This window comes from Hemicordylus capensis, chromosome 6 (genome assembly GCF_027244095.1).
Source record: "Hemicordylus capensis ecotype Gifberg chromosome 6, rHemCap1.1.pri, whole genome shotgun sequence".
Classification (NCBI taxonomy): Eukaryota; Metazoa; Chordata; class Lepidosauria; order Squamata; family Cordylidae; genus Hemicordylus; species Hemicordylus capensis.
In genome coordinates, this window is record NC_069662.1 from 74,663,985 (window position 1) to 75,139,262 (window position 475,278).

General features: G+C 43.1%; 4 protein-coding genes and 1 long non-coding RNA gene across 26 annotated transcripts; 3 read left to right on the top strand and 2 right to left on the bottom strand.

Moving 5' to 3' along the window:
* Nucleotides 1-4,745: 4,745 nt before the first annotated feature.
* NR4A3 (nuclear receptor subfamily 4 group A member 3) lies at nucleotides 4,746-34,900 on the top strand. Its single transcript, XM_053261257.1, is given in 11 exon segments — nucleotides 4,746-4,909; nucleotides 4,911-5,055; nucleotides 5,057-5,197; nucleotides 5,199-5,259; nucleotides 9,013-9,171; nucleotides 11,176-12,089; nucleotides 15,765-15,894; nucleotides 17,406-17,578; nucleotides 22,451-22,650; nucleotides 24,719-24,897; nucleotides 32,738-34,900. Coding segments are annotated over 11 exon segments (2,442 nt in total). The 5' UTR covers nucleotides 4,746-4,832; the 3' UTR covers nucleotides 33,001-34,900.
* A 16,406-nt stretch (nucleotides 34,901-51,306) lies between these two features.
* Nucleotides 51,307-71,065, top strand: LOC128329688 (uncharacterized). 2 transcript variants are annotated; one of them, XR_008309759.1, is made up of 3 exons: nucleotides 51,307-51,513; nucleotides 64,590-64,767; nucleotides 68,549-71,065. It is a non-coding gene; the product is annotated as an uncharacterized LOC128329688 (long non-coding RNA). The 2 variants fall into 2 exon arrangements; XR_008309758.1 differs by lacking the exon at nucleotides 51,307-51,513 and adding an exon at nucleotides 59,205-62,642.
* Nucleotides 71,066-131,175: 60,110 nt separating this feature from the next.
* On the bottom strand, nucleotides 131,176-204,306 carry ERP44 (endoplasmic reticulum protein 44). 5 transcript variants are annotated; one of them, XM_053262840.1, is made up of 14 exons: nucleotides 204,066-204,306; nucleotides 182,722-182,843; nucleotides 165,694-165,766; nucleotides 165,327-165,434; nucleotides 163,817-163,856; nucleotides 160,834-160,949; nucleotides 147,552-147,736; nucleotides 147,027-147,142; nucleotides 146,077-146,134; nucleotides 144,550-144,666; nucleotides 138,958-139,069; nucleotides 137,393-137,534; nucleotides 133,794-133,896; nucleotides 131,176-131,707 (listed from the first exon to the last, which is right to left on the bottom strand). In XM_053262840.1, exons 2-14 carry the CDS (start codon nucleotides 182,731-182,733, stop codon nucleotides 131,606-131,608), a joined length of 1,284 nt encoding a protein of 427 aa, XP_053118815.1. In that variant the 5' UTR covers nucleotides 182,734-182,843; nucleotides 204,066-204,306; the 3' UTR covers nucleotides 131,176-131,605. The 5 variants fall into 5 exon arrangements, with proteins under 5 accessions (XP_053118815.1, XP_053118814.1, XP_053118819.1 ...); XM_053262839.1 differs by lacking the exon at nucleotides 182,722-182,843; XM_053262844.1 differs by lacking the exons at nucleotides 165,327-165,434; nucleotides 182,722-182,843 and adding an exon at nucleotides 203,659-203,921 and having other exon boundaries at nucleotides 204,066-204,300.
* A 3-nt stretch (nucleotides 204,307-204,309) lies between these two features.
* On the top strand, nucleotides 204,310-414,763 carry INVS (inversin). 16 transcript variants are annotated; one of them, XM_053262830.1, is made up of 18 exons: nucleotides 204,310-204,615; nucleotides 208,809-208,943; nucleotides 225,094-225,260; nucleotides 294,677-294,850; nucleotides 308,350-308,517; nucleotides 309,948-310,128; nucleotides 311,654-311,763; nucleotides 322,344-322,515; nucleotides 326,678-326,833; nucleotides 327,467-327,696; nucleotides 335,463-335,569; nucleotides 347,575-347,787; nucleotides 373,648-373,949; nucleotides 374,664-374,827; nucleotides 375,668-376,473; nucleotides 393,933-394,168; nucleotides 407,828-407,908; nucleotides 414,597-414,763. In XM_053262830.1, exons 2-18 carry the CDS (start codon nucleotides 208,838-208,840, stop codon nucleotides 414,722-414,724), a joined length of 3,501 nt encoding a protein of 1,166 aa, XP_053118805.1. In that variant the 5' UTR covers nucleotides 204,310-204,615; nucleotides 208,809-208,837; the 3' UTR covers nucleotides 414,725-414,763. The 16 variants fall into 16 exon arrangements, with proteins under 16 accessions (XP_053118805.1, XP_053118808.1, XP_053118806.1 ...); XM_053262833.1 differs by lacking the exon at nucleotides 374,664-374,827 and having other exon boundaries at nucleotides 375,666-376,473; XM_053262831.1 differs by lacking the exons at nucleotides 407,828-407,908; nucleotides 414,597-414,763 and adding an exon at nucleotides 404,866-404,965.
* Nucleotides 414,764-415,929: 1,166 nt separating this feature from the next.
* On the bottom strand, nucleotides 415,930-470,963 carry TEX10 (testis expressed 10). Of its 2 annotated transcripts, none has more exons than XM_053262837.1 (15): nucleotides 470,683-470,963; nucleotides 469,980-470,166; nucleotides 463,996-464,708; nucleotides 460,349-460,595; nucleotides 452,322-452,434; nucleotides 450,968-451,206; nucleotides 448,501-448,636; nucleotides 445,593-445,768; nucleotides 444,686-444,863; nucleotides 436,741-436,829; nucleotides 426,215-426,348; nucleotides 421,234-421,314; nucleotides 419,512-419,693; nucleotides 418,324-418,534; nucleotides 415,930-416,112 (listed from the first exon to the last, which is right to left on the bottom strand). In XM_053262837.1, the coding sequence occupies exons 2-15, from the start codon at nucleotides 470,157-470,159 to the stop codon at nucleotides 415,999-416,001; spliced, it is 2,793 nt and encodes a 930-aa protein (XP_053118812.1). In that variant the 5' UTR covers nucleotides 470,160-470,166; nucleotides 470,683-470,963; the 3' UTR covers nucleotides 415,930-415,998. The 2 variants fall into 2 exon arrangements, with proteins under 2 accessions (XP_053118812.1, XP_053118813.1); XM_053262838.1 differs by lacking the exon at nucleotides 470,683-470,963 and adding an exon at nucleotides 470,485-470,671.
* Between the last annotated feature and the right edge of the window lie 4,315 nt (nucleotides 470,964-475,278).

Below are 475,278 nucleotides of genomic sequence, written 5' to 3' on the forward strand. Positions count from 1 at the left end.
TTAGACACTTCATAATAAATTACTGCACTTATTGGTGTTGTTAAAAACTTTCGCTTTGCAGTACACTGAAGGGCTGTTGTGCCTGGGAGAGTTTTTGAGGGGTGGCAGGTGTCAGCTGGCTGCTGTTCTCTCCATCAGCTGAACACTGATGGATGTTCATTGAAAGCGATTCAGAAGTCACGTTTCCCGTAGGACAAAATCTACTGATAAAAAATAATAATAACCCAGCGCTTCTGCTAGTTTCCCCCATCTACTACTGCTTCATAGGTAAACCACCTCTCTGGTGCCAAAGTCAAATTATTTCATTTTCTTGATTTTTATTTTTCATCATTCCTTCTAAACAGCCATCTTGGTTGGCCCTTGCTGACCAGCTGGGCAGTGAAGTGGAGCCACCTACAGACAAGGCTAGGTTCTGGAGACTCAAGAGACTTCCCAGGAATTTGGAGGTGGGGAGATATTACTTTGCTGAGTGAGAGACAAAAAAACCTGCCAATGAGGATCATGCATGCAAGCTCTTCCACAGGCAGAAAACATAAACTGTGACACACTGGCCCAGGATAGGCAAGTTTTTCCACTCACATCCCAAAAAAAGACAGCAAGGGGGGGGGGGGAATTGGCTCCATGGAACTGGCATTCGTTCCTCCTCCTTTCATCAAGTGGGGGATGGGAGGGGACACGGGGAACCTCTCCCAGAAAGCACAAAGGGGGTAAATCCCACTTATACCACTGTACTGCTCAGGCTGGGGGCTGGCTGTGCACCATGCTGCACATCTAGCCCCAAATCTTCAAATAAGAGTGTAGGGGGAGGGGAGGAGGTTAAGTCTACCCTACCCATGCTAAACAACTTCCCCTAAAGTGCTAAGGTTGAGGGCCAGTGAGGAGATGCACACGGTTAACATTCCCTGCTCTGTACCACTCAGGTTGGGGACCACCCCCACCATTCCTCAAGCTCTATTTTCCTTTTCCCAACAATTGCTTTGGAGAAAGGAGACCGATTCCTCTCACAGCTCCCAAACTCACCTTTACCCCATTTTAGTATTAGTTTATACCTCACATTTTTAACAAAGATAAGTCCTGAGCTCCATTATCCAAAGTGTGGAAAATGAAGTGCAAGAACTGGGGACTGTTAGGCAGGAAAGGGTCCCTCCTCTTTTGAACTTGCCAAAAGATAATGAAAAAATCAAACTGCCCACCTTCCCACTCCAAATAAACCCCAAAGTACAGGGATCCAAGAGAAGTGCAGCCATTCTTCCCTGCTGCCACCACTGAAGGGTCCTCAGTCATGGAGGACAATGCAGAGACCCTAGCATTGAACCCATCCCAGAAAGAAGCACTGTTGGCTGAGGGGAAACACATGGTCTCCCCCTCTGCAAAATGGTAATGTTCTTCTTTACAGGACTATAAATAAGAATTGCAGAAATATCAGTCCAACTACAAATAGTGGCATATTTTGCACCATCTCTGATAGAACTTATTTATTCAGCCTACCACAATAATTTAGGCAGGTACCTTTATATATTTTTCTACCGTTAAAATAAGAACACCAACACATATTTATATACCACTTTTAAACAAAAGTTTTCAAGCAGTTTACATAGAAAGATAAGTAAGATTATTATCTGTCTAAAAAGGGCTCACAATCTAAAAAGAAACAGAAAGCAACTCTGGCAATAGCCTAAGTCACTGGAAAAATTCTGTATTGGGACTGGATGTGAACAGTTACTCTCCCCTGAGGGTTACCACTTTTAAAGGTGCCTCAAGGGTATCCCTACAACCCCTAAAAGGTTGTCATCTACAGGAGCAAGAACCCCATCCCCTCTACCTGACTTCATCCTCCCCCACCATATACTGTAAGAAGGGATGTGATTATATGGAGGGGGGTGGTCTCTGAAAGTGCTGGAAAAGGAGGGGAAAGCCATCCATTTGGAACTGAATTCTTTTAAAAGTTGAGGCTCACCCCACTCCTAGAATCTATGGACTGTAACCTCAAACAACATTTCCCCAGATTTATCAGTCCCTATTTGTTTTGTCCCCATCTCCCCCCCATGTTAAGAGTTAGGATAGGATGTATAGCTAAGTTGATTTTGTTCAGAGCCCTCAACAAGGAATAAGCATAGTACTGAAAGACACGACTCCCGCTTTGTTTTCAATATAAATACTCTGGAGTAAAAATAACTAAGGCTACAGCCCTATGTACACTTACCTGAGAGTACCCCTGAAATCACTGTAACTTACTTTAGAGAAAAAATAGACAAGGTCGGGCTATAATCCTACGCGCATTTACTAAGGAGTAAACCCAACTGAGTGCATTCAATGAGTAAACATGCACACATCATTTCAGAACTGCAGCCTAAATTCTCACTTCAGGGCCTCTGACGATTCCAGATCAGCAGCTCCAGAGCTGCGACGGATTATCCCCAAAAGCGAAATCCGCAAACAGCGGAGCTTAGAAGGGGCTGCGTACAATTCCAAGGATCTATTGTGCCACGCTCCAAATGTTTACACTGCACGCCTAGCCTTACTCCGGAGTGAGTCCCGTTTACATTTGTTCCCAACAGCAGCCTCGCCGCGGCTCGTATGAGTTTTATGAGATCTCAGCAAACCCGACGAATATTTTAGAAGGGTAATAAGTCCAGGGAAGAGGAAATCTGGCTGGAATGGTTTGCTGTGCTGGAGATGCCTTTCCTTTGTAGGACCAACCTGCGGTTGTTGTAAGCGAGAGGGCAGCGGCCCCCTCCGGGCAACAAGCGACAGCAGTACTGTTACGAGCAGGAATCCCCGCCCCGCCAGGGATATCCCCGTCTACCCGCCCCCAGCTCTCTCCATTGCGTCAGGCCAGGCCCGGCCTGGGGCAGCCCCTGCTGTCTCCACCCTGCCCCCACCCAGGCAACGCCGGGGAAACCCCCGCCCCGCTCAGATGCCCCCTTGGCCGAACAGATTCCTGGTTGCAAAGATTCCTAAGTTGGGACTTAGCCTTGCCCTCCCCGCGAAAGCCGCAGGAGCCGCCTGGCAGCAGCGGATGTGCAAACGCTATAAATATCTTCCGCTTGCACTATATTTGGCTCGTCCGGCCGTACTCCTCTCCCGAAATAGCTTCTCTTGTCCGCGCGCGCACGCGCTCTCGAGACCGAGAGATCGCTCGCTCGCGCGCGCCCACCCAGACTAACCCGGACCAACCACTTAATGGGCTTCTTAGGGCCCGCCTCGCGCACCACCGCCTCCGTCACCCGCCTTTTGCCCATGGGGCCTAAATTTAGCAACACCGCTTGCGTCAATCACGCGCCTTCTGTGCGTCAAGCTTCCCTTGCCCCGCCCCTCTCGGAATAAAGCCCGCCGCATCTCGTGCTTGGATTGGCTAGAATGTCACGAGGGTCGGCGTTCTATGGAGACGTCCCCGCTCTGATTGGTTCTGAAAGGGGGCTCCTTCGGTGTAATAGAATAGTGAAAACAGGGAAGCGCTTGTATGGGGCTTGGTCTAGCGAGGTTTGGCCTGTATGTTCCAATGTACAATAGGAAGATGCACGTTGACTATAGGGCAGTTGTCCGAGAAAGGGAATTAGCATGCTTCCGGGCTTCATGCGTCTCCTTTTAACATATACACAAAACTATGCACACATGCGTAAACATACAGCCCGATCCTATGCAAATTTACTTTGGAAATAAGTCGCACTTATACATTCAATGAGACTTACCCCTGTAAAGATGTACAGGATTGCATCTATACAGATTCCCACACATAGATGGATTTTTCAGTGTCACATTCCCTCCACACCTCAGATACGCTCTCCTACAACATTCAGGCATACTTTATTGATAAGGTAAATCATGCTGTCCTTTTGGCCCTCGAAAAAAACATATGTGTGGTCCATGAAGGATCTTTAATTCTCTTCTGTGATTGGAACACGTTTCTTTCTCTCTGCTGCTGTAAAAATCTGGCAGGCTGGAACCCATCCAGGCTAAGTAAGCTTAAAAGTGTTGATCAGTCTCTTCCCAAAGAGTGTGTGGAGGAAGCAACTTCATGGCCTGCATTGCCTTTCAATTACACCCATATCGTTCTTGATGGTTCCAGCCTCTTTGTTTGCTTGGCTTTTAAAACATGAATTACTGTATTGTTTCCGGGATCATGACAGGGATAAAGGGGACCACGTCCCCCTTTGCAGAAATTAGAGGCATAATCAAATCAAACAAGTCACTGAATCCACTGACTAGATTTGGAGTTTTGCCATTCTGGAGCCAAACCATTATACAGGGAGAAAGTTACCCCAATTACCAGAAGGCGTGCTGTCCAACTAGCAAACAAATTCTCCCGGAAGGCAGGAGAGTTCCCCTGAGCTTGTTCTGTCATATCCACAGTTAAAATGCATATATTTTTATAGAGAGACGTAGACTATCTTCCTGAGCTCTGCCCGTTTAACAACCCGTGAAGCAACAGCGGCCGTTTGCCACCGAGATTCAGCAAGCAGCGGCAGTTTGCAGGAGACACAATGAAGCCCTGAAGCGAGAGTCCCAAATTCCGAGCTCCGCTTCAAATCTGTTGCCTCGAGCTGCAGTGTCGCTTCTTCTCTTTTGGCTTTCCCTCATAATGGCCTGGGGTGGTTATTTTGCAAGTGTGAGCACCGCCAGTCATTTCCTTCGGTGTGCAAAAACAGAGGCTGGGGCTGTTGTATGTGTCACTCACACATAAGCGCGCGCGCGCGCACACACACACACATACACACACAAACCCAGACAGCGGGCAGGGGGCGGGGGTCACCAGCGTCCCATGGCGTCACCATTGACGTCTCGCATTCCAGCCGCTGTATGAAGAGGCCGCTAGGGCTCCTCTCGCATAAATGACGTGCGGCGAGAAGGGAGAGGGAGAGCAAGCGGGCACTCAGGAGCCTCCTTCCTCCCTCTCCCTCAGTTACAATACAGGGACGGGCTCTGAGCGCTACTCAGCCAGCCAGCCCGCCCGCCGGCGTATATAAACAAAGGCACATTGCGCCGGCTTCGGCTCCTCACTCAGCCCCAGCTTTTACAGCAGCAACAAGCAGGAGAAGCGGCTGCCATCCTCTCCTGCCATCTCTCATCCCTCTTCTTTCCCCCCACCCTCCCTGTCTTCCTCCAATGCCTCAGGACAGCGCATCCCCCAGGACTGAAGCTTCCCCGGAGCCTTTCTTCTCAGCTGCGCTTCAAGACAGCGCTCTCCTGCTGCCGTTTTTGAGGGGAATAAAGCGTTTTTCAAACTACATGTAAAGACGGAACCGCCACAGCAACCGAGTATGTATCGCGTGGGATGAGGTGCTGCTGCGAGGGGAGAGGGCGGAGGGCGGATACTTGGACAAAGTTTGGGTCACTTTCTGTCAAGGCAAAGCGCTATGGCGCTTGATCAAAGCGGGGGTTGATGGGTCAGGCTGCAACACGCAGCTTAGGGTGCGCACCAGCCTTGGGGGGCTGTGGGGTTTGTGTGCAGCCTCGAGGGGAGGGGAGGTTCTTCTCTCTCTCGGTCAGCGTCGCTTGCCTTCCCCACAGCTTGCAGTTGTCATGGGGATGATGCTAGCGGGCTTGCCCGTCCGGGCTTGATAAATGGCAACAATTTGTCCTCTGCTGTCGCTGAGCTTTCTCTCAGAAAAGATGTGCTTGTGACCCTTTGCTGCGGGGTTTTTGTTGGTTTGTTTTTGTTTGTTTTGCGCGAGCGTGGCTCTGGCCAAAGGCTGAGTTGTATGGGAGGCGGTGGCGGGAGGAGAAATACAAGAGCTGACGGGACAGCTTGGAGCTGGGGGTGGTGGCTCAGGTGGTGGTTTTGTTAAGGAGCTGGTACCGAAGGCTGCTGGTTGTTTGGTGCATGGAAGGAGAGGGCGAAGTTGCAGGGTTTGCACCTGGCTCGTCTTCGGGACTTTTCAGCAAGGAGCGCACCGCAAGCTCGCACGTGGAACTAGGCGAGGAGATGCACGCGGGGCGCGACGCTGCTCTGTTGTACAAGCCGCGCCGAAATTGTTTCAAACTTCTCGGGTCGCGACGTGAGCTTTCTTTGATAACTAGGCTGACTCGGGAGACAGGATCAGCGTGCCCTTTGTGGAGGAGGAGGAGGAGGAGAAAGAGGAAGCAGATCCTCTTGATCTGCAGATGGAGTTTGAATCTGCTCTCTCCATACACTTCAGGCTTCAGTCCTCCTGTCCTGTAACCTGTTTTCAGAGTTAGGACTGAGCCTTGGAGACCTGAAGAAATAGTAAGAGAAGTGGTCGTGACCATACGTAGAGTGCGTTTTTCCTAATTACTTCGCAACCACCCGCAAACAGGGATCAGAGGCAAAGGGTCACTTTTCAATGTCACACGGGGCTTGACTGATACCGAGGCATAAAATTATGCTCTGGCATCTGTTTCCAGCCAGGGCTCAACCCTGCAACCTGTGGTATAAGAATATTTGAAAGTGCGCCTGAGCAGGTACAGAGTTATTTGCCTTGACCCAGAGGAACTACAGAGTTCCAAGGCATCAGGAATTAGGGAAGAAGTCTCCCAGGTCTGAGAGCAATGATATCTCTTCAAGAAATTAAACACTTCTAGAAGTGGCTCCAGATAGACAAGAGAACCCTAGAGAGATGAGCGCGGCTAGGGGCGGGGGGTGTCATTCAAAAAGGCCATCTCTCTTTGAGGAGGATCGGTTTTGTCTGCGTCCCTGGAACGGGGATCTACGGATCTACGGTGCAGCCCCGGAATCTCTTTTCCATACTGCTGAGACAGTGAAAGTCATACTAAAGATTAAAGGCAGGGAGTTTAGGCGGATTCCCTTTTTTCCGAGTACCCCTCGTAGTCTCCAGCAGCAGCCACATATCCGGGGAGAGTCTCCACAGCCGTGACTTCCAGGCAGACCCCTGGCAGACCCACCTGCAGTTTTAGAAATTAGACGTTGCAGAAGGATAAGGACTGAGATTTAGCATTTCTGGACCCAAACTAAACCTGATTGCTTCGCATTTCAAACTCTTTTTAGGAACCAAAGTAATAGAGACTGGGCGGTTCTCTATCGCAAGTGCCGGTGCGCCCACAAAAGTCCTTGGACTTTTTGCCTCTTCCTCTCGAGTATGAGTGACTGCTTCCTCCTTGCTGACCCATCCCGCTCCCATTTTTTGTGACTAATAGGGAAAGAGAGGAGAATTTGGGGGAAGCCCCGCTGGAACAGGTTGTTCCGAGTTCCATCCCATCGATGCCTTGCCCACTTGTGAACCCCTCGAATGACTCGCAGGCATGGGAGCAAGGAGCGAGGCGAGCATCCTGATATGTTTCTGAGGAGGCAAGATTTCAAAGCAAGCACATCCCCCGCCTGATGCGGGACGAAAAGAAGGGGCAGAGGGAACACCTCTGAATACAAAACATCCCTGGGGGAAAGGGGCTTTGACGAAGCTATTTTCCTGCCTTGCTTCACAGGCCTGGAAAGAACGCAGAGGGTGTCTTTAGTTAGGGTACCTGCGGCTGGGAATTCGGGAAGAGAAGGGAGAGGCAGAAAGAACGGCCACTCAGTTCTCCTGGAAGGAGGCCTGGAGGATGCCCAGGAGAACCAGGGGTGGGGGGAGGCTGCGGCGGAAGAGAGTTATTCAGGCTGCCTCTTGGGCAAATAAGTTGCGGTGTGCTAGGAACAGTACTAAACTCAAACCAGTGCAGCAAGAAGAGGGCCAAGAGTGGAATAAGATATAGCCACCTGCTTTTGCCCCAGGAGGACATAGAGGCCATATGGCCCTTGATGATAAGAGACCCCCAGATATGGTGGAGGGGCGTGATCCCCCCCGCCCCGCACAGCTTGAGGTCCTCAGGGTGCTCCACCCACCGCTCAAAGGCTGGGCATTAGGAGGAGGAACTGTGCGTGGGTCTGTGTGCATCTGAAACTCCAGCCTTTCTGAAACCTCCATTAGCTGAAAGTTGGTGCTTGGCAAATAGCAAAAAGCGGGAGGCAAGTGGGTCTCTCTAGAGCCCCTGTGCAGTTGTGCTCCCTGTCTATGCAGCAGCACTCTGGTGGCTTTGCAGGCGGGTTATGGGACCCGACTTTTCCTTTGGAGAACTTGCGCCTGGGCAGCTGGGCTGGATTGCCTCAAGGTGTAGGCAGGAGTGTCGCTTTGTAGCATCCCTCTGCGGGTTAGGAATGGGGGGTCCCTGGTCCAGGTCCTACAGATTCCCATTGCCTCTCCTGTAGGAGACTTGGGATAGGATGAAATCCTTTGCGGGGGTGGCGGGTGGGGGTTAAACTCTTTGAGCACCGTCCCTGGGTCGTGGTCGGATGATGCGTCCTTTTTGGCCTCTTGGGCTTGAAGCCGGGATTCAACACGAGAGGACACAGTGGAACCTCCAGAAAGTTTGAAACAAGGCAGGGGCTCTACTCCTAAACACATCTGCTTACCTTGGGATTGTCATCTGCTTCATGGGGTGGGGAACGTACTTGTTCGTTCACTTTCAAACAAGGTACTGACTTGGCAGGCCCGTGTTTAGACGTTTTATGACACTCGGAGAGTGTGTGGTTGGGAGCGGGGAGTGAATCAGAGAAGCGCCAGAAGCCCAGTGCAGGTAGCCTACCATGTCTGGGGGAACGACATCGTTTTACTAATAAAACAAAATGCCCTTCTGCAATCTGCACAAATATAAAAACAAGTGCTTAGTGCCTGTTGCCCATCATCCCAGTGTCTGTGTACATATTTTATTTTTGACTAACACTAGAAGGCAGAAGAACGTTTCCTTCTTGGTGAGCAAATAGGTAGAGTAGTCAAAGCCGCTTCCACAAGCGTGTTTTCCAGTGAAAGCTGAAAAGTGTGGCATATCAGAGGTCCAGCCCCAATCCCAGTGACTTCCTGACTTGTTGCAAGTAAATGTGTTTAGAAGATCTAGGGAAACTCGACTGGTTCGGGGTCCTGCTGGGGAAGTGGACTTGTCCAGGGATTCTTCCTGGATCATTGACACCTTACTCGACGCAGGGGGAGGGGCCCCTGCTAGCCCACAGTGGCGAGCCCTTGCCAACCAACCCACCTTCCGACTTCCCTTTCTCTGTGTTAGAGCCCAGGTCGGAAGAGCCCTCTCTTGTGAGCCCCGGCTCCACGTCCGAGCTCGCAGAGGAAGGATCGCCGCCACCGCCTCCGCTTGCCCCAGCAACAGCCTCCGCATCCGCCGTCCAGCCAGCAGCCCCCACCATTCAGCGAGCAAGCCACCCTCCAGGTAAACAGCGCTGCTCACACGCACCCACACAATCCGGTGCGCCTCCTGCTTCCCCCTTCGCTCTGACGCGTTCCTGTAAGGCTTCTGAAAGGGAGGTGACTCCGAATTCACATCAGCGTGGAAGTGCCCAGCAAAGGCTGAGAAGGCTTTTTTTTCTCTGCCCAGCGAAGGCTGTGTAGGCTTTTTTCCCTCAGAAATACTTTGTGTTTCTTGCTAAGTATTCTTGCTGGGTAGAAAGGGGAGGGGGCAGAAACCTCCCAAGGATTCATGTTCCCTTTTTAAGTCCAATATGAAAATCCTGCTCCCCATCAGTTTCTGTGTCCAAATGTCAAACTGTGACATTTACTTTCTTGTTAAACCACACTTCTCCCTGAATTGTTGCTGGAGGTGGGTGGCAGGAGGGTTCGTTTCTAACCAATATGGGAACCACGTGGTTCAGCAACATTGCTCAGGAAACTACTCACTGAAATTCTCCTCTAACATTTGTAGGTGTCAGGAAAATATAATATCTTCCAGGAGTTTCTTTTAAACTTTAACTCTCAGTTTGTGTCTAGAGGTTAGAGAGAGAGTATTTTCCAAATAAATACTTGGAGGAGAATGATGTGAACCTACTGATTTGTTTTATAAGCTTAAAAATGTGAATGCACTACATTAAAAACAAGAGATTCCTTTCATAAAGTTTCCAGAGCTGTCTGAAAGAAGCCTAATGCTCTTTCTTTGGAAATCCCAGTTTAAAATCTGTTGATGTAAAATATATCTTGATATAACACAAATATTGAAGACTAAAATGTTGTTTATAGGACATCCAGATGTTTTATGGATTTATTTATGGGTTTTAGTGATGGAAATGAAAGTAGAGTTGTTCTACACTTATTAATGAAGAGAAGTTGTTTGGAGGGGAATCAAGTTTTTAAAAAATAAATGTAAAAGAAATTACCAAGTGGGTCTGGACATTTGTGAAATTCTCTGTCATATACACTCTCCCTGCTTCCTTGTTAAAAATATTTAACATTAAACCTCCAAAGCTGAAACTAAAACTTACTTATTGCCTTCAGATTTTTAATGCAAATATTTAATCATTCTCAGATCCTTTTCAGTTCCATTATAGTAATCAAGGAAAAGAAAAGAAAGTAAAATGTTACTTGATTAGATTTTGGGGAAATCATCTTCTTGTACTGATATTTGCAGTGCTATGAAATCATTGTTGATAATAACAACAAACCCTGCAGTATTATAAGATTGGAATCATAGCATGCAGATCCAACAGTTAAAAGCATTTATTTACCTCTCGTGGTACGTACAGACATCTCTGTTCCTCCTTTGAGTTATATTGTAGACAACCAACCTTTTAGTTTCTTTTTTTGTAATGTCTGTGATAGCCTGGTTTTAATTCCCTCCATCAAGATGTTATGGCATAACTACCACACATTCAGAAGCTATAATCTTTTACTTTTGTTTCTTTGAGTTCCATTGACTTTTCTATATATTAACCAGCAGATCAAGAACAGCTGAGGAAGGAACTGGATTCTGTCTGTTATATCAGTGTGAAACTCTTAGTAACTCTGCTGACCTCATCCAGTGTAAATGAAAGCAGGCTCTGACTCTTGCACATTGAGAGATGTGCAATTCCCACATTCTTTCCAAAAGCTGTTTCTGTGAGAAATTCCCTACATGGAAAGCCCTTCACTGTCACAAAAAGCATGCAAACCACAAGTAAATTGCAATGTATGGGAACTGCACATAAGTACATGCTGGGTACATGAACTAAAAACATGCACATGTGATCATCTATACATTGTTAGCATGTTTTGTTCTGTTCTGTTTTCTCATATAAGAAATGTGTCACATTTTGAAGTGTCTCCAAGACAGAAATGAGATGGGATATCTTATTTGCTTCGTGAAATGCAAGAACCTTCAACAGAAGGATATGAGAAAAGTTATGGATAAGCAAGCTGAGACTACAGCAATTGCTAATGGGCCCTTTCTTTACCTTTGCTCTTACAGATATGCCCTGCGTGCAAGCCCAGTACAGCCCTTCGCCTCCTGGCTCAAGTTATGCAGCTCAGACTTTCGCCTATGGCTCAGAATATAATCCTGAGATCATGAACCCTGACTACACCAAGCTGACTATGGAGCTGAGCAATGCCGAGATTAGTGCCACTGCCACCACCTCTCTGCCCAGCTTCAGCACTTTTATGGAGGGCTACTCTGGGAGCTATGAGCTCAAGCCCTCCTGCATATACCAAATGCAGTCTGCCTCCTCTTCTTCTTCACCTTCCTCCTCAACTAGCCAGAGGCCCCTCATCAAGATGGAAGACAATCGGATGCACAGTTACCATCCTTCACTGCCTCCTTCTGCGGATGAGGGCCTGGCCAACACTTCCATGTACTTCAAGCAGTCCCCTCCCTCCACCCCAACCACCCCCGGGTTTCCTCCCCACCAGTCTCCCTGGGATGAGCCACCACACCCTCTTCCACCAGCACAGACTTGCATGGCCCCCAGTCACCTGATGGACACTGCCCCTATGAAAACTGTGCCTGGCCGCTTTCCCCTCTTCCATTTCAAGCACTCACCACCCCACACGCCTGCACCCAGTGCCCACATGTGCTATGACACCACTGCCTTGAGTCTACCTATAGGATCGGATAGGCCCACTGCTAGCCAGGCTGCTATGGAAAACCATCCCTATGGGCTACCATTAGCAAAGAGAGCAGCCAACTTAGCCTTCTCACCACTGGGCCTCAGTGCAGCCACTTCCAGCCTTCTGGGTGAGAGCAGCAGTAGTAGCAGTGGCCTCCCATCTCCACCTAGCAGAAGCTCTTCATCAGGAGAGGGCACTTGTGCTGTGTGTGGGGATAATGCCGCCTGCCAGCACTATGGAGTGCGGACATGTGAGGGCTGCAAGGGCTTCTTTAAGGTAAGAACTACAGATTATTTCATCCACATGTCTATGGCTTTGTTCCACTCTGCTTCTGCATTTCGGCACTCCAGTCCAGTTAATCATTAAGTCCCAATGAAACCAATGGAAGTTTTGATTAAAAACAGTTCCATTGCTTTCAGTTGGACTTAATCACAACCAATTGTAGCCGTATTGTCCCGTGTCTACTTCCAACATTCCCATTATTCATTGGTGATAAATAGTTTTGTTCTTTCACTATACAAAGAACTGGTTAAGTCAACGCAGCATCATTTTCTAATATAATGAACTTAATGTGATATGTTGTCTTTATTTGTATTAATTTTCATTATCTCTGAAAACTGTTGGTATAGCTTTCCAGAGAACCACCATTCCTTTATCTTATTATTTATTTATACAGCACCATCGTTGTGCATGGTGCTTTACATAAGCCAAAACCAAAAGACTCCAGCTCCAATAAGCTTACTATCTAAATTTTGGCAGTAAGGGAAACAAGAAGGGGAGAAACAGGAAGGGAGAGACCAGAATGACAAGATATTAATGTGAGAAAAATTATAATTTCCAACTCTGTGACTTGGTTTCTCCTTCCTGCCTTTTCTTTATTTTTAATATAGGATCAGACATCCCCTTCATACAAATATATCCACCTGTTTTTATTACATTTCTGTCCTGCTCTCTTTCTGAGGAATTTAGTCTGGAGAGTTTAGCTGGGTTTATCTCTTTTTACCTCCATAACAACTCAAGAATGGCAGCTATGGTAAGACTTAAAAGCAGCCAGTGAGCTCCATGGTTTGACAGGAATCTGAGCCTAGTATCAGTAATCTGATTAAATGAATCCAGGAGAGGTTAGTTATGGATCTAGCCCATTAAAGAAACACTTAACCTGCTTGGTTTCCATCCCATTGATGGACCATTTATATTTTGGGGGTCACTTAGCAAAAACCAATACCTTGGTTTTTGGGTAGTTGATTTGGAGCTCGTTTTCATTGCTCCATTGTGATTAGCACACATGGCCCTCCTCAACCCAATGGGGGTTCTCGAACAGATTGCCACATCATCTGCAAAAAAAGGAGTCACTATGGTTTTGTTAGCTGTTTTGGGCGAGTTAAAATCTGGGCCAATACAACTGAGCTACTATGGAATTTATATAAAAGTTGAACAACAGGGGAGCTAAGATTGTGTATGGTTGTGATGATCTGTAGATTGGTTAGATGGTAGGATTGTTATACCTAGTGTCTGTTTTCTTTTTGTTTCTGGTCATTGACTGAAATAAAGATTGATTGACTGACTGATTGATTGATCGATCGATCTGGCCCAGGACCTGTTCCAACAGCTTATTGAGAACAAATCAGTGTATTTTTTTCTACCTTTTGTAAATAGGAGCACTAGTCACTCACATTATTAGTATATCTAAAATAAGGCATGCAATTAAAAAACCCTAGCAGCTGCTTTGTGATTTAAACTGATAAACATAAAAGGACAAGCTGTGATCTAGTGCTTCTGTGCTGGTACAGGGGCATGCAACAACCAGGACGAATCTAAAACACTGTTTTGATATTAAATAAAACACATGTTAATTCCCCAAGGAAAAATGTTTAGAACTCAGTAAGTTCTCATCTGTTAGACAGCAAGTACCAAATAATGTGGAAACTCATTATTGTCCAGTGTCTCTCAGACCTTGCATCTTACGGAATAAGCTCTAGCCCTGGAAAGCTTATGCCCCAGATAAATGTGTTAATCTTTCCAGTACCCAACATGAGCACCAGGGCAGGTTTCAGGCTAAGCTAGTCATGGCTAAGCACCACTGAAATAAATGAGACAAGTTAGTCATGACTGATGTACATCCCATTACTTTTAATGGGACATAGTCATGACTAACTTAGTTTGGATGCTGTCTTTTTTAAATTTTTAAATTTTTGCTTCAATAGATTAATATAGCTACTCCACTGAAATGTTGTAATCTTGCAGTTTACTGAATGAGTGCTATGGATAGGCCATCCCACCAATAATGGCTAATGCTTTTAACATGGGGAAACATGTATACATTAAATATTGGTGCATTTTATTATTATTCTTTTTCTCCTTTTGGTAACCAAAGTGGCCTTAAGCAAACCACTGGCATTCAGTCTTCCTACAAAATGGGTATAGAAATACAGATCTACTTTAATGGGACTGTTGTGCTGAGATATATCTGTGAACCACTGCAAACACTTGAAATATGCACACACACGTGTGTGCACACATGCACACACACAATATTAATTAAATTATTTCTATTACATTTTCATAAGTCTATTGGTTTGTTTTACAGATTGTATGCTTAATATTTGAGATTGGTAGATACAATGTTGTTTTTGATAAACTATTATTGATACTGAAATGTCTATATACTCAATGTTTCCCTGAAAAAAAGACCAAGGATACAAACCAACAGGAAATTACCTTGTACATGCCCCAATGAAATTATCAGAAGCTATGCATACTTCATTTCAGTGGAGCTTGCACAAGGGACCTTCCCCATGGCTTGAGCTTTAAGACATAGATCCTGCTCCTACTGAAAGGATATTTTTCTATAGCTTTTAGTGAAAGCAAAAATAATGACTGAACTTTAAACATTATGTTATTTTTACCATTGGTATTATATGTGTCTAGTTTTTGAATGTAAAAGACATTCTAAAATTATTTGACTCAGGTAGTCTGCAGAAATCTTCCTGTGATCTTGGTTAATATTAGGATTGGATCATATATAATTTCAGGAGTTTTTAAAAAACTAACATGTAGAATATTATTTATGTTAGTTTCCCCTCCAAATTTATATTAAAACTTAAATATTTTTCAGCTCACAATGAAATAAATTTGTGTGTGTCTGTGTCTGTGTGTGTGTGTGTGTGTGTAAACATCCCTTTTATAGATAAGCTTCTGATTTTAGATGTATTACAATATCTGTTTTTCTGACATTTAACCTTTAACACAGTTCAAAATAATTGCATGCAAAATATTATATAAATCTTTGCATGTAAAAGCAAATAAAGAAACAAAACCTTGGTATGATCCAGTCAAAGCTAAGCATTTTGAAAGCCTATTTATTTAAAAGAGAAAAATTTGGTTCTGTACTTAACTCTCCCACTGAAATTAATTGGACTGGAAAGTGCTTAATTTTGCCTGGATCATACTCCCTGTTTTTTCTGCTTTGTTGCTTTTCTTAATTTTTATTTCCTCTTTGTTGATTGTAATGATGAATCAGATCAGTTTATTTTGAAATCTAATAATAGTGATAGCAAGAAAAATCAATCTTCAGATAATTTTGATTTTATTTTAATAAGGTCAGTAATAATCAGAAGAATGAACCGAGTAGAAAATTGTTCCCAAAGGAATATTAAAAGCCAAGTTAATCTAATCCCCAAAGGTATGACGCGATGACCTGGTAATTTCAGATATGATTTTATCATTTAGGAGTTGGCTGTCTCATGAGCCTAGCTTTTGAACCATCCTCGATGATTTTCATTGTCAGTAGCTAACACTAATAAAATTGTTTTTCCTGGAGGCTAGTGTGTTAGGAAATTAATTTTATCTAATTATATGAATTGCACTGTCGCTTTTCACGTTGTAATTAAAATGCAACTTGTCAGGTCCCAGCTCATTCAGTTGACTCTTTCTTGCATTATGTTTTCTTAGAGGACAGTTCAGAAAAATGCAAAATATGTTTGCCTGGCTAATAAAAACTGCCCAGTGGATAAGCGCCGTCGAAACAGATGTCAATACTGCCGATTTCAGAAGTGTCTCAGTGTGGGGATGGTAAAAGAAGGTAAAGAGTTTACTATTATTAGCCCACACACCACACTACTAAAATGGCTTGAGTTTGAAAGGAGTGACTGAATTTTAACCTGAAAGGTTAATGCTGAATATTAGAAATAACAATGAATGCCTTTGTTCTTACTTGCTCTGTAATGTAATTGTGCCTTTACTGCAAATGTAGGGTCTCTTTATTCCAGATGTCAAACAGATTCTTTAGATATCCTAGCTGGGAAGTAGAACTTCTTAAAGGGAAGCTTTCGATAGTGCTCCTTTAGTCTACTATCCTTGCTGTCATGTAAGCTTTCACAAAATATTCTCATTTCAGATCTTCCATCTGAAAAGGGATGTTTACATTTCACTTTATCTGGTATTTGTTTTTTAAAGTTTTTCTCCTATCTCATACAATTACATGTAAATATTCCCATTTCTTTCTCCTCAAAGTGCACCTTGCACACTTTTAGGCACTATACACATATATATTATTATTTAGGGCTGGAAACTTTTATCTATTTAACATGTAGATTAGTCAGCTAAAGCTTTAGGTAATTAATCAGTAGGGGCAAATTTGAACTGATGAGATTAAATTTTAATCAGTAAAGTTATGAGTTAATGGCACACATTTTAAAAGCAATTCTTTTAAAGGTTATTTTAGTTATTGTGTTTTACTGTAATAAGGAATGACAAATAAAATATTAAAGATGGTCTTTCCTTCTATCAATAAATTGTAGTGTTATTTTTTAAAATAATAGTTTATTGCACTCTTTCTTCAATATCTCAAAATTTTACCTATATTAAAGGCTTGGTGACATACAGATTTATTTAAATGTAATTGAATATTTAATCACTTAAAGCAAATGATTAATCAACAGTGTTTAATTAGCTGACAGTTCTCTTGTTGTTTATTTAAAATGTAATCATTTGAGCAGTTCGCTTGATTTTAAAGGAAACATATTATCACATTACTAATATTTTCAAATAGACACAAGATGATTTTCATAGATTAGCATATCACAGACTTTTCAGTAAGCATTTGTCAACACTATATTTCATTTAAAAATATATATGTTTATTATACATGTGGAAACTGTGAATGCAAGGGTTTTTTAATCAGGGCAATGATATATGTATGAAATTAAAAAATATAAAAGCTTAATTATGCATGAGTCATATAAAATATCTATAGAACTATATTTACACAAAAAGTATAGCAAATTATATGTAACTTAGGCAGGATGGTTCTCCAGGCATTAGTGAATGACTGAGTATCATGAGAAATCTTTCTCATAATACCCATCTATATCCTTGAAATGGAAACTCCTGTCTATTGGCCTATCTTACCCCCCCAAAAAACATGCATACAGCATGTATAAAAATAGGCCAATAGACAGCCCAAATCTCTTGCATTAATCAGAACTGAAACTTGACTCTTTAGTGTTCATGTGTATCTTGTAGGAATTTGCCATGGTGTCTTTGAAGACTGATTGTTTTCTTCTATTTGTTTGTTTTTGCCTCCTTGATCAGTTGTCCGTACTGACAGTTTGAAAGGGAGAAGAGGCCGGCTGCCTTCCAAACCAAAGAGCCCTTTACAGCAGGAACCTTCTCAGCCCTCCCCACCTTCTCCTCCAGTCAGTATGATGAATGCTCTTGTGCGAGCTTTATCCGATTCTGCACCCAGAGAACTTGATTATTCCAGAGTATGTTTCATCCTTTTCTGCCCAGAATTCTTTACCAAGTCATATGTGTTTAGTTAATCAGTTAGGAGGATGTTACAGACAGATTAAATGGTCAATTTTTACTAGAGTATTGGGTGGAGGAGCTATTTCGCTGTGATTATGGTGACTGAATAGCATTTTGCTGTCAATTATTTTTAGTTACATAGTGTTTTAACGCATTACATTTTAGTTTTAGAAGTTGGGTCAAATATGAAAGGATTTCATCCATGCTTCTTTAATACAGTATAGAGAGTACAGAAGTATTAAAAACCTCATCAAATTCAGCTGATCTTTAATGCAATGGTGGTTACACCTTCCAAACTCAATCCAATGTTGTGCATTCTTACTTGGAAGCAAGTCCCATTAAAACCAGTTCATACATATGGTTAGAAGTGGAGTCTGTCTTCAGTTCCTTCCTTAAACCAGCCAGTGCTTTTGATCCAGTCTTTCAGTATTTCACAAAGTTGAGATGTCTATTATTTAAATGAGATCAGGGCTGACACCAGAAAAGCTGTGGAATGCTGTTTTGTTTTGTTTTCTGAAGTGCTCACTTCAAAATTAAGATAGTCCACTTCTTAGCAAACCACTCATATATTTTACATGTTCATGATTATGTGTTTTCATTCAGTGTGTTTATTGTATTTAAAATGCAGAAAGAATATGTTGTAACCTGGAGCATTAGCATCAAATATGCACACAAATATTTATTAAAGCTGCATGGGGCGGGGGACGACGACCCTAATTCTAAACATGTTTCCTAAATGTAATAAATTCCAATAGGACCTACTTCCAAATAAGTTTCTGTGGTAAGAGATGCACCAGATATATATCTGTGTGAATTTTACTAATTATATTAGTGTCAGCTGTTCATGTGTAACTGCCATTTATTTCAACTATGTTTGTGCATGAAGATTTCCTAGCAGATAGTGCACTTATTCTGGAATAATTTAAGAGCAAGCACTTTATATTTTAATTGGACCTCAGGAGCCCTGTTCCAGAGTAAGTGGCTTTTGTTGATTTCAGCTTAAGAGTGTGTGTGTGTGTGTGTGTATTCAGGCAAATTAACCAATATGAATAGTTGCTAACATCCTGACTAAATTTCTTCAAGGAAGGCTCATTAAAATTAAAAGGACAACTCCATGAGTACATTTAGTCAGGATGTCAGACAGTGGTGCCAGATAAAATTTACTGCATAGGGATGTTTTTAATAATAAATTGCAAATCTATAAAGTTTATGCAAAATGTTTTGAAAGTAATGAAATTAAGAAAATGTTTTTTACAAGTGGTGAATCTTACTGGTAAACTGTACAAAAGGCATGTGAAACAGTTGATACTATTTTAGATTTTAACCTGCAATATTCAGTTTCAAGTCTGATTGCTTGTTGCTGGGTTCAGCACTTTAGGTTTGCTTCAGTGTATACGTTTTACTAGTCATTACTGTTTAGTACCATTGAAGACACTTTTGTTAACTAGAAACTATACAAATAATGAAAATAAATGAAAGAATTTAAATTTAATATTACTTTGATGAAATATAAAGTAAAATATCTGTATGCTTTCCCTAATTTTACAGCTGTGCTACATAAATATGTTTGCTTGATCACACTCAGCAGTTTCAATATATCTTACTTATAGTTTTGCCTGTATCAAATACACTTCAGATTTGGGCCTCCTAACAAACAGCAGTCTAGAGTAGTAAGAAAATACTAACCATTATTTTTGACCTAGAGCCATCTTAAATAACTGAACAACAATTAGAACCATCAGCTCAAATCCCACTTGGATTATTTTGACTTGTTGGTACTCTATGTTTTAGGGCTGATATTAATTGACCAGCCCATAGTAACAGTATATTTAGAAACTTGCTTTCAAAAAGCGGTCACTAGGAGGAGACTCTTTAAAGGGCATAGGCCTAATTTGGGTCCCCCATCTGTTTTTTGCATGGGTGCGATTCCACTTCAGATTTTAGCTGTGTAAGGGAGATAAGAATTTGTCCCCAGACTTCAGAGTCTTTGTTCAGGTAAAACCCTTATTTGCTTCATGGATAATTTTGCCCCATTTCATGACTTAAAGAGTTATGAATTAAGCAAACAGCACCCTTCAGAGTGAAACTCAGTGTTATGAGATAAATATACCATTTTCAACTTCATTTTTCCATTATATTACTAACATGGGGGCAAGGGGCATTTGTAGGGTAAAACAGTCAGGAGGAGAATGCTTAACCTCCCCTTCTTCCCACCTGTTGTTTCTCTCCAGTTTTGATTTTGAATTAAAAGCTCCAGAACCAAAATGAGCTGAGGTAAATGGCATAGGGGTGGCATTTGGCAGGAAGAAAAATTGGGTGCAGGAGTGATTAGGCATCCTCTCCTTGTTGTTGATTCTCCCATATCAGAAAACATATGGTTGGGACCAAATGTTTGCTGAGATAATGTCTACTTTGGCAAACAGTTGTATACAGAATCAAGGAAATGGTAGCTCATTTCCTAAAGGAAGTCTCCAGGCAGGCAGGAGCAAGGGGCACCTTTTTTACTGTATGAGGCTATAGTTGCCATCCTTTCCCCCACAGAGGCATCTGTACAACAGAGGCACACAATAGCTGGGTGGAGGACCTCCAACATAGGTAACAGGCCTCTCTGGAGGCCTGGTAGAAAATTTGTACTTAGCCTCTTTCTCTTCCCTCCCCACTTATACTGCTTTGAGCTCTTGGAAGAACTCTAAGCTCTCTTCCTTAGCAGCATGAGTGCTGGATGACCCAGAGAATAGAAGCAGGAGGGTGCTGCATGCTTGCAGGGACTCAAAGCATGCACGCTTCATTAGTCAGGATGCCAGCCAGCTGAATAAGCACTAACTAAAAATGTAGTTGATTGACTTAAGATAGCAAATCAAACAAACCTGAACAGCTAGTATCAGATTCATAATAGCATGGTGGGATTGGCATAACCCTACTGATCCAATTTAGCTGACTAAATTCAGAGGTTTTTGTGTTAATTTTCTGATAGTTAAACAGTTTACCATTGCAAGGCATTAAATATATAATAAGCAAAAATAACTTAGGTATGTAGCACTACTAATTTCAGAGGAGTTGCATTATTACTGAGTTTTTAGTAAGTTTATCTTTCTCTAATATGGTTGCCTAATTTTATGGCCTTCCTCTTGTGATTTTTTTTAACAGCAGCCTGGAATGCAAAAATTAAGCAGGATAAAGCTTTTCCCATAACTTGCTTTGCCAGAAAATGTTTCATCTCCTTGTGTGCCAGGCTGCTATTAAAGGAAGAACAAGCCCAGTTAAAAGTTGACAACCCTATGTATAATCCCCATTGATTCCCTTACAGTCCCAGCTGTAAATGCATGGGATGAGGGTGGGGGGGATGATGCATGCACCCTGCAGTTAGGGTTGCATAAGGTGTGCCTCTGACTCCCCAGAAGTCTCTCTGGAGATGCATGCGTGATTAGAATCTCTGGTGAACAGTCATGAAATGCTTAGTATAGAATGTTGCTATGTTTACAAATGGATAATTGCACTTCTAGTTATCACCCAAGCCCTATTCCTATGTCTCCAGTACCAAACATTAGTAGGTGCATGCCATGAAGTTTCATCTATTAGTCTCTGCAGATGAGGCTACTATGAACAGACTGTTCTTCCTCTTCTTTTCAGTTGACAACTATAAATGGAAAAGGATGAAACCTTTTAATGGTGCTATGTCTGTTGTTGAGAGAGGGAAAAGAGCAAACTAGGTTTGCCAGCTTGCAAACCAGAGATTACCTTTACCCAAGGGTAGTTTCAGGGGCAGCAGTGGTTGGCGAGCATTTGCTCAGAAAAGTACCTGCCCCCTCCCCCATTTCTGTTTCAGAAATCTAATGTGTGGGACACAGTTTGCCCACCCAGAAATTCACTATGCCCCGTCTTGCCCCCCTCAAAAAAAATTACTGGTGCCACCACTGCCTTTACTATATGCAATGCATATGCAATGGGAGTGACTGTCACCCACTCTATTCCTTCTGGGATGCTGTTGCTCCCCCTTCTCTTCCATCTGCTGTGGAGCAAGACTGGTGCCATTTACTTCAGTAGACAGAAGAGGAGGATGAGCAGTGGGACCCATGAAGGAATGTGGGGGTAACCCTTCCCACTGCACATGCATTGTTAAAGATAAAGATGAGATCTTCAGATTCCAGCCTGGCAACTCAGTTCAGAAGCTTGGGCATATTCACCATTAGAAACTGTTCTGATAAAAAGTATCGCTTATCTTCTTTGGATGCCTTATCCTAGGATAATAGTTTTATACTATTGCTTTTGGGAATTCCTTCAGGTTGAATTATATTAAAAATTTCTTTAAAAACATTTTCCCCATCCACCTTTTCCTCATTACAACTATCATAGGTCATTATATATTGCTTGCTTAATTTGTATGGTCAAAGAGTCTTGTTTGGAAAATCATCAGGATTGGCTGAGATTACAAAGGTCTGCATATAGGGAATGCTGTGCTTCATATTTGACAACTATTTGCCTAACTCTACTTTTCCTGTATCAGCAAGAATGACAACATAGTCATAGAGCAGGAACCAAAAACCAGACCATGCTGTCCCCAAGCTGAATAGCTTGAGTAACCTCTGCCTTACATTATGTGTGCTAAGAATGTATGTGTATACAACTTGCTCTGACATCCTCTTTGGCTGTATTAGGTGTATCTGAAGTAAAATTTTCTTTCCTGGGTGAACTGCAGGAAGGGAAAGCAGCATCTTTTTGCTATTAAAGAACTGACAGGAAAAATAAGATTGAGAAGATAGCTATGTCTGCATTGTGATTTTTCTCAAATATGTATTTCTCTTTTCTGTTTTTAATTGCTTCCCTTATAGTACTGTTCCACTGAGCAGGCTGCTGCAGGTACAGATGCAGAACATGTTCAACAATTCTACAATCTTCTCACTGCCTCCATTGACATATCCAGGAGCTGGGCAGAAAAAATTCCAGGATTTACAGACCATCCAAAGGAAGATCAAACTTTACTCATAGAATCAGCTTTTTTGGAGCTTTTTGTATTAAGACTGTCCATCAGGTAAATCTCAGAAACAATTCAATTTGTTGTGTTCTTATTTGTAGAAATAATTTGGTTTGTGAAAAAGGATCGTGTTTCTTAGAATTTTTAAATAAAGTGGTAAGGCTACTAACTGCAATTTCTAGAACAATAACAAGGAGCTAAAAAAACTCTAATTTTATTGGGTTTCCTACTTTGAGGATAGATGGGATCTCTGGATTGACAACTGTGTACACAATCAAGGGTAGTAAATTATGCAGTGAGAAATGCAATATGCTTAAGTTACGTGAGGAAAAGATTTCTCTGGATAAGACTTCTGTTCCTCCTCCTTTAAAAAAAAAAGTCAGCATAGGAAGTTGCCAAAGTTGCCGTATACTGAGTAAGGACCCTGCTTAACTAGGAGGACAAGTCATGCTTGCTACCACAAGACCAGCATATATTAGTTATGATGAATATGCAGGGATGGGTGAAGCCAAGAATTCACTGCAAAAAAAATAGTGGTTGCAAGCAAATTTGTATGACATTGGCTAGTCTGTACAAATAGCATATCACACTGTGAAAAATGTTCTAAACTGTATAATGTTGGTATGCAGATCTGAATCATATGACTAAAAACTTTACCCCATATAAAAAAGCTCTCTGCATATATAAAATTAGATGTGAGGAAGAAGGGTTCTGTAGTCTATTTTTCTCTGTTGACATGCTAGCTTTCTAGGTGCAGAAATTTGCTTTCATAATTGAAGACGTGTGTGGGGGAGACAAATGTCCCTGTGCCCATGAAGGACTCTTTGCTCTTCGCTCTGTGGCAATCTTCTGGCTCCTGGCTGGAGTGTGATGTTATCTGCATAGGAGCAAGAGAGAGTGCATGCCAAGAATGTGTTGTTTTTCACTATATCCTCCTTCTGCACTAAAGACTGGGGTGGGGTGGAGGAGAAGTCAAGGGGCCTGGAGGCCCATCTTCACTTTTTGTCCCAGGGCCCACTTCAACCTTGCTATGCCCTTGTTCATGGGGGAGCACTGAACATAGGATCCTCCCACCTGCAGTCTGAGGTGATACAGCCCAGAAGCCATTTTGCTGTGTAAACTACTGTGTTGTAGGAAGACCTACAGGTTGATATTCTTTGTGTAATTACAGGTATATAATCCCATTTAATTCAATGGGACTTATTTCCAAGTAAATATGTTTAGGATCAGGCTGCCAGATGCCCTGGCATTCATTGCCAGTGGAAACTATATATATTCTCTTAGATGTACCCATCACTAATCTCATGTGTGGCAGCTCTCACGAGAGTTCGCAAGCGAGGGGAGGGGGATTGGAAAGCGACGGCAGTGGGGAACATAAGACCAACGGACAGGCCAGAGAACGGGCAGGCAGGCAAGCAGGTGGGTGGGGAGAGAAAGCACCGGCAGTGGAGGGGGGAGCAAAAGCAGCTGTGGCGGAGGGAAGAGAAAGCAAAAGTGATAGCGCTGGGGAGGAGAAAGCAGCAGCGGCCGGCCGGGGCAGGGAGAAAGCGGCGGGCAGCCGGAAAAAGCAGCTGGCCTGGCAGCCGGCCAGAAAAAGAAAAAATTGGAGGAGGGAAGAGGAGTGGGGAAGAAGAGGAGGGAAGAGAGAAAGGGAGGGGGGCCAAGAACAAGGGAGAACTAGAGGCACAGATGCTCTGCGCCCGGGCCAGCTAGTTTTTTAAAAACTGGAATAACAGCCCTGAATCACTAATTCATGAAAAAAACCTTGGGTACCCCAACTGTGTAAGCAAGTCCTGATAAAGTATAGGTTTATAGCTTACACCTTCATTAGGTTCAAAAGCAAATGTCTCTTGCTTTTTTTGTGTTGGGGCAGCAACCCTAACAAATTAGATTCTCTTCAACAACATGCTATATTTAACTTTAGGTGTTCCACTGTGCAAACTATAGACACTTGTTTGTTTTATTTTTTGCCCCAGGACAGGTTATACTTTCAAATTTAGATGCACATACATAGACATGTATTAATGCATGCTGGAATTTAGACTATAAGGATATATGTGCTGTATATACACACATGTTACTCTAAACATATTCATAACATAGGCCCTCTTTTTTAACATTCAAGGTCTGACACTGCTGAAGATAAATTTGTTTTCTGCAATGGACTTGTGCTTCACAGACTTCAGTGCCTTCGTGGATTTGGGGAGTGGCTCGACTCAATTAAAGACTTTTCTTTAAATTTACAGAGCCTTAACCTTGATATCCCAGCCTTAGCATGCTTATCAGCTCTAAGTATGATCACAGGTAAGTCCTGTTTTGATTTTTAAAAAATCCATGCAAATGTTTTACATGAATACATATGTCCATCCATATGTACTAAATTCCAAAGAGAATGTAGCCTTATTGATATGTAGCTTATAAAAGGCAGTACTCACATACAGCAGCAAAATATGGGGCTAGAAATCCTATCCCAGGCTGTCATTCACCGCCTCCTCTGCACAGCTCATGGATATGCCGACATTCATTTGAAGAGGCAAACACTGTATTCGTGATGGCAGGTGCTTCTGTAATTGGGAGTGTCCCAGCCTCCCAATCACAGGAGTACCCACCGTTCGCCTCTTCAAATGAATGCCAGCATATCCATGAGTTGTGCAGAGGAGGCAGTGAGTGACAGGCCGGGGCAGATTTCCAGCCCCGTTCTTTTGAGTGCTGAACATTAATACAGCCTTTTACAAGAGAGGAGAACTTTTCTATGGGAGGAGAGCTGATCTTGTGGTAGCAAGCATGACGTGTCTCCTTAGCTAAGCAGGGCCCACCCTGGTTGCATATGAATGGGAGACTACATGTGTGAGCACTGAAAGATATTCCCCTTAAGGGATACAGCCACTCTGGGAAGAGCATCTAGATTCCAGTTTCCCTCCCTGGCATCTCCAAGATAGGGCTGAGAGATCTGCAACCTTGGAGAAGCCGCTGCCAGTCTGTGTAGACAATACTGAGCTAGATGGGCCAATGTTCTGACTCAGTATATGGCAGCTTCCTATGTTCCTATGTACAAAGTACATCCAAACAGGGCTCATGTATCATTCTTAAATGCTTGTGTTTCCACATTGAAAAAAGAAGTAGCAATACTGAATGTTCTAAATTTATAGAAGCTTAAGCTGGATTCTAACTACAGGATGACCTCAATATTCGCGGGGGTTCCATTCCCAGCTGCAGCTGCGGATATGGAAACCTTGAATATCGTGTTATTGGGGGCTATGGGATTGTGGGGCTTAGGTTCCCAGTTGTTGGGGAAATGATCAAAAATTACAAAAAATCAGCCACATTTTGGGAGGAAATGTGGGGGGGAGCTCCATACCATGCTTTGCGGCTCCCCCTGAGCCATGCTATGCCCCAGAATGCCCCCCCAAATCAGCCAAATATTGGCTGAAAATCACAGAGGTTTTTTCCTTTTTAAAAAAAAAAACACCACAAAGCTATTTTTAGGCTCCAAAACACAAAATATCAGCTGGAAATGACCTCTGCAATCATTTCTGGCTACCCCCGACTGTGGATACACGAGGTTGACATCTTCCCCTCTTTTTTCCATTTATGCTGAGGTCAGGTGTCTTTTACCTGACCACAGATACGCAAATCCATGGATAACGAATTTGTGGATATCAAGGCCCTCCTGTATTGCATTTTTCCTTTGCACATTTCACCTATAATTTGAAATTGATAATGCCTAAGAATTTCATCACATCACTTCAGCCCTAAACTTCCATGTTGTTGGATTACTGCTGAGTTAACTATCCTGGAGTTCTATTCAGACTACACAACAGTGGTCCTTTTATGAGGTAAGGTGAGGTGGTTGCCACAGGGAACAGATTATTGGGATGCTAGCAGGGCAGCAGGATGCTCCCGATGCTGCCCTTGGAGCATCAGTCCCAAAGAGCTGCTCCAAGGGCAGCATCGGGGGCATCTTGCTGCCCCTCGAGCAGCTCTTTGGGACTCATCTGATCCTTGCAAACTTTGCATGGAGTGCCTCTCCTCATATTCCTTGTAATGCTTACAAGAAACATATGAAGAGCAGGTAACTGGCAAGCTTCCTTCCTCTGTGCCCCCTGTGCCACTTTCAAAACTTGCAAGGATTTTGAAAGAGAGGTGACCCTCACTTGGGCCATGGGGCAAGACAGCATTTGGCACCCACCTTGCCTCAGCTACAGTACCTTAGGCCACCCTGTTTGGTGATAAATAAAAGACTATGGAAGACATTTCACCGAAGCAAAGCCTTTCTTGTTAAAAGTAATCTGACTTTAGTTGCAATATTGAACAAAATATTGCAATGTTGAACAAAATAGGAAGCTGCCATATACTGAGTCAGACCATAGGTCCATTTAGCTCAGTATTGTCTACACAGACTAGCAGCAGCTTCTCCAAGGTTGCAGGCAGGAATCTCTCTCAGTCCTATCTTGGAGATGCCAGGGACGGAACTTGGAACCTTCTGCTCTTCCCAGAATGGCTTCATCCCCTGAGGGGAATATCTTACAGTGCTCACAGTTCTAGTCTCCCATTCATATGCAACCAGTGGACCCTGCTTAGCTAAAGGGACAAGTCATGCTTGCTACCACAAGACCAGCTCTCCTCTTAGATTCCAGCGTAGATTCCATCTGTGGGATTATGTACACAGTTCTCTATCAGATTGTGTGACCTGAGCCTTTAGTAGCTACAGGTGCCATAAATCTAATCAGCTACTTTTGGCAAACCAAACTTTCTAATGAAGAAGATTATTATCATATGCAATGACCAACTGTGATGAGCAGAAATTGACTTGTAAACAGGAAACAGGCTGTGTTGCTAGACTCCCTTGCAATATGGAGACTCCAGCTACTGTCTAGTACCTCTTGCCACTTTTATTTGGCATTTCACAGTAGACTGTTAACATCTGGCCCATACAGTTAGTTAATACCAGGCCCATACAGTTAGTTAACTAAGCCTTCAGCCTACTTATTTCAGTGGGCATACATGAATCTAATTAGCCAATTTTGGCAAACTGACCTGTTTAATGAAGATTATTATTATATGCAGTGACCAACTGTGAGGGCCAAAAACCAGATCTGCAAATGGGAGACAGGAAGGCTCTCCACATGAGCAGTATGGAGAGCCGGAAGGGATTTGGTGGGGAGAGCGGGCTTGACTCACTCTCCCTGCACACAAGCATCCAGCCCGCCCTGGGTGGCTGGATCAGCCACCCACACGATTACCGGCTCCATCACGGAGCTGGTTGGGGCAGAGGGGATTGGGGGCCACCTGGCCCCCGAAAGTCCCAGTATGCCTTGCATGAGTGTGCGGGGCATGTTGGGGAGCCCCCTGATGCTGGGAGGATTGTTGGAGCCTCCCGGTCAGGGGTCTCCACGTGGCGGCAAGATGGCACATGGTCCAGTAAATGGGGTTAGCAGAGCTGTTTACAGTTAGCCTTACGTTCACTAGTTGTGAAGTACTCTATGGATAGAGAGAACCCTTTCTGGAAGCTTTACTGCAGTAGGGAAAAATTATTAAAAATCAGCGAATTGACCAATCCATTTCAATTTCAATATTCAGAGCCCTCCCACTCTGCCCTATATCTGTGCTCAATATCAAAACCCAATGCCAAGTCATTCCAGGTGATCTAAAGGGTGGGGCAAAAAGTGGAGTGCTTTTACCCATTTTTATGAAGGCAAAGGGCAGATTCCTCCACATGGGGGTTGAATGATGGTCTGGAGGCGTGGGGGGCTTCAGTTTCAGAACTTTTTGTAGTTTTCTGCCATGAAAATTATTCTGCCATAATATTTTAAGATTTTTTTTTTTAAAAAAATTAAGTAAACAATTTGTCCAAACCATTTAAATTTCAATATTCAAAGCCCTCCCACTCTGCCCTATATCTGTGCCTGATATCAAAGCCCTATAGGAAGCCATTCCATAAATACACAAGGGCAGGGGGTGTTATGAAAAAAGGGGAATCTCATGCCTTCCATTGCTGGCTCTGAGAAAGAGGAGGAAGGCACAGGCTCTCAGCACAGCCCGGGGCTGCAGGGAAGGGAGGGCAGAGGGTGTGCACAGCTCTCTAGTGGGCAGCCAGCACCGGCCACTCTGCCTCCTCCTGGCTGGAGAGCTTCACGGTCAGGGAGTAGGGAAAGCTTCAGGGAACTGGGGAGAGCTTCAGAGAGGCCTGCTCCCGCAGAGAAGCCTTTGGAAGCCACATCCACCCACTGAACAGCTGAGAGTCGGGGAAAGGGAGCTGTAGCAGCATCTCTTCTCCTTCAGGGAACCTTTGGATAGCAGGCAAGCCTGCATGCGGCTCCTGCAGGCTGCAGCTCTACAGGTCGGCTGAGCTGGGGAGGGAAGGAAGTTCAATTTTTGCAGGGCAGGCTGCTCCCCTGCAAGTTCTGTCCCAGTGTAGGGCCCGGGGCGATCGCCCTGGCTGCAGCTGTGACCCTAAATTTGACATGAAAGGATACATACTTTGTACCTACCCTTGCATTTTCATTTACTTCATGAAAGATAAGCCTCAGACCAAGAGACTCACATCAACCCAAGCACTGTCTTATCTCCCAAGAAATGCTGTCTTCTGCAGCACCCTGACATTGATTGAGCCCCGCACATATACTATTCCTATGATACGTGCACAAGACCGTCACATATGGCTGCTCCCCCTCACGATTAAAACGTTAAAGGTGTAGCTTTCCCACTTCCAAAGCACTGATTCATGCCCTTTACCCTTTGCATGTTCACTCTTCTAAAACAATAGTAGCTTTCTAAAACAGGGCTTACCTTTCTTTCCATTTGGTTTCTGAGATTCTTGTACCGATCACCTGCCAAAATTTACAGAAGAAAGGAACAGTTAGTGATGTGTTTGCCTGGCATTATTATAAACCTGTCTGGTGACTGGACACTTGAACAGCTGCAGAAGCAGCAAGGAAAAAAATCCTGCTGCAGCAGCCTACTGATCTATCAATTTCTTCCTAAAACAGGTGGTTGTCATGAGCTTGCAGCAATGACAGGGTAGTAGAAGTTTGTTTAATCCTTACCTTGTAATATTAATTCTTGAGGAAGGGGGGAAAGGAGAATGACATTTCTCGATGTTTGGGTTTCAGTATCATCTGAAAATCACTTACTCCCTAGAATATATGTTCACTATAAACTTATATTGCTTTTATACCTATTTAGTTATCATAGCTTCCCTCAAAAGAATCCCGAGATTAATTAGAATTTGGTAAAGACTATGAGGATTCTGTGTATCTTCCCCTCCCACTTCCCCCATCTCATAGAATTACAGTTTTCAGGGTGCCCTTGAGAGAGGGAATGCCTGCTATACTAATTTAAGTCATGTAGCCACCTAATCACGCAGCGGGGAAATGACTTTATTTAGAAGCCAGAGGTTGTTGGTTCAAATCCCTGCCAGGGGCAGAGCCACCATTGGGCAAATGGGATCAAAGAACCCGGGCTACTGCCCCCAGGGGCCATGCCTCCTGGCCCCAGACATGCCCCTCGCGTCTGACACAGGAGGCGTTATTTCACTCCCAAACAGGACCAAAATCAGCCTGCTCTCTGTTGGCAGCACGGCCAGAGGCTGGAGTGACTCTCCCTGCCTTTTAAAGGTCTTTTAAATATTCTGGGAAACATACCAGTGGGTATCAGGCGCAGAGGCTGGCGGCAGCCTGTGTTCGACTGCCACAGTGGCTCCCTGGCCCCGCCCCCCACATCTGACATCAGGTGCAGGGGGCTGGCTAGCCACACCCCTGCATCTGACATCAGGTGCGGGGTGTGGTCTCCCTCTCAAATGGGGCCGCGCATTGGCAAAGTGGCCGGACTGGCTTTCCCTGCCTTTAAAGGCAGGGAGAGTCACTCCGGCCCAATCTCCCTTCCAAACGGGGCCACACGCCCCCTGTGTCTGACATCATACATGGGGGGGGCAGTGGGCCATCACAGTGGCCAAACACGAGCCGTCGCCAGCCTCCCTCCGTGCCTGATCCTCGCTGGTATGTTTCCCAGACTATATTGGGCAGCAGCAATATAGGAAGATGCTGAAAGGCATCATCTCGTACTGCACGGGAGATGGCAATGGTAAACCCTTTCGGTATTCTATCAAAGACAACTGCAGGTCTCTGTGGTTGCCAGGAGTTGACACCAACTCGACAGCACACCTTACCTTTAGATTATCCCCATTGTATCATGAAACACAATATAACAAAGTTGCTCACATTGGCTACAGAAATAAGTCTAGATTCCTTTGTGTCTCAGCAAAGCACAATTCAAGACATGTTTCTGGAAACATGGCCTTTTTCAGTATGTACATTGACTGAATGCTTTGAAAGGGAGCTGGATCATGCCCACTGCCCTCAATTTAATATGTGTTCAACAGAAATATAAAAGGTGCTCTATGCATACAGCTGTACTCTCATATGCTCATGTGCAATCAAGAACCCTGTATAATCAGGATTCCTGATCATATGAAAGAGCCTGTGTGGGTACAGATGTGTGCACCTGACATCCCTTTTGACCAAAGGTTAGAGGTCTGGACAAAGATGTGATCCTGTCGTCCATCTGTCCGTCTGCCTTGCTGCCATGCATTCAGTCAATGCATGTGGAAAGGGATATATTTGGGTTCTTTGCCATTAGGTTTTTTTTTCTCAGCAGGCTTGAAATGGTGCAAAAAAGAGCAAACAAAATTATCAAAGGATTGGAGCACCTTCCCTACAAGGAAAGGCTATATAGCATTTGGAGCTTTTTTAATTTTGAAAACAACTACTAAGGAGGAATATAATAAAGTTTTATAAAACTGTGGATGGTGTGGATAGAAAGGACTCTTTCTGCATCTCCCATAACATTAGCACTGGAAGTCATCCAGGCTATAAAACCTGTCATGCAATATATAATTAAATTGTAGAATTCACTACCACAAGATGTAGTAATAGCCCTTGGCTGAGATAGCTTTAAAAGGAGAATAGACAAATTCATGGAGGAGAGGTCTATCAATAGCTATCAGCCATGATGGTTAAACAGAGCCTCCATGTTCAGAGGCAGCAGCTGACATACGTGCACTTTGCAACGTAACATTTGTGCAGTTTCACAAGAGCACTGTTGTGCTAAATACAAGAATTGCATGGACACAGTTGTGCAACTAATGGCCACTGGAAATAATCATAGCTGTCAATCAAAAAATGTGTTTGTCCAATTCTTGCGTTTAATGCAACAGCACGAATGCTACATTACAAAGCACATTGCACAGTATGTCAGATGGTACGTCACTGTATACCAATTATGGGGGTTATTTTTATTTATATTTATGTATATATATATTTATTTTATTTTATTTTATTTACTTATCTTTTTGGCTTCCTGGAGTTATCTGACTGGCTTCAGTGGAAAACAGGATGCTGGACTAGATGGACCTTTGATCCAGCAGAGCTCCTTTTATGTTCTTTTTTCTTTAATTGTTGGGATTTTAAGGACATTCTTATTTGGGCAACATCCTACTGTTTTTACTACTTTATAGAACACACATTAATCTAAGGCCTAAAATAGCTGACTTTGAGATTACTTTTATCCCCAGCCCTTTAGAGGTAAATAAACTGCAAAAAGTAGAAGATAATCAAAAATAGCAAAGGTCGGTTGAGGTGCTTTTGGTTTCTTAGAAGAGTATCTGTGAATTCCTGGTGGAATTCCAGGCCTAGCACTGATGGAGCTAGCAATGGATATTGATCTCCACTTGAATTCACTGAATAAATAATGGTTGCCATAGTTATTGAGCATTCACAACTGGTAGGGAAGCTGGGAAATCTCCAAAACACCTTCTGTGACAGTTCTGCCATCAAATCATCCAATGAAAGGATGGCACTAAAATACTGCATTAAAACAATGCACATTGTCCAGGTTAATTTATGTTCAGCTATTTCTAAGTGGAAAAGAAATTATAGAACAGAAATGGTATTGTAAGAGCCAAGGTCATCTGACACTGTATGTTCCACACTGACACACAGATACACATGCCATTGTATCTCACATTAAATGTCTGTAATTACTACTTTAGTACTGCCCATATTTACAAGGCTGTTACTATTTAATCATCAGCAGGCTTGTTCACATAATATGGCTGCTTACTTAGTTTTCCTCAATTTCTTTGCAGAACGACATGGATTAAAAGAACCAAAGAAAGTGCATGAGCTATGCAACAAAATTATGAGCAGCTTGAAAGATCACTTAGCCTTCAGTTGCCAGAGCAAAGGACAACCATTTGAGCCTACAGAGTCTAAGGTACTTGGGGTCCTTGCTGACTTGCGTTCCCTCTGCACATTAGGACTGCAGCGGATCTTTTACCTGAAATTGGAAGATTTGGTGCCACCCCCTTCCATTATTGACAAGCTGTTTCTGGACACCTTACCATTCTGAAGTTCAAATTATCCTTTTGAAAGGCAACTGTCTACCAGAGCAGGCAAAAGGATTGGAATTTACTGCTAATAATGCTGCTCTCATTTAACTGTGGGGTGGGGGGAAGCATTTCCAGCCCTAAGAAGTGGACTTTTCCTAATGCATTTCCTTGCAAACTGTGGCCTAAAACATAACTTACAGTTTTGGGAATAAGGAATTTGAGGTGGGGAGGAGTTGAGTGAAGTTTTTGTTTTGTTTCTTAATTGTTAATGTGGCACTTTTGAACGATGCTACCCCAGCAGGAAAAAAAGAAGAGATGTTAATATGACTGTTTAAAATCTATTGCATAGCACCTCATCTTAGGTGGCGAATAGAAAATTGTAGATGTTGTGTGTTTGAAAACAGGAGCAATGACAAATTGTTCATCCGGGTAGTATGTATTTTACAGTTTATACTTTTAGCATACTTCCCATATCAAGGGCACATTATTCTGGCACAAATTAAAATGTTCTTTCTCTCTCTCTCTCTCTCTCCCTGTTTTTTTTCTCCTAACAATGTTCATTCGATATTTCGTATAAATCAGATATAGCAAAATGACAATGGCTGTTAGCTCCCATGGTCAAGTGCAATTTTTAAAGTGCTGTCTTACTGAGTCCTGTTTATTAACTATAATTTATTTTAATATGAAAATTAAATGAAAGGAAAAGGTGAGGGGGAAAAAGTTTTTACATGCACTAACTTCCATGACAAAGTTTTCCAAACTTTGGATCAATGTAGCATGACTTACTGACAAGCATATGTGGAAGGCAAGATGAAGGGAAATTTGTGATGGAATCACACGCTTATTATTTGGCTGATTAAGTAAATAACAATGCATAGAGACCAGGGGCGTAACATGGCTGGAGTGGGCCCAGAGACAAAATTTCAAAATGGGCCCCTCGCTGATACAAACACACACACACTTCACAATATATAGTCATGTGACTTGCATCGGGGGGGCCTCGAGGCATGGGGGCCCCAAGGCAGCCGCCTCCCCTTGCCTAATAGTAGTTACGCCCCTGATAGAGACTAAAACAGACAGGGTCAGCATCAGGCATAGTTAAGTTTTAGAGCTGAATCTAGCAAATTGGTTAGTAGATACAAGGCAGCTGGGAAGAACATGTCTTGTAAGAATAGTCTGAATGTAAATGCTAGGAAGGGTTTGGTGGGCTGTGTTTTAAACATTCCGTGTACGTACTCCCTTTTTGGTATGTTTATACTGTTGATGCCATATTAATATGAGACAATTTGTTGCATAGTGTCTTTATTTGTATAAATATTTGTATGCATGATATATTGTAAAGCTTTGCTTGTATTTATTGCAATGACTGCCAGCTCATGGGAGCCGTGTTACACAGAGCAACTAAATAGTGTGTTCACACTGACTCAGTTATATAATGAGTGTGTGGGTGTGGGTGTGCGTCACACACATACACATCTATGTGTGTGTTTTTATTAACCAGTTGTATACAAAATCTGTCCTTTCACAAGCAACCTTATCTTACTGTTATTTGCATTGACTTCTAAGGCAGTACGATTTAGCACTTTGATATTAAAAATCTTGCTCATGTTTTGCTAACTTAAATAATATTTAAATATTCTTTACAAAAAATTTATATGCACTGTATTAAGTCAAGATTTCATTGGTCATTTTGCTAAGAAGAAGAAAAACCTTTTTGAATGTCAATCTGATGTCCCTGTATCTTTTGTTAGCTTTAAACAGCCTATAGTACTTTTGTCTTTTTTTTAACTATGCTGTTTATATGGAAATTAAATTATACAATCAAACAGATGCCAAATTAACTGCCTAATAGCTGCAACGATTAACCCAGATATCAAGTTGTTATCTGGTTTTCAAATAGATGCTTGGTATTTTATCATTTATGATGTTTGGATGTGCTTTTTTTGGAAAAATTATTCTTCTATCAATATTGGTAATAATGTTAATAGGGAAACATACTTCTAATCATTATAGCTAATATTTTCAGTTTACCTGCAAATAATATTTGAAAATGTATTGCTTTTTTCCCCTTGGTATTAACTTTATGTGCAAACATAATAGCATAATTAAATATCAGAGAAAACTGATTTCTCTTGTAGGTTGATCTCTCTTGCCTGACCTGCAAGGCAAACATATTTTGATTTTTAATTTGAAATTTTTGTACAAGATATGTACACAATCACAACAGAATTTTAAAAGGTAGGCTAACATTTTTGCTACATGTGCAAAATATATAATTAATACCCTACTGGAGTTAATAGGACCTTTTTATGTTAATTTCATTGGGGTTCATGTTTTGCTGTCATTCTGTTGAGATGTCATTCTCATCGGAGAGAAATCCTATAAGGGACATAAAAACCCCAGTTCTCACTGAAGTGAATGGAAGGTGAAGATTCATAACTCTTCACAGGGTTGGATCCTCAGGCAGAAATCTGTGGTGTTACATAGAACAATTCTTCTTTTTTAAGCCAAAAATGTATGTTAGAATTTGTTTTATTGTTGCAAGTTTCCAGAACCCTGTGCTAGACTTCATTTAATTATCATGCTTCAGTCTTCCATAGATATTCTTCAATGTGATTTTGGGCAGTATCACTGCTACCTATGGGATCTTCTTCATATCATTTAAATTCACAAAATTTATTCATGCGGTATGATCACAGACAAATCTCAAGTGCAAAAAAGACATTTAAAGCTGATGAACCTATTTGTTCTCTTTAGCACTCTCTCAGTGTGAACATGCCTTGTTTCGTAGGCTAAAATCAGGAATATTACAGCTGTTAAAGGAGAGTGCCTTGCCTTTATTTCAGACAGAGTACTTCAGAAGTTCCTCTGCTCCTCTAACAGCAATGCTTGTGTGTGTGTGTGTGTGTGCGCGTGCGCATGCGCGTTAAACTGTGAGGTTGAAAGAAATGCTCTTGTACATATCCAATGTAAATTAAAATGATTAAATTGAATAACGTTTTTCCCAGAGGCCCCATGTGTGTTGAATAAGTATGCTTAATTCTGTTACCGTCTGATGTGAATTTTTTATCTCTTAGAAAACATTAAAAATGTATCTGCTCCAGTATTAAAAGCAGGGACATGCTTAGGAACACTGAAAAATTAATGGCAGAAACTTGGATTGTATAGCTTGAAAAATAAAATAAGAAATTACTGCAGTGCCTGCTTACAAAAATATCCTCTCAGATAGCAATCACGATTAAAGACTCTAGTGGAAGCATACAATCAGTCCCAGGGCCATGTAGAGTTGCCATTTGTTAGACCCTGTTCTTGCCTGTAGTTTCAAGATATATTCAAGAAAATGCCTGTAACTTTAAGAGAGAACGCTCTCATTCAGGAAGTCAAGACTGGAAGATGCAGGATAGATGGCTGTGTAGTTTGGTTCAATGAACTTTGAAGCAACTAAAGATGCCTTTCTTTACAAGCAACAGTTTATGGCATGACAGGGAAATTTGATTGATCTGTTAGACTAGTGTTTCCCAACTAGTGTGCTGGTGTTCCACGCTGACTTTCTTAAAATAATTTCCAAAAGCCTGGAGTTTCTTTCCTGGTGCATAAGGGAACAAGTTTAAGTTCCTTGCTATTGCTATTTAAGTGGGAGGTGAATCAACTCCAGGAGGAACACACAGGACAGCTACAAATAAGAACAAAAATTACATAAGAATAAAAAGGAAGCTTAAATAAATAAATAAATAAATAAATATTGCGTGGCAGCTTTGCCACCACACACACAAAAGGTATGTCTGTTGGTGGGGGCAGTATGCCCCAATATATTTGTTTTTTTAATGCAAGTCTGTCTCAGAATGAAAAGAAGCTGGGAAACACTGAGTTAGACCATAAATTTTTATCTCTCTAAAGGAATATGTTATTAGCACTTCTACACAGGTTCAGCCTGTCTAATATTTCATCTCCAGTTGTAGATTCTTTCAAACAAAGCAGGCAAAACGTCAGATTCATTTTTCATTACCAAAATAAGCATTTCGAGACATGAACTCTTCCAAGGCATCAGTTTAATACTCACAATTTCATACCATTTCTAAAGCAAACTGGTGTAAACCAAAAACCTGGTGACATGGTGTCAATGCCTCCATACAGGGCCATAGCAAGCCCATGGCAGTCTGTGTCCCACCCATCACTCCCCCAATGCTTGTAAGTGGGGGCTGGTGCTAATCCCTCCACACTACCCCTTGCCTTTGCCTTGCCATGCCATCTCCTGCCTCCTCTAATCACCGCTGCCATTACACTCCCCCCTGCCTCCATTAGAGTGAAAGTTTTTGACCCAGTACAAACGAACAACAGTTGTTTGTTTCAGCAGGAGGGTATATTAATAATCCTTGTATTAAGTAAATCATAGACTGCAGTTGACTATTTCAGTTCTCTGCCACAAGATGTGGCGACAACCACCACCCTGGATGGATTTAAAGGGGCTTAGATAAATTCATGGAGGACAAGCTTATCAACTGCTACTAGTCTGAGGGCTATAGGCCACCTCTAGCCAGAGGCAAGGGGCCTCTAAATACCAGTTGCAGGGAAGAGACAGCAAGAGAGAGAGCATGCCTGTGGGCTTCCCAGAGGCATCTGGTGGACCACTGTGCAAAACAGGAGGCTGGACTAGATAGGCCTTGGGCCTGATCCAGCGGGGCTGTTCTTGTGTTCTTACATTCTTAATATTTAATTAAAGCAAAAACCCTTTGGTTTACAGGGATAGTTTGGATTTGGCATGTTCAACTGAGCTCCAAAAAGTGAGGAAATTTGATGGCTCATGTTGTTCACTCCATGGAAGCATGAGATCTTATGTCTGAGATATTGTACTGTCCTACAAAAACATAACCATGAAAACACAATTTGGTTGGTGGTCCAATCTGGCTGTAGGCTTGTGGCAGCAGCAAAATCTGGGGATGAATATTGTAGCAATGTTTAAGAAAAAATTGGTAACGTGCTTCTGAACATATGAAGAGTGCTATTATCTCAGCAGACAACAACTATAATCACCACAATTAGCAAAAGAGAACTAATGGAGGACCTATCCAAATTACGTTTCCATGGGTATGATTTTGTAGGGCAATACAATATCTCAGAACACAAGAACAGCCCTGCTGGATCAAGCCCAAGGCCCATCCAGCAATCTGTTTCACACAGTGGCCCACCAGATGCCGCTGGAAGCCACAGGCAGGAGTTGAGGGCATGACCTCCCTCCTGTTGTTACTCCCCTGCAACTGGTACTTAGAGGCATCCTGCCTTTGAGGCTGGAGGTGGCCTATGGCCCTCCGACTAGTAGCCGTTGATAGACCTCTCCTCCATGAAGTTATCCAAACCCCTCTTAAAGCCTTCCATGTTGTTCGCTGTCACCATATCTTGTGGCAGAGAATTCCACAAGTTGATTATGCATTGTGTGAAAAAATACTTCCGTTTGCTGGCCCTAAATTTCCCGGAAATTAATGTCATGGGAATACCCCTGGTTCTAGTGTTATGTGAGAGGAAGAAGAATTTCTCTCTAACCACTTTCTCCACACCGTGCATGATTTTATAGACTCTATCATGTCTCCCCCCACCCCCGTCATCTTTTTTCTAAACTAAATAGCCCCAGGTGTTGTAGCCTTGCCTCATAAGAAAAGTGCTCTAGGCCCCTGATCATCTTGGTTGCCCTCCTCTGCACCCTTACCAGTTCTACAATGTCCTTTTAAAGATGTGGTGACCAGATTTGTCTGCAGTACTCTAGGGATGGCCGCACCATCGTTTTGTATAAGGGCATTATAATATTAGCAGTTTTATTTCCATTCCCCTTCCTAATGATCCCTAGCATGGAATTGGCCTTTTTTCACAGCTGCCGCACAATGAGCTGACACTTTCAATGAGCTGTCCACCACAACCCCAAGATCCCTCTCCTGGTCAGTAACTGACAGCTCAGATCCCATCAACGTATACTTGAAGTTGGGGTTTTTTGTCCCAATGTGCATCACTTTACACTTGCCAATACTGAACCGCATTTGCCATTTTGTTGCCCACTCACCCGGTTTGGAGAGATCCTTTTGGAGCTCCTCACAATCTGTTTTGGATTTCACTACGCGAAAGAGTTTGGTATCATCTGCAAATTTGGCCACCTCGTTGCTTGCCCCTACTTCTAGATCATTTATGAATCAATTAAAAAGCCCCAGTCCCGGTACAGATCCCTGGGGGACCCCATTTCTTACTTACTCCCATTGTGAAAACTCTCCATTTATACCTACCCTCTGTTTCCTGTCCTTCAACCAGTTAACAATCCACACGTACTTGTCCCCTTATCCCATGACTGCTATGTTTTCTCAGGAGTCTTTGATGAGGAACTTTGTAAAAAGCTTTTTGGAAGTCCAGGTATACTGTGTCAACTGGATCACCTTGATCCACACACTTGTTGACACTCTCAAAGAACTCCAAAAGGTTTGTGAGGCAAGATTTCCCTTTACAGAAGCCATGCTGGTTCTCTCCCAGCAGGTCCTCTTCTTCTATGTGCTTTAAAATTTTATCCTTGAGGAGACTTCCCATCAATTTACTTAGAATGGACATTAAGCTAACTGGCCTGTAATTTCCCAGATTGCCCCTGGATCCCTTTTTGAATATCAGTGTTACATTTGCTACTTTCCAGTCCTCCAGTACAGAGCCTGATTACAGGGTTAATTTTAGCAAGGAGGTCGGCAATTTCACATTTGAGTTCTTTGAGGATTCTTGGATGGATGCCATCCGGCCCTGGCAATTTGCTAGTTTTCAGTTTTTCCAATCAGTTTAGAACATCATCTCTTGTCACTTCTATCTGACTCAGTTCTTTAGCCTCATCCCCGAAAAGCCTGTTACAGGAACAGGTATATGCTCAGCAGGCTCGGACTGGCCCACAGGGCAACGGGGCATATTGCCAGTGCGCCCCACCCACGGGGCGCCCCTGCACCCCAACTCCCACTCTTAATTACCCTTTCTGCTCAAAACCCGGCGCCCTCCCCACATACATTCCACCGCCCTCTCAATGCCCCCAGTCCGGCCCTGATGCTCAGTATCTTCTGCCATGAAGACAGACGCAAAGAACTCATTTAGCTTCTCTGCAACCTCCATATTCTCCTTAATAATCCGTTTTACTCCATCATTATCTAACGGTCCAACCACCTCCCTGGCAGGTTTCCTGCTTCTGATGTATTTAAAGAAGTTTTTGTTATTCCCCTTGATGCTTTTTAGCTAAACGTTCCTCAAACTCTCTTTTTTGCCTCCCTTACTGTCACCTTGCATTTCTTTTGCCAGAGTTTCTGTTCCTTTCTGTTCTCCTCATTTCGGCAGGCCTTCCAGTTTTGGAAGTCTTCTTCTCTTTTATGGCTTCCTTGACATTACCTGTTAGCCATGCTGGCATCCTCCTGGACTTAGTAGTACCTTTCCTCCTTTTGGGTATACAGTCTAACTGGGCATCTAGTATTGTGGTTTTGAGTAAACTCCATGCATTCTTGAGCAAAGTGACTCTCCTGATTTTCCCTTTCAGCTTTCTTTTCACCATACTCCTCATTTTGGAGAAGTTTCCTCTTCTGATATGCAAAGTGTCTGCCTTAGACTTCCTTGCTGATTCTTTCCCCACATGTATGCTGAATTTGATCACACTATGGTCACTGTTCCCTAAAGGGCCGATGACACTGACATCACGCACCAGGTCCTGGGTGCCACTCAGGATTAAGTCCAAGTTCACCTTCTCTCTGGTTGGTTCCAAGACCAACTGTTCTAGGACACAGTCATTCGGCGTATCTAGAAATTTGACCTCTTTGACCTGACTGTGAATTTAGCCAGTCTAAGTGTGGGTAATTGAAGTCACCCATTATTACAGCCCGGCCTCTCCTTGAAGCCTCCCTGATCAACATTTTGATCTGGAGGGTGATAGCACGTCCCCAGTAGCACATTTCCTTTCAGGCCTTGTATTGTCACCCACAGGGTTTCTGTGGAGGACTCCAGTCCACCTAGGTTTTCTACTTTGTTAGCTTCTATATATTCTTTAACATACAGTGCTACTCCACCTCCAAGGCGCCCCTCCCTGTCCTTTCTATAGAGTTTATATCCAGGGATAACAGTGTCCTACTGGTTCTCACTGTTCCACCCTGTTATGCCCACTATATCTATTTCTGTGTTAGAAACAAAGCACTCCAGCTCACCCATCTTGGCTCGGAGGCTTCTGCTATTGGCATATAAGCACCTATATGCTGAATCTTTTCCCTGGTGTATTCTAACATTCTTTGGACTCTGACCAGCTGGCACAGCCTTCTGTCTGCTCTTTATGTGGTTCTGCTCTGTCCCCTTATGTTTTATCTGAATCCTTTGCACCCTCGCACTTTAAAGGGTGGCATTTGCTGAACCGGATACTGCCCAGCTCCTGTCAGCTATTCCCCAGGCGTCATTTTAAAAGCTGCTCTGCAATCTTTTTGTTTTTAAGTGTCAGCAGTCTGGTTCCATCTTGGTTCAAGTGCAGCCCATCCCTTTTGTACAGGCCTTGCTTGCCCCAAAATGTATCCCAGTGCCTAACAAATCTAAACCCCTTCTCCCAGCACCAATGTCTCATCCACGCATTCAAATCCCTCAACTCTGCCTGTCTCATTGTACCTGCATGTGGAACAGTTAGCATTTCTGAGAATGCTACCTTGGGGGTCCTGGATTTCAATATGCGACCTATCAGCCTAAATTTGGCTTCCAGGACCTCCCAACTACATTTCCCCACATTGTTGGTGCCGACGTGCACCACAACAGCTGTCTCCTCCCCAGAACTGCCTAACAGCCTATCTAGATGCTGTGTGATGTCCGCGACCTTCGCACCAGGCAGGCAAGTCACCGTGAGGTCAACACGCGGTTCACATCAGACATCAGATCTCATGCCCCTATAGTGTGAACATCATGGGCCATGTAATTTCTTCAATTTTTGTAGTTCAGTTGGAGCTGCCACACCCATAACTATCCCTGTAAACCAAAGGTTTCTTGCTCCATACTTAATACATGTGTTTTCAGTACAAGGGAAGTAAAAATACTGTTTTAGCATTCCCAGGCATAATAAATAGGCAGACATGAGGTTCTGGGTTTAAAATAAGCCATAACTTTATTTGGCAAACTGGTGTGGATGCCCAGCAAAAAAAAGCCCAGTGGAACATTTCCCCTGAACCTGATGTTAATCAGACATACATTTGTTTGTTTGTTTGTTTGTTTGTTTGTTTGTTTGTTTACATTTACAGTATATCCCACTCTTCATTCAAGGAACCCAGAGCAGTGTACATGGTTATGTTTATCCTTACAACAACCCTGTGAGGTAGGATAGACTGAGAGATAATTGGCTGTCCCAGAGTCACCCAGTTAGCTTCATGGCTGAATGGGAATTTCAACTTGGGTCTTCCCAGTCCTAGTCTACCACTCCACCCACTATGCTGGCTCTATGACATAAACTAGCATAAAGGAAGGTAAGCATGGGTACCAGGTTGTTACCTTACCACTTTCAGCAGTAGCCAATCCCGCCAGGCAAAGGCACATCAATGATGCAGAGTGATGACCAATCATTGCTTGTCTACAGGCAAACATATGTGGTATACAATGTATTATAGTTCCATTCTCTGGTGAGAGAATAGGGCCAGAGGGCCCAAGACGTTTAAGAGCTTCATGACAGGCAGACACTCAATGGGTTTAACTTCACCTAGCATATGAGCATGAAAACAGCACCTATTGATATTCTGCCTGTTCTTCCGCTACTTGACAGCCAGAACTTCAATAACTGTAATTCCCATCTCCAAATGCTGGGGGAAAGTCCACCAGCTGAGTTTCTGCTTGTCATTCAGCTGTTAGAAACAGAACTCTGGTCATGGTAGAAGCATGATAGTTTTTATAGCTGAAGCATTACTTGCTTCCACTATGCCTGTGTCTGAATGACAAGCAGAAACTTGGCCGATGGAGTTTCCACCAGCATTTGGAGATTAGAACTCCACCCGCTGAAGTTCTTACTGTAAAGCAACTGAAGCAAAGGCAGAATATCCACAGGTGCTGCTTGCTGGCGTACAACTCCCATCATTCCTGACTCCTGGCCACTGTGACTGGTGATGCTGGGAGCTGTAGTCCAAAAATAGCTGGAGGGCTGAAGCTGAGTAACCCCATGCTCTGCAAAGTTGCACCTGTTGAATTTCTGCCTGCCATGCAACTGAAAAATCCTGGGCCCTCTGGCCCTTTCAAGGAACTCAGCAGTCTTATGAGATATAAGGTTGGAGGGTGATAAAAGCCTAACAGGAGCACTGAAGCCAAGCAGTTCTGAGGTAAAATGAATCAAAATAAAGGAGGAGGTCACTGTCAGATAGAAGCAGCAACATTACCACTGCTAAGCAGCTGAGGCCTGTATGTTACAGGGTAGCAGGCCCCATCTACCTCAGAGATATGGGTTAAACCAAGGGTTCCCAACAGGGGATACTAATACCCCTAGGAGTACCTGAAGAGCTCCCAGGGAATACTCAGAGCTCTCCTGTCTCCCCATGCTGCAGCCGCAGTGCTCATAAGCCAGCGTGGTGTAGTGGTTAGAGTGCTGGACTAGGACCGGGGAGACCCGAGTTCAAATCCCCATTCAGCCATGAGACTTGCTGGGTGACTCTGGACCAGTCACTTCTCTCTCAGCCTAACCTACTTCACAGGGTTGTTGTGAAAGAGAAACTCAAGTATGTAGCACACCGCTCTGGGCTCCTTGGAGGAAGAGCGGGATATAAATGTAATAAATAAATAAATAAACAAACAAACAAACAAACAGTCTTATTGAAATTAATGGGACAAATTTACTTCAAATGGAAGCACTGTAACTTCAAAAAGGTTATTTCAGAGGGAGTACTCATGAGTAGCTTAGTCTAGATGCAAGCAAGTGGGTAGAGTAGCCTGTCTCATAATTGTAACATTTAAATGTGTGTGGCTCCATTGTGCATGCACACATGCACGCACACACAATCTCTGTGGGGTACTTGACCTGAAGGTTTGCAACAGAAGGGGTACACTTGTTTTAAAAGGCTAGGAACCCCTGAGTTAAACCATTCAAGTATGATGGTTGCCCTTTGCTTTCAAACACTTCTCATTCTCAGGGTGGGTGGAGTTGAGCCAGATTAACCAGCCCTGACAGTAGAGGTGCTCTTACCTCCAGACCTTGGGGCCTCAGTCTGTGGCCTCCTAAATCTGGGGGGGGGGACTCCAGATATCCTGGGGGGCCACCACTGCTGCCTGTGACTGTCGCTGCCCCAGCCACTGTGCTGCTTCTTGTCATTTTCGGGGCCTTTTCACAACTGCCATGTGTACGGCCGGGGGGTAAGCTGAGCAGGCCTCAGCCTCCGCTGTAGTGGTGGCGGTCGGTGGCGGGTCTAGCAGCTGGTGTGCCCGTCCAGATTTAGCGCTGCACAGTGGGAGTATCAAGCTGTCGCAAGCCCATGATGTCACAGGCTTGGGTCACTCAGAGGTCACGCAGAGGCCTATTGCAGGCACGGTTTGATCCGGGGGGGCGGGTCACGGACAATCTCTCTCTCTCTCTCTCTCTCTTTATATATATATATGATGTCAATGTGCCTGCAATAGGCCTCTGCATGACCCAGGCCACACAGAGGCCAATTGTGCAGGCACGGTGGCCTCCAAAATGATCACCACGCCGGAGGGGGGCCAAAGAGCCGACCGCTCCTTGGGTAGGAGGTTTTCTTGTTCCCCCAGTCGCTTAGTTTTCAATACAAGTGTCTGGCATAGCGCTTGCTGATTGTGCTGAACAGGCTGATGGGTCTATAGTTTGCTGGGTCATCCCTCCTACTGTTTTTGAAGATAGGAGCAATAACTCCTAGCCCCCCAGTCCCTAGGGATGCAACCGTGCTTGTCAATAAATGTAAACAGCAAGACCAAAATGGGAGCCCACCACATTGAGTTCTTTTTGTTTAGTTCAGAATAGATTAGATCATCTCCAGGAGCCTTCCCAGGTCTTAGCTGAGATATCAGATCCTTGACTTCTGCAGGCGTCACCAGAAGCAGGCGTCACCGGAAGCCAGGCAGACAGGTCCTCTGTGTCGCACCAAGGGCATCCGTGGTCCCCTACTACATATCTGGACAGTTTGCTAAAGTGTCTTTCCCAGACCTCTAGTGGAATGCACTTGCAGCTGTCCAATTTATCAGGCTGTTGCTGGGATGAACAACAGTGACGCGCCAGAATAGAGCCGAGTCTGACTGCTTGGATGAGATGTGACCAGGTGTCTTTCATGGCTTCTCTTTTCTTGTGTTTGATGTTATTAGTATTACCTCTTCTGCTTAAGGAGATCCTGCACAGACTAAGGTCCTGCATTGGCTCTTTAGCCAATGAGCATTTTTGTAGTTGTAGTGGCAATGAGCTCCCCTCCCCCCCCTTTTTAAAATTTAATGTATTCAGAATCAAATAATGGTTTGGAGAGGCACAGTTGCTATTTGAGGCAAGGAGTGTTTCGTGGTTTTGTAATTCCTGCACTAGGTAGCTATAACTCTCTAGGATTGAGATGGAGGGTTCTGCTGAGAATGGGGAAAGGAGGATGCATTAGAAGTGTTCTGAGGTGAGTTATGTTATTACTTTGTCCAGTTGAGGGGACCTTTTGATGCGACAGGCACTTCCCTAGAATTTGTGGTTGGTATAGAGCCTCAGCATGGGGCTGCTGAACAAAGGGTTTTAGTAGTAGGGAGACTGGGAAGTGGTCACTGTCAAATTGGGGGATGACAAAGTGGTCTGTGAATTAGACACCGTTTCCAGAGACTATTATGTAATCAATGACACTCATTTTGTTCCCAGCCCAGAAGATATATTCGGCAGGGTGGTCATTTTTGAGGGAGCCACTTAAGATGTAGCATTTAAATCTATTGCCCATTTGGGCAAGGCAGAGTCCTGAATAGCTTGGCTTCCTATTCTTCAAGTGGCATGTGAAGGGGAGTATATCTACTTCCAGGTTAGGTGGGTAGCACTGATAGCATACATATACAGTATCATTGTCAGGGCCTAGTCTAGTTTTAAGATCGCTGCCTGCTACACATCAGGGAAGGTAGAGAGAAAGTCAGTCCGGTAGCTTTCCAGATCAGACCACAGTTTCTTGATCTGGGATTTCCACTGCAGCAGAGGTAAGTAGATGTTGATTATTAGCAAGGTACAGTGTCTGGAGTTGATTGTCACAGCTGTAGTGTGAGAAAAGTCTCACTGACATTGCATGCAGGGTAGTAGAGACTAATACTCCCCAGTCCACCTTTAGGTATGTCCCTTCTCACACAAGTTTCTGCTCCCAATGACTACAAGCTGAAGCCGTTGAGTGTGAGGTCCTCGGATACCCAGGTTTCCTGCACCATATGACATCATATCCGGAGAGGTATATAAAGGAGACATCCCTGCAGCTGGAGTGCCAGCCTGCCACATTCCAGGCCAGGAGGGAGACCTTATGCTGGTCTTTTGAGCATTGGTCTGTGGTTACATTAGCAGGGATCTGTGCAGAGGTTCCCAGTGGGGTGTCTTGAGGAATGGTAGGCTGAATGCATGGGGCCACAGAGTAAAGAGTGAGAAGTCTCTCGGGAGGTTTCTGGTGTGGTTGGTTTCAATGATTCTTTGAGGGACGCACTGGCCAGCGGCTGCTCTTGTAGTTCTGATGAAATTCCAGAGGTGCATTGGGCAGCAGCTGCTCTTGTGGCAACAAGGATGATAGTGGACATGTAGACAACTCCATAGGGCCCTCAGAAGATACATGTGATTTTTGGAGCTCTTGAGATTGAATGGGTGATATAGGGGTCCCTGTCTTTGGAGTTGCTGTTTCTGTGTCTTGAGGCAGTGAAGTTGACAGTGGGTGTGCATCCCCATTCCTCAGATCCTCGGGGCTAGTATGAGGCAACTGCAGCTCTTGTGGTATTGCAGGTGATGTGAGCACCCCTTCATTTGGATATGCTTTCTCGGTATGGTCTGTCTGGGGCTCTTCAGCATCAAAAGGAAGCATGCATGAAAGTGTTGTAAGCTGGGGCTGGGCAAGGTCAGAGATAAGCCCACTCCTCAGGATGACTGACATTGAGGGAGGGGCTCAGTAATGTATGTTTTGTTGTCATCGACATCTGAGTCAGTGTTGGAATCAGAATTAAAGTCAGAGAAGTGAACTAACAGTTTCCTCCTTGATCTGTATGAGGTTGCAGTCTTTGTGATTGTATTGGTTAGGGCAGGTGTGCTATTGAGCCCTTCTGGTGTGGCCTGAAAAGGATAAGTATCCATTTCATTATCACTGTGAATTCAGAATCTGAGCAGGAGAAGAGTGATGTCAGTGGCTGCATTTGGGCTTGAACAGTCATGAGTAGTTTTTTTCAGATCGGCAAGACCTAAGTCTATGGACTTACGACTTTCACTCTCTCCAAGCATTAAAGGTTTAGTCTGCTGAGTCTGGTCAAGTTCAGCAGAATCATTTGTAGGTTGTTTACTGAAGTCTAAGCTCATTCCCCTGGAGACGTTAGGGATATGCACAGAACCGGTTCGGCATTCCCTTCCTGGAGCACTAAACCGGTTCCATCCACTGGCATTCAAACCAGTTCGGATGGTGGGAGGTTTGCTTTAAATGACAGGGAAGGTGCTGCCTACCTGTCAGCCCCTACCCTACTGTTTCTCCACTGCTGGAGCTCTCCAGAAAAGTGGATGCTCTGGGCTGCAGCATTCCTGATTGCAGCCCCAGCAGCATCGCCATGCTCATGGCCAGCATGCATGTGAACGTCACAATGGGCTGACCAAGCCATTACCAAGAGACCAGTTCTAGATTCTTCAAGAGAAGATGGGAGTTGTGGATTGGTGCACAAGAAAATGAGAAAGGGTGTTGGAGATGCAGCTCCTGATGGCATTGACTCTTAGCACCAGCAGCCTTATTGACCACTAGGGGTAGAGATAATGAGCAAGGGAATCCCCTCTCTGACTAAGCTTTCTCTACTCTACCCTTTGTTAGACTGATAGTCTCAAGTTTCATTCTCTCACCAGGAGAGACAGACTTCCTTCTTCTCCCTTCCCCCCTTCCTGTATGCAGTTAGCAGCAAGGAATGTAGGCCTCATTTTTCTCCCTCATTTGTAGGCCTCATTTGTTCTCAACAAAAATCTGTTGAGAACAATAACCATTGAAATGATGGTTATGTTCAGAATCATGGGCATAATTATGATCGGGCAAGGGGAGACAGTTGTCTGGGGGCTCCACTGCCTTGAGGGCCCCCCAGAGACATGTCACATGACTCCCCATTGCCCACCCGGCCAGCCCCAAGGCCCCTCACTCAGCCAGTCCCCCTTACCCTGTTTACCCTCTCTCCTGCTTGCCCTGGCCGGCAATCTAAGCAGCATGCAAGCTGCTAGAGCTCTTTCTCTCCCCACCTCTCAGCTGATCAGAGAGTGGGTGGGGCTTCCAGAGAGGCCTCCATGCAGGCCTCCCTGAAGCCTGAACTTGAGTGCCGGCAGGCCCCAAGGAAGGAAGGAGGCTGGCAAAATGGCCAGCTCTGGCTGCCCTCACTCACCACAGTTCTTTGCAGACCCTCTGCCCAGGCCAGCCAGCCCAGCCTTTGCCAGTAATGGAGGTAAAATGTGAATTCCTTTTTTGTGGTTACCCCCCCACACACATATAGGGATCTGCTTGCTTGCTTGCTTGCTTGCTTGCTTGCTTGCTTGCTTGCTTGCTTGCTGTAGGGCTTTGATGGGGTGTGTGTGGAGAGACTGAATATTTAATTTGAAACAAATTGGAAAATTTGCTGGCTTAAAAAAAAAACTATCTAAAAAGTCCTATAAGTGGCTTGTTTCATGGCAGAAAATTACAAAAACTTCTGGAACAAACAATATTATATTTATTCATTCATTCATTTATAAATGCACTTATGTTCAAGTTGTTTTGCAACCTAGAAGGTCTGAGTGAGAACTGTGAAGCATGTGTTGTGCTTTTATTTTATTTTATTTTTCTTTAGAAATGCCAAGCCGGTTGGACATGTCCAAAAACCTCACTCACACGATTTACACTGTATGTCATCAGTCAGCATGATTCTGTAATGATATGAAATGTTAAGGAGGCCCTGCACATGCTGATTCCACCCACCCCCCCGCCAGCCCACTAGGGATGACCCTGCTTCTGAGCACCTGCAGAGAGTGGTTTTTATCTCAGTACAATGAGAGACCACAACCAGCCCTACTTCCACACTGGGGAGCAGGGAGAATGACTTTTAGGACAGAAGGGGTAACTTCAGGAGCTCCTTGAGCCCCGGCATGTCTCATCTATCTTAAAATTTTACCAAGAAGAGGCAGATTCTTCATTCTCTCTCCCCACCCTCTGTTTCTCCTGAGGAATGGTGCTAATTCTGGCTCTTTTCCCTATTTCTCCCCACCTGTCTTTCTTGCTTCAGTGGGACTTACTGTCTCCTCTAGGGAGCAAACTATGCTGGGAGAACAAATTAGTTTGGTTTGGTTTACATCCCTGAGCATGTGCAATCCTATATGCACTTACCAGGGAAGGATCTCAGACAGTTGAATGCAATGGATTTTATTTTTAAGTAGACATGCTTTCCTTGCTAGTAAGAGCTTTAGATTTCAATGAAATGTACTTCCAGTGAAATGTGGTTAGATTTACTGCCTGAGGCTGCAATTCTCCACACACTTACCTGGGACTTTTACACAGAGCAAGCTTTACTGCAAGTTTACTGGGAGGCTTTACTGCAAAATTGAAGTTGTCCCAAAGAACCAACACAAAATAGTGTGGGCTTTTTTACTCCAGATATAAATCAGGCTACACTCTAACGAGCAGTGAAAAAACTGAATTGCATGTGAACTGTTCCCCAATAACTCGCAGGGACTTCAGGGTAAAACTGGCCAACATGTGAATGCAACACCTCCATTCCAGAGGAGATGTGTGTTAAAGGGCTTTAAAAGCCCCGTGTGAAAAACCTCCTGGAATCAAACTTTGTTCAGAATTCTGAGAAAATATACATAGGCTCACACTGCATAGTTAGAAGTCTCCTTTGCTAATCTGCAGTGAAGGGCCCATTTTAATAATTAGTGTTTCTAGTGTGTTCTAGGCATTAAAAGTAGCACAAATATATAGTACTCGATGTATATCACTATATACTGTGAAGTGTGCATGTGTGTATTCAGTGAAATGTATTTCTAGGCAGCATACTTATTTTGACATATCAGACTTAAATCCTTGGGGGCCTGGGGTGTGCGGAGGCCCTGGACTTTGCGGTGGGGGGTGTACATTTTAAAATCTCTGGGCCAAATCTAACCTTGCTATGCCCCTGTTCAGAAGTACTTCTTAAATAAAATTTTAAAAAACAATCCAGAGCACATTCTGGTGACTGGGAAGAATGATATTCAGAATTCCTTCCAAAAACTACCAAAGAATTAATTAAATTTTTCCTGAGCAAATTCCGGTATAAAATTTAGCTAATTTAAGTGGCAGGGCAAGAGAGGGGGGAAGAAAGGGAATAAGAGAAAGAGATGGGGGGAGGAGGAAGAGAGAAGGTGGCACAAGGTGGGTGTGGTAACAGAAGGCAGCGAAAGAATATGTGCTGTCCCCCAGAGGTGTATTGGAATCCAAACCAGCATACCACCAGATTTGATTTTGACACCCCTGGCATAATTCATAGAGGCTTTCTATAGCAACATAGAGCCTTGATATGTCTCCCTCCTCCCACAGCCATAACAGAGCACCTCACTCTCTCTTTTTTAATAATATGGTTTTTGAATCTCTTTTTTCTCCCATGTAGGAGATTCATTGCTTTTATTCACTGGTTTCTTAGTGTATGTTGAGTAATTGGGTCTTCTATTTACCTCAGGTTTGTGGTCCGACAAGGGGACTCTTCTCTATTTAAAACCAATTGATCAGCAAACTCTGCCACTTTCATGACAGTTTCTGGAGCCAAGTATTTCACTTTAATTTTGATCTCCCTTGGTAACTGATAATAGAACTGATCTAAACTCACCAGCTCCATAACCTTCTGCACTGAATCAGCTTTCACCTCTTCAACCCATTTCCTCATGAACTGTAATAATTGTGAGGCAAACTCAATGTAGGATTTTCCAGGTTTAGGTTGTAAAGTTCTGGACTTCTTTCTGAAAAATGCTGGTCCCATATGGAATCTCTTATAAACCACCTGTTTAAAGGTTTCATAAGAACTAGCTGGGCTGGGCGCAGAGCATCTGCGCCTCTAGTTTCTCACGCCATCACCAATTTTTCCACCCACCCACCACCGCCACCGTTTTCTTCCCCACCTGCTCGCCATTGTCATTTTCTTCCCCTGCCCTCTGCTGCCATTTTCTCTCCCCACCACTTGCCTGCCTGCCACCCCACCCACCACTGCCACCGTTTTCTCTGCCCCCCACCACTGTTTTGTTTCCCGCCTGTCTGCTGACGCCGGCGCTTTCCTCTTCCCCTGCCGGCAGCTTGCAGCTTGCTCGTAAACTCTCATGAGAGCTGCTCCGCATGGGATTAGAGAAATATATATAGAGAGATCTGCCATTTCCTCAGGTAAGCCTTAAAGATCTCTGCCAGATCTTCCCTGACAAGATTGGGTATTATATTTAATGCAACCTTCCTCCACCACCTGCCATGTTTTAGCTGCTCTTTCAAAATTTGAGAGAGAGAGATAGGGATCTTCCCCTAAAGAATACATGACAAAATATTCTGGCGTTGTTTTATTCTGATGTTGGGCCTTAAATTGAGCTACTTTTCTGTCATGCTTAAGCCTTGCTTCTTCCAACTGAAGCCTCCTTTCCTCAGCTTCTTTCTTGGCATCTCTATTTTTCTCCTCAAATTGTCTCTGTGCCATTCTATCTTTCTTCTCAAATTCTCTCTGAGCTTCCTTATCTCTCAATTCAGCTATCAGCTTTTCTTGTTCCATAGACATTTTTTCTTTTAAATATTTCAAGTGTTTATCATTTGGTGATCTGGGTATACTTGGTTCCACCACAGCCTTTTCTTGACTTGTGACATAAGTTATTGAGCACTTTCATCTCCTCTACACTTGCACCACCATAGTCCAAACCTAGCTCTTCACATTCTTTGATCAGAGCTGCTTTGTTCATAGATGTATACGTAGTAGCCATATCTATGACTTTTCTCCTCACAAAAGTGTTTATATCGTTGTTATCTTACTTTCCAGCTGATGTTTTACTTATATCAAGCAACTTTTACCTCAGGATTTCACTTATTCACCTTTGTCTCATTACCCTGACTAATCCTATTGAATTCTAATCCCACCAACTGCTTGCCACCACTCTGTCAGGGTCCCTCCCTCACACCCCTCTCAATTCCAGGGAGGTGATTTGTGTTTTTTAAATATTGTTCTATGACAATTTAGTCTTCTGGAAATTTATTCAGGTGTGGTTTTTTAACTTTCCCTCACTGCACCATATACATTTTTGTTATCTTGCTCTTGGTTCTTAACACCTTTGGCTATGTAGCTTTGCAAGCACAGGATAGGCATATGTTTAGGATATAAATGAAACAAAACTTGAGGTATAAAATTAAAACAAGAATAAGTTTATTATTTAGTGATTAGAATTAAGGTATCTGCAAAGCAGGGCACACAAGCTTCTCTACCAAGTTACTAGGTACATCCAATGTTCAGCTTTCTGAGTGTTTCTTTTCCTTTGGATAAAATGTAACACATAGTGGGGTGAGATAACTGGGACAGAGGTAATTAAAACTGGGTTTGTAAACTTTGTGAATTCTTCCAGACCTTCTTGTCTGTTACTAGGAGCTGCTCAGTACACTGCTGGTTCTCCAGCCTCCACACAGTCATTCAACCTGCTCCCGCAATAATCTTTTCTGTTCAAAACACACCAACCAATCTCTCAACCCTCGGCTCAAACTATCTCCTACTCCAATGCAACTAACTCCAACACTCTTCCTCCTCCCTGTCTCAACCGCCTTTATTTTAAATCCCTCCCCCTCTGAACTTTCCATGCCTGGTTACTAGGGTAACCCACACAAATTCATGCACTCATTCACCAGCTCCTATATACATCCCATCTTGTCAATATGAACAAGAAATATGGCGGGGGGTGAGGGATCCTGTGGCACACCCTGTAATTTCCTGATGGGTCTGCCTCTATCTGGCTACTCAGGTCTGTCAGATCTAGAGGGCTTTTCTGAGGGGCTGGGGTGTACCCCTCCTCTTTCAGGATATATTCTGTGTGGGTCCTGACATTCACACTGGTGGCCACAAACCCACAGACAAGGATCCCTTAGCACACCTTATGGTGTGGTCCCATGTATTTGAGCCAGCATGGTGTAGTGGTTAGAGTACTGGACTAGGATGGGGGAAACCTGAGTTCAAATCCCATTCAGCCATGATACTAGCTGGGTGACTCTGGGCCAGTCACTTCTCTCTCAGCCTAACCTACTTCACAGGGTTGTTGTGAGGAGAAACCTAAGCATGTAGTACACCACTCTGGGCTCCTTGGAGGAAGAGCAGGATATAAATGTTAAAAAAAATAATGTATTTCTATGTTCTGATGCACTGCACTCATATCTCATCCATTATAATGATGGACATTTGCTAGTTTGAAATATAACTGAGAGTTGCTGTTTGGGTATTTTTGTTTTGTTTTGTTTTTTGCTTTTTTAATAGCCATCACTAAGAACCAGCCAAAAGCAGCTTTATATTTGGGCTTTTAAAATAATACACACCAAAATTCAGATTGCTGTGCCCTGTTTTACATTAATCTCTCTCGCTTTTTAATTGCAGGGGTGTAAAAATAAGTTGTGGCAAAGATGCAGTCAGGGCGGATTAAGCTTTTTGCCACCCATAGGCAAAAAGGCTTTTGCCACCCTTCTACCTTAAAAAAATAAAGGTTTGCCTTTTTAATATATAAGGTAAGGGGGGACTTTCTCATTACCCACTCCACCCCTGTTGCAGCTGCCGCTGTCCACAGAGAGGGGTGGCAAAATTTGAGGAGGGGCAAAATTTGCTGCTCCTCAAATTTTGCCGCCATAGGCAAATGCCTACTCTACCTTTAGCTCTACATTTAATACTATTCTTCCATATAGATTGGTGCCCAAATTATTAGATCTGGGGCTTCCACCGTGTTTATGTAGGTGGATATTAGACTTTTTATCAGATCGTTCTCAACGGGTTAAGATGGGTTCCCATGTCTCGGCGGATCTCAGTATAAATACGGGGACGCCGCAGGGGTGCGTGTTGAGCCCACTTTTGTACACGCTTTACACATATGACTGTGTTCCCAACTACCCCAGCAATAAGATCATTAAGTTTGCAGACGACACAACTGTGATTGGTCTGATTACTGCTGGAGAAGGGGAGTCGGCCTACAGGAAGGAAGTGGAGCGGCTGACAGAGTGGTGTGGGGAGAATAACTTATTCCTCAATTTAAAAAAAACAAAGGAGATCATTGTGGATTTTAGGAAATGCAATTCGAACATTCAGCCACTCATTATTGAAGGGATTTGTGTGGAATGGGTTTCGGTGTTTAGATTTCTGGGAATGGAGTTGAGAGATGATCTGACATGGGGAGCAAACACCAAAGATTTGGTGAAGAGAGCACAGCGGAGATTATACTTCTTGAGGGCTCTCAGGAAGAATAGTCTTTCAAATAATCTACTGCTGATGTTCTACCGCTGTACCATAGAGAGTGTGTTAACCTATGGAATCTGTGTGTGGTTTGGGAGTTGCACAGTCAGGGAAAGAGCATTGCTGTCCAAGGTTGTTAAGACTGCGGAGAGAATAATTGGGTGTACTCTTCCCACCTTAGACCAAATTTATACCACCAGGAGTTTTAACAAAGCGGTAGAGATAGTGCAGGATCCCACGCACCCTGGAAATGATCTCTTTCAGCTTCTGCCTTCGAGAAGGAGGTACAGGGTCATAAAAGCCAGGACCAGCCACTTGAGAAATAGTTTCTATCCAAAAGCGGTGTTAGCTCTGAACGCAGCAAAATACAGTTTCTGATGGGGTTTTTGTTTTTAGTTTTTTAGAGTTTTTTAGAGCAATGGGTATATGGGGGGGGCGTATATTGGGATATATTTAGTTATTTCTTGTTAGGTCCTGTAGAGGTTGCTGTAGATTCTTTCAATCTTGTTGTTCTGTACAGGACAATGACAATAAAGATTTATCGTACCTCTCTGTTAATCCACCACTTGATGCAGTGCTAGTAGGATTTTGCTTGTTGTGTTTAGGCACCTTGTCACAAAAATCTCTTGCTCCTTTCCAGTCAATGCCATTGCTGCTTTCTAAATACAGGTATAACTTCATCTGGACATATACCTTGCCCATAATTCTGACTGAAGCCATAATGTCTTCATCTGGTCATATTCCCTGCCTCAAATCCACTTTACCTGACATTATGTGACACTACATTAGGAACACAAGAAACAACTTTATATCATTATGTAGCAGAAACCCCCCTGGGTTCTCATAGACTGAGACTGGCACCAGCAGTTTGAGAGAAAACAGATTTTATTGCTAGCAATTGACTCAGCAGAATAGTTTCCAAAGTCTGAGCCCCGGTTACACTGTGGCTTCAGCTTTTGTATACATAGCAATTTACATATTGTAGATACAATTCTCATTAATAAGCACCGTCATCTTACACTTATTACCAATCACCTACTAAGCTATAATTAAGCATCTTCCCCCTCCTCCACCCTCCATACAGCCAAACTATTTCACTCCCCTTCCAGATGTGGCCTTGAAAGTACCGTTGGTCAGTGCCTCGTTATCTAGAGATATCAGAGGGCCCCCTTTGCCTGCATTCCAACAGGCTGTCAGATTTATTGTGCTGTTAGCAAGTTGCAATTAGTGCAGGTTGGTAATACAGACCCTTTTAACCATTTCTTAACCACCACAAACCTGAGTCTGCCTCAATTAGATCATTGAGCCATTCCAGTATAATCCCTCTTCCAATTCCTTCCTGTATCAGGAGAGCAGGAGGGAAGAGTATGAAGTCTTTTGTCAGTCCATGAAGTAAGAACAGTGTGGCACAAGATGATCTAGTTCCAGCACTTACTTGCTTAAGGAGTTCATTCCAGCTTTACTTTTATGGTGAAACTTTGGTTATGGTGGTTTGCTAAATAACAAAGTAGTTTGTTCCACACTCTACTGAGGCATTGTTACATCTTCTGTGTGTTTCCATTTTAATACAAAATACCTAGATGTACTAATATTTAAGGGTTGACCACCCAGCTCTTGCTGTTCAAAAAAGACCCATTGAACCACAGGTGCCTATCATTAAGCATGCCAGCTTAGACTAGGAATCTTGACTTGAACCTGCAAAAGCACTGTTATTAATTATACTAATTAAATTTAAGCATGTAATTTCATCTTTAGTTTACAGTGTTGCCATTACTGAAAAGGGTTTCTTTGAGGGGGATTGCTTTTAACCTCAAAGCAGCTGTTTGGGGTAAAATTGATGTAGAGGATTAAAAAAAATAGAATGAGTGTCAGGGAATCTCCCTTTTTTTAATTTGCTTTTCCATACATCAAAGGTTTTCAGAATTCTGTGTGAACATTCTTCAGTATAAAATATAAAACCTAAGGGTACAGTTCAACCAAAATTAGGGGGCTGAAAGGGAAGGACTGAAGTGGCTCAAAAACATGGAGATAGCCTCACAGAATAGCAAGAGATGCTCTGTCTGGGAGAGAGAATGCGTTCAAATTTTCGGAATCCTAACAGAAGCACAGTTGCAAGGAAAGATGTACAGACTAATGCAAAATAAATATCTTTACTCTGCCCCTCCCCCCCCAAAAAACTAAGCTAGAAATGACCTCCGAAGCCTCTCTAGGCCTTTGCTATTGGATGTACTTATTATAAATGTAAGATTTGGAAGATAAGAACGTTTGAACATGTCTGACATAAAACACAGGCATTTACTTTTCAAATAGTTTCACTATTTATTCAGCTTGCTTTCCTAATCAATACATTATTTGTGTTTGAATAAAGATTGGTACTTTTACAGCCTTATTTCTGTTTGATCCTGCAGAAGAATCAGAGAGTGCTGAATTTGTGGTATCATGTTAACTTCCATGGCAACAGCAAATGATGTCACAAATGCTGCATTGTGAGGAATGGCAGGGACAGCTTAAAGAAGGGTTGAGTTTGGTTTATCTGATCCTGAGAATGTCTTCAATGCATCTGATCCCAGGAGTGTCCCTGATCCAGTTCCATACAATTATTTCCCCTTTTAAATATTCCAAATGCCAGCCCTGTGCTAGAGTTTGTTTCCTGGTGACCTCAAGCCTCCTCTGTACCAGCTTAATACTTTAACTTTCTCTTGTCTCCAAGCATTCTCTCCCTGCCCACCACACACGTTCCTCTGAAAGCAGAACAGCAGGGCCAAACTCTTTGTGTTGAAACTCCAGCACGTCTTGGAATTCTTGGCTTTGACCCCAGGCTTACAAAGCTTATAAAATACCAAGCAGAGGATGTGGTCAGGCCCTCAGAAAGTGAAGAATATGAGAACAAAGCAGAACCATTAAACAAAATGCCAGCTGCTGCTTGGTTAGGAGTCTCATATTATTAAATCTTTCTGGTAGCAACTGATGCACTGCATTTAAGTACCTCCCTACAATGGTTCACAGGACTTGGACAGAGCAATTACAAGCAGACTGATACTATTAGGCTAGTAGGAAAGGGGGCCGGAACTTGACCCATCGTGGCTGCAGTCCTAAACACACTTCTCCCTGAGCAAGGGCCATTGAATTCAATGGAATTTACTGCTCCTATTTGTCATGTATATGGCATCATCAAGGTACATGGCAGTTTCCAGCACTAAGAGCCAGATTCTGACTCCAAACTACTTCTTCATGGGTAAGTTCATTCAGGTTACACTTGCTTGCCTATGAAATGAAACAGATCTGCATGTACTTTGGGTACAGGTGCTTATTTTTTAACATATGTAAAATACTTTGGGCAACATTTGCTAAATGTTCTTTTTATAAATTTATTAATACGGTATCCTAGGTCAGAAGAGGCTCAGGCATGACTGCTGTGAAAACATCTAGAATTGTATTAAAAAGAATGCTTTGAACTTGCAGAATATGTTTTACCTTGTAGTAGGTAATTCCAGGGGCTGACTTTTATACTCAGGGTATTTTGCAAAATCTGTATATAGTTACAAATATACATTAGATATGAGTGAACAGGTCAGGCAGTCACCCAGACAAGCTAGTCCTAAAAGGATCATCATCAGTTCCCAAAAGCTAAAAAAAAATCTGATCTGGAAGACTACCCACTCCTGATCCACCCCACGTTTCTCCTTGCATTGCAGCAGCAAAACTCAGACTTCAGGTGCCTTCAGTTACTAAATACAGAATACTCAAGCTAACTCTTTTCTTCAGCCCCTTCCAGATAGTGGCAACAGCGGGGGTGGGTGGGTAGGTGGGGTGGAATTGGGGGGCGGGGGGCAGAATGGGCAAAGTGAATTTCTGAGGGCATCACATGAATGCTCTTATCATTAACATAAATATGTACTAAACACATGATGGCAATCCAGAACCAAGTTGAATTGTATATTGGCACCCCACCACTCATTGCATGTTATCAACATCCCTGCTCTGAGTTTGAAAATAACGAAAAGAAAGAAACATTAGTCAGATGGCACACTCAGAGCTATCACATCTATATATATTTTCGTGTGTGTGTGATTTGGGCCCGGGGTATTTGAGGGACCGCCTGCTCCCAAGGGTTGCTGCCCGCTTGACAAGGACATCTGAGGGGGCCCTGCTCCGGGTGCCGACAATGAGGGAGGCCCGGCTGTTGTGCACTCGGGACAGGGCCTTCTCTGTTGCTGCCCCCAGACTCTGGAATGCTCTCCCAGTGGCCATTCGTTCCTCGGACTCCATCACGGCTTTTAGAAAGCTTTTAAAGACTTGGCTTTTTACCCAGGCTTTTACATGATCGTTTTCTACTGCAGCTTCTCTGTGTTTTTATTTGTTGTATTTGTTGTATTGTTTTTATGCCTGTTTTTATATGTTTTTATATTTTTAACATGATGTTTTTATTGTCTTTTTATTATATGTTTTTAACTTTTGTAAACCGCCTTGGGGTTATCTTTTTAACGAAAGGATATAAATGCATATAAATGCAATATAAATGCAAAATATAAATGCAAAATATAAATAAATATTATTTTTGCATATAAATGCAAAAATAAATAAATAAATAAATTTCCTGATCTTAAAATTGATGGAAACAATCTTAAATACAAACTTTCTATAATCTACTATAATCATTTAGATCATTTAGATGGGCCTATAAACCTAACCAAATTGTATGTAGCAGAACATGGAGCCCTTTCTCATGATCCCGTGAGCAAGCTTGAGGGCAGGTGGAGGGGAAGGCTACAAGCAGCTTACCTACCCCGCAGGTGATCAAGAAGACTTGCTGGGTACATGGATCGGGTGCCCAGATCCTGCTTCCTAGGTGGGTTTGCTGCTGAGGCGCAACTGGGAGCCCTGCAGCAGCCAGTAGTTCTCACGGGCAGCCAAGCCCAGTAGACCTTTATTCCTTTTTTCACAATACATAACTGGCTCAAACTGGATCCACCTTTGGTTATGTAAGTCAAGACTCATTAAGGAGGAGGAACTGGAGGGAAAGCCTTAAATCCAGATGGACCAGAGACAATTGTTACATCAGGAATACTCTGGCTCTTTTCATTGGATCCAAGAGCTGTCTATCCTTGGAAGAGTGGGGAAGCCTTTCTCCTCTTTGGGGAAATAAATATTGGGACCCAAAGCCTAGCAATTTTCCATCTGCTACTGGTATCCATAAAGGGAGACTCTGCCACTCTTGCAGCCAGGGACCCACCTAATTGCTGAACTAAGGTTAAAACTTCAGTGTTAATGTTTTTAATATTTTCTTTCTTAATTCCTGTGTATGTTCCATTTTCCTTTATTTTCCTCCATTTCCTTATTGTGTGCAACTCTTATTTTTCTCAATACATTTTCATATATTTAGAAGTGGCTTCAGTCCGGTTTCAAAAGGTTCTGAAGGGTTACTTGCAAAGCTCTTTGCCATGTGTCTTGTAACTACTGAATGCTTTGGTTTTTAGAATAATCTCTTGTTTTTATCTAAAGCTAGGTTCTGTGGACTCTAGGTTCTAGTCCGTGTTGAGCTGTGTTTGAGTCAGTCACTCTAGATCAGCTTTCAGCTGGCGGTAGCCTACCTCGAAGGAGCAGCATGCACCTCAAGTGGCATTAGAGCAATCTCTCTACTGAGGATAGAGGATAGCTCCCAGGAGAATGTTGTACTCAAGCATCACAGTTTGTCACTGCTTGTTGTTCCATACTTGGCATGTTCCTTCTTTTTTGCCCTGTTAAGTCACTTCATTAGTTTAATTACTTCACAATGGTACCCTGCTATCTATGTGAAGTGGTGACTTCTTTTCTTTTCCCTTACAAACATATACCTAAACTTTGCAGTCCAATATCTTCACAACAATGTCTTTGAAAGTAATGAACAAATGGAAAGAGAAATTAGATCCAGGTGTTGCTTGCTTGCTTGCTTGCTTCATGCATCATAACAGCTTTTATAAGGAATTGATGTGTACCCAATTTTGAGCCTAGATGCAAAAGAAAATGTACAGGTTAATTGATATTTTAAATAATGGGGAAACCCTGCTTACAGCTCAACTGAAAGAGAAGATATCCCCATACACTGTGCAACGTGCAGAATAATGAGTCATGACTACGTACCATTAAGAGCCACCTAATGGTGCAGCGGGGAAGTAACTTGTCTAGGGAGCAAGAGGTCTGCTGGTATGTTTCCCAGACTATGGGAAACACCTATATTGTGCAGTAGCAATACAGGAAGATGCTGAAAGGCGTCATCTCAGACTGCATGGGAGATGGCAATGGTAAACCCCTCCTGTATTCTACCAAAGAAAACCACAGGGCTCTGTGGTCGCCAGGAGTCGACACCGACTCGACCTCACAACTTTACTTTACTTACATACCATTAAAATGAATGAGACAAGTTAGTCATGACTTATTTAAATCCCATTAATTTCAATGGGAATTAATCTGGATTCTGCTCACAGGTTCACATTTGCAAATATGGATTCTTTTAAGTCAGAAGGGCCTTAAAGATGTGGAAGTAACCATCAACTTGCTGAATCAGGGACTCTAACTTAGCCCATCAAAATGTGCATTGGAATGTAGATTTGGTCTGTCTGCTCATTGCCTTCGAGGAATGTACAGCTGAATGTGAATCTAAACACACATCCTTCTGTGAATGGAGATGTATATTTGGACATTTCTCCTCATATTTTGGACATCTGACATATATGGACATTTTAAATGATCCTGTAGGAGGCAGGAACTGGAGTCAGAGAGTGAGCATGAGGAAGCATTATCTCCAACATCAGTTCTTCCTCCCACTGCAGTTCATTAAACTGCAAGGAGGTGTTCCCCTTCACAGTTTATTATATCCTTTGGTGATTGAGAAACTAAGCTCAGATCCCCCTCTAAGGCCAATCCTTCTTTTGATATGATGGGGCAATTTCTCTCGCAGGTGAAATTGTTGTTTGAGAGAAACAATGGGCTTGGAGAATGTGCATCTATCTAAGGGCTTGGATTATCTGTGCACAATTCTCCCCCACTCCAGACTCCACATTGAAATTATGTCCTTTCAGCTTCATTCCAAGCTCCAACAGGTGGAGGATCATAAGCCACTCCCTGTTGTCAGTGTTACCAGTGCATAAGAGCACTGTGCATATTTATTTATTTTATTTATTTATTTGATTTCTATACCGCCTTTCCAAAAATGGCTCAGGGCAGTTTACACAGAGAAATAATAAATAAATAAGATGGATCCCTGTCCCCAAAGGGCTCACAATCTAAAAAGAAACATAAGACAGACACCAGCAACAGTCACTGGAGGTATTGTGCTGGGGGTGGATAGGGCCAATTACTCTCCCCCTGCTAAATAAAGAGAATCACCATGTTAAAAAGTGCCTCTTTGCCAAGTTAGCAGGGGTTAAAATGTCCATATACAGTCCTTGGTCTGCAAAACTGGTCACCACCAGTTTGAGGGAACTGGGGCAGGAGTTTTATCCTTGGGGGTTCCTCCTGTCTGCAGAGATTTTCTCCAACCCTCTCCCCATATTGTTGCCCAAAAAGTCTTCACAAGAGAACCTGCTTGATGATGATGCACCAAATGGCCCCTCCAATCTCATGAGGGCAAAATGAGGGACCATTTCTTCAACTGCTGTGGGTAGTAGCAAAATTGGGGATGAAACTTACTGCTGGTGGTGGTGGTCTTTCCAATAGTCACCCGCTGGCAGCAACCTTTTTTCTTCACAGAAGCCCCCATAACTATGCTATATCATACATAGCATCATTCTCCAGAGCTTCTGAGGGGAAACTGCAGCCACCAATTGGCCCCTCCAATCTCATGAGGGCAAAATGAGGGACCATTTCTTCAACTGCTGTGGGTAGTAGCAAAATTGGGGATGAAACTTACTGCTGGTGGTGGTGGTCACCCGTTGGCAGCAACCTTTTTTCTTCACAGAAGCCCCCATAACTATGCTATATCATACATAGCATCATTCTCCAGAGCTTCTGAGGGGAAACTGCAGCCACCAATTGCTGGGAGAAGCAATGCTGCTACTACTGGAAAACAGGCAGTGGGGGAACGGTAAGCTAGAGGACCAGTTTTGACTCTTATTTTGTCCCCCAGGATTCTAAAAGTTTGTGCCTTTTGGTTCAGCCTTAGTACTAGTGTAAAGTGGTAGTATGTTTATTGCGGTCACAGACCAGATTAACAAAAAATAACAATTAATAGCAATAATTTAAAAAATTCAACAATTTCAAAAGTTTACAAAATCACAAACTGTTCAAATTGCTAATGTAGTCTTTACAGAGCTTCGCTGCCACAAAACAGAACTTTGCCACATTATCTGAAATTACAGGCTACTTTAAAGTGAATTCAGGGAGTTTGGAAGCAGATTAAAGAGTTGGGGAATTGATGAGGTCATAGGGCAGGACCCAAGACAGGTTGGAGCTCCCTTAGTCCCACAATCACTGAACTCCCACCTGACACAGCAGCTGCCACTGAGTTTCGCAGAGGTTAGGTGCATCATTGTCCTTACTGAGATATGTGTGAGGTCTCACTTCTAGGTGATAGTGGTGACTGACAGTTGACCCACAACCTACTATTTGCTCTTAATAATGTTTTTCCTACAAAAATCTCAACAAAACTCTCTTTGGATAAGGCCATCATTTAAAACATGCCAAACCCCAACCTATACGGGTGGAATTTGGAAAATATGAACAAGTGGAAATCATGAGACCCATGGCAGAACACATAACATGCACCTACATCACAGTCCTTTCCCAGCTAAAGTAAGTTGGAAGTAAATCCCATTGAAACCAATGGAACAAGTTAATTGCAACTATCTTAATAACTGAGCCATTGCTTTCTGTTGGGTCACTGCTAAAATGACTAGCTGGATCAGAGTGAACATGTTTAAAGACCATGATACAACAGGTTGTGCAGTGAGCAACAACCCAGAAGTTGGTTGGTTGGTTCCAAATGTAGGAGACTTTGGAAGTGCATAGCATGTGGCAGAGGAGCAGCTGTGGGGGGTGGGTGGGTGGGACACACCTAGATCCCTCCTTGTGCACCTAAGAGGAGCACTATCCTTGGAATTCAAAAAGTTTGTATCAGAGATTTCTGTGGCACTTCAGTATGGAAAAAGTGTTAGTGGAAGGCCTCTTTATGAATTAAGATCAATCTCTCTAGTGTATGGCACAACCATCTTAGTTGCAGTCTTGAGAAATGCAAAGTCCCCACACGCAGAAAGAACACCAACAAATTAAGATGCCACAGTTGGCAAGCAGCAATACTTCATGTGAGCCGCTTATAAATACATTCCAACCAGAGTACAACCAAAGTAGCTGGAGAATACTTAAAAAATCAATCCATTCTTAGGAATGAGGATCCATTTCTGGATGCTTTGTGCAGAGAAGAGGAGGCTAAATATATCTGTTAATTTATTCACAAATGAATAATTCAGCCAGTTTGGCTAACACCCATGCTGAGATTGCTTACAGCTTCCTCTCTGTTTCTAACACAGTCTGTCAGCTATAATGCATGGATGAACCAACAGGACACTTCTTCCCATTGCACCCTGGTAAATACCAAGGGACAGATTCTCAGGAGCAGCAGATTGATATAGCTTTCAATAATAATAATATTTAGCAATTGCATCATGCAGGACAACAATGATCTCTCAATTCTCCAAATTATCCTGTAGGACAGAATTACCATGAGTAAGGTGCTCTAGTGTCTACAACACAGATGTGTATACACCACAGATAAAGTCCCCCAACATCCACAGACATCCCAAATTGCCCATTTTGTATGACAACATCATGCACACTCGATAGAAGCTAAAAGCTTTCTGAACACATACTGCTCTGAAATGCAATAACACTATTTTAACAGTGACTTTCTATTTGGAATACATCAGAATACCAGCAGGAACATCACTGTTGTGCAAATGTAGCACACATTTTAACCTTGTCTGTACAGCCTCACTTTGATATTTCCCATCTACCCATCAATGTACATATCCAACAGGTACACAAACAAAGGGCATTAACCTAAAAGCCAAGAGATTATCAGAAATGGGCTGACAGCAGACCACCAGGAGTTCCTGTTTAAAAATGTCTGTCTCCAACAATGAATGAAGATGATGGGAAAATACTTCTGCTTTCAATAAAGAAACAGCCTGAGAGTACATGTTCTCAGTTGAACAGTGAGTATTATATAGGTAAATATTTTCAGAGTCAGGGTCACAGAATCTCAATAGCAGGTGAATCTTGCAATGGTGTACAGCATTATCTCCCTGATTTATGGCCACTGGGCAGGATAAAACTAATCTCAAATCCCTGTGCACTGGTGGAGCACAATGCTAGGCTGCAGGATAAAATTTGCAGCACTGCAGCAACACCCCAGCACTGGCAGGACTCCACTAGTGCAAGAGGGCAGAAACTGGTTGAAGTCCATAGTAAGGAAGAAGTGGATGTTAGTTGGAATCCCATGTTTGCTCAGGGATTGGTCCTTCCCCTAGAATGATGGCATAAATTTATTCTTATGCAGTTCTGTGTCAAAGAAGTAACTGAGAGACCCCAGAGAAATGAAACTTGGCACATATCGTTTCCTCCAAAAAGGGGGTGAAATCAAATTTCACAAATTACCATCACATCTTTCTATACCTCTAAGATGATCAACTGCTATCCTGTTACACCTCCAGGATAGCTCTCCAGGACTGGAGCCTCAGGACCCCAGACTCCACAGCTGGAGGATATCGTACTTTCGCCTGACTAATCTTTATCTCAGTCACCCTATCTGTGCGTGATTTGATTCATGACCACCACTGCCATTTTAAGAGTCACACAGTAGCTGCTGTAGGTATGAACTGGGCAAATTAGTTTTACAGCTTCTCCTCATTCTATAGCCTGGAGTGGTTTTAGCAGGGGCAGCTCCCCAATGAGGCCAGGTGAGGCAATGGCCTCAGCTGGTGATTGCATCAGGGGGGTGGTGAGTGTGGGCACACATTGCCCTACCCCAATATCATCTCACCTGTCTGCCACCCCTGCCCCTGCCTCAATTCTGCTGCCGCCACCCCTTTCCTCTCACACTACCCCCTGCCCCACCTCACTGGCCCTGCCCTTCATGGACCCAACTCACCTTCTTCACCAGCCCATGTGCCAGCCACTACTCTTTCCCATCATACCAGTCTCAGCTTCTGGCACACACTGCTTACACAGCACAGCACAGCACAGCACAGCATGCAGCATGCCTTAGGCTGTGTCCACTGGTCTCTACTCTCCATTAAGAGCAGCTCGCTCTCTCATCTCTCCTTTCTTTTCCCTCCAGCACCAAACTTGTCCAGAGATAAAGCAGCGACCAAGTTGGATGCAGGGAGGTGGAGGCAGGCAGGGGGAGAGTGAGAACTGGTGCCAGCTTCTCTTCACTAGCTCATGAACATAGGAAACTGCCATATACTGAGTCAGACCATTGGTCTATCTAGCTCAATATTGTCTTCACAGACTGGCAGCGGCTTCTCCAAGGTTGCAGGAAGGAATCTCTCTCAGCCCTATCTTGGAGAAGCCAGGGAGAGAACTTCTGCTCTTCCCAGAGTGGCTTCATCCCCTGAGGGGAATATCTTGCAGTGCTCACACATCAAGTCTCCCATTTATATGCAACCAGGGCAGATCCTGCTTAGCTAAGGGGACAAGTCATGCTTGCTACCACAAGACCAGCTCTCCTCTCTGTGTTCCTAAGACCAGCTTAGGAACACAGCAGCAAGAATGAGAAGCCATCACTAGCTCTCTCACTCTTTCTTCCATTCCAAGCATCCAACTTGTCCATGTTGTCTCTGGACAAGTTTAGTGCTGGAGCAAAGAGGCAGGGGAGAGATGGAGACAGTGCTGCTCTTAATGCAGAGTGGAGGCCAAGGCTCATGTGTTGCCCAAGGGACATTCCACACTCCATCGTGCTGTGTAAACAGTGATTAGTGGTGGTGTACCCCAGCAACTGAGGCTGATGTGAGAAAGAAGAGAGGTGGCTGAATTGCTGATGGTGTCAGCAGGAGGGTAGAACACCCAGGGGCAGATTAACACATAGGCAAGATAGTCACTTGCCTATGGCGGGAAATTCTTAAGAGGCGGCAGATTCAAGGGGTCGGGAGCAAGTTAAATATATATTTAAACTTTTTCAGTTGCTGCTATGCAGCCAGAATGGTAGCACAGGCAGGGGGCGGCCAGTGGGGGGCTGGCATGGAGGTGAGGGAAGACCAAGGCAGGGGAGGTGGAGGTGGTGGGAAGAGCTCCTTCCCTGAGCCCACCTGCCTCCCAAATGACACTCACACATGCATGCGCAGAGCCCCAAAATGGGCTGAAAGTTGGCCAACATATCATTTAGGTGGCAGGCGGGCTTTTTTCAAAATTAGAGTTAACTTGTACCAACTGCCCCACCACCACCACCACCAAGCCCTACTGGAGGCAAAAAGCTCAATCCACCCTTGAGAACAGTGTTAGTGCTGCCTGCTGCCTGGGGCAAGACTGGTGCGGAGGTGAAGGAAGGCCACTTGCCACTAGCCTAAAGGCCCATTGCAGTCATTAAGGAAACCATTAAGTCTTGTTACAACTAAAAGTAATTGTGACTAAGTCCCACTGAAATGACGGAAGAAGTTAGTTGGAACGAACTAGTTCCATTGGTTTTAATGGGTAGCTGTACTGGATTCTGTTCACCATAACTGAGCAGGCCTAGGCACAGAAGGTTTTATCCAGAAAAATATTAGCCATGACTAAGGACCATTGAAATCAATGAGGCAAGTTAGTTTTAAGTCTCATTAATTCCAGTAGGACATAAAGTAAAATAATGTGTGCCGCCAAGTTGGTGTTGACTCATGGCAACCACAGAGTCCTGTGGTTGTCTTTACCAGTAGGACATACTCATGCCTAATTGTTATCCCTATCCCTATCCCTATCCCTACCCCTACCTAGACCTATATCTATACCTATACCTATACCTATACCTATCTATCTATAAAACCTGCAGTATTATCTCCTTGGTGCAACTGAACAGCATGGCTGTAAGAATATAAAGTAACCCCAAAGAGGACATAATATAACTTTTGGCTATAAAAGTAGTTTATAAGTTCATGAACTGTGAGGAGAAAGTTAAAAAAAGAGAAATCCTCTCAAAACACCAGAATTCTGGGTGATATACAGAAACTGCCTGTTATTTCTTCACAAAGTCCATAATTAAGGTACAGAATTATCTGTCAAAAGGTGCCTCTGGCTTAGATTCCTTGGTTTCCCAGAAAAGTGCAATGACCATGAGAGAGGGAGCATTGGCTATGTGCAGCAATGTTTTTGCTAACTCTTTGCGACATATGTAAAAGATGTGAATCCAGATCCAAAGATCCATGTGTGCTCCAATGAGCACAGAACACTCTTGCATTTGGTGGGGGGATTCATTTCAATGCAGAAAATTCAGTTCAATGAAAGACATAAATGTGGATGCTATTGTGGGTGAGAACTCCATCAGAGCGCCAACAGCCAGAATACATTTTTGGATGTGGGTGGAATTACTATCAACTCTTAAAAGACAGATAACACAAATCCTGTCTATCTGGGATCAAAATAAAACAAAGACGTTATAAAATATGTCAAGTTAGCTCAAATGATATTTATTCTTTTTTAAATATTTAAACTATTTTATATATCTTTTTTTAAAAAAGAAATGAGGCTTTAATTCAGTGTTTTCCATTTCTTTTTTGCTGAGAAAAAAAGTACTTCTTCAATTGGTTAAGTTACTCTAGATTTGATCTTGCATTATACTAGGATACCATTATTTCCAGTTTTGCTATTTGCACTTTGATAGATTTTGAAAATAAGTAAAAATGAAAATGTAAAAGCTATGGAACATCTTTCATAAACCTTTAGAAAAGTTTTATTTTATTTTATTTTTTGCTATAGAAGCTTCAACATTTTAATGCAAAAATGCTCTTTGACCACTTGCTGCAGGGTAGAAGTAAATTATTCAGAGGCACAGAAGAAATCATCTTTCCCAAGTTTGATTGCTAGTATGAAGATTATCAGGAAGTTTCTCTGAAGTCATGAACATCAAGTGTAATTGGATAAATGGAAAATCATAATGGAAATGTTTGAAATGGGATATAAAATATAATAAAGTGGAAAAAAATTAGTCATCGTGTGAATATTTGACTACATGCATTCCTTTTTCATACATGTGGAGCCATTATGTAATTCGAGAACTTCAATCCCATTTTCAGTTAGATATGTATTATGCAGGGATAGGTAGACAGATAATCCATGTAATGTACTGGTAGTTTCTGTATTTGTTTTGAATGTCAAACATAGTGTTATAATAGAAAAGTTTCTTAAGCAAAAAAAAAAAAAGTCAAAAAGAAAATAGGAGACCAAATTATTACCCTTGACTTGGTTGTACAATTACTGTCTAGCCATGATAAGACATAGAAGCATTTTCAAATTAACCACAACATATTTTAAAACTCCAGACAGTCTTGGAGGAAAATGATTATTTAGGCCAATCAATCAATGTTTATTTTGATCAAAGACCAAATACAAAGTTTAAAACAAACAAACAATAAAATAAAAATATTACAACCAACCGGATCATGACTGTCTCAATTGTTGTTGTGTTTTCACTGCTACTACACAGAATTTTGGGTAGCATGCAGGTTGTGGTTTGATTTGTATCAAGGAGTAGTAGCTTAATATAGAACCCCTCCAGTCTGTCTGGATGCCTCTGCAGTAGAGGGGAAATCTATTTTGTGCGGGAGTCCTTGTAAAAGGCAGTATACATCAAGACATGTTCGACAGTTTCTAACTCCTCTGCCCCGCATGGGTAGGTTCTCTCAGCCAATGGCACTTTTGAGTATCTCCACTGCAGGAGTCCAGAATGGATAACATTATGTCTTACCCTGAAGAATTCTTTTGCAGCCTGGGGAAGGAAAGTATTGTTAAGTAGCTTGCAGGTTTCCATACAATGTTTACTACCCAGCCCCTCATGTACTGAGGCATTCTGTTAACATCATTTTGATATTCTATATTGTCTACCCACTGGGAAGATATCTATATGGCTTGCTTGTAACCTAGAGAAGTAAGGAGTTCTATTGAAAGATTCAATGATAGTAATTTCTTTGTATTTTCCTATTTCCATTTGGACCAGAGGTGCACTTTGCCATGGATCTTGGGGATCTGCTCTGTGGCCTTCTGTCTCTGGGGCACCCACCAAATATTCAGGGGGGCCTCCCCAGAGCCCCACTGCTGCCCCACCCTGCCCCACCACTGCCTGCAGGATTGGGGGCAAGTTAATTTGATAAAACAACTTTTTTCTACCACCACTGCACAGCGGGGATGATATCAGAGACAGGGGCCGGCCGGCAGTGTGCAGACCGAGGTGGGGGAGGCGGCGGCAAGAGCTCCTTCCCTGAGCCCACCTGCAGCTCATATGACAGGTCGGGCCATTTTTGGCCCATTTCATGGGCATGCAACCAGAAGTGTACCTAGGTAATATTAGAGCCTGGACCTAAAGGCCTTTGGAGGCTCCTCTGCCTGCTGGAGCCCCCACCACTACCAGTGCAAGTTAAGCATCATCCCCCTACACACACACATACACCATGACACACGTGTGTGTCCCCACTCCCCCTTCTGTCTCTAAAGCACCCAGCACAGGTCATAATCACATAATCAATTCGGTTGCCCGGTGCAGTGTGGGCCAGCAGTGACCACACCACCTGGGACAGAATAAAGAGGATTTGGGGGGCCTCGGGGTGTGGAGGCCCTGGACTTCAGTCCTGAAGCCCAGGGGTAAGAGCGCCACTGCGTGTGATGCTCCATATTCAAACGATGCAGGTGCACCTGCTGCATAGGCCCACCAGCCACTGCAGCTGCCACCACCACAGGGTGGCGCCTGCTCCACTCAGCTCACCCCCCTCCCCCATTAGTGAATATGGCAAATATCAATACAGCAGGGCAGCCACCCACCCACCCGAGACAGAAGGCCATGGACCTGATCCCCAAGGTCCGTGACTAAGTGCGCCTCTGGGTATACTGGAAAGACCATATTACGCCTGTTTTAAAACAATTGCATTGACTGCTATTATGTTTCTGGGTGACATGCAAAATGCTGATAATTACCTTTAAGCGCTAAACCTCACTGCCAATTCAGCAGATGAACCTCACCACCTATTAAAGTCATTTGAAGAAGTCTGTCTCCAGCTGCCATCAGTTCATCTGGTGGTGACTCGGAGTCAGACCTTCTCTGCAATTTGAGGCTTAACATAGTTAATGGCCATCAAGAGTGCCCTAAAGACTCATTTTTAATCTATAGGTTAGAGATCTTTAAATGTTTTGAATTGTTTCTTCTTTTAATTGTTTAATTGTTACTTAATTGTTTTTCCATTTATTTTTATTGGCTGTAAACCTCCTAAGACTATGGGATTGGACAGTATAATCATGTCATGATAAATAAATATGAGCATGTGTCCAGACTTATGTATGCCTACTCAGAAGTAAATCTCATTGCATGCAGCAGGACTAACTCCCTAGTAAGTGTATTTGTGTACACAGTGAGGACTGAAGCAAGGAAATGGGGCAGGGAAGACTGGCTGACACACGTGTGGGTAACAAAATACTGCACCTGTATATCCCATTACAGCTTTCAGAGCCAAAACACAAATTGGCATGTGTGCGGATAGGGACCCCAGACAATTTAATGTCCAAAGAAGCTCACTCCCAGGAGCTTTCCCAGAGAGCAGGTTCTATCATGGGTTTACTGAGAAGCTTTACTGTGAACTCGAAGTTGCTGCCCCCAAAAACCAATGCAAAAAGTGGGTTGTATATAAATTGGTCTGCACTGTAATGCACAATTTTAAAAAACCCGGATTGTGTGTGAAATGCTCCCAAATAGCTCACAGGGACTTTGGGGTAAATTTGGCCAACACGTGAACGCACCCCCTCCATTCCGGAGGAGATGCAAACTAAAAGTTGGGTGAATGTGAACTACCGCCTTAAAATACTAATTCCCAAGGAAACCAGTTGATTCTCTAATCATAGTAAACAGAGCAATAGTTCTATTAACATATCACCAGGAAAATCCACTACTCATGCCTATCTTGGGCAAAAAGCACAACTTAATTAATGGCATATATGATTTACTGATAACACATAGCACAATTTCTATGCTGTGTACAGTGTAACCAGAATTCATAGAAACTGTGTGTCAATGCACAATGGGGCAGATCTTCTGTAGCCAGATTTAAGATTAGAAAACATCTCTTCCAGTCACAGCTGGTCTTGGGCTGAGTTTTGTAGCTATATCTCTCATTTAACCCTGCCCCCTTAAAAAAAAACAGATATAAATAATATAGCATAAATAGCAAGTTGTTCTAGCAAGAACTAATCAACCTACTTTCCTTTCACTGTCTCTACAACTGGACTACATTTGGGTCAAATTGAGGTTCACAAGTTAGATCTCTTGCACCTCAAATATTCATGTATCCGCCATCTTGGATCAGGGTGGATGGCATTATTACAAACTATACCATTGAGGTTTCCCTGTGTGTCACTCAAACTGTATCAAATTTGTTAAAATCAGTTAGACAGTCCTCAAGTTAGTGCACTTGTGCCTCAAAAGTTCACACATCCACAATCTTGGATCAAGGTGGATGACATTATTACCAACGACACCATTGGGACATCTCTATGTGTCCATACAGCTGTAGCAAATTTGGTTCCAATCAGTTAGACTGTCCACAAGTTAGTGCACTTGCACCTCAAAGGTTTATGTATCCACCATCTTGAATTGGGTTGGATGACATTATCACAATTTATGCTGAGGTGTCCCTATGTGTCACTTACTGCAACTGTACGCAATTTGGTTTAAATCAGTTAGACAGTCCACAAATTAGCCCACTTGCGCCTCGGATGTTCATGCGATCGCCATCTTGAATTGGAGTGGATCACATCATCATACATCATGCCATTTGGGCATCCCTATGTGTCCCAACAGCTGCAGCAAATTTCAAATCTATTAAGTGGTTCACAAGTTAGCCCATTTGTACCTCAAAAGTATATGTGTCTGCCATCTTGGATTGGGGGAGATTACATCATCACAAACTATGCCGTTGAGGTGTCCCTATGTGTCCCTACAGCTGTAGCGAATTTGGTTCAAATCAGTTAAGCAGTTCACAAGTTAGCCCACTTGCGCCTCCAAAGTTTATGCGTCCGCCATCTTGAATCAGGGTGGATGACATCATCACAAACTATGCCATTGAGGTGTCCCTATGTGTCACTTACTGCAACTGTATCCAATTTGGTTAAAATGGGTTAGACAGTCCACAAATTAGCCAGCTTGCACCCAGGGGCATATCTAGGGCACGTGTCCCAGGCGCCACTTGAAGGGGAGCGCCATTTTGTAAAATTGATTTTTTTAAAAAATGGCTGCTGAAAACAAAATGGCCACCATGCATGGTCAAATGGCCTCTGTGAGGCCCTCGGCCATGCCAGGCCTTGCAGAGGCCATCTGAGCATGCACAGTGGCCATTTTGTTTTCAGCGGCCATTTTTTTAAAAAAAGATTGTTTTTTAAAATGGCCACCGCACATGCTCACATGGTCCCTGTTAGGCCCTAGAGGCCAGCGCGGGGAGGGGGAACCTTTGCAGACACCCCCCCATCCTTTAGGAAGCCCCCTGAAGGGGCTACAGGTAAATTTTTTAAATATATATATATATAAGACACTGGACACATATTCAGATTGGCACTATGTACAGGGAATCAGGGCTTGTGAATACTGAGCTGAAGCTTATTAGCTAGGATTGTTTTCATTTGCTCTTACTTTGCTTCTTGTGATAAGTGAGTTAAATATGATGTCATAATAATATGGCTATTAATTGTGAGTTTGTCTTTGAATCAGTGTGAAATCCTTAGTATTAATGCCCACTGGGAGTTTCTTGCTCTCTTTCTCTCATTTTAACTGTCTTTCTGAAAGACTAGAATATATTCCAAGCAGTGACACAGTTTACTCTGCATATCCTTTAATTATTTTCCAGAGTATCTGGGCAAAGTCCAATTCTCCATTTATTTTTAAAACTTGTGTAATAGTGATGCTACAATGCATAGTAGAGAATTAGACAGGCACTTCTGTTTAGTTTTCCAAGTACACCTCCACATAGTATTTGGGTATTTCATGAGCCCCAGCATACTGAAATTTGTAGTTTTCCAGCCCTTCTTGGTCTGGCTACGTCCACTGCTAAATAGTTTTTGAAATATTAAAAGATAAACGAGCTTGACTTGTATTTTTCAGCTGATATTATGGTAAAGTTATCTGAAAGATAGGTGTCATGTTTGGACAGGGGGCGCAATTTCAGTGTTTGCCCTAGGCACTATTTTCCCTAGATACGCCTCTGCTTGCACGTCAGATGTTCACGCGACTAGAGTGGATGACATCATCACACACCACACCATTTGGGCATCCCTATGTGTCCCTATAGCTGTAGCAAATTTGGTTCAAATCAGGCGGTTCACAAGTTAGCCCACTTGCACCTCAAAAGTTCATGCATCCGTCATCCTGGATTGGGTGGATGACATCATCACAAACTATGCTGTTGAAGTGTCCCTATGTGTCCCTACAACTGTACCCGATTTGGTTCATATTGGTCCAGGCATTGCGAAGTTGATAGTGGGGGACACACAGACACACACACAGAGAATGCCGGGTGATCTCATAAGCCTACTGGAAAGTGGCTAAAAACAACTGCAGAACATGTACTTTCTCCACGGAGGAGCTGCAGCCTGTGCACAACACTATTCATTTGTGTGTTGTGGACAGGCTGCAATTCCTCAACATTTCTTAATTCTGTTTCATAAATTAAGCACTGTTCTTTCATTCTTCCTTGACACAATTCCGGCAACAGTTCATTTTTGGAAAATGTTTAAAATTCATAGCTCATGATGGTACTCCATACCACAGCTAAACTTCATGTCACTATGCTGTGCCGGACTGTGGCAGATTCTCACTTTCATCACTGCAAACACAAAGTCTGACTTGAAGCAGGACTTCTCTGAACCAACTTATCTCATACTATATTGTGATATGCAGAGTTTGAAAGCACAGAGATATGGATACATTTCATATAACTAGTCTGCTAAGGCACTTTTTGAAACCAGATTTCTTAACAATCTGAAATGTGGTAAGAATGATTTCTGAATACGTTTAGATTGAGTTGAATATTTTATTTTGAGAATTTTTACCTGCACTTTTTAAGGCTCCCAGATGGGGCTACATTAAAATAAAATAAAATAAAATAATAAAATAAAATAAATCTTCTGCTTAATATGTGAGTGCACAACTTTTAAATCTGGTTGACTCATTCACTCTTTTGAAAATCCCACCTCATTTATGACATCTTCTACCCGAATATCAGTCCAAAGCCTGCTCCACCCAAAGCGTTGGATGGAGCCTGCTGGAATTCAACAGGACTGTTTTAAACCAAAAACTTATTATGGTACCTTCAGTATAAAGCAGCTTGATCCCAAACTCTGCCTGAGAAGTGCTGCTGGGGAGAGAGCCAACATTGACTTCAAGAACCATTTTTGAACTATTCCTCAAGCTTTACCATCTGAATAAGCCCTACACATATTTCATATGTAGCAACTACAATCACCTTTACACTATAGAATTTTAAAGAGCATCCAATCGCTCCTTGATATAATAGACTAATGTATACTGCCATATGTACTGTGTGATGATATCATGGGAACTCCATAAGGGGTGTGGCAACTCTCCACACTCCAAAGGCTCCAGGAAGTATGTCTGTTGACTCGCTGTATTATGATTATGGAAAAAACTGAGATCTAGCATCAATTGGATCATCAGTAAAACCAGCATCATAAGCAAATAAAAAGTGCAAATATTTATATTGGTCAGTGGTGCAAATAACAGCTGCCACACAGGCAGAAGAGTCTATTTGTGGGGAAATGTTTCAGAGCATGGTGGCTGATTACATTTGAAAAGCATGCTGTAATTTTTTTAAATATCACATACAGTACTCACTGTATGAAGAACTAAAAGGGGGACAAGCAGCCTTCACCAATAAACAGAAAATATCTCAGACAGCTTGCAAATGGAAACAAAAATGCCTAGAAGGAGGCTGGGATAAGTCAGGTAACCGTATTTGAATCTGTACAGTGAATCAATTAAACTGAACATTAGGCATATGCTCTCTGCTGTCATATAGATGTTTTGTGCACAGGTAACTGTTGATGCTCTGCTTCTACAAGATGTATTAGAAAGGAGACAGTTTGTCATAACATGAAGGCGTTGACTTTCTCCCCGTACACATTGCAATGGTGCAATATGCTCATTTTCATCTTGTAACTCTCAGGTCCACAAAAGTAATGCTGCATTCTGATAATTTATGAGAATAAGTACATTTATTTATCAAATAAAATCCAATCTTTAAATTCTGGTTTTAGAAGTGGCACTAGAACCAATCTAGTGTGTGTTTGGTATCACTGGTAGTTTCTTCTTCAAACCTGAAGGTGGAACTCTTGCCCATTCTTTGGCATTACCACCAGTGTAGACATTTCTGCAAGTCTCTAGCGGATTTCTCCCAGAAGTCCTGAAGATGGAATTTGGATCTGTGTTTCAGTCAAGGACTAAAGCTGAGATGCACAGGAAATATTAACTGCCTGTCTCTCACCTGTTATAGCATCAACACCTTTGAAGGTTTCTTTGTACCTACTGAAGTTCTGCATTGACTCAGCTTTAAAAATTCTGCCTTCCCTAACTTGAGCAAAATACTCAACTTGACTGATTACTTAGTCTATAGGGACCATGAAACAAGAGCTTGGAAACAAGAGCCTAGGAAACTGAGAACTACCCCTTATTCAAGGCTACTGGACAATTTCCTGCTGACCTGAATTATCCTTTTCCTTCACTGCACTTATCTCTAATCAGTTTAAGACAGATGTATCCACAGCTCTGAAACCACTTACTTGTACGTAAACTCAGTTAAGACTTCCATCCATCAATGCTCTCAGGTTCATATTAGTGTTATTCCTTCATTGTTTTTGATGTGCAATGTATCCCAAATGTGTAAAAGAACTACATCTCTTTAGCTCAGCAAAGCTGAGGAAAATTCCTATGGATCTAATTTAATTTCTGCTCTGAAAAATGGAATTCCTTTCATGGAGTTGAATAAGAGTTCACATAACAGCACTCATAGCTGGACTAAGAAGAGGGGAAGTTGTCTAGATACAAATGGGAAAACTTGATTAAAAATACTGGTGCAGTATTTCACACAGCCAGCAACAGGTTCATGTGGGCTGTGCAGTTCTCACAGACCTGTTCCTGGCAGCTAAAATGGCTTTCCGGCAGAGAGGAAAGAGAAGCAAAAATCATGCCCTACCTCCTCTGCTGACACTGGAATACAGAACAAAGCCTTTTTGAGGAACTACAGGACTACCTCCATAGATGTTTTCCTGCATATCGTGTCAGCCAACAATAACAAGTGTGTTCCAGTTATGGTATATTACAACCCTTGTATCGATGCTATGTATCAGTTTGGGATATCTTTAAGAATGTTCTACCCCCTAGAATTTTTGTATTGTCTTCATTTATTTTTTAATGATAAATTTAAAATTGAAGGAAATATTTTAATTGGAAGAGACATAGTCTAACTTCATTCACTGAGGTGATGCAAGGTGCAAATTCCTTGCATATTATGGAAAGAAATAATCACAAAACTGAATAGGGATATTATGGCTCCAGTAGTTTCAATTTTAAAAATTATTGAACGAAATAGGAGGCTAAATCAGATGAGAACAAGTCTGTCCTCTTTTGAGCTGCTGGTTAATGTAAAATGTTTGAAATGTCTACTGTCTCAGATATGATCATTGTTGGTGCCTATCGATGAAGAAATGTTTTATTAATGTTAGATGTGATAAAGGTCTGAGCAATCTGATTTTTGATGTGATGTAGGCAAAGCTTTTTATACAAGGTCCATCCTCCTCCATGTGTAACAAGGAGAATCATCATATATTGATCTGCCAGTAGAAAAGATCTCTCCAAACTGGGGGACTGGGCGACAAAATGGCAAATGCAATTCAATGTAAGCAAGTATAAAGTGATGCACATTGGGGCAAAAGACACCAACTTCACATATATACTGATGGGATCTGAGCTGTCGGTGAGTGACTGGAAGAGAGATCTTGGGGTTGTGGTGGGCAGCTCATTAAAAGTGTCATCTCAGTGCATGGCAGCTGTGAAAAAAGCTAATTCCATGTTAGGAATCATTAGGAGGGGGATTGAAAATAAAAATGCTAATATTATAATGCCCTTATACAAATCCATGGTGCAGCCACATCTGGAGTACTGCATACAGGTTTGGTTACCATATCTTAAGAAGGATATTGTAGAACTGGGAAAGGTGCAGAAGAGGGCAACCAAAATGATCAGGGGCCTGGAGCACCTTCCTTATGAGGCTAGGCTACAGCATCTGGGGCTTTTGAGCATCTTGGAAAAGAGGTGACTAAGGGGAGACATGATCAAACTGTATAAAATTATGCATGGAGTGGAGGGTAGACGGAGAGAAATTTTTCTCCCTCTCTCACAACACTAGAACAAGGGGTTACCCCATGAAACTGAAGGTCGGGAAATTTAGGACCGACAAGCAGTAGTACTTTTTCACATAACACATACTGTAATTAATCTATGGAATTCCTTGCCATGGGATGTGGTGATGGCCACCAGCTTGGATGGCTTTAAAAGTGGCTTAGACAGATTCATGGTGGACAGGTCTATCAATGGCTACTAGTCTGATGGCTGTGGGCCATCTCCAGCCTCAGAGGCACAATGCCTCCCAATACCAGTTGCAGGGGAGCAACAGCAGGAGAGAGGACATGCACATAGCTCTTGCCTGTGGGCTCCCCAGAAGCATCTGGTGAAACAGGATGCTGGACTAGATGGGCCTTGTGCCTGATCCAGCAGGGCTGTTCCTATGTTCTTATGAATAAGATCTCTGGCAAAAAGTTGATTGTATACACAGCTAATGGGATTTTCCTATAATTAAGCTTTTCTGGAGGAAAATGATGTGTGTTATTTTTATGATAACTTCTGACTTTAAACCCTTAAATGATATTATTATGAACAGGTTGACTTGGATGAGAGAGAGTTAATCTGGAATCGCATTACAGCACCTAAGATTGTGATGGTGGAGAAAAATTTTAGCTACTATTAGCAAAACGTTTAATCAAGGTGTGAAAGACAGCAGAAGCTGGTTAAAGATATCCACTTGAGAGAAAGTAAGCAGTAGTAATGAGTTTCTATAACAAATGGTATCAATTTCAAGAAGCTGTGAGCATTAGATATAAGTTAGACATATATCAAAATCATAAAACTTGGTTAATGAATTAGCTTACGTAAACCATTAATTTTAGCTGCCAAGTGCATTATCTTGATTGACAAGTAAAAATTTTAGTATGTGATGAATAGGCCTGTGTTCAAAGATCTTTTGACCTTTCCCTGGCTTGGATGATTATTATATGCTTTCACTGATGCATATATGTTTTCATTAATATATATTGGAACATTTTTTATTAGCCATTATATTCTAATGATGTATTAAGTTGTTTACAATAAAATTGGCTGCTGATATCTTTCCAGGCAAAATACAAAGTGCTGGTAATTACCTATAAACCCCTCAATGGCTTGGGTCCAGGATATTTAAGAGAATGCCTTCTTCTTCATGGGCCCCACCAACAGTGTACCCTCTAACAGGGATTTCCAGATGTTGTTCACTACAACTCCCAGCATCCTCAGCTGCAACAGCCTTTGGATGGAATTATGGGAGTTGTGGTCAATAACATTTGGAAATCCCTCTTAGAGGGAATACTGCCCACCACTTATTAACATCATCTGGGAAGACCTGTCTTGCAATTGCCACCAAATTGTCTGGTGACCACTTAGGGCCGGGCCTTCTCTACAGCCACTCCGAGACTTTGGAACATGCTCCCTGTAAGGATAAGATTTACAACAACTCTGACTGCTTTTTAAAAAGTCTTAAAGAAACATCTATTTAAACAGGCCTTTGGGTAATTTTGAAGTGTTTAAAATGTTTTAATTGCTTTGTCTGTTTTAATTTTTGTGATTTGGATTTTAATTGAATAAAACTGCCCAGAGGCATATGTCTTTGGTGGCATACAAATGTGTTAAATAAATCTATAAATTAAAAAAAAACTACCTGCTCTTTTTGTTTTAAAATGAAATGAAGAACAATTTCAAAAGTGACTTTCCCATTGCCTACATAGATGTCTGCAAGGACTGCATATCTTACCCCAAAGAAGTGGCAGACATATTTGAACCTAGTGACCTATATAATTAGCTTTGTCTGTTTCCCCCCTTCCCTCAAGTGTGGAGTGATCATGGGGACATCCGACTGTTGGAGTGGAGGTGTAGCTATAACACTTGGTAATGAAAATATTTTTGGTATGTATTACTTTGGCACAGAAACATTGTATGTTTATGTTTTCAATTCAAGCTTTATTATGGTCATAGACCAGCATAAAGTATAAGGAGTGATTACATATTACATATTAAAAGTAAAAGTAGATATTAAAAGCCTAGGGGTGCACAATATACTGAAAGACTATTATAAAAGACTATAAAAATCAGCAATAGAAGTAAAATTTAAAATAAAACTATGGCTTTCTAAAACAAAGCACGTTTGCAAATTAAATGACTCTTAATGTCCGAGTCCTGAAAATTCCAGTTAACAAAAATGGGTACAAATATTAATAAAAGGCATCATAAAAAAAATTTTTAAAAAAAAAAAGGCATAAAAGAGAGAAGCAAGAATGAATTAAATAGTTATATGAAAAACGTGGAGGAATAAAAGGACATATAAAATCATACAAGGGCAACTATATACATAGTAAGAGTTTTATCAATTTATGGCAAGATAAAAAGCCAAGAAGCCTATGTTTATGTAATATAAGATCTCCTGCTAACTAGAATCAGTTAAGTCTAGCTAATTTCACATTTTATTTAAAAAGCATTTTCCTAGATAATTGAGCAGGGCAGTGGATTCCTGAAGCTTGTTTTTGCACGTAATCACTTTAAGTGCAATTATGTTCCATTTTGTTGCTGGAGGATTAATTTATTGCTGGAGGTTTTCCAAATGGTGATTTATTCCTGCTTCACAACACTTGTTCATACAAGGGAGGTATCTACAGCACCTTCAGTTTGGTGGTGTTCATACAGCCAGTGGCATTATTCAGCCTTTTTCATGATGATTGACCCTTAGTGCATAAGTGTCTTTGAAAAGGTTGCACTTTGCTGGAGTGTTAAAAATTGTTGTGTGTTATACTCCAGCATTTTTGCAGTATCTTTATAGCAGTGGCATAAGGAAGTCAGTGGTGGCCCCGGTTCAGCCCGCCACCAACGGCCCTCTAGCCATGCCCCCTGCGTCTGACGTCAGATGCACAGAGTGTGGTTTTGCTTGCAAGTGGGGCCACAAGCCCATTTGCGAGCAAATTCCGACCAGTGCCACGTTCGCAGTGCAGCCAGGAGCAGCTCTCCCTGCTTTAAAAGGTAGGGAGATGCGTTCTCGGCCAGTCTGGGAAGCCGGCACTGGCTAAGCTTCTCAAAAACGGAGCTTTGCGGTGACTCTTACATAAGCAGAAAAACTGAGAGTGGGTATATTTATCAGAAAGCCCAGACAGTGTTTGCTGCAAGAATGTCTAACAATGCTACTGCTTAAATAATTTTGCAAATTATTTTCAGTAAATAAAAAGTTACCTATTTCAAAAACCTGAATACAACTTGAACCAGCTATCTAGAAATTTATTAAAGGTGCAATTCTAACATATCTGGACAGCTTAAGAGACTATAAAAAAATATTGAAAAAGCCTTTTTCATTAATCATAAAAAGTTATATATTTCTGCACTGAAACTTGTTGTGCTGATACCGATCACATTAAAGCAAACTTGAAAGGTTTTGATTAATATCTTGTCCTGTATCAGAATATATAACTTACTGGTTTGTAGAGTCCACACACAGTTTAATACTAGCCATATTTATTTGAAAGTAAGTCATTTTTTCCCCAGTTTATAGTGAAGGTGGGGGTTGAAAACAGTGTGCCCGTCATCATTGGGGCACAATGGCACAAGGCAATAAGTGCCTATGACACTCACACAATCTCATTCCATAGACCACTTGCACTTGAAAAAGAAATGCTAATTGAAGTGGCAATCAAATTTATCTGCCTTGTAGTTTGGTGCTGGGCAAAGGTAACCTCTGTGCAACCAAAGTACTCACTAGGAGAGAAATTGTGGCAGCGGGGGTTGTGGGAGAAAACACCGGACGGAGTAAATGGCAATGGTGGCAGGGGATGGGCAAGAAAACGGTGGTGGCTGGATGGCAGGGGGGGAAGAAAGTGGTGAGGGGGGGGGAACTAGAAGCACAGATGCTCTGTGCCCGGCCCAGCTAGTAAATATTTCACTTCTGGGGAGTGCAGCAATGACCCCTACACCCCAAGCATGGTGCCCTGTGTGATTGCACAACTCACTGAGAAAGTGAGTTATTAGTGAAGACAAGTTGTTCTGGTAACAATCAATCAGTCTACTTTCCTTTCACTGTCTATACAACTGGACTATATTTGGTTAAAATAGAGGTCCACGAGTTAGATCTCTTGCACGTCAAATGTTCATGCATCCGCCATCATGGATCGGGGTGGATGACACCATTGCAAACTACACCATTGAGGTGTCCCTGTGTGTCACTCACTACAACTATATCAAATTTGGTTCAAATTGGTTAGACAGTCCTAACGTTGGTGCACTTGTGCCTCAAAAGTTCACACATCCACCATCTTGGATCAGGGTGGATGACATCATCACAAACTACACCATTGGGGCATCCCTATGTGTCCATACAGCTGTAGCGTTTGGTTCAAATAAGTTAGACTGTCCACAAGTTAGTGCACTTGCAGCTCAAAAGTGTATGGTTCCACCATCTTGAATCAGGGTGTATGATGTCATCACAAACTACACCACTGAGGTATCCCTGTGGGTCACTCACTACAACTGTACTTACGGTAATTTGGTTTAAATCAGTTAGATAGTCCACAAGTTGGCCAACCTATACCTCAAACATTCACACAACCACCATCTTGGACTGGGGTGGATGACATTATCACAGACTAAGCCATTGAGGTGTCTCTATGTGTCCATACAATTGTACTAAATCAGGCAGTTCACAAGTTAACGCACTTTGGCCTCAAAGGTTTATGTGTCTGCCATCTTGAATCGGGGTGGATGACATCATCACAAACTATGCCACTGAGGTGTCCCTATGTGTCCCTACAGTTGCAGCAAGTTTGGTTCAAATTGGTTAAGTGGTTCACAAGTTATCCCACTTGTGCCTCAAAACTTTATGTGTCCGCCATCTTGAAACGGTGTGGATGTCATCACCACAAACTATGCTGTTGAGGTGTCCCTGTATGTCACTCACTGCAACTGTACCCAATTTGGTTTAAATGGGTTAGACAGTCCACAAATTAGCCGGCTTGCATCTCAGACATTCATGTGACCACCATCATGGATTGGGGTGAATTACATCATCACAAACTATGCCGTTGAGGTGTCCCTATGTGTCCCTGCAGCTGTAACAGATTTGGTTCAAATTGGTTAAGCGGTTTACAAGTTAGCCCACCTAATTTGTGCATCAAAGGTTTACGTGTCTGCCATCCTGAATCAGGGTGGATGACATCATCACAAGCTATGCCATTGAGTGTCCCTTTGTGTCACTCACAGAAACTATACCTAATTTGGTTCAAATTGGTTAGACAATCCAAAAATTAGCCCGCATGTGCCTCAGATGTTCACCCAGCCACCATCTTGAATTGGTGTGGGTGACTTTATCACACACCACACCATTAGGGCATCCCTAAGTGTCCCTACAACTGTAGAACATTTGGTTCAAATCAGTTAGGTGGTTCACAAGTTAGCACACTTGCACCTCAAAGGTTTATGCGTCAGCCATCTTGGATCGGGGTAGATGACATCATCACAAATTACACCATTGAGGTGTCCCTATGTGTCCCTACAGCTGTACCCAATTTGTTTCATATTGGTCCAGGCATTGTGACCAATGGACCAATGGGGCACACATAGACGGACACACACACACACACACACACACACACACACAATGCCAGGTGATCTCATACTCCTACTGGAGAGTAGGCTAAAAATGAACATTTCATACAGTGAGTCACTACAATAATGAGGGTCCATACTTCAGCATTTCAGCTGAAAAGACACACAGTGACTGACCTAAAAGCAATCATCACAGGTTTGGGAGCTGGCCAGGTACCTTCTACAGAATAGATGATTGTCACATCTTTTGTTTGGTTCCTTGTCAGTTGTCCTTGGGTGCACACTTCTTGCCTACATTCAGAACCAATGTATTCTTTCAGTTCAAGCCAATCACAGAAGACAAGAGTTCTCTTTGTGAATGTGGTTGCATCCCTGGGGATATGTCTTGCTTGTTGTGTCTCATAGTGCCTACACAGGTCACCTCCTTGCTCAGGAGAGCCTCTGCCAGCTATAAATTAGGGGGAAGGTTATTGCCCACCACAATCCTCTGAGAGCAGGTTTAGATGAACACAGCCCTGCACATGTGATAACATCAGGACATCAGCATCTGCCCTGATGTCACTGGTGGATGTGCCCATGAGCTCTTGGTGCATCTTTTAATCGTGTGTTGGGTGCTCATCTGTATCACATCTCTATATGTGCTGTAACAAGATTTTGAAGTGCATGCAGAGGGCAATTCATTTGAAGTGGCCTCAAGCATTATTCCCTAGCTGTATACGAGGGATGTGCCCGGACCGGTCCAGAGGCCATTCTACAGGCCTCCAGAACGGTCCGGACATGGGCAGTTCAGATCCGGATGATCCGGTGGGGGGGGGTTGCTTTAAGAGTGGGGGGAGGGTTTACTTACCCCTCCCGCCGCTTTCCACCTCTGGTGCCCATAGTTCTATTAATAATTGGGGCGGCAGGATACCTCCCTGCCGCCCCTTTCCCCGCTTGGCTGATTGCTGGCGCTGCGGCTGCGCGGTAAAAGGCTTCAATGTCGCACGTGCTTCACATCTCTAGGCAATTTACCTAGCTTAGGCAGCAGTAGTAAAATATTTCTGCCCATTATTTACAAGAACATTCATTATTCCTCCATATGCAAATGTAAAAGGCTTCAATAAGCCTTTTGCGCGTGCGTGCGCGCTTCACGCCTCCTCCGAGAAGGAGGTCATCGGCAGACTCTGCAGGTGGGTGGGTGTCCAACGGCCCCGGCCCCGGAACGGGGAGGCGAGGGGGCTGCTGTAACTGCGGCTGCAGCTGCAGTGGCGGCGGCGAGTCTTTCGCGCTGGGCCCCGCGTGCGCTCCGCTGGCGGAGGGCAAGGACAAGGTGCCGCTTGCGGAGGGAAAGGGGCGCACTCGGGGCTCGGGCCATGGGGGGCTGCGTGCTCCCTTCTCCCCCGAGGCGGCTGGAGGGACGGCAGCTGGCGGCAACAGTGGGAGCACGTGGGTCTGTTTGTAGGCACGCACGGTGCGGAGACGCAAAAGGCTTATTGAAGCCTTTTACATATGCGTATGGAGGAATAACGAATGTTCTTATAAATAATGGGCAGAAATCTTTTACTACTGCTGCCTAAGCTAGGTAAATTGCCTAGAGACGTGAAGCGCGCGTGACATTGAAGCCTTTTGCTGCGCAGCCGCAGCGCCAGCAGCCAGCCAAGCGGGGAAAGGGGCGGCAGGGAGGCATCCTGCCGCCCCAATTATTAATGGAACTACGGGCGCCAGAGGTGGAAAGCGGCGGGAGGAGTAAGTAAACCCTCCCCCCGCTCTTAAAGCAACCCCCCACCCCAGTGCCGGACCGCAGTTCCGCAGTTCCGTGCACACCCCTACTGTATACATTGCTGCACAACATGCAGGCCTACTTGTCTTTGTTGGAGTCCTCCAGCTTGCTTCCCAAGGTAAATGTTGCCTGTCAGTGGTTAGGATGGTTCTGCATCACAGAACCACCATATTTTCAAATCACATTTCTTTGGTTTGCTTGTTATGTGTTGCCAGAAGGGGCAGCATCACAGAAACCTTTCAGCTACTCATAAACTGTAAGGAATGTAGCACTGCTGCAGCTACTGCAAAAACACGTTCCAGATTGCTCTTAATGTTTGCCACCTTGGCAATCACTTTTCTCTTTGGTCATGTGGCTTTGTCATCAAACCTTAAATTACTTGTGATGTCCTCAAACCATCTCAGCTACATCATAGCACAGAAGTAGGAAGGCCCCAAATGTACAGTTGTCTCTTGCAGGTTTCCCAATTGTGGATTTGAGTATCTGTGACTAAAATACAGATCTTGCCAACGGCGACCTGAGTACCCACAGTTTGGTGAGATTTTTTGGAAATTTTGAGGTTGGGGGAGAATTGGAGGTGAGGAGGTCATTTCTGGGAGTTAGGGGCAATTTTTTCTATTTTAAACTTTTTCCTGTCTTTTGGCAACCACAATTCCCCTAACCCCTTCTTTCCCAATTATTAAAATGCCTTGTCATCCATGAATTCACCAACTGTGAGGTTTTCCAGGAACAGATTTTAACATATTTTTAAAAGGGCCCCTCGCTGCCTTCCTCTCCTTCTCCTGGACCCATGTCTCTGCTGCAGAAAAACAATAAGGACACGTGTAATATAGTGTAGCAGATTAACGGAGGACAGGAGACTACAGTTAACAACAAATATTTATATACCACTTTTCAACAAAAGTTTCCAAAGCAGTTTACATAGAGAAATAATAAATAAATAGAGATGGCAATCTGTCCCCAAAGGGCTCACAATCTAAAAAGAAACACAAGATAGACCCCATCAACAGCCACTGGAGGGATGCTGTCCTATGGATGGATAGGGCCAGTTACTCTCCCCCTGCTAAATAAAGAGAATCACCATGTTTAAAAGGTGCCTCTTTGCCTTGTTAGCAGGGGAGTTATGTGCACAAATCCATGTTAACAAGAAGAACACTTACAAGGTGAGCTGGTCTTGTGGCAGCAAGCACGACTTGTCCCCTTAGCTAAGCAGGGTCTGCCCTGGTTGTATATGAAAGGGAGACTGGAAGTGTGAGCACTATAAGATATTCCCCTTGGGGATGGAGCCACTCTGGGAAGAGCAGAAGATTCCAAGCTCCCTCCCTGGCAGCATCTCCAAGATAGGGCTAAGAGAGATTCCTGCCTGCAACCTTGGAGAAGCTGCTGCCAGTCTGTGAAGACAATACTGAGCTAGATAGACCAATGGCCTGACTCAGTAGAAGGCAGCTTCCTATGTTCCTAAGGTGTAAACAACAGCAGAACCAAATAATACAACAGTCTCAGCTTTGTGAAATACAAGAGGGCAATTCATGCGTGCTACCACAAGACCAGCTCCCCTCCCCCTCTGTGGGTTCCAAAAGAAGCTTCTGTTCCAAGCTTAACAGTTTTTGTCAGGGCTGTAGCATGGCGGGATTTAAAACAAAAACAAAAACACACCAATATTTTTCATTTGGAAAAAGCAGGTGAAGGGATATCCAGGCCAACCACAGTTTAAAATGAGCAAACAACCCAGGATGCTAGGCTAGCTCCACTCTTCCCCTTCCCTAACCCTCAAGTATTGCAGCCACTCTCCTCCCGACTGACAAAAGAGAAATTGGGAGTCACAGAGAACTTGCTTGGGGGGACTGCAGCTGAGTTGGGGCGGGGTAGGGGAGAGATAAACTTTTGAGGTGGCAAGACCTGCTATTGCCCACATTCCTGGCTATGCGACTAGAGAGACGTGGGGGCAGACTGGGGGCACTGAGAGGGCGGTGGAATGTATGTGGGGAGGGCGCTGGGTTTTGAGCAACATGGGTGGGAGTATTTTTGTTTGTTTGTTTGTTTTCATTGCTTTTTACATTAAAAAAAACTTCAAAGAAGTGGCTTGTTTCATGGCACAAAATTACAAACACTTCTGGAATTAAAGCCCCACCCCACCCCTTGGACCATCACTCCACCCCAATGTGAAGGAATCAGCCCTTTGCCTTCATAAAAAGTGCAACATCCCCCCCCCCGGAATTTTATTTTATTATTATTATTTCTTGTTTACACAGTCAGGCAGGTGTTATTGACTGGTTTGTTTTATCCAGACATCGAGTCCCTTCCAAGAACCTGGGATGTCAGAATTTTGTTATCAATATTGTTCATGTTGTTATTATAGATATTGTCACAGCATATAGGCTGTTCCCAGTAAAGTTGCTTTTTGTAATTGGCTGATGGTGATTTCTGTGGCCCCTTTGGTGTTGAGGTGCTCTTCAAGTTGTTTTTGAATTCCACTGGGATTATTTTGGTCTTTTTCTGCCACAGCCTTTCAATTTCAATTTGTAGATCTTTGTATTTGGTGATTTTTTCTATTTCTTTTTCTTCTATTCTGCTATCCCCTGGTATTGCTATGTCGATTATTTTGACTTGTTTTTTTTCTTCTCGACTACAGTTATATCTGGTGTATTGTGTGGCAGATGTTTGTCTGTTTGTAGTCGGAAGTCTCATAATATTTTTGCATCTTCATTTTCTACAACTTTTTCAATTTTATGGTCCCACCAATTTTTGGCTACAGGTAGCTTGTATTTTTTGCAGATGTTCCAGTGTATCATCCCTGCTACCTTGTCATGCCTTTGTTTGTTGTCAGTCTGTGCGATCTTTTTATAACAGCTGATTAGGTGGTCCACTGTTTCATCTGCTTCTTTACAAAGGCGGCACTTGCTGTGTGTTGTATTTTTTGACTTTTGCTCTTATTGCATTTGTTCTTAGTGCCTGTTCTTGCACAGTCAGTATTAAACCCTCAGTTTCTTTCTTCAAGTTCCCATTCTTAAGCCATGCCAGGTCTTGGTGATGTCTGATTTTCCACTTATATTGTGCAAATATTGACCATGCAGGGGCTTATTTTTCCATTTTTCTGCTCGGTTCTTGACTTGTTCTTTCTTGTAGTCCTGCTTTCTTTCATTGGTGTTGAATAGTTTCATGTTATTGACCATCTGAAGTGCATCTTCTTCACTGTCCTTGATATATTCTTCAAGTCCTCTTTTCTCCTCCTCTACTGTTTGATGGACTTGCAGCATTCCTCTTCCACCTGAGCTATGAGGGAGGTATAGCCTATCGACATCACTGTGGGGGTGCAGAGCATGATTGATGGTCATTATTTGCTTGTCTTACAATCCAGCATCTCTAGCTCTGCTTGGGTCCAGTCTATTATTCCTGCAGTGTATCTGATAACAGGTATAGCCCAGGTGTTTGTGGCTTGTATGGTGTTCCCGCCATTGAGTTTGGACTTGAGGATTTTTCTAACTCTCCTGATGTATTCACTTCCAATTTTGCTTTTAACTTCAGCGTGTGCAATGTTATCAGCCTGGAGAATGCCCAAGTATTTGTAATGTTCTTTCTCTTCCAGGTTCTTGATCTTGCTTCCATTGGGCAGTTCTATTCCTTCTGTTTATGTTATTTTTCCTCTGTTCATTATTAATGCAGCACCCTTGTCTAGTCCAAACTCCATTGCTATATCGCTACTGAATATACAGACAGTGTTTAGCAGTGATTCAATTTCTGACTGGGACTTTCCATACAACTTCAGATCATCCATGAACAGCAGATGGTTGATTTTACTTGATGTTTTAGATGTTTGGTATCCAAGGCCTGTTTTGTTTAGTATTTGTGAAAGTGGGGTCATGGCGATTACAAACAACAGAGGGGATAGTGAGTTATTATTATTATTATTATTTCTATACCGCCCTTCCAAAAATGGCTCAGGGCGGTTTACACAGAGAAATAAACAAATAAAATGGAACTCAGTCCCCAAAGGGCTCACATTCTAAAAAGAAACGAAATATAGACACCAGCAACAGTCACTGGAGGTACTGTGCTGGCGGTGAAAAGGGCCAGTTATTCTCCCCCTGCTAAATAAAGAGAATCACCATGTTAAAAGCTGCTTCTTTGCCAACTTAGCAGGGGTTAGGAGGATCCACTGATGCCAGCCTTGCTGAAGCTGACATGTTATGATTGCTGCTGTTGTAATTCTTTTTGCTTGTTCTAGTGGCTAAAACCCCTAAAATTCTGCAAGGTCAGATGCTTCTGAATGATTTACTTGCTTCTAACATTATGGTCTGACATTATGGAAGGAGCTGGTTTCATCCTCCCTTAACTAGGGAGCACAGAATGACACAGTACCTCAGACTATTTTTAAGACACTATCATCTTTCAAGGTCTACAATCTCACCATATCTTAAGAAGGACCATTTAGAACTGGAAAAGATGCAGAAGAGGGCAACCAAGGTGATCAGGGGCCTGGAGCAGGGCCTGGACCTGAAACTGATGGCCAGACAATTTAGGACCAAAGGACGTATTCATTCACATAGTGCAGAATTAATCTATGGAATTCTCTACCACTGGATGTGCTGATGGCCACTAGCATGGATAGCCTTAAAAGGAGCTTAGACAAATTCATGGCGGACAGCTCAATCAATGGCTTCTAGTCGGATGGCTATAGGCCACCCACAGCCTTAGAGGCAAGCTGTCTCTAAATACCAGTTGCAGGGGAGCGACAGCAAGAGAGAGGGTGTGGCCTCACCTCTTGCCTGTGGGCTTTTCATCCTGGGAAACAGAATGCTGGGAGGGCTGTTTTTATGTTCTAAGGTCAATTGAGTTTGCAAGGGGAAACAAAACTGAAGTTTCTAAAGAGAACAAGAGTGTTCTCTCCTTTCTCAAATGGCTTCTCATGGGAATGGGACAGAAATGGCCCTACCATAGAAAAACCATTTATTTCTAGAGTGTTTTTTCTCCAGATTGACTTAACATGGGCATGGGATAGAAACCACCCCGCTGTCGGTTTAAAATACAATTGAATTAAGAGGCCTGTGTTCAGACTTAAAATTGAGGTCCAACTCTACCTTTACTGACCTTGCAAATGTTCAGGGTTCTTTGGGCCATTCCAAAAGTCAGGAGTGGATTCAGGGTTGGAATTGGAATAGGGATCAGAAACGGGTCAGAGTCAGGGTGTGGGTACTCAACCATGAATACTCACTATTTGCACCTAGGGGGGAAAGTAACACAACACCAGAAATGCAGAGGAACTGTTGTAACAACAGAGAATGCGAGGGGAAGTGATGTAACATCAAAGAATCACATGAAAGACCCAGAAATTGCTTGCAGCTGATGATAGTGAGTTTGAAATCGGCTAAAAAACTTTTTAAACCCCTTTAAAAAAATTAAATATGAAGGGGGCAGGTAGGCAGGTGGGCAGAGAGGGAAGAAGATAGGGGTTTCCCCCTGCAGCCACAATGGCAAAGGTGAGGGAACCTCACCACCATTGGAGCTTTGGGGAGCCCTGGTTTTTTCTAGAAGAGGTTGAAAAGTCTGATCCGAACTGGGAAATTTAAGTTTGGTTTTGGACTCTTTCCAAACCCTTCCGATTTCGGTAAAACCAGACCATGTCCGATTTTACTAATCTAACTTTGCACAGGCCTATTTAGATGGTATAACAGCGATGAAATGTGCATCCTCCAAAGGAACACAAGCTTTCCCGCCAAGACCTCTTTAGCACACAAGTAAAATAAAACAGATGTTAAAAGTAGCAAATGTTTAAATGTCACACATCAGCTTCAGTGCTATTCAGGGGTGGCTGAAACGTGCTCTTAAATACAATAACTCAACATCATGTTTCAGCAAAATTGACAGCAATTAGCCAATCCTGTTGCAGTGTCAACTAGTTGCAAAAAACCCAATGTCTCATAAGCAAAGGGAGGGAGTAAAAATGCCCACCCTCACTTAATAGGAAAGGAGAGTAATGATGGGAGGGAAAGACTAAAAAGTCACACTAACTCAATAGCCAGTAAATTTCATCGCTCCCCTCATTTCTTCCTTAACATTTATGGTGGGACACAGCAGTTCTATAGCTTCCCTGATTTTCTGCTTCCTCACATTTGCCTCCACAGCCAAGGTGAATATCTTTGTATTTACTATGCAGTTGTATTCACAGACATATTGATTAATATCTATTATGTTACTGTATGGTGACTGGATAGCTAATTTTCCTGTATGAACTACATTTGGCTTTATAATCAGAATGGGCATCTGCATGTTTTCCAAACTTGGTGGTCATCCTCCATTCAGGAAGCCATCATTGTCTAATGGCAATGAGTTATCTACAGGCTTTCTCGTGAACTAGGCGCAACCCAGTCTGAATGTTTTATAGCCTAGTTAGTGCACAGTCACCACTGATATGTTTTACCCAAAATGTCTACGGGCAGATCCTGTACAGCAGTTTCTATAAGAAAGGGAATCAGAATGCATGGACATCAGAAGGAGCAATAACATTTTAATTACTATTTTTTTAAGTGCAGCACTCTATATCACATGACAAATTGCTTTCAGACTTCCCCCAGGTTCTGAAACCAGCATGCTTTGCTGTGGCGTGTGTTTTGAATTGGGTGTTAGAACACCCACATTAGTGAAGTGTTTCTCAACACTGATGAAGTAAAAGCCTCCCCATCTCTGACAACTTTTAAAAAGTCTTTAAAGACCCAGTTGTTCACCCAAGCTTTTTAACTAGAATTGTGACTTTAAATTGTTTTAACATTTTAATTTGTGTTTTAATTAGTGTTATGTTGTTGTAAACTGTCCAGAGACATAAGTTTGGGGTGATATACAAATACAATAAATAAATAAATAAATGTTCTGGGCATCTCTTTAAGCATCACTGCTCAGAGAACAAATCTAGTCTGGCACCCTTATTCTCAATGTATTTGTTTTGAAGTAACTCCTTTTAAAAATGTTGCTTACTTTGCACACACACACACACACACACACAGATCACTGTCATTTCTATTTCCTTTTTCCTAAACATCATTATGTAGCTACATAAGTAAATCAAAAGTGTAGAATATATATAACATTATGTTCCTAATTATAAAAAAAGTGTATTTGGGTTAATGCTGATATAATGACATTGACCCAATTTGCGAGAAGGGTTTGTGTCCCCATATGACTCTGGCTTCATGTTTGAGAGGTCCAATGTGTAGAACTAAAGCTCTAACCTCCAAGCCATCTAATAAATGAGTCTTTTTTCATGTCCATTTTTAAAATTTGTAAAAAGAAGAAATAAAATAAAATAAATTGCATTGCAAACAATTAAATGTTGCTGCTGCTGCTGCTGCTGCTGCTGCTGCTGCTGCTGCTGCTGGTTAAAACCTAATCTGATGACTGTGCTGATCTCCCAGATCCATAAGCCAAGACACATAGAAGCAATCAATTTGAACTGCAGACCTTAGTCTGAGGGTCTGCAATTCAAATTAGGAACATAGGAAGCTGCCATATACTGAGTCAGACCGTTGGTCTATCTAGCTCAGTATTGTCTTCACATACTGGCAGTGGCTTCTCCAAGGTTGCAGGCAGGAATCTCTCTCAGCCCTATCTTGGAGAAACCGGCTCCATTCCCTGAGGAGAATATGTTACAGGGCTCACACTTCTAGTCTCCCATTCATATCCAACCAGGGAGGACCCTTCTTAGCCAAGGGGACAAGTCATGGTTGCCACCACAAGATCAGCTCTTCTCTCCAGGCATCTCATCCACTGAGTTAGAGAAGTCATCACTGATATGATTTCTGGCTACCCTTCTTATAATGCTGATTTACCAACAAAGCTGGATGAACTATTGAGTGTATTTTGCTAAATGTGATGACAGAATTGTCTTTACCATTTTTAAATGTTTCCAAATGTATGCTAGCCAGTCCTATAACAATGATACTTTAGTAACTGTAATCATTCACAAGAACACAGTAGCATTTTCACTCAATCACACAAATCCAAGATTCCTTGAGGAAGAAAAAGGTAGTTCTATAAGATCTAGTCTTATTTATTCTGACTACTACTTTAAGTGGAAATCACTAATTATGTCACACAGTTGAGAGCAGAGACATTATTTACTAATGACAAAGCTGTTGTCACTAACTATTTTATCAATATTGATTTAACCTTGATTTAATATTGCCTAGTCAGGGAGGCTACTAAATCATTTATTTTAAAATCAATATATAATGAAACTTGAGCCTAATTTCTTTTTAAATAGGTGACAACCACAAAAGCACCTACTAAGGGCCATTTTACATATTATTCAGCAATAAACCTGAATGTGCTCCTAAATATGTAAAGTGTGAAGGAGTATCTAAACCTTGTTTCTGAAGAAAATGATAAACAGTGTTTGGTGCTTGGAAATTGACTTAATTAATATCTGAAGGCACAGATGGGGTGAGATTTAAGGAAGAGGTGGAGGTGGAGCTGGAGCTGGAGCTGGTGGGATTTAAGGAATTGTCAAACAACTGGTTGTTCAAGTGACCTTTTTTTTTTTTAACATGGGGTACAGTGTTGGAGTAGGACTGGGGAGACCCAAGTTCAAATCCCGTTCAGCCATGAAACTCACTGGGTAACTCTGAGTTTATCTCTCAGCCTAATCTACTTCACAAGGTTGTTGTGAGAATAAACATAACTATGTACATTGCTCTGTTTTGCCACTTTACCCCCATCCACAAGGAATCTTGTGTGAAAAGAGTGGTTTGTCCCACATTAAAATAAAGTGGATGGTGGCAGCCTACTGTGAATCCCTTACAATCAAGGATTCACCCCAGTGAACTCTGCCCCTTCTCCTCTAGCTCTGGTAGGAGCCATGACACCAGGGCTGCGGGAACCCAGCCATCATCTCTACCTAAGATTTTGCTAAACTTCAGAAATGAAAAATGATGGATCAAGGATTGGGCTTTCTCCCCGCTCCTCCCTCTTTGTAACAACTGTGTAACAGTTGTTGCGTGTAACTGTGTTAACAACTGAAAATAATATATAACAGTGAAAATAAGGAGAATGTTAACATATAACTGATTATAAGGAGAACAAGCTATATGACAAAAAGACAGATTACATGAAAAGGCCATACTGTTCAGGTAAGAAAATGGTAGCTGTAAATGAGCAGATGAACCCACACTACTGATTATTTTGACAAGAAATACTCAGCTAAAAAAAAGCATACACAAGCATCAGCACAAAGAGGTGTCTTATACAGGTTATATCCCAAGTTGTTCTGCAAACATAAATCACTTGTGTTCATTTGAGGGTGGGGATGTTTTTCTGATCCCCCTTGCTGTAGACATCTATGCTGCATGTAATCATGTTCCAGAGGGTTTCCCAGCACTCGGGAACAGATTTTCGTGGAGGAAGCTTAGAGAAAGAGGGGATTGGAAAAAATCACCCCTTCCCTTTGCAGGAATTGAATCTCTTTTATGCACTGAACTTCGGTTACAATACAATAGCACTGCTGTAAACAACCATATATATATATATATATATATATATATATATATATATATATATATATATAAATAAAAATAATATTGTCAGGCTAACATCAATGATTAAAAAATACTATGAAATGAGTATAAGCATGAATACTATCAGAGGCAGTATTCCACCGATACTCAACTAATTCTGAGTAATAGACGTACTAGTCATCCTAGATTTATGTCTGATGTGGCAAAAATATTCACGACAATAGAAAAGGTGTATTTGGGTTAATGCTGATATAATGGCATCGACCCAATTTGTGAGAAGGGTTTGTGTCCCCATATGACTCTGGCTTCATGTTTGAGAGGTCCAATGTGTAGAACTAAAGCTCTAACCTCCAAGCCATCTGATGATATGATTTCAGTTCACGTCAACAGGATGCACAGAAAATAGAAATGCATTGTTTTATCCTGTAATTTCTATCTAGGAATAGGAGGAATAATTTTGCATGGCCCAGTTCAGACATAATGGGAAACAATAGGTTCCTGCTCTGTGAATACGCCTCAGTAAGACACATGCAATATAAGAAGTAAAAGTTTTACTTTCACTTTGACATAGTATGAAACCTTGGGTAAACAAACCTGTGGTTAATCTGTGAACCTGGGAATCATTCTGTAGACGATGGTTCAACCTCAATTTCTCAAACTCTGGCTTCTGGGCAGAGGGACCTCTCCCTCTTCCTAGCCAACCCAAGCTGCATCCAGAAAAATGGCTTGTCACTTCTGGCTGTGAGGATCCCCGACTTCCCCTTGTGGAGGTCTTCTTTTAATCTCCCTGAGGAAAGACAAACTGTCTTCCCCAGTTTTGGAGGAAGGGACTTGGGGCTCCCTTCTTCCCTCCCCCAGCACGAGAGGATTGGACCCCTGTGTAATGATAGACAGCAAAAGCTTTCCCTTCACTTGTTGCCAGGTGTGCTCCTGATAAGCTTTGCTCCAGGCATGAGCCATTTAAACAGGCCAGACTTCCATCCCCGCAAGCTGGCTGCAAGATGTATTTCCACCCTGCTCTATGCTGGCAATGCTGCAGTCCTTTCAAGGACTTCTATTGGGCTAAGAGCCGTGGCGGCTCTAGCTCAGCTCTTCAAGGATGAACAGCTCAAACTTAACTACCAAAAAACAAAAGTCATGGCCTTCACTAAGAGACACAAGACTTGTTCCTGAGCATATTTATTTATTTATTTGATTTCTATACCGCCTTTCCAAAAATGGCTCAGGGTGGTTTATACAGAGAAATAATAAATAAATAAGATGGATCCCTGTCCCCAAAGAGCTCACAATCTAAAAGAAACATAAGACAGACACCTGCAACAGTCACTGGAGGTACTGTGCCTGGGGTGGATAGGGCCAGTTACTCTCCCCCTGCTAAATAAAGAGAATCACCACATTAAAAGGTGCCTCTTTGCCAAGTTAGCAGGGGTAGACAGCTACAAGGCTGAGCAGGTCATCTCTTTTAGGTACTTGGGGGTGGTTCTGCATGCCTTCTGCTCCAGAAGGTCCCACAGTGAACATGTCGCCCTTGTCGCACAAAGGAGCTCCTCTGCTATCCTGAAATTTCTCTGGGCGAAAGAAGGCCACTACATCCCTGCGGCACTCAAATTATTTGAAGCCAAATAAGCTACTTATTTGAGGCCACAGCTACTCCATGGCGCACAATTGGGTCCCCCTAATAGCTTTGCCCCCTTGGAACTGGTACAATCCAAATTTTTAAGAGCTGCCCTGCAAGTCCCACATTGCATTTTAAATGCTACTTTGAGACTAGAGACAGGAATGATGAAGCTGGAAGCTGGAGTATGGCTAGCCACCCTTACCTACAGGGTTAAACTAGCCCTCCTCCCTCATGCATTGTCCTCCCTGACTTTACAGGACTCCTTCCTATCCTCTTGGAATAGAACTATCCAGACCAAACTGTCAAACTTGGGATTCTCCCTTCCCCTTTTACTAGCTATGGGATATGACCAGGACAAATCTGTGCTTAAACAAAGGATAACGGATATAGAATGCCAAGCAGACCTAGGCAGGGTCCCAAACTTCCCCATATTGGAAAGTCTGATATACCTTCCGTCTCCTGCTGTGTATCTGGCACTGCTGGAAATCCCAGCCCATAGGAGGGCCTTCACTTTGGTGTGTTGTCATGCCCTCCCATCAGCTGTTCTAAAAGGCAGGTTCAGGAAGATTCAACCTGCAGAGAGAGACTATGTCCTTGTGACACAAGGCAGGTTGAAACTATAGTACATGTTCCCCTCTTCTGCCCCTTTTACAGAGATAGCCGCGCCAACCTCATCCTGCCAGTACTCCTCAAGCACCCTGGTCACTCAAGTAAATTCTATACCTTGCTGCTCCTCTCAGATGAAGACTCCACCATCACATAAATACTGCAGAGTTCTGTGCTTCAGCATGTAGAATCCACAGGGCCATGACAGCTCTCATCTAGAGGAATTGTGGACTGAGCCTACAATATCCAGTCTTAGCCTCAGCTCTCTCACAAGCTAGTGTAACCTCCTTTTATTTGCATATTTCAAATGTTCTTATGTATTTTTAAACACTCTTTTAATTATTTTTAATTACTCTCACACATAGAGCCCTTCTGGCCAACTGTTTATTAGGATGCAGACTTCTCTCTCGCAGACAGTCTCAGTTCTATTTTATATTTCATATTTCCCCCACACACACCTTATTTTATTGATTGATTAAGTGCTGTCAAGTCGGTATTGACTCTTAGCGACCACATAGATAGATTCTCTCCAGGATGATCTGTCTTCAACTTAGCCTTTAAGGTCTCTCAGTGGTGCATTCCTTGCTGTTGTAATCAAGTCCATCCACCTTGCTGCTGGTCATCCTCATCTTCTCTTTCCTCCAACTTTCCCCAGCATTATGGACTTCTCAAGGGAACTGGATTTTCACATAATGTGTCCAAAGTATGATAGCTTCATAACTGTCATTTTATATTTTATATTGTACCCGTTTGTACCTCACGTGTTCTACTACTCTTATGCTGGTCTAAGACCAAAATAAAGGTAATTGATTGAATCTCCTTGTGGAAAGACAAACTGTCTTCCCCAGTTTGGGAGGAAAGGACTGGGGGGGGGCTCCCTCCTCCAGGAAGAGAGGATTGTGCCCCTCTCTTCCCACTATAACTGTGTAATGATAGACTGCAAAAGCTTTCCCTTCACTTGTTGCCAGGAGTGCTCCTGATAGGTTTTGCTGCAGGCATTGGTAAAGGGCATTGGGTGCCCATGTTAACTAAGAATGGGGTATTCCTCATGGGGATCCAAAGCCAACCCTCTCAATGCCAAGAGAATAAAACCAGGAACTGGGTGTGCAGGTTAAGCCCCCTCAATAGCGAAGAAGGAGCAGTTCCTGCATTTTGAAAAAATGCCACAATAGCGCCCCCACCCCACCCCACCAGCATTCTGAAATGAAGAGCAGAGGCAGAAGAACATTTACAAGCTGTGTTTACTAACCGCTAAAAGTGGGTGAAGAACTTTTGTGTCCCTTGTTTGGAACTTACAGCAAGAGGGTTGCTTGACAAAACAACAGCATGTGCATTGGGTGCTGAAATGTGTGAGAGCAATGTTTGACAAGCACTGGGATGCAACAGAAACAGAAAGCAATGCCTTAGGTAACAGAACTGGATTTATGTACCAGAAATGGAGCTTGAACCAACGGCAGTGTTCCCTCTAACAGGGATTCCCAGATGTTGTTGATGACAACTCCCAGAATCCACAAGCAAAAGCCATCGCGGCTGGGAATTCTGGGAGTTGCAGTCAACAACATCTGGGAATCCCTGTTAGAGGGAACACTGACCAGCAGTGCAATGAATTTTGGATTGGCATCATTCCAAAAATGGGCTGCTCTGGGCGTGCCACTCATTTGAGAGGGAGAAGGGGAGCAGAAGCTGCCTTCCTTAAGGTAAAATGGGGAACTTCCTCCCCCCCCCACCATACCCCTCCCAGTTGCCCCATTCCACACAGAGGCATTTTAATGTTAAGGGGAGACTCACCTCTCATCCCCGGCGCTCCCTGCAGCCACCGCTGTGCAGCATTCACTGGCGGTGGCATTTAGAAGTAAAAAAAGGGGCTTCATCTTCGCCCCCCCTACCCTCATCGCTGCGGTGGGGGTGGAAAATCCTTGGCTGCCTATGGGCGGCAAAAGGCTTAATCCACCCCTTGGTGGCTGCAGAGGTTCTGCAGGCACAGAGAGCCCCTGTTGGTACAGAATGAGGCAGCCAGGTTGGTCTCTAGGTCATTTTGAAAAGACCATATCACTCCTGTATTAAAAGAACTACACTGGCTGCCAAAACATTTCTGGGCAAAATACAAGGTGCTGATTACAACCTATAAAGCTGTAAATGGCTTAGGGCCAGGGTATTTTAGAGAACGCCTTCTTCACTATGATCCCCATCATATTGCATGAATTAATGAATGAATATTTGTGCTCTTGTTATTACTCCTATTTTAATTTTAATAAATTTTCCAGGCAGATCAGATAATTTCTATGTCTTTCTCCTCCTGTCAGTTTCTAACATTGACATTACTGGTAAAGTTGCTAATTTTTTGTGCTATAGTATGTACCACCAAGGGACATATCGTTCAATTTTCCTGTTAACTTTAGAGAGCTTGTGGGTATTATTGTGTATCGTTCAAGATTTGGATTCAGGCTTCGGGGTAAATGTTGAGCGAAGCCGCTTCAAACTACACTCGTGGCATTGAGGGGAGCAGCCCCTACCCTCTGCTCTCGGTTTTCTTTTGAAACAAGTCCACATGCAGGCATCAGTGTTTTCCTTCTAGCCAATGGGGGCGGGGGGGGGCGGGGAGAGCTCCCTACAGAGATAGATCTGCATTTCTGAAGAGAGCATGCCTCTTATCATGCAAATGATTCTATGTCAGCACCTCTCTCTGTTTGCTCTGGTGTTTTCAGAAAAAGTAGCTTAAAACCAGCATTTTAAAAATCCAGAAATACCTCAAGATAAGCAAGAATTCGCAAAGCCCGACTTGTGTATGGAGTGGGTCCAAGGATCTCAATGGGACTTCTGAGTAGGTTTGGCTGGTGTGTGAATGCACACTCTCTCTCTCTCGAAGGAGATTCAGGGCAGAAGCCCTATGTGGAAAGCCTCCAGCCAATCTGATGCCAACCCTACCTGGCTTACTGATGAGTGACCAGCCAAAATTGCCAAATGGAGCTTTGGGCGGATAAAAATACAATGGTTCACAAGGCCACACCCACCCAGATCTCCATCCCAAGAGGCGCTCTTACCCTTGGACTTCTGAGCCAAAGTTGAGGACCTCCGCACCCCCTCAGGGCCCCCAAATCCTCTTTAGTCTGTCCTGGGTGGTATGCTCTTGGCGCCTGGCCTGCACTGCACCAGGCAGCCAAGCATGACTGTGACTGGGAACCAGGGATGACCTCTGCTTTAGAGATGGTGGGGGGGGGGTGGAGAAAGAAATATATGAGATGGGAATATGTGGTTGTGGGTTGAAATGTTTCTGCTAATGCATATTTGCACAAATATACCTGTTCCATATTCTTATATTGTTCTGAATTCAGTTGCTGCTTGTGCTCTCAAGAACCCACATGTTAAAAATACTGTGTGTGTGTGTGTGTGTGTGTGTGTGAGAGAGAGAGAGAGAGAGAGAGAGAGAGAGTGTGTGTGTGTGTGTGTGTGTCAGAGAGAGAGTGAGGGGGAAGATGTTTAACTTGCCCCGGTGGCGGGGTGGTGGTGTGCGGGGAACTCCAAAGGCCTTTAGGTCCAGGCTCCAAAAATACCTAGGTGTACCTCTGCTCCATCCAGTCCCTGATCACCAAGCACTTTGGGCTTCATTAGAGCAAGGCTGGAGGTAATCAAACCCCTCCCAAGACATGCCTAGGGAGTCTACTAGAGTGCAGGTAGCACTTTATGCAAGTAGAAGGGTCCTCTGACTTTAGGGATGCAAAGTCTAAAGGATGCAAAAAGGGACTGCAGTTGCAAGGAACAGGCAGAAAAGCCCCACTGCACTAGAGGAACTCTGCTCCTACTTCTCTGGACCCCAGTCATTGCACCTTTCTACAAGCCAAGACTATTTTCAAATGGCCAACTTCTAAACTTACAAATGAATTAATACTACTATCCTAAACATACTAATCAACAAGTAAAGTCCAAAGTAAGTTTCAGTGACATTTACATCAGTGTAAACATGTCTTGGATATGATTGCCTAAGTAGTATTGAAAGATTTTTCTAACAGACAGCTGTGGGTGATGCAGTATCATACCATATATATATATATATATATATATATATATATATATATATATATTCCTAAATGTACCTGTTGCTAATCCCATGCATGGCAGCTCTTGCAAGAATTTGCGAGCAGCTGCCTGGGGGACAGCGATGGGGACGGGGAGAAAATGGCAGCAGTGGCCAGCCAGAGGGGAGCCAGAGGGGAGGGAAAGTGCCTCTGGTGGGCAGCGAGGGAAAGCTCCCGCAGCCCAGCCCAGCCCAGCTGGCAGGGAAGGAAAGTGTTTGCCACGCCAGCCACAAGGCCAAGCGCAGAACAGACTGAGGCTGAAGGGAGGTAGGGGAAGGACAGAGAACAGACTAGGGCTGAAGGGAGGGGGCGGGAAAGGATGGCGAATGGGCTGGGGCTGAAGGGAGGGGGGAAATGACAGGGAGAACTAGGGACGCAGATGGTCTGTGCTGGATCAGCTAATTATTACTAATTCTATTGTAAAATTGATTGCCAGAGAAAGTTGCTTCCACTTGTCCATGGAAATCAGCAGAGCACATTAGTTTTAACCAACAACTTACACCCCATGGATTTCAACAGGACTTAAGTGCAATTGCATTCCTCTGGATTGGGGTCAAAGTTTATTTTTAATAACTAAAAATATTCTTATTGTTTTGTGAGAATTTAATTACTGACTTGAACAACTTTGTTCTCAAACTAGTCTCCCTATGGTTTCAGCCCATTCCACATTTTAATTTGAAAGAATTATACATTGGACAGGAATGTTTCTCTGCATTGATGTGTGTGTGTATGTGTGTGCGCACACACACACACACACGCACGCACCTGATATAATAAGTAGTTGAGTCCATGGAAGCAAGGTATAGACTAGATCTTTGTTTTAATTAAATAGTTAGGAGTCTGGGACACTTGATAATAAATTATACGACATGTAGAGTGTGTTTGCTGTAAGCTGTTTAAATGTTTACCAATGGGCTAGTGTTCTGTTTGTTTGCAAAGAAATCAGATTAATTATTTTGCTACCAAATGTTCTCTGCAGCATACACTTTGCTCTCAAAATTAGATGTTGTAAAAATACATTAGGAATTCCTAAGTCAATATTGACCAAAGGCTTCTGCCACAGGTTTTAGACAAATATATGCACAGCCACTCTATGTATAATCCATGTGCACATAATTAGCCATTTTTATGAATTTTCAGTTTACATATAATAATTACTTTTATTGTACTTTTGACCATCATTGAATGTGCAAACAAAAGGATAGGTAGATATAAATGCATTTCTCTTATTTCCAGTAAAATGAAGGGGAGATTAGCAGGCTGTTATTATGGGGACCTATTTGATCTGAGACTAGAAAAACTCCCCACAGAAAAGGTTGCTGTAGTCAGGTTGGACAGAAGGTCAAGTTGTGGTAGAGTGTAGGCTTGGAGCAGACTGGTGACAGGTCCTAGCTTGGCCTTCATCCCTGACCTTCCTTGCGGCTCTGAGGCAACAATGAACTGGGAGGTTCATTGTAGTCCCGGCCCCTACTCAAGTCTTGCACTGCTTGTTTTCTCACCCGGTGCAGATTGAGAAACTTTTGGATGTATTCACACAGAAAAACTGAAAAGACCAGTGAGGAAAAATCTGGTTTGCTCCTTTGCTCTTGTTGACACACTTTGGACAAATGTTGTGGCCCAGAAGGACAAGGGTGGAAAGTGCTCTGAACCAGCTTGGCCCGGCTGCAGGGACTTCTTGCCTAGGTGAGCTAGCCAGGTGTCCTTGGGAGTGAGGCTCAGCCAGCTTTCCCACCAAAAAGGCCTCAGTGCTGCTGCCCCCAATGCTTTTTCCGCCACTGTCAGTGCCATCTCAGTTTCACGACGAGGCAAGGGACCAAAGCATGCTTCTCTTGGAGTGACTCGGCACAGCAGTATTGACAGCAGCGGTAGTATAACCACCCACTTGCTCATCTGCCATATGCCTCAAATGATCTTTACTAGGAGAATTAAGGAGAATAGCTTTATTAATGGCAATAAAATAGGCCAGGTTCATTGTTTTAAATACTTAGGAATAACCTTCCAACCATCTGAGCTGTCAGTGACTGACCAGGAGAGGGATCTTGGGGTTGTGGTGGACAGCTCGTTGAAAGTGTTGACTCAAAGTACGGCAGCTGTGAAAAAGGCCAATTCCATGCTAGGGATCATTAGGAAGGGGACTGAAAATAAAACAGCTAATATTATAATGCCCTTATACAAAACTATGGTGCGGCCACACCTGGTGTACTGTGGACAATTCTGATCACCACATTTTTAAAAAGGACATTGTAGAACTGGAAAAGGTGCAGAAGAGGGCAACCAAGATGATCAGGAGCCTAGAGCACCTTTCTTACGAGACAAGGCTACAACACCTGAGGCTTTTTAGTTTAGAAAAAAGATGACTGTGGGGAGACATGATAGAGGTATATAAAATCATGCATGGTGTGGAGAAAGTGGATAGAGAGAAATTCTTCTCCCTCTCACATAACACTAGAACTAGGGGTCATCCCATGAAATTGATTGCCAGGAAATTTAGGACCAGCAAACAGAGGTACTTTTTCACACAACGCATAATCAACTTGTAGAATTCTTTGCCACAAGATGTGGTGACAGCCAACAACCTGGAAGGCTTTAAAAAGGGTTTGGATAACTTCATGGAGGAGAGGTCTGTCAACGGCTACTAGTCGGAGGGCTATAGGCCACCTCCAGCCTCAAAGGCAGGATGCCTCTGAGTACCAGTTGCAGGGGAGTAACAGCAGGAGGGAGGGTATGCCCTCAACTCCTGCCTGTAGGCTTCCAGTGGCATCTGGTGGGCCACTGTGTGAAACAGATTGCTGGACTAGATGGGCCTTGGGCCTGATCCAGCAGGGCTGTTCTTATGTTCTTATGCACAGTTAGACTATGCCTCACAAGTAGCTCAGAGAATTGCTTTGGCTATCCTATCTTACTATCACACCAAAGGAGGGTGATATGTCCCTGAGGCTTTGAAATTATTTGAAGCAAAAGTAGTGGCACAGTTACTATGTAATAGACAGCTGGGTCCTTACTCTAATCTTGCCTCAGTAGAGATGGTACAGTTTTTAAGATTGATCATGCAAGTCCCTAGATGCGTTTCTAATATAGTGTTACGATTGGAACTGGGAGTCACAAGTGTGAAGACCCAGATGCGGATTACCATCTGTAATTATTGGTTGAAGGTGGTATTCACTCAGATGATATTTGAAGACTGATATTTGAAGACAGCTTCCAATCACTGTGGAAGTCAGCTGTTAAAGAAAAGCTTGTTTTCTATGGCTTTTCCCCTGAAGCGCTGCGAACTATGGATTATGAATGAGCAAAAAAGGCTGTAAAGCAAAGAATATTAGATATGGAATGGCAACAGGAGAAATGGGCTCAAAAAGAACTCAAAATATGGAGATTTGCCATTAATACTAAGCCAGCTGGTTATTGTCAAGCTTTAACTATATCTAAGTATCGTAGAGCATTTGCACTGGCCCGCTTTGACATATTGCCCTCAGCGGTTGTATATGGTAGATATGGTAAGGTTCCTTACTCTGAACGCTACCATCCATGTGATGTGCAGGCCATAGAGGATGTGGGTCGTGTTTTATTATATTGTGATTTTTATAGGGACTTCCAAAAGATTTTAATTTTACCCTCAATTAAGGATATACTAGGCAGAGAAGATGAAGTATATATCTCATTTATTCTGTCAGATTATCAAGCAAACGTTACTTATAACATGGCTAAGTTCTATCTAATAGCAATGATCTGAAGTAATGGGCTAATTTACTGTGTCATTGTATATTCATAAAAACTATACTGTTGCTATTGTAATGGATATTATGTTCCTTCATGTTTCTGTACTGGTCAAAGACTGTATTAAAGTTTATCGATCTAACTGTCCAAGGCAGCTTAAGTAAACCTATGGTTTGCTTCTGTTGGAGAAAGCAGAACTTTCTGCCTCAGCAGATTAACAGACTGCTCTCCTCTTCCTGCTTCCCTGCTTCATAGGATGGATCCCCTTCCCCATGTGCCAGATTCTCCCACCTTCTTCTATGCATATACATGACAGCATTTCTAGAGTGGGGGAGACTAGACCTAGCACATATTGATTATAGGAAGTCGTAATGTGAGAAGACCAAACTCTCTGTCCAATTCAAAGAAATATCTTTTTAAAAGAAAAAGGGGGGAATCACCAATGCATCACAAATTAAATACTACGTTTCAAACAAAAAGTTAAAAAAGCATAAAGAGAACGAATCATGTGGTGCCTCGTAGCTCCAGGCAGAGACCTAGGGACAAATATAATTATAAAGCAAATCTACCAAAGTTTTGATATTAGGGGAAGAAGTGGATGGAAGTGGAGGAGTGGAGTGCTCTGGGATTCAGCTTTGTCAAATCTTGGAAGAAAGATTTCTTGATGTGTGACTAATGTCCCCATTGTCTAAAGTCCTGCCCTGTTTACTAGTGTTTCTTTCATACTCTCTCAGGGATATGCTGGCTAGTTTGGGGTGTATCTGTTCTGCTTGAAAATGTTCTGGGGTGGATGCACTGGCATCCCTGGACAAGTAATCTCTTGGTTTCAGTGTTTCACATCTGTAGAATTAGATATATATTGTCTAGATCAGCGGTTCCCAACCTGGGTTCCTCCAGATGTTGCTGGACTGCAACTCCCATCATCTCCAGCTACAATTTATTGTGGCTGGGGATGCTGGAAGTGGTAGTTCAGCAACATCTGGAGAAACCCGGGTTGGGAACCACTGGTCTAGAAGATTGACAGGAGTTTGTAGATTGCATTAGGTTGATCTGTGGAAGTCTAATATATGTGGTTACTATTGCTTTGTGGCAGGGGACTTGTAAAAACATGCCACAGTAAACATTCCTGGGATTAGGTTGTAAATTGAATGCCTGAGAACAGTTACAATGCTGGATTTATTTTTGCATAATCATTCATAAGATTGGCCTTAGGTTAATAAAGGCCTCTATAAGCCTCAGTGTTCATCATCTCTACAGTGATAGTATTAATTTGTGGCCAGATCTTTGTTAAACTCTTCTGGTGCATTTTGAAGGTTTGTTACAATCCCAGATTTTTAGGAATTTAGATATAAATTTGTACTTGTATACGCAGGTCAGCCACTGCATTGATTCACTTTTGGCATGACATGCTGTTAAGAGGGCAGGTTTTCCTGGCACCAAGTAACTGTCCATGCTCTATTTTCTTCACTTCAATAGGAAGAGAGAGTTTCCAAAAGGGAGGGAAAGGCTATTTTGTAATACCTCCCATTTAATGTGGCTCCATTAATGAGCACCCATTGGGTACAATTATTCAATGAGCTGTGGATCTACCTAACAGTCATATAATCTAACCATATGTTTCCATCTTGTCAGCAAGGATATCCGGGCCGGGGGGAGGGGGATACTTTGTTCAAATGCTTTGCTGCAGTCAAGATACACTATGCCCACAGCATTCCCATGATCCACTTAACTAGTAATTCTATCAGAAAAGGCATTAGGATTAGTCTGGCAGAATTTGTGCTTGACAAACCCATCTTGGCTTCTACTAATTACCAAATTCTCTTCTAAGTCCTCACAGTCAGATTACTTGATAATCTTATGTAAGACCTTACCAGGTATCTATGGCAGGTCTGCAGTTTCCCAGATCTTCCTCCCCCACCCTTTTTTTTCAAAGACAGGGGACAACATTTGCTATCTCCAGTCTCCAGCTACCTCATCTCTTTTCCAGGAATTCTCAAAGACTACAAACAGTAGTTCTAAATCCACACCTGCAAGTTTCTTCAATTTCTGCAGATGTAATTTATCTAGACTGGAGACTTCAACTCATCCGGATTTTGGGGAAGATTTCCATACCCAGCTGTGTAAAGGTACGTAAACAAGCAAAGCACAGCACTCTCAACTATGTTCTTCTCAAACTCTTACCTGGTGTCTGGTACATGATATATCCACAAGTATGGCCCCTCACCATTTATGATATTTATGTTATGAATAAAAATATGACACAGGGTAGAAAACTACCCCAAAATGAATGAACTTTCTATGGTGGGGTGATTTCTATCCCTTTCCCATGTTAAGTCAATTAGGAGAAAAACCATCCCAGAAATGAATGGAATCCCTATTGTGGGGTGGTTTCTATCCCATTCGCATTATAAGTCAATTGGGAGAAAAACTAACCCAGAAACAAAAGGGATTTCTATAGTGGGGTGGTTTCTACCCCATGCCCATGTTAAGCCATTTAGGATGTTTGTTAGTATATTTAAAACAAAAAATGTCAATATTCCCCCCTCTCCTGCTTTGCAGAGAATACAGCAAGAAAGAGATAGCGACTGACATAATGAGGGACATTACACAACGTAGCCACCTTAAGTGGCACAGCGAAGAAATGCTTGACTAACAAGCAGAAGGTTGCCGGTTAAAATCCCTGCTGGTATTGTATCGGGCAGAAGCGATATAAGAAGATGCTGAAAGGCATCATTCCATACTGCACGAAAGGAGGCAATGGTAAACCCCTCCTGTATTCTACCAAAGAAAACCACAGGGCTCCATGGGTGTCAGGAGTTGAAATCGACTCAATGGCACACTTTACCTTTACACAATGTTATCCTATTGAAATTAAAATAATATGTTAAGGAATGCCTATTGTCCTCCTTTTAATTTCAATGAGGCTGCTTTGAGTAAGCCATTATCCTATCAGTCATTAACCATTAAGTGGAGGCCCAAGACTTAAAGGGAAGAAATCTATTGGGTCTATGCTCAGAGGCTACGTCACTTGTGTACAACTTTTAAAATGTACTACTTTCTAGACAGAAGGAAAAGAGACAGACACTAATAAGCATCATTAAAACATGTCATAACTTTATTTTAAAAAGAGCCAGAACCATGAGAGCTCATATCAGCTCCTCAGGGCTCAACTGTAGCCAGAGACCAGGCCCTGGAAAGATGGGGGAAGGACTAGGGGTGTGCACGATTCATACACTGGGCGGTCCGGTCCAGGGGTGGAGGGTACCTTTAAGAGCGGCGGGAGGGTTTACTTACCCCTCCCGCCGCTTTCTGCTGTGGCGCCCGTAATTCCAAGAGTAATTGGTGTGGCAGGACACCTCCCTGCCGCCCCTTCCCTGACGTTACTTGAAAAAAACCCAGCAGTTCTTTGCGCGTGTGCGCACACGTCACAGAGACGAGCACGCGCACGTCTCTGTGACGTGCGCGCGCGCGCAAAGGACTGCTGGGGGTTTTGCAAGTAACGTCGGGGAAGGGGCGGCAGGGAGGTGTCCTGCCGCCCCAATTACTCTTGGAATTACGGGCGCCACAGTGGAAAGCGGCGGGAGGGGTAATTAAACCCTCCCGCCGCTCTTAAAGGTACCCCCCACCCCCGGACCGGACCGCCCAGCTCCGGACCGGTCCGGAGGCCTTTTTAATGGCCTCCGGACCGGTCTGGGCCCATCCCTAGGAAGGACTGCTGCTCAAGGCCTGTGTGTCCTGAGTGAAGGAAGGAGAAAAAGAAGACGACAGAAGGGCTCCTATAGGTTTCCATCCCTTAAAAGAGTTGGGGCTTCAAGAGGTGGCTTTTGTTCTCTAGGGGGTCATAAAGCAGAGTATGAGTCACTACATATGGTTAAAAGGTGCAATTCAGAGGGTTAAGGCCTATCATTTCAGTCAGATTGACCTAAGGTCTAACATTATTTCAGGAGACAGCTTGCTGATTATACCATCCCGAAGGAAATGAAATCAAGCAGGAGAACTGCGAGGTTTGTGGGAAATTTCTGGGAAGAGAATCTATACAGTCTAAAGCAGTTGTTGCTTTTAAATGTTGTTGTTTGTGTATTCTTTACGAAAAAGAAAAAATGAAGTACAGATTTAAAGTTAACACAACTTACAGGAGGACCTTGTTAATCACGGGTCCAGCACTTGCGGTTTCGCATATCTGTGGTAGGGTAATAGGCACCCAACCTCAGTATATACAAGAAAAAACTGGAGAGGAAGGCTTAAATCTGCATTATCCATGGGTCAGGGATGGCCAGAAGTTACCTCAGAGGTAATTTCTGGCTGTCATTTTGAGTTCAGCAGAGATCGGGAGCCATTTTATGGCTCTTTTTTTTTTTAAAGATGAAAAACCTATGATTTTCAGCTGATTTCCCCCCTCTTCAGGGGCATTGCTGGAATGTAGGGGACCAACGGAGCACGGTAGGGCACTTTATGTGGCTTTTTGGTGGTTTTTAGCCCGTTTCCCTGCCTTTTGGAACCTAACCCCCGGATCCCCATTGCCTCAATCTCTCGGTATTTGTGGTTCCAGTATCCACAGCACTAGCCGAGAATTGAACCCCCGTGAGTAGTGAGGTATTTCGGTACCTGCTTCTTGTTGTGTCCTTATTCAAACTGCTGAACAAACATGAGGTGGGGGATCACACTGCCGCTATTTCATCCACTAATCTCATTTAATTGCATGGGGGGGAGGGGTGTGTGATTTTATCTTAGTTGAAGGTGTTACAAAGAGATTTTTGGCATTCAAGTGTGCAGACTTAAAATATCCCTTAATAACTATGAGTTGTCGAAAAAGAAAAAGAGATCTGTGCTGCTAAAGTGGGAGTGGTATTCTGTGAGTTTGAAGATCAATTATTTGCTCAACCCAGTTACTGAGGCCTATATATTCTATTAGTCTGGAGAGGCAATGGGTAGTAACTTCTGCCAATCAAGGCTTAATAGATAGATACTACAGTACCCTCCAAAGAATACTGATCAAAATCAGCAGTTTTTCAATAGAGAGGAACATTTAACCTCCAGTTGCAGACAGAATACTTTACCAAAGAACCTTTCCTTATGACACAGTTATGTTAATACAATTAAGATGCAGGAATTGTTTCAGCATTCTAACATTATAGACCCTGAATATTATCTTGGTGATAAAATCTAAATTGTCTGCCTTAACTGCCTCAAAGTTTGCAGGCAACAACTAAGGGACACTACCCATTCAGATCTGGTGCAGAAAATGGCTAAGATGCAACAATTTAAAAATTGACCCTTAAACTCTAGAAAACAAGTGTTGGCTACTAGGGCTATCCGTTGGATACTGTAATCCCAATGGTGCTGCTTCCACCATGGCCACCTCTGGTGCAGTTCATTACATTCCCTGTGCTGGGAGGGCCTCTTCTGCAGGAAGCAGAGCCCATGGGGCTGAAGGTTCACACAGGGACATTGGGGAAGCTCATGGGAGACATCTGGGAAATATACTTCCTCCCTGTGCTACTTCCATAGCTGCAATGGAGTGGTGTATGAACATGTAAGGAAATATGAGGAGGTGGCAACAGGTTGTGGAAGAGAATTCAAGGTAGGGGTGAATGCCTATAAGGAAGCACAAGCTGGTGGCAAGGTAACAGGGGTCACCAGAAGCTATATGAGGCAGCAGGGGCAGGGTGACAAATGGACATGTGAAGGCATGTATTGTAGCAATTGTACTTACTAGGGAACTCAAGGCGGAGGCAAGATGACCGTGACCTTGATGTAGCATTTAAAGTGGTAGCAGAATGTATTTGGACACAGGTTTTACACCTGAGATATACTGCCTAAGAGCAGGAAGACTCCACTTAAACCAGCATAGGTTAGTTAGCTCTTCCCCATAGTGTCTAATCAGATTTTCCTGATTAGGAAAATCTTTAAGGAGAGGAGAGCTGGTCTTGTGGTAGCAAGCATGACTTGTCCCCATAGCTAAGCAGGGCCTGCCCTGGTTGCATATGAATGGGAGACTTGATGTGTGAGCACTGCAAGATATTCCCCTCAGGGGATGAAGCCACTCTGGGAAGAGCAGAAGTTCTCTCCCTGGCTTCTCCAAGATAGGGCTGAGAGAGATTCCTGCAAGCAACCTTGGAGAAGCCACTGCCAGTCTGTGAAGACAATACTGAGCTAGATAGACCAATGTTCTGACTCAGTATATTGCAGTTTCTGTTCCTATGTGTTCATTTTTAAAATGCCCCAAAAATCAGTAATCCAGAAACCTTAGGTTTAAGATGAGAGTTAAGAAGCTTTGAATTTTCACTCATGCTCTAAAAAGAACAGAAATTGCAAGTTAAGGTGCCCATCTTAACTTCCACCCTGCATATGCTGTAAAGACTTTGAACAGTCTGGTGTATTATGATGGCTTTAGAAATGAGGCTCTATGCATCCATACTTTGTCTGGTTCTTTCAGTTGGACATGGGGCTGGGGAGGGATGCATCCAGGCAGACATCTAACAGGTACAGTTTCCTTAATCACTTCCTAGAGATGCCCCTGATGAAGTTCTGCCTGATGCATCTCTGATCAAGGCAAAGTATGGATGCGTGGAGCCTCATTTCTAAAGCCATCATCATATTCCAGACTGTTCAAAGTATTTACAGCATATATGGCACAGAAGTTAAGATGGGCACCTTAACTTGGAATTTTCATTCTTTTTAGAGCATGAGTAAAAATGTAAAGCAACTTAACTCTCATCTTAAACCTATGGTTTTTTAATTGCTCTATATAAGATACAATGTAATTTACTGTCTTATTAGAATCAACACGAAAGTGTTATACTGGGGAGGGTACTGGATCGACAGCACAACTGTTACTACTATTACAAATATTTATATACAACCTTTCAACAAAAGTTCTCAAAATGGTTCAAACAGAAAAACAATAAAATGATAAACCAATAACAATAGCAATAATAAAGATGGATGCCTGTCCCAAAACGCTCATGATCTAAAAAGAAACATAAGGTAGATACCAGCAACAACCACTGGAGGGATACTGTGCTGGTTAGGGCCAGTTGCTCTCTCCCTGCTAAATATGAGAATCATCACTTTTAAACGGTGCCTCTTTTGCTCAGTTAGTAGTAACACTAACAGATTTCATTTTCACAAACTGTGGAAATTTGATAGTAAAAAAACCCCTGCCAGTTAAAGACAGAATTAAGGCTTTTTCATTTTGGTTGAAGCTCTACAAATCCTGGAAATTGCACATCTGTTACAATATGTTCATTCAGAAATGTATAACACTGGAACTGAAGGAACCTCTAAGAATTTTAGCAAGATATATCATCAGTCATCATCATCATCAATAGTCATCATCTCTTACATTTCTATACCGCCCTAGACAAAAAAAGTCTCTGGTTTCCCTCCTTGAAATTCCCCACAATCAAAATGCTGCAGAATAATGGGAAACTTTGGAAGCAAACAACAATTTGTAATCTTTGTTGTAGCACTGGATCGAACTCAGCAAATGATGCACATTTGTTATTTAAAATGCACATAGCAAGACTAGTCTCATAATATTATTTCTGAATCTTAAAGAAACAGAAAAGATCCGAATTCTGTTGCAAGTGCACACAAGAAAGCAAAAACTCCATTTCCTCCCATGAGAAGTAACACAATTTTTATTTCTCCATGAAAAAAAATGATTATACAAATCTTAGCAACAAATGCAAGGACACTTGGGGGCATTTTTCTTTTTTCTGAATACATACTTTGATTTTTGTTCACGTCTGATTAAAATTGGCTTTATACAATTTTGAATTCATAGTATGAAAATACTCTTCATTAGATCAATTTTTTCCTACCCTGAATAGTTTTCAAAGTAGATGGATTATGAAAACTAAGATAGCCTTCAGATAAAAACCTGGAAACTATCTTAGTTTTCATAATCCATCAGCTTTTAAAACCAGTCGTGGGGGTGGGGGAGCTGATGTTGTTTTTCATATCCCATAAAAACCTTGCCATACAGCTGTGAGGATGTTTTGCACAGAGCTTATAGGTTTTGCTTAGGAGTGTGAAGAATTTTGGGAGCACTGCTGAAGATACCACACCCACATGGAGAAAAAAAATTCCCTCCCGACCACCATTTCCAAGACACACACACACACACACACCAATTTCTACTACTAATATTTTGAGGTTCAGACAAAACATGCCAGTTTTGCTGTCTTGACTCTGAAATGTGTACAATGTTGTTGATGCTTCTCCTGATAAAGCAGGATTTGTTTCCTGTATGAAATCCCAGCATGACATATAATGTGTGTTTGGATTTTCCCCTTGAGGCACAAGTCCATCTATTCACGTAGCAATAGATTAAATAGTACGTTTTAGCAGCCGTTTTCTTTAACTTTTAGCAATCCTCTGCGTAATATTGCCCTATTTTATTGCCTAACAGTTAAATTCCCCACTCTATGTAATTTTGTGCTTTCAGTACAGTTTATCAGAAGCTATTAATGAACTACCATTAAGGCTGCATGGCTGTAGAGTGCAGCAGATGAAAGCTGCTGAGGGGGCCCTGATTACAGACATTAAAATGGTGTGTATTGGCTTACTGCCGCTTCCCAGCAGGAAACCTCACTCGTAATTCCTTTGCATCTAGTCCCAGCAGGAGAAGATTGACAGGATTGAAGACCATGTCAACAGTGCTGCTGTGAATGTTGAAGAGGGAACCAAAAACTTGGGGAAGGTAGGGCTCTGCTCCTGCTGGTGAATCAATGGCACTCTGCCTCCCAGCAATCTTCTGTATTAACCCCATTGATCTGCCGTCTTTACTGTGAAGGAACCAGCAATTAAGAAAATAAGGAAGAAATGACACATAGGTGGGGGGGGGAGGGGGGAGGGAAATCAATCTCTCTCATAATGTTCTGTCACATCCAAATAGCCTGAAAAGAATTTCTCTTGCCTAAAGCCTCATTATAAGGATGCTCTGTTGCTGCTTCTAATGGAGTATCTGCAGAAACCAGCAAAGGGGGAAACCAGAGCAAACCAGCAAATGACTGGCCCTCTGTGAAGTGAAAGGATGGCAGTTTTGTGCATAGAACAAAACCCAAACAGCTAACAAAATTGACTATGACTTCAACTATGACAAATATTTAGATACTGCTTTTCAACAAGTTTCTCAAAGTGGTTTCCATAGAAAAATAACAAATAAATATAAAGAAAATGGTTCCCTGTCCCCAAAGGGCTCACAAGCTAAAAAGAAAAAAGCTAGAAACCAGAAACAGCCATTTGTGGGATGTTAAACTGGGGGTTAATTGGGCCAGTTGCTCTCCACCTGCTAAATATAAGAGAATCACCACTTTAAAAGGTGCCTTGGTTATCTGGGGTTAAATCCTAACACACTTACAGAATCAGAATCAAGCTTTATTACGGTCAGAGACCAGCATAAAATTACACATTAAATGAAGGGAATACTGGAGAAAAGTTACATGTTGATAGAGGTGATTGCAAATATGATGAGAGCTATTGTGAAAAGGCTAAAACTTAAAATAATTATAATTTAAAAAGAGACAGACAAGCTACTAAAAAGAAACAAGCTACTAGATTCAGATTCTGAACACACAGTATGTGGAAGAAAGTCCCATCGGAAAAAATGGGACTTAATTCCAATCAGATCAGCTTGAGTGCCCCATTTTTGGAGATGCAAAGGCAGAGTTAACAATATTATTAGTTATTATTATTAATTTTGCCTTCTCTCTCTTTCATAATCCAAATTCCAGTAAATATAACTGACAGATATCCTGGAAAGACTCCTGTGGCCATAATGTTTCCATATGCAGCCCCGACTTTTTCCTCCTGTATGGGAGTGAGATAAAGCGTTGAAATGATTCTTATTTAAGTGTGCAAATGTTAGTGTTGAGGGATGTGAGGAGAAACATTTAAGTCCTCACACAGCAGAGTATGCTCTGATGATAAAGAAGTTTAGCCCAAGAGATTATCTGGAGACATTAGGCTGAGTTCAAAAAACCCAGATAAATTTATAATTCTCTAAGGCGTACCCGTGGCTAATCCCATGCATGGCAGCTCTCGCAAGAGTTCATGAGCAGAAGCACCGTGGTGATTGAGCAGTAGGGATTCCATATGTAGATAGGGAGGAGGAGCCTGTGGCACCATGGTGATTGGGCAGTGGGATTTCATATGCAGATAGGGAGGAGAAGCCTGTGATGGTTAAGGTCAGTTGGAATGCAACTGTTACTAGGTGGAAGATCTTCTTGATTGTAGAGGAGAGGAGAATATATATATGAATGATAGTGGGCAGGGGTCTGTGAAGAGAGGAGTCATGAGGGAGGAAAGAGCCCCTTCAGGAGAAGGAGGCTGCTATTGTGTGAATTAAGTGAGGAAACAAGATGAACAAGATATGTTTACACAGGAAGGGGGAGAGAGAGAGAAAAGAAGGGAGGGGAAGAAAGACAGGAGAAGAACAAGTGGAGGAGAGAGAAAGAGAGAAAAAGAAGGGAGGCGAAGAGAGAAAGAAGGAAGGCCAAGGGACGGGCTCAAGCCTGTCAACGGCCTGAGAGGAACGAGTGGCCATGGCGGCAGCAGCAGCAGCAGCAAGGAAGGACCCACTCAACCACTATTGCTGTTTGGGGCTACTGAGGCCATTGGCGGAGGGAGGCAGGCAGGCAGGCAAGGGACCGGCCCGAGCCTGTCAGTGGTCTGAGGGTGGACTTGGTGGTGGTGGCAGCGAGGAAGGGCCTGGTCAACCGCTGCTCCTACTGCAGTTCCTATGGGGAGGAGCAGGAGTGGGGCTTGAGTGAGGGTGGGGAGGTCTCTGGGGATAGGGGGCTGCAGCATGGCCAATAGGCATCACAACGCTGCAGCCATGACCAAGAGGGGTGAGGGGGGTGGAGTAAAGGGATGGAGGAGGAGGAGCAGGAGTGGGGCTCAGGTGAGGGTGGAGAGATCTCTGAGGTGAGGGGGGCTGTGGCAGGGGGTGAGGGGAGCAATCACGTGCTAGCGCACAGATGCTCTGTGCGTGTTAAGCTAGTATTTATTAATAAACTAAACATCACATACTGAGAGTCATAGGAAAACATCCTCAAAGAGGCACTAGCCTTCAACAATTCTGACTGACTCTAAATGACGAAGACAGACATACTAATATATCACCGTTCCTCTGGTGGCCAGAAGAGGTTGCTGCTGTGGTAAGACCAATGCTTTAGAATTCTCATTTCTGACAGCACTTCTTATGTGAAGGGTGCCAGGATACGTGAGTGTGCGATGAGATAACTGCTAGTATACCACAAGGACTTCATTTAATAAATAGTTAAAGGCTATTATAAGCCCAAAGTACCCTCTCCTACATGCACAGAAACACAGACCCACACAGAGGAGGGTACCTGCTATGTGTTTGCATGATTTACTGCTTCAGCTTTGTCTCCTTCTAAGCAGTCTGTACTGGGAATGGATCGTTCTGCTCCCTCTGCATTCAGTGTGATTGTCACCTTCAGTCATTTCTAATACAAAACCTCCTATCCATAGAAGAAGTCAGCTGTTGTGTTTTGGATGAGTTTGTTTCCAAACTAGCTCTTTTCCGTGGAATTGCCTTCATTCACTTATAATGAAGAATCCTGATCATATCATTGTCAATTTTTTGCAATCCAGTGCTTTCTGTATTGCCCTTGTGTTTTTTCAGTCCTGATTTGTAGCGTTTAAAAAAAATGTAATACCAGCCTGTCCAGTGTACTTGGCAAAACACTATTGGTACTTTTCAGGGCTTCTGTCCCTTTAATTAAGGGTTTCCTCCTTCAGGGTACTACTTCTGGATGATTACTGCTGAAGTGATGAATAATCTCTTATCTACTTCAGTGTCCATTTCTGTTTTGGGAGGAACCTTTCATTTCTGATTTTCTTTATCTCTCTCTTTTAGCCTACTTTCCAGTAGGCTTATGAGATTACCTGGCATTCTGTGTGTGTCCCCCTATCAACTTCACAATACCTAGACCAATATGAATCAAATTGGGTACAGCTGTAGGGACACGTAGGGAAGCCTCAACAGCATAGTTTGTGATGATGTCATAAACCCCAATTCAAGATGGTGGATGCATAATCATTTGAAGCACAAGTGGGCTAACGTGAACTGTCTAACCAATCTGAACCAAATTTGGTACAGTTGTAGTGTGTGACACACAGGGACATCTCAATGGCGTACTTTGTGATTATGTCATCCACCCTGATTCAAGATGGCTGTGGCAAAAACGTTTGAAGCTCAAGTGGGCTAACCTATGAACTGCCTAACCGATTTGAACCACATTTGCTATAGCTGTAGGGACACCTCAGTGGCATAGTTGGTGATGATGTCATCCACCCCAATTCAAGATGGCGGACATGTGAACATTTGAAGAGCAAGAGGGCTAACTTGAGTACCGCTTAACTGATTTGAACCAAATTTTGTACAGCTGCAGTGAGTGACGCACAAGGACACCTCAACAGCATAGTTTGTGATGATGTCATCCACCCCAGTTCAAGATGGCAGACACATGAACATTTGAGGTGCAAGTGGGCGAACTTGTGAACTAAGTAACTGATCTGAACCAAATTTGCTACAGCTGTAGGGACACATAGCAATGCCTCAATGACATCGTTTGTGATGATGTCATAGTTTGTGATGATGTCATCCCGATCCAAGATGATAGATGCATGGACGTTTGAGGTGCAAGTGGACTAACTTGTGAACAGGCGAATTGATCCGGACCAAATTTAGTCCAGTTGTAGGGATAGTGAAAGGAAAGTAGGCAGATTAGTACTTACTAGAGCAACTTGTTGATACATATATAAATACTGCTGTTCTTGCTGATTTCTGCATTTTCAGTTCTTTTAAGCTACCCATGTTAGAATATAAATTCATTTTAATTGTTAGATGGTGACACCATTTCCTGATAAACTGCTCTAAAAGGCGTGAAATGATCCCCAGTACTTGACATAATAAAAGCAGAAGTGCACACGGAGGCACTGCCAACTGCCTTGAATACTGGGTCCAATTAAGTACCTGCTAAACACTGTAATTGTATCAATAATTTCTGATGATACAATCAAGCAAATGCCAGCTTATAGGCCCATGCTTCACTCTGATCCTACATAGAAATTGTTGGGGTGATCCCCCAAAAGCTTTTCTGATAGTTTGTCAGACATGTCCCCTTTCCCACTGCCTTCTCCCCACCCCATCCCTTCTCCCACCTTCCTCTCCCCTTTACCCATTCCCCTCCCTTACCTAGACCTGAGGACAGCAGAACATGCCCTCTTCTGGAGACTGGAGTCAGCCATCTTGCCTGTTGCTTCTGTTTTAAAAGGCATATTGTTTTCCTTTGGACTCCAGCCAGAACAGTGGATTGTGGGAACTGTAGTTCTTTCATAGGAACATAGGAAGCTGCCATATACTGAGTCAGACCATTGGTCTATCTAGCTCAGTATTGTCTTCACAGACTGGCAGCGGCTTCTCCAAGGTTGCAGGCAGGAGTGTCTCTCAGCCCTATCTTGGAGAAGCCAGAGAGGGAACTTGAAAACTTCTGCGCTTCCCAGAGCAGCTCCATCCCCTGAGGGGAACATCTTACAGTGCTCACACATGACGTCTCCCATTCATATACAACCAGGGTGGACCCTGTTTAGCTATGGGGACAAATCATGCTTGCTACCACAAGACCAGCTCTCCTCTTCTCTATTTGATGCAATTGATGCAGCCATGGCTCCGCTTCTCATAATCCACCATATGGCTGGGGTCCTAATGATTTTAAAGAAAAATGTGCCTTTTAAAGCAGAAGCTGCAACAAGGGGCTTGTGGTAGCAAGCATGACTTGTCCCCTTAGCTAAGCAGGGTCTACCCTGGTTGCATATGAAAGGGAGACTAGAAGTGTGAGCACTGAAAGATATTCCCCTCAGGGGATGGAGCCGCTCTGGGAAGAGCAGAAGATTTCAAAGCTCCCTCCCTGGCTTCTCCAAGATAGGGCTGAGAGACACTCCTGCCTGCAACCTTGGAGAAGCCGCTGCCAGTCTGTGAAGACAATACTGAGCTATATAGACCAATGGTCTGACTCAGTATATGGCAGCTTCCTATGCTCCTATGCTAAGGGGCAAGCAGCCAGGTGGCTGGCTCCAGCCTCTAGAAGAGGACATTGCTCTGCTGTCTTCAGGTCTAAGTAAGGGAGAGTAACAGGGAGAGGAGCGGAAGAGAAGAAAAGACAAGATAGTAGAAGGAGGAAAAGGAACAGGGCAATGGTGGGGAGTCCAGCAAGCATATTGGGACAGGGTTCTGCAATGACAGGAGATAATTTTGTTGGCATTCTGAGTGACTGTTGGAGTTGCCTCGTATCGTTGTGAAACTCATTCCAATAATATCCAACTTAGGGCATATTGGATCCAGCATGTCTGTTGGACCAGTCCAACTGCACAGACCTACCAAGTTATTCTCACATTAGTAGTAGCAATAGTAATATTTTTCATAACTATCAGACTGCCAGTGTGGTGTAGTGGTTAGAGTGTTGGACTAGGACTGGGGGGTGACCTGAGTTTAAATCCCCATTCAGCAATGATACTAGCTGGGTGACTCTGGGCCAGTCACTTCTTTCAGACTAACCTACCTCACAGGGTTGTGTGAGGACTGGAGAGACCTAACTGTGTTCTGGGACCTTGGAAGAAGAGCGGCATATAAGTGTATAAATAAATAATGTTTGGCATATATCACAACCAAATTGGGGCAATCCAAATTCTATAACTACACAGGTTTTACTTTAAAATCTGGTTTAAGGTTTTACATACACGTGTTTGTGTGTGTGCTTGTGTATGTATGTGTATATATGAATTCCAGGCTTGTGAGAATTTCACTTTTAGCTATAACCTTTCATATAATATTGTGGCTCTTTGATCAAAATAACTGAGATACAGAAGCGTGTTACTATCACTATATGCATGCTTAGACTTCTCTAACATAATACAGTGAAGTCATTACAAGTTATCACTTTGTTTAAAATGATGTTCCAAATAAATTGGTCATTGTTTTTTTTAAATGTCCCTGGTTTTCCAACAATGTGCATCAGATTATTAAAATCTAGAGACCATGGTGGGATGTACTCTACCTGTGGAACAGATTTTTTTTTTAACCCACTAATTTATATGACTTATTTATGCACCAATAGTCAGGGCAGTATTGCCAAGTGCAATGAGGAGAAAAGCCTATCACGGCAGGAATATGCTCTTAACAGAATTTCCCTCCTCTTTCACAGGTTGCAAAATACAAGCTGGCAGCTTTGTCTGTGGCAGGTGCACTCATTGGTTGAGTCATGGGGGTCCTATTGGACTCTTCACAGGTTTCAAAAGTAGCAGGAATTGCAGCTGCACTTGGTGGTAGGATATTGGGCTTCACAGGTGGAAAACTGATATTGGGGGAAAAGAACAAAGGATGACTGAGGAACTCTTCTCCAGCTGACCAGACCCTTTTAGACAATGTGAGAGGAAGCAGCTGAAGGAAAGTTCCACAGCAGCAATTCTGCAATTACACCAACAAACCTACTACCCCCATTTTGGATTTAATTCGGATACATGTATAAACAGAAGTGAGTGGTGGTGTTTTTTCTGCATAAGAAATGAGAAACGTAACCTGAAAGACTTTATCAAATTGAGCCAGATAATGCCTGCACCTTAATTCTGGAAAGCTTTACATTTTCCAGCCAAAAAAAAGACTAGTAAGGAAAACCAGAGACTGTGAGCCAAATAAACACCCTCCTTCCCCCACCCCCATGCAAGAATAAGCATATTGCTTTCTTAGGCAAAGAGAATACTTCCTGGCATCAAAGGTAGGCCCCGGATGCATAGCCTGGGAGCAAGCCAGATAAAGTCTTTACTCCACCTCCCAACTGCATTGATCAGCCAGGAGTCACTTGTTGCCATATGGCCAGGAGGGAGGCATTCAGTCTTCTGGCTGGGCAAAGAACAGAATTTTGCAAATTCTGCAAATGGTCAGCAATACCGTGCTGACTACACAAATGGCGCCTGTGTAGACGCCATGTGTGTGCTGACTGTACTTGGGGCTTTGGAGGACATGCACCACCCCATTAGGCACCAAGAAGGGGTAGTAGAGAGCCGGTAAGCACCAACTCTCAGTTTTCTTTAAGTTCCCTTTTGCATTTCCCTCAAAGAGCCTGAACTGTGCTCCAAACTGTGGTTCAGGCACATCCAACTGTCTCTGTGATTAGATTCCAGTAAGAATACAGGAGAGTTGGATGGCAGCTGTTTCACTGTCTTGGCTTTTCTATGTAGCCTCTTTCCTATTTGGCTTAGATCAGGGTTTCTTAACCTTGGGCCCCCAGATGTTGTTGGACTACAAATCCTAGAATCCCCAGACATGGCCTTTGTGGCATGGGATTCTGGGAGTTGTAGTCCAACAACATCTGGGGGCCCAAGGTTAAGAAACCCTGGCTTAGATGACATTGGTTATAACAACCCACACCTTTCCCCAAATACTACTCTCTCTGGTTTATTTATTTTTAAAGATAAAGCAGTAGGTGTGTGTTCCTGTATTATATATGCTCTTTAAAAAAGAGGCTGAGTGCTGTTTTTAATGGCTTGGAAGCAAAAGTTCCCTTCAGTAAGCAGAAGAGGTTTTCTGCTCACAGAAGATCTGGTTCTAGCTTAACAGAAGAGTGTTGCATGAGAAAAGTGACCCTAAACTCAGAAGAGTTCCTCGGTTTATTCAAAAGGAAGTTTGTATTCAATGATACTAACTGCCTAACAAGTGTGTTCGTGTTCACAGTGTGATTGAAGCAAGGGCAGGGGGAGGAAGGACAAACAAAGGGCAAGGCTTACAAAAGGCTATAACCTTTTTGCTCATGACAGCATCAAGAGGCACACATTGGCATGTGTATAGACAGGGACCCCAGACAAAGAGCTCATGTGTTGAAAGTGTAATTCCCAGTCCAGCTGCTGGGAATGAAACTGGGGAGGTGGGTGGCACAGGAAGGCCGCTGGTATAGGCCAACCAAACTCCAAAGAAAACACTGGCTGGTGTCTGGGCCAAGCCACCATTTTCTACATCTAGTGCAGACCAGAAGGAGAGAAAGCTCCTCCTCACATCCCGTCCTCAGGTCCCACTCCCATTGCCGTGCTGTTTGGTTGGCTGATCCACAGCTGCCTAGCTGAACAAACAATGCCAGCTGCCTCCTCACTGCCTCCTGTGCAAGTTCAAAGGAGCACCCCACAACCACCCACCCCCGAGTTAGGTAGGGAGCAATACTTAGGACTGCACTGCAGCCTTAGTATCAATTATTTTGCTGTAATAATACACAGTGTGTGTGAGAGGATTTCTGAAGAAGAAGCTGAGATTCTTAAAATGCATCTGACCAGAATAGCAAAGTGCATAATAAAACAGAACACTGTTTACTATTTGGGGCTGTAATAGAGCTCCACAGTTGCATTTTATTAATTTTGGTTTCATTTTTATTTATTTAAAACATGTTTATCTTGCCTTTTATTTTAAAACATTTCCAAGACAGTTTCTGAGGAGAAACATAAAAACCATAATTAAAATACAATAAAATTACCAACTATAAACTCAATTAAAAAACAACAACCGTATAAAACCACAAAACATAGCACTAGTTTCCAAAGCAGCACTAAAACCAATTCTCTGTTATTAAAATTCATTGGGATACATCAGCCTTCTCAACCACCTTAATTGGTCCATCAGCCCTGCAGAAGGCTAGTGCCATTATTACCCCCCAAACCTCACTAGGAAGTTATCTGCACATGAGAAAAGGTGTTAAGGAACCCCACCCCCTGCTGCTGCCCCAGATCACCAAATTCATGCCCAGTTAGGAAAACTGTGACCCTATACAAGTTCAGCTGATTACATTGTGAGAGATCCATGGTTGTCAAGTTAGCCATAAAGCCCTGAGCCACTCCTGACAAAGCAAGCTCAGCATGGACATTGAAGTTCTCCCAGTACCACCACTGAGCTAGTCTCGTGGTAGCAAGCATGAATTGTCCCTTTTGTTAAGCAGGGTCCCCCTTAGTTTGCATTTGGATGGATGACTATATGTAAGCCCTGTAAGGTATTCCCCTTAGGGGATGGGGCCGAACCTTAGTGAAAGAGCATCTGCTTGCATGCTGAAGGTCCTAGGTTCACTCCCTGGCATCTCCAGGTAGGGTTGGGAGAAACTCCTCCTTGTAACCTTGGAAAGCCGCCGCCAGTCCCCAAGGATCTAAAGATCCTCAACATCAAATCAAAGATCATCAGCTCAAGCAAGGAGACTGCAAGTTGGCCCGCAGTAGTACACTAATAGCATATCTAATCTGTTCTCCTGAGTGCCCAACACCATAACAGATGCTTGATGCTGGAACTCAGTCAGACAGGTAACCTGGAAAGGAAAACAGAATCCCAATCACAGCAACATTTCCTCCCTGACCATTGAATCTATGTTGGTGCTGCACTGAGAATCCAGATGGGCAAAACTCTGTTAGGTTAATTCCCTCTGGCTCATCCAATCAGTTCTCAGTGATGCCAGCCAGACTGGCACACTTCTTCAGATTAAATTCTGGATTACAGGTGTTTTTCTGTGTAGTAATTGGAATTCTTTAAAGAACAGCACAAGATTTGATGACAAGTTTACCTTGCCTAGGTAGAGCTACTGGAAGGTAAATTGGTTCTTCTTGTCTGACCGTTCCAGCTTCCACTGCCATGGTCCTCCCAACTCTATGTGGCTCTCTGCCACATTTGCAACACACATACAAAAAGAACAACACAAGAATAATTTGGGACAAGATGGATCAAACAAGGGCTAAATATGCAGTTTGCATCAGCAGGCTGGAGTGCCTTCTCAGAAGTTGATTGTTGCCATCTGAAACAGCAGATCTGAAGGAGACAGTGTTCATTTTGATGTGTCTTATTAGGAACTTTGCTGAATGGTAAATGCTAGGCCAGTGCACAAACTAAAATTTGGGATCACGTCCAACTCGATTTGCTTCGACCCTGCAAATGTTGACCCAGAGTCCTTTGGTCCCTTTCAAAAGTTGGGGTCAGAGTTGGACAAAGCTGGAATTTATTTTTTATAAAGTAACTGTAATCCCAGAAGAAAGTTATCTCACGCCAGAGAGTCGCAGGGGAAGTGACGTAACATTAGAGAATCTAATGGGAAATGATGTAACACTAGAGAATCACAAGAGAAACACAGAAATTGATTGGCGGCAGCTGCTGGTGAGTGAGAAACAGGCCGAAAACCTTTTAAAAAATGATTTAAAACATGATTAGATTCATGAACTGGTGGGCAGGAGAAGGGATCCCCCCCCCCCCCCGACCAGCCACAATCACTGAATAAAAAAGAAAAAGGGCAGACTCATGCTGCCATTCAGAGCTCAGAGAAAGGGTTCAGAGAAGTCCAATCTGAACTGGGTTGGCCAAGTTTGGGTTTGGACACTCAGAATTCCTCCAATTTCAGTCAAATCGGACATAGTTTGATTTTACCAATCTAATTTTGCACAGGCCTAGTAAATGCTACTGTTCTGATAATGTCATTCCTTGTATAAAACCCAGACTGCAGTAGCTTTTCTTTGTACGTAAAATGGGCAGAACAGCTGATGCAAACATCCCCTTAAATCACAAACTGACATGTGTTAAGGAAATCTGCATTGGCGTGGTTGGCAATGGCGTGCTGGTGCAATTCTGCACAACCTTCTCCTCTTAAAAAGAGAGGGGCCACACAGGTTAGACCAGTGCACACATGGGCTTCCAGGTGAAGCTTCTTCACATGAGAATTTATCTGTATGGGGGACAGGGGAGGGGATTCGGCCACACAATTGGAGCTCCCACTAAGTGCCCTAGCCAGAATATTTTAGACCGCCAGCTGTAGTATGCACTACCTGCATAGAGACTGATCATTTGGCCCTATGAACAGTTAACTGAGCTTTATATATCAGTTGTAATTACTTTGTTGAAGCTCATGACTTGTTCCTTAAAGCCAGGTAAAGGCATGGATGGAACTTCTTCAGTATTTTCCTTCAGATGAAATATCCTGTAAAATGATCTATCAATGGACATTGATCTGGTAGGCACTTTACTGCTCAGATAGTCCTTAGTTAATTTTTAAACCAAGGGAGTTAAGCACATGCAAGTTCAATTGATTTCAGTGGTAGAATTAAGCATGTACTATTGAAATAAATGAGGCCTACAAGTGTTTAATTGTAGCTGGATTGTGCCCCATGGGTACCACTTAAGGCCAACCACTTGCTTTAGGGTTCTAAATGGACAAATGTCTGGCTCCTTTTTTTTAATCTACAGGGTAACTAATGGGTATAAAAGCAACTATACTGGAAAAAGTACTACCTGTTTGCACGATTAAACTTTATCACACTAATGAGTCTTTATACCATAGTTAAGTTTATAAATGACTTTAGTACACTGGCATTCTGTGTCATTCTATGACTCAAATAGATAGCTTAATAACATGGCTTATTTAGTGGACCACAAATTGAACGGTAGCAAGCAGTGTGATGCAGCTTCTAAAAAGTTAACACAATTCTTTGTTTCATTAATGAAGGCATAGAGTCCAGCCCATGAGAAGTAATTATTCTACTCTAGCCTCTGCTGGTCAGGTCTAATTTGGAATACTATATCCAGCTTCCAGCACATTTTAAGGAGGACATTGATAAACTGGAATAGGTTCGGTAGAGGACAACAAAGATGGCAGATGGTCTGGAAACCAAGTCCTAGGAGGAACAGCTGAAGGAGGTGAATAGGTTAATCTGAAGAAGTCTACAGGAGATATGATAGCCTCTTATATTTGTCACATAGAAGTAGGCTTGTTTTCTGTTACTCTTGAAGGCAGAACCAAAAGACTGAAGAAGTTACAAAGAAGTACATTTGGCACTAGACATTAGGAAAATTTCCTAACTGTAAGAGCCCTTAGTCAGTAGAACAGTTCATCTTCTGCAATGGTGGACTCTTGGTTAAGAAACAGACTGGGTGGTCATCTGTCAAGGATGCTGTAGCAGTTGCCTGCACTGAGCATTGTGGTACTAGAAGACCTCCAGGGCCCCTTACAACTCTAACCCTATTTATACACCATGTTCAGTGAACACACAGTTGTGCACAGTGTACATGCATGCAGATCTTTACATACTATATTAATGCATGTTCCGTAGTTTAGTTCCTATTTGTATTTGAGGGTGCCTGTACCCAGGTTCTTTTTAAGTGAATACTTGTACAATCATTCACTCACACACAACACACACACAATGTCTGAACAGAGCTCATGATTAATGTTTTTGACAAAGGGGAGCTATTGGTAGAGATAACGAAGGCAGATCTGGCAGTTTTAAATGGCTTGTGTGTCTGTGAATATCGCTTGTATTCGTCTCTGCTTTTATTCTTGTCTTCTGTGTTTTAATGATGGTGATGTATTATGCTGTTAGCTGCTTTGTGAACTCACTAAATGGAAAAGCAGGATACAATTATTTTAAATAATAAATGAATAAAACTGCCAGTCTTCTCCCATTTCCCATCCAAGATTTACTTTTTGAGAGCTGCAGGGTTAGGCCCGACAGCCACCATACAAACAGCCCAAAGATATACATTTGTACTGTTTGAAGGGCAGTTTTAAAAGAGTTCTTAAAATCAGCCTTTCTCCAGTTACAAACACTTGCCTAAACAAAAAGGTCTCATGGGGCCTCCAGCCAACCGTTGAGCTTTAGCAAACCTCAGGCAGAAGAGGGGATAACCAGTCATAACATAAATGACACAACTGTTATTTGTCAGCATACCCTTGTTCTAATCTAACTTATCACACGGATGGTATGTTTGGGAGGATGCCCTAGGTTGATTGGCAATTGTGGTGGGCTACAGAGAGCAATCTCAGACTTTTTTCTATCAACTGCAGTATTCAGCACCACAGAACTCAATTGGACTGGATACTGTAATAAGCAGAAAATACTCAGTTGACCTGTATTATCCAGGTTAGGCCTGATCCTTTTAGTGATAGTTTGTCCTAATAATCTATAATCCTCCTACATAATAAATCAGGGTTTCAGACACTTGTAAGATTTTATGCAGAAGCAGGAGCTTGCTTTACAGAGATTTTTAAAGCCAAAATCATTATTCTTCCTCACATGTTTGTAGAAGAATCCAAACCAATGAATTTATTTCACTATTTGCAATTGGTATATTATGCTAACACTGCAGATGGACACAGATATATTTCCTCCACCCTTGCAATTTATAAAGATGATCACGATTATACTTTATTTAAAAAAACCCTGCAAATTTTCAAGGCTCATCTTGCCAAGCAGTGAACAATGAGAGAACACTTCTTGGAGAAACACACAATTATTTAAAGTTTTGAACCACAATACAGAGCAAGTAGTGCATATGGTTTTAGCATGTGTCTAATACAGTGCACAACATGGATAAAGATTTAGATCTAATTCTAGTAGATGAAAGTTGCTGTGAAATATGCAGATTATATATGGGAGATCCTTGGATCATGGGTGCCTGTTATTGAAAGGTCATTCCCATCTTCAAGTGGTAGTCTAGAGCCCAGACTTCTAGTTTCCCACACAACTTGACTACTTCACCAATGACCAGATTCAGTTATAAAGTCATGTCACTAGCAATAAAAAACCCTTCACATTTATAGAACATGGTCAGAATTATCCATGCTTTAGTAACATCACATTTGGACTGTTGCAATGCTCTGTACATGTAGTTACCCTTGACGATAGTTAAAAAAAAAAAAAGGTGTAATTTAGCTGCCATAGTTTGTACGAACTGGGACTATGTGTACGGAGTGCATTTGCCAGTCTTCCCACAAATGTACTGGCCCCTGGCCAGTTTCGGGTCCAAATTCAAGGAGCTGATTGTAACCTTTCAAGATCAATCTTAAAGATTGCCAGAGACAATCAGGAGCTGATAATATATTTAACTGCTGCCAAAATGGTTATCACAAAAAGAAAAATATCAACTCCCAACATGGTATGAAGGTATGGGGATATTGTCAGTTTGGTGAAATTGTTGAATTACATGTGGATAAGAAAGGATCATGAAGCAGAGGATACATTTATTTGCAACCCAAGTATTTTCATATAGCATTGGAACAACACCACAGGACAAGTTACAACCTTATGAGTTATTGGGGTCAATTTGATATAGTCAACTTACTTATAAAAAACAAAAACAAAACAAAAAAACCACCTCTCTCATGGGAAATGATACCTTCCAAATTTTTTTGGGCAGTTTTCTTGGATACTTTTACAGACAAGTCCGGACTTCCATTGAATTACGAAACAATGAACAAACTATTTTTTTCAGTTCACTGCATTTCAGTCCGTGTCACAAAGCTCACTTAAGAAATTTAAAAAAAAAACAAGAAAAAGCTTAATTGCTGCAGATTAAATACATTTTTCTAGATCTTCTGTACATCAATTAGCAATGGGTGAAGAGAAAGCACATGGCCATTTTGTGGTAAAGGAGGAATGCTTGCAAACTGCAAGCCTGGTTCACTAATATGATGTAGAAAAGGCTAGATCCTAAACCTTTAACCCTTCATTTTGGAAGCCCCTTACTTCTAGTTAAAAGTTGGCAGAGGCTTGAGGTTATCTTGCTATAAGGGGCGACTCTTCAAATCTTTCAAGGTTGTGGAAAATAGGGTGCAGATTATGTAAAATGTATTGCAAAAATGGTCTGTAATCAAGCCATGCATTTCAGTACAAGTTACCTTCTTCAGGGGTACAAAGGTATATATTGGCAATGGCCCTAGTAGATCTTATGTTTGTAAAGAACTAAGCTTCTAAGGATCTCTTTTATACTATCACCACCACACCTGCACATTGCCTGCATCCTATTTTCCACAACCTTGAAAGGTCTGAAGAGTCATCTCTTATAGCTAGATAATCGCAAGGCTTTTTGTTAACTGCTTCTACCCTAAGGCCAGGATTGTGTGGACATAGTTTAACAAATCATTATTCTGTACGTAAGATAACCCATGGTCTCCACCCCTCATATCTTATATAAGTTATTCTGCTACTCTTAGGAGGTACAGAAAGCTATGCAAGGTACTGAAACTGCATGTATCACTAAAAATGTTACTGCCCTGCCAAAATTTCATCAGGCATTGCTCAGTTTCAAACTAATAAATCAACCAATGTGTTGAAGTGAACATAGAATTCTAAGAATCAAAATGTTGCACTGACAATTGTTAAACACCCCTCAAACTAATCCTTTTAACACAGAAAGGTGGCAGCTTCAAAAGTTAGTAAGAATTTGAATCATTGCCTTATAGCTGCTTAGTAGACATTCTGCACATATAAAAACAGCACTGGAAATTCAAATTTCCTTTAATGTGATTCTCAATTGTTATCATAGGTGATACAACTGTTATCTTGAGTGTTAAATTAGCTTAATTATCATTAAGACAGTGGCTGGCTGGGTTTGCATGGACTGGGTTTGCATGAAGGTGCTGTTTCTGTAAACCAGTGCTTCCATATTATTCATCCATATGCAGATATCCCAGTGGGTAGGATGGTGAGGAGTGGCACTGTTTGGGGTTGCACATGTATGCATAAGACACCATGCAGGAATCCTTGTTTGCACGTTCTGCATGGCTACTGTGAGAGTATGGATAATGTGACATCCACAAGTCCATGACAACTCAACTGCCTCAAGCTTTCTTTTCTTCTCATGTGTACCACAACATTTCTACTTTAGTATGAATCCGTGTTTCTCAAGGATTGACTTTCTACAGTCTTTTAGTTGTACACTAAATACATTCATTTTAGAAAATGGTGATAGATGAAGAAGACTCACATTTTAATACACACTATATGCTATGTTTCAAAACAAAGTTCAAGGTGGCTGATAGTTCTGAAACCACTGATGGTAGAAGCCACAACCAGAATACCACTCCTCCTCCTCCAACTGTACCACCTCAGAATACATATGGGGATCACCTGATGAATGTTTCTCCATCCACAAGAATTCCCTGTGCATGAAAAGCTAGCATGTCAGGGAGAAAGGTTCTAAGCTCTAGCTTTTCTCTAGTGAACTAGCTTTCTATCTGTAGTTTTTATGCTGAGAAGTCTTATTCCCCACCCCTCATCCAAGAAGAGTGACACCTGCTTTCAGAACATATACAGAATACCCAATTCTCCAGGCAAGTCTACCAACCACTGTGATCAAGTACTATGGAACTACTGCTGTGGAAGTCAGATTAAGAAGGCAGTTGGCAAAGTAATGATGCGAGAGTAGTTGCTGCATTACTGGTATAAAACCAGTACAAACCATAGTCTAAGGGCAAAAAATAATGTCACTTTGCTGAAACTAAGCAGGTCTTGATGCACAGGAGACCTATGTATGCCATCTTTCGAGATGGGGCTGTAGCTCAGCAGCAGAGCATCTGCTTTGCACACAGAAGGTCTCCAGTTCAATCCCTGGCATCTCATGGTAGGGCTGGGTAAAACCCCTGCCTGAAACCTTGGAGTAGCTGCTGCCAGTCAGTACAGAAAGGCCAATGGTCTGACTCTATATAAGGCAGCTTCCTATGCTCTTTATAAACTCCTTCAGAAACATGACATGGCTAATTTAATCTATGGTACAGAAAATATCTATTGGAAAGATTCTTGTTCAAAGGTAACGAATCACAGGAAGTTCTTGAGTAATTCTCTCACTCTAGTTCCTTTCATAGTCTCACTAGGATCTGAAAGTTTAAAGTCCAACTACTTTTTTGTCCTCAAACATTTTTAATTTTTTTTAACCATAGCTACTTAGTTTATAGCAATTCTGAAATTATAAGGTAGCAGATATAATTTCTAAGCCTAACATTCTCTTACTTGTAACATTTTATCTGAATACATTTACTGTCAGTATATCTGTACTAACAATATTGCTCATTTATAACAAAAAACAATGCTGAAAGGTGCAACATTAGTGTCCATCACATCCACCCCACCCCACATTTGTTCTCTTAAAAAAAAAAAATCCGAGAAACCTTATTCAAAATTTCACATCTCTAAGTCATCTCATATTTTACTTTTCACTACTCCACAACTGGGCCTATGGCTGTTCCTCTTTACCTCATAGTATAAGCCACAAGAGTGGGGAGGACAGAATATTTGAAGAGGATCACTGAACGTTTCTCCATTTCTTCTCACTTTTAAAAGCAATAAGTTGCCACCACACACATTCTGTAAAATGGTAATTTATTTCCCTCCCAAATATCCAGAATATTCCTTCAGTAACAAATTGACAAAACAATGTTCATGTGGAGGAGGAAGATAAGGCGGCCATACTACCAGATTACACTGACAAGAACCCAGAAGTCCTGTTTAATGGGATAGTGCAAGTTAACAGCGTGTCGCTGGCAATGACGACACCTCATTTGGATTAGAAAAGTTTTACAGAACAATTTGCGGCAATAGGAACTTTGGAAGGATGCTGTCCAAGATGACTCATATACTTACAAACCCCAGGGAGCAAAAACAAACAAACAAACAAAAAATTAAGTTTATTCAAAATAAAAAAACACAGAATTTATGAAAATATAGGTTTCCTATTTCCACCCCACAGGAGTCACTGTTGCTGTTTGAAAGGCTTGTGAGATGGTTTCAAGTTTTCAGAGTTCATCTTTTTCCCGCAATAAGGTGTACCTATGTTCACTGGGTGCTAGCTTCTGGAATGAGCTCTCAGGTGGGCTACTTGCTAGATCGTGAAGTGGCTGAAAAGAACAAAATCACATTCTAAATCAAGTTAAAAACATACTATGTGGGGGGGGGGAAGATTTGCTCAGTTACTGTCAGTAAGCAAAGGTTAGTGCAGCATAATCACCGCTGTCACTTTCCTCTCTCCCTCCCAGCAGCTCGCTTGCGAACTCTCACGAGAGCTGCCACACATGGGATTAGCCACGGGTACGTCTTAGTGAATTATATATAGAGATGTATATGAATGCTTGACATTCTGAAGCATTATGTAAGTTTTGTTGAAGATGACTTCTTTGGAAAATGCAATAAAGGATTTCAGCAAGTAGTTCTGATGAGTTTGTTCTGAAGAGTACTTGCCAAATATATTTTTAATGAATGCAGACCAGTCCACAGAGAAAGGTTTACTGGATTCTTCGTTTTGTTTTGAAAAACATTCAAATAGAAGCAGACTATGGGTGGCTTCACATATAACACCGCAAGTACAGCTGCCGTGAACTGTCAGTTCCTGGAAGTCGGGCACACAAGCCCGACTTCCAATGTCGGGAAGGCTATGCTGACACTGGGCGTGTGGTCTGAGCCTGCCAATGTTGGCATGTTCTTGCTGTTTTGGACTCGTTTATGGCAACTGTACTGGCCATGTTACATGTGAAATTGCCCATATAATATATCCCTATGGAAGCCAAGTACTCTCACAGCTGGTCTCAACATAATTTCTAGGGCAGCAGCTCACCAGTGCAACATGCTTAATCTGCCCCAATTGTAACAAAGGTAACAAGAGGCAGCATACCATGCTCAGCTAGCAGTACCAAAGATGCTTTTCTGCCCATTTCTGAAACCAAATTCTAAAATACTTCAGTTAGCATATGAATGTCAAATTTATTTAAATGGGCTGGGAATAGAAAAAAAGCATCTGAAAGCTGGAAGACATTAGTAGAGTTTTCTCTTGAACTAAGACCTTCACTGGACTTTTAGTGAACTTGGGTACTGATGTATCTGAGCTACCCCCTGCAAACTGAACAAAAGAAGCACCTTTTTAAAGTGGCGATTCTCTTTATTGAGCAGGGGTAGAGCAACTGGCCCTGTCCATCCCCAGCACAGCATTCCTCCAGTGGCTATTGCTGGTGTCTCTTATGTTTCTTTTTTAGATTGTGAGCCCTTTAGGGACAGGGAGCCATTTATTTTATTTATGAATGGCTTTGGTAACTTTTGTTGAAAAGCATTATATCAATATTTGTTGTATTTGCATTAATATGTAAGGATGCATTTTTTCCTTCTCCAGCAGGATTAATGGGAGAGAACCACCCTAGAAGATTCACTGCACAGACGTTGTACTTCTTTCTGATCCTGATGCATACTTCCAATTGCTCATTTGAGCATTTTTCACATTATGAGATGCAAAAGCAGCTCCAGGCTTACTAGGTGAATACAATAAAAGACCTGGGGGGTGGGGGATGTGTGTAAAAGGGCCTACAAATTAATCCCAGGTGTTGCTAAACCTTAGGAAGAAGGTCTGGAAAATATCTTTACTGGAGAGCCATATGCAGTCAGGGTAGAAATGCGACAGATTAAACCATTGGTCTGACTTGGTATAAGGCAAATTGCTCTGCCCATTGTAAAGCTCATCTTCTGTGTCTCTGCCCTCTGTTAGGTAGGTGGTGACTGGAAAGAGGGCAGATTGTGGCACCTTGTCTCTGAAATGCTCTTCCCAGAGAGACTTGCCTGGCACCTACACTTGTATCCTTTTGGCACCAAGAGAAAATGTTTTTATTTTTCCAGAACTTTTAAATATTGGTTGAGCTGGTTATAACTTTGCTTATCTTGCATTTTACTTTTCTGCTGTTTTAATATGTTATAACTTGACACTGAAATATGGGTTTTTATTATTTATTTGAATGTATTAATATTTGTGAGCCACCTTGGAGTGATAACACTGAATGGAGGAGTATATATTCCTAAATAAATGAAGGAATGTGGCGACATTCTATCTTTGAACCATCCACTCCCACCCCTTGTGAGAGCAGGTTTTCCTCCAACGGCCAGAGGAGTTGAAAGCTCAGACTCAGAGCACCAGTACAAGTTATCACAGAATGGAGGCTTTCTTACCTGACCAGGTGCTATATCTGTTGGATCTGGGCCATGATGAAATTCTCTATGCAGTTTCCCAGAGTGCAAATCTAGTACAAATTGCTTGAGTTTACCTGGAACACTAAAAGAAACAACATAATTAACCCAAAAATAAAAGTAAACAAGATCTGACATATAAAAGAAGGGTCACCCTGGACCGGTTTGCCCTTTTACCCTGGTTTGAGAATAATTCATAGGTCTCTAGGAACAATATGGCACTGGAGATTTAGTAATTCTGCTGACTGTTGATCCAACTTCCCCCTTCTCTTCTATCAACCTTTAGCTTTCATCTAACATCTCCTCAACCTCCTTACTCATTTTATGCTCATCATTTGCGTTTACAATTGTTTATATTCTCTTTTGTAATAATAAAAGGGTTTAAGGTGAGCTCAAGAGAGCAAGGGATTCTACCTCTTTAAACAGTGCAGCCTTTTTATACAATTATGATTTTTGCTTTCTTTGTACTGGTTCAAGAAGTTAATAAAAATAAGAACCCTTAAATAGAATCTAAAATAAAAGTATAATTTAGTATGCAATCGACCATACTTCACTCAGACCCAAGATTTTGTAAAACAATCAATAATGTAGGTTTGAGAGCTGGAGTACAGTCTGGGGCAAGCTACCCTACCAGCTATTTTTTTTCTTCCTTGTGAACTCCTGAGGGCACAGCAAGCATTTCTTTCCTTCATTAATTCCCACAGAGCTGGACTACCCAATAACTTCATTGTATGCTCCCTTCAGCTCCTTGCTCACTACAATACAGCAGAGAACAGCAGGTGCCAAATGCACAGTTTACAAAATACAAATGACTGTCAGGTAGCTGTATTGATAAAAATGCCTTTGAAAGCTTCTCCAGTGCCTGAGTAATTGCATAGACACCAGAGATGAACACTGAAGGGATAGCCATTTAAATTTCATCCTTGATCATCTACTGCTTCCCCACACCAGAGTGTTAGAATACAGTAGCCAGTATTTGCTATTTTGGAAGCATCAGAACTCTAAACATAAAGGAGTTTAACTAGCAGCACATCTTGGCTCAAGAGTGGCTCTTAGATAATAGTACAACTACCCCATGTAGCGCAAAATGGGGTACATCCTATGTGTGCATAAGGCAGCAATCTCTATCCCGAGGAATGTACATAAGCAAGGCAAGAGCAGGGACCCAAAGACCACAAAAGCCAATGTTCGTTTCATGTGACATAATTGTTCCATTACATATATTAGAGTAACAAAGACCTTTTGACAATCACAAGATAATCTGGCAATCCTCCATGCACCTGGTGAATGTCTGAAGTCATGGAGTTGCCTTAGTGAATATTAACTATTTATTTATTGCACTTTTGCTCTGAGAAAGGGCAAGGCATCTTACATAGGATTCTCACAGTCTTCCATTATGACTGTGATATTAGTTTCCCAGCTTGTTGGGTCTGCTTATTTTTAGCAAAACAATACCTTGTGTCTTCAGACCACTTTCTGGACAATTGGGTTATCCTCCACATACACTAGCCTACCTTCTGTGGTTTTGGACATTTATCAACTGGATATTAACATTCCAGTGCAACTGACAACCTGGACATTCAACATGGCTCAAGTCTGCTATTCTCTGAGGCAAGTCAGACAACAGACTAACTTTATAATACCGCCCTATTTCTGCAATTCCCTCACAGGAGGGCTTCAACAATGCTTGGCTGTTGCATCAAGAATACAAGAGCAGGATTGCTTAGTAGTCAAGCAACCATGGCCATATATCTACTGCATGTAGTGGTATGGGCAGCGCTTAACATTGGCTGTGGAGGATTAATGGACAGAAGAGTATGAACACTGGTTATTACTGGAGAGGTGGTCCTGAAAATTAACCTTGGAGACTCTCTGTCAAGCAAATCTCCATTTTTCACTGGGCTTCCTATAGCAGCAGCACTCCCTGCCAGAACACCTGGCCTAGCGGGGAGGACTACTGCTATGTTGTCCCCCATCCCTTTTAGCTGCCATTTAGACCTGCTGCAGAAAAGAAGAGATGGAAGCCAGGGCAACTCTTGCATCTGCAGCCTAACAGAGGCTATTGCCATCAGCTGCCAGGTTCTTCCCGGTGACCATTTTCCTGGAGATTATTTGCACTGATTTTCCTGTACTTAAACACACACCAGCAGCTGCTCCCAGAAACCTGATCACTGTGTTTTATTTTGGTATATGAAACTGCTTTGAAAAACCTTGTGCTAAAGGACAGGATACAAATTGTGATCATCAACAAATAATAAATACGGTGATGGGAGCCTACAATACAGGATTTGCTCCCCTTGCAAATTTTTGTTTCCTTTTTCTCTTTTTGAAAACACTTCAGAATCTCCTCTTCCCTTGGTGCCTTCAATAAATCCATATCTGGTTCCTTTTAGTGTAGCCTACTTTCCTCTTCTTTTTAAACATCATCAAAGAGGTTGAGATTTTTCAGTACCATCCTTCTCACTGCAACCTCTTGCACCTCCTGCAGTCACAACTAAATGCTGGGGATCCAGTGAAATGGCATCAACAAAGGACAAAAGGGATACAACAGGAAGGGTAATTGGTACAGGTGTTGAGAATGCAATATCAACAATTTGGATAGGAACATGAGGCTCTTTAGATCCCAACCAATGTATTTCAGCAAGAATCTCTTTTATACAAGTGCCTGAAACGATGATTGCATTTGCATTTTAATGGGCTTTTCTAGAACACCCTGAGCCCTAACTAGTTAAGGGTCGGAGAACATTGTCTACAGTCATCGTTTGCCAACCATGGTTTTCCCAATCGTGTTTTTGAGTATCAGTGACTGGGAAATTGTGACCAATCTCTCCAACCGCAACCCGAGCACCCATGGTTTGGTGGGATTTTTTTTAGTGATTTGGGGTGTTTTTCTACAATGGGCGGGGCGGGGGGCGCAGCTCAGAGGTTCATGCTGCTCATTTCTCTTGCTGACCCTGCCAACTCCTCATGATTTAAGGTGACTGAGTGGTCTTTTGAGGTTCAAAAGTGCCTTTGAGTGATTTTGTGGGGTTCAAAAATTTCCAGAGGTTCAATTTGCTCACTCCTCTTGCTTATTCTCAGTGATTTTTGGCAATTTTTTTGTATTTTTTCTTTGATTTTTCAGGCTCTTTGCGTCTGCAGATCCCCTAACCCCCCCCCCCATTTCCCATTTATTTCAATTGCTCACCAAACGTGAATTTGCCAACAGCGAGGTTTGCCAGAACTGAACCCTCACAGTTGGTGAGGGATGACTGTATTTACATTCTGCTAGGCAACCAACCAATCACGCAACCAGTGTTCCCTCTAAGGTGTGCACACGCTCACACATTTTTAAGTGTCTGCTCAGTTAATCTTAGATCCTGCTCAGGTTGAATTTGCAAGGCCCCACCCTGAATGCATGTGAGCACATATTGCCTTGATACTGCTGCCCAGAGAAAATCTAATTCCACACACAGATGGGAAAAAATTAGAGAGAACACTGTACGCAGCATGAACTAGAATTGTTTCCCTACCCCCACATATACCTCTCCTTGTTTCTTTTCAAGACTAAATAATCAAGATGAAAGGAAATGTGTACTCACGCCAAGTCACTGAAGTCTGAAAAGACATACATATGTCTAAAACTGTCAATAGCAATAACAGGGCAATCTGCCGGAGTTTTCTGAATATGGAGGAGTGGATGTCTGAACTTATCACAGTCAGCATGTAAAAAGTTGATTGTACCTTGAAAAGCAGAAGCAAGACTAGATTCAGTTTTGAATTTACATGTAAAAAATTAAACACAGGTAAGTCATAATAAAGCAATTTGGTTGTACAGAAGTTTTAGTCAACGTTCACAACACAGCAATTAGAGAAAATTCCCTTTTAGTAGTAGTAGTAGTAGTTCTTTTATTGCAGCCATAGGCCAAACAGAAGCAAAAGTGACAATAACACCGCCATTCAGAATTACAATAAATAGTAGTCCTTTTAGTAGCAGAGATGTATCAGATGCAATCAGCTACCCACATAGGTAGCACTTTCATAAACGAAGAAGCAAACCATCTATAGACAGTCCCACAGGACTGCATATACTCCTGTTACGTTCACTTATGTACTAGGAAGTTGCAGCAAGCAATTTAAAATGGCCAGCAGGGTAGATTTGTGCTGGCTACTTTAGTGCCACCTGTTCTAGAAATAACTTCATATTTCTTGCATGGATCACACTTAATACTGTGTCCTGTCCTAATCCATACACTCCTAGGGATTAGGTTAGATTTGCTACCTAACAGATACCATTCTTCTCCTTCTGGTTGGCAGTACCTGTTTGGTCAAGTGTTTTGATTCTTTTCATTTTAGTTATTTCAAACAAACAACACATTTCTTTCAATGTGATCATGAGGCTGCCCACTTAATCAGTATCTCCAAATACTATTTGTAGTTACAAACAGTCTGTCTCCCATGCCCTGCCCAACTTTGCACATCCATCTATTTTCCAATCTCACTGATGTCATTCAAAGTGATTCTATTCTCTCAGACCATTCAAATACAAGAAACCCTATCAAGTTAGCTAAATCCAACAGCAACATATTACATTCTTTACAAATGATCCCAAAGCTTGCCCCCAAAACACCGAGGACAGCTCATTAGGGTTGAAAATGTAACACTAATTACATGCACAGAGCCCTTCGATGCACAGGCCTGCAACCTATTTTGTTTCCAGGCTTCCCTCTCCCCCTGAAGCATTTAGTGGCTGCTTTTAAAATATGCATTAATAGTATTTCAATTTTTCATTTCAATAAGAACATATGGGGAGATAAGAGGGGTAACAGAAAGATACACAAAAAATCAAAAGTGTGTTTTCAGCAAACAATTGTGGCAAGTTCTGCAAGAGTGTGTCTTTGGTCTGAATTAAGGAAATGAAGTTGCTCAGGCAAGCATGGACATACGGGGGGGGGGGAGCTGTTTAGAAGGGCTTTCTAAAACACACATGCAATTCCAAAGACATTAATAGGTTATGTCCAAATTGGGCATGACAGCAACGTTTCAAGATCTCTCTCTCTCTCTCTCTCTCTCTCTCTCTCACACACACACACACACACACACCACATTCCAGTATGCCAATTCCTCTAGTTTTCTGAAGAAACTGACACACAGAAGGAACACCTACCTTTTTCACTTATTAACTGTCTTGCAACTTCCTGCTGGAACTTTTCTAAACTCTCCGTATCATCTTTCATATGAAAGAGTATAAGAAAAGGAAGACCCTCTTCTGTCAATTCCTATGGAGTCAGAAAAACAATCAAATTATTATATCAGTTTTCTACCAAATTCACTTGCTCATGATGTTTAGCAAAAGCTGCTGCACCTCTACATTTATCAACGTTCAGTATCTTATAAAGCAAGGATTCAGAGAAACAGTGCAGCAGACCTGTCCAGGTGCAAAAAAAGTTATTTGGATGAGTCCAGAACGCCACATCAATCAGCTCATCAGCCATCAAAATAGTCTCCAAAAAACAAAAAACCTCTCCATTTATATACTTAGTTGGGGAATTGAATTTCAGGTGCAAGTCAGAAATGAGCATATTCATGGTGCAAACATACAATCAAGTAAGGAAAGTTGTCTCCTGCCAGAAGTATATCACCACCTGTTCAAGTAGTTTAATCAAAAGTCTTTATTCAGAAGAGCACAAAGGCAATGATGAGAAGTTAGTACCGAAACCCCAGATGGAGGCAAAACATGCAGTGGCTGAAACTGCTCAACAACTTCATTTGTTGTGTATGGGTTGGGCTTGGGTAATTGTGAATTCCTCCAAAAGGCACTCATTAGTCTTGTGGCTATTGGCAAGTAGAAATTAGTACAGAGGCAAAAGAAATACTGTTAGTAACATCTTTTTAAAGAAATAGCCATGCCTAAAGTAGATTGAAGCAATGTACTCAAGCAGAGTCTCCCTATGCAATTATTACAGATAATGTTTCAGTCTACAACAAAACAAGAGCAGAGACGGAATGCCTATCAGCTGCTCAACAAACTGCACTAACAAGAGAAATAGATAGGCTGTAAGGATCAAGCAGATGAATAGTGTGAACTCTTTGGTTTTACTCAGCAAGTTTTAATACTATAGGTTCAACTGAATGCTTTCTTGTCAAAACTCAAGATAATGAGAGGAGCCTCCTTAATGCTGCTTTCTCGTTATCTCAGTAATTTCCTGTATTGTGAGGAGCTGTTCCCATCTTCGGGTCTAGTTTTGGTAAAATTCTTCCACCCTGAGTGCATGTTTTTGAACAATTTAGGTTACAACTCCATATTTCTTGCAAGTGCAACAGGAATCCATTGTTTATTATCTAGAGCAGGGGTGCACAACACAAAAGATCTGGTGGGCCGAAACCAACTGTGACCTGGTGTGTGGGGGCCGAGGTCAATTTTTAAAGGCACTGTTTATCGGATTAAAGTTACAAGTTAATAAAAAATATTTAATGTTTATTAAAGCTACACACACATACACACTGCAAGAGGGGCTCTGAGCATACAAAGTGCTTACCCCATCACAGACAATGGGGCAGTAGTCCAGTAGCAGAGCCCATGTTGTGTATGCAGACAGTCTCAGTGTAGCTAGGGGAAGATGGGCCGGGGTTTGCCCCACCCCCAGGCAGCCCCTACCCCCTCACTACTGGTGGCTCTGCCTCAGATACCACCTGGGCAACTTCCCTGGGTGGTGGAAATGTCTCTCGACACCCACCACCCCGACTCTTCCTGGCTCACCCCCTTCTTCAGCTTCCCTCCGACTGCCGCCTCTTACCATGCCGCTCCACATGCAACCAGCTCCCAAGTGATGGGAAGGAAGAAACTACTGTTTGGGGCCTTCCTCTTTTCTACCACCCAAGAGTTGCCTGGATGTGGAGTAGTGTGGAGGGAAGCCTGAATGGCAGCTTCCTCCTTCCGCCCAAGGTTTATGAAAGATGTGTATACCACCATGCACACAAAAATTTAATATCTGAAAATATTTATAGGCAAGATCAGCAACTGGCAGCTCCCAGCCCAAATCTAGTGCTAAGGGGCACAGCAGTTGCCAATTCAGTCATATCTTTTCCTCCCGCTAGCTTATTCCCGGTGGCCAGAAATAATTATTTTAGGCAGTTGGGGGTGGGGGTGGGGAGAAAGGATGACAAAGGAGTAAAAGAGGGTCCCCTCTTCACCTTATCCTTCTCTTACTGCCATGAACACACACATCACAAACCCTATTTGAGTACTATATAAACATGAACAGCCAAAGATGGAAAGCTATCTTTGGGGTGGGCTAACACTAGAGTTCCTTGTTTGCCAAAACGTGACTGTTTCTCTAGCTTTTTTTTTTTTTTAAGTTGATGGGAGGCAAAGCTTTATCTGAGACCACTTTGGAGTTATTCCCAGTACTAGATATTACCCCCTCACCAATTTTTCAAGCACTTAACAGTCTTGATTTCAGATTTTTGAATGCATCCAACCTGGAAAACCTAGCCATCACTTAGTGATACAAGCACATGTAGTTCCAGGTTCAAGTCTTGGCACTTCCAGTTAAAAAAGGAAAATCAGAGCAGAGGACTGGAAAAGACTTCTGCCCAAAACCTCTGACAGCTGCTACCAAACAGACTAAACAACAGTGCACTAGGTGGACCAATGGTTTGACTCAAATATGAAAAAATATGAAAAACAGTAAAACTTTCCAGTTCCAGAGTAAATTCAAGCTTAGAGTGGATTATCTCTTTATATGTGTAAAATTTTCTGCCATTTGAAAAAAAATAGCCTAATTCATTTAAAACGATCTTACAAATGATAGTACAAAAATGCAAAAAAAAGGTTTCAAACAGGCAGAACTATCAAACTTTAGCACTTCCAAAGTTGTATGAATACTGGAAACTCTCAGAAGAACAAATGTTGCTAAGAAGAGGGCTCATTTGGAATGACCTGGGATCGAAAACATTTGGTTAAGTAAACAGGAGCAGAGGTTAGCAAGAACAGTTACAAAACTTTACACATGCTTATAATGATAAGTGTTGGTTTCTAAGGCTCAGAATTTGACCACACTGTGGGAAAAGTACACTAAAAATCAATCATGAAGTTCTAAAAAGGCTAAATACCTGGCATCTTTCACATAGCAAAATGCAAATGACGAATAAAAAATGTGTTTAACAATGTTGACAAAAGATTGCAAAGATGACGCCATTTCCCTTATTATGCAAAACAGTTTTATATCATTTGTGCTGAAAAGTGCTAAGAGTCTCCCGTTATCATATATTTTAAATAACATGAATTATTTCTAGCATGTGCATATGGTAAGAACCATAATTGCAAGTAAGCATTAAGTTATCTGTTTTCTTCTGATTTGGCTATATTGGTTTGAATTCTAAAAAAGTAAATCCTTATAACACACCATTGAAGTCAATGAGACCAGTTTGTTGTTGTTGTTATTTTTAGGGCACAAAACCATTATTTCAAAAAGGAAATAATAAAAACCCAATGCAACACTGAAGTGTGAAGGTTTCTTAAGATTTCACAAACGGGCACTAAGGTGGATTTTCTTATTTATTCTAGCTCTTTCCCAAGTGTTCCTAACATTGGCCTTTGGAGGAATACAGCAATGGATTTAAATTAAACAGAGACTTTTGGACATTTATTTTCAAAACTCTTTCTTCTGAAAGAGGGGTTGGTTCACTATTATATTTTTGCTTACAACCTAAGGCTGTTTTGAAGCCTGTATGTGGAAGGCACAGAAAATCAGGGCTAACTGCAATCCCTTTGAAATATCCCTCTCTCATCCCTTGCTATCATGTATACCTATATGCAACTTTGTCATATCTGATAAATATCATATGCTGCTTTGTTTTCCATTCCCAGAGTGTCAAGGGACCTTTAATTTTTCCTAGACTGTACAGCTCGCTTCTTGAAACACATAAGCGACTCACACTATGTTCCCTGTGGTACTATCCAAAAGGCTGTGGTATGTGTGTAACCATCAAGTGAGGTTGACTGCATGAGTTTTCCCCATCCAATTGATAGTTATACACATGCTGCACCTAGGAGGAATTGTACGAGGGAGCAAATCCCATTTCTCCTTTAGCCATCATTCCCTTTGGGTGCCTCAGAGGGAGAGGATCGAGTCTCCCTCCATTGGTCTTGCTGGGACCAACCTTCTTTTGGCTCCACCCCCGCCCCATAACCGTTTCATGCTGCAGTGGTTACAAATTTATTTGTTTGTTTGTTTATCAAATTTGTACACCGTCCCAAGCTTTTGTCTCTGGGCGGTTTACAATAGTATAAAACCAGTTAAAAACACATACAAAAAACTTAAAACAATTTAAGAAACAAATGATGTTTCTTCCTCCCTTTTTGTCCCCTTCCCACTGTATTGTAAGCCATAGAACTGTGATAATTGTAAGCCATAATTTTAAACTGACCTTACGCAGTAAGTAAGTAAAGCAACCAAGGGTCTTCCCTAGATGTCTTTGTACCAGTTGATCACATTTCTATGCTTGTTTTTCAGTCTTCATTATCATGGCCAACTCAGATTTAAAATGCTATTTCTGGTGCAACAAATATCTTAGCTGCATTCTTTTACCCAAAAGGAGGACAATATATCACTGCAGTGCTGACTGTATATAAAGCCAAGGTTGTCACCAAACTGATGTACAGGAATTTGCACCTTAGGCTCAATTGCGTGGGCTTTGCAATTAGATTTTGGCTATATTTATATCTATCTCCAGTTGATCTTGGTCATTCATTCCCGATTGTGTCTGATAATTATGTTCCATTATGGCTGAAAACAGTGAATAACCAGTTGAATTGACCTTGTTAATAGTTTTCAGCTATAATGGAACATAATTATCAATTCACTCCACTTGGGCTGAAGAAAGCAAATATTTGTATTAAACAGAGACTTTTAGACATTTATTCTCAACACTCTTACTTCTGAAAGAGAAATCTGTTCACCATTATATTTTTGCTTACAGCCTAAGGCTGATTGACAGCCTGCATTTTACCCTTCAGTATTAAATATTTACAAATACAGAAAATCATTTTCTATGGCCAGGTTAAATGTCTTGCCATCAGCCATCATGGAAGATAGATTTAAAGGTCTACCATGGCACTTTCATATGGACAAACTCTAAAGTGGTGCTACTGAAACATTAGATCATATCCTTCGATACTGTAACTTTTATAAAGTTATCAGAATCACTTTTATTTCTTCCGTGCTCTGCCCATATCCAGGGAATTCTGAATATTCATGCACACACATACTCACTGCTGATTCGAATAAAACAGTAACTGAAAATATCGCTTTTTTCCTGTGGTAGCTATTACAACAAGGTCAGAGATTTTGGAAGAGGCCAAGTTTAATTCAGTTTTATAAAACTGAATGCATTTTCTGGAATTTGTTGTACAATTTGATTGGATTCATGATTTTTAGTTTTGTTTTTATTTTGGTATTTGATGTTTAAGTATTGTTTAATGGTTGGTAGACTGAATTTTTCTTTGCACTAATCTGGGAATTTACAGGTTAAAGAATGTATAAGCTAGAATTATAATTTATAATATAAATTATAAAATTATATTTATAATATAAGCTAGAATTTTTAATATAAGCTTGTCCAATATCCTCAGTTATATTAAGTAAATAAGAGGGTGTTTGACAACTAGTTTTGGGAGGCACTAGAAAGTTTGGCTTTTAAAACAGCTGATAACAATGTAAGATGTGGGGGGCGGGGGAAGTCAAGCACTCCTTACCTCCCCATTCTCAAATGTAATTTCACGAACAAGAGGAACACATTTATCTTGAGTCCACGCATAAGCCAAGTCAAAATTGGTCATAGAACCCAAATAGACCATATCTGGAGCATTTTCCTGTTGCAAAGAGATTTTTTCAAAAGTTATCCATATGTAACAAAGAAGAATGCATATCATTTAAAATGAGATCAAGGGTCAAGCTTGATACATAACAAGTATTCTTGTAATGGCAATGTTGCAACAACAAAAAGATACCCTGTGGTAAGCTCTCCCCATCACTGCTGTAATGTCTTGCCATGTGACAAAGCATTATCATGCTGTGAGATTCCACATATCCATATGCCTCAAAGGCATGATGCCTCTGAGTACCAGTTGCAGGGGAGTAATGGCAGGAGAGAGGACATGCCCTCAACTCCTGTCTGTGGCTTCCAGCAGCATCTGGTGGGTCACTGTGCGAAACAGGATGCTGGACTAGATGGGCCTTAGGCCTGATCCAGCAGGGCTGTTCTTATGTTCTGTCAGCAGCAGCCAATGGCATTGAGCAAGGAACAGGTAAACTCCTGTGATGAGGATGATGATCTCGACATGTAATATAGCCTTTATGGCTGGGGAATGGGGGAGAAGAGGACTTCCCATAGGGTTGTTTCAGAAGCATGGCCATGGCTACAACATAAAACCAGATCAAGTACCAGCACACTGATAAACCACGAATATTACAATAACCAAGCCAATGCAGTGTTAATTCCTCATATTTTCCAGATCTCCCCAAAGAAAAAATGGATTTGTGCACATTTTATTTGTGTCTACCCTACCCTATAGGCTTCTTGTGAGGACAAAAATGGAAGGAGAAAACCACATATGCTGCCCTGAACTCTTTCGAGAATAAACTTTAAATAAATAAAATAAAATACAGTAGTTCAAGTACTATATCAATGCATCAGATCCAAAACTGCTGCAGCAAGAAATAATATGGTTAACAGACATCTTATGGATATGAAGAAGATGGACTGCTACAGCATCGGTCATTTATCAACATTAGGTACGTAAGCAAAGTGACCAAGAGGAACAAGTTACTAAAATATACTTGTACCACCCCATTTTATAATGGCACAAAGTTTTACAACAGTCAACACCCCAAAGGTTTAGCATCACCAACTCACCTTTGGGGACGTGAGGGGAGGATTACTCAGGAATTCTAGAATTAATGTGCAACGCAAATTGTTGTGTAGGAATATTTTTTAAATGTTTTAACTGCTAGAGTTGAACTGGTAAGTTTTAGATAATTGGTGTAGCTCAGCGACTGCATGCAGAAGAAGGCCATAGGTTCAATCCCTGGCACCTCATCTCTAGCAAGTTGCTAGGAAAGGCCTCTGGCTTTAAATATTGAAAAGCTGTTGCTGGTCAGAGAACATTAAAACTGCAATTCTGTGATCAAATGCAAAGTCAGGGCTACTTTAAAGTTTAGGGCTTGGCACTTTTGATTATTGAATCAAAAAATGGGATAGAAATGTAAACAGTTGAACTCACCCCAGGTGGTTTGTAGATAACATTGTCCCCACTAAAGCGTTCTGCTTTGGAAACAGACCTAGGACAGACAGTGACTAGTTATCTTGCTATTAAAATTAAGTAATACACTTATAAAACAGGACATGTCCTAAACAAGAGAGAGCAGGTAGACAGACATGCAGCCAGTGTTTCAATCCCGCAAGTCTCAAAGTCAAAACAACCTATACTCATCTTTCCATGACAGAATACAAGTATGAGTGACAGCGTGTACCTGCAAGTCAGGAGGACTCAAAAAAGGGGGCATGGGACAGCTCAGTTGGGGCAGGAGGATAAATGTTTTTGCTTTCTCTCCCTATTATAATAATTGAGCAGCATCCAGACTTAGTCATTACTAATCATCATTGAAATCAATTAAAGAAGATTAATATTTGTTTGCTATTTCTCTGTGTAAATCACCCTGAGCCATTTTTGGAACGGCAGTATAGAAATCGAAGGAAGGAAGGAAGGAATAATCAGTTATGACAAGTCTCATTAATTTCAACTGGACATAACCATGACTTAGTCTGGATAATGCACATTATGCTGCTGTTCAACAAACATACATCCTCAAAGCAATTTACCCAGGAGGAATCAAGAAATGGTTCTCTGCCCCAAAGGGGCTCATAGTCCTGCACAGTTTTTAAACAAACCCAAGGAAGACACCAGTAACAGCCACTGGGAGGAATACTATGCTGGGCTGAATAAGGGCAGTTGCTCTCTCCCTGCTAAATGTAAAAACAGAGCCTTAAAAGGCACCTCTTTGTCCAGTTAAGTAGGGGTTTACTACAGCTCTGATAGTATAATTAGGAGGAAAGAGTATCAGATAAAGTCATCTTCTAGAATCATGCATTCACAGGTGTGTGACCTGAATCCAAGCCATTTAAGCCGTAGTACTGAGCTAACCTGTTATTTAAAAAATAAATAAATCTTACCCAAATGCAGCAAGGAAGACACAGTCATCATGCAAAATATTTGCAACCCTTTCAAAGGTCCTATAATTATCAGAGTCTTTTTGTTCAAAGTATCCAACAATATTCCTTTTACTGCGCTGTAACAAAAAAACCCGTAAGTAAGCCTAAGTTATCTATCAGAAGAAATAACCATAAATATTTTCACTTGATACAGGTATACAGAGGATGCCAAACTGTGTTCAAATGAAGTGTCACTATACTAAGGAGGCAGCTAGGGTTATGAACATATATGGGATATGTTGTAGTGCTATAGTTTCAGCATTCTTTTTGTGGGTATATGGATATGTCTCAATCTGCCATACAATCTTTGATTACACTATCAAGAAAGCCATGAAGATTAAGATGCTAATTCTACAAATACAAAATATCACTTACAATTTTTGCTAAATATGATGAACTTCCTAAGTGGCAAACAGTATGCATTGTTAGACAGAACAATTCAATATCAGTTTTTCAGTTACAGAAAAGAAAAGAAAAAAGACTCACATCAAGAGAGTTAATTTCTTCCAAGCTGAGTACTTCTCGAATAGGATTACTTTTCTGTTGTCGGATATAGTCTGCAATTGCTGTCACTGATCTCTGACCCCGATACTCTCTCTTCATCATCATTCCATTACGAAACAATTTTAGGGTTGGATATTTGCTTATCCTGTACCTTTGAGCTATTTCAGCTGAAATGCAATTGAGAAGGGTAAAATATGTAAATCCAAATGTATATAGTTAACAATCCTTTTACATACAGGTACTAGTTTGGTAATGCACCAAAGGTTCTACTTTCCCCATCTTTTAACTAAGAGCAGGAAATGACTTGACTAGCAAGCCAGAGGTTGCTGGTTTGAATCCCCACTGGTATGTTTTCCAGACTATGGTGTTTCCCAGACAATGGCAGCAGCGATACAGGAAGATGCTGAAGGCATCACCTCACACTGCTCAGGAGGAGGCAATGGTAAACCCCTCCTGTATTCTACCAAAGAAAGCCACAGGGCTCTGTGGTCGCCAGGAGTTGACACCAACTCGACGGCACACTTTACTTTTACAACAGAAATGAAAAAAAGGACTGCATTGCATTTTACAAGTGGAAGTGCCATTCATGAAAGAGGAAGGAGTGATTTTTACCATCATGCTTCTCTCTGTAGCCCCCTTCACGCCCTGCAGATCTGCTCAAGAGGGTTGAGAGACCCACCAGAACAGGAGAACATGCAGCATGGCAAGCTGCAGCAGGAAGGCAAAAATCACACTCCGAAGCACAAAAACAAACCATAGCACTTTAGGATACATACAGTCCAGAATTTCTGTACTTTATAAGTGTGAACACTTCCAGAATACAGGCCATGTAGATTCTTAATTACATTTGAACATCAATACCATTTCAGGCTCAAAATACCATTTCTGTATAGCTGTAATCCCTGTATTGTTATTTTTAAACTGACATAATTAGTGTCTGACCCAAATACCAGATTAATATGTTTTTTTCAACTGTGAGGATAGTTAAATTCACTAGCCACATCATCACACTCTTCAAAATGTCTAGTCTATTGGGTGGCTCCAGTTCAGTGTGTATACAATGCAGAATCTGACCATTACAAGCTATTCAGTAAATGAGAACCTTCTAAAACATAATACTTTTAACACACACTAGTCCTTTCGAGAGCTTCATGCTGTTAATTGGGTTTTGACTGCGGTAATTTAGCACTCACACTAATGCGACCAATTAGCTAAATTGGCTGTTAATAACTTACATTTTAAAGGGTTGACATTCCTAATTTCCATCAGTTTAAAATTATCCTTAAACCATCTGAGGTAAATTTGTACATGTGGTTTTTCAAGAAAAGCCTCCATGCAATTGTGCCCATACCCATACTACAGAGGTACTGTCAATCACAGAATTTAGAATAAGCATCATAAAGAGAATGAAACTGTATCTCCGTTATAAATGTAAGCCAGTTTAAACTATCTTCTGCTAGGAATGTGATTAATTTATTACGGTCCAAGACCACCACAAGGAATGTGATAAAATACAAGCAAGGACAGCCAGAGTCAGAAGAAGTTAAAAAACAGAAAAATGAAATCATTTGCATAACATTTATTTCCAGAAATGTAGGTGTGTTAGTCTGCTGAAGCAAACAAAGTCTTGTGACATCTTGAAGATTAACAAATTGATTGTAATTTTTAAAAAAATTGTATTAGTCTACTGCAGTAAACACAATAAGAGAAACTGACAGCATTATGTAGGATTAAATGTCAAGAGGCTTTAATGATATATTTGAGCATGAGTTTTCATAGGCAGCAGCCCACTGCAGATGCTGAACAGGCACAAGTTGAAGTACAGTAAAAATGTTGGTTGAAAGCATGCTAAAGTTCTGAGATATTATCAATCAAATATAACTTTATTAAATTTATTGCATACATTTTTTGTGGAGTACGATCTGCTTAATGAAGTGGCCAGGAAATGCAAGCGGCCCAAGCTCTGTTCCGATGCCCAGTTTCTGTGTATGTCACACCCAGGCACAGGGCAAACAACAGCGCACTGGCCAGCCATGTTTCCCCCCTGCACCCATCTGCAGAGACAAGCACCAAAAGCAGGAAGAGCCTCTCCTTGCAATTGGGAATGCTGAGTGGCCCAAGTTCCAAATACTTGGGAGAAAGTCTCCCTGGTACAGTGCATATGCCAGCAAACAAGTTCTAAACATGGGAAGAGCAAGGAATGTGGCCATGTTCCATGGCCAGATGGCACTCTTCCTACACTTGGGCATAATGCACTCAGTTTCTATACATCAGAAATGCAGGACTCCTGCATTTCTTGGCCATATGATTCCACTGTTTACAATCCTTTTATTGAAGTTCATGTGTGTTTACACACACACACACACACACACACACACACACACACACACACACACACACTTCTGTATGCAAGATAACACTTCATGCATTTGATGAAGCTAACTGTAGAACACAAAAGCTTCTGCAACAGTAAATCTGTACAGTAGTGTATTGTTTTTCTGTAAAATTAAAAAAAGCCCCCCCAAATATAAGAACTGTGGCTTGGCTCCAAAGATTCCACTGCATGAACAGAATACACTTCTAAGGGCATTCTTGCCTCCCAGTTTGCAGTCCCCACTCAAATGGCTCCAGAGGACCATGGACATAGGGTGCTGCAGCAGGTGAGAAGAGGAGAATATCTAGCACTCCTAAAAAGGAGCCAAGCAAGATCACTGTATTTATTTAAAACTAGCTGGGCCGAGTGCAGAGCATCTGCGCCTCTGCCGGCCCACTTCTCCCGCCACCCCGACTGGTTCTTCTCCCTCCGTGCCCACCTACAGTTTCTGGCTGGTGGGAGCACCCCACTTTTTCTGCCCCCACCCACCCGGCACTTTCTGGCTGCCAGAAAGCAGCCAGAAAGCTGCTCCCGCCCACCCGCCAATTCCCAGCGGCTGGCCCGGCCCACCGCCACCTCTGTTCATGGAGACCGAGCTGGCCCGCTGCCGCCTCACCCCTATTTTCATCCCCGTCACTAGTTCGGCAGCTGCTCGCAAACTCTGGCTGGGAGGGGGGGAGGGACACAAAAGGAGGGAATTTCAGAATGTATTCAAAGGGACTGGGAGGCAGAGAGCGCCTTTATGCCTCTCTTGAAGAGGATTATATCAGGAGAGGAGGAAGGTAGGTTTGATTTTATGGCTTCCTTTTCTCAGCACTGAGTGTAATATGCCATGCTACTGCTGCTATAACTATCTAGTTTTGCTGGATCTCAGATTGACAAAGGCAGAACTTGGGAGCTTACCACCGTTCCCTCTAAGGTGTGTGCACATGCTCACAAGTTAATTGTAGATCCCGCTCAGGTTGAATTAGGAAGGCCCCACTCTGAATGCAGGTGCACACTCAGTACCTTGATTCTGGCGGCAAAACTCATTCCACACAGAGATGAAACAGTGGCAGCTCTCCCTGTAAGCACGCAGTTTATAACACATATTAACCTCTCCCCAACCCCCACCCCCTAGGATCCTATGGGTTTTGAGGGAAGGATAAAATTTTGTTAAAAATTGGCTGATTATCCATTTCTTTTGTAGGTTGGGTGGAAGGTAGCACCCATCTTGCCCTACCACCTAACCCATTTTGTTATCCCTAGGAGCTACCCATGGGAAACAATGGGGCGTTTTGATTTCCCCCATTGTTCCCTATGGCTGAAACAAGCATTCGTCAAAACAGCCAGCTCAACTGCTGTTTCAGCAAAATGTTTCGGCCAGTTTGCATTCTGTTTTGAGCTTAAAACAAAATGCAAAATCTGTTTCATGCACATCCCTATAGGACATCAGATTAAAAACAGTGACATTAATATACAACATTGCAAGAAACAAAAACACAGAGGAGCAAACTTAAAGACAGCCATAGATCAGTAACATTCTAGAGAGCACAGATCAAATAAATGGGTTTTCAAAAGGTGCCAGAAACAAGGGATCAAGACAGATCTCCTGGGGCAAGAGAGTTCCATAGCCTGGGCATTGTTAATGAAAATGCCCATATCTTTGATTCAGGACCCTTTGAGTAAGGTTGAGAGAATAACACACACTCTCACTTTAAAGGTCTGTCAGAACAGCATGTCTAGAAATTGGTAGATAAGGGGCCAACTGGATTGGAGGGTGGGGTGGAATTCTAGAGCCTGGAAAGTACAGCTGAAAAGGACCAACTTGGGGAGTACCCACCAAGTTTATCTCAGATGGTGGTGGGACACAGAGCACAGGCTTTCCTATATCTGGCTCCAATACTCCAGCCACTGGTTCAAGTCCATTTGGGCAGTGGATGGTTTGTAGTGTGCCAAGCTTCCAGGCTCCTTATTGTACTTCTGCATGATACTTTGGCTATTTGCAGGCTTAAACACCAGCATCTCTTTCTCAATGGAAACTTTCCTCTACATCACTATGGAACATCCTTAGAAGATCAGGAGGTAGCTGCCTATAGCTCCAATAGCCCTGGAAGAGAAGGCTGGCTCTGAGGTGGATTTGCCCATAGGCGTAACGATAGGGGGGCAGGGGGGGCACGTGCCCCCGGTGCCACTCTGCTTGACCACGTGGGGGGCGCCAAAAAGAGCCCCTGCCTTTCCGTTTAAATTTTTTTTTTGAATTTTTTTTTTTTTTTGGCGCAGCAGGCAGTGGGACGCATTGGGCAGTCTCCCTCCCCGGGTCCCGGCGCCCCCCATTGCTCTTGGCGCCGCCACGGCGCGGGCGCCTAAAGTGCAGTGACTTGAATGCCTGCCTGCTTGCTGCCGCTTCGCTTCGGCGAATCGGCGTCCTGGGTGGGACCGTCATTCAACATCACATCATCAGTCCGCTGACGTGGCGTCCCTGCCTCATGGCGCCGCCCCCCCACCAGTCGCGCATGCGTGTCTGGCCTCACGCAGCGACCGCGAGGCAGGAGACCGCAGCGCTTTGTGCAGCAGCAGCACAGGAGTGGAGGAAGAAGAGGATTCGAGGGCCTGCCTGCCTTATCATCACCAGTGCTGTGCCACAACAAGCAACGCAATCAAGCAAGCCAGCGTTACAGACAAGGTGTGTGTGTGTGATGATCATTGATCTTTCTTATTATTTTGAAAAGTTTGCTCAATGCTATGCTCTCTCAAAGCAGAGAGTGGGTGCCAGCGTTGAAGGTCCCCCAGCGCAGCGTGCCTTCCTCAGTGGCTTGTGCTGTTGTGTCACTTTTGTTTTCGCAGCGGCGGGAGCCCGGGGCTGAGACATGGGGAAAGCAAGGCGAGGGCCGAGGGCAAGGGGTTTGTGGCTGGGAGGGGAGAAGCAGGACAGAGATCCTCTAGTCTGGATGTTACTGAAGCCCCGGGTTGCTCAGGGGCGGCGGGGGGCTCCCTCCTGCTTCCTAGCGGTGGCAGCTCAGCTGCTCGGAGAATCCAGGAGGGGAACGAGATGATGAGGATGGAGAAGAGTCACAGACAGCGCGAGCGGGCGCGCTCCTTTTCTCTTGTGTGCCGATTGCCAAAAAGTGCCCGTGTGTGTGGGGCTGTGTGTCTCCACGGGACAATGCGTCTTTTTCATTAAGGTTAAAAACTCAACTCAGTGGTGGTGCGTATCCCTGCGTTTAAAACATGCAACATTTTTTGGGTTTGGGGGAGCACGAGGTGAGCATGCGCAGATGTCGCTTCGGTTTCAAGGTGCGTGTGAGGAAGACTGTTGGATGCTGCGCAGACGCAGTCTACAGCAGACTGCTGGGCTTGGGACTGGGTAACAAAAGAAGAGCAGAAGGTGGTGTTGTAGGTCTCTCTCTGCGCAGCCAAAGCATCATGGAAGATTTGCTAAGGCGGGGTGGTGGGGATGCAGCAGGAGAGCTGGCCTCGGGGTGTGTGTGTGCGGCTTCCTCTTCCATTCCGGGGCTGAGAATCGGGAGGCTTTGCAGAACTGCAACGCTCCTGCTGCCTGGCCAGGAATGGGGCCCCTCTTTTCTCCACTGGTCTGGGCAATGGGAGACACATCTCATGCGCACAGAGGCCATCAGAATCTCTCTCTCTTAAAAAAAGCCCCCTAGCCATCTTTTCCCCCTCCCTCCTTCCCAGGCGCGTCCCCCAGAAGAGAGCGCAAGGCGGCTGCGAGCACGTTCCGGCCGGGGTATTGTTTCTGCAAGCCATCTCTGGCTGCAGCCCAGCCCACAGTCTAGAAGAATCATCCTCTGAACACCATCCCGCTTCAGAGCAGCTCAGCAGGCGTAGAAAACAGGGTGGAGATCCCTGCTATCTCCCCTGCTTATCAGGTTGCTCTATCAGCAAGGCATGCCAATGCCAGCCAGGATGGCACAGGAAGAAAGGAGCCAGGCTAAAAAGCCAGCAGCGTCGCTTGCTGCTGGCATGCCTTCCTTCTCTGGGTGAGGAGCGAGCGGGGGAAGCCGCGATCACCGCTTTCGAGCTTGCTTCGCAGCTGCTCGTCGATGCTCCTGGGCTGGGCTGAGCCGGCGTTTGGCCTCCCAGTCCGCAGACTTTAGCTAAAAACTGAAGGGAACAAGTGAACGTTGTGTGCCCCGACTCCTCCCACCACCACCGCAATGATCGCCACAAACTTCACTGGGAAGCACATCCCAGAAATTCTGAAAGATAAACCATCCCATTTAAACTGTCGCTCGGGTCAGTTCACATCCCCCTCCCTTTGCATTTCAAACAGCCATTGGCTTGTTTCTTCTTCCTCTTCTTCTTTCTTTTTGTGCCCAAGCAAACGTGTGTAGGTGGAGGGAAAAGACCCCTGTTTCTAATTCTATCCATCCCAAATAAGGCTCTCTTTCAGGTCTCAGGATGGAGGGGTGAGTTTGAGGTTTCTTTCCAGAGGTTTTCCTGCGTCACAATGTTGTTACTACTCCTCTTGATTACTCAGTTATACCAGAACTTCACAAAATTATGCTGAAGATCAACATTCTCTCTCTCTCTCTCTAACATTCTGCGGGGTGGGTTTGCTGCTACTTCTGGTCTAAGGGTAAAAAGCCAGTCTTTGCTCCTGTGCCTTTAACAACATTGATCTATAAGTGATAATGTTTATCTCTAGGTATGTATGTGTTTGTATAAATAAATAAAAATAATAAATAAAAAGAAAGAGAGAGAGACACACACACACACCGTGGTACAAACAATTAATTGCATTGCTGGTCAATGAAGGAAATATAGATATCTGTCTAACAATTAATTGCCTCCTTAAACGAAACTTTAATGGAAGATAAAAGTGTGTGTGTGTGTGTGTGTGTGTGTGTGTGTGTTATCCGGACTTTCCAGGGTCTCCTAAATGTTGCTTTTCTGTGCTATGTTCCAAATGTTATGGAGACTGAAGCTTTGATCTTATCACTTATGCTGAGATAAACCTTATAAAGCTTATTGGAAAGTTGGTAGCCCTGGTGTGGCTTGTTGTCCTATCAAGTTGGTTTTGACTCCTGGCACCCACAGAACCCTGTGGTTTTCTTTGGTAGAATACAGGAGCGGTTTACCATTGCCTCCTTCCACGTAGTATGAAATGTTGCCTTTCAGCATCTTCATATATCACTGCTGCCCGATATAGGTGTTTCCATTTGAACCCGCAACCTTTTGCTCCCTAGGCAAGTTACTTCCCTGCTGTGCCATTAGGTGTGGCTTGTATTCCTTGTAAATCTAGGAGTAGGCAGTTGTGGGGTGTGTGTGTGTGTGTGTGTGTGTGTGTGTAGGATCTTGATTATGGAAGTTGGCTGAGTGTCAGGATGGGACAGGTGTCTTGTGTGGGTGCTGCAGTAATATTTAGGAACATAGGAAGCTGCCATATACTGAGTCAGACCATTGGTCTATCTAGCTCAGTAGTCTACCCAGTCTGGCAGCGGCTTCTCCAGCAGGCAGGAGTCTCTTGCAGCCCTATCTTGGAGATGCTGCCATGGAGGGAACTTGGGACCTAGATGCTCTTCCCAGAGTGGCTCGATCTCCTGCGGGGAATATCTTCCAGTGCTCACACTTCTAGTCTCCCATTCAAATGCAAACCAGGGTGGACCCTGCTTAGCTAAGGGGCGGCGGGGCGGTGGGGGGGCACAATTTCAGTGCTTGCCCCGGGCGCCATTTTCCCTAGTTACGCCTCTGGATATGCCATAAGGCAAAGCAAAGCAGTTGCCCCAGACAGCAATTCTGGTTGCCATTAAGAGCATCAGAATGCTGAAAAGATTTCCTCACTGACACAAACAGAAAGCTGCACAAGAACATGGTAATATTATTGAGAGGCTCCTTCTCATGTGAATGAGGCTCATGTGTGGCCTGTGCCATACACACCTTGGGCCAAGTCCTTGGAAAAGTCAGTTACTTCTCTCCACCTTTGCATTCCTTGAAAAGAACATTCCTCATAGACGAATTCTTGGAGAAGTTAAACTAGACCAGAAGCTCGAGTTAAGGAAACCCTGAAAGCAAGTGTTAAGGCACAGTGCCGAGGCACTGAATATAATCATGAAAGGATGCACATCTGTGCAGATGTCTGCTTTTCTATAATCTTTGGGCTGCAAGTACTACCCCAAATATGCTAAGTTCACTGGGGGAGATCACAAATCTTAATTCAGTCAGCAGTTCAAACAATGTTTTGCTCCACATTCTGTAAGTTTCAAACATCCTAGTGCACATTCACATAGGCGAACACAAGATGCTAATGGGGCTATCACAGATAGCAACAATTTCCATGATGAAGGCAGCAGCATTTCCCATCACCCATCCACCCCACTCACACTCAAGGAAGCTCTGACCAACTGTACCTGCAAGCTTCTACTTTCCCTGTTGTATTTGTCTATGCCAATATCTTTACTATCCCCCATCATCTGGTGGGGTTTAGTTTGCCTGCTCCCCATGGCCTTTGCAGGGGTGGTGCACTGACTAGGACTGTCTGCTCTCAGAAGCTTATGGATCTACTTGGCTTCTATACAGCTAGTGGAGCCTGTTCAGCTCCTTGGTTTTCCATAAAGCTTAGGATAGCAATACCCAGATGGCTAGAGGAAGGCTCCTGATTAATCTAAATGTACCACATCCTAGAGTCCATTTTAGAGACTACTGCAAAGCAGTGAAGAGGCATTTCTTCATCACCATTACATACGCTCAGTATAGGCTAGCAGAGTGGTAGAATGGCTAAATATTTGCTTTACATCACTCCTTGCTCTCTAAATTTTTTTCATCTGTGTGCGGAATGAGTTTTGTTCTGGGTGGTAGTATCAAGGCAGTGTGTGTGCGCATGTGCATTCAGAATGTGGCTTTCCTGCTTCAACCTGAGCGGGATCTAAAATTAACTGAGCAGACATCCAAAAACCTGTGAGCATGCGCACACCTTAGAGGGAACACTGTTCATAGTGATTGTTGGCAACATCTACCCCACTAGAGTTGGAAGATAAGCAATAGCATTGTTGCATTTACAGCTCTCTCTGTTATCACCCCTTTATCCCTACCCCAAAACAATTAGGGTAAATTTGCAGTCATTTTTGCACAAGGGGAAAAGGGTTAGGGTAGCAATGAACAACTGATGTAGTCCCTTCTAAGGAATAATCTTTGGAGGACATTCCTGCCAATTTGCATTTGCATTCCCATTCATCTGACAACACTGAAAATTTTATACCGGTTTTTGTGTTTTTAATTTTTTTTAAAAGCACTACTGCACATTTGGCCACTGCAGGCCTGATGGTCAGAACAATAAAAGCATCAACACACTGAAAGCACTGCAATGCTATCGTCTATTTTCCACCTCCAGGGGTGTAGACCCTGTCCAAAATCACAATGAACATTCATCCTCCTAGATAGTACTGACCACCCCAGTGGGCTCATTGACTATTTACATGTCACTATGCAGATAAAGTCACTTACATCCTTGCTGACAAACTCCAGAATTATTGCAATAATCAGAGGCTTGCCTTGGAGACACTCTTGTCCTGTTGCAGTGGATTCATTTCAGTTAATACAACCTGAGGAAGCAGGCAATATTCTAGGAGTTTGAAAACAGCGTCATTTTGCTTTAGACCCTTGCCAATCATGGCTGATAAATGCTCCTGGAGTGGAATGGCCAAGTAGCTGGAGATAATTGTTTATTCATCCTTGAGGAAAGGAGGGTAGGATACAATCAAGCCTCAAGGAGGTGGCGGCAAGACCACTATTTTAAAAAACCCTCCCTCTAACCAAGATAATTATAGGCCAGTTTTGAATCTCCACTTTTTTTGACAAGGTGATAGACCATATGGTGGCTTCTCAGTTGCAGAGGGTCATAGATTATACAGATTATGTAGACCCATTCCATTTGGTATTTGCTCTGGCTCCATGATTGAAACTACCTTGGTAGACAACCTATGCTGGAAACTAGACAGAGGGAGTACATCCCTATTGGTTCTGCTAGGCCTCTCAGCAGTGTGATATCATCAACCACAGTATCCTTCTAGATTGTCTCATGGGGATGGAGATTGGAGGCTCTGTCCTGGACTAGCTCTGGTCTTCTCTCAAGGAGAAGGTCCAGAAAGTAGATGACCACTATTAGTCCCCTTGGCGTTTGTTCATGAGGTCTCACAGGGCTCAATTTATTGATTTATTTTTATTTCTATACCACCCTTCCAAATAGCTCAAGGCATACTGTTTTGAATATAACTGTTTTATATTCAAAACAATTTAAAACAATTAGTAGTTAGAAACAGAGGTTGTGAAACACCATAAAACAATAACAGTTAAATCATCTCTCACACTGCTTACATGAAACCACTGAGGCTCTCTGGTGATTTGGGCTAAGGTCTCACATTGCTGTCTGATCCTAGGAAGGGGGTGACTGTCCTGACCCAGAGTTTGGAGGCAGTGACGGGCTGGATGTGGGCTAGCAAACAGCAACTTAACGTAGACAAGTTGGACATGCTGCTGGTCAGGACGACAGCCATTTAGGGTGAGATGATTCAACCTGTTCTAGATGGGGGCACGCATTCTCTGAAAGAACAGGTGTACAGTTTTGGGTACTGCTGGACCCAGCCCTGCTCCTAGATGCCCACGTGACAGCCATGGACAGGAGCACTTTTGCATAAGTTTGGCTTATGTGCCAGCTTTGGCCCTTATCTTGGGAAGGCAGATCAGACCAATTAGCCATGCCATGCCTTAGTTACATAGTTGGATTATTGCAACATGCTGTAAGTGGAGCTGCCCTTGAAAAATATCTGGAAACTAGAGCTAGTGGAAGAACACAGCTGCCCAGCACTTTTCTGAACTGCCCACTGGGAGAATATCACTACCATTAAGAGAGAGAGAGAGAGCGCTGCACAGGCTGCCAATTTGTTTTTAGGTCCAGTTCAAGATGCTGGTTTTGACTTTGAAAGCCATGAACTGTTTGGACCCTAGGTATCTAAAGGGCGATCTTCTCCCAAATTGTTCTGCATACCTAACAAGGTCAGAGAGGCCCTGCTCCACAGGCCATCACTGAAGAGAGTCTCAGTTGGTGAGTCTTCCTTATATAGGCCTTCTCAGTTGTTGCCAGAAAACTTTGGAACACCACTCCTACGGTTCTTTACCTGATTCCCGAAGGTAGGAAGGGAGGGCAAAGACTACTTTGTTTGCCTGAACTTTAGAACCCTAAGGGGGTCACACTTTTTTGTGCTGCCGCCAATTCTGCTCGACTACATTTGTTTTTATTAGCATGTTTTGTTTTATGGCTTCTTAATAATTACTATTTCTCCTGAGATATGCTTTTATTTTTATGCAAGACATATTGCTATAAACAACATAAATAAATATGGGCTCAAGACATTCAAGGAAAGTGTCTCATATGAAATACATTTCCCCACATACAGTAGCTTCACAAACTGCATGTAGATTTCAAAAAGGACATCTGGTGAAGTTAAAGTTAGCATGCAGGCAGCAGGCTATCATAGCCTGCATTTGAAACTATCTTTCATCCACAAAAACATAAAAAATGCAAGGACATGCAAGACTGTTTGAACTCATTCACAAGTCAAATAGAGTACATTTTAAATAGTTTCATTAAACCCTGACACTTGATACAAGTAGAGCCAACACAATCAGAGCTACAATATACTTTTAAAATTGAAAATATAGAAGTGCAAACACAGGCTATGTTATGACTTTTATTCATCAACAACATTTGTTATAGTTCATCAAATTTAAAATATTCTCAAACACTCTCTGATCATTTCTAAATCACTACTACCTGAAATTGATAGGCCTGCACACTGAATAATGTCAACCATACACCTAGAATTTTGAGGCTAGGGAGGAAGAAGTAGAACCTTCAGCTTGAGGGGATGGGAACACAGCTCAGAGGAAGAGCAAATGATTTGTATGCAGAAGGTTCCAGGTTCGCATCTCTAAGTGATGTTGTGAAATACCTGTAAAACCCTGAAGATCCCTGTCAGCCAGTAAAGATAAAACTGAACCTGATGGACCAATGGTCTGACTCAGCATAAGATAGCCTCTTATGTAACTACTAGTCATTAAGCCCGTTCCATTAACGGGCACTAGAAGAGGCTCCGGCTGGGCCCACCACCCACCGCCGCCCGCACCCGCCGGAGACATAGAATGACATCACTCAAAAGTCACAAACCCAATGATGGGTTAGAATGACATCACTCACAAATCAGTGATGGGTTTGTACTATGGGTTTTCTGTATTATTTTCTGTATTTCTAAGAACAGCCACACTTAAAATTAGACTTATTTTTATCTGATCAAAGGTCATAATAAACTGAACTAGCTAACTAGACTTATTTTATTTAAAGGGTACCAGTTCTTCTGGTTCAGCTGCATATTCACTTCTCTTTTTTTAAAAAAAAAATGCTGGTTGGTTTTTAAAAAAACACTTCAGAACCATCTGAAGTGCTTACAAGATTTGTGTTCCTAAAGGAAGATTTGTGTGCCTGAGGGAAGGCAGGCTTGCACATTGAGCTTTGATCTCTGCCAGCCACTGGAATCTTAGATGAAAGGAGCACTGAGTACAATCTGCCTTCCTTCCCATCCTGACTGGCTAAACTATGAAAAGGGAAGGAGGGAAGACAAAAGCTACACAGAGGAGGTAAGAACACTCAGATAAATATCTTACCTGGAACAAGACAGGGCAGAACTGGGGTCCACAAGGAAGCGCTCCCCCTGACATGCACTGCACCATTTAAACACAATTGGCCCTGTCCCAGAGCAAGTGGGAGGAGCTTAACCCATTCATTGATGCACTCCTCTACTGTCCTAGAATGTGGCGGAAAATACCCAGAGATGTGCTCCTCACTGCCACATACCCCTGCCATTTGAAAAACAGTTGAATAAAAAAAGATTGACTTACAATGCTGATCACAGTCTACTCTGGCAAACACAACCTGATTCTGATCTGGAAAGTCCTCCTTAATGACATTGGAAGCTTCCTCAAAGATAGGATGCAGCATTTGACTAAAGCGACACCTGTTGAAAGGGAGGACACCAAACAAGGATCAATTACTGAAAAATATCTGAAGACTGTAAGACATTAGAATGCATCCAGATACTACAATTCTTCTTCCCACTCCCTTAATGCCCTTGCTGTGCTATATAGAGTTTAGAGAAAAGACTTGGGCTGGCAGTCAGACTACCAGAGTATTTTATTCTATAGAGGCAGAGGAGGGTAGCGATTATGGAGAGTGAGAAAGGTAAATGGTGTCATTTTTCTCCATCCTGAAACCTCCCTGTATGGTGCAGCAAAGCAAGTTCTGTTTTTGTTTTAACTCCGTGACATGTACCCCCCCCCCGACTCACAATCCTAATCCCTCCACTTCAGAATGCTACTATAAAGGTATTAGGGCAACAGGAAAATTTCTTCTCTCCCTGGCCTCATTTCCCTTTCAATTGATAACTTTAACATTCCTAACTTAATTCCTGTCAACCACAGCTGAAAAAAAAAAGATAAACTTATACAGTCCAGCTGATTTATGATTCCTCCTCCTGAAGATGTTGGCCTACAACTCCTATAATCCCTGGCTACTGGACACAGCAGCTGGGGTTTATGGGAGTTGTAGTCCAAATACAGCTGGGGGGCCTAAATTGAGCAGGCCTGCTTTAGGTCCACTGTTCTCTCTCTCACCCTGGAGATCGGGAGCTGCCCGTAAACAATAATGGAGAAATCTAGAATTTTAATGCAGTTGTGACAGGAGTGTTTGTGTGTGTGTGCAGTGTGCAGCAGTGCATATCTGCATCCCTGCAAACAAAAGACAAGAAGTTCCTTGTTCAAGGCAATGAGCGGAGTTATAGTATTTTCTTATCTCTATGCCTTCAACGTTCTGTGTGGTCCCGGAAACAATGTTGGGCTTTTTTCTTTTCTTTTTAAAGAACAAATGTAAAACTATAGAAGTTTTTAAGTATCCCGAAAGTTCTGCTAAGTATGTCGAAGCCACTACTCTATTTTTGGGTGGCCCTGTTTAGTTTCCAAATGGATAGGCACTCAAACCGTTCCCGCCTGACTATATTACTAGGGAATGGCATATAGGTTCTATTCTGGTGATACTAATATCCCAGGATTTGATCCTGGGGAAGATCAGGAGGCAGCCTCAGGCTCTAGCCCTCCACCCTGTGGAGAGAACAGAATCCAGGGAGATACCATGTTTATTTGAATACAGGGGCCTAAGTTATGAAATATGACATATAATGAAAGGAGGAAATGTATGAAAGTATTGGCAGTATAAATTGCCAATCACAGTTTAGAATTAACCAATCAATGGGAGCTGCACTCTCTCCCATTCCTTTCTCTTTATCATATATAAAGATGTGAAGGCCTGGCCTGGGGGGACTGGAGGAAAATGAATGTTTCCATTCCCCAAGGCCAGAGACTGAAGAACTGCAGATTTTGGGAAAACCTTTTATAAAACACTTCCCCCTATCTTAGAATGATGCATAAAATGCTTTACAAGGCATGATTTTATATAATCACTTCCTGTCCAATGCTTTCAAAATGTTTGCAACTGTGTAATTCAAAGATGTTTTAGGTAAGACAATGAAAAGTATTAGATAATTATAATTATAATCCTTTATATAGAAAGCTATACATAACTCTCAAATCCCAGATGTATTTCAGCCTTTGCCCATCACAGGATGCACGGTCATCTTTATTAGACACACGCACGGACCTAAGCCATTCCTAGGACCTTTATTTGCAAATTGTTGCCTACGTTCATATTTTATCTGGATATTGATATACTCTTCTCCTGATTTGGCCCCTGTTCCTCTTGGAGAAATTAACCCACCTCAAAGAACACCAACACCACCACGTTTCACCTTCCTACAGAGAAAAAGGCAGCCCAGTTCTCTGCCTGCTTGTATGGAGAGAGAAGGAAGTCGAAGGGAGGCACAGATGCGGCAAGAGGCTTATTGTGAGCAGCAAAACTGGCAGGTTAATCTCTAGCACCAGGTATAGTTGTAATTGTTTGGCATACTTATGAAGTGTAACATTTATATATGCCTTATTTTTAAAAATGGAACATCTTAAGCACTAATTAAGCTGTACAGTTCATTCTGTGTCTTTAAAAGTATAACATGTTTAAATATAAAAATAAGTACATATAATTTCTCAGAATTTGTTTTTTTTCTGGGGGGAAACCCATGGTTTCAAGATTTATGAACATTTTAGACCTCTACTAGAGTTAAAACAAGCTAGGATATCAATCCTGTTTTGATATCATGGCTTGTCCTATTTCTAGTCAGTTCAACTGCGGTTCCCCTATTTGTATGCAACACAGGACTGTGATTGTTTCAAGTAAAAGCAGAAGATTTCACTCTCCTTTCATACATAAGAGGAAAGCTTGCAAGTCTACAGCTCTCTTAGCAATCAGAGTCTAAGCCATGATTTAATGGTAAATCTGAAATAGGTCAAGATTCCCCCGACCTTGCAAGGTTAAACCACTCTGCATTTCTCTCTACATCAGGCCTACTCAACTTAGTCCCCCCAGATGTATTTGAACTACAACTCCTACTGTCCCCAGCCACAGTGGCCAACAGCCAGGGATTATGAGAATTGTAGGCCAACATCTGCAGGAGGGACAAAGCTGAGCAGCCCTGCTCTACAGTGAGGGAGCCTAAAGCTGTCTCCACCTCTCCCTTGGGGTAGAATCCAATGGCATCATAGTGTAGGGTTGACTACAAGTACTTCTAGGAAGTGAAGTGTTTAATATCAGAATTTTAGCAATTGTATTCATATGTCACACTATAATTTGCAAAGCACTAATTTATGTTATCTAATTGCGTATGGAATTGTAAATTTTACTAACAGCACATGATCCTGGTTGTAGTGTAGAAACACTTACCAATCAGCATAAAAATTCACTAAAGCAACATCTGCATGGTCTGAAAGAAAACACAATATATATTAAAGTTGCTATTTCCCCCTGTTAAAAATGCTCATATCTAAGATGTATGGCTTCAAAGCCAAGCCTCAATCAGTGCAGGAAAGAACAGAGCAAATTTCTTGCCATCTTAGCTACCAGAAGAGGAAGTTACAGAACCTTGGATTTGGCACAGCTGAACTGATGTAATGTCAGAGCTTGTTTTATTTATTTTATTTGTATACCACCCTTACAAAATGGCTCAGGGTGGTTTACAATTAAGAACAAATCACTAAAACAATAAAGAGCTAAAACAAAAATTAAACACAATATAACAACAGTTAACAATTTAAAAACATTTTAAAACAAGAATTAAACAATTGCAGTAATTAAAACCCCCGAAACCGGGTTAAAATATTAAAACCGATTTTAAAACCCTGGAAAGCCAGACTAATGAAAAAGTCAGTTTACTGACATGGATCACTGCACTGGAAAAACAGGCCCAGTGGCATCCTTTTTGTACAAATAGGGAAGGTCATCTTTAGGGTCTATGGGTGGATGGGGAAGAAAGTTAGTCCAGTAATTCAGGTACTGTAACTAAAATAGTTACAACGCTATTTACAATACATTTGTATTGTAAATGTCTCCAAATGAGTTGGAGACCGGTATTATAAATAGTATTGTAACTATTTTAGTTACAGTACCTGAATTACTGGACTAAATTTCTTCCCCATCCACCCCTAGACCCTAAACAGGACCTTCCCTATTTGTAGAAAAAGGATGCTACTGGGCCTGTTTTTCCAGTGTAGTGATCCATGCAGATAAACTGACTTTTTCATTAGTCAATGCAAGCCCCATTCACTAAAGGATGAATGCGGTCAAAGCAAGACAAGCTTGGCACATTCTCAGTTCTCCTACATCTTGCCAGTGTGGTATAGTGGTTAGAGTGTTGGACTAGGACCAGGGAGACCTGAGTTCAAAGCTCTGTTCAGCCATTAAACTCACTGTGTGACTCTGGGCCAGTCACATACCTCTCAGTCTAACCAACAGGGTTGTTGTGAGGATAAACATAAACATGTACAATGCTCTGAGCTCCCTGGAAGAAGAGTGGGATATAAATGTTTAAAAATAATAAAAAAAATGTTAAGACTTACCAATAAAACTAAATCGGCATTCCTAATTTAGTCAGTCTAATTGCTCAGTAAGCCTAAGGAATTTTGGGGTTCACTCCTCTGACCTCAAAATATTGCATTACTCCTTCAAAATTCAGTACCTTGCACAGTTGTGGCTAAGAGACTGAGCTGTGAACCAGAACTCCCTATCTCAATCACCACCTCAGCCACCTCAGATACAAAATGCACAAAGTTTTAGATATTTCATTCAAATGTGTAGTAAAGTTAGACTGTGCCGAATATGTACAATATGTACACACTTTACATTAAGTGATGTGACAGTTCCCACCAAAATAAATTGGATACCAAAATGCTCTCACCTTTAGAGTTGCAGTATGAAAGCACTCCTATGGTGTTTTTGTTTTGTTTTTTAAAAATGGTGGTATTTAGCAGCGCAGTTCCTCCAAATACTAAAAGCAGTTCTTGAGCTCCGTTAATAAAAGAAAAAAGTAAACACAGGATTGTGCCATTACTTCCTTCTCAGTGATAGACCTAAATTGATTAAACTCTAATAAGCCATGAGTAAGTGTGTTCTGGATTGCAGTTATAACTGTCAAAGATATTCATCAAGATAGTCTTAATTTATTTTTTTAAACCCACTTTAGACTCTGAATGACAACTTCAGGCTCACCCAAAATAATTGAAACCCCAATTTTTTTAAGAAACCAACAAAATTTGAGTACTTACTTAAAGTATCATCTATGTTACCACCGTCAAGGCTTGTTATTTCACTTCTTGCTGGATTAAAAAGCCAGGACACCTGCAAGAGTACAGACGTTTTAAAACCTGTTTAGTATACCTCGCTAAGTTTAACCACAATATGTAACTGTCACATTTTAGCATGACCAAGAAAAATGTACAAACCAATTCAAGGGTCCCCATTACATTCTAGATCACAAATCTAGCACAGATCTGCAAGACTGTTGGGAGGGGGACATTGTCTGTCACCCCTCTCTCATAGCCCATTAAGTCAACATATAGTTTCAACATTTTACATTTAAAATTCTTATCTGATGAAAATACAAAATACAGTCACCAAATGCAATTGAACTCACTATCGTTTCATTTAACCCTTGCCCCCCCATTCTCTATTTGAAAGTTAGTGAAGTGTCACCATTCTCCACCTGAAAATTAATTTTAGTCCATCTAATTCAGACAAAAGGCTGCATTACACACCATAGAACAAGTATTTATTTTGCCACTAAGGTACTGGTTTGGAAGCCTCAGCCTCTGTGGGGATGTGTCCCGGCAACCCAGCTGATTGGCTGGGCAGCGGAGCGGAGGGACACACCTGATTGGCTGAGGCGCGTCTCAGTGGCGGCAGGGCCGGCCCGAGCGCGGCGGGCGGCGGCGGCGGGGCCGGACCGAACCAGCTGTGACAGTGGGGGAGGGAAGCAGTGGCAGTGGGGAGGAGACGCAGCTGGGCCCAGAAACAGAGACTGGGGCAGAAGATGTGTGTGTGTGTGTGGGTGGGTGGGTGGGGTGAGATGTAACTGCCAGCCCCAAAGAACGCACAGATGCTCTGTGCGGGTCGGCTAGTATATTTTTTAATTTTATATTCAAAATATGTGCATCCTGCCTGTCCAGCCCACTGCTGCTCAGGACAGCTTACAATAAAAATACCAAAATATATAGCAACAGAACAAGCATAAAAGCAAAACAATGGAAAGAATATGGCAGACAAGGCTAAAACTGGAAACCCAACTAAAATTCTATAAAATTTCTTTTTAAAGGAGGATCGTCAGATTATTTTTAGAACTAAACAAGATGGGAGTCTTGTTTATGAAGGCTCCCTTTGGAAGAGCATCCCAAAGACTGGGGTGAGGGTACTACTGAGAGCACTCTCCCCCTGGTCTCCATCAACTGAATCTGCATCAGTGGTGAAGCCAAGAGCAGGGTCTGGAATGAAGATCTGAGGATCCTGGCAGATTCATATGGATGATTTCAGTCCAGAAGGCACACCAGTTTCAAGCCTGAGGCTTTGAAAGTCAAGATCAGCACCCTGAGTCTGGCCTGAAAGCAAACTGGCAGCCAATGAAGTTGCCACAGGATAGGTATGATAGTTGTGCAGTGAGTAGCAACTAGCACCTACAAGCATCTTTGCAGTAGCATCCTGAACCAGCTGAAGCTTCCAAATAGTCTTTAAAGGCTATTTCTTATTAAAGGAGTCCCATATAGAACACATTGCAGTAAACAAATCTGGATGTAACTGATGCATAGTAACAGAGGTCAGATCCAGTTGCTCCAGGTAGGGCTGCAGCTAGTGTATCATCCACAGCTTATAAAACTGACTCCTGGATGCTGACGCCATCTGGGTCCAGTTGTTGGTACAGAAAGTGTGCAATAAGTGTAAAATAAATACCTGACAGGGGCTTAGTAGGGAGGTGGGGAGGGAGCTCCACTTTAAAATGCTCAATTGTGTGCACATCTACTTGGAAATATCACTGGGTTCATTGGAAAGTACCCTCAAGCAAGCATGCATAGCCTTGCAGCTTTAATGTCAATTAACCTGAAGATGGCCAATAAGGCCTGAAAAAGTCAATTGAAAGAAAAAAGTGTATTAAACTTAGTAGAAAATGGGATTGAACTATATAGCATGCAAAGGTACTCCATGTGCAGAGCATAGTAACAGGAGCTAGTTGCAGAGGAAAGAGGAAAAACCAAGGAGCAAAAAAACCAGGTGGCTCACCTGTAACTATTTATCTGGTAGAGATCTATCGACATCCATAAGAATGTGGTTCTGTGCCTGTGCAGGACCCTCGCAGTAGTATGCAGCAGCTCGTTGTAGCAACTGAGCCCCGCCTCCAGTGTGCTATTTAAAGGTGGGCTGAGCACCATGTTCCTCGGTTCTTGGACGACTGCTATGGAAGACAATCATCTGTGAGTTCATAACTGAAGGAGAATAGCATGTACACTCAAAACACACATAGCAGAACACTACTGCAGAGCGATGGTTCGGGAGGGTTTTATGGATGTCGATGGATCTCTGCCAGATCAATATACAGGTGAGCAACCTATTTATCTGGACTGAGATCCGTCGAGCTCCATAAGAATGGGTATTTAGCTAGCTCCCAATGGAGGAGGGTGAAGTAGTAGCTATTGTAACACCCGCTTTAAAACGCTTCTTCCAAAGCTCGCCTCAGCAGCAGAGCGCACATCTATGGCACAATGCTTGATGAAAAGTAAGTCAGTGGACCAATTTGCTGCTTTGCAGATGTCCATGAAGGTTACCCCTGACAGGTGTGCAGCCGATGAAGCACAGGCACGGGTAGAGTGGGCCTTGATTGATTCAGGTGGTTTCACGTCCTTGTCTTGTGTAGGCCAGCATAATGAGCTCGACTAGCCACTTGAACATTCTTTGTCTGGAGATGCAGTTGTCTTTATTAGGACCTTTGCATTCTACAAAGAGGTGCTTCGTGGACCTAAATTCTTTAATATGGCCCAGGTAATATAGAAGTGCCCTGCACACATCCAAAGAGTGCATTGCACGTTCCAAAGGTGTAGAAGGATCCCTGAAGAATGTGGGGAGAACAATATCTTGAGTAAGGTGAAATTCACATACCACCTTGGGTATAAGGTCAGGATCCAAATGCATGAGCACCTTTATCAGGATAGATCCTGGTGTATGGGGAGTCAATCCTCAAAGTTGTCAGTTCACTAACCCGCTCTGCTGTAAACGGCCAGTACGAAGGCCGTTTTTAAAGTTACCAAGTTGATGGAAGTAGTACCCCTTGGTTCAACTGGGCTCTGGCTGGGTCAGTGCTGAGAGAACCAGGGATATGCTCCACGGTTACATAGGAACATAGGAAGCTGCCATATACTGAGTCAGACCATTGATCCATCTAGCTCAGTATTGTCTTCACAGACTGGCAGCGGTTTCTCCAAGGTTGCAGGCAGGAATCTCTCTCAGCCCTATCTTGGAGAAGCCAGGGAGGGAACTTGGAACGTTGATGCTCTTCCCAGACAGCTCCATCCCTTGAGGGGAATATCTCCTAGTGCTCACACTTCTAGTCTCCCATTTCTACAGGAGTACGATTAAGTTCTACAGGAGTCCTGTAGGTTCTACAGGAGTACGATTAGGTGGGTATATATTCATGAGGCCTTTTAGGAAAGCTCTACTTTCCAGGTGAGATAAGAGAGTTTTACCATCACAGCCTGGATGTTTGTAAGAAAGTGCCACCAAATGAACTTTAAGGGACACATTAGCCAAACTGTGTTTTCAAGGTAGTCAAGCAGAGGAGTACATCCTTAATGGTAGCTTGTTTAGGGTGAAAACTGTGCGCCCTGGCATAAGTTTTAAAACAAAGCCATTTGCCAAAGTAGTTACGCCTGGTGGAAGGCTTCCTACAGTTGAGTAATATGTTACTCAGAAACAGATTCGCCTAGCTGTCAGAGTATGAGAACGTATGGGTGTAGGATATGACTGTCTTGTGTGGAAAGATCTAGTTCTTGTGGCAATCTCTGGTGCTGGTTTTTCAATAGCTTGAGTACCTGTGGAAACCATGGAGCCTTGGCCACCATGGAGTCACTTGAATACAGGATGTTGGAGTAGTCATGAGACATGCCACCATGCAACTGATCAATGGGCGTGGTGGGAACATATACGGCATCACCTGTGACCAGTCCATCTGGAAGCCGTCCCAGTGATTGTGGGTCATGACCCACCCTTGAATAAGAACAGGTGCACTTTGTGTTTTCTGAAGTTGTGAACAGGTGGGGCTTATCTAGATGTTGAAGAAGGGAGCAAGATATTCCCATTCGTGTTGCTGCTGTTGCGCAAACATGTGACTCAGATCGTTCACTAGGACGTTGTCTACGCTTTTTATATGGATGGCTATCAGGTAAACCTGATGCACCAACGTCTGCGAGCGCACTGGGTCCGTGACACTGCTCCACCCTGACAGTTGATGTAAGCCAGGGCAGTGGTATTGTCCAACTGCACCTGCACAACTTTGCCTTGTAGAAGTGGTAGGAAGGCCTTCATCTCTTGGAAGAATACTAGCAACTCCAAGAAGCTGATGTAAAACTGAGTTTCTTGTGGTGTCCACTTGCCTTGAATGTGATGGTTCTCACAGTGAGCACCGCAAGTAGAAACGTGTCATCAACCAAATTGAGGGAGTCAGTGTGTGAAAAGGAACCCCCTCTAAGAGATTCTGGTCGTTTGACCACCATGAAAGGAAGTGTAGTATCTGAACTGGAATTTCCAGATACTTGTGCTGACTGTCTAAGTTTGGATGGAAAACTGATAGAAACTAAAGTTGTAGCTTTCACATTTTCAAGCGTCCATAATGTACTACTCTGTTGCTGGATGCCATGAGGCCCAAGAGCCATTGAATGAGTTGAGCTGGCTATGATGGACATTGTCTGAATTTGTGGATCAGGTCCCAGATACACTTGTACCGATCTTTCGGTAAGAAGCCTTCTTGGTCTCTGTGTTCAAGATAGCTCCAATGTAGTTGTTGATACGCACCGGTTTTAGATGGGATTTTTCCCAACTGAGCTGGATCCCCAAGTTTTGGAGGAGATTTAAAACATATTGTTTCTGAGAAATAAACTCCATTTGATCTTTTGAGGTCAGGAGTCAAGTATGGATATATAGCTATACCCTGCGTCCTCAGATGGGCCACCACCACCACAATACATTTGGTAAATACCTTTGGGGCGGTAGACAGACCGAAGGGTAAAACCTTGTATTGGTACACTTGTTCGCCTACAGTAAATCTTAAGTACTTCCTGTATTGTTCCCTTATGCCAATATGAAAATATGGGTCTTTCAGATCCAGCATTGCAAGCCAATTCTCTTGATAGAATTGATGGTAGGATCTTCAGCAAAGCTATCATGCAAAGTTTTCTTACATGGACAAGCTTGTTCAGGAAGCGTAGGCCAAGATGGGGCGGATCCCACCATCCCTCTTTGGGATCTGAAAATGACGGAAGTAAAAATCTTCCTGTCTGCATGACCACCACACAGGGGTGGTTTCACCCTTTCCCTACAACTCCTTCACTTCCTCCTGTAATGACAGGGAGAGTTGAGTGAAATTCATTCCTGAAAAGTATGAGGTCGTTTTGAACTCTATGGTGTATCCCAAGATATGATCTTCAGGATCCAGTGGTCCGATGTTAAGCAGTGCCATGCAGGGGCATGGTGTCCCAATTTGATGGAATCGTGAACTGGCGGAAGGGATGGAATTGCAAGGCTGGTGTAATTGCTCGCTTGCCAAAATGTTAATGCCTCTGGTGGCTGGAATGGGGAGGAGTGTAGAGGTGATGGTGGGCGGTTCTGTTCCTCAAAGATGATTTTGAGGCACCACTTGTTTCATGTGTTGGGACTGGGTGATTTCCCCTTTTCCTTGACAGGGGTGCTTATGATATGGGTAGTATTGTTTTTTGAAATCACAGGGCTCATGTTGTCTAAACGAGGGCTTCTGTCTGGAGTAGTAGCAATACATTTGGCATGAGGGTTTTGAAAGTGGTAGGGCTATCTGCGTTGATGTAGACACAAGGGTTGAGGCAATGGTCTGCGTAGCAACAGAAGTTAGTATAACTGGTCTGCACGGTAAAGCAAATGCATCCCCACTTGCCAAGATGTTCGTCACTAAAGAAGAAGAGAGGGGATGGTAAGATTTTGAAGGAGTACATTTCCATGGTCTTCCTTCCTGACAGTCATATGGAGTGCCAAGGGAGGAGGCTCCTAAAGCAGCCATAGCAAGAGTTGAACCTGCTGCCAAAGGGTGAGAAAAACCGCAGGAGTGCCAAACAGATTGCCCTCTCTGGAGGATGAATCTAATACTGGCAGCAATATGCATGCAGTGGAGGGGGTCCAATCCTGCAGCTCTGTTCAAATCTTCTTCTTCGTCAACACTGAATGTTGGCATCAGCATCTGACACTGAGGCGAGACCTGTCTCGATGCCGACAGCACAGGTGTATTCAGCATCAATATCTAAGCTGGAAACTGAGGAGCAGGTGTCGAAGGTGCCGAGGAATCAATCGATCAGTGTTGGAGCTGGTGACAGAGATCGAGCCCTCGATGTCGAATGTGTCTGTGTCAAAGGGCGGTCGGCGTCAAGAGAGGTTCATTTGTCTGGTGGATCAGGAGATTTCTTTCATATCAAAGGAGTTGATGCTGAAGAATAGATATCAAGGATATTTTGTTACTTTGAGGGTCATATATCCGACGTAAGCTGTTGCAGACCTGACAACAACAGTATACGGTCTTTGCTCTTTGATTAGTTTCAAACTTCTTTGGTCTTGGGGACGATGGGCTAGCCTCCGAGGCCGACTTAGAATTTTTCAAAGCCGAGCTCCGGAGCTCGCCCCCGTGTTAAGGGTGGCGCTTGCATCAATCTCCCCCTCCGACAAGGACGCCAAAATGGCGTCGGCGGCATGAGCGCGCTCCATTGGCTGGGCTGCCGGGCAAAAGAGAGGGGGGAGAAAGGGCGGGAGATTGCAAGCTGCGAGGGGGTTAGCAGAGGAGATAGGCTGTATGAGCGGAGACTGACAGAGGAAGGGAAAAAGGGCAAAAGCAAGGAAATCGAGAAGCAAAAGAACGAAGCTTTAGGGGAGCTCTCTCTCTACTGCCGATCCTGGGCTAAACTGGGGATTAGTGCTCATCCTAGCCTCCAGGAAAACTTGGCTGTGACAACTTCCTGTCGACTCTGTTTGCATAAAGGAAGAACCCTAACTGAAGGATGGGCTCCGATTACGGTGGAAAAAACCAGACATATCTGGCAAGTAGAAATGTTGTGTTCCTCTCCAAGGCAGATGAGACACAAATCATGGAGGTCTTTAGAGGAGAGTTTAGCTTTACATCCCTTGCACCTCTTAAAGCTCAGTTTCTCCTCAGCAATAGCAACAAACAGAAGCATTGTCCAAAGTCCATTCCAAGGGTCAAAAACGCCAACGCAGACCAGAAAACAAATAAACAAGTTGAATAACCAAAAGAACTGTACATTTTTTGTTTTTTTAAAGATGAACTCACAAAGCAGAAACACTTTCTGAAGAACTTTCCAACAAGGAGTAACAGACTGAGGTCCGAATGCAACAATGGTCGGAAAAGAACTGAGAAAAATGGCACCAACCCGCCTTTAAATACCACGCTATAGGCGTGGCTTGGTCACCACTATGAGCTGCGGCATTCTACTGTGAGGGTCCTGAGCAGGCGCAGAACCCCATTCTTATGTAGCTCAGTCCAGATCCAAAGGCTGATTGATATTCAAACACCAGCAGTACTATTTTTGTGCACCCAAGTGGTCTTTTTGGGACTGATATTTCAAAAACAGCAAACCTATGCACCACATAGCAAGACACTCTTGAAATAAAGGAGACTTAAAACTTATGACATGATATAGAGGTCTGGCAGTTCAAAGAAAAAAAATTAAGTACTACATCAGGTATGAATAATAATAATAATAATAATAATAATAATAATTTATTTATTTATTTATTATTATTATTCAATTTCTATACCGCCCTTCCAAAAATGGCTCAGGGCGGTTTACAAAGAGAAATAAATAATATGGCTCCCTGTCCCCAAAGGGCTCACATTCTAAAAAGAAACATAAAACACACACCAGCAACAGTCAAGGTATTTGGATTGCATCCAAAGTTTGGTAAGTGAAGCATTTAAAAGGTTTAGGTAACTTTAGAAAGAAGAATAAGCAACACACAAAAAGAACAAGTAGTTCTAAGGAAAACTAAACTTCTGTTTCTTTTAACATGAAGGACCCCCTTTCATATGCTGTCAATTTGGTTTGTATCCACCTGTCAGCACCAGTGTTCCTTCTAACAGGGATTCCCAGATGTGTTGTCCCAGAATCCCCAGCTGCAATGGCTTGTGCGTTGGAATTATGGGAGTTGTAGTAAACAACATCTGGGAATCCCTGTTCAAGGGAACACTGGTCAGCACATGGATTACAAAGGGGTGTTGCCTATACCTTAGCGGCAGCCTATCCATCCATCCATCCATCCACACTTCTATACCGCCCAAAACTCACTTCTCTGGGCAGTTTACAAGTTAAAACATTAGTTAAAATAAACAACAACAACAAAACGCACATCTTAAAACAGTAGTTAAATCAAAATAAATGACAGTGAAAGTTAAAACATTACAACAATTTAAATTTTTAAAACAACATTTTAAAACGATGATAAAACTGTTAAAACAATATTTAATTAAAAGCCTGGGTGAATAGGTGTGTCTTTAAAGGTGTGTCTTTTAAAAATTGTCAGAGATGAAAGGCTCTTATTTCAGCAGAGTGTATTCCAATTTTGCAACACAGATTGGAAAATAATAATATCCCACTGGGGTCCCCAAGGACTAATTCCCATGTACTGTGAATGTGATTTGTATCTCACCACATATAAGGGGGACACAGATGGACAAAAAGTGATCTGATAAAATTCAATTAGGAAAGTAGGCTTAATTTTTTTAAAATTTATTTTTCAATTTTGTATACCAGTGTTCCCCGCAAGGCACACACATGTGCACACGCGCACATGTTTTTTGATGTCCACTCAATGAATTTTAGATCCTGCTCAGGTTGAATTAGGAAGGACCCATTTTGAATGCACATGTGCACACACTGCCTTGATACTGCCGCTCAGAACAAAACTCATTCCACACACAGATGAAAATAATTAAGGAGAACACTGTTGTATACTGCCCTGAACTTCCATCTCTGGGCGGTTTACAACACAAATTAAAAATAAAGAATCAGACATACAATTTAAACCCACAGTCTAGTTAAAAGGGTGGGGAGAGAGTGTCAGAGATGGAGAGGCAGGGTTGATAAAAATGGAAAATTTTTTATTTAAAGATTTAAAAAAATCAGATTTTTAAATTTAAATGGGAGTTTTAAAAAATTCATAAACGACCTAGGTCAAAGATGATATAATGAATATTAAACATAACCCCTAATTATATTCTATGAACATGTTAACAGAAGTATAAGGTGATGAGAGATAACAGACTGTTGATGCAACTGCCTCGGGGATTATTGGTTGACACACCCAGTTCAGGAGAATGTGGGGAATTTAGCTCAAAAGGACAGTTCCAAGCAGTTTTAATTTGTGCAAGTGTCTGAACTCAAGAAAATCAGCTTGAGAAAGAGGTTTTAATCAACAAATGGAGTTTAAGAAGCAATAACTCTAGGTTACTAGGCAGTCCTAGCATAAAAGTACTAAAAATATGTTTAAAAACAAACTATTGTAAGGCACGTTTAGCTTAAAGTTCCAAATTATGTGTAAATTCCCAGGCAGGCAAGAGAGAGTTACTTTAAGATGGGGGGGGGGGAGGTTTCAGCAATTAGAGGGATAGATTCAGCCCTGAAGGAGCTGGGCAAGAGGCTATATCATCTGTCCTCACAAAGTTATGACTCAGGCAACTGGAGACTAGTGTCCCTCCGGGGAGGCAAAGTGGAAAGCAGGACAGTTGTAGGAATTAGTGTGGAGGGATGCAGACGAGAATGGCTTCTCGATGGACCCAGCTTCCTATGCCTGCTAGGTAAACTGGCTGGATTGGTACACGGATCAATCCAAGTAGTGATTTCAGCTCAGGTGGCCTCAATAGATAGGGGCATACCAAGGTGGTCTGCTGGAGTTCTTGTTGCAGTGGAGTCCGAAGTGTACAATACACAAGGAAGCACACTGAGTCATGGGGTTAGGGATACTTATATCCCAAAACATGCCTTGGGGGCACTTTGCTGTTGTCATGCTCTGCTGAACAGGGGAGTCCAGACAGGCTTTTTTGGAATGCATTGTGTCTGATCCTCCTTCCTGAGTAGGAAGGCGTGTGTATGATTGTAGGCTGATTGTAATGAAAACTAGGGTATGCAGGTGCATCAAAAGAGTATCGTGCGCTGGGACTGAATCTCCCAATAATTCTATCAAAAGTTTTGATGTGCACCGTTTCAAAGTTATGTCACTGACTCATCCCTATTGTGAGGGAGGCTGCTGCTGCACTCATCTCTTTCTGCTTTCCCAGAGGTGGGGGGAAGGCTGGTGGCAGCCCGTGTCCGGCCGCCCCTGTGCCCCTGGCCCTGCCTCTGTGTCTGATGTTAGACCCAGGGGGCCGGCTCCACTGCGCTGGCAGCAAGGCCAGGAAGCAGGGAGAGTCACTCTTGTTGTGCTGCCAATGTGGCACGCGCCGATTTCGGTGCAGCCCCATTTGGGAGCAAAATAACGCCGTCCCCCCACATCTGATGCCAGACATGGGTTGTGTGTCTGGTGGCCCGGGTTCTTTGAACCCGTTCGCCCAATAGTGGCTCTACCCCTGTGCTTTCCCTTCCTGGCCTAATTGCTTCATTAGCATCAGATGTTTTCTCTCTTGCAAGAGAATGCGGGGAGTTTAGATTTCATTCCAAGGCTGAAATGAGCTTTATTGCCATACAGTCACGTAGCTAGTTCTGGAGTCTGCTTAGGTAGGCCCCCATCATAGAAAGAGGGAGTATGAATCTAATCCTCTTTCCAATTTGTAGTGCTTGTAGCCAAATCTGGGGGCAGCCAGTCCACTGCCAACTAAGCGACTTGTCCCCATGTATAACAGACTGAGAGCTCACTTTGCAGTGCAGCTCTCGAGTATAAACAAAGTGCAGTCTCCAAGCCTGGAGATGCAGCTGCAACCAGGGAGGCTTCTGGGAGCAGGAAGAATAAGCTCAGCTAGAAACAAGACCTATTCTGCAAGTGGTGTACATGCTGCGTGTGCGCGCGCACACACACACACACACACACACGCCCTTGCTCTCCCCCTCAAAAGTGCAAAGACAAAGAAGGTCAATAAATAAACAGAGGATTTGGGGGGAAGGAGTAGATCTGAGCAAGTCTGGATATAAATGCATCAAATAGGAAGTGAAACAAAGTGAACAGAACATATTTATGCAGTACTGAGGAAACAGTTTGAGTGTATCCTCCACTGCTGAAGGGAAAAACCTATCATGTCAGCAGGTGGTAAAAGTTCCTGTACCTGTGGGTAAAACACACATGTGTGAGGAAGGCAAGCAGTGCAACGACAAAATGCAAGGCCTGGTTGCCCAAATGAAACAGCATTATGAGATGTTTGTACCTATTATAATGTGTACCTACCTTCTAAAAATGAAACCTACATCTCTAAATATGTATTAAGTTTACATTCGACAACAAGAATGAGAAAATGATTAGATAATATAGAAAATGATTAGATAATCTTAGTAATTTAAATTGTGATTTAAATAATTAAAATCGAGTCCTGTGAAGCGATTTGCATTGTGATTTAAATCAAATCAACCCTGTGGGGAGGCTCTTATTTCATCAGAGAACACATTCCAGTCTTAGGGCAGCAACAAAGAATGAGCTAGTGGCAACTGCAGACAAACCTCTCTGGATGATCTCAATGGGTGGAGGGGCTCGTAGTGAAGAAAACATTCTCTTCCATTCTAAACATTACTTTAGTAAAGCCATGGAAAACAGAAGCTAAAAGTCAGGAAGGAGAAACAGGCTGTGATGGTATAATGCAGTGATATTCACTATTTTCTAAGTAGGGAACACTTTGGCTCTTATACTGAAGGATTTTTGCCATGGGAAGTGGAATTGGAATCTCACTCTAGAAGTGCCAGAGTGCTCCTATACTCTCCTTATGAAGCAGCTACATTCAGAAACAAGAAGCCACTTGCCAGGACTTGCTCTTCCCAACTCTGGCTTCAGAACTCTCAGTGGGCAAAATCATCAAATGCCCTTCATTGGTTTTACCATTATTATGGGGACTTCAGAGACTAACACCACAGTAAATACTGGATCAACTTTTTGTAAACCAATAGAGGCTTATGCTAGAGCAGCGTTTCTCAACTACCAGTCCATTGACTGCTGCCAGTCCGCAAGGCATTGGGTACTGGTCCGTGAGGCATCACTAATAAAAATCACACCCCAAAAACAATTTTGGGCCAGCAAGAGCTCTCCGGAGCTCATTTCCAGGCAGCCCTTGCTATTGGCTAACATACATTTCACTTCCTTGAAATGAACATTATCCAGCAGAGAAGGCTGCCTGGAAATGAGCTCCGGAGAACTGCCCAAAATTGTTTTGGGGAGGTGCCTGGGGGTAGGGGTGAGTGGGGGCAGGGTGACACCCTTACTAACTGCTGGTCCAGGAAACTGTGCATGAATAATGCACTGGTCCATGACTCCAAGAACATTGAAAAACACTGTGCTAGAGCATAAACCTGTTTTTTTTAATTTAAAAGGGGCATTAAAAAATGAAGATGTTATCCAATTGGGAAAAAAAGGTATAGGAGACATGGAAGGTGTTTTGATTTTGGAGTAATTTAAACTGTTGTATCTTAGCCATTATTCAAGGGATCAGCACCAAATTTGGAAGGTTAGTGTTGATGTCTGCATGTGGTCAGGTAGATTTGACAGACAATTTTGCTTTTATGTCCTATAGAATGTGCTGAAACAACTCATCTTAACTATACTGCACTGCTGTGCCAATATAATATACTGGCAGAAGATCTGTTCAAATGGGCAGGGGCTGGGTCTCCGGCAGGGCACAAAGTATCCAAATTAGCTTTCTCCTTTGCATCTAGGTCATGGATTTTATTAAGGATAAAATCATCCCTTTGTTTCTGTTGTCATTTGATCTGAATCTGGCCTAGAAAATGTTACCCAGTGTTTTTCAAGATATAGTAGTTACGTAGTTCTCTGTTCCATGAAGGAACTGTATCTTCAAGAAAGGGATTATATAACTGAACTGAAGTACAATAAATCAAAAAGGAAGGAACAAAGAAGGTTATATGTGTGAACTACTTTTCTATTAGAGACTGGAATGCCAATATTTCTCCAAGTTATGGTTTTCTGCATAGTCATGAAAATTTTTAGAATAAAAGGTGTAAATTCAGATGGATGTAGTCATGATGGTATGACTTTAGGATTGAGATTAAATGTCTGACATCAAATCTATTTCACAGCTAACGGTAAACACTTGGAGTGGACAAATGTAGGATTCTACAGAATGAGAAGTGAAACTATTTTATTTATTGTTAAATTTTTATACCATCTTTCATTAAGCATCTCAAGGTGGTTTACAAAAGTTAATACTCTATGAAACGTTTGTATTTTCACTGAATACTGGTGCAGCTATAGCACCAGTTCTACAAAGCTCAATTGCACATTTCAAGCTTCAGAATCTTGCAAGTTTTCATGCTTAGTTAGAAATTTCAGTTTCTACTCAAGACAGCATGGACTACTGAAGACTGTTGGGTTTCAAGGATTTCCTTTCATTAAGCAGACCACAAGGCAGAACTATCAAATTACTAAATATATCTTAGTAACTTGCATTAGCATGTAGCAACCATAACTATTTATTGTGGTTTTGTTTTCACAAAGCAGAATTACAGTGGAATTCAGCAGTGGCTTCTCCTGTGGTTAGCTCTCTTCCACAGAAAATTGATAATCCTATTTAGAGTAAATACTGAGAACTACATGCATAGGTGTTTGTTCTACTACAATCTGGAGTCAATTTACAATGTTAGAAAATCTACTTCAGATCCTTAGCATAACCCCATGTGCCAAGTATCTATCCATACATATAATTTGCCAAAACATACCCATGGCTAATCTCATGCCTGGCCTCTAGGCGGCAAGAGGAAGCGCCGGAGGCCTGGCTGCAGGGCGAGAATGGCTGAAGGGATGTGGGGGAGAGACAGGGAGAACTAGGGGCGCAGATGCTCTGCACCAGGTCAGCTAGTAACATATTACCCTGTGTGGCAGTTCAAATTGAAGCATGTCTCTAGGGACATGTACTGTTGGTATGGAGAGACAGCATATTTTTGTACCGGTGGACTCCATCTGTGGGCTGTAATGGTCAAATAAGTTTGAAACAGCTACAGCAGTTTGACAGTTGCAAATTCTAGACTGGCACAGAGAACAGACTTCCCTAACTCCCCACAAAAATTCTGAATTCTTAGATAAGAGTGTCAAGGTTTTGTTTATCAAGGTATCACAGCAATAGAAGCAGAATGAAACTTCAAGCTTCGTTGGATATATTAATGATGCTTGCAAGGTACATGAGCTACTCTGGTATACTATTTGCAATACAGGAATAGAAGTCAATTGAGTTATAAGAAGCAGGCTAGATTGATTAAATCAGCAATTTAAATCACCAAGCACGAAAAGCCAATTTAGATCACGGACTTAAATCAAATTTTCCATCTATCAGGTATTTCCTAAATAAAAGTGCATACTAATTAGCTGATTGGTATGTAGTCATAAATATTTATAATTAGAGCATTAACTCTGGGCCTCTGGCAGAGATCAACTAGGTACTAGGCATAAACTAGGAGTAAAAGGTCATTTGGATGCAGCAGTGATGACATCTGCGATGACTTTCCAATCCCTGACCCCCAGAGTCAAGCCATAACATATTTACATGAACTGTTATGCTGTATGTCATCTAATGCAAAAGCTGCTTTTCATAAGTATTAAGAAATGATGATAAAATTTGAATTGATTGCAAACCTGTTTTAAACCAGGATATTTGTGAGACACAGACTTAAGAGTAACCAACCAACCAACCACTCACTCATTTTAGTTTCATCTCAGGAAAGTGGCTCTAGTTTGCCTGACACTGCCCTATAAATAGAAGCTCTTGCTTCTGCAAATTAGGTTTCTGTTTTTAAGCAGACTAAAGTCACATGTGCAAAGACACAGGCTGGACAGTAGGACTGTTTGTGGTGGGACTGGGTTAAGGCAGATGAGTTAGTTAAGATGAAGACACAATATAGGAAAAGAAGCTGAGTAGAAAAACAGTGGAAAGGAAAAAAAGACAGTATTCAGTACACAGCTTCCTGCATTCTTCCACACATTGTGTCTCAGGAAAACTGTCACAGTTTTTGGGCATAAGAGACCCCTTAATCTAAGAATATTTTTGGGGAAAAATCCTTCCCTGGGGGTGGGGGGAGAAAATACATGTCAAGTGTAAGTGCAACAGAGATAAAGGGTCTAGTTGCAAGAATGACATTATTTAAAAAACCTATTGGGGGAAAATTGCTGATGATTAATCTGTATGTCTGCAGATTAACAAAAACCAGGTATTATGCATGATCTTCTAGATTAGTAAAATAAGTTATAAAAAACTACACACAACATTCTAGATACTATAAATCTTAGCAGTAAATTAATGTTTGCACTCGATTTACACTATCGCTTAACAAATATACAAAGTAGTATCAGTGGGAAACTTGATTTAAATAAATGATTTAAATCAGGTTTCTCACTTGGGGATTTAAATTGATCCACACTGATAACAAGAAACCTCTCCAATTTACTTTAGCAATTCCAGTAGATGCAAGGTGTCATGACACTCAATATTCAGACAAATAGTGCAAAATTTTATTGGTGACACGTTGGGCTGGAATTCACAGAAGGGGAACAAGAGCTTTAACTGAGCCCACAGCATTATAACACAACTCAATCCCCAAAATACATGATCATATCTCAGAATGAGCAAAGGCCACTTCAATTGTTGTATCAACAGTATTTGATTTTATATGAGCCATTTTATATATAAATATGTATATTTATAAATATTATTTATAAAAGGGGCAGAAAAGGAGTACATGCTCTGTGGTTTCTACCTTCCCAGTGACACAGGGACAAAGCCTCTTTGCAATTGGGATTTTTCTTTCTTTGCCTTCCAGTACAGTGGAGGGGAGGGCATGACAACGGGCAAAGGAAAAGGCCCTTCTATGGTTTGGGGTTTCCAACTGTGACAGGTACGTGGAAGGGGAGGCAAAGTATCTATGTCTTTCTGGGGACAGAAAGGTTGGAGCCCTGCCTAGTTGGCCGGGCGCTCCGTGTCCATTATCCTTGGTTTGATTACTGCTATCGCCTGGTCACAGTCCATAGCAAGTAGGAGAGTGGGGGGGAAGGCCAGGAACGACAGTTTAGTCTAGATGGCCCGTTTCCAGGAAGACTGAAAATTGTCCTGCAGGGTCAAAGGAGCCAGGCCCTGAAGGATGAGGGATAATTTTAGCCAGAGGTTAAGAATGGTCATCCATACTCTGGCCTCAACCTTTATCATGCCTGTTTCCAAGTGTAGGGCAGCATTTGAGACACAGTGTGGCACTTGTTGGGCCGCTCTTAGAAATTTGGACTGAACCCACTCCAGTGAGGCAAAATTGGAGGGGGCCCCCAATTGGGCACCATAGAGGAGTTGCACCAATGGCTTGGCCTCAAATAATTTGAGCGCTGAGGGAACATACTGGCAACCTCTAATCCGTAGAAATTTTAGAATGGCGGTGAAATTTTAGAATGAGTGGTGAGGGCAACATGGTTGCAATGGGCCTTTCCTGAGCCCGAGGCATGTAGGACTACCCCCAGATATTTGAAACTAGTGACCTGTTTGACCTTGTTGCCTTCTATACAGGGCCAGGTCTTGGGTCTTCTGGAGAAAGCCATAACTTTAGTTTTTTGGTGACTGATTGCCAGTAGATCATTCTTGCAGTACTAAGCTAGAACCTCAATGCTCTTCTAAGATCTACTGGAGTCCTTGAGAGGATTGCTGCAGTAGCAGCATAGAGCAGGGTGGAAATGCTTCTATCCGCCAGCTTGAGGGAATGAAAGTCTGGGCTACTAAGGCAGCTCACCATATCATTAATGTAAAAGTTGAACAGGAGCGGGGTCAGGACGCAGCCTTGTTTAACTCCCTTCTGTGTCGGGTTTGTATGGTGCCCTTGAAGGTCGCACCTTACCTTGAGGATCATATCTGCATGAAGAATGTGGATCAGATAGAGCAGGTGTCAGCTGATCAAGGAAGATTCTAACTTCACCCATAGCTTGACTCGGGGGATGGAATCAAATGTAGCCACAAGATCTATGAAGGCAGCGTAAAGGGAGGCCAAGTTGCTGGAAGAATATTTTTCAATGAGTTGCTAGAGCACCAGACACTGGTCAGCTGTGAATCTACCCTCCCTAAAGCTGCTTGCTCCTCTGCAAACAGATTTTCTTGGTCTAGCCAGTCCCTACGTTTGCCATACAGATGTCTAGCAGAGAGTTTGCTGATATCAGTATCAGTTATTGAACAGACTTTAGATTTTCCACATCATCTGATTTCAGAGTAAAGGTAAAGTGTGCCATCAAGTCGATTTCGACTCCTAGCAACCACAGAGCCCTGTGGTTTCATTTGGTAGAATAAAGGAGGGGTTTGCCATTGCCTCCTCCCGTGCAGTATGAGATGATGCCTTTCAGCATCTTCCTATATTGCTGCTGCTCGATATAGTACCAGCAGGGATTCAAACAGACAACCTTCTGCTTGTTAGTCAAGCATTTCCCTGCTGTGTCAGTTACTTCCCAATTACTCTTCAGAGCTTACATAGGGTCCAAAAACACTAGCACATTCCAAGCCAGACCTCTAGACCTTTTTAGCTATAGAAGACAGTACCAAAATTTGGGAGCCAGACTACTTTCTGCTTCATCAGGGTGGGTGGGCAGACTTGCATTGTGGAGGGTTGGACTCCAGTGTTCCCCCTGATTATCCCAGATGTTGTTCTCTCCAACTCCCAGAATCCCAGTACCTCCAGTGACTGTTGTTGGTGTCTATCTTGTGTTTCTTTTTAGATTGTGAGCCCTTTGGGGCAGGGTGGATTTGATTTAAATCAAACTGATTTAAATCACGATTTAAATCACTAGCAGGGTGGATAAAAATCAATGATTTTTTTTTAAAAAATAAAAATAATCTGATTTTTTTGATTTAAATCTGATTTTTTTGATTTTTTTTTAAAAAATCATTGATTTTTATCCACCCTGCTAGTGATTTAAATCGTGATTTAAATCAGTTTGATTTAAATCAAATCCACCCTGCTTTGGGGACAGGGATCCATCTTATTTATTTGTTATTTCTCTGTGTAAACGGTCCTGAGCCATTTTTGGAAGGGTGATATAGAAATCGAATCAATCAATCAATCAATAATCCCCAGCTATAAAGGCTTTCGTTTGGGGATTCTGCGAGTTGTAGTCAATAACGCCTGGGAATCCCTGTTAGAGGGAACACTGGTGGACTCCCTGCTGCCTTCCTTGATCACTACTCCAGGCAGGTGATGGACTGATCAGGCCTGGAAGGGAAGGAGGAGGGAAAACCCTGACCCTGCTTTGCTTACTCACTGGTGAATCCTTCCACCTCCAGGCTCAACTGCCACCCCTAGATTTCCAGCTGGACATGGCAAGCTGATGCTCATGAAGTACTGAGCCCGGTTCTGAGCACTGACCTCTGTACTTCTAGGTAGCACTGCACTTTAACAATGCTTAGTGCACACCAAGACTGCTTACAAGCAATTTGATGACTACAAATATTAGCTCTCACTCAGACCTTGGTTATCTTTGTTGAGAAACTCCATTCCTTTGCAACTCTAAAACGATGACAAAGCAGCCAAGCATCAAATACACAGGACCAATTCAGACTTAATGCCAAATTGAGCATAGGTGTGTAAAGTGTGCCGTTGAGTCAGTGTTGACTCCTGGCGACCAGAGAGCCCTGTGGTTGTCTTTGGTAGAATACACGTTTACCACTGCCTCCTCCTGAGCAGTGTGAGACGATGCCTTTCAGCATCTTCCTATATCACTGCTGCCCAATATAGGTGTTTCCCATAGTCTAGGACAGTGTTTCTCAACCTTTTTGGACTCAAGGACCGCTAAATCATTTGTGCAGAGTGTCAAGGACCACTACATTCTTTGTGTGCAGTTTCCCGGACCAGCAGTTAGTAAAGGGGTTTCAAGTTTAATTTTAGGTTATATATCTAACAGATATAACATCTAACATTGCAATTAAAATAATATCATAAAATAAAATTTGTTAAACAATAAACTGTATTTTATTTACATACTATTTATATACTCATCAAAATGCACACAAGAAATTAAGTTAATGTGAACATTAAAATTTTAAAACTACATGTTTACATGCTACATGTTTACATGCTACATGTTTACTTAACCTTTTCTGATTCTTTTCATCGTGTGTGCATCATCACTTATTGTGAGAAAATCCCAGGCGCCCGATATTGTCGTGCGTGCGCGGAATCTTAAGACTTTCCCCTTCTTTCTCTGTAAAGGTGTTTGCTTGTTTTGCTGGGACGGGAAGGTTACACTGAAGAGGCGATTGCACATGCAAGGGCTGGCTCGCTGTGGCGGCCCCAAGCCAGAGGAAGCGCGAAGGGGGCGGGACTCAGCAGAAATGTCCACTCCCGTCCCTGCTGCTGTAGTAGCTGCGGCTGAGGCGGGGCTGGAGAGCGGGGGGAAGGCGGGATGGATGGCTATTGCTAAGAGACGAGGAGGGGAGCTGGGCTTGTTTGCCTTTAATACGGAGATTTTGAGGCTTAAGAAAAGGCGGGGAAAGGTGCTCCCCTCTCCTCCTGGCAGAAGAGCTCAGGGAGGTGGTGTGTGGCAGGAACCTGCATTTTGTCCAGCTTGCAAAGGGAGAGAAAGGGTGTCTTTTAAGAAGCGGCGCCTGATGCGAGCAAAGGGGCGGCACTGCCGGGTGCGCGCAGCTGCCGGATCGCTTTTATACAGCGCCACACACGCCCACCGCCTCCCCTCTCTCCTCCTCCAGGGACCTTCTTAAAAGGCACCCTTTCTCTCCCTTTGCAAGCTGGACAAAATGCAGGTTCCTGCCACACACCACCTCCCTGAGCTCTTCTGCCCCTGCTCCACCCCTATTGGCCACTGACATTCCAGGAGCCTCGGAAACTGTGTTACTCAACAATGTTGAGTAAGGGGGGCGATGGCAACCCGGACCCGACCGGGATGGCGGCATGTTTAGTGCAAGCTTTTACTGGGGATTGAAAAACAAGCCTATTCTTCGGGGAGCCCTGCCTTCCTAGTCGCGGACCAGCACTCAAGCCTCTGCGGTCCGCAGACCAGCTGTTGAGAAACACTGGTCTAGGATACATACCAGCAGGGATTTGAATCGGCAGCTTCTGGCTTAGTAGTCAAGCCATTTCCCTGCTGTGCCATTAAGTGGCTAGTAGAGAGTAGGTGTACCCAAAGTTAACAGCTGAAGCTGAGAATCGTGACACAGTCAATCCAGTCACTGTGGTTTTGTTACTCCGCCCACTAGCTAGAGTCATCCCTCCCTCTTCCTAGTCCTCCTGAGCACTACTCCCTCTAACGGGGATTCCCAGATGATATTGACTAAAACTCCTAGAATCCCCAGTCAAATGCTAGGCGTTGTAGTAAACAAAATCTGGGAATCTCAGTTATAGGGAACACTGCTCCCAAGCTCAATCCCACCACTTGCAGTGCTGCTTGCATTGCAAGACATCAATGTGTCTGAAGGAATGACTCCTTCCCATTATGTTTTCTTTAATTTGTTCTGCGTCCCCTCCAGGCTCTGAAGGGTTGAAAAGTAGCAACCTCTTACAGCCAAGTCTGAGGTAAAAGTAGTCTGCTGCAGAGTTTGGTGGGAAAGCTACATGGTGTTGTGACTGGTTGTCTCCAGGCAGAGACAGAAGTTTCTGGCTGTCTAAGAGAGGACATTCCACTACTGGTTAATGTGAAACAGGCTAAAAGGGAGCGTTGGACAGTCAAGAGGACGGCGGCTGTGGGAGAAGAATAATGTGGGAGAGGGAGTGCTGCTGAGCACTGTGTGAACCAGAAGGCTGGAACACCAGCAAGGTCGCATCAGACAGAAACTGCTAGGGAAGGTAACAGTGAGGGAGCTGGTTCTACTGGAACCTACTAGGCCTTGGGAGAGAAGGCTAGAAAGCTTCTTCCTCTATAATAAAGTGCCTGGGTGTGCGCCCATGTCCTTCGGTGTCTGCGCCCGTGTCTTCCTCGGCCGTTCTGGGCATGAGCGGAGCACATGCACAGAATGGCCGAGGGAGAAACGGCCGCAGGCACCAGGTGGCCATGTTGGGACCGGGAGGAGGAGACAGGGCCAGGAGGGAAAATCACGGGGGGACAGAGGCGGCCCGGCCCGAGACTGGGGCAGGGAACAGAGACGGCAGCGGGCCCGGCCCAGCCGCCGAGGCCACAGGAGAGCGGCGGGCCGAGAAGAAGCCAGACCGGATGGACCGGACCAAGGGAGAAACGGCCGCAGGCACCAGGCGGCCATGTTGGGGCCGGGACCGGAGGGCTGCGGGGAGGGCAGAGACGGCAGCAGCGGAACCGGGCCTGCCACGGCGGAGCAACGGGGGTGGGGCGCGATGGCAACTGGGGCCCATGGTGGCGGCGGCGGCAGGTGGTGGTTGTGGGGCCGGCTCGGCAGTGGGCAGGCAGCCCGCAGTGGGCCCCAATACCGGGGCAGAAGGTGGGAATGGGGGGAGTGTTGGCTGTCCGCCGGACTGACACCCGCGCTGCAGACTCACCCAGAAATGGTCCTTGAACAGCGTCTCCCGCATGGTGGTGGCGGCTCCTGCAAGGGCGGCGACCCTCCCCAGGTGCAAAAGCGCAGCGAGCGAAGAGGGAGCCGCGGAGGCTGCAGCGGCTCTCAAGAGGCACCGCTGGCTGCCCCAGCCAAGTTCCTCTATTCTTTTTAGTGCCTTCGGCTGCCTGCGTCCGCTGGGCCCTAAAGCCCTCCATTTTCCCGACAGCAGCCAACTTTTAAAAATGCAGGGGGAGGGGAAAGGGCAAGAGGGAGTGGGTCGGGGGGAGGGGAAAGGGCAAGAGGGAGTGGGTGGGGAAGAGGGACTGGGCAGGAGGCTGAGAGGGCGGGGAGGGCGAGAGAGAGGCAAGAGTGTGGGGCCAGAGGAGGCGGTGGGCCCGGCCGGGTGGAGGAGGACGCGGTGCGGCCGAGGCGGCGGCAGAGTCGCGGCCTCGGCCAGAGGAGGCGGTGGGCCCAGCCGGGTGGAGGCGGCGGAGGTGGTATGGAGGAGGAGGAGGCTGGCCCCAAAGGTCTACTAGCGCCCATTATTTTAACGGGCTTAAAAACACTAGTGTTTTATATTTTGTACTTTGTACTCTTGCCAATTGAACTTTTCAACAGTTCCTGAACTGTGGTGGGTTGGGTTTTTTTTTTGCAACCTTTTATAATAGTAAACCTGTTCTTGTTTTTAATACTAGTATTTTACTGATGTCCATCATTTTAGTCCCACCTCACACCTATGCCCATTTTATTTACCACACTACTGAGTTCTGAAAGACAGAGGGTTCCGTGACTGGGAGTGGAACCAGTCACACCAGCTAAAGATCTTATTTTGATGGCAGCAGATGTTAGACTGAGTGTCTTATCTGGTGGCCATCTTTGGTAGGGTAAAAACCAATAAACCCTTTCCTCCTAACTATCACATGGCTTAGCTCTAAGTTTGAAACTGTTTCCACCGTGTACAAAGCTGGAAACCAAGAAGGGCACACCAAGTGAGAGGAAAAAACCCTGGCTTCATATCTCCTCATTCCAGGGGTATGGGAAATCCAGTCCCCTACCCCGCACCACTTCCAACCAGCCCTCCCTTGGTCCTGCAAATCTACCCCACCCCCCATTCCCTCAGAACGCAACCAGACTCTGCCCACTGTGCAATACACCCAAGCTTTGTCTATGCCCCCCAAGGACCAGCACCCTGCCCACTATCACACATAATCCACATCCCTTGTCTTCCCCAATCGGCCAGCACACAAGCACCATTCCCCATTCACAGTTTAAAAGCTACAAAACACACACTCAAGTGAACAAGGTTCATTTTTTCTTTCTACTAAAAGCGACTGCAGGTGATTTCTGGTTTGTGGCATGACTGTTGCCAGGTGGTAAAAGGAAGGATTAGGTGACAAGTTGCTAGGCAGCAGAAGGCAGAGCATACACTCTGAGAAACAGCCAATAAGGGTCGTAGCTCATGCTATTCTGAGCTACTCTTAGCCGCCCTCTCTATGGTTGTGGGAGGAGCTTCACCATGAACCCCAGGTTATAGCAGGCACCTAATTAGAATGATACAATAGGGCCAGCGGACCTGAAGTTTCAGGAACCTTACCAACTTCTAACTGAAAGGTTCACATTGAGCTTTTGAGGCACTAATGAAACAGCAGTTGGGAAGGAATCCCACACTCAGATAATCAGAAACGCCAAACTCGGCTATGCTTAACTGCAGTTTAGAGTTATGTCTGAATTGGCCCATATACTCACTGAAAACAGATAATCTCTTCTCTGCTGATACAGTTTCCAACTACTAAGTAAGCTCACAACATTAACAAAACAAGCACAATGTAAAGTAAAAGATTAATAAAGTAAGAGTTAAAAAACTGGCCTAAACCACATAAGTATTTGTTGTTACAATAATGACATTTGATGCAATAAGGATGGTTTAACGGTAGAGCCTTCTCCAACATTATAATGTGTTGCAAAAATTACTGTAGATTTCATAAGAGTGTAGCTATTTCAGAATGTTTTTAAAAGTAGCACGGAGGCAATTGGGTTATGGGGTGCCCTAGATGTAGAAAATGGTTTTAATTACAGGACAGCAACAAAAGCATACAAGATTCAAATTTTGAAAAGAGTCCAAAAAGTTGGCTTCATTAATAGCAATGCTTAATATAGCACATGAAATACACTATCCCAACATTTCCAGACTTATCTCAAAACTGACGTAAATGTGGAGCATTAACTGTAGCTCTCCCAACATTAAGTGAATCAATTCCAGTTTGAAATCCTGAATATTTCAAACTGGCCAGTCTGGGCAGATGGTACAGAGGAACTGCATTCAGTATTAAACATCTTCTGAAGAAGCTTGCATAAGATCCTCAGAGTTAAGCAATTATAGGCTGTCTCCAACCTTCTACAGATGGGCAAGGTAACTGAGAGGCTGGTGGCCTACCAGCTCCAGGCAGTCTTGGAGGAAACTGATTATCTACAGGTGAAACTCGAAAAATTAGAATATCGTGCAAAAGAGTGCGGCCTTCATGATTCAACTTGAGCGGGATCTAAAATTCACTGAGTGGACATAAAAGATTTGTGAGTGCACACCCATGTGTACACCTTAGAGGGAACACTGCTAGCTAAGGGGACAAGTCATGCTTGCTACCACAAGACCAGCTATCCTCCCACCATCAGGAGAGGTTCGTCTGCAGTTGCCACCTGCTTATCTGGTGGCTATTCGGGGATGGGCCTTCTCTATTATTACCCCGAGGCTCTGGGATCCGCTCCGCATCCCCATCTCCGACAACTTTTAAAAAAGCAAGACACATTTGTTCACCCAGGCCTTTAATTAGATTTACAGTTTTAATAGTTTTTAATATTGTGTTAAATTTTAATTTATTGTAATGTTTTAACCTTTTTATTATGTTTTATTTGTATTGTTTTATTGTAAACCACCCAGAGACATCAGTTTTGGGTGCTATACAAATGTGCTAAATAAATATAAAGACAGCAATGCTTACATATGGAACTATGGGTGTGATTATAATAAAAACCTGCAAATATATAAGCTTGAATCTTTAATGCAGGAAAGAATTCCATCAGATAGTAATTACATAGTTTTAAAACTAAATCAGCTTTAAAGTGTCAATCAGAGGTAATCCCTGAGGCGCCCACATACTTGCTGAGCTGCCTTCACTAATTAATGGATCATTAGTACGAAAGAACCCCTTACTGCTTGCCCTATGCACCACATACTGTCATAATTACCTTTGTAAAACAAACCATTTTTCTTTCACTCATTTAGTGAAAAGTCCCATGGGAATTAACTAAAAACCTCCATGTAGGAAAACACATTTCAGATACGAGTTAGCAGTAAAGGCTAGGAGGACACTTTAACCCATGGTTTTCAGAACAATTTTAGAATTATGCTATAACAAACAGAAGCTTAATTAAATAAGATACTGGGCATTTAGATGACTGCAACATAGTTTAACACATTTATAATTTTTTTATAATTTTATACTGACTTATTAACCACAGAACATTCAAGAGCAAAAAAGTTGAAAAAGTCAGAGGTTTCCCTTAATGTATATTCTCTGGGAATGATAGAATCCATTAACATATTATTAGCTCTACATTTGGAACTCTGGGATAACTTTGTATAATCTGTTTATCATCTAGCACCATAGTCCTGAAAAAGAGGCCCATCCCCTCAAAGAGGCATGGTCTGTTTCTAAATGCACGGTGCCAGACAAGTCCTCTCTGTGTTCAGAAGTGCCTTATGCGTTCTCCTCCTGTTTACTGCAGTGTTAATTGATGCTGCTAATAAACCACCACTATGCATATGCATCTTTTGGGAAGGAGGTGCTTCCATATGTACTGCATTTGTGGACTTTAATGCTTGCTGTGAACCTATGGAATTCTACAGCATTTTTTGGTCCACCTGTTCCCAGACTCAAGGTAAGAAAAATGACTAAGTTGAACAGCTTGTTTATCTGATTTTTATCTAATCTTGAAGAAACTCAATGATTAAAAATTAAGATATGGCTGCTGCAATCAACTTAATACCATCCTCAGGAGTCAATCAGTGACTCCTGAGGATGTGGACAAGCTGGCTGTTTCTATCTAGCAGGGAGATTGTTGGAGGTGACCTAGTTAATATCATAAATGCATCACTGAGGGAGGGAAGGGTGCCTCCTTGTTTGAAGGAGGCAATGGTTAGATCGCTTCTTAAAAAGTCTTCCCTGGACCCCTAAGCAATGGATAGCTATAGGCCAGTCTCCAATCTCCCTTGGTTGGGCAAGGTGATTGAGAGGGTGGTGGCCCACCAGCTCCAGGCAGTTTTGGAGAAAGCTGATTATCTAGACTCATTTCAAACTGGCTTTAGAGTTGGCTATGGGGTTGAGACAGCCTTGGTTGGTGTCACGCCCTCGATCTCCGATAGCAAGGAGGAAGGGGAAGCTGTCAACTTTCCAGGCAATGCAGGCGTGTCTGAGGGGCAGAGCCGGGCTGTCAGTGTTCATGAAACAGCTGTGGATAATGACTCTTAGCAGGCACAACAACCTGAGGCAGCAGAAATCGTGAAAGACCAATCAGAAGAAGAGCTATGCAACCAACCCCCGCTGATTCCCCAACAGCGGCGTGTCACGAGACGCAGGGATCAATTGGAGACTATTAGGAAAAGCAAACGCCTCTTGCAGAGGGCTGATAAGCCTTATATCCCTGCCAGCTGGGAGCTCTCGTGGCTTGCACTATAAATCACGTCGTCAGTCAGCTACTCCCTGCTGAAAAACAACATTCATCAAACTATATGTCGACAGCGTGCAGCCAAGTCCGGTCAAGACCTTGACAGTTGGCCTGATGGATGACCTCTACTGGGGAATCAACAGAGGGTGTGTGATTCTGCTGGTTCTTCTGGAATTCTTGGTGACGTTTGATACCAACAAACATGGTATCCTTCTGGATTTCCTGGGGTGGGTGGGTTGGGGATAGGGGGCACTGCTTTGAAGTGGTTCTGCTCCTATCTCTCAGGTAGATTCCAGATGGTGGAATTTGGTGACCGCTGCTCCTCAAAATGGGAGCTGTTATATGGACTCTCTCAGGGCTCCATTCTGTCACCAATGCTTTTTAATATCTACATGAAACCGCTGGGTGAGGTCATCAGGAGTTTTGGTGCTGGGTGTTATCAGTATGCTGATGACACCCCAATCTACTTCTCCTTTTCATCTTCATCATCAGGAAATGACATCCATCCCCTAAATGCTTGCCTACAGTCAGTAATGGGCTGTATGGGGGATAACAAATTGAAATGGAATGCAAGCAAGACAGAGGTGTTCATTGTGGGGGCTCGGAATTTGAGGGATACGTTAGAGCTTCCTGTGCTGGATGGGGTTACATTCCCCTGGAAGGAGCAGGTTCGCAGCTTGGGAGTACTCCTGGACCCAGGCCTCAACCTAGTACCTCAGATGGAGGCTATGGCAAGGAGTACTTTCTATCAGCCTCGGCCGATTCGACAGCTAAGTCCATTCTTTGAAGAGGATGATCTCAAAACAGTGGTGCATCAGCTGGTAACCTCCAGGCTTGACTATTGCAATGCATTCTATGTGGGGCTGCCTTTGTACATAGTTCGGAAACTTCAGTTAGTTCAAAATGCAGCAGCCAGACTGGTCTCTGGGCCAACCCGGAGAGACCATATTATGTCTGTTTTGAAACAGTTGCACTGGCTGCCGATATGTTTCTGGGCAAAATACAAAGTGCTTGTTATTACTTTTAAAGCCCTGAATGGCTTAGGTCCAGGTTACCTTAGAAAGCGCCTTCTTCTACATGATCCCCACTGCATGTTAAGGTCATCTGGGGAGGTCCAGCTCCAGTTACCACCAGTATGTCTGGTGGTGACTCAAAGGCGGGCCTTCTCTGTAGTTGCTCCTGGGCTGTGGAATGCACTCCCTGCAGAAATCCATAATCTGAATTCATTATTGGCCTTCAGGAGAGTCCTTAAGACCTATCTGTTTGGCCTGGCCTTCCAGGGTTTTTAAACTGTAAATGCTTGGCCTGGTTTTCCAGGGTTTTAAAACAGTTTTAAATGTTTTAACTGTTAATTGGCTTTATATGTTTTTATTTTAATGAAACCACCCTGAACCATTTTCAGAAGGGTGGTATAGAAATCAAATCAATAAATAAATACACCCAATCACGTTCTAGACATAGCAAGGAGGAAAGGGCTTGAAAGCTCCAGACTTAGTCCCAATTTCCTTATCTTATAGATGTTCTGTAGTTAAATACTGTGAAGACGACTCTGAAAGCCACTTATACCAGTAACCAACCTAAGAGCCATTTATGTACTTGAACTAGAGAGATGGTGACAGGCTGGGACTCTGCAGCATCCTTATACCTTACATTGTGCAGTTTTAAAGCCATGATAACATGTGTTTCTTGAGGTCGATTTGTAACCCAATAGGATTTCCAGCTGAGCAGTGGGGGCAGGGCAGCCTCCCCAAAGGCTGCTGGGTCAGGGAGTATATTGCTGCCACCGCGGGGTCGGGGGCAGGGCAGGCTGTGAAGTGCCTATGGTGGTGAGGTGAGCAGTGCACCGCACCGCACCAAAAGGAAGAAAAGGGGTGAGCAAGGCAGTCCTTCAAAATTAGTTGAACAGTCCCGAGGAAGGGCAGCACAAGTTCTTGGTATATGTGGGCCCTATTACAGCTCTGCTCCTGGATCCATGTTACATCTCGAACAGGCAAATTTGTTTAAACTACAGAATATCTGTAGTAACACTAAGTTAAGAACTCTCCATTTCCCAACTTACTTCTTTTGCTCATCGGAATAGTTCAATATTGCATAATGTCTCAGCAAGTCCGTCAGTCATCAGCATCTAAAGGCACTGATCAGCAATGAATGAAGTGCTTTGCAAACGAAGTACCTACATTCCTCACTCCCCTCTCTTTTTGGCAAAGGAAATAACATCTGAACCTGTGTGGTGTTCTGCAACATGTAAAAGGAAACTGTTTAGGGCATCCAATGCTGTTCTTATAGGCCAGCTGACGTGCTAGACAACTAGCATTCATCCACATGTGAACATCAATCATTTATCCTAGAGTGTTCACAGAAAAACATCTTATCAGCTTTGATCTAGTCTGGATTGCTTCCAATCCAAACGGTAAATCTTGCAAAGGCAGCAGCAATATCCACCATGTTACATTAATGTGTATAGGCAGTTCTAGAGTTAAGAAGAATGGCGTTTTAGGATGTTTGCAGATGACAGATGTGGGTTTTCTAAACATTTTTAAATTGGAAAAAAAATTTCTGTAAAATTTTCCAATGCAAATTTGCCATTCAAAGTAAATTCCCCAAAATTATTATGCAGGATTTCTTGATTCCCTAGACTGTGATTTTATTTGCCATCATTTAACCTATTTATACAGTTAAAAAAGCAAGCACACCTCTACTGTATGAATTTCTCACACTTAGCCAAGAAATTGAACTTAAAATATTTGATTGGGGAAGGCAACTGAGTGGCAACCAAGATCGCTCAGACTCACACTGTCACTGAGACCAGCAGTCATAAGAACAGCCCTGCTAGATCAGGCCCAAGGCCCATCTAGTCCAGCATCTTGTTTCATACAGTGGCCCACAAGATATTGCTGGAAGCCTACAGGCAGGAGTTCAGGGCATGCCCTCTCTCCTGCTGTTACACCCCTGCAACTGGTACTTAGAGGCATCCTGCCTTTGAGGCTGGAGGTGGCCTATAGCCCTCCTACTAGTAGCCATTGACAGACCTCTCCTCCATGAAGTTATCCAACCCCCTCTTAAAGCCATCCAGTTGTTGGCTGTCACCACATCTTACAGCAGAGAATTCTACCAGTTGATTACGTGTTGTGTGAAAAGGTACCTCTGTTTGCTGGTCCTTAATTTCCTGGCAATCAATTTTATGGGATGACCCCTGGTTCAAGTGTTATGTGAGATGGAGAAGAATTTCTCTCTATCCACTTTCTCCACACCATGCATGATTTTATAGACCTCTATCACGTCTTTTAACTGAGTAGCCCCAGATGATGTAGTCTTGCCTCATAAGAAAGGTGCTCTAGGCCCCTGATCATCTTGGTTGCCTTCTTCTGCACCTTTTCCAGTTCTGCAATGTCCTGTGCGGGGTCGGAACTCGGGAGATTATTTTGATCGGCCGGTACTGGATGGGGTCATGTTCCCCTGGAAGGAACAGGTAAGCAATCTGGGGGTGCTTCTGGATCCGAACTGCTCCCTGGTGTCCCAGGTTGAGGAAGTAGCCAGAGGTGCTTTTTATTAGCTTTGGCTGATATGCCAGCTGTGTTCATTTCTTGAAACAAACAATTTCAAAACGGTGGTACATATGCTGGTAACTTCTAGGCTGGATTACTGCAATGTGCTCTATGTGGGGCTGCCTTTGTACGCAGTTTGGAAACTGCTTTTGGTCCAGAATGCAGCAGCCAGGTTGATCTCTGGGTCATCTAGGACCATATTCCTCCTGTACTGAAAGAGCTACACTGGCTACCAATAAGTTTCCAGGCAAAATATAAGGTGCTGGTTATTACCTATAAAGTCCTAAACAGCTTAGGCCCTGGATATTTCAGAGAACGTCTTCTTCACCATATGCCCTACTGTTTGTTAAGATCATCTGGAGAGGTTTGTCTGCGGTTGCCACCAACTCGTCTGGTGGGAACTGCCCCTCTATGTTGCTACCCCTGGACTTTGGAATAGGAACACAGGAACATGCCATATACTGAGTCAGACCTATTGGTCTATCTAGCTCAGCCCTGTTGAAATCAGAGTCTCCCCATCTCTGGCAACTTTTTAAAAAGGCACTGAAGACACATTTATTCACCCATGCTTTTCATTTATAGTTTTAAATTTTTTAATACTGGGTTTAAATTTTTTAAATGATTTTTAATTGTAAACTGCCCAGACATGCAAGTTTTGGGTGGTATAGAAATATGTTAAATAAATAAAAATAAATAAAAAGTGGGGTGGCTCTGACCGCAGTTACTAACACTGACTGGGGTACATATTCACCCCATATATACTATGGATATGTTGTACAGCAAAGTGTTCAGAACATTGAAAAATCACTGTTTCAAGTTATATGATTATGGGGTGCAAAATAACCCCAACAATGAAGCCAAGTGTTTTTAAGCATGTATTTCTCTTTTTTAGAGAGAGAGGTGGTGGGGCAATTCATGCAGCATTTAAGTATCATCAGTAGCCCCCTTCTACTGCTATTGACAAACATTTCTGGAGTAATTCTCCTGACCAAGCCCAAAAAGAAACTCATTCTTTCTCCAACAAGTATATATAGCCAAAGTATCACTGAAGTGCAAAGGGACAAAGTTCTAACTAAAAAGGCAAGTAAAACAAATCCAGTATTGAGTCAGACCTGGCCTTCCTTTTCAGCAAGCCTGCCATAAGTCAAGTTCATAGCACAACAGAAGAGCTAGATGCAACAGCACCAGAACAGAATCTTCAAACAGATTATCAAACTGCCGTGAAGTGCAAGTAGCAGGGCTATTTCAAGAGAATAAGTGGTGCCAAATCAGGAGGTGTCAAATCCTTCCTCTACCCACCGTTTTCCTTCCATGCGGTTTCAGAAATAAGTCCAGCTAAGCAGATCCTCCTGCCTCTTCACTTGACATTCCTCCTGCACCAGAGGTGCACTTAGGAAATTTTGGAGCCAGGACCTAAAGACCTTTGGAGGGCCCACTGCAAGTTAAGTATCATCCCCCGCCACACATACACACCCCTTACTTTTAATACCTGGGGTATATTTGTGCAAATATGAACAGAAACATTTCAACACACAACTTGACATATGCCGATCCCACACTTTTCTTTCCCCACTCCCCCCTCTGTTGTTAAATCACCCAGCACAGGTCATAATCACACTTGGCCACCCAGTGTAGTGCAGGCCGGCAGTGACCACACCACCTGGGACAGTTTAAAGAGGATTTGGGCCCCCCCATGGGGTGTGGAAGCCCTGGACATTGGCCCTGAAGTCCAGGGGTAAGAGCACCACTGTCCTGCACACTTGACAGTGGCTCAGTGAAACCCATATTCGGAAGAAACCAATCTGCAGTTATGTCTAGTTCCACCCTGAATAACAGTCTAGCTACATTTCATGGTGCACTCCTCATCCCAATGCCTTGTCAACATCATGTAATGCAAACAGATGTTGCCAAGTACAACATACTATGGCATGATTTTCAGCTAAATCCAGTGGAAGTTACATAGACCACAAAATGGCACTTGGGACAAGTTCAAATCTGTGAACCGTACTTCTAGATACCAATCATTTACTAGAGTTATTGGCATAAAATACAGTAAAAAAAACCCCACATCCTACACCATATTAATTTCCCACACTATTATCTCAAAAGTTTTTTTCAAGCAGCAGAACTAAAATATTTGAGCAGGGGGAACTCAATAAAGCCACTTTATGTGCTTTAATTGTTATACTAAAACGAATCCAAAGCATTATGTAGAGAAATTTTAATGGAATACCCAATAAGTCAACAAAATGTATGTATCTTCTCACACATTTTCTAGATATAATTACAACTTTGAAATTGCTGAACTTGCTTAATATTGCATTGGCTTCCATTAAAATTTGCCAGAGAATTTTATGCAACAATCAAGGACATCTGGAGTAGCACTGTGCACATGCAGTAGTGCAAGTTCCAGACTACCACAGTCCTACTGCTTGAAAAGTACAAGGGGTGATTTTTACTTATCTTCCCTTCAGGCCCAAGTCTTAACTTAAGAACATTAACTGTTGTGCTATTGCAATGGCCAACAAAGATGTTTACTTTACCAAAAAAAACCCCCAAATACAACCTTTTATGAGAGGAATATAAGTTCAGTTCTAAGATATGTTTGCATTAAGCTGACATTTCATTAGAAACATTTTTAGAAGAAAAGGTTTTAGCTGCTAGGAAAAAACACCCTGAAAAATCCAATCGCTGGGTGTTCTGCTCACAAGGCGGCTAATGCTAGATGTGTGGACACCAGGTACACTGTTCATTTGTATCAACTCAAATATAAAGCTGAAAGTTACTAGAGAACCCAGAATTTACTTCTTGATTTCATGTTATCCCATACTAAAGATCATTTATAAAAGGAATACTAATGTTTTAACTGAAACACTCCACCAAAAAGATAATTACTCATATTTCAGCAATATGTCGACTTTAACTCTATAGGAAGTATACAGAGAATCCATTGGCAAATGCTGCAAGAAGAGTTTCTGTGGGTATAATTATCTTATAGAAGGCAATTGATTGAGAAGTGGTAATGGGCTGGTTGTAACAGAAGATTTGTGGAGATAATGACATCTGCCAAAGGTAGCACTGGTCTGAAGTTATATACTAAAGGGACCCCTTCTGTTGTACCAATTCACAGGATTTAGCAGATTAAGAGACAAAAATTAAAGACTTAATAAACATATCACTTTCCTAACAAGTTTTCATGTCAATCTCCTATTCACCAACTTTGCTGGGCTTCACTCTTGCACATCACTTGTGGTTATATCAGGCAAGATGATAAGGATCAGAAGATGACTCCACTGAATATTTGTGGTTCACTATTGTGACCTATTTTCCCTCACTTGAGAGTAAGCAGCAGCAGCAACATTAACATACAGAAAGTTTGGATAGTCTGAAATATGTTCCTATCCTCTCTAATAAAACGCTTGGTGTCCGTCCGTGGACGGACACCAAGCGTGCGTTCGTGCCTGGCCTGTTCTGGGCATGCCCAGAACAGGGCAAGGGAGGCACGAATGGCAGGACCCGGCGGCCATGTTGGGGCCGGGAGAAGGAGAAGTGGCCGCCGCCTACGCCAGGAGGAGAGTGCGGGAGAGGCGGCGGCGCAGCCGTGGCCACGGCCAGAGGTGGCGGTGGCCGCGATGGGGCAACTGGCGGCGGGAGTGCGGGTGAGGCGGCGGCAGGGCCAGAAGCGGCCGCCGCAAATAAAGGAGAGAGGCGCCGGGGGAAGAGGCGGCGGGGAAGCTGGCCGAGGTGGTGGCGGAGCCGCCGCCGAGGCCTGGCACCGCCAGTAAAGCCAGGCGGGGGGGAAACCTTGGGGCCCGATCCCACCATTCCCGTCCCCCCGCCAAATTACTAAGGGCCAAATTGGCCCTGAAAAATGCCGCCGCCGAACCGCCCTCCCAGCTGCCCGATCCCACCATTTGTACAGGAAAGAGGAGCTCGCCAGCAGAGCTCCTCTTTCTGCAAAGGCTCTTCTCAAACTGGCGCTTTGAGCGGAAAGGGCGTCCTTTCCGCTCAAAGCGCCAGTTTGAGAAGAGCCTTTGCAGAAAGAGGAGCTCTGCTGGCGAGCTCCTCTTTCCTGTACAAATGGTGGGATCGGGCAGCTGGGAGGTTCGGCGGCGGGGGCCGAAAGCATTACTAGCGCCCGTTTTTCAACGGGCTAAAATTCACTTGTGGTCTATAAATACCATTGCCAACCTAGGAAAAGAATGGACGGGTTTCTACACAAACATACTTTACTAGTTAAAAATAATTCCTTTGACCTCTGCACACAAAAGATCAAACACATTTGAATCTGTACCTACTCTTTTTATTAACTTGAGTAGGTAAATGAAACACACAATTCCCTTGAGTAATGTAGCCACAGGAGTATAGGCAAATACTTATTTGCACAAAGCAACATATGCCTATTAAAGCATAAAAGCACACGGGTCACTTTAAGATACTCTAAACTTGACTTAACCACTGCCTTTACACTTCAGTCAATATACCAATTATTATTTACATTTTATTTACATTTATATCTCACTCTTCCTCCAAGGAGCCCAGAGCGGTGTACTACATACTTGAGTTTCTCTTTCACAACAACCCTGTGAAGTAGGTTCGGCTGAGAGAGAAGTGACTAGCCCAGAGTCACCCAGCTAGTTTCATGGCTGAATGGGGATTTGAACTCGGGTCTCCCCGATCCTAGTCCAGCACTCTAACCACTACACCACGCTGGCATTTAGAACAAGTTATTGGTGCTTTGTTCAATATTTTAAGAATAATACCCACAGAAACTCATATTTAATATGTTTTGGGAAAGTGTGTTTATGAGAGGACTACACAAGTCACAAGCACTAAATAACTTCTTCCAGTCGTGTCCTGTGATAGAGCCTAGATGCTAGTATTGAGAATATTTGTATATATACTTGTTTTAACATATTACAAAAAAAATAATTCTAACTTGGTAGAAAGTGAAATAGGAAAGATTAATAAGTTTCCTATTTTCCAGTATTCCTGTTGAATGCTCAAGAACTCCTCAAGGAATTCCCCCCCCCCAAAAAAAACAAGAACCATTGCAAAAGGCTCACAACACTTTGCAGAATCTATTCTTCACTGGGGAATAACGGACCCTGTGGTTCACTCTGTGACCCTTACTCAATAGGGATGTGCACAAAACCAGTTTGTCCGGTTCGGTTTGAATTCGAACCAGGAGGGGGTGGTTTTGTTTTGTTTTGCTCAAACCTCCCCCTGGTTCGGTTCGAATTCGAACCATTTCGAACCGGTTCGAACATCCAAAAATTGGTAGGATGGTAGCTGACACCCAGGGGTACCTGCCACCCAAACCATAATCATAATCATAATTATTTGAAAGGAATTGGGCAAAGGGCTGATTTTTAAGTGATTTTTGAAGTATATGTGTCTTTAAGGTTAGCAGATGAGAGTGGATTCATGATTTGTCATTGAAAATCTTATATGCTACCAAAGAATCTACACTTCAGAAACAACAAAACCCAGTACCCCATGGGCTAGCAACCCATGGAGGTGGTTGGCACCCTCGCTCTAGGCCACGCCAGCACCCCCCAAGTGCAGTTATGGGTGAAACCTCCATTATGCTGAAACCTCCATTCTTGGCTATGGAGAAAAACCTTAAAGCCACTTGTGGAGTGCTGGGGTGGCCCAGAGTGAGTGGTGATCTAGTGCAAAGAGGGTGCCAACCACCCCCATGGATTGCTAACCCATGGGGTACTGGGTTTTGTTGTTTCTGAAGTGTTCTGAGTGTAGATTCTTTGGCAGCATATAAGATTTTCAATGACAAACCATGCATCCACTCTCATCTGCTAACCTTAAAGATACATAAACTTCAAAAATCACTTAAAAATCAGCCCTTTGCCCAATTCCTTTCAAATAATTCTGATAGCTTCCTGGCCCCCCCTTGGGAACTACCACCCACCACACTCCACTCTAGGACACCCCTTTCTCCCCGACATGAAGCTATACATTTGCTGAAATCCTCATTATTCTCTGAGGAATTCCAAAATACTTTTAAAATTCACCAATAATCAGAGGAGTGTCCAATTGCCTTGGAACTTTGTGGATAGTAGGCACCCCTGGTTGTCTACTACCCACCCCACTTTTATGCCCCTAGGTGCTCCATTATAGGGGATATGGCCTGGTTCTGTTCCCATTATACCCTATGAGAAAAATAATTAAAAATATTTCAAATATTCTTAAAAAATCATAGGGGTGTCCAATTGCTTTGGGGTTTGCATGGTTTTTGGCACCCATGGGTGCTCCACAATAAGGAATAATGGGCTGGTTGGAGTCCCATTATACCCTATGAGAAAAAAATAAAAATAATTTTCAAAAATTCATAAAATATCGTACGAGTGTCCGATTGCTTTGGGGTTTAGGTGGCAGGTACCCCTGGGTGTCAGCTACCATCCTACCAATTTTTGGATGTCCAAACCAGTTCAAATCGAACCACCCCCTGGTTCGGTTTGAATTTGAACCTGCAGCTCGGACCTGATGGCTGGTTTGAATTCGAACCTTCGAACCACCCTGGTTCGAATTTGAACTGGTTCGCACATCCCTATTACTCAATTCATGAGGCTGAGAAGCTTGAAACCCCACAATCCCTTGCTGGAAGTGATACTCCCGAGCATGCTCAGAAGCACTTCTAACCAACAATAAACCCCATAAATTCTATTTTAGCGATCCCTCCTGCCTGCTGCTCCTACTTCACAAAAGTAAGAAGAGACTATAAAGTTACGACTGCTTGGTTTGGTAAGTGGAAATAGCACAAATTGGACCACCAAGAATTTTTACAAGATTCTATAGCTGAAGTGATCTGCTGTATACCACTTTAGTACACTTTCTGCAAATGTGGATTCTTAAACACATTTACTTGCAAGTAAATATATGATTGAAATCAATGGGACAACTGAGCACATGTGGTTAGGAGTGTAGTGTAGATTAGGGACAGTGAGCATGTGTGAGCACATGAGAGAGAACATAAATGTGAGCCTCATCTCTTACAGGCAAGTACAATCATAGCTTTATTTCTAATGAGAGAAGTTCAAGTGGGGACCACCCTTTCCCACATTCCCATTTTTACAATTTGTGCCTGTAACTTAATAAGCTACCCCATCCCATTGTTTTGAGAACTTACTAATTTTAAAGAAAGTGTCCCCAAATTTTTAGCAGAAGGAAGCCAACTATGGAATCCTACATTAATCAAGGGCCATGTTTTCATAGTCCTGAAGACAGAGGTACAAGGTTCTTAAAAAATAATAATTAAAAGATAAAAATCTACACACACCCAGGGACACCAGCTGTAAAGGTCAGACAAGACTGACATGGATATTGCAGACCTGCTTTAAGAAGGTAGATTCTACAAGATCCATGCTTCAGACTAATATCTCATTTTTCAGATGTGACAAACTCCTCATCTGTAGTGGTCTCCCACATCTCTATATTTAGGTCTTTCAAAAAGAAGAAGTACAATAATATCACAGAAACACCAGCTCACAGATGAAAAAGCAGGCAACTGAGACAACCCAGAACACCAGAAGTCACAAGAAACAGTCTGTATCAACTAGTTTCCCAAAGAAGAACCAATAGTTTAAAAGGCTAACTTTTAAAAGTCTCTTGTTATAAATGCAGAGACTCCTCAATAACATTCATATATTTTAGATATTAATTTATTCAGAATCACACAAGAAGTTTTCTCCAGAGTACATAGAACACCATTATTTAACCACATTCTTGAGCAGTTGTGGACATTCAATCCCACATCAGAGGACCATCTCCAGTTAACTTATGTTGACTCAGTGTTAACTCATGTGAAAGAGGGCCCGAAATAGAGGGTCAGAGGAAGTAAGATGATAGTACTTTCCCACCTACCAGATATCACCTGAACGTCATTACATATCGACCCCGAAGAGGCCGAATAACTTTAGGCAAGATTTGGAGAGGCTGAGTGAGAACCCTTTTATATGTACTCTTGTACTAAAACACTATAGGAGTGTTACAGAAGACAACATGCAAGCACATAAACAGCATATACACCATTAGTAGCAACACACACGCGCTTCCCTTCCACGGTTCTTCTCCGGCAGCAGGATGGAGAGGCACGATCTGTGCTTGCAGCTGGTCTGGTGGACAACGGGGGTGGGTCGGGGGGCTCTTTTCCAGAGGCCTCTTTTTCAGCCTCCACTGTTCGCAGGGGCCCAACCCGGCCGGACCCCGCCCAGTCACCGGCTACCGATTCCGGGTCCGAGAGCCTTACAGCCTATCAGGCAGAGCCACAACAGCACGGCGGTCGCCACACCCGACCTGGCTTCGGCTTCTTGGGGTGGGGAGAGGCGATAGTTACGGAGAATGTGGCAGACCCAGACAATGACCTCCTCACCCCCAGAACCACCCCGTTTCTCCCCATGGCCCCTTCGCCCGCCAGTCAGCCTTCCCGACTCTAGCCCTTCCCTCAACTCACCAGAAAGAGAAGAAGGCAGCAGCCGGGCTCGGGGAAAATGGCGGCGGCTCTCATGGTCGAGGCCGGTGGTACTGCGGAGGGGAAGGTGATTGGGGGCGGGCAACGGTTTTCCAATCTCCTCGCTCCCCCGGCCTCCGAGGAAACTGCACGGCGGTGTGCAAGTTCCACCGACAGGAGAAGGAGGAGCAGCTGAGCGAAGCCGACCTCACTTACACCCGCATCGCCCGCCCTCTCGCCAAGTTCCGGGTTCCTCGCGAGGCATTTTGGGAAATGTAGTAGTTTCAATTCCGAAGGGAGCAGGTTTGAAGTCGGACGAGCGCCCTCGCTGGCCGTAGGAGGAAATCCTTCGGGGCTGTGAAGAACATTTTTCTGGCTGTGCTCTCTGGGAAACGTAGGCAAATTCCTATGATGGAGCCAGACATAATTCTGGACTTCCCATCATGCACTCGGGAAAAGCGGGACGGAAAGTCTGTCAGGAGCCCTGGACGAGGGAGGGGCTGCTGTTGGAGGTAACTCTCTCCTTCTATGAGGGGAGCAGAAGGTGCCTGAGGTAAGTCATGCGGGAGGTGAGCAAAGGGGGAATGGGAGGGGTGGAAAGTGTCTATGTCGTGTATCCTGACGTTATGCATACTATTTTGGCAGCTGTCGCTACTGAGAACTGTAAAGACCAGGCACAACATCTTCGTATTACTTTATTGAAGAAAGCGAGGGTTTTTTTTTCTGACTGGCCTATGGTCACCCAATCCAGCTTCATGGCTGGATGGGAATTTGAACACAGATCTCTTCTCAGCATGCTATGCTACAGTAGTTTCAGTCGTCCTCCTTCTTTGTCTCTCACCCTTCCTCTAACGAGTGGTGGCACATGGATTTATTTCCTTTTATTCGCACAGGAAGCCTGTGAGGAAGGTTAGGTGGAGAGAGATATGGACTGACTTGCCAAAAATGATATGGTTATAGGGTTGGTCCCACCATGAGGTAAAGCAAAGTGGCTTCCTCACATAGCCCAAGTTGCTTTTGTTATTGTTAAACTCAAGAAGGTCACCACTAGAGTTTTCTGGTTCAGATGCTAGCGTGTCTTAGACCAGAAGTGCTCAGTGATCGTGGAGGCTCGTTGTTTTATAGTTGCTTCCCTCATAAACACGAAGTAGTCTTAACCTGGTTTAACTAAGACTTTATTCAGAACAACTGGATTTTCCCCTCCCTTCTCTCCCCTGTACACACACACTCTCTCTACAGGATCCCCACTGGGACAAATTTATAAAATCACAAAACATAAAAGACTACTAGATAGTCAGCACCCACTCCGGACCTGCATAAATCACCAGCCCTGAATAAGTCACCTCCTGTTCTAGTGAGTGGGGTAATGCCAGTGTAGGAGGGAACATTATAGCTTGTCCTTAGGCTGGTCACATCTGCCAAGATACACATACTACACCTTAGAACTTTCCTTTCTTGACCCTAAGGATGAAGACTCAAAAATTTTAATCATTGCTTCTTCCAAAACATTTTTTGTACATCTGTTTATAATTTATCTAGGCATTTGTATCTTGCCTTTCAGCCTCCAGTGGGCCCCTAAGTGAGGCAATAAGCAATTTAATAAAACCAACCAATCAAAAAATAACAGAATCAGTTGATAAATACAGAAAACAATAACTGAGCAAAGGAGTCAAAAGGCAGGAGAAAAGCTTGCCTGATTCAAAGGTGCAAAGGAACAAAAATGTTTTCACTGTGCACCAAAAAGCAACAAGGAAGGGGCCCAAAGAGGCCATGGAGAACTTCTGGAATTTGGGAGTTGTTCCCAAGAAGCCTCTGTGTTGTGTCCCTGACAGACTTTTGATGGTTGAAGAACGTGGAGCAGGGTCTCTGAGGATAATCTAATTTTGAAAGACTCTCTCTACATGAATCTGCTCAATCACTTGGGTCATCATCAGAGGTCCTGCTCCATGGTTCCAAATTTTTTATACAGTCAACTTATCTTAGAGCAACCTACTTCCAAGGGAGTGTTGCTCCCATGTTAGAAAAGTGCACATCGGTAAAGTGGGATTTTGAATGTCGAAAATCCCTGCCCCCACCACAGGAGGCATCAGAATGTGGGACATGCCCTGGGCAGCAGTGGTGGTGGTTTAACTTTAATCTTTTAACTGCCCACCCAGCACTGCTGTGAGGGTGGCTGGGCGATGCAGTGATTCTCAGGAGCATGCGGGGTGGGGCAGGGAGTGATGCAGAGCAGCCTGGGAAGCCCATGCAGCTGCTGTGAAGATGTCCAGGCATCTCATGAGAGAAGCTTTGAGTGGAACTACCACCCCCAGACACCCACATGTCCTCTCAGCAGCCACACAGGCTTCCTAAGCTGCCCTGTGTCACTCCTTGCTCACCCCCGAAGTTCCCAAGAATCACTGTACTGCCCAGCCACCCCGGCGGCAGTGCTTGGTGGGCAGTGAAAGCCATCCATCACTCACTGCACTGCCTGGGGTACTTGTCCTATGTCCTGATGCCTCCTGATGGTGGGGGCAGGGAGTTCTGCTGTTGGAAATCCCCTTTACTGAGGCACACTGTCCTATTATATAATGGTTAGTAAGAAGAAAATTGTGGCTTTACTTTATGCAGACAACATGGCTGTTACATTGACTCTTCTTATTGGGATGAGGAGGACTTTGAAGAGGCTTCTGAAATATGCAGTACAGAGAAACTGTCCATCAATTATAAAAAAAATAAAGGTCATGATCTTTGCAATGAAACCCTCAAAACATACTTGGAGACTGGATGGAATATCTTGTCAAGAGATAAAAATTCTTAGAGATTCTGTTTTGTGAGACATTCATCTGGAAATGTCACCTAGAAGCCATAAAGCTAGCTGGGTGACTCTGGGCCAGTCACTTCTCTCTCAGCCTAACCTACTTCACAGGGTTGTTGTGAAAGAGAAACTCAAGTATGTAGTACACCGCTCTGGGCTCCTTGGAGGAAGAGTGGGATATAAATGTACAATAATAATAATAAAAACTGAATGCTATTATGTCATCCCATGTGATCTTAAATTTTTCAGCAAACAGAAAGAGGGACTTTGGTTCCCCCCAGCAGTCATTAAGGCCATTATAGAGAAAGCAATGCCTCAAGTGACCTATGAGGCAGAAATCAGGGGAACTGAGTCTATTTAACGTAATTTCATTAGATATTTACTGAAGCTTCCCTCAGGCATTCCTTCTTCAAAGCTGAGAGCAGAAGTAGGTTTAATTTCAGTTCCAGCCTGGATTCACAAAACTTTGTTAAACTTTTAGTCAGGAGTGGTGACTATGAATACTAATAACCTTGCAAAACAATGTTTTTGGATCAGAAAAAGTCAGATTAAAGATAACTAAATATGATTTGATTTTAGATAGTAATAAAAACAGACAAACCAATAGTTCATATTGGTGTAATCTATTCAAGGCTAATTATGGTCAGGCTATGTACCTTCAGATCTTGACATTTGTCCCGCTTCAACTGGCATCCACAGCTCTGAGGTTCCCATCCATGCCTTCTCTTTGTTTGGAGGGCAAATATCTGTGAATTTGTACAGACTGGCATTTGTATGGCTCAATGGAAATAAAAGATATTGTTCATTGTGTTCTATATTGTTCTGCTTACAAAGATCTAAGGGGAACAGTTTTATGCCTTTTTTTAAAGTTATGGGACTGTTTCCCTGATTCTGACAAACTTTGTTTTTTGTTGAGAGTTGTAGATCCTTGTGTTACAATGTGTGTGGCAAATTTTGCTTTAGAATAAATTAAAGAGAAAGTTCTCTTGAGTGTTCTCAGAGAAACAAAAATATAACATAAATTCAGGTGACAGACAGTACTTGTTAACCTCTCTCTCCACTCTTTCTTATGTAATTGGGTGGTTTAGAATTTGATGGTGGAAATTGTTGTTTGATTTAGTCTGGATGAACTGCATACTATAATTTGTATATTGTAAACAGTATGCTATTATTTTCATTTAGTTAAGGCATATGGCCATATAACAATACAATCTTCTGAATGTGAATCATGTTATTTTAAAAAAACACATTCATGACTGTGTGCCCACATGGGTGATTTTCAGGTTCCCAGACAGACCTTTGGTTTTTAAAGTTTGAAAGCTCATGGGCTGACCTAAGATACTTTAGCTGCTTTAAGGCAGAGTGCTGTCTCATCCCACATAGTTGTACAATACCTACGCACCCATTTAGTATAAAGCCAGACAGTAGACAAATGTCTTTATTGGACTAAACAACACATTGTTTCCCATATCTTGTGTTCAGTGATGGTAGTATGCCATTTTTGCCAGGGACTCTGCTGTCCTGAGTTTCCCCCTGCCAAATCTCTAGGGATTTGGAAGCATACCACAGACATTTTTTCATAGATATATCTGGACTTATCCTTGCAGTTCATCTTATAGATAAGATAATTGAGAAATATAACCATTTGTTTCCACAAAGAATGGGAGCGAGGGGCTCTAAGGTTAGAGGTGGAATTAAATGACCAGTTGAATTCAAATTCAGCAGAAATTCTGGATTGACATCTACCTTTAAACTGAATTTCTTATTGTGTAAAGCTTGTGTAGTAAGGTTTGTCTACTCAGTCTAAATTAAAAAATTAAATGTGTATTTAAAATTTATAAGTACACTGTGTTAGCCCAATATTGAAATTTACATAAACAAAGCTGCATTTTCTTTTCTTTTTCTTTTTGTAAAACAAAACAATTTTTATAATCAATGTATTCATGCAGGGATCACTTGTGAACTCTCAGAGAAGAGTATGAATGTTTCTGAAGCCTGGCTGTTCAGTGGTTCCTCACTAGCATCTCAGGTTCATGCTGCTGCTGTTAATGGACACAAAAGTGCTCTTCTAAAGCAAATAGCAGGTAAAAAACATTCCCTTCTGTATGCATCAGGTATTTGCTTTCCTTTGTTGTATTTGTGAGAATCTGCAACCAAGAACCTATACATTATGAATTGTTGTTTTTGTTTGCTTTAATGTACTAAAAAAAAAAAAGGTAAACTGCCTAGTATTTACATACCTTAAGGTGGGATTAAAAAGATAAAATAAATTCTGGCATCGCATTTTGCTAATTGACACCTTTCAATGTGATGGTTCTCTTATATTTAGCAGAAGGAGAGCAACTGTCCCGATTCAGCCCAGTGCAGCATTGCACTGTTTGCTTGAGCCTCGCTTGTGCCTCTTTTTAGACTGTGAGCCTCTTTGGGACATGAAACCATCTTTTCATTTTATTTGCTACATACAACACTTTGAGAACTCTGTTGAAAAGTGACATATACATGTTTGTAATATAATAATAATGTTTGAAACACATTTTTTATGTTTTATGACTGCTTTCCTTATAAACACAAAGTAATCTTATGTAGATTTAAGTAAGATTTTATTCAGAAACAACTCCTTTCCCTCCTCTTCCTTTTTCCTCCCTTTTCTTTCTGATTCCACCCTCCACACTCTGTTGGATCCCCACTGGGACAAACGTCTAAATAACAAAACATGAAAGATTACTAGATAGAATACAAACAATCATCTTTATTACAGCCATAGACCAGCATAAAGAACAAAAGCAACAATAGATAATACAGTTGAGTAGGATACATTCAATAATACTTAAAGTAAAATAATAACGATTAAGGCAAAACTATCATCTGACTAAGGATGTCCACGGAGCCATGGAGGTGCTGTCTGGCACCAGCAGGGGTCTCTCTTTAAGGGCGGGGGGGTGCACTTACCCCTCCCGCTGTTTTTCCCCCGCCAGTGCTCCATTTTTTTGAAATGTTTTTGGGGCAGCAGCGTTCCTCCCTGCTACCCTTGCCCCCGTTGTTGGCTGGAAATACTGGAAGTAACGATCACACATGCGCCACCTCGCATACCACATGTTGCGTGCACACGTCACGTGCACACGTCACACACGCAATGTGCACACGCAATGTGTGACGTGCACGGAGGTTGCATGCGCAGTCGCTACTTCCGATATTTCTGGCCAACAACGGGGGCAGGGAGGAACACTGCTGCCCCAAAAACTTTTCAAAAAAATGGAGCGCCAGCGGGGGAAAATGGCAGGAGGGGTAAGTGCAACCCCTCGACCTTAAAGAACCATACACCCTCGGTGCCGGACTGGGCCACGTTCGAACCGGTTCGGAGGCCTCTATAATGGCCTCCAGACTGGTTCGTGCATGTCCCTACATCTGACACCAAAGACTAGAAGCTAAAAAGTAAAACTTAGCTACATTATAAGTAACCTGCAAGTTCTTATCTGCTAAAAGAAATGATACATGAAATATGTTAGGATAACTAGGGAATTTCAATAAAATAGGCAAAATAAAACAATTATGCAAATCAAAATAAAATCTACAACAAAGAATCACATGCGTTATCGTTTCAGGCTCTCCAGAGCTGCAAGGACACACATGTTGGGCAGTAGGGATTTAACAGTATCTGCCCTCTAGTAATGCTGAAGGAAAGGCATTAAATCAAGCCCTAGAAAAAGCCTGGCGATGTTTAGAGTATGTCAGTGAGTGCAGATAGGTTGACATTAGTGTTCCACCAACATATCTTAGCTTCCTACATAAGTTGGGAATTAAATTCAAATTAAACTGCAATTCTATGTCAAAAAAGCATTGTGTAATTATTTCTTTGGCTGCCTTGATGTTTGACGTGTTCAAAGCATCCGGAGATAGGCCACACTCCAGCAATTTTTGAACAATACATTTCTGCCAGCTAGAATGAAAATTATCTTTCAACATAAGAGGGACCAACCCCACAGGAATATGATTCAATCTATGCCAACAAACAGCAACAACCATCCATATTCTGTTCTCTACCCTAGCGAGACACGTCTCCAGCCTCAATATAGCATTGACCATCTTATATACCATTTTATTTATGTACTATATCTACAGGTATGTAAACTGTTTTTGAAATTTTTGTTGATAAGCAGTAAATAAATATTTGTCATATTCATATTTCAATAATACAGTGGTTTTCAGATTTGAGATTTGGGGAGCAGTGGTTAAAGAAATGCAACACTGTCTTAATGCATTTCCTTTAGAAAATGGCTAATTCCAAACAGTGTCAAACACCAGGACCTAGCGTATGCCATTTGCTCATTGGGTGAGAAAAGAGGGAGGACATAATAGCAAGCTATTTATGATGCAGACTGTGACATAACTTGGCAACAATGTTGTAAAATACCCCATGGTCCTCTTATACCTTTCTTATCACTACCTTTTCATATCAGGGAAAGCTGCACTTGTTGAAACTCTGCCTTTCATGTAGCTGATGTACAGAACCTCCATGAAGAACAATTAACAACCCTAGTCCTCTTAAGTATGTACTACTATCATGACTATGGCTTATGTATTTGTCACATGTAACAACTATTGGAAGGCAGCGGCCTGATGATTACTGTTGCATAACTTCATTCTCTTCTCTCTTCCTGTGCTTTCTCCAATTGGGAGGTTGGCGGCCAGCAAAAGCCATAGATTGCAGTCCCTCCTTCCTTGATCTTTTTCCTGCCAGCTTTCCTTCTAGCGTTAGTTGTGGTATTTGATATTTTACTCCTCTGAGTATATGTCTACAATACTCCAGTTTGTTTCTCCTGGCTGTATAATTTGTGTTTTTGCTTTTCGAAGTACTTCTTCATTTGTTGTCTTGCTGGTCCATTTAATCTTGAGTATTTTTCTGAGACACCACATCTCAAAGGCTTCCAGTTTTTTATGTGTTTCTTTTCTGATGGTCCAGGTTTCACACTCATACAGGAGAAGAGACCAGATGTAGCATTTCATCATTCGCTTGTCCTATGAGGTTTCAGATTTCTTTCTTTCTTTCTTTTGCTTGTTATGATAAAAGGTTTTCCCCAGATAACAGTAATTTCCTTCTTGATCTAGGTTTTTGTTAATGCATTGCATTTTGAAGGAAATTCTCATTTTACTTATGTACATTGTTTTAGTCTTTTTTTGCATTTATTTTAAGGGCCATTTCCTCACTTTTTGTTGCTGTTTCTATGACTAGGTTTTGTAGATCTTCCTGGGAAGTAGCTAAAATGACTGTGTCATCAGCATATCTTTGGTTGTTAATGTTGACACCATTTACTTTAATTCCCTCATCCCTTTTGACTAAGGTATCTTGTATTATTTTCTCCAAATAGAGCTTAAAGAGTATGGGAGAGAGGATGCATCCTTGTCTGACTCCTCTTTTAATGTCTATCCAGTCTGTTTCTTTTTCTCTAGTTTCTATTTTTGTTTTTTGGTTCCAGTATGCATCCTTTATAATGTTAACATCTTTTATATCGAGTCATATTCTATATAACATCTCTATTAGTTTGTGGTGTTTGACTCTATCAAATGCTTTTTCATAATCAATAAAGCATAGAAAAATGGGTATATTCATCTCAAGTGCTTTTTCAGCAATTTGTGATAGCAAAAAGATTGCCTCCCTTGTGCCTACCCCTGATCTGAATCCAAATTGCATTTTGCCAATTAAAATTTAAATTTTCTTGTATATTCTGTTTTGTATTATTTTAAGAAGAATCTTGCTTGTGTGGTTTAGGAGGCTGAGCGTTCTATGTTCTGAAAGTTTATGAGTGTTTGGCCTCTTGGGGATGGGTAATGTTACTGATCTGCTGAAATCTTCTGGAGCTCTACCATCTCTATAGATGTGGTTTATATAGGTTATGATTAACTTCATTAATCATATCCTAATACAGTTCAAGAAGTAGATAGTAATAGTAGAAACATATTTATTTATTTATTTTTAAATCTGTTAAACACATGTTGGAATGGGAGTCTATAGGACACAATGGGTTCGTAATGGGTATTTGGGAAAGATAATTAAAGCAGTAGAGTAAAGAACATCCTGTACTGGTAGAAGCAAAGTGCTTTGACTGGGGCAGATGATAAAGAGGAAGCCTTAACTCTATGCAATCTGGAATTTTTTAGTTCTTAGTTTTAAAAGCCTTAATTATTCCAGTTGGAATTATGTTATAAATGTAATAATTTATGATTTATGAGGATCGATTTTAATCTTTGGGATGGAAAGTTAAGAGCATGCATTCCTTTTCTGACACTATTTATGTCTTGATGTGTTGCTGTAATAGACAATGAAAAATAAAATATTAAATATGGCTTTTCCTTCAGACAATGAGAGGTAGCTTTTGTTTATTAAAAAGGCACAACTGTTTAGGTTTGAGTAATATTCATATATTTATTTAAATAAAATTGGTTAAAAGACCAAGCAGTTAAAAATACTTTATTTGGTGGATAGCCTTAGTCATCATTCTGAGTCCTAGTGGAAAATCCTTATGAAATATAGACCTCTATTATGACATAGCTATGGAGGAATTTCCAGATTTGGAGAATATGTACTTTTTTCTTGGTTGCACCAAGTCTTTAGAATTCTTTAGAATTCAAGTCTTTAGAATTCTATTATGACATAGCTATTGAGGAATTTCCAGATTTGGAGAATATGTACTTTTTTCTTGGTTGCACCAAGTCTTTAGAATTCAACTCAGGAATATAATGCTTACTTGTCATCAAAACAGGGAAGTAAGAATTTTGTGAACTTTAGGACATTTTTACTTGTATTTGATGAAAGCTGTAAATAAAGGGGGCAATCAACAATACTGGTAGTCTGATCCAATAACTTGTGATTCTACTGTTTCTGGAATAGTATAGAAGCATATGGAATAGAGGGAAGAAAACTGAGTATGTTTTGGTATGAGATTGCTGGCAAAGGAGGAAAAAGTATGCATGAGTCATAGAACAAAATACCCAAGATGTGATCAAGTGTATATTCCCCTCCTAGCTCAGTCTAGCTCAGACAAGAGCTTATGTAAGCCCAAATAGGTTGAGAGGAAGATTAGACCAGTGAAAGGAGCCACACTTAGCAAACCATTTCTTTTTCAATATAAGAGCCTGTGGGAGCTTAGGCTCTTAAAGACAAAATCAAAGTAGATTGGTTAATTGTCCACCTGAAGAGAGCTGATGCTCTAGTTCAGGGGTCAGCAACATAAGGCATGCATGCCAAAAGTGGCATGTGAGATTATTTTGAGTTGCACTCACACTACTGTTCACTTGTCCAAGAAGTGTGAATGCCACTCAAAATCATTGTGCTATTGCTGATGTGCTCGTTCGCCGCAGCAGCGACAGTGGGAGCATGAAGCCCCTGCTGTGCTCCATCCTCCCTTCCTGCCAGCTGCGGAAAGGGAGGACATTCAGAGAAAGGGCTTGGTGTTGCCTCTGCCACTGCTGTTAGGGTGTTAGAGCACATCAGCAGCAGAAACAAAAAAGGTGGAGGAGTCAATGGTGGAAGAAGTAGAGCATCGGTTCAGAAGTTGGCGGCAAGAACTGGAACCCTTCCTCCTCCTCCTCCCTTGGTGAGAGCAACAACAGCTGCTGCAACTGCCCCTTCCAGCCTTGTGTGCCCAGAATGATTAAAAAAATATATAAAGCCTCAACCCATGAGGTTCATGGCTCAAGCCCAGAGTCTTGAAAACTCAGTTATTATTGTATTGTATTGTTGGATTGTGAAACCTCCCCTGCTAACTGGGCAAAGAGGCACCTTTTACCATGTTGATTCTCTTTATTTAGCAGGGAGAGAGTAACTGGCCCTATCCACCCCCAGCACAGTACTTCCAGTGACTGTTATGTTTCTTTTTAGAATGTGAGCCCTTTTGGGACAGGGTTCCATCTTATTTGTTTGTTATCTCTGTGTAAACCGCCCTGAGCCATTTTTGGAAGGGCGGTATAGAAACCAAATTATTTATTTATTTATTTATTTACTTACTTACTTATTTAAATTAGAGTAAACACTCAGCATACCACTTCTGAAAGCTTGCTGACCCCTGCTATGGTTGTGCAGCTGCTGTGTTCCAACACACAGTCATTCGCAGAAGATGATGAAAAACGTAAGATTACTTGAAAACATAATCTATCCCATGTCTGATTACTGTACAGATCTGAGAAGCCTGCTTTGATTATCTGATTGTAAAGACTAGGAAAGCAGTCTATTTCTTTATTAATGGTAGAAGTATTACTGACTGACTTTGTCTCAGTGGGAAAGAGAAAACTTCGATAAATGTAATTATTATTACTCTGTCAAGGACATTTAAGATGTGTCTTTGGCTATTTTTTGTATGGGTAGAGGAAGGTCTTTTGTAGGGGTGTGCACAAATAAAAATCTGTGATTCAATTCAAGGTCTAATCGAATTTCAAACCCCTCAAACTGATTTGTTGAAAGCAGACAGATTGGCCAGCTGCCTCAACGTATCAGTCCTGAATCACCCAAATTGATTTGGGTGATTTGCATGCCATTTTGAGGTCCATTTTACCTGTCATCCGAGCCGGGCTGACACAAGAGCGGAGGACTGGTCTACCTACCAATCCGAATTGGTAGACCAGCTCTCCCCAGGAAAAAAACACAATTTTGAGATCCATTTTGCTGGGCCTGGGTAGACCTGTCTGAAGCAGATTAACACACCAAGTCTGGAGCAGTGGGCTGGTCTACTCGCTGATCCCAATTGGTAGACCAGCTCTCTTGGGGGAGGGGGGACGGACACCATTTTGAGGCCAATTTTTCTAGCAAAACAGGCCTCAAAATCATATTTGAATGTCCTGAATCAATTTGAGTCAAATTGGGTGATTCTCCTTGACCCCAAATTGGGCCCTCTATTTTGATAATCCCTCTCAACAAGCTGGTCCCTCAACACTCTAACTCATGAATAAATGATTGTTCTGTGGAACAATTACGTCTTATATGTAAAAATTGTTCATAAGGTAAGTTTTTTCTAAGAGGTCTAGAGTGTGAGCTGGCAAACCTTAAATAGGTATCCTTATCAGTTCGCTTTTTGTACACTGAGGTTGTCAATTGTTCCTCTCTCATTTTTAATTAATAAATCCAGGAAATTAATCTCCTCATGAACAGTTTTTATATATGATGTAATTATTACACCAAACCTTTCAGGGTTTTATAGGTACTTTATAGGCTTTATACCAGCTCTTTGTATTTGTAGCTCTTTGTATTTGGCCCAGAAACTTATTGGCAGCCAGTGTAGTTCTTTTAGAATAGTACATGTGAAGTGCTTTGAACACTTGAACACTTGAACACTAAGTGCTATACAAATGGAAAGTGTTATTAAGCATAGATTAGATAGATTCCTTTATTCTGGTCATCGACCAGATAGACAGTCATATATTAAGCATTGACATTGATGCTGTTGGTATATTTGAATAGTAATAATCAACAAATATAGTGTAGTTTACCCCAAGTTCTCAAAATATTTTACATCAATTATTTTAGTAATTAAGAACAACCCTGCTGGATAAGGCCCATCTAGTCCAACATCCTGTTTCGCATAGTGGCCCACCAGATGCCGCTGGAAGCCACAGGCAGGAGTTGAGGGCATGCCTGCTCTCCTGCTGCAGCTGGGTTGCTATTGCAGGGATAATCATTTAATTATTAACTACCAGAAGTCTAAGGTCATGGTTTTCGCTAGAAGGCCTAGAGTGATGCATTGGTCCATTGAGGGCCATCGACTCGAGCAGGTCAACATCTACAAGTATCTTGGTGTGATTCTTCATGCCAGAGGGTCTTGGAAGGCCCACATGGACCATGTAGCTCAATTGGCACAAAGGAGTTCTGCTGCCATTTTGAGATTCTTTCATACCGAGGGTGGTGAGGTTATACCAGCTGCCTTAAGGTTATTTGCAGCCAAATCTAGGAATCAGCTTCTTTATGGTGCCCAACTTGGCCCGTACTCTTCTTATAGGACGTTGGAAGTTGTGCAATCTAAATTAATCAGGGCAGTTCTTAGAGCCCCCAGATGTTCTTCTAATGCGGTGCTGAGACTCGAATTGGGGATTCAGAGAATTGAAGCCAGGGCATGGATCTTAATCTTAATTTATTGGCTTAAGATCAATTTTTCTTCTCATGGCTGGATCTCTCTGGTCCTGGCTGATAGATTTCAGTCATCTTGGATGCAAGCTGTCCAGAATAAAGTTTCAGCCCTGGGCCTCTCTCAAGATTACCTTTCCCTCTTAAGTTATGACCAGGCTGTACAGGTGTTGAAACAAAGAATTCTGGACATAGAATATCAAAATGACCTTAGTCTTATTTCTGACTCTATCAGGAGGAGACATTTTCCTATTGGAGGTTCGTCTTCTTATTTACAAACCTTAATCTACCCCCGCCATCCAAGGGCTTTTTTCAGGGCGAGACACGATGTACTGCCCTCTGCAGTGCTTTCTGGGAGATTTTTGAAGGTCCCAAGGAGTGGCAGACTTTGTCCTTGTGGTCTAGGGGATGTTGAAAATGTACAACATGTTCTGTTGCATTGCTTATTCTACAGGGACATACGACAGACTTTATTAACTCCAATTGTATTATCTTTACCTGGTTGTTCAGAAGAATTTTATGTTGCTTTTTTGCTTGCAGATAAAATTCCTTCTATTACATATAAGGTGGCTAAGTTCTGCTCTATTTTTATTAGGACTCGACAGCAACTAACTTCCTGCCCTGTCTTCTAGATTCTTGGTTCGGTTAGGATGTTGGATAACAGCTATCTTTATATGCAAATGGGATTTGCTCTCCTTCTGATTGTTATTATTGTTATTTTATGTATTCTTTTTATTTGTACTTTTCTGTAAAGTTTTAAATTATATTGCTGATCTTTGATCATTGATAGTAATAAACTAAACTAAACTCTCCTGCTGTTACTCCCCTACAACTGGTACTCAGAGGAATCCTGCCTTTGAGGCTGGAGGTGGCCTACAGCCCTCTGACTAGTAGCCGATGATAGACCTCTCCTCCATGAAGACAGACCTCTCCTCCATGAAGACCTCTCCTCCCCTCTTAAAGCCATCCAGGTTGTTGCTGTCAGCACATCTTGTGGCAGAGAATGCCACAAGTTGATTATGCGTTGTGTGAAAAAGTACTTCCGTTCGTTGCTCCTAGATCTCCTGGCAATCAATTTCATGGGATGACCCCTGGATCTAGTGTTACGTGAGAGGGAGAAGGATTTCTCTCTATCCACTTTCTCCACACCATGCATGATTTTACAGACCTCTATTATGTCTCCTTGGAGTCGTCTTTTTTCTGAACTAAAAAGCCTCAGGTGGTGTAGCCTTTTTCACAGCTGCCGTACTTTGAGTCAACACTTTCAACAAGCTGTCCACCACGACCCCAAGATCCCTCTCCTCTTCAGTCACTGACAGCTCAAATCCCATCAGCGTATATTTGAAGTTGGGGTTTTTTGTCCCAGTGTGCATCACTTTACACTTGCCAACATTGAACCGCCTTTGCCAGTTTGTCGCCCACTCTCTCAGTTTGGAGAGATCCTTTTGGAGCTCCTCACAATCAGTTTTGTGTTTCACTACCCGAAAGAGTTTGGTATCATCTGCAAACTTGGCCACCTCGCTGCTTACCCCTACATCTAGATCATTTATGAATAAATTAAAAAGCACTGGTCCCAGTACAGATCCCTGGGGAATCCCACTTCTTACTTCCCTCCATTGTGAAAACTCTCCATTTATACCTACCCTCTGTTTCCTGTCTTTCAACCAGTTAGCAAGCCACACATGTACCTGTCCCCTTATTTCCTGACCACTAATTTTCCTCAGGAGTCTTTGATGAGGAACTTTGTTGAAAGCTTTTTGGAAGTCCAGGTATACTATGTCAACTGGATCACCTTGATCCACAAACTTTTTGACACTCTCAAAGAACTCCAAAAGGTTGGTGAGTCAAGATTTACCTTTGCAGAAGCCATGCTGGTTCACTCCCAGCAGGGCCTGTTCTTCTATGTGCTTTACAATTTTATCCTTGAGGACACTTTCCATCAATTTGGCTGGAATGGATGTTAAGCTAATCAGCCTGTAATCTCCTGGATCACCCCTGGATCCCTTTTTTGAACGTTGGTGTTACATTTGCTACTTTCCAGTCCGGTACAGAGCCTGATTTCAGGGATAAGTTATATATTTTAGCAAGGAGGTCGGCAATTTCACATTTGCGTTCTTTGAGGACTCTTGGATGGATGCCATCCAGCCCTGGTGATTTCTAAGTTTTCAGTTTTTCCAGACAGTTTAGAACATCATTTCTTGTCATTTTCATCTGACTCAGTTCTTTAGCCTCCATCCGCGAAAAGCCTGTTTCAGGAACAGGTATATACTCAGTATCCTCTGCCATGAAGACGGATGCAAAGAACTCATTTAGCTTCTCTGCAACCTCCATATACTCCTTAATAACCCCTTTCACTCCCTCATTGTCTAATGGTCCAACCACCTCCCTGGCAGGTTTCCTGCTTCTGATGTATTTAAAGACATTTTTGCTGTTCCCCTTGATACTTTTAGCTAAATGTTCCTTAAACTCACTTTTTGCCTCCCTTATTGTCATCTTGCATTTCTTTTGCCAGAGTTTGTGTTCCTTTCTGTTCTCTTCATTTGGACAGGCGGCCTTCCTATTTCAGAAGGAAGTCTTCTTCCTTTTTATGGCTTCTTTGACAGTACCTGTTAGCCATGCTGGCATCCTCCTGGACTTAGTGGTACCTTTCCTCCTTTTGGGTATACAATCTAACTGGGCTTCTGGTATTGTGGTTTTGAGTGAACTCCATGCGCTCTGGAGCGAAGTGACTCTCCTAATTTTCCCTTTCAGCTGTCTTTTCACCATACTCCTCATTTTGGAGAAGTTTCCTCTTCTGAAATTCAAAATGTCTGTGTTAGACTTCATTGCTGATTCTCTCCCTGCATGTATGCTGAATTTGATCGCACTATGATCACTGTTCCCTAAAGGGTTGATGACACTGACATCACGCACCAGGTCCTGGGTGCCACTCAGATATTGGTCCGATATTGTTCTATTCTTCAATCCTTGTCTTCTTGGTTCCATGTAATATTCTAATTTTCTGGGATTGTGGATTTGGGGTTTTCATGAGCTGTACGCCATGATCATCACAATTATAACAAATTAAGGCTTGACTTATCTCGCTTTGCATGTAATGCGTCTGTCTCATATATCAGTTTCACCTTTTAATTTGCATTACTGAAATTAATGGACTTTTGCACGATATTCTAATTTTCCGAGTTTCACCTGTATGTAGAGAGTAGTCTTCCAACTAAGACACAGGATGTGAGTCAAAGGAATGTCAAAGAAATTTGGGGCCTCCCCCAGCCCTAGCTGATTCCACCGCCTCCAGCCAGGGACAAACTAAAACACTGGAGTTTGCTAGCCCTGGGAAATGCCCTGGGAAATGCTAGCCCTGGCAAATAATACACACAGTTTTGAAAAGTCAGCTAATATGGTAGCAAAGAAGGCTTGAGAGTCAGTTACTTGTTGGAGGCAACCCAGTAAACCTCTGGATGACCTGAGATGTGAAATTGGAATTTCAATCTCATATTTTTCATCATTACTCTTAACACTAACATGTACTGTCCCCTTAATGATGGGTAGCTTATGCATCCATTATTTCAGATGATATATCTGCTGCTTGTGCCTTAGATGGATTTAAAAAGGGATTTGACAAACTTATGGAGGACAAGGCTACTAGCCATAATGGCTATAAGTGACCTTATAAGCAACCTATGCCAGTTTTTGGGAAGCAACAGTGGGGAAAACAAGGGTGTAGGGAGCTTGCCAGCAGCCTGGGGACATGCTCTAGCTGGCAGCCCATTCTCCCAGTGCTATACACATACCAGCCACATCCCATCTATTGTCAGATGCAAGAGGCATGACCAGCACCCAGAAAGGGCTGTATGGCCCACTCCTTCCCAGCATGCCCTTTGCTCATTGGCTCTTCAAGCGAACAAGAGAAAGAAAGCACCTGGCTGGCCCTTCATTCATCAACTGAGAAGGAGCCAGCAAGAGACCATGCCTCGCGCTCCCACCTGGTGAGCCCTTCCCGCACAATTTTTGGAGTTGTATTTTATAAATTATAACTTTATGAATTTTTAGTTTATTATTTGGATTATAATAATTTTAATGTAATATGATTTTTGTCACTCTATCTATCTATCTATCTATCTATCTATCTATCTATCTATCTATCTATCTATCTATATTATATCCTGTGCTTCTCTTTGACTGTAATAAAGATGATTGATTGATTGATGGTGAGCCCTTCGTTCACCGGTTGGGTGCAGGAGAGGACAAGAGGGTGCCCTGGGGAGGAGGCTCTGCTATCCCCACCCCAGTGGCCCAGGGACCTTTGTCTCCCCTTTTCTAATGGTGGCTATGCCCAGTAGCGGCTGGTGGGAATTGGAGTGGGGGTGGGTGGGCGGGCAGCGGAGAAGCTGGTCACTGAGGCAGAAGCCTATCTCCCACCCCGCCCTTTCCTCCATGCCAGTGTGTTTGGGTATTTACCCAGGCCTGCCAGCATTGAGGAAAACAGAAAGAGGGGGAAATCAGAAAAACAGGGGCAAAGGTAGAGAACAAAAAAGTTTTATGGGGTGGGAGAAGAAGGCAGAAAGTGTGGGGGAAGTCAGGGCAAAATGAAGGGAGAAAGGAAGGGCAAAAGGCAGAAAGAGGGATTCTGCAGGGATAGCATTCCTCTTCCCACCAAACAAAGAAGCTAGTAAAATATTAGACATATCAGCAGTCAGGGAATCCTCCAGGTTAGGGAGCTTCCTCCAGCCCCTCCTCACCTGCCTGCAACTTCCTCTTTTGGCCTTACAGGCTAAAACAGCTGCTTCTCAAGCCATTCCAACTAATCTGATTCCTAGGGGGCTCCTCCTACACTGTCCCCAGGAAGAAGGGGAACATTTTTTAAAAATATACTCCCTGAAGCAAGTGCATTTTAACCCATTATTTTTGTTTTTACTGGGGGCAGAGCCAGGAGAAAACTATCACTTATATGACCCACTTCTGGACTTGCCAGTTGGTCACTATGGGAAACATGGTACTGGATCAGATGAGCCTTTGGTCTGATGTAGCAGGACTCTTCTTATGTTCTTTTATATATAGCCAAAATTAAAAGAGAGAGAGAGAGAGACAATGACTTGTTGGGTGTATATGGTGCTTTCTAACAAACAGATGATTTCTTACATTTTCTTCTCATGCTGAATTATATAGAAGTCAACAGATTCTGTAGTAATCTGCAGCCATGAAATACATTACAATTTAGTGTCTTTATCATTTCTAAGCAACTAGATATTGTAATTTAAATATATATTGGGCAACATCCAGACTAAGTTAGTCATAACAAAGTTTCATCAAAATGAAACTCTTTTATTTAAATGGTGCATAGTGATGACTGATTAGTCTGGATGCTGCCCACTTTTCTTCATCTTTATAAGACAAAATTTTAAAAGGAAGCTAAGGGCTACTACAGTGCATTGAACAATATTAAGTTTTCTTAAACAGTGCTTTTTCCAGGTAGTGAATTGCATGTTTGAATGCTTCCTCATTAAAACAATAACCAAAAACCTCTTGGAACATAAGACTAAAATGTAAGGATGAAGAGTTCACCCTAGCCTTATCCCTATCACGTTGTTTATATATAGGAAGGGTGTCTCTCCCCCCCTACCCCAACCCCCGGGAGAATTCTGCATTCAGATCTGCAGCCCTCCACCTGAAACAGCTACAGTCCAGGAAACGTTTTACTAGTTTATACAGTTGAATGATTAAACTGACCCTAACTAGCTTAATCTGTCATTCATAATTTAAATACCTCATGCAGATTTTCTCTGTCTACATCTTTTAAAGTGTTGCAGCAATATCTACAGCTTTTAAAAAATGACCCGCTCCCTGAATGGCCATTTGTTACAGTTGTTGAAGTTAAGAAGCTTATTGATTCCTTAAAAGTTGGCAAGGCCTTGGGCTATGACTGTATCTCTTCTGAAATGATTAAGTTTAATGCCAATTGGTGGGCCCCTGTAATGGCAGCCGTCTTTACATGCATAGATCGAGCTGGGCTCATACCTGAAAACTCGGGCATAGCCATAACAGGACCCATATTTTAAAAGGAGGATAGACGTGATCCTGCCAACTACTGCCCAATTAGCCTGTTGAGTATTGTGAGTGAGCTTTACGCAAGGCATTAAGATTGGAAGTTTCAAGACTGGATGGAGACTGAAGCTATTTTGGGTGATGAACAGGCTGATTTTAGAACAGGGCGGTCAACCATGGACCATGCCCTGGTATTATGCCATCTGATTGAGAAATATAGCAACAAAACTTGTATCTGGCCTTTGTAGATTTCAAAGCAGCCTTTGATTCAATCTTGAGGATAAGCCTAAGAGACACCAGTATCGATAGGCACCTATTCTTTCTTATTCAGAAGCTCTACAATAACACCAGTGTGAGAGTGAGATGTAACCCTCAAGGCTCACTTTCACATTTAATAACTACTAGTAAACGAGTTAAACAAGGGTGTATTTTGGTACCCTCCATGTTCAATCTTTACATAAATACCCTAGCTAATAATCTCTCTGATCCAGCACTACATTCCCCAACTATTGCGGACGCAGCTATCCCAATCCTGCTGTATGCAGATAACGCTGCTATCATTTCACGAACTCCTGTGGGTCTTAGGAAAGTGCTTAGGCTCTTGGCCACCTATTGCAAGGACAACCACTTGGTAATTAACTTCCACAAATCCAAAGTGATGGTCTTTGCCAAAAGGCCTAAAAGATTTAACTGGCATATAGAAGGCCATTGTATAGAGCAGGTCAATAGTTTTAAATATCTGGGTGTGGTTTTTCATGCCACTGGGTCATGGAGGCCCATGTGGACTACGTTATCCAACAGACACAAAGAAGTGCTTCAGCAACGTTAAGATTCTTTCACTCCAAAGGTGGAGAGGTTATCACTGCAGTGTTAAAGTTATTTGCTGCTAAATCATTGGCCCAACTTCTGTATGGTGCACAACTGGGCCCCTACCCTAACTATAGGGCACTGGAGATAATCCAATCCAAGTTTATTAGAGCAGTAAGCCTTAGTTATTGGCTTAGTATACATTTCTCCCCTCTGGGATTGATCCCTCTTATGTTGTCCGATAGGTTTCAATCCACCTGAACACGAGCACTGATAGGTACATTGTCATCACTCGGCCTCTCTACTGAACATCTGTCATTATTAGATTATAGTCAAGTCAAGGAGATCCTCAAACAGAGGGTCTTGGACATTGAACAACAGAATGATTTAATCTCCATCCTGAAGACCATAAGAGGGCGCCTTGGCAATTTTAACCGGGAACCTGCTAGCTAGTTATTGTCCCTCTCTTTACTAAGCCATCACAGGGCTTTCCTCAGAGCAAGATATGATGCCTTACCATCAGCGGTTTTATCTGGAAGGCTTCTAAAAACCCCTCTGGCCAAGTGGTTATGCCCCTGTGGCTCAGGTGAGGTTGAATCTGTCCACCATGTGCTGCTCTTTTGTCCTTTTTATAATGATAGCTGGTGCAGTCTTATATCTCCCTTGCTATCATGCTTTCCCGGCTGGACTACTGAATTTTACACCACACTACTCCTTGCAGATAAGAAACCTTCTACCATCTACAAGGTTGCCAAATTTTGTACAGCTGCTGTTAAGATCCGTCAACAGCTAACCTCCAGCCCTTCCTTTTGTTACATGAGGCTTGTTGTTACATGAGGCTTCTATGTTGATGTATTATCTATTATTTAATTATTATCTGAATGTAGTATCTGTGTGTATATATAACTGATCACTGATCATAATAAAGCTATTCATTCATTTATTCAGTATCTACTGCTATAAGCTTCTGTCCTCAGCATTTATTCTGTGCCTTTTACAATAATTTACTGGGTATACTTTACAAGGTAATAATGTTTATTTCCATGTCCTAAAGCTTCGCTTGCTGATTTCTATATGCCGAGTTGCTGTTGAAGGCACAGGAAGAATTCAGATTCCCCCTCGCCCCCTGCCCTAGCCAGTTGGCACTCCTAGCAAATAAGAAAGATGCACATTTATTTTCATCATACAGAGTTCGTAAAATGTTTTCTCAGCTGTATAGAAAATATTCACATGTAAATACATTTCTGTAAGATCAAAATTGCATTTTCCTTTGATTACAGGAAACCCTGATCTGAAAGAGAAAGAGGACCAGTTTGGGAGAACTCCGCTCATGTATTGTGTGTTGGCTGATAGACTAGACTGTGCTGAGGCTTTATTGAAGATAGGAACTGATGTTAATAAAGCTGACCGTAGTCAAAGGACAGCTCTCCATCTTGCTGCACAAAAGGTAACTAAATGGTACTTGAAGGTTCTATACTAAATTTAAATAGGTGATCAGGGACCTAGATCACCTTCCTTATGAGACAAAGCTACAACATCTGGGGCTTTTTAGTTTAGATAAAAGGCAACTAAGAGGAGACATGACAGAGATCTATAAAACTATACATGGTGTGGAGCAGGTGCGGCCCATGAACGTGCCTCCAGGGGGACAGCGGGCAGCTTCTTTAAGTGTAAACGGAGCTGGTGCTCCGTGCCACCCAGCAGCCCCCTGCGGCGGGGAATCGCCTCCGCCACTCAACTGTCCACTGGTGGGGGCTCACCTCCGTGGTAGCCAGGTGAGTGGCGGAGGCGATTCCTCTCCGTGGGGGTTGCTGGGTGGCACGGAGCACCAGCTCCATTTACACTTAAAGAAGCCACCAGCCCCGCCCCCCCCCCGCCCGAGGCACGTTCATGGGCCGTGCCTGGTGTGTATAGAGTAGACAGAGATATTTTTCTTCCTCTCTCATAGCACTAAAACTAAGGGTCATACTATGAAACTGATTGCCAGGAAACTTAGGACTAACAAAAGTAAGTACTTTTTCACACAGTGCTTAATTAGCCTATGGAATTCTCTGTCGCATGATGTGGTGATGGCCACCAGTTTGGATGGTTTTAAAAGGGTCTTGGGCAAATTCTTGGAGGACAGGTCTATTAATGACTACTGGTCTTGATAGCTATAGACTACTTCTAGGTTCAGAAGCAGGATGCCTTTGAATACCAGTTGTAGGAGAGCAACAGCAGGAGAGGGAGCATATCTTTATTTCTTGCCTGTGCGTTTCTCAGAGGCATGTGGTGTGAAACAGTGTGCTGGACTAGATGTGCTTTGGAACTGATCCAGCAGGGCTGTTCTTATGTACATAGGCCAGAATCTAAATTACCATGTAGCTAGTTCTGTGATCCAACAGAGTGTTGGATGTGTTTCTTAATCAGTTGTCTGCCTCCTCCATGCCACAGGGAAAAAACATTTTTGAATGGTTTGGGATATGTGTTGAAGAGTTTGAATAACTAAGTAAAAAACAAACATTTCACAAGTCATTGGGAATACCTAAACTAGCTCTTTGCATCCAGGCCCATTGTTCTTGGCAGTGAATGGGCAGTGAAATTTAAGTGTTTTGTACAGTCTATCCAAAATTGCAAAGGAATCTACTACTTATTGAGTTGATAATGCTAAAAGTTTTACTGATTGTTTTAAAGGCATGGTTGTACTTTTACAAGTTACACTCATTTCTGAAGATACATAAAAATGTAATGCAAGAACTATAAGTGCTCTTGTCTCCAAGAAAACATCTTTCTGTAGCATAACTCCAGAATAGATTCAAAGTCCATGAGTCTGTCTCAGAAAAGACAGTCTCCTTTTTGGTTTAATGTTCAGCAGCAGGGAAATGCTTGACTAACAAACAGAAGGTTGCTGATTTGAATCCCTGCTGGTATGTTCCCCAGACTATGGGAAACAGCTATATCGGGCAGCAGTGATATATAGGAAGATGCTGAAAGGCATAATCTCATACTGTGTGGGAGGAGGCAATGGTAAACCCTTCCTGTATTCTACCAAATAAAACCACAGGGCTCTGTGGGTGCCAAGAGTCAAAATCAACTTGACACGTTACCTTTATACTTTTCCCCAAAGTATTTTAAACATTCCAATTTCAATTTTTTTAAAAACACTGCTTTTTCAAGACCTAAAGCTTCTTCATTAGGCATGGAAACACATAATGTAAAGTATATGCACTTGTGGATATTGTGTCTTTTGGATTTTAGCTTGGCTTATACACTTACGCTTTAAGAAGCTGGAAATTAAGATTGAAAGACCGCTCTAAGCAGTAGGGATGTGCATGGAACCGGTTCAGAGGCCCTTTATGGGCCTCCGAACTGGTTTACAGAACTGGCGCTTCTGCTGGTTCGATGGTGGGAGATGTCTAGCTTTAAGAGCGAGGGAGGCTGCACTTACCCCTCCCGCTGCTTTCCCCCGGTTGGTGTCTGTATACTTGCAAGCCCATCGGGGCAGCAGCATACCTCCCTGCTGCCCCTTTGCCCCCATTGTCCGGATATGACTGGAAGTATCTGACACACCTGCTGAATTAGTCTCAAGGCCTATCTAGTCCAGCGTCCTGTTTCACACAGTGGCCCACCAGATGTCTCTGAGAAGCCCACAGGCAAAAGGTGAGGTCCTGCCTCTTGTTGTTTCTCCCCTGCAACTGGTATTTAGAGGAGTCTTTCCTCTAAGGTTGGAGGTGGCCTATAGCCCCCAGCTGGTAGCCGATAGATTATGAATTTGTCCAGGCCATCCAAGCTACTGGCCATCACCACATCCGTTGGCAGAGAATTCCATAGATTAATTATATGCGGTGTGAAGAAGTACTTCCTTCTGTCGGTCCTAAACTTCCTGGCCTTCAGTTTCATGGGATGACCCCTGGCTCTAAACCCCTGTGAGAGAGGAAGAAAATTTCTTCTCTGTCCACTCTCTCTGCTCCATGCATAATTTTATACACCTCTATCATTTTCCCCCATAGTTGCCTCTTTTCCAAACTAAAAAGCCCTAGATGCTGAAGCCTTGCCTCATAAGGAAGGTGCTCCAGGACCCTGATCATCTTGGTTGCCCTCTTCTGCACTTTTTCCAGTTCTACAATGTCCTTCTTAAGATACAGTGACCAGAACTGTATGCACTACTCCAAATGTGGCCGCACCATAGATCTGCACAATGGCATTATAATATTAGCATTCTTATTTTCAATCTCCTTCCTAATGATCCCTAGCATGGAATTTGCCTTTTTCACAGCTGTCATGCATTGAGTCGACACTTTCAACAAATTATCCACCACGATCCCAAGATCTTCTCTTGGTCCGTCACTGACAGCTCAGACCCCATCAGAGTATATGTGAAGTTGGGGGGTTTCACCCCAACATTAATCACTTTACACTTGCTTACACTGAACCACAATTGCCATTTTGTCTTCCACTCACTCATTTGGAGAGATCGTTTTGGAGCTCCTGACAAATAAGTCATTTGTGTACTGTGCTACAGGCCTGTCAGCACTAACTTGTTACTTTGGGGGGAGAGCTAATGGTCATAAAAGATTACTTCTTGACAGATTAAATTTCCGCTTATCTACAGTGTGTTTCAAAAATGAGTTTGGTTTATGTAAAGAATCAGTGAATGACTGTTTCAGCTGCATGTTAGTTGTTGTCCCCAGCCCCTATTCAAAGATGATGATAGTATGGTATCCGGATCACAAGTGATGGGAATGTGTGTGTTCAGATAGCTTTGTTTGGGAATCCTATTATTAGACACATCAGTATCTTTCCCTTCCTCCAGTGAGCTTTTTGCAGGCTAGCTGTATTGCTGATGCATAGCTATGTTGTAGTCTTGAAGTACATTCCAGTACAGGAAAGGAGTGAATGTCTTTCAGAAAAGCTAAATAATAGCTTTGGGGGATTAGATAAGTGCTCCGAGTAATACAGCAAGGAAGCATTCAGCATCTTAAAGTATCTGTTAAATAAAATGTAAAAAACAAAAAATCACACAATTGCATAGGTTATATAAGCCCATAACGTGTGTCAAGACCCCATATATATTTCAACAGTATAACAAATTAAAGTGCACATACAAATACGATGAATATTTATATCCCGCTTTTCAACAAAAGTTCCCAAAGTGGTTTACATAGAAATAAATAAATAAATAAATATTCCATAGGCACAACACATATGGAAAGATTGTAGTCTTGGTGTCGATTGATCCTACTCTGTGATAACCATTTATATTAAAAACCCTTAGCACCTAAAATTTGATAATTTAGAATAGTGTATTTAACAAAATTATGAAATGAAATATTTCAACAGCTATAAAATGTTTCATTATTTACAGCAATAGTAAATATGGAAATACATATAACAAGCAGGACTGACAATTTGCTGCTTATGCCTGACTTATGTTAAAAGAACTATAAGCCTGCTTGAGGTAGTTGTCAAATGTATTCCTCTTCAAGCTTTCTTTTATTAAATATTTAAAAGGATTATGATAATTTGAAAATAGAATTTCTTTATTTTTTCTTTAGCAAGTAGTAAGAATATTTCTAATATTACAAAGGGTTTTGTGATACTGTGACTTGTACCAGTTTAACCTGTAAGTGGTTTAAGAGCTAGTATCTAATCTGCTATTTGGATTAACTATCCTCCAGAGTTTGTTAATTAATACCACAGCTAATCAGTTGGCCTCAAGTAACAGTTGGTCTTTTATGAGTACCTGGGTGTCCTAGAATTAGGAACTAAGAGTCCCTTCCAACCAATTCTTTTGTAACATTGTTCACTCACTTTAAATTATAACTTGTACATTAAAATGGTCACACATGGGTATTTGTGTGCTTATTACAAATTGATACCATCTCCAAGTGCATTGCTATTGAGGAATCTGTTATTCATGTGAGCAATTTAATACTGTAGTTGCTCCTGCAGAACAGTAAAGTCATGTGAATTTTCCAAAACTTTTGTGTGTGTGTGTGTGTATACACACACACACACACACACACACACACACACACACACACACACTCATTCTAGCCCACCTCATCTTGAGGGCTGAGTGTGGCTAAAAGGTGTTAAAATACTCACTGTGAAATCGGTAAATATATTAAATTAGCTTAGCCCGTGCAGAGCATCTGCTCGCTGGTACTTTAATACTTTAATGGTACTACAATTTAATATTGTAGTTGCTCCTGCAAACAATAAAGTCATGTGAATTTTCCAAAACTGTGTGTGTGTGTGTGTGTGTGTGTATTCTAGCCCACCTCATCTTGAAGGCTGAATGTGGCTAAAAGGTGTTAAAATACTCACTGTGAAATCGGTAATATATTAAACTAGCTTAACCCGTGGAGAGCATCTGCTCGCTGGTACTTGATTGCTCCCCTCACCCCCTGCCACAGCCCCCCTCATCTGAGCCACACTCCTATTCCTCTTCCTCCATCCCGTTGCTTCCATCCCCCTCTCCCCTCTTGGTCACTTCTCCATCCCTTTACTCCATCTCCCTCACACCTCTTGGTCGCAGCTGCCACGTTGCTGGTGACTATTGGCCTCTCCCTTCCCTCACCCGAGCAGCAGTGGTTAACCGGGCCCTTCCTCGCTGCCGCCACTGCCATGGCCACTCGTTCCCCTCAGGTCGCTGACAGGCCTAGGCCCAAGCCCGTCCTTTGCCTGCCTGCCTCCCTCCACCAATGGCCTCGGTAGCCCCAAACAGCAGCAGTGGTTGACTGGGCCCTTCCTTGCTGCCAATAGGGTTAGGGTTAAGTGCCGCCATGAGAGCAGCAGCAGCAGTTTACTGGACCATTCCTCACTGCCACCACCACAATGGCCGCTCATTCCCCTCAGGCCACTGACAGGCTCAGACCCATCCCTCTTCCTTCCTTCTTCAATCTTCCCCTTCCTTCTTTTCCTCTCTTTCTCTCTCCTCCACTCGCTTTCCCCCTCTGTCTTTTCCCCCTCCCTCCCTCTCTCTCTCTCTCTCTCTCTCTCTCCCTTCCTGAGTTAACAGATCTTGTTTCCTCATCTAATTCACACAGCAGCAGCCTCCTTCTCCTGAAGGGACTCTTTCTTCCCTCACGACCCCTCTCTTCACAGACCCCTGCCCACTATACTTTTATATATATAGATTCCTCTCCTCTAAAATCAAGAGCATCTTACAACTATTAGCATCCTAACTGACCTTAACCATCACATGCTCCTCCTCCCTATCTGGATATGGAACCCCACTTCCCAATCACCTCGGTGCCACAGGCTCCTCCTCCCTATCTGCATATGGAATCCCAACTGCCCATTCACCATGGTGCTTCTGCTCTCACTGGCTCCTCCTTATCTGCACATGGAATCTCCACTGCCCAGTCAGGTGCTTCTGCTCTCAAACTTTCACGAGAGCTGCCACACACAGGATTAGCCATGAGTACGCCTTAGAGAATTTATATAATACATACATACATACATACATACATACATACACACACACACACACACACACACACACACACACACTAGCTGGGCTGGGTGCCGAGCATCTGCACCCCGGCCGGCCCACCCAACCCTGCTGCCTCCCCTGACACTGGAATGCCCGGCTTTCTGGCCGATCGGCCACTTCCCCCCTGCTTCTGCCCCCCTGCACTTTCTGGCTTGTGAGCCAGCTGGAAACCCGCCACCTACTCCTGCCCACTCCTGGTAGCGGTCGCTTCCTTCCAGCGGCCAGACCAGGCCAGCCTGCCACTACCTCCTCCCAGCAGCCGGGCCGGGCCAGGCCAGCCTGCCGCCATCTCCTGTTCCTGCCAGCTGGGCCGGCCTGCAGCCTCCTCCTCCAGCCAACCAGCTGCCACCGCCATTGTCTCCCCGTCGCTATCCATCAGGCAGCTTCTATCGCGAGAGATGCCATGCATGGGATTAGCGATGGGTACATCTAGGAGAAATAAATATCATGATGATGATGATAACTGATAGCTTAATTCAGGTCACCAAAAGCTGGCCCTCAGCTTTATCTCATAGTTCTTCTAAAAGCTCTGGAGTTCTATAGCTGAGCCACTATGATTTTTTTTTGGTACCCTAACTTTTGAGAGCCAGCATGGTGTAGTGGTTAGAGTGGAACCAGGAAGTTTGAATCCCCATTCAACCATGAAACTCACTGGGTGACTCTGGGCCAGTCATGTATCTCTCAGCCTAACCTACCTCACAGGGCTGTTGTGAGGATAAAAATAAGCATGTACACCACTCTGAGCTCCTCGGAGGAAGAGCAGGATATAAATGTTAATAATTAAAAAAATATCTGAACTGAGCATATTGGCTGAAGACTCTAAAACATGTTCTCTGCCATCGTATAAAAAAACATAGGGCAGAGGCACTGTCTTAAGTACACAGCATTATCTGCTTATGTATAGATAATAAGCAGTATCTTCAGTTGCATTTGGAAGACAATAGGGCATAAACATGTAAACATTACTATATGATGTCCCAACAGCCCACTGCTGCCAAATAATAGGCTGCATGCACTGAAATAATCCATCCAGACAACAAGGGAAGCCCATTGCAGCTCCTGCTGTCATCCTGCAAGTGTTCATGAGACTTTTATTATTATTTTATTTATTTATTACATTTATATACCACCCCATCCAAATTATTCTGGGCGGTTTTTAAAAAAAGTAATTATAAATACACATGAATTGTCCATGTGAATATAAATTCTATGGATATTGATAATCTTTTTTTCTCACACTATCACATTCCAACGCAATGAAACCACCAACTTTTGTTAAGTCTGTGGTTTTTGTTTCATGAAATGGTGTTTCAGCTTACGGAAAGTGTGTATATTTTATATAGTGAAAAATAGAACTGTTATCTATAGACTTCTCTTGTTGCTCGAATATCCTTGAACATCTGTTAAGTCTCTGAAAAGCTCATTATTTCTCTCTGTAATCCTATCTGCAGGTTTAACAATTTTAAACACAGTGAACTGAAATGTAGTATTCTGCATGAAAATCTGGAGACAACTTTTGTGTGTGCAGGCCTGTAGAACGACAATTTAATGATATAAATTCTCCAGTTTTTGAAAAGAAGTCAAACTGTTAGCATATTTACTTAAAGCTAAATAATTGTCATAAAATGTTGCCAGACTTTTAAGTAAATTGATCCACTAATCAGCAATAATTTTGCTACTGGTGGTTGATTAAGGCTGGATTAACCATAATGCTAAAAGTGCTGTACCATATGTCCTCTGCTTCCATGCAATATTCTGAGAGCCGCTCTTTGTGAATATTGAGTCAGTTCTGACAATGCAACAAACCAGGGTTTTTTGGACAGCAGGAAAGAGCACAACCTGTGCTCTCTCGTGCCTCCTTTTCCCCCTCCTTTCCCCTTGTACCTGGCTGTGAGGGAAGAATTCTATTTAGGGATGCGCACGAATCGGTTCGAAGGCCATTCTAAAGGCCTCCGAACCGGTTTGAACATGGCACCGGCTTGAAGTTCGAAGCTGGCAGGGGTGTTTCTTTAAGGGTGGGGGAGGGTGCATTTACCCCTCCCGCTGCTTTTCCCCTGCCGTCACTCAGGTTTTTTTGCAAAGTCCATGGGGTGGCAGTGTACCTCCCTGCCGCCCCTTCTCCCGTTCTTGGCCAGAAGTGGCTGGAAGTACCAGGCACACAGGCACCTGTCGCATGTGCGCACGTACACGGTATTTCTGGCCACTTCCGGCCAAGAATGGGGGAAGGGGTGGCAGGGAGGTATGCTGCTGCCCCATGGACTTTGCAAAAAACGGAGCACCGGGGGAGGGGGAGGCGGGGGGAGTGCACCCTCCCCCATCCTTAAAGAAGCGCCCCCTCCGGCTTTGAACCGCACCTCCACGGTTCCATGAACATCCCTAATCCTATTAGTTCATCCACAGTACTATGTGTCATCTGAACCAGGAAGTTGTGGTTTAACTCCTCTGTTTACAAACCAAGATATTAAACAGGGATCTGATTTTTTGTTTCATATCCTGAAACTGCAGTTAAACTATAGCTCCATGTTTAGATGTCATGCAGAGCTATTGTTTAAGTAACCAGGTTGCTTGTAGTTCAGCTTTGTGCTGGGGGAACATGTGTTCACAATCCAACAAACCTTGGTTTGTTGGGTTGTCTGAACCAGCCCTAAGTCTTCATCCCGTGCTTATGGTTACTTATGGCATCTTGCAGGGTTTTATACTGTGCCTCAAGACGTTTAGCATCTACATAAATCTACTGGCAGAAATTGGTGTGCAAGTCTATATCTCACTAGTACCATCCCCAACTGGAGATGTGGTGATGGTCCTGAATCAATGTCTGGAGGTAGTGATGGGCTAGATGAGAGTTAACAAGCATAAATTAACCCTCATTCAGATTTTTGGGGTAGATTTCCACCTCCAGCTTATAAAGACGTGTAAACAAGCAAAACATTGCTTTCCCAGCTATGCTCTTGTTGTCAAACTCTTACCTGCACTCTTGTACAAGATCTATCCACAAGTATGGCCCCTCATCAGTTATGATACTTATTAATAAAAATATGGCACAGGATAGAAAATCACCCCAAAATGAATGGACTCCCTATGGTAGGGTGGCTTCTATCCTATGACCATATTAAGTCAATTGGGAGGAAAACCACCCCAGAAATGGATGGGGTGGTAGGGGGTTGAGCCATTTGGGATGGGAGAGAACACCCTGTTTTTCTTTGGAAACTTGAGTTCATTTCCCCTTGCAAGCTCAATTGACATTGAAAGATTATATAGTGTCTTACAAGTAGTCTGAGCCACTGCATCGTTTTATGTTCCCAAGTTTGGGCAGATGAAACTAGTCCCTCCCACAATGTCAGACCTAGCTTTTGGAACAAGTGAAACATCCAGAAGCATCTGACTTTGCAGAAGCAGGGATTTTAGCCACCACAACAAAACCAAAAGGATAACAAAAGCAGCAACCCAAACATGTCAGCTTCAGTAAGCCTGGCACCAGTGGACCAATGTCTCTAGTCTTTTCCCATTTTTCCTAGTGGAAAACAGCCCCCACGCCCCCCAAAGCAGGGTGGATTGGAGCTTGGCTCCAGGTGAAGAGAGCAAAAAGACATAGAGATGGAATGTGTGGCACTGAGCATTCTGCTGAACCTTGCTCACCTGCCAGTGGTTTTGCTAACCTGCCAGTACTGAGATAATGGGTTACATGATGAGCAGAAATGACAATAGATGGTCTGCAATCTGTCCATCACTGGCCCAGTGCACACATAAAATGTGAGCACACAGGGATAGTGTGTGAAACAATCAGAGACACCATCAGTCCCTCATACCACACCCTCTGCCTGACTCACCTAGAAAGGTGGAAGCAGCATTGGGACACATGGAAGTAATGCAGGATCCTGACATGGTGCTCAGGCCCACCCTACAGCAGGGTGAGGCCTGGCCAGAGTGAGTGATGCTGGTCAACCAATGGGAGCAAGCTGGGCAACATCAGGGGCCATCAGACGCTGTTGCATCTGCTGGTGTGAACAATGGCAGTGGGATTCTGACACCTGAAATGACCCTGGGATATGAGTAGTTAGCCTCAGGAAAAACTGAAAGGAGGTTGGGCAAAGAGGTTCATTGGGGAAGGACAGGGGTGGAGCGAGCAAATGCAGGAGAGAGGCATTTGAAGAGATATGTGGGTGAAATAAAGATTTTAGGGTCAGTGCTGTGGTGGGGCTGGGTCGTCCAGTGAGAGACCAGACTAAGAGGAGTTTAGTCCAGGACAAGGTAGTGAGTGAAGCAACCTCTGCAATCTGGGAGGGAGGGAGAGGGGGCAGAACCATGAGGGACAAATCAAAATACTGCCTGATGCCCTGTAGCACCACTGCCGATCAGAGTAGACAGTGCTGCTCTAGATGGACCAACAGTCTGACTCAGTAGGCAGCAGCTTCCTATGTTCCAGTGGAAGCACCTTGACCTAACAGAACTGAAAGCGTATCTTGGCCTGCTAGTCCTAACTAATGTGTTTCATTCCAATCATGAAACGCTACAGAGACTGGGGCCTTCATATTTTGGTGCCACAATGCAGCTGAAATGGTTTGACTTGAGGACATCACAAGTAATTAAGCTCTGAAAAAGCCACAGGAGAGGAGTGATTGCCAGGCTGGCATCATCATTAGTATGTGGACCTTGTTTGTGCAGCAGCTGTAGCAGTGCTACATTCCTGGTTCTGACCTAACCTGGGTCTGACCTGATGAGCAGCTACTAGGTTTCCATGGTGCTGTCCCTTTTGGCAACACAAGCCAAGCAAATTAAAGAGGTACGGTTTGAAAATATGGTGGTGCTGTAATGCAGAAACGTCCTACCACCTGACAGGCAAAGGTTTCCTTGGGAAGTTAACTGGAGGACTTTAACAAAGACAAATAGGCCCACATGTTGTGCAGGTGCATTGCCCCTCTATATGCACTCCAAAATCTTGTTGCAGTGCATGTAGAGGGGTGATTCAGATGAGCACTCCCTCACACGATTAAAGGATGCGCCAAGAGCACAGGGACACTAGGGATGTGCATGAAACGGTTCGGAGGTGAGGGGATCACCGTTAAGGAGCAGGGAGGGTGCCCATCCCCCACTGCACTGACTTCAAAAACAGCCACTTCAGATACAATGCTGAACGGGGCTGCAAGGAGGTACACAGCAGCCCTGCGCTACCGTTTTTGGAAACAGCGGTGGTGAGGGGAAAGCGGAGGGGGTGGGGCGTGGGCACCCTCCCTGCACCTTAAAGGTAACCCCCTCCCGGGAGAGCATGAACCCATCCCTAATGGGTATATCCACCAGTGACATCAGGGCAGGTGCATTCTTGCTGCAGCCCTGATGTTATCATGTGTGCAGGGCTGTGTTCATCTGAACCTGCCGTCAGAGGATTGTGGTGGGGGATAACACAATGTATAGCTGGCAGGGACTCTCCTGAGCAATGAGTTGTTCTTTGTATGCACTATGAGACACATGAGCCGGACATACACCCAGACATCAATATCGTTTGTATTTGGCTTGGATGGACAGCAGACATTGGTTTTGTGTGTACCAAAGAAGTGTGTGCCCAAGGACAGCTGACATGAAACCAAGCAGAACGTATGATAATTGCGGGAGACTGGCATGTAAAATGCATTTTACCAGCTCCCAGACCTGTGCTGATTGCCTTTCGGTCAGTCACGGTGTGTCCTTTCAGCTCAAATACTAAGAACTGAGATGTTGCAGTATGGGTCCTCATTAGAATGGGGTTTGAAATGTTCATTTTTCTTAGCTAACAACTCATGTTCTCAGTGAGTCGTACAGTCACACAGGGGGCCATGCTTGGGGTGTGGGGTTTCCCACTGCAGTCCCCTGAAGTGAAGTTTCCCACTGCAGTCCCCTGAAGTGAAATATTAAACTATTATCTGTCATCTGGAAAGGTTGGGGGCATCCAATGTAACCAATAAGACTACTTGGGAGTAGGAAGTCCTACTTCTGTGTAAAAAAAATGTGACTCCAGAATATGATTGTTAAATGCAGACAAAACAGAGGCTCTCCTGGTTAGGAGATCCACAGATTTGGTAGGTTTTCAGCCTGTTCTGAATGGGGTAGCACTCCCTTTAAAGGAGCAGCTTCCACCACGGTTTGCTTCTGGATGCCCAGATAGTTACTGTGGGCAGGGCACATTTATACACTTAAGCTAGTGTGCCAGCTGCACGCCTACCTCGATCATATGGACCTTGCCGTGGTGACCCATGCCCATGTCACCTCTCATTTAGACTCCTGTAATATGCTCTACATGGAGATACCATTGATGTCTCTTCAGAAACTACAGTTGGTACAGAACAGGCAGCAAGGGTCATAAGGGTGCTTGACACACAGACCATATCACTCCACTACTGTATCAGCTGCAATGTGTACTGCTGTTTTTCTAGACATGATTCAAGGTGCTGGTTATTACCTTTAAAGCCCTAAATGACTTAGGACCTAGATACCTGAAGGCAGGGGCGTAGCTAGGGGAGAGGGGGCCCGTGTTCATCCCTCTCTTGGGCGGCCCCCCAGAGTGAGGAAGACAATGAAGAAAATAGGGAGGGATGGAGCTGGAGGGCCCTCAGGAGCTGGGGGCCCGTGTTCTTTGAACCCTTTTGTTCAATTATAGCTACGCCCCTGCCTGAAGGACTGACTACTCCCATGTGAAACTGTTTCGCCCATAAAGTCATAGAGAGAGGCTCTCCTGCATGTCCCACCACCATCTGAAATTCAGCTAGTGGTGATAAAGATAATCTCCATGATGGCCTCCTGCTTTCTGGAATTCCCCTTCCCCCTGAAATCCTGAAATGCTGTTTTTAATCAGGGTGGTGTTGTGTGTGTTCTATTAACTGTTATAAGCTGTCTTAAGTTCCTGCTTGGAAAGTAGGTGGGATATATATTCCTAAATAAAATAAATACTTTGAAAATAGTAAATTTTACTTGATTCCCTTGGAATTGCCATCTCCCGTACCCTATCTTCAAACTTTCCATCCCTTAGCTGCAAGAAACATTTGAACAGGGTAGAAACCTGGAAAAATCTGTTTTGAATAGTAATAGACGTTGTTTTTAAAGCAGTACTATTATAAGAGGAAAATGTAATACATCATAAGATGAAAGCAGTTAACAGCTGAGGGGGAAGAAAAGTCTATTGAGGTTTGGCTATCATCGGTCACATAGTGATATTACTTGGATTAAAACTGTGAACTTCTAGGTGTGGTTATATTTTGCTACTACCATTTGTTTTCAGTGGAATAGCATAAATGGGCTATTGGAAATAAGTTAAACTTTGAAGAGTAAAAACAAATTATGTTTTCTGAATTTGCTCATTAGTTGTATATAATGCTGGCTGGAATCCAAGATGCTGCTCAACTATTTCCATGAACCCAATAATGGTATTTGGGCTTGTGTGTCTCAAACAGCAACCCACCCTCTGTGCTGTTTGTCAGACAGTTTTTATACTGAGGGGATTTTCAGAAGCAGTTTGTGACAGGGCATGAGGGTTTGCTGTTTTAAACGGTGGGGGTTGTGTGAAAACAAACCCTACTATGCATGCCCAAGCACTTGAGTGTGCCTAAAATACGTTATTGTATCTCAGCCATTAAAAATACTAGCATTTAAGAGAAAAGAGCATCCTCATTAAAAAAATAATATTTAAATGGCTAATTTGTGAAACAAATTTTTAATAAAAGAAAGTACCATTTTAATAACCTTAAATATTCAAGCTATCTTTGATGTTTATCATGATAGGTTTCATTTTATCATGTTGTAAATACATAAATCCCTTTTACCTGACTTTAAAGTGAAAAAATTGGCACACATTTTACTGAGCTATGCCATAATATGCCATATTGATATGACATAAATACTACACTTCAGTGTGTGCAGCATTGTCCATTATCAGAATTCCACTTTAATATCTTTAAAAATTATGTTCTTCACAGAAAATTACTAGTCTGGGAAGTTAATTTCATCATTTCCTATTTGAGCTATTTATGAAGGGCATCAGTGCAACCTAGTGGAGAACGGAGACATCAGCATTTGCATGTATAGAATGTTTGTATTGACAAATGGGTAGTCTGTTATTGACATCTGTGTCCCTTGGTAATACTTCTATCCCAGCTTACCCTTGCTGGTCAAATGCCTTAATTGTTCTGGCCTTTAATTCAGTCAAAGTTGGAGCACGATTGGAAGAGAGAAGAGAAGAAGGTCTAACAGAGCGTCAAGCTTGAGCTGTGAAACTGCTGGCAACGATCAACCTGTCATAATGTTATGATTTGTTCATTTTTATACCATTTATTAGCCTTTACTTGTTGTGCCATTTGGCCTCCAGGGCAGATAAAGTGCTGTCTAATTTGGGAGGTTTGCTTCTGTCAGAGTGGCCTCCACAGAGAAGGTGTTAGCTGCAGTGACAAATAATCAATAGCTGTCGTTGTCATGAGGAACGTGAGTAGTTGGGCCTTTCATCTGGAGGATTAGAGGTCTAATTGGATTGAGAATAGGGAGGGTGGGCTGTTGTATAACCCTGTCAGCTATGTGAAGCTGTCAAATGTCAGCCTTATTCATACTGAAAAGGAGGTGAATGGTTGGCTTTCACAGCTTGGGAGCGAAGTCATACCGAAGCTTTTGAAAATGTAATAGATGGAGAAAAATAAAATAGGCTAATGTATGTTCTGACCTCCTTTTTTGTTTTTTTGTTTAATTATACATCCATGTAGTTAATGAAACTTTAAATGATGCTCCTTTTTGGGTGAGGGGGGAGAACTATGCTGACAACATAATACCAGTTCAGGCTAGTTATTTATGTCTTGAGTAAAAGCAATATAACTACTCAGATGGGAGTTATAAATGTGAAAGATTCCAACCTGGAAGATAGTAAATAGCCGTAAAGGAGAAAAATGTTATACGAAGAACAATAACTAAAATATTTTCTTAAAATAATCATTGTTTGCAAACTGCTAGCTGTGATAACGCACACCCTTAACAGGAATTAATTTTGATGTGTTAATATGAAGCATATACCAAACTCACTCCTGCATTGATTTGGTAGTTAAAGTTTGTTCTTGCTCCTTTTGTACTCCTTGAAGAAAGATTTATTGTGCTTTTCATGGAGTCCAATCAGTGCAAAGTTAATAAAGAAATAATCTGCTGAGAAAAATGCCCAAATAGGTTTATGATTAGAATGTTTAACTTAATAGCTCATAGGATTAGATTTTAATGAGCTTTAACTTCTTCAATTTAAAAGGTATTAAGGGTTTTCCCCCTCAATATTCATGTTTTATTTAATTTACATCTACCAAGTTCTACCCTGTCAGCCCTAAATTGTTGGCTGACAGAGAAGTAGTGACTTTCTGTGACGTTCCTTCCAGATTTTTTGTAATTAGCAATATAATGTGGGGTGGAATGCTTGTAGTACAATCCTCCCACCTTAGAACACAGTTGAGGAATAGCCTTTCTAAATGTTCCTTATTCCATTCTTCATACATATTTGTAAGAGTACAGCAGTGAACTGTTAATTGCATTAAGACTTGATGATCATGTAACAATTTCCCCATAATCTACTAATTTTATTAGCATTTTAGAATTCAGATATCTATTATCTGACAAAAACTGATGCCATTGTTCTGAGAATGCTACCATTTAATAGAACTTCTATTGAAAGGCAAGTGTTGAAGGACTTACATTTAGATCAGTTCAAGAAATTCAGAAGCAACATTCACAGGAATTAGCCCAAGGCATTTTGCCATTCTCAGTAAGTAGACAAGTTGTGGACATTCTCTCTCGCTTACACACACACTCCAAAAACAGTCCCTAGTACTGCAGACTTTGGTAGGCCCAACCTAGAATGCATGTAGAAGAGGAGGGCTTTTCTCCTTATCCTCATATGTTCAAGTCCTTTCCAGATGATAGACGACTCTTGAATTGCAGTATTCTAATTTGTTGTCTGCTCTGCTGTGTTGGCAAGTCAACTCAGAACAAACTAATACCCACTTTTGCCTCGTCGATCCAAGCTAGTTAAATTTAAGGTGGAACTGCATGTTACCTTGGCAGACGTTTTTTTCTAGTCTATATTTGCTGAAGTAATACAAATGAGGTGAGAAAGGGGATGTTTGTAGGGGAGAATCAGTGGGAGATACTTAGCTTTTCGTGTGCCTGCCAAATCTCCCCTGCAAATGTCCTGTCCAGTCTGTTTCCCCCTGAACCAAGGCCCCAGCTAGCGAAGATAACAGTTTAAAAATTAATGCAGGGAGTTTGTGTAGAATCATCAGCAGGTGAGAGAATTGCTGAACACTCTTCTTCAAGCCAACTATTTTCACCTGTAAGTATCCTACAGGGGTGTGCATGAATCAATGTTTTCATTTCTATTTGTACCCAAATCGAAACACCCCCAATTTGTTTTGGGTCCAAATCTGACCCCCCTGAATCACCTGATTCAATTTGTACCAGAACTTTCCGAATCCGAATGGATTCAATCCACTCTCATTTGCTACCAGAGAATCTACCCTCAAAACACCTCAGAAACAACAAAACCCAGTGCTCCATAGGCTTGTGGTTTTGGGGGTGGTTGGCACCCTATGTGCACTACACCACCACTCGCTCTGGGCCACCCTGGTGCCCCCCAAGTGGAGTTATTGGGCTGCTGAAATACCCATTATTCCCTAAGGGGGGGGAGCTTAAAGGCACACAACATTCAAAAATTCTTTAAAAATCACCCCTTTGCCCAATTTCTTTGAAATTTGGGTGGTAGTTTCCACCCATTGGGGACCACCATCCAACCCACTTTGGCCACAAAATGGGGGTCCGAATCTTTTTGGATCCAAATTGGTGGTGATTTGTTTTGTACCTAAATCTGGGCAATTGAGGACAGGGGTGATTTGTTATTGGGTTGTTGTTTTTTTAAATCGTATTTTTATTATCCATAATATAAACAGAAAATCAAGAAAAATAGGAATAACAAAAGAAAAGAAAGAAAAACAAGATGTGATCAAATGATACAATTACAAGGATTCTCATTACAGTCTGTTTACTTCCACCTGAGTTCTTTATACCATCATCTCCCTCTCCCCTTCTCCAATATAAAAAATAAATGGCTGCAAATTTTAAAAACGTTAACAGTAAGGTCAATAATTAGTGTGCCTGTTATCTACACAGAGCATTCAGCATTAAATTTATCTACAAAAAGAAACCAAATCTTGGGTGAGGAACCATACCCTGTGATATATTATATTGAGTAAATGGTTCCCATGTCTGAAAAAAATAATCTTCAGATTTGTTCTTAATATATGCAGTAATTTTGGCCATTGATGCATAATCCCACAGTTTAAGATATCAATCGCCTAGAGATGGAATCATATTTGTTTTCCAGCAAGAAGCATAGAAGATTCTTGCCGCTGTTATCATATATAAAGGAAGTACAGTGTATCTTGCAGAAATATATGGTTTAAAGATATTTAACATAAACATCTCCGGGGAGTGGGGGAGGAAAATCTATGTGCAAGATTTGTTGCATCTTCAAATGTATTGTTTTCCAAAAATTTTGTGCTTTTTTACATGTCCACCACATATGATAAAAATTTTAAAAGTACCTTTCTGTTCTTTACATTTCCAATAATCCCCAGAGTATTTATTGTTCATCTTTGTTATTTGGGTTGGGGTAATATACCAACGTAGGTACATTTTATACCAGTTTTCCCTCAATGTACCATTCACTGTAAATTTTATGTTCACCTTCCATTGAAATTCCCACTATTTCATCTCTATTGTTCTTTTAATATACTGCATACATTTTTATCATACAGTCTCTCACCTGTTCTGATTCTGAGTCGTATTTCAGTAGTAATTTCTATATAAGACCCAACAAATGCTCTTGAGTTCTTTGTTATTAGAGTTTCAAATTCTGTCAAGTCTCTCAACTTTCCACCTTTCTTCCATACTTCTTCTTGAATTATACTGTTAATCTGTGAATACAATAGCCAGGAAGGATGTTCATCACACTCTTGACTTAAACATTGAATGGATTTCATTTTTTATATTCCTACCATAAGACTTTGCAATTGTATGCTCTCCATTGATCAAATTGTTTTGCATGTTCTTCTCCATGGAAATACATATTCAATATCGAGGCTATAGGTGACAATGCTAGACTTATCCTTTGTTTATACTTGCCCCATACCTTTAATAGGCTGTGCCTAAGGGAATGATTTTTTATTTCTACATCAATTTTCTTTACCTCTGGAGATTAGGGGTGATTTGTTTTGTCTACAAATCACCCGAATTGGCCAGATTCGGGTACAAATCATTTTGTACCCGAATTGTTTCACACATCCCTAGTATCCAGTGCCCTTCCATTTGGGGCTGGGAGCTCTGTCTTTGCTCGTAGTATGTAGCCATGCCCTTGGAGGAAACCTCTTCAGATGATATAATTATAATTGCAACATGTATCCTGCAGTTGCCAATAACAAAGCCCAAAGTGTGTTAATCATGAGAGTTCTAACCATTTTTTGGCTTAGTATCTTCCTTATGCCTTTGCTTTGTTATCTGACTATACTAAGACTTTCAGGAATTTCAGGTGGTTGAGAGTGAATAGGATGTAATCTGGGCCCCTCTCAGACACAATCAGATCCTTCCTGCTCATGCTATGGTCTGACTTCAAAAGTTTAATTCCTCTGTCAGCTCCATATTCTATCCAAAACTTTATATGGATATCTATGAGAGATGTTTATTTTGCCCCAACCTGGTTTCTTCTGAGAGACCTCTAGGCAGCCACTATCAACATGAAATTTCCTTATGGAATAAATACTGTAGCTCACACTGGGTGCATTCCCTTGTAGGAATTTTGAAGACTCCATTTGGTATCCTTGTTGACAAAATAGTAAAATGTGGACTGATGAAACTACTGTTAGTTGTATTCATAACTGGTTGAGCAACCATACCCAATGGGAGCACATTAATGGCTCCATATCATACTGGAGGGAGGTATCAAATGGAGTGCCACAGAGTCTGACCTGGATCCTGTACTGTTCAGCATTTTAATAAATGACTTGGAGGAGCAAGTAAATTATCAGATTTTCAGATGACACAAAGCTGAATAGGATAACTAATATGAGTCAAGATTCAAGCTGATCTGGATAGGCTCAAACCTTGGGTCAAAACAATAAGATAAAGTTCAGTGAATACACATGTAGGGTCCTGCATATAGATAAGAAAAATCAAGTGCACAAGAATGGGATGGAGAGACTTGATTTGGCAGCAATTTATGTGACAAGAATCCAGATGTCCTAGTGGACCACAAGTTGTACATGAGCCAGCAGTTTGAAACAGCAACTAAAAAATCTAGTGCAATCATAGGTTACATAAACAGAGGCATAGTGTCCATATCATAAGATGTAGTAATTCCTCTCTGTTTTAACTTGGTCTGGTCTCATTTAAAAGACTGTGTTTAGTTTCGGGTACCACATTTTGAGAAGGACATTGATAAACTGGGATGAGTTCAGAGGAAGACAACAAAGATGGTGAGTTTAGGAACAAAGTCCTATGAGGAATGGTTCAGGAGCTGGATATGCTTAACATTGAGAAGAGAAGATTTCTTGAGGGGGAAATGATCATCACCTTCAAGTATCTGAAGGGTTGTCACCTGGAAGAATGTGTGGATTTGTTCTCTGTTGCTCCTGAGGACAGGACTAGAACTAATGGATTGAAAATATAAGGAAATAGATTTAGGCTAGACTAGGAGGAATTTCCTAACTGTAAGAGTTGTTCAACAAAGGAACACTGTCTTGTGCAGTGGTGGGCTCTGCTTTACTGGATGTTTTCAAACAGAAGCTGGACAGCCAGCTGTCAGGAATGCTGAAGCAGATTCCTGCACCACTGAGTAGGATGTTTGACTAGAAGAGCACCAAAGTCCCTACCAACTTTAAAATTCTATTTTAACAACTCATGATGCTGTCCTGTACCTCCATATGTCAGGGAAGTAGATGACTTCATTTGAGATAGCACATCTGCTTGAAATGTCTCAGAGACAGTAGTGCCAGAGCCATGCCCTTATCTTTCTTTGATCTTGTTGTATGGTGTCCTGCTTTTGCAGGCAAATACCTCTGGATGCTTCTAACAGCTAAACCTAAACTGCCAGCAGTAGTTAGATGTGGGCAGAAAAGCCTTCTGACTGCATGCAAAAATTGTCTATACTTTTTGCTAGCTCAAATTAGTTTTTATTCCATATATTTGATTTTGTCAAAAGATCATCCAATGTTTTGCATTCCTGTGTTCCTGCTGTCTTCTAGCTTCTGACAGAAACTGTCTGATCCAGGACAGGAGCATATGTTGCTGAGGCAGGAAAGCCAGTCTGCCCATTCATTTATCTCACATGTCTAAGCTAACCTGTCCTGCTTGCCTAGCATTCATTTGGTTTGGTGGTATGTCCTAAGGCACTGAAGTCTCCTTAATATTGCCTGACAGTAAAGTGAAATACTTGCTGCTGAATAAAACAAATGCTCAATTTTTTTTAAAAGTAAAGTGGAATATTTTGAATCTTGGATGATAGGAAAAAGTACATTGTTTCATTTGAAATAAATTATACAGTGTTCTGCATGCAAAGTCTTTAGTAAATCCTCTAGCATCCAGAGATCATTCTGAAAGAGAACATCAACTGGCTGGATTGTTGAGGAATTTCCTATCATGTGTCTGCCACATCCTTAATCTGATGCTCCAGCCAGGCATTTGAATCAATAGTAAACTGGATAGGATGTCTTCAGCCTGCAGTGCTATAAGTATAAAAGTTATTTGAAAAATAAATTATGTTTTTATGGTGCTGCCACATACTCTGGAGGTACTAATTTGTCACTTGTCTTTGCTTGTGTCTATAAACTTCTGGTTAAATGTGTGACAGAGAATCAAAGGAGTTACTGTATATGTGAGGCAGGCTAAATCTATACATAAGCAAATTTTGTAGATTGTAGGAAATAAGATATCTATTATATATTTTGAAGAGTTTGTATGTTTGTGGAAAAGACAGTCATACTTCATGATTACTTACAGATACCAAATTTTGCATACATAATTCTGCCACTGAAATTAGTGGCAGCCAGGCTGGTCTCTGGGTCATCTAGGAGAGACCATATTACTCCCGTATTGAAGGAGTTACACTGGATGCCAATATGTTTCTTCACAAAATACAAGATGTTGGTCATAACCTATAAAGCCCTAAACAGCTTGGGCCCTGAGTATTTAAGAGAACATCTTCTTCGTCATGAACCCCACCGCCCATTGAGATCATCAGGAGAGGTCCGTCTGCATTTGCCACTGGCTTATGTGGCGGCTACTCAGGGATGGGCCTTCTCCATTGCTGCCCCGAGGCTTTGGAATGCGCTCCTTAGTGAAATAAGAGCCTCTCTATCTCTGACAACTTTTTAAAAGTCTTTAAAGACACATCTGTTCACCCAGGCTTTTAACTGATATTGTTTTGATTGTTTTAATGTTCTTTTTAGAATATTGTTTTAAAATTTAATTGTTTTAAATTTTTTGTTTTGTTTTGTTTTGAACTAATGTTTTACTTTTGTTTTTATCTTGTAAACCGCCCAGAGATGTAAGTATTGGGCAGTATAAAATATGTTAAATAAACAAACAAACAAACTGCATTTTTACACTGGAATATGCTGGGGGAAAGGTTTTATTTGTTTATTTGTTTATTTATTACACTTTTATACCACCCCACACTCATGTCTCTGGGCGGTTCACAATGATAAAACAGTTAAAAACACATATAAAAACAATTAAAACTAACAATTTAAAAATCAGTCACAGAATTAAAAACCTATACATTATTAAGAAGCTGAAAAAGCCTGAGCAAAAAGATGGGTTTTTAAATATATATATATATTGTTATGGTCATTCGACCAGCAAAACACAAAGTACAAAAGCTTTACATAAAAGCGAACTTGGTCAAAAATAATAATAAACTGTTGAAACATAAAACAGAGCCATAACACCCAAGTTCATCCATTACATAAAACAGAGGGCTGTATGTATTGTGATAATCTAAAATTTAATTCAGTCCAACCCCATATCTCGCTTCTTGACATTTCTTATCCTAGTCTTATTAGCCAGAAAACAATACTTCACCACGTTATAAGATACAACATCCCAATGGTCTATCAAAAGTAATTCCAGATAGAACTGTTCAGAACAACTGGGGTATGCTGTTAAAAAAGGACTTGTATATCTCTCCCGCAAAGTTTGATAAAACTAACGATTCAAGATAACATGGGCCGTTGACTCCACTTCCCCAGAACCACAAGGGCAGACACGCTCCTTATAGGGGATCTTGCAGTATCTCCCCTCCGGGACAGCCGTTTCTAGGGCATTACATTGGGCCAGCGTCAGAGCCCTCCGGAAACTAGGTACTAATACTTTATTAAGGTATCTTGCTGGGCCAGACAGTGATGTTTGATTACCTAAATAGGTGTTAACCCCTATCGGGCTTCTGTCCATCTGTTTCTCCATATCCACAATGCGTTGGCGCAGACATGATCTCACTCTCCCATAGCCCAAGACAACCAAAGCATCGCTGGAGAAGCCATAGTAATTCAACCCCTTCTCCACATAATATTTCCACCTAGACCTATATTTATAATTCAACACTAAGGGTGCTAGTCCTACTGGCTGAAAAATCAACTTCAGCCAATATTCAAATATTACAATATTATATTACATTATAAACATTTGCCTCCACCCGAATCCAGCCTACTTCCAATCGTAGAAATGCATTGGGGACACCCCGGGGTAGTTGGAGCACACTTCTCAAAAACTTTGATTGGATTGCCTCCAGCCTGGCAAGGTTGGAATAGATACCTAGCTGCGCTCCGTAAAGGAGTAAAGGCCGGACTTTGGCCGAGAAAAGTTTAAGGGCAGCCGGAACAAACTGTGCACTTTGCCTCCTATGAAAAGAGTTAATAGCTGCTGCTGCCCTCAAGGAATTTTGCATTATATATTCCTTGTGCACATTCCTCCTAGTATTGGTCTGGAAGACTATACCCAAATACTTAAACTGTGATACCTGTTCAAGTCTCTGTCCATTCAACATCCAACACTGCTTCTTAGGTTTGTTGGCAAAAGCCATCACCTTGGTCTTTTCATAAATTATGGTGATCACCTGTGAATCACAGTAGGACACCAAAGCATTAAGGGCTCTTCTGAGGCCAATTGGGGTCCGTGATAAAATCACTGCGTCATCCGCGTATAGGAGTATATTCAAGTGTCTATTGGCCAGCTTAGGGGGGTGAAAATCCTGGTTATTCATCTGAGTAACTAATTTATTAATATAGAAATTGAATAACATTGGGGCCAAAATATACCCCTGCCTAACCCCTCTGCTTATTCTGATTTCATTTGTAAGATGCCCTTTGTTACTGCAACGCACCCTTATTCTTGAATTTTCATGCATCTTAATTATTAAGAGTAACAACCGCCTATCAATGGATGATCTTACCAATTTTCCCCACAGTATTTCCCTTGAGATTAAATCAAATGCATATTTAAAATCTACAAACACGGCGTATAATGTAGAATTTGACTTTCCTGTATATTTCTCGGCTAAATGTTAAAGTACCAAGGCTGAGTCCGCTACCGAATGACCTGCCCTGAAACCATTTTGCTCCTCTGCTAGGACCTTTTCTGAGTCAAGCCAATCTACCAACTGATTATACAAATGTCTAGTGTACAGCTTACTCACTATGCTAAGAAGACTGATAGGGCGGTAATTCCCTGGCAGCTTCCGATCACTCTTCTTATATATGGGGACCACAATAGCAACTCTCCAATCTTTTGGTACACATGCTGTCCTGTCAATATAAGAAAACAATGCTGCCAATACAGGGGTCCACCATTCTAAATTGCGAGATATTACCTCCACCGATATATAATCGGCACCAGGTGCTTTTCCTGGTTTTAATTGTTTGACAAGCGAAGCAATTTCTGCACACGATACCAATGGCCATTCAGTTAAGATTTCAGCATTTAGCTCTGGAACCTCAACAAAAAGCCTGAGTAAAAAGATGGGTTTTTAATTTTTTTTTAAAAAAAAATTGTCAGAGATGTGGAGGATCATATCTCAATAGGGAGCGCATTCTGTAGTCCCAGGGCAGCAACTGAGAAGGCCTGTCTCCGTGTGACCACCAGATGAACTGGTGGCAACTGGAGACAGACCTCCAGAGACGACCGCAATGGATGGTGGAGCTCATAATGAAGAAGACGTTCTCTCAAATACCCAGGGCCTAAGCTGTTTAGGACTTTATAAGTTATAACTAGCACTTTGTATTTTGCCCGGAAACCTATAGGCAGCCAGTGTAACTCCATCAGCAGAGGTGTAATGTGGTCTCTCCGAGATGACCCAGACCACTGTCTGCTGCATTCTGAACCAACTGACGTTTTCAGACTACTTACAAAGGCAGCCCCACGTAGAGCGCATTACAGAATTAGAGTCTGGAGGTTACCAACAAATGTACCACTGTTTTGAGGTCCTTGATCTCGAGAAATGGACGCAGCTGGCATATCAGCCAGAGCTGATAGAAAGCACCCCTGGCCACCGCCTCAACCTGAGAAACCAGGGAGAGGTATGAATCCAGAAGTACTCCCAGACTGCGAACCTGTTCCTTTTGAGGAAGTGTGACCCCCATCTAGAACAGGTAGATCAAAATAGTCTCTGGCGTTCTGACCCCGCACAATAAGTACCTCCGTCTTACCTGGATTCAGCTTCAGTTTATTCTCCCTCATCCAGCCCATTACTGCTTCCAGGCAGGCATTTAGGGAGGATATGCCAACTCCTGAAGAAGTTGACATGGAAAAGTAGATCTGGGTGTCATCAGCATACTGGTAACACCCAGCTCCAAATCCCCTCATGATCTCTCCCAGCGGTTTCATGTAGATATTGGAGTCATTGGAGCAATAATTTAAAATGGCTTTTTTTGGTGCAATCAGAGTGCTCGGACTCTGCTCCTCCGGCACCAGAACTCCCGACTTCGGTACCGGTATCGTCAATAGCAATAGCAATAGCACTTACATTTATATACCGCTCTATAGCCGAAGCTCTCTAAGTGGTTTACAATGATTTTAGCATATTGCCCCCAACATTCTGGGTACTCATTTTACTGACCTCGGAAGGATGGAAGGCTGAGTCAACCTTGAGCCCCTGGTCAGGATTGAACTTGTAACCTTCTGGTTACAGGGCGGCAGTTTTACCACTGCGCCACCAGGGGCTCAATGCCTGCCTCGGACCTATCTGTGGTTTCGGACCCTTCTGTGCCGCTGGAGGGCTTGACTAAGCGCACTTTGCCTTTGGTACTGGACCTCCCTTTGGTCCCTTTGGTACTGCTGAAGAAGAAAAAGAAGAAGCCAACGCTAGTTTCACATTTGCTGGCAGAGCAACACCTCCTGCCTATCCCCAAGATGAAGAAGAAGCCCCTGCCAGTCTCTTCTTTGGAGGCTTTGCAGCTTAAGGAGCCAAAATTGGCATCTTCGGGGCATGGTTCTGCAGTTGTTGACCTGGCCATGGTACTGGTTCCTCCAATACCAAGTTCTACTGATCCTCGCCTTCATACTAGTTCTCAGTTGGCTTTGGTGTCTCCCAGCCAGACGCCTGACCGCACCTTTGTGGGACAGGAACTCTCTGTAGCAGCCAACAAATGGGACTATGCTACGTCATACTGTGAACCCTATTCGCTGGACAAACCTGCTGCAAATGCAACGTGGCTGCCTAGACGTCGTTCGTCTCCCATGCGCCGTGTGGAACACCCCCACCCCCCGGGGATTGGAGGGCACGTTGGGACTTGGAGGAGTGCTCCTCTGAGTACAGATATGGGAGAGATTGGGATCAACGTGGAGCTTCATACGCTGATCGATACCGTGTCTCTGCACAAGGTTCCACGTATGTAGAGGACAAACTCTCCTCCTGCGGAGATTGGCGTCAGGTCGCCATCGTTTATAGACAATATCCCTCTGATTATCGTTCGGATTGTTCTGACTATGGGAAGCCCCGGTATGGATCTCAGTACTGAGAGGGATCTGCTTATGGAGACGCTGGGACTTTTCATGATTGGTGTAAGCCCCCTTCGCATTTGGAAAGGAAGCCTTGCTCTCCTCAATGAGACCTTCTTGACTGCACTAGTGGGTGCAGATCGCCTCTGGAGGTTCCAGTTCAGACATTGGTGCCACAACCTTCCTTGGTACTGTCTGCAGCGGCAGATGGGTTGGTATCAGAACCATTGGGACACCATACAGAGCTCCAAGCTGTCTCTCTAGGCTTGGCCCTGGATCCAGTGGTGCCTCCTGAGACGGAAAGTGAAAGTGAACCTGGCTCTCTGGACTTGGACATAGTCTTCCTGGGGACGTCCTCTTCGGACAATCAGTCGGACTCTAAACCTGTGTCACTGTTGGAAGATCTGAAGCAGTACTCGGCCTATGTGGCCCACATGGCCTCGGCTCTTAGTGTGAGCTTTTATTTGCAGCAAAAAGGGGAATTGGACCCTTTATTTGGTCTCATTGATGTTGAGGCTAAGGTACTGGCCTCTCTACCACTTAACACTGCCTTATTGGGAGTCATGCGTGGGCATTGGAAGAAGCCAGCAACTCTTTTGCAACCCAACAGGGTGCAGATGCAGGAGGATACGACTTTCTTGAAGAATCATCCTACGCCTAATTTGTCATGCCCTCGGTCTCAGACAGCGAGGAGGAAGGGGAAGCTGTCAACTTTTCAGCCGATGCCGGGGTGTCTGAGGGGCAGAGCCTAGCTGTCAGTTTCCAAGAAACAGCTGAGGCAGATCCAGCTGATGATTTAGAGCAGGCACAACAACCTGAGACGTCAGAAACCATAACGGACCAATCAGAAGAGGAGCTATGCAAGCAACCCCCACTGACTCCACAACAGAGGCGTATTGCAAGGCGCAGAAATCAGCTTGAAACTATCAGGAGGAGTAAACGCCTCTTGCAGAGGGCTGATAAGCCTTGAATTTCTGCCAGCTGGGAGCTCTCGGCTTATACTATAAATTACGTCACCAGCTTTCTATTCACTGCTGGAAAGCAACATTCGTCAACTTTCGTGTCGACAGCTTGCAGCCAAGCCCGATAGGGAAGAACTGTGTCCGAGCCGTATCTTGTTTCTGCAGCTCCGTTTGATACCGTGAACTTCCCTGCCAGGTGGCCAGATACTGACAGAATTCAGTTGTGGTGGAGGCATCCCTCCAAAAGTCTAAAGGCCGCAGTCACTCTTTGCCAGGTGATAAGGAGGGCAGGAAGTTGGACTCCTTTGGGAGGAGACTCTACTCAGCATCACCTCTGCATTTGCGGGTTGCCAACTACCAGGCCTATAATGCCAGGTGTAACCATTTTTTGTGGGAAAAGGTGGCTCCCTTTTTGGACCTCCTGCCCCAGGATAAGTGTGATCCGGTGAAGGCCTTCCTGCGCGAGGCTGGGCAGGTGGCAAAGCAAGAACTTTACTTGGCAAGACACTCTTTAGAGTGCGCAGCAAAGGTGATGGCTCTCGGGAAGCATGCCTAGCTGCGTTCATCCAGGCTGACCTATGAGGCCCGTGCTAGGATTGAGGATCTTCCCTTCGAAGGTACTAGCTTCTTTGTGGAACAGACTGATGACACCTTATATAAGGTATAAAAGCTGAGGAGTACAGTGAAATCTATGTTCCACTCTTCCTTTGCTCTTAAGCCGCAGAGGCAATCCAGGTGCTCACCTTACCAACAGGCTAAAGCCCCTTTGCAGCAACAATCCTCATCGGAGCGTTTTTTTTCGAGTTAACAAGTTCCAACCCTGATACAAATTCAGGTTCCAGCCCAGTAAGCCTGCCTTTCAGAAGCAGCTTTCAGAAGTGAATGCCTTTCAGAAAAGCAATGACTATTGGGCCTTTTGGACCCGCCTGGCTCCCTTTGTGGTGAATTGGGACAAGGTGACTGTGGATTAGTGAGTCCTCACAGTCGTACTCATGGGTTATGCCCTCGAGTTTCAGCAGACACCACCGTTGTCCAGGATCGTGACTACTCCGTCGACCTCAGCGATGGATCAGGAGGTCTCTGCTCTCCTCTTGAAGGATGCGATCGAGAGGGTCGCCAATGTGACGAGCCCTGGTTTTTATTCACGTTATTTTGTCATTCCAAAACTGGACGGCAGTCAGTGCCCTGTTTTGGACCTCAGAGGCCTAAACAAAGACCTTGTTTACAAGTGTTTCCGGATGTTGTCAGTACTGACTATTTTGGCCCTGTTGGGAAAGGACATGTGGATGGTCTCCTTGGACCTGAGAGATGCATACTATTGTATCTCCATACATCCTCAACACCACCGTTTCCTGGGGGGATGTGAGAGCACTGGAGGGATGTGAGAGTCTATCTGGGCCAAGCCAGATAGCCAAACCATTGTAGAAAGAGTTGGCCGTGATGTACCAGAACATGGATGAGTCCTTTGCTTTGGCTGCCTGGATAAGACATGACCAAGTGGCCCTCATGGCCTTGAATGTCAATAGGTGTTTGTATTGTCTCTTGAGATGTAAGAGGTGTGGAAGGACCTCTGTGGTGTCTGCTCCTGTACTAGATCTGTAGATGTGATAGGTTAGAGGTAAGGGCTTTCCTAGCTTCTATGAGTCCTTGTTGAACCAGGGTTTGGATGGGCAGCCAAGCAGCTTAGAGGGGGATTCAGCCTTTCTGATTAAATGTTTTTGGAGCTCATGCACTAGGTCATCATAGGTCTCCAGAGTGAGGAGAAGGAGCCATTGACGTAAGGTCTCACTTTGAAGGGGTTCCACTGCAAGAAGTTCCTTTGTTTTTTTATCAAGCTGAGGTGCCCATTTAGCATGACATCTGCCTTGACCTTCAGATAGAATGTTGGGAGTGTAGCGGGTCTCCAGGCATAACTGTTCAACAAAGGGTGCCAATTGGAGGGAGAGTAGGAAATGATCGCTATCTGGGTAGGAAAGGATCTTCAAGTTCACAACAAAAGGGAGCAAGTTCCTGGTAACAGCAATATAATCGATGGTGCTTGTTTTGGAGCCAGATAGATATGTAAATTCCTGTGGATGATTTCTTGCAACTGAGCCATTTAGAATTAGTAGGTTAAGTCTAGTAGTTGTTTGAACTAGACAGAGACCCCCATAATTTGATCTCAGATCCTTTGAAGAGCAGATAAGGGGTAGGAGCTTGCTCTCTGGGCATGGAATGGGGAGCTGATGTCGAGAGAATAAGGTGTAGTCAGGACCCATCCTAGCACTGAAGTCAACCCCCATCACCACCAGCGCTTCAGGCTTGGCCAGAAGAAGGTCATTTGTCTAATGCTCAAGCTCAGCCCATTCAGAGCAGATTTTGAGTTTCCATTGCTGTGGTGGTAGATACTCATTTATTATTAATAGCAATCTGGGACCAAAGTGGATTAACATTGCCATAGTGTAGTGTTTGAGCAAGGCAAGCGATATCAATATTACCCACAGGGAGGTGGATACTAATATTGCCAGTCCTCCTTTGAGCTTTCCATGCCCCATCCCAGGAACTGCCCCCACTGAGTATGAGTGATATCCATTGAGCATAAGATTGTCCATTGTCCAGGTTTCCTGGACCAGAATTATGTCAAATTGAGAAAGAAAGCTGTTAGAGTCTGTATCCCTGTGACAGTGCCACCCAGCCAAATTCCAGGAAGTGACCTTGCTCCTATGCTGGTCAGTGGGATGTCATAAGATCAAGACAGGAGTAGGATTTAGGTGCTCATTAGCAGGCCTGCTGGAGGGCTGCAGCTCTTGCCGAGATAGAAAGGGTGAAGCAGCACCTGTTAGCATCTGCTCTGGTGGCCAGAGGGGCACTGGTGTGGCACTCAGGGGAGTCAACGCTTCCTTCCAAGTCACCGCCTATCTTAGCTCCAGTCCTGAGAGTTCGGCAGGGGAGTCAAGGGTGCATGCTGTCTCAGAGTGGTTGCCTAATGCGCTCAGCATGCTATCAGGCTCAGACTGGGTATCGCATTTCAGGGGTGTGCCAGAGCAGCAAACCTGCAAGGCAAGGGGTATTTCCCCTAGTTCTTGTCCCTGAGTGGGACTGTCATCACTATGCTGAATGATGTGGTGGGTTGGCAGGTCCCCCTTCATGGGCAGACTGCCTTGCGCAATCAACGCAATGATGTTGTCGAAGTGGGGGTCACTGGCAAATGGCGGCCCTGAGCCAGCCGCAGGTAGGGCGTTGCTCTTTGGGGGTGAAGGGCATCATGAGGAGAGCCCAGTCTCTTTCAGGGCATGGCACGTGAGGAGGGGCTGGAGCAGCGGAAGTTCATCAGGGGTGGCCTGCTTTTGCTGTATCTCACTGGAGTGTGCAGGAATCAATACATATGTGCTCTCCCTGAGAGTAGGAATGTCCACATCTGGGAGGGGGGCGGCTGACAGAGAGAGACCCAACCCAGGTGCAGGATGGTGTGGGCAAATGTGCGGGTGGGGGGCTGTGGCGTAGTGGAGCCAGGGAACTCAGTCTCAGAATCTGTACTCTGAAAATCTTCAAAGTGCATTGACAATTTCCTTTTAGGCTTTCTAAGTGGGTTTGTAGCCCTCTGCATTCTGACCCCTGGATTAAAAAACAACAACAGTGGAGGGTTTTTAGATAGTAAGCCCTTAAGCGATGCGTCAGGTGTAGAAGGGGATGAATGCTGTTCTAAAAGTTAGGAAGGGGCGTTTACAGCCAGCTCTGCTTGGGAGAAAGTGGAAGTCTTTCAACTCTATGCTATCACGTTGACACTTTAGAATCTCCAATAGTGAGGCCAGTATGGTTTTCTGATTTGACTAAATTCAGGAATCCCTTCCAGGCAGCTCAATGAGAATCTGATGTGGCTGCAGTATTCTACAGATGTTTTGAATGCTGTCTCCATCTGGTCGATGTGGCAATCTTTGAGCCCTCATGGGGGTCCTGGCTGGAAATTACAGTCTGCATGCCTGGGAGATTTATGGACTTCATTACTCAGGAGAAGGCTCCGGCCAGGCTGCTTGGATGTTTTGGGAGAAGTTAGCTTTAGCTGCAGCTCCCCTGCAGCATGGTTCTTATTGCGGGCGGGAGGGTGCTTTCTGATTCAGTGGTGCACAAGGCTGTAAATCTGTTGTTAAGAAGGGCAGTCTCGTCAGAAGAGTTACTCACTGTTTCCCTTCGCCTTGCTGGATTGAAGCTGGGCACCGTTTTCCTTATCAGGGCTTTCTCTGTGGGAATGGGACAACTCGCCGCCAGTCTATTGGACGCGGCCAATTCGCCACAGGGACAACTCGCCACAGGGAACAACGCAACTCCCCCTGCAAGCCCGTCCTGTCACTTTGGCTTTCGATCCAGAGGGGACAAGCAGGAGGGAGGCGAGAGGAAGCTAAATTTCCACCTACCACCCACCAAAGCATGTCTTTCACATTCTGCTGTGGAAGGAAGAATCTCTCTGCATTCCTACCTGTGGGGTTGTACCTCATGAGAAGTGAAATGTCAGGTGCAAAGCATGCACCAGAGCTTTAGAGCAGGTGAGCTTCCATTTTCCTCCTCATATTGCCCCTTTGCGGGTCTCCCCAAAGCAGCAGCAGACCTTGCTGCTGAGTTCTCTTATTAAAGCAGACTACATCATGTGTATCCCAGGGATATTAACTAATTAAATTCTCTGTTGTCCCTGCTTCATTTTTCCCCTTTGATGACATGGTAGATTAGGGGGAAAGGTGCCCTGGAAGGGGTTGTGTCTGGTGGCTGTGCAAAGCCTCGGCAAGGTGCTGCTAGCTGGTCACCATCTTGGCTCCTCCCTCCAATGAATGCAAGCTTGAGAGAATCCTAGCATAGAGGGGTACTAGAGTTGCAGAAGGAAATCAAAGAGGCATCAAAGAGCGACAGAGCTGTAATAATGGGTGACTTCAATTACTCACACGTAGAATTACCCATACATTGACTGGGTAAATTCACATTCAAATAATGACAAAGAGGTCACATTTCTAGATATGCTGAATGACTGTGCCCTAGAACAGTTGGTGATGGAACCAACCAGAGAGAAGGTGACCTTGGTTTTAATCCTGAGTGGTTCACAGAACCTGTTGTGGAATCTTTAGGGAATGGTGACCATAGTGTGATCAAATTCAGCATATATGCAAGGAGAGAATCAACAAGGAAGTCTAACAGAGACACTTTGAACTTCAGAAGAAGAAACTTCTCTAAAATGAGGACTTTGGTGAAAATAAACTGAAAGGGAAAATCAAGAAAGTCCCTTCTCTCCAGAATGAATGGAGTTAATTTTAAAGCACAACAAAAGAAGTCAAGTTAGAATGCATACCAAAAAGAAGGAAAGGTACCTCCAAGTCCAGAAGGTTAAGAACATGGCTAACAAGTAAAGTCAAGAAAGCTATAAACTGAAAAAAATTCTTCAAAAATTGGAAGGACTGACCAAAAGAGAACAAAAAGTAACACAAACACCGGCAAAAGAAATGCAAGGAGATAGTAAGGGAGACAAAAAGAGAGTTTGAGGAACATTTAGCTAAAAGCATCAAGGGGAATAGCAAACATTTCTTTAAATACATCAGAAACAGGAAACCTGTCAGGGATTAGGGATGTACATAAATTGATTTTTTGGGTTCAATTTGTGCCTGAATCAAATCACCCCTGATTTGTTGTTTGTCTGAATCTGTCCCCCGAATCACCCCAGATTCAATTTTGGTTTGCTTTGATTCAATTTGGATTTGGATTGATTTTGACCACTTATAAAGGCCCTAGGGGCACCAAATTTGGGTGGTGGGTAGGTCCCTATGAATGCCACCTACCACCCAAATTTGAAGGCAGTGAACACTTGGTTGATTTTTAATATTTTTCTTTGTTTTTACTGATTTTGTATATTTCCACCATAGGAAATATACAAAAAGTTGCCCTACCCTAACCCTCACATAGATTCCCAGCTTTAATTAAAAAAAAGAAAAAGCTAAGCTTTAGCCCTTGTAGAAGTGGAGTTATGGAGCAAAATGTGCAGTCACTATTTTTCAAGTGTTTGGATTGTTTGGTGTATAATAACCTTTCCTCATAATTAATCTTATGAGGATTCATTGCAGACCTTCATTTTTTCTGTTCATTTTGACTGTCTTTGGATAGTGCCAACTGTCAACTGCCATGTGCCAACTATATCCCCCCTCCCACCTGCAAGGCAGTGGGGTACTATTCAGTTCATGTTCTAGAAATTTTTTCAAGTGTTTAGACTCTTTGGTGACTAATAGCATTTCCTCATAATGAATCCCTATGAGGATTCATTACGCACCAAAGAATCTAAACACTTCAAAAATTCCTAAAATATAAATGCAGTACCCAGTGGCTTGTGGATTGGGGGTAGTTGGCACATGGGATCCCACTAATTCCCCACCTCCACCCACAAAGCACTGGGGTCAAAATGAACAGAAGAAATGAAGCGGGGGCGTAACTAAAATAGGGCAAGGGGAGACAGTTGTCTGGGGGCCCACTGCCTTGGGCCCCCCAGAGGCATGTCACATGACTAACTCCCCCAACCACGCACCCAGCCGGGCTTCCTTCAGTTGTATTCATCCTCTGAAATTGATGTGAGTGTTAAGACCTGGCGCTACCAGAACAGCATGTCTTTCTCTAGTATCATTAAATGTCTTGCATCGTCCACAATTTACAAAACCTACAGCTTTGCTATGCCCCTGAAATGAAGGTGTGTAATGAAGACTCCAAAGAATCTAAACACTTCAGAAACCTAAAAAATAAACTGAGTACCCCAGTGTGTGTGTGTGTGTGTGTGGCGGGGGTGAGTGTAGTTGACAGATGGCAGTTGACAGTTGGCACTGTCCAATGACAGTCAAAATGAACAGAAGAAATGAAGGCATATAATGAATCCTAATAGGGATTCACTATGAGGAAAAGTTGTTAGACACCAAAGAATCTAAACACTTCACTATTCTTAAAAAATTAAACTGATTACCGCACTGTCTTGCCAGTGAGGGGGCTGTAGCTGGCACATGGCAGTTGACAGTTGGCACTGTCTAATGACAGTCTAAATGAACGGAAGAAATGAAGATGTGCAATGAATCCTCATAGGGATTCATTATGAGGAAAAGTTATTATACACCAAAGAATCTAAACTTGAAAAATAGTGACCACACATTTTACTCTGTAACTCCACTTCTATAAGGGCTAGAGCTTAGCTTATATAAAAGGAGGACTCTGAATCTTGAATTGATTTGAATCAAATCTGGCGCGATTTGATTTGGACCAGAATCTAGCCAATGGATCACAGGGGTGATTTGTTCTGTTTCCAAATTGCCCGAATCAGCTAGATTTGGGTACAAATCGATTTATACATGAATCGATTCGCACATCCCTACCAGGGATGCGGTTGGTCCATTAGATGTTGCGGGAGTGAAAGGGAATATTAAGGAGGATATGGAGATTGCAGAGAAGCTAAATGAGTTCTTTGCATCTGTCTTCACAGCAGTGAGTGCATACTTATACCTGAACCAAGCTTCTCAGGGATAGAGGTTAAAGAACTGACAGAGGTGATGATGTTCTAAGCAGATAGAAGGAGAAGATATTCTAAGCAGATAGAAGAACAGGCCCTGCTGAAGGAGAACCAGCATGGCTTGTGCAAAGGTAAATCTTGCCTCACCAACCTTTTGAAGTTCTTTGAGAGTGTCAACAGGCATGTGGATAAAGGTGATCCAGTTGACATAGTATATTTTGACTTTCAAAAAGCTTTCAACAGAGTTCCTCATCAAATATTCTTGAGGAAACTTATTAGTCATGGGATAAGGGGACAGGTTCATATGTGGATTGGTAACTGGTTGAAGGAGAGGAAACAGAGGGTAGGAAAATAAATGGACAGTTTTTACAATGGAGGGAAGTGAGAAGTGGGGTCCCCCTGGGATATGTACTGAGACTGGTGCTGCTTTTTAATTTATCATAAATGATCTAGAAGTTGGGGTAAGCAGTGAGGTGGCCAAATTTGCAGATGATACCAAACTATTTAGGGTAGTGAAATCCAAAACAGATTGTGAGGAGCTCCAGAAGGATCTTTCCATAGTGGGGGAGTGGCAAAAAAATGGCAAATGTTAACAAGTGTAAAGTGATGCATATTGGGGGGAAAACATATATGCTGATGGGGTCTGAGCTGTCAGTGACTGACGAGGAGAGGGATCTTGGGGTTGTGGTGGACAGCTCGTTGAAAGTGTCGACAACTATGAAAAAGTCCAATTCCATGCTAGGGATCATTAGGAAGGGGATTGAAAATAAAACTGCTAATTTTATAATGCCCTTATACAAAACTATGGTGCAGCCACATTTGGTTACTGCATGTAGTTGTGGTCACCATATCTAAAGAAGGACATTGTAGAACTGGAAAAGGTGCAGAAGAGGGCAACCATGATCATCAGGGGCCTAGAGCACCTTCTTCACAAAGCAAGGCTACAATACCTGGGGCTTTTTAGTTTAGAAAAAAGACAACTATGAGGAGACATGATAGAAGTTTATAAAATCATGCATGGTGTGGAGAAAGTTGACAGAGAGAAATTTTTCTCCCTTTCTCATAACACTAGAACCAGGGGTCATCCCATGAAACTGATTGCCAAGAAATTTAGGACTGACAAAAGGAAGTACTTTTTAGCATAATGCATAATCAATCTATAGAGTTCTTTGCCACAAGATGTGGTGACAGCTAATAGCATGGATGGCTTTAAGAGGGACTTAGACAAATTCATGGAGGACAGGTCTATGAATGGCTACTAATCTGGCAGCTATAGGACACCTCCAGCCTCTGAGGCAAGATGCCTCTAAATACCAATTGCAGGGGAGCAGCAGTAGGAGAGAGGGCATCTAATGAGCCACTGTGTGAAACAGGATGCTGGAATAGATAGGTCTTGGCCCTGATCCTGCAGGGCTTTTCTTGTGTTTAATAGCAGGGCAATTCTTTTTTTTACACAAATTGTGATCAGCAAGCCTAGCAGGGAAAGGTTAATTTTAAAAAGAAAATCTGCACAGAGAAGTGATATCTCTTCCCAAATATTTTTAATGTTTATGCTAGTATCCTTTCACTATACTCCATTTGATAGCTTTGTTTATTCCTATGGAAACTGAGTTAACAAAGCGAAAGTTGCAATGGGCAGTTATGGGAGAAATTTAACAAGTCAACTATGGAGCAGCTAAAGATGGTGTCTTGCTTTCAGTGAAATTGTACTTGATCACCGGAATAGGTTTCAAGTCACAGCAATGTTCTTGGCTGGTGTGCTGCCTAAGATGCTTTACCAGATGGATGAGCGTTTAGACTTGGAAACTGGCACATAAGCTTGCTATTTAGCAGAGTTCTCTTTTGTGTGAGAGTGTGCTTAGAGTTTTGTCTTTAGAGTCTTAGATATTGATAATAATGTTGCCAAAAAGGACAATTTTTGTTAAGATATAGGTTCACTGTCAAGATGAGTATTGCTGCTGTCATCATTGACTTGAAAGAGATTAGCAGTATGTGAAATGCGTACTTTTATGAAGCAGCAATTTACTATAGAGGACATGCATTATCTTTTGCCAGATTGCAAAGGGGTGTGGCTAGACACTCAGACATATGTATAAATATATTATTTTATAATTCCAACTAGCTGACCCCGCACAGAGCATCTGTGCAGTTGTGTACTGAGCCTGTGACATCCCCCACAGCTTGCTCTCCCCCCGCAGGTCTCTCGCTTGCTCTCCCCCCACCGCTCTCTCTCTCGATCGCGCTCTCCCCCGCCGCTCGCTCGCTCACTCTCCCCCGCTCGCTCGCTCTCCCCCCGCCGCTCGCTCGCTCTCCCCCCGCATCTCGCTCTCCCCCCTGCTCCCCCCTGCCGCAGCAGTGGTTACCTGGACCCTTTCTTTCTGCCAGTGCCGCCATGGCCACTCATTCCCCTGTCAGGCTGCTGACAGGCTCAGGCCCGTCCCTTGCCCTTCCTTCTGTCTCTCTTTCCCCTCCCTTCTTTTTCTCTTTCTCTCTCCTCCACTCACTCTTCTCCACTCTTTCTTCCCCCTCCCTTCATGTTTTTTCTTCCTCCCTCCCTGAGTTAACAGATTTTGTTCATTTACACAACGGCATCCTCCTTCTCCTTAAGGGGCTCTTTCCTCCCTCACGACCTGTCTTTTTACAGACCCCTGCCTGCTATCCTTTTATATCCAGAACATGTTCTGACCAGTAACAGCTGCATTCCAACTGACCTTAACCATCACAGGCCCCTCTTCCTTATCTGCATATGGAATCCCCACTGCCCAATCAGGTGCTTCTGCTTGCAAACTCAGCCAATCGCCTCCTTCCCACCACGTCGCCACGCATGGCCCGTTTTGGAGAACAGCCAATCGCCTCCTTCCTACCACGTTGCCACGCATGGCCCGTCTGAGAGAAATAATAATATAGATATCTAAATTCAGTTATATTAACTGCTAAAAATGGTGTGAATATAATGGTATGATAGTGATTTAGCTCAGAAGATTCTATATTCTATTAGTCTTTATTAATATCAATATTATTTGTTTCTTGACCATTTCAGGCATAATGTGGAACCAGGATTGAAACTTGGTTTTGCATTATGTATTCTAGGCACTTACATACCTCTCCTCCTCACATGAAAGAATTCTACTTCCAGTTCTGGCTTGGAATAAGCCAGAGTTGGAGCAAGCCAGGATCTCTTAAGTCTGAACCAAGTGATCCTGGTTTACTCTACCTAGAGTTAAAAAATAAACCAAGCTCAAAAGCTGGGTGTTCAGCTTCAGAACCTAGTGTATTTTGAAGCTGACTAGAATAAACCAGAACCACTCAGTTCAGAAAACAAGGGATCTTGGCTTGTTCTAACCCAGGATCAGAAGTAGAACCCTTCCTCCCCTTATGTGTGAACGAAGGGGGTAGCACACACAACCAAAGTCGGGACTATGTGCAAAATCGGGATTCAATCCTGACTTGGTGTAACATTGGAAATGGGCCAATATGAAGCATAGGCTCTCTAAAAACTCACAGACAGTACCTTCTCCAGATGGCTATATCCTAAACACATTTAGTCTGTAAACAAAGGTGCATCTGAAGATGCACTATAGTGCCTAGTACTGTAGTTTCTACTAAGTGTAAACCCCTTGTGTGAAGGATGTGCATGTGAGTGGATCATTGGCTTGGGTCCTAAGAACTGTAAGCGGTCTTCAGCTTCCAGAACAGGGCTTTCCCATCTGCTTCTATTCATTGCAGTCCCCAAAAGCCAGTCATCAGGATTGAGGGACTTGGACTTTCAAGAATGCTGTGGAGGCTGCAGATTGAGTGTCGAGTCAGCAATCACAGATTAGTTGAAGTGCTTTTCTGGTTGTGCTAGGCACCTTTGGATCAAAGCCACTGTCAGGAACAGACATATTGATACTATACTTCCAAAAAGAAATGGGATGACAAATGACATTTAGAGGTGATAATTTGAAAAATAAAAAAACTGATGTCCAGAACTTAAGACATTTATGACTCTTCTTATGCTGTATGTATGGGTGTGAATCATACATACCAAGAACTGCAATCATTTGTGTAGTAAAACTAATGTGCAAAATCCTCTTTAAGCCAATAGATTTGGATCATGCATACTTCCAGATACGTTTTCATTGGATTGTGGATTTTAACAAAAGAAAATTTGAATTGAAAGCTGTCCCTCTGAAATGAAGTCCTCAATTAAATTGCCTACCCAGCTGAAACTAGCATTTCTGTCCTCTCATAAGATGTTTATCCCATGATCTTAAGGCCTTTAAAAAAAAAAACAATTTCAAACAATTTAAAGGCTTTTATTGAACACTTGTCAGATACCATAACAGCATGAAATCAATATATAAAGAAAATATGGCACGCAGAAAATATATAATTGCTAACTTTGTGAGCCTGGTGGCGCAGTGGTAAAACTGCCGCCCTGTAACCAGAAGGTTACAAGTTCAATCCTGACCAGGGGCTCAAGGTTGACTCAGCCTTCCATCCTTCCGAGGTCGGTAAAATGAGTACCCAGAATGTTGGGGGCAATATGCTAAAATCATTGTAAACCGCTTAGAGAGTTCCGGCTATAGAGCGGTATATAAATGTAAGTGTTATTGCTATTGCTATTGCTATTACAGTTTTCCAGTTTGTTAATACTTCTTTGTAATACAAAATGTTCCTCCCCCTGCAGCCCTAACATTCCTGAACATTCTTTTTGACTAAGGATTTTTTAGTGTAATATATCAGAAAATTATGTGGACATGTCATATATTCTTTTTTCCTAAGCAGAGCCTTGATTATGCAGCTGTATAAATATTTATTACATTCTAACTTTATACTGTTGTTAAATGTTGCCCGAAACCGTATTGACTATCATATATTTCTGTTTCAGAGAAAGAGTAGACTAGTAGACAAGATATGGCTAGGATTTATACAATGTTATGTTTAATAAAATGTGAGAAAACATTTTTATGATTTCAGATTACATTTCCTGATCTGTTATAGTTGCAGAATGAAAGTTGAACTACCGTAACTTCAACTTTTGCATTGTAGTTATGAACTACTGATTTAATTTTGCTTCCAACTTGAATTGTAGCCTTACATCATGATCATAAATGTTTTCAGACATACATTTGCTTACAAACTCTAGCATAATTCTGATGTATGTCATGATCCCAGTTTCAAAATCCCTCCAGTTGGGGGACAAGGTGGAAGGTTCTGGGAATAAGAGAGTTTGGGAACAATATAGAATCCAGATCATGGGTGACTCCTTGCCACTGGGACCCCCCGCACTAAAAGAACCCAAGCCAGCACTTCCACCTTGACCTGTGGACGCAGCCCTGCCTTTGACTTGGAGGAGTTCTCTGAGGACCTACCAGTTGTAGCAGAGCACCCCCAGCAGCACCATAGCTAGTGCTTGAGGAATTGGGCAAGGCCCCTTTGAAGAAGAGAGCTTTTCCAAGGAAAAGGGCAGGGCAATTCACCCTACCTAGGCTGCAACTATAAGACACTGCCATTCTGCTTCAGGATCTCCCTGGGACAATATTATCTTGTGCTGCATTATACAGCCCTCTTGCTCTGCTTGGCTGTAGCTGAGGTTCTGGCCCTGGCCCTCAGAGCTGTCTGTGATTTGGTGATGCACTCATGGAGTCCCTGACTCATCCTGGAATATCCTATTTTATAACGCTGTCTGAGCATACCTATTCTTATTCCCCAGCATAAACACTTATGGGCTGCTTCAGCAAGTGATTGATTGATTACAAAGCTTAGGGCTGTGGTGAAATTTATTCTTTGTGGGGTTTCCCCCATATACAAACGGCTACTTATCAATATACAGTACCTTGAATCTTACAGTGAATTAGAAGGTAAACTTCTAGGTTTTTTAAAAGAAAGAGAATTCAGCAGGCATTTTGGAGCAGACTGCCCTCTTGAGGAAATTTGATTTATAGGCACACTTTAAATAACAGGTATTAAATTTGCACATCGTTTTTGTTTATATATTTCACAAGATATTATTTGATCTTGTGAGACTAGTTAGAAAAAGTTACATTTAAAATTGTATTCCCATTATTATTAAATGGGATTAAAAAGTAGTAGTAATAATAAAAGGCACTTTATAAATAATAGCATAACTTTCAACTTGTTTTGTGGTAAACTGAAATGCTGCCTCATTTTACCTCATCCTATCTATCAAAGAACAAACTAACAAATTTATTTCAGCAGAATCAGCTATATACCTTTCACATTTTTGCAAGGAAGCATAGTAGTTGGCAGTACTAGTGGCAGAAGGGATGGCAACGATGATCTCATATCTTACAAACCATAGATCTTACATCTTCAGGCAGGAACCTGCTGTGCCCAAAACTGGGTAGAGAGGGCTCAGCAGACCTGACAATGTTTATCTTCCACCCCTTGACTGATATCTTGTGGCATGATTGGCTTGGAGTAGGCGAGGGGGAGACTATTCCTTTTCAATCCACTGGGTTCCAAATATGAGGAGTGCTAGCAAAGGCCTCATGGTGGCTTTGTGCATCCAGACTGGGTACTACAGTGCTAGGATCCCTACTTTATTAGAAATGCAGTTGTAATCAAATTTCCCCTGATTTGCAGTGCCACTTTAAGAACATAAGAATAGCCCTGCTGGATCAGGCCCATGGCTAATCTAGTCCAGCGTCCTGTTTCACACAGTGGCCCACCAGATGCCACTGGGAGCCTACAGGCAGGAGTTGAGGGCATGCCCTCTCTCCTGCTGTTACTCCCCTGCAACTGGTATTCAGAGGAATCCTGCCTCTGAGGCAGGAGGTAGCCTATAGCCCTCTGACTAGTAGCCATTGATAGACCTCCCCTCCATAAAGTTATCCAAACCCTTCTTAAAGCCATCCAGGTTGTTGGCTGTCAGCATATCTTGTGGCAGAGAATTCCATAAGTTGATTATGTGTTGTGTGAAAAAGTACTTCCGTTTGTTGGAACTAAATTTCCTGGCAATCAATTTCAATGGATGACCCCTAGTTCTAGTGTTATGTGAAAGGTAGAAGAATTTCTCTCTATCCACATTCTCCATATCATGCATGATTTTATAGACTTCTATCATGTCTCCCCGCAGTCGTCTTTTTTTAAAAACTAAATAGCCCCAGGTGTTGTAGCCTTGTCTTATAAGAAAGGTTCTCTAGGCCCCTGATCATCCTGGTTGCCCTCTTCTGCACTTTTTTCCAGTTCTACAATGTCCTTCTTTAGATGTGGTGACCAGAATTGTACGCAGTACTCCAGTTGTGGCCTCACCATTGTTTTGTATAAGGGCATTATAATATTAGCAGTTTTATTTTCAATCCCCTTCTTGTTGTGAACTGCCCTGAGCCATTTTGGAAGGGCAGTGTATAAATCTAATACATTAATAAATAATAAATAATAATGATCCCTAGCATGGAATTGGCCTTTTTCACAGCTGCCACACATTGAGTTGACATTTTGAACAAGCTGTCCACCGTGACCCCAAGATCCCTCTCCTGATCAGTCACCGACAGCTCAGATCCCATCAGCATATACTTGAAGTTGGGGTTTCATCGCTTTACACTTGGCAACACTGAACTGCATGTGCCATTTTGTCACCCCACTCACCCAGTTTGGAGAGATCTTTTGGGAGCTCCTCACAATCTGTTTTGGATTTCACTACCTGAAAGAGTTTGGTATCATCTGCAAATTTGGCCACCTCACTGCTTACCGCTACTCCTAGATCATTTATGAATAAATAAATGCACTTGTCTGAGTACAGACCCTTGGGGGACCCCAGTTCTTACTTCCCTCCATTGTGAAAACTCTCCATTTATACCTACCGTTTCCTGTTCTTCAACCAGTTAGCAATCCACACATGTACCTGTCCCCTTATCCCATGACTGCTAAGTTTCCTCGAGTGTCTTTGATGAGGAACTTTGTTGAAAGCTTTTTGGAAGTCCAGATATACTGTGTCAACTGGATCACCTTGATCCACACACTTGTTGACACTCTCAAAGAACTCCAAAATGTTTGTGAGGCAAGATATACCTTTGCAGAAGCCATGCTGGTTCTCCTCCAGCAGGGCTTGTTATTCTATGTGCTTTACATTTTTTTCCTTGAGAATGCCTGGAACAAACGTTAAGCTAACCAGCCTGTAATTTCCTGGCTCCAGTCGTACAGAGCCGGGTACAGAGCCTGATTGTAGGGATAAGTTATATTTTTTCGCAAGGAGGTCAGCAGTTTCACATTTGAGTTCCTTCAGGACTCTTGGATGGATGCCACCTGGCCCTTGCGATTTGCTAGTCTTCAATTTTTCCAAATAGTTTAGAACAGGGATTCTCAACCTTGGGTCCCCAGTTGTTACTGGACTTCAACTCCCATAATCCCCAGCCCCAATGGCCTTTGATTGAGGATTATGGGAGTTGAAGTCCATCAACATCTGGGGACCCAAGGCTGAGAAACCCTGGTTTAGAACATCAACTCTTATCACTTCTATCTGACTCAGTTCTTTAGCCTCCATCCCCGAAAAGCTTGGTTCAATAACAGGTATATACTCAGTATTCTCTGCCATGAAGACAGATGCAAAGAACTCATTTAGCTTCTCTGCAACCTCCATATCCTCCTTAATAATCTCTTTCACTCCCCCATTGTCTAACGGTCCAACTGCCTTCCTGGCAGGTTTCCTGCTTCTGATATATTTGAAGAGGTTTTTGTTATTCCCCTTGATACTTTTAGCTAAATGTTCCTCAAACTCTCTTTTCTCCTTCCTTATTGTCACCTTGCATTTCTTTTGCCAAAGTTTTTGTTCCTTTATGTTCTCTTTATTTGGGTGGGCCTTCCAATTTTGGAAGAAAACTGTAAATCCAGTTTAAGATGTTGGGAAGCTCCATCTCACTCAAAAATTCCCATAACTAAAATGTTTGAATATTTAATCTTTCTGATGCCTGTGAATGATCAATCAACCTTTATTACGGTCATAGGCCAGCATAAAATTACAAGTTAAAAGAAAGTGATACTAAGAGAGCTAATAAAAGGTACAAATTATAAGTTACATGTTAAAAATAAAGGTAATTGCAAGTACAGTCCAAAATATCCTGAATAGGCTGAAATAAAAAAATAATTACAATTTAAAAGAAACAAGCTAAAATAGATAAAAATTACATATATTAATACTAAAAATTTAAAACCTGCTAAAAATAAAAGAATACTATATCTATTATAGAAAATGCACAGAGTAGATAGAATATAAAATGGTAACATCCGGTTTAAAAATTAAAAAGCAATAAAAACAATAAAAGCAGTAAACACAATGAGAGGAGGCATAGGCAGGCCAACATCATGGAGTTGGATGAAAGCTAAAAGGGCTCACAGCCTATCATCCTCTGATGAATGCCGATCACAGCCGCACAGTATCTGGCAACGCTATATGTGATGGAAGGCTTTGTGTTAGAGAGTAGCCAGAAGCTGTAGAATTGACTCGTACATCCCGGGAACATGTTTAACAATGGGAGAATGAGAGAATCATGAATGTTGCTATAAAATGAGCAGTATAGGAGGACATGCTCAGTAGTTTCAATCTGTCCTAAGCCACAGGGGCATAGTCGCTCAGCAAATGGGATCCTTCTATACCGGCCCTCTAGCACTGCTGAAGGGAGGCTGTGACAGCGAGCCAAGGTAAATGCCCTTCTGTGATTTAGGATCTCCAATTGGGTAAGATATGCCTGTGAGTGAAAGATAGAAGAGTTAATATGTATTGTTTGCCCCTTCCATTCTAAATAATTACACATATATTTAGTGTTAGTACAATTTAATTGACAAAAAGCAAGGAAATGCATAATTGAATGATAATTCCTGCCCTGAAAGACAAGTATAGCGGCCTTAGTTCTGCTCTTCAACTTAGTTCATGCTTGTTAAGCAGGGTTCCCTCTAAATTTGATACATGATGCAGCGTTATCACAATGTTAAGTCCTGATGTGCTGGCCACTGACAACAATAATTGCCTGAAATTCCAGTTTCCTGCTTGAGGGTGTTTACAGTTTCCTGGCCTTATCTCAGTACTTGAATATGTTTCCATTGAATGTCTGGATTTTGTTTTCAGGTGCTAATTCCTTAAGTACATTCCATATACAAGTATTGTCCTAAAATATTGCTGTGGGGGTAACATGTTTGTTCAGATTTCTGTTTTCCTGTGACTTTAGCTACAGGCCAGGCAAGTTTTCATTAAAATGCAGACTACTGGGCACAATTCCTGCCTTCCCAGGCCAGTAATGTTAACCCCTTGTTTTGAGCAATAGTCTTCCTTGCCCAAAATGGAGACTTGAAGCCAAAATGGGGCTGCTTTAGCTTTGCATACAGAAAGTCTTAGGTTCAATCTCTGGCATCTCAAGATAGGGCTGGAAAAGACCCCTGTCTAAATCCCTGGAAAGCCACAGTACTGAGCTAGATATATACATTGTCTGACTCAGAAGGCAGCTTTGTAGGTTCATATGAATATTCATGCGAATAAGTGGATATGCATACATCCTTGACTGTATTAAAGTACTTCCAGAGGGGTAGCCACATTTGTCTTTAACAGTAAAAACAGCTAAGTGTCTTGTAGCACCTTACCAACTAACCAACTTATCGCAACATAAGCTACAGTATGATTGCAATAATTTACAATCATACCGAGGTCATCAAGATAATAAGTAAACAGCATCCCTTACCACATTATCTCAAGTGTGCAGACCTTAATGCTATCTACAGCTTCAGAAACCATTCTGGCATCATAATTAAAGAACCTGACAAAGACAGAGTAATTGTCATCATTAACAAGCCTGACTACCTAAAGGAGGCCAAGAGGCAACTCTTCAGCACCACACTCTACAGGCCACTATCTGCAGATCCCACTGAGAAACACCAGAAAAAACTACAAACCTGATGAAGGCATTTCCTACTGATGTACAAGGAAAATATCTTCAGTGACTCACCCCAGGAGCCTCAGCCAGAAATCTTCTATGCAAAATGCAGAAATCAGGTCTGTTTTGTGGGGGCATTGGCACTATCACAGTATGATGTTCTGAGTAAACTGTCTGTAGATTGTAATCTCCCAGAGAATAGCATCTTGGCAACCATAAATCTAGAGGATCTTTACATCAATATCCCCCACAGGGATCAACTATAAGGTATCAAGAATATGCTCCATCTGCAACCAATGGCTCATTAGCCTCTGCTCTGCAAGTCTCAGCTTTAAAAGCCTCTCAGTGTAGCCTACTCACTGTTGGAACAACAGGTCTCACTGATCTTGTCTTCAGTTCCCTTGCTTCTGGACCCAACCAATAACAGAGACCTTCATGCCCCAACTCATGCTCATCACCTGCAGCCTCTCACCTGAAGCAGAAATTTCACCAACATGCCAGGACATCAGCAGCCAATCAAGGAGATGGATTTTTCATGCGGGTTCTTGATGGGGAGGTGGTGGCCAAGGAGCAGCACCCTTTCTTCATATATACATTTCACCACAAACCCACAAATCTGGGCCAGAGTGCATTTGGTGGAAGAGGGAGAGTGACTACAACAAGCCCCAGTGGATTCATATACAGTAGGTTCTTGACCATTTGCAAACTAACTGGAAAGAACAAGTGTCCCTTGCTCCACAGTCACAGTTCAAACTCAAAAGCAACTTGAACATATAGTCATTCATAAAGAAAAATGATTAAAACCACAATAAATGCTCCTTACTTCACAGTTCTCATGAAGACCTTTTGGACTGCAAATCAACTTGAGCATAGTGCATTCGTAAAAAGAAAAATTGTGTTTATTCAGATGTTTGCCTTTATGAAGGCAACAGGCAGATTTGTTCACATGGGGGTGGAATGATTCTGTTCCAGAAGAGTGCTTCCGTTCCAGAAGCTTTTGTAATTTTCTGCCATGAAATGAGCCACATTTTTTGAAGGTGTTTTTTTAATTAAAAAACCCACTAAAATTCACTGGATTGACCAATTCACCTCAAAATCAATACACAGAGTTCTGATAGCCTGTCCTACATCTGAGACCAATTTCAGAAGTCTAGGACAGGCCATTCTGGAAATATAAAGTGGGGTAATGTTTACCCTTTTTTATGAATGGGCAGATTCTTCCACATGGAGGCAGAATGATGGGTCCAAGGGAGGGCTTCAGTTCCAGAAGGGGTTTTTTTTGGGGGGGGGATTTTCTGCCCTTTAACAAACCACTTATAGGACTTTAAAAAAATTAAATTCTAAAAATATTTAAAATCATCTGATTGACTGATCTGCTTCAAAATCATAACAGAGTTCTGACCACCTGTTCTAAATTTCAGAACTTGTAGGCCAAGCCATTCCAGAAATATAAAAGGGAACCCCTTTTCCCATGTGGAAAATAATGGAGCCTTCTAGGAGAGTGGACACACAGACCTTGGCTCTGCCCTTAGTGCTCCTCCTACAGTGTGCAATGCTGTCTCCTGCCTGTTCTTTCCTTTCATTCCCTCCCTCAAGTTTTATCTCCTCTGTAGACTATTTCATGATTTATTTATTTCCTTTGCTGCCCCTGGACAGAGCTTCCCCTTGCTGATTGACCCTGGCTAGCTCCAGTGTGCGTGAAGGTGCTGCTGTTGACGGGGGGTGGGGGGAGAACAAGGAGGAGAAAAAGCCTATTTTGGGCTGCCTCTGCTTTGGGTTGGGGACTGTCAAGGTTATTGGGGTGGGGATGAGCAAGAAAGAGAGAAAAAACCCAGTTGCTTCTGTTTGAGGAGCAGTGAGACACCCACTGAGGAATCCTATATAATAAAAGGCTAAGTGAGTGGCCGTGGCCTTGGAACGTTGGGGATCTGCGTCCCTGCCTCCCTGGGCTGTTCTGGGCCTGCGCAAAGCGCAGGCCCAGAACAGCCCAAGGGAGACAGGACCGCCGACACCAGGCGGCCATGTTGGCGGCCGCAACATGAACGGGAAAGCCGGAGGGAGGGTAGAGGCGGCGGCAAGAGGTAACCGGCCATGCCGCGGGGAGGGTAGAGGCGGATTGGCGGCCAGCACTCTGGGCGGCGGCGGCGGGACCAGCCCAGCCGCAACGCGAACGGGAAAGCCGGGAGGAGGGTAGAGGCGGCGGCAAGAGGACCGGCCATGCCGCGGGGAGGGTAGAGGCGGATTGGCGACCAGCACTCTGGGCGGCGGCGGCGGGACCAGCCCAGCCGCAACGCGAACGGGAAAGCCGGGAGGAGGGTAGAGGTGGCGGCAAGAGGACCGGCCATGCCGCAGGAAGGGAAAGACGACGGGGGCGGGTGGCACTCTGGGCGGCGGGGGCGGCACTCTCCGCCCGCCCAGGAGGCCAGAGTCCAGAAGCGGCGATGGCAAGCCCAAACAATTGCTGCCGCCCGCCTTCCCAGCTGCCCGAGTCCCCCTCACCCGGTTAGGAAGTCCATATTTTGAGAAGCAGAGAGGAGCTCGCAAGCAGAGCTCCTCTCTGTGCAAAGGCTCTGCCCGAACTGGCGCTATGGACACAAAGGACGCAATAGGCGTCCTTTGCACCCAAAGCGCCAGCTCGGGAAGAGGCTTTGCAGAGAGAGGAGCTCTGCTTGCGAGCTCCTCTCTGCTTCTCAAAATGTGGACTTCCTAACCGGGTGAGGGGGACTCGGGCAGCTGGGAGGGCGGGCGGCAGCCGTGGCAGCATTTACATGGGCCGATTTGGCCCTTATTCATGGGGGGGGGAGAGGAGGAATCATGGGCGCATGGTGGCACACCAACAGGAACAGCGATGATTGTCTAGGGGTAAGGTAGGTCCATCCCTGCAATTCCCGCTGCTTGCCCTCTCAGTCATGAGCATAGCTTTCTGGAATAGAGCCATAGCACATTTTTGATGCTTTACATGAAAGCAATACAAGCACAGTTGATGCAGAAAATGTAAATCATTAAGTGTTTAAAGCATCCTGGGAGAAAATCCTTCATCCAGAAATCACATATTTTACAAAGCTGTGCAATTATAAATGCAATAAAGAAGGAGAAATGGGGTCCTTGGGGAAGAGTTAAGGATATGTGTTTCACCTATAAAGTTCCACTCTATGTAAAGTTTGAAAGTCTTAAGTTTAACCTTGGTTCTGATTTTTGAGCTGTTTGAATTGTATTTACTTATTTGCTAATCAAAATACTCTTGCCAAGGACTCTCACCCCTGCAATACTGATGCATACTCTAAACCTCAACTTCACCTTCAAATTAGGCAGGATTTTCTTCCTCTAAGCATTGATATTATTTCAGGGTGAGGACAAGAGAGAGGAAGAAGGAATTAAAAAAAAACAACCAGCCAAGCCCATTATAGAAAGAAAAGAGGAAAAGACAAAGAGAAGAATTTAAAAAAACGGGGGGGAAGGAGAGCGAGAAAAGGAAGGAAAGAAAAGAAAGGAACAGAAACAGAAAGAAAACAGAAACAAAAAAAGGGGGGGCAAGAGAAAGGAAGAAGGAAAAAAGGGGAAGAAAAAAACCTAGCGCCCGTTATTATAACGGGCTTAAAAATACTAGTGATCTATAATGGTGTAAGCAGTTACATTTTGGGTGGGGGTTGTTTTGGAGGGAGAACCCGAAATCTGTTTAAAGAAAGAAAAAGAGGTGAGCTTTGATGCTGCAGGTTTTTCCTTTCCCATAGGATCATGAGCATCTTGTTCATGTCTATTCGGAAGTAAGCCTAATTGTACTCAATAGAACTTAATCCAAGGTAAGTAGGTATAGGATTCTAGCCAAAATTAACAAGAAGTTGAAATGAACATTATTAAATTCAGAGATCATGGACCTCCAGAAATGCTACAACTAAAATGAGGGTCTGAATTTCCATTATCTTCTACAATCAGTACCTCATATAACTGAACACTTGAGAGGCAGTGTGATGTAGAGGTTAGAGTGTTGGGCTAGAATTGGGAATGCCTGGTTTCAGGTCCCTGCCTGCTCAGCCATGAAGCTCACTGGGTAATCTTAGGCCAGATACTCTCTCTCATCCTAACCTGCCTCATAGGATTGTTGTAGAAGCGGGTGGACTACTGCCTGACTGCCTTGACAAACCTTGAACATGGAGGCTCTGAGTATGTTTATAGGGAAGTAACAGTGTGGAGAAGCTTCCTGCCCTGCCCTGCAAACTTCTAGGGGCATCTGGCTTCTTGTTGTTGGAAAGGGAATGCTAGATTAGATAAACATATTGAGTCTGCCCTTTTGTCCATCTAGCAGTGCATTTTCTACACTGACTGGCAACATCTCTCCAAGGTTTCAGTCAGGAGTCTTTCCCAGCCTTACTTGGAGATGCTGCCAGGCCAGGGACTGAACCTGGGACTTTCTGCATGCATGGGTATGTGGTAGACACCCAGACAATCCATGTTCTTTTAACTAGTTTAACGTGGCCTGGCATGGCCTACACATGCACATGTGCGGCAGTGGCCAAAATGGCTGCCGCTCACCTTTATGGAGGCTCAAAAGGTCCAAAAATACTGCATTTACCCGGCCACAGCGGTGATGAGGGAGGTCGGCGGGGGGAGGGGGGACCCTCGCGGACACCCCCCCCAGCCTACAGCAAGCCCCCCAAAGGGGCTACAGGTATTTATCATTTTTAAAAAAAATTAAAAATTCACGGACCAAATTCGCAGACCTGTCTGGTGGTTTGGTTCCGGTCCGGACGGAACCGGGGGAGGGCGGGGCTTGGTTCGATCCCGAATCCTTCAACCTCCGGACCGAGCCACTGGACCGTGGACCACCGGACCGGTTTTGCACATCCCTAGGACAGATCAGTGGTGGGAGTTTTACTCCCACTACTTCCAGGTACCCAAATGAGACTGGGGATTAAGACCACTCATGGATCTGTGGTGGCTGAACCATCATGTGGACGTGCACAAGTTTCATATGGTGACATTGCAGAGCATCCTTCCTCTTCTCCATGGGGAGGAATGGTTTGCAACATTGGATCCCCGGGATGCATACTTCCTCACTAGAATCCAACTTAACCACAGACAATTTCTAAGGTTTACGGTGCATCACCACATCTACCAGTAGATGTCCTGCCATTTGGACTGACGATGGCACCCCGTGTATTTCCAAAATGCATGGCCGTCATCGTGGTTCACCTTTGGCTTAATCATTTTTCTGTACCTCAATGACTGGCTCCTGGAAGGAAGACCAAAAACAAACAAACACGAGTTAGCTTTGCAAGTCTAGACAGTCCTGAGTTTACTCAAGGATCTGGGCATTCACGTCAACTAGTAAAAGTCCAAACTAGAGCATGTCAATTGCATAGACTACATAGGAGCAGTCCTCAATGCACAGATGCAGCGTGCATTTCTACCCGAGGAACACTTCCTCCGCATCAAGGCATTAGTAACTAATTTCATGATACAACCCAGACAAAAAGCCCATGAAGTTCAGAAACTACTGGGCATGATGGTGCCCTGCATCTTCACTATGCACTTTGCCAATCTACGTCTCCGCTGTCCTCAACTTTGGTTTCTGTCTGTATTGCGTCCGAATGTGGACAGTGTGCAAATGCTCTTAACAGTTCCACCAGCAATACTTGTGTCCTTGCAATGGTGGACAAAACAGATCAAATTCAACTGGGGTCATAAGACCTTCCCGCCGGCCCTGCTGCAGTATGTGAAGTGACAATATGTGTTTATTTGCGGAGTAAAAAAGATACTACTTACCTTGTAGAAATGTACTCTGCTTCCATGCGATGTTTGAATTCCAATGTCAGTTCTCCAGGAACTGAGGAGAAAATGCTACCCCATCCAAACTGAGAAAACGCACCATGTGCAAGGGGCGGGGCTTAGCGCTTCAAAGAGCTAGTCAATTCTGCCTGAATGGTCCCGTGCAAGCACAGAACCCATTCTTATGACTGCAACGGATCACTACCAGATCAATAGTTACAGGTGAGCAACCTGTTTTTATGCCCCACACCTTCATTCATAGAGAATCAACACTATGCCCTTGATGCTCATGCACACGAAGATGTGAGCTTTGACAGAGCAGTTCTTCAATCACTCTTCAATTAGAACCCACTTTCAGGTAAGACAGGTTGTTATGCGCTCAGTGGTGTAAAAGACAAAGACTACTTCGAGGAACAGGTTGCTTACCTATAATTTTGGTTCTTCTAGTGGTCAACTGTGCTTTTACTTGTCCTCCCATCCTCCCCACTGGAGTGCTCCTTCAGGGCAGACTCCTTGACTGAGGGGATGAGGAGAGGTGCAGCCACATAAGGGATAGGGGGCGGGGTTCCTGCCAACAAAAGAGAGAGAAAGTTCGGAAAGTTCCCAGCGTCGTCTCTGTGCATGTACAAAGCCCAGAGGTGTAAAAGCAACAGAAGACCACTAGAAAAACCAAAGTTGGAGGTAAACAACCTGTTGTTGTCACCTATAGTTCCCAGCTAAAACCACTGCAGTCTATTATCAATTACCTAAAATCCATCTTGGACAATGATATTTTTTTTCTCACAGGCCTTGATTAGTAGACCTGTCCTTGTTTACAAATAGTCCCCTAATTTTAAAAGGCTACTAACCAGCAATTAGGGATGTACCTGAATCGCAATTTGGTTGCCAAGGGCTTGAATGAATACATATCTTTATTACAGTACTTGACCAGATTTCAGCATTATAGTACAAAATTAATGTTCAGTGCATTTGGTAAAGTCTGTCAGATATCACAGTTACATTAAGATAGAAGAATTTTATCCAAATCAGGAACACATCTTTACGTAACTGATAGGGAGAGCCTTCATCATTACTTGACAGATCTTGTGTGTAATGGCACAAAATTTAGCAACACAAGAGGTAACAAATATAGTCTTATCTGCAAGAAGATAGGTTACATAAAAATCAATTGGTTTTCCCGGTAAGTTATCTAAAAGGAGTAAAACCAGTTTGCTACATGCCGTGCTATAAAATTTACAATGGTGCTTAGTGAACAAGAGGTTGCCGGTTCAAATCCCTGCTGGTATGTTCCCAGACTACAGGAAACACCTATATTGGGCAGCAGCGATAAAGGAAGATGCTGAAAGGCATCATCTCATACTGTGTGGGAGATGGCAATGGTAAACCCTCCTTTATTCTACCAAAGACAACCACAGGGCTCTGTGGTAGCCAGGAGTTGACACCGACTCAGTGGCACACTTTAACCTTTAGAATTTGAGCCAAATTTTCAGCTTCATCTGATCCACAAGAACACTTAGGTATGTGATAAAGTATCCTTTTATAGCTCTCCTCCAACCAAGCTGATGGGATAACATTATAACAAGCTACAGTGAAGGCTCTCCAATGGATTGGACATGTCAGATTATAAAAATAGATTGCCAGAGCTAAAGTTGAGGTGACCCACCAGTTCTTAATACAATTAGGGAGTTTATTTCTCTCTTCTTTGATTCAATATCTTGAATATGTTGTCCCAGAATTGTATTAGCTTGATCAGGAGCCGAGGGCTTGCACAGAACTTTTAAAGTGGAGAAGAGCAGGTACATATCTGCTCCTCCTCTGCTTGCCACCATTGCCGACATCCCAGTGCCCCCCCCCAACTATGCCCACGTGCCAGCAGGGCATCTCCCAGCTGCCCCTGCATGATGCCAGCATGCACATGGTCTCTGAGCATGCACAGCCAGCCATTTGCATGGTCAGCAACCATACGCTGAGGCCATGTGCATGCCGGTGTTGTACAGGGGCAGCTGGGAACACTGGGCAGTGGGAACGCCAGGATGATGGCAGTGGTGGCGAGTGGAGGGGGAGCAAGTGTGGGACCTGCTCTCCTCTGCTTTCAAGATGCTGTGTAAGCCCTTGGTTTTAAAGAGATGTGCCCCATGATTTGACAGCCAAATTGCGATTTGGCACATCCCTACCATCAACAGACTATACAACAACGACAAAAACACAGGAATTAGATTTTGAAACAAACCCAGATTCCAACTCTGTCTCTAGTTCCATTCAAGCAACATTATTACAAGATCTAAGAACATTATATCAGTCATACAATCAGGGGTTCATTCACCTACTTAGACTCCAGTGTTATATATGCCATCACCTGTCAGCAGTGCTCTTTTGCTGTCTACATAGAGCAAATTCTTCAGATGCTACGCAGAGAAATAAATGGGCACAAAACTGACATTAAAATGGCAATCTTCAGAAACCAGTGAGGGAACATTTTTAATCTTTCAGGAGACTGGACTAGAAGACCTCCAAGATCCCTTCCAACTCTAAAATCTATTGCACTCTGCTGCTGACCTGAAAGTTGCCATTTTTCAACAAAGGCAAAGTACGACCTGAGATGGCTGAATTAGAATTTATCAATATTTTTGACTGTATTTGCATGAGGTTTGAATTGGTATTATGGATTACTGTCACATTATATATGAATTAACCTGAGCGATGAGGATTTTTAAAATCAATAATGCAGTTGTGAATTGTTACTGTGCTTATAAGATTGACGTGGATGGTAGCTCTTGCATTTCATGGCTATTTGGCGTCACTCCTCTCTCTCTCTCTCTCTCTCTCTCTCTCTCTCTCTCTCTCTCTCTCTCTCTCCACCTCTGCCATCAACTGAGATAACACTTCATGCATCTCATGAAATGGCCTATAATCAGTGAAAACTTGTGCTACAATAAATGGGTTAGTCCTGCAGGTGCCACAATACTCATTGTTGTGTTTACTCTCCCCCACCCCCGTTTATAGACATATTTGTATTGCTACATGTCCTTGTCTAATCAAATGGATGTAATCTGTTTTGCTGCTGCTTGACAGTGCTATGTTGCATGCCATCAGCCTTGTGGTTTACTTTGTCCACTCCAGACCTTGACCTTCATTCCTGGTCTTGCTTGTTCCTGGAACCTGCTCACTGCTGGGTTCTGTACTTCACCTTGAACTGTATCCCATCTGTCCATCTTATTTGGTCATCCCTTGGGATATGTCCCTTAGCTTCCTTTCAGGTATGATTCCCAGAATGTTCAACTGGTCCATGAAACTGTTAACCTCCGAAATCTTAGATCTCCATTGTTTACCTTGCGTACAGTCTCCTTTAAATGAGCACCAATGTAGGTGGGATCTTGTAACGGAGATGGTTGATCAGGTTAGAATCTATCCTTGTTGCAGAGCTGCTACTATTTATTTTTATTATATACATTATAGTGAATTTCATTCCTTTGGCAGGAATTTCTCTTAGATTTTTTAGACCTTAAAAATTAGCATTTAGGTATTTAGAAACCTCTTCAGGCAAGTTCTGTTCAGACTCTTAAATACGTTATCACTTTGATTTTATAAATGACTAATTTTAGCAGGTGCTGTTGTATGTCCTCTCTGACTGCAGATGGTAAATTTTATTCTCTTTGCAGCATCATATGGAATATATTCTTTTTGCCAAATAAGTGGCAGAAATATCTATGAACAATTATGCCTATACCATCTTCTTCTACAAATTAATATAGTTAGCATTCTGTTTGTCTAATATATTTTTAAAATACCTTCACTTTGCTGTTAACCCTGATGGTCATTCAGTCTTTTAGTATGAGGCACTTACTGTCTTCATATTAGATATATTAATTGTTAAAGTGTCTCTTTCAAACTTCTTTTAGATTACTGCTGGTGTCTTAATCAGTTTAGCTTATTTAAATCTTACTTTAATTATAGTCTTCTCCTCCCAAAGGCTGTGAGCGGCTTACACAATATTAAAGGTTTGACATGAGAGAAAAAGAAGAAAAGCAGGACCCCACCCCAACAAAAAAAAAAGGTATAAAATTCCATGAACACCTCCAAAACAATTCTTTCCCAACATCAGCTTTCAGTTCTATATGTTTATGCTGGGAGATGATCAGTGTGAGATTGTTCTTCTCCATCATTTCTGCAGTCCCTGGACAACTGATTGTTCAGGCAGGCTCCCAACACCTGTTGATCCAATGGCCATGGCTAGCCTGATCTTCCCCTTGCTAGGGCAGAGAAGATGCAATTTCCCTATCAGTCCACATTGATGGCTGCTGACTGGGGCCAGATTATTTTTTTTCTGTGATTCTTGGGACACCCACTTTATGGCTGTTGCAGATGGTCCTAAAGCGATAGAATAAGGTGCATCCTCCCACCCCCAAATGGCCCTCTGTTACTCCTGGGGGGGATTAATGAACTGGTTGGGCAACAAAGTTCTGAGAAGGCACCAGGCAGTGATTTTGTCCCCATTGAACTGATTAAATCTAATTTGGCATGGTGGTCTCTAGTATTATCATCACCCTTTATATCTTTTAACCAAATTGCATGTAAATCTCACTATTGGGGCTTGTCTATAATTATCCCGATGGTTAAAAAAGGAAACAAAACTGACCAAGCTAACTATAGACCAATTAGCCTTCTCTCCATAATTGGTAAACCTTATGCCATATAGGAAACTCCTTGATGGGTTTGACCAAGAAAGTGTACTGGCAGATGAGCAGACAGACTTTAGAGCTTGACCAGGGCTTGATCCTGAGGCACTTAATAAGTACAAGAACAAGCCAAGGGGTGCACTCTATGCCATCTTTGTTGCCTTTAAAGTAGCCTTTGATCACATTTCTCGTGACAGATTATGCTAGAAACTATCAAATTCTTCAGTCACCCAAAGGTTGCTTTTGTTAATAAAAAATCTTCACAAGGGCTCCTACTTAAGAGTGTATCGCAACCCACAGGGCCATTTAACAAGCCCAGTTGGTGCTGAGAGGGGGGTTAGACAGGGTTGTATATCAGCCCCACTACTGTTTAATTATTATATTGATGACATGGTGGATAGACTCTCTAATCTGGAATTTCATCCACCAAAATTGGGCAGTAGACATTTATCCATACTCCTCTATGCAGATGATGCCATGTCCCTGTCATGGTCTTTGGTGGGGATGAGGAAAATGTTGAGAGCTCTAGCTAACTATTGTTATGAAAACCTGCTTTCCATTAACCATCAGAAGACAAAGGTCATAATGTTTGCCAGAAAACCCATGATGCACAAATGGCAAATCAATGGGATTAGTGTAGCCCAGACAACTCAATAAATATCTGGGGGTCATTTTCCAGGCATCAGGTAGCTGGAAAGAGCAAACAAATTACAATGTTACAAATGCTCAGAGATCAACCAACGCAATCTTGAGATTCTTTTTTTCTTCGGGGGGGTAGATATGTCCCAGCTGCCTTCAAGGTTTTTCAAGCCAAAGTTATTCCACAGCTTCTTTATAGCTCTCAGATCTGTATATACAGTGATTTCCATCCACTTGAGAGGGTCCAATCTAAGTTCATTAGGGATATCTTTTCAACCCCCTGCTGTGTGTCAAATGCTAAGCTGCATTTGGAAGCGGGTTTGTCAAGCTTGGATCCTGTGCCTGGACTTATATTTTCAACTTTTGGTTGAAATTGATTTTTTCCCTTTCTGGCCTAGCTCCCCTAATTTTTAAGGATGAACATCCCTCTGATTGGATGCATCTAATTACTGAAAAGCTAAAGTCATATAGGTTGTCAGTGGAATATCTTCTCCCTCTAGGCTATCATAACGCTAAGGTGATCCTTAAGAGGCGTCTTATTGATATAGAACACTAGACAGATTTAAGCCAGGCGCCAAGCCTTGCAAGACTTGGAGCTACTAAGCCCTCACAAAAACCAGCTAAATATCTGTATGACCTGATATATTGAGCACACAGAAGACCCCTGGCATTGGCTCAGCTGGAGTACTACTCAGTACTGTAGTACTGGAGGGTAGGCATAGGAGAGTCCCCTACATGGAGAGACTGTGCCCTTGTGGAAAGGGGAATATTGAGACAGTTGGCCACGTGCTTCTGTATTGTTTTTCTATCATGAGCTGCGTTCCAAATATATTGCTTCTCTCATTCTTAGATACCCTGACAATTCAGATGAATTTTATATAAACTTATTTCTTTCTGATAAACACACTTATATCTTGCACTCAGTAGCCAAATTCTGTATGACTGCGACTAAAATCCAATCATGGTATGTCCGAAATGGTCAATTTTAATCGGCGCTCCTTTTTCTTTTGTTTTAAAATTTTTGTTTTATCCTATACTCTTTTATCTCAATCTTTTATGTAACAGATTCTACATGTGTATATGCATGTATATGTTTATATTGGTATCTATCCGCGTTTCTTTCATTTGATCTGGATTGTGTTTTTGATCAAAGATCTCAATAAACTGAACTGAAACAAAACAATCATTTTTATTTCTGTTATACTCATGCATTTTGTATTTTTCCCCTAATTATTTATGTATCCTCCAGATGTATCTGCATAGCTAGGCATCCATTTTCTCACAGGGTGTGTCAGGTACTCGCATGTATTGAATTTGTAACTAATATTGAAGACTGACACCCCCACCTCGACTATAGTTATTTAACTGACAGAATATCAGCTTTCTTGCTTTGGTTTTGGACCTTTGCCGCTTGGTTAATTTAAAAAAGAAACTGAAAAGTTAAAAAATCTTAGCTAGAATTAGCTAGGATCTGAAATTATTTTAAAACATCTTTTAATTGGGAGATTACCACAGTTCTGTGATGTCTAGAGGCCTTTTGCTTGGGAGAGAATGTTTAAATCGGGGTGGCTTCCCCATTAGGCAAATTGAGGCAACAGCTTCGTACAGCATGTATGCTATGAAGCAATAGGTGAGGACACCCCCACCTTGCCCCTAACATCACCCCCTTGCCTGGGATTGCTGCCCCAGCCTCATTATCACTGCCTACCCCCCTTTCCCAACCCTCTTGCTGAGTAGCTGGGTATAGGATTGCCCTGTGCATGTCTACTCAGAAGTAAGTTCCATTGAATTCAGTGGGACTTACTCCCTGGTAAGTGGGTATAGGTTTGCAGCCTGCTTTAGTTATAACTAACTTAAGTCCAGATATTTCAATGGGTCTGCTCTAAGCAGGATTAATGCTGGATGCGACCTGTTGTGTTTTGGTTTCTATTTACATACTTTGTGTATATTTGTCCATGCCCCTGGACAATGTTCTATGGATGCCCATGAATAACACTGCTGCAGAAAATCTTCGTTCAAGCATACTAACCAACCTGTACCCAAAGAAGGTAAGAATGTTTACCCAGAAATACTTGCCACATATTAAAATCTCGGAGACCATCTGGTAGCAATTAGTCCATAGAAGGATTGTCTATGAACCATACAGTATATTCAGTCGGTGGGGGGCGACTTCTCTTGAATAGTATAATAGCATACTTTGATATTAAATCTAGTTACAGGAATTTGAATAAACTGAATAAATATTCAGAGAATGAAGCAATTTTCTGAATTAACAATGGGATAATAAATCCTGTAATTAATTAAAATATTTCTTAAGAGCAAAGGAACTCTCTTCTTCCAATGTCATTACTAAAACAAAACCAAATGCAAAACATTAGCTCTGTAGATGCAAATATATATCATATGCTCAGAAGTCAATTAAGAGACTTCTACAAAATTCATAATAGGAATCTCATTGGTTTGAAGAGTTTCCATGCTTTGGAACAAGATTATATTTTAGTAGTTTTTGTGGAGAAGAAAATATAACATCTAGAGAGATAATATAAAATAGAGAAATAGTAGTATAATGTTAAAAAAAACCCTCTCAAAACTCTTTGTGTAGGTCTGTCAGTTCTCTCTTCAGGAGATTCCTGCACCAAGAAGATGAAATGAGATATTCTCCTGAGGAGATAGAGCAATCATACCATTGAGGCCAAAAGCACCTTTTTAGAAAAAATAACTTTCAGCTAGAGAATTGTCAGTGTTGCTTTTTGGAAAAGGTTATGTGTACAGTATTCTATAAAGGGTAGCAAAAAATCCCAAACCTATATAAATTTCTGTGGAATCTTCCATGCAGATTTCAGCTAAACTTATTTTCAAATAAGTTTGCTAAGGATTTTAGGTTAAGTTACTGGTTTTTGGATTTACAGCGTAAATAATGAAATAATAAAGGGTGTTGCCACACCAAAGCAACAAAAATTAGTCATGGCTTTTGCTGAAATTTTGCGGAGTCATGTATATGTGTTGCAAAGAAACTATCATTGAGGACAGGACGACGCCCTATAAAAATGAAGACCTTATTTTGAGGCTCAGAATCTTAAGAATACTGTATGCCAAAATTAGACAAATACAGTAGTAATGGGTAGCCCAACATTTAAGAAATATCCAGTTTCAGGAATTTCCATGCACATTATTTGCTGTGTGCAAATATATATATTTAATAGCTTTAGTTATGTCAGTTCACAGAAAGAGGTTCCAAAGGATCAACCACTGCATTAGAGCAATCAGAGCAACTTCTAGTTACTACAGTACTTAAATTTTTCTTCTTGTAATCAGAGCAACTTCTAGTTACTACTTAAATTTTTCCTCTTGAAGACACAGGAGCAAAAAGGCTCCAGTTAAACAATGAAGACTCACCCCTGTGCTTCCTCTGACCCCACCCACACTAAAATTCTGGTGCATTAATTTTTCTGTCTTTGTAAGCTCCTGGATTCTACTTTCTGAGAAATGCTTTTTACTCTAAGCCTTTTCTACCTGAGTTCCAGACTCTAGGCAACTTGGACTTCAGGTTTGCCACCTTGTGTTTGCTGTCCAGTAAACCCCAGAACCACTAGCCCTGCTTCTAGAACCCAGTGTGGTTTCAGAATTAGGCTTGCTGATGAGCACTAAGCCAGAAGGTTACCATGGGACTCCCAGCCAAGCATCTGCCTCTGCGCTCAGCCCTTCTGGCATGACTGATTTCTGAAAGTGGGAGTGCTGGTGGACATGTTGTAGTCCACTCTTACACCTGTGGTCTAATGGAAGAGAAATCCTCTCTCTGTTAGCTATAATTTGCTGCCAGGTTTTCCTAGTGGCATTTTTGAATGGGGGCCTATTCAAATCAGACGTGCTGCAGCATTAAGAACCTCCACCACCAGCAGTCAGAAGATTTGATTATTTTCTATTTTTAATTGTATGTGAACCACTTTGAGAGGCTTTCACCTCAAATAATCAGTCAAATTTATTTTCTCTTTGTCTCTCACACATAGCCTTTAGTCCATCTTGTTCGTTTGGATTTTTAGCCTACTTTCCAGTAGGCTTACAAGATCACCCTTGACCCAGCATTCCGTGTGTGTGTGTGTCCATTTGTCCATCCATGTGTGTTTCCCTCCTCCTCCAATCAACTTCGCAATGCCTGGACCAATATGAATCAAATCGGGTACAGTTGTAGCAATACGTAAGGACACCTCAACAGCTTAGTTTGTGTTGATGCCATCCACCCCAATTCAAGAAGATGGATGCATAAACTTTTGAGGCACAAGTTGGCTAATTTGTGAACAGCCTAACCCAGTGGTTCCCAATCTGGGAGGCTCCAGATGTTGCTGAAATACAACTCCCATCAGCCCCAGCTACAATTTATTGTGGCTGGGGATGATGGGAGCTGTAGTTCAGCAACATCTGGAGCCTCCCAGTTTGGAATGACTGACCTAACCGATTTGAACCAAATTTGCTACATCTGTAGAGACACATAGGGATACTTCAATGGCATAGTTTGTATGATGTCATAAACCCCCATCCAAGATGGTGGACACGTAAACGTTTGAGGTGCAAGTGGGCTAACTTGTGGACCACCAAACTGATTTGAACCAAATTTGTTATAGTTGGAACACCTCAACCGCATGGTTTGTGATGATGTCATCCAACCCAATTCAAGATGGCGGACATGTGAATGTTTGAGGTGCAGTTGGGCTAAGTTATGAACTGCCTAACCAATTTGAACCAACTTTGCTACAGGGTCTCATAGGAAATGATGCATTTCCCAGTTCCCTTTTGGAAAAGCTGTTTCTGCAACAGCAAAAATGATCATTCTTAAGATTTGTATCCTGCTCATCCTCCAAGAAACTGGCTCCCACTGTGTCCTCACAACAAGCCTGCAAGGGATTTAGCCTAATAGAATAGTGGCGGACATCCTAACAAAGCACTTGTGTAGAGAACAAAGGTGTGCTTGAGCAAGAAAATCATATCGTTCCATTAAAAATTGGTATTTTCTGAATTGTGCTCTTTCACAAATGAGACATTCCACAGGTTGTGCAGCTACTGCATGTTTGCAGTTCTGCAGTACTAGAATTGAACACAAGCTCCAGACCAGTGTTCCTTCTAAGGCGTGCACACATGCATGTGCTCACAAATTTTTTTAATGTCCACTCAGTTAATTTTAGACCCCACTCAGGTTGAATCAGGAAGGGGCACCTCTGAATGCACATGTGCACACACTGCCTTGATACTGCTGCCCAGAACATAACTCATTCCGCACAGAGATGGAAAAAATTAGAGGGACCACTGCTCCAGATGTACTGCTAGTAGCTAGTGCAACAACTTTGTACTAGCACATCATCCTTCTGCAAGTGATTTGTTAGCCACTGACTTTTTAAAGCAGAATACAGCTCATTCTGTGGCAGAAGGAATGAGCTCACCTTTTATGAGAAATGTGACTTTGTACAGTTAGGGTGTGTGTGAGACTGTCCTCAATAACAACAGAGTTTTAAAAATGTTGGTTGTAGATACATCTCAACATGACTCTGCTAAATTTCTCTGCTAAATGACTCTGCTAAATTTCAGCAAAATCCATGACTAAGATGCAACTCATGTTCTGAATTTTGTACATTTGGATAGATTGCCCCTAAAATATTAATTGTAAAATAATTTTAACAGTTAAAATAGCATTTTAAAGGGTGGTATTTTGGTTTTGGTTTTTTAAGAAGAATGAGTGTTCTATTTTGCTTAGTTACCTGGCCAGGAAAACGGGCTTTGTGAGATGCTCATTTTTCAGGTCTTTATTTGTAATAATGGATCTGCGCATTCTTATGTTTAGTCTGTGTTAGAAGTGAGAATTCGAAAGCATTGCTCTTAGCACCACAATAACCTCTTCTGGCCGCTACAGGCATGCTGAGATGTTAATAGGTCTGTCTTGGTCAGTTAGTTAAAACTGTTCAGTTGTTGTTGAAGGCTAGTGCCTGTTTGGATATGCTATTCATTATCTCTTCCTTAGTGTGTGATGTTTTCATTTCTTAATAAATCTTTTTTGATTTTTGAACAACCTACTCAACCTACTGTCTCCAGATAATCTCTTGGGCTAAACTTCTTTACCATCAGAGCATACTCTGCTGTGTGAGGGTTTATCTGGCCTTGGACTGTTTTTAGACCATTATCTGCCTTATTCCTTATTTGTTTCTCTGACCTTGGACCTTTTTTTTTTTTTTTTTTTTGCTATACCCTGCCTTACCCCTTCAACTTGGCTGCTAATGGACTCTTTAAAAAAAAAAAAAGCTTTAAATGCTGATCTATTTGCCCTGGGGCCCTCACCTCTTCAGACAAGCACAACCAATGTTTGTTCTGCTTCGGGGAAGATCATGACACCCATACATGCAAGATTTGTCTATCTTTTTCAAAACAGACTCCCAAAAGTAGAGAATTGCATCTTCAAGCCGCCATTTACAAACAGACCCTTTGACCGTCAATGCCAAGGTCGCACTCTCCAATATTGCCAATCATGTCAAAGCTGACTTTGGCTCCATTGACATCTGCTTCCCTGACCTCACAGGCTACTTTTAAAACGTGCCATGATGTGTCAAAGGATGACCATAAATGCTTGAAGAAGCAGAATCCTCCTCTCATTCCAAATACCACAAAGCAGGGTATTCGATGTTGCCAACATCAGTACACTTGACACCACTGAAGTCCAGCTTGCTGATGCCTATTCTGAAACTGGTACAGTCTTCAACCTTGACACCCAGCACTAGGGTGCACAAAACCAGTTTGCCCGTTTCAGTTTAAGTCTGAACCAAACTTGAACCAGACCACGCATATTCAGTTTTGGCATCCTGAACTACAACCCCTGCTCTAAAATTTTGTTTTAATTTACCACTGGGTTTGGCTGCCTCCAGGTGGGTGCTGCTGTGGTCATGAGGAGGTGTTCAGCAGTCCCCCCTCCCTCTAGTCTTCTGTGGGCTGGTTTGGCCCATTTTCAGGCCATTTTGGTTTTACCCATGGTCACAATGGCCATTTTGGAGGCTGCCACGCAAATGGCCAGGGCACATGTGTGATGGTCTCCAAAACAGCCATCGTGACCGAGGAGAGAGCCAAAGCAGCCAGAAAATGGGCTGAACTGGCCCATAAAAGACTGGGGGGAGGCCGGTGGGGGAGGGGGAACTACTGGAGACTCTGCAGCCGTGGCAGCACCCCTTGGAGGCCACCGAACCTGGTGGTGATTTAAAAAAAAAACACTTTAGAACCCCAAACTGGCCCCAAGTCAAACTGGGCCCTGTCCAACTGGAGGGCGAGCCCTTGAGATGAGCTGGTTTGATGGCAAACCAGCTCGACCTCGAGCCAGTTTGCACATCCTTACCCAGCACAATGTGGGGCCATTCTTTGTCTTTGACTTGTCCTTGGGCTGGATCGTTGACTTAGAATTAGACTGCCATTCAAATGCCTTCTCCATTGACTGTTCAATGACCAAGGTATCCTTCATACTCATTGTCCTTTTTGCCCAAGATCATCAAAGATGCTTCTACAGCACCTCCCTCACATTAGCTAGTTCCTTTTGACATCAGGGTTGATGACATTGCTTTGATGCCATCGACATCTACAGGAATTCCATCATCAACATCAGTGACTCTGCCAATCTCCACCACTCATCCTCCTGCTCCTTCAGCGACCTCTCAACACTGACCTATGGAGGTACTTTTCCTGGCCTCTTCAATAACTATACCGTTAAGGTCCACCAAGAAGCTGTTCACTCCATTGCCTTGACATAGATGAATACAATAGTTTGGGTGCCATGGAGATTCCAAAGACCCCTTCAACATCTCCATTGATAATGCTTCAACATTCTGTACCATGGCCTCCTACAGACGCTTCCTTCAAGTGTCCACTAGATCCAACTCCTGTGCCTCTATTACTTGTTCTACTGGCTGAACTGCAACCTGCTGTTCCAGTGCCAAAGATTCCCCCTGCTGAGGCACCTGTACTACCCAGGGGCTCTGAAGGCCCCACACCAGGCTTAAAGAAGCCTCCATCTGATGATGACTGTACTTCGGAATCAAGCAGTGTATCGGTTTATACTGAGAACCCTCAGATCCCTCACCATATTGACAGTATTCCAAATCATCCTTCAAACTCACCAATTGGAAACCAAATCCTATCAGATTCAGGTGGCTGAGATGGCAAAGGTCCCCGACCTCCAACTGAATTCTCCAGTCCATGCAGTCAATGATCTGGTCTATGATTTCGTAGCAGCTGCCTCCATATCCCAACATGCTGCACTCCCCATGCTGACAGTACTAATAAATTCTGCAAAATCAACATAGCAGCTCCCTTCTCCTTACCTTCAAGAGATTGGAGCATTACTACCAACTGCAGGAGGACAACTGCAAATTTCTCTTCAAGCACCCCACACCAAATTCTCTTGTCGTGAACTGTGCTATGGGCAGCCAATCTGGGCAGAAATACTCTGTTCTTACGGATAAGGAGGGCTGGAAACTTTATACCGTAGGAAGGAAAATCTACTCTTCCTCCTCCATCTCAATGAAAATCACCAGCTACTTGGCATGCATGTCAAAGTTTCATTATTCACTTTGGGAAGGTTTCAAGGACAGTTTACAAAGTGCATCTGACCCTATCCTAGCTAAAACAAAGAGCTTCTGTCAAAAGTTGGCTGACATCGCAAGTCAGCCAACTTGGTCTAAGCACAAACAAGCACCTGATGGAAACAGAGATGGAAACACATTGGCTAGTTCCATCTCCTTGAGGCATTATGCATGGTTATGCTCCTCATTTTTGCAACCTGATGTGAGGGATAAAATGGAAGGCTTCCCTTTTGATGGGGAAGGCCTGTTCAGCACCCAAATTGATGACACCATGGAGCACATGAAAAAACTGAAGTTTATAACCAAAACCTTCACTTCAACTTTGGCCCCTCAAACCTACCCTCAGTGCTTCAAATGGTATGACAGGCCCAGATACCCACTTGACCACTCTGACCGGAGAGATGATGAGACCTTTCCAGTTCTCCCATAAATGCCCTTTCCTGCAGAGAAACAAGCCTCACTCCAAGGGAAAACTCCAAGACGAACCTAAGCAGTGCCTCTGATTTCCCTGCCCACTGGACCTTCTGTACCCATAAGACTTGCACCTTTTCTTCCAGTTTGGCGTCTTATCCCCTCTGATGCCTGCGTGCTAAGTATAATTTCTACTGGCTACACCATAGAATTCCACTCCCCTCCTCCCTTCCTAGGTATAAAACCCACCCCACCAACTCCTGCATTGCTAGTGGAAGTCCAAGAGCTATTGTCCTAAGGGGCAATAGTACCTGTTTTGCAAAGAGACCAATGGGCAGGTTTTTACTCAAAGTACTTCCAAAATAACCCCTATATTGGGCAGCAGTGATAAAGGAAAAAGCTGAAAAGCATCATCTCATACTGTGTGGGCAGATGGCAATAGTAAACATCTCCTGCATTCTACCAAAGAAAACTACATGACTCTCTGGTCGCCAGGAGTCAACAACATGCTAGACCTATTTCCATGTGGGGATTTGCCCAAGGCACAGAAAGTACCTCCAATTCACTGTAGGTGACCAAGTCTACCAATATGCAGTCCTTCTATTTGACCTCTCCACAGCTCCACACGTCTTTACCAAGTGTATGAGCACCACCATCACACATCTCAGGATGCAGGGCATCTTGATATTCCCGTTCTTGGACAACTGGCTGATCACCTCCCCAGACAAATCCTTGCTAATGAGCCATATCCAGCTGGTACTCACATTGTTGAATCTCATGAAGTCTGTCCTGATGCCTCAAAAGACCCTGGTATACATTGGCTACATTGGACACTTTGTTGAAACATGCCTTCCTTCCTCAGGAAAGGCAAGACTCTGTTCTAAACATTATCCATTATTTCCATTCCAATCAACTTCAAGAAGCTCAATCCATCCAGTGCCTCTTAGGCCCGATGGCTTCTTGCATGACCACCATTCAACATCCCAGGTTTCACATGCAACCTCTCCAAATCTGGCTGCTCTCCAACTTAAGGCAAAATGTGGACAGCCAACACATGTAGCTCCTGCTACCACAATTAGTATTGGACTCCCTGTCGTGGTGGACCCTGGTAGAGAATCTCACAACAGGCATATCCTTCCATCCTCTTGTCGCCACATTATCTCTCACAACAGCCGCCTCTTTGACAGGATGGGGTGCTCACTGTGCAGGACAGCGGACCCAAGGCTCTGGAACCATCATCACTCCCTTCTCCACATAAATGTTCTACTGCTTCTGGCTGTCATTCTAACCATGAAGCTCTTCCTACCACTATTAAGAGGCCAGACAGTCCAGGTCCTGCTGGACAACAACACCATTATAGCTTATATCAGTCACCAGGGTGGCACAGTCCAAGGGCGGCACAATGTCTTTGCAACCTGACAATACAACTCTGATTCTGGTGCATAAAGCATATTTACCCACTGACCCTTCACATCAAGGGCACTGGCAGCTCTCTGGCCGACAGCCTCAGCAGAGAGATGGATCTTTCCTGCCAACATGAGTGGGAAGTCACTGACAATGTCCTTTCCACTTTTTTCCATCAATGGGGGACTCCCCAAGTGGACCTTTTTGCTACTCCCTCAACAAGAAATGTCCACTCTTTTGCTCAAGGGTGGCTGTGGGGAAGGGATCCCTAGGGGATGCCTTCCAGATCCCCTGGGATGTGCACCTGTATTACTTTTCCCCACCTTTCCCACTCCTGTCCTGTGTTGTAAGCAAAATCCTTCAACAAAAGACAAGATGCATAATACTCATGCTGTGGTGGCCGAGACAGCCATGGTTCCCCCTATTCCACCTATTTGGGGGCCTTCACCTTCCTTAGTGCCCTCAGTTCCTCTCACAGAATACTGGCAAGGTTCTTCACCACAACATTCGCACACTGAACATGACTGCCTGGAGGGTGAACATCTAGATCAGACCTTGCTGTACAAGAGAGAGCCTTCCACCAGGCGGAAGTATTTCTGCAAATGGAAAAGGTTTGTCACCTATGCAGAGGCTAAAAACTTTGAACCACCACAGCCTCCGTACGCCAGGTCCTGTTATATCTGACCTCCCTAAAAGTCTCAGGCCTTTCCATTTTGTCTATACAGGTCCACATATCGGCCCTCTCTGTGATGCACTCAGGTTTGAACTCTAAAACATTATTTCCTCATCCTGACTGCAAGAGATTCCTAAAAGGCCTTAATCCTTTTCCAGCAGTACGGAAACCTGTTCTTTCCTGGAGTCTCTCTCTTGTGCTCTCCACCCTTACTGAAGATCCCTTGCAGCCATTTTCATCAACTTCGCTTAAACTGCTCTCTCTCAAGACACCCTTCCAGATGGCAATTACCACAGCTTGCAAGGTTAGTGAATGGACTGCTTTGCTGATGCCCCCTTCACTATCTTGTGGGAGTATGCCATTATATAGAGTATACAATGAGTATAACACTATCCTGGTAAACTCCAGGCTTGACTACTGTAATACATGGGGCTGCCTTTCTACATAGTCCAGAAACTACAGTTGGTGCAGAATGTGGCAGCCAGACTGGTCTCTAGGATAGCATGAACAGACCATATAACACCAACCTTAAAAGAACTGCACTGGCTGCCAATATGTTTCCAAGCGAAATACAAAGTGCTGGTTATTACCTTTAAAGCCCTGAACGTCTTGGGTCCAGGGTATTTAAGAGAGTGCCTCCTTTGTCATGAACCCTGTCACCTATTAAGATCATCTGGGGAGGTCCAGTTACGGCTACTACTGGCTTATTTGGTGGCTACTCAGGGCTAGGCTTTCTCTGTGGCTGCCCAGACGCTCTGGAATGTACTTACAGTTAAAATCACAGTTTCTCCATCTCTGACTATTTTTTAAAGACCCTTAAGACACACCTGTTTTCTTTTGATTGATTTTAATTGATTTTATATCATAATTGTAAACCTCCCTGAGCCATTTTTGGAAGGGCGGTATATAAATCTTATGAACACCACCTAGGGATGAACATGTCAGGCAGTATAGAAATATGATAAATAAATAAAATATCTGAAAAGTAGTACTGAATTTTTTTGTGATGTAATCATGATCATGAATTCTTTTGTGATGTAATCATGGAAACTAGCTTGTTAAAAGAGCAACTGACAATATAAGTGTACAAAAGTCCACAACAAAGAGAACTGTATTCCTTTTGTGACTTGTGGGCCCATGTCGTAGCTTCAAGGACCCACTTTCAGCTCAGCTGTGCTTTTGTGATTCTTATGACTGTGATTCTTGCTCGCAAAAGGATAGTGTGCCATTGTTGGTGCTTGATGATCCTCCTTCTGTTATACAGGTCCTTCATTATTCACTGGGAACAGTGGCTCACAGATGCAAGTCCCCCTCTTGTGTTCAGGTGTTTCCTGTTCCTGACTATGAGAAAAAGCTTGATTTTGCTTACTGCCACTTACACTGAATTTGTGACTGTTAGCCATCTGGGATAAATCTTTTATCACCAAGAATAGCTCAGCCCAAGCTATGCTGTTCCAAGCAATGTAGGTGATGGTCCCTAGAGAGGATGTATAAAAGGCACATGGGACAGATAGATCTCTTAACTAAATTTCTAGCCCAGTCATCATGTATAGTTGAGTGTGACATGCATATTTACAGTGCTAGCTAAATATTGAAAACTGAAATGAAAACTGTAGCATCATGGCTTCTTTGTTGGGAATCTTTTGTAGGGGTAATTGTGTGAACATAGTGCATGCAGATTTGTTGCAAAGATAGACCAAATTTACATATAGAGATTCAAAGAGCTAGAACATGCACTGCAAGTACAGTACTCCTCACACCCTGGATTAATAAACTATAAACTATAAATGACGGCTTGTGAAACTAACAAACAATACTTTCTTAGTTTTAATCAACCTTTTTCTCCCTCTGTTAAATTATTCAGGGAAACTATCGGTTTATGAAACTTTTACTTGCTCGTAGAGCAAACTGGATGAAGAAGGATTTAGAAGAAATTACTCCTTTACACTTAACTACTCGGCACAAGAATCCAAAGTGCTTATCTTTGTTACTAAAATATATGGCACCAGGAGAAGTAGATACACAGGACAAGAACAAGGTAAAATAAAACCCAACACCTTTGCTTTTATTATCCCTGTAAAAGTTTAGTTCTTCATCATGGTCTCTGTACAATTCTACATATGAATTCTGTAACTGAGTAGAACAAACCTTGGAACATTCTATAACTAGAAATGTGATTCTCATGTCTCCCCACCTCAAGGGTAGTATGAGGTTAAATGTAGATGCTCCAAGGAGCAGTATCACCCCTCTCAGTTATTTTCTGCCACTACAGCAACACTACAAAGAACATTCTCCATGAGTTTTCTTTTCACAATAAGTGTTAGCAATTGATTTCATTTCTTCTTCCTCATTAATAGCCCCTTTTCCTCGACTTGGGCTTTGCTATTGTTTTCTTTCCTTTGGGCTAGTTGTATCAAAAAATTCTGTACTTACAGAGGCAAAGTCCTCGAGCCTGTTGGTCATGATTAGTACTTAATTGAGTGAATTTGTGTTGCCATTGCATGGAGCTTTTCAAACAGGCTCTTCAGAACTGATCATTGAGGCTTCAAGCTCTTTGTGGGAGATGGCATTCACCACCACTGTGACAGACTAACTGATGGGACTCGGAATATAGTCTGCCAGGCCTCCTCCTCTCCCATCAGTAATAGTACAGGACACAAGCTGTATCTGTATCTGACCCTATCTGTTGCTGGTGGTATCAGCCACTCTCAGCTTGGGGCCGCAAAGAGTCCACTTCTCTTAGCAGCCTAAAAACGTAGATACTAAGCAACTCAAGGATTTTCACAAGGGACCAGGGCTCTTCTCATGACAAACCTGATTCAACAGTGTACAAGATCCAGCCAGTCTTCCAGTGCTGTTTAGGTACTGGCCATTCCAGTCTTGGTTACAGGGTGGAGAAAACAGATGATTTTTAAACATCTGATTTTTTTTAAAAAAATCAGGTTTTTAATGTTAAGCGTTGAATATCTTTTTGAAAAACTGATTTAAAATGAAAACTGAAAATCAGTAATCTCTTTAAGTCTGAATTTATGTTTATTTTATAAAAGGCTGATTTTCTTTGTGAATAAAGAACTGTGGAAGAAACATTTGCATTAGTCATCATGCAGAACAATAATTCATGAATTACCAAGTACTTGCTTACCAGTACCAAATACTTGTTTTTATTTGTCCATAGCACCTTGTATCTTCAACAAATGCATGTTTTTCGAATAGCTGCCTTCCTGCTCCATGAAGTGATTCAGGTCTGTGTAGATAGCTAGCTCCAAGTAGGATTGATGACTAGTTCTCTGTGCCATGTAATTCAAGCTATGATATGCTTGCTTACGTCACTGGGCCTTTAATTAACCAGAATGAATCTCATCTTACCCCAACCCAAGCAGTCCAGTTCATAGGAGTGGTTCTAAATTCCCATACTGAGTGTACCCACTCCCACAACAATGAGCCGTCAACCTAAAACCTCTGGTTTGGGATTTCCGGAGGAACCCTTGCAAACACCACATTGCAGAGCCAGCATAGCATATTGGTTGAAGTGTTGGACTAGGACCAGGAAGACCCGAGTTTGAATCCCCATTTAATCATGAAACTTACTGGGTGACTCTGCACCATGTATATCCCAGCCTAACCTACCTCACAGGGTTGTTGTAAGGATAAACATAACCATGTACACTGCATGAAGTCTACTGCTCTGAGCTCCTTGGAGGAAAAGTGGAATATATTTGTAAATAAATAAATACAATTCAGTGCCATTTAGAATCATATCAGTGACTGGGTTCATTGAATGGTGTTTCCCATCTTCACAAGTACTTGTTGCAAATTTGGTTTTTTCAGGTGTTCCATCCTCAGTGAGGTTCCTCATTCCTCTCCCTGTTCTACATTCTCCCCTCTGGTGGCAAGATGGATTCCATTCCAGGGCTTCTTATTCAGCTCCACAGATGCTTCTCTTTGGGTCTGGGGCACTCATTGTTGGGCTGTATTGGTCAATGACCCCTGGAAAAGCCCAGAAAGGATGCACATTAACTCGTTGGAGATGCTAATTCTAATTTGTCCTGCTACTAGAGATGTGAACAAATCATTTTTTTCATTTTGATTTGTGTCCAAATCGGATCACCCTCAATTGGTTTTGAGTCCAAATCTGCCCCCGAATCACCCCAGATTCGATTTGTACCAGAATTTTCTGAATCTGAATTGATTTGGATTAAAAAGGGGTTCCGGGGCCAAAAGAGTGGGGTGGGTGGTAGTGCCCAATGGGTGGAAACTACCACCCAAATTTCAAAGAAATTGGGCAAAGGGGTTATTTTAAAAGAATGTTTGAATTTGGATGTGCGAAAAGCTTTAAGCTTTTCCTCAAAGGGAATAATGGGGATTTCAGCAACCTTATAGCTCCACCAGGGTGGCCCAGAGCAGGTTGTGGCCCCTTTGCCCAATTTCTTTGAAATTTGTGTTAGCCTCCACCCATTGGGCACTACCACCCAACCCACTTTGGCCACAAAATGGCCAAATGGTCAAATCTCCAAATTTTGGGGGTCCAAATCTGGGGTGATTTGTTTTGTACCCGAATCTGGGCAATTGAGGATAGGGGTGATTTGTTTTGTCTACAAATCGCCAGAATCGGCCAGATTCGGGTACAAATCATTTTGTTCCCGAATCGTTTCACACATCCCTTCCTGCTACTTGGGGGCAAGTTTATCTGGGTAATTGCCAACTGGGTAATTGTAGCTAGCTACCCAGTTCTACATAAACAAGCAGTGGGGATCTTAACTAAATTCAGGCGCATTTCCAACTGTATCCCTAGATCTGTGAAACTGACACAATGTCCACAATGTCAATTTCATGGGTTTCATCTGCCATGTCTCAACAATACAGTATTAGATAAATTGAGCAAAACCAGGGAAATCAACCATGAATGGTTTCTAAACACCAGACAGCTAATAGGCAACAAGGTAGGTGATACACTAACGTAATTCCGCTCCTGTCTCAGGAACTCAGTACAGGTATAGACACTCAAAACTGGCCAGCTGTTAGACTACCTAAGGGACCACAGCCAGGACTTCTTTAAGATACTGAGAGGCCCTGGTGACAGAATGTTCTCTTGAGGCCCTCTACGCTCTTTCTTTTCACTATATCCTGTGTGAATGTAATTTTTTTTCCTCATTTGGAAAAAATGCTAGATATGCATACAGTGTGTTCAAAAATCATCTATATTGACATCAAACTTAATATACCAGTACATTAAGATTTTATTATTGACAAATATATATACTGTTGATTTCACTTGCAAATTACAGGATTCCTGCAAATGGGGTCCTCATTTCCATGTTTCATAAACTAATATAAACAAATACAAAGTTTAAACATGACAATGCATTCTTCACTAGCTTACTTAAATGCCAGATGCTGAAGTTGTTTTACATCAAGTCTAAATTCTGTCACCCATCGCATCTCTCTTTTTAATGTGCTGCCTGATGAAGAATTCTGTAGAAAGCTTACATAGTTTTGTGTCTTTTTTAGTAGGTCTCAGTAAAGATATTGCCCAATTTTACTGTCACAGTAAATCTATTTGTCCTTGAGGTGCCACAGAATGGTTCAATAAATGAACTAAAGCCCACTTCAGCTGGAACTGGGTCTGGCAGACGTAACTAGAGAGTTGGTTGCAGAATTATAATCTCTCAGATTCTCTAGTCCATTTTATCTTGTACCTCACTTTAAAAGTGTGGGGCAGGGTGGGGTGGAAGGGCCAGTTATTGCTAAATTATTGGAATGATTGCGTCCATTTAGTTTGGGACAGGGAGGAGGGCAGTTATTTTTGTTGCAGGAATAACTGATTTCATTTCCAGAACATGAAGTCTAATTGGTGATGCAGCCACCACCAACCACAATTTGTGTTTCTAAATTAGTTAGTTCACGGCATAATTTAGTTAGTTCATGGCATAATGGCATTACTATTCCACAAAGGGGGTGGTTTGGTGATTTCCCCCATTGTTCAATAGTTTTTGAACATCAGTTTTGAAAGATTTTGAAACGAAAAAAGAGTTGGCATTACCGTCTATCAAGAATTTTACCAGTAAAGTATTCCTTGTTGGTAAAGTATGGGAGGTTGATTCAATTGCCCTCCAGCTAGGCTATCAGCCAAGTTAGCCCAAGCCTGCTGATCATGGAAATGCCCGCTATTAAGGTTATGGCGTTTGCTTCTTCACATAAACACTGTGGTAAATGGGAGAATGGGCAGCAGGGTGAGTGATGAACTGGGGTGGGACTTCTTGCTCACTTTGCAATGGCTGTACAGCCTTTTAAAACAAATGTCTGGATAGGTCTACTGAATAGGCTTTTTATCTATCTAGGTAAGGCTGTTGTGCCCTTTCTCAAGCACAACAGCCTTTTTTCAACTGCACTAGAGCCAGGAAAGGCTATCACATCTTTACACAGTACTTGTAGAAAGTGCTTAATTGTCTCAGCCTTTATAATCTTCATACAATATGGGATTGCAGAGAGACTATGAAGAGGAAGAAGAAGAAAGACAGACCTCAGGAAGGAACTTAATGGGGAATTTCAGAAAGCTATTAGTAGAGACAAGGAGCAGTACTACAATGACATCTATAAAGACCTCGAGGATGGAAATAGACACGGAGACACAAAGAAAGTTTTCCAAAAGATCTCTGAACTCAGAAGGAGGTTCCAACTTCAAATTGGTATGTTAAGGGATGCCAAAGGACAGAGAGTAACTGATTCAGATAAGATCAAACAGAGATGGAAGGAGTATACTGAAAATCTGTACAGCAGGGACATCAACATCCAAGATACTCTAGAAGATATTCCCTACGTGCAAGAACCCCTAGTATGGGAAGATGAAGTTAGATCAGCACTCCGGACATTACCAAGTCAGAAGGGTGCAGAAATTGATGGAATAGCTACAGAAATATGGCAGGCAACAGAAGAAGAATCAGTCAAGGCTTTAACCAAACTATGCCAGCAAATTTGGAGAATGACACAGTGGCCAATAGATTGGAAGAGGTCAGTCTAGATAGTGTTGGAATATTATTTGCAACTTGCTTCAACAGCCAAAAAGCACAATTGGTTTGAACAGCACTTAGCTAACTATGATACATGCCCTATCAATGTCACTTGCAGTTGTTGGTAGATCCCTCCATGCGATGGCACTGCTTAAAAGTATGTCTCAACAGGGAGGGGAAACCAGGCCAAGGCCACAAGCCAGATGTCTTGAGAGTGTAAGTGGGAAATATAGCACTTGGAAGCAAATCGGAACCTTTGGGGTTAAAGTAACACTTTGGGTTGTATACTATGCACAGGTGCAAAAGTTCTTTATGGCAGAGTATAAAAGATGGATGGCCTGCCAGACTGGGGGCAGCCGCACCCAAAAGCTTTTGCTAGCAATGAAATAAAGCTTTGTTTGAAACTTTTACACTGGTGTCTGGTGAAAATACCTAACCAAGAGATGAGCAATACAGGGAGTAAATCTCTCCTCGAACAATACCCATACCAAAGAAAGGAGACTTAACAGATTGAGCAAACAATTGCACAATATCCTTAATTTCACATGCTAGCAAAATAATGCTCAGGATCATTCAATGCAGATTAGAGGCCTAAGTGGAAAGGGAAATGCCAGATGTCCAAGCTGGTTTCAGAAAAGGCCGAGGAACAAGAGACATCATTGGTGATGCACACTAGATAACTGAGAAAGCCAAAGAATACCAGAAAGAAGTCAATATGTGCTTTATTGACTGCAGAAAAGCCTTTGATTGTGTTGATTGCTGTAGTGGTTAGAGTGCTGGACTAGGACCGGGAAGACCCGAGTTCAAATCCCCACTCAGCCATGATATTTTCTGGGTGACTCTGGGTCAGTCACTTCTCTCGCAGCCTAACCTACTTCACAGGTTTGTTGTGAGAAGAAACCTAAGTATGTAGTACACTGCTCTGGGCTCCTTGAAGGAAGAGCAGGATATAAAATGTATAAATCAATAAGTAAATACATAAATAAAATGTTGTGGGATATCCTTAGGAAAATGGGCATCCCAGAACATCTCATTGTTCTCTTGAGAAACCTATAGACAGGACAGGAAGCCACAGTCTAGACGGAACATGGTGAAACAGACTGGTTCCAGATTGGCAAAGGAGTAAGACAAGGCTGTCTACTTTCTCCTTATTTGTTCAATTTATATCCTGAACATATACTGAGAGAAGCTGGATTAGAAGAAGATGAGTGTGGTTTTAAAGTTGGAGGAAAAAACATCAATAACTTGCACTATGCTGATGACACCACTCTGATAGCTGAAAATGTGGATAATCTGCAAGCTCTAGTAATGAAAGTCAAGGAACACAGTCTAAAAATGGGACCACAATTAAATGTAAAGAAGACTAAACTAATGACAATGGGTATAGCAACCAGCCTCAAAATTGATAATGAAGACGTTGAAGTGGTGGATAACTTCTGCCTTTTAGGATCGACCATCAACAGTAAAGGATCCAGCAGTCAAGAAATACACCACAGATTAGCACTTGGTAGGGTTGCAATGAAGGCCTTGGAAAGGATATTTAGATGCCTTGACGTGTCTATATCTACAAAGATTAGAATCGTTCAGACAATGGTTTTCCCCATGACACTCTATGGATGTGAAAGCTGGACTTTGAAGAGGCAAGCTAGAAAAAGTATTGACACTTTTGAACTTAGGTGGTGAAGAATACTTTTGAGGATACCATGAACAGCTAGGAAAACAAACAAATGGATCGTAGAACAAATCAATCCAGAATTTTCACTCGAGGCACAAATGACCAGGCTCAAACTATCATACTTTGGACACATTATGTGAAGATCCAGCTCCCTTGAGAAGTCCATAATGCTGGGGAAAGTTGAAGGAAAGAGAAGAAGAGGACGACCAGCAGTAGGGTGGCTGGATTCGATTATGGCAGCAATGAATGCACCATTGAGAGACGTTTGGACAAATTGGACAGAATCTATCTATGTGGGTGCTAAGAGTCGACACCAACTTGACGGCACTTAATCAATCAATCAATCACTATATGAGATTGTGGAGACACTATGAAGAAGAAAAGCAGGTTGTTGCAGGTTGCTATCTGAGTGGTCATCTATAGAGTCATGCAATCCACTTCCATTGTAACATCTCTTCTTTGCTGGGCTGTCATTGTGATGATCTGAAGACATTCAGTGGGAAAGCACTTCTCATGCCCCTGTGCAGTTAGCTTCAAACTTCATTAAAGAAGAAGGGATTAGAGTCCTAGAATGTTCCAAGGTTAGTTCTGTGCAGATGTAGAAGTAAGTGTGTGTGTGTGTGTGTGTGTGTGTGTGTGTGTGTGTGTGTGTGTGTGTCTGTACAGAGGACCACTTGTGGAATATCACTTACAGAGAAGCAAATTGTTCTTCATGAAACAGATAAGATCTGGAAGTGATATGTTGTCATCATGAGAAATGGGTTACTGCGCCTTTGCAGGGACCTCTCGGATGGATTAACTAGCTCCTCTTTGGTGCCCGTCCCTGCTGTGCACGTGACCTGTGCCTTGCTTTTCTTGGCAGTCGGGTGCCATTTTGTCTTTTTCGACCGCTGATGCATTGAGACCTCTGGTTCATTGCCCCTCAGTTTATAGAAAAGAAAATGTTACTTCGGATAGATTTGTAGTGTTTGATTTTTGGACAATGACTCGACTATTCTTCGCCTTTTCCCCTTGGACTTGATTGATTACTTACATAAGAACATAAGAACAGCCCTGCTGGATCAGGCTCAAGGCCCATCTAGTCCAGCATCCTGTTTCGCACAGTGGCCCACCAGATGCCGCTGGAAGCCACAGGCAGGAGTTGAGGGCGTGCCCTGTCTCCTGCCATTACTCCCCTGCAACTGGTACTCAGAGGCACACCCTTGAGGCTGGAGGTGGCCCACAGCCCTCTGACTAGTAGCCATTGATAGACCTCTCCTCCATGAAGTCATCCAAACCCCTCTTAAAGCCATCCAGGTTGTTGGCCGTCACCACATCCTGTGGCAGAGAGTTCCACAAGTGGATCACGCGTTGTGTGAAAAAGTACTTCCGTTTGTTGGTCCTAGACCTCCTGGCAATCAATTTCATGGAGTGACCCCTGGTTCTAGTGTTGTGTGAGAGGGAAAAGAATCTCTCTCTCTCCACTTTCTCCACGCCATGCATGATTTTATAGACCTCTATCGTGTCTCCCCGCAGTCGTCTTTTTTCTAAACTAAAAAGCCCCAGGTGTTGTAGTCTTGCCTCGTAAGAAAGGTGCTCTAGGCCCCTGATCATCTTGGTTGCCCTCTTCTGTACCTTCTCCAGTTCAACAATGTGCTTTTTAAGATGTGGTGACCAGAATTGTACGCAGTACTCCAAGTGTGGTTGCACCATAGTTTTGTATAAGGGCATTATAATGTTAGCCGTTTTATTTTCAATCCCCTTCCTAATGATCCCTAGCATGGAATTTGCCTTTTTCACAGCTGCCGCACATTGAATAGACACTTTCAACGAGCTGTCAACCACGACCCCAAGATCCCTTTCCTGGTCCGTCACCGACAGCTCAGATCCCATCAGCATACACTTGAAGTTGGGGTTTTTTGTCCCAATGTGCATCACTTTACACTTGCTAACATTGAACCGCATTTGCCATTTTGTCGCCCACTCCCCCAGTTTGGAGAGATCCTTTTGGAGCTGCTCACAATCCGTTTTGGATTTCACTACCCGGAAGAGTTTGTTATCATCTGCAAATTTGGCCACATCGCTGCTTACCCCTGCTTCTAGATCATTTATGAATAAATTAAAAAGCACCGGTCCCAGTACAGATCCCTGGGGGACCCCACTTCTTACTTCCCTCCATTGTGAAAACTCTCCATTTATACCTACCCTCTGTTTCCTGTCTTTCAACCAGTTAGCAATCCACACATGTACTTGTCCCTTTATTCCATGACAGCTAAGTTTCCTCAGGAGTCTTTGATGAGGAACTTTGTCAAAAGCTTTTTGGAAGTCCAGGTAGACTATGTCAACTGGATCACCTTTATCCACATACTTGTTGACACTCTCAAAGAAGTCCAAAAGGTTGGACTTCGGACAGATTTCAGTATTCTAGACTTAGGACTGTGAGTTGACTATTTTTGGCGACTGTTTTTCCAAGGCTTTGTCATCGGAAACGTCATGGCTGAGAGAAAAAAGACAACGTCAATGCTCCAGTTTTAAATACCAGGACCGGGAAGACTATAGAAAACCTTTTAAACCCTATCATAAAAAGAGTTATGCCCAACGAAACAAAAACCAAGGCCCTCGTACTAGCAAGGACAGTACCAAGCAGTCTCTTTGATCTAGGAGACTGTCCACCACTTGCACCATTATCACTGGCCGACGCCTTCAACACCAATGCACTGACTGTCTATGACATGCCTTCGATTCCACCTCGTTTGCCACCCAACATCATCAGACTGGCCAGTCATGCCTTGGCATGGTACCAGATAACATCCGACTAGTGGGTCTTACGAATTATTAACTCTGGCTATGCCATCGAGTTCATAACTTTTTGAGGACATCAAGTCTACTCCTCCAACCCAGGCCCTGTGGCAAGAAGTGCATGCCCTGTTGGAAAAAGGTGAGATAGATCCGGTGCGGTGAACAGACTGACTGAGAAGTTTCTACTCTCGCTATTTCCTCGTCCACAAGAAGGGCAGAGAACTCAGAGATATCATGGATCTCCGCAACCTGAATCAATATGTGGATACGCAAAAATTCTGTATGACAATGTTGAAGGGAATTCTTCCGCTCCTAGCCAAGGAGGAGTGGCTTGCCATGTTATATCTCAAGGATGTGTATTTTCATATTGAGATTCAGGGTAACCATTGCAAGTTACTAAGATTTGCAATAGGAAATTTAGCGTTCCAATAAAGGGTGCTGCCCTTCAGCTTATCTACAGTGCCCAGAGTCTTCACCAAGTGTATGTCAGTGATTATCGCCTATTTAAGAACACAGGAGATCACTGTTTTTCCATAACTAGACGATTGGCTCTTAGTACACAGTAACAGAGCCAAATTGGAATCTCAGATCAAATTCACTCTCCAGCTCCTGCAAGACTTGAGAATTCAAGACAATTGGGCCAAGTCCAAGCTTCAACCGGCCAGATCAATAGACTTCATAGGAGTCATGGCTCATACTTCTGACTCAGAAAAGTCAGAACAGGAGGATTCGCCTGCTAGTGAGGGCTCAGAGGCACAGCAACAGGATTTGGCAGGGAGACCAGACTCTGGAGCTGAGGATTTGGAACAGCTGCCAGACATGATTTCTGATGTGGAGGAGCTGGGGATTTCACCTGTCTTGAGAAGACATCTCAAGAGGCTCAGTGGGAGTCACGCAGGCGCAGGAGATAACAAGAGAGGAAGCAGAAGTGCTGACTCAGGGAAGCCTGATTGGCTGCTGGTTCTCTTGAACTATATAGATTTAGTAGTCTGTCAATTGCTCAGATGCTGTTAGCAATGTCGCTGACCGCAGTCCATGTGCTATTCTGAATTCCTGACTTTTCTGAATTCCAGTTTGCCCTTATTTATGCTTTCCTGCTTTGTTCTGTTAATTCCTTGTTTCTGGTGTCCTTCACTCTTTCATTCTTCACTCTGTGTTTTCTTTTCAGTTATTACTCGGTTATTGTTAGAGGGGGGTACCTAGTTCAGTTCAGGGGGACTTAATTCATTTACTATTTTCTTTGTGAGCCTTTTATTTTTTCCTTCGTGTAGCTTCACTTCTGCTTTCTGTTACCTCACAGGGGGAGTGCTGAAGGGGGTTGTAAATCCTGTTGGGTGAGCCGAGCTAACAGATTTACGACAATAGGGGCCGTATTGGATACTCAAACAAAATGGCCTATTTACCTCTCGACAGGTACCATCAGATCTGCACCCTTGTAAGCCGCTTTGAAGATCACCCCCGACAACGAGACAACCAGATCCAGAGGCTGCTGGCATGCAAATCCACAGTTCTCCATACTCATTTGCAAATGCGTCCTCTTCAGTTGTGGTAACTGTGGTCGTTCTGCCTGAACATCAACAGGAAAGTGATGCTCCTGGACATGCCTCCACGAGTGCTAAAATCTCTAACATGGTGAGGAAAGAAAACCTTCTGAGCGGAGTTCCCTTCGATACCCCTGAGCGGAGTTCCCTTCGATACCCCTGAGCGGAGTTCCCTTCGATACCCCTGAGCGGAGTTCCCTTCGATACACTGTGAGTCACAATGGACGCCTCCCTCTTGGGTTGGGGAGCCCACTGCAGAGCCCACCAAGTACAAGGTCTGTGGACAACACAGCAATGACGCATACACATCAATTTCTTAGAATTGATGGCTGCTTACCTGGCGCTCAAGTCTTTTGCTCCCTTGATCCAGAATACGATTGTGCAGTTATTAATGGACAATACTTCGGCAATCACCTATGTAAACCGACAGGGAGGCACAGTGTCGTGCTCTGTGTGTGCCTTGAGCACCCAGTTATAGACTTGCATATCCAAGAATGTCTTCTTAATTGCTCTCCACATCAAGGGGCTGCAAAATGTCTTGGCGGACGACTTCAGCAGGACTTTCGTGAACCAACAACATCACGAATGGGAATGGAAACAGTCGTGCCTAGACCGCCTGATACAAAAATGGGGAGTTCCTCAGGTGGACGTATTTGCTTCAGCTACAGACAAGAAATTTCCGCAATATTATTCCAGATCAGGCGTTGGACATGGTTCCCTGGAGGATGCCTTCCAACACCACTGGGGGAAAACCCTTCTTTACATGTTGATCAGCCCCTGATCAACAGCAAACTGATACAAGACAATGCATGAACGACTATTGCCACCTTCCTCTGGACCCTGATCTCCTATCAAGAGACGGGGGAAAGATATTACATCCATCTCTGCGGACCTTACAACTCATGGCGTGGAAGGTCAGTTATTGAAAAGTATCCTTCTGAACTCTCGTAGAGCCTCCACCAGGAGAAGTTACACGAGTAAATGGAAGCGCTTCATTTTTTTATGCAAAAGAGCATGGGTTCCGCTTGTTCAAGGCCTCTCTGTTGTAAACCGCCCTGAGCCATTTTGGAAGGGTGGCATATAAATCAAATAAATAAATAGATAGATAAATATTACTCAGGTCTTGTTATATCTAACCAGCCTCAAGGAAGTGGGCCTAGCTAATGTGTCCCTGTGAGTCCACCTGGCCACTATTTCCTCAAAGCACGCTGGCTGGCAAGGTCATTCTGTTTTCTTGCACCTGATGTGCAAAAAGTTCTTCTGGGGCATTAATAATCTTTATCCTCGATTTGACATCCAACTGAACAATGGAGCCTATCCCTGGTCTTGGCCTCCCTGATGGAAGCCCCCCTTTGAGCCTCTTTCTGAATCTCCGCCATGGAGATAAAGCTGGCTAATCACCCATTTCTCATTATGATAACGGATCACTTCCAGATAGACAGGTTGCTTACCTGTAACGTATGATCTGGAGGTGATCCGTTGTCAGTCATGAGACACACCCGTACCTCCCTGCTGCAGCATTTTCAGAACAAGACTGACTTACCTACTTGATCAGTGAATCCCACGACATGTGGGTTGTCTATCATCAGATGGATCTCCAAGAAACTGAAACAAAATGACATCCGACTGCCAAGAAAGACCACCCAGAGCCTCTGGATGGGGCGGTTTATAAATGTAATAAATAAATAAATAATAAGAAAAGCAAGGCACAGCACACGTGCATGGCAGAGAGGGGTGCCAAAGAGGAGCTAGTTAATCCATCCGAGAGGTCACTGCGCAGGCGCAGTAACCCATTTCTCATGACTGACAATTGATCACCTCCAAATCATAAGTTACAGGTAAGCAACCTGTCTTTATTTCTATACTTAGAAATACTTAAAATTCTTAGTGAACTGGGTATTTAAGTGATGCTTCTTTCTTATGTTCCACTGTGCACTGTTCTTCTAGTCTGAATGACATGAGCAATGAAAACCACTTTCATTTCTTACTCACACCTATACAATTCCTTTTTACTGGAGGTTTGCCAGGCCTATTACTTGAACATATTTCTGGAATTGGTATGACATTTCTGTATATTGCCACAATTGAGAATATATCTGAAGTACATTTATGGGTTATTGATTTACAAGTGGCATTTTGAATCTGTTTTGTACAATTAGAGCACCATGCTGTATTTCAGCAATCACTTCCTGAGGTTACTGCTTGCTTGTCATGAATTCTGAACCTCATCTGTTTTTGAGTACAGCAGATTTATGGCCCTTCAGTTGGTTACATCCAGAGACTAAACAGAAGCAAGCCAAGATCACCTAATTAACCAGAGTCTTCCTCATTTTCTGTAATCCTTAGATGTTGTAGTTTAAAAAAGGTTTATGCCATGTGTAAATCATTTGTGTACTTACTATACTTTGTTTAAAAGCCCCAAAGAAATTTGTTTCAATATCTACTGTAAGTAGTTTATTAAATTCACAAAATAGTATGAGGTTTGTTTCATTTTCTTGTGGTGTTCAAGAACTTGTATCTCTGCTATCACCCCCAGCAAACTGCTCTTCACTGGAGCGCCTACTATAATAATCCAGAGCATGTGAAACTTCTAATCAAATATGATTCTAATATTGGAATCCCAGATATTGAAGGCAAAATTCCACTTCATTGGGCAGCTAACCACAAGGATCCCAGTGCAGTTCATACTGTCAAATGCATTTTGGTAAGACTTTCTGTTAAAAAAATAATAATTATCACACAACCTTTATCTTTAATGGAAATCATATGCTATACATTGCACAGAATGCTAAAGTATTATCCTCTTCTGTGGGTTTACAGTCCTAAGGGTAGTCTAAGTGCCTTTTGAATTTCCATCTCCACAATGACTTCATATTGAATCATATTAGGACGGTTTTGTTCACATTCTTCAAAATGCCATCCCTCCTGTTTTCTGTTTGGAGAGGCCAGGCTCTCTCTAAGAGAAGAGTATAAGTAAATGCTATGTTTCTCTACATCAAAAATGGCTATAAGCAACAGGTAATGTGCATCTTTTGACTATATCTGTTCAGAGGATCAGAAAGATAATGTAAATTAACTAGAACCCTTCCAATTCTGAATTTAAAATGGTTGTTTCTCATGGTACATACTCTCTTTCAACCACACACTGAGAGCTAGTTCCATTGAAATGATGAAATATATGTAAATTAACTAGAACCCTTCCAATTCTGAATTTTAAATGGTTGTTTCTCGTGGTACATACTCTCTTTCAACCACACACTGAGAGCTAGTTCCATTGAAGTGATTAAATATATTTTTCCCCCTCCCCATTCCACTGTATATATTTGGGATTGACTTTTTCACATTTTAAGGTCTTCTGACATGGAAGTGTGGAGGCAAAAGCTTGTCAATTTACAGATGTGGATTTGCATCACTGTCCCCTTTTCTTCTCTCCAATTAAATGGGAGAAGTTGTGGGGAACCTTGTTAGTTACACTGGTATTGGAAAAACCTCACCCATTTACTCCCTTTCTCTGCCTCTGCTCAGAGGTTGAGAAGAGAATTTTTGCTTTCCTTTAAAAGGACAGATATGCGGACCAGCTCTGGTACAGACAGTAATGCTTTTACAAACATGACAAGGCATTTGTGAAGCAGGGCTTTCCCCTGTGGAGGCTTCACTAGAGGGGTGGGGGCCGGGTTGCAATCAGGGAATTAGTGGTGGAGTGGACTAGAAGGATATATAGAAGGTTGCACGGACCATTGTGAGAAGGTAGGTGAGGAGCAGTGTTTTCTCTTACACTAGCTGAAGAGTGTGGGAATATTTAAAACAAGAAAAGCATAAGCTGTGAACAGTGGTAATCCACATTAACAGAAACAGTAGAAGATTCCAAGGAATAATTAAACCACTTAAAATATTTGCGTAATTTCATCAAAAGTGCTTTGGGGATTTAAATATTATGAATAAGTGCAGCTAAATATTATGAATAAGTGCAGCTAAACACCCTTAATAGCTGTTTAGTTGTACAAGTATTTTGTCTCCCTTATCCTGTGATTACATTGCTGAATTACACTGTCCCATTATCAGTGCCCTATAGCTAGCTGCTGCCATCTTTTAGAGCTCAGTTTAACTTATTTGCCTGGCATTTTTACAAAACAGGATGCTGCTCCCACTGAATCTCTGCTGAACTGGCAAGACTATGAAGGACGAACTCCCCTTCACTTTGCAGTTGCTGATGGGAATGTGGCTGTAGTTGATTTATTGACCTCCTATGAAGGTTGCAATGTGACCTCTTATGACAATTTATTTCGAACTCCCCTCCACTGGGCAGCTTTACTGGGTAAATACTGAATTACAGAATTTCTAAATACTTCTTAAGTGTAAGCTCATTTTCTGAAACTTTCATTTCCTAAATTGAGAGCCTGCTTCCCAAGATGCAAGAATTTTGGCCAGGAGCAAGAAAAGCATTCATGAAGGGCATAGTGCAGCTTAAGATGTGCATAGACATGGTCCCTTCTACAAGCTCTAAATTCAACAATCCTAGCAGTGGTTCATAGTGAATAATAGCGGTACATTTATGCTCAGAATTTTGAACATAATGGTATAGTGGGTCACAGAAGATTCTTCATCCCCATCTTGGGGGCCAAGCCTCTCACTAGTCAGAAAAACTCTGCTGTGCTGACCAACCCTGAGTTGATTCAGTGGTGGCAAGAAGTAAGATTTCTTTGTCACTGCCATGGAGTAGGTTCTAAAGTGAGCTCTAGCCCATGCTCTGTGATATTCATCAAGTTTACCTCCACCATCACTCTAATCTCTTACTCATTTTGAAGATCAAGGAGCTGATCGGACTCTATCCAGTAGAAGAGAGTGTTGGCCAGGGCTTTGATAGAATTGCCAGTCTTGGGAACAGAAGAATTCCCCAGAGGAAATTTATCAAGATCCATATGCTTCCATGGGCAGACCATCTTAATTGGTCCCCCACTCCTTAAGAAGTTAGAAGCCCTGGCAAACCTAGACCTGTGAGGTTGTGATCTGTCTACAATAAGGAAGTATTCACAAACTCCTTCAGCACAGATCACCACAGTCCTATTCAGAATCAAAGGTATAAGTGGCACACTACATGAGATATGAATTGAGACAGTTTTATGGTGGCTAAGAAGTCTCAAGTTGCTGCAGACAAGGGGGCCTTGGTGTGGAAGTTAAAGTCCCCTAGGACTAAAAATCTACTTGGAACATAGGAAGCTGCCATATACTGAGTCAGACCATTGGTCTATCTAGCCCAGTATTGTCTTCACAGAATGGCAGCGGCTTCTCCAAGGTTGGAGGCAGGAATCTCTCTCAGCCCTCTCTTGGAGAAGCCAGGGAGGGAACTTAGAACCTTCTGCTCTTCCCAGAGTGGATCCATCCCCTGAGGGGAATATCTTGCAGTGCTCACACTTCTAGTCTCCCATTCATATGCAACCAGGGCAGACCCTGCTTAGCTAAGGGGACAAGTCATGCTTGCTACCACAAGACCAGCTCTCCTTAGACCCAAGACCACCTCCAACAGCTTAGGTAGCGAGACAGTTGGGCAGTAGGGTGAATGGAATTCCACTCCTGTCTCATTGACCCACCACTAGGTACATAAACTCATGATTTGGTGATTGCTGGACAAAGCACCTTGATAGGAAGATGGATTCTGTGGGTCTCAGCAAAATGTTCCTGGTCTTTAATCGGGATTTCAGCCAGTAGCATTAAACATGACAGGGGATCACATAGCTTTATATATTATTTTAGGAGGTGACAGTATCAAAATGTTTGAGAACTCCTGGGATAAGGAATATGCTGTTCTTATCCTAGTATTTGCCATTCTGCTCTTTCTTTAGGTCATGCACAGATTGTCCACCTTCTTTTAGAAAGAAACAAGTTTGGGACCATTCCATCTGACAGCCAAGGGGCAACACCTTTACACTATGCAGCACAGAGCAACTTTGCTGTAAGTGAAGAAAAGACATTGGGTTAAAATGTTTTATTTATATATTTATTTGTATACCACCATCTGTCATTTAGCCTCTCAAAGTGGTCTGCATATAATTAAAAAACAAATTAATGCGGTTTCTGGCTGTGGCTGCCAGTGATTCCTAAAGCTGCAGCAGATTCAAGATTCAGGAGGAAACTAGCAGTATTTGAAAAGGGTGAGGCCTCTCTCACTGGGGTGCAAACATATGAGCAGCCCCTGTGTTGGATGCTGACTCTTTTCCGGAACAGCTCCAAGCTGAAGCAAGGGCTGGTGAGACAAGATGACAGTAGTCTGCAACTCAGTCCAGCTGTTTTGACTGCTGCTGCTGCTGCTGCTTATGCCCGGTGTATGTACAATTGAGTAGGCCTGTTCACAAAACAAGGTAGGAGAAGTGCCCAGCCTGGGTAGGAGAGCTGGGTTTGCTCCCAATCAGCAGTCATCTGTTTGCAAACATCAAGGTAGGAGGAAGGGAGCGTGATTGTGTACAAGGTGGAACTGAGTAGGACAGATTTTCCTCCTACCTCAATAAAATGTTGCTGACAGAATCTGGGTAGGACATGCTCATCCTGCCCAGTTGCTGCCTCACATACAATCACACTCCCTTGCTCCTACCCTGAAGTTTTCAAACACACAACTGCCGATTGGGAGCATGTCCAGCTCTCCTACCCAGACCGGGCGCATACCCTGCCAGCAGCCATGTGAACGAACCTAATATAAGAGCAATGTATAATGCAAACAGTTCAGGAATATTAGAGCAAAATGTCTATCTCTAGCTATTTTGATGTGTCTTAACCCTAACAGCTGGATAAAACAAAAGGCCCGAGCTATGACAGTGATTTGATCACAGTGGCCTCTGTTCTATATGCTGTAATATTGTCCATGGTGCTGAAAGAGGATATCTTTCAACAGCATGTCCATGCTGCTGAAAGAGGATATCTCATGGGTTATACTTCCCTGTTGCTCCAGAAGCAGGACCAGTGTTCCCTTTAAGGTGGTCGCACCAACCCCCAGGCCCACATGCAGCATTTTCTGACGGGTGTGCAGTCTCTGCTGTGCCCACCACCGTTGCTCAACTGCCTGGTACCCCGTTTACCACTTTCCCGGGCTGGCTCATCACTGCAAGGCCTCCTCCCTTCTCTCCCTCCCTCCCTCCTCCATGGCCAGGCCTCCTCCTCTTCCAGTTCCGGCTCGTTCCACGAGTCGAGATCTGCAGATAGAGCCAGTCAGCCAGAGGAGGAGAAGGATGGGAAGCGGCAGCTCCCCCCGACCTCGGCAGCCCAGAGAGACCAGAGCTGGGGGTGGAGGGAAGGTAAAACAATTTTTGCAAGAATCTAAGATTGGGGGTGAGGCGTTGCAGGTGAGCGATCCTGCCAGTTTCCTGTGAAATTCTGCAGATTGGGTTGTCTTGCAACCATTCTGGGGCTATAGGAGGGCAAGATCCACTGTGCAGCCACCTCAAACATTAACAAGTTTTATGTTTAGGCAGTTCTCATCCTCTCCTCTGGGGGTTTTACGTTATTTTTTTTTTAACATTCTTATTTAGCTCTTAACACTGGAGGAAACTAAGTGTCTATTAAAACATTATACTGCTATTTCACCCTCCCACCTCCCCCTCACCTTATCTTAAGCCTCAGGAATTAGAATACCTTCCAAATCATTGCAGCCAATCACTGCAGTTCATATGTCTGATCTGACAGACATATTTTGGTGTTTCAGTATTATGTAGCTGGGGAACTGGGGGTGGGGGGAAATGTAAAAAAAAGCGTAATAAGTAAATACTTATTTTCTGGTGGTGTGTGTGTGTGTGTGTGTGTGTGTATGTGTGTGTGTGTGTGTGTGAGTGAGAGAGAGAGAGAGAGAGAGAATGTTATGTGTACACACTGCCTTGATACTGCTACCCAGAACAAAACTTGTTCCACTCACTGGTGATAAAATTTAGAGTGAACACTGGACAGCACTATGCAAATTAACGTAGAAAGCTTAAAAAGCCTTGGGAAGGATAACCCCACTCAGTTCTGATAGTCCTGCATCAGCTCCAGAGGCAGCCTTTGTTCCTCTCTCCCAAAAGCCTTCTCTTGCACATTTTATTGCTACTCCTTTTAGCTCCTTTTCAATTGTTGTCTTCTTCCAGCATTCTCTGGTTGCCAAAAAGAAAAGGGAAAAGGGGAAGCTCTTTTTCTTCTCTGTATTCCTTTATTTCTTGTTCCTCCACTTATATTTTCCCTGGAGCCAACAGCTAGGATGCAGAGGATCCTCAGATCCGGAAAATCTTTGTTCCTAGAGGCAATCAGAAGTATGCAAGTTTTCATCCCAGTGGGTCCCCCCTTTTCATCTGAGGTCCCCCAGCAGCGCAGCAAGCACCATGAGGCCCTCATATTCACCTGCCATCCCAGCTACTGTGACCATTGGGGATTTGGAGGGAAAGGCTGTCGGGCTTCCCATCACCAGGCTGTGAGTCATGCCATGCTCAGGGAGGTAGGAGTCCCCAAACCTTTCCCATCCTGTCCGGGACCCAAGGAAACCACATGCATCCTGCCACAAGCACAACTGGAAATCCCTCTCCTGGTGGTGAGCTCTCTCCCAGCTCCTACCAAACCTTTAAGGCTGAAATCATCAGCCCCATCCAGAGGGCTGGATCACAGTGGCAGGGGTCAAAAGAGCCATGAAGAACCCCCATTCACCATGAGGGAAATGCGGGCCATGGCAGCAAGAAGGAAGGAGGATGCCTGGGCCCATTCGCCTGAGTTAGGCCACAGAGGCCACAACAACCAGGCTCAAGAAGTGTGCGAAAGCAGAGTGGGCCAATGGGATAGTGTGGGGGCGGGGCCACAGACACCTGTAGATGGTGAGTCCCAATGGGATAGTCAAAGGCTTAACAGACCAGCTCCAATGGACCCCTCTTATCCGGTGGACGTTACTGGGGATGCCCACCCACTCCCCCTTTGGATGCCTTTAATACAGTGTCCCAGCATGGCAGATCAGGTTTAAAGACCTGCTGGATAAGTCTCTCCAACTTTCCAAGCCATCAAAGGGGAAGAGACATAAATGGAGAAGGAGAGACCCATCATCCTCTGCCTCATCCTCAGAAAGCCAGAACTTCAGAAAAACTAAAAAAAAAAAGTTAGGGGAAAGAAAAATCCTCAAGGCATAGCTCCCCTCATTCTTTTGAGGTCTTAAACAAGTCACCCGATCCTCACATACCCCTCAGACAGGGGCCACAAGTCCCTGATACTGTGCCTCAAGCCCAGATAATGTTGGGCCATTCCCTCTTCTAGAGCTACCACTCCCAGGGGACCAGGATCCCAACAATGACACTAGAGAGGAAGGGAAATGGCCCAATGATCAACTTACTGAATCTTTCTCTACACCTCTGAGATTGTTTATCCCAGATTACTTTGCCCCTCTACTGAATATTTCAATTCACACCCTGGGTTTCCATACCCCTCCAAGAGGACCAAACCAATTCTAAGGAAGACTTTGTATTTCCTAAAACTAAGAGCAGGGAAAAGAATTTCCCTTTCCAGAATTTTTCAGTGAAACAGGCATGGGAATCACCTGCTATTACCAGGAAGCCTAGTACAGTGGCCAACAGGCTTTATATTCTCTCTGAAGTAAGTTTTGAGCTTCTTAAAGTGCCCCTCACTGATGGACCTATAGTGGACCTTCTTTTGGGTGCAGTGCTCCAAAAAGATAGAGATACCTCCTTCAGGGACCCTTATGAAAAGAAAAATATAGAGTCCTCCCTTAGAAGGGCTCATGAAGTCTCTTCCCTGGCCATCCACTCATCCACAGTGTGCTCCATTATCTGTAGGGCTTAACTTTTATGGGTCAGTGATATAATTCAAAACCTACCAGAGGACCCAATATTCCTGAAAGAAATGCTACTAAAGATCCAAAAGGTACAGGCCTTCACGGCTGATGCCACTATGGACTTGGTAGGCTTTGCATCCAGGTCCATCACCTCCACTGTAGTAGTTAGGCAGACCCTTTGGTTGAAACATTGGCAGTTATACACCACTTCTTGCTCCAACTTGGCAGCTGTCCCTTACGTAGTTTCTAAGCTATTTGGCGATGAGTTATTAAATGACTTACTCCTCAAAACCAAAGACAGGAGAAAAACCCTTGTAACATGGCAGAATAAATGGTCCATTGAGTCCTTCTGTTGCTTCCGGGCCGCCTTCAAACACAGGGAAAGGGACAACAGAACACAATGTCCCTTTTGGAACAGGTTTAGACCTAACGACAAGCCTACCAGACAATGATATCAGCTCTTCAGGGGACAGACTAAAACAACTGGACAGCAATCCTCACTCATTGTCAGCAACCAAGCCACTCAGTGTGGGAGTCTGTCCAGAAAGGGATGAAGCAGAGAAGTTGTTGAGTCTTCAGAGCTGGAAGCAGAGCAGGGCATGGCAAGAGACAGTGTTCCAGTCAGAAACCAGTCTGGGTCGCAGAGGCTATCACACTGTTAGGAATCTCTCTGGCTCAGGTTAGGGGGTGTTAAATGTTCCACGCAAGACATGTATTGTCTTCCAGCACCTGGCTGCAGGCTGCAGATGTGATTTATAGTCTGAGCTGATAACTCTCAGCTGGCAGGGATTCAGAGCTTATCAGCTTTCTGAAACAGCTGCCTACTTCTCCTGGCAGTTTGCAGCTGTTGGTGCCTTCTTGTGACTCTCCTCTGTTGCGGAGTCATCGGGGGTTGCCGTTTTAACTCATCACCTGATTACTCAGTCCCTGACTCCGCTATCTCAGACTGCTGTGTTTGTTCTGGAACAGCAGCCGGACCTGCTCCGGCTATTTCTTGGGAACTGACAGCCGGGCTCTGCCCCCCCAGGTAACCCTGCGTCGGCTGGAGGGCTGTCAGTATCCCCTTCCTCCTCACTATCTGAGACAGGGGGTGTGGCACTCATGGCCACTTCTGGTGGGGGTTGCTTAACATAATTCTTTCATGCTTGGGAACTCTCCACCAGAGATCCTCCATCTTGCTGTAACGTGTCCGTGATTCCTGCCAGTTTCAACAGACCTCCTGCAGCAAGGCCTCATAATTCACCATGATCCGGCCTGTTTAAAGTTAGCCACCTGGAGACTGAAAGTAACCTCTTGAAACAGCAATGGCTATTCCGACAAGATCTTAGACACAATCTTAGCTTCCAGAAAAGCTTCCACCCATCACATATATCAATTCACCTGGCAGGCCGCCCTGCGTTGGTGCACTAGTTCCTGGAAACATAGGGAAACATGTAATCTCAAGGACCTTGATTTCATAGGAGGGTTTAGACAAGGGTCTGAAAGTGAACATGCTAAAAGGACAAGCAGCAGCATTCTCAGGACTTTTGGCTCTAACACCTGACAGCAACGCCTTATACAATCTCACCTCAAACATTTCCTCAGAGGAACTACGCTGTTTTCTCCACTTATTGTACACTGTTTCCCAACATGGAATCTACACACAGTACTCCAGGTGCTGCAATTTGAGCCCATCCTCTCAATCCTGCTCCGCCTTCTTTCTTCTAAATTAACCTTCCTAGTAGCTGTTACCTGGTCAGAAAGGTGTCCAAGCTTCAGGCTCTATCAGTAAATAAGCACCTATGAATAATTTCCCTGGACTCAGACTGGTCCATGATCCATCATTCATCCCTAAAATGCTATCTGTATTTCAGAGATACCAGGACATTATGTTACCCTCTTTTTGCCCTAAACCTTCACATCTGTTGGAGCAGGCATGGCACAGCTAAGCCATATACTTCTCTTACATACAATTAGTGCATGTCATAAGCCTTGCAAATAGCAGCAATTTATTTTTATTTTATTTTATTTTATTACATTTTATATCCCGCTCTTCCTCCAAGGAGCCCAGAGCGGTGTACTACATACTTAGATTTCTCTTCACAACAACAACCCTGTGAAGTAGGTTAGGCTGAGAGAGAGTGACTGGCCCAGAGTCACCCAGCTAGTTTCATGGCTGAATGGGGATTTGACAATAATACAGAAAGTCTCAGTTCTGCTCTAATCTCTAAGCCCTAATTACAGCAATTGTTACTCTTACAAAATGTTCCTTGTGCAAGTTGTTTAACATCTGCCATCCTGCCTAATCTGAATGTACAGGAGACATAAACCACAATCCAGCAGTAAACAAGGTCATTCATAAATCCTTCACAGGCCCACTATACAAAATGTTGAACACAGCACTTTTTTCTTTTTCCCCATGGTGCTTTTCGTGAACCAGAGTCTTTCAGCTCCTGCTTTAAAGCTTGATGAGAATACAAAACTGAGCAATTAAAACAATATCTGCATTTGAGCACAGTGATCTCTAAGGCATATAGTTGCATTTAAAAGGCATAGGAATACAGATTTCATTGCAGGAACATACTTCAGTCCCATGGTAACATGAGAGGAGAGCCAACTGCATCACGGGGACTAGGCTGGGTTTCATAACAATGAGAACTGTTTTATGCACACAAAAATGTGTTAAAAATAATACTTCAGTGTAGTATATTTATTATGATCAAAGACCAGCCAAAGGAACAAATGCACAGACATCAAGCAAAAGCTGAAAACAGTGCAATCTTTTCCTCTCTGCTTTTATCCTTATCGCATTGACAATGAAGTTGGTAAAAGCCTCAATCACAGGTGATAAATATGTGGTAATAAAAAATAATAAGATCATGCACACAACCATTTAATTTGGCATTGGGGCAGGCTGGCAGGGAGGTAGATTCCTCTCTCCCTCCCAGCAGACGATCCTGCCACTCCTCGTCCCTCTGTCACTCATGCACCCACACGAGTGCCAGGGCAGTGAGCGGCAGGGCAGGAATCCAGAAGAGGAAGTCCTCCAGCATACCACAATGCACCACACAAGGTGTGAGGAGCCGGTTGAAGAGTGCTGAGATCGGGACTGATCCTGGCACTCTGCATGACCAGCCTTACCTGTTTAGAGCTGTGCAAGCTTGGGCAAGGCTGGTCGTGTGAACGGCCCTAATATCAACTTATTTGGGTGTTTTCTTGTATCTAACAGAAGTTGAGATCTAACATCTGAATAGAATTAATAGTGTAAAAGAGTATGATGAACCGTTTCAGTCTCACTGCTCTCACAGTGACGGCAACGACAGCAGAGGGCAACCCTGGTACCTCACCTGTAACAAAGCAGAGGGTAACAAATTGATATTGGGCAGAGCTATCAGACAGATCTGTGGCATCACTTAAAGTAAGATAGGGATAAAAGCACCCCCACCACCCCTGCCAAGAAAGATTTCATCTGCCTTGGAATCCCTACTCTTTAATCTTGGCTGTATGGAGGAAGGGCACTTTTCAGTTAGCAGAAATGCAAGAAACACACTCTACAGTTAATGGTGGTAGAAATAAAAAGGCTCTGTACATTTGTAGACACCACGGTCCGTTATTCTGGGGCTTTTTCTTTGTTCTACCATTAAATGCAGAACAGTGTTTCTTTTATTACTGTGGAGGGGGTGCTTTTATCCCTCCCTTAATTTAAGTGATGCCACAGATCTGCCTGATATCTCTGGAGCTGAAGTAATAAGATCAGGGTTCCCCACTCAAGAGAAGTAAAAGACACTTTATGCTCCACACACTTTTTAGCCAGCCCCCTCCTGCTCTGCTCCTATCTTCATCTTCTTGGCACTCACAGCTCAGGCTATTTCTCCTTTAGGAACATGGGAGATACGAAACACAGCTTCCTTGATCTTTCAGTGTAACTAAGTAAACATCCTCTTGCAAAGATGTTGTCTGTTGCTTGCCTTCTGCCCCCCCCCACACTCCAACAAATGTGATTGTGGCCATATTTTTCCCCATGGAGGATTATGTTATTTCAGTTAGTATTATATAATTGATTACTGCTGCAGATTACTGCTGCTCCTTGCCTCCGCAGGGGTAGTGGACCCACTTTGATGGTCCACCTCAGGCGCCTTATGGATCCTGATGGTTTTCAGAGGGCTCTTGGGGATGTTCCCAGCAATCTGCTGTACACCTCTCCAGCGCAGCTTGTTGAAGCCTGGAACATCGAGGTCACGAGGGCTCTAGATGATATTGTCCCTAAGCGGCCTCTCAAGATTCATGGATCCTGGCTTCCTTGGTTAGGAGCTTAGGGAGATGAAGCGCCTTAAGAGACACCTGGAGCACTGCTGGAGAAAAACTAATGCCAAAGCTGACCGAGCACGGTTACTCTCTTATCTTCAAGAGTATTCTGTGGCTATAAGGGCGGCAAAGTCTGCTCTTATTGCATCAGCTGACTCTTGTCCAGCAGCCTTATTCTGGATTACCCATTCCCTGCTTGGGTATGAGGATCCAATGGAGGTTCCATCTGGCCGCTGTGACATGTTTTCTAGATTCTTAGCTGATAAAGTCGCTCGCCTTCAGCGAGAGTTGGACTCCAGTTGCACAGGATCCAATGAGATGATGGAGATCTTGTCTTGTGATGTCATCTGGGATACTTTTGAGCCTGCTGAGGCAGAGGATGTGGACAGGATTATCTCTGGTCTGGGTGCTGTGACCTGTAGCCTAGACCCTTGCCCCTCCTGGCTTATTAGAGTAGCCAGTGGGAATGTAAGATCCTGGCTTCAGGAGTTGGTGAATTCTTTTCTTCTTGAGGGGTCTGTGCCAGCAGTCTTAAAAGAGGCTGTGGTGTGTTCTCTTTTGAAGAAGACTTCTCTCAATCCTGAGGTCCTTCATAATTATAGACCAATCTCCAGCCTTATTTTCCTTGCAAAGGTTTTGGAGAAGGTTGAATATGCCCAGCTTGAGAGAGCTCTGGATGAAGCTGATTTTCTAGATCCTTGTCAGTCAGGTTTCAGGCCATGGCATGGCATGGAAATGGCATTGTTTGCTCTGGTTGATGACTTGTATCATGACCTTGATGAAGGTAGTGCCCCTTTCTTGGTCCTTTTAGATCTCTCAGCGGTTTTCAATACCATCGACCATGGTATCCTTCTGGAGCACCTGCGTGGTTTGAGTATTGGGGGCACTGTTTTGCAGTGGTTCCGTTCCTTAGTGGGCGCTTTCAGTTGGTGTGCATTGGTGGCGAGTGCTCTGCCCTGTGGCCACTCCTTTGTGGGGTACCTAAGGGCTCGGTTCTCGCACCCATTCTTTTTAACATCTACATGAAACCGCTGGGGCAGATCATCCATTGATTTGAGGTAAGATTCCATCAATTCGCTGATGATACTCAGTTGTATATTGCCACCCCAGGCCACTCCAGAGATGGCATTTCTGTGCTTGCCCAGTGTCTGGAGGCTGTCAGAGAGTCTGGATGTGCCAAAACAAGTTCAGACTTAATCCCTCCAAGACTGAGTTGCTCTTGCTTACTCCTCGATCTGGCCAATTGCCGAGTCTGAGTCTCTCCCTGGATGGGGTTGCGCTGCCCCTGAAAGAGGTGGTTCGTGACTTGGGGGTCCTCTTGGACTTGCAGCTCCTGCTCGAGCAGCAGGTGGCGGCTGTGGCCAAAGGTGCCTTTGCCCAGCTTTGACTGGTCCACCAGTTGTGGCCCTATCTTGACTGGCAGGCCTTGGCAACTGTAACTCATGCCCTCATCATCTCTTGTCTGGATTACTATAATGCACTCTACCTGGGGTTGCCTTTGAAGATACTCGGAAGCTTCAGTTGGTCCAGAATGCGGCAGCCCAGCTGCTTATGGGTACTAGAAGATATGATAGTGTAACACCTCTCTTGCGGTCGCTGCACTGGTTACCTATTTGCTTCCAGGTCCAATTCAAAGTGTTCTCACCTTTGAAACCCTTCAGAGTTTAGCACCTGCTTATCTGCAGGACCGCCTTTCCTGGCCAGTCCTGTCCCGTCCTGTGAGATCTTCTCAGGTTGCTTTTCTTTCAGTCCCTGGTCTCAGAGAGGCCCATTGTACTAGGGCCTGTGGAAGGGCTTTCTCTGTTGATGCCCCTTCACTTTGGAATTCTCTCTCTCCGCCGCCCCAGATTCGGTCTGCCTCCTTCCTTTCAGCCTTCAAAATCTTATTGAAGACATTTCTTTTCCACCAGATGTTTGCCCTTTATTTATTTTTATTTTTATTCTGTTTTATCTCCCCCTCCCCTTATATCTCGGATTCTGTTCTTGTTTGTACACCACCCTGAATCTGTGTATTGGGTGGTATATGAAAGCTCTTAATTCATTCATTCATTCATTCATTCATTCATTCATTCATTCATTTCTAAGCAGTAAATTGCAGTCACAGACACATGTTCTTTTTGAAGTTGTTTTTACTTTATAGGCTTTAGATAGTTTCAAAAATGAAAGAGAGTCATCTAGACTGAATTCCACAACTATTTTTTTAAAACTTTACTTGGAATATGAACCAATAATTTATTTTTGAAACCTAATATATTCAAATAATGTCCATGACTCCCCTGGTGATCTATGAATGACAATATTTCTAGCTGTTCTGAGACACAATTTTATATTTCATTAAAAGGAAGAATGAGGCTTCCTTGCTTAAGCAAAGATTCTTTGCCATGGTTTGTTCTGTGAATTCTAGAGTCATGTTTTATATTCATTATAATACCATTCTTACTCAATGAAGATTTGTGCTCTAGGAAACAGTGGAAGCATTTCTGAAGCATCCGTCTGTGAAAGATGACTCAGATCTTGAGGGAAGAACATCTTTTATGTGGGCTGCTGGGAAAGGCAGCAACGATGTCATTCGGACAATGCTGAATTTAAAATTGGACATTGACATCAACATGGCAGACAAATATGGTGGCACAGGTAAGGCAGTATCCACAATAAAGTGCCTAGGAACACCAGTGTTATAAACACACATCCACATTTTCTAAACTGCTGAGAGAGGAGCATTGTACATGGATTTCTCCCTCATGAGCAAAGTGAATACATTGTATGGTTATTCAGAAACAAGAACAACTGAGGCAGCTTTATTTCAGGGTTTAAAACAATGCAGCCCTTTTTTTAGTACAGCCAAGAGAGGCTTTGGCTATGTATTTCTTGAGCAGCAGTTCCCTCTAAGCTGCACAACATAACCATGCAAAAGGTGGGGGGGATCCCCAAGGAACTGCAAAAGCAGTCCAGTGCTTTTGGATATTGCATGGGAACAGGTGGGAATTGGAAAGTTGTTTTGTGTTTTTTAATCCCACTAGGTTTGGCAAGCCCTTGGACACAGCTAAAATAGCTCCTTGAGTCATGGCCAAAAAATTCACAGTGGGAGGATAAATAAGGAATATCAATTGCAAAAGTGGTGGAGAATGAGAAAGAAAGCATTTAGTAAGCAGGCATGGCATACAGCTATACCTTTCACTGTTAAAAACAGAAGGGCTATAATTGCTTGACATAGTGAAGGTCTGGATATGCAGCTTAAATATAGTCGTAGCACTTTTAATATAAAGGACCATTGCTTAAAGGTAAACTTGATGTTGTTGGTATTTTGATCTCATTCTCTCAAGTGAAATATGAATAGGTAGAGGCTATGAAAATTGGTTAAACAGTGCTGCATTCAAGTACGCTCTAGAGCTTATCAGGATACATCAGTGATAAAAATTGACAAAAAATAGAAGCAACACAGTTTAGAACTCAAACATGCAAAACGTTACACAGTCTAGTGTTATCTCCTATGGTTTTTTTGGCACACTTCTTTGGTGCTACAGGATTAGTATCAATAACAAAACCAGCATCAGTTATGGATTAAGGTAGTTACTGTATTTAGTGGCTGAACCCCACCTCTCAACAAAAATAGAAATGTTGTCCAGAATCCACAGAATTCCACATACTCAAGGGAATGTTTAATATGTAAGCAGCAATTTTCTCCTCCTTTCCTGCCCCCCTTCCCACTATGTAGTAAATCACTTTTAAAACTGGGAGGAGTTTCAAAAGTAGTTTGTTGTAGGGAGTGGGAGTAATGGCTGTTCAAAACCAATTAAAAACATCACTGGGTGCAACTAAAGGACCTCTTTCAATGCTGATGTATGTTTGCCTTCCTCGAAGTTTCAGATGTTACTGTGAATCAAACGAGACATCGTGACAGCTCTGTAGAAGGACAGCTGTGTCCAGTTTTAAAAGTAAAAGGGACATGAGGCCATAAGAAATGCAGAGCGCTCCCTCTGCACCAGGCGCAGAGGGAGGCCAGCGGCAGCCCAGGTTCTGCCGCCACCACAGCCCCCATAGCCCTGCCTCCTGCATCTGACATAAGACGCGGGAGTGTGGTATAGCTCCCAAATGGGGCCGCGCAGCCCCGTTTGGGAGCTAAATTACACACCCGTCAGACACGGGGGGCATGTCTGGGGCATGAAGCGAGGCCCCTGAGGGGTGGTGGCCTGGGTTCTTTGAGCTCGTTTGTTCAATGGTGGCTCCACCCCTGCTCTGCTCCCACTGCTTCCCTTCCTGAAGCTTCTCTCCCCACATGTTTTTCTCCTCAACTGAGTTTTGATATTGGAAATGACCTAAGTGGAGAGAAAAGTGCTTGGAGACAAAGGGCTGCAGGGAACCAAGCTACAAGTGAGGAGAGAACTGTATACTCCAATCCTTTGCTCCATTTTTGCTTTTAACATTGGACCCCACGCCACCCTTTTCCATGTGATGGAGCAGTTCCATGTTTAAGCATATAGAACTGCTGCTGTCATGTCTAGATTGGTCCTTTTAAGTTTTGAAAAATCAGTCTTATATTACATAATATGCAACCGCATGGGGGTGGGATACCGTTGCTATGGAACTTGCTGAGTTGAACCTAGCTCTTCCTTGCATTTTTGTAGTTTCTTGCATTTGCTTCTAGAGGCACAATCTCCATTCAACTCAAGTTTTAATAGAACCACAAGCAATTTGTTATTGTTTAGCAAAATGATACCAAGCAAAAAGAATTTCACTCTTCTCAGAGATCAGTGTCGTAGGAGCATTACAGGGGCAGCTTTATAGCTTTGCCGTCACTGACTCTGTACAATGGAGAGGGATCTAACTGTTGGTGGAACAAAAGCTCTATTGTAACCAGCTGGCTGAAGAATCTCTTCAGTCACTGTGACTCCCGTCAAGAAAATGTGGCTTACGAGAACATATTGAACAGAGACTTGGAAACAAGATGCCTGCGTCAGAATGAATGATGGAGGTGGAATAACTAGGCCATGCTGACATTGCAGCTCCTTTATTTTGTGTGTATCATTGCAAACATTTTGCATGTCAACTAGTGGAGTAGTTTACTGATTTGTGCCTCATAAGTTATTTCTGCATTTAAACCGCTTAGGGAACTTTTGGTTGAAAAGTGGTTTATAAATATTCGTAGTAGTAGAAGTGTAATGCATAAAAATAGTATCTTATAGGATTCAACCATGGTGCCAAGTTCCATCCAGCTGGAGATAGCACTCTTCTCAATCTTCATTAGGGAGCTCCCCCCTGCCGCTGAGGTTAATAGCAGCAGGGGTGGGGTTTTCATTGGGGCCATGGTGAGAGGGGGAAATGGGTTAACAATCTCTTCTGCAAGTGCCACATTGTGCACTATGTAGCTGTTGTTTTAAGTTAAAAAACAAAACAAAGATGGAAGCACAAATGATTCATTTAGATTTATGTGTGTTTTGACTCTTATTGTATTGTATCAGTACACTTTATCTAGAATGGCATTAAGAGTTCACGATCTGCATGCATCCTTTAAGTTAAATGTATAAACCCAGTGAAGAATCTGCACTACTGCTGCTGCAATATATATTTTGAATGTTGAAAGAAGCAAAATCAGTGGGTACAAGATAAGTTCCCTACACCAATGTTGCTTCTTCCTGCACAATGGTGCTCTAGGACTGCCTGGCAGGCATGGCCTGATCTGTGTAAGGAGGAGTTTCTACTGGGGCTGATTATAACTGTTGGAGCTGCAGAGGGGCAGAACAGTTAGTCAAGAGTAAAAGTTGCTTAGAAGAAGAAAAGTTTGAAATCAGTGCTTATATCTCAGCCATGGACTTTGTTTTATTATTTATACGATTTGTCAACTCCCTTTCTGCACAAAGGCACCAGAGGCAATGTAAACCATTAAAAAGAACCTTAGAAAATCCACAATAAAGTAAATGACACTGCGTGCTCCTATAAAAGCTGATCTCTGAACATCATGAAGTAAAATGAACTGACATGAACTAGCCCTGCTAACTGGGCAAAGAGGCACCTTTTAAAGTGGTGACTGTTATATTCAGCAGGAGGTTTTACAGACAGGGCTTTATGCTGTGGGGTATCCGAGGAGCGGATCTACTTCGCAGCAGATTCTAGACAATTTAATCCGAGGGATTAGGTGGAGCATTCGCATAGCCCTCGGCTGCTCCCCTACTCACATCAAAGACAAGCAGCAGAGCTTAGCAGAAACATCGAGGGTTTTTTCCCAAAGCCACTGAAAACAGAGGATTATTTTAAGTTGGACATACCTTAGGCTAAGCTAGAATTCGCAGCCTCCCTTCGGGGAAGAACAAAGCCCTGTCTGTCCTGGTCCCTGATAGCCCGCAGAGAGGTCGGGTTAAATCCAGCGAATATGTGATTGGCACACTCCAATCAAGAGTGGATTGAGGGGACAAGCCCTGTCTGTAAAACCTCCAGCAGAAGAGCAAGTGCCCTTATCTAGTCCCGACACAGCATCCCTCCTGTGGTGCTTGTTGATGTTTACCTTATGTTTCTTTTTCTTTTTAAATTGTGAGCCTTTTTGGGACAGGAAACCTTATCTATCTATCTATCTATCTTTTTTTTTTCCCTAGGCGCTTTGAGAATTTTTGTTGGAAAGTAGTATATAAATATTCATAGTAGTAGTAAGGTTTGATGTAGCCGAAGACCACGTTCTTTGGGATATTCATAACTGTTCAAAAGCGTGAGGCCCCCATCTTACAGAGGAGGTTTAACTTTTGCTCTGTTTGCTGTTCTGATTCCTCTCTTCTGATTTCTTTGTGTCCTTTTTGTAATCTTTCAGCATTACATGCAGCTGCCCTTTCTGGCCATGTCAGCACTGTGCAATTGCTGCTAAAACATGACGCTCAGGTGGATGCTACTGACGTAATGAAGCACACTCCCCTTTTCCGTGCCTGTGAGATGGGACATAAAGAAGTGATACAGACGCTCATTAAAGGTCAGCTATGGCAAATTCATAAACTTTTTCATGGAAATGTTGCTGTCTTCAGCTTTTGAAATGAACAGTAATGACAGATTGAGAAAAAAGACAATCCCAAGTCTGCATGGAGAGAATGGTGTATTTGTTACATTGAATGATAATGGCAGAAAAATAGTTTCCACTAAATTTTGCTTTAAACTAATTTTGAAGTGAATTTGAATGGTCCTACTCATGAATAAATCCCTGCATACATTTTAAAGGATATTTTAAAAGTTGCATAAGTTGCATAATTGTCATGCCTCTAGCAGAAAACAGAGAGATTTGCCCAATACTGACAAAAATTCTCAGAAGAGCTGTGCTCCTACAGATTGTGACATAAAATAACCCTTCAGATTATTACCTGCAGTGTGGTGTGTATGTCTGATAAGATACTGATAAACATGAGTTGAGAGGCAGTTAGTGGTTAACTGAAACAGCTATTACTGAATCTGTAAGGGTGTGTGTGTGTGTGCGTGCGCGTGCATATGTTGGACATTTTGAAAACTTCCGTTAATATTCTGAGCATTTCATTTTGCAGTAGTTTAGACTTGTTTTTAAATCCAAATGGACTTTCACTTTGCCATACAGCATGTGTTTTTATTGCTGTTACAGGGGGAGCAAGAGTTGATTTGGTTGACCAAGATGGCCACTCTCCCTTACACTGGGCAGCTCTGGGAGGAAACCCTGATGTTTGCCAAATATTGATAGAAAATAAAATCAATCCCAATGTACAGGATTATGCAGGCAGAACTCCACTACAGTGTGCTGCCTATGGGGGCTACATTAATTGTATGATGGTGCTACTGGAAAACAATGCAGATCCAAATATTCAAGATAAAGAGGTATGTGTTTCTTTACTGTGTGTCTTTTAATATTATCAGATCAGGCATAAATTCAGTTCTACCTGAGGTACTTTGTGCCCATGACACAGTGATTTGGTTCAGATGTCATGTGGAACCTTGATTAAAGCTAGGCTCCACACAATGTGGGAGCTTCCCATCTCTGTTCAAGTGTCCACTTCCCATCCCTGCTCAAGTGTCCACTTTCTGCCTGGGTTAAATAAGACGTGATTGGTGATGGCATCCAAACCAACCAATCTCAGTTTATTCTAGCTTACTTGCTTCAAATATGCCGAGATCTGAACCTAAGGTTTGAGGTAAGTTACAGATCTCAGCTTATATGGGGCGGTATAGAAATGTGTTAATAATATTTGAAGCAAGTAGACTAGAATAACCTAGACTAATCGGTTTGGACATCACAACCAGTCTCTGCTTATTCTAACCTAGATAAGAAGTGGATGCTTGCACAGGGATGGGAGGGGAGATTGCATGTGCCCAAGACTTAGGAACACTCTGCAGAGTCTGAATAATACCAAGTTACTGTATGACGTCTGAACTGGCTCAGTGCCATTGATTCTTTTTCAAACATCTTGTATTCATAAAGACATTGTAATGAAATGTGTTGTGTGAACTGATCACTAATAGGTTAACCAACATCACCAAAGTGATTCCCAGATCCATTTTTACACAGAAGATAATGCATGAGGAAATTCCTGAATATTTAGATTTCCACCCCCAAATAAATGTTTAGCTGTCAGTTGCTGCTGTATTTCTGGAAATTCTGGCATGTGGCATTCTACATTGTTCAAATAGATCCTGAGCTTTAAAGTAAGTCCTTAATATTTGTTGTTGTAGGTTCTTGGTTGTGGTCTCTGTGCTCAACATGATTGGGCTTTGCACCTGTGCAGAGGTCGGACACCTTGTCGGAGTCTTTCCAAGCTGAAGATTTTCTCTCTTTAAATGGGTAGTAGCCCCTCCAATGGTATGCACATGTGTGCCGAGTCCCCTTGACAGATTGACACCTCTGTGAGTTGCTCCAAGCAGGAGCGTAGCTAGGGAAGAGGAGACCCGTGTTCATCCCTCTCTCTGGCGGCCCCCCAGAGTGAGGGAGATAATGAAGAAAATAGGGAGAGATGGAGCTGGAGGGCCCTTAGGAGCTGGAGGCCCGTGTTCTTTGAACCCTTTCACTCAATTATAGCTATGCCCCTGGCTCCAAGCTGCTTAAAAAGATAAATCCTTTACTCTCTCTTGTTTGCTCTTTCTACTTAATTTTTAGTTCAGTTGTTTTCACTTTTCCTTTTTTGCTTTTTATTCCTTCCCTTTACCCACCCACCCCATTGCTCCTCCAGGGCACAGCATTTGAGGCTTTCACGCCTTTTATGGCCAGCAAGGTCACCTTTAAGCTTTGTGTCTGGTGCAGGGCCAAACCCCGCTTCACCGACAACACAGTTGCTACTCTTTTTGCCTTAATGAGGCACACAAAGTGGACTCCTGCGCTCATTGTGCTAGCTTTACAAAACAGGCTGGGGGAAATTGGGCTTCCCACTTCTGATCTTGGCTCTGGGAACAGGCCCTAAAATCATCCCAGGCAGCGGCAAAACCTTCCTCACTGCAGGTGGCAGCCAGTACTTCCCTGCCTGACATGAGCTTGCAGACCTCTATGTCTGCCACCACCTTGGCCGACATGACTGCAACTGCCCCCAAACAGGCCCCAGAGCCATAGTCAGCTCCTAAAATGGCCTCCTTGGTTTCAGTGACTACAACTCCATCTACTACTGGCTCGGTACCATCCTCCTCCAATCCTTCAAGTTCAACTGTGGCTGCTAGTCTCATTAAGAAAATGAAAAAGAAGAAGCTGCAGCAGGCTTTGGAGGAAAGTCAGCCTCCTAAATGAAAACCTCTTCTTATGGAGGCCTTTTCTAAACCTAAAAAGAAATGCAAAATTGCCCTGCAAGCCGAAACAGGGCAACACCAGCACAACCCCATCATTGGTCCCAAGCACCAGTTGCTCGATCCCAAACAGGAAGAGATTGAGGACTGTAGTTTATATGTCCTGTATCTTTAAGATTAGGTTGTGTTTGGTTGGGTGTGGCTTAACTTTCTGTATTCTAAGTGCAAGCTGCCCAGTTTGTTGCAGTCTTGTCTGAATAAAGAAGACTTCTAAACCTACTTTGTCTCCTGCTCCTTCAGGCCCAAGGTCAGGCCAAAAGAGTGACTGGTTGTGAGTGTGCCTAACAACCTTACCTAGGGGAAGATACTACAAGGATTGCCTCAATCCCAATGAGGCCCTCGATACTGAGGACCCAGAGGATTTTGCCTACGAACCCAAGAACACCTCGGACCCAGAGGCTCGCCAGGAGGATCCTCAATATGAACAAGGGTTTGATCTAGAGGAGGAGGACTTTCAAGCCGAATTTGAAACCCTCTATCCGGACCCAACCAGTAGAGACCCGAGCCATGCAGGGCCCTCTGGCTTCCATGATTCCAGCCACAGCCAACCTTCTTGTATTGATCAATATTATTCTAATTGGGACCACAAACCATTATATTGCTCTTCAGCCTACAGAATCCTCTTACTGCCAGAGACGTTGAGACCTTTACGATACTACTTGGCAACCCCCCACTAGAAACCATCCTTAGCGTCAATCCCAGCTGGACCAGTGGGATTACAGGGAGGCCCCGAGAGACCGTTCTCAATCCCTACAGTGCACCGCCTCCAGGCTGTCCCATCGGCCAGACAGAGAGATGCCTTCATCTTCCTCTGCTAGACAGACCATACACAAGCAGAAGACTGATTCCCAAAAGCTTCCTCCTCCACTTCTAAAAACAACTTATCTTGTCCAACCTAAAGTTCCTCAGGAACCTTCTACTCAGAAGAACCCACTACACAAAAAGACCATCTTAGCACACAGTGAGGAGGAACATCCACAGGATGATCAGCAATAGCCAGTTCACAGTGGTGAGGACTCCTCTGACACTGAAACAGAGTATGAAGACCTGGACACTCAGTCCTCTCATTCAGACCTGGCCTCACTAGGCTCATCCCCACAGGATCTACTTTGAGTTCAGAAACCAGGCTCACCCTCGGAGGACTACAAGCTGTACGTAGATCATATTTTGCACATGGCCATGTCATTAGGTGTTCAGCTCTCTCAGCAAAACAAGTCAGACCCTGACCCTCTATTTAGCCTGATTGAAGCTGACATGCGTGCCCCAGTGTCACTTCCTTTGAACGCAGCACTGCTGGACATCATAGATCATGTTGGCAAAAACCATCTCCTCTACCTCTTGAACCATCTTCCTCCTAATAAGAGAAGACCATTAATTGTTCCTAAGGGAAGCATCCCAACTTGCCAATCAGGAGCTCAATGCCATCTGGCACTCTACTGAATGTGCATCTAAGGTTATGGCCACTTCCATCACCAACTGCAGACATGCTTGGTTGCGCTCCTCCGGGCTGGTGTATGATGCCCTCACTCGCATAGAAGTCCTGCCATTTGAGGGAGAAGCCCTTTTTTGAGAAAAGACAGATAAACTCTCCAAAAGATCCAACACCTTTGTAACACCACTCATTCTATGAACCACCAACCTTCCTCAACAAGACCTTACAGGTCTAACAGATGGAACCATGCTCCACCACAACGGACTTCCACTCACTACCATCAAAGCGACTGCTCCTTCTGTTTCCCACGATATCAGTCCTATGGAAGGCGCCCTTCCCTCTCCACACAGCACCAGCGCCAGGCTACTCCAAAGTCCAGACCAGCTTCGGCCTTTCCAAAGAGAAAGTGACACCCTATTCCAGCGCCAACTAGGAACCCGCTTATCCCCCTTTCTCCCCACTTGGGAGAACATTAAATTAGATTTGTGGGTCCTCACAATCATAAGGATCATAAGGTCCTCACAATCATAAGGCTGGAATTTTCTTCTACATCCCCGTTCAACCTGCCGGTGCCTACAGCACCTCCCCCACACTGCTGTCAGAAATAATGTCTTGACAAACATGCAAAACAAGCAGTTCATCTGTGCTTAACCCATCTTCTCAGGATTTCCACTCCACCTGTTTCACTGTCCTGAAACCTGACAGAGGACTCCATCCTATCCTAGACCTTCGAGAACTCAAACGCTGCATCACCTACATACGCTTCAGAATGGTCACCATTCCCACCATCCTTGCCCTCTTACAGAGGGTTGCATGGTTTGTTTCCTTGGACCTCAAGGACACATATTACGACCTCACCATCTGCCCCCAACACCAGTGCTATCTCCGCTTTACGGCGAAGGGAAAGACCTACCAATTCAAGTTTCTCCCTTTTGGCCTCACCTCAGGGCTACGCATTTTCACAAAACATATGACTCCCATGGTAGCTTTCCTGCAGCAACAGGGCATCCAACTTTTCCCATATTTAGATGATTAGCTTCTCATCACAGATACCCCTCACAATCTCCTGCAGTCACTCAAAGCCACCATCGACCTCTTAAACAATCTAGGCCTCCAAATCAACTACACAAAATCCAAACTCATGTCTACAAGATGCATAGAGCTCCTAGGCTTTGTCTTCAGCTCCTTTCATGCCAAACTCTACTTCCTCAATCTCAGGATCCAGGCCATTCTCTCCCTAAAAACACGGGTAGCTTCCCAGTGTTGTCACAGAGCTCAATTGATCCAACAGCGTCTGGTTTATATGGCCTCCACCACTCATATTCTTCCACAAGCGTGTCTCAGATCCTGAATTCTTCAACATTGGTTTCTGTGTGGTTTCCATCCACAGTGGGATGCCAGTCCCATTTGCTATGAATACCTCTACATTTACGACAATCTCTTCTCTGGTAATGGAACCCCCACAATCTCAGCATGGGATCTCCATTCCATCCCCAGCTGTCTCACTTCACTCTTACCACAGATGCATCGGAGATAGGCTGAGGAGCACACATGGACGACCTCTACCTCCAAGGCCTCTGGACAACGTCAGAAGCCTCCCAACATATCAACTTCCTAGAACTCTTAGCTATTTTCAAGGCCTTAAGGGGATTTCTTCCCCTCCTAGTCCACTCTACAGTCATTATTCATACAGACGACACTACAGCAAAGGCCTGCCTCAACAGACAGGAAAGCACAACCTCCACTTCTCTTCTTCAGCTTTTTCTAGAACTCTGGCACTGGTGTGTCTGTCACTCCATCACTCCTAGAGCAGTTCATATTCAGGGAGAGCCCAATATACAGGCCAGCACTCAGCAGAGCAAGTGTCACCTATTGCAAGTGGCAGATGGACTGCCAGACTCTCCACTCTCTCTTCTGCCACTGGTTTCACCTGGAAGTAGACCTGTTTGCATCCTACCTAAATGCCCAATGTCACCTGTATTGCTCCAGGGGAGGGATTGGCCTTCACTCCCTTTGTGATGTCATGGACAGGATTCTCAGCATACCTGTTTCCTCCAGGATCCTGCTAAAGCTCCTACAGGATCAGCCAGAATGCATCCTAATAACTCCCTGGTGGCCCAGGAGGCTCTGGTTCCCTCACCTCCTGTACCTCTTCACCGGCAGATACAGCCTCCTCCCTCTGCTTCCTCACCTTCTTTCTCAGCAGTCCAGCCAGCTGCTCCACCCCAAAGTCCTTCACCTTCACCTCACCGTGTGCTGGATCAAACCCCCTTTCCATGGGATCTCCAGTTTGTCCGAAAACCTGCAACAAAAAAATCTTATCAGCACAAATGGACCTATTTCCTTAAGTTCTTTTCTTCTAAGGGCTCCTTTCCAGAGGCTTATTCCACTCAACATGTATGTGCTTATCATCTCTCTCCAAAGGAGTCTCTTGAAGATGTCCTCCCTTAGATTCCACCTGGCTGCCATTGTTGCCCACTCCAGGTCTTGTGTCAGGGACTCTACAGTTAAACATTTTTTGAAGGGACTGTCCCATCTATACCCAGATGCTCCCATCATGGACCCATTATGGGATCTCTCCCTTGTACTCACCTGCCTTATGGGCCCTCCATTCGAACCCCTAGCCTGTCTCTCACAACCTTCTTTCCTGCAAGGTGGCCGCTTAATCAGCATCACCTCCTTACCTTATTTTCTACAAAGATGAGGTGGTCCTCCACTAGATGGGTCAGCAAACGTAGAGCTCAAATAGAGGCAGGCCTGAATAGAGGCAGACAGGCCTCTCCACAGATTATTTCTCATTGGGTGGTCCGTAACATTACATTATGCTTAATTTGCAAAGAAACAAATTCCTGCCCCGCTGAAGGCACATTTCACCAGAGCGATGGTAGCCTCTGCTACTTTTAACAGGGCGGTTTCAATAGATGTTCTCTACCAGGCTGCGACATGGGTGTCCCCGCATTTGTTTACGCAACATTATACCTTGGACGTTCGGTCCCATCAAGATGCTGCTTTTGGGACTAGAGTCCTACAATCACTCTTCACATGATATCCCACCAACAGGTAAGATTGGCACAGGGTGCAGCTTGCTATGTGTCCAATCGTGTTGAGCACAGAGACCACATCAAAGAACAACAGGTTGCTTACCTGTAACTTTGGTTCTTCTAGTGGTCATCTGTGCTCTTACATGCTCACCCAACCTCCCCTCTTAGTCTTCTAGGTCGACAGACTCAGTGACTGAGGAGGGGACTTGGCACACATACACATACCATTGGAGGGGGGGGGGGCTCCCACCCATTTCAAGAGAGAGAATCTTCATCTTGGAAAGACTCCAATGAAGTCTCTGCGCAGGCACAAAGCCCAATCCTGTAAGAGTACAGATGACCACTAGAAGAACCAAAGTTACAGGTAAGCAACCTGTTGTTGTGTACATATCATCGCAAAATGAAAGAGCACACATTTTAGAGAAAAAGTCATATTTTCATCTTTTGGTGAGAGATAGGATAGCCCAGCCTCCAGAGAGATTGTTTTAAAAGTATAGATATGTTTCATATCTGAAAACTTGGTAAAGTTTAAACTTGGTAAAGATATCTGCTAACTTGGTAAAGAGGCACCTTTTAACGTGGTGATTCTCTTTATTTAGCAAGGGGAGAGTAACTGGCCCTATCGACCCCCAGCACAGTACCTCTAGTGACTGTTGCTGGTGTCTATCATGTTTCTTTTTAGATTGTGAGCCCTTTGGGAACAGGGATCCATCTTATTTATTTATTATTTATCTGTGTAAATCACCCTGAGCCATTTTTTGAAGGGCGGTATAGAAATCAAATAAATAATAATAATATAATATAATGTGTCCACAAAATTTCAACAGAATCCAGTACTATGATGCAACCTCCATGTGCCATATTTTGTTGTTTCACATGGAATGACTCAGTAGTCTTTTTTGCCCATTTCCCCCACAGCAGTAGTGTAGCTATAATTGAGTGGATGGGTTAATCCAACCTGGAGCTCCCAGCTCCTGAGAGCCCCTCAGCTCCACCCCTCTCTGTTTTCTTCATTATCTCCCTCACTGCGAGGGGCTGTCAGGGACAGGGGCAAACACGGGCCCCCTCTCCCCTAGCTATGCCCCTGCCCCACAGCAACCCTTACTTTCACTTCAGTGGGAAATTAGAATCCTGGCCTGGTTTTTTAAATGCAGCATCCATAAATAAAATAGTGTGTATTAATTTTTTCCATTTCTATGTTAACAGCAGAAATACACATTTAAAATAAAATTATTTGTGTGTTTACTGTAATCCTGAAAGACAGACATCACTTTTATATTAATACTGGAATTTTATAATGCAAATAGTTATGTTTTATACTTCTGGGTCTGCCCTGCTGGCTATAGGGAAGGACGGCTTTACATTGGCTATGTAACAATGGTTACCTTGATGCTGTAAAGTTGCTGCTGGGATTTGGTGCCTTTCCTAACCATATGGAGAACAATGAAGAAAGGTATAGTTTATTAAATATTTTCTTTACTAACTTAATGTGTTTCCCCCTGAAATCACGTTGGATATGAACTGGTGTAACATAGTGGCAGAGGTCCAAATCAGGGAGTCTGGTTCAAATCTCACCTTTGGCATGAATTAACCAGGTAGTCTTAGGCAATCTTCTCTTGTCAGCCTCAGCTTCTCTCATCTGCAACATGGGTGATTGTAAGAATTTCACAGTTGTAAGGATTACAGCAAAATAATGCACATGAAGTACTCTGAATATTCAAAAGCACTATGCAAGTGCTTAACAATAGTATTTGTAGTACTATTGGGACTGCAACAGTTAATCTATTAACTGATGAATCCATTGAAAACATTTTAATCAACAAAAAGGTGCCTTCAATTAATCAGGGAGCAGATTTTTTAAAGATTATTTGTAATGTAAGTACCTATAAAAACTTTAGTTAGCAGCCACAATCTTAAAGAAGATTGAAGAAGAAGATTCTACCCTGTATTGAAAGAAGAGTCTATCCTGTGCATGAAAGCAGGGGGAATGCCTCTACTATGATGATACCTGCTGCAACACATGTTTATAAATAAAGTCTTTTTTTCTTTAGAATGAGAGTTTTTTCTCCAATGCAAATTTAGGCCAACTCAATTAATTGATCAACTAAAACTCATATGATGGAAATTCAACTAACTAATCAAGTGACAGCCCTAATATTATTATTGGAACTTGTTGGAATATATTTGCAATTTGCTTGAGCAGCAAAAAGGGGAAAGCATGATTAGTTTGAATAGCACTTTGCTAGCTAGGATAGATGGCGCTTTCCGTGCCTGATACTGTTTGACACTACTTGAAAGAATGTCTCTGTGGGGAGGAAGCCAGATCTCTTCAGAAGTATGGATGAGGAATATCACACCTGGGAGAAAATTGGAACCTTTACCATTAAAGGTAATGCTTTGGCTTGTATGCAGTGCGCAGGTGTGGAATGTGTTTATGGCTCAGTATATAAGATGAAGGAATTTGCCAGAAAGGGACCAGCCACAACCAGAAGGAGCTTATTGCTAGAAATTGATGAATAAAGTTTTGTTTGAAACCTTGATACTGGTGCCTGGTGAAAATAACCTAACCAAGAAACAATCGACAGGAAGAATCCCTGACTTTTAACAAACTTATCCTATCAATGAAAAGTACTTCTGCTTGTACCACATGGGTTTCTAATTTCTTCTGATTTCCACCCTCCCCACAGCTGCATCACCTCACACCACTTCGCTCACCATTATGGAGGATGGAAGTTGCTTTTTGGCAGGTGCAGGGGCCTGCTGGAAAGTAAAGACGAAAAAGTGGAACTCTTTAGTTCTCTGTATACAAGCCATTATATCTGAAAGATGGCCAAGTAGGGATGCTTTAAAAACACTGACTGCAATCCTTATCTTAATATGGTTTAATTATGAAGTATTATACTACACACACATAAGTAAAGTACTGCTTTCAACCCCCATAGACTAAATGAATGCTGTACTATTGTATACAGTAGTTGTACAGCTTTGTTCTTGTTGTCCTTACTTATTTTGCTGATGTATCCGCTCTTTATATTCTACTTACTTTCTTAGTCTTCTTCTTAACAGTCTCTTTGTGTTAATTTCTATCACTCATAGAAGCTCTTCACATCATTAATCTGATGTTGGTTTGGCAAAAAATTGAGATTCCTGCCCTGCCAGAGGCGTAACTATAGGGGGGGCAGGGGGGGCACGTGCCCCGGGCGCCATCTTTTCTGGTCACATGGGGGGCGCCGTCATGACCAAAAATTTCTTAATTTTTTTAAAAAATTTGTTAATACAAATGTTTCCTGCTCAGTGCAGCAGTGCTGCAGCAGTCAAGGGAGCGCGTCGGTGCCCCCTTCCCCACGAGCGGTCCCTTCCGCGCTGCCTGCGCCCCCCCCGCATTGCTTTGCTGGCACCTGGCGGCCAGTCAGTGGCCTGGCTTGGCAGCGGCGGCGGGCGCTTGTGAGGAAAAACCTAAGTATAATTTAGTATGTTGGGGGGGGGCGGGGGGGCACGGTGGGGGGGGGCGACATTTCAGTGCTTGCCCTGGGCGCCGTTTTCCCTAGTTACGCCTCTGTGCCCTGCACATGCTCCTGCAGAGTGTTGTGTGAACCAAGATTCTTTGGCAATCTTGGCTTGGCAATGCAACAACCCAACATGAAGCCTAGAACTGTAATTTGGGATTTGAAATCATCTTGTCAGTCTTGGCATCATGTCAGGTTGGCACGTTGCTGAGCAGAGATCACCGGAAAATCCTTAGTTCATATGACACTCTGTGGGCGTGCACGCACTGCAGGATCTTTGTTTTTCACCAAACCAACATTAGATTAATTGTCTGAAGGACCCCATAGTCTCAGTCAATCAGCTCATTACTTTTTTAACTGCTTAAGATGATTATCAATGACAAGCAAACTAATACTTCATGTGATTATATAAAAACAGAAAGTATTTTGTACTGCTGAAATGTTAATCCTTAAAATATCAATTTTGATCAAATAGACTGCAGTACCTTGTTTTAACAAAAGTATATTCACACCACCAGTTGCAGCTGGTTCACTTGTACACAAATACAGCTTAAGTCCGTGTATATGAGCTTTGGTATGGGTACTTTGCCATTCTAATACATTTTGTGTGGGAAATTTATTTGCTGCCTTCTGGGAGGAGTAAAGGCCATTTTTCTCCTGTTAGGAACACATGGCAATATGAAATGAGATGTTAACTTTGTTCTTAAAGAAGGCTGGTGGATAAACTGAGAAGTACATAAATGTTCATTGCCATTTCTAGTAGACTAGAATTGTTATGCCTTCAATAGTTGCATTTTTTTAAAGTTATCTTTCACCACTCTGGCAGTGAGATGGGAAAAGCTGCACCTGTTGAAATTTTCCATCTAATGGAACTATTAAAAGTAGATTAGTCTGTCTACGACTTAGGCTGTGTTTTCTGTGCACAATCAGAAAGGATCCTGATTAAAAGGTTGATTAGGATCAGCGAGCCGCACAGAGCTGATTGTGGGAACGCAGAATATCATGGCAATCTCAGTGAAACCACTCTGTTTAACCAGCATTTAACTAAGATAGATAATGAGAATTCAATCACATTCCTTAAATATTAACTTCTTTGGTAACAAAGTGTTCCCATTCTTTTCTGAAAATGAAGTCTAGATGTGGATTTACTAACTTTTCGTTATTTTATTTCTCATATTTATATATCGCCTGATATGTGTGTACAGGATTTAAAACACAACAAATATAAAACAGAGTAAAAACATAATTTCAAAGAATAAAAAGTTAACAATTTCATGGGATAAACACAATTAAACCATCTTAAATGAATTTCAGTTGAAAGCCTGAGAAAAAAGGTGTGTTTTGAGTGTCTTCCTAAAAGCAATCAGAGATGCAAATGCTCTTATTTTGACAGGTAGCCTATTTCAAAGCCCTGGGTCAGCCATAGAGTAGGCCCGGTACAAAGTCGCCACCAAACAAGCCAGCGGCAACTGTAACCAGACCTCTCCAGATTATTTTAATAGGTGACAGGGTTCATAACAAAAAAAGTGCTCTCATGTACCCTGGACCCAAGCCATTCAGGTCTTTATAGGTAATAACCAGTGCTTTGTATTTCACTTTTTAACATATTGGCAGCCAGTGCAGTTCTTTTAAAATTAGGGTTATATGGTCCCTTTGGGTTGTCCCAGAGATCAGTCTGGCTGCTGCATTTTGTACCAATTGTAGTTTCCAGATTATGTACAAAGGCAGCCCCATGTACAGTGCATTATAGTAGTCAAGAGCTTGCCAGCATGTGCCCCACTGTTTTAAGGTCATTTTCCTCCAGAAATGGGCATAGCTGATGTATCAACTGAAGCTGATAAAAAGCGCTCCTGGGCATTGCCTCAACCTGAGAAACCAGAGTTTTGGATCCAGGAGCATTCCCAAGCTACGCACCTGATCTTTCAGGGGGAGTGTAACCCCATCAAAAACAGGCAGATCTAAACAGTCTCTCGAGACTTGACCCCCCCCCCCACTGTCAGTACCTCTGTCTTATTTGCATTTAACTTCAGTTTGTTATCCCTCATCCAGCTCATCCACCACCTCCAGGCAGGCATTTAGGTAGGTTATGCCATTTCCTGAAGAGTTAGATATGGGGAAAAGATCTGGGTGTCATTAGCATATTGATAACACCCTGCACCAAAATCTGAAGATCTCTCCCAGCAGTTTCATGTAGATAAAGAGCATTGGAGACAGTGTGGAGCTCCACATTTTAGCTCTGGCTTTGCAGAACAGTAATCTCTAAGTGACACCATCTGGAATCTACCAGAGAGGTAAGAATGGAACCATTGTAAAATAGTGCCACCCAATCCCACCTCCCTCAGGCGACCCAGAAGGATACCATGGTTAATGGTATCGAAAGCTGCCAAGAGACCAAAAGGATCAACAGACTCACACTCCCTCTGTCAATAGCCAGTTGAAGATCATCCATCAGGCCAACCAAGGCAGTCTCAACCCTATTGCCAGCTCAAAAGATGGTTTGAAATGGGTTTAGAGATAATCTGTATCATCCCAAACTGCCTGGAGCTGATAGGCCACTATCTGCTCAGTCACCTTGCCCAACCATGGAAGATTGGAAATGGGTCTGTAATTAGAGTCAAGGGAACAGGTTTTAGCAAGGGCGTAGCTAGGGGAGAGGGGCCTATGCCGCTCTCCCTAGCGGCCCCTCAGAGTGAGGGAGATAAGAAAATAGAGAGAGGTGGAGCTGGGGGGCCCTCAGGAGCTGGGGGCCCTGAGTTCTTTGAACCCATCTGTTCAATTATAGCTACAACTCTGGGTTGTAGGACAGTCTGAAGCAATTTGTCCACATCTCCAGGAATCACAAACTGAAAGTGATCCAATCTGATCTTATAAGAGGAGTTGCTGGACACCTCCACAGTAGACTCTACAGTCACTGTGGAATCCAGTTTGGCCTGAATATGAGAGATTTTATCTACAAAAAAGTCATTGAAGAGTCACACTTAGTGACTGATGGTTCCAAGTTCAAATTCAAGGAAGAGAGGGCATATACTATCCGCCTCACAATTGTAGCCACCTCCACTGGATGTGAATTTGAGGAAACAATGTGGGCAGAAAAGAACTGCTTCTTTGCCACCCGCACTGGCAGAGCATAGATCTTCAAATGTGCTCTGTGGTGTGCTATGTTGGATTTGCGCTGAGTCTTCCTCCAGTTGCATTCTAGTCATCTACCTCGGCGCTTCAGCTCCCGTGGTTCTTCCAAATATTATGGGGCTAATTTTGAAGCAGGTTAGAGAGGACGCTTAGGAGTGATGTGTCTACTACTCTTGTGAGTTAATTATTCCATGTTTGCACCAAAACATTAATAGAATCACTAGCAGAGACAACTCAAAACCCTTCAAAGGCTTCTTGGAATCCTATTGGATCCACTAACCTTCTCGGGTAGACCAACTTAATAGGGCCTTCACCCCTGCAGAGGTGGGTTGTGGTTGCAAGTCCTACCTTAACCAGATGGTGGTCCATCCATGACAATGGAGAGATGACAGGATTCCCCACCCACAGAACACCAAAAGACCAAATTGAGCATGTGACCAGCATCATGCGTCAGTCCAGAGACCAATTGGGATAGGCCCAAAGTTGTCATGGCCACTATGAACTCCTGAGCTGTTCCTGACAACCCGGTCCTGAAATGAATATTGAAGTCCTCCAACATCAACTACCTGGGCAACTCCAATGCCAGCTCCACAACCAGATCTGTCAGCTCAGTTAGGGAACTCTGTTGGGCAGCAGGGTGATCGGTACACCAACAGAAGTCCCAGTCTATCCTTTGTCCCTAAGCTTACTTACACACATTTAATATAGGCCAATTGACAGGGATCCTAATAAGGGAGATAGTATTCCTTAGACCACAACCACCCCAGCTCCTCGCCCACACCCTCTCACCTGAATCTCCACAGAGTAACCCACCAGGAGAAGGAGGAACCAAACTGGACCACTAGCCTCTCTCGACCAGGTCTCTGTAATTCATGCCAGGTTGGCTCCTTTATCTATAATCAAGTCATGGATGGTTTCAGATTTATTTTGGACAAGACTGGCATTACAGAGTAATAAGGTGAGGTTCTGTGGGTAATCGGTACTGTTCTTCAAGGTCAAAGAAGTGGTAGGCCTGCTTGAAGGAGATACAGCAATTAGATTTCTGAATTCCCTTCCCCTGTAACAGCCCACTGACCTACCAGCACCATATCTTCATCATAGCTGCTCCAGAGTCATCTCCCGCCTCCCCATCTCTGGACAACCCAAGACACATACCTGTTCCAGGCCCAACCAATTACTAGGTAACAATAATACTGTAGTCATCAGGAGCCTTCCTTTTAAGAGTTCAGAACAATACATTTGGTCCCAGCCCTCAGTCCCACCCCCAAAGGACTTGAATGAACAATTTAGCCCAAGTGTGACTGCCACTTGATGGCTGTTATTGGGTACCTGAGAGAGTGCCTTGAGATGAGAACTATACAAGGGCACACCTAAATAATCACTAGGGCATCCCAACAGCATTCTTAACATCCCTGCTTGGATTTCAGTATTATATCCTACAAACTGTGATCCTTTCTCATGCAAAGTATACTGCTGAAAGTGATCTGTTTAGCAGTATAAATAGAGAGAAGGAGACCTGATGTCCCTTGGCCACATTTTAGATTAGAATCTTCAACTGTGAATTGTATTAGTTAACTACAATATTTTAAAACAGATGTAAACATTTATAGAGGGTTTCTTCCAGAAGAAACAGTTAAGACTCATCTTGGATCTTGACATTCAAATCTCTATGCACTCTCTTCTTTGACTTATATTCCTATTGACATTTCAGTTCCAGACACTCTGATCTTCCTATCAACCAGTCACCATGTGGCAAGTCCAATTTGGCTAACGTTGTCTCTTCTCTTTTGTCTTTTCTTGTATTGCATCCTTGCTGGTTACCATCAAGAGGAACTTTAATTTGACCATCTCATGCACTGACACTAACAGCTGAAACTGATATATCATGTATGGATTGGTTTTGTCTGTTGCATGTAACTTTAAGCCTGTAGATATCTCTGCTTGGCATGACTGATCTGTTCCATGTATGGATGGATGTATTGGTTTGTATCAGTGTAACTGAATTTTCTGGAATACTGACAAAATTAATCCAATGGGTTCAAAAAGGAACTTCTGTGGAGCAAAGCTATTTATTCATGAATCAAGCTGTCTTAGGATTCATTTCATCAAAAATAGGACATTGGGATTTAAATACAATCTTATTTTATTTAAAATATCTTTAAAATATTTTGATTCTACCTTTGCATCACACTAGCCTTCAAGACTAAGATTCTGTTTAAAAAACATAAAACACTAATAAGAAAAAATGACAACCTAAAAATATAACAACCATCCTCCCCCATGCCCAGAAACCTCTGAGTGGGCGGGCAGCAAATCTAACCACATTTAGCTGGAAGTACATTTCACTGAAAACTAAAGGACTTTGTAATTTTCTGTCATGAAACAAGCCACTTATATAACTTTTTTTTCGGATTTTTTTTTTTAAAAATATTAAAAACCAACAATTTGTTCAATCAACTTCAATTTAAATATACATATTCCTCCCACCCTGACCTGCTCAATACCAAAGCCCTATGCCAAGTCATTTCAGGTGAACCCTGGGGCAGAAAGTGGGGTTTTTTTAAATAAAGGCAAAAGGCAGATTCTTCCATATGGGGATGGAATGGTGGTCTAAAAGAGGACTTCAGTTCCAGACAATTTTGAAACATTCTGCCATGTAACAAGCCACATATAGGACTTTTTTTTGATGGTTTTAAAAAAATTATATAACCAGCAAATTCCTCAATCTCTGAATTAAATATTCAGTCTTCTCATTCTGCCCTACATCCACCACCCCCTTATATTAAAGCCCTATGTCAAGCCAATCCCTAAATATCCAAGGAGGGGGGAATACCCACAAAAAGGAAATCACTTCATACCTCCATTACTAAGCCTGAGGAGTCAAAAGCTGGGCAGAGCTGTGGTGGGCGAGGGCAGCCATCGCTGACCACACTGCCTGCCCGCCTGCCTGCCAGCCAGCTGCACTAGAGTTCAGGCTTTAGTGAGGCCTGCACGGAGGTATCTCTGGAAGCCCCGCCCACCTGCCAAACAGCTGACAGGCGGAGACTGAAGGAACTGCAGCAGCTTGCAGGCTGCTTAGCTTGCCTGGCTAGAACAGGAGGGCTAGTAGGAGAGAGGGCCAGCAGGCAAGGGGGACTGACTGAGGGGCCTTGGGGACCCCCCAGGCCCTGTGAACCTAGGGACAATTGTCCCCCCTTGTCCAATAGACCCTACGCTCCTGTTCTCTTTGCTTACATGAATACAACAGAAGCAGTAAACCAAAAATTGTTAAACTACAAAGCAAGGAAGAAGTAAACATATTTCCTTGAGAGAGAGAGAGAGAGAGAGAGAGAGAGAGAGAGGAGTGGTCATTTCTTCACACAACCTTTCAGTGTAGGGCCCCCAATATCTGTGGGCATCCAAGTCCAGCTCTCACCTGAACCATAATACACCAACTGCCTCCCCTCACAAGAGGGTCAATTTGCAACAAATAAACCTCTCTAATAAAGTCAAGGAGCCTTATATCCTCATCTTAACACATCTCATCCTCATCCATCAAGTGATTTTAATATTTGATGCCATCCTTTTGGCAGTGATGTAGCAACCAACCAGGGAAATACTCTACCCCACCCTAACAAATAAACTGCTGAACTTGTGCTTGACAGCCAGATGTTTTGTATTTCTACAGGGATACTTCTCCACTTTGGTGATTCTCTGCCACAGCTCCCAGCTCTGCTCTTTGGCAGCACAACAGAGATGCGGGGGCAGGAGAGAAAGGTGTTGCTTAACATATAGAAGTATGCACAAAATGGATTTTGCTTTTCATTTTGAGCACAAAACAAATACAAAATGCTTGAATCAATTTGTTAAAACAGCGGCCAAACATTTCGAGTGATTAGAGTGCCATTTTACCAGGGAGAGCTGGTCTACCAATTGGGGTCGGTGGGTAGACCAGTCCTCCAAGGCAGACTGCTGCATGAAGCAGATAGACCAGACCTCTGCAGGAAAATCATCCCATTTTGAGCTTAAATCGTTTCAAAGCACTTGAAACGATTTAAGCTCAAAATGGGATGATTTTGTTTCAAGCTCAAAACAGACCCTTTATTTTAAGGGTGGTTTTTTGTGTGTGTGTGGGAGGGGGTGCCCTTGGAACACTCAAAATGGCTGTTTTGAGCTCAAATCAATTTGCACTTCTCTATTAAAATCCTCCTGCTACTCTATGTGTTGCTACTGCCACTGCTGCTGTTTTTCTGGGCTGTGGTGTCCATGGGATGGAATTCTGCATGGTGCTATTGATTTGCTGAATAGATTTTATTTATTTATTTAAAATATTTATTTCCCTCTCACCCCAATACACTACTGCTTGGGGCAGCTGACAACATTAATAAAATAGATACAGGGTAAAATAAAAGACTAATAAAGTTTAAGAAGTTAAAAGGCTAAAACTGCATTTAAAATTACTTTTTAAAAAAAGTTTCAAATTAAAAGTTGTTAGTTTTTTAAAGTTATTAATAAAAATCTAAAAACTGAGAACCATAAAAACTAAAGAATCTACCAGGTATAAGCAGCAGATACATCATTCAAAAGGCTCTATAAAAAGATGTGTGTTTGTTTGAAAAACCCTGAGGGAAGGAGCATGGCAAAGATCTTCAGGGAGAGCTTTCCAAAGCTGAGGGGCCACAACTGAAAAGGCCCTGTCTCTAGTCCCTGCCAACTGGATCTCTGTAAGTGGCGGGGCCATGAGCAAGGCCTGAGATGCCAAACAGAGGGCCCTGGCAGATTCATATGGGCGGTCCAACAGGTACCCCAGCTCCAAGCCGTGCAGCGCTTTAAAGGCCAGCACCTTGAATCTATCCTGAATAAAAGCTGCTTACTATACCCCTTGAGATAATTTTGACTGCATTTTGGGTTATAATGCCACCCTCTTCAAGATGACCATACTTGACTACTGCTGGATTGTATGTGCTGACATTTTTATGTTAAAAAATCCAAATCTTTCAGGATAATGTGTCAAATTATGTGGTAGTACTGTGGAATATAAATTTTCTTCAGGGGTGTAGCAAGGAAAGAGTTTGCCCATGTTCACATAATGAATATGGTAGCAGTGCACTCCCCACTCATGCCCCACACATTTGCCTCCCCCCTCCAGTTGGCTGGCCACCCACCCAGCTAGCACCCCCACCATCATTGTTGCCTCCTGCTTCCCGGTGCCCAGCCCCACTCTCCTTCAATCAGCTGGGATGGAAGGAACCAGGCCAATGGAAAGAGGATGGGCCTATGAGCCGGGCAAGCAAGTGGCCTGTGGTGGCAGTGGCGAGAGCCCCAGCCAGGGAGAGGGGGAAACTCAGCAGCTCCTCCTGGTTACTCGGCAGCCCCTAGACACAGGGTGTTTTGAACCTGTCCATCCTATTAGAGCTCTGTCCCTGGTTTTCTTATTGGTTCCTTCTACCAAACTAATAACTCCATTTAAGCAATCGGACACTTCTACAATTTTTAATGAATATTTGAAATATTTTTAATTATTTTTCTCATAGGGTATAATGGGACCAGAACCAGCCCATTATCCCCTATTGTGGAACAACTAAGGGCACAAAAGTGGGGTGGGTGGTAGGCACTCACGGGTGCCTACCACCCACAGAACTCCAAGGCAATTGGACACTCCTCCGATTATTGGTGAATTTTTAAAGTATTTTTGAATTCCTCATAGGGAATCATGAGGATTGCAGCAAATGTATAGCTTCACATCGGGCGGGGGGGAGGGGTGTCCTAGAGCGGAGTGTGGTGGGTGTAGTTCCCAAGGTGAGCAAGGAAGCTATCAGAATTATTTGAAAGGAATTGGGCAAAGTGCTGATTTTTAAGTGATTTTTGAAGTTTATGTGTCTTTAAGGTTAGCAAATGAGAGTGGATACATGGTTTGTCATTGAAAATCTTATATGCTACCAAAGAATCTACACTCAGAACACTTCAGAAACAACAAAACCCAGTACCCCATGGGTTAGCAACCCATGGTGGTGGTTGACACCCTCACTCTGGGCCACCCCAGCACCCCCCAAGTGCAGTCATGGGGCTGCTGAAACCTCCATTCTTCCCTATGGAGAAAAACCTTAAAGCCACTTGTGGGGTGCTGGGGTGGCCCAGAGTGAGTGGTGGTGTAGTGCACAGAGGGTACCAACCACCCCCATAGGTTGTTAGCCCATGGGGTACTGGGTTTTGTTGTTTCTGAGGTGTTCTGAGTGTAGATTCTTTAATTAAAAATATTTCAAATATTCTTTAAAAATCATAGAAGTGTCAGATTGCTTCGGGGTTTGGATGTTTGTTGTTACCCATGGGTGCTCCACAATAGGGAATAATGGGCTGGTTTGAGTCCCATTATACCCTATGAGAGAAAAATAAAAATAAAATTCAAAAATTCATAAAAAATCGTACGAGTGTCCAATTGCTTTGGGGTTTGGGTGGCAGTACCCATGGGTGCCAGCTACCACCCCACCCACTTTTGGAGGGTCAAACAAGTTTGGATCACCCCCAGTTTGGTTTGAATTCAAACCTGCAGCTCAAACCTGATGGCTGGTTTGGTTCGAATTCGAACCACCCCGGTTCAAATTCAAACTGGTTCGAGTTCAAACCAGTTCGCACATCCCTACTCTCAAGTGCAACAATATCATTTCAAATTATATGATATTGTATATGACACATACAATATATAGTATATGACATGTAATACTATGGTACTCTAAAGTCAATAAAACCAAGGCACAGATGCACCATTTTAAAACCTACTTTAAGAAGGTAAATTTCTCTCTTTTGCCAGTGGTGAAATGATTCACTAATGTTTTCTTATTTTTAGATACACTCCACTTGATTATGCCTTGCTTGGAGCTCACCATGAAGTAATACAGTTTATGTTAGAGCATGGTGCATTATCCATAGCTGCCATACAGGACATTGCAGCCATCAAAATCCAGGCAGTTTATAAAGGATACAAAGTTAGAAAAGCCTTTCAAGATAGGAAAAATCTTCTAATGAAGCATGAACAGCTGAGGAAAGATGCCGCTGCCAAGTAAGTTGTGTGTGTTTGTGTGTGCGCGTGCACACAAAAGCAAATATATGTTCACATTAAAGAAAGTTCTTCTTGAGCTTTAAGGTGAGACCTTAAAGGTTGTTGTAGGTTGTGTACATCTCATTTAATGGCAAAAATAATACTCTCACATTTTAGAGGGGGGAAATATCATATTTTAGTGTAATGGTGGGGTATAGCCCAGCCCTAAGAGATTTTTTGAAAATGGTTATAGATATCAACGTATATAACATTTCTCCAAATGTCAGGAAAGATTTCACTGCCAAGTAAGTCTGATGTGGGGTGTGTGTGTGTGTGTGTGTGTGTGTGTGTGAGAGAGAGAGAGAGAGAGAGAGAGATCCTCAACATCGTCCTAGCTAACAAAACGTTGCTATTCATGCCAAGGGTTTTCTCTATATATATGTAAAACGTAGGTGTGTTTTGATTTATTAAATAATTGTATATAGGCTGGTTCCAAAAGCCCAGTCACTAGTGTGATCAAGGGGCAGGGCTAGGTGGAAAGGGCCAGGTTCATCTCTAAATGACTCCAACTAGGTTTTATCATAAATGAGCTGACATTCCCTCCTTTAGGGGGAAAATAAAGCACCGACTGACATGACAGGTAGTGAAGTGCTGCATTATTTATTTATATTTATATAAAAATAAAAGTTTTAATAATAAATAAATATTTTATAATTTTTATTTTAATTATTAACTGATTTTAAGGTGTTTTAATGTAAACCACCCTGAGCCTTTTGGAAGGGCGGTATAAAAGTTTTAATAATAAAGAAATAGAAATAAAATATATAGCCCTTTGTCCTAGTACTGCAGGATAATTAACAACAGGATAAAACAATAAAATTCAGTAAAATACACATAAAAACAAGATTTAAAAACTTAATAAAAACATAAAAACAGAACAAAACATAGCTAAAATTTTTAAAAGAGTAGGGACATTGGCCAAAAGCCTGGGGGGGGGAGGGCAGTCTTCACTCTCCTTCTGAAGGCTGGGGGTGGGGGTGGGGAGCCATGTGGGTCTCATCTACAAGTGAGTTCCACAGCCTTGGGGCAATAATTGAGAAGGCCCTGTCTTGTGCACTCAACAAATGGGCCTCAATAGGTCCATGTTCATTTGGCAAAGGGAACCTAGCCTTCCCAATCTATCTAATCAGGTGGGTACATTCAGCTGGGATTAGGCAGCCCCTAAGGTACCCCGGGGCTCTAACTGTTTAGCATTACTGACCTGCCAGGCTGATGTACAAATCCTAGTGAGCTTGCACATCAGGGCAGTTGCAGAACTCTTTCAAACAACATGTAGGCACTTGCGCTGCAGAACTTCCATTGTTTCCTGTGGTGATGGGGGGAGATGCAGCCCATTCTCTAGGGTTCAGAGCTGGGCTATAGGCAGCTTATCACAGAATAGTTCAGAGTCCTGAAGGTGGGACTGCGAAAGGCCACGCAAGAAGCCAGGGAGAGGCAAGCCAGAACTCAGGAATCAGCTGGGAGTCAGATGTAGAAATAGGAGAAATAAGGTGGAGAAAAATGACACTGCAGCAAAAAAGTCAGGAAGTAAAAAAGAAGGAAGGAAACCCAGAGGTGCTGAATAAATTGGTATTGTCTTTAATCTGGAAGTGATCCATTGTCATCATGAGAAATTGGTTACTGCGCCTGCGCAGAGACCTCACGGATGGATTAACTAGCTCCTCACTGGCGCCCCTCTCTGCCATGCACATGCCACATGCCTTACTTTTCTCGGCAGTCAGGCACTATTTTGTTTCAGTTTCTTTTCGGCTGCTGATGCAATCGGACCTCTGATGTATTGCTCCTCGGTTTAGAAAAGAAATTGTTACTTTGGACTGATTTTCTAGTAAAACTTGGACTGTGACCTTGACTATTCTTCGGCCATTCCCTTGGACTTCGTTCTCAGATACTTGAACTTTCGGACTTTTGACTTCAGACTGTGAGTTAACAATTCTTTGGACTTTGATTTGGACTTGATTACTTTCCACGGCTTTGCCATCAGACTTAACGATGGCTGAGAGGAAGAAAACTACCTGTATGTTTAAGCATTGCTCTCAGTGTCAAGTTAAGCTCCCCACAACTGATGAACATGAACTCTGTTTACTTTGTTTGTGTGAGCAACATGTCGCAGCTTCTTTCAGGATTTGCAGATCCTTCTCGAAGCAAACACTGAAGAATCTATCTTTATGCCTCAGAGCCGCTCTCTACGGAGATGCGCTGCATCCACTGACACCGAGGCCGGAATCAACATCGATCTCGGTTCAATGTCTGCCCTGAGGTCTGTGCGCACAGTCTAAAACCCTGCGGGATAATCTCGAAGAGACTTGTCATTGAGTCTGTTGAAGCTGATGCCTACTGATGTGTGGACTGGTCTTTTCGTGCCCTTTTCGGCACCATCGTGATTGGTGCTTTCGACACTTCCATCGATCTCGACCATGACTGCCGTTTTGACATTGATGTAGACGCTGGTGTTCCCGGTTCCAAGTCCTGCAGTTTTCCCTTCGACTTCCTCAATATCGATGGTTGATGCCAACATGGGTGTCCAGCACCGTATTCATCCGTCATCCCCGACAGCTAACGTCTTTCCTCAGCAGCATAAGCCGCTGTCTCTTTCACCTGCGAGGGTGCCCTTAAAGTCATCTCTCAAGCTTTTCGATACCGCTGACGCCTTGTTGGATGAAGGTACTGCTAAGTCCCTGTTGAGTGTTCTGGACTCTGCTACGAGTACCCTGTCGGGTTCTACGTTCCAGGGATTCCTCACCCTGGGTTTGGATACTGAGCTTGATGTCAAGGATGATGTGCTTCCAAAGATGCCTTCGGAGTCTCCAATTCAAATTGGAGCCAAGTCTTCTACCTATACAGTGCCGGAAACTCTACCAACAACTACTGCTCTACCCTTGAAACCACTGCCCTCCTTTGGTGCCACTGAGGGATCCTGTTCATGCCTTCAGGTTCAAACACGCTATTTCTCCATCCGCACAGCTGGATTGGGCAGAGTTCCAATTGTGGAAAACTCAGCATATGCTGCAGGGCCTGCTGCCTTATCAGCTGCCACAGAGGGTGCCAACTGCTCAGCCCTTGGCACCACTGCTGCCTAGATGGTCTGCTGCACCTGTACTCCTCACTCAATGTACTCAGACGACGACGGCTCCTCTTACTACCCCTGCATTGCCATCAGAGCCACCTCTCCAGCCACCAGTTGCCCCTGTAGTGCCAGGTCTGGACCCGCCCATGAATCCTCCCCCCCCCCCCCAAGCACCGCTTGCGCCAGTGGAGCCTTTGGAATCTTCAGAAGAGGACTCGTATGATTCTTCAGAATCTTCTGACATGGAAATGGACTGCAACAATGATACACCCAGACATCCTTCCAATTTGTCTTTGGATGTGCCTCCTCAGCCTTCCACGTCTCCCAAGGAGGAGTTGAAATCATACACCAAAATGATTCAACAAATGGCAGACACACTTGAACTTGAGATCAAACGTCCGGCTGCTGATCTTCAGCTGCTGATAGCTAAATATGTGGCCTACATGGCCTGCTACAGTTGTTGTTGTTGTTGTTATTATTATTAATAATAATTCGATTTCCAGGGCGGTTTACAAAGAGAAATAACAAACAAATAAATAAGATGGCTCCCTGTCCTGTTACGTGCTTTGGAAAGCGTTTAGAAGTGAACTAACCATCTCTACTCTGGAAGAGCTGACTAAGAAGTTTGATGACATGCTTGCGAAATGTGGAGATCTAACCCGCCAGCAGCTAAGCACATTTAAGCACTTGGCTGAAACAGAATCGAGAACCATGACCACCGCAGTTTCTCTTCGGCTCCATGCTTGGTTGAGGTCCACTACTCTTAATTAAGATATGAAGGACTGAATTAAACATCTCCCGTTTGACGGGAAAGGTCTATTCAGCGAGTCCACTGATTCAACTATGGAGACTTTTAAAAAATCCAAATTTACAGCCAGAAGCTTCTCAGTTGCAGCTACTTTGTCTCAAGCTTCATCCTGCTACAGATCGTACAACCGTCAACATGCGGGATTCAAATATCAAGACCGAAAGGACTATCGGAAACCATTCAAGCCCTATCATAAAAAATGGTACGGTCAGTGCACTAAGCCTCAGAGCTCCCATACCAACAAAGACAACTCCAAGCATTCTCTTTGATCTGGGAGACTGTCCACCGCTTGCACCATCATCACCGGCTGACACCTTGAACACCACTCCACTGGCAGCTTGTGGCATTCCTTTGATTCCACCTCGTTTGCCACTCAACATCATCAGCCTCGCCAGTCATGCCTCGGCATGGCACCAGATAACATCAGACCAATGGGTCTTACCGATTATCAACTCTGACTACGCATTCGAGTTCATAACTTTGCCAAGTTTCGAGGGTGTCAAATCCAACACTCCAATGCCAGCTCTCTGGCAAGAAGTGCATGCTCTCTTGGAGAAAGGTGCAGTAGTCTCGGTGCGGTGGACAGATAATCTACGTGGTTTTTATTCTCGTTATTTCCTCGTTCCCAAGAGGGACGGGGGAAACAGAGCCATTATGGATCTCCGTGACCTGAACCAGTATGTGGATACACGAAAGTTCCATATGACAACATTGTAGGGAATTTTCCCACTCCTGGCCAAGGAGGAGTGGCTTGCCATGTTACACCTCAAGAACACATATTTTCATATTGCGATTCAGGACAATCATTGCAAATTCTTTAGATTTGCTATAGGAGGTCGACCTCTTTGCCTCGGCAGCAAACAAAAATTTTTCGCGATACTGTTCCAGAGTGGGCATTGGACCTGGCTCCCTGGGGGATGCTTTTCAGCACCACTGGGGTGGGAACCTGCTTTACCTGTTTCCCCCTCAACCCCTTGCTCAACAGGGTGATTGGCAAGCTGATATGCGACAATGCCCAGGCGATCCTAATAGCCCCATGGTGGCGGAGCCAAACTTGGTTTGCATCGCTACTCAGACTGACAGACAGCAACTTCCATCACCTTCCTCTAGAACCGGACTTGCTGCCGAGGGATGAGGGAAAAACCTTGCACCCGTCTCTGCGGACCTTATGACTCACGGCCTGGCAGGTCGGTTACTGAAGGATAACCGTCTCAACTCTCGGAGACCTTCCACCCGATAGAATTACACGAGTAAGTGGAAGCACTTTACTATCTATGCAAAGGAAAATGGCTTTCGCCCATTGAAAGCTTCTCCTACCCAGGTCATCCTCTATCTCACCAGCCTGAAGGACGTCGGCTTAGCTAATGTGTCCCTCCGTGTCCACCTTGCCACTATTTCCTCTAAGCATATGAGCTGGCAAGGCCTTTCAGTGTTCTCGCACCCCCTGTGCAAGAGGTTTCTGAGGGGTGTGAATAACCTCTACCCTCTGGTCCATGCTCCTACAGAACAATGGAGTCTTTCCCTGGTTCTGGCCTCCCTGCTGGAGGCTCCCATAAAGCCAGTCTCCGTTACCTGACACTTAAAACTGCCTTCCTCATCATGATCACGACCACCTGGCATGACTGCCTTGCGCATGGATGTGACCTACACACAGTTTTATCTTAACAAAGTTGTGATGTGTACTGACCCCGCTTTCCTGCCTAAAGTCGTTACAGACTTCCACTTAAATTAGAACATTGTTCTCTTTTCCTTCTTCCAAAATCCTGAGTCTCGATTGGACAAGGTGTTACACTCTGTTCGGCGTACAAAGATGTCATTCATCTTATTTAAAGGCAAGAATAAAGGCCTCTTCATCTCCAGGCAGCGGCTTTCCTATTCCCACTGGTTGGTGGAACTTATTTTTCTAACATACAAGATACAGAATCAACAGCCTCCTAGGCTCATCAGAGCTCACTCTACGAGAGTGTATTCTGCTTCTGCTGCACATTTATCTGGCCTCCACTTCAAAGACGTCTGTGCTGCGGCCACCTGGTCCTCGCACCTACCTTTCATCAAACATTATGCTGTGGACTTACATTTAACTGCTGAAGCTAATTTTGGGAGAGAAGTTCTCAAACGGGTTCTGCAGCAGTGGGTGAAAAGGCTGCACCCTCCACCGAGGGGAAAAGCTAGCTTGTCACCCATTTCTCATGATGACAACAGACCACTTCCAGATAGACAGGTTACTTACCTGTAACTTATGATCTGGTGGTGATCCATTGTCAGTCATGAGACCCACCCATACCTCCTCACTGAAGCTTTTTCAACTCAAGACTGACTTACCTGCTTGCCCAATGAATCCACGCTGTAGGGCTACACTATTATCAGATGGGTCTCCAAGAAACTAAGACAAAATGGCGCCCGACTGCCAAGAAAATCAAGGCATGTGGCACGTGCATGGCAGGGAGGGGCGCCAGTGAGGAGCTAGTTAATCCATCCATGAGGTCCCTGCACAGGTGCAGTAACCCATTTCTCATTACTGACAACGGATCACCTCCAGATCATAAGTTACAGGTAAGCAACCTGTCTTTCTGTAGCCTGACGCATTTCGGGTGTTGCTCTTCCTCAGAGGCTAATATGCTGTATCTTTGTTCTCTTACTGGAGATTATGTTTTGCATCAGCTGATCCTGATGCAGGATATTACTTCCAATAAGAGAACAAAGATACAGCATCGTTGCCTTTGAGGAACAGCAATACCTGAAATGCATCAGGCTACAGAATAAAGACAATACCAATTTATTCAGCATCTTTGAATCAGAGATGTAGTCAAAAATCAGGATCAAAATGCCATCTGAGAGCTGAGGCCAAGGGTCAAAGCCAGGCAGACAACCAGGAATTGCAGTTAATAGCACACCAGGAGGCAAGGAGACCTTGATACTGAGATGAAGCCTTTATGCTTTTCCTGTTCTGGGAAGACCAAGCTGTCAGCCTAACTGGGTGGAATCTATATAGGGTCTGAGAGCTCTATAGTAGGCTGCGGTAGGTAGTTCAGTGGTCTGCCATGCAGAGCATTTGTATGCAAAGTCTGAAGTTTGCAGCCTCAATCCAGGCAGTTTCAGCCCAGTGGGATTTTTAATTTGAACAGAAAACTCCCTGTCATGTCACAAATTGCTTTTGGAATTTCCCTCAGCTTTAGAAGTAGTATGCCATGTGGTATGAAATTCCAAAGGCACCTTGAATAGAAATTTATTTGAACAGTTCTTTGGATCCTATCCTTTGTTTTTTCTGCAGTATGATTTGGTTGTTCTCTAGAAAAACATGTCATTTCTCGCCACATCTAATGCCTTTTTTGTGTCTTTTTTTCCAAAGAAGCTGGCTTGCAAGTACATGAAAAATTATAGATTTTTAATGAGTGTATCAGAACTTTCTGTCTGAGAACTTTTGTAAATTGAATATCCCAGAATAGAGAAGAGAGTTACTCAGAGAACTGCTTTTCATAGTTAGCAAATAAATTTGCTACCTTCTACCTTGATTTGATAGACAGACATTGATCCTGCTAAATGGGTTTATACTAGAGGAATACTTAAATACATAATAGAAAGGGCCTCTTATCATACCAGTGTTTAGGAGAGTGAATGGATATTGGTGCTGAATTTGTACACTCAATCAGTAAAGATAGTAAAATGGTAATTGTGGTGGGCAGATTTTTTCACAGTGAATATTTCTCAATCTAGACAAGATATTGCCTATTTTTATTTGCTTTGTGCATCGTAAAGCAGGTTCCAGAAGCACCTGGACTGGGCTGAACTTAAATTAATTGTCATGGATAGAAAACCCAAAAACCAACCACCTCATCAAATCAAGCTTGGTAGGACGAAAGAGGGTAAATATTGGACATGTTGTAGGATTTTATTCAGTATTAGGCCTCTTCATAGGTTCATAGGTTCTTCAGTGGTTTACAAAAGAGCAATATACAAAGCAGTTACTATTGAAATTCTTAAGAGCTACAATATAGAGCAGCTGCCTCTGATCAATGCACCTTGAATGGGTGATGCTGATTTTCACTCTGCCTTAATTAGATCTGAACTGTGCAAGCAGAGAGGGAAGGAACTTGATTCTATTATGAATCTAGTGTTTTGAAAGAATATGCTATGCCACTCCAACAAATTTGAAACAAGTTTTTCATCATTGTCTGTAGACATTTTTGCCACTCCAGGGACTATTTTAACGTATATTACACAGGCAAGAATTCTGCCTCTACATTTGTTGACAATCACAGAAACAAAGTAGAGTGGGAAAATTAAGACAAAGAGCAAATGAAGTATATAGACATATCAGATTGTCACTAACAGCAAATTGCATTTATGATCTGTCATAAACCAGAGCGGACATTGTTGTGATCATTCTGTTAATCCATCTGTACATCCTACAGTTAAACTTGGCCACTGTGTTATTCCTAGTTGCAAGCAGCCAGCTAACATATCTTCTGACTTGATAAAATCTGCTTTCTGGATCAAATACATTTATTTATGGGAGTCTTGAATGTGAAGTGGCAATCTTCCAGCTTTTAAATAAAACAGATATTCTGTAGTTCTAGATAAATTATCTATGAAGGGGCAGAGGTGAGGAAGGAGGAGATGACATAGGAGATGACTTTTAAAAATAAATAAATGAGGATAATAGTTCATAGTTTAAAAGAAATGTCTGTATATGAATGTATGGACATAATTAGGCTTTGGAATGCGCTCCCTAGTGAAATAAGAGCCTCCCCATCTCTGACAACTTTTAAAAAGTCTTCAAAGACACATCTGTTCACCTAGGCTTTTAACTGATATTGTTTTGATTGTTTTAATGTTGTTTTTAGAATATTGTTTTAAAATTTTAAATTGTGTTTTAAATTTCTTGCTTTTAAATTTTTTTGTTTTTGTTTTTAATTACGGTAATGTTTTACTTGTTAATCTTTGTAAACCGCCCAGAGACCTAAGTTTGGGGCAGCATAAAAATATGTTAGACAGATAGATAGATAGATAGATGGATGGATTAGGGGCTGTGCCTGTTCAAAAGGTTGCCAGTTGTTATCCTACTCTCGTTTCTTAATGCAGATAGCATATACAAAGGAACATAGGAAACTGCCATATACTGAGTCAGACCATAGGTCCATCTAGTTCAATTTTATCTATTCTACACAAACTAGCAGCGGCTTCTCCAAGGTTGCAGGCAGGAATCTCTCTCAGCCCTATCTTGAAGAAACCAGAGAGGGAACTTGGAACCTTTTGCTCTTCCCAGAGTGTCTCCGTCCCCTGAGGGGAATATCTTACAGTGCTCACACATCAAGTCTCCCATTCATATGCAACCAGGGTGGACCCTGCTTAGTTAAAGGGACAAGCCATGCTTGCTACCACAAGACCAGCTCTCCTGTCTACATGTTCAGATAAGCATCTGAATAGTACTTGTGGATTATTTGTACACAGCTGAAGTTTGTTTACTCTGTGAAGGCACCAATTCCATAAGTGGTCTTGGATCTAAACTTACACCAGAATAGGTTTTCCTGCATCTTAAACAGAATAGGGTTTGGGGTTTTTTTTGCCCAAATCATCAGTATTTACAGCATGTTACAAAATTTAAATGTTACATAGATCTGGTTATTTATTTACGGAAAATAGCCTGTGTATGTTCTTCCTTATTATGTAGCCCTGCTGTACTTCAATTAATTCTAGGCTTTGGAAACATTTGAGGTCAGGAGTTGGCACCATCAGGCACCTGTCAAGGGCCCTCAGACGAGCATCCTGCTGATTCCTGAGATCACCTCTGTGCCTATAGCTTTTGAGTGGTGTGGGCAGAGTGATGCCCTCAGGGCTTGCTCATTCAGGAAGAAGACAATTTGCTGAGGGCTACCTAAAACTTGGAGCCAGCCCTGGGTTGCAGTACCCGACACTTTGTCTTACTAAAGATAATGGTCCACATACTGCACAGTGTCCAGCAGGTGATTTTGCACCACTTGCAGTGCTGTGGATATTTTAAAAATTGGTGGAGTTGCACAAGAAGGCAGTTTCACAAATGCCTTAAATGGTGCTCAAACACAGTTGCATGACACTGCAGCCATTATTTCCAATGGCTGCAGTACCACACAACTGCATCTGTGCAATTTCGAGTAACTGCGGAACTGCACTGTTGTGCGCAACTTCGATTCCACCCCCACAATGTCCACAGAAGTGCACGTCTTGCGGAAGCCACCCATGGGACACTGTGTGGTATGTCAACCAATGACTGTTTCCAGGTGGTGGTTGTTAGACCATGTACAAAACTGCATGAATAGGTTTGTTGTCTTGAACAACTGTTAAACAAGCTTCTGTCTAATTTTTATTTCAGTACATTGCCACTGATCAACATATCATTAGATCAGCCATCACAGATCTGCTCCAGCTCTCATAGGTGTTGAATCAAAACTTGTTGTTGAACTATGATTTGTTTTAGGACTAGTTGTACTCCCTTTTACAATGCATCTGTTGTTTTTAATAAGTGTTAGTTGTTCATGTAATTGAAGATAAATTGCTTTTCCTAGTACTTGGGTGGGGGGAGATCTGTATTCCTCCACCAGAATAAAGCATACACATTTATGCCTAGGTTCTTAATCAATGTAATGTATTTATAGAATTTGGATGTTGGATATAACATTTCATTTCCCCCTGCCCACTGTGGGCAAGGCATCAGGAAATATCCAGGGCAGCAGCCATTGGCCACGATCTTCAAGTGAGTGAGCCAAGCACAATCATGCCTTTTTTTAATAGTCTGCTTGCCCTTGACAGGGAAAGGGCACTTAAATCCCTTTAAATGCCATGCCATGCCATGCAAGCCCTTCTTCTGACAGTGACTGAACTGCCACCCTCGTAAGAGCCCCACACCAAAACAGTCTCACACAATCACAGTTTCGGTGAGCGTGGATGCTGAGCGGCACTATTTTCCTGTTACTTGGGAAAGGGAAGGGAACATGATGACTTCCTAGGACGGGATAGTATATGATGGAGAGCAAAGGATCCTGGGGTGTGGCCCTGTATGACCAACGACGATACTCTTGTGATGGCTCACCCTGCCGAAGCAGTCCATGGAGACTAAAACACACTCCTGCCCCTTTGGTGGCTTGCCGCCAGAAGACTAGCACTTTTATGAGAGGGCCAGTCTACTACGGAGGACCTTAGGCTTGCCAACCTTCAGTCTTCCATTGGACTTTGTGCTCATGAGTTATCCAAAAAAGGGCCCCTCACTTAAATGAGCCTCCTGTTCTCTCTGATTAATGATAGAACTTTTGCGTTGTGAACCCCTCCTCACCAGGTAAGCCTTTCATGCATCCAAAAGAGATTTTGACACTCCATGTGTCTGGGTGTAGCCAGGTGAGCGGAAAGGGGAGATACCGGGACCAGGAACAGATCTTTACTCTCATTCAAATTTCTCGGGTTTGGACTGACGTTACATAAGAGCAGCCCTGCTGGATCAGGCCTAAGCCCATCTAGTCCAGCATCCTGTTTCACACAGTGACCCACCAGATGCTGCTGGAAGCCTACAGGCAGGAGCTGCGGGCATGCCCTCTCTCCTACTGTTACACCCCTGCAACTGGTATTCAGAGGCATTCTGCCTCTGAGGAGGGATGTGGCCTGGAGGTGTAGCACTCAGACTAGTAGCCGTTGATAGACTTCTTCTCTATGAAGTTATCCAAACCCCTCTTAAAGCCATCCAAACTAGTAGCCAACACCACATCATGTGGCAGAGAATTCCAGAAGTTGATTATGTGTTGAGTGAAAAAGTACTTCAATTTCATTAGATGATCCCTGGTTCTAGAGTTATGTGTGTGTGAGAGAGATTACTCTCTTTCCACTTTTCCTACACCATGCATGATTTTATATACCTCTATCATGTCGTCTTTTTTCTAAACTAAAAAGCCCCAGGTGTTATAGCCTTGCCTCATAAGGAAAGTGCTCTAGGCCCCTGATCATCTTGGTTGCCCTCTTCTGCACCTTTTCCAGTTCTACAATGTCCTCCTTTAGACATGGTGACCAGAATTGTACACAGTACACCAGGTGTGGCCGCACCATAGTTTTGTATAAGGGCATTATAATATTAGCAGTTTTAGTTTCAATCCCTTTCCTAATGATCCCTAGGATAGAATTGGCCTTTTTCACAGCTGACGCACATTGAGTCGACACTTTCAATGAGCTGTCCACCACGACCCCAAGATCCCTCTCCTCATTAGTCACTGACAACTCAGATCCCATCAACCTATACTTGAAGTTGGGGTTTATCGTCTCAATGTGCATCACCTTACACTTGCCAACACTGAACCACATTTGCCATTTTGTCATCCACTCAACCAGTTTGGAGAGATCTTTTTGGAGCTCCTCACAATAGTTTTGGATTTCACTACCCTGAATAGTTTAGTATCTGCAAATTTGGCCGCTTCGCTGCTTACCCCAAATTCTAGATCATTTTTGAACAAGTTAAAGAGCAGCACCAGTCCCAGTACATATCCCTGAGAGACCCCACTTCTCTCTTCCCTCCATTGTGAAAATTCTCCATTTATACCTACCCTCTGTTTCCTGTCTTTCAACCAATTAGCAAGCCACACATGTACTTGTCCCCTTATCCCGTGACTGCTAGGTTTTCTCAAGAGTCTTTGATGAGGAACTTTGTTGAAAACATTTTGGAAGTCCAGCTATACTATGTCAACTGCATCACCTTTATCCACAAACCTGTTGACACTCTCAAACAACTCCAAAAGTTTGGTGAGGCAAGATTTACCTTTGCAGAAGTTATGCTGGTTCTCCCCCAGCAAGGCATGTTCTTCTATGTGCTTTACAATTTTATCCTTGAGAATGCTTTCCATCTATTTGCCTGGAACAGACGCTAAGCTAACCGGCCTGTAATTTCCTGGCTCACCCCTGGATCCCTTTTTGAAAAGCGGTGTTACATTTGCTACTTTTCAGTCCTCTGGTACAGAACCTGATTGTAGGGATACATTATATATTTTAGCAAGGGGGTCAGCAATTTCACATTTGAGTTCTTTGAGGACTCTTGGATGAATGCCATCTGGCCCTGACAATTTGCTGTTTTTTAATTTTTCCAGACAGTTTAGAACATCATCTCTTGTCACTTCTATCTGACTCAGTTCTTTAGCCTCCATCCGCGAAAAGCCTGGTTCAGGAACAAGTATATGCTCAGTATCCTCTGCCATGAAGACTCAAAGAACTCATTTAGCTTCTCTGCAACCTCCATATTCTCCTTAATAATCCCTTTCATTCCCTCATTGTCTAATGGTCCAACCACCTCCCTGGCAGGTTTCCTGCACCTGATGAATTTAAAGAAGTTTTTGTTATTCCCCTTGATGCTCTTAGCTAAATGTTCCTCTAACTCTCTTTTCATCTCCCTTGTTGTCACCCTGCATTGCTTTTGCCAGAGTTTTTGTTCCTTTCTGTTCTCTTCATTTGGGCAGGCCTTCCAATTTCGGAAGGAAGTCTTCTTCCCTTTTATGGCTTCCTTGATGGTACCTATTAGACATGCTGGCATCCTCCTTGACTTAGTGGTACATTTCCTCCTTTGGGGTATAAGTCTTACTGGGATTCTAGTATTGTGGTTTTGAGTAAAATCCATGCATTCTGGAGTGAAGTGACTCTCCTGATTTTCCCTTTCAGTTTTCTTTTCACCATACTCCTCATTTTGGAGAAGTTTCCTCTTCTGAAATTCAAAGTGTCTGTGTTAGACTTCCTTTCTGATTCTCTCCCCGCATGTAAGCTGAATTTGATGGCACTATGGTCACTGTTCCGTAAAAGGTTGATGACACTGACATATGGCATTGCACCATATTCAGATCTGCTGCCCTGGGGAATCACAGGAGAGGGGAGCCTTGGTTGTCTGAGACCCCAGTAGAGTGGATTCGCTGTTCCTGGCAAAAATAAAGATGGACATGCTTAAATGGGTGGACTGGCTGGCAGAGGGCACACAGCATTTACCAAGACAGGGAGGCCCCCTGTCTCTGTGACTTGCTTGTATAGAGCAACCAGGCTGGGCAGCATCTGCCATTCGGCCTGCATGTGTGTCTCCATAGCCTGACACACTTGTGAGAGAGCAATCCATGGGAGAAGGGATGTTATCACACATTATTAGTGATTCTGCCTGACACCCCTGTCCCCAGAGATGGTTCTTCTCATGAGTTGTGAAGGGGTAGCCCTATGTCCTTACACTCTCATGAGTGAACGGTCCACTCAGGAACAACATCTGTCATCATCACTCCTTTCACTGGAGGCAATGCTGATCCTGCTGCCAGACCTTTCTCATTAGTAAGCCTAGGGAATACACGTGTTCTCCCAAGGGGAAGGGCTTGGGGGGGACCCTTCCCCAACATTATTGTGCAAAAATAGCCATTCAATAATTCCTGGTTGTAGCTGCCCTTTAAACCCGACCCCTGGTATCACCACCCTGCCATATGTTCCTGTCTCAGCAATCTAATGGGGTTGCTTTGTTTATGTTGCCACTGCAACTGCATGTGCTTGTGAACATACATCTTGATTGCTTCATTTTTGGAGAACTAAGCACATAGTGACCGTCTTGCCACCCCATCCCCTTTCTCTCCTGGCTGCCAGGAGGGGGGAACAAGGGATAGAATGGGAAGAGGGCATGCCCCCATGTGACGTTTCCATTTGACAGGCTTTGAAGCTTGGGATGGGATGTTCCGGCATCCCTGTTGCTGGGCAACTGCTTTATTGGATCAGGGTCAGCAGGATGGGGCAGGTGCTTAGAGAGGGGGGCAGCAAGAAGTGCTGCAGACATGGAGCTGACGTGATCCTGGGTGGTTCTGAGCCACCCTCTCTATTATTATGGTTCCAGAACCTGCACAAAACCATGGTTATGGCAGCATCCACATTCGGACGTAACACTGCTGCTGAAAAACCTCAGGGTTTTGGCAACAAAACTCACTACAAGCAGAAGATTCAAACTGGAGTTTGCCAAAGCAAATCACAGGTTTCTTTGGCCATGAAACTGCAGTTGCACTCATTCAGACGTTCACAGATTCAAATCTCTACCCCATTTAACTGCAGTTTCCCGTACAACCGTTACATTGCGTGTGGTTTCACTCTCACTTTCAATTGCTCCCTCCCTCCACTTTCATACTGACCAAGTTGGGGAGCAGTGTTAGGAAATGTTTCCTGCACAAGCTCCACTGGATGTAGGAGTTGCATATGAGACTTCTGTAGGATGAGTTCCTAGAACACAGTGTCTATTGGCTCAATATGAGGTACCTCTGGACTAATTGTTACTGCATAAAGCCATGTATTAAAAAAAACTATTATCAAGCCAGCTACTATGCATACAAACATCTACCATCCTCCTATTATCTTCTTGCCATGTAACTACCAAATAATATGCACAACATTATATCGGCTGCCTATTAGCCTAATTTGGGCTATCTGGAAATATTCCCAGTCCATGGCAGAGAACAGTAGCAGATTGGGAAACTGTTCTGCAGAGAAATCAAATACATTTGACACACCAAACAACATTAGTTTAATGGCAAAGCCTCACTAAGTTCCCTCCCCCGTCGCTTTGCTTTGGTATATAGGTGGCAATATTAAAAGGTTAAAGAAGTCAGCTCTCATGCAACTCCCCTGCTCTCTTCTGCCTCTGCCTTTGAATCACCCATCAGATTCTTTTGTAATTACCCTGTAATGGTTTTCTGAGAGAACTTCCAATCAGACCCAAAGCTCATTTGATTGAAATATATTTTTCTTTTATGCCATTATTGTATAACAAAAGCTATGTCTTACTTTTTAGAAAGCTTATTTGTAAACTATATAGCTTTCCAGATGGGATACAGTTTTCACCTCAGCACACATTTGTGAATTTGTGTCCAAATATCTGGTTACAAACAACAGGGAACAGTATTCTAATTGAATAGTTCTGAATCAGGATTACAGAAATCCTTCACCATATGTGAACTGGGATGGGAGGAGATGGCAGTAATCGTACACTAATGTGGATGAGTGTAACATGGATTTCATTCAATCAGAGCTTTGAAGTGGAACCTCCTCTGAATCAAGTGCTTCACTTCATGCATACAACTAAACCCGAACAATGGCTGTAAACTGTACAAAAACATACATAGGCTGAAGCTAGAAAACCATGCAACATTGTTTCTAACACTAGATAAAAGAAATTATGTTGTGAAGCTGGGATAGAACTGGTGGCTGGATACTGAGTCCAGCTCCTCATGTGGTCCCACTGTGTTCTCCTCATTCCATATACCTTCCCCTTATTATGCATCTAACTTCTCACTCTGACGTCTGGTCTACAGATGCTAGATAAAGAGGTGGGAGGATCGTGTGTACCCATTGTACCAGGTTAGAACATAAGAACAGCCCTGCTGGATCAAGCCCAAGGCCCATCTAGTCCAGCATCCTGATTCACACAGTGGTCCACCAGATATTTATTATTTATTTATTTATTACATTTATGTCGCGCTCTTCCTCCAAGTAGCCCAGAGCAGTGCACTACATACTTAAGTTTCTCCTCACAACAACCCTGTGAAGTAGGTTAGGCTGAGAGAGAAGTGACTGACTCAGAGTCACCCAGCAAGTATCATGGCTGAATGGGGATTTGAACTTGGGTCTCCCCGGTCCTAGTCCAGCACTCTGACCACTACACCACGCTGGCTCAGATGCCGCTGGAAGCCTACAGGCAGGAGTTGAGGGCGTGCCCTGTCTCCTGCTGTTACTCCCCTGCAACTGGTACTCAGAGGCATCCTGCCTTTCAAGCTGGAGGTGGCCTATAGCCATCCAACTAGTAGCCGATCATAGACCTCTCCTCCATGAAGTTATCCAAACCCCTCTTAAAGCCATCCAGGTTGTTGGCTGTCACCACATCTTGTGGCAGAGAATTCCACAGGTTGATTATGCATTGTGTGAAAAAGTACTTCTGTTTGTTGGCCCTACATTTATGGTTACGGATGGGGAATGCCATTTTTTAATGTTTCCCTACCTATGTTCCCTGTAAGTTTAAAACAAACTCCTAGCACATTAGGAGGAGAAAGTCTAGCCCAGACCACTTCTTGCGTGCTAGTTTTCTATTTGTAGGGAGTGTTTTTTATATAACGTTCAAGAATATAACCCACCGCCTACAATCTGAAGTAATAGTTCATTCTACCATCTCATGATTTTACCTCTCATTACTGACTCATTTTGCTACATATGTAAACTAGATCGAATGCACAGTCAAAAGCCATGAACCAATACTTCCTTTATGTGAACAATAGCAATGACTCTATGAGATAATAGCTGAGGTTCAGAAGGAGACAATCCTGCTGAAGCATATGTTTTAGTTTAGTGTGTGTGTCTGTCTTAAACAGTCCTTTGCCTGTGTGTTGGCTGACATGGGAGTGAGTTGATGGGCACAATGAATATTGCCTGACTCTCCAGCCCTTGCTCAAAATCAAAATATGGCCCTTGTAAAAATTAGTTTCTGTAAAGGTTTCGAATAATTTGATCCATATAAAATGCTGAGTCCCTGAAGGATTATCTCATGCTCTGATGATGGTAGATATCTGCCATGACTTCCTGGACTGGAATGTTGTATCCAGTCCTCTGAAAGCCACAAAGTTCTTATTTAGGGGACTATATGTATTGTTTCACATGAATGCATCTTACTCAGGAGGTGGAGTGGTACTGCTAAAGGTGGAGGATGCTTGAAGGGAAAGCTCTTAGATGCCTGGCAGCATTGATGCCTGGATCAAATTCCAGTCATGGACAATTTATACTACAAATAGAGGCAAGTACTTGAAAGGGAAATTCCAACAAGCTAAGGTTTACCTTAAAAAATTCCTGTTCTGCACAAAGGAGGAGGGAGAAGGTGGGCAAAAGGACACAATGCAAAAGAGATCTAAAATGGAGGATGTAGCAGGCCAAGCAGAAGGACCTGCAGCAATGATCAAAAAAGTTGGAACTGATTTGCACATAAATAAGTGACAGTCAGAACTTGGTAGTTAATAGACTTGAAGAGCTCCTGGGATATGCATATGTAAATTCATAAATGTACTACTCTGTGTTCATGGAATTTATTGCTACTTGAGAATAATAATCAGATCTAAGATCTTGGCTCATTTAGGAAGGCTATTAAAAGTTAAGCATACTTTTAACCTCCAAATATGGGTGTTTGATCTGTATTATCCACATCCTGTTAAAATAATACTGCTGATTTAGTTTATATTTTTCCTTAGATATGGGACTGTGTGGAAATGGAAGTAGATAGATATAAAATATATTTGAGAACTCACTCAAATATTAAGAACTCACTTGAGCTAAAAAGCAGATTATAAATTCTCAAATAATGTAGGAAATTAAATTCACCCACAGGTTTCAGAAGCAGAACTTTTGAATATTTTTCAAATAATGCTGTTATGCTTCCATTGTTAAAAACTATGACTTCTTGAAACTGGTAGAACAAAATCCCGGTTTCCCACCTCCCTAATCCCATGCTTTAAAATTTAATTGATCATCATATACCATATTTTACGGAGTATAAGACACACTTTTTCCCTTGAAAAATATCCCCCCAAATTCAGGTGCGTCTTTTACTCCGATTCGATTGGGGTGAGGGTTCCATTAAGGGTGGGGGAGGGTTTACTTACTCCTCCCGTGCTTTCCCCACTCCGGCGCCGTATTTCCTTTACAAATCGGGCGGCAGGATACCTCCCTGCCGCCCCTTTACCCGCTGGCTCCTTGTTCTGTTCAAATTGGGCGGCAGGATACTTCCCTGCCGCCCCCTTCCCCGGTGGGCTCCTTTTAGAAATCGGGCAGCAGGATACCTCCCTGCCGCCCCTTTCCAGGCTTGGCTGCAAAAGGCTTCTTAAAGCCTTTTGCAGCCAAGCAGGGAAAGGGGCGGCAGGGAGGTATCCTGCCACCTGATTTCTAAAAGGAGCCCAGCAGGGAAGGGGGTGGCAGGGAGGTCCCTGCCACCCCTATTCCGCTGGGCCCATTTCCAAAATCGGGCAGCAGGATACCTCCCTGCCGCCCCTTTCCCTGCTTGGCTGCAAAAGGCTTTAAGAAGCCTTTTGCACGCGCACGCAAAAGGCTTCTTAAAGCCTTTTGCAGCCAAGCCTGGAAAGGGGCGGCACAAGCCCGCGCAGGTGAGCGCCAGCCCGCAGGAGCCACCAGAGGCACAAGGTGAAGGAGGTCCCAGGCAGGCCCCGCCGGCGGCCGTGATGAGCAACAACTAGCAGCAGCATCCGCCGCCGCGGGTCACCAATGTGGGCTCACTGCTGCTGGCAGGAGGGAAAGGCCAGAGCGGGGCTTGGTGGGAGGGCTTGGAGTGGAGATGGAGGCGAGAGGAGAAGGAAAGCTCGAAAACTCAAAAACTGGATGAAAATTTAAGGTGCGTCTTATAGTCTGTAGCGTCTTATAGTCCGTAAAATGCGGTAGTTGTTTCTCTCTGCTGCTTTGAATTTGAGTTCAGTGAAGCTGCTGAACTGGAATCCTATAGCAAATTTTGATACTGTACAAGTGTGATTCAATAAGCACTGAGAGTGGTTTTTTCACTACAGAAAATAATTTTCCCTCTTTCGATCTTTATGCTATCTTGTGCTAAGTTACTCATTGTCATAGGAGTGGATCATGCCCATTCAGACTGGATTTTGTAGTTTTTTGTGACCTGCATAGGATATTGTAAATCTCCTGCATTGCTTGACCTTTCAGTCTCGCTTTGATTTTTTTCCTTCTGTGGTAATGGTATATATATGTACCTGCTGAGCCTACACTACAATGGATGTTTTCGTTTTTAAGGTGCCACAGAGCTCTTTGTAGTTTTGAATTGGTCTGCTAGTCAGATATATAGATGGAACATGGATTGACAAGGCTAAGGCTTCTGCTGTGTTTGAATGTGCCTTGCTTGTCTTGTTTCCTTTATGGAATGAAAAGTGCAGGGAGGAGCAATCTGTGTGCTTGTTTGAAAGAAAGGAAAATAATTGTTCTGTGAATAGCAAGGCCTACTTTATCAGACCAAAATGGCAGAGAAAGTTGTACTGTACATGAAACAAACGCCCAGATACTGTGTAGTGGCAATATTATTATTTGAGAATGAGCCACTTCTGTCATTGCCAAAGGAAATGGTGAAGTGCCTAAGTCTGCCCAGAGCACAGCTTGTGGCTCAGTTAGCAGCTTTTCATGCACCCAGGTTCAATCAACTGCTTCTACCGAGAATACATGATAAGATAGCAGTGACAGATACAGTTAAGGCCTTTCCCTGATGCATCGCACAGAAATGACACTTCATGGTGTTGCTTGTGAATCATAAGAACTGATGAAGACATGCTGCATAACTAACCTGTCATGTGTCAGCAGTCTACAAAGGTACTGAAAGTTTAAAATATCAGAGGGCTACATAATATGACATTCACCACCTGTCCATTTTTATAACTGTTTTTAAACCACAACTCATTTTAATCCAGTATGTGTGTGTAATATGATGATTATTATTATCATTATCATCATTACTGTCATTATAATTTTTTCTGAAAAGCAGCTGGCAACAAATTGTTTGGTTTCTGTTGCAACAAATTAGAGTCCAAAATTTTTGAGGTCTCTTGGACATTAGCATGATTAGAAAATGTGCATGGTCATATTGGCATTCCCAGAAGAAGCTTAACAGCATAGCAGTGTCCATTATGGGTCACATACGATGACCTGAGCAAAACCTTCTATAGAAAAATATATATGTGCCCCTCCCTAAAAAGTTCATTTTCTTCTGCAATTGGATTTGGAAAGACTATATTTCAGTTGTGTTGATTGATGCAGCTTCTATCTTCTATGTATTTAATTCTCTAAGGCATACCCATGGCTAATCTCATGTCTGGCAGCTCTCGCGAGAGTTCACGAGCAGCTGCCAGATAGCCACGGGTATGCTGCTGCTGGACCAGCTGGCCGGCAAGGGAAAGCTCTGCTGCCGGGCGGCGAGGGAAAGTGCCCGCCGGGTCAGCTGGGGAGGGAAAGCACTGGCCAGGCCTGCAGGTGGGAAGAAAAGCACCGGGCACCGTCCAGGCCAGTGGATGGGGAGGGAAGGCAAAGAAAAGTAGACTGGGAGGGGGAGAATGGACTGGGGCTGAAGTGGGGGAAGGAGAACAGACTGGGCCTGGAGGAGAGACAGGGAGGACCAGGGGCACAGATGCTCTGTGCCAGGTCAGCTAGTACAGTATATACCATATAGTTTAACTCTTTTCCTGCATGCTGCTTATCTGTTCCCAGTTGCCCTTCCCAAGGTGGCTTTTAATTTCCAAAAAGGGCTGTTGGGATACCATTACCTGCATGTGTGTGTAATATGCCATTGTCTAGTTCCCAGGCCCAGGACCCTCTCAACTGAGGAATGAGACAGAACATTCAGGGGATAAGAGAGGTTGGGAACACCCTAAGATCCAAATCCCGAGTGACCCTTTGCTTCCAGGACTTTGCCGACCAGGGGAACCTGAAGCAACCAGCATCCCACTACAATCCTAGGGCACAGTTCTACCTACATCACCTGACTCAGAGGAGACCCCTGAGGACTTACCACTTTTAGCAGCGGCTCCCCAGCATTGCCAGAGCCAGCACTTAAGACATCAGACAGTGCCCCTTTAAGAAATAGAGACTTTCCAAGGAAAGAGATAGGGCCAATTCAACCTGCCTGGACAGCACCCTTTGGAACTTTTGTTGAAAAGCAGTATATAAATATTTGTCATATTCGTAGTGAACTTGAGCTGCCCAGGTACAGGGCTTATGGATATGGGTAATATTATTTATGATTGATTGATTGAATGAATTTATATACCACCTAGTATAAAAGTCTCTATTATTACTACTAAGATCAGGATTCTTGTTTTTTCTAGATGGAATGGCTTTTGTAATTTTTATACAGATGGTTCTAAGAGTATCCAGGAGGTAAAGGTAGCTGCTGCATTTTGTGTCCCTGGATTTGGAAGACAGAAAGGTTGGCAGATGGGCTTTCCATTATGACAGCTGGATGTATGGCTTTAGTGTTGGTGCTGGAATTGGTACAAAATGTGAGGCCTGAGAGGATGTTTATTTTATCTGACTCATTATCAGGCCTCTTAGCAATGTGGAATGGGTTATGGACTGTAAATCTCTCTTGATGCATGAGATTTGGTCCTTGAATGCTGAAATACAATCTTTGGGGCTCTGGGTTCGACAGGCCCATTGGCACTAAGATGGCAAATTTAACAACTGAAAAAACATTGGGATATGACACTACTGCTATTGGGATCCCTCTGCTCTAACTCTTTCTGAAGTTAAAAGTTGAGTTAAATGAGAACTTAAAAAGAATTGGCAGAAGCATTGGGAGGAGGGTATTACTGGGAGAAGGATATATTTTATTGGCCAAATTTAGATGACTTCTGGCTTTTCGAGCAAACTGGCCAGATGAAAGGTTGCTCATTTTCACATCTTGACAGGGCATTGTACTCTGGGGAGCAATCTATTTACAGTAGATGGACATGATTATGATCTGTTCACAGTTTGTGGAGTGCGAGAAACAATGGATCATGTCTTTGGGGGTTGTCCGGCCTTCAATCGAGAATGGGAGACTTTGATGAATTACAGAGTTTGGGTATTGGGATGCCAACTTTGGAGGCTGCCTTTCAGAACAGAAAGCTTTGGGGCTTGATAATGACAGCACTGTGGAGATTTCTACATGTCACTGGTCTCTAAAAGTGACTATAACTCTAAAAGATTAGTTGAAGGCTAGTAGGTGGCAGTTCTAGGGTCTTTTCTTGGCCATACTATGCCATAATTCATCAATGGAAGATGAAGGAGGTTGCTGAAATAACACTCTCTTACGTTGCATTATATTACATTGTGTTGCTCTTGTTTCTCTGTTTTGCACTGGCCAAGGTTTTGGCCTTGGTAGTTGTCCAAAGTCTCAGCACTTTTGAATCCCTGCCTTGGTGGAGACCCTGGCTCAGTCTGGAACAGGGTAACAGCAGAGTTCTAAACCTAGCAAGTCCAAAGATACTCTAAACCTAGGAAGTCCAAGGATATCTCCCTCCCATGTTGTGTCAATATCCAAATCCAATAGACACACTGAAGCATACTCTTTCGCCATGTTTACCTCTAATATCAAGGTTTCCATAGAAGATTCCAGCTTTGCTTTCCTAATAGAAATACCAGGTAGTTAGTTCTGGGAGAAATGGCTGAGAAAGGCATTTGTGTCTGAAAGAATTCTATTTGCATGCTTTTTTATTCTAGCCCTGTATTTGTAGGTACTTTGGACTGCTGGAGGCTAATACCATAACAGAGCCTTCAGATTTTGTAGGTCATCATCATCATCATCATCAACATCAAACTGTATTAGACCACTGACCATATTTTTAGTACAATAAACCACAGCCGTAGAACAAATATGTTAGCTAGCATTAATACAGGTCTGATCTTGATCCAAAATTTTGTCACTGACAGCGTCAGCCCCATTTAAACAGAAAGCAAGTACACTCATCAGATCTCATAAGAACATAAGAACAGCCCTGCTGGATCAGGCCCAAGGCCCATCTAGTCCAGCATCCTGTTTCTCACAGTGGCCCACCAGATGCTGCTGGAAACCACAGGCAGGAGTTGAGGGCGTGCCCTCTCTCCTGCCATTACTCCCCTGCAACTGGTTCTCAGAGCCATCTTGCCTTTTGAGACTGGAGGTGGCCCATAGCCCTCCAACTTATAGCCATTGATGGACCTCTCCATGAGCAATCCTCTAATCAAAGGGGAACCAAATTCTCCCTTGCATCGGAATGGTATTTACAGTTTTAAAGGAATATGAACCAGGGATTTAATCTTATCCAAGTCACATGGAGAACAGTTAGGACACGATAGTACCTTTAAAACAATCTTCAAGATTCTAGGAGGACATAAACCTAGCCATGGAAAAAGCCCTTTGTGCTTTTAAATTGAAATAAATTTTAAATAAAGTGTGCATTCATTTGGATTAGGAAAGATCAGCCTGAAAACCAATGGTGAGCAAATTCAATAACCTACAGCTAACATGTCCTGTCTACCAGTATCTAAGTTCTTTTGTTTAATTATCGTTCGTTACCAGAACCACTCACTTCACCATTTTGGGGTATTTCCGTGTACTTCCTAAGCTCAAGCCTCAGTCATTTTCTGTCCCTACGATTGCTTGGAAGAGAAATGTTGCCTGCATTCCAAGTAAACAGCCTTTCTGACAAGAGGTTTTCCTAAAAAGGCAATACTCAGGTCCATTTGCAAAAGGCCCTAGGAAATGCCCTTGCTGATTGCATTATGGCATAGGAGGTGAAATACAGAACAGACCTGAACTGTTGCAAGAAGGAACAAGAGAGAAAGGAATGCAAGCTCTCTTCCTTCTTAGTTTGATGAGAGTTCCCAAGGCTGAGTCAAGTTCTACTCAATGTATCATTTTCAGAATTGAGCAAGTCCATCCCAGAGGGTGTGATGTTCCTCCTCCCTTCCCTTTTGTCCAAGAGATTGCTCTAGTGATCTCCCTTTTCGAATAACCTTTGTCATGAAGCATACAGGAAAACACCACCTGGACATAACTAACATCCACACCTTATCAGGAGCAGTAACTCCTGAAATCATCAGGAAACTCCTGAAGGGTAACATTTGCCGGTATCCCCCTAGCCTCAGGACATGTTTTTGCCTATAAGAACCCCCCACCCCAAAACATGGGATCTCACTTGCCTTTTTCCATCTAGCAGGAGCTTTTGCCCCTGAAACTGCCACCATGCACTCTTTTGCCACCTAGTGTGCTTTTGCTCTTGGATTAACCACCCGCATCTGTCATCAGACTCTGCACGTGATGCTGCCCAAAACCCGCTCTGCCTAACCAACCCCTTTTTCATTTCCCATATCCCTATTACCTCTAAATAAAACAACCCTTGCTTTCATCCCTCTTTCCAGTGCGTCCATGTCATGGCTGCCTATCTCACGTAGCACTTGTGGTATTTTCATTGTTCACCATGTGATGCTAATTTCCCCCATTCAAGCCAAAACTTAGTCCTGGAGGGTGGTAGCTGACATGGCTCCGGCAGGCCTCATAACATTCGAGCATGGGCATCCCAGGCAACATGACTGGGGAGAAGCCCACATATTGTATAGCTATATCTTATACTACTGAAACTTTCAAACAGTATCTATAGACATAATTCAGTTTCCAAGGTGCGCCAGGATGACACGGGCACCTCTACCTCCAGAGACAGAGCTTATTTTTGGCATGGGTTCCTGCATTCCATCTTCATGACTACCTTAATCTCATTATTTAATTCCATTTGGGCACTCCCATTGAGCTCTTATGCTCTTTGTGTGACATATATGAGATGGGAAACCCCTGAAGCCAAGGGCCTGCTTTTTGTCAGTTTTCTTGATCTCCATCCACAAGGGTGCACTTAATTTTCTCAATACCTCGAGCAACATCCTGATATTTTAAATTCAGTATGTACTTAACCCTGCCACTTAAATGAGATTTGTAAGGATACATTTTGGATGGACTTAAGTATCCTTACAAGTGGGTTTGTTTGTTTTTGCTGTATTTCAATAATATTATTACAATGTTATAATTTCCAGCCTAACTTGGTGTACTGGGGCTTTGTTACCTTTATTATTCAGGGTAACAAAGCACAGGTGCTACATTAGAAGTACAGATGCTGCTGAGTTCCTGACTAGGGAGGGGCAATTTTGACAACCTCCCCTTTCCCCAAAAGTGCTTTGTACCATTTGAAAATATGACCCTGAAGGTTGCATGATCCTTCCATTGGAAGAAGGGTAGGATACAAATATAGCTTTAATTAAATGAATTAAGTGTTGTTGTTTTTTAAAAAATCACATTTTAGAGAGAGCAAAACCCTGCTTAACTTGTAGTGTTGTGATCCAAAGCTTTCAGTAAAGTGTTTCCATAAGTGTTCAACATTATAAACATTGATTACAGGAAACGTGAGGAAGAAAATAGAAGGAAAGCCACAGAAATACGGAACGAACTGCAGAACTCCAAGGCTCAAGTGCAGCAGCAGTATTTTTCAGAGAGAGTGAGGAGTGGTATGAAACTTCACATCCCAGAACACTCCAATCAACAAGGCAATGCTCGGAGTAAAAGGCCTCCCTCAGGCCACATGCCTCAAAACCAACTAGGAAAAAGCAAGGAGAGCTTAGCCACAGTCTTGCCAAACAAAGCTGACAAAACCATATGTCACTCCAGAGAGCTGCTTGGTGAAGATCACAAAAGGAAAAAGGGTTTGTCATCTTTCTAAATTAGTTTTTGGTCATGGCTGGTTACCTGGAGTAAAGCAGGAACGTACATATCAAGAGTGGACCATTGTTGGCCCCATGGGTCACCTATTCTGTGCTGAGTTGGTAGCTGCAATACCATCCTTTGGCTATCTGCAGTGCTGACACTGCAGCACTCCAGAAGGCAGGCCAACAGCTCTCCACTCCAGCATGTTGCCATGGTGGTACAGAGAGTAAGATGCTAGAGTTCTCACTTCAAGACTGATGCTTGCAGTTTTGCTACCTTGCTATCAAAGCAAGGCAAGACTCAGTCCAGGCATCACCATAATAATGGATTACATTTGTACTTTTCTGTGTGATTCTTTTTTACTCTTCTATCATTTCAATCCTTCCAAATAATGCTTTCTGCTGGGCTTTTTGGTGATTATAAATTGCATTTGATCAAGAAAGAGACCTGTAAAGGTATGCTCAGTTGTGACCGTTGTATAGTTATTTTAATGTATATATATCTAGATTAATAACCTGCTTTTCATTTTAAAAATAGAAAGCAGTTTTCAAAAAAATAAGATAATTTAAAATCCAAATTAAAACAATGTAAGTACACAAAACAATTAAAAGAAACTCATAGCAGTAGGAGAGTGGATAGGGCCAAAATAAAGCTATTTTTGCATAAGGCTAAAAGCTTCCTGAAATAAGAATGTCTTTAATCTCTGTTTGAAGATGGTGAAGGAAAAGAGAATCTAACATCCTTAGGAAGGGAGTTCCAGAGATGTAATGCTGCCACTGAAAATTCCCTTTCCTGGCAGCCACCAGGTGAATTTACCTTAATTTACCTTGTCGATCTCAAGAACCAGGCAGGTTCATATAGAAGCAAGCAGTCTAAGGTAACCAGTTCCCCCAGTTTAAAGTCCAGTATTGGGGAAATTTAGTTTTATATTAAGCAGCTATTGGATTTGTAGATAATATGGACAAGGGACATAATTTAAATTATTAGAAAGCTATGACTAAAACAATTTTAACTGCTTTTATGATTTGTTCTCTAACCTCTTTTGCCTGTTTAAAGAGATTAATATGTTCAAAGTAACACATTTATTATAGCATAAGCTTTCATGGACTGCAGTCCACTACTTCAGATTCATGAGGTATTATTGTCGGTATACATATCTACAAAAATGTATGGCATATATATGTATATACCTGGATATAGAGAAAGAGAATATACACACACAAACATGTCAAATAGCCATGAAATGCTGTTTATAGAGAGAGAGACTGTAGAGCTTCAAATGTACAAAATAAGCACAGTGACTATTCACAAGAGCAGTAACTGGTTGTATCAATATCTTCCAAGCCTTGCTAATTTAATTTAACACCTGTGTTATGACAAACTGTTGTTTCAATTAATGCCTGAAACAATATAACTAAAGCTCTTGATCAATTCTAAATTTGCAGTTTCATTCTGGAGTCTTCCTTTGAATGGTCATCAGAATGGCCATATAGATATATTTCTGCCAGCTGAAGATAACACTTCATTCACCTGAAGTGCACCATTGTCCATGAAAACTTATGCTACCACCAATTTGTCTTTAAGGTGACACAACTATCTTGTCTACATGTTTTTTGGTCACAACTATCTTGTCTAAATGTTTGTCAATATAACAAATTGTTATTAGGAAAACTGAGAAATGAGAATATTTTTTCCATTTATCTCTTTTTGTCTAGAGGCATCAAGAACAAACAGCAAAAGCAAGTCTGCTTCTGTTGCTTTCAATTCCAGTCAGGAAAATGAGGCATCCAGGCATCAAGTTGAAGCAAAGCATCAAACTATATCTGCAACCTCAGGCAGGGATGATAAAAAACACAAGGAACCTAGTATAAGAGCAAATGGCACTTTTATGCATGCCAGCATAAGGCACAACTCCAGCTGTAAAGCTGCCAGCTCTGGGAAGAAATCAGAAACTCAAAGTCAGTCAATAAATGATGATATTAGCCATTGTGAAGCAAAAGCAGTTTGTGGTCAGAGCAGTAACTGCACACATAGAAGTACAAGGCAGAGTGAAGTGGCATTTCAAGGCAGCCCACAGCAGTTGAAAGCAAGAAGCAAAGATAAAAATGATGAGAGATGGTCCCCAGCTGGCTCTAGTAGGCCTGGGAGTGCCAAAGTGGAAAGTGTAAACATCCGAAGAGACACTTCAAGCACTGCTGTTACACAAACCAATAAGGCAACACATAACAATCTTACCAAAAAATCTAGTCTTTTGCTGGCTAACAATGCACGAACTACAAGGCATGTGCCCAACAAACTAGCATTAAGCAACGTCCATGGAGACAGTCCAAAACTGGACAGGCAGACTGTAACAACGCCTGGGAATTCAGAGGATCAGTTGTGTGCTCTTTTAGTGCAGAGACAAAATATTGAACTTGTTCCTTCAGAGATCCGGATGCAGATGATAGAGAAGGAAAGGGCAAGAAAAGAGCTCTTCCGGAAGAAGAACTGTGCTGCTACCATTATTCAAAGGGCTTGGAGAAGGTAGGAGATTAGTTGTTTTTTCCTGCCTAGCTTCTTTAAATTTTCATCATGAGACTTAACATACCATGTACAGATGTGCTCTTACCCCTAGACTTCAGGGCTGAAGTCCAGGGCCTCCACAGCCTCTGGGGCCCCCCAAATCCTCTTTTGTCTGTCCTGGGCAATGTGGTCACCCAGTGGAGCATGATGATGCTTAATTTGCAGGGGAAGGGTGCCTCCAAAGGCCTTTAGGTCCAGGTTCCAAAATTAGGTGCGTCTCTGGCCATGTACAACTTGGTTAAGCTTGTTCTGTTTGACATGCTTGGAAGAATGAAACATCAAGATTGCACTTAATGCCTTCAGCGTAATGGAAGGAGGCCAGTTGGAGGTGGAATACTCGAATGGCTAGCCACTGTATTGAATATTCCAGTTGTCCCTTGGCTCTAGCCACTTTGCATTTTAAAAGGATGCCTCAACAAAGGATGCATGACTCAAGCATCCTCTCCCCATGTTTCCAGATCTTGTGAGAAGGGGAACTTTTCACTTGTCTTCACACAGCAGAAATTATTATTCTTAGTAGTAGTAGTAGTAGTAGTAGTAGTAGTAGTAGTAGATTCAGTACCTAAAAGCCGACAAGCTATTAAATTCAGTACCTAAAAGCCAATGATTCAAAGACTTTTCCAGATATGAGCTTACTGCAGGCTTAAAGCTTCTGCAGTGGTTACATATGGGCCCTCACGCACAGTCCAGATGCTTGTGTATAATGTTGTTGATTCCCATGCTTCTTTGCAACATGTTTCCATACTTTGGCCACATGCTGAGCATGGCCCTTGTGCATTTTCACAGTACCACCTGCTGGCCAGCACTTGCAAATCCATCCCTTTCTATTACTACTTAGAACTTCCCAAGTACTGGCCAGCAGGTGGAGCTGTAAAAATAGTGTGAGGGTGACCAAAACCTAGAAACAGTATGTGGGAGCACAAGAATCTACAAAGGACTCCACAAGCATCAAGACTGTGTGCAAAGGCCTGTAAGTAACTACTGCAGAGGCTTTTAAAAGCCTACCATAAATTCACTTCTGGAAAGTCCTTTGTTAGGCAGAGATAAAAATAGGTGGACAAAAGAATGGTTGATAGTGGCAATGTGGATGAAGGATGATAACAGAAGCAGTGCAGATAGAGCAAAAGGCATAGGATTGAAAAAATTAAAAGGAAGATGTAGAAGGGGAAGCAAGAACCCAATGTTAGAAAAAGGCCAAATTATTCTTTTTTAATAATTACAATATAATATATACTGGTTTTCAGTAAAAAAATATTCACAAAGCAGTTTACATAGCAAACTTCACAGCCAGCGAAGCAGAATATAAGTGAGAGGAGCAGTCAGACAGAGCAACAGAAGCTTCTTCTCTAGAAACTATTTGTAATCATTGCACAAAGTATTGCTATGCCACATTTTTGTGGGTTTCAATTTTTGGTTCAATCAATCAATCTTTATTACGGTCCTAGACCACCATAAAACAGTACAAAAGGATATAAAAGCAATACCAATCTATAAAACTGTAGCTAATAAAACACTGTGGAATTATGAAATCTACAACTGCAGGGTATGGGACCTAAGCGATGAGGCTATGAACCTGCAGCATCGTTAGAGTCTAATCTAACCAAATACAAAACTATATAATGATTAATAAAAGCTTATTATAATTGCACACCCAGGCTCAATAACGATGTGTGATTGGATGAACTAAGGCCACTTTTATTAATAAATTACAATAACCTGCAACGAGGTATTTACAATTAGAGTGCGGGTATCCCTTCTGTGAATCAGCCTCATAAGGAGAACTGCCCACCACAGGCGAAAGTGTAGCCTATTAAACCCTTTGTCTCAGAACAAACCCACGTGAGGGGAAGAAAAATGCTGAATCATTCCCTCTGTGCTTTCCAAGCAAGGCTTCTCCTTAAACTTCCTGTAGTTTTTGGTAGGTTCTAAAGGCTTCTATCACCACCCATTTATCGACAGGATCTTGACCCCCGCAACCCTGGCATGGGTGGAAATCCCAGGGAAGCTCTCTTTCTTTTGCTATTGGAAAAGTATACAAAAACCTTCCATGTGCAAGCCTACACGTGGTGAGAAAACTGGTAGATTGCTGAATGTCTGAGGTGTGTGTGCACCAGAGTGAGACCCCCTTCCAGCTCCCACTTTTTCCTGAGTTAAACACGCACTCAGAGAGGCTTATAAAATGCAAAAAGAAAAAAGAAAAACAGCTTTATTCAAGTGCAACAGACCACTTCCGTCTGAGGCTTTCTCAGCTTTTAATTACAGGTAAAAATACTCTGTAGGTCACAAGGATACTTCAAAAAGTACCCCAGATGATGTTGGGTTGGCACACTTTAAAAATCGTGCTTACCCAGTTGTCAAGAACATGTATGCTAAAAAAGCAGAAGCACACTTAGAACAGTATCAGGGATATACCACACACACACACACACAAGAAACTGAAAATCTAACACACAATCTGACTAAACAAACTTGTCCCTAGACTAACTTCCCGAAGCCTTTCTTAAACTCACCAAATCCTGGTGGAGAACTCAAGCTTCCTGCCCTCCTGGCTTCCCAGGACGTGCAGAGAAATTTTCCTGCAGGCAGACTTTATGGCTGCATGTCCTCCTCTACGCTCCCAGCCAGCTTCTTCTCTAACAAAGAACTCTTCCTCCCAATGGCTCTCAAGATCCCACCCACCTGGTGTGCTGATTGGCTGAGCTCTGGAGTTCACCAGCCTGTCAGGCAGGACAGGGTTCACTTCCAGTTAACACTTTGGGGGTGGGGTGGCTACACTACAGAAGGACTGGGTGTCCATCTAGACAGGGCCGGATGGCTGTCAGGGTCCAGAGAATCCTGCACGCTGCTGTTCAGAACTTGGCAGTATTATACATGATGGCAGGATCTGCATCTGAAAGCAGCAATAAGGTGTAAAAATGGCTTGGATGACCAGGGTACTTAAGAAGTAGTGGCAAGGTGAGATTGGAACAACTCTTTCTATAGAAGGGGCAGTGGAGGAGCACGTGCACCGTTTTTTGACCTACCCAGAGTCGTAAGGACATATTCTCTCCACAATTGGTGTCTTCCTATACGTGCCTTCTAATACAGCAGATGGGAGGGTATGACATCAAGCAAGAGTGAAGGCTGTCCTGTGATTTGAGACTTCCAACTGGGTAAGATAGATGGCCCAGGTATCTGAGGGAGGCAAGGTATCTGAGTCTTTCCAAAATAAGGAAGTTTGGGGCCTTGGTTAGGTAAGTGTGATGCTCTATGTCTGCTATCCTCTGTTTGATAGCTCTTTTTGCCTGGTCATGGCCCTTAGCAAATTTTTGGTTCAAAAGATGCCATTTCCAAGAGGGCAAGACCCAACCACTTATGAAAAATCGCTTTTCATGTCAAACAAGTAGGGATGTGCACAAAACGGATTTTCATCAAAACAACCAGTTCAACCAGAACAAACATAAAATGTTTTGAGTATTTCGGCCATAGGGAACAATGGGGGAACTCAAAATACCCCATTGTTCCCCATAGGTAGCTCCTAGGGACCCCAAAGTGGGTTGGGTGGTAGGGCATGATGGGTGCTACCTACCACCCAACTCACAAAAGAAATGGGCAATTTTAAACAATTTTTTTTGCATTTATATTTTTATTAGTTTTCTATATACCAGTGTGACTTCCAGTTCATCTTTCAACATAGTTATACTGTAACATCTATATTTGCTCTCATATAAATATTTTCTTCATATTTTACCATAATAATCCTTTAGTTTCATTATTCAAATTCCCCAACTGTTATTTTTACATTTCAAGCTCCATTGATAAATCCAAATTTACATTGTTTTTTCTGTACAACAAAGAGGGTTTCCAATCTTCTAGAAAACTTCCTAAATGGCCATCTCTTACTAATACAGTAAATTTAGAAATTTCTATTTTCTTTTGGGATTTCTTCATTGGCTATGCCCAACAGAAAGGGTTCAAGTCTTTTGTGACATACATTTGAGAATCTTTTTAAATTCATCATAAGTCATATCCTGAGGCCTCTTTACTTCTCTGCAGGACTGCCACATGTGATAAAAGGATCCCTCGCTTTCTTGATTTTAAACAAATTTTTAATCTTTTCCCGAAACCCCCATAGGGTTCCTAACACTGCAACAGCTGCCAAAGCAGAACCCTTAGCAGCAAGTAGCATAGCCATAAGCTCAGCTAGAGCAGCCACATTTTGACTGAGTACACCTTGCATTGCAGATTGTAGAGCAATGAATGAAGGTGTCGTAAATCTGTTGTTTGGCTAACCCAACAGGATTTACAACCCCCTTCAGCACTCCCCAGTGAGTTAACAGAGAGCGGCAGTGGAACTAGAACTGCACGAGTGAAAAATAAAGGCTCACAAAGAAAAACAGTAAATGAATTAAGTCCCCTGAACTGCACTAGGTAACCCCCTCCAACAATAACTGAGTAATAAGTGAAAGAAAACACAGAGCAAAGGAATGACAAATAGCGAAGGACAACAGAAGCAAGGAATTAACAGAACAAAGCAGGAAGCATAAACAAGGCAAACTGGAACTCGGACAAAGTTTGGGAATTCAGTGGCACACTGTCTGCAGCCAGCGAACGTTGCAAACAGCACCTGAGCAATTGAGAGACTACCAAATATATGTGGCTCAAGAGAACCAGCAGCCAATCCGGTTTCCCTGAGTCAGCACTTCGGCTTCCTCTCTAGTGATCTCCTGTGCCTGCATGACTTCCATTGAGCCATCTCCTCAAGACAGGTAAAATCCCAGGCTCCTCCCCATCAGAAATCATGTCTGGCAGCTGTTGCGAATCCTCAGCTCCAGAGTCTGGGCTCCCTGCCAAGTCCTGTTGCTGTGCCTCTGAGCCCTCACTAGCAGGCGAAGCCTCCTGTTCCTGCTCTGACTCTTCTGAGTCAGAAGTCTGAGCCATGACAGAAGCACAAGTTAGTCTCAAGGCCAGACATGGAGCTCATTACAGCAATCACCAAGAAATAACACTCAGAGAGCTGCCACTGTCCATTTCTCACCACAACACTATCTCACAAACAAATCAAATCACACCTCAAGTAAGTTCTGTCAGTCTGAGATCCAGAAAAACCAGATAGTTCTAACAGCAATAGCACAGCATATTATACTCAGTGCTGAAAAAAGAAAACCACAAAATCAAACCTACCTTCCTCCTCTCCTGATATATCATCTTCAAGAGAGGAACACTATAAGGGCTCTCGCTGCCTCCCAGTCCCTTTAAATACATCTTGAAATTCCCTCTTTTTATCGACCCTCCCCCAGCCTATGGGGACACAGTTGCCCATGATAACACTTGATTTGTATCATAACAAGCCAACCAAGAAGCAAAGAGATCACAAGCTAATCGCAAGCCAGTGCCAGAAAACCAATCAACAAGGTGGAAACAGACATCCAAAATGGTGCTTGGAACGTCAAAATGATTGAAATGGGGTTGTTCTGTTCTAAGCTCAAAATAGGCCTTTTATTTAAAAGGTGTTCTGTTTCAAGCTTGAAACACTCGAAACAGCCTGTTTTGAGTCCGAAAGTTTCACCGTTGGAACGTTCTGCACATCCCTACAAATAAGACATCATGTAATCTGCTTTGACAAGAAAGGGGAAGGGATTGTGCATTTTCTTTAAAATGACAACTCCACTGTAAAGCAGGATGACTCGTAGGTAGGGAGTTCTGAATCCCTCTCCCTCTCTTGCATTTGCTGTGCCAAGAGAGAGGGCTGCAGATCCTGCTGTGTAGTGACAGCTTGTGCCTCAGGAAAACGTGTAAGTACTCGCCCACCCTGTGAAGCCACTCTCATGGTGGAGCCTGGCAGCTCAAGAAATAGTCTTGATGGGTCTAGAGGTGAGTTTGGAGTGGCCTGGCTGTCAGAAGTGGAGCCCACTAGGGATGTAAATGGAACCAGCTGGCCTGGTTCGGTTCAAGGCCAGACCAGCCTCAAACCCAACTGGGACAGTTCAGTCTGGCACCGCCCCCTTGACCCGCCCCAGTTCAGTTTCTGGTTCACGAGCTTGACATTGTAAAAAAAAAAATCTTTTTAAACGTTGACTTGGGGGAGTTCCTGGAGGTGGCGGGGGGGTCTGTGGAGGTTCCCTCTCCCCCCATCGGCCTTCCTCATTCCCCGCTCGACCAGTTCAGCCACTTTTCGGCCAGTTTTCGGCCTTCACCTGGCAGCCCGGCAGCCATTTGGAGGCTATGCGCCTGCGCATGTGGCCTCTGCGGCCAAGCGGGGCATGAGGAAGGCCAGCAGGGGGAAAGGGAACCTCTGCAGACACACACACACATCCCGCCGCCTCCAGGAACTCCCCCGAGGGGAGTAAAGGTAAAAAAGAAATTTTTTACAATGTCAAGCTCGTGAACCCCCTGAACATCAGGGGGTGTTCAGTCCGGGGTTGGACCAAATGGGTGGGGGGGGGGTTCGGTTCTACCCCCAATGTTCAAGCAGAACTAGTTCGACATCAAACACATTCGACATCGAACCTGTTTGCACACCCCTAGAGCCCACAGAATTCATCTCCAGTGAACAGCTGTAGCATTTGTTCACAAGTAATCTATCACCAAGCAGTGCTGTTCAGACATATCAGGCCATCACAGATCTATTAGAGTTAAAGAGTATTCCAGGAGGAGATACTGGCTATACACACACACACACACACACAAATGTGTTGGTACCTCTCCACAAAAAAAGAAGAACCCACAATTGTCCCTGAAATAACGTGAAACTGACAAAAGTAATTGGCACTCATCATTGTTTATTCCACATTTAACAAAATCTGATTTTGATGCAACAGAATATTTCAAATTATAACATAAATGAAAATGGCATGGACAAAAATGATGGGACCCTTAACCTAATATTTTGTGGCACAACCTTTAGAGGCAATTGCTGCAAACAAGCTATTCCTGTAGCTCTCAATGAGACTTCTACACCTGTCAGCAGGTATTTTCAGCAGGTGGCCCACTCTTCCTGAGCAAACTGCTCCAGCTGTGTCAGGTTTGAAGAGTGCCTTCTCTATACTGCATGTTTCAGTTCTTTCCATAGATGTTTGATAGGATTCAAATCAGGGCTCATAGAAGGACACTTCAGAATAGTCCAACGTTTTGTCCTCAGCCATTCTTGGGTGCTTTTAGCTGTGTGTTTTGGGTCATTCTCCTGTTGGAAGATCCATGACCTGAGACTGAGACAGAGCTTTCTGACATTGGGCAGTACGTTTCACTCCAGAATGTCTTGTGTTGTGAACTATACCTCAAATTATATGTTGTGAACTATACCTGGTTTCGCACTCTGTACATGCTCGGAGGGAAAGAGGCAAATTCACATCATACACAAACTGAATTGGTTCTTGGAGATGGTGGCCATGTAGGATCTGGGCGCGCAAACAGAGATAGAAAGAGACACACTCAGAAAGTTCAGTGGGCTTTATTATAAAAAGTTGCTCATCAGGATAAAATAATCCACATTAAAAACATGTTTCCGATTCAAAGTATAGTGTAATGTGCCTAACTAACATATGTGTGTACAATCAGTAATTACAGCTATCTAACAATCTAAAAAATCCTAAATAAAACATCTAGATAGGAGCAGAGAAAGGAGGAGGAGGAAGGAGGGGGGGCGGCTTAGGAAGGGGGTAGCAGTGATTAGTAGGAAGGAGGGAAGAGGGATCCAAGGCTTGTGAAGGCAGCATATTACCAGGATCAGAGGCTTGAGAATGGAGGATCTTTCAGCTGAAGGAGAGAGGCTTTTGGCTGGGGACAGGAGCTTTTAGATCAAGCATGCAGTTTGCTCAGAGCATGGCTGAGAGTCAGAGCACCATGGCTGGGGAAGTCTTGACTTCTCACTTCGCAGCAGAAGTCACAAACAGTCCCTTCTCCCATGGAAAGAGTTCCTGCCTCTCGCCCTGCGGCTTGGGCAGCAAACCCTTGGATTGCTCATGAGCAGATCTTGCTTGTAGGCACAAGATTGCTTGTAGGCAAAAGACTGCCTGTAGGCACAAGACTTCCCTCTGCCATGTCCAGAGACTCCTTCTTATAGTGGTTCCATCCTTTGATGTTCATTTGAGTCTTCTGGATCACAAAAGGCGTCTATCCTCTTTTAATTATCAAAATTAGCTCAGGATATTTGGTCAGTCCAGGGTAAACAGGGTCTCTCCTGTTAGCAGAGTATTGTTCTATTGTCATTCCCCAAAACAAATCTACATCTTCTCCTGCGTTGTCCCAAGAATGTTAAAAGTCAGGAGTTAGTGAAAGAGTTAGTTCTATTTATGTGAGACAGCAATTAAATTACTTCTTGTGTACCTCTATCTAGTGTGTAATTATAACAAAAGAATATTTAAAGTAACATCAAAAGGGGTACACGTGTGAGGCAAGTTAAGGCAGAAGCATCCTGTCAGTGAGGTAAGGGGATTATTGGACAGCAGGTTAATTTCAGCAGTGTGAGACTGGTAATTAAGCCTGACCCATTGTGTCTCTTGTGAGTTCCACAAACACTGATAACCAATGCTAGATTACCCCTGCCTTTACAAATCATTTAACAGCAGTCATGAGATCTGGGCATCATGTTCACCTCAAGTTCAGGCATTTAATTGAACTCTTAATATAAAATGAAATCAGACACAGGCCTGAATTCCATATACTTCTGGGCCGGTACCTCTGGATCTAATGTTGGGGTGCCCAACACTTGCTAGTCTTGAGATTTCATTGTTCCCTGCACAGACTCAAGGCACCCTGTGCCAGATGCAGCAAAGCAGCCCCAAAACATAACTGAGCCTCCATGTTTCACAGTAGGTATGGTTTTCTTTTCTTTGAAAGCTTCATTTTTTCATCTGTGGACATAGAGCAGATGTGACTTGACAAAAAGCTCCAGTTTTGTCTCATCTTTCCAAAGGACATTCTCCCAGAAGCATTGTGGCTTGTCACTATGCATTTTAGCAAATTCCAGTCTGGCTTTTCTTTCAACAGTGGAGTCCTCCTGGGTCTTCTTCCATTGAGCCCACTGTCGCTCTAAAAAAGCGACCGATGGTGCGATCAGACATTGATGGACCTTGACCTTGGAGTTCAGCTTGTATCTCTTTGGAAGTTGTCCTTGGCTTTTTGTCTACCGTTTGTCTACCATTCTCACTATCCTTCTGCCCATTCTTGGGTCGATTTTCCTCGCGCAGCCACATCCAGGGAGGTTGGCTACAGTCCCATGGACCTTGAACTTCTTAATCATATTTGCAACTGTTGTCACAGGAACATCAAACTGCTTGGAAATGGTCTTATAGCCTTTGCCTTTAACATGCTAGTCTATAATTTTCTTTCTGATCTCCTCAGACAACTCTCTCCTTTGCTTTCTCTGGTCCATGTTCATTGTGGGATACACGATGATAGCAAACAGCAGAGTGACTACTTTTCTCCATTTAAATAGGCTGAATGACTGATTGCAGGATTGGAGACATGTGTGATACTAATTAAAGAAAATAGCTAATTTGAAAAATCACTCTAAATCCTATTATTTATGATCTTTTCTAGGAGTACCAACAAATGAGTCCAGGCCACTTTAGAATATCTTTGTAGAATAAGCAATACTTTATCTCTTTTCACACTTGCTTTGCTTTACTCAGTGATGTATCAAAGGCATGCAGGTATACATTGGACAATTGCTTTTCATTTAATCGCTTTTCAGGAGGCATAAAACACTTTTTCAATGAGCTGTAAGGCTACAAACAAATTTGTCTGTGTGTGTGTGTGTGTGTGTGTGTGTGTGTGTGTGTATGTGTGTGTGTGTGTACACACACACACACACACACACACACACACTTCCCTGTCTGTGCAGCAAGACTCCCCATTACTCTGGTCTGCATATACTTATGATCTGCATATACAGATCATGAGTTAAGCTTTGCAATGCCTGATTGTACATGAATAAAGAAAGCTTGCTGACTCCTCTGGATTCTCCAGCTTTCTACTTTAGGGGCAAGAGACAAGCTCACACAATGAAGACCCACATGAAAGAAAATATTACAATTCTGAATGCCATTTTGAAAGGGGGAAATCATAATAATCCATATTATTGATTTTTCTTTTTGGCAACCAGCTAGCACCGTGTGAGCTCAGTGAGGAGCCACTGCTGTATTGCCTCCTTTTAAATACTTTTAAAAATCATATTTATATACCGCCTGGTCTGTGTATCTCTATGCAGTGTACACAATTTAAAACACAACAAATATAGAACAGAGTAAAAATAATTAAAACAATTTTCACAGAATAAAAAGTTAACAATTTCATAGGATAAAAACAGTTTAAAATTAATTTTAATTTAAAGCCTGAGAAAACAGGTGTATCGAGGGTCTTTTTAAAAGCAATCAAAGTTGGAGATGCTCTTATTTTGCAAGGAGTATATTCCAAAGCCCTGAGGCAGCCACAGAGAAGGCCTGGTCCCAAGTCACCACCAAACAAGCCAGTGGCAACCATAACCGGACCTCCCCAGATGACCTTAATAGGCAGCAGAGTTAATGACAAAGAAGGTGCTCTCTTAATTACCCTGGACCCAAGCCATTAAGGACCTTATAGATAATAACACGTACTTCGTATTTTGCTCAGGAACATATTGGCAGCCAGTGGAGTTCTTTTAAAATCTGTATTATATAGTCCCTTTGGGTTGTCCCAGAGACCAGTCTTGCTGCCACATACTGTACCAATTGTAGCTTCCAGACTGCATAAAAAAGCAGCCCCACATAGAGTGCATTACAGTAGTCAAGCCTGGAGGTTACTAGCATATGTACCACTGTTTTAGGTTCATTTACCTCCAGAAATGGGCATAGCTGACATAATCAAAGCTGATAAAAAGCACTCCTGGCCACAGCCTGAGTAACCAGAGTGAGTTTTGGATCCAGGAGCACTCCCAAACTACATACTTGTTCTTCTTTGTGGTCTCTGTCCATCATATATCGGTTTGCACCTGTGCAGAGCCACTGTCCAGATCCTTCTAGAGCTTTACCTTATTAGGAAAAAAGAGCAATAAAATGGCTCCCCCTATTTGGTAGCTCACCACACTCCCTCAATCTTCCATTGTTAACTGCCGCAGTTGCTACACCTTCGGCCTCCTTCTCCTGCTTTATTTCCTGTCTGTGACAACTTTAAAATTTACCTGCGAGTATTCCCTTCATTTATTTATTTCAATTTATTCTGATTTCTCTGTCCCCTCATATTTCTTTCTATTGTGTTTTGCGTTTTTATTCCTCTCCTCCCTGACCCTGGGCCTGTTATGGACACAAAGGTGACTGGTTTGAGCCTGCACAGAGCCACCATCCGGATCCTTCTAGAGCTTTACTTTATTAAGAAAAAAGAGTAGGAAAACAGCTCCCACCATCTGGTAGCTCAAAGATGCAATCTGTGATATGAATACACAAAAGATTACTCCTAGAACTACAGTTACAGGTGAGAAACCCGCCCTTCATGGTCTCTGTGCACCACACATGGGTTTGCACCTGTGCAGAGCAACCAACAGATTGATGGGGGGAGTGTAACCCTAATTAGACCAGGCAGACCTAAACCATCTCTTGGATTCTGACCCCTACAATCAATACCTCCTTCTTATTTGCATTCAACTTCAGTTTGTTGTACCTCATCCAACCCATTACCGTCTCCGGGCAGGCATTTAGGGAAGTTGTGCCCTTTCCTGATGAGGTCAATATGGGTGTTATCAGCATATTGATGACAACAAACTTCCTGATGATCTCTGCCAGCCGTTTCATTGTAGATGTTAAAGAGCATTGGAGACAGTATGGAGTCTTGTGGAACTCCATATATTAGTTCTCACTTTGAGCAACTAATCTCCAAGCAACAGCAGAGCAACTGTTTCCAAGCGACACCACCTGCGTTTAAAGTGCTAAGTGCCACTTTAAAAGCAGTGACTCCTCCTCCAGGAAGATTCACTGTTTCTCTTCCAGCTCTAACTGGTAACATACAAAGCAGGTATCTCTATAGCCCTGAGCAGAAGTTGTGAAGTACTCACCCTCAGTGTGAATGGAAAGTTAGGTAGTCAGCCTCCTGGACTGCTCACATTCTAGAGAGAGTTCCATTTTTCAGTACCAGCTGGGAGCAGTATCAGCCAAGGCCTCTCTGCCAGCATATTCATGGTTCAGGCATGTTTCCTACTGAAGTGGGCTTTAGCAAGCTATTGTTTTACCCACATTCATCTATGCAAATTGCTGGACCAGAAATTAACTTTACTGCCTGTCACTTCCCCAGCTGCCGCCTCATGTGCCAGTCAAGAGAAGTACAGGGTTCTTTGTGCCTCTTATCACTTGCCACTTGATTTGAGAATTGGCTTTGGGACTCTATCCTTTTTGTCCTTCCACCACCCTGCCATCTCTGGGGTGATGGATTTTCCTAGATTGATTTGCTGGTGGGGAGGTCTTCAGCTTGTATTGCCCAGACATTGAAGTTAAAATTAGTGCCTCTTTAGTGACATCCTGCAACAAAACCAAGACATGGAGCCCTAATCAGGTGAAGTATGGACTGTATCAGCTGCTCTCAAGACATATTGGAGGAGAAACCAGCAGGTGCAAATACTACCTTAAATAGGTTAGAACTGATCTCCTGTTGCACAGAAAATATTTTAATCAATGTTTAATCAAATATTCATATCTAATATTTTAATCAAATCAACCATAAGAGCTGGTCTTGTGTTAGCAAGCATTAATTGTCCCATTTGCTAAGCAGGATCTACCCTGGTTTGTATGTGAATGGGAGACTACATGTGAGCACTGTAAGATAATCCCCTTAAGGGATGGGGCCGCTCTGGGAAGAGCATCTGCAGGTTCCAGTTCCCTCTCTGGCATCCCCAAGATAGGGCTGAGAGAGACTCCTGTCAGTAACCTTGGAGAAGATGCTGCCAGTCTGTTTAGATAATACTGAGCTAGATGAAACAATGGCCTGACTCAGTATAAGGCAGCTTCCTATGTTCCTATGTAAGAACAGTAAAACAATGGAACAGACTTCACAGGAAACCAACAAACTTTGATGAAGATGTTTTGGATCAAATTATTTTAAGATGTTAGGAATGTCCATATTTACATGGTTGAATGTTGTGTTTTGTTTTTGTGGTCCAACAGATACATTCCTACAAATTTCTCAAGTTTATTGTATTTCAGTTGGTAGACTGTGACCCGCAACCTAAGAGAGTGAGAATAACAACTGTAATACTTGCACCACCTTTTTCTTCTTCTTTATTTAAATTTTTGGAGGGAGAAGGTGAAGAGAGGAAGAAAAACAGGAGGAAAACAAAAACAATTTACAGCACAGGGATGGACAAAACCTTGCCAAAAAAGAAAAAAATATGCAAAAGTTAATAGCCTACACAAAAAGAACTTGCTAGTCTGCCTACCCATAACAAAGTAAAAGAGATAAATTATCTTCCAATATATAGTAGCGATATAGAAAGATGCTGAAAGGCATCATCTCATACTGTGCGGGAGATGGCAATGGTAAACCCCTCTTGTATTCTACCAAAGGTACAAGTGGGATCTCAGGTCTGAAAAAGTTGAATACTACTTTGATATTCATTGCAACATTTTGCGGAGGTGAAACCATAAAGAGAACTATTTTGGTTCTTTGAGGATTTTTTTCTGATTGAGAGTAGGGATACTGATGCAATTTTAGTGCTTGCAGGTGTTAGAGATGCAGCATTTTATGCAAAATATTCAACAGCTAACTGGTTGGATGCATTATGAAAGGCTTATCCCCTTTCTCTCAAACTCTGTAACATCCAACAGTAAATATCACAAGCTGTCAGATCTGGAAGTGAGGTAACCTTACATTTGGTCATCTGGATATTCCTGCTGGCTCTAGCATTCCGTAGATCTATCAGGAATATTTATTTATTTTTGTCAGTATGAGGATGGCTTTTTGGTCTCTCATATCTTAGTTCTTGTCCTAACTGCCTCCAGAATAGAAGTATTATCTTTGGGTCATTTTGCACATCCTTTCTGTATCAAGAATGAGAGTGATGTAGTGGTGAGAGGGTCAGACTAGGAGGGGAGACCTGGGTTCAGATCCTCATGCAGTCACACCTTGGGCCAGTCACCACTTCTCAGCCAAACCTACCTCACAGGATTGTTGTGGGAATAAAAGAGGGGAGGGAGGAGCCTTCTTTGTAGGAAGGGTGTGCTAGAAATTTAACTGTTATTACTCCAAGGCCTAAGTGGCCTGACCCTAGATATTCAGGGTTGCAATCAAACCCCTATTGGGCCTCTTCTATACACTCTGAAATATCTGGTTACTATTTTTACACCTGAAACTTATGTAGAACCTGCAATTCATTTATGGCAACAATCAAGAGACAGTGCACTTAAGACGTCTCACTACAGGAGAAAAGGCTAGATGCTCCATTAAGTATATAAAGAATCTTGACTCAATACCTGAGATGCCAACTATTTATGGCCTTTTACTATTCAGGGAGCCCTAGCAGTGCCTTTTTTCAATGGCTAAATTCAGACATTATGCCAAACCGTGACCTGAGCTTCCAAACATACAGGCAAATTGATTGGATTGAGTGAGTGAGTGAGTGAGTGAGTGCCATCAAGTCGGTGTCAACTCTTAGCGACCACATAGATAGATTCTCCATGATGAAATAAGTAAGTCTGTCAGTGGTGCATTCATTGCTGTCGTAATCAAATCCATCCACCTTGTTCCTGGTCATCCTCTTCTTCTCTTTCCTTCAACTTTCCCCAATATTATGGACTTCTCAAGGGAGCTGGGTCTTCGCATTGTGTGCCTGAAGTATGATAGTTTGAGCCTGGTCATTTGTTTCTCAAGTGAGAATTCTGGATTGATTTGTTCTAGGATCCATTGGTTTGTTTTCCTGGTTTGTTTTCCTCAAAAGTCTTCTCCAGCACCAAAGTTCAAAAACGTCAATACTTTTTCTATCTTGCTTCTTCAAAGTCCAGTTTTCACATCCAAAGAGTGTCACGGAGGAAACCATTGTCCGAGCGATTCTGATCTATGTAGGTATAGACATGTCACAGCATCTAAATATCCTTTCCAAGGCCTTCATTGCAACCCTACCAAGTGCTTGTCTGCGGCATATTTCTTGACTGCTGGATCCTTTACTGTTGATGGTTGATCCTAAAAGGCAGAAGCTATCCACCACTTCAGTGTCTTCAGTATCAGTTCTGAGGCTGGTTGCTGTACTCGTTGTCATTAGTTTAGTCTTCCTTACATTTAGTCGTAGTCCCATTTTTCCGCTGTGCTCCTTGGCTTTCATTACTAGAGCTTGCAGATCATCCACATTCTCAGCTATCAGAGTGGTGTCATCAGCATAGCGCAGGTCATTGATGTTTCTTTCTTCAACTTTAATACCACACTCATCTTCTTCCATGTGTGGCCATGGTGCCAACATACACATGGCCTCCATACATGTGCAGAAGCCATATGTGTGGTCAGCATGGTGCTGCCACCATGTGCTGGCCGTTGGGGGAGCGCCACAGCAGCAGGAAGCTTCATGGAGAGGCATGCATGCAAGGACCTGCTCTACTCACTCTTAAAGGCACTGCTTGCTGCCTCCCCCGCCCCCGGCGCTACCTTCAAACCACCAAACCAGTTCATATTCAAACCTATGCACTGACTGAGATTCATGCACATCCCTAATAATTACCATCTTCACAAGTTAGCCCACTTCAGCCTTAAACATTAACATGTCTACGCCATTGAAGTGTCACTTAGGGGTGGGTCCGGACCGGTCTGGAGGCCATTGTAAAGGCCTCCGGACTGTCCGGACCAGTTCGGGCCGGTCCGGTCCGGGTGGAGGGGGTTCCTTTAAGGGCGGAGAGGGTTTACTTACCCCTCCCGCCGCTTTGCCCCCTCCAGCGCCCGTATTTTGTGTAGAAATTGGGGCGGCAGGATATCTCCCTGCCGCCCCTTCTTCTTCCTGAATGAAAAAGGCTGCAACAAGTCTTCTGCGCATGCTCATGTGCATGCGCCCTTCACGTCTCCCCAACAAGGCCGGGTAGACCGGGCCTCTGGTGATCGGAGGCCTGGTCTACCCGGCCTCGTCGGGGAGATGTGAAGGGCACATGAAGCGGTGGGAAGGGTAAGTAAACCCTCCCCGCCCTTTAAGGAACCCCCTCCACAGTGCCGGACCGCAGCTGTGCGGTTCCGTGCACACCCTTAGTGTCCCTGTGTGTCACAATAGCTGTAGCAAGTTTGGTTCAAATTGGTTAGGCGGTTCACAAGTTAGCCCTCTTGTGCCTCCAACGTTCACATGTCCACCATCTTGAATTGGGGCGGATGACATCATTTCAAACTATGCTATTGAGGTGTCCCTATCAGTGTTCCCTCTAATTTTTTAAAATCTGTGTACAGAATGAGTTTTGTTCTGGGCAGCAGTATCAAGGCAGGTGCACGCATGTGGAAGAGTGAGGCCTTCTTGATTCACCTTGAGCAGGATCTAAAATTAACTGAGCAGTCATCAAGAAACTTATGAGTGTGAGCATATGCACACGCCTTCAAGGGAACATTGGTCTCTATGTGTCCCTACAGCTGTTCCAAATTTGGTTCAAATCAGGTGGTTCACAAGTTAGTCCACTTGCACCTCAAACATTCTTGTGTCCACCATCTTGAATCAGGGTGGATGATACCACTGAGGTGTCCCTATGTGTTATTCACTACAACTGCACCAAATTTGGTTCAAATCAGTTAGATGGTCCACAGCCCACTCACACCTCAAATGTTTATGTGTCTGACATCTTGAATTGAGGTGGATGACATCATCACAAACCACACCATTGAGGCATAGCTATGTGTTCCTACAGCTATAACAAATTTGGTTCAAATCAGTTAGGTGGTTCACAAGTTAGCCCACTTGCGCCTCAAACATTTATGCGTCCACCATCTTGAATCAGGGTAGATGACATCATCACAAATCACACCTTTGAGTTGTCCCTATGTGTCCCTACAATTGTACCCAATTTGGTTCATATTGGTCCAGGCATTGCAGAGTTGATTGGGGTGGGGGGTCTCACACACAGAGACACACACAGAGAATGCTGGGTGACCCCATCAGCTTACTTTTCTTAAGGAAAGTAGGCTAAAAAATGCAGTTCCCATAAGAAATCGTGTTCAAAAGTTCAAATCTTTTTATGTTAGTTGCACCTGCTACAAACAGGGCATGCAAATTAGGTATGGCAGAGAATTATGGTGGTGTAACTGCTGAAGTAAGTGGGAGAGTGTTTCCATAAGTGCAAATATTTATGTACCACAGATAAGAGATTTGGACTGATGACGGGTATCAACGGAAGGTAACTGTTTTGTTCCCCATTATTCACCATGTTAAGTGGTTCATAAAAAATTCTAGAGTTGAAAAAGAGGTCACCTAAAATAAGAATTACCTCTTTCTCTTTCTTCTTTTCTTCATTTTTTCCTTCACCCAGCTTCCTATTAAGAAAGCAGTTCCTTCAGCTTGTTAGTGCTAAGCAGCAGTGCAAGGAAGAAGACGACAAATGGCGAGAAGAGATGGCTGCTTTTTGCATTGAGGTCACTTGGAAGAAGCACTTGAACCATACATCTCTGAAATCTGTTTCCTCAGGCAAAAATCTCAAGTCCATGAGCAAAAGCAGTGTAGCTGTGAACTCCACTCACAAGCCATCGCCCTTGAAGCAGATATATGGTAATGGTGCATGTTGTTGAGTGCTTACTTTGGGGACTTGAGGATTCATTTGTTGATAATAATCTTAACCAGTTTAAAAGTCTTCTCAGATTCAAAAATCGGAACTAATATAGCTTTACAAATCCATAGAATCAGAAATCAATTTTTGTATACAGGCGCAACCTTATTTATTTGTTTATTTATTTGTTTGTTTGTTTGTTTGTTGTTAGACTTATATACTACCTTTCATTAAAATAATCCCAAGGTGGTTTACAGCAAAATTTAAAAAACACAAGATTATAAAAATGGCACAGTTAAAATATTAAGCTAAAAATATAAGACAAATATGATTTAAAAATTTACAACACACGTATAAAAACAATACAAAATACAAAGAACAAAGAGCAGCAGCAGAGACAATCATATAAAAGCCTGGGTAAAAAGCCAAGATTTAACATGCTTTCTAAAAGCTGTGATGGAGACAGAGGAGCAAATAACCACTGGGAGAGCATTCCAGAGTCTGGGGGCAGCAACAGAGAAGCCCCTGTCCCACGTGCACAACAACCGAGCCTCCCTCATTGTCGGCACCCGGAGCAGAGCCCCCTCAGATGACCTTGTCAAGCGGGCAGCAACCCTTGGGAGCAAGCGGTCCCTCATGTATCCTGGGCCCAAACCGTTAAGGGATTTAAAGGTCAAAACCAGCACCTTGAATTGGACCCGGAAACAAACTGGTAGCCAGTGCAGCTCTTTCAAAATGGGTGTGATGTGCTCCCAAAACCCTAGCTGCCACATTTTGCACTAGCTGCAGTTTCCGGATATTCTTCAAGGGCAGCCCCACATAGAGCGCATTACAGTAATCCAGCCATGATGTGACTAAGGCTTGGGTAACCATGGCCAGATCTGCCTTCTCGAGAAAGGGACGCAGCTGGCATGATAATGGATGTGAAGAGACTTAAGCATACACTCCAGGATTGGCCTGAAGTCTCCCCAGAAATTGGTATCCATCTCCAGGTGACTATGGAAAGGGTCACCTGGAGTCCCTACTGAAGAGAGTGTCTTGAGGGCCCCGTGCTTAAAAGAGCCCCACACTGCAGCCTGCTGAACAGGGAAGTTCCAGTGGGAAAGCTGCCAGCCACTTCATCTCTCCTCCTCAGCACAATGCTTCCAGGGGCGTAACAAGGTTGGAGTGGGCCCAGAGACAAGATTTTAAAATGCCCCCCCCCCCCCCCCGAAGCTCAGCTCATGAAGTAAAGAAAACTTAAATGAGGCTGAATAAATGAGGCTGACTAGTGGTAACAAAAAGCATATTAAAATTGGTTAGAGTGCTGGACTAGGACCAGGGAGACCTGAGTTCAAATCCCCATTCAGCCATGATACTTGCTGGGTGACTCTGGGCCAGTCATATCTCTCTCAGCCTAACCTACTTCACAGGGTTGTTGTGAGGATAAACTTAAGTATGAGGTACACTGCTCTGGGCTCCTTGGAGGAAGAGCAGGATATAAATTGTGGATGATGCAAGACATTTAATGGTACTAGAGAAAGACATGCTGTTCTGGTAGCTCCAGGTCTTAACACTCACATCAGTTTCAGAGGATCAACATAACCGAAGGAAGCCTGGGTGGGTGTATGGCTGGGGGAGTCTGTCATGTGGCTTGCCTCTGGGCATCTATCTATCTATCTTGGGGGGCTCCAAGGCAGAGGGGCCCCAGACAACTGTCTCCCCTTGCCCTATTATAGTTACGCCCCTGAGTGCTTCCCTTCCCCCCTTCTTCTACAGCCCACTGCTGTTGTGAATGAGGAGGCAGCCGGGGGAGAGAGAAGGAACAATCGCTCCAGGGCTTTTCTCTCCATTAGCCATGGTGGATGGCCTCTGAAGCCTCAGAGTATGGAGAGAGGAGAAAGAGCTCCTTGATGCTTAAGTTAGAGCCAGCGTGGTATAGTGGTTAGAGTGCTGGACTAGGACCAGGGAGACCCGAGTTCAAATCCCCATTCAGCCATGAAACTAGCTGGGTGACTCTGGGCCAGTCACTTTGCTCTTAGCCTAACCTACTTCACAGGGTTGTTATGAAAGAGAAACTTAACTATGTATTACTCTGGGCTCCTTGGAGGAAGAGCAGGATATAAATGTAATAATAATAATAAGAAGAAGAAGAAGAAGAAGAAGTGCTAATAGGGAGAGACCAGAGCTGCATCTGAGATGTATTTACTTGGAAGTAAGTGCCATTGAATCCAAGGGACTTACTCTCAGGTAAATATGCCAGGAGACCTGTTTTGCATAAATGGAAAATAAACAGGATCAGGATTGAGCAGGTAATGTGTTACAAATATCTGGGAGTTGTTTTTCATGGTACTAGCAATTGGAAGGTGCAAGTCAAGCATATCATAGAGAGGGCCAGAGGAGTGTCACTGCCATCCTCAGATTCTTTTGCTCTTGTGGAGGCCAGTATATCTACCCAGCAATTAAGGTGCTTAATTAGGACAAAAGCCCTAGCCCAATTGTTATATGGCACTGAGCTATGTATTTGTTGTAATTTTGGCCCTTTGGAAGTAGTTCAGTCAAAATTTCTGAGGTGCATTCTGCATGTTGTGTGCCTAATGTTGCTTTGTGTCTGGAGGCAGGATTAATGAAGATGGAGGCCAGAACTTGGCTCCTCCTTTTTAACTTCTGGCTCAAATTGATGTTTTTTTCCAGTGGTTCTGGCCCTCTTAACGCTATTTGATGTTTCCTAGTGGAGGGCCCTTGTGGAAAAGCTAGCGTCTTATGCATTCTCCTCTGATTCCTTGATATTATTGGGATACAACAATGCTAAAATGACTCTCAGACAGCGTATCCTGGATATGGAGCTGCAAAATGATCTGATTCCTGGGTATTTTAGTTTGGGGGTGTTAGTAGGATCAACTTTGTGTCTTTCCAACCTTGTAATCCTGAAACACCGGAAGGCATTTTCAGTGGTGCACTTTTATATTCTACCCTCAACTTTGCTTGAGGGCAGATATCAGAACATCCCACTTCCTGAACGCACACGCCCTTGCAAAACGAATGATGTCAAAATAATGAGTCATGTTCTTTTGCATTGTTCTTTTTATTGAGACATTTGCTACAGTTTTATTTCATCCTTTTTAGTGAATTTGCTAGGCTGGTCTGCTGCATTTTATCTCTCTTCCTCCTCCTTTCAGATCAGAACCCAACCATATATTATAACATTGTGCAGTTTTGTGCTGCAGCCTGTAGTATCCGGAAACAGTTAACCAAAAAGTAATTAATTCTGGGTGCTTAAATGATTGGTTTAATGATTTTGCATACTAAATCCATGTTGATTTTTTTTTAAATTAAATGTGATTTAGTGTATTAACAGCTGGTCATTGACTGTAATACAATTTCATTTATTCATTACAGGATCTGCATTTGACTTGTTTGATTTTGCTTGATTTCATATGTTCTTCCAGTCCTAGTACTCTTAGAAGTAGATGTGTCAGAGAAATAGATGAAACATTTGGAATCACAACATACATATCAACGTACATGCTTCCATAATCACAAGTCTCAGAACAAAAAAATTAGACCAGCCAAAAATTTTAACACTGGTGAACACACACCATCTGACTTTCTATCTGAAGCAATAGAGATGCCATCGGATGCAGTGACATTGGAAGGAAGACAGAACATTTGGATTCATTACTTGGGACACTGGCCCCAGGAGGCCCCATGCTCCAAGACAGCATATGACCTGTCCGCAGCAGCCAATCCTAGTCTGCTGAACACTCCATCATGCACATTCTAGAAATGTTACTTCAGCTACCATAACTTTCATATACCATCAGAGCAACTGAAGATGGAAGCCGAAACATAAGAACAGCCCTGCTGGATCAGGCCCAAGGCCTATCTAGACCAGCTTCCTGTTTCACACAGCAGCCCACCAGATACCTCCGAGAAGCCCACAGGCAAGAGGTGAGGGCTTGCCCTCTCTCCTGCTGTTGCTCCCCTGTGTGGTGTAGTGGTTAGAGTGCTGGACTAGGACTGGGGAGACCCGAGTTCAAATCCCCATTCAGCCATGATACTAGCTGGGTGACTCTGGGCCAGTCACTTCTCTCTCAGCCTAATCTATTTCACAGGGTTGTTGTGAGGAGAAACTCAAGTATGTAGTACTTGAGGCTCCTTGGAGGAAGAGCGGGATATAAATGTTAAAATAAAATAAAAATAAATATTTAGTGGCATATTGCCTCTGAGGCTGGAGGTGGCCTATAGCCACCAGATTAGTAGCCATTGATAGACCTGCTCTCCATGATTTTGTCTAAGCCCCTTTTAAAGCCATCAAAGCTAATGGCCATCACCACATCCTGTGGCAAAGAATTCCATAGGTTAATAACGTGCTATGTGAAACAGTACTTCCTTCTGTTGGTCCTGAAATTCCCAACCTTCAGGTTCATGGGATGTCCCATAGTTCTAGTGTTGTGAGAGAGGGTGAAAAATTTCTCTGCCCACTTTTTCTACTCTATGCATAATTTTGTACACCTCTATCATGTCTCCCCATAGTTGCCTTGCACATTATATTTCTGCTTTTTAATCAACAATAAATTTATACTATTCTTTTTTATTAACAGCATCCTTCTGGTATCCAGAAAATACTTATATGGAGTTCAGTTTGCTGCTTTTAAAAAATCTGTAAAAACTAAAGCTACTCTCTGCTTTCTACTCTCCAGAAATCTCCAATCTAGTACAAAATGCTCAAAACTACCCAAGGTATGCTGTTTTTTTTTTTTTTTTACAAAGAAAGGTCAACAACAGGCAACATAATATAGGACATCTAAAAGTGTATAAGATTTTAAATATAATCCCTCAAAACTACAAACAAATATCTTTATATATAATATTTAAAACTACAAACAAATATCTATACCAGAATGCACTTCATTATCTTTGGATATTTTACTGGATTAAACGCCATCTTTACCCGACGGGACTAATTCCTAAATTCTTATCGGTTGAGCCACAATCATCCTGGAGTAGGAAGATAACAGACAAACTTAGTCAAGGTGGACTATCTCCTGCCCTACTGCTGGAGGCCGGCGAAAACACAGCCCGTAGACTGGTGAGACAGAGATTGATAGACATAGATTTACAAACTGAGAAGGCCAGTTTACCGCTTTTCTACAAATCAATCTATGCTAAGGTGGATCTTACTCCAGCAGCATATTTATTTACAATCACCTTAAGTAAATTTAGATGGGCCTTCTCTAGGGCTAGGTTCAACGTTTTCCCATCGGCTTTACTGTACGGGAAATACGCAAAATTACCCTATGAAGAAAGGAAATGTCCTTGCGATCAGGCGGTCGAAACTGTGGCCCACATTTTATTGAAATGCCCAATATATCAGGACATAAGGCATCAATTAATTGATCCATTATTAAAAGATCTGAATGGAAAAGACGATGACCTGGTGGTAACGTACTTATTGGATGACAAGGATATATCAACTTCTGCTGCAGTAGCCAAGTTTTGTTATGTGGCCTCAAGATTACGGCCCTCAAAAGAATAGAGTCTCTGAGGCTTCTGGGAAGCTACAATATGCACATGTACTCCATTTTAAGTGATTAACTGGTTTTTATTTAATGTTTCAAATTTTCTGAAAGTATGTTTTGTTTTCTCTTTTTTGTAAATGTAAATGTGTTGTATCGTTTGGTCAAAGACTGTAAATAAATACTAAACTAAATCTTTGGATTTACAGAGAAATAAACATCAATTTATCATGTTTCTTATCTCTACAATTATAAACAGAATCCTGTAAAAATAAGAGCATTAAGAGATACACTGAAACAAGAACTGTTCCAAAAAGCCAGCCTCAGTCATAATGACTATTAACACCTCCTTTAGGGATGTGTGAACTGGCTCAAGGTCGAGCCAGTTTGCCATGATTGAACCAGGCTGGCTCGAAAGTTTGCCCTTGAGCCAGACAAGGCCGGGTTTGGCTCGACCTCGAGCCGAACCCCCTGGGCTGGCTCGGAGCCAGTCCAGAGTTTGAAAAGTTTTTTAAACAATTAAAAATAACCCACCACCAGGCCCAGGGTAATTTTGCCATCTCGGGGGGGGGGTGCCACAGAGGGGTCTCTGAAGCTTCCCCCTCCCTCCACCAGCCTCCCTCAGTCTTTTCTGGTCCAGTTCAGCCCATTTCCATGCCTTTCCAGCCCTCTCCCAGCTCGCAGCAGCCATTTTGAAGTTTGTCACACATGCACATGGACTATTTATGTTGCCCGGGCATGCAAATAGCCTATATGATGCACTGCAGCCTTCAAAATGGCCACCACGAGCTGGAAGAAGGCTGTAAAGGCCCGAAAATGGGCCAAACTGCCCGGAAAACAATGGGGGGGATGCCGGGGGGGGGGAGAGCTTCGGAGACCCCACTGCAGCAGCAGCCCCCAGAGGCAGTAAAATTGCCCTGGCCGTGTTATTAAAAAAAATAAAATAAACTTTTTGAACCCCGGACTGGCTCGAACATGAGCTGAACCGGGGTGTTTGTGCACAAAACTGAACATGCCCAGTCAGTAGTACTTTATTATTACGGCCAATGGCCACTCAATACAACATAAACACACACACAACACTACACGACACTTCAGAAACATCAAAAGAAACTGCAATAAAAACAGTACAGTAAAAATATCATACATAAATTTTTTGTCTAGATAAAATCAGTTCACCCTCCTACTATACTATACTATACTATACTATACTATACTATACTATACTATACTATACTATACTAGTCCAGTTCTAGTCCCATCTGGACTTGAAACTAACAGAGCAAGCCAGTTTTGTGCACACCCCTAACCTCCTAGATAAAATACAATAAAACAAAAAACCTTCAGTAGAACCTATGCCACCAAAAGAAACAAGAGACATTCTAAGGTATCATTTCTACCATTTAACATTATACTACAAAATTCAATATTCAAAAATACATACGTGTTATAAAAAGAGAAGTTTCAGAAGATTTTAAAGAACTTCATCTATATTAAAAACTATGCCATACTAGGTTTTAAGTTCCTAGCATTGCTTGAGTTTATGGTGTAAGATCCTCTTTGTTATTGCATCCATATCTATTTTCTGGATATACCCATTGTATATCTGTCTGTCTGACTGTGTGAGCTGGGTGTCATGGTTCCTGGGTACCGTATGTTACTCATAGGGTCCTAGGAAGTCACTGTGCCAAGTTTCATCCCAATAGCTCAAAGGGTGTGGTGGGAATGTATAGAGAACAGACAGACAAGCAAACAGACGTTCAATTTTAGATAGATAGATAGATAGATAGATAGATAGATAGATAGATAGATAGATAGATGATACCACTGTTATGGATGACTCCAAAACAGTAATAGATCTTACTGCAGAAAACATTTCACAATATGAAATAAAACACCGAGAGCACAGCAAAGCACAAATGAAAAGTGAAATTAAAGCATTTGAAAGAATGTGCAGATTAAAAGAGTAATGACAGAGATTACTACAATAAAGACCCTCTACTTCAGTTCCAGACACCAAAAACTTGGATGCCAAATGCCAACAGAAATTCAGTCTTTTGAAGGAACTCAGTAAACCTATCAGCGAAATCATACAGGAATTTACTAAGAGAAAACTTCTCACAACTGAAACAGCAGACCTCCTGATCAATCCTAGACCTTATCTGAGAAGATTCTACATATTACCAAAAATATACACAGCCTACAACCCAGGGCACCCCATTGTTTCAGGTAACCACACCTGCATCGAAAGAATTCTTTCTATATATTGACTTAAACCTTCTAATGATTTTTTTAAACTTAAAATTGACAACAATCAAATTCACACTTAACAGCAGCATTGAAAATCCAAGCATCCCATTCCTTGATGTCCTCCTCACTATTGACAATGACAGTATAATAGCTGATCTTAACAAACCTGTGGATGTCCATAACTACCTTAATTGAAAATATTGTCATTCCAAACATCAAAAGAAACAATCTACAGCTTGGCTTTTAGAATCAGACATATCTGTAACAACCAAGGTAATTTTTTTAAAAAATTATTTATTTATTTATTTATTTATTTTACATTTATATCTATTTATATTTAATTTTTTACATTTATATTTATTATACATTTATATGAATTTACATTTATTTTTACATTTATATACATTTATTATATATAAATATAATTTATATTTATACATTTACAAAAAGATCTTTAAAAACGTCTTCTGCAAAGAAGCTATCCTGCACATATCATTGACTTGAATATCCACCAAGCATCCATTGTAACCGGAGAGACTCTTTGCCACAGTGGTAACATAATTGCCAATGAAGTTCAGTACATCTCATTTGTGGTCAATTTCCATCCTGCACCTCCTCATGATCACCAAGCAATAAGAGAAAGCTATCCCATTTTAGCCAACTCTGAAGTTCTTCCTAAAGCAATCAGCAGACCACCCCATTGTAGCATTTTGTCAGCCACCAAATTGGCGTAGATTGCTAGTGAGAACTGTAATGAAGCCACCAGATCACACAGTTGAGATTCAGAACGATGTCACCTGTATCTATCTCTGTGACACATCTACTTTCAAGAGTACTAGAACTGGAAGAACATAAGAAATCAAATGGAATATCAATTGTAGTTCCTGTAATGTGATTTACCTGATTTGAGTGCAAACATCCAGGATGCAATATTCAGTATGTGGGTAAGAAAACAAATGACCTATGTACATGCTTTTGTAATCACAAGTCTGTGATTATAACAAAACAAAACAAAAAAAAAAATTAGAGCAACCAGTAGCCAAGTATTTTAACACTGGCAAACAAACACTAGGGTTGTTCACATGATAAGGGCTACTTAGGAAAACTCTGTCCAAACAAAGCAGCCCATGTCATCTGAGGGACCAGGAGGTCTTCCAACTCAGCAGCTGCAGCCCCGGGTAGCCCAGATTGGCTAACCGGACAATATGTGAGGCCATTTTGATTTCCTAGATGTCCCAGCTCCCTGATGCAATACCAGAGGGTGGATGTGTGGCCAAGATGGTGTCAGGTGAACAGCTCTCTTGAAGAGCTCCTGGGATTTAAAGAATATTTTCATAGTTTTAATGGGAGATTTTAACAAGGGTTCTAAGCTGGAGATGCACCGAGGACTGGAGACTGCACCAAGGTGGGCTTGAGTATGAACTTTCTATGAATCAACTATGATCCAAATTGCTAAGTGAACAGAGGCAGGACGATTGCCAACTAACTGTATGATATTGGGACAAAAGAGAAGATGGAAAATTACCCCCCAGTGTGAGAAGGAGTGTTTTACAAACAAAGAACCAAAGCAACGGAGAATTGACGATCTCTTAAACCTCTGTGGGTACTCCTGATTCTTTGGCAGTAAAGAATCATGATGCTTTATTAGATACAGAATCCACCTCCATGGAGCCTGTTGATTCAACTGGAGGTGGGCAGTGTTATAAGGAGATTGCTGGGAGCAAACAAACAGCAGCAGAGGAGCCAAGTTCTCTGTTTAACTCTGAATTCCTGGCTAAATATGTATATAAGAATACACTTCTCATGGCAGAAACCATAATTTCGATTTTTGGAAAAATTGAGAATGTGGGGAAGAAGATAGATTATCTCAGAGATGATTTTTCTAAGCTTATGCAGAGGCTACCAACCTCAGGGGTCCAGCAAGTCCCGGGTCTTAACTGTCAGTCTGATTTGGAAGCTGTTCCCTCTGAGCACTCACTTAAACCTGAAAACCTAAATGATTTTAAGGCTCCGAGAAGCCATGGAGAGGGGATGAATGTCACACAAATTCTTCAGACTAGACAGATAGTCCTTCATATTGAAATGAAAAACATAAACATTAATAAATGGGGATCCAGGAGGAATGTCTTACTTTCCCTGTCCCAAATCCTGAAATGTGATCAAACCCAGCTGGATCTAACCGGGATTCACTGGATGCCAATGCCCCCATATATGAAAAGACTTTTGCTTACTTTTGAATGCCCAGTGATTCCTTGGGAGATTCTCTCTCAAACCACAGTAGGTCTTAGGAGGGCTCTTAAGCTCCTGGCCAATTACTATAAGGATAACCACCTGTTATTAATTTTCAGAAATCTAAGGTGATGGTCTTTGCCAAGAAGGCTAAAAAATTTAATTGGTCTATAGAGGGTCATCAGATTAAACAGGTTAACACTTTTAAATACTTGGATGTGGTTTTTTTGCCACAGGATCATGTGGATCATGTCCGTGTGGATTATGCTGCCCAACAGGCTCAAAGGAGCACATCAGCAATTTTGAGATTTTTCCACTTCAAAGGAGGAGAGGTTATTCCCACAGCACTAAAGCTGTTCATTGCCAAAGCAGTGGCCCAACTTCTGTACCATGCACAACTGGCCCCCTATTTCCAACTGCATATAAATTGAATAAATAAATAAATATCACTGGAGATTGTTCAATCTAAGTTAATAAGAACTGCATTCAGGGCCCTCAGATGTATTTCTAATGCTGCACGAAGGCTAGAAACGGGCTTTCAGAGGGTGGAATCCAAAGCATGGATTCTAATTTTCAACTACTGGCTCAAGATAATCCCCACCACCACCACCTGAGGCTGAGTCCCCTTGTACTGGCTAACACCTTTCCGTCTTCCTGGACACAAGCACTGCTGGCAAAACTCTCCACACTTGGCTTCTCTTTAGAATTTATGTCATTATTAGGATATAATCAAGTCCAGAAGATCCTAAAGGACCTAGGTGTCATCCTGCAGACCACAAGAGATGGTGATCTGAGATGGTGAAGATCCCTTGGCGATCTCAACCAGGAACCAGGCAGTTATTTATTGTCACTCTCTCTATCCAACCATCAGAGAGGGTTCCTCAGAGCAAGATATGATGTCTTACCATTGGCAGTTTTTAATGGGAAAATTCTGAAAATTCCCTTGGCCGGTAGGATCTGCCCTTGTGGTTCAGGTGAGGTTGAATCTGTCCACCACATATTGCTATATTTTTTCTTTATAATGACACAGTCTTATTACTCCCTTGTTATTACATTACCCCGGCCAAACTGCTTCTCCTTGCAGACAAGAAATCTTCTCTCACACACAAGGTGGCTGAACTGTGTGAAGATACGCCAACAATTAACTTCTACCCTTTAGATCTTACCATGAAATGTTTACTTTGTTGGTGTATTATATAATAGATTTCTCATCTGAATGTTGTATAATTTGTTATGTTCATGTCTGATCTATGATCGTAATAAAGCTATTCATTCATTCATACCAGAGGGTGGGGCATCTGGAAAATCAAAATGGCCTCACATCCTGAAGGAGGAAGCCGTCTGCTGCTGCTTCCCACCATCAGCTTTCCAGGAGGCAGGGCTCAATGCAGAGGCATACTGGGTGGTGGTGAAGCAGCAGTAACAGATGTGCACCACTTTCAGTGCTGCCGCTCTAGGGGCAGCATGGAAGGAAGGGGCCTTGTTAGCCTTCCTGGTGCTGGATGCCATGGGGCGAGCAGAGGACCCACAAGCATGTCATGCACATCCGCTGCTCTCTAACTCCTCTGGCGCCCAGCCCTGGAAAGGCTAACTGGGTTGTGCTTCTCCTAGAGTGCCACCACTTTCGTGACACTGAAAGCAAAGCGTCTCCTGCTTAGCCTTACTGAGATTGGGTGCCATTGTGGGGAGTGGGGGACCAGCAACTGTGCATGCTGGCTACTCCCCCAAATCTACCCCCCCATGGTACCTGGCACTTGGAAGGCTAACCAGGAAACACTCTTCCCTCAGTGCTGCCACCAGTGCAGTGGCACTGGAGAAGAAAAGGGCCTGCTACCTGGTTAGCTTTCTTGGCACCAGACCTTATTGGGACAAAAGTAAGGAGCCAGCAGGCATATCTGCTTTTCCACCCCCATCCTCTGCATAGTGCCTGGTGCTTAGAAAGCTGATCAATCACCATGTGGGGCGGGGGAATGTCTGCTATTGAGGGAGCCAGTAGAAAGCTTTGCCGGAGGGACTTCCAGTGCTGCTGCGGCGGCCATCACTCACTCAGTAAACCCTGTTTTAATGTAAACTGCCCTGAGCCATTTTTGGAAGGGCAGTATAGAAATCGAATGAATGAATAGATAATAAATCAACTTGCCAGGAGGCAGGGCTCAGTGCAGAGGCTCACTGTGTGGTGAGGGCTCGGAAGAGAGACCATGGAAGACATGCAGTCTGTGTGTCCCTTCTTGCAGAGGGCATCTTTCTGGGTTGCAGGGCTGGCGATAGGTTCTAAGCCAGAGGCTGTCTCTGAATTGTGGGGAGAGGGAGGTAATGGCTGGATTGAAGACTTGTTGAAATGTACTGGATGGTGCATGTATCTGCATGGGGGGATGGATATTTGTAGCCCAGGAGCACATGTCCTAGTATTACATTCTCCTTCCCACCAAGATTTCCAAGCAGCTGCCTGAGAGTGGGAATGCTGGGCTTTAGGACATGGTTGTAGACTGGGAACACCTGCCTTCCCACATGGCACATGCTCGGTGCAGCAAGCTTTTGAGCAGCTGCTGACTTGTTTCCAGCCATTTGAATCTACCTTTAGATGCTAATTTTGTGCATATTTCCTTTTCGTTTTTGTCAACCAAGTGCGGGAGGGGGACAAGGTTGATGTGAAGTTTCCAATGTTTTGTTTATTTGGTTTAAGAATGTAATAGTTCTTGGCCTCGAAGATATGTTCTACTATATTAAATGTCTTCTTGCTGGAATAAAGCAGCTTTTCCTTTTCATAAAATTACACTGTTTTGTGTTGTTATGGTGATGCTTTAAATTGCTGATTTGAATGAGTAAATAAAGCAAATGCATTGACAGCAGAAAGCCACCTATTGGCGCAGCGGGGAAATGACTTGACTAGCAAGCCAGAGGTTGCCAGTTCAAAACCCCACTGGTATGTTTCCCAGATGATGGGAAACACCTATATCAGGCAGCAGCGATATAGGAAAGATGCTGAAAGGCATCATCTCATACTGTGTGGGAGATGGCAATGGTAAATCCTCCTGTATTCTACCAAATCCTCCTGTATTCTACCAAATCCTCCTGTATTCTACCAAAGACAACCACAGGGCTTTGTGGTCACCAGGAGTTGACACCGACTCAACGGCACACTTTATTGACAGCAGACAAAAGGAAAAATACCCCACCCACGCCCACCCCGATTATATATGTACAGTGACTTTAAAAAACAACAACCCAGATATGCCATTTCAAATGCTGGTCTGGGACAAGCATGATAGCTGACTGAACCAAGAGGCACCTTTTAAAAGTGGTGATTCTCTTGTATTTATCGAGGGAGAGCAACTGTCCCCATCCAACCCCAGCACACAGCATCTCCTCCATTTTTGGTGGTGGTGTTTACCTTATGTCGCCTTTTAGATTGTGAGCCTTTATGGGATAGGGAACCATCTTATTATTATTTAATGTATACCACCTTTGCCTACTTGTTGAAAAGTGGTATATAAATATCCATAGCATAAGCTTACTTGAATGTAATTTTTCATTTAGAGTGCAGAATTATATGAGGGGATGTTTTACATCTTTGCTGTGAATACAGTACAGGAAGAGGGAGTGAAAATGTATACAAATACAAGCATGCCTATTCATACAGAGGTTTTGAACACTGCTCAGCTTGCTTTTTAATTGTTTTTAAAGGGCGCTCTCAAGAAGGAAGATTGTATCATCCAGTGAGGCCTCCTTCTTCAAAACATGTTTCTGAACTACAGATGCTACCAGGTACAGTTCAGACCACTATATTGACCTCCTCTAAATATTGAAATTAAGACTGGGCCTAAAGCAATGGGCCCCTTTGCACACGTTTTCAGCAGCAGCAGCAAAAAGCACCTTTCTCCCTTTTTGGTGGGGGCTTATGAAAAATTGGAAATTGTTTACTCATTTAGAATCAGGGCCATGTTTAGCCATGAAGCATTGCCATGGTCAGAGCTGACTTTGTGATGTCATAACATGCCAGATCTTGTTACATGGAGTTGTGTTGGTGACATATTCACCCTCATCAGCTGGTATCACTATTCCCAGGAATAAGACCTGTTTTAAATTTAATGACACCAAACAGTAACTAAGCAGAGAGTAAGGGGGACAACCCTAAGGAAACATTTCAGCCATCTTGAAAGTGTTACATTCAGTGTAGCCCTAGTCCAGGATGGTGTCAGGGCTAGCTTTGAAGTTAAGCAGCATCGTATCTGCAGGTGTCTAATTGACACCCAGTTTCATTATCCGCGGATACAAAAGGGTTAAACCCCATATATCCATGGTCCCTAGAGGGCTGGAAGTGACTGTGAGGTCACTTTCTGTGGCCATTTTGTAAGCATTTCTAAGCAGCAAATAAGCAGAAGCCATTTTGTGGATCATTTCTGTTTTAAAAAGGTAGCTCCCCCCATGATTTTTCATGGTGCTTGCGGGGCATTGCTGGGCACAAGGAGGACACAAAGAAACCCCCTAGAGCACAGTACAGTGTGTTTTTGCCCATTTGTGCCCTTTTTATTCAATCAAGAAACATAACCCCCCTTTCTCCGTAGGCATAAAAGGCTTGTGACTCACGGTTTTGTTACTTGTGGTAGTAGGCAAGGAACAGAACCCCTGCAAGTGACGAGGTTTGCCTGTGCGGACAAGGCTGCTTTGGGCTGCCTTTCAAGTGCTTCTGGCCAGCAGTGTGGTGCAGCACTCCTTTCCCTTGGGCAGCTGCCTGGAAGCATTTTCAAGGCATTTGGCAACAGCCCCATTGCTGCAACTTTGGGGCTGCCTTTGACATTCCGCAGCAGCCTTGGCAGGCCCTCAGTGTTGATGGGAGACTGTACAGAATGTCGCCCAATATTAAGATTGTGTGCTAAAACACACCATTCAGCTGTGGACTTTCAGCTCACAATGCATTTCATGATACACACTTTGGAAAACAAGCTCTGCAGTGCTGGGCTGGACAGTAAAAGTGGAACATTATTGATCGACAGCAGAAAGTAACTTCTTAATAGTAGCATTCTGCAATTTGCTGAACATTTCTGAGTGTTCGGGATACTGTGAAATGCAAAGCTTAATTTGCTTTAAGTTATATTATCTGTGATGGCAAATTAGTATATCTCATATTTAAGTTAAACATTCCCTTTGATTAAATTCTGCACCATGGGGTATTAATTCCATGTGCTGGTGCAGAAATGCTGATGCAATCTCTTTTCTTGCTGCCATCCTCCTGTTTTCCAAAGGTCTCCAATCAGAGCTGAGTTATAATTACAGGCAGGTTTCTCCGTGAGGGACTCACAGAAAGCTTCTTTGTTGCCCCATCCCAAAATAGCAGAGAGTTATCAGAGAAGTCTTCATCTGCCAACTTTCATAATAGTCATGGCTCATATGCAAACTTCCCCAGTAAATTCTAATTCAACATCTTTTCCTCCCAGACAATATTCCCCTTTCTCTTCTGTTTTCTACTCACTCTGCTAGGAGGGCGTTTGCCGTTTTATTTCATAACCTGGTGATGAATAAAAAAGTGATAGTGATGTTGCCTGGTCTGTTCAGAACAGTACTGACTTTCATTCACCAGGTGGGGATTGAGAAGTTTTGCCGTCTCAGGATGACAAGTAGGGGTGGGGGGTGGGGATTAAAGTTCAGAGCTGTCAGCAGCTAATTTCCCATAGAGTATATCTGATGTATATTCCTAGAGCAGATTAGAATGATGCATCTTGCAGAGAAGACCTAGAATAATGATTAGCACTACTGCATCTTAATGAAAAGGAAGTTCAGTTGCAAAGTAACCAGTTAGGTTGGAGCGACACTGGGAGTTTTCTCTTACTCATGTAGCTCAAGTTTCATTTGCACACTAGATGAAGAGGGGAATCTTAAGGGGAGAGATTTGTCGGTTTGATCTCAATAGCTTTATCTTGAACATGTCAATTAAAAGTAATGCAATACCCCCCCCCCCATTGCAAGTTACCTTACATCAGATTGCAAATGTATTTTACATGTATATCCTGCCTTTCTTCCATCTTAAAATGCAAGGGGACGTGCATGAGATTCCCAGATAGTCGCCCATCAACAAGGTGACTGTATCATGCACCCTTAGACCATTTCCTGAGAAATTTGAGGGATGGGGACAGCAGAAGCCCTGGGCACGATGTTAGGTTTGTGATAAATGAAGCAGGTGGACTATTCTGGCAGCGGGGAAGCAGTGGAAGAAGGAACTGAGAGAGCAACTGAGTCATACCCACAGCCAGTTACTTTCCCAGATGCTTCGAATCCTTCCATTGCTTCCCAGTGGAATTCTTTTATGTTGGGACCATGAATGCTGGGTGGGGAGCCTCTGAACACTCCCAAAGGCTTCCTACTGTCAGGAAAGCAGCTCCTGAGACTGGGGGAGGGGAGGACTCCTGGGGCAGTCGGATGAAACCAAGAGAGATTTGGTCAGGGTACAACACCTGACCTGAAGCAGGCATCGAGGAACTCCTGGCCCTGGTTTGGATCCTGGCCATAATTGCTGGGTGAGATTACTTCCCTCAGGTTCTTGATTCTGAATTTCAAAGGCCACAGCCAGACTTGTAATATTAACCTGTTAAGTTTTTTCTTAGTATAGTGCAACAATAAATGCCCCAGATATAAATGAGGATGGTTTCAAGGGAAGAGGCTGAACACATAGAGTTTGCTTTGCTTCAGTTTTCAGAATTTTGGAGTTTACTGGCTGTTGTGGCTCCTATAACTATTTTTATTCATTTCTACAGAACCTGCAGCAGCATTATTAAATGCTGATTTATTTTTAAAACTGAACTTTTGAGGAACTTTTAAGAGCAGTAAGCTTCAAGTTGAACTTTGTGGGTAAAGAGTTGTGACAATTTCAATACATCAGTTATAAGGCTTCGCATTGAGTTGTTTGGATTTGAAAGTTGGGTAGCATTCCTCAGCGATGTCTTACATGATATGGATCCAGTGGGTGACTTGATGCACATCCTTCCATCACTAAAAGGCAGGCTTTGTGTCCGCAGAAAGCCTTCCACATTCTTGCACTAGAGGCTTCTTTCCACAGCAAACTGGGTGCAGAGGGGGAGCCATTTCCATGTCTTTCTCCTCCCAACAAAAGCCCTTTCAACTTGTACAAATCTGTTCCTGAGGGCTATGCAGCCCTCAGAAACATTTATACACATAGAAAAGGCTTTTGGGGGAAGGAGCGAGAAGCAACAACCACTCCCCTCTCACCCAGTTCACTGCAGAAAGTCACTTTCAGCGCAGGAATGCTGGCTTCTTGTGGACCCATAACCCTCCCTCCAGTGACAGAGGGCTGTGCATCAAAGAGTCCACAGATAATTAGTATATTCAGAGTTTTTTACATGATAATATAAGAAGATCCTGATGGATCAGGCCCAAGGCCCATCTACTCCAGTGTATCTTAGGCCTATTGGCTGTAACATAATTTGCTTGATGTTATCTAGTTGAGCATACTGTTTCCCACAGTGGCTCACCAGATGCCTTTGGGAAGCCACAAGCAAGGGATGAAGGCATGTCCTCTCTCCTGCTGTGGTTTGCCTGCAACTGGTATTGAGAGACCTATTACCTCTGAACCTGAAGGTAGCATTATAGACATCAAGACTAGAAGCCATTAATAAACTTGCGCTCCATGAATTTGTCTAAGCCCCTTTTAAAGCCAACCAAGCTGGTGGCTATCACCACTTCCTTTGGCAGAGAATTCCATAAAGTATGTGCTGTGTAGAAAAAGTACTTATTTCTGCCTATTCTAAATGTCCTAAGAACAGGCAGTAATTAACTCCTGCTGGAAGTTCAGCATCCAGGCAAGAAACAGTGGCTGGCATATGGCACAGTGAGCTGTGCAGCCAAGAGGGATGCTGGCTTGCTGCTTCTGTAATGGCCAAGGGCCTGTGCACACACCTTCCAGAGGCACACTTGCAAGCAACCCTCATCATCATGAAGGAGGGCTGGTTGCAGCTGTGATGACATATGAGGCACAGAGCAACCCCCAGCCTCAGAAGATGTGTGCACAGCAGCAAGCCCACATCCTCTTGAATGTGCAGTATGTCAGGCAGTGTTTTTAGCCGCAAATGAGGATACCTGGCATTGTCCCCACATGATCGCTCTGCCATTGTGATATCACTATGTCATAAGTATGACATTATGACACCACCACACTGTAATTTGTTGGCTGGTTGACTGAAGGGATTAGCACTGATGGGTCACTCCAGACCTGGCCCAAGCCTCACTGGTGACAAAGATACTCTCAAGAATGGCTTGACCCATAGAAACCTGCCTGAGCATCATATTTGAGGGATGCATCTGTACAAGGGGACTGAAAAAAGCAGGACACATTTAAATTGCCTTTTCCTGATACTATTCAACTTACCATGAAACAAGCAGACCTTGTTCCTTTGCTCTCGATCTAGTCTACACCTTTGCTGCAGAATTCCGCTTACTGTTTCAATTCAGGCAAGTTCCTGTGCAGTGCTTTGTAGGGGAGGGGGGAGGATGTATTTGGAGGGGAGGCGCCATTATCACTGCTGCATGCTTTGGCAACCGCTCCTCCTTCTCCCACCTTCAGAGAATGGGAAGAAAAAGAGCTGACGCACCACCACCACATCTTGATTAATGGGAGCATTGCCCAGGCCCCTGCATCATTGCCTATGGAAACAGCTGGAACATAAAACATCCTCAGCCATAGCTGGATTATACCACTTGACCTTGCTCTAGCCAAACATATTCATGGTAGTGGCTTCTGTGTATGTAAATATATAGGAACATAGGAAACTGCCATATACTGAGTCAGACCACTGGTCTATCTAGCTCAGTATTGTCTTCACAGACTGGCAGCAGCTTCTCCAAGGTTGCAGGCAGGAATCTCTCTCAGCCCTATCTTGGAGATGCCAGGGAAGAAACTAGGAACCTAGATGCTCTTCCCAGAGCGGCTCCATCCCCCGAGGGGAATATCTCACAGTGCTCATACATCACGTCTCCCATTCATATGCAACCAGGGCAGACCCTGCTAAGCTATGGGGACAAGTCATGCTTGCTGCCACAAGACTTTTTATGGATTGTATGCATAAACAAGAAAATTACAAGGGCTTTCTCATCTTTGCCTTTTGTGTGCTTAGGGGTAGGAGACAGTTTGGGATTGGTCGAGAAATTAAGCAGTACCAGATCTTCTGACAATGACCTTAGCAACTCGGGGGGCAGTGTGTGGCACGCGGAATAAAAGTATCTGATCTAAGTGGAAACCTGAAAGGCTTATTTATCCATTCCAGGCAGAATACAGGTGTTTAGTGGACTGAAGAAATGTTAATGCTATAAATAAAACTGCCTGTTAATGAGGGATTTTCCCCAGCTGTTAATTAAGGCAAAGACCAGAACTAAATGTTATGGGTAATGAGTGGCTGAACACAAGAACTCTGCTGCATTACTGCAAGCATAACCTCATTTTGAACATCAAACTCTACTACATACACCACCAAGGGGAATAGCTTCCACACATTTAGCCCTCAGGCAGCACAGGTTGCTGGTTCGAATCCCTGCTGGCACTATATGGGGCAGCAGCAATATAGGAAGATGCTGAAGGGCATCATCTCACACTGTGTGGGAGGAGGCAATGGTAAACCCCTCCTGTATTCTACCGAAGAAAAAGCACAGGGCTCTGTGGTTGCCAGAGGTCAACACTGACTCGAGGGTACAACTTTACCTTTAGCACTTATTAGTACTGGGCAAAAACATAATTCTTGTTGGTAGGCGTGACATGATACAAGTGAATGGGACATGCTAATTCTGTTCTCCTCTTCACCCTGCTTCAGAACAATGTAGTAATCCCTTCTGCAGCACTTTCTATTAATACAATACTATTTTATTTATTATTATTTATTTATTGCTACATTTTTATACCTCTTTTCTGCCTTGACAAAAGCAGCCAAGGCAGTTTACAATATTAAAAGAAGCAAATTACAGAAGATTAATAAACCGTCTCAGGCTGTTGGTCTTTTTAGGAGCTGAGGACAAGAGCTCCCTGCATCCTTTTTTGCCTTCCTCTGATCTTTCAGTAATCCTGGGAAAGAGGGGGAGCGGTTGCCCCAACAGTACTCACAGGCCAGAGCTGGTCTCTATGGGGGCCGATGTTATGCTCTCCCCTGGCCTGGGTGCCTCCTTCTCAGATCAACAGTCTGGCAACAAGCCCAAAACCCTAGACTCAAGTGGCAGTTTAGTATTTGATTTAGATAACACCACTTGAAGAGAATATGGCTGCTACCAGTCTAAGCTACAGCTGTATGTGTGTATGTATATATATGTATGGATGTATGTAATTAGGACACCACAGACTGTCACCTAAGTGGAGGCAGAATTTAAATGGTTTGTATACAAAATATGGGGTGTTTCCATTTTTCTTTCTTCTTTTTTTTAAAGGGAAAGGGAAAGACTAACTGATTCATTTATTTTGCAGCAAATGGATTGCAGTATCTTTGCCTGCTGGAGAACACCAGGAAATTTAAACAATTTTCATATAATATGAACCCCACAACCAGAACAAAGCATACAAGATTCAGGCACGGAAGCAGGACTGAGCTATAGTGCAAAAGGAGAATTAATTATATGTGGATGTTACATTGATTTTCTTTAATGGTATTTTCATTGGTGTATTTGCCTAAATGACAAAACAGTTTCACAGAACACACACACACACACACACACACACACACACACACACACACATACCCCTACCTGACAATGAGAGTTGTGTTGACTGAACTGGCAATAACTATTTTGTTATTTTGTTAGAAAGCTCTTTTCAGTGGCTAAGTGAAAAGCTACACAACTTTCAGGAGGTTTTTCAAAGTTCAAAAATATGATTCATTTGCTTTTGTAAAGACTCAGTAATAATCTACTTGGCCAGAAATGGGGAGTTCACCTCAGGCTGGCTGAATAATAAATCTTTCCAGTGCTTTGCTCCCAAGGCAAGCAAACCTGAAGGAATAGCAGAGGGGAAATATTCTGAATAGGTACTTAATGACAATGGCACCATATGAACAGATGAAGCTGCCTTCTCCAATCAAGCCACTGCTCTGTCCAGCGCAGTATGGTCTACTCTGGCAGGCAATATTGTCTCCAAACTATCAGACAGTGATTTCCCAGCCCAACTGCTTAAGAACGTTTAAGTGGAGGCTTCGCTCCTGTATCTGCCTCTAATCAGCACCTGGATCTCCATGAGGTGCTGTACTGTTGCACAACTGTATATACATGAACTGAAGGATGGTGAACTGTTTCTTACCATTAAGCAGATAAGCAGTCACATCATTCTAAATTTATATGCAATAAGTAGACTATACATCTATCTACTCTTTTTGTTATTAAAGATAGCAGGTCTTGCAGAAACCCTATTATTTTTTCTTCCCTCTGAAACTGGCATTTTTCTTACGAACGCTGCATTCTGGCCCTGTGCAAACCAAGCCTCAGAAACATTCTGGAGCTCCAGCCAGGGAGGTGGGTGCTCACTTCTCTCCCCCTAGTTTTGAAACTCCTGCATGTGTCCTCCAGCAGTAGGGCAAGCACCTTCCTGCTCATTTCTCTTCTGACACCTGCATACACAGCAGATCAGGACCAGTTTCTCCCCTTTTTCTACATAGTAGAGGGTACCTGAAGCGCAAAGAAGCTGGTATTTCCCCTTATTGTCATCCCACTGCAATTCAATTAGTGATGTACCAAAAGGATTAGAGCCAGTTCCTTCTAAAATTTCTGTAACAATGCAAGAAAACTATTTACATAAAAACTCAAACAAGTCTTATGAAATTTACTTTAATTCCCACAGAAAACAGTTTTAAATCATACCAAAATGGAATCAAATCACTTTAATATACGGTGTTAGCTGCCCCAGATCCTGGGGAATGTGTGACAAGGTATATGTTGAAATAGTAGTGGAGGTCTGTCAGCCACTGCTCTTGGGTTTCGCCACTCTTCAATGCCTGAGAATCAGAAAATAACTTTCAGCACTTGGAATGTTTCAACCAATCAACACTGCATTTCTTTAGATGCTTTGTAATAACCAGTTCCTATAAGGCAAAGGAAGTGTTACCATATAAGAAGATGCCTGCTGGATCAGGCCAAAGGCCCATCTAGTTCAGCATCCTGCTTCACATAGTGGCCCACCAGGTAACTCTGGAAAGCCCGCAGGTGGGGAAAAGGAGGCAACCACGCTTCATTCTCAGATACAACTAGCACCTTATAAGTGGTCTTGCTCTCCCCGCTTGTCAATATAAACACTAGATACTGATCTTGAGGGTACAAGTAGTACTGGGCAGCGGGGAGGAGGGGTGAAGAAGACAGAGATTTTTATTAATAAGCCATTTGTTAGAATTTCATTTCCAGCAGCAACTCCTCATAGCATACTAGGAAATGGGCTAATTAATTTAGGTTACATACTGGAAAATGCACTGAAAGTGTGTTTACTCAGAAGTAAGTCCCACTGTATCCAGTGGAGTTTACTCCAAATGTGCATCGGACTTCAGCATTAGTAAGTTAACAGAGCACTGTGTTCCTCACCACCCTAAATAACCAAAAAGAATCACCCCCACCCCAAAGGTATTGAACACTTGTCTGAATTCTGCAGAATTTTACTAGGATGCTTTCCTCAGAGCCTCGGCAGGAGAATCTAGAAAAGCATCTGTATTGGAAAAGGTCCAATCATGTTTTGCCATCACATCCAGTGGCATCAAACTCTTTCCCAAATAGGTTTCAGCAATTTGAATTTTGAACCAGAGCTTGAATCAATATTCCAAATCAAATTTGGATTTTTATTTTTATTTTTGAAAATTAAGAGATTTAAATCTCCACCTTGTTTGTTACAAATAGTTGCTGTTACTCTGGCTATTCAAATAAGTTTGTTTATGGGTTAGATAACTGAATTTAGATAACTTTAATTTAGAATTGCTTTTTGGAACCTTATAGACAAAAGGCTGTAAGGATTGGCTTTTGTAACATAATCAGAGTCCAACCCCAACAAATGTCTCTAATGCTTTAGAGCACGAGAGAGATGTACACCTTGAGAGAAATGGAAATATACGTCAGCCTACACCAACTGAGCTCTATTTTGTGTTTCTTAGAGAGCAGTGCCCACTCCAATATCCCTTTGCTCATTACACCAATAAGACTATTCTGAGAGAGCCCATTACCGAAGAAATGGCACCACTACTTTAATTTCTTCTACTGGATTAAGGGCTGCTTTTCATTTGCTATGAGATAAAGATCAATACGTGAATTAACTAATGTATACACTGTTACTGTAGTGTTCCTTCATCCCAGTCTTCACATTTACATCCCACCTTCTTCCACCATGCAACTCAAGTATAATATGTGAAGGCAGGCACTCATCAGGCACCAACCAGACCTAGATCTGCCAAGGAGACTTTGTCATGTGTACTCAGGCCATGCCCTTGGCCACTCTCCTATTTCCAAATTAGGTGTCCCACATGAAGACCTGCTGAGTTACAAAATGCAGAAAGGGGCTATGCTGGAAGTATGCAGGAAAATCTGTTTTGTCATCATTTTTAAAAGGCTTGCTCTCCCCATCCTGATAGTTAAGCTATCAGAAAGAACATTCACTCAGGCACATATGCTCCAAACTCATCCTTTCCCTTTCCCCACCTTGTTCTTTAGGCAGAAAGTGAGACTGCCATTTTAATAGTTTAAAACGTGAAAAGGGTTAGAGGATGTAAATTCTTTATCTGGAAACAGAAAAGGTCAGCTTCCAAGCATGTATATGGGACCGCCTGCTCCCAGCTGGTTCTACCCACCTGACTAGATCACCTGGGAGGACTCTGCTCCACATGTTGACATGCGTTTGTCAACCACGCAGAACAGGGCCTTCTCAGTGATTAGCCCCAGGCTGTGGAACGCACTCGCGGTTGAGATCTGCATGGCTCCTGCTCTTCCAGTCTTTCGGGAGGAATCTGAAGACTACCCTTTTTAAACAGGTGTTTAGTCAATGAGTGGCCACCAACTCTTTTCAACATAGCAGTTTTTTTGTTTTTGTTTTACTGCTTTGTTTTTACTGAAGTATAATTACTGTTTTTATCTTGTTGTTAAGCACCTTTAGGTCTTCAGACAAAATAAAAATACAATAAATAAATAGGGGCTAGGAGCACTTGAGCAACCAAATGAAGATTAAGGCCTCCTACCACAATATCTTTGACAATCTGTTTCACCAACAGCTCGTTGGTCACCATATGACTCCGAAGCTGTCCGTGCTGCATTAGTAAGCGAAGGAGCTGGGCAAGGACAGGCAATTCTTCCTGACAGACTCGGCTCACTTGAAGACTCTGCAACATCAGCCTCAATACACGAGGCAGGGTGGTAAGCACTGAAATACAGGCACCCCACAGTACATCCCTGTAATGGAAGAAAATATAGCCAGAGCATATGAATAGGAATAATAAATTTAATATGGGAAAATAATAGATGGCTCATGAGAAGCACAGATCAAAGTTACTTGCTGGCACTTTAGTATGGGTTTAAAAACCCCGACACCTTTAATATTTAACTATGTTTAGGAGCATAGGAAACTGCCATATACTGAGTTAGATCACTGGCCTATCTAGCTCAGTATTGTCTTCACAGACTGGCAGCGGCTTCTCCAAGGTTGCAGGCAGGAGTGTCTCTCAGCCCTATCTTGGAGAAGCCAGGGAGGAAACTTGAAACCTTCTGCTCTTCCCAGAGCGGCTCCATCCCCTGAAGGGACTATCTCGCAGTGCTCACACATCAAGTCTCCCATTCAGATGCAACCAGGGCAGACCCTGCTTAAAAATAGAGCCTGCTTTAAAAATGTTTAAAAATAGAGAAGTTGGGCTTTCTGCCATGCTGTATATTGCGCATTAAACAGATTACCAAATCAGTTGCCCAACTGACACATGCACACACCCCCACACACCCTAAATTGAAGCTTCCAGGATAGGAAATTTAGACCAAATGTTCTATGGAGACACGCAAGGCAGAGGGGGAGCTATCCCAACTGCTGAAGTAAACATCCTTGTCTAGTTTAGGTTAAAATCAATGTAAAAGTGGCACATTGTTATTCCCGAGAAGCTTTTTAAAAACAGTATTCCTAGTAAGTTAGGAGAGGAGACTAATTAAAAGCTCTATGTCTTAGAATGACAATGCTAAAAAATCCAATATCTTAAGTTTAGGAACTAGGAAAATTAATGAAGCCATAGTCTAAATCCAAAGATTAAGGCAGCTGCTTGCCAAGATAAAATTGAACAATACCACAAGTGCAATAAGCAAAATACTTGGCGAGGTGGCAGGGTGGATTAAAGTATATTACAGATGTAAATGTTTTAAGAGCTAAGTCCTAAAATTAAAAAGCTTACCTCTTCTGTAGGTGTTCCGCATCTTCTCTCTCTATTGTTAAGAGGAGGTAAAGGAGACTATAACACAAAGAAGCTAGAAACTTGGAGAGATTTTCATTAAGGAGGCACGCTTGATCCAAGAGCTTACTAATGGCACACAGAACAGATCCAGCAGTGCTGTCAGGTATTACAGTCAACCCTGCCTAGGAAACAAAACAAATTCATTATGTTTCACACAGCCTCTCATTTCTGCCATTGCTGTGTATGCATGTACCTAGAGGAAGAACTTTAACAATTCCAATTGCCCTTCAAACTGCTGCATTTTATATATTATCTGCCATTCGTTTCCTTTCAAGTTTGAATTGTATTTACTCCCTCCATTGAAATCTCCATAATCAGCCTGCATCCAGCCCGCTCTTAAATAGCACACTCTGCGTGTGGGCAGGGCTTGGATGCCTCGACAAGCTGAGGCATGGCTACTTCTGTGCCTGCACAGGCACAGAACTCATTCTTATGGCTGTCGACGGATCTTGATCCAGATCTGATAAATATTGGTAAAAAACCACATAGAAATCTATTGGGGGAATTTTAAAAAATCAGGGGGGGAAATGGCTGGGCCAAAAGCTCTGAAATTTGGCACACACAGAGTACAGGATGGCTGGACTCTGTGTGTTTAATTTCAATTAAATCAACCCATTGATTGATTTTTAAGTAATTTTAAAAAGTAACCTGGAAATTGTATTTGAATCTGAGAATAGTAGCAAAAAGTATTGTCACATCTGAGAATCACAAGGAAAATGATGTCACATCCAAGAATCCACCACTTGCTTTTCAAAGTTTTTTTTTTTAAATTAAAAATCAGCTAAAGAAAGAAATACAGGGGCAGGCAGATGGCAGAAAATGGCTTCTCCCCCCGCCCCGCCCCCATTGTAATCGGGGGGGGAGGGACTCCATTTTGTATTTATGCTGCCATTTTGTTCTCCAATATTTCCCCCCAGTATCCCATCAGTTAATTCCAATCCGATATAGCCTTCTAAATATGGATCAGTATTATATCTGATATCAGAGATCCAATATTGCACAGGTCTATTATCTAGCCCAACATGTTTTAAAGTTCAAGTCACAACTTATATGGGTAGCGTGAGCTGCAGTGTCCTCTAACTTTGGAGCAATGGGCATTATAATTGAGTGGATGTAGTTCATGAAAGTGTGGCCTCCAATATTGAGTATTACTGTCTTTCAGGGTCTTTTTTTCCCCCTGTCTAGCTTTCCACCTGGTTTAGGAATATGTACTGTCTTGGTTGCCCTATGCCCCAAGAGATGGATAGATGGAAATGTGATTGTGTCGATTCTCCTGGATCCCTCAGTGCCATTAGCCACATGACTTTTCTTGGTTGCCTTCTTGGGATGCAGAGCAATCATATTTAGGCATAATTTCTTCCTGGAGGACAGGTCCTAGAAGGCGGTGATGGGAGATTGCTGCTCTGCCCCATGGTCAATGGCTTATAGGATGCCACAATCTCCTATGATTTTTAACTTCTACATGAAACCACTAGATGTGGTAATCTAGAGTTGTGGACAGATATCAATATGCTGACACCACTCTGTACTAACCCTTTTCATCAGAGTATCGAGGATGCAACAATCCTGAATGAACATGTGGGCAATGTGAGGGACTGGATGTGGGTGAATGGTACTTAAATATGAAAGTGAGCATGGAATGCATTTAGAATTACCACCTACCAGATATTTACAAATGCCATTCTGTAGAACATCTATGCACTGACTTCGTGAAGGTATAGTGGACAAGCACTGGCTCACCACCTGTGACAAGAACAAAAAGTAATATTCAAATATTTATTATTGTCCATCTGAATCCGTATTTACTATGTACATATAGTAAGTATCTACTTTAAGGTGAAATATTCCAGGATTTAAATCCAGACTGCACCACTTTGGCCCTCCTGTAGATGTTGGACTACAACTCCCACCATCCCCAGCCACAGTAGCCAATAGCCAGGAATGACGGAAGTTGCAGCCCAACATCAACCAGAGGGCTGAAGCTGTGCAGCCCCAATTTAAAACTACATTCAAGCATTCCATATATGTTAGAACCACATCGTGAAATGTTAAAGATACTTGCTATGCATTTCTCCCTTTCTGTCTTGTACAGAATTTTACAAACAGTGTGTGTACACATCAACCACAAAATCATCTAGCAGAGCCATGTTGTATCAAGGTCCTCCCTCTTTTTTCTTACATTGAGTATGCACATACACGTGGCCTCAAAGCTGTCAGACCTTCCCTAGTTGCAGCTTATCTAGGTGGTGACAGCAGCAGCCCAGAATGCTGTGTTGACTATGCAAGTAAGCCCCCATTGGAGCTTGGGGGTCCCACCAAGGCACTTGGCCAAGGCCTCCTGGGATCTCAAATCCGCACTGCCTCAAAAGGTCTAAACATGCAGGTATCACACATCACATATTGCTTTTAACACATAGAAATAGGATTTCATGGCGTGATGTCTTTAAAAGATAGAAACTGGTCTATGAATGGAAAGGGTCCTCCACATGCTCCTTTATGCAGACTTTCCACTTCATCTGTACAACCCTGCCCTGTTTCTCACTGTCACTCAAACTTGACACATACACAGAGACACACAAAACCACTACTGTATAACAATGGTAATACATTTTTGAACATGCAATTCCCAATCAGAAAAAGATAAACACTCTGACCACATTTTATTTTGAAATGTTCAGAGAACAGAGCTAAAGAATTTAAAAAAAAATTAAAAACCAAATATTAATTAAAGCATTGTGTACGCTCAACTGTGCTACAGAAGCAATAGATATGAAAAGCAGGTGACACAAATAGACAATTCTTTGGAAGCCTTATCTAGTAATCTTGAAGGGCAGCAGACATGAGTCCTCAAGGGATGAAGAGCTGACTACAGGAGGATCAAATTGCTCCCAGGCTACGGTCAATATTGAGACTACAGATCCAATGCTAATGAAGGCTGCCTGCCTGAAATTGAGAACATGTCCCCAACCTTCGTCCCCCCTGCCCATTATTAAATTGTAAGTCATGCTGACACTTAACATTTACTCACCTTACTGGGTTTCTTAGGAATTTTTTTAGACTATTCCAACACTTCACAATACAAATATATGCCTAAGCAGGAGTTATTGATAATCCAATTCTGAAAAGTGGTTACACCTCTTACCAAACCAAATATTTTCCATATAGTTACATACAGAAGTATCTACTGAGGAATTAGTGTGGTGTTAAGTCCTACAGCTCATGCTTCTTATTTCAGTTCATTGAGTTTCTAACAGGTTGGTTTTCAGGCAGAAGCCTCCATGATTAGCATAAGCAGAACTAGGTACTTCCATCTCCTCAGCAGCCAAGAAAATGAAGGAAAGTTTTGGGGTCAAGTATGTTCATGGAATGCTACTGAGTTAGAAGCCAACAACTGCTAGGACAGAGAGCAAATCACAACAGCACCATTAACTCTCCTCTCCTTGCTGCCCCCCAAAATCACAGGCCCGGTCTTAACTTTCAGTTGCTTCCCCCCTCCTTCCCACTCACTTTTTTAAATTCAAAAAGTGGCAAATAAAGATTCTCTCCCAAATTAACATTCCAAGTGCTAGCTTCTATTTTTCAAAGTATTTTTGATAGTCAAAGACAAAGAAGTGGGGTTGCTAAGTGACATATAGGTTTTCTGAAAGAGGTTTTGGTGGGTACAGCAGCTCAGATTCTCAAGAGGACTTCAGAGCTTGTGGGTTGCCACTGTGGACCCCACAGCTCTAACAACTGTTACAGTTGGAGCGGGAGGAGAGGGAATAACTGACTGTGTATACATACCTGTAAAGACCACTATTTGCCCATAAGCATCTTTGGTATGATTCCCCAGGCACATTTAACACTATAACACTCCCAGACCAGAAAAATTTGACACTCTTGAACATTTCCAAATCACTTAATTTATAAATGAAAAGTTATAAATGTCAGTCTAGTACATCAGCATAAAATAATGGAAGAGTCTAGCATCATAATATTAATTATGCCTCCTTTACCAGTTTCTACCAATCTGGACTGTCCTGCCATAATGCAAGATTGTATTTCCCACTGCTGGTTTAAACAATATGGCCTTTCAGGTGGTTCTCATGCTTTCCCCCCTTGGAGATGTGCACTTTCCCCAAGTGTTATTCTAGTTCTTTTTGGCTTAGAGTAATTGAATCAAGAGTATTCTCCTTTTTGAATCTCATGAGCTCAGCAAAGCCCACTGCTCTGGTAAAAGCACCTTTCAGTGACTCAGCCACTGCTAATATTGCTATGTCAAACCCATTTATGTTGGGAAAGTCTCTGCACCTGACATAAGAATACACTGAGAAATGAAAGTGCTCCAGGGGATTCTGGCTTGCACTATTATCTGGAAAAAACTGATATGATTTAAAAGCAAAACAAAAACAAAATGCTGAAACCGAGTCCTGCCTACACTACTATGTCAAAGGGTCCAGCAATCTTTTTATAATTAACTATCACTGTCGGATACAAATTGTTCCAAGAGTGCCTAGACTTACAGGAGGCAAACCAAAGCCATTTGGTTCACGCACATTTACAGGCTACAGTATCCTGCAGGTCAGATTTTTAGAAGTGCATATTCCAACACTTATCTTCCAAGAAGCAAAGATTCAAACACAATGACACCACAGTGTGATCAACAGTCTTAATTTATTTGTAAAGTACAACTCCATTCTCTTCCTTTATGAGGAAACAAGGTGGAGGGCTCAGCCTTTCACCTTGTTCCTCAAAAGGGCAAGTGCAACATCTAGAGTGTAAGTGCTCCTTATGCTACAGAAGAGGGCAACCAAGAATATCAGGGGCCTGGAGCACTGTGTTTATGAGGCTAGGCTACAGCATCTGGGGCTCTTTACTTTGGAAAGGAGGCAACCAAGGGGAAACATGATAGAGGTCTATAAAATTATGCATGGAGTGGAGAGAGAGAAATGTATCTCCATCTCTCAACACTAGAACCAGGGGTCATCTCATGAAACTGAAGGTCGGGAAATTTGGGACCGACAAGAGGAAGAACTTTTTCACACAGTGTGTAATTAATCTATGGAATTCTTTGCCGTGAGATGTGGTGATGGCCACTAGCCTGGATGATTTTTAAAGGGGCTTAGCCAAATTCATGGAGGACAAGTCTACCAATGGCTACTAGTCTGGTGACTGTGGGACACCTCCAGTCTCAGGAACACAATGCCTCTCAATACCAGTTGCAGGTGAGCAACAGCAGGAGAAAGGGAGTGCCTTCACATCTTGCCTGTGGGCTCCCCAGAGGCACCTGGTGGGCCATTGTGTGAAACAGGATGCTGAACTAGTTAGGCCTTGGGCCTGATCCAGCAGGGTTGTTCTTGTGTTACAATGGCAAATCTCTTCTCATCACAAGATCTACATCTAAGTACAACCCAGCAGAATTACCAGAGTGCATACAAGTGCAAGGATTAATTCTATAGTTGGTGATTCACGAGGAGGTGTGAGTGGGAAGTCCATATTTGTTTAATGTGTTATGAATGTTAAGATATTGCTAAAATTAATAAAAAATTATTTTTTAAAAAAAAATTTTTAAAGAGTGCATACAAGTGAAAGGGGGAGAAAGAGACTGGATTTTACATCATGTTCTCTTTTTGCTGGTCAATGACCGAAATAAACTTATTCTCTCTCATGTTCTCTTCTTGACTGTCAATAATGCAGTAATAAAGGACAAGCTCCTCCTGCGCAGAAGGCAGAGCTGGCAAACCTGATAACCCTTTTTGGGGAATGAGTCCCCATCTAAATATAGGGACTCATAACTTCAGCTTCAGATAGAGCACTAGTGAACTATCATTCACTACTTAACAGAAGACACAAAAACAAATAAATAGTGACAGACGCATAAGGGGCACCATCAAGACTCAAAACTAAAGCAGCCAGCCCTCACCTTAGCATGGGACTGACTGCTTTTCTAATACCGAGAACTCCACAATAGACCCTGCTTTCCTTTGTCCCCCCAACCAGTAAGGCAGTCAGGAAAGAAACAACTGAAAATGGAAAGTAGCCCAAGGATCAAAGCCAGTGGCAAGGGCCCTGCTTGGAGCTCACCATCATTTCCTTATTAGAAGCTCACACTTCCTTATCTTCTGAAACAAATTAGACAAAGTGAATTCCCCATTTACTAGTTTCTAAACAGAAGACTGGATGATGGGAGTGTAAAATCAAGACTAGTGCCATTTCCAGTTCCAAATTCAGCACTAAATGCAGTAGAGAAGCAGTGAGTGGATGCATTCCAACCAACAAGACCCTTTGCCAAGTTCCTAGGTGATGGCCTAAACTGAAGACTAGCAAGCCTTTCACAGAGGTTGCTACTACCATCACATTTGCAGAAAGACGCAAGAGCAATTACTCTAGTAATGTCGTCAGTGGCTGTCACTCAGGAACCACTTCCTCCGAGTCTGTCCTTAGGCTTCAGTGAAACTATCCTGAAATAAGTGATGTGTTAGCTGCAGTCAGTATTAGCATCCTGTTGTGCCCCATGAGAAACCTAACCAGGGGAGAATACATAGAATTTTTACTCTTAGAAAACCTTTCCCATTAATGAACCACCAAACACTTCCTTCATTTTAGGATAGGCTAATGGCAACATCACCTTTCTACTTTGCATTTTCAATGCAGATAGCATTACCTCTGTTACAGCCCAATGATATAAAAACTGATCCAGGTCTGTCAGGTAGAGCTGGACAGGAGAAAGCTGTGATTGGCTTATGTGAGGTCTTCCTCTAATACTCTGGAGGCTACTCAACTCTTCTCTGGAAAAGCCTACAAGAAGTTAATAAGAGTAACAAATAAGAAGCAAATCTGAGAATGAACCACTTATTTGTCATCTATTACATCAATATTTATTACAAGTACATAAAAACATTCTCTCTCTCTACTTCACGTTCATGCAAGACACAGGAAAATGCACAAAATCAGCAGTCACAGCCAGAATGACAGTTAAAAGTATAAATTAAAAATGGGGCATTGGTTATTTACTATGAAGGCTTCTTCTTGATAGTGGATCATCTTCTCCCATATAAGCCTGAGGGAGGACTATGTAGATTTTCAGTAGAGCCTTTAAAAGCTGAAGGAAGAGATCCCCATCCAGTTCTGTCAAGTCTATTATTGTGACAGGAAGCCACTAGTCACAATAAGAGTTTGTGAGGAGAGAGGAAAAGGCAACGCAGTACAGCGTCCTTTCATTCCAGGAGACTCAACCCTCAGAAGAAAACAAGGGCAGGCTTCGATGCCCTCCACCATCAAGAAAAAAGCTTTCATGGTAAGTAACCAATGCTCCTTTCTCTGCTGGTAGATGAAGGTATCCAGTGACATACACCACAGCCAGTTTCCTGGGTATGACAGGCAGGATCTACTGGGGCAGAAAGATGTGTTGAAGCACTCTACAGCCAAAAGGTAACTTGTGCAGAGGAATAGGTATACGGCTTACGGTGTCTGGTAAAGGTGAAAAGGGACTTTCAAGTCACTGCCTTGCAGTTCTCAAGGAGTCATTTGAAGAGAATGCCACAGAGGTGGCTGCTGATTGGGAGGAGTTAGACATGTGAAATGGAGGATGGAGATGTTGGACCTTATAGACAGAAGAATGAAGACTTTGATCCATCTTGCAATTGTGGAGGATAATACGTTGGCCCACGCAGTGCCTGCACAGGCGCAGAACCCCATTTCCTTATGAACACAATGGATCACGATCCAGATCAGGAAAGATACAAAATATGTGTTTAATGTAGAACTTAAGTATCCTACAGACATCTAATTTATGATAATCCTTCTCCCTAGGGTGAAAATGGGTTAAGACAGAAGGATGGCAGTACTATATCTTGGAAATAATGAAAGATAGATGGTACTCTGGGGACACTGGATCGGGGAAAGATGTTGCGGTGGTCCTTAACTGACAGCGTGTGAAGTTCTGACACCCTTCTGGCTAAGGTCACTACAACTAAAAATTCAAGTATGAATGAGAGTATGTGAAGTGGTACAGCACAGATGGGCTCGAAAGGTGGCAAATGAAGTACACAGGATACTATGTGCAGCTCCAATATGGGGAAGCCATGGATGGTCAGAAAGGCAAGAAGGGTTGAGCTGCAGAGAAAGTTATCTGAAGTGTAGATGAGATTGTAGATTATCTTGTATCATGTGAGAAAGGAGGCAGATGAGAGAGGCTGCTTGCTTTTAGTGCATATTTGCCTTTAGGCCTTTTGTCCAATTATGGTTGTTAAAAGTCAAGAAGCTCCTTCAGCCCACACTTGTCTGGAGTAGGGATGTGCACGAGATGGATTTAGTGTTCCGTTCCGAGCTCAGAACAACTGGTTGAGCAGGTTGTTCCAACAGAACAACCCCATTCCAACACTGAATGTTCTGAGCAGCATTTTAGATTTCAAAATGGCACTCTCCTGGTGTTGGAAGCCATTCACATGGTTAGCACCACCATGCAAACAGCTTCTGAACATGTGCAGGGGCCAGAAGAGCACCATTTTGGAATCCAAAATGGCATTTGGAACACTCAGAACATTCCAAGTCTAAATGGGCCGTTCAAAGATCAGAACAGGCACTTCATTTAAAGGGCATTCTGTTTTGAGTTCAGAACACTCGAAATGGCTCATTTTGAGTCGCAACGTTCTGAGTGTGGAAGGTTCTGCACATTTCTAGTCTGGAGAGATGTTATTTAGTCTGGCCCAGTGTAGGAAAACTTAGCAGGTAGTCCGGTAAATCCTTAGAAGAGTATCTTTGTAGACTTAAGATGTTGCGTTCAGTCTCCAAAAGGCAAGCTTTAACCAGGCCGGATTGTGGAGGCATATTGGTCCGTATGTAGGTGGTCAAAACACAGGAAGAGGAAGCATGAACCAGGGTGTGAGTTGAATTATCTTGGAGAAGCACAGTCTCCTTGGCCAGTAGAGTGCTATTAGTATTACCTCTGCCTTGTTGAGATGTTGCTCCCGAAGGAAGCAAGCTAGAAGACGAACTAGACAGAAAGCATAGTGGGGCGGGCAGGTAGTGCATCAACTGCCTCCGTGCTCTCGAAGGCGAATATGGAATAAAATCTGGGTAGCTTCTTGTTCAGTGAGGAGGCAAATAGATCTACTGCTAGGGTCACAAAGTGGCTGATAAGGGATTGGAATACTTGTGAACTGAGGCTCTATTCCATAAGTTTCAGCTCCTGATAGCCAAGCCAGTCTACATTGGAGTTCAGGAGTCCACTGACATGGTATGGAAGAACGGAAGTCAGGTGAATTCCATCCACTGAAGGAGAAGCACTGCTTCTTGCTGTATTGACTTGGAGCATGCACCTCCCTATTGACCGATGTGGGCTTTGGCCATCACGTAGTCTGTGTACATGAGTATGTGTTCCCCCTGTATAAGGTGTTGGAAAGCCAGCAGGGATAGGCAAAACCAGTATACAGTGGTCAATTGCCAAACGTGAGGGTTCTGTTCCTGGAAACCACTGTGGTTGGCGAATTTGCAGTAGGCAAGACAATGATTTCCATGGGAAATAGGGGGTTAGGGGAATCGATTGGAAAAGTACCTGAAAATAAAGAAAAAATAGAGAAACTGCCCCAACCTCCAGAATGTGCCACCAAACTACCCAAAATAAAAAAAAATTGGCGCCAAACCGCGAATACTTGAGTCGTAGTTGGTGAGGGTGGTAACAATTTCTCAATCGCAGATACTCAAATCTGTGATTGGGAAACCCGCAATAGGCAAGAACCGACTGAATGCTAAGACTTTTAGGGTCCCTAGCTTAAAAGCCTCTTTAAAATATCGAGGGGGATTCTGTTTGGTTTCATGAAGAGCCTGCCCAGAGACAGGATGGGAGGGTGTGTCCACCAAAGTAGGGAGTAGTGACATGACTAGGAAAAGTTTGGAGTCTCTTGCCAATGTTTTCCTGATGTGGTAGAAGGTACACTGCATGTGCAAAGGTGGAATCTGGCCCACAAAACTGTGTCTAGGGAAACTACCATTGGACCTAGGAGGCTAGCCAGGGATAGGAGGCTGGTGAATGCGTTGTGAGGAATGGCTTGTAGAAGCATTAATAGATTTTAAATTCAGTCTGGGGGCAGGAATAGGCAACAATGTCTCTTAGAACTCCTAGGTGAAGATGAGGCAGAGTTGGTTGCAAATTATGCTTGAATTTGTTTATTAAGAAGAAGGAAGAGGAAAATACTCTAGGAACAAAAGGCAGAATAGCTTTGAAGTATAAGGCAGAGGAGTGGCTGTTCCTGGAACTAGCAGGACTAACAGAACTGGGTGGGGATCTCATCCCCAAGCTCAGAAAAAGGTTCTACTGAAAATTTGCAGTCCTGCCTCTGGAGCATGTGGGAGGATATAACTCATTGGATACCCTCCTTGCACCAGCAGAGAAGGAAAAAATTTAAGTTTTCAGCAATAATCAGGAAACTATAATAGTAGCATCATTTTAAGTGGCACAGCAGGGAAATGCTTGACTAACAAGCAGAAGGTTGCTGGTTCAAATCCCTGCTGGTACTATATCGGAAAACAGTGATATAGGAAGATGCTGAAAGGCATCATCTCAGATTGCTGATGGTAAACAATGGTAAACCCCTCCTGTATTCTACCAAAGAAAACAATAGGGCTCTGTGGGCACCAGGAGTCGGAATTGTCTTGACGGCATACTTTACTTACTTTTAGTTTATAATAGTGGCACTCTTACACTATGTCATGATCCAAAGTTAAAGACTTGTAAGCCCCATTAATTTCAATGGAAGATTTAAGCATGGACTTCAAAAGGGGTAGAAAGAGCTCAGCTATGACTAGATTGTGCCCTTCAGATATTATATAAAGTCAATAACTAGCATGGCTGGAATAATAAGAGATGCGTAGACTTCCACTGGGAGCCTATGCCAGCTCAGCAGAATTAACTCCCCACACCCCCGGCCCACTTTTGAATAGCAGGGCTGCCCCCTCCCTGCCATGCCATACCGAACTGCTTTTGAAACTTCTCAGTTTAGTTGGAGAATTCTAGGGCACTGTCAAGTTTTCAACAGCATTGCTCTGTATTCAAAGACTCATCAACCATCTTACAAATATGGAAACTTCTTATGTTTCCATATATGTGTTTGTATGTTTGGGAGAACAGAGCAAATGTGTACCTTCTAGTTTGTTTTCTATTTTAAAACCTCTTGATGTCTTATTCTGATAAAACTAGCAGGTACACATTTGCTCTGTTCTCCCAAACATACATATGGAAACATATGAAGTTCAAACACTGCCTGCTGGTATTTTTTCAAAAAGGTTGGTTTAATATTACAGCACATTTCAGACTCCTGTGTGAGAGCAGGAGATTGGAGATTCCACTCCTGCTTTAGAACAAACTGTAGCGTTATCACTGCGACTGAGTCTGCAAACTGTTTTGAATAGCAAACCAGGGTCAATGGTTTGATATCCTGGTTAAACAAACAACAGTTTGCAAGTTTGGCCACAACAACAAACTGCAGTTTGTTCTAAAACAACAACAGAAGCTTCCAATCTCTTCCCTTCATGGAGGAGGAAGTAATGCTCCTGATCAAAACAAGAAATCATGATTTGTTGCATTGAACCTCACCAATCTCTTTAATGAAGAGATGAATGCAACTGAAGCCCAATGGTAACTGGGGTGAATGTAAACAGCCATCACAAATGTACCTTATAGTTTATAATCATTGGCTGACATCCTAACACTGTATATATGCAACAGGGAGAGGGAGATTTTTGCTGTCCACCCCTTCTGCAGTCCACTGTGCCTCCAAAAATACATCCCTGAGGGTCCCTCAACCCTTGGGGACATCTTTTTGCAAGACACGGAGGCCTGCAGAGAAAAGGGGAGACCAACAAAAATTGTCCTCCTCCTGCACGTGCAAAACATTTAAAATGCAGTGTCTGGATGTCAGCCACTGTATTACATAAATAGTAGAATTTTATTTATATTCATTGTTTGTACAAATATACCAGAATTACTCAAGGCCCTGGTTGATCTCTGGAATGGAGAGACAGCTCAGGCAGTTGCTCCTAAAGGCCCTATCCGGCTTGGTAGAGCCTGTTCGGCACCTTGGTTTTCCTCGGAGCTTAGGGCGATGAAACAACTCGGGCAACGGCTGGAATGACGCTGGAGGAAGAGCCATGACGAATCTGACCAAACACGGGCTAGAACCCATTTTAGGGACTACTCCATGGCAGTGGGGATGGTGAAAAAATGCTTTTTCTCCACCTCCATTGCATCTGCTCAGTGCAGACCAGCGGAGCTGTTTCGTGTAGCAAAGACATTGCTGCACACATCCCCCCAGGTAATGGAGGAATCATCTACAGCCCGCTGTGATCAGTTTGCGTGTCAATTTGCAGATAAAATCGCTCACATTCATGCTGATTTGGACCCCAGAGTTTTGGCAGTCCGGCAGACATGCCTTTGGTACCATCTGGTCCTATCAAAGGCAGACATGCCTTTGGTACCACCTGGTCCTGAGGACGTGAACAAGATCCTGGGCAGAGTGCAGGAGACATTGTGTACTCTTGACCCTTACCCTTCATGGCTAATAAAAGCTGCCAGGGAGGGTACAGGTAGATGGTTGGAGATGATTATTAATGCCTCATTAAGGGAGGGCAGGATACCATCGTGCCTTAAGAAGGCGATGGTAAGACCATTGTTAAAAAGCCCTCCCTTTATCCCTCCAACCCGGACAACTATAGACCGGTTTCTAACCTGCCCTTTTGGGGCAAGGTGATAGAGCGTGTGGTCTGCAGAGGGTCTTGGATGATACGGATTATCTGGACCCTTTTCAATCTGGCTTCTTCCCCGGGCATGGGACTGAGACTGCCTTGGTCGCTCTAGTGGATGACCTACACCGGGAACTAGACAGGGAGAGTGCGTCCCTGTTGGTTCTGCTGGACCTCTCGGTGGCGTTTGATACCACTGACCATAGTATCCTTCTGGGCTGCCTCTTGAGTATGGGAATCTGAGGTACTGTGTTGCAGTGGTTCTGGTCCTTTCTTGGGAGAGGGCCCAAAAGGTGGTGCTGGGAGACTACTGCTCAGCTTTGTGGCCATTGGTCCGTGGGGCCCCGCAGGGTTCGGTCTTGTCCCCCATGCTGTTTAACATCTACATGGAACTGCTGGGAGAGGTCATTTGGGGACTTGGACTGAGTTGTCAGCAATATGCAGATGACACTCAGCTCTATCTCTCCTTATCACCTGATCCTAGGGAGGTGGTAGATATCCTGAATCAGAGGCTGGAGACAGTGATGGGTTGGATGTGGGCTAAAAAACTGTAATTAAATTCAGACAAGACGGAGATAATGTTGGTCAGTAGGAAAGCCAGTCGAGATGAGGAGGTTTTACTGGTTCTGGATGGGGTTGCACTCCCCTTGAAGGAGCAAGTACGCAGCTTGCGGATATTACTGGACTCGGCTCTGCTTTTGGAAGCTCAGGTGGAGGCAGTGGCCGGGGTGCCTTTGCACGGCTTTGCTTAGTGCACCAGCTGCATCCCTTTCTAGAGAAGGCAGACCTGGCCACAGTTACCCATGCCTTAGTCACATTCACAGCTAGATTACTGTAACACACTATGTGGGGCTGCCCATGAAGAAAAACAGGTTGCTCACCTGTAACAGGTGATCTATCTGGTAGTGGTTCCATACATTCATAAGGACTGGGTTCTGCGCCTGCGCAGACCATACTTCGGATAGAATTCTCTAGCTCCTTGCGACGCCCAACCGCCGGCAGCGCGTGGCTGCAGTACCCTTAAACGGCGGTTAGGCATCCCCTTTCCTCAGTTTCTTGGTGATAAGCCCTTCAGTGTGACTGAGGACTGGCACTACAATTTTGAGTAGAGATAGATATAATGATGTCTCAAAGGCAAGCACCGTAGCTTATTCTTCTCGTTCACCCAAATATGCAGCGGGGATGGACAGGCGGGTCTTATGAATGTATGGAACCACTACCAGATCACCTGTTACAGGTAAGCAACCTGTTTATCTGGATAGTGATTCCAACATCCATAAGGACTGGGTGAATCACAAGCTGTAGAGTATGGTGGTGGTTGCATGACGCTATGGTAGGATTCTGTTTAAAACTGCCTGTCCAAATTCAGCCGCAGCTGCCAATCTAATGTCCAAGGCGTAATGCTTGATAAAAGTCTGGTGTGATGCCTACGTGGCTGCCAAACAGATGTCTTGAAATCTGATGCCCGACAGGTGTGCTGCAGAGGTTGCATATGACCTGGTGGAGTGTGCTCGAATCTTAGAGAGTGGAGTAACGTTCTGTAAATCATAAGCCATCCTTATCAGCTCTACTAGCCAAAACACCCACTTCTGGTGTGATGGAGGTTGGCCCCTATGCCAGCCCTTCTCACAGACAAACAGGAGATTTGTCTTACGGACCCGTTGTGTAGCCTTTAGATAGTACAGCAATGCTCTTCTGACATCCAGAGAATGCATTGCCTTGTCAAGCTGTGTCTCAGGATTCTTAAAGATGGTTGGTAAGACTATATTCGTATTGAGGTGGAAATCGGTGATGACTGTTGGTCTGAAATCCGGATCTAAACGCATTATCACACGGTCAGGGTGAATCACGGTGTATAGTTCATCTATCCGGAGGGCCCCGAGCTCACTCACCCTCCTCACTGTGGTTATTGCCACTAAGAACAAAGTCTTTAGGGTTGTCAATTTCAATGATGCCAAGGCCATGGGTTCAAAAGGGGCCTCTGTCAGTGCCCCTAGGACTAGCGAAAGGCTCCATTTTTCTGCAGGTTGTCGAACAGGCAGGTATAGATTATTTATTCCTCTGAGGAAGTCCTTACATTTAGGGTGCGTGAAAACAGTCTTGCCATCCCAACCTGTGTGTCGCGAAGACAAAGCGGCCACGTGGACCTTTAATGAAACATTAGCTAATCCCGCTAATAGCTTTCTCCGGTTCCACTGGCCAATCGGCCTGCAGAGAGACTGTCCTTTGTAAAGTTATGGGAGCGGCAGTCTGCACTGCCGATTCCTTTAATTCCCTCAGGGAATGCGGTTGGCCTCTTTCAGACAGCCATAACTGGAAGAGAGAGTACTCTTCTGGAGTGATGGTGCAGGTATTGCGCCACCCTCCCTGGGGTAGAAGGCCTGTTGTAGGAGTAGAGGGACATGTAAAGGACGGTGTCTTCGGGACTGGAGTGGTGTCCCTGAATCCCTGAAAGGTGTATGTGGAGGTCGTAGTCTCCTCTGACTGTAGCATGCAGTGGAGAGTGTTCTCCACACTGATGTCATGAGTTGGTGGGTTGAACTTCAAAGCCCATTTCATGGTCTGGTATAGGCTCGAGTTCAGCATCATGGATTATTGCCACTGCATCATACTGTCCTGCGTCGGTACCGAAGTCGGGCTCGAACGCTCCCTCCTCAGTATACTCGTCCAGTACATAAAGATTCAATCCCACTTACGACGTCGTCTTCAACCTTGTAGCCTCTGCTGTAGTCACTGTTGTCCCAGGTATCGTCAAAGCCTCTGTCGTAGCAACCTTTGGTGTTGGAGCCGTCTTCGACATCGATGGCTTTGCTGGTGTGTGCCTCGATGTCGGCGCTGACTTCGACGTCGACGGTTCTGCTGATGTGACCCTCGACGTCAATGGAGACTGATTTGGAGGAGGAGCAGGTGAAAGTGAGGCTGCCCAGCATCGAGGGCTCCGATAGGTTTGAGGCCCCGTAGGGGAAGGCGTGTGTTCGGAGCCAGTCCCGACCTCCTTTGCCCAGTGCTTCTTAAACCTCTTCTCCTGCGGCCCCATCTTTGACGTTGAACTCTTTTGTTTCAGAACCAGTAGGGTCCCCTCTGGTTTCTTAAAGGCTTGGGCTGCAGTTGGAGTCGATACCTTTGAAGCCAAAGAGCTCGGCGTCGTGGTGGTTTTTGCTGATTTCTTCGATGTCGAGGTATGCTTCACTGTCGAAGCAGTCAGAACGGCGCCTTTAGATGACGCTGACTCCGAGACTTTAGACTGCGTCACAGCAGGTCTCGAGTCTGCAGCCCCTCAATGTTTAGACTGCAATGCCTGCTCCATTAACGCCACTTTAAGGTGAGCAGCTCTGTTCTTTAGAGTCTGCTTATTGAAGATAGAGCATAAGGAGCAACTGGAAATATTATGGGCCTCTCCTAAACAGAATAGGCAAAGCTCATGGCCATCCGTGGAAGTGATTTTTCCGCGGCAATCGCGGCACCTTCTGAAGGTGGTTTTCTCACTTGGGATTTCCTTGTCCAAACCCATGGAAAGCCAAACAAGTTAACTTTTTTGGGTCTGAGATGTTTACCAAAGAGAAGTCCATGTCCGTTCCAAGCTGTTCGCTAGAGAAAACCATCGTCCGTTCCGAGTCATTTGCTAGAGAAAACTGTCGTCCGTTCCGAGTCTTTGTTTTTTGTGTGTTTTATTTATTTATTTATTTTAATAAATCAGTTTGTCTTTGCCGAGGATTGTCCGAAAGGTTAGTAAAATTCTGTGCCAGTCGTAGTTATCTATTCAGTAATCCCTCTGAGGAGCAAAAGTTTCCCAAAGGTGTGATCGCCTAGGCGGTCAACAAGAAACTGAGGAAAGGGGACACCTAACCACCATTTAAGAGTACTGCAGCCACGCGCTGCCGGAGGTTGGGCATCGCGAGGAGCTAGAGAATTCTATCCGAAGTATGGTCTGCGCAGGTGCAGAACCCAGTCCTTATGGATGTTGGAACCACTATCCAGATTATCTGGAAACCGCAGCTAGTGCAAAATGTGGCAGCTAAGGTTTTATCTGGAGCTGCCCAGTAGGAGCACATCACACCCATTTTGAAAGAGCTGCACTGGCTACCAGTTTGTTTCCTGGTCCAATTCAAGGTGCTGGTTTTGACCTTTAAAGCCTTAACGGTTTGGGCCCGGGATACATGAGGGACTGCCTGCTCCCAAGGGTTGCTGCCTGCTTGATGAGGTCATCTGAGGTGGCTCTACTCTAGGTGCCGACAATGAGGGAGTGTCATTTGTGTGTGTCTTTTTTACAATCTTGTTTGTAAATTTTGCTGTAAACCACCTTGGGATTGTTTTAATGAAAGGCGGTATATAAATTTAACAATAAATAAAAAATAAAAAATAAATTACTTTATGCAGCATTTTTTCCAACAGCATTATGATGAAAACAAATTTAATTTTTCAATTTTATTATATTAAATTCAGATCAATTACCTGTAAGAGTTGAAAACAAGAAACTAAAGTAATCCACATCAGTAAGTGAGTTGCTTTGCACTGGATATTTCCATCCCACAAAAGAGGATCTAGTTAAAAATACAGGAGGGAAGATTTGTGTTATGTTCACATCATAATTTGGGCACAAACTAAATGCAGTGGCAGCAGACCTGTTCCTTTCAATGTAGATCTCTTCCAAGCACATGTAAAATGCAGGTCCAATTTATTCAACAGAAAGACTACGTGAAATAACACCACCACCCCATACATACCTGGGGCTCCATGAAGTCAATCCCCAACTTAACTTTTCCCTCTACCACACTCCAATACCAGAGCCTGGCTAGTGGAAAGCATTTGGGAGAACAGGTTTCACAGAAAGGCAGGTGCAGGAAGGTTTAGAACCCCTTGCCCACATGCCCCTTGTTTTTAAAATCAATCATGCACCCTTCTTTATAGGTGATTGAGGTAGACTCTGCATTTAAAGACACAGATCTGTCAGCATCATGTGCTATTTGCACCTTATCAGTCTTCTGATCACTTTATGCTTATAGAAACTCTCAGTATAAACACAGAATTGGCATATATGCACAATTTAGTATAAGCAAAGAGTGAAAGCGGATTGAACAGAAAGATAAACATAAGATAAAGAACTACTGGGAAAATCAAAAGACTGAGAAATATGCCCAGTGATAAAGAAGAGAGGTCCTACAAATTGCTATGACTCAAGGAAAGAGAGACAAAGTCAATTTTTTTCCTGTGCAGCAATACTGTTTTAGATTAGTTGGGAAGACTCAAATATTTTTCCTCAATACAGAAAAGCTCATTTAAACAGTAGAGCAATCTCTTGTCTCCATCAACTACAGTAAAAGTGAATCTGGAAAGCATTTCTATGCTCTTGAAACACAGAGCATAGGATTCAACATTCCCTTCTTCCAGGGGAAAAACCAGTAGATGAGATGTGAAAGTGGAACGGTAGTGTGCATTTCTCCAGTAACTCTGGTCAAAAAATTGAGCAATCTATAAAGCATATTTTTCTCAGATATCACTCTGCAGAAACACCCAGATGTAACATTTGGTGGCAAAAATAAAGCTGGATTTTTAAGATTGAAAGAGAAAAGTTTTTTCCCCAGACAGACTTGTATATTTAAAGTCTTTTCTATTTACAAATTTTAGATGGATCAACTATTGCAGAAATTCAGCTATAACAAACTAACATCTACAAGGAATTAAAGGGGATTTGAGAGAAAATACACCAGTTTTAAGAGAAAACAATCTGGCTTCCAACACTGCCTAACTTTTTCAGCTGCTTACTAATTTCTGTTTGTTACAAACTGAAAATGAAAATCTAAATTGGAAAGCATGCAATATGTTAGCAAGTAAATGATGTTTATGCAAATACAGTACTTCCAAACTTTTAATAACCTTGAAAAACAAGTGTGGGTTTGGAGAATAAATAAGGATGTATCCAAGCCTCTAACCAAATTAACATACTTCCTATAACCTATTCTGTGATACACATTTTCAGGTGAATCTTGAACACCTTAGCTTCCATTATGTTTAAGTTTCTGAACCTTACAAATGGTAAGAAAAGCACAGAACCACTAATAGTGTGAAGATAGAGGCAAACAGTCAGATCCACAAATAAGCTCAACATATTTTAAACTATTAAATCTATTCCATAGAATCTGAATGGATTTTGATCATCTACCAAAACATTAAGCTGGACTTGCACTTGTCACACTTTCTTGTGTGGGCCTGATTCAACAGGGCTGATCTGAAAATAAAATGCTACCCACAATCCTGTGGCTCATTTCAAGAAATTAAAGTTCTGTCTCAAGACTTCCCCTTTAATTGAAGATGGGTCATGCTACCTATCTAAAGCTATAGGACTTGGTTGATTTGTACTTGACAATCACAAGGTTTACTACTAAAATGCTATCATTTTCCAAAAAAGCAAGATGAATGAATTTTACTGAACATGCAAGTAGCTAACTTGTGGTGCTGGGGGACTTCAATGTCCACTTTGGGACCAATCTGTCTGGGGTGGTTCAGGGGTTCATAGCAGCCATGACAACTAGGGGCCTATCCCAAGGCATCTCGGGACCGACACATCTTGCTGGTCACACGCTTGATCTGGTCTTTCACTATGATCAGGGTGGTGTTCCGTGGGTGGCGACTCCTGTGAGTTCCCCATTGTCATGGATGGACCACCATCTGGTTAAAGTTGAACTCACGGTCACACCCCATCTTTGCAGGGGTGAGGGGCCCATTAGAATGATCCGCCTGAGGTTATTGGATCCAGTAGGGTTCCAAGAAGCTTTGGAGGAATTTAGTGTTGGCTCTGGAGGTGATCCTGTTGATGCCCTGGTGGAGAGTTGGAACAGTAACCTCACCATGGCAGTAGACATGATTGCTCCTAAGCATTCTCTTCAACCCACTTCAAATTTGGTCCCTTGGTATACAGAAGAACTACAGGGGCTGAAGCAGCAAGGTAGATAACTGGAGCACAAGTGGGAAAAGACTTCACTCAAATCCAACCGATTACAACATACAGCACATTTGAAGATCTATGCAAAGAAGCGATTCTTTTCAGCAGGTATTGTGTCCGCAAGTTCGTGTCCAGCAGAGTTGTTCAGGGTTGTGAGAGGGTGAATAAATGCCCCTCCTTCCTTGAATCAGAATTTGGAACCATCTATTATCTGCTGTGATGTGTTTAATCAGTTTTTTTGTAGATAAAATTTCTCATATTCGGGCCGACTTGGATTTAGACCCCACAATTACTGCAATGTCTGAATCAAGGGATCAAATGACTCCTCTTATGTGATCAGGCTGGATCAGTTTCAGTTGGTGATTCGTAAGGATGTGGACAAGCTGCTTGGAATGGTGCAGCCTACCACCTGTTCTCTTGACCCTTACCAAACATGGTTTATACTATCTGGCAGGAGGGTTGTTGTAGGCTTAGCAGAGATCATAAATGCTTCTCTGAGAGAGGGCAGGATGCCTCCTTGCCTTAAGGAGGCAATTAGACCTCTTTTGAAGAAGCCTATGTTGGATCCCTCAGAGTTAAGCAACTACAGGCCTGTCTCCAACCTTCCGTGGTTGGGCAAGGTAATTGAGAGGGTGGTGGCTTCCCAACTCCCGATAATCTTGGATGAAACTGATTATCTAGATTCATTTCAGACTGGCTTTTGGGTGGGCTATGGGGTGGAGATTGCCTTGGTCATCCTGATCTCCAATTGGGAATTGACAGAAGAAATGCAACTCTGTTGGTCCTTTTGAACCTCTCGGCAGCTTTCGATACTATCGACCATAGTATCCTTCTGTAATGTCTGAGAGTGTTGAGGGTGGGAGGCACTGCTTTGCAGTGGTTCCACTGATACTTCTCGGACAGATTCCAGATGGTGTCCTTTGAAGACTACTGTTCTTAAAATTGGAACTTCGGTATGGTGTCCCTCAGGGCTCCATATCGTCTTCGATGTTGTTTAACATCTACATGAAACTGCTGGGAGAGATCATCAGCAGATTTGGTGCAGGGTGTTTTCAGTATGCTGATGACACCCAAATCTTTTTCTCCAAATCAACATCATCAGAAAAAGGCATAACCTCCCTAAATGCCTGCCTGGAAACGGAAAATGGCTGGATGAAAGATAATAGATTCTTATCTGAATCCAGATAAGAAAGAGGTACTTACTGTGTGGGGTTGGAACTCAGGAAATGATTTTGATCTGCCAGTTCTGGAGGGAGTCATACTTGCCCAGAAGGAACAGGGTGCTTCTCTACCTGGTGTCTCAGGTTGAGGCAGTGGCAAGAGGTGCCTTTTATCAGCTTCAGTGATATACCATCTAAATCATTTTTTTGAGATAAATGACCTCAGAACAGTAGTACATCTGCTGGTCACATCCAGACTCGATTACTGCAATGCGCTCTATGTGGGGCAGCCTTTCTACATAGTCAGGAAACTGCAGTTGGTCGAAAATGCGGCAGCCAGGTTGGTCTTTGGGTCATCTCAGAGAGACCATATCGCTCCTATCTTAAAAGATCTACACTGGTTGCTGATAAGTTTCTGGGCAAAATACAAGGCTTTGGTTATAACCTATTAAGCCCTAAACGGCTTGGGCCCTGGGTATTTAAGAGAACGCCTTCTTCGCTATGAACCACACTGCCCATTGAGATCAGCAGGAGAGGTTCGTCTGCAGTTGCCACTGGCTCATCTGGTGGCTACTCGGAGACAGGCTTTCTCCATTCCTGTCCTGAGGCTTTGGAACATGCTCCCTGCTGAAATAAGAGCCTCCTCATCCCTTACAACTTTTAAAGAGGCAGTCAGGACACATTTTTTCTCCCAGGCTTTCAACTGGATACTGTTTTAATAGTTTGATTTTTAATTTTTAACATTGTTTTAAGTTTTAAATTGTAATGCTTTAACTTTTTTACTTGTTTTTATTGTTTTGTTGTAAACTGCCCAGAGACTTGCACTATACAAATATGTTACATAAATAAATAAGCTGACACTGCCTTCAGATACAACTATTTTCACCAACAAAGTTTCATGAGAATTCAAAAAGGATCCAGCAATGTGATCACTACCAAAACATCCCAAGAATTGTCGCTGTAAACCCACACTAGGAATCATAAGGATAGCATAAGTGAAGCACAGGTCTAACAGCGGTGAGCTGCAATTCACCATGTTTGGCAACTATATGTGAACAAGTGACACATGTAGCATACTCCAAAACCTATTTAAAGAGGTACCTACAAAGCTGGTCTTCAGAATTAAACCATTATACCACAACACTTTGATAGTTAAGTTTCCCTAAATAGATATATTAAATATTTTACATTACAGGTCTTAAGACTAAGCCCCTCACCCGGCTGAGTTGAATTCTGAATAAGTACTTTGTAGAGAAAGGTAAAAATCATTTTGAAAAATAGTAGCATCAAACCAGAAGAATCAATTATGCTACTATGTAGAGTCTGTTTAGATTGTCCGGAAAGACTGAAGTAGTCAAAGATTAGATTTGATATGCAACAAGTGCACCTTCATCCCCAAACACAATCTATTTACACAGAAGAAACAGTGCCATCTACTGACAATATTAACCTCCAAAGACTAAACCGGATCTGGAAACATGTGCTTAAACCAGAACATCTAGCAGTGATAAAAATGGTTTGTTCAATTGTACATAAACTAGTGCCATGTTTTGGACTGGACCACTGTAAGCTGAGCTCTGTTTTACAAAGAGGAGTTGCCACCACTCCTCTGATACCATCTTTTGCAACCCCTAGTTCTTTGGGACCAAACAATTCTTTATTCCATATGTAATGGGCACAGCAGATCTCACCAGTGGCCTCTTTATTCTGGTAACCTACACAATCATTACCAAATGCTACAGAAGACAACAACAACAACAACGACTGGCAGTCACTAGGCCCCTCCTTAAAAAGCCCTCCTTGGACCCAGATGACTTATATAACTTTCAACCAGTTTCAAACCTCCCCTTCTTGGGCAAGGTGTTGGAGAGTATTATGGCATCTCAGCTCCAGGCAGCCCTGGATGAATTCGATTACTTAGCTCCTTTCCAGTCTGGCTTCTGACCTAGATTTGGGACTGAAACTGCCTTGGTCATCCTTGGTGGATGACCTACGCTGGGAGATAGACAGAGCGAGTGTGACTGTTGATCCTCCTGGAGCTGCTTTCGATACCAACAACCATGGTATCCTTCTGGGACGTCTCTCTGGGTTGGGACTTGGGGGCACGGTTATACGGTAGTTCTGCTCCTACCTGGAGGAAACTACTCAGAAGGTGGTGCTGGGGCATGTCTGCTCCAACCCTTGGCCTTTGGCCTATGGGGTACCACAAGGATCTATTCTGTCCCCCATGCTGTTTAACTTTTACATGAAACCTCTGGGAGAGATCATCCATAGGTGTGGGCTGCAGTGTCATCAATATGCTGATGACACCCAGTTTTACCTATCTTTTAAGTCAGTAGACACCATGGAGGCAGTGGATGCTCTAAATTGGGGCTTGGGGGCTGTTCTGGACTGGATGGGGGCAAACAAGCTGAAACTTAATCCAGATAAGATGGAAGTGCTTTGGATTGGTAGAACTGATCATCCAAGTAATGAGGTAAATCTGGTCTTGGATCGGGTCACACGCCCTCTCAATGACAAAGTCCGCAGCTTAGGGATGCTTCTGGACCCGATATTGTCCTTGGAAGCGCAGGTGGCGGCGGTGTGCACAAGTGCCTTTTACCAACTACAGCTGGTATGCCAGCTGCAACCCTACTTGGGAGTAGTCGGACCTGACCTTAGTCACTCATGCATTAATAACGTCCAGATTGGACTACTGCAATGCGCTCTACATGGGGCTGCCCTTGAAAACTGTCAGGAAGCTTCAGCTGGTCCAGAATGCTGCTGCAAGGATGCTCGTGGGGGCAAGTCGTTTCATTAGTATCACACCCATACTGCAGCAGTTACTGGTCCGCTTCCAGGCTAGATTCAAGGTGCTGGTCTTGACCTTTAAAGCTACATGGCCTGTGGCTGGGGTACCTGTCAGACCACGTTCGCCCATATGAATCTGCCAGGGCCCTCCACTCATCGTCTCAGGCCCTGCTCATAGCCCCGACACTAACAGAGATCCTGTTGGTGGGGACTAGAAACAGGGCCTTTTGGGTTGTGGCCCCTCGGCTTTGGAACGCGCCCCTGAAGAGCTTCGCCATGCTCCCTCCCTCAGTGTTTTGGTTTTTTAAAAACTTAAACACACACCTTTTTAAGGAGGCTTTTTAATGCTCCATTTTTTGTTTTATCTGGTAGGTTCTTCAGCTTTTTTTAATTTTCAGTTTTTAGGTTTTAAAATAACTTTTAATTTAAACCTAATTAATGAGTGTGTTTTTAACCTGACTTAACTTGTTTAATTTGGTTAAATTTTATTTCTTTTATTGTGTCTTGTATCTATTTTATTGTTATGAGCCACCCTGAGCAGTAGTGCACTGGAGGAGCAGGGTACAAATATTTTAAATAAATCAATAAACAACATTAACCCAAGCTGGTGAAGATGCTGGCTTATGCATACCAGCCATTTTCTCCCACAGTGGAGGCTGGTTAGCTCTATGAGGAACAGCACTAGCATGGAAATTTTGGAGGCCCTCCTTTTATTATTCACAACATGCACATGTGCACTGTGGGTGGTGCTAGGGTTCTAGCTGACTGAGGGGCAGGTGGCATGCTTTGACCTAGTGCTTGTATGGCAGTCAGCATTGGTACATACTAAACAATATGTCTGAAACCATGCAACTTCTGCAAACCCACAAGATCTCCATGGCAGGAAGAGCTCCTGTAATCATGACTAGGCAGCAATAGCATTCAAACATAGTCACCACTGTAGCTACTGATCTTCTTTCCCTTCTGCTGTGAGCAACAGCAGCAGCAGCACGTCTTCTTTTTCTCTTTACTTCTCCTTGGGAGACATGTCAGAAGGTGAGGGGAACTAGGAGCTCTCTCCAATCTTTCCTGTCCTTTGTCCCCTCTCAACATCCTCCCCAAACTACCTTGGCTCTCACCAATCAGCCCCATGCCCATCTTTCCTCCTTATTTAATAAAGTGTGTGTCCCCATCCACCTCTCTCTCCCCTTTAATACATTCCACTCTCATCTGCCTTTCCTGGCCTTCCACCCCCTCAAACACCATTTCCCCACCCTCCATTGTTCCACATCCCATTTTCTTCACTTCCCTGGACTCTGCCCACCCTCTCCCCAAGTATAGACACAGTATTGAGGATGGGTGGGTATGTTCACAACACATTGTTTTCCAGGCTTCATTGCTAATCCCCCCCCCCCCAAAGATATGCAATGTCGTAACATATTTCTCATTAAAACATGCCACCTAATTTAAGATCACTTAATTAATGTCAGCATCACTTATGAAAATCAGAATTGGATGTATCTCTTACCTCATATGCAATATCCCAACGAGAGTAGCAGATAACTTCACAGACAGTTTTCCCATAATGCAGCAGCGACTCAGAGAAGAAAGCAGATTGCCTGGCAAATGTGGCAAAAAGTAAACAAGCTGGACTAAACGTTGCTGTGATTCAGCTGGCAGAAGAGCCACAGCGCCATCTAGTGGATCTAAAATAGAACAAAGTACAAAAAGCTAAAGTTGTCTGAAAGCACTATCAGACAAAGAGATTTTTCCATAGTACTACATAAGGTAAGAACTAAATATTCCAGTTAGCAGAATTGTTCATATTACTCTAAACTCCTGTAAATGAAAAAAAAACATTTGTTAAAATGTAGGAAGCTAGAGAAACCGTCAGAGTAGAACAGAATGCTTTCTTCATTAAAGCGTAGGAATCATCGATTCCAATTTTTGTTTAGAGTATCCCAAGTATATCTGCTATGCAGAGCTCACACAAGAGCATCTAAAAATGGAGAAACAAAGGAGATGAGGAAAGTTCTAGCTTATTCCTTTGCAGCCACCCAATCCTTCAACCAAACTATATCCTCCAAAGTTCTTATTTGCCAGACACTCCAGATATTTTTCCTTAATGAAATTCAAATAGGCTGTAAGCTTGTGAAATGGATTATTTTTTAAACAAGTGTGAGAAGGCAGACAATCTGAACTGCATTTTGCAACATGTAGGTAGCCTTTTTTCTATACCTCATTCTGTGTTACAAAACTAATTTGGCAGAGGGATTTCTCACTTTCCAAGACACCACATCTTCAGAAATGGCTCATTAGTCCAAGGTAGTCTTCTGTTGAGAGCATAAACATATATACTGAATTGTCTAGACCTACTCAGAAATCAAAAGCTCTTTCTGCCATATTTCTAATATAAACTTCCAGAGAGGAGTTACCATAAATCCGCGGAGCAGCAGCTTGCAAACTCTGCAGCATTTCTTTGTTTGCCCGAGATGCTGCAGAATAAATTGTACCAATCAGCTGGTCTGAAAGCTCAGGGTTTCTCAAGCCAAGTAGAACAAGCTGTTGAGGTAGACCAGCCAGCCAACGAGTCAATACTTTACTTCTGCTTCTGGAGCACGGGGTGGGGTGGGGTGGGGGGCAAGGAAAACAAAACACACATATACTCAGCACACTTTTCCAAATATGCCAGTCTAGAGCACACCATTCCATAAAAGGTTCTCAAAGGTTCAACATCATCAGTGAAAACATTATATATAGTGAAATGGCTTGCAGTTTGCAAGCATGTCTTCTGTACCACAAAGTCTGGCCTTTGTGTTTAAAAGTACCCAAGTAAACTGCCAAACGTTTGTTCAGACCCTAACCCATGCTTTCCAATGGGAGAGTTTCCCCATATTTTCTGGAAATCAAATGAATTTTTCCAGCATTTTCTTTTTGTGGTGGTGGTGGTCTTGGCGAGGTTTACAACCTGCCTGTAAAAATGGCATGTTTCTCTCTTTCGTGGTTTGTTCTGGGAGTTTCATGTGAGTGAGAGACCTAAGCACCTTTATAGATATGATTAAGAGCCATCAAGTCAGTGTCAACTCTTAGCAACCACATATATTCTCTCCAGGATGATCTGTCTTCAACTTGGCCTTTAAGGTCTCTCAGTGGTGCATTCATTCATTCGAGTCCATCCACCTTGCTGCTGGCCATCCTCCTCCTCTTTTTCCTTCAACTTTCCCCAGCATTATGGACTTCTCAAGGGAGCTGGGTTTTTGCATCATGTGCCTAAAGTATGATCGTTTGAGCCTGGTCATTTGTGCCTCGAGTGGACTTCCAAAAGGCTTTTGACAAAGTTCCTCATCAACGACTTCTGAGCAAACTTAGCAATCATGGGGTAAGGGGACAAGTACAAGTGTGGATTGCTAACTGGTCTAAGGACTGGAAACAGAGGGTAGGTATAAATGGAGAGTTTTCACAATCAAGGGAAATAAGAAGTCGGGTCCCCCAGGGATCTGTACTGGGAATGGTGCTTCTTAATTTTTTCATAAATGATCTAGAATTTGGAGTAAGCAGTGAGGTGGCCAAATTTGCAGATGACACCAAACTATTTAGAGTAGTGAAATCCAAATCAGATTGTGAGGAGCTCCAAAACGAACTCTCCAAACTGGGCGAGTGGGTGACAAAATGGCAAATGAAGTTCAATGCCGGCAAGTGTAAAGTGATGCACACTGGGACGAAAAACCCCAGCTTCACATATACGTTGATGAGATCTGAGCTGTCAGTGACTGACCAGGAGAGGGATCTTCAGGTAGTGGTAGACAGCTACCTGTGCGATAGCTGTGGAAAAGGCCAATTCCATGCTAGGGATCATTAGGAAGGCGATTGAAAATACAACTGCTAATATTATAATGCCCTTATACAAAACTATGGTGCAGCCACACCTGATGTACTGCATACAGTTCTGGTCACCACATCTAAAGGAGGAGATTGTAGAACTGGAAAAGGTGCAGAGGAGGGCAACCAAGATGATCAGGAGCCTGGAGCACCTTCCTTGTGAGGCAAGGCTACAAATACCTGGGGGTTTTTAGTGTAGAAAAAAGATTACTCAGGGGAGACATGATACGTGTCTATAAACTCATGCATGGTGTGGAAAGAGTAGATAAAGAAATTTCTCTCACATAACATTAGAACCAGGGGTCATCCCATGAAATTTAGGACCAACCAAGGATGCACTTTTTAATCCAATGCATAATCAATTGGTGGACTTCTCTGTCACGAGATGTGGTGACAGCCAACAACCTAGATGGCTTTAGATAAATTCATGGAAGACAGTTCTATCAACGGCTTACTAGTCTGAGGACTATAAGGCCACCTCCAGCCTCCAAGGCAGGATGTCTCTGAATATCAGCTGCAGGTGAGTAACAAGAGAGAGGGCATGCCCTGAGGTCCGGCCTGTGGGCTTCCCAGCAGCATCTAGTGGGCCACTGTGTGAAACAGGATGCTGGACTAGATGGGATCCATTTGTTTGTTTTCCTGGCTGTCTGTGGTATCCTCAAATGTCTTCTTCAGCACCAAAGTTCAAAAGCATCAATCATTTTTCTATCTTACTCTTTCAAAATCCAACTTTCGCATCCATAGAGTGTCCTGGGAAATCCATTGTCCGAACAATTCTAATCATAGTAGGTATAGACACGTCACAGCATCTAAATATCCTTTCCAAGGCCTTTATTGCAAGCTTACCAAGAGGTAGTCTGCAGCGTATTTTTTGATTGCTGGATCCTTTACTGTTGATGGTCAATCCTACAAGGCTCAACCATTTAGGATCGACCTTTATAGATATACTGTAAATGACGACTGAATCCTGGAGTAAGTAGACAACATGACATGTGCTGTTCAAAAGAAAGGGAATTCTTGCTTCAAGGAAGGGAAGAGGAATGACTAATCCTCCTCGACTAAAAATCTGTATGTTCTCTTATCTTCCTTCAATGCAGTATTAGTAATGATATGTCTTTTCTGTCTTGTTGGGCAAGTAATACTTTGCATTTGAGAATGAAGTACTCCTACCTTTCCCCCCACTTTCTCTACTTTTGAACATGTATCGTCTTCTACCCACATTTTGGCCCAGCTAAGTTCACAACAAATACATTATCAATATTTTATATACATATGTACACAAAATCCTAATTCTAATGGAATGGTTGTGTCTACCACTAGCCAGTCACGATTAGCTGCCAAAACCCCTATTTGCTCTAATCTGGTTAGCACCCAACTTAACATCTATTGGGGATCTGACCTTTTCTTAATACAGATGAGATTTTGGAAAAGCCAACAGAAAGTTGAAATTAAGTAATATTTTACCTGTTTGTGTGAGTATTCAACTCTTCCTTTTGATAAACTCTGCTGAAAAATTTCAAAAGTAATGTGCGTACAGTGAAAGGAAGGTTTCTTTGCTGGTAAAGTGTGTAAACTGCTTTCATTAGAGTCTCTGTTGTCACTGGAGGAGAAAATATCAAAGCAGAGATTGTACCTCTTCTGTGCTCTATGGCATCAAACCACTTCATGTAAATCACAACGGAGAGATAGAAATGATGCTCTATCATCACTCTGGCAAGTCTGACATCACAACACACTGCGATGTCTGACATCACAATGTTTGGGAGATATGGAAATAAGCTTTTTTTAAAGTGGAAATCTAGGGTACCACCAAGATACATGTATTATTTACTTATGAAAGCAAGACCCTCTCCACAATCTAAGCCATCTTCCTACATGCCACTGCATATCCTCCAAAACAGTTCTTCCCCTGCCATCCCAAAGGCTATCATGACCTATTCTAAACTCCCCCCCACAATTGACTGTAAATGTTGGCACATTGCAAATTCAGCCATTTGCAATACTCCACCCCCAATACATCACTTCCCTCCACACCTGTTAAGGGCTGTAGGCAGGGAGAGAAAAGGCTGGTGCTGTGGCATGAAGAGTCAGTCACTGATATGTCAGTTCATTTGCCCTTCTTAAGTCATTTGCTTTCTAGCTCTCAGTATGGCTCAATAGCGTGTGGAGTATTGATTAAAGGGTGATGCAGCGACTTCAAAGGGCCTGGAAAGGCCCACAGGCCTGATGTTTGACAACCCTGGACTAAAAAATATTGTCAAGACGGACAAAACCGCCTCCCTTCAGCCTCAGATGCCCTGAAATGATACAGGTACAGAAATAGTTCATCTTTCAAGAAGAGAGAATATTATGTCAATTGTAAACTAATTACGCATATTTGACACAACTACCACACTTTTTGTGAACTGGGTATGGGTACACATTCCCAAGTACTAAAAGCAGCACAAGCAGCAGCCCTAAAAACCACGAGCATAGCTCAACCTAACAAGAACAGGCAGTATCACACCTGTCCTGAACCATATTAATTGTAAACTGCCCAGAGATACAAGTTTTGGGTAGTATAGAAATAAAATATTTTTTCAATAAAATAAATATTAGCTTGTAATATTATTCTATCAAGAATATTTATCTATTCTTTTCTCATTAAAAAATTCTCATAATGGCTGATTGCAAGCATATACTAAGAGCAGGGCCTTCTCGGTGGTGACATCAACTCAGTGGAATACTGTCCCCACGGAAGTCCTATTGGCCCTTTTTGGAGTCTTGATAAAACGTGGCTCTTCAGTCATACTTTCAGAGGAGATTGAAACTGGTGCCTGGGGGTTAATTTTTGTAGTTATGTTCACATTTTTGTAGGGAGCAGAACAGAGCTGTTAATTAGTATGTGCTTTTAAATGTTTTGCTTTGTAGTGTTGATTTATCACTGTGTTTTTACATTTATGAGCTGCCTCAGATGTCAAGAAAGGAAGCACACACATTTTAAAGGAAATCAGAATTATCCTTGAAAATTACCATAATCAAAACAATTCTGAAATTCTGCTATAGTCTTCATACAGTTTAAGAAACTGAAGTCCCTCATGTTAAGTCTGCTCCCCTGAAAGACACAAAGCATCAGGCCCTCATTTCTTTGGGGAGAAGTACCTTTTGGAGGATGTTTTGTCACCATAAACAGGAGTTTTGTCACCATAAACAGTTTTGTCACCATAAACAGGAGGGAAGCAGCTTCAGAGTAAAAACTCTTTCCTTTCTGCCCAAATACAAACAACACCCCTTTCTGACTCGAAAGGCTGGACTGAAAGTAAGCAGCACCAAGCTTTTAAGCATGCTGTTCATTCCGAGAGGATTAAATTGCTTGCAATTCTCCTTTTTATCATGGGGAAAAAATTTAAGCACTTCAGAAGATCTCTCTCTAAACATGCCCAGATGTTTAATTGGTCACAGTGTGAAGAATAACCCATCTACCTGCATATACACAGGATCAGTGCAGGAATGAATGCTGCCCAATTTTATCACCACAGGAGATCAAAAGTCCTCTATGCACTCCTCCCTCTCCTTTCGGTTTCAGAGCCAACCATGAATACCATATGTACCCCACAGCGGTCTTTTGATAACTAGTTTTTTCTTTAACCAGAGTTACCAAACTTGTTTCTTACCATAATTGCAAGCTGTGGCTTGCTGACATAATTCAAATTCATAATTCTCCTTACAAAGCTGGAAGGAGAAGGAGATCCACATATACATCTCCCATGGTTAAAGCATCAGGCAGCATTACATCTGTACTGAACAAAGGTCAATGAAGCAAGCTCCCCTAGACCACTACTGAGTTTTCTTTACATGAACGACAAAAGCAAATAGTCTAGCAAAACACAACATGCAATATACCACATTTAGGCACACACATACATGTGTAAATCTATACAATGGATCTTACCTTTGTTTATTTGTATCTGCAAGAGTCTCCAAGTCACTCTGAGCAATCGGTTCAGTTGCTTACAGTTTAATTTATAACCATCCTGAAGCGTCTCTATCACAAACTTTCTAATCAAATCTAGCCAATGAGAATCCATTTGCAATGTTGAAGCACTTGCTAGTGAAACCATGATCTCGCATAAGGTTAAGTTCAACAAGAGATGATCAATATTGTTTGAAGTGGTCACGCAATACTTGTTGCTAAATTAAAAACGGAGAAGTGTTTTACAAAAACTGACATAGAACATGCATACTTTGTCATCACTTCATAGTAGAAAAACTCTTTCATTGATGTAAAATACTCCCTCTGAAGGCCCATAACACTACATTTCAAGGGTGGGCATTAGGTCAATTGGGAGCTACTGGTAGCTCCTGGGCTTATCTTAAGTAGCTCTCCAGGCATTTGGGCTTCCTGTAAATCTGATTGGCTGGCTGAGTGAGGGAATATGGCTGCACCATTTTTGAACTGACTGAAGATACATCTACCAACAACTATTAATTATGATCACTAAATGGTACATCCATATTCAGAGGCTGAATCTCTTTAAATTAATACTTTATTATGGTCTTCCCCGCACCCCCATCAAGTTCTCTCTCTAATTTGTTTCATCAGTGTGCAGAATGGGTTTTGTTCTGGGCAGCAGTATCAAAGCAGTGTGCACACACAGGCATTCCAAGTGGAGCCTTCCTGATTCCCAACCCGAGTAGGATCTAAAATTAACTGAGCCGACATAAAAAACTTCTGAGCATGTGCAGGCCTTAAACGGGAACACTGCCCTCACCCACCTACCCCGTCATCAATCTTTGATTATCAAGTGCTGGGGCCAAACAAGGGAGGGCCATTTTCATGTCTCAGATTGGTTGGCCATTATTGGAAACACAGTGCCTCTTAGATTCTTAAATATAACAAATTTGGGTAATTTATTCAAGTTCTGCTCTGTTAGGGATACTGCAGAGTGTCCCGCATGAACAGGTGGTTGGACTAGATGACCCCCTGCCAAGGTCCCTTCCAACTCTAAAATTTTATGATTCTTGGTACCAGAAGGATGTTTTAGAAGGTCCATAGCATAAATCAGCTCCAACCGCGGGGAGTTTATAATGCACTAGGAAGGATGCCTCCCCCCAAATGTGTTCCTCGCAGTACATCAGTTTGAACTCCCCACTTTAATGCTGACTCACAAGTCAGCATGGCACACTGGCCACTCATGTCCTGCAGCACCATCACTGTCAGGTTGGGAAACAGCGATCTACTCATTTCTAATTACATAATATTATTCACTTATTTTTATACGTCTTTTTAACCATCTCATTCATACCTTTTCAAGGAATCTTTCTTTCTGTGCTTGATTGCTTCTTGGAAAGAGTAAGGAAAATGACTCATGAAATGGTGCTTGAAATCTATCAGGTAATTTGCTCGAAGCCAAGTTTCCTATTGAAAAAATGCAGCACAGATCAAATCAATCAAGTAAACCAAGGTAATACTTCTCTAAACAAATCTTGCTAGTAGCTTCCTAAAAAAGCAGATCTTAGCTCTTTCATAAACTGCTCCAGCTTAAAAGGTTGTGTAAGGTGCAAATATATTTTCTCCTTCACTCATGCACATCAGGAACAAGCCAAGACCATAAATGGTTATATCCAAATTCAACCCAGAGTCCCCAATCCAAGTTACTTTAGCCTGAATTGTAACAGGCAGACGATGCTGCTCTGCAGACCAGACAGAAGCAGAATGTTTGGCTAATCCAGAGATTTCATGCTACCTGACAACTACAGGGGCCAATGCTGCATACCACTACTGAACCTGAAGTAGTTCAGGTTCAGACCTGGTCATCTACAGCCCCAACATCAGCCCTTGAGGTTTTCAGTTCAAATACTAGAATAGAGTCTCTCTCCTACCAGACAGAACATTTTGGAAATATCAGCACTTTCCAAGCATCTGGTATGTGTTACAACTGCATACATAAGGCATTAAAGTTGACAAAACTCAAGTCCTGAAGTGTCAGATTTTTTAAGAAGTAAAGTATGTCAAGTAAACACTGCTTTCATCATAACCCAATTTTGTGCAAACAAGCCTAACCAGATTTCACTATAGCCTTCACTACTTCTGGTCACATCTAAAAAAGGACATTGTAGAACTGGAAAAGATGCAGAAGAGGACAACCAAGATGATCAGGAGCCTAGAGCACCTTCCTTATGAGGTAAGGCTACAACACCTGGGGCTTTTTAGTTTAGAAAAAAAGACAACTGTGGGGAGACATGATAGAAGTCTATAAAATCATGCATGGTGTGGAGAAAGTGTATAGAGAGAAATTCTCCTCCCTCTCACATAACACTAGAACCAGGGGTCATCCCATGAAATTTATTGCCAGAAAATTTAGGACCAACAAACTGAAGTACTTTTTCACACAACGCATAATCAACTTGTGGAATTCTCTGCCACAAGATGTGGTGACAGCCAACAACCTGGATGGCTTTAAGAGGGGTTTGAATGACTTCATGTAGAAGAGGTCTATCATCGGCTACTAGAGGGCTAGAGGCCATCTCCTGCCTGAAAGGCAGGATGCCTCTAAGTACTAGTTGCAGGGGAGTAACAGCAGGAGAGAAAGCATGCCCTCAACTCTTGCTTGTGGCTTCCAGTGGCATCTGGTGGGCCAGTGTGAAACAGGATGCCGGACTAGATGGGCCTTGGGCGTGATCCAGCAGGGCTGTTCTTATGTTGTAACTTAGAAAGCTATTAAATATTACAGCTTACAGCAAAGGTAGCTAGAAAGTTTGGAATGAGATCATTTTAAATTGAAATAGAGATAGTCTATAGCACAAGAGATGGCATTTATCAAATAATATTTTTCAGTTTTCAAATAATGGAAAACTAGACTAGCTACTAGATTATTTGTCGACTTCTTCATTCTGTAGTCCCATAAGTTCAAGAATACATAATAAATTCATCACTGAACTGAAAAGTGAAAAACAGGTTGCTCACCTGTATGATCTGGAAGAGACCTGTCGACTTCCATAAGTATGGGATTTTGCGCATGCACAGGAACCACACAGTAGCAATGCTGCAGCTTGGTGAGGCATCTAAGCACCACCTCCACACCCACAGCATGCTATTTAAAGGTGGGTTGAGTACCATGTTCCTCAGTCCTTGGATGACCACCGTGAAAGACGATCATCCAGACAAGCAGGTGAGTTCATCAGTATCAATGGAGAAAACAAGGATATGCACACAAGCATGCACATACCAGAGCACTACTACAGAGGGATGGTCCAGGAGGATCTTATGGATGTCAACAGATCTCTTCCAGATCGCAAGTTACAGGTGAGCAACCTGTTTATCTGGATCAAGATCCATCGAGATCCATAAGTATGGGTGTTTAGCAAGCTCTCCTTAGAGGAGCGTGCAGTAGTGATTATTGCAACACCCGTTTCAGAACGCCTCTCCCAAAGTTCACCTCAGCAGCAGAGCGCACATCTATGACATACTGCTTTATAAAGGGCAACTCTGTGGACCATGTAGCTGCCTTGCAAATGTCCATGAAAGCAACCCCTGAAAAGTGTGCAGTCGATGAAGCGTAAGCCTGAGTGGAGTGGGCCTTGATTGCCTCTGGTGGATTCTTGTTTTGCAACTTGTAGGTGAACAAGATGAGCTTGACCAGCCAGTTCGATAGTCTTTGCCTGGATATGCAGGAGCCTCTGGCAGTGCCTTTGTAGGCTATGAACAAGCTTTTAGAGGATCTGAAGTCCTTTGTTCAAGCTAGGTAGAATAATAGCGCTCTGAGCACATCCAGAGAGTGCATAGTACGTTCTAGAGGGATGGAGGAATCCCTGAAGAACATCGGAAGCACAATGTCCTAATTTAGGTGTAAGGTGGACACTATCTTTGGCAGAAAATTGGGGTCCAAACGCATCAGTACCTTGTCCCAATAAATTCTTGTATAGGGAGAATCTATCCTTAAGGCCATTAGCTAACTCACATGGCTCGCGGTGGTAATGCCGAGTAAGAAAGCTGTCTTTAAGGTCATAAGTCTGATGGATGCAGCAGCCATCGGTTCAAATGGAGCTTGAGTTAATGAAGAGAGCACCAACGATATGCTCCAGAGCTCCAGTGGGGCATGAATACGAGGGTAAACGTTCGTAAGTCCCTTTAGGAAGGCTTTACTTTCTGGGAGAGAGAAGTGAGTCTTGCCATGACATCCGGGGTGTTTTGATGAGAGTGCGGCCAAATGGACTTTCAGGGACACATTAGCCAAACCTCATGTCTTCAACATAGTTAGAGGAGAACATCTTGGACAGTTGCATGTTTTGGCTGAAAACCATGTACCCTGGCATAGGTCTTGAACCTGAGCCATTTCTCCATGTAATTATGCCTAGTAGAGGCCTTCCTCTGGTTAAGCAAGGTATGCTTCAGAACCCGATTTGCCAAGCAGTCAGACGGAGTGTGAGCACGTCTGGGTGAAGGACAAGTCTGTTGTCCTGGGACAGGAGATCTAGCACTTGAGGCAGATGATGATAATGATTCTCCAACAGTCTGAGTATCTGTAGAAACCATGGTTGTCTGGGCCAACATGGGGTCACCAGATTGCAAGACACTGGAGTGGTCAGGAGACGAGCCACCACTCGACTTATTAGTGGTCGTGGAGGAACATGTAAGGTGTTTCTTGAGACCAATCGAGCTGGAAAGCGTCCTCTAGTGACTATTGGTCATGTCCCACCTGTGAACAGAAGCAGGCACACTTCATGTTTATCGAAGTTGCAAATAGGTCTATGAAAGGGTCTATCCAGTGGTCGAAGAGGGGGGCAGTGTATTCTGTCTTGATCTCCCATTCGTGTTTTGGTGATGCACAAACACGCGGCTGAGATCGTCTGCTAGGACATTCTCCAGGCCCTTGATGTGGATGGCCATTGGGAACACCCAATGTCGGATACACCAGTGCCGTAGTTGTGCACTGAGGGCTCACAAGGTCTGAGATACGGTCCTCCCTTGACGACTGATGTATGCCTGGGCCGTTGTATTGTCCAACTGTACTTGCACAGCTCTGCTTTGTATTAGTGGAAGGAAGGCCTGTAGTGCCTCTAAGACAGCTAGCAGCTCCAGGAAACTGATATGCAATTGGGCTTGGTGTGAAGTCCACTTGCCTTATACCAGATGGTTCTCGCAATGGGCACCCCACCCTTAGAGTGATGCATCCGTCGTCAGCCAGACTGATGGAGATGCCGTCTGGAACAGAACCCCCTCTAGGAGATTCCGGCTGTCTGACCACCACAACAGAGATTGTAGAATTTGTGGTGGTAGTTCCAGACGTTTCCACTGACTGTCTCTGTTGGGACGGAAAACTGACAGAAACCATAGTTGTAGCTTCCACATTTTCAGTCGTGCATAATGTATCACTGAGTTGATACTGAGTTGGCTGAACAGTCGCTGTATCAGCTGAGCTGGCTGTGTAGGATGCTGTTGGAATACTCGCACCAGATCCCTGATGCAGTTGTACCTTTCTTCTGCTAAGTATGCCCTTTGGATTATTGTGTTCAACGCTGCTCCTATATAGTTGATCACATGCACGGACTCCAGGTGGGACTTTTTCCAATTGACTTGGATCCCCAAGTCCTGGGGAAGAGTCCGAACATACTGGATCTGAGAAAGTAACTCTTCTCGGTCCCTGGACATCAGGAGCCAGTCGTCCAAGTATGGATAAATGGCAATACCCGTTGTCCTTAGATGGGAAATCACTACTGCCATACATTTGGTAAAAACCCTTGGGGTGTTAGAAAGTCCGAAGGGTAAGACACTGTATTGGAATACTTGGTGGCCTACAGTGAAATGTAGGTACTTCCTGTGATGTTCTCTTATGTTGATATGAAAGTAGGCATCTTTCAAATCCAGCGTTGCAAGCCACCTCTCTTGGTGGAGAAGCAGTAGGCTCTCTTGCAACGCCATCATACGAGATTTCCTGACATGGATCAGCTTGTTTAAATGGCACAGGTCCATGATGGGACGGATGCCCCCGTCCCACTTTGGGATCTGAAATTAATGTGAGTAAAACCCCTTCTGCCTGCGCACCCACGGCACCGGGGTGATTGCACCCTTCTCCAACAGCTCCACCACCTCTTCCCATAAGGACAGGGACGGCGGAGTCAACTTCATTCCTGTAAAGTGAGGGGTCATTTTGAATTCTATGGCGTATCCTGAGGATATGATCTTCAGGACCCAGTGATCCAGTGTTATGCGATGCCATGCAGGGGCATGGCGTGTCAGCTTGATGGAACTGTGTGGAAACGCTGGGATTGACAGATTTTGTTGATGGAATTCATTTGCCAAGATGTTAAAGCCCCTGCAGACGGGATTGGGGAGAAGTCCAGTGATGGTGTGCGGTCCCGAACCTCAAAAATGCTTTTGCGATTCTGGTTGCTTGTTATGTTTGGACTGTGTGGTCTTGGCCTTTCCCTGGTAAGGTCACTTGTGGTAACTATTATATTGCTTCTTGTAGTCACGGTGACCTTCTTGCATAAAAGGGGATCTCTGTTTGCCATAATAGGAACGGTATCTCAGAGTGTATGTGGAAGTAGAAGCAGCAAAGGTAAATGCTTTCGCTGTGAACTTTGATTTTTTAAGCTGTTCCATGGTGGCATCAGTTGTCTCACTGAAAAAGCTGTTTCTGTCAAAGGCCAAACCTTCAATCTTTCATGTCACTTTGAAGGTTTGTAGACCTCAGCCACGCATGTATCCGCAAAGCAAAAGCAGCAGTCAGAGAGCAGGACTCTGACTCCACAAGATGTTTAGTGATACTTAACTGTTGTCTGGTTAAGTCAGCCAATTTCTCTAGGGTTCGCTGGAACTTCTTTTTAAAATCTTCAGGGACAGGGTGCCCAGGTCCCCCTGAAAGGATTCCCACAGGCCATGGTTGTACTTGCCCGTGCATGCCGAGTAATTCACCACTTTAATAGATAGGCATGGGGTGAGGTATACTTTTCTTCCTAATAAGTCCAATTTTCTCCCCTCTTTGTCAGATGGTGTGGTGTGGCGCCTTCCCGTTTTTGAAGAGGTGGTGCAATCTATTACAAGTGAGGTAGAAGCCGGGTGTTTCAGAAGGTAAGTGTTCTCCTTCTCATGAATACGATATAGGCTCTCTCAACTTTTGGACGTGGGTATAGATGTTTGAAGCACTCCCCAGGCACATTTTGCTGCTCTGGTGATCACAGGAAGAACGAGCAAGGCCACAGGTTGAGTGGCTTGAGATTTGACCATGAAATTATACACTGGTTGTCTATTGTTGACCATTCTGATTGCAAGTCCAAACCCAGTGCTTCTGCCATGGCCCGTACATGCTTATGATATGCTTTCATTTCCTCATTCGGAGAGACATAGGTGGATGGTGGTACATCTGTGGGGGGATGCACTAAGCTGTCTGCAGCCTCTGAATCACACTCAAAATCAGAGGATCCATAGTGTTCCGAAGCAGATCCGGTTAGAGAAGATGAAACACATGTTTGGGTCTCCACAGAGGTGTTTTGTGGGCAAGGCAGAACCCACGTCTGGGTGCTTATTGTCCTGAAGAGTGGAAAGTGGTCTGTGTGGCCTGTGGCATCATAAGTGGAGGAGAGGTTTGTGACGCCTTGGAAACATAAGTAACAGATTCACTCCAGATGGCAGTGTTAGCCAAAGTGGACACTGCCAGAGAAGAAGTAATCGGAGTATATGTTCTTGGAGCAAAAGCCTTCCAGGATTTCTCCATTTGGTAATAATACAGTGCCCTAGGGGAACAGGTACCCATGGCAGCCACCGAGGGAGCGGTATTTAAGACTGGTGTATGCGAAAAGCCACAAGCGTGCCAGGTAGAAGGGCTTTGCAAGTGTTCCGCAGACAAGGTAGATCCTAGGGCTGGTGATGGTGCTGTGCCCAACTGACCTTCAGTACCCGAAGGAAAAAATCTTTGAAGGTAGATGTGGAAGGGTTACTTCAAGAGGAATCTAATATCAAAACAAGAGTGTGTGCAGTGGTCGGGTCCAAGCCAGTATTGCCATTCGCATCCTCTCCATCCTCATCGACATCTAACGTTGGCATTGGTAGCTGACATCGTGGTGAAACTTGTCTCGATGTCAATAACACCAAAGTGTGCAAGGTCGATGTCAAAGGAGCATCTTGTTGAACCTTTGGTCTTGAAGGGGCTGATGACAAGATTGGTGTCGGAGTCAGAGACAGGGAACGTGCCCTCGACATCAATCATGTCAGTATCGAGCGGTTCCGTCGGTATTGGTGCCGAAGGTACAATGTTGAGAGAAACCTCGAGGTTGGTGCTGGTGGAAAATGTTGAAGTGCTGACAGCGACAGAGTGCGTCCCCGCATTAGGTTAATTGTCTTTGACTTCTTCCTTCGAGGCATTGTGGGAGTCTCGGTAGTCCGGCGCTTCACCAACGACTTCGAGGCCCCTAGCATCAAGTCAAATCCTTCACCATGTAGGTGTTGGTGCCTGACTGTCGACAATGCAGGTTTGGGAACTTTCGAGGTTGAAGAATATGTCAACACCCTAGATTTATGCTGGCCCAGCAACAATGTTGATGTTGACGATCTTGGTTTCTGTTGACCCGACGCTGAAGGAGATGTCGATTTCGACATCTTAGATTTTTGTTGACTAGGCAACTATGACGTTGAGGCTGTCTTTGGTGGTGTCTTTGACACCAAGGAAGATGGGCGTGGTTCACCTGGCGTACAAGGGCTCAGGACTTCGTCATATATGGTGGCACAAAGGTGAAGCACCCAGTCCTTGTGAGTCTGCTTAGAAAAAGACAGACAGATCTTGCAAGTGGCCAGGTTGTGCTCCTCACCCAAACAAATGAGGCACAAATAGTGAAGGTCCTTAGAGGGGAGTTTAGCTTTACAGCCCTTGCACCTCTTAAAGGATTTTTTCTCCTCAGCCATTTCACGAATCAAAGAAGCTTAGTCAGGTCCATTCCAGGATCAAGTGCCAGTAGTTATCCATCAGCCAAAGCCAGTCCAATTTATCACCAAACATAGTCCATCAGCCAGAAGTAGGTAAAAAAACTTAATATCCGTCCTTTTTTAAAAAAAAGATGAACTCACAGAAAAACAACTCTGAATAACTATCCGACGAAAAGCCTAAGACTGAGGTCCAAATGTGAAGGCGGTTGGAAAAGAACTGAGGAAAAGGGTGCACAGCCCACCTTTAAATAGCACGCTGTGGGGGTGGAAGCAGGGCTTGGATGCCTTGACAAGCTGCGGCATTGCTACTGTGTGGTTCCTGCGCAGGATCCCATACTTATGTATCTCAGCGGATCTCGACCCAAATCTAATAGCTTCCCATGCCAATATCTAACAACTTTAGCTCTTTACCATTTCATGTTGATTTTCATTTTGCTTTGCAATTTTCCACAACAGGTGTATGATACTAAGTACTTGTTCCATAAGCTGCTGAGATCCAGGCTCCAGAAGATTTCCAAGAATAGGAGCTGCAAGTTGCGTAGGAGATGCTTCAATCCAACAATCAAGCAGCAATGGAATTATTATTTCAATAAACCTTTTTAAATTCTCAGTGGATGACAGACCCTTTTCCACACTGCCAGTCATACTCCCTGAAGACCTAAAAGAGAGGTTCAGAAGTTATTATTTAACACATTTGTATACCACCCAAAACACAAGTCTCTGGGTGGTTTACAGAAATAAAAAAATTTAAAAGGTTAAAACATTACAACAATTTAAAATGTTAAATGTTAAAACTAGTTAAAACAATTAACACAATCTATCTATCATATATATATATATATATATATATATATATATATATATATATATATAATTTCCCCTCTAATTTTAATTTTATAATAATTAAATAATTTAATTAATTTAATAAAATAATTAAATTTATATTTATAATTTTCCCTGTCACTAATCACGTGTGGCAGTTCTCGTGAGAATTTGCAAGCAGCTAGCTGGATAGGGACGAGGGAGAAAATGGTGGCAGCAGGCAGATGAGGAAGGGAAAGCACCAACCAGGCCAGCCAGCGAGGGAAAGGAAGGCACCGGCTAGGCCAGCCAGCGAGGGAAAGCGCCACCAGTGGGCGGGGAGGGAAAGAGCTGTCCAGGGCAGCTGGCGGAGAGGGAAAGGTGGAGAGAGAAAGTGCCGGCCAGGATGGCAGGCGAGGGAAAGCAGACTGGGATGACGAAAACGAAGATGGGGAGGAAAGACAGTGCGAACTAGGGGTGCAGATGCTCTATGCCAGATCAGCTAGTATCTAATTAAAAGCCTGGGTGAACAAATGCGTCTTGACTGCCTTTTTAAAAGTAGTAAGAGATGGGGAGGCTCTTATTTCAGCAGGGAGCATGTTCCAAAGACTTGGGGCAGCAACGAGGAAGGCCCATCCCTGAGTAGCCACCAGATGAGCCGGTGGCAACTGCAGACAAACCTCTCCTGCTGATCTCAATGGGCGGTGTGGTTAATAGCGAAAAAGGCATTCTCTTAAATACCCAGAGACCAAGTTGTTTAGGGCTTTATAGGTTATAACCAAGACCTTGTATTTTGCTCGGAAACTCATCAGCAACCAGTGTAGATCTTTTAAGATGGAGCGATATGGTCTCTCCAAGATGACCCAGAGACCAACCTGGCCGCAACATTCTGGACCAACTGCAGTTTCTGGACTACATACGAAGGCAGCCCCACATGGAGTGCATTGCAATAATCTAGTCTGGATGTGACCAGCAGATGTACTACTGTTCTGAGGTCACTTATCTCAAGAAACTGACACAACTGGTGTATCACAGCCAAAGCTGATAAAAGGCACCTCTGGCCACTGCCTCAACCTGGGACACCAGGGAGAGATTTGTCTCCAGAAGCACCTTCAGGCTGCATACCTGTTCCTTCTGGGCAAGTATGATCCCATCCAGAACTGGCAGATCAAAATCATCTCCTGAGTTCCAACCCAACACAATAAGTACCTCCGTCTTATCTGGTTTCAGCCTCAGCTTGTTATCTCTCAGGCAGGCATTTAGGGAGGTTATGCCTTTTCCTGATGATGCTGACTTTGAGAAAAAGATTCCAATGGGATTTCGTAATGATTCATTTAGTCTGGATGTTGCCAGTGAGTTTATATAGTTGTACAGATATGGAATGCTCTTTTGTGTATTTTTGGAACATAGAAGTCTTAACTGATGCCCTTTCTATATTTCTGTATAGTCAAAGTATCTGGTGTTTTGCAAAGTAACATAAGCATAAAGATTACCAATCAGCACCCAAAGGAATTTATAAAAAGGGAAGGGCAGCGGGGTGGGGAAGAGATTAATGTGAGCAAATGTAGCTATTTGGGTTTTTCAGTTGGGCATGAGGACTAGAGGTTAAGCCAGAGGCTTGACAGAGAAGGCAGTATTTGAGGAGCAATTTCATGAAGGTGGCAGCACCACATAGGTGTTCTGGAAGAAATACCAGGGTATGACGACATCAAGTGAGAAGAAAGAATTGTTAGTCCCTTTGCTTTAAGGACAGATACAAATCTTTAAATATGAAGAATGCTGAACCTTTTACAATAGCAACCACAAATTGCTTTTGGAGAGTACTCAGCAAGAGCATGGAACTTACTAAAAGAATCTGAAAACTATTTCAGTGGCATTTGGTGACCTACTCAGTCTCAAACAAGAATACCCAAACAAAAAACTAAATGAGAAACTACAAAGAGAACACTAAATTATATTCTCATCCACTAAAGCCCTTAAGAACCAACTTCGTATTCACAGGAACACAGAGTATCCCCAAGTCATGTCCCACTTCACAAAGGAAGAATGAAAAGGCGGAGGAGACAAACTCCCACACACACAAGCAAGGACTGACTTAGGTTAAGGATAGTCTTTACTTTCTCCAAAAAAATATACTGTACTACATGTGACTAGCCAAGTTCAGAAAAAATTTCATGAAAGTGAAGCTCTTACGGGTTTAACCATGCACGTCATCTTGATACAGGGTGAACATATAGAGCCCCTGGTGGCGCAGTGGTAAAACTGCCGCCCTGTAACCAGAAGGTTACAAGTTCGATCCTGACCAAGGGCTCAAGGTTGACTCAGCCTTCCATCCTTCCGAGGTCGGTAAAATGAGTACCCAGAATGTTGGGGGCAATATGCTAAATCATTGTAAACCGCTTAGAGAGCTCTGGCTATAAAGCGGTATATAAATGTAAGTGCTATTGCTATTGCTAAGTGCTATACACCACCACACAGCTTAAACTGAGCAAGAGTATTTGGATTTTTAAAAATGTAAATAAATTCTAAGTTTATCGTTTATTTTTTATTTATTGTTAGATTTAAAATCATGGTTAGAATTAAATCCATCCACAAACATGCTACACCTACACTTACAGTCTTTTTAAAATGAATTAATGACTGCTCTATCACACCTCATTGAGTAACCAATTAAACACAGGCGGTGGGCAATGATAGCTAAGCAGGATCTGCCCTGGTTGCATATGAATAGGAGACTAGAAGTGTGAGCACTGTAAGATATTCCCCTCAGGGAATGGAGTTGCTCTGGGAAGAGCAGAAGGTTTCACGTTCCCTCCCTGGCTTCTCCAAGATAGGGCTGAGAGAGATTCCTGCCTGCAACCTTGGAGAAGCCGCTGCCAGTCTGAAGAAAATACTGAGCTAGATAGACCCATATGACTCAGTATATGGCAGCTTCCTATGTTCCTATATGTTCACCCTGTAAGCAAGCCACACATACATTCACATGCTTGTATGTTCAAGCTACATGGTCTATCACTGCTCATAGAAATTGTGTTTAACTCTGAAACCAGAGCCTAGGCTACTCTGTATGTGGGACTGCCAACATCTGAATTGGCCCATTATGACATCACTGTGCCTTAGCTCAAAACTAACATAAAAATCCATGCCATTTAGCAATGTAACAATCAGCCTTATTAGATTACCATGCAGTAATTATTTCACATTATCAGTGGCAAAAGACAAACCTCCAAACAGGTGACAAACACATGATTTCTCACCTCAGCTTGAATGACGAGTTGATTCTGGGTTGTGAGCCGCCATTTTCATATAACTGGATGTGCTGTTGGCCATTGGCATGATCCTGCCAATTAACATGCAAGCAGCTTCTTGGCATTTGGGAGCCATCATTTTGTTCTTGTAGTCCTTCACCATCCGTTTCCAAATCACTGGATCCTTCTACAAGCACCTGGAGGAATTTTCGGAGCCTCAACAGTACATTCAGCCTCCACTGCTGGGAAGTTACTCTACAATTAGGATTAACAGATATCATCCAAGACATTTTGTCTCTATTTTTCAGTCGCTTTGACAGTTGCTGGTGAGAAATAAGCTCTACAAAATTATTCAGCAACACACTACTGCGATCCATGAGAAGAGTAGGGTACTCCTGTAACAAAATGTCCAACACCTTTAATGAATCCTCCTGAATTCCTTCACAGATGTGAGTCATGGCACTGGAGAGGTGGGCACTCACCAAAGGGAAAAATGGAGAGATGTGCTCAGCCCGTACTTTTGGAGCCAAGAATTGAAGGAGACGAATTGCTGCTGCTCTTACAGTAGAGTCCTTGTCCGTAAACACAGCTGCCAGCTCACTCAATATATTCGAAAGGTGTGCATCAATTATGAATGGATACTGAGACAGCAGATCTTTGAGCCCAAAAAGTGCACTTTGTTTAACTCCTGCACTATAGTGGTTCATTTGGGAAAGCAGATCCTAGAAGAAATATTATGAATACGTTAAACAGATCAAAACTGTAGAGTAATTGAAGCCATAAGATAGTGTGAATTATAAATAGCATTACATGACATGCTGGAAGGCTAATACAGACATCTTCATTAGCACTAAAACCACATCAAGTTTGGCACCAGTTGAGTTCCTGGAAAAAGTAAATTGGTTGCCTTCTCTCCGGTCACCAACCACTTGTGCTCACAAGGTGGGAGGACTTTGATGGCAGCCTTTGGGCAGGCTCATGCATGAGTGCTAATCCATCATTACTGCAATTAAACCTTTACAGCATGATGAAAAAGTGATCTTCCCACCCAACAATTTGTTACAGCCATATTTGTGATCAAGAGAAGAACAAGAGAAAAAAAGCAGGCAATTTCTCGATTAGCGAGTCATGACTAAGCACCACAGAAATCAATGACATAAGGTAGTACTACTTAAATAGAAGAATTGGTTACTAAGGCTTCTTCTTGCTGGTGGATTTGTGGCCATGCACTGTGGGTTATCTCCTCACATGTGGTCCAGAGGCAGGACTATGTAAATCAGAAAGTCGCCAGTGGAGGAGATCCCCACTGAGTTCTAACTACTCAAGCTGAGACGACAGAAGCCACAAAGAAGAAAAAACAAATATTGAAGAAAGAATACATGAACGATCCATACAGAAACAAATTCCTACAAACCAAGAGAGCCAGACATTCAAAGAGGGGGCCCTGGATGCCCTTAAATCCACAAGGGGACTGTAGTACCTCCTGAGCTTCTCCATATAGCTTGCGAGGAACTACATCCCCCAGGCGCACATGCCTAACCTCCCCTGCATCACTCCCTGACCATCCCTCCGGATGCTTCCAAGAATCACCAGAGCCACCCAGCTTCTCCACACCAATGCTAGGCAGCTTTTAAAGGGCTCTCACCACCTGCATCCTACCTGGGGCAGCAGCTGCCCCACAAGCAAATGATTGGGAATTCCAAAATAACATTTCCCAAGTGCACAGCTCTAGAAGTACCTGGCAGATGAAGGTGGCCAGAACAAGTGTACAGCTTACATAGTCTCATGAGAGGCCGACTTCTAAGTAGTTGCACTGCAGATCTTGTCAAGAGGGGTGCTGGTGGAGAACGCTACTGAGATAAGACACCAATCATGTAGAATGTGCAGTCACATGAAATGGATGTTTGAGTTGCTGGACTTCATACAAGAAAAATGCACATCTTGATCCACCTCACAATAGTTGCTGAGGAAACCCTTTGCCCTCAGGGGTAAACAAAAGAGAACAAGAAGTTAGATGGATGTCTAGCTTGTGCCAGGTCCTCTCTTTGCAGTAGCTTGGTCTGGGGCAAAACAATGGCAGTATGTTATCCTGAGAAAAATTAAAACCTGTTGACATGTTTGAGAGGAAGGAGGATCAAGTATCAAACAGATTGAATCCAGTGAGAAAATGCAAAGGTTGTCCTTGATCTATGATAGCGCATGAAGTTCCAGTACACATCTGGCCAAAGCGATAGCCATGAAGGCTAGTCTGAATGACAAAACGTGGAGAGGGATGGAGCAGACTGGCTTGTCAGAGAGGAAATAAGGAAGCAGCTTGCCTCTTGAGTGAGTTAGCCCTAAGACTCGTCTACCGTTCCTGCAGAAAGATTAGTTTTTGGAGACTGCACTGATGTACCAAAATCTTCTGGAATCTTGACCAACAAAGAAAAGTTTATCAGGTGCACAGGTATATGCAGTTGGTGGACTGTTTTCTTGACACTAAGACAGTAGAAAGGACTTCAGACTTGTAGCCATGATGCCTCAATATGTACCACTCAGGCTGCATGGGGCAAGTTTTAACCAAGTCAGGTTGTGATGGTGAACTGGGCCTTGTTGAAGAAGGTCTGGGTAGAGAAGTACGAATCATGATTCGGACATTGCTAGTTGTATCAGTTCTGAAAACCAGTTCTGAAAGCCTCAACCTGTCAGTTGCAATGACTATGATCTCTGCCCTGTTGAGATGTACCTTGCAAAGAAAAAGACCGAGGAGGGAAACTAGTGGAAACGTGTAGAGGAGGAGAGGCAGCCACAGGGCTGCGAGTGTATAGATTGTTTCTGGGTCCTCAGAGGGGAATCTGGAATAGAATCTTTGGAGCTTTGCATTCAGTGGTGAAGTGCAAAAGTCTATTACTGGCATTCCAAAGTGATCAGTGAAAGCAAGAAAAACTTGGGGATTGAGACTGCATTTCACTACATGCAGTTCTTGTCAGCTGAGCCAGTCCACTTTTCAATTCAGGACCCCGCCGATATGGTGAGTTATTATGGACGCAAGGTGGGAGTTCTGCCCATTGCAGAAGGAGAAATGCTTCTTGGTAAAGAAATCTGGAACGAGTTCCACCCTGGCAATTTATAGAAGCCTTGGTGGTGATGTTAGTGCATGCAGACGTGTTTTCCAGTCAGGAGATGTTGGAATGAGATTGGGGCAAGTTGAATAGCAAGTGTGGAGCATCACTGCACAGACCCTTTTCCTTGAGCGGAGTGTAGGAGACAACACACTCCCCAGCCGGAGAGGCTGGCATCAGTGGTGAGAACTTTGAACGGCTTGAGGAAGGGTTTTTGTTTTGAAAGCAGTTTCTTGTTAAAAACTGCAGGGGGAACAACTACCTCAGAGAACTGAGGAGTTCTGGCATCACAGAGATCAGCTTGTGCCTCCAAGGCTATGGCCTCTGTGGACTCGGTATAAAATGTATTTGCTGCAGAAGCAGTCCTCTTGTCTTCTTCAGGAAGCTGCTACTCCTGTTTCAAAATATCCAAGAAACAGTCAGGAAAGGTATTACATGGTGCTGGGGCTTTGATTAAGAAAGGCAAGGGTGGGGATTGGGTGCCTGGTGGGTCAGATATTTCCAGCCCTAAGGTCCCTATGGCCTTAGATACGAAGGGCAAACTCGTCCAAGAGGAAAAGCGTCTAAGAACTGCCAAAGACACCTGAGGTCCACCAGACCATTCCCAGCATCAGGATCTGGATTATTTGGAAGTTGTTTTCTAATCCTTTCTGGAGAATCTGCAGAATGGTTGTGCCTATCAGAATTGGATCTTGAAGGTGATGTGAACCTGTGGTTTCCCACCCTGAAAACTCTGAGGAACATGGGAGGCAGGTTCAGTTTAGATCTGTTTTGCTGATTAGATTTCTTAAATACTCTGTTTCTTATGGAGAAAATCAGAGGACCATTTTGAGGCACCTGAGAACACATCATGTTTCCTCAATTTATTTTTCTAATTTTTATTTTATGTTTAAAATGAAGGTCCTCCCCTCCTTCAGATACGACTCCTTAGCCCAAGCTTGTCATGCTGAGGATTTGATCTTGTGAGGTAAGTGGGGGTGCTGGGTTACTATGGGCCTCATGTGGAGCAATAGAGAACCACAGGAAGGGGATTGGGTAAAATGTTTGTTCTGGGATAAAAGGCCACGAGATGTTGGGGTATGCAGACTGAAGGTCCACCTAAGTGTGCAAGAAAATACAAGCCTCCATCTGCAAAGCTGGAGAGGAGGGCCTGGATGGCCATCCTGAGAGCATGTCTAGAATGGACTCTGGCAGGAAAGGACAATTTTTGCTGTCTTTTTTTTTGGGGGGGGGGGGGGGGCTGCAGTCTCAACACAATCAGACCAGGACCATACTTCCAATGCTTTGTGGCCTGCCTGAGTCTTCTTCCTCTTGGGTGGCGAGTGGGCAAGGGGGTGGGGGGAGAGTTCCTAGCATGGTCACCTCTTTGCAACTGTGCAATCCCAGCAGCAAGAGTCATGGCCAACAGTAACATCTCCGGAAGGCCCTTTGCCAGGATCAAGTTCTGCAGAGTGCCTGGGAGGCGATGAGGACCTAGAGGTGCTCAGCACACTCCCTTTAGGAGGCATTGCTTGTGTGCTCAGCTTTAGCATTGCTTATTTAGGCAGGAAGCTGTTGCGTTTGTTTCCCCTATGGGACCAACGTGTATTTGGACTACTGCTCCCCCAATGCCATCTAACAAGATGTGGGGGACAGGGGCAAAAAGTAGTAAGGGGAAAAGGAAAAAAGATAATTTTTAAAAAATTAAAGATGAAGACAAATACTGGGGCTGAGCAAAAAGGCTGAAGAATCACACACACTGAATAAAATCTGAGACCTCATGGAAGCAAGAAAAGAGTGGCTGTCTCTGGAGCACAATGCAGGACTACATGAAGTGTGTGAGTATCTCTTCTACCAGCTCTTAAAAGCTTTTCTAATTTGCATAGTCCTGCCTCTGGAGCACATGGGAGGAGATAAGCCACAATGAATGTCCTTGTTCAACAACTGAGAACTTTTGATTTCAACAGGACTTAATTGTGCCTAACTGAATCTAGATGCTGCCCAATAGGAACAACAAAATTCAAACTTCATAATATAAGAAACTAACAGCCTTATTTCATGTAATGTTAGGATAAACTAAAATCATCTTTTTCAATGGATATCAGTGCACCCAATTCTGCATAGAATATATGGCACACATCAACATAGTTCAGTAAATTAGCCCCCTAAATCATCTCTCCAAGAGCCTTGAGAGCCAATGGCGATGGAAAGCAGTAACATGTTCCTAAGAATATTGGGTGAATTGTTAAATGAGGAGCTTAATATGGCAGAGACTATAGAGGAAAGAGGTCGGGCTGGACAACAAGCAGCAAAATTGGCACAAAGACAGCAAAAGCTGGGAGAAAAACATAAGGCTCATATGGTAATGAGAACGAAATTGCATTCGTTTTCAGGGGATGGGCTTAGCACTAGCTGGAAAACACAACCGAGTGTAAGGAACTGAAGTATGTCTGACACTCAACACTGCACAAATTGAGTGCTGGGCTAGATAATTCCTTTTACCACAATGTTCAGCAAACTTGGCACCCCAAGCATATTGCCTTTTTGAACACATACAAGTTAGAGTTAGTGAACACCACCAATGTAGACTACAGCTGAGAAAATCCATTATTCGATAACCCAAACCATTCACTGAAGTAATGTGAAACTTGACACGGGTGTGTTATTAGTTCTCATAAATTTAACATCAGTTTAGCAGTAATGCTACGATTAAAGGGGAAGGGTTAATTTGCCATTTTCTTTTCATTACTTATCTAGCAAAGTCAACAGCAACCATTATTATATACAATATTTTGTTGTAACTTCCACAGTATGCTATAGCTTCACAAAAGCTTATGCTCTATTAAAATTAGTCTCAAAGGTGCTAAGAGATTCCAACGTTGCCAGTACTCCAAGGTGTGTTTTACTATATACCTTTATGTTAAGCTTTCTATTATTTGTTGGAAGTATTCCATCCTCTCTAAGCTGCTCAGGAAGATGTATGGCCTTTGTTTTGAAGTTTGTATTAGTTGCGTTTTCTAGTCTAGGCTTCTTTTTCCCAACTTTTAGCTTCACTTTATGAAAGTCTTCCTGACGTTTCCTTTTCTTAGTCATTTTGAAACTGCAAAAAAGGGACAAAATATGTTTAAGTAAAATGACAAGCAACTATATTTAACAGAACGTATCACTCAAGACTTTTTAACTAACAAATTAGATCCCATTTTATTTTTTTCAAGACCAGCCAGTTAGTCCAAACAGAAGACGCTCCACTATCCCCCACATAAAAATCCCGTTTTGAAGCAACCGCCATTGAAAGGGGAGGGGAGAAGTGGACAAGCTTCAGCCGCCTTCCTCCTCCAGCAGCAGCCCCCTAGGAGAGCCCTTCGCGGCAAAGCCGGAGAAGGGATTAGAAGAAGAGGAGCGAAACGAGGAAACCAACCCCAGTGTCCCAGCGGGTAGGCGAGTGTCGCCGAGCGGAGAGACTGGCGGGAAAGGGGCGGCACCTCAGCAGCTACTACGACGCGGGGGAAAAGAAGAAGGGAAACTGCTGCGGCAGGCGCCCAGGAGGACCCCACCCAAAGAGTCACCAACGAGCACCCGGTCCGCTCCAGCCCCTTCTCTCCCACCGGACACTCACAGCTTCTGCCTCCCTCGAGTCAGGCACTGCGCTCTCCAACGCTCGAAACGACCCACGCGGCAGCAATGGCTGGTCTTGCAGATTCTTTCCGGGTCAGGCCTGGCCTCGCCCCGCCTCCTCCCTCCGCACGGAAGTCGCCGTCGCGCCCTATCCAAAGGATCCGCTCACTGTAACCACCCACACGCCACGCCCCCTGTTGAAGGAAAGCTGGGTAGGGGAGGCTTCATTCTTCGTGGAGGGGAAGAGGCGGGCGGGGGCGGCTCTCCTCCTCCTCCTTGACGCCTTGTCAGGCAGTTTCGTGGCAGGCGTGTATAGATCCTCCGGAGGGGAACCGGGGAAGAGCCTGCAGCCCTCGCCGCCAGCCGGGGGCTCAGCATGCTGGAAAAGCAGCTGCTCGCTCGCGGGGAAAGGCCGGCAAGCACAGGGAGGGAAACTTATTCGCTTTGTGCCAGTGGCGAGAGGAACTCTTCTGTAAGCCAGCGCAAGGATCCAAAGGGTGGTTTAATGAAGAGGGTACATAATATTCAACATATTGTGACTACATAATACGCTCCTGGACATGTGCCGACGGAAGGTGGCAGCACTGCATTAAAATCAACGTCAGTGGCGTGCACTTTCAAATCTGGATCTTATTTATTTATTCATTCGATTTCTGTACCGCCCTTCCAAAAACGGCTCAGGGCGGTTTACACAGAGAAATAATAAATAAGATGGATCCCTGTCCCCAAAGGGCTCACAATCTAAAAAGAAACGTAAGACAGACACCAGCAACAGTCACTGGAGGTACTGTGCGGGGGGTGGATAGGGCCAGTTACTCTCCCCCTGCTAAATAAAGAGAATCACCACGTTAAAAGGTGCCTCTCTTCCAAGTTAGCAGGAGTTCTGCAATACTTTGAAAGTGTTCATCTTTTTAAAAGTCGATTAGGATCATGGTAGCTTACTATAACAAGGAAAATTTTGTTTAACCTAGAAATAATTGAGTTTTGGTATATTCTGTTAGAACAAATGAGGAGCACATCCTCATGATAGAAGATAACCATAAATCTATAGAAAATAAAGCATAATATCCTGATGCTCACTGAAAATAATTTTGTTGGATCAGAAGTGGGCTGGTCAGTTTAGTAAGCAGCACATCAAGGCTTACCAAGAGACCGTGCGATAGGGGTTCAAAGAGAATATCCATGCATTTCCATACTTTAAAAAATCATGTGACCATAATTTCTGTCTTCACACTAGAGTTTTGTGCTTTTGGGAGCAGTAGAGCCAGAACGTTTTGACATGATACACTGTGTTGGGTCAGTTCATTGTCTAGAAAGGGGCTTCCCATCACTTGCAATGCATAGGTTAGCTGCTATATCTATATAAATAAATAATAAATATAATAATTGTTAGAGATGATTGCGTGTGATATGCCCAGAATATCTTGCTCAGATGGTGTGATGTGGTTTGAGATGAACAAGCAGCCTGTGAAAAACCTGGCATCTGTAGTACACTCACATGCCAAAACTACTGTACAGTGTGGTACACCTAGCATAGGTAGAAGAATGTGCCTATCTGTCCACAACCATTCCAATGAACTAGCTATAACTGGTCTAATTAAAGGTCAGGATGATACCATCTGCTAAGGAGTTTGTAAAGTGTCTCAAGTCTATTTGCACTGACAGATGGTGATCATGAAGGAAGAACAGGTACTTTGCCAGTCTTCTCAAGGGGGAAAAAGCATCTCTCATACTTGTACATGCAGTAGAGTCTCATTTAAGTGTTTTTTAGATTACCACATCAATAAAGAAAAAATCCAACATAACTGCTTTTGACCAAAAAGCATTATGCAAATATTTCTGTGCTACTTACTAAACTGACCACACCCACTTCTGATGGGCTGCTCCTGGCCATATTTTCATACACCATCTGGACTTGCAAAAAACAGTTCTGAATGTCACAAGCTTCTCCCATCCACAAAACACACTTCTCCCCACCCCCAAATAAAAAGAGAGGGGAAAAGACATGTACCAACTTTCAAAAACAAAACTATGTACACGCCAGGCAGTGCATGGAACTGGTCCGGAGGCCCTTTATAGGCCTCCAAAATGGATCGAAGAGCTGGTGGTTCCACTGGTTTGATGCCGGGTGTGTGTGTTGAGGGACCTTTAAGGTTGAGGGGAGGGTACACTTACCCCTCCCGACACTTTTCCCCTGCCAGCACTCCATTTTTTTTCAAAATCCATGGGGCGGCAGCATACCTCCCTGCCACCCCTTCCCCCATTGTTGCCCGGAAATTGGTGGATGTATGGGCTGTGCATGCGCTCACCGTGCATGTTGCACGTCACGTGTGTGACGTGCACATGCGAGGCGGGCTAACTGGGCAAAGAGGCACCTTTTAACATGGTGATTCTCTTTATTTAGCAGGGGGAGAGTAATTGGCCCTATCCACCCCCAGCACAGTACCTCCAGTGACTGTTGCTGGTGTCTATCTTATGTTTCATTTTAGAATGTGAGCTCTTTGGGGGCAGGGAGCCATCTTATTTATTATTTCTCTGTGTAAACCACCCTGAGCCATTTTGAAATAATAATAATAATAATAATAATAATAATAATAATGTGGTGCTGCAGCCCATACTTAAACAAAACGGGCCTCGGATACCACTAAACAAAACGGGCCTCAGATACCACTAAACAAAACGGGCCTCGGATACCACTAAACAAAACGGGCCTCGGATACCACTAAACAAAACGGGCCTCGGATACCACTAAACAAAACGGGCCTCGGATACCACTAAACAAAACGGGCCTCGGATACCACTAAACAAAACGGGCCTCGGATACCACTAAACAAAACGGGCCTCGGATACCAAACATCTAAAACATCAAGTAAAATCAACCATCTGCTGTACATGGATGATCTGAAGTTGTATGGAAAGTCCCAGTCAGAAATCGAATCACTACTAAACGTTGTCTGTATATTCAGTAGCGATGTAGCAATGGAGTTTAGACTAGACAAGTGTGCTGCATTGATAATGAACAGAGGGAAAATAAGAAAAACAGAAGGAATAGAACTGCCCAATGGAAGCAACATCAAGAACCTGGAAGAGAAAGAACCTTACAACTACTTGGGCATTCTCCAGGCTGATAACATCGCACACACTGAAGTTAAAAGAAAAATTGGAAGTGAATACATCAGGAGAGTCAGAAAAATCCTCAAGTCCAAACTCAATGGCGGGAACACCATACAAGCCATAAACACCTGGGCTATACCTGTTATCAGATACACTGCAGGAATAATCGACTGGGCCCAGGCAGAGCTAAAGACGCTAGATCGTAAGACCAGGAAAATCATGACCATCAATCATGCTCTGCACCCCCGCAGTGATGTAGATAGGCTCTACCTCCCTCGCAGCTCAGGTGGAAGAGGAATGCTACAAGTCCATCAAACAGTAGAGGAGGAGAAAAGAGGCCTTGAAGAATATATCAAGGACAGTGAAGAAGATGTACTTAAAATGGTCAAGAACGCAAAACTATTCAACACCAATGAAACAAAGCAGGCCTACAAGAAAGAACAAGTCAAGAACCGAGCAAAAAAATGGAAAAATAAGCCCCTGCATGGTCAATATTTGCACAATATAAGTGGAAAATCAGACATCACCAAGACCTGGCAATGGCTTAAGAATGGCAACTTGAAGAAAGAAACAGAGGGTTTAATACTGGCTGCACAAGAACAGGCACTAAGAACAAAAGCAATAAGAGCAAAAGTAGAAAAGTCAAAAACAAACAGCAAGTGCCACCTTTGTAAAGAAGCAGATGAAACCGTGGACCACCTAAGCAACTGTTGTAAAAAGATCACACAGACTGACTACAAACAAAGGCATGACAAGGTAGCAGGGATGATACACTGGAACATCTGCAAAAAAGACAAGCTACCTGTAGCCAAGAAATTGGTGGGACCATACAATTGAAAAAGTTGTCAAAAATGAAGATGTAAAAATATTATGGGACTTCCGACTACAAACAGACAAACATCTGCCACACAATACACCAGATATCACGGTAGTCGAGAAGAAAGAAAAACAAGTTAAAATAATCGACATACCAGGGGATAGCAGAATAGAAGAAAAAGAAATAGAAAAAAATCACAAAATACAAAGATCTACAAATTGAAATTGAAAAGCTGTGGCAGAAAAAGACCCAAATAATCCCAGTGGTAATTGGCGCCCTGGGTGCAGTTCCAAAAGACCTTGAAGAGCACCTCAACACCATAGGGGCCACAGAAATCACCATCAGCCAATTACAAAAGGCAACTTTACTGGGAACAGCCTATATTCTGTGACAATATCTATAACAACAGCAACAACACTGACAATAAAATTCTGGCATCCCAGGTCCTTGGGAAGGACTCGATGTCGGGATAAAACAAACCAGTCAATAACACCTGTCTGACTGTGTAAATAAATAATAATAATGTGGTGCTGCAGCCCATACTTTCACCAATTTCTGGGCAACAACGGGGGAAGGGGTGGCAGGGAGGTATCCCCATGGATTTTGAAAAAAATGGAGCAGCGGGCAGGGGAGAAGTGGTGGGCAGGGTAAGTGCATCCTCCCCCA

What these genes read in the sequence shown, in the direction of transcription:
- ERP44 (XM_053262839.1), bottom strand. Translation starts at nt 204,119, where the DNA reads ATGAGAGCCGCCGCCATTTTCCCCGAGCCCGGCTGCTGCCTTCTTCTC. An exon ending in AGTAGACTGTGATCAGCATT is followed by an intron (nt 147,737 to 160,833) that starts GTAAGTCAATCT and finishes ATTGCATTTCAG; the next exon opens with CTGAAATAGCTCAAAGGTAC. An exon ending in GTCTTCCTTGCTGCATTTGG is followed by an intron (nt 146,135 to 147,026) that starts GTAAGATTTATT and finishes TGTCTGTCCTAG; the next exon opens with GTCTGTTTCCAAAGCAGAAC.
- TEX10 (XM_053262837.1), bottom strand. Translation starts at nt 470,159, where the DNA reads ATGACTAAGAAAAGGAAACGTCAGGAAGACTTTCATAAAGTGAAGCTA. An exon ending in AAGAAAGATTCCTTGAAAAG is followed by an intron (nt 451,207 to 452,321) that starts GTATGAATGAGA and finishes TTTTTAATTTAG; the next exon opens with CAACAAGTATTGCGTGACCA. An exon ending in GCGGAACACCTACAGAAGAG is followed by an intron (nt 418,535 to 419,511) that starts GTAAGCTTTTTA and finishes CTTCCATTACAG; the next exon opens with GGATGTACTGTGGGGTGCCT.
- INVS (XM_053262819.1), top strand. Translation starts at nt 208,838, where the DNA reads ATGAATGTTTCTGAAGCCTGGCTGTTCAGTGGTTCCTCACTAGCATCT. An exon ending in TCCATCTTGCTGCACAAAAG is followed by an intron (nt 225,261 to 294,676) that starts GTAACTAAATGG and finishes TAAATTATTCAG; the next exon opens with GGAAACTATCGGTTTATGAA. An exon ending in GATACAGACGCTCATTAAAG is followed by an intron (nt 326,834 to 327,466) that starts GTCAGCTATGGC and finishes TTGCTGTTACAG; the next exon opens with GGGGAGCAAGAGTTGATTTG.